Source organism: Schistocerca serialis, chromosome 3 (genome assembly GCF_023864345.2).
Source record: "Schistocerca serialis cubense isolate TAMUIC-IGC-003099 chromosome 3, iqSchSeri2.2, whole genome shotgun sequence".
NCBI classification, from domain to species: domain Eukaryota; kingdom Metazoa; phylum Arthropoda; class Insecta; order Orthoptera; family Acrididae; genus Schistocerca; species Schistocerca serialis.
Window position 1 is genome coordinate 101,045,464 of NC_064640.1, and position 576,716 is coordinate 101,622,179.

General features: G+C 41.5%; 1 protein-coding gene across 4 annotated transcripts; it reads right to left on the reverse strand.

The window, feature by feature from the left end:
• Positions 1–13,695: 13,695 nt before the first annotated feature.
• LOC126469768 (transcriptional activator protein Pur-beta) lies at positions 13,696–359,633 on the reverse strand. Of its 4 annotated transcripts, XM_050096991.1 has the most exons (7): positions 359,355–359,633; positions 326,824–327,014; positions 316,030–316,086; positions 96,967–97,082; positions 46,020–46,241; positions 39,337–39,564; positions 13,696–15,670 (listed from the first exon to the last, which is right to left on the reverse strand). In XM_050096991.1, the coding sequence occupies exons 2-7, from the start codon at positions 326,852–326,854 to the stop codon at positions 15,518–15,520; spliced, it is 807 nt and encodes a 268-aa protein (XP_049952948.1). In that variant the 5' UTR covers positions 326,855–327,014; positions 359,355–359,633; the 3' UTR covers positions 13,696–15,517. The 4 variants fall into 4 exon arrangements, with proteins under 4 accessions (XP_049952948.1, XP_049952950.1, XP_049952947.1 ...); XM_050096993.1 differs by lacking the exons at positions 316,030–316,086; positions 326,824–327,014 and adding an exon at positions 188,214–188,253 and having other exon boundaries at positions 359,355–359,630; XM_050096990.1 differs by lacking the exon at positions 326,824–327,014 and having other exon boundaries at positions 359,355–359,629.
• Positions 359,634–576,716: the final 217,083 nt, after the last annotated feature.

The following is a 576,716-nucleotide window of genomic DNA, read 5'->3' on the forward strand; positions in this document are numbered from 1 at the left end:
ATGATTAGCTTTTAAAAGCCTACAGCAAGAAAAAGTATGTCTGATATATTATATTTTCGAGCATTTGGGTGTATAAAGACTTATTTATTTAGGGTAACAATGGCTGCATTCAACTTCTGTAAGGCAGACTTTTGGTTCTGTACCAGAAAACTCATTATTGAGTAACCTATCCTCTTCAAGACCAGACACTCTAAGACAAACAGCAACTTGGGAAAACCGGATGCTCTGAAACCCAGATAGGGATCCACTGCTTGAATTTCAAAAGTTACAAAGTAAAACAAGTACAAAAGTGGCAAATGGTAGGGTTTGCCATCTAGACACACAGGGTAACTGACCCAGGTAAAACGTACAAGAGGACTTCAACAGACACTTACAAGGCAATATATGGGCTAGAGTCAAATTTCACTTTCCCGGTGGTTGGTTGCAATTTTAATCTAGAATGAGATTTAGTACAAAATGAACAATAGAAACTGGAACAATGCACACACATGATGTTGCCATCACAAAAAAGAAAACATTGGAAAACAACTGCAGACTTAAGATCACAACAGTAAGTGCAAAACCCAAATAGCTAGCAATAAATTTTGTAGGTTACGTGTAACGTAAAGTCTTCAAATAAGAAAAAGAGAATCATACAAAGTAATTCACAAACAAGTGGGCTTCTGAAAGCTAATAAGCTCAAATCCAGCCTCTGCTGAAAACAAAACGAAAAACCAGTTGTCAACAACACAAGTGAAAGGGAATAATAACCACAATAAGTAATTTGTAAGAAAAATATACTTCATTCTTATACACATATTAAGTCTACAGTAGCTGAAACATTCAAAAGTATTAGGTACTAAAAATGTTTACCAATGAGGATATTTCCCCAACAAAAGAGAGACAAACTCTCAATTTTTAAAGTATGTAAAACACACATGAACACACACTTGCACACACACACTGGAAATCACTGTCTAGCTATCACATGATCATGTCTCCGTTACAAAACAATTATATTCTTCAGCAATATTTTATATCAAATATTACCTTATCACATTTTCAACAGACAACATTGAATCAAATATGTTTCCACTTACATTGACAATGATAAATAACATTTCAAGTTTTTACAGAAACTGTAAACTCAGAAGTAAAAACTAATGCCCTCTCTACCTTTGGTGACAGATAATTGTGGACTGAGGCATAGGATGAAAATCTGTGATTTTTGTTTGACCACTCTTACGTATAAAACTACCAAGGAAGTCTTAGAGAGCATTAAAAAGACAGTAAACTGTATGTTCCATGAGAAATAAAAGTACTCAGCAGGTGCACTTAGTAACTAGTCTAAATCAACAACTCTCATTATTTATGCATGTAACTCTGAAAGTATCTTTGTGAGCCTGAGTGCTCTGTGTACCTGAAATGTTTGCTCCAGATACCATTGAAGCAATTTTGTGAATATTGAAACCTCATCTGTTTTTAGCTTCAAACTCAAATAAAAGTGACATACAGAAAAGACCATCTTGCATTACACAATGATTTTAATAAGCACTTACAAATGTAGTGACTAATATAGTTTTAAACTGGTACAGTCACCTTACAAAAAGTGTTAACTGATGGGGCAACAATAGCTCCACATCATGTAATTATACGCTTCTGAAAATAAGTTGCTCAAAGTCAACAAGGAGGACATTTTATCTCTACATCTTCGGTTATGTCCTTAATGTTCATAACTGCACAAGTAGTTTGACATACAATTAACACAAACATACAAGTTGAAGGATAAGTATGAAAATCTAAGGAATAATTCAGAAAGCTGAGATTAACTTGAACATGGCTGTGATGAGTAAGAATACAAGTTCCAGTTATTATTAGACAATGATTTGTGACTTGCAAATATAAATTTATTTCACTTCTATAAAGCACATTTTATCATGGTGGAATCCATGTGCAATAAGCTTTTACAATTTATGTGGATCTTAATTATTTAATAGAATAATTGTAGGCCATTTTTCATGGTTGCTACCCAAAATACTCATCCACAAAATTATGATTTAAGCACACTTTCAAAAATTTATCGCATATTTGATCAAAGAGGAAAACTTGACTGACAAGAATTCATGTTGTATTAGGAATGGGGGAGGGAGGAAGCAAATAGGGGGAAGCAATCCAATTAAATGCTACCTCATACAAATTATGGGAGCTTGTTTTCAGGCAGAGTTAAGATAACATCAAGTGGATGCGGGACTAGAGAATACAAAACTGAACTAACATAAGAAAAATCAGACTTAAGGTATGTAGTGTGTGCTTTTGAAATCAGGTTGTAACAGAAATATTTCCACTAGCAGGCTCCAGGACATACATAAGTATAGCAAATACATATTTAGAATGTGTAACAGTTCTGATTTTTTGCCACAGACTTATATGAATAAATTTTATGAGATATAACCTACATTTTGGGAACAACGTATAAACTCATTTTAGTTGTCCAATTGAGAAAACTATTGGAACTTATAAGGAGACAGAATGGGTTGACCTGTGCTTACTTTCAAAAGGCAGAAATCTTAGCACTGCCAAAAGAAACACTTAAAGAAGAAAAAAGTAATTGTGGCACAGATCTTCACCTTCCTTCATCTTTATAACAGGCAGTTCTCTCTGAAAAACAAACATTGAGATCCAAAAGACTGGAATACAATGCCTACTTTGATTTACCTGCTGACAGTACCAGATTTTTGCCTCTTGGAGTTATGTACTGGTCTGCCACTCTCTTTCCTTGTAATTAGAACAGTTATCACTCTCTTTAGCATGGATCCAATAAATCATACTTTATTATAAATCTACTCACAAGCGGCTGCAGGAGAACACACACACATAAAGGTTAAGGAAATATGAAAGCTTTCAGAGCCTGTGGCTCATTCTTCTGGCAGAAGGGTTGAAAGGGGAGGAACAGGGGCGAAGGAAAAGGGATAGGTGAGGTTTAGGAAATACAGAGAGTTTGAAAAAGTTGCCCCTAGAACCCTGCATGGGGGAGTCTTCATGGATGGGATGAGAAGGAAAGATTGATCGTTGGAAACTGCATCGGATGAGATTTGGGAACCTGAGAGCATAGAGGTGAAAGATAGGTAGTAGTAAGATGGAAATTAATAACAAAACACTGCACAAGAGTTAGTGAGATCAGAAAGCTAAGTGCATTATATGTATTAGAGGTGGGGGGTGGGGTGGGGGTGGGGTGAAGTAGACAGATCAGAAAATAAAAGATATAGAAAACTAAAAGAGTGAAGAAAGGAATAGTCACAGAGAATAAATGCTGAGACTGAAAAAAATTGCTTAAATTAAGACCAGGTGGCTGGTGACAAAAGAGGACATGTTGTAATACCAGTTCCGACCTGCACAGTTCCAAGAAGCTATTTTCTGGGAAAAGAATTCAGATGACATTGGTGTTGGAACAGGCACCACGATCATGACTGGCATGTTGCAGAGCATACTCTGCAACAGGACATTGTTCATTGTCAGTGTACACACACGTGTGTCCATTCATCCTGACTGATAATTTGATGGTAGTCATACCCATGTAAAAGGCTGAACAGTGTTTAGTAACAGCTGGAAAATGACGTGTCATTTCACAAGTGGCTCTCCCTTTGATACTTATGTTTTAGCATCTACAGGGTTGGTATAGGTGGTGGTAGGAGGGTTCAAATGGCTCTGAGCACTATGGGACTTAACATCAGTGGTCATCAGTCCCCTAGAACTTAGAACTACTTAAACCTAACTAACCTATGGACATCACACACATCCATGCCCGAGGCAGGATTCGAACCTGCGACCGCAGCAGTCGCGCAGCTCCGGACTGAGTGCCTAGAACCGCAAGACCACCGCGGCCGGCGTGGTAGGAGGGTGCATAAGGCAAGTCTCACAGTGAGGATAGTCATAGGGCTAGGAGCCGTGGTGTAGAGAAAGGGTGCAGAAGGAGCATAAGTTCTGAGAAGCATATTGCATAGGTTGGTGGTGGTGGTGGGTGGGCCTGAAAAACTATACTAGGTGTGATGGGGAAAATGGACCTCATTTCAGGGCATAATTTTAGGATATCAGCCTTTTCAAAGTGGCTGATTAACACATTCATGACCAGGATAATAATGAGTGAGAAGAGATGTACTCGTAAGTAATTTTTTTGCGGGGTAATCAGTACCAGGATCGGATGTGATGGCTTGTGAAATCTGCTTTTGGTTCAAATGGCTCTGAGCACTATGGGACTTAACATATGTGGTCATCAGTCCACTAGAACTTAGAACTACTTAAACCTAACTAACCTAAGGACATCACACACATCCATGCCCGAGGCAGGATTCAAACCTGCGACAGTAGCGGTCACGCGGTTCCAGACTGAAGCACCTAGAACCGCACGGCCACACTCCTTTTGAAATAGGGTGATTAGCAGGTTTAATGTGAAGAGAAGTTTGTAGCTGACCATTGCTGAGGATGAGGTCAACATCAAGGAAAGTGGAATGGGATTCAGAATAGAACAACGTGAAATTTAATTGGGAGAATGTATTTAGATTCCAAAAATTTTAACAGAGGTGACTCGTGATGAGTCCAGCTAGCAAAGAAGTCATCAATGTATCCAAACCAAATCAGAAGCTGAAGTGACTCGTGAAAAGAAAGGCATAGGAAGGAGCAGTCCTGGTTCCCTTGGTCATGCCCCTTATCTGTTTGTATGTCTTCCCTTCAAAGGTAAAGTTGCTGATGGTAAATTTAATGTTGATTAAAGTGAGCAGGAATAATTTCATAGGTCTTGAATCACATGGGTGCTGGCTGAGATAATGTTCAGCAGCAGACAGACCATTTACATGGGGGATGCTGGTATAGAGGGAGGTGGCATCACTGGTGAGAAGTTAGGATTGTGATGGGAGTGGGATGAGCACAAATTTCAGACAATCTAGGAAATGGTTGGTGTCTTTAATACAGGAGGGAAGTCTTTGTAGCACAGGTTGCAGGATAGATCAACTAAGACAGATATATGCTTGGCGGGTGCTTTGAAGGCAACAACTATAGGACGGCCAGGGTGACTGGGTTTGTGGATCTTAGGAAGAAAGTAACAAGAAGGGTGCTTGGTTCGGTTGGTTTTCCCTAGGATCCATAAGCCTTCAGCCCCAGGTCCAGTTTGGATACACTGATGAAATCTTTGCCATATGGACTGCCAATGAGTCAGACCTGTTAAAAATTTTTGGCATCTCTAAATACATTATCCCTATTAAATTTTACATGGCCCTATTCCAAATCCCATGCCACTTTCATTGATATTGACCTCTTCCTCATAGATTGTCAGCTACACACTTCTCTTCACATTAAACCTACTAACAAACAATAGCACTTTCATTTTGACAGCTGCCATCCTTTCCATGTCAAATGGGCTCTGAGCACTATGGGACTCAATTCCATGTCAAATGTTTCCTCCCATACAGCGTTGGCTTTTGAGGCAAACATATTTACATGGTTGCAGACTCTTTACTGCAATACATCACCACTGTCACCTCAGCATTCACTGAATGTAATTAGCCAACCAACCTAAATCAAAAGCAGATTTCACGGGCCGTCACATCCCATCCTGATACTGCTGATCCCTAAAAAATTATTATTATTATTCTGGTCTTGAATGTGTTGATCAGCTATTTCCGAAGGCTATGACTTCCTAAAATCATACCCTGAAATGAGGTCAATTTTGCCCAACATTTTTCCCACCACATCTAGAATAGCAACCCAGCACCCCCCCCCCCCCCCCCTCCTATTCTGCGCAGTATTCTGGTAAGGTCCAATTCTCCTTCTGCACCCATTTTCCTACCGTATGGTTTTTACCCCCGTGAGTGTCCCCACTGTAAGACTTGCCCTATGCACCCTCCTACCATCAGCCCGGTGACTGGCAGAATATACTACCAAAGGGATAGCCACCTGTGAAGCAAAACATCATGTACCAGCTGCTATTGAACACTGTATGGTCTTTTACACTGGTATGACAACCATCAAGTTGTTAGTCATGATGAATGGACACAGACAGAGGGTGTACACTGGCAATACACAATATCCTGTTGCAGAGTATGCTCCACAAATAATCCTTTCTTCACTCGCTTTTAGTTTTCTATACCTTTTATTTTGATGCACACAGCTTTCTGCTCTTATCGTCTCTTGCATGTGTGTTTGTTAGTGATCACCATCTTGCTCATTACCCTGTCTTCCACCTCTAAGCTCTCATGTTTCTAAATCTTGTACAATGCAGTCCCTAAGCATCAGTCTTTCCTTCTCATCCCATCCACTGAGACTACCACGATGCAGGGTTCTGTGCAACTTTTCCAAACTCAGTCTATTTCCTACACCGTGCCTATCCATTTTCTCCATCTGTCTTCCTTTCCCTTCAACCTTTCTGCCAGAAGAATGAGTCACTGACTCCAAAATCTTGCAGATTTCCTTAACCTTTATATTTGTATGTTCTACTGCCACCACTTGAGGAATAGATTTTTTTTATCTATCCACTTACATTATGTTTTCAGAAATTCATTATTTTTATTGACATACTTTACAATGGAATGATTATGTTTAACATATTAAGCCTTTTATTATTTCTAGTGGAGGGTGCTATTTTATCAACCAGGGCCCTGCACTAAACAGAAGAAAGTGGGGTACAAAAATATCATCTGTGAAAAAAACTCCATACTCTTAACAGCTTCTTAAGAGACACTTCATGGATATTAATAAATAAAAAGAAGTTCAAGGTTACAAAGTAGTAGTTCATTGAAGAACATGGATGATTTACTCTGTATACCAATTTCAAGTTTACATCACAGATCTGGACAGTGAGGTTCTGACAGGAAAACATTAGGGAAGACAATGCAATTCAGTTCTCATCCATTAACAGTAGTTACTATTTTATTTGCATCTTTAGTCATGGTTTCTTACAGAAACATACCCGCACACTCCCCCCCCCCCCCCCCCCCCCCCCCTCAATTTCTCTCTACCTGCATGTGTGCTCTGTAGATTACTGAACAAACCAACACAGAGAAATGAACACACACTTCACACTGATAAGGTATATCATTGCACATTAACTGATGTGACCTATATTGCATTTTCTCAAATAATTTTATTCACATTGTTGCTATGATGCTACCTTCTCTTTCTAATTCTTCCAATCACTTCACATTCATGAAATTTCAATAAGTTGGTGAATTTTCCCATAAGGTCTGCATTGAGAAATCGACTGTAAAATAAATAATAAAAGTAAAATAAAAAATTAAAATAATCAAACCTTCAACTTCTTAAATAGCGAAGCCATAACATATAAAAATTACTATACCAACTTGAAGTTGATACAGGATGGATCTGTCAATACTATATTTGAAAGAATCTTGCAGTATTCATTTGCAGTGATTTGAGGGAACATCAGAAAATCTGAACTAACATGTTCAGAAATGAGTTAGAGGACAAATCCTACTGAATATGAATCAAGAATTTTATATTGCATCATCTCCAAATCCATCACAATAAAATTTCTGAGTTGTGTACATTAAAAACAGTTTTATTCCTGGCAGTATATTCATCACTCCTACAATCACCAATTGATCCACACCTCAACACATCTCATTTAATGTCATGCATCTGTAAGGAAATCAAAATATTTTACCAAGTAATAGTCACTAACCACTCATACTATATAGGCACACATCTACTAACTACTTGCATGCACTGAAAGGAATTTGGATGAAATGTGACAACACAACCATTGAAATGTAGCTGCAGAATTTATTTTAGTTTTTATTTATTAATTTACACACTGTTGGGAAACTCAACTCTTTCCTTTTCTTCATAATGTAAGACTATTACAAACTGACAGAATTATACCATGTAAACACACCACAGCATAATTCTCACAATATTTGGCTAAAAGAAATTATATTCGTAAAAAATGTAAAAAAGAAAAGCTCTAATACAGTCACATTCAGACATGAGATTAATGTACAAATGCTGCTAATAATGGCAGTGATGATTGTGAGGCATACGTTTTTTCTTTATTTTTCACTAGCATGTCCTTTCTCTCAACAAGAGGGAGAAAGGAAAGCAATAAAGTACATAAAATGTAATTAACAGAATAATTAATGTAAGAAACAGAAATCCTAAGTCTCTCTCTCTCTCTCTCTCTCTCTCTCACACACACACACACACACACACACACACACACACACACACACACACACACAGAGGAAATCTAAATCATCTCAGTCTTTACTTCACAGTTTTGCAACCAAAACATGCATTTCTAGTTCTTCTTTCAATGTGCTGATTTTAAAAGTCAATGACTGAAAGATAAGCCACTGTGGTTCCTATAGGTAACAAAAGATTTTACATGTCATAAGAAATTTCGGAAAATACCCATTCACTTCACATTTTCAGTCTGCAATAATTCAATTCATTCTGTTGAGAATCCCCCCCGCCCCAAACACACACACACACACACACACACACACACACACACACACACATTTCCACTACACAAGACACAATGAAGGTTCCTACTGATTCTGTGTCACTGATACACATAATTTACGTTTAATTTGATCTTAGAGATGTCCCTCATCTGCTTCAGCACTGGGCTAATAACTTTATACAAAAGCCCACTATATACATCTCAAGAAGTAACAAAATAAAATCATGAAACAGAAAAGTAAAAAAATAAACACCCAAATGCAAAAAATTATTAGATGATGGTAAGATAAAGACATAAGAAATAAAGTGTACTTTTCCACACTAGAATGTCATTTATAATAATTAAAACACTGCCTCTGGTACTCACAAAAGAAATGTACACAATTTATACATCAAAATCCAGCAATATATGTTTTAAGTACAATGTAGTATAATACACAAACAACAAATATAACTCAAATGTAATACTAATCAGCAAACTCACAGTCAAAATGACACCAAATCTGCAATCCACTTATACAACAAAGACATTTTCTTACATTTTCTCCACAACACTCATATTAAAGGTTAAGAAAAAGGGATCTGAAAATTTTATTGAGAAAGGAGTGAAGCAGTAACAACTTAATGCCTGAGGCATTGAATCTTGCTGGGGTCACTGAAAGACAATGGATATGTGACAACACAATAATAATCATCATCCTCTCTCTCTTTCAAATACACTAAGAAAAAATTGGATCAGAAAAAAACACAGCATTCAAAGTTGAATCACATATGAGGAACAACAGCATTAAACTTGATTTACTTCTTGCTTATATAATTACGTGTTTAAAATGGAAAGTTTCAAACAAGACTTTATCAGGATTAAAACAATACACTGAATGAGATATAGACACGAAAATTGTATAGTAATCCAGTATGCAGTGCTTTTAAAGACACCACAGCAGAAATGACAGCTAACTGCTTACATGAAAAGGAAAATAATATATTAATAGCAAACAATAACAACTCCGAACAGGAATGCCCTGTGCACTGTTCTTGCAAGCCACATAACAAAAGGAGAGGGGGTAGGGCTACGTGGAAGAGGGAGGTAAGGATTGAGCTAGGAGAGGAAAGGATGGATCTACACGTCAGGAAGGAGCTAGGGGGGAGTGGGAGCTAATGAGTGGGAGGGAGCAAAGAGCAGCAATGGAGAAAGCAAGGGAGAATATATGCTATGGTGAGTGGTGGAAGGTGCTGGTGAAAGTGGTAGTGAGATACAGTAATGGAAGGGGGTAGGAGAGAGGAGAGGAGAGGAGAGGAGGGGAGAGGAGAGGAGAGGAGGGGAGGGGAGGGGAGGGGAGTGCAGTGGAGTGGGGCATGGGGGGAAGAGGAGGGAGGGAGGGGGGGAGAGGGGAGGAGGGGAGGGAGGGGGGGAGAGGGGAGGAGGGAGGGAGGGAGGGAGGGGAGGGGGAGGGAGAGAGAGAGAGTGAGAGAGAGAGAGAGAGAGAGAGAGAGAGAGAGAGAGAGCAAGGGGGAGAGGTTGGAGTAAAAGCAGGAAGATGATTGGGAAGAAAGCTGGAGCCAAACTGCATTTTATATCAAACATATATGTTTGAAGTCATAGGGGATAGTTACAACACTACTAACTTGGTAATCATTATGCCCCTTAGCAGCAATCTGCCATGGTACTAAGCCACCTCCAATTTGTAATTCATGATTTCAGAATTTATTGTGCTGTTAGGTTAGTTGGAAAATATATTGAAAACAAAACTTATAAGCACATTATGAACTATTATTCATGTCAAAAATAACACAATAAGTATTTAACACAGTTTAATACATTATGATAGTTGAGGTTTCAATGTTTCCCCTTTTGTTTCTAGAGACCGCAGGTGTACATTCTTGGACTGAGGTGACTGTTCACATCTTTGGACTCTGAGTGGCATTTAGAAAAAACAGTGTATCACTACAAATGTTATAGTCATTTCTTCCTGCTTCAATTCAAGGTAAACTTCAGTTGGATTAGATTAACTTCAAGTAAGTTGTATTATTTGTGTTGTTACTACACATGCTTCTGCTGAATAAAGGATAGTACAATTAAAATATTTTGAAAACACATCAAATTATGAATGTAATTATGCTGTCATTGTTATATAAATATACAATTAGCTAGTTCATAACAAAAAGTTAGTCAGGTGTAAAAGAAAACAAAAAAATTCTTACACAAAGAGCTAAGATAATAGTTAAACATTCTTTACAGAAGTCCCATACAATTAACATAATCTTTTATTGTAAAGTTGGATTTTTCATGCAAAAATGAAGAATTTTACTTGCTGCTTGAACCAAATTGAATTTTTTGTTGTTCAAATTCTAAATAGCAGTGGCACTGAACACCTACTTGGATATAAACTACACTTTTTCCTGAAGAAAAAAGTACTTTGCATGCCATGCTTGGAAATAATTTTCTTCTTACTGAAACTGATCTCTCAACATGATATTAAACAGATAAAATATGTAATAATTTCTTCTCTTGGTGTAACAAAGACTATATACTAGTCATGCCTTGTCACTGTACTGCTCACATAGAGCAAAACAGGAATGATCAGTACAAAATCCAAAAACTAACCTATTCTCTTTGATTGCTTGTTAGCATAATTACTGTACATAACAAATAATATGATGATCAAGTTCTTAGAAACTGCCAAGAATGATGATGGTCTTATATTATTTCTTGATAACTACAGCCTAAATACATGTCACATTAATATTTAATGTAGTATGGTGTCACATCATATCAGACTTAAATTAATGAATGTTTATTACATAATATTTAATTTGACATCACAGCCTTAGGAATGACAATCGTCATTTTATGAAGTGATATAATGTTAAAGTACAAATTTATGCATTTGTGATAATCTAATAACTCTGATAACAGCATCACAAACATGTGAGGAATTAAAATGCAAGCCAAGAATGGCTGCTTTTTCATAAGAGACAGAATGCACTGATGAGCAAAGAGTGTGTCTCACATGTCTCATGAAGTAGTCATGGCAAATTTGGCACATGTTAAACTACACTCCAGTTCTGCCACGAATCCCAACAAAGTGTGATTATGTTGATTAGTCTTTTTGTAGAATGTTATTTATATTCTGCATATCACTTCACTCTTTCATTAATACATCTGCACGATTTTAACACAAATTATCTGCTGCTCTTATTGTCCTCCATTTTCTTATCTTATTCTCATACCTTCTTTAGCACAATAATTCTGATGGTACGATCGCAATGCAAATATCCAATCATATGATGAAGATAGACAATCACAATAAGCAGGAAAAGGTAACTGTAACTCTTAAAGGAGAAAATAGATATTTCTGCTGAAAATATATGATCAACAACTGTTTCTCATCCCCAGTACCAATTCTACAATTATAGTTAAGATCAAAATTGGTGCAAATACCTTACATTGCTATGTGCTAGAATGCAGTCATCTTAAAAATAAAATGTTATTTATTCATCACGCTTTCTGTAAAGTGAAGATTCTGCCAATAAATCAGTTTTATTTTAAGCACAAGGTCATATTTCTTATATTAAATATGAATGCCAGCATGGTTCTCAATAGATAATGTGCTCCAGCACTTAAGTCACCAAACGGAATTATCTCTGATATTTCACTGGTTTTAGTGATTAATATATTCAAGATATTGTGTAACATTGGTGTTGGCAGTGAACGAGCTGTGATGATGCAGATCACTAACATCAGTGGAACATAAGGGAGCCTTTCCATTTGACAACTGACTATTACTTAAACCTAGTGAGAACTTTGCAAATGGCAGTGGCAACAGGCAGAATATGCTAAGAAAAATACATACTCTGCTAATAACTGCAACAAAAAGCTACACCATCTTAACAAAATAAAACACTTGCAGGTGCACGCGCACACCCGCGTACACGCACGCGCGTACACACACACACACACACACACACACACACACACACACACACAATTATACATACGCAAAATTAAAACTTTAAATTTAGCAAAGAAAACACATTCCCTAATCTTTTTGCATTGGAACAGATAAACCTACTATAATTTTCATCTATGAAGGTGATTAAAGTTACAGATCCAAGTTCTGGTTTTTTATAAATGAAATCATTGTATCAGTTATTTGTTAGGTATTTTACAGTATTTAAGAAAATGCAATTGGGAAATCTTATTTTATAGTGACAAAATATCACAGTAAACTCAAGCTGTCTAGACAAACTGTTGGTTTGCCACCTATACAACCAGAAATTTTCTGGAAGAAAACTTTTCAACACATTACTCCTGTGCATAATAATCGTGTATTATCTGCTGTAACATTGTAAATAACAAACATGTTAACATTATTTAAAAAATCAAAATTTCACAAAGTACTCTTGTAAAATTTGTAAAGCTTGTATAAAGTATTAAGTTTTTTCTAATTTAAAAATGAATGTAGAATTGTTTCTCTTTTTTAATTTGTTGTTTGGTCGATGTGCTGGTAAAATAGAATACGACTTAAGAAAATTCTGATTCAGAAATCACAGTTCTATGCATTTTTCTCAATAGTCATTTAAAATAAATTGCTCAACTTTTTAGCTGATTACATTTTGATTGCATCAGTTGAGAGATCTCAACATTACTCACAGCACTGCAATCCGTAACTCCTGAAATGTGAACAAATTTTCCCAAAATAAAATTGTCCAAATTCAACAATTGGATAATATCATCTGGATTAAAGCTAACAAACAATATCACTTATTTAATTATGACTTTCTGAGGAAATTTACTTATAGTGAACCACCATATACATTATTTGACACAAATTACAACTTAATGTATAGGAAAAATACTGCACAGTTTACTCACTTATTCCATTTGCATAGGTAATGAGGCCTTGAAAGACATTCAGACATATTCAAAACACCAACAACAGTATTAACAACAACACCTTAACAATGTTACAGCAGCTCTTTATTTATTACCTTAAATCTGTTACTGCTGATTCTAAATTGCCCTCAAATTCACAATGAAATATATAAGCTATACTAATGGCAGAATACTGAAGGCAGTGTTGTAATGAAGTGAATCAATGCAGTATAAAGTCCTTTTCTGACCAATGGCTTTATCACACATTGTACTTTTTTTTGTAACTCATCACTGTAAACCAAAGGTGTTTAGATAATGAATATGGTGAATCATTATCTACTTTCTTTAATAAGCAAACTACAATGAAATTAGTCACTCCAAAATATTAATTATTTATTTGAATCCAAAATCAGAGTTCAACAAACATAACTGTATGTTTTAAAAGAATCAAGTATGAGGAGACAGATGCATAGTTCAACCTCAAACTAACTGTTTCCTCAATAGTCAAAAACAATCCACAAGAAAAGTTCCAACACTAAATCAGTAAACTACAAATCCCATGCCTGCTGAACCATAAAAAAGCAACAGCTAAACCTAAATCCAAATTTCTTGAATACTAAACCTGTTACAGCACCAGGCTGCAACACTTATCACTTCAGTTTGTCTGAAAATAGTTTCAATATCACTCTTCGCAACAGCTATCCAACATGACAGTACATTAAGCAATGAGATAGTAAGTTTATTGTGATGAAGGAAATGTAAGTTGAAGAGCACGGTCTTCTCACAATGGCTTATCACTGCACATTTCACTTTTAAAGCAATTATCATAATGCCAATGTGTAATCAGATGTGACAAAACGTAATTGACACCCTACTTCAAAGAAATATGGCACAGCCTTCTGAGTCCTCAAGTTCCCATGTAACTAAGTTATGTGAAAATCAAACGTTTGTACCCACTTTCCACAATGATATTGTAGCAATAAAATTTTAAATATAGAGAAAACCAAACTATTATGGCTAAACTATTTGACATTACTGTTACTATGTCTTAACAGAAGAAAACTGATGCCTGGAAGGTCACTGATAAAACAGTTAACTGCAAACAAAATTTTATATACGACCAAATTGGATTACAACTGGTACTCTTGTAGTAATTTACAAACTTTATTAAAAAATAAAGTGTGGTTAACAATAACTCCACAAATATTTCACATTAAAATTTCTTTCAGTATCAATTCAATAAAATTTTTATGCATCATAACATTTAACTTAATAACATTTTATAATAATCTTCTAATGCTGTTTACATGTGTAAAATTACTGGAAAGCGTCATTTTAACTTTAAACTAGTTTTCATACATTGTTTAATATATGAAACTTTCTGATATCACTTTCTTTGTAATGCTCTTTCTAAATCAGCTGACCACATTGTCTCTGAATTCTGTCAAGATTTATAGACTCGCAACTCATTACTAACTAGTAACCTTTAACTCTGATTCAAACAACAAACAACAGTACCTATTAACAGAAATAAAGCAACAGACCTCTAACAGTGCTCAGAGACTCTCTTTGTCCTTTGTCATTCTGTTCCATATACTATTTACAAATTAGTGAACTTCCAAAGAAATATACTTCCATAATAATTTGATATACAACTTCCATCTATAACCTTTCTACACAAAAAAGCAATCATTCAGCTTCCTTCAGCTTAATTCCTCCACCCATTTAACTAACTCCATAATCTTTTTTTTGTGGTTTTTCAGCTTTTTTTTTTACACTCTCATCATAAATGATATAATCTCAAGCAAATAAATTAAAAAAAAACTATTTCCTCTGTTCCATTAATGATGTAAATTAAGATTCGAAGTCAATTTGGCAATATAACATTTCTTCATAAAACCTTACCCACTCCAAGTACATCAAATTTGTGAAACTCAACTAGTTATACATAATCTGCTCATTACTCTCTAGGGCCATCTGCAAAAGTGTTCACTGTTTCTCCTGGACATAAATCTTGCTTATTTATACATACTCAAACTTTTACTAATCATCTTGCATGAAAATCCAGAAACTTTTACAATCACCTATGGAATTCCATAAATTTGAAGACAATCTATGCTTTCCTTTCTCTGGAGTCTTGATTCATTGGATGGAAGTGTTTTTGAATGCACCCTAGGAGGAAGGTAAACCTCACTTCGTGTTAGGTCCACCTTCTGATCCACCACCTACAGACACTTTCTCACCACCTTCCTTCATTTTTTCACAGTAATCTGCAAATATATCTCTAAATCGTGCCCAGGACTTCTCTGGAACTGTGATAGCTGTCCGGAAATTAGTCTTCACCTGAAGTATGAAATAGTTAATATTACTGTCTTTGCTTCTATGCATAAATTTGAAAACAATACAAAATGTTACTAGTAGTAATGGCAGTCTTTAAAGTTACACAACTCAATGATATGTTGACATATTCCCATCAGTTATATTAATAATTCTCAACCAACATTACTGCTAATATCATCATTTGAAAAAAAAAAATAAATAAATAAAAAATAAAAAAAAATAATTAATATCAGTTGGCTGCAATAATACCATCATAATTATGTACAGAGTATGTTTCTCATATGACCTATAATAAAACGTGACACTTTGACTCATTTCTGTATATGAATATATTTCACCACCATTGCTCGATTGGTTGGTTGGTTGTTTGAGGTTAAAGGGACCAAACATCAAGGTCATCAGTCCCTTGTTTCAAATAGACTCCATTCTGCTAACGGGACATCTCAGTATAGTCAGAAAAATAAAACGGATAAAGGGGAAACGTAAAAGGGCAGTCACGTTGTCATTAGTAAAAACAAATGAGGGAAGTTGGCAAGAGAACGAACCCAACACTATGCTGAAACAGCATAGGCAAGACCACCTATGACTTAAAAGGTACAACTGCTATAATGCAGAAAGTACGTATGGGAATAGAAAAACTAACCAAGCCTTAAAAAGAAGGGGTAAAAACAGAGTAAAAGGGAAAGAAAAGAGGATTCCGGTCAGGGAGGTGAATCGGGAATCTCTGAACACTGCCTACAGTGGGAGACACCCAAACACTCACCGCCCTGCCCCAACACCAGAGGGAGATTAAAAACTTTAAAACTGAGAATAAAAACCACTCTCCCGGAGGAAACCTAGAACCAGAGAGACCATCCGGGAATCGTCAGCCAACATCAAAGGTAAAGTGTGGGGGAGTCTGTACTTAGCACGCAGAGCCAAAAGAAGGGGGCATTCAACCAAAATGTGGGCCACTGACTGGAAGGCTCCACAACCACATAGCGGGGGTGGCTCATCAGGCAAAAGGAAACCATGGGTCAGCCTGGTATGGCCAATGCGGAGACGACACAGTGTGGTCGAGTCCTTGCGGGAGAGGCTAAAGGAAGAACGCCATGGGCCTGTATTCACCTTAATGGCACGAAGTTTATTAGACAGTGGAGTAGCCTCCCAAGAATTGGCCCATGACTGTGCAAAGTGGGATTTGATGTGAAGCCGTAAATCCGCTGCAGGAGGGGTTACAGAAAACGGGGGGTAAGTAACTGCTCCCCCAGCCAAACGATCAGCGAGCTCATTACCCGGGATACCCACATGGCCCGGGACCCATAGGAAGTCAATGGAACAAGCAGCACGGTGAAGATCAGCGAGATGGTCATGGATGGCAGAGACCAAGGGATGGCGCGAAAAACACCGGTCAATAGCAAGAAGGCCACTCATCGAGTCCGTACATAACAAAACGCGGTTGTGTTGGGATTGTTTAATAAAGGTAAGGGCCCGGGAAATTGCCATCAATTCCGCAGTAAACACCCCACATGAGGGTGGCAGTAGATGATTTTCCGTTCCAACAAAGGACGTGAAGGCATACCCAACATGATCAGCAGATTTAGAACCATCAGTGTAAAAAACAACAGCATCCCGAAACTCCCATAAAATGTGGCGGAAAAAGGAACGGAACACCACCGGGGGGATGGAATCTTTCGGACCGCGGCGGAGATCCATCCGAATTCGAGGCCGAGGAACTAACCAAGGAGGGGTGGAGGGGAGGGAGCGAGGAAGACAGGACAAAGAAGGAAGCCGAAAATCACGGGTAAGAGACGCAAGGCGCAGCCCAACCGGTAAACCCGCCCGAGGGCGGGAGTCAGGCGGGCGACGTCCATGGTCTGGGAATAGGATAGAATAGGAAGGATGAGCGGGAGAAGAACGGATAGTAAGGGCATAAGACACCAGAAGCTGGGACCGCCGAACAGAAAGGGGGGGGATCCCAGCTTCAACCAGGAGACTATCAACAGGGCTAGTAGGGAAGGCACCGGTGGCCAAACGGATACCACGATGGTGGACTGGATCCAGCACGTGCAGCGTGGAAGGAGCAGCTGAACCATAAACTTGACAACCATAATCCAAACGTGACAGAACTAGAGCACGATAAAGACGGAGGAGGAGGGAACGGTCCGCACCCCAGGAGGAGTGGGCAAGGAAGCGAAGGACATTGAGTTTACGGAAACATCCTACCTTCAGGAGTCTGATATGGGGCAGCCAAGTGAGCTTGTTGTCGAAAAGAAGACCTAGGAAACGAAACTGTGGAACCACAGGCAATCTTTGTGCAGCGAGATAGAGCTCTGGATCAGGGTGGACCGTAGTACGGCGACAGAAGTGGACCACCCGCGATTTTAAAGGAGAGAATTGAAACCCGTGGGAGAGGGTCCATGCAGAGGCACGCCGTATAGCCACCTGGAGCTGCCGTTCTGCAGATGGCATCGAGGAGGAACTAACCCAAATGCAGAAATCATCCACATACAGGGCAGGGGCGACCAAGGGACCGACAGAGGCCACAAGTCCATCGATAGCAATGAGGAAAAGAAGGACACTCAAGACAGAACCCTGTGGGATGCCCGTCTCCTGGGTCCGTGGAGAACTAAAAGCAGTACCAACTCGAACTCTGAATGACCGATGGATCAGGAACTGGCGGATAAAAATCGGGAGTGGGCCCCGAAGACCCCACTGATGAAGGGTTAGTAAGATGTGATGGCGCCAGGCCGTGTCATAGGCCTTGCGAAGGTCAAAAAACACTGCAACCAAATGGCGGCGCTGGGAAAAAGCCTGCCGAACTGCGGATTCCAAGCGAAGCAAATGATCGATTGGAGATCGTCCCTCTCGAAAGCCACACTGGTAAGGGGACAATAGATCCCGAGATTCGAGGACCCAAGTGAGCCGACGGGCTACCAGCCGTTCAAGTAACTTACAACCAACATTGGTCAAACTAATTGGCCGATAGCTGTCAACAGATAGGGGGTTCTGACCAGGCTTAAGGACAGGAACCACAATGCTATCCCTCCACTGAGAAGGGAAGTCACCCTGGAGCCAGATACGGTTAAACACCCGAAGAAGATGGTGCCGTTGTGGAGCACTGAGATGTTGAAGCAGCTGGTTATGAATGGAATCTGGGCCAGGAGCCGTATCATGAGAAGCAGATAGAGCAGAAAGAAATTCCCATTCAGTGAAAGGTTCGTTGTAAGATTCTGACTCACAAGTGGTGAAACATAAGGTGACAGCTTCAGCCTGCTGTTTTTGATGAAGGAAAGCAGCTGGATAGGAGGCCGACGCTGATGCCACTGCAAAATGGGTCGCAAGATGTTCTGCGAGAACTAATGGGTCCGTACAAATGCCATCTGGGAGGTGAAGGCCTGGGAGGGTGGACTGCCGATGGCAACCTTGGAGAGAGCGAAATGTAGCCCATACCCGTGACAGAGGGACAGTGGAACCAAGGGAAGAAACGAATCGTTCCCAACATATCCGCTTGCTCTGTTTGATTAAATAACGGGCTTTAGAGCGAAGGCGCTTAAAGGTAGAAAGGCTGGCTACAGATGGGCGCCTCTTAAACTGTTGCAAAGCTCGACGGCGATCACGGATGGCAATGGCAATGGCCGTACTCCACCACGGGACTTGCCGACGACGAAATTGTCCAGATGAGCGCGGGACAGCAAGGTTAGCAGCGCGAACAATCGCGTCAGACACGTCACGTAGGACGTCATCAATACAACCCGACAAAGAGGGAGAAAACTCGACCTGTGCAGTATATAGAGGCCAATCGGCGCGGTGGAAAGACCAACGAGGTAACCTCTCCATCGGGGAGCGGGAAGGGAGCGTGATAATCAACGGGAAATGGTCACTATCACAAAGGTCGTCGTGTGGCGACCAGTGTAATGAAGGGAGGAGAGAGGGAGAAGAAAGAGAAAGATCAATGGCAGAAAAGGTACCATGACCAGCACTGAAATGAGTAGGGGAGCCATCATTAAGAAGGCACAGGTCGTGGTCTGCAATAAATTGGTCGATAAGAAGACCTCGTCTAGATGGAAAGGCACTGCCCCACAAAGGATGATGAGCATTAAAATCCCCAAGGAGGAGGAAGGGAGGAGGAAGTTGCTGAAGAAGGGTGGTTAAGGCAGCAGGTGTAAGAGTCCTGTCAGGAGGGAGATAAAGATTGCATACTGTGACTGCAGAGTCTAAGTGGACCCTAACAGCAACTGCTTCCAATGTAGTTTGGAGAGGAATCCACGTGCTAGCAATGTCTGTACGGACCAACGTACAAACGCCACCAGAAGCCCGCAAGGGTCCGACCCGATTTCGACAGAAAACACGGAACCCACGGAGGGTCGGTGAGTGAGCATCAGTAAAATGAGATTCCTGGAGAACCACACAAGCTGCAGAGTAGGACGAAAGAAGGGATTTCAATTCCAGAAGGTGACGATAGTAGCCATTACAATTCCATTGGAGAACCACAGAACGATGGTTTAAATGAGGGCTGAACACGCTAAATCCAGTCATACCGCCGGGTCCCCACCCGTCACCGACAAGGAGGGGGCGACATCCATAAACGACAGGTCAGAATCCGGTTGTGAAGCCGGGGAAGGGACCTCCGGTGACACCAGAGGCTCTTTGTCCCGGGACTTATGTTTCTTCTTCTTTTCAAACTGAGATCGAGGAGGGCTGTGTGGCATAATGGAGCCAGCTGCAGCAAGATCAGGAACAGAAAGAGACCGGGCGACCTGGGGGCCGATAGACCGCGGCTCTCGCGGTCGCCGCGCTGCAGCAGACCTTTGACCTGGAAGGTGCCGGGAAGGGGCATCCCGGGAGAGGCGCCCTTGACCGGCAGACGCCGAAGGAGTGGGACACTTCTCCGGCTGGGGAGGGGGAGCGGCGCCCAGAGGAGAAGGTGTGGGAGCCGCAGGGGAGGGGGGAAGGAGAGGGGTCCGGGACGGGGGTAAGGAAGGGGGAGGAAGGGATGAAGATGTAACCAAGGCGTAACTAGATGTCATGGACACAGGGTGCAATCGTGCATATTTCTTACGGGCCTCTGTGTAGCTTAAACGATCAAGAGACTTATACTCCTGTATCTTTTTTTCTTTCTTATAGACTGGGCAATCTGCTGAACGTGGAGAATGACTACCATGACAATTTACACATACAGGAGGGGGAACACAGGGACTCCCCTCATGGAGTGGACGTCCACAGTCACCACAGAGAGGGTCCTGGGTACAGCGAGAAGACATGTGGCCAAAACGCAAGCACTTAAAACACCGCATAGGAGGTGGGATGTACGGCTTCACATCACAGCGATAGACCATAATCTTAACTTTCTCAGGAAGGGTATCCCCTTCAAAGGCCAGGATAAAGGCACCAGTATCAATACGATTATCTTTAGGACCCTTCTGAACACGCCGAACAAAGTGAACACCCCGCCGTCCGAGATTGTCCCGAAGTTCCTCATCAGTTTGAAGGATGAGGTCTCTGTGAAAAATCACACCTTGTACCATATTTAGAGACTGGTGAGGGGTAATGGACACGGGAATTGTGCCAAGATGGGTACAGGCACGAAGGGCCGCAGATTGGGCAGCCGAAGCAGTTTTTATCAGTAATGAACCCGACCGCATCTTGCTCAGGGAGTCCACTTCGCCAAACTTGTCTTCAATGTGTTCCACAAAGAATAAAGGTTTGACACTGGTGAAAGTATCTCCATCAGTCCTGGTGCAAACTAGATAACGGGGGAAAGGTTTTGCCCCTAGACGACGGGCCTGACCCTCCTCCCAGGGGGTAGCCACGGAAGGGAAGGCCGAAGGGGCAAGAGAAGCAGCACTTGAGGAATCAGTACCACGCGGAGAGACGGCCGCAGAAGAGCGGCCAGAGGTTTGGACCCTTATGCGTTTCATCTGCATAGCGTCCGCCCTGATACCACCCACTCCGATCAGGGGCTCTCCTCACGGGCGCCACCCAGCCACAGCAAGGGCCGTCTGGCACGGCGGCCATTGCCGGGAGTTCCGATGCTCCAGGATGACGAGCAACCACTCCAAGGCATGCATGAGGAGGTCACAGCGCAGGTATCAGAAGTGTGATCCCTGTGTGTTCAGGGGGCTCAACCAAAAGGGTACATAGCGACCCCACCACACGGGCTGGCTACCGTGCTGGCTATGCACCCTAGCATCAGACAACGACGTAGAAGAAAAGGTGGAATATACTAGGAGGGCACACGTCGGAGACACTAGGTAAGGTGCTCTTCCCCAAATGGCTCACACTACGGAAGAGAAATTTTGGAATGGAGGTCAAACCCCAGAGGGGGACCAAGGAATGCCAAAAGGAGGAGATGATTACGCAACAAAGCCAGAGTGTAAAACCAACAGAACCAGGAGGATAGCGGGGGCCAACATAAGCAAGGACACCAATAGAGGGAGAGGAGAGGGCGAGGGGAAAGGGGTATGGAGGGGAAAGGAGGGGAAGGGAAAGGAAATGCAGCCCGGGAGAGAAAGAAGGCTGCAATGGCTCGGGGCCCCGTGCTCGCCACGCACGTATCCACGAAAGAGTTGTGGACCCCCTGGGGGGACCATTGCTCGAGGGAGTGAAATACTGAAAACCACATATCATAATAACTATTACCTCAAATGATTCAGACGTTACCAGACTTCCATTTTCAGATGATAAATCACATGAGTTCATGTTTTCAATATCTGTCATATCTAGAGTAAGTAACAATAACTCACACAACAGTATGCACACACATCAAATATTCATCAAATATTCACACACACACACACACACACACACACACACACACACACACAAAACACTGCAGTATTATCAGTCGGTTAATGCAAACTGTAAATATTGGAACTGTACTGTGAAGGTCTGTCAATATTAGAACTGTAGTGTAAAGGACTGTAAATGTGTTACAGACCACTGCCAATGTTTCCCAGATTATAAAGAAGAACACAATGTACGGGATGAACATATCATGTTATTCTTTCAATTACTGCAGAGTTCACAAAAAGAAAGAAGTATGTGTCTTTATAATCATCAGTTGCACAATTTAAAATTGAAAAACCTAGAGAAAGGTCATTGTTCAAATCAGAAGAATTTCACGCAATGAAATAAAACATGGAGTCTGAGTCCAACTTCAAAATTGTATGTTAAATTTACTGAACACATGTATGGAAAAACTGTCAGATTAGCTTAATAGCTTCTGCTGTCCTGTGAAGTTGGTTTTATGTGAGGATTATCTACGGCTTAAGCATGCTATGTCCAGAAAATACTTCTGATGCGCAAGTGTCCAAAATGTTCAATTACAAAATACCCTCAGTATTTTTTTCACACAATCACAACCAATGTTCTAATATTCTAGAAGTATCCCTCATTATCTCCCAAACCCTTCACCATAGCCCCTTCAGAACTCGTTGTTTTCTGCAAACATCTTTCCTGGTACTACTGTAACATGAAACAAGCATGAGCTTGATTGAAGAAATGATATGACAAAGGACACGAAAGAAAAGTTCGGAGTAGGTATTAAAATCCATGGAGAAGAAATAAAAACTTTGAGGTTCGCCGATGACATTGTAATTCTGTCAGAGACAGCAAAGGACTTGGAAGACCAGTTGAACGGAATGGACAGTGTCTTGAAAGGAGGGTATAAGATGAATATCAACAAAAGCAAAACGAGGATAATGGAATGTAGTCGAATTAAGTCGGGTGATGCAGTGGGAATTAGATTAGGAAATGAGACACTTAAAGTAGTAAAGGAGTTTTGCTATTTGGGGAGCAAAATAACTGATGATGGTCGAAGTAGAGAGGATATAAAATGTAGACTGGCAATGGCAAGGAAAGCGTTTCTGAAGAAGAGAAATTTGTTAACATCGAGTATTGATTTAAGTGTCAGGAAGTCGTTTCTGAAAGTATTTGTATGGAGTGTAGCCACGTATGGAAGTGAAACATGGACGATAAACAGAAGAGGATAGAATCTTTCGAAATGTGGTGCTACAGAAGAATGCTGAAGATTAGATGGGTAGATCACATAACTAATGAGGAGGTATTGAATAGAATTGGAGAGAAGAGGAGTTTGTGGCACAACTTGACTAGAAGAAGGGATCGGTTGGTAGGACATGTTCTGAGGCATCAAGGGATCACCAATTTAGTACTGGAGGGCAGCATGGAGGGTAAAAATCGTAGAGGGAGACCAAGAGATGAATACACTAAGCAGATTCAGAAGGTGCTGGGAGATGAAGAGGCTTGCACAGGATAGAGTAGCATGGAGAGCTGCATCAAACCAGTCTCAGGGCTGAAGACCACAACAACAACAATTGCCCAATCAAAGGATTCCAACATGTGACCTAGATTAAACATAGTCCCTGTGACAGCATTCCTCTCAATTTGTTTTAAACATTCCAATCCAGTTTTTCTAATATATAACACAAAAAATAACTTTGATAATGTGTCTTCATATCAGAAATTAACTCAGATGTGGTCCTTTTCGGTCCTATGAAATGTTTCCTATGACGTTCTATTAAAGGTGATTTTTTGAGTGAGTGAATATGATGAGTTGCCCAAGTTCCATTACAGATGTCACTACACTCCTGAAATTTGTATATTTGTACTTCACAATCCGGGGGAAATGTCTGTGTTGTGGTCACTCAATTTTATGTGTAAGCCTCAGCAAATATTTCCAGCACCTGCCGCGCTCACTTCCAAATAATCCACACTACTGTTGTGGTCTTCTGTCCAAATACTAGAATGGTGCTGCTCTCCACACTAGTGTATCCTGTGCAGCATCATCATCTCTGCGTAACTACTGAACCTGCACCTGTCTGAATCTGCTTACTGTATTCAAGCCCTTTCTCTGATAATCAAATTGATGATACCTTCATGCTTCAGATTGTGTCCTATCAACCAATGTCTTCTTTTATACAAGTTATGTCATTATTTCTTTTCTATATCTACATGTACACTCTGCAAATCACACTTAAGTGCCTGACTGAGGGTTCATCGAACAACCTTCACAATAATTTTCTATTATTCTTATCTCTAACAACATGCGGAAAAAACAAACACCCATATCCTCCCATGTGAGTTCCGATTCCCTTACTTTATGATGATCATTTCTCCCTTTGTAGGTCAGTGTCAACAAAATATTTACACATTTAGAGGAGGAAGTCGGTGATTGAAATTTCATGAGAAGATTCTGCCAAAACGAAAAATGCCTTTGTTTTGATGATATCCACCTCAAATCCTGTATCATGTCAGTGACATTCTCTCCCCTATTTTCAATAATACAAAATGTGCTGCTTTTCTCTGAACTTTCTGAATGTACTCCATTAATCTTATCTGGTAAGGAACCCATACCACGCAGCAGTACTACAAAAATGGACGGACAAGTGTAGTGTAGGCAGTCTCTTTGGTCTTCCTTCCCCACAACATTTTCTGTTTCATTATTTATGGTCAATTGCGAATTTTTGCAGCATCCAGATCTCTCTTCTAAATCATTTTGCAACTTGTTTTGATCTTCTGATGACTTTACTAGACGATAAATGACAGCATCATCAGCAAACAACCTAAGATGGTTGCTCAGATTGTCTCCTAAATTGTTTATATAGATAAGAAACAGTAGAGCGCCTATAACACTACCTTGGGAAATGACAGAAATCATTACTGTTTTACTTGATGACTTTCCATCAGTTACTACAAACTGTGACCTCTCTGAAAGGAAATCATGAATTCAGTCGCATAACTGAGGTATATTCCATAAGCATGCAATTTCACTACAAGCCACTTCTGTGGTACAGTGTCAAAAGCCTTTTGGAAATCTAGAAACACAGAACCAATTTGAAATGCCTTGTCAATAGTAAACCACACATCATATGTGTAAAGAGCTAGTTGTGTTTCACAAAAATGATGTTTTCTAAATCTGTGTTGATTCTGTCTCAATACACCATTCTCTTCAAGGTTATTCATAATGTTTGAACACAATATATGTTCCAAAATCTTGCTGCATATTGACATTATGATACAGGCCTGTAATTTAGTGGATTACTCCTATTTTTGGTGTGACCTGTACAACTTTCCAGTCTTTGGGTATATATCTTTCACTGAGTGAGCAGTTGTATACGATTGTTAAGTATGGAGCTATTGCATTAGCATACTCTGAAAGGAACCCAACTGGTACACAGTAATTCAAGTTGCTTCATTACTCTGAAGATATCTACTTTAAGTTACTCATGTTGGCAGCTGTTCTTGATTCGAATTCTGGAATATTTACTTCGTCTTTTTTGGTGAAGGAATTTCGAAAGGCTGTGTTTAGTAACTCTGCTTTCACAGCACTGTCGTCGATAGTATATCCATTGCTATCACACAGAGAAGGTATTGACAGTGTCTTGATGCTAGCGTACTTTACATACGGCCATAATCTCTCTGGATTTTCTGCCAGGTTTAGGAACAAATTTCATTGTGGAAACTATTATAAGCATCTAGCATTGATGTCCACACTAAATTTCGAGCTTCTGAAAAGCTCGCCACTCTTGGAGATTTTGCATTAATTTAAATTTGGTATGCTTTTTTCATTGTTTCTGCAGCAGTGTTCTGACCCCTTTTGTGTACCAAGGAGGATCAGTTCCATTGTTTATTAATTTATTTGGTATGAATCTCTCAAATGCCGTCAATACTATTTCTTTGATTTCATGCCACATCTGGTCTACATTTACAGTGTTAATTTGGGAGGAGTGGACATTATCTCTCAGGAATACGTCAAGTGAATTTTTACCTGCTTTTTTTAATAGGCATATTTTTCATTTATTTTTGGAGGATTTTGGGGTTACAATATTCAACCTCGCTTCAACAACCCTGTGTTCACTAATCCCTGTACCTGTTTTGATGCTTGTTATTAGTTCAGAATTATTTGCTGCTAAGAGGTCAAGTGTGTTTTCACAACTGTTTACTATTCACATGGGCTAACAAACTAACTGCTCAAAATAATTTTCTGAGAATGCGTTTAGCACGATTTTGTATGATGTTTTGTGCATACCTCTGGATTTAAAAATGTATTTTTGCCAACATGTCAGGGGTAAATTAAAGTCGCCACAAACTATAACTGTATGAGTAGGGTACATGTCTGAAATTAAACTCAAGTTTTCTTTGAACCTTTCAGCAACTGTATCACAAGAGTTGGGAGGTTGGTAAAAGGATCCAATTATTAGCTTATTACTGTTGCCAAAAAAAGATCTCTACCCACTCCAACTGACAGGAACTACACTGTGACCCAGGGATCTGTCTACATATTGAGGAAACATTTATTTCAAGTTCCATCAGGGATTTTATATTGTAATGGATAGAGTTTAACTGTTACAAGGCCCTCTTTTCAAGTTTTTTTTCGATCCATATCGCAAAGTTTTAGATGTATATGTTTGCCAAAACAAGTGATAATGGAGTAACCATTGCCACATCATCTGTTTGTTAATAACATTTTCTGTCAAACAAGAAATAAGTAGATGAGAACTTTTCCACAAATAGTTCCATGAATACAGACAGTGGGATTTGAGCTGGTGTAAAAAGTGTGCAGAGCTGTCAATGCAGTGTTTACACTTCCCAATGCACTTGCTGATAATGCATTTCAAGTACTTTCTAGCTGACATGTAGGTGTCAACAATATTACTAACTACAGGTCTTACAGGAAGGAGATTTAATGTTGTTATATGGTGTGCCATACTCAATGAGAGAAGTTATCATCTTCCTCTTGATTTTATTCATAAGACTGACATTTATCTATCAATAGACAATGATATTAAAATTATGAAAAATCATCTTATTGTTGTCCACACGTGAAATTATTGCTATAATGAATGAATCATCACCCAGATGTTTATCAATGAGATTAATTAATACATGGCTCCCTGCATTTTGTCTTGTCTTTTTGTACAAGTGACTCAGTTTCGCTTTCAGGCATGCAGACTTTTTCAACTGCATTGATTCTGCTTGGGACTATTCCATATAGTTAACTCATTCTCACGAATATGAGGAGTACAGATGAAGCATAAATATAGAGATGCACTCTTGAAATGACAACTAGCACTTATTTGATTGTCAGGAATGCTCTCTCATAGTAGTGCCAGGCTCGCTTGGCGCATAATCATGTTGACAGCTGTTGTGTTAATATTATGTTGAATTTTGGCAAATATAGATACAATTTAATTGATGAAAGAGGAAACATTACAATGCAGCAAATGAGGCAGACTAAAGTGAACATGTACATCTAAAAATGAGACTGACGGAAAGCGCAAAATGGCTAAGCAGGAATGGGTAGAAGACAAATTTAAGCATTTATAACTAGGTACAGACAGATAATGTTTACAGGAAAATTAAAATAATCCCATGGAGAAAAGAGAAATAGATGCATGAATATCAAGAGCTTAGATGGAAAACCAGTATTAAACAAAGAAGGGGAAGCTGAAATGTGGAAGGGATATATAGAGGGACTGTACAAGATAAATGAACTTCTAGCAGTATTAAGGAAAGAGAAGAGGATGTAGATAAGGATGAAATTGGAGATATGGCACTATAAGAAGAATTTGACAGAGTACTGACAGACCTAAGCCAAAACAAGGCCCTTGGTGTAGACAAAACTCCCTCAGAATTACCGAGATCCTTGGGAGAGCAAGAAATAACACAACTATCTACCTTGTATGCAAGGTATATGAGAGGAACGAAATGCCCTCTGACTTCGAAAACACTGTGATAACTCCTCTTCCAAAGAAGGGAGGTGCTGACAGGAGTGAATAACAACAAATTATTAGTTTAATACATTGTTTTTGCAAAACAGTGACAGCCAGAGAAAGTGGTCATTGTGTCAGAGTTACATTTGCATGAATTTGTGTGTGTGTGTGTGTGTGTGTGTGTGTGTGTGTGTGTGTGTGAGAGAGAGATTTTGAAGAAGGTTTTTTGGCCAAAAGCTTACTTGTTTAGCAGTCTTCCTGTTGTGCCTGTCTGTAACTCAACATTTCCATTATATGGTAAGTACCAGTTTATCATTTCATAATATTGACAAGAATTATTTATAGATAAATGGAAAACCTTGTAGAAGCCGACCTTGAGGAAAATCAGTTTGGGTTCTGGGTTGGAACACAAGAGGCAATACTGACCCTATGACTTATCTTAGAAGATAGGTTAAAGAAAGGCAAACCAACATTTATGGCTTTTGTAGACGTAGACAAAGCTTTTCACAATATTGACTGAACTACATTCTTTGAGATTGTGAAGGTAGAAGGGGTAAAATACAGGGAGCGAAAGGTTATATACAGCTTGTACAAAAAACTAATTGCAGTTATACAAGTTGAAGAGTGTGAAAGGGAAACAGTCGTTGGGAAGGCAGTGAGTAACTTATCCCTGATATTATTCAATTTGTACATTGAGCAAGCAGTATAGGAAACCAGAGAAAAATTTAGAGAGGGAATTGAAGTTCAGGGAAAAGAAATAAAACTTCTGAGATTTTCAGATGACATTATAGTTCTGTCAGGGACAGTAAAGGATTTGGAAGTGCAGTTGAACAGAATGGACAGTATCTTGAAAAGAGGATGTAAGCTTAACATTAACAAAAGCAAAACAAGCGTAATGGAATGTAGTCAAATTAAATCATGCAATGCTGACAGAATTGGACCAGGAAATGAGACATTGAAAGTAGTATACGAGTTTTGTTACTCAGGCAGTAAAATAGCTGATGATAGATGAAGTAGGGAGGATATAAAATGTATACTGGAAACGGCAAGAAAAGCATTTCTGAAGAATAGAAATTTGTTAACACTGAATATAAATTTAAGTGTTACTCTTTTCTGAAGGCATTTGTCTGAAGTGTTGTGTTGTAAGGAAGTGAAACATGGAAGATAAGCAGTTCAATAAGAAGAGAACAGAAGCTTTCGAAATGTGGTGCTACAGAAGAATGCTGAAGATTATCGCAAGCACTGAATAGAACTAGGGAGAAAAAGAAGGGATCATCTGATAGGCCGCATTCTGTGACAACAAGGAATCGTCAATTTAGAAATGGAGGAAAGTGTGTGGGTAAAAACTGAAGAGGAAGACCATGAGGCAGATACAGGAAGTAGGTTCAAGTGAATGTGGGTTGTTGTTTGGAGGTGAAGTAGCTTGCACAGGGTAGAATAATGTGGAGAGCTGCATCCAAAGAGACCTTGGGCTGAAGACCACCACCAACAACAACAGTCTATCGAAATAAAGGTGTCATAAAACCTTATAAACCAGGACAGAGGCTTCAATTTGAACAAGGATTGGGGTCTGGCACTCAATTTATTAAAAACTCACCATCACATCCACCAATGCTGTAAAACATTGAGAGAATGTGAATTTCATGGAATATCAGTAAGTGCTCTGAAAAACAAAAGAGCATCAAAGGGTGTAGTGGACATGACAAGTCATAGTTCACAGTCTGGTTGACTGCTCGCGATAAGTGGGAAATCTGGGTTCGAGTCCCGATCCAATACAAGTTTTCGTTGTCGTCATTCCATTCTACAACAGATGGTAGTCCTTATTCACAATTGTGAATTAATTTGATGTGTTTGTCTTGCTGACATCCCCCACGAAATGAGGGAAGGAAAAAGGTTTATCGCTTACTACATTTAAGCTCTTCATGCAGTAAAATTTCAGTGTCAGGCATGATGTTTTAATTTATTACTTATTTACTGCTAACACTATTTGCAACATACTTTGCAGACAGTATATATGTAATTATATCACTGACTGTATCTGCAAAATTATATCAGTGCACAGCATGTATTTCATGAAATATGACATCATAAACATCGAGGTGTGTGAAAAATTTGCTTTTGCTTAGAATGGAGCACAAATTACCCCGACTATACAGGGCTATTACAAATGATTGAAGCGATTTCATAAATTCACTGTAGCTCCATTCATTGACATATGGTCACGACACACTACAGGTACGTAGAAAAACTAATAAAGTTTTGTTCAGCTGAAGCCGCACTTCAGGTTTCTGCCGCCAGAGCGCTCGAGAGCGCAGTGAGACAAAATGGCGACAGGAGCCGAGAAAGCGTATGTCGTGCTTGAAACGCACTCACATCAGTCAGTCATGACAGTGCAACGACACTTCAGGACGAAGTTCAACAAAGATCCACCAACTGCTAACTCCATTCGGCGATGGTATGCGCAGTTTAAAGCTTCTGGATGCCTCTGTAAGGGGAAATCAACGGGCCGGCCTGCAGTGAGCGAAGAAACGATTGAACGCGTGCGGGCAAGTTTCACGCGTAGCCCGCGGAAGTCGACGAATAAAGCAAGCAGGGAGCTAAACGTACCACAGCCGACGGTTTGGAAAATCTTACGGAAAAGGCTAAAGCAGAAGCCTTACCGTTTCGAACTCATTGATGGGGACATGCTGCGCCGAGTGTGAGAGGAACTTGATTATCGGCTTGATGTCTGCCGAATCACTAAAGGGGCACATATCGAACATTTGTGAATGCCTAAAAAAACTTTTTGAGTTTTTGTATGTGTGTGCAAAGCATTGTGAAAATATCTCAAATAATAAAGTTATTGTAGAGCTGTGAAATCGCTTCAATCATTTGTAATAACCCTGTACTTATCCAGCTTTTCATAGTGAGAGCACTTAGTGACTTCCAGCAAACGTTATACATAATTTCAAATGTTTTCTAAACTTTTTCTCACTAACATGTTCAATGGCAAATATTTAACACATTAATTCATTTGTAAAGTAATCAGGCATTTGTAGCTGTTTTATGTATTAGGAGTTCGATTCTTTAAAGAATTGGGTGTTTATTGGTCAATGTAAATTTGCCTTTCTTCAGTTTATCTTATAATAGAAAGTGTAGGGTAAATATCACCTAGCATGTTCCTACATTTTGCCTCTCAAAGTCCAATCCCTTGTCCACAATATGGAAGACGGGCAACCACACAGAGTATGAGACTGCCCTTGGAGTGATGTGCAATGGGGACTGTGTGTCCTGGGAATATTACGGCAGCTTTGAAAGCCCAGCAGGAACATTGAAAAGTAGCAGCTAATAGGGCTCTGATGCTGCTGCTCGGTAGTATGTGGGGATGGCTCCCCAAAGGCTAAGAGAAGAAAACGCTGATTAAAAAATAGCAATCCTCTTCTGGAATAGATTGGATGTAGGGCTGACAACCCACTCCATAAAAAGAACTCATGTCACTAAATTTCAACAAAAAGAAGCTGGATTGATCAATGGTGACAAACATGGTGATGGACAGGACAATGATAACGGACAAACCAATGGTGGAAGAAAGAGTAGAAACAAAAAACACAAATCTGATTCATACACAGGAACCTGCAAAGTGAAGTCTCTGTATAACCCAAGAGGTCCGAGAATGTTAGCAGATCTAACAATGAAACCCAATCGAAGTATTATAGCTCTACAAGAAGTAAGGTGGACTGGAAGTGAAACTAGTTCGGAAATAAATAAATAACAAAAGTGCTTTGCATCAAGGCAGACCCACAATACTATACTGTTGGAAGTGGAATCTTAGAAAACTGAGAAGCTAGCATGTTCTGTAGTGGTAGTGCGGATAAGCATGAATTCAGTACAGCATCTGTGGTACACCAACACCTTAACAACCTTGCAATTGGGCTCACACGTATCAGTACTAGGCTAACAACACTGAGGATAATGGGGAAATTTTTCAATTATTCCATAATCAATGACCATGCACCAACTGAGGAAGCTAAGAAAGACAAAAAGGACTTGTTTTATGAACTCCTGAAAATAACATATGATGACTGTCCAGTCCACAATGTAACAATACTTGCTGGTGGTCTACATTCTCAAGTGGGAAGGGGAAATATTTAAACCAACAGTTGGACCCCATAACAAACGTATTATAAGCAATGACAATGGATGAAGGCTAGTCTTATTCACAGCATTCTGAAAAATGATTGGGGGCACCTCATTATTTCTGCATGAACATAAAAGATACATAAAAAGGAACATGGAAGTCACCAAATGGGAACATTATTAACCAGACTTAACATGTGTTGACTGATGGAAGACATAAGTCAGACCTCTTGGACATGATGAGTTTCAGAGGCCCAAATGTAGATTCAAACCACTTTTTGATATAGGTATGAGTTAGTGCTGAAATCTAAATGCATAGAACAGAAACAGAATGTAAAAACTCTAGAATCCTTTGCAATTGGAAAGCAATACCAGGAAAATATATCACAGATACTTTAAAGGACTGAAGAGTGTGGCAACATCGAGGAGCAATGGGAAATAATAAAGAATACAGTGGAGACATCAACAAATGAAACACTGGGTACTGAAACAAGGTGCATAAGATCTCCTTGGTTTGATACTGAGTGTGAGATATCAACAGATGAAAAGAATGTAGCATACAGAAGAACCTTAGAAACAAACAGTATAAGAGCAAGTTTATAAAGAAATGAGTATGACGAAAAGAGGATCCCTCATTTCTATCAATGAAAAAAGAGAGGATAGATGAAAGCAAACATCAAAGAACTACGAAAATAATGGCTCACCAACTCTGGAAAAGATGAGAATTGCTTTGAAGAAAATGAAAAGCAATAGGTCACCACAAACAGATCATATTACAGCAGAACCGTTCATACAAGGTGGCAGTCAGAAGGCATTCTCCCAAAACAGGTGATTTCAGTATGGGGCAAGAAGGGAATGCTCCAGGAGTGGAAAGAAGAAATTATTTGCCACGAATACAACAAAGGAGATATGTTGGAACAGAGAACTATCAAGGAATTATGTTGCTAAACTTGGAATACACTATAAATCATTTTCCTATCTACTGCTTGACTGTCTCCTACAAATTGTTCAGAGAGATATATTAGCTCATACAAGTGTGGATTTCTCCCACAGAAATCAACAGTAGATCAGATCTTCACCCTACGACATATTTTAGAAAAGACAACTGAATTTAGAATTTGCATGTGTCACCTTTTCATCGACTACAAATTAACATATGGTACCCTAGATAGAAAGCAAATGTGCTGCACCTTGACTGAACTAGGAACTCCTGAAAAATTATTAAGGTTTGTGAGTATGAGAATGATAACGAATGAGGTACAGAGTAGTATAATAATGGAGAAAGTCATGAGGGGTGCCAACCTGCTCAGTAGAGAAACTATAGTTTACAAATCTGTGCAGATACTAGCTTATGGTGATGATATACATATAGTTGCAAGAACTATGAAGGCAAAGGATAAATTCATCACACACGAGCAGACAAATGGGAATATAAGACTCAATATAAACCAATAGAAAACAAACTACACGGTTAATGGAATAGCATGCAAGGAGAACACGCCACCTTCAATAACTGTGGACAATTATACTTTTGAAAGATTTTAGCAGATTAAGTATATGAGATAAGTTAAACAGACATTAATAGCAGCTAACATAGCCCCTTTTGTATTAAAGAAATAATGATTTATTATACACTTTTTAGACCAGTGCTTACATATGCCTCGGAAACTTGGTCATTAACATCAAAAGATGTGGGCATGCTAGATGGCTTTGTCAGAAAGGTACTTCAAAGAATTTTTTGCTCAACCTGTGAAAGAGGGATTTGGAAGAGTAGGTACAACAGGTACAATCATAACCTGTAAATTACACACACACACACACACACACACACACACACACACACACACACACACACACACACAAGAGTTGGAGATAAGTGTTGCCATGTGTTGCTAGGTACGGTAACTATCAAAACTGACATTGGTCTCTTCCCTAAATATCCTAATGTGATATTTAGGGATTAGACCAATATCAATTTTGATAGTTCCTGTACCCAGGAAGAGATAGCAATGCTTATCTCTAAGCTTTTACATTTGACAGTTAGCCCATTTTTCAGTGCATGTCTTCATATATACATCCGCTTATTAGTTCAGTGAAATCAGTGAGTTTGAAATGGGTGGGACAAATGGCATGCATTGGTGATATGAAAGTAACTAAAAGGATATTAGTTGGAAATCCAGGGGTGACAGAGGACAGGGTCAACTGAGAACTAGATGAATAGATGGAGTCATGGACGACTTGCAGACAATATGCTGTAGTGGATGGAAAGCTTGAGTGTTAAATCATGATAACTGTCAAAGAATTATTGAAGAAGTTTCACAATGCAGAAGAAGAAGAAGAAGAAGAAGCTCCTACATTTCTTGAGGGCTTAAAGCAATATTCCCTGAGGTTGGCTTCTGCCAGTTTTTCCATTTATAGATAAATAATTCATGTCACTGTTTTGAAAATATGACTTATTACAGAATTTAATAATCACCCTTGTCAGCACCTTTCTTCTTTGGAATATGAGTTATTACAGTGTTCTTGAAGTCTGAGGTTAATTTGTCTGTATCATATACATTGCATATACAGTAGAATAGTTTTGTCATTTCTGGCTCTCCCAGGACCTCACTAATTTTGAGGGAATGTTGTCTACTCCTGGGGCCTTGTTTGATTTAGGTCTTATTCTTGCAGTATCATAGTTCCAATCTCAGTTTCATCCTAATTCTCTTCTACCTCTATAATACTGCCTTCAGGTTTGTTTCCTTTGTATAGACCCTCCAGATATTCTTTCTGCCTTGCTGTCTTCCCTTCTTTGCTTATTACTGGATTGCCAACCGAGTTCTTCACTTTCATTCAGATGCTCCTCTTTTCTTCCAGTGAATCTTTAATTATCCTATTCGTGGCACCTATCTTTCCCCTAGTCATACACAATTCTACAGACTTACATTTTTCCTATAGCCATACTTGCTTCAACATTTTGCACTGTCTACTCTCTTTCGATTGTATAAAATGTTCAAACAACTTACAGGAATGCTGCCAGGAGATGTCTCCAACAGCCACTGAGATTCCAAAAGGAGAACACTCGACCACTTTAAAGGCACAAATGCTACAAGAGCATGCCATGCAAGGAAATTTAAAACTCCAGTGTGTGGGGTTACACCAGCTATGAACCACAATACAGGGACTGTGTGCGCCCCCCCCCCCCCCCCCCCCCACACACACAAAAGAAACTAGTGCCACCACACAACCAAATGTGATCACCATCAAAAGTTATTGATGGTGAATATTAATTACCAACATGTGAGCAAGTAGCTTTAACTCTGCACCTCTGTTTTTTGACTAGTGAGAGAGCAGGATTCTAAGCAGAATTTAAACAAATACCTCCATATCTATTTACAAGGCCAGTTGCTAATTTAATCTTAACTGCTTTCTTAATACAACTATCCCAATAGCTGTAAGTGTATTCCAGAATCTCTGTGGTGATATAATCCATCAGACGATAGATACCATGGCAATGTTCTGAAACAGCAGATTTGCTCAGCTGTTGTAAGCACGATGAGGCTATATACATAGGTCCTCCGAAGTCATGATGGTCTGATCAATGGATGACATGCCACAACTGCTTGGGATACAGTAGATACCTGCCTAATGCCAACCGAGATCATACTTTACAGACCCTAATCTTCGATGGTTGTTGAAAAACACACTTCACACTGTGTTTCCACAGAACACTATCAATCCTGTTTGAAATGCTATCTGTGTAAGGGAAAAAGGCCGCAGACTAAGGTGCTATCTCGCTATTTTCATCGGTCCCCAGATTCAAGGTTGGTTGATAATACATGTCTGATCTGTCTTCCACTAGAACTATTCTGGTAAAAGGTGATTCTGGGATGGGCTAACTCAGCTGACAAAGACTGAAGAAAAGACATTTTTAAATGTTTAACACCAAAACTGCAAATTATTTACTGGCTGACTAGTTTTTGGGCACTCCCAATTTTCAGTCATGTATCACATAGCAAAAAATTTGTTACGAGTGGATGTGCCAAATGTGGATAATAAAGGTGATGAAATAGTTCATATGGTAACTACTTATGTACTTGTATTTATGACATGTTTGATGTGGACAGTTCTATTTATGTCATCACATTTAAATGTATCTCATACCTGTGTTAAAAGATGTCGCAGATGTAGTTACAGCTTAGAGTATTATGTTAATGTATGTGCATAATATACCTTTTTCTTGTTTGCACTACATTCATTATCCACAATGATGTGATCCACGTGAAAACAATATTTTATATGCCACTAGTTGCAGTGCCCAGCATTGCTCATTACGTTTAATATCTGCCATGCAAACCGACTGGCAATCGAAGGGCATATTTAAATCACCGGGTATTGACGGAATGTAGGGCGCAAATATGTCTTCACCCGTGGCATACCCTGTGACAATCATGGCCTCTATTACATTCAGCAACAGTATCTTCACAGCCAGCCTTCTTCCATGTAACAATGACAATTAAGCAATAAATAAGAGTTTGCAATCACGTTTTTGTCAAATTTTTGCACTTTTGTTAATCCTGTGATCTAGACGTCTGATGGTAACTATCTCTTAGATGGGCAGTGCTGACATAATTTATTATCACAATAGGAATTACAGTCAGTTTACCATGATGTATTTCGTTTCCTAGGCATTTAATTTTTCATTACTCTTCTTCACTGTTTCATCTGAGTGTAAAAACTTGAAGTAAATTGGCCAAGAACTTTTAGAGATTTTAGGTAACAACCTTTCCCCTCGATATATTGCATACATATATGTTTCAAGTCATATCATGAAATCTTATGTAGACAGTGATCTTCCTCTTGTCTTGAAGGCAAAGTGTGCAAAATTTCACCAATAGCAGAAAAAAACTATAGATGTTTATGAATTACAAACGAATAAACAGACACACACTCTTCTTTACATGTATGTAGACAGAAGATAAATGACGGAACCTCCAATTTGTTGCACATGCGCAGAGAGCTCTTCAAATATAAACTTTCTTTTGGAACACCTTGTATGCACACTGAAGTGGCAAAAGTCATGAAATATCTCCTAATATCATGTCAGACCTCCTTCTGCCTGGTGCTATGCAGCAACTCAACATAGCATGGACTAAACGAGTCATGGGAAGTCCCCTGTAGAAATACTGAGCCATGCTGCCTCTACAGCCACCTGCGAAAGTGATGCCAGTGCAGGGTTTTGTGCACGAACTGACCATTCGGCCATAATTACCCACAACTGTTTGATGGGAGTTGTGTGGCCAAATCACTTGCTCGAACTGTTCAGAATGTTCTCCAGAACAGTCACAAACAACTGTGGCCCAGTGACACGACACCGGTGTTTGGGAACATGAAGTCCGTCGATGGCAGCAAATGGTCTCCAAGTAGTCGCACACAACCATATCCAGTGAATGATCCACGTAAACACGAGCTCTTACTGACTAAAATTGGAACTCATCTGACCAGGCCACAATTTCCAGTCATCTAGGAGCCAACTGATACGGTCATGAGCCCATGAGAGGCACTACAGGTGATGTTGTGTAATTGGCAAAGGCACTCATGGTGGCCGTCTGCTGCCGTAGCCCATCAACAGCAAATTTTGCCACACTGTCCGAATTACGCAAACACCACTGCTCTCGGTTATTAAGTGAAGTGCATCAGCACCTGCGATGTCCGTGGTGAGAGGTAATGCCTGAAATTTGGCACTCTCAGTACACTCTTGACATTAACTAACTATTTCCGAAATGTAATGTCTTATGCATCTGGCTCCAACTACCATTCAATGTACAAAGTCTGTTAACTCCCACCACGCAGCCATAATCACGTCAGAAACCTTTTTGCATGAATCACCTGAATACAAATGACATCTCATTGAATGCACTGCCCTTTTATACTCTGTGTACGTGATACTACTGAGATCTATATATGTGCGTATCGCTCTCCTGTGGTCACCTGTGTCGATGGAGAATTTGTTCTTATTGGATTACACTGTGTCTTATCATAATTTTGACAGGTTGTGATGAAAATAATATTATTATAAAGTCTTATACAATCTCTGACATGTTTAATTTACTTCGTGGTCATATTCAGTATGAGGCAGTGTGTTAAGCTGTTACGATTTTCAGTGTATACTTTGTAGTCTTGTATTTGGTGAGTTGCTGAAGAAGGATGGAGAGCAATTCATATGTTGATTAAATAGCATCTAAATCACTTTGGGGGAGGATGTGGGGGGGGGGGGGGGGGGGGTTAAAATTCATAGAGCCAGACCAAAGGTGAGTACAGTAAGCAGACTGAGAAGAATGTAGGCTGCAGTAGTTATTTAGAGATGAAGAGGCTTGCACAGGATAGAGCAGCATGGAGAGCTGCATCAAATCAGACTTAAGACAACAACAACAACAACAACAACAACAACAAAGAACTGTTCACATAAACAGAATATAGACTTCTTTACCTGTTCCATCCATCCTGATGTTAGTTTTATACAGTTTCCTCAACTCTATAGGTGATATCCTTGTCCATTATTAACATTTGTAAAATGAGGTAACTCTAGATACTGTGTGTTTACTATTACTGTTCTCAGTATTATTTTAATTCTGAGATTGTAATTTTGTTTCATTGAACCAGATGCCCAATTCAATAAAAATTAAACAAATAAGGAATAAAATATGGAAATGTTACGGATTCTGCAGAATTTATTAAGAAAAATGTGCAGAATATAAACAGGTGGCCACAATGACTACGGTTTTTTTTTAAGCATACCTTTTCAACTAGATTTTAACTTGAGTTTATGTGAGAAAATGCCAAATGTTTCTGACTTACTTCAGAGATCCGCATGTAGATTCCTCTGTTGTTCTGACCAATGTCAAAATAGAAATTCTTATTCTCAACCCGCATGTGCCTTCCTTCTGGGAGTTCTCCTTTGAATCCTCCATCATCAGTTCCAAATTCTTCCAGAAGATCTGTTAATGCATCTCTAAATTCAATCATTCCCTGTGCTGGTATAGCTATCTGAGAACGTGGACCACCTCGGGTGATTGTTTGAGACACCTGGAAATTAATTATAAATTTGAGATTCACATAATTTTATGCTTTTAAAATTCACATTAAATGAATAGGAGACTACAACCTTGCCCCACTTCTTCCTTTCTTCTTCTCTCTAGAATAATTTTCAGTCATTTCAGATAGAAATTGTTTAAATTTCAGCTGAATTAACAAGTGATGTGAACAGTAGTTTAATGACTTTAAGAAGGTATCCCTGCATCAACAAACAATTGTTCGGACTTCTTTATCTGGTTGTATGTATGATGCACCAACGTCTCACAGAAACAAACAATTTTTACAAGTGATTTGCCATAGCAGTAATAGTTCACCTTTTATCCATCAGGAACTCAAATGGGAATCTCTGGAGGTAAGGTGACATTCATTTTGAGGAACACTATTGAGAAAATTTAACAAACTGGCATTTGAAGCTGACTGCAGAAAGATTCTGTTGCCTCCAACATACATCGCGCATAAGGACCCCGAAGATAAGATACGAGAAATTAGGGCTCATGCAGAGGCATATAGTTGATTTTCCCTCATTCTGTCTGTGAGTGGAACAGGAAAGGAAATGACTAGTAGTGGTATGGGGTACCCTCCGCCACGTGCTGTATGGTCGATTGCAGAGTATAGATATAGAAGTAGATGTAACTACAGAGCCTTCACTTTTAACATCAGTTTGAAATAGCTGTCTCTCAAAGAAGGTACACTGTCACATAGCAAACACAGCACAATTCAAGATTAATTTAGCACCAGATTATCAGATATGACAGAAGGGACTGTTTGCTGAAAGCCGGAATACATAAATATGCCTATCACCAGATTTCCTCGCACACCATCAGCAAACATACATCCTCCACTTCTGACATAATACAGGAAGAAATAACTAAAGGAATGAGTAGTGCATAACTGGTTTATGACATTGAGACTGACCACACACAGTGTACAACCAGTATAATACGTGAATACATCTTCGTTTATGAGGGACTGTTGCTAAGGACGTTCTTTTTTCATTTTTTTACAAATGTTTTGAATTGATGGAGCCTTGTTTGATCAAAACCTTGGTTAGTGTCTCCATCTGAAGAATTTTTAAGATACTGAAAGATTTAAACAACAGCTGACTGTAGTAATATTGGGAGGTGTTTGTGTTGTCTAGGCTGCAAACTGGTCGAGATGAATGAAAACATTTTTAATTGGCTAAAGTTTAACAAACATAAAATGTCTTAATTAATACTTTCAGATGTTATTTAAGACAGTATCACACTTACTTTAAAGTGTACCTGCATAAACGGGCCAAGGTAATAGCATACTCATTGTCGTGCTATCAGTAACTTTCTTTAGTAAATTGGGAACACTGTACTGTATCATGTACTGCAAATGGAAAAAAAAACACATGGAAGGTTATGGTTAAATTTCCTGTTGATGAGAAGGTCATTAGAGACAGGACACAAGCTCAGACTGAGAAAGAATACAGAAAGAAATTTGCTGTGCCCCTTCACAGGAGCCATATCAACATTCACCTTAAATCATTTAGGGAGATCACGGAACACTAAAATCTGGATGAGCAAATGAAGATTTGAACCACTGTTCTCCTGAATACAACTTGAGTGTTTTACCACAGCACCACCTCATTCAGTCACTACATATGCAATGATGTGATGGTGAAAGGAAACTCTGAAATTGAAGGTAAGGAAAAAATAGTACACATGGGAAAAGAAACTTGTTTATTCTGTTGCCTACAATTCCTACATGGGATTTTTCTTTTCTTCCTATTTTACTGTCTCATTCTACTCCAAACAAAATTTCATCCATGGAAATCATTCCTGCACTGAGACCACTATATTCCAGAATATCTGGAACTTGTAAACGAACATGAAGGTGGCCACAAAGCAGTAAATGGCATAATGAAACCAAGCTCCCAGATTCCTTAGTAAAATGAGGGTGTTAAAACGTAACACAACTACAGGTCTGCACCTCACTACATTTTTTTACTGATCTTCTAACTCAAAAATTTTCTTAGTTTCTTATTTCTCCCTGGAGCTTTCATCCATCAGCTGCCTGGAACTAACTACCTTTATGTTCCAAAAGAGGAAGCCATAGCATTCATACTTTAGACAAATTTCTCTTAGCTCAGTACTGTTAAAATGCTCCAAACTGGTTAGCTGTGATTTGTCTTCAGTAGCTTAGTCCTATTTCTAAGAGACTTTAAGCTTTTTAATATACAATGGGGAGACTCTAAATTTGCACTGATGTACGAGAGGAACATACACTGATGGGAAAAAATTGCAACACCAAGAAAAAAAAAAGCAGATTAATGAAATTTTGGGAGTAAATTAGTCTAGGTAATGTATTTAAGTGATTAATACTGCAAGGTCACAGGTTAATGTAAATGCGAGACACACCATTCCAAATGTGAAAAGCTGGAACATTAATAATAGGTGTAGCTATCAGGATGTTGAATACAAGCACGCAAATGTGTATGCATTGTGTTGTACAGGTGTCAGATGACAGTTTATGGGATGGAGTTTCAAGCCTGTTGCACTGGGTTGTCAATACAGGGATGGTTAATGCTGGTTGTGCATGACACTGGAGTTGTCTGATATGTCCCATACGAGCTCCAACTGAGACAGACTGGTGATCAAGCAGGCCAAGGCACCATGTCAACATTCTGTAGAGCATGTAGGATTACAAAAGCAGTACGTGTACAAGTGTTATCATGTTAGAAAACACCCCTGGAATACTGTTCATGAATGGCAGCAAAACAGGTCAAATCACCAGATAGATGCACAAATTTGCAGTCAGGGTGTGTGGGATAACCATGAGAGAACTCTTGCTGTTGCATGAAATCGCGCTCCTGACCATAACTCTACGTGTAGGTCCAGTGTTGGTTGCGGGACCTCAACTGGCCTCCTAACCAACACACAACCATCACTGGCATCGAGGCAGAACCAACTTTCATCAGAAAACACAACAGACCTCCACCCTGCCCTCCAATGAGCTCTTGCTTGACACCACTGAAGTCGAAAATGGCAGTGGCTTGGGATTAGCGGAATGCATGCTACAGGGCATCTGGCTCATAGCCATCTTTGAAGTGACTGATTTGTAACAGTTTGCTGTGTCACTGTGGTGTCACCTGCTGTTCATATAGCTGCTACAGATGCAGTACTATGCACCAGAGCCATACAGAGAACATGATCATCATCCCTCTCTGTAGTAGACACGTGGCTGTCTGGAGGGCAGTCTTCTTGTGACTGTATTTTCACGTGACCACCGCTGCCAACAGTCATGTACAGTGGCTACATTCCTGCCAAGTCTTTCTGCAGTATTGCAGAAGGAACATCCAGCTTCTCGTAGTTCTATTACACAACCTCATTCAAATGCAGTCAGGTGTTGTTAAAGGTGTCTTTGCCACCTCAAAGGCATTCTTGATTAACATCGACTTACCATGTCCAATCAACCCGATTTGCATGCTAATAGTGGCGCTACTAGTGCCAGTCTTATGCAACTGGCACAAAATCTGAAGAGAGATTACCTTTCAGATGTAGAAACAGTCCTACCAACTTTTGTTTTTGTCTCACAACTCTTTCTTGGGGTTGCAAATCCCCCTCTTCAGATCAGTGTATAAAGAGATACATCTTCATGTGACATTACACTGGAAATATTAGTTATCAAGCGAAGTAGTGGCTCTGAGCACTATGGGACTTAACATCAAGCGGAGTAGTATAATACCCCACCTGAGGCCTGCAAAGCCTAATATACATCTTACATAATTTGGTGTTTTTCCCATAATTAATATGCGGTTCTCTGCATATGAACTCTCCCTTACCAGAATGAGATTTTCACTCTGCAGCGGAGAGTGCGCTGATATGAAACTTCCTGGCAGATTAAAACTGTGTGCCCAACCGAGACTCGAACTCGGGACCTTTGCCTTTCGCGGGCAAGTGCTCTACCAACTGAGCTACCGAAGCACGACTCACGCCCGGTACTCACAGCTTTACTTCTGCCAGTACCTCATCTCCTACCTTCCAAACTTTACAGAAGCTCTCCTGCGAACCTTGCAGAACTAGCACACCTGAAAGAAAGGATATTGCGGAGACATGGCTTAGCCACACCCTGGGGGATGTTCCCAGAATGAGATTTTCACTCTGCAGCGGAGTGTGCGCTGATATGAAACTTCCTGGCAGATTTAATCTGCCCAACTATGGCGCCCCCTCCCCCCACCTCTCTCTCTCTCTCTCTCTCTCTCTCTCTCTCTCTCTCTCTCTCTCTCTCTCTCCCCCCCCCCCTCTTTCCCTCCCCCCGCCACCCATTTCTCGTGTCTTGGGACTTCAGCTGTGGTAGGCCTCCCGCAATAGGAGGCAGGCAGGCTCCATCTCTTCTGCATGAGTGACATCATGAAGCGTGACTCCGCTTCCTATGCTACTGTGGTGACTGGGATTTCATGGTGCGCCTGTGCTGACTGCCTTCATTCTACATCACGCAGCCCGTTTTCCCCTCCACCACTGTCACTGGCGAAGGGGGCAGCAGGCTCCTCATCACTTCCGTACTACTTGCTGGTGACTGCTAGCCACACGCTGCAGCAGCCGTTGGGCGATGAAATGGACATCAGTGCTGTCACTGGTGTTTTCTTGATTCATAATATCAGTGCTTTGTGGGATCACTGTTTCTTTCCTTACTATGCATTTTTTTGTGCCTAGTGTTTTTATATATGCATGTTGTTTTCCAAGCCCCTAGAAGGGAGAAGTGATATATCTTAACTTGTTATGCATGTGATTTCAGACTGTGCATGTCCATGCAGTTCACAGGTCCACTTATAGAGGCCACTTGGGTCGGCCTCCTAGTGCGTTCCGGTGAGTCACCAAAAAATCGATATTTTTAAGTGATCACAAATGAGTGCTTGGCATATTCTGTAACCTGTGTTACTACCCTGCCCCCACCCCCGACATAGTCTGCAAACAGATATCCCAACACACCCCCAATCTTCCCACCACACCAAGAACCAGCTACAAAGGAGTGCCTCCTTCATAATTGAATACCATCCCAGAACAACTGAACTACATCCCTCGTCAAGGGTTTGATTACCTATCATCATGCCCTGAAATAAGGGATATCATACCCAAGATCCTACCCACCCCTCCTAAACTGGTGTTCTAACATTCTAGTCCATCCCTACACCACTCCCAATTCCAACCCCTCGCCACAGGGATCATATCCATTGGGAAAACCTAGGTGCAAGGCCTGCCCATTCCACCTACCCCACGCTTCCTATTTCAATCCCGTCACAGGCTGAGCCACCTGTGAAAGAAGCAATGTCATATACCAGCTCTGCTGCAATCATTACACAGCTTGTTACATTTATATGACTAGCAACCAGCTATCCATTAGGATGAATGGCCACTGCAAAACTGAGGGCAAGAGCAAAGTAGACCATCCTGTGGCACAACATGCAGTTGAGCATAACATGCTCGATTTCAATGGCTTCTTCACAACCTGAGTGATCGGGATATTCCCCTCCACCTCCAGCATTTCTGAACTGTGCAGACGGAAGTGACCCTTACAATACATTCTCTGCTCCCAGAATTAACCTGGCCTCAATTTTGGGTAACCTACGGCCACCACATCCTCCATGCAACAGTTATGCCCCCTCTCTCCTATCGCCTCCTCCCTATATACGCCCAACACCTCACTGTGTGCCATACTCTGCCAACGCTCCCACCTGTCTTTCCCCTTCCCTGCTCCTCTCTTTTTCCACTCTACCAGCCCCCCCCCCCTCCCCCCCAATCTCTCTGCCCCACAGTCTTCATGCCTATGTCTATTCCCTGCACATTTTAACAGACAGTGCTCTTCTTTTCCCCCACCTGCGTATTTCCTGGACGTTTTAACAGACAGTGTTCTTCCCCCCCCCCCCCCCCCCCCTCCCCACTATCCCTTCACTTTCCCCACCCCCTACAGATTGCTGCTTTCGTTCCAAGTGACAGCTGCATTCTGGTCTGAACTCCCAGTGATGGCAATTGTGTGCATGACGATGACGATTATGTTTTGGTTATGATTGGTTTGTGGGGCACTCAACACCATGGTTATGAGTGCCTGTATGAATTCCCAATCTTTTCACTGTCCAGTCTCACCATATTCCCAAATGATGAAACAATAAGGACTACACAAACACCCAATCCCCGGTCGGTCACTTGCATACTTCTGAAGAGGAAGACACGTGGAAACGGGAACCTTAAAAAACTGAATGTCTGCTAAATAAGTACTTTTTGAAATCAAACCAATATTTTTTGCTCTTTAGTTTTAGTCAGTGTTATCAAGTTTTACATTATTCACCAAATTTCATTCAGAATTAGATGATAAAATCATCACTATAAAACAAAATGAAACATGTCAATCAATAAATGTACACAAAACTGTCCAACATTAACAACAGTTATCAGGTGTGTGGAACTTACAGTACACATACTTACCCTTAAAAACCGTCCACGAGAATTTTCCTTAAGATCTAGGTAGTATCGTCTGTTATCTTTTATCATCATTTCTGACTTTAATTTTCCATCTTCTGGTACATTTTCTGGGTTTGGAGGGCCTAAAGATGCATAATAGTCACTAAATGTTGATAAATGATCTCTAAATTCCGCTGCTGTTGAAAGGGCCAAATATATCTGACTCCGTCTTCCATCTGCACCAATCTAGAACACAAATTACATGTAATAAGCTATTTTATACTGCAAATTTTCTTGTTTACTACTGCAAATAATCAATATAATTTAATATTTTGTTGATACAGACTGACTCTCGTCACTGAATGTAATGGTTCAACGCAAACAAAATGAGAAACAGAGTTCTATTTCTCTCTCTTGTGGTTTCCAATGTTTCCAAGACCGGGCCCCTAGACAGTTCAAAATTCTAAACACAGTCTTTCTTTTCTTCTCTCACACAGTACAAAAACAATTTTACATAAAATAATAAAACAAAGAAAGAAGTTATCAAAACCTGTTTAATGAATAAAACAAAAATTTCTAGCAATGGATGTTCTTTGTGGGGACAGAAACACATTTATTCAATAGTGGTGGTGGTGGTGGTGACAACATGAACTAAAACACAAGGTCAATATTGCTTACATATCCTACACAAAATCACAAACAATTTTAGATAATAAAGAGTGTGTTGTGATGAAAACAGAGTTAGAAGACATAGAAGTATTTGCAAGGCAAATTTCAACGTATTCTCAGAATGATTTCCTTCTAATTCCATGGCATGTATCAATGGATCATGCAATGCTATGGATACCCCTCATTAGAACTACATCCAGTGGGGACGATGCCTGGGCGTTCTTAAGGGGCACTGGACAGCCTTTCATTAGTGCTGCCTGTTCAAATCAAAGAAGCAACATCCTTTTGTGTGAGTGCTCCCGTCTGGGCACATACCTTTCGGTGGACACAGTATTGGATCAAGGTGTTAATTTTGGTGTGACGAGGAGGTCAGTTAGCTCTGGCAGTGACGGCATGGGGGTTGCTCTGCAGGCATCACAATCACCTTCAGATCCAGCATCAGTTTCGCATCTGAGGGATTTCTGCAACAGTGGTGCAACCTCCAGCATCCAACCAGTGACGATGGGATTTAGGTCCTTTCATCTCCTCCATGCTTGCTGCTGGAGGTCCTTCAGACTTTCGAACCAGCATATGTTTGATCACCTTGAAGTAAATCCTCTTTACTGAGGATGTATCCTAGATAGGTGATTGAAGGTTGAAAAAAAATTAACATTCAGAAGAATTGCACTTGAAGTCCTTTTCAGAAAGAGCAGAGAAATCCCAAAGCAAATACTGTAGATGTTCCTCATTTGTACAATGTGTAAATGGGACATCATCAAGACAGATGGTGCACTGGAGAATAGTGTTGAACCTGATTCATACCTACATATATCAAGAGAAAGAGAAGAGATTACTTGTAACTTCAAATTACTTAGAAGTCAGACAGATACAATAACGCACATCATATCTTTAACAGCTGGGGAGGGAGGACATTCCATGTGTAAACCTCACAAACGAACAAGATAGAGTACAGTATTAAAAGAAAAAAAAATATTATTTGGTCCTGCTTTAGAGAAATTAGTTACTGTACTGTAATTTGGCACTTTGCACTGTACAAACAATAAAGATACAGCATTAAAGAGAAAGTACATTATATTGAACTTTATCTTGCATTAAGGAAATCAGATAATTTTGCTTGTTTCACTTTTTGTGCATTAAGCGTATACACTTCATTTTGTAAATTTATTAATTTTTTACTGCAGCTTTTCACACTGATGTAATGCCTGCACAAATTGATTGCACTTAGCACTTCACTTGGTTTAAGTGTTTCAAGATTCAAATCATCATCTCCATCTTCATCACTGTCACTTGAAGTTGGTCCACGCCCTCAATCATCACCACATTGCTGATGCACATCAGCAATAATCTCCTCATCCTGTAGTTTTGCGTACACACACTGTCATCATCAGAGGCAGTCTCTTCCAGTAAGGCACCAGCTTTACGGAAACTGTTGTTTATTGTGGACGATGATGCCAGCTGCCAGACAGTGGAAATAAATTTCATGACTAATAGTAAATTAATGGAGAGATTTTAATTTCCTGCATCAGTCAGTGCTATCAAATACTGAACAAGTTTTTTTTTTTTTTCCTATAATGCACTTCGAAATATGCAATAATGCTCAAATCAAGTGGCTGTAGAACACTGGCACAATTTGGAGGGAAAAACTGCACTCAAACATTTTCCAAAACTACTTGGGGTGGATGTGCTGTAGGCAGATCCATAAGAAGAAGAATTCTCTCTCACTTTTTCTTAATGTCCAGTTTTTTTAACCACTGTCCCATTAAAATCATAGCCATGCAAGAATTTCTATTGCATTCATAATCTGTAGGTTTCATCTTTGCACCTTTGAAACACCTCGGATTCTTAGATTTTCTAATCAAAAGTGGAGAAAGTTTGTCAGATCCATCTGCATTCATGGACAAGATGAACTGTTACGCGAATTTTACTTTTCTTCCCTCCATGGCATGAGTAACTCTACTCAGCTGATGTTTTTCTAGAAACCGGACTGTAGAACACACCAGTCTCATCACAGTCATACATGCTTTGAGGTAAGATACCTGGTAGAATCTCATCAATCCAGTGTTGCACCATGACATTATCCACAGCTTTCGATTCACCAGAGATTTTTCTTACTGTGATTCCATAACGATCTTTAAATCCTTGTAACCATCCTGATGAAGCCTTGAAATCAACAGTGATGTTCACATTTCTACCTAAAGCTATCATCTTTGCTTTCAGATTGTTGCCAATGTTCAGTAGAGCTGCAGCCAGTTTTTGCTCGAACCATGTAAAAAGTGCCTTTCCCAAATCTACATAACTCCCTTCTTGCTGACGACTGCATTTTGCACCCAGTTTTAAAAACGTGTTCAAAATACTGTTTCTTTTGCTGATGAGTGTACATTCCTAAGTTTAAAGCAATTTCAAATTTTGTTTTGTGTGGATTAGCATCCACTTTTAGTATGAATTTTACTTTCTGACCTGGTGTGCACCTTTCCTTTTTCTGTTCTCCATGGCTGATCGAAAGCGATTGAATGATAGAATCACTTTTATCTTCTCAATTGTTACCACAAAAGAAATTCTCGTATTGAAAACAACAGCATCAAGAGTGTATTTATTTCCATGCCGCCTGCTCTGACTAACGTTGTCTTTGTCCCTTGTCTCCACAGCACCAGCACCAATTGCTCACTGTACTTGTATACACCAACAATTTTAAGGACTGTACCACAGGGCTTTTTTTTCAAACAACAATGCTCTTTACAAATATGCAAAACTCAATTTCTTTCTCTGGAATTTGCTACATATAACACTGAATTACGTAAAAATGCATCACATATATATAATGTTTAATTAACACATTTTTAAATTACATTCTGCCACGACTGACAAAACTCTACACATAAATCAGAATTATGCAAAACAGAGTTGCGTATAAATCAGGTTCAACTGTATCTGTTCTCAACTGTTCGGAAAAAAAGGGTCTCTAATGAGTCCAATTGGCAATTTATTATACTGGTAAAGGCCAAAAGGCATATTTAATACCAAGATTTTCTTTGACTCCTTAGTCAACAGAAGCTGGGGAAAAAACCTCTGTCACATCAAACTTCAAAAAGAATAGGCCAACAGCTTATTTGGAAGAATGTTTGTACAGCTGGGGTAAGGGGTATGTACCCACTTCTTCTTGGGCACTGACATTAAGTTTAAAGTCAACCAGACAGGTGTCACTACGCTTACATACAACCATTATGGAAAAAAACCCACTGACTACAAAGAACAGGTTAAAGCACTTGCTATTTTTCCAACCTGTTTAATTACATTTTCGATTCATTATGAATAGCCAATAGAATGGTGGACTCCAGAAAAACACAGCACTATAGAAAGTTTTAAAATAATGTCCTTGAAAATTTAAGACTGTTTCTACAGCAGGCTTACACAATGGCACAAACTGGGAACATAAAGTGTCAGTTTCTGTACACGGCACTGAAGGCTGGATATTATTAACTGTATATTGAAGAGAAAACTAAAAGCTGAACATGCATCAAGCCAAAACATTTTCTACAGGCAGATCAGTGAGCATGTGAAAAGGCAATGGCCTGGTCATCTGTTTACACATCTCACAGAGCTTTGTTTGCATTATAAAAGGAACTTCATGTTGCCCGTAAGCCCACAATCTGGAATGCACACTGTCCAAAGGTCGACAATACTAAAGTATATTGATTGATTGATCACAGAGACAGAAGCACCTGTATCAAGTAAGAATATAATGGATAGATTCCTAATTTTCTGATAACAGTATTTTTCATGCAACCCCTGCATGATCACTTTCTGAAATAATGTTGATCTGCATCACAGACACATCTCCTATCAGACTAACATACTTCTGCAGTGTATCCCTTACAAAAACACTTTCGGCACTCACAAGGGAACCTCCCCATTGCACCCCCCTCAGATTTAGTTATAAGTTGGCACATTGGATAGGCCTTGAAAAACTGAACACAGATCAATCGAGAAAACAGGAAGAAGTTGTGTGGAAGAATGAAAAAATAAGCGAAATATACAAACTGAGTAGTCCATGGGCAACATAGGCAACATAAAGGAGGATCCGAGCTCAGGAGCGTCGTGGTCCCGTGGTTAGCGTGAGCTGCTGCGGAGCGAGTGGTCTTCCCTCGAGCGAAAAGTTTACTCATCTTATTTTTGCAAAGTTATGATCTATCCGTTTGTTCATTGACGTCTCTGTTCATTGTAATAAGTTTAGTGTCTGTGTGTTGCGACCGCACCGCAAAACCGTGCGATTAGTAGATGAAAGGACGTGCCTCTCCAATAGGAACCGAAAACATTTGATCGCAACATCATAGGCCATCCGATTCCTCCACAGGAAAACACGTCTATACGACACGTGACGGCATGTGCGTCACATGACAGGAATATGTTGTCGACCCACCTAACTTGCACACTTGGCGAATGGGTAAAAAGATTCTTCTACCTTGCCCGATTTAGGTTTTCTTGTGGATGTGATAATCACTTCCAAAAAAGTGATGAAAACATAAGAGTGTGTCACATTAACTGCAACAAATGAATGCAACAGTTTCACAGTCGCACAGTTTTCTCTGTGCTCTGTCAAAACATATGTTTTTAATGTTTTCAAATTTTTCCGTGTGTAGACCGTCAAATCCTGCATATGTCCAAGCAAATCTGAACATGTCCTGGAATTTTGGAGAGCGAAGCTGATTATGTGTGAGTGCCTGAACTCTGACAATTGTCTGAAAATAAAAAACTAAACTTTTCACTTGAGGGAAGACTTGAACCAAGGACCTCTCGTTCCGCAGCTGCTCACGCTAACCATGGGACCACGACGCTCCTGAGCTCGGATCCTCGCCTATGTTGCCCATGGACTAGTCAGTTTGTATATTTTGCTTATTTTTTCATAGTTCCACACAACTTCTTCCTGTTTTCTCGATTGGTCTGTGTTCAGTTTTTCAAGGCCTATCCACTGTGCCAACTTATAACTAAATCTGAGGGGGGTGCGATGGGGAGGTTCCCTTGTCAGCATCACAACAAGGGTAAACCCAATGTGGATGTAAGGTGAAACACTCAGGCAAACTAAGCAGTACCCATATGTGACATCTCTGAAACTCAAGAAATCGAGTAGAACGGAGCGGGCAGGCTGTCACTGGGAGAGACATGTTTAATACATTACAAAAGTTCCACAGCATTTTGTCAATCGTCATTAGGGCCATCATAGACACTTCAAAAGCATAAACTACATGCAACACCTCTGCTAACACAGATCTGACTGACTTAAGGTCGGTGGGCGTACATCTGTGTTGGTGGTGAGACGAATTACAATGTCCCTAATTAAACATTCCACATATGATATCCCACAAGCACACATAATATTAGACTTCCTACTCAATCCCTGAACATCTGCAGTCCATGAAGAACATCTTTCATAGTCTGATTTATGATGTTGCAAAAAATTCTAATTGACCAGGTTGACATCCGAATGCTCTTGGGCATTGTTGAATTGCTGGAAAATTGAGCTAGTTCAATCTTTCACCAAAACCCAGTGTTGATTAAGGTGGCTTTGTCACAAGTCCAAAAATTATTCACACTATCCTATTGAATTGGAATCTTCTTTGTCATCAATTTTTCAAAGTCTAGTGGCCACAGGTCAACTCTCACTTGTGTTCAGTAGCTAATGTGTTCCATTCCACAGCTAAATGAAGTACTGACGGTGACTCTGCATAACAGTTGCTATATCTGGATATTATTTGGACAGCCTCTTTATCTCCCAGTACCTGCTGCAGCCTACATCCTTCTGAATCTGTTTAGTGTATTCCTCTCTTGGTCTCCCTCTACGATTTTTACTCACCACACCGCCCTTCAATACTAAATTGGTGATCCCTTGATGCCTCAGAACGTGTCCTACCAACTGATCCCTTCTTCTAGTCAAGTTGTGCCACAAATTTGTCTTCTCCCCAATACTATTCAGTACCCCCTCATTAGTTATATGATCTACCCATCTAATCTTCAGCATTATTCTGTAGCACCACATTTCGAAAGCTTCTATTCTCTTCTTGTCCAAACTAGTTATCGTCCATGTTTCACTTCCATACATGGCTATACTCCATACAAATACTTTCAGAAACGACTTCCTGGCACTTAAATCAATACTCGATGTTAACAAATTTCTCTTCTTCAGAAACGCTTTCCTTGCCATTGCCAGTCTACATTTTATATCCTCTCTACTTCGACCAGCATCAGTTATTTTGCTCCCCAAATAGTAAAACTCCTTTACTACTTTAAGTGTCTCATTTCCTAATCTAATTCCCTCAGCATCACCTGACTTAATTCGACTACATTCCATTATCCTCGTTTTGCTTTTGTTGATGTTCATCTTATACCCTCCTTTCATGACACTGTCCATTCTGTTCAACTGCTCTTCCAAGTCCTTTGCTGTCTCTGACAGAATTACAATGTCATAACCTCAAAGTTTTTATTTCTTCTCCATGAATTTTAATACCTACTCCGAATTTTTCTTTTGTTTCCTTCACTGCTTGCTCAATATACAGATTGAATAACATTGGGGAGAGGCTACAACCCTGTCTCACTCCCTTCCCAATCACTGCTTCCCTTTCGTGCCCCTCAACTCTTATAACTGCCATCTGGTTTCTGTACAAACTGTAAACAGCCTTTCGCTCCCTGTATTTTACCCCTGCCACCTTCAGAATTTGAAAGAGAGTATTCCAGACAACATTGTCAAAAGCTTTCTCTAATCTACAAATGCTAGAAACATAGGTTTGCCTTTCCTTAATCTAGCTTCTAAGATAAGTCATAGGGTCAGTATTGCCTCACGTGTTCCAACATTTCTACAGAATCCAAACTGATCTTCCCCGAGGTCGGCTTCTACCAGTTTTTCCATTCGTCTGTAAAGAATTCGAATTAGTATTTTGCATCCGTGACTTATTAAATTGATAGTTCAGTAATTTTCACATCTTTCAGCACCTGCTTTCTTTGGGATTGGAATTATTATATTCTTCTTGAAGTCTGAGGGTATTTCGCCTGTTTCGTACATCTTGCTCACTAGATGGTAGAGTTGTGTCAGGACTGGCTCTCCCAAGGCCGTCAGTAGTTCTAATGGAATGTTGTCTACTCCCGGGGCCTTGTTTCGACTCAGGTCTTTCAGTGCTCTGTCAAACTCTTCACGCAGTATCGTATCTCCCATTTCATCTTCATCTACATCCTCTTCCATTTCCATAATATCGTCCTCAAGTACATCGCCCTTGTATAGACCCTCTATATACTCCTTCCACCTTTCTGCTTTCCTTTCTTTGCTTAGAACTGGGTTTCCATCTGAGCTCTTGATATTCATACAAGTGTTTCTCTTTTCTCCAAAGATCTCTTTAATTTTCCTGTAGGCAGTATCTATCTTACCCCTAGTGAGATAAGCCTCTATATCCTTACATTTGTCCTCTAGCCATGCCTGCTTAGCCATTTTGCACTTCCTGTCGATCTCATTTTTGAGACGTTTGTATTTCTTTTGCCTGCTTCATTTACTGCATTTTTATATTTTCTCCTTTCGTCAATTAAATTCAATATTTCTTCTGTCACCCAAGGATTTCTATTAGCCCTCGTCTTTTTACCTACTTGATCCTCCGCGGCCTTCGCTACTTCATCCCTCAAAGCTACCCATTCTTCTTCTACAGTATTTCTTTCCCCCATTCTTGTCAATTGTTCCCTTATGCTCTCCCTGAAACTCTGTACAACCTCTGGTTTAGTCAGTTTATCCAGATCCCATCTCCTTAAATTCCCACCTTTTTGCATTTTCTTCAGTTTTAATCTACAGTTCATAACCAATAGATTGTGGTCAGAATCCACATCTGCCCCTGGAAATGTCTTACAATTTAAAACCTGGTTCCTAAATCTCTGTCTTACCATTATATAATCTATCTGAAACCTGTCAGTATCTCCAGGCTTCTTCCATGTATACAACCTCCTTTTATGATTCTTGAACGAAGTGTTAGCTATGACTAAGTTGTGCTCTGTGCAAAATTCTATCAGGCGGCTTCCTCTTTCATTTCTTAGCCCCAATCCATATTCACCTACTACATTTCCTTCTGTCCCTTTTCCTACTACCGAATTCCAGTCACCCATGACTATTAAATTTTCGTCTCCCTTCACTATCTGAATAATTTCTTTTATTTCATCATACATTTCTTCTATTTCTTCATCATTTGCAGAGCTAGTTGGCATATAAACTTGCACTACTGTGGTAGGCATGGGCTTCGTGTCTATCTTGGCCACAATAATGCGTTCACTATGCTGTTTGTAGTAGCTTACCCGCACTCCTATTTTTTTATTCATTATTAAACCGACTCCTGCATTACCCCTATTTGATTTTGTATTTATAACCCTGTATTCGCCTGACCAAAATTCTTGTTCCTCCTGCCAGCGAACTTCACTAATTCCTACTATATCTAACTTTAACCTATCCATTTCCCTTTTTAAATTTTCTAACCTACCTGCTCGATTAAGGGATCTGACATTCCACGCTCCGATCCGTACAATGCCAGTTTTCTTTCTCCTGATAACGACGTCCTCCTCAGTAGTCCCCACCCGGAGATCCGAATGGGGGACTATTTTACCTCCGGAATATTTTACCCAAGAGGACGACATCATCATTTAACCATACAGTAAAGCTTCAGGCCCTCGGGAAAAATTACGGCTGTAGTTTCCCCTTGCTTTCAGCCGTTCGCAGTACCAGTACAGCAAGGCCATTTTGGTTAGTGTTACAAGGCCAAATCAGTCAATCATCCAGACTGCTGCCCCTGCAACTACTGAAAAGGCTGCTGCCCCTCTTCAGGAACCACACGTTTGCCTGGCCTCCCAACAGACACCCCTCCATTGTAGTTGCACCAAAGGTACGGCCATCTGTATCGCTGAGGCTTGCAAGCTTCTCCACCGACGGCAAGGTCCATGGTTCTTGGGGGGGAGGGGGGGGGGGTGTAGAATATAACGTTACATAAATAATCAAATTGAGCAAAACATACCTGAATAAACTTTTACTGGCAGGTCAGAATGTTGCAATGGTAGAACCACATAAACTTTTTCACCACACAATACAGTTCAGAACTCTTACATGCATAATACATGGTCTGCTGAAGACTGGTATGCTCCCTCTGGGGTTTAGAAATTAAAATGCAATGTATGCCACAAATTCTACATTGGTCAAATTGGAATGATGTATTTAGCGAGCATTGTTAACCAAAAAATTCACTCTGCATTTCCTGAACACCTGAAGACTACAGGGCACCGGCCACTCACATTTTATGATCTTTGCATTTTATATTGTGCTCATAAAGACAAAACGCCTGATTTGTTGGAAGAGTCACAAATCATTAAATGTACATGTGCGGTCAAAACAAACAATTGATGAACTATCTGCTAACTACTAGGAACTAAAGCTATTATGATTCGATGAAGTCAGTTTTTTTTTTTTTTATTTTTTTTTTACATAATTTGGTTAGGCTCTTCTAACGGGTTTCTATTTCAGTTTATCAATCGCTGCTCCCCAACTGATTCATTCTTAGACATTATACTTTTCAAGTTAAGTGGGCACTTACTGTTTTAGGAAACCGTTTTATCCTTGTTTACAGGATGACACACATCTTTGTTGGTTACCGTATGGTTTTATTTAGATGCATCTGTTGTCACTATTTCATCTATTTGGAGGACTTCTATGTTTCCTTTTATGTGTGACTATGATTCAATTAATTGTGATCTCTACAGCGACTCAACTAATTTTAGATATTTTCTGTGGTGGTGGTGGTGGTGGTTAGTGTTTAACGTCCCGTCGACAACGAGGTCATTAGAGACGGAGCTCAAGCTCGGGTTAGGGAAGGATTGGGAAGGAAATCGGCCGTGCCCTTTCAAAGGAACCATCCCGGCATTTGCCTGAAACGATTTAGGGAAATCACGGAAAACCTAAATCAGGATGGCCGGAGACGGGATTGAACCGTCGTCCTCCCGAATGCGAGTCCAGTGTGCTAACCACTGCGCCACCTCGCTCGGTAGATGTTTTCTGTAAGGATTAAATATACCATCATACAGCTGCTTTGAGTACCAACAATGTGTGTCCTCTGCAGTCACTGAATGCAGGCCTCATTCCATTGCTTGCCTGTGTGTCTGCTTGATGCTCCTGCCATGGAGTTGCGGCGGCACCTCTGTGTATTCTGTTTAAAGGTGCATACTTCTTTGTGAATGTTGTCCTACTACTGCACTATTCTGACCAACTGGTATGTCTTTATTATGTTTCATTCAGTTTGATTATTTATTCAATATTCTATCCCACCATTACACGATATTACATTAGTTGTTTTTGATCAGGCCTCTGTGGGTTCATCCGATTTGGTGCGCACTTAAGTCTAGCATAGAGCCATTTTATGGCTTTTAAAATGTTTTAGAAGGAAAATTTTAAGGTAAGAAGCAATTCCTTATTCACATTTAGAATCGTGAATGCTAGTACCATACCTAATTTTTACTTTGTTTGTTATCCCTATAGATAAGTATGAAGATACCCCACGAAGGTGAAACATGTTAATAAAGGAATAAATTGCAACTATAAATGCACATTGTGAGCTATAAAATGAGAAAACAAGAACGAAAGCCACTCTAGTGCCAGCTGAATAGGACTCAGAAATATTTGTTAGTTTGAAGTTTGTTCACTCTCAATGCCAAGGCCACATTAACAGCTGTTGTTTAGTTGCTTAAAACCTCTTGTTTGCAGTACATCACATTGCTGTTTTGTGTTTAATGTCCGACTTCTGAGTTCAGATGTTCTTCATTAAAGGTAAATGAATAAGACGAACACACCAGGCAATACTGATCCCTATGACTTCTCTTCGAAGATAGATTAAGGAAAGGCAAACACGCATTTATAAACTAAAAGGAAGCTTTTGACAGTGTTGATGGCTGCACTCTCTTTCAACTTCTGAAGGTAACAGGAGTGAAATACAGGGAGCAGAAGGCTATGTACAACTTGTACAGAATCAGATGGCAGTTATGAGAGTCAACAGGCATGAAACGGAAACAATGGTTGAGGAGGGAGTGAGGCAGTGTTGTACCCTATCCCCAATGTTATTCAATCAGTACATTGAGAAAGCAGTAAAGGAAACCAAAGAAAATTTTGCAGAAGGGATTCAAGTTCTGGGAGAAGAAATACAAACTTTGAGGTTTGCTGATGACATTGTAATTCTGTCAGAGACTGCAGAGGACTTGAAAGTGCAGTTGGATAGAATGGACAGGGTACTGAAAGGACAATACAAGATGAATATCAACAAAATCAAAACAAGGGTAATGGAATGCAACTGAATTAAATTAGACGATGCTGAGTGAATCACATTAGGAAATGAAGTACTAAAAATAATAGATGAGTTTTGCTATTTGGCCATCAAGATAGCTGATGATGGTCAAAGTATAGAGGATATAAAATGCAGACTGGTAATCACGAGAAAAACATTTCATAAGAAGAGAAATTTTTTAACATCGAATATGTATTTAAGTTTTAGGAAGTCTTCTCTGAAGGTATTTGTATGGAGTGGAGCCATGAATGGAAGTGAAACATGACGATAAACAGTTTGGACCAAACGAGAATAGAAGCTCTTGAAACGTGGCACTACAGAAAAATGCTGAAGATCAGATGGATAGAGCATGTAACTTAAGCGGAGGTACTGAACAAAATGGGTAGAAGAGAAATTTGTGGCACTATCTGACTGAAAGAAGGATCTTTGATAGGATATATTCTGAAACATCAAGCGACCACCAGTTTAGTATTGGATGAAATAGGATGCAGTAGTTATTCAGAGATAAAGATGCTTGCACAGGGTAGAGTAGCATGGAGAGCTGCATCAATCCAGTCTTTGGACTAAACACGACAATGACAAATGTGTTGTCATTTTTTCTGTTGTAGGCCTATGTTTCAATAGTTTGATACTGAGGTTACTGCTAAAATGTCTTCATGCATCTCTTTTGTAAAAAACACATCCAGATGTTTCGAAGGTAGAAAAATATGACTTTTATAGAAGGTACTTCAATGAAAATTATGATTATAGATTTGGATATTCTCAAATCAATGTCTGCAGTACTTCTAAAGAACCACTGCAAAAGATAAGAAGTCCACATCTGAACGAAAATGCAAAGCAAACTGTTGACACCAAAAAGATCATTCATGTTTGTCATGCTCAGAAGTTGTACAATAATAAGAAGGCAATAAAAACTCTTTATTGTAATGACTCTTTTGTTGGAGCACTTGTATTTGACTATATGCAAAATCTTCCCTTACCAAAACTGTCTGCTCAGGAAGTGTTCTATCTGATGAAACTATGGTTATTACTATTCTGCTTACGTGAATTGAAAAAAGATTCTGCAGATTTCTATGTTCATCCAAAAGGAGAAGCTAACTTTGAACCTGACAAAGTATATAGCATACTGTGGCTGAAAATAAACAACATGGACCCTGAAATTAAACAACTTCACATTTTCAATGATGCCTGCAGAGGTCAAATCCCCAACACCACTTCTGTGCACTTTCTCCTTGCATTGGTTGTTACTGGGTGATTTAGAAAGATTGCAACGGCACTCCTTTCTTCAACTTGATCGCAGTTTTGAGACTGCATAAAAGAAAATCTGACAACTAGATATAATTTACACACCATAACAATATACTGATTTGATTCAATCCTCAAGGAAGACAGGATACTGTGCTAATCAAATCTCTGCTTAAACTACCTGGATTTCAAGAACTGTGTAACACTTATATCGATTAGAAGTAGGTTTATATTATGTAACTGTGTATCTGCAATTATGAAGTGTGTACTCTGTGTTATTTAAACTCCTTCATCTGTGGCAAGAAAATTAGAGTTTTGTAATGTATATATGAAAAAAGCAAAAGGATATGCTAAAATGATAAATTATTATAATATGTGTATGTTCAAAAAATAAAATGTTTATTGAAAGCTGATTCGTGTTTAGGGCACTTGTATTTGTAACATGTAAAAGCAACAAAAGTGGAATGGCGCGATGTAAAAGGTGGTTTTGGTGGCCGAACTGAGCAACTCCTTTGTGTGAACGGAACACTGTATGTAGCTAGCCGTAGCACGTTACACTTTGACAGTACTAAGAGAGGCAACTGGAAGCTGCTTTATAAAGGATTTGCCTCGGATGTGGATCTGGCTATTATTTGGTATTCTTGGCATAAAGGACTGGCTCTAATATGCTGAAAATCCGACACCAAGAAGAGATCTTATAGAGCATTTGAACATCAAGAGCCGCGGGCCATTTAGCCACCATGTCACTTGTCACCAATCTTCGCCACCGCTTCACTAACTTCATGCATTCAGTAATGTACACACATCAAAAAAAGTTTTGCATCACCCCGGTTCCCAGAACTTCTGCAGATAGACGTTGACTGAGAAATATTGAATCACAGACACAGTCCCTTTGACTGTTCAGAGATGTCACTAAACCCACCCAAACATGTAAACAACCATGCATGAGCAGCACCTATTAGACGAACGGGGTCTGACAACCGATCAGTTCCAGTCATTCCACCAGGAAGGAGGAACATGGCTCGTGTTGTCTGTAGTTCAACCACGCCTAGATAGTCAATACCGCAGTTTTGATTGCGCCCGCATTGTTACTTTGTGCCAGGAAGGGCTCTCAGCAAGGAAAATGTCCAGGCGTCTCGGTATGAACCAAAGTGATGTTGCGCAGTTTGATTGCGCCCGCATTGTTACTTTGTGCCAGGAAGGGCTCTCAGCAAGGAAAATGTCCAGGCGTCTCGGTATGAACCAAAGTGATGTTGTTCGGGCATGGAGGAGATACAGAGAGACAGGAACTGTCTATGACATGCCTCGCTCAGGCCGCTCAAGGGCTACTACTGAAGTGGATGACCACTACCTATGGATTATGGCTCAGAGGAACCCTGACAGCAATGCCACCATGTTGAATAATGATTTTCATGCAGCCACAGGATGTTGTGTTACAACTCAAACTGTGCGCAATAGGCTGCATGATGCGCAACTTCACTCCCGACGTTCATGGCGAGGTCCATCTTTGCAACCACGACATTATGCAGCACAGTACCGATGGGCCCAACAACATGCCAAATGGACCGCTCAGGATTGGCATCACGTTCTCTTCACCAATCAGTGTCGCATACGCCTTCAACCAGACAATCGTTGGAGATGTGTTTAGAGGCAACTTGGTCAGGCCGAACGCCTCACACACACTGTCCAGCGAGTGCAGCAAGGTGGAGGATCCCGGGTGTTTTAGGGTAGCATTATGTGGGGCCGACGTACACTGCTGGTGGCCATGGAAGGAGCCATAATGGCTGTACTATACGTGAATGCCATCCTCCGACCAATAGTGCAACCATATCGGCAGCATATTGGTGAGGCATTTGTCTTCATGGACATCAATTCGCGGTTCCATCGTGCACATCTTGTGAGTGACTTCCTTCAGGATAATGACATTGCTCGACTAGAGTGGCCAGCACGTTCTCCAGACATGAACCCTATTGAACATGCCTGGGATAGATTGAAAAGAGCTGTTTATGGACGACGTAACCCATCAACAACTCTGAGGGATCTACACTGAATCGCCATTGAGGAGTGGGACAATCTGGACCAATGGTGCTTTGATGAACTTGTGGATAGTACGCCACGATGAATACAGGCATGCATCAATGCAAGAGGATGTGCTACTGGGTATTAGAGGTACCGGTGTGTACAGCAATCTGGACCACCACCTCTGAAGGTCTTGCTGTATGGTGGTACAACATGCAATGTGTGGTTTTCATGAGCAATAAAAAGGGTGAAAATGATGTTTATGTTGATCTCTATTCCAATTTTCTGTACAGGTTCCGGAACTCTCGGAACCGAGATGATGCAAAACTTTTTTTGATGTGTGTATGTGGGCATGAACCAGTTAATTTGTGTGTCATTTTAATAATAATCACAAAACATAAATTTGTGCCCGAAACCATATTTTCTGTCCTGATCACGTACCTATGCAGGGTCCTCACCTAAGTGATGCTAAAACTGAGTATCCTGATTTAAATGAACAAGTCTTGCATTCAAGTTTTAAAAGTAATTTTTTGTATAATGTAAAAGAAGTAGTAAAAGTTAAAGCAAAAACCATGAAAGTGGTTTTTGCTAAAGTATCCTTAGTTTATTACAAAATATAGTTTTGTAGGATTACAGTACAAGATTGTGTAATTATTATTGTCCAGAATACCTGCTTCACATGTGATAAAAAGGCAAATACGTTATGTTCATTTTCAAAAATAATATGGTTTTGATTTCTATCATGAATGGTTCCTTTTTTAAGTTAATTAAGCCCAGTGTTGTATTTTATTGTCTAGCAAAGTAAATTATGAACTACTCCAAATGAAGTGAATGATTAGCATTTTGAATTAGTGTTTTCTACTGTAATAATCAAAGAGTGTTGACTAGTGAAACTATACTGGTTTATGGGTCCCCATTATATTCTCCACCTACTAGGAAAAAATGAATTATTACTCTTGCTAAGGAAAGCTGGTATATGTAGAGGAGCTTAAACAGTTTATTTAATCTGTTAGTCATCTTTATTTGTGCTATTCATGTCAGTCAAGATAGGAGCCCTTTATGTCCAAAATTAGTTCTGCTCTTCATGCAGTAACATTGCAGTATTTGATTAAGTAATGCTCTTGAGTGTAGCTGTTATTAGTAAGAGCGTGGTGCAAATTTACTTCCTATAAGTTACTGGTGTGTGCATTATTGGTAACTGCTGCTACACACAGTTCAGAGTGCACTGTGTCACTTTGTATCCTGTTTGCTATTTAAAGGGAAATCTCAACGAAAGTACATAAAGTCTGGGAACACTTTCAATTATTTATTGCACAAGAACCAAACATTGTACAGATATCATACATATGTCATTTTGAAGAGAAACCCTGAAAGTTTTTTTTTTTTTTTTTTTTTTTTTTTGTCCTTACCGGGCTTAGATATGGGTATGACAGTGAATCATGCCAGCATCTGGGAAACGTGCCCTCTGCCCAGGTGTGATTTACGTATAAAGCGGAGACCGCTTGACCGCAACACAAAGGTGCTGCAACATCTGAATGTGAAAATCTTCTGCCCCTGGGACGGAGGAACAGGATGAAGTGAGACCATGATCTAGCTCCCTCACAGTAATGGCGGCATTGTAGCTCTCATGATTCTGAGAAGAGAAGGGTATAGCTCGAGCCTCCTCTGCTTGTTTCTGATGGAGGAAGGCAGGGTGATAGTGGGAGGAGCTCTAAGTCTCTGGAAACTGGTGGCCAAAGGTGTTGGAGATAGCAATAGGCTCCACGGTGACATTGCCTGCTACTGTCAGGCCGGAAATTTGAGTATGGATCTTGGTCTCAGAGAACTGTCAGAGACTGGCCCACACGACAAAAGAGGGAGTGGAACTGTAAAAATAACTTGTGAATGAAATACAGCTAGCTTTTTCAGTATCCCAAAAAACGCGACAACACTGTGCACACAACTGTTCATAATTAATGCAGTTTGCAATCGTAGGATGACGGTTAAAAACATGGAGAGCATGTACCCACATGTGAATTGTGTCACGGCATGCCTCTGTCCACTAACAGACTGATACACAGTGCGGTAAAGAGGAAGTGCAAGGAATGGTATGTTCTGCAGTGGTAAGGATAATATTTGTAAGATATTCTACCTGGTCATCACAACTGGGGAGATGATGTTTATCGAAGGTTCCCAGGGAGGAGTAAATCCTCCAGTGGCCTTAATAAGCTGCCATTATGGTGTGCACGTAGGTGCATCAAACAGAGAGCACACAGGAAATGGTCACTTGAATATGTGTCAGACAGAACGGACCACTCGAGACGATGGGCAAGCTGGGCAGTGCAGAAGGATAGGTCCAAATAGGAACAGGTGTGCATGAAGTCTGAAAGGAATGTGGGTGCTCCTGTGTTAAGGCAAAAGTTGATCGAGAAGGTTAGCCAAAAGGGCACCTCTCCAGTTCTGGGGGAACCCCAAAGGGGTTGGTGCACATTAATGCCACTGAGCAGTAGAAAAGGGTGAGGTAGCTGCCCAATAATGCTGGAGGAAGTCTGCCCTGTGACATTGAATGACGGTGGGATGTGAACGGTACAAAGGGAAAAGACTGAGAGAGGAAGGAAAAGATGAACTGCAGCAGCTTGAAGACAGGTAGTCAGGGAGATGGGTTGACTATGATCATCATCCCATATGAACAGCACGACTCGCCCACGAGATGGAACGCCATCCTCGGGGAGAAAGTCGAAACGTGCAGGGAAGAAACACGAGAGCCAAAAGCAAGTGTGAGGATGCAATTATATTTCCTGAAGGCAGATAACAAGTGGACACTGCAATCCTAAGAGCAGCTGTAAACCCTCTCTGCTGGATCAAAGGCCGCAAATGTTTGATTGCTGGAGAATCATGATGAGAAAAAAAACAGGGCACAGAGGCAGGAGGATACACTCCATGAGGTCTACAGAGGTGTCAGCATTCTTCTGTCAGCCTGCGGAGTCCAGGACAGAAAAACGGTTGGTGGTGCGCATCGGCGACATGGAGGTCAGCCAGGCGAGGGTATCATGTGGCAAGACCGTCGAAGAGGATCTTTGAGTCGGCAAAGGAGAAGACCGTTTGCCTCTCTTTGACTTCTTTGAGCCTTTCCGATTGGCAGAGGAAGACTCAGGTGTTGGTTGGCTGGAGGGACGTAGGAAGCCTTCAGTGGAGTATTCCTTCTGTCCTTTTCAGCATGCCGGTTGTGTAGCTGGTAACATCACCACATGAGGCGAAAGTTTGGTGACTTGTTGCACAGCTGGAGGAGGAGACGGGGACGCTACCATGATGCTGAGTGATTTCACAACCCCGCTACTAAATTTGAGGTCGCATGCCTGCATGGCCATGTCCTCCATGGAAAGAGGTGTAGCAAGAACAGTAATGTAGATGCCAGATGGTAGACTGCAGGGTTTCTGACTAGCCAACAACTTGCGAGTGACTGGGTAAGGCACTTTTTCCTTCACCCAGATCTCCTGCACAGCCCGCTCATTGAGGTACACAGGACAATCGCGAAACAAGGCGGCATGGTCACCACTGCAGTTGATGCAGCAGGGAGAAGGAGGTGGACAATTGCCCTTGTGAGCATCCCTAGCACAGGTTACACATTTGGCTGGGTGTCGACAGGACTCTTAAGTGTGGTTGTAACAATGGTACTCATAGCAGCGCATCGGGTTCAAAATATACTGCCTGACTGTGATAACTTTGTAACCTGCTTTGATCTTTGACAGAAGAACCTTCTATCAAAAGTGAGAAAGAAGTGTGTGTGTGTGTGTGTGTGTGTGTGTGTGTGTGTGTGTGTGTGTGTGCGCGTGAGGGGGGGGGGGGGGCACTAAGGAGGCATCTAATTTTTTCATCACCCAATGGACTGCAACGACACACTAATCACAGAGGTATGTTTGGATTTCTGCCTCAGTCAGACTATAGAGCAGCCTAGTGTAAATAACGCCACGGGAAGAATTCAGCATTCGATGTGCCTCGACATGAAAAGGATAGCCATGGAGGAGCTAAGCTGTAAGCAGTTGCTGTGCTTTAGAATCAGAAGTGGTCTCCAAAAGCAAATTGCCACTGCATAAACGAGAGCAGGATTTCACAGGGTCAGCAATTGAGTCAACACCTTTCTGAATAATAAACAGATTTACCCTAGTGAAAGACTGACCAGCTTCAGTACAGGAAGGACCTTTGAATCATTCGTCTCTGTTTACATTTCATAGCTGCTGACTGTGAAGATGATTGGCTCATTGCGAGAAAATCCCCCACGATTGCCAGCATCTCCGATGGTGTGCCCCTTCAGAGGGGGCTCACCCACCCTAGGCGATTGTTCACATGTCAAATCACACCTCCTGAACGCCTGACAGAGGGTCCAATTGGCAATTTGGGAAGGTAGCAGCTTAGGCAGTCACCCCTCTCTGGACCTCACCTGTACCAGGGGGTATGTGCGAACCCTACCTGTTGACCCCGGGCTGGGAATTACACGTTACTGAGTCTCCTGTTACACGTCAGATGCACGGGCTGGCCTTCAGGAGTGCACAGGGAGGAAGAAGAAAAAGAGGAATCTCAAACTTCGAAGCGAAGGAAGGATAGGAGAAGGAGAATGAAGAAAGAAAAAAGGAATGAAAAACTGTGGAGAGTATTCTGATATTGACTTCGGAAAATGTAGAATATATTTCCAACAACAACCTGGACATGTTCCCCAAGGGAGGGGAAAAAGAACAGCAAGAGGATAGACATGCAGCATGGAAGTGAAAAGATGGGGCCCCATGGTAGCCGAGCATGGACCCACCAAAGAGTGGCAAGCCCCTTGGGGTGGGGGGTGAGGGAGTAGTCCAGTGGAGTTATATGCAGCTGTCTTTTATATGTACATAAATGTTTAGTTGCCTGTTGTAAAATAACTGTAAAATTATTGTTTACAGTGCCACACCATCATTTACAATGCAATGACGAAGGTAGATCTTAAATACAGATTACAAAATACAGCATAGACTTTGTGCAGATAAGAAACAATTTGTACATCAAGGTTGCATTGACTTGCACATCGCTCCTGAGGTGCTGCAACATCTTTGGCTCACAGTAGAACTTATCGACTAACATTCATTGCCTTGGTAAGCAGTTGGAGTCCTATCAACCATGTCTGCCACACTCAAGATTGATACAAGCGCCTGTAGGAAACAACATATACTGAAATGAGTCAGTGTCACTGTGTAAGACATTCTGCTCTATTTAAGAAAAGTTTATAATGCATGTCTCTTAGCAATATTCATAATATCCCTAATTGTTTTTTCTATGATTTCTTTGTATGACAAGCTTCTAATAATATACATTTACAAACAGCTTGTGTGGCCTGTGGTCCAAATGAAGGTCACTAAGTGTCCACATTGTTCAAGGACACACAGATAATCCTGGATAGCCATAACCACGGGATGGCAAGGGTAACACAGTGGTCGAGAGCTAGGAACAGATATGCTCAAGAGCATGAGAGATGGCTACCGAAAATGCAGTGAAAACACTACAGCCATCTAACAAGGAGCCCAGTTCAGTATGTCCCTTGTGACTATAAGCAAAGCCTACATGACCAGTAACTGTCAAGCCATTGGTACAGACTAATTCTGAACCCTGGGATGTGTCAAGGATGGAGAAAAATTGGTCGCAGAAAGCCTCGGGATGAACCGAGTCTTTCAGACCCTGTGATAGGTCAAGACAAAGCTTCTGTCAAGAGGTGCACCACAGAGGTGTATATGACTGGGCGCAGAGGAGTGGTGGTAAGGGAAACAACTGGAGTTCAGAGAGGAGAGACTGGACATGGATTGCAATCGTAATCCCTGATCTGGGCTGCCATTGTGGGAGATGAATTTCCCTGTTTGGAAAGAAGAGACGGTGCTTCAGGTTAGGGGAGCTGTGAAAATGTGAAGCATAATTGAAAAGCTGCTGTTGGTGCCCGATCCATGGTAGAGGAACTCCGGCCTCCACAAGTAAGCTGTTCACAGGGTTAGTTCGAAAGGCTCCTGTCATAAGTCAAACACAGAAGTGGTGTATCTGATCCAGTATCCACACTGATGAGAGTGATGCCAAACCGTATGCCAGACTCCCATAGTCAAGACGGGATTGTATCAGGGCTTTGTAAAGTTGCAGAAGGATAGTGCAATCTGTGCCACCACTGGTGTTACTCAAGTAGTGAAGTATATCAAGGTGCAGCCAGCACTTCTGCTTAAGTTGGTGAAGAATCCATGTCAACCCAACATTGAAGAGTAGTCCTAAAAAGTGATACTTCTTCATAACATTGAACAGTTGGTCGTCAAGGTAAAGTTCTGGTTGTGTGTGTACATCAACAGCAATGCATGATGCAAGTATTGGCAGCTGAAAACTGAAAGTCACGAGCAAAGGCCCTTCCCTGCACCTTTCATTTTATGCTTTGCAGTTGACGTTCAGCAACAACCAATGAGCAATAGTACAGGCAAAAGTTGTCAGCATACAAGGAGGGTAATACTGAGGACCCCACAGCTAGCGCTAGACCACTGATGGCTGCTAGGAAGTTGAGAACTGTAGGAGGGACCAATCTGAAGCCAGAAAATACGATGAGACAAGAAGTTCTGGATAACAATCTGGGGCGGACCCCAGAGATCCCACTCATAAGATAGCAAGGATGTGGTGTAATGTGGTGTCATAAGCCTTTTGTAGGTCGAAGAAGATGGCTATAAGGTGTTGACATCAGGCAAAAGCTGTTCAGAAGGCAGGCTCCAGGTAGAGCAGATTATTACTAGTGGAACGACCTTGGCTGAAACCACCCTGGGACGAAGTCAGAAAACCCCGAGACTTGAGGAGCCAACACAGTCACTAGCTCACTATGCGTTCAAGGAACTTTCAGAGCACATTAGTGAGACTAATTGGGCGATAACTGTCTCTCTCTAGCAGATGCTTACCCAGTTTCAGCACTTATCTTGCCACTGCGATGAGTGCTCGCTGTCACTGAGGAGGGGAGAGGGGAGAGGGGGCCTGGGGGGGGGGGCTGAGAAACCAATGCAAATAATATGTTCTGAGCCACTTCATCACTGGGAGTGACTAAACACTGCAGATGGCAATATCCTGAAAAGCCCTTAGCCGAACAGCCACAGCCTCCAAAAGCATATTAAGGGGCACAACATCGCTATATAATGTGTCCAGAACATATGTGCAAACTCTGTCTGACACCTTGTATAGGCAGCAGGTTCTTATATAATCCCAGTACGAAGGATGCAGGTTATGTCCTAGGGTCACCTGTTGTTACTGGTTGAGGTGTTATGGCACCAACACACACGTTCTAGGTTCTGTGGTGTGGTGCGACCTCAGGCCTGAGGGACTGCCGGAATCTCCGCCTCGGTCACAGGAGTGGAACAGGCGAATCCTGTGGCATGGAGGCCACCAGAATGTCCTCCTTGGAAGACTTTTTCTTGTCTTTCCTCTCCTTAGAAGTTTTGGATGATTGCGTGGACTTCTACGAATCAGTTTCAGGTAATGATGATGTTCGTTAAGCCCTGGGAATAGCAGCCTGTGGCTTCATCAGCCACTGATTGGTGTCCTGTTATAGACCGGCAGAAACCTGGGAAGGAAGTGTCCCAAGGGATCCATTCCTGGTGAGAGAAGCCAGAGGAAGGTGATTTGTCTACATCTACATCTACATTTATACTCCGCAAGCCACCCAACGGTGTGTGGCGGAGGGCACTTTACGTGCCGCTATCATTACCTCCCTTTCCTGTTCCAGTCGCGTATGGTTCGCAGGAAGAGTAACTGCCGGAAGGCATCCATGCGTGCTCGAATCTCTCTAATTTTACATTTGTGATCTCCTCGGGAGGTATAAGTAGGGGGAAGCAATATATTTGATACCTCATCCAGAAACGCACCCTCTCGAAACTTGGACAGCAAGCTGCATTGCGATGCAGAGTGCCTGTCTTGCAGAGTCTGCCACTTGAGTTTGCTAAACATCTCCATAATGCTATCACGCTTACCAAATAACCCTGTGACGAAACACGCCGTTCTTCTCTGGATCTTCTCTATCTCCTCTGTCAACCCGACCTGGTACGGATCCCACACTGATGAACAATACTCAAGTATAGGTTGAACGAGTGTTTTGTAAGCCACCTCCTTTGTTGATGGACTACATTTTCTAAGGACTCTCTCAATGAATCAAAACCTGGCACCCGCCTTACCAACAATTAATTTTATATGATCATTCCACTTCAAATCGTTCCGTACGCAAACTCCCAGATACTTTACAGAAGTAACTGCTACCAGCGATTGTTCAGCTATCATATAATCATACCAGCGATTGTTCAGCTATCATATAATCATACAATAAAGGATCCTTCTTTCTATGTATTCGCAATACATTACATTTGTCTATGTTAAGGGTCAGTTGCCACACACTGCACCACGTGCCTATCCGCTGCAGATCTTCCTGCATTTCACTGCAATTTTCTAATGCTGCAACTTCTCTGTATACTACAGCATCATCTGCGAAAAGGCACATGGAACTTCCGACACTATCTACTAGGTCATTTATATATATTGTGAAAAGCAATGGTCCCATAACACTCCCCTGTGGCACGCCAGAGGTTACTTTAACGTCTATAGATGTCTCTCCATTGACAACAACATGCTGTGTTCTGTTTGCTAAAAACTCTTCAATCCAGCCACACAGCTGGTCTGATATTCCGTAGGCTCTTACTATGTTTGTCAGGTGACAGTGCGGAACTGTATTGAACGCCTTCCTGAAGTCAAGGAAAATGGCATCTACCTGGGAGCCTGTATCTAATATTTTCTGGGTCTCAAGAAACAAATAAAGCGAGTTGGGTCTCACACGATCGCTGTTTCCGGAATCCATGTTGATTTCTACAGAGTAGATTCTGGGTTTCCAGAAATGACATGAGCAAAAAACATGTTCTAAAATTCTACAACAGATCGATGTAAGAGATATAGTCCTGTAGTTTTGCGCATCTGTTCGATGACCCTTCTTGAAAACTGGAACTACTTGTGCTCTTTTCCAATCATTTGGAACCTTCCGTTCCTCTATAGACTTGCGGTACACGGCTGTTAGAAGGGGGAAAGTTCTTTCGCGTACTCTGTGTAGAATCGAATTGGTATCCCGTCAGGTACAGTGGACTTTCCTCTGTTGAATGATTTCAGTTGCTTTTCTATTCCTTGGACACTTATTTCGAGGTCAGCCATTTTTTTGTTTGTGCGAGGATTTAGAGAAGGAACTGCAGTGCGGTCTTCCTCTGTGAAACAGCTTTGGAAAAAGGTGTTTAGTATTTCAGCTTTACGCGTGTCATCCTCTGTTTCAATGCCATTATCATCCCAAAGTGTCTGGATATGCTGTTTTGATCCACTTACTGATTTAACTAAGACCAGAACTTCCTAGGATTTTCTGTCTAGTCGGTACACAGAATCTCACTTTCGAATTCACTAACGCTTCACGCATAGCCCTCCTTACGTTAACTTTGACATCGATTAGCTTCTGTTTGTCTGAGAGGTTTTGGCTGCATTTAAATTTGCAGTGAAGCTCTCTCTGCTTTCACAGTAGTTTCCTAACTTTGTTGTTGAACCACAGCGGGTTTTTCCCATCCCTCACAGTTTTACTCGGCACATACCTGTCTAAAACGCATTTTACGATTGCCTTGAACTTTTTCCATAAACACTCAACATTGTCAGTGCCAGAAAAGAAATGTTCTTCTTGATCTGTTAGGTACTCTGAAATCTGCCTCCTATTACTCTTGCTAAACAGATAAACCTTCCTCCTTTTTTTTTTTATATTCCTATTTACTTTCATATTCAAGGATGCTGCAACGGCCTTATGATCACCGATTCCCTGTTCTGCGCTTACAGAGTCGAAAAGTTCAGGTCTGTTTGTTATCAGTAGGTCCAAGATATTATCTCCACGAGTCGGTTCTCTGTTTAATTGCTCGAGGTAATTTTTGGATAATGTACTTAGTATAATGTCACTCAATGCTCTGTCCCTACCACCCATCCTAAACATCTTAATGCCCCAGTCTATATCTGGTAAATTGAAATCTCCACCGAAGACTATAACATGCTGAGGAAATTTATGTGAAATGTACTCCAGATTTTCTCTCAGTTGTTCTGCCACTAATGCTGCTGAGTCGGGAGGTCGGTAAAAGGAGCCAATTATTGACCTAGCTCGGTTGTTGAGTATAAACTCCACCCATAATAATTCACAGGAACTATCCACTTCTATTTCACTACAGGATAAACTACTACTAACAGCGACAAACACGCCATCACTGGTTGCATGCAATCTATCCTTTCTAAACACCGTCTGTACCTTTGTAAAAATTTCGGCAGAATTTATCTCTGGCTTCAGCCAGCTTTCCGTATCTATAACGATTTCAGCTTTGGTGTTTTCTATCAGCGCTTGAAGTTCCGGTACTTTACCAACACAGCTTCCACAGTTTACATTTACAATACCGATTGCTGCTTGGTCCTCGCATGTCCTGACTCTGCCCCGCACCCTTTGAGCCTGTAGCCCTTTCTGTACTTGCCCAAGGCCATCTAACCTAAAAAAACCGCCCAGTCCACGCCACACAACCCCTGCTACCCGTGTAGCTGGCTGCTGTGTGTAGTGGACTCCTGACCTACCCATCGGAACCCGAAACCCCACCACCTTATGGCGCAAGTCGGGGAATCTGCAGCCCACATGGTCGCAGAACCGTCTCAGCCTCTGATTCAGACCCTCTACTCGGCTTTGTACCAAAGGTCCACAGTTAGTCCTGTCGACAATGCTGCAGATGGTGAGCTCTAGCGAGACTGGCAGTCTTCACCAAATCAGATAGCCACAGAGAGGATTTCCTCCAATCCACAGTGACACACATCATTGGTACTGGCATGAGAGACCATCTGCAGATGGGTGCACCCTGTACCCTTCATGGCATCCGGAAGGACCCTCTCCACATCTGGAATGACTCCCCTCAGTATGCACACGGAGTGCACATTGGTTTCCTTCCCCTCCCTTGCAGCCATATCCCTAAGGGGGCCCATGATGTGCCTGACGTTGGAGCTCCGGGTGGAAGGTGGGGAACAGTGTCCCTGGTGGGTGGGAAGCCAACTACCCCAAAGTAGGGGCAGAGGAAGCAGGAAGAGGAGAGCCCCCAATCATCACAGGAGCAGGCATGGTCGAGCAGCACTTACAACAGGCAGGAGTACGGTCGCCAAAGAGGGTGACATGGTTGTATGTGGCTGTATGACACTGTTATACATGCTGGGTGCAACCACTCATACTACTTCTTGACCTCTTGATAAGTTAGTTTGCCCAGAGTCTTACATTCTTGCATTTTCTTCTCTCTGTAAAATGGTGCAATCTGGCGATCAGGGAGAACGGTGCTTTCCAGGGTTGACACAGTTTGGGGAGGGGGGGGGGGGGGGGGCACAAGGAGCATTCACATGCAGCAGTCATCCACAACTTCTACAGATTAGGCTTGCACTGCAATGTGAAGGCCAAGATGAAGGTACCGGTAGCAACACTACTGTCCTTTGGTCCCCTATGGACATTATGGACAAAGTGTACACCTCATCACTCCAAGTTGGTGCGCGGCTTATCATCACACTGCAAAAGCATGTCTCGATGGAAAATGATGCCCTGGACCATATTTAAACTATTATGGGGAATGACAGTCACCAGTATGTCACCCAGCTTGTTATAAGACAGCAGTGCCCATGACTGGACAGGGGATGCAGTTTGGATCAAAACTGATCCACTTTTCATTTCAGAGATGGCTGCAGCTTTAAACTTCTCTTCTGTGTTCTTCAAAAAGGGGTGTTGGGGGGTGTGTGTGGGGTGGGGGGTGGGGGGGGGGGGCTTTGTGGCCACGAAGGAATTCTCACAGCCCTTGTGCAGCTTAGCCTAACACTCCTGGCCACCACCAAACTGTAGATAAGAACAAACTTGACCATTCAGTGCCAGAACACGCTGCTGGGTACACGATGTACGAGTTCCATGACTTCCTCACAACCTGTGTGATCTGGTTTCTTCCTTCTAGTACCAGCTTTTCTGAATTATGCAGATAGTAGTTATCGTTGCAACACATCCTTTGTTTCCGTAATCCCCCTGGCCTCAATCAATGTTAACTCATTGCACCTACACACTCTACCTAACATTCACACCCTCCTCTGTCCTCACATTCCCTCCTGATCCACACTTTCAAACGTCTATGTCTACGTCTACATCTACATCTATACTCCGCAAGCCACCTGACGGTGTGTGGCGGAGGGTACCTTGAGTACCTCTATCGGTTCTCCCTTCTATTCCAATCTTGTATTGTTCGTGGAAAGAAGGATTGTCGGTATGCCTCTGTGTGGGCTCTAATCTCTCTGATTTTATCCTCATGGTCTCTTCGCGAGATATATGTAGGAGGGAGCAATATACTGCTTGACTCCTCGGTGAAGGTGTCTTCTTGAAACTTCAACAAAAGCCCGTATCGAGCTACTGCAGAGTCTTCCACTGGAGTTTATCTATCATCTCCGTAACGCTTTCGCGATTACTAAATGATCCTGTAACGAAGCGCACTGCTCTCTGTTGGATCTTCTCTATCTCTTCTATCAACCCTACCTGGTAGGGATCCCACACTGCTGAGCAGTATTCAAGCAGTGGGCGAATAAGCATCCTGTAACCTACTTCCTTTGTTTTCGGATTGCATTTCCTTAGGATTCTTCCAATGAATCTCAGTCTGTCATCTGCTTTACCGACGATCAACATTATATGGTCATTCCATTTTAAATCACTCCTAATGTGTACTCCCAGATAATTTATGGAATTAACTGCTTCCAGTTGCTGAACTACTATATTGTAGCTAAATGAGAAGGGATCTTTCTTTCTATGTATTCACAGCACATTACACTTAACTACATTGTGATTCAATTGCCATTCCTTACACCATGCATCAATTCGCTGCAGATCCTCCTGCATTTCAGTAAAATTTTCCATTGTTACAACCTCTCGATATACCACAGCATCATCCACAAAAAGCCTCGGTGAACTACCGATGTCATCCACAAGGTCATTTATGTATATTGTGAATAGCAATGGTCCTAGGACACTTCCCTGTGGCACACCTGAAATCACTCTTACTTCGGAAGACTTCTCTCCATTGAGAATGACATGCTGCATTCTGTTATCTAGGAACTCTTCAATCCAATCACACAATTGGTCTGATAGTCCATATGCTCTTACTTTGTTCATTAAACAACTGTGGGGAACTGTATCGAATGCCTTGCAGAAGTCAAGAAACACAGCATCTACCTGGGAACCCGCGTCTATGGTCCTCAGAGTCTCATGGACAAATATCGCGAGCTGGATTTCACACGATCGTCTTTTCCGAAACTCATGCTGATTCCTACAGAGTAGTTTTCTAGTCTCCAGAAAAGTCATTATACTCGAACATAATACGTGTTCCAAAATTCTATAACTGATTGACGTTAGAGATATAGGTCTATAGTTCTGCACAGCTGTTCGACGTCCCTTCTTGAAAACGGGGATGACCTGTGCCCTTTTCCAATCCTTTGGAAGGCTACGCTCTTTTATAGACCTACGGTACACCGCTGCAAGAAGGAGGGCAAGTTCCTTCGCGTACTCTGTGTAAAATCGAACTGGTATCCCATCAGGTTCAGCGGCCTTTCCTCTTTTGAGCGATTTTAATTGTTTCTCTATCCCTCTGTCGTCTATTTCGATATCTACCATCTCTATCCCTCTGTCGTCTATTTCGATATCTACCATTTTGTCATCTGTGCGACAATCTAGGGAAGGAACTACAGTGCAGTCTTCTGGACATTTTGTTTTAATCCACCTACTGCTTTGGCATAAGACCAAAATTTCTTAGGATTTTCTGCCAAGTCAGTACATAGAACTTTACTTTTGAATTCATTGAACGCCTCTCGCATAGCCCTCCTCACACTACATTTCGCTTCGGGTAATTTTTGTTTGTCCGCAAGGCTTTGGCTATGTTTATGTTTGCCATGAAGTCACTGCCATTGTCACTGTACACTGCACAACACACTGGCTCTGGTGCCTTTGTGTCACATTCCTATCCCATACAGATGCTGCCTCACCATCTCACATTCCTGTACTGTACATTGGCTGCCTCCCCCCAATCCAGCAGCTACCCCATCCCAAACCCCCCTCCTGCTTCTCGCCTCTTTCTCCCTCTATCCACCCCACCTAACACAGCCCCACAGCTCATTAAACGATTTGTCCAAAAGTTATCAAGTTTTCATTCTTTTCTGAGTATCTGTCCATAACTCAATGCTGCTACTATTCAGTGAGTGGTGTCCTTTACTCCTATACTATTTATTCTCTTTCATAACTTTCCTATAATATTTGTAACAAATCACAGAAGTGAATATAATATTAGGACCTGTACAGTTCTAGTCTTACCACAGAACAGATTTGCATCAAACTTAAACTAGTCATAACAGTTTTAATAAATTTCCAAATTAAACAGGAAGTCTTCCTATCAAACTATTTAAGGAAAATCTGCACAGTTTCTTATTAAGAAATCCATTGTACACGTTACAAGAATTGCTTCATACACCAAATGAGAGTATGAATGTTTAATAATGTATTATATAAAATTTCATATTAATAAATATTAGCAATGGAAGTTATGGATACTAAGTCTACTGTATCGCCCGCCCGACTGGCCGTGTGGTCTAACGCACGGCTTTCCAGGCAGGAAGGAGTGCCTGGTCCCCGGTACGAATCTGCCCGGTGGATTTGTGTCGAGGTCCAGTGAACCGGCCAGTCTGTGGATGGTTTTTAGGTGGTTTTCCATCTGCTCCGCGAATGCGGGATGGTTCCCCTTATTCCGCTGCGGGATGGTTCCCCTTATTCCGCTACAGTTACACTATGCCGGCAATTGCTGCGCAAACAAGTTCTCCACGTAAGAGTACACCACCATTACTCTACCACGCAAACATAGGGGCTACACTCATCTGGTGTGAGACGTTCCCTGGGGGGGGGGGTTACCGGGGGCCAAACCGCACAATAACCCTGGGTTCGGTGTGGGGCGGCGGAGAGGTGAAGTGGACTGCGGTAGTCATTGTGGGGTTGTGGACCACTGCGGCTGCGGCGGGGACGGAGCCTCTCCGTCGTTTCTAGGTCCCCGGTTAACATTCAGTACGTACAATACAAGTCTTCTGTATACTGACTGTCTATTGCATCTATTTATGCCAGATGAATAATAAAGGATTTGAATCTGAATATGCTATACTGGAGAGTAGCTTTCAACAGAAAAGAAAATAACATCTGGCAAGCCTCATTATAGTATAGTAGGACTGCTAACGTTTACAATACACATTAATGATTTATTACACAGGGTTATCAATACAATTAGACTGTTCAATAATGATGCTGTTATCTTAAGGAAGGTATTGTCATTGGATGACTGTAAGGAAATGCAGAAAGATCTGGGCAAACTTTACACTTGTTGTAATGAATGACAGCTCTCTTTAAGTGTGGGTAAATGGAAAATTATGCCTATAACAAAGAGACAGAACCCACTGCATCTGCTTGCAAGATTACTGGATAACATACTGAGCGCAGATAAACAAAGAGAGACAATAAATGAACAGTGATGGACTCTAAGAAAAACCATCACGCCGTGTAACTGAATTGCTGATGCAATCAGTATCCCCTAAGTCGACAAAGGGAGAAAGCAAATCTCGGTTTGACAGTGAATGCTATATAAGAAAACACAGAATCCTGGAAGAACTGCATTAGCTGCAAAAGACAAACGAAACACTGAAAATCTGAGATGCAGCTAGATGCATACAACAAGGTATAACTAACCCCTGAAAGAAAAGAAATAACATTACTCCCTGATCAAGGACGAAGAATTAGTGCAGGAAGAAGCAGCAAAGACCTGGAACCACAGAGGACAAACACAACCCCAACAGTATGGGAAAAAAAAACATTCCATAAACCTACTCCAGAAGTATGGCACCATCTTAACTGAAAGTGAAAGAATAACAGAAGCTGAAGTCTGGCAAGCAACTGAAAGAAGCGTACCCTGTAAAGCAGCCAGCACAGATAATATCCTGTATGGGCTAATGAAAGGAGCAATGCTACACACAATGAAACCCTGGACAGCAATATTTAACAAGTGCCTAAACACCATGGACACCCCCATAACAGTTAAAGTGATCTACAAAGGAAAAGAATTGCAGAATTCACCAGATTCCTACAGAGGGATCACCTTCGAATGTGTGCCACTCAAGGTAATGACAAACATTGTACTTAAGAAGATCCATTACAACATAATGAAGTAATATCCTGGGAACAGCATGGCATCATTTGCAGACGGCCAACCATGGAAACAGTGTGACATGTTGTCCAATTCATAAGCGAAGCCATGTCCAGACTTAAAGCTCATGCATACTTTGTTGGCTATAAACAAGCTTTCAACAGGCTAAACAGGAGTACAGTATTGGAAAAACTATATCCAATACTAGGTGCAGAAATCCAGATCCTCCAAGAAAACACAATCAGAATTAATGATTGTAAGACACAGTACCAAGAAATGCAGAAAATAAATGGAGTACTGCAGGGAGAACTTTTAAGTCTATTTTTATTTTATCTATTATATTCAATGTACTTAATCATAATGTGGTCCAAAGGATATAATCAGAAAAAGTTACAATACACTTGTATGCCACAAATATGGCCCAACTATCAGTGAGAAGCATGTACTTGAAGGAAGCCATTAACATACCAGAAGAATGGTCCCAGAAAAATAACCTGGTTATAAATAAGGAAAAGACAAAAGCAATGAAATTTAAAAAGGGTAGAACCCTGGTAAACAACAGCAAATTCATCTATGGGGAACAAGAACTGGAAATAGTCAAAAGCTACAAATACCTTGGAATTACACTGCAGGTGACAGGCAAAACCTTTTCTAAGTACTATGAAGACAGAATAGTAAGAGAGATAAAAGCAAGTACTGAGCTAAGGAAACTGTGTCTACTATCTCTAAGAACAGCCCTGAGACTGTTCAACATAAAGGTTGTGATGACTGCATCATACAGCATACTACTAATGTGATGATACCTCACATATTCAAGTTTCAAATGAATACAGGCATTAAGCATGCATGGAAAAAAAAATGGTTCAAATGGCTCTGAGCACTATGGGACTCAACACCTGAGGTCATCAGTTCCCTAGAACTTAGAACTACTTAAACGAAAGTAACCTAAGGACATCACACACATCCACGCCCGAGGCAGGATTCGAACCTGTGACCGTAGCGGTCGCATGGTTCCAGACTGAAGCGCCTAGAATCACTCAGCCACACCGGCCGGCTGCATGAAAAGAATTCTATGCATCTCAAAATACACTCAAAACAGAATAACCAACATCTTGGCAGACACAGCATCTTTATAGAAGACCTTATGACAGCACCAGACTCCGGGGAAAACAGGGAACAAAAAGCTGGAGATACAGATAAAGGACTCCTCAACACTCCACAAACGACAAACAATGAATGGAAGGAAGCCAATTTACAACTGCTCCACCTGTACACAATGGTGGCAGCTTATGGACTACATCACCAAATAAAGCTGAAACAAGGAATATCACAATCACCAGCTGAAAATGATAATATGTGGAGAACCTCACAATACCTATCACATCAACACGTGTAAAGAAAGACATTTGTCACAATCTCACTATAAAAATGATAACTTTGGTTAACTAATCAATATCTTGTACACACTGAATTTCAAAAATGCAGCATGTCACACTCATTAAATACTTGTGGGGAAATATTAAGAACTGGTATGAGATGGGACAAAAACGTAGATCAGTATACTGGAAGGCAAATGGAAGGCATATATTTGCTGGAAAGGTTCTGGGAATATGCAGTGCATCAGTACAGGAAATCACATACAAACTACTAGTGCAACTGAGTCTAGAGAATTTATTATTTATGCAGTTGCAACATTGCACTGGCAGACAGGAACAGCAACTCTGTTTATTTATTAAGGTTTCCGCCACAGTTGCATCCAGTTTTTAATGGTGATTTGTTTCAAACATCTGACTTTATTTTCAAATCATTACCTGCATCTATGTTTGACTGTAGCATAGTTCCAATGGAACATTTGAAAGACTTCTAACATTAGGTCAAGATAATAGACGCGGTTTGTGGTAGCATAATTCCAATGGCAGCACAGTCAATTCCAGATAATTTCCCCAGTGTTTGGAGCCTTATTAGTCGGTATTAGAAAAGAACTCACTATGATCTGGATCCAAGAAGTCAAGACAGACTTGTAAAAAAAAAAAACATACACAAGGAAATGGAAATGGTAACAACTGAAGGAAGACCAAAGAACACACACACACACACACACACACACACACACACACACACACACACACAGTGCACTTCTACGAGCTCTGTGAGAAAACTAAGGAGACTGATTTTTGTATCTACCAAAGATTCCCCCCCCCCCCCCCCTCCAGACAACAATATCATTCACTTGAAAGCAGATCCCCTTGGCAGAGATGTTGTTCACAGTTTTGGCAGCAGTGCTGAAAAGCTTCTGTAGGCTTTTAACATGTTGGGCACATTCTTTAGAATGTTCTTCAGAATCCCAAACTGATGTCCTTTTCATTTTTCAATTTCAGGAAAAGAAATGTCACAAGGACACAGATCAAGTGACTAGGGAGGCTGGGGAATAATAGGAATACCTTTTGAGGTAAAAGATTCCGTGATGGAAGTGGCTATGTGACATGGGGTGTTGTCATTGTGCAGCATTCACTTGTCTGCAATGTCTGGTCTCACTCAATTCACCCTTTTCCTCAGCCTTTCAAGGACATATTTGTAAAACACTTGGTATTCTGCAGGAATAAATTCTGTACACACAATATCCCTTCTGTCAAAGAAGCGAATCAACATTTTTTTTTAGTCTTTGATTTGTTCATCTGAGCTTTTTTCAGTCATGGAGCTGTCTCAGTGTGTCGCTCCTCGCTTGGCCACTTTGTCTCAGAATCATACTCAGAAATCCAGGATTCATCACCAGTGATCATACGACTGAACAATTCATGGTCGTTGACAATCCTCTCAAGAAGCTAAATGCTCTGATTACTTTGACTGTCCTCCTCTCGGTTGCGAGGTTATTGCAGCATTTTGATGCAAGCTGATAACACAAAGGCATTATTTGGGAGGGGTTGACAGAACAGAGTAATGGAAAACTGTTGGGTAGTGGGTGTGGGGACTGTGGTTAGTGAAGATTGAGGCATGGGGGATTACAAGATTGAGGCATGGGGGATTACAGGAGCAAACAAAATGTGCAAATCTTTGGTCAAAATTTAATGTATGGTGAAAGTGTTTAAATTCAAGAGGTCACCTGTCATTCTTAGTGTTAAGCATGGTCTGATTTCACAAGAGCATGCACACATTCGATGTTTTCATTGGTTTTTGAAGTTTAAGGTCTCCCTCAGCGAGGTTCATCTTCAATTCGTTCTCGGTCTTCCAATAATGATTTGTGCCAGCAAAAAACTTGTGCTCTTGATAAGGAATGTTCCCCATAGGCCTGTTTCAGCTTTTCAAAGCTGACATTTGTGGATTCCCCAACTCTAGCACAAAACTTGATTGCATGTTTTTGCTCTAAAATTGCCACTGTTCCACTTTTGTGACATACAACAAAAACTCAACTTCACTAATGGTGCTCTCAAAACGCACAATATGGCTGTATGGAGCTGAAACCCAGACTGGACATTTGGATGAGATGAGCACACCGGTCTACACAAGCAGAGCAGGAAAGTGTTGCCTGATTGCTCACAGTGTTTATTTTTGTCACACATCTTGCATTCTGCTGGTTGAACACATAATGACAAGATGGCAGATCAGCATGTGGACTGAAGTGGGGGTTGTGTTGTGTTGGATTGGGTGGGTAGCGGGAGAGAAAGATGGGAACATCTACATCTACACGGTTACTCTGAAATTCACACTTAAGTGCCTGGCAGAGGGTTCATCGAACCATTTTCATACTACTTCTCTACCATTCCACTCTTGAATGGCGCATGGGAAAAAGGAACACCTAAATCTTTCAGTTCGAGCTCTGATTTCTCTTATTTTATTATGATGATCATTTCTCTCTCCATAGGTGGGAGTAAAAAAAATATTTTGTCGCATTCGGACGAGAAAGTTGGTGATTGAAATTTCATAAATAGATCTCACTGCAAAGAAACCCGCCTTTGTTTCAGTGACTGCCACCCCAACTTGCATATCATATCAGTGACACTCTCACCCCTATTGGGCAATAAAATGAAATGAGTTGCCCTTCTTTGCACTTTTTCGATGTCCTCCGTCAATCGTACCTGGTAAAGATCCCATACTGTGCAGTAATATTCCAGCAGAGGACGGACAAGTGTAATGTAGGCTGTCTCTTTAGTGGGTTTGTCACATCTTCTAAGTGTTCTGCCAACAAAGTGCAGTCTTTGTTTCACCTTCCTCACAATATTAAGTATGTGGTCTTCCCAATTTAAGTTGCTCGTAATTGTAATTCCTAGGTATTTAGTCGAATTGACAGCGCTTAGATTTGTGTGATTTATTGTGTAATCAAAATTTATCAGATTCCTTTTAGTACCCATGTGGATGACCTCGCCCTTTCTTTGTCTAGTGCTAATTGCCACTTTTTGCACCATACAGAAATACTCTCTAGATCATTTTGTAATTGGAATTGATCATCTGATGATTTTACTAGACAGTAAATTACAGCATCATATACAAACAGACTAAGGGGGCTGCTCAGATTATCACCTAGATCATTTATATAAATCAGGAACAGCAGAGGGCCTATGACACTACCTTGCGGAATGCCAGATATCACTTCTGTTCTACTCAATGATTTACCATCTATCATTACAAACTGTGACCTCTCAGAGAGGAAATCACGAATCCAGTCACACACCTGAGATGATACTCCATATGCACGCAATTTGATTAATAGTTGCTTGTGAGGAATGGTACCAAAAGCCTTCGGGAAATCTAGGAATATGGAATCGACCCGAGATCCCTTGTCGACAGCACTCATTACTTCATGTGAAAAAGAGCTTGCTGTGTTGCACAAGAACGATATTTCCTGAATCCCTGTTGGATAAGTATCAATAAGTCATTTTCTTCAAGGTGATTCATAATGTTCAAGTACACTACATGCTCCAAAATCCTACTGCAAATTGAGGTCAGTGATACGGATCTGTAATTCAATGGGTTATTCCTATTTTCTTTCAGAAATATTTATGTGAACTGTGCTACTTTCCAGTCTTTAGGAACAGGCCTTTTGTCAAGTGAGCAGTTGTATACGGTTGTTAAGAAAGGCGCTATTGTGCCTGCATACTCTGAAAGGAACCTGATTGGTATACCATCTGGATAGGAACACTTGCCTTTCGTAAGTGATTTGAGTTGTTTCGCAACACCTAAGATATCTACTTTTATGTCACTCATGCTAACAGCTGTTCCGGTTTCGAATTCTGGAAAATATACTTCGTCTTCTTTCGTGAAGGAATTATGGAAAACTGTATTTAGTAACTCTAGTTTAGGGGCACCATCATCGGTAACATTTCCATTGCTATCGGTTTCGAATTCTGGAAAATTTACTTCGTCTTCTTTCATGAAGGAATTACGTAAAACTGTATTCAGTAACTCTGCTTTTGGGGCACCATCATCGGTAACATTTTCATTGCTATTGCGCAGTGACGGTATTGACTATTTTTTGCCACTGGTGTACTTTGCATATGACCTGAATCTCTTTGGGTTTTCTACCATATTTTGAGACAATGTTTCTTTGTGGAAACTATTAAAAGCAGGAGTAGGAGCTGGGGACAGGTAGCTAGCAGCTTGGAGGGAAGCAGCAGGTATACACGCTAGGAATATGGGAGGAGGGGTGGCAGGTGCACAGTCGAGGCATGTGACACATGATTACTGGAGCTGGTGAGGTGTGGCACACGATTATGATAACACTAATACACGGTTTAAGAGGGGTTGACAGGACAGAGAAAGGGAAAATTGTCAGGTAGTGGGTGTGAGGACTGTGGTTGGTGGAGACTGAGACAAGGAGGATTACAGGAGTGAAGAAAATGTTGCAAGATTAACTCCCATCCAAATAGTTCACGAAAGCTTGTGATGAAGGAAAGGTTCTGGATGGCACAGATTGTGAAGCAGCCTTTGAGCTAGAGCATGTTGTTCTCAGCAGCGTGTTGTGCCCCGGGGGGAGGGAGGGGGGCGGCGGGGGGGGGGGGGGAGTCAACTTTGTTCTGTTCTGTTTTGTTTTGTTTTATGTGGCAAAAACAACTAGGGTCATATGGCCCCATGACAGCACAGCAAAACACGAAGACGAAAAATAAGTCAAAAACAACTACATGTTAAGCCCAATCGACGGAAGGAAATACAGCTAAAAACATAGGCTTGGAGTAAAGTCCATAAAATACTCCATAGAGACAAAGATGGTCCTCAACTTAAGATTGAATGTCCTTTACCATATTGCTATGACAGACAAAAAATTAAATGTAGTCAACAGCCCTCATGTCGTTTGCTAAAATGGCCAATAATTCAGACGGTTAACACGAAGGAGAACGTAAGTGGTTTAAAAAAAGCAAATGGTGAACCATCAACAGTTGAGGACAAGGAGGAGAATCATTACTTAAATGGCGATGGCTAAAAAGACACGGCCTAAAGCACAACCTAACTAAAATGATCTCCTTAAAGCGAGAGGGCCGAGAGGAGATCGGCCAAGCCACTGGGAGAGATTTAATTCCCCGGAACTTGTTCCCATGAAGGGAAGACCAGTGTTGATGCCAAAGTGGCATCACCCGCTGACAGAGGGCAACACAGATATCATCAGAGGGAATGGAAGAATAGCAGGCCGAGGTTCAATGACTGCAGTCCTGGCAGCAGCATCTGCAGTCTCGTTGTCTGTCAGATCGGCGTAAGCAGGGACCTACATAAACACCACAGTGGCTCCATCAAGAATCAGCAAGCAAAAGCTTTCCTGGATCCGTTGCACTAATGGATGGACAACATACAGCACACACAGACTCTGAAGGGCACTGAGAGAACCAGAGCAAATGACACAATTTAAAAGGCTGTGTCGCCGGAAGTACTGCATGGCCTGATACAGGGCAAAGAGCTCCACTGTAAACACTGAGCAGTGTTCTGGAAGCAGATACCAAAAACATTCACACCAACGACGAAGGAACACCTGACATCATGGTCAGGCAAAAAGCCATCAGTGTACACAAAGGTACTATTGCAAAGTTCCATGCGAAGGTTGAGAAGCTTATGGCGATAGACTGAGTCTAGAGAAGTGTCCTTAGGAAGTGAGTGAAGTCCTAGTAGAACACAGGCTGCTGCACGAAGCCAAGGTAGTCAAAGGTTCACACTCACTGGGAAAGTGGCAGGCAGCATGAAGTTCCCCAGGAGGTAACAGAGAAGAGGGTCGCACCCCATACTGGTGGTCAAAGGAATCATCGAAGGAGGCATAGGGCAGGTGGGCATGCATGGCAGACAAACAGCATGTGTATCTGCTGAGGAGAAAATCATGGTGGTATGACAGCGGTATTTCAGCAGAATTCCAGACAGACTCTCAACTTGGATAGCGTAAAAGGCACCAGTGGCCACATGGATTCCTCAATGGTGGATTGTATTTAGATGGTGTAAGACAGATGGGTGTGCAGATGCATAAATGAAGCACCCATAGTCTAGTTACAAATGGACAAGGGACCAGTACAAATGGAGGAGGGTGGTCTGATCCGTTCCCCAGGAAGTACTGCTGAGGACACAGAAGACAATGATGGACCAGGGACAGTGGGTGGCCAGGTAAAACATGTGGGAGGATCAAAAAATTTTCATATCGAGCAGGAGCCACAGGAATTTCATAGTTTCAATGGATGAAAGAGCAACAGGCCCAAGATATACATATGGTGGAATAAACCTATTACGCTGCCAGAAATTCATACAAACGGTTTGGCCAGTCGAAAAGCGAAAGCCATTGTCGATGCTCCACAAGTAAAGACGATTGAGATAATGCTCAAGATCCTGCTGAATGAGACACATCCATGGAGAACTGCAATAGATGGCAAAATCGTCAACGGAAAGGGAGCCAGAGATGCCCAGCAGGAGAGAGGCCCTTATAGGGTTAATGGTGATAGCAAAGAGGACGTTGCTCAGGACGGAGCCCTGAGGCATGCCATTTTTCAGGATAAAGGTGTCCGACAAGGTAGAACCCACACATACATCGCAAACACAGTCTTTTAAAAACTCCTGAAGGAAATGAGGCATGTGGCCTCGGAAGCCCCATGTGTTGAGTGTATGATGGATACCAGTTCTCCAGTAGGTGTTGTAGGCTTTCTGTAAATCGAAAAGCATTGCCACAGTCTGGTATTTGCGCAGAAAATCATTTATGACATGGGATGACCAAATCACGTGATGGTCAACTGAAGAATGGCATACACAAAATTCATATCATACAGAAATTAGTGAATTGTGAGACTCGAGCCACCATACTAGCCGGGCAAGAATTGTACGTTCCATTACCTTGCACACACAGCTGGTGAGAGAAAGAGGGTGGTGGCTAGAAGGAAGATGTTTGGCCTTACCGGGCTTAGGTCTGGGTATGACACTGGCTTCACACTAGCAACTGGCAAACGTCTCCTCTGCCCAGATGTGATTATACGTGCGAAGGAGAAAGTGCTTGCCTGCAAGAGAGAGGTTCTGCAACATCTGAATGTGAACATCGTCCAGTTGGAGGTTAGCCAATGTGACACAGAAGAGGGAGTGGAACTGTTAAAAGAACTAATACATGAAATACTGCTAGCTTTTATGCTCTCCCAAAGAATGCACACTGTGCAAACAACTGTTTATAACAAATGCAGTTTGTAATTGTAGGATGACAGTCAAATATGCGGAGAGCCCATCTCTGTGTGTGTATTACATTGCGGCACACCTCGGTCAACCAAGTGACTGGGACATGGTGTGGTAAAGATGAAGTGCAAGGAAAGGAACGTTCTGCAGTGGTAAGGATAACATTGGTTGGTTTAAAAGAGGGAGGACAGGGGAGATGGGGGGTGGGGGGTGGAGGGACCAAACTGCGAGGTCATCACTCCCTTGTTCCCAGTAAAATAATTACACAAGGGAAAGAAGAAAATAAAGGAGACATACAGTACAATAACAGGAGAAAGGAAGAACCAGAAGAATGACAGAAGGACAACCAACACTACTATGGACAAAACAGGAAAAGAAAACCACAGAGAGAAGCAAGAAACAGGTAGAAGGGGTAAAAACAAGAGAACAGATGACCGTGGCTGGCTGACACGAGAATAAAAAGTAACAGCCAGTCACTCTGCGACACCTTAAAACATCCACCCTAAAAGCATTAGAGTAGAGACCATAAAGGGACAAAGAACATGTGCTAAAACTTATATATAATGATAAAACCCATCGTCATGTATAAAATGTAAAACTAAATTAGCTGATGAGGCACTGTCAGCTAAAATTAATGGCAACGAGTCCGGTAACTGAAGAGTCCATCGCAGGGCAGCCAAAGAAGGACAGCTCACCAAGATATGGGCCACAGTCAGCTGGCCGCCACACCGACACTGAGGTGGGTCATCACGGCACAGGAGGTAGCCGTGTGTCACCCAAGCGTGGCCAATGTGGAGCCAGCAGAGAACCACAGAGTCCCTACATATGGCACGCATGCACAACTGCCACACATTCGTGGTCTCCTTAATGGCACACAGTATGTTGTGAGTATGTTGTGTGTGCTGAGGTTATGCCATTTTGTCTCCCAAAGCCGCAAAACCTTGCAGCATAGTACTGAACACAGGTCAGTAGCAGAGAACACGTTCTCCATAAGTGGTTCCCGCGTAGCTTGTTTGGCCAGCCTGTTGGCATGTTCATTGCCTGGGATTCCGATATGATCTGGGGCCCAGACAAACACCACTAAACGACTGGACCATTCCAGGGCATAGATGGAATCCTGGATGGTCTCTACCAAAGGATGGCAAGGGTAGCACTGGTCAATGGCTTGCAGGCTGCTCAAGGAGTCGGTACACAGAAGAAACGACTCCCCAGAACCTGAGTGGATGTGCTCAAGAGCACGAGATATAGCCACCAGCTCAGCAGTGAAAACACTGCAGCCATCGGGCAAGGAAGGGTGTTCAATATGTCCTCCACGGACATACGTGAAGCCGACGTGATCATCAGCCATTAAGCCATCGATGTAAACCACTTCGTGGCCTCGACACATGTCAAGAATCGAGATTAAGTGACAGCGGAGAGCCACAGGGTTAACTGAGTCCTTAGGGCCATGTGAAAGGTCCAGGCGAAGCCTTGGTCTAGGTGTGCACCATGGAGGTGTACGTGAATGGACCTCAAGTATAGGTGGTAAAGGCAAGGACTCCAGTTAGGAAAGATGGGATCGGACACGAACTGCAATTGGAAGCCCTGACCTGGGATGCTGATGTGGGAGATGAACTGCTGCGAGTGGGAAAAGGAGACGATAATTCAGAAGCACAGGAGAACTATGAACATGTGCAACATGACTGGCCAGCAGTTGTGCATGCCTAAATTGCAATGGAGGGACTCCGGCCTCCACCAGGACGCTGGTCACCGAAATCGTCCTAAAAGTTCCTGTCGCTAGGCAAACGCCACAGTGGTGCACTGGGTCGAGCAAACGCAATGCTGAGGGTGCCGCTGAACCGTAAACCAGACTCCCATAGTCAAAGCACAATTAAACAAGGGCTCTGTAGAGCTGCAGCAGCGTAGAGTGATCTGCACCCCAGTTGGTGTTGCTCAGGCAGTGGAGGGCACTGAGGTGCTGCCAGCACTTCCATTAAGCTGACGAAAGTGAGGAAGCTAAGTCAATCGGGCATCAAAAACAAGTCTTAAAAATCTATGTCTCCATTAAATAAATGTTGTGTGACTAGGGCCTCCTGTCCGGTAGACCGTTCCCCGGGTGCAAGTCTTTCGAGTTGATGCCACTTCGGCGACTTGCGCATCGATGGGGATGAAATGATGATGATTACAATGAGTGGATCATCATTAAGGTAAAGTTCTCGTTCCGGATGAATGGTATGACGCCGACAGCAGTGCTTAACACACGACTTTGCGGCCGAAAACAGGAAACCGTGGGCTAGAGCCCACGACGGCGCCTTGTGGATGGCTCCCTGTAGGCGCCACTCAACAACACCAGTACTGGTGGAGCAGTACGAAATGCAGAAGTCGTCTGCATACAGAGAGGGTGAGACGGACAGCCCTACAGCTGCTGCTAGACCATAAATGGCCATTAAAAACAGAGTTATACACAATACAGAGCCCTGCGGGACCCCATTCTCCTGGATGTGGGGAGAACTATGGGAAGCACCAACTTGGGACACAGAAAGTACGAAGCAACAGGAAATTTTGGATAAAAATTAGAAGCAGGCCTCAGAGACCCCACTTGTGTTATGTGACAAGGATATGATTTGGCCAGGTCATGTCATACGCTTTTCGTAAATCAAAAAAGATGGCAACCAGGTGTTGGTGTTTTTAAAAGGCTGTTCGGATGACAGACTCAAGGGACACTAGATTATAAGTGGTAGAGGGACCCTGGCGGAAGCCGTCCTGACATAGAGCCAGTAGGCAACATTACTCAAGGACCCAACCCAACAGTCGACACACCATACATTCCAGTAGCTTACAGAGAACGTTGGTGAGGCTGATGGGCTGATAGCTATCCACATCAAGCGGGCTTTTACCAGGTTTGAGCACCAGAATGATGGTGCTCTCCCGCCATTGTGATCGAAAGACACCACTGCACCAGATCTTGTTGAAGATGACAAGGAGATGTCACTTGTAGTCAAATGAGAGATGTTTAATCGTCTGACTGTGGATCCGATCTGGCCCAGGAGCAGTGTCGGGGCAATGTGCAAGGGCACTGAGGAGCTCCCACTCTGTAAATGGGGCCTTATAGGATTCACTGTGTAGTGAACAAGAGGACTTTCCCTTCCAGCCACCATTTGAGAGTGTGAAAGGCTGGGGGGTAATTCTCCGATGCAAAGGCTCAAGCATAGTGCTCAACAAAGAGCTCGGCAATTGCAATTGCATCTGTAGATAACATGCCATTTATGTTAACACCGGGAACACCTGTTGGGGTCTGGTAGCAGAAAACACATTTGATCCTTGCCCAGACTTGGGAAGGTGACGTCTGGCGCCCAATGGTAGAGACGATCTCTTCGAACACTCCGTTTCCGTCATTTCATAAGTTGATGAATGCGGGCATGGAGCTGTTTAAGGGCTATGAGGTGCTCCAGGTAAGGGTGCCACTTATGCTGCTGTAGAGCTTGCCAACACTCTTTAATTGCTTCAGAGACTTCCGGCGACCACCAAGGGACTGCCTTTCGCTGGGGGCACACTAAAGAGTGAGGGATCGCATTTTCTGCCGCAGAAAGGATTGTAGTCACACGCACAACCATCACATTGATGTTCCTGTGTGGGGGAGATTCAACGGTGACAGCAGAGGTGAAAGTTTCTCAGTCCATCTTGTTTAAGCCCATCTGGGCAGCCGTCTGTGGGCCCAACACCGGGGCAGTGGTCACTACCACACAGGTCGTCATGTGCTCTCCAGTGGATAGATGGGAGAAGTCCTGGGCTGCAAATTGATAAATCAATGGCCGAGTAGCTACCATGAACCACACTGAAATGTGTAGCAGCCCCAGTATTTAAGAGGCAGAGTTCGAACTGATACAGTAAAGGTTCGACATCTCTGCCTTGGCCAGTAAGCACGGTGCCACCCCACAAGGGGTTATGGGCATTAAAATCTCCCAAAAGTAAGAAAGGTTTTGGGAGTTGGTCAGTCAGTGCAGTTAATACCGTCAGGGATACTGCACCATTTGGAGGAAGATATACATTGGAGACAGTTATTTCCTTCGTCGTCCTTATTCTGCCAGCCACAGCTTCAAGAGAGGTTTGAAAGGGCACAGTTTCATTACAGACTGAGTTTAGGACATAAACGCAAACTCCACTCAACACTCGATTATAGTCGCTACGGTTCCTGTAGTATCCCTTATAGCTGCGGAGGGCAGAGGTCCGCATTGCCAGGAACCACGTTTCCTGGAAGGCAATGCAGAAAGCAGGTGCAAAGCTTAACAGTTGCCGTAGCTGAGCCAGTTGGTGGAAAAAACCGCTGCAATTTCACTGGAGGATTACATCATCGTGAGACTGGGAAGGCATGGAACATTCAATGAGGCAGTTTACTCCTCAGAGTCACCTGCTGCCACTGACTTTTTGCCTGAGCAGTCTATATCCATTGTGTCTGAGTGACCGGTGAGATCTAGGTCCTCAGTGGATCCCAGAATCTCCACATGATCTGCAGACGCAAGGCTTGTAGGTAGCAATGGTGTGGGTGCCAGTGCAATTCCCTTGATCTTGGGGATCTTCGTTTTGGATTTCTCTCACTGCTCCTTGGGTTTCCCTGGCTGGGAGGACTTCACTGATTCAGTCTCCAGGACTGAGGATGAGCGTGAAGCCCTACGACCAGCTGCTTTTGGGCTCTTCAGCCGCTGGCAGGTGTCATCTTTCCCACTAGCAGAAACCTGGAAAGTGAGTGACCCAAGGGACCCCTTTCTAGCAAGAGGAGCCGAAGACGACTTACGCTTCTCTGGCTCAGAAATGGGGACTGATATCCCCGATGGTTGGGGGAGAGATGGGGTGTTGCTCCCGAAGTAGGTGGTGCGGGAGCAACAGGAAGGGAAGTGACCCCCCCCCCCTTCCACCACCACCATCAAGGGTTCTGAGAGGCGACAGGAATGCAAGGAGCTGCTGGGGTGACAACTGTTCTCATAGGGGCGGCGTAAGAGGAGGTCATAGTCACAGGATGTAGGTGCTCAAATTTCCTCTTAGCCTCAGTGTAGGTCAGTTGGTCCAGCAGGTGAATGATGCTCTCCACAGTTGACACAGATGGGAGGCTGGGCACATGGAGTATTGGGATGTGATGGATGTCCACAATCTCGACATGTAATGCTGGAAGTACAGCAGGACGACATATGGCCAAACTTCCAGCACTTAAAGCACCACATCGGGGGGAGGGATATATGGCTTGATGCCACAGCGGTAGACCGTAACCTTGACTTTCTTGAGCAATGTGTCATCCTTTAAGGCCAAGATGAAGGCACCGATGGCAACCTGAGTATCCCTCGGACCCCGATGGATGCGCTGGACAAAATGAACATCTCGCTGCTCTAAATTGGCCCGCAGCTTGTCGTCAGACAGCAAAAGAAGGTCCCTGTGGAATATAATACCCTGGACCATATTTAACCTGTTATGGGGCGTGATGGTATCAGAAACATGCCCTAATTTGTCACAAGCAAGTAATGCCCGAGACTGGTCAGAGGATACTGTTTTTTATCAAGACTGACCCAGAGTGCATTTTGGACAAGCCCTCCACTTCCCCAAACTTGTCCTCCAAATGCTTCACAAAAAATTGAGGCTTCATGGACATGACAGATTCCCCATCAACTCTCGTACATACGAGGTACCGGGGCAAACAAGCTTCACTGCCATCCTTAGCCTGGTGTTCCTCCCATGGTGTGGCCGAGGAGGGAACAATTTAAGGTCATGTTTCTTAGCATTGAAGTTAGACCTCTGCCCACTTAGAGACTGCTGGCGGCAGACCACCAGCAAGAGATGACGTATTATGCTTCATGGCATGTAATCCACCCTGATGCCACCCACTCTGACCAGGGGCCCTCCACATGGGCACCACCCAGCCACAGCAAAGGCCACCTGTCAGGATGGCAATTGTCAGGATGGCAATTGCCAGGAGTCCCGATGCCTCAGGGTGATGGGCATCTACTCCTTGGCATACATGGGCAGTTAACAGCGCAGGCATCAGCAGAGTGATCCCTGTGGGGTCGGGGGCTACAACCAACAGGGTACCTGGCAGCCCCACCACAACGGACTGGCTACCATGCTGGATATGAGGCGCAAGGACTTCCATGGTCCTCGTCAATGCAGAAAACGACACTGCATAGTGGGTTGAGGGAAACACACCCAGGAAGGTGTCCTTGCTCAAGAGACGGAGGGTGAGCAGGACTGCAATGCCATGATCAGAAAGTGGCCTAAAGATCACAATGCACGATGGACACGACACACCATGTAAGGCGCCCTTCCCCAATTGGCCCACTCTTCGCGAAAATTTTGAAAAATGGAGGTCAAACCCTAGAGGGGACCATTACATAAAGGCCGAAAGGTGTGTGACTCCTTTTAGTCACCTCTTACGGCAGGCAGGAATACCTCGGGCCTATTCTAACCCCCAGGCCCACAGGGGGGGATAACATTGGTGAAGTGGTCTACCTGGAAATCAAAACTGGGGAAATGTTGTATGTTTAAGGTCATCAGGGAGGAGTAAAGTCTCCTGTTGGCCTTAGAAAGCTGCCATTTAGGTGTGCACATAGGCAGGGTAGTAGACAGCAAACAGGTAGTACGTGGGAAATGGTTGCTCAAGTATATGTCAGAGAAAATGGACCACTCAAGATGATGGGCAAGATAGGCAGTGCAGAAGGAGAGGTCCAAATGGGAGTAGGTGAGCGTGGATTCTGAAAGGAATGTGGGTGCTCCCGTACTAAGGCAGATGAGGCTATGTTGATTGAGAAGGTCAGTCAAGAGGGCACCTCTCGAACAGGTTCTGGGAGAACCACAAAGCAAATGGTGCGTATTAAAGCCTTTGAGCAGCAGAAAGGGGTGAGGTAGTTGCCCAATAAGATGGAGGAAGTCTGCACTGGTGACAATGAATGACAGAGGGATGTAAACGGTATAAAGGGAAAATGCAGACTGCAACAGCTTGAAGCTGGGTAGTCAGGGAGATGGTTCGAGTATGAATGTCATCCTGAATGGGCAGCACTACTCCCCCATGAGTTGGAATGCTGTCCTCAGGGTGAAGGTTAATGTGGACTAGAAAGAAATGCAAGAGGGCAAAGCGGTTGTGAAGATGCAATGTTGTTTCCTGGAGGCAGAGGACAAGTGGATGCTGTGATTCCAAAAGCAGCTGTATTTCCTCTTTTTAAATCTAAGGCCATGAACGTTCCATTGGAGGTGAGTCATGACATGGAAAGGGGAGGAAGGAAGAAATGAAGGGATGTCACCTCAGCAGCTGCCTGGTGTCAGCCTTCGAAGACACTCTGCTTCTGGGGCAGAAGCTTGAGGATCCTGCCCTGTGAGATCTACAGAGGTGTTGGCATTCTCCCTCTGTCAGTTTGCATCTCTGAAGGTCTGAGGAGTCCAAGGCAGAAAAACAGTGCACACCAGTGACACGGAGGTCAGCTAAGTGAGGGTCCAATTTGATGACACCATTGAAGAAGATCCCCGAGTTATCAAAGGAGAAGACTGTTTGCCTCTGATTTCTTGGAGCCTTTGTGGGTGGCAGATGAGGATTCAGGAGTTTGTTGGCTGCAAGGACATAAAAAGTCGTCGTGGGAGTATTTCTTCTGTCCTTTCCAGCCAGTCGGTTATGTAGCAGGTGACCTCGCTCCGTGAGGCGAAAGTTTGGTGACTTGTTGCACAGCTGGAGGAGGAGGAGACAGGGATGCTACCATCACACTGGGGGATCTTACAACCACGGTGCTGAATTTGAGATCGCATGTCTGCGTGTCCCTGCCCTTCGTGGAGCAAGATGTAGCAAGAACAGTACTGTAAGTGCCGGACAGTAAAATGCAGTGTTTCCGACTAGCCAACAACTTGTTAGCAACAGGGTAAGGCACCTTTTCCTTCACCCACATCTCCAGAATGACCTGCTCTTCAAGATACACAGGATATTTGGGAGACAAGGCGGCATGGTTGCCATTGTAATTAATGCAGTGGGCAGGAGGAGGAGACAATCGTCCTTGTGAGCATTCCTACTACAGGTTACACTCTTGGTCAGGTTTGGGCAGGACATTTGAGTGTGATTGAAACAATGACTCTGGTAGCAGTGCTTTGGAATGTATGGTCAGACTGTGGTAACTTAATAGCCTGCTCTGACCTTCGATGGAAGCACTACTCTTTCAAATGTCAGAAAAAAAGTGTGTGTGGGCACTAAGGATGCATCAACCTTTTTCATCACCCAATGGACTGCAATGACACCATGATCAGAGAGATAAATTTGGATTTCTGCCTCAGTCAGACCGTAGAGCAGCCTAGTGTAAATAATACCATGCAAATAATTCAGTGTGCGATGGGACTTCACCTGAACAGGATAGCCGTGGAGGAGCGAAGCTGTAAGTAGTTGTCTCCAAAAGCAAAGTGCCACTGGCTAAACAAGAGCATGATTTCACAGTGCCAGCAATTGTATCAACACCTCTCTGAATAATAAACGGATTTACCCTAGTTAAAGACTGACTGTCTTCAGTACATGAAACCACAATGAACCATGGTGCCACTGGGAGGATCTTTGAATTGTTCGCCTCACTCTGTTTACATTTCATAGCTGTTGACTGTGAAGATGATTGGCTGATTGCGAGAAAATCCCCCATGATTGCCAGCATCTCTAATGGCGTGCTGTTTCCAACTGTGGGCCCCCATTCAGAGGGGGCTCACCTGCCCTAGGTGATTGTTCACACCTCAAATCACACCTCCCGAACACCTGACAGAGGGACAAATTGGCAATTTGGGAAGGTAACAGGTCAGGCAATCACCATTCCCTGGCCCTGGCCTAGCTGTCCACCAGAACATATAGCCACTGCCAAACTGTAGCCCAGAACAAAGCTGAAAACCCAGCAGAACAACACTCTGAACAGAACATGCTTGAGGTCAATGGCTGCTTTACAACCTGTGCCATCTGGATCCTTCCCTCCAGCACCAGCTTTTCTGAACTATGTAACTGGGAATTATCCTTGCAACACTTCCTGCACTCCTGTTGGCCTAAATGTCCACTAACTCACTGTCACCACATCGTCTACCCAACAAGTCCCCCCCCCCCCCCAGCCTTCATCATACTGTCACCCCATCCCCACCCACAACATCATCATCATCCTCATCATCAGGCACTGCACCTCTCTGGTTCTCATACCCATATATTTGTGTCTAGACTGTACACCAGCCCCCCCCCCCTAAATCCCCAGGGCCACATTCCTAGTATGTGCACCTACTGCTTCTCTCCGAACCTGTCCACAAAGCCACCTCCAGTTTCTCGGCTCTCACTCATCACAGGATTTCTTCTCTAATGCTAGCAAAGTCTTCATTCTCTTTTGTATGTGCCTCTCGACAACTCCATGCTTCTTCTATTCAGTGAATGGTCTCATTTATGCCTAAACTATTTACATTCAGCAACAACATTCCTTACTATATTTATATCTCCTCCCAGTATTTTATTTATGAATTTTAAGTGACTGTGTCAAATGCTCAATTGCCATCAATCACAACATACCTTTTGGATTTGGCTTGGTATAAATAGGCGAATAATTACAAAATAGTTTGGATGAAATATTCACACATTATACTGCCTCCACTTATCACATCTTTATTCTTTGCTACCAAAAGTACCAATTTGCAACAGTATTAAATGACTACTTATAACTGCACAAGTCAAAGTTAAGACTGAACAATCATATACATAGGGATTTACAAGAGGGATAATGACTGTAATTCTCAAATTCATGTTATACACCAACGACGATTAGTTGCATTACCTACATGTTGATATAATTCGAGAATTTTCAGTGCAGCCAAACTCAAAGTAAACTGCCCACCATGTATTGAACAACTTAAAATGGAATTAGACAATGTCAGTTCAACAGGGATTGCAGTGTGTCTGAAAAAAATAAAACTGTAAAGAAGATTCTCAATGTGAAGAATGGTAGGTTAACTGCTGTCGTAATAAAGTATTGCACACTGGTTGTGGAGGGGTGATAGAATCGCAAGAATATAGTTCAATGTAGAAACCAGGCATGCAAAAAGTTTTATATTACTTCCAGAGTTGGTATAATGTATAAGAATATCAAAAAACTAAAAGATTTAATCCCATCCACAACTCCCCCTCCAATAACTGTATAGATGAACTTCATCCTACAGCTGAGAGTGTACTGCTATGAAACTTCCAAAGATATATTAAAACTCTGTGAAAGACCAGGTCTCAATTCTAGACCCTTTCTTTCCCTGGCAATGAACTTGATGCCTGAGCTACACAAGCACTACTCACAAGCCATTCTCTCAGCTTCAAATATGCCAGTACCTATATCCTGCCTTCGAAAAATCACCTAAATGTTGTTGTAAGAATAGCATCTACCTCAAAATTTACAGTTTATAATGAACACACAAAACAATAATTAATTAATTTCACAAATCTATGCAAAGAAAAGGAGATGTAACAAAGCACTCTAGAGCTCTTCCAAAGTTGAATATGGTTTACAGGAAAGAAGCTTGATCAGAATTTATTCCAAAATGGCACATACACTAAGTTTTTTCAAACACTTCAGAATGAAATGAAAATAGCTATAAATTCCTGCACCACCAGTGTTCACTGAGAAGAAAATACACCATCATCTACAGTGTCTGATCAGTTGTGGTGTTGACCTTCACTCTTTTTACTGTACAAACTGCAATATGTAGCACACAAATTAAGCCTTTTATTCCCCAACATCAGAGATTAATATACAGAAATAAGCCGTATCTGTGTTATATATAATGGCAGCAGCAAACAATGAGATGAAAACAAAAACTTACTTCTGCTACTTTTATAAATCTTCCTCTTCTGTTTTGCTTCACATCCAAATAAAATCTCTTTGACTGTATCAGGAGCATTTTCGTTGCAAGCTCTTGTTCTCCTTGTTGTTGCTGGCCTGTAATAGAGACAAGAGATGATATTTTACATGTCTGAAAAATTTCTGTACACATCAGTTGATCCACTCATGACTCCAGAGTAACACAGTCCAATTTACTACGCGACAAATACCACACCAGAAAGTTTGGTTCCCTGATCCTGAATTGACATTTTAAAATAAAAAAGAAAACTTGAGGCAATATGTTCCCCACACAACCCAATATGGCATACTTTGGGATAAAACTGGACATGGAGATACTCTTCCACATCTACATATACTCTTTGCAAACTACATTGAAGTGCATAACAGAAGGTACTAAGCACGGTACCACGTGTTAGGGTTTTTTCCTGTTCAAGTCGCATATGGAGCACTGGAAGAATAACTGTTTAAATGCATCAGTGTATGCTGTAATTAATCTAATCTTGTCCTCATGCTTCCTACATGGGCAATACACTGGACACTGAGGAATATCTCTACATTCTTCACTTAACACTAGTTCTCAAAAATCTGAGAGTAAGTTTCATGGGATAACTGGCATCCATCTTCAAGCATTTGCAAATTCAGTTTTCTCATCAGCCCCTTTGACACTCTCCTTTAGGTCAAACAATGATGTGACTATTTGTGCCAGCTTTCCCCACTCTCTTAAGGGCACTCTGTTTTCATTAAAAATCCAACCAGGAACTGAAATACATCTCTAATACTAAATGAATGTAACCGTGGAATTATGAAGGGAATGAGGGCATACATTCATTTGATGGTAATGGTATTATTAGCAAGCATATTGTGGGCTATTTCAATACTAATTTTTGAAAATTAGTGAAAGGTTATATTCTTAGTTAGATTAATCTTCAAATTACTTATAAAAGTTCCTGATTTGCAGTTCCAAATCTGTCTCATTGTTGGGCTCATCAGAAAACACATTGTGCTTTGGTTTCACAAAATATGCCAAAAACCATACATCACATATCCTCTGGTTAACATCTCTCATATTTTCTTTTATTAAGAAGTTTCCATGCTGATTTTGTGCACTACCATTACACAAAATAATTAAGAATTCACTAAAGTACTGTTCATAATACGGAGAAAGTATGCTCCAAGAAGATTCAAGCAATACTCGGGCGAGGGTACACTGAAAAGTAATGCCTCCAAATTTTTTATTCTGTTCTCAATATCAGTTTAAGTATTACATGTCATGCATATTACTCAGTTGACTTTCTGGCTTCACTGATACAGGTAGACTCTGCCACTAGAGGGCTCCAAATTCTAGCGTGTAAGATGGTGATGCACACTATAACAATGTCAGCGTGTGAGATATGTCATGCTGTAATTGAGTTTCAAACCAGAGAAGAGTCCGTCCACACATGGAGTACCCTCTCCTTCAGCATGACAACGTGAGACCACTCGAGTGCTACGACATTTTCAACAATCCAACGCTTTGGGTTCACTGTCATCGATCACCCTCCATATAGTCTCAATTTGGCACCATCCGATTTTCACACGTTTCCAAACCTTCAAGAACACCTTCGAGGACTTGACTTTGATAGCAATGAAGTGGAACACGCAGAGGTGAAGTTCTGACTATGTCAACAAAATCTCACATTCTAGGGTGACGGTATCAACAAATTGGTCTCTCATAGTTAAAGATGTATAATGCTAATAAAGTTTGTTTTATTTAAAAAGTTTTAAGAGTTCACATAAAAATTTGAGAGGCATTACTTTTCTGAGTGCCTTCATATATTGCTTCCCTCCAAGAATCTCCCAGTGGATAACTAAAGTGGTGAAAACTGTTCACGGTAGCTTGTCAGGAAACAGTAGTAACCCTTATGTAGTGTTTGAAATAGGGAGTTTCCTGAAGCTACAAGCAATAGGTAGCAAAATTTTTCATTCCAAATTGAATACACACTTCCTGAAAAAAGAAGAAGAATGCAGAAAAGGAGGAGGTTGAGGAAACAAAATGAAATTCCATGGTCTGAGAGGGTATGTGATGATATTGTATATGATTACAAAATCAAATCAAATTTACAAAGAACTTGGCAATATGATACCAGTTATTAGTATAAAGTTGCACTCACTCTGGCCTGGATGCCTGCACTGATTTGGCAGGAAAGGGTGTCAAAGCCATTGTATGCTCTCCTGAGGCAAGCTCACCTACAACTGTTGTAACTACCAAAGAATACATCACCCCTGAATTTCATTGTATATCAACAAACATAAAGATATGTTTTGGAGAATTTTCAGAACCTACCATTGTCCTTTGCATAATCTACAAGCCATTCGTAGTAAATCAGCATTTGCAGTTTAGTTACTGTAACAGATTTTCTAATTAACATATTGTGTTATATCTAGTTTTTCCCTAAGGAGGATTAACCCTACACATTACCTGCATTTATGGCAAATTAACTCTGTTTTTGAGTTTGCTAACAATTATAATTAAATAGAAATCTCATTTTGTGTACTTGCTTCAATTCTTATATGGAATAAGCAACTTTTTAACTCAACAGATTATAGGGTAATCAGAGGACTCCATTTAAAGTTATTTGTTCACTTCCTTGTAATACTCTGAACCAAAAAAATGCATCCCTACTGTGAATGCTGTTCTTTAACATGGGATGTATTGGTTGACATTCATAAGCAGCTGGAAATCGCCCTGACTACTGTCATACAAGTGGTAGCTGTGGCAAATCGGTGTGTTAGAAGAGCTCCTGAGAGTCATGTACTTCTGATACCAGTACCACAGGTATCTCAAGTACTATCCTCTCCTGTGGATCCTGTCTTCTCTGCAGAAAGTATAGGCTCTGTCACGACTCGTCAAACTGACTGTGAATGGCATGTCAATGGCAGATCTAGGTGTCTTGTACAGGGTTGATGAGGACCACAGAGAGGACTCGGGGTGTTGTACCAATCCCCCTAACCAACAAGTTTGAGGAGCTGTCTTTCACTGAAACTGAGCCAGTGGGACTCACTCCACCTGTTTTGTCTGGTGTCAAGATAAGGGAAACTTAGAAGGGTAGGTGTCTACTAATCGTCAACAGTTCAAATGTATGGGGGATAATGGTACCACTTAGAGAAATGGCAGCAAGAGAGAGGAAAGGACACCAGGTGCACTCAGTTTATATGCCTGGGGACCTCATCCAATATGCTGAAGAGGTTATTTCAGTAGCTACTGAGGGAACAGGGTGCAACCAACTGCAGACTGTGGCACATAATGGAACATATGATGCCTGTCACCTCCGCTCTGAGGTCATACTTGGGTCATTCCAGCGACTGGCAGAGAATGTTGAGAAGACCCGCCTTGCGTATGGAGTTTCAATTAAGCTCACAATTTGCAGCATTGTCTCCTGAACTAAACGTTGCCCTCTGGTTCTGAGTCAAGTGGAAGGGAGGGTCAAGAACTGTAGGGGCCTCCTAAATGGGTCAGGTGTGCACTACACATCAGAGGCTGCTACTCAGGTACCAAACAGCACGTGGTGTGCATACAAGGGTTTTCTAAATTAGACGACTCTCCATCCAATCCACATAACAACAGCTGTAGGAAACCTGGAAGTATCAATGTAACATCGCAAGAAGTGCCTCCCACAGGTGAGAGTATTAAAATCCTAATTGTGAACTGCTGGAGCATTAGCAACAAAGTAAAATAGTTTGATGTACTCATGAAAAGTAATGAAGCTCACATAATATTAGGTACAGAAAGCTTGTTGAAACCTGAAATTTATAGTAATATCTTTGGGGAATGAGAAATGAAGGTGGCATATTTGTCGCACAAGACAAGAAACTAAAATCCACCAAGATAGAAATTGCAGCTGCGCGTAAGATTATTTGGGCAAGACTCAGTATCAAGAGTCCGCATAAAATGATAATTGATTCCTCATATTTCCCACCAGACTCATCACTTGAAATAACTGAAAACTTAAGAGAAAACCTCAGTTCACTTGTATGCAAGTTCCCCAATTGCACTATAATCATTGGGGGAGACTTTAATCATCCACCAATCATCTGGGAAAATTACAGCTTTTTTAGTTGTGGGTGTGATAAGACATCCTCTGAAATATTACTAAATGCCTTCTCTGAAAACTGCCTAGAACAGTTGTGGTAACAATGATTACTGAAGTACAAAGGACAATCAAAACAAGCAGAAAGAGACATATGGTCAGTAAACACGATAAAAAAATCAGTAGCGCCATATCTAAATGAGGAACTTGAAATTTTCAACACAGGGCAGGTGCATGTAAAGGATCTACGACTCGTTTAAAAGAACAGTTGACAATGCACTAGATATATACATACCCAGAAGAACAGTTCATAATGGGGAACAGCCTACATGGTATATAATTGCTTTAAAGAAACTTCCATAGAAACAGAGGTTACTGCATAACAGGTGCTAAACAAAGTGTAGGTATATATATAGAGAGACACTGAGTGAAACGTGTTTGGCTGTCGAGAGCAATGCGTGATGCCTTCAATGACTACCATACCAGAATATTGACAAATGACCTTCCACAGAACCCAAAGAATTCGGGTCATCTGTAATGGCACCAAGATTAGTGTCCAGTCTGTACTGGCGTAAGCTGTCGCCAGCACACGAGGCGGTAAAGAGGTTGCGAGAAGATTGATAGAGGCCAAAGACACACTCGCAAGAAACGTACCACCAATGTCCTCTCGACCGCCAGTATTTAGATCGCCAGTGCGGACCAGAGGGCCCAGTCAGTCATCCAGTGAGTCACCGAGTTGAGTCACTTGCAGTCAGAATCAGCACATAGTGACCAGAGTAGTGTGCATAGCGGGATGTGTACTTCACCAGCAGTGAGGCTAACATGGACTATTAGGGAAAGCTTGTACCACAACACCTGGACTACCTCAAGTTCAGTAAATTCTTATTCTTATGAATAAAGAACTCTGTTAATACATGCATGCAGTTGTGTTATACAAAGAGGATACGGGCCACCAGACAACATGCTTCCCATGGTAAAAGCCTACAGTGACAACAAGACAACACAACACAGTCCCTAGTGAATGAGACAGAAACTGAAATTGAGGGTAGGAAAGCAACAGCTGAAATGCTTTAATCCGTTTCAAATGTTCCTTTACAATGGAAAACCCAGGAGAATTGCCCCAATTTAGTCCTCATACCACTGAGAAGATGAATGAAATAAGGATTAGTGTGAGTGGTGTTGCAAAACAACTGAAATTGTTAAAACTGAACAAATCTCCAGGCCCTGATGGAATCCCTGTCAGATTCTATGCTGAATTTGTGGCTGAGTCAGCCCTTCTTCTAACTATAATCTGTCATATATCTCTTGCACAAAAAACCATGCACAGTTCTTGGAAAAAGGCACAGGTCACATCTGTCTATAAGAAGGGTAGTAGAAGTGATCCGCAAAACTACCACCCAGTATCCTTGACAGTGATTTGTTGTAGAATCTGAGAACATATTCTGAGCTCAAAGGTAATGAGGTACCTTGAACAGAATGACTTCCTCAATGCCAACCAGCATTGATTCCGAAAACATCAATTATGTGAAACCCAACTCTCTCACTTTTCTCACACGACATACTGAAATCTTTGGATCAAGGCAATCAGGTAGATGCAGTATTTCCTGATTTTCAAAAAGGATTTGACTCAGTGCCACACCAACACTTGTTGTCAAAAGTACAATCATATGGGTATCAAGTGACATTTAAAACCAGATTGAGGACTTTTTAGTAGGGAGGGCACAGCATGTTACATTGGATGGAGAATCATCGTAAGATGTAGAAGTAACTTCTGGTGTGGCCTAGGGAAGTGTTGGGACCATTGTATTGTATTGTGCTGGGGACCTAGAAATGACGGAGAGGCTTCGTCCCTACTGTAGGCCACAGTGGTACACAACCCCACAACAGGCTACAGCAGTCCACTAACCCCACTACCACCCCACACTGAACCCCGGGGTTATATGTTGGCACCCTTGCTGTCACATTGTGCATTAATGATCTCATAGACAATTTTAACAGCAACATCAGTGTTTTCGCAGATGGTGCAGTTATCTATAATGATGTACTATCTGAAAGAAGCTGCATATATATTCAGTCAGATGTTGAAAAGATTTCAGAGTGGTGCAAAGATTGGCAACTTGCTTTAAATGTTCAGAAATATAAAATTGAGCAATTCACAAGATGAAAAAATGTAATATTCTATGACTATAACATCAACAGGTCAGTGTTGGAATCGGCCAACTCATACAAATATCTGGATGTAACACTTTGTAGGGATATTAAATGGAATGATCACAGAGGCTCAATCATGGGTAAAGTAGGTGGCAGACTTTGGTTTATTGGTAGAATACTGGCAAAGTGCAATCAGTCTACAAAGGAGACTGCCTACAACTCACTCGTGCGACTGGTTCTATAATATTGGTTACAACCTGGCCAACTGTTTTATAGTAACAGTATGTAAAGTCAGTCAGGTAAACATGTAAATGAAGTGAAGCGAAAAGGGGAGTTTAAAATAGGTTTCCTCAACACACAGGGCATGACAGATAAAAACCTAATTGTTAATGAATTTTACAATGAAAACATGTTTGATATCTTATGTATAAGTGAACACTGATGCAAAGAGGAAGAACTAGGTTACAAAGTACTGGATGATTATACTTTAGTTAATTGCTACAGTAGGAAACACCACTTGAATGGTGGAGTAGCAATATATGTGAAAGCACTGCCTACACAAAAGTATAGTAAGCTACATCTCAACACTCCCAATGAGGAACTGCACTTTGAAACATGGGGTATAGTAACTGAGTGCCTTAAAATATCAGTAGTAGTAGTCTACAGGTCACCTAGTGAAGACCCCAGTATCTTTCTTGAGAAATTTGATGACCTATTAATGTCCCTCTGTACACCAAAATGGGAACAATATACTATTATCATTGGAGGGGACGTCAACTCAAGTTCTGATATTTTGCAGGACAAAAAACTGTGACAGATTTCAAGAATGTACTTAGGCAATATAACCTGTATTATACTAACTCCAAACCTACCAGGGGCCTTGCTTGTCTTGATAATATATTTACAAATATTAATAGAACTCATATGTCTTCAGATGCAGTTAGTTTTCATTTCTCAGACCATAATGCAGTATATATTAGTCTTATCCCCCCCCTTCCCCCATGAACCATAGACCTTGCCGTTGGTGGGGAGGCTTGCGTGCCTCAGCGATACAGATAGCCGTACCGTAGGTGCAACCACAACGGAGGGGTATCTGTTGAGAGGCCAGACAAACGTGTGGTTCCTGAAGAGGGGCAGCGGCCTCTTCAGTAGTTGCAGGGGCAACAGTCTGGATGATTGACTGATCTGGCCTTGTAACACTAACCAAAACGGCATTGCTGTGCTGGTACTGCGAACGGCTGAAAGCAAGGGGAAACTATGGCCGTAATTTTTCCCGAGGGCATGCAGCTTTACTGTATGAATAAATGATGATGTCGTCCTCTTGGGTAAAATATTCCGGAGGTAAAATAGTCCCCCATTCGGATCTCCGCACGGGGACTACTCTGGGGGACGTCGTTATCAGGAGAAAGGAAACTGGCGTTCTATGGATCGGAGCGTGGAATGTCAGATCCCTTAATCGGGCAGGTAGGTTAGAAAATTTAAAAAGGGAAATGGATAGGTTAAAGTTGGATATAGTGGGAATTAGTGAAGTTCAGTGGCAGGAGGAACAAGACTTTTGGTCAGGTGAATACAGGGTTACAAATACAAAATCAAATAGGGGTAATGCAAGAGTAGGTTTAATAATGAATAAAACAATAGGAATGCGGGTAAGCTACTACAAACAGCACAGCGAACGCATTGTTGTGGCCAAGATAGATACGAAGCCCACGCCTACGACAGTAGTACAAGTCTACATGCCAACTAGCTCTGCAGATGACGAAGAAATTGAAGAAATGTATGATGAAATAAAAGAAATTATTCAGATAGTGAAGGGAGACGAAAATTTAATAGTCATGGGTGACTGGAATTCGGTAGTAGGAAAAGGGAGAGAAGGAAATGTAGTAGGTGAATATGGATTGGGGGTAAGAAATGAAAGAGGAAGCCCCCTGGTAGAATTTTGCGCAGAGCATAACTTAATCATAGCTAACACTTCGTTCAAGAATCATGAAAGAAGGTTGTATACATGGAAGAACCCTGGAGATACTAAAAGGTATCAGATAGATTATATAATGGTAAGACAGAGATTTAGGAACCAGGTTTTAAATTTTAAGACATTTCCAGGGGCAGATGTGGACTCTGACCACAATCTATTGGTTATGAACTGTAGATTAAAACTGAAGAAACTGCAAAAAGGTGGGAATTTAAGGAGGTGGGACCTGGATAAACTGACTAAACCAGAGGTTGTACAGAATTTCAGGGAGAGCATAAGGGAACAATTGACAAGAACGGGGGAAAGAAATACAGTAGAAGAAGAATGGGTAGCATTGAGGGATGAAGTAGTGAAGGCAGCAGAGGATCAAGTAGGTAAAAAGACGAAGGCTAATAGAAATCTTTGGGTGACAGAAGAAATGTTGAATTTAACTGACGAAAGAAGAAAATATAAAAATGCAGTAAATGAAGCAGGCAAAAAGGAATACAAACGTCTCAAAAATGAGATTGACAGGAAGTGCAAAATGGCTAAGCAGGCATGGCTAGAGGACAAATGTAAGGATATAGAGGCTTATCTCACTAGAGGTAAGATAGATACTGCCTACAGGAAAATTAAAGAGACCTTTGGAGAAAAGAGAACCACTTGTATGAATATCAAGAGCTCAGACGGAAACCCAGTTCTAAGCAAAGAAGGGAAAGCAGAAAGGTGGAAAGAGTATATAGAGGGTCTATACAAGGGCGATGTACTTAGAGACAATATTATGGAAATGGAAGAGGATGTAGTTGAAGATGAAATGGGAGATATGATACTGCGTGAAGAGTTTGACAGAGCACTGAAAGACCTGAGTCGAAACAAGGCCCCGGGAGTAGACAACATTCCATTAGAACTACTGACAGCCTTGGGAGAGCCAGTCCTGCCAAACTCTACCACCTGGTGAGCAAAATGTATGAGATAGGCAAAATACCCTCAGACTTCAAGAAGAATATAATAATTCCAATCCCAAAGAAAGCAGGCGTTGATAGATGTGAAAATTACCGAACTATCAGTTTAATAAGTCACAGCTGCAAAATACTAACGCGAATTCTTTACAGACGAGTGGAAAACTGGTAGAAGCCGACCTTGGGGAAGATCAGTTTGGATTCCGTAGAAATATGGGGACACGTGAGGCAATACTGACCCTACGACTTATTTTAGAAGCTAGATTAAGAAAAGGCAAACCTATGTTTCTAGCATTTGTAGACTTAGAGAAACCTTTTGACAATGTTGACTGGAATACTCTCTTTCAAATTCTGAAGGTGGCAGGAGTAAAATACAGGGAGCGAAAGACTATTTACAATTTGTACAGAAACCAGATGGCAGTTATGAGAGTCGAGGGGCACGAACGGGAAGCAGTGGTTGGGAAGGGAGTGAGACAGGGTTGTAGCCTCTCCCCAATGTTATTCAATCTGTATATTGAGCAAGCAGTAAAGAAAACAAAAGAAAAATTCGGAGTAGGTATTAAAATCCATGGAGAAGAAATAAAAACTTTGAGGTTCACCGATGACATTGTAATTCTGTCAGAGACAGCAAAGGACTTGGAAGAGCAGTTGAACAGAATGGACATTGCCTTGAAAGGAGGATATAAAATGAACATCAACAAAAGCAAAACGAGGATAATGGAATGTAGTCAAATTAAGTCGGGTGATGCTGAGGGAATTAGATTAGGAAATGAGACAATTAAAGGAGTAAAGGAGTTTTGCTATTTGGGGAGCAAAATAACTGATGATGGTCGAAGTAGAGAGGATATAAAATGTAGACTGGCAATGGCAAGAAAAGCGTTTCTGAAGAAGAGAAATTTGTTAACATCGGGTATAGATTTAAGTGTCAGGAAGTCGTTTCTGAAAGTATATGTATGGAGTGTAGCCATGTAGGGAAGTGAAACATGGACGATAAATAGTTTGGACAAGAAGAGAATAGAAGCTTTCGAAATGTGGTGCTACAGAAGAATGCTGAAGATTAGATGGGTAGATCACATAACGAATGAGGAGGTACTGAATAGGATTGGGGAGAAGAGGAGTTTGTTGCACAACTTGACTAGAAGAAGGGATCAGTTGGTAGGACACGTTCTGAGGCATCAAGGGATCACCAATTTAGTATTGGAGGGCAGCGTGGAGGGTAAAAATCGTAGAGGGAGACCAAGAGATGAATACACTAAGCAGATTCAGAAGGATGTAGGTTGCAGTAGGTACTGGGAGATGATGAAGAAACTTGCAGAGGATAGAGTAGCGTGGAGAGCTGCATCAAACCAGTCTCAGGACTGAAGACCACAACAACAACAACAACAACAACATTAGTCTTAGCAATGTAACTCCAGACTGTTCCAGCCCAAAAGCTAAACCTGTAACCACGAGACCTAAGAACAAAGAGAGGATAGATAGATTTAGACTTGCCCTCACTTGTATCAGTTGGGATGCCCTATTTAGTAGACTACAACATTGTTCCTCCGACATTGTTTTTACTGAGTTTTTCTCTATATTTTTAATATACTAGAGGGAAACATTCCACTTTCCTGATGAGGCAACAGTTTGTTGCGAAAGCTTGAATTTTGTGTGTATGTTTGTGTTTGATTGTGTGTCTATCGACCTGCCAGCGCTTTTGTTTGGTAAGTCACATCATCTTTGTTTTTAGATATCTCTATATTTTTAAATAGATTTGAAAATAATATTCCTTTGAGAAAATGTTCTCTAAATATTAAGGATAGTAGTTGTTATAAGAAAAGGAAAAACAGGGAATGGTACACTCCACAGTTAGGGCAAATGAAAAACACTGTTATGCTCTATTCTTGTATGTACAAGAACAGCAAATCTGAACAACATAAAGAATCATATTCCAGAGCTAAATGTAGTTATAGACAGGCTATTAATGATGCTAATAAGCTATATAATACAGCCCTCATTGAAAAGTCTAGAAATAAATGCAAAAAAGCCTGGAGTATAATTAACTCTGTGGCACATACTAAAGGAAAAGATGTTATTGCCATATCCCCAGATGAATTCAATAAATTCTGCATCCAATCTATTGAAGAAATATGCAGCTCAATAGACAAACCTCCAGAAAATACCCTTATAACTTCATCGATAACTATTTTGAAAGGCCCTGCCAGAGCATTTTCAACTTCACAGAGGTGTGTACCAATACAATTCTGAAAATAGTTAAAAATTTCAAAGCCTCAGAGAGCGTTGATTACTATGATTTATCATGTAACTTATTTAAAGATATTATTGACTGCATAACTGATCCCTTGACCTATTGTGTAAATAAATGTCTAGCTGAAAACAAGTTTCCTGATGCACTAAAAATATCTAGAGTGGTCCCAGTATATAAGAAAGGTGATAAGAACTGTCCTGCTAGTTACAGACCAATATCGTTAACTCTTGTTTTCTCAAAAATTCTTGAAACAATTATGTATAATCAAGTTAGCACGTATTTAGATAACTTAAACTTAATAAGTGACAAACAATATGGACTCATGAAAGGTAAATCCACAACAAATGCTATGGATTCTCTTGTAAAATTTGTTCTGGATGTGTTTGAGGCTAGGGGACTTGCTCAGGCTACATTTTGTGATCTGAGAAGATCGTTTGACTGTGTGGACCACGATACTTTACTGAATAAGCTATCTTATTATGGTTTTGCTAATAGCAGCATAAATATGATTAAATCCTTCCTTGAGAACTGCCAACAAGTTGTATGCATTAACAGGGAGAAGTCAGATCTGATTAACGTTAGGTCTGGCGTGCCACAGGGCTCAGTACTTGGATCTCTATTGTTTTTACTTATGATTAATGACCTGCCATCTTTTGTAAACTCTCACACAATAATGTATGCCGATGACACAACTTTTTTAAATAAAAGGTCAGATTTAAACACACTAAAAAATATAGTTAAAGATACCCTTGCTCAGTGTTCATTATGGTTTAGAGCAAATGGTTTTCTACTAAATGAAAGTACGACCCAGGCACTTTCCTTTAGCTTAAGAGAGAATCATGACTTAGAAAGTATAAAATTTTTAGGTGTTATAGTAGATAACAAGTTGGCATGGGAAACACACGTCAAACATTTATCTGCCAGACTCTCAAGAGTTATCTACTTAATTAGAAACTTAAAAAGACATGTCCCTAATAGTTATATAAGATCAACATATTTTGCTTTCCTTCGAAGTATCATATCATATGGAATCTTATTGTGAGGCAATGGCAGTCACGTAAAGGGCATTCTACTTTTACAAAAAAAATTAGTACGAATAATAACCGACTCAGATAAGTTAGAACACTGTAAACCCTTGTTTGTTAAATTGCAATGCCTGATGGTAATAAACTTGTACATCTATAATGTTCTATTGTATGTTAGGAACAATATTTCAAATATATCATTAAGAAGGGATATACATAGCCATAACACCAGGAACAAATCATGTTTAGATGTACCATATCAAAGACTATCCAAGTCACAGATTTCATATTTAGTTCTTGGACTTAAGTTGTACAATAAGTGAAGTATACATTTAAAAGAGTTACCTGTCAATATCTTCAAAGCTAAGTTGTACAGAATACTAGTAAATAATCCTTTCTACACAGTAGACGAATTTTTTGAAGCTGAAAATACTGTCTTTCAACACTGTATCTAGCGGATGGCCTTATGTAATCCAAACTAAATTGTACTTAGTAATTAATGTTAAAAACGTAAGTTATCTTGACGTTGTCTATTGCTTTATGAGCTAAACGACAATAACATTTGATTGATTGACTGATTGATAGCTGAAGTGTGTGTGAGCCATACCAAATAGGACTAATAGGGAATATTGAATATATACAGAGAAGGGCAGCACGAATCTCACAGGTTTGTTTAATGCATGGGAGAGTGTCACAGAGAGACTGAAGGAACTGAACTGGAAGACTCTTGAAGATAAACATAAATTATCCCAAGAAAGTCTATTAGCAAAGTTTCAAGAACCGGCTTGAAAAGATTACTCTAGAAATATACTACAACCCACTATGTATCGGTCACATAAGGACAAGACAAGATTAGAATAATTACTGCACGCGCACACACACACACACACACACACACACACACACACACACACACACACAGACAGACACACACACACAGACATTCAAACAATCATTTTTCCCACAGTAAATACATTAACACTTTCGCTGCGGCTGACGCTTATAAGCGTCACAAGCCACGAGCCAGTGCGGCTGACGCTTACAAGCGACCGCACTCACTGTCAGATTACTCAGTTTAGTTGCACCGTCTAAGCTAGCATCAAAGCGTGTAAACTTTTGTTTTGTGTGGTCAGTTATCGAACATATATTGTTCGTGATGGCGGCTAATGAACTGACACCTGGATCTTCCAATTGGAGAAGGAGCAAGAAAAGTGTTAAATTGACCGAGGAATGGTTACTTAGTGTACTAGACGACAGTGATTTTATGTGTAGAGAGGACGAGGTATACCACGGAGATTGTCATTTAGGGGCTGCAAAAGAATTGCAGAGTGATGATAGAGTGGATGCATAGCTTTCCAATCTGTTTCGTGACAGTTCCGAATCTGACGATACGGATCACGACGATTGTGTGGAAATCGACGACGAAAAAGAGCCCGACCTGTCACATGGAGATAATCCAGGTGAGTCCTGGCATAAAGAACCACATAATATGCAATATCACCCATTTACGAAGGAAGAAGTTTTGCAAATTCATCCTGCTGGCAATTCTCCTATGGATTTCTTCTGATTATTGGTAACAGACGAATTGTTGCAACTTGTAGTAGACGAAACGAACGACAACGCACCACCACCACCTACTAGTTTTCCTGGGTGTTTCGTTACACATGGGTAACGTTAAATATCCACGATTACAAGACTACTGGAAGAAAGAACCGCTGTCGGAGAGTAGAGGAATAGTGATGAGTACAAGCAGAGACCGGTATTTGATCATATTACGCTCTCTGCATTTTGCAAAAAATCCACTTCCAGGAAACCGGAAACCAGACGTTTATCTAAGATACAACCTACATTGGATTATTTTAACACGAGAATGTCTCAAGTGCATTACCCGGGAAGAGATTTATCAATAGATGAATCAATGACTTTTTGGAGGGGAAGATTCTCTTTTAGACAATACATAAAAGGAAACGTAATAAATATGGCATTACGATGTACATGCTCAACAATCCAGACGGTTTCATAAATAAGTGCGCTATGTACCCGGGAAGTAGTGGAGATATGGAGGGAAAAAGGTCACGCTGAAAAGGTCGTTTTGCATTTGATGGCAGAAAAGCTGCATGTTGGTCATCACATTTACTTGGACAATTATTATAACAGTTTTCATTTAGCTACAACTCTGCTGAACCTAAAAACACTTTCCACAGGTACTCTGAAATTAAACAGGAAATATACCCCCGAAGACATTGCATCGACAAAACTTGGGAAAGGAGAGACAATTGCGCGGTATTCTAATAGAGTTATGATTGGAAAATGGAAAGATCGACGTGAGTTTCCTACATTTCCACAAAACATCCAAATGTTATGGAGCAAGTGACGAATGCGCGGCAGCAAATAGTCACGAAACCTTTGCCTATTATTAGGTACAATGCGTGTATGTCTGGGACTGATAAACTAGATCAGATGTTATCGCATTATTTATGTGAACGAAGCACTATCCGCTTGCCTAAAAAACTATTCTTTCATGTCACTGACATGATAGTTTTCAATTCTCTATATCTGTACAACAAATACTCAGGAAATAAAATTATGTTGTAAGATTACAGAATGAACACTATAAAGGGCTTCCTTTCAACAATGGACGTTCCACGAAATATGAGCAAGAAACATCACAAACAAACACACGTTGTGCAAAAGCGGGAAGCTACTGCAGGGAAGAAGCAAGTTATGAGGAAGCGGTATAAGAAGTTCACGGAACAAGGCAAGCGCACTGACACACCATACGAGTGTACAACCTGCCCAGACAAACCTGGATACTGCTTGAACTGCTGTATAATTTGCCATAGGTAGCAAAAACGCGATAATATCGGGGAAATTCCGATTATCAAAGACAACTTCTTTTATTTCTTTTGACATTGCATGGTTTCTTTTTATGACGTGAAAGGTTAGAACGTTTTTTTCACGAGTACTCAGCAAATGTTTTCTTTTGTGTTTAGTCGACTTATTTCATATTGCGTTGTAAATCGTTCACTTCAGGTTTTTGCGAAAGAATTTGTTGTGCTAAATTTGTTTTAATAGCACCGCAATTGAAGTGATGGGGTCCCCGGGCGTCTATGATAAATGTAGACGGCTAATCTCATACCAAGAGCAAACATGCTACTAAATTGACCTCTATCAGAGTCAGCCTTAAAAATCAGCATTTGAAGTAAATATAATTTCAAATGAATCCAGTGAATGCAGTGGATTTGTTGCTTGTTTGAATTGTATTTTTTGTTACATTATCAACAAATCACGAACATTTGAATGACGCCTGTGACCCTTATAGGTGTCATACAGCAGACAGACTTTAAAACATGACCACAATACAGTCGAAGCTTATTTGAAGTAATGCTTCCAAGGTGTCATCATTAAGTCGGTATAAAACATGATCCTACAGATCTTACAAGGTCTTGGTATCAGCCTGTAGCTCAGGATCCAAGCGGTACCAGCCGTTTCAGAGTGTTGCCGGCCCGCACTCGCAAGTGTAAATGTGCAGTGCATAAGAACCAAAATGGATCTCCTATCATTTTTTATAGAAGAAATTAAACCAGGTGTTTTATGTATTTGTGAACACTGGCTAGCTGAAGCAGAAGGTGATTTCTATAAATCTGTTGAATACTTAGACATGGCCAGTGCTCAGTTTCGAAGAACTGCAACCCACAGTGGGGTCTCTGTGTATGCCAACAGAGATCATAGCATCAAGGATTGATTTAAGCAGTTTTTGTGTGGATTTTGATTTTGAATTAGCTGCACTGTCATTAACAAATATTGATTTTGTTGTTGTTGCTGTGTACCATTCACCAGATGGTAACTTTGAGAACTTTATTGGAAATATGGAGAACTGTTTGTGTTACCTAACACGTGTAAAGTCAAAAATCGCATTGTGTGGAGATTTTAACATACACATAGGTGTTGGAGATGCCAGAGAGAGGGTCTTTATGAGATTAATTACCAGTTATGGGTTGTTTATTGCAAATAAGCTCCCAACAAGGGGTGGTGCATGCCTGGACACCATAATCACCAACCTCAACATCTAGGATTATAAACTCAGTGTAGTTGAACCAATGACAGCAGATCACTGTGCGCTAGTAATGGAAACCAGTATGAGGAGCAAACTGCAGATAAGCACATGGCATTCAAACTACACATCCAAAAGAAGATTTGTTAAAGAAGAGAGACTAAATGATCTCAAAGCAGCCCTGTCTTGTGTAAACTGGCAGCAGAAAATTGCAGAGTTAGTAGGCAGTGATTCTTTCTTATGTCTGTTCCAAACCTTAAAAGCAATATTTGATGACATGTTTCCGGTAAGACCAGTGAAGAATCCTGTGGGCAAATCACAAGGCAGGCAGAAAGTTATCAATGTGAAACAATGGTACACACCCGAGCTCAATAAATTGAAGTGTGTTTTAACAATGTGCAAGGATCGAATGAAATCAGCTTTAGACATTCCAGCTAAAGAATTACATCACCACAACTACCTAAAAGCCAAAAAAGCTTATAGGAAGGCAGTAGAGGAAGCCAAAAAGGAATATAATGATACATACATTAAACAGGCCCAAAATAATTGTAAAGCTCCCTGGAATCTTGTAAAAGTGAGCAGAAAGAAGACTACCTCCTGCTTAAATTCATGTAGTCCTGATGATTGCAATGAATATTTTGTCAGAATAGTAGAAAAGACAGTGAGTGAAATTCCACACTCTGACCTAGATCCGACTGCAAACATAAGAAATGCAGACAGTTGCAGTATTCAAAACTGGAAGGAAGTACACCCTGAAGACATGATAAAAATTGTGAACTCCCACAAACACTCAGAAAGTGTAGACATCTATGGCATGTCCTGCACAGTGCTAAAGAAAATTATTGCAGAATCATCTTAGCCACTAGCCATAGCAATAAACAAATCTCCATCTTCTGGTGTCTTCCCAAACTTCCTTAAACTGGCGCGCACAGTACCAATATATAAGAAGGGGGATCCATGCGAGGTGTCCAGCTTCAGACCAATCTCAGTGGTCCCAGTACTAGCCAAAGTTACTGAGTCTGTGATGCACTGCCAGGTACTGAATTACTCTGAGGAAAACAACTTATTCCAAAACACACAGCACAGATTCCGCAAAGGGAGATCAACAGTGGCAGCCACACTGGACTTATTAAAAATGATTCGGCAGAGTTTTGAAGAGAGAGAGAGAGAGAGAGAGAGAGAGAGAGAGAGAGAGAGAGAGAGAGAGTGGCACTGACACTCTATGACCTCAGCAAAGCCTTTGACTGCATCTCACACACAACACTAATAGCCAAGTTACAATGCTATGGTGTTGGAGGTGTTGTTCTATCAACACTCCAATCTTATTTGGAAAACCGAAAGCAGGTAGTATCAGTGCGCAGAGCAACTTCTCTTGAACAAAAACTGGAACATGGAGTGTCCCAAGGATCAGTCTTAGGACCTCTCCTATTCCTCATATATGTCAATGATATGAGCTGTAATAGTCAAATGTTGCAGTTTGCAGATGACACTACCCTTATTGCCAAAGGACATACAGCTGCAGAAGCTCTTGGTGCATCAAATTTGATGTTTGAAGAAATAAAAGAATGGTTCATCATAAACAAAATGAAGAAAAAACCCAACATTTGATATGCAGTCTAACCAACATTGAAGACCAAGAAAACATGGAGACTGTCAGACTACTGGGCTTCAAGATTGACAGCAAACTCTCCATGAATGATCACACTGCATATGTATGCACCAAACATTCTCATGTGATATACCTCCTGAGGAAGCTGAAGAGAGTAATAACTGACCAGTTTCTCACAATAGTCTACCATGCACTCTTCCACAGCCACATTAGCTATGGACTGTTGTGGGGACACTTCTCAGGCTGCAAAGATGAGTTGCTATTACAAAAAAAAAAAAAAAAAAAAAAAAAAAAAAAAAAAAAAAAAAAAAAAAAAAAAAAAAAAAAAAAGCCGTCAGGATCATATCCTCTAGCAAAAGACTGGACCACTGTAAGCCTATTTTCACCAGGCTAGGCATAATGACTGTTTTTTAGCCAGTATGTGTTTTCCTGCCTCATTTATATAAAAGAAAATCAAAGGAATTTTAGCATAAGACAAGAAATACATAATCATGACACTCGCTGTAAGAGGAACATTGAAGCGCCAAGGTGTCGCCTATCAAGTACACAAGACAGCTTTCCAACAGTCGCCCTTAAAATGTACAATCAACTGCCTCCAGAAGTGAAATCCCTGCCACCTGAATTATTTCGGAAAAAAATTGCTCAGGACTTGAAACAACATGCACTACATTCCTTGGAAGAGTTTTTCAACAGTGGTTCTAGTGAATGGACAAAATAATAAATATTGTTATGTTTTATATATAATTTTGCCTAAATTTAATCTGCTTTTTATGTTCTCAGTTAACTGCACATTTAATTTTGTGTTTTACTTAAAGTACATATTTTGCCAAAACAAAACTTTATGTGAGCAAACTACATGGTTTTGTAAACATTTTGCTTAATGGTATTTTCATTTGCTGCTATGAAGTTTTACTCTCCTGTTTAGTTATATTTCATTTTATCTATGTTCTATGTGTTTTTGTGCACTGCATAAATATTTTCTCTTATTTGTAATATAAATTTCGTATATGGTTTTGCACAAATGTTAGTTGATAAACATTGTATTTGTGACGCAGTCTGTCCAGCCATGGCTGGTAAATGACGAAGATATATTAATAAAGTAATGAAGTTGGCGGACCGCACTGGAGAGTTGCGTGCCTGTTATTTATTTTCTTTTATTTATTTATTTACCTCTTGTTCCGGTGATCCATATTGTGACACTATCACAGGATATGGAACGTGTCAATTTTACAAGCTTTTGGCCATAATTTATGGAATACATAAAACAAAACAAAAACAGTAACTTAGGTCCCACTACAAAAAATACATTTTAGAGATAGATAAAGATTACAAAATAATAAGTGTTACAGAGAAATAAATATTGCAAAATATATGTTTACAATAAAAATATTCAGTATTACAAATACAAATTTGGGCATACATTTGCAGTTTACAATACAAGAAATGTTAAACTGTAGTTCAGGAACTCTTCTATTGCATAAAATGATCCTTGCAATAGGAACTGCCTTAAGGTTTTTTTAAACAAGAGATCATCCTCTACCAAACACTTAATTCTTGAAGGGAGGGCATTAAAAATCTTACAACCACTGAAATGGACTCCTTTCTGCACCATACTTAGATTTGGCTGTTCATAGTGGATATAATGTTTCCTTCTAGTATTGTGACTGTGTTATGCACTATTCAGCTTCAAGATGGATTTTTCTTTCCTTATTAAGCACATCAAAGAGAATATATATTGCGCAGTGGATGTAAGTATTTCAAGCTTCTTAAAAATATTCCTGCATGTGGCTCTAGGATGGACTCCACACACGATCCTTACGGCTCTTTTTTGTACACACAGTACTTTTTTAGCCAGTGGCTGCTTTCCCCAAAATATAATCCAAATGCCATAATTGCATGAAAGTAAGCATAATACACTGACTTTATGGTTTCCATATTTCTATAAGAAGAAACAATGTGCAATGCGTATGTTGTTGATCTTAGTCTTTTGCATAGATCCACGATGTGGTTTGACCAATTCAGTTTGCTATCAATATGCAAGCCTAGGTATTTTGAGGAATCTGCCCTGGTTATTGTCTGCTCACCTATTTTTACTACCATTTCCTCATCTTTGGATGTTTTGTGGAACTGGATGTCGTTTGTTTTACAATAATTTAAAGAAAGACCATTCATGTCAAACCAGTTCACCATTGCATTTAAAACCTTATTTGCTGTTACCTCAAGTTTATCTACTGAGTTATCAATAAGTAGCGAAGTGTCATCAGTGAAAATGGTGAATCTACAATATTCCGTACAGAGAGGGAAATCATTTATAAATATAATAAAAAGTAGGGGGCCCAGAACTGAGCTCTGCAGCACTCCACATGTGATGGTAGCCCATTCTGAAGATAATGGGACACCATCTTGACTATCTACTACAACTTTTTGTTTCCTGTTTGACAGAAATGAGTCAAGCCATTTCCCTGCTGCACCACTTATACCGAGATGTGCAGCTTTTTGTAAAAGAATTTGGTGATTTACACAGTCAACTACCTGTTTCTGAGCCAAAAATATCCTTTGAGAATGGGAAGAGTTGCTGCAAAATACAATACCATACGACATAAGTGAATGAAAATAAGCAAAGTAGACTAATTTTCACAGCAAATAATCACGTACTTTAGATACCATTCGAATAGTATATGGGACAGGTATCGTAGATCTAAACAGATATCCTGGTAGATTTGTCATTAGCTCTGAATCACAGATACAGAGAACTGTGATCTTTAAAACTTTCCAGGCACATATTGTTCTAAAAAATTTTGGGAGGACTGCTGGATGTCAGTAACTTGCTGCCACTGGCAAGAAGTCTTCGACCCTTTTCAAGCATAGACTGGCGAGGGTGTGCTAAACTACTCTAAACCTCTGCCAGCAAATGCATGGTGTACTCTTAAGTTTGTTTTAATGTTATGATTTATGTCGTCTCCAGGAGACTGTCCCAACTACGAGGACAAACTATCATCAAAATTGTGGCACATACATGGTATTTCTGGGACTGCCACATGCACAGCAATCGATGTTTCACTTTCATGCCAGGCTGCAGCATCAGGCATGAGGCTCTGCTGTGGCTGCTGACAGGACTGAATGCAGGAGGATCTGCAGTGAATTGACGCATGGTGCAGGGAATAGCAATTGAATCTCAATGTAGACAAGTGTAATGTGCTGCGAATACACAGAAAGATAGATCCTTTATCATTTAGCTACAAAATAGCAGGTCAGCAACTGGAAGCAGTTAATACCACAAATTATCTGGGAGTACGCATTAGGAGTGATTTAAAATGGAATGATCATATAATGTTGATCGTCGGTAAAGCAGACGACAGACTGAGATTCATAGGAAGAATCCTAAGGAAATGCAATCCGAAAACAAAGGAAGTAGGTTACAGTACGCTTGTTCGCCCACTGCTTGAATACTGCTCAGCAGTGTGGGATCCGTACCAGATAGGGTTGATAGAAGATATAGAGAAGATCCAATGGAGAGCAGCGCGCTTCGTTACAGGATCATTTAGTAATCGCGAAAGCGTTACGGAGATGATAGATAAACTCCAGTGGAAGACTCTGCAGGAGAGACACTCAGTAGCTCGGTACAGGCTTTTATCAAAGTTTCGAGAACATACCTTCACCGAAGAGTCAAGCAGTATATTGCTCCCTCCTACGTATATCTCGCGAAGAGACCATGAGGATAAAATCAGAGAGATTAGAGCCCACACAGAGGCATACCGACAATCCTTCTTTTACGAACAATACGAGACTGGAATAGAAGGGAGAACCGATAGAGGTACTCAAGGTACCCTCCGCCACACACCGTCAGGTGGCTTGCGGAGTATGGATGTAGATGTAGCTGTAGATGTAGACAGGCATACGGCATCAGGTATAAAGCTCTGCTGTAACCAGCACTCAATGTGATAATGACTCAATGGAAATATTAATAAGTGTGATCAACAGGGACAGTGTTTTCAGCTGAACAGTGCATGGAATTTCGTCACTGGAAAATTTCATGCTCTGCATAACCAACATCCTTCTGTGATTTTGCAGAATGAAGAGGACTAATCTCATGTTGATAAGGAAAAATTTTACCACAGAGGGTACTGAGAGCAACACACATACTTTCAGTAGAAGCACACCCAACTCAAGTAATGGATAAGAGTAATGCATAAGCAACAACTTACAAGCACATCATAAAAGTGCCAGCAGTGCCATAACTAAAGGACCTCAGCACACCACTGCCAGTATAGAAGTTAGGGTGACCACAAGACTGGGCTGAAAATAGTGACAGCACATTACTGACAACTCGCCAGTCTCTCAAAATTTTGTAGAGAAATACAGAGAACTGCTTAAAGATCATGTGAACATGTTTGTTCCCCTGCAAGATTCTATGCGTAGATTCCAAAAGACAGTGCACTGTACACTGTTCTAAAACCGTGATTCAATGAACATTTCACAGATGTGGCAAAGCTTGCTTGATTCATTAAATCAGACTCAATCCTATTGACCACAGTGGGTAAGCAAACATAAATGTGCACGATTTTCCCAGGTTGGTGTAATTTCTGTGTATTGTGAACTGCTGTCAGTTGGTCATGTATACTAAACTCTTCTGGTTTCTGTTGTGGACTGGCAAGACAGCCAATCCACAATGAACGGTAGCCGAAAGGCACGCGTTTAAGCTCACGCAGGCTGGCGTGAGGTCTGGAACAGTTAAAGGAGTTATACTAGCAAGAAAAGTACGTAGCTGCTGGAATACTTAACTTTAATTCATAATTGGTGAACATCGGTCTGACGGTACATGTATCACAACATAAATAGCAAATGATAATGGCGCCTTGCTAGGTCGTAGCAAATGACGTAGCTGAAGGCTATGCTAACTATCGTCTCGGCAAATGAGAGCGTAATTTGTCAGTGAACCATCGCTAGCAAAGTCAGCTGTACAACTGGGGCGTGTGCTAGGAAGTCTCTCTAGACCTGACGTGTGGCGGCGCTCGGTCTGCAATCACTGATAGTGGCGACACGCGGGTCCGACTTATACTAACGGACCACGGCCGATTTAAAGGCTACCACCTAGCAAGTGTGGTGTCTGGCGGTGACACCACAGTTTCTTCTATAGTCCACACCACAGAAAGATACTCAAGGGTGGGGGTTTTGGCATTTTTGTTAGAAATTACATACATTGTGAAAAAAATTGATTGGGTTGACAATTTTGCAATGGAGCTGACCTTTCAAGTAGCAGCTGTAAAAATGAAGGTAGGCAAAAACAGCCTAATAATTGTAGGCCTGTATAGATCACCAAATAGTGATGTAGAAGAGTTCTATTTCCATCTAGAACAACTTCTGAATAAACTATCAACAAACCAAAAACAGGTAATAATACCAGGAGATGTAAACATAGACTCTTTAAACTATTCTGGTAGTTTAAATTATCTTAGATATTCTGACTTATTGCATTGCTATAACAAAATAAATGATGAACCAACCAGAATAACACCTAACTCACAATCTTGTATTGATTATGTTCTTTCGAATCTAGATAGGAGACATATAGTGGCAAGAGCTGTTGAAACATCTCTCTCAGACCATACAGCTCTATGCATAGAAATTAGTACAGACCACGAAATAGTTCTGCATAGTGACCTACACACTTATAAAAGGAACATTAATTATAACTTACTTAGGAAGGAGCTTGCTGAGAGAGAGTGGGATAAGGTATATAGATCACAAGGTATTAATGAAAAGTGGGGCCTTTTCTATGAAATATTTAACCATAGCTTTAATCAGGCATGTCCAATAATAAAAAAAGAACTAAAGAAATCAGATCCCACAAAGAAACTTAAAATTCCCCCAGAAATACATAAACTAAAGGAAAATATGAAGGACCTTTATGTGCTGTTCCGAGAAACAAAATTGCAGTACTTCCTAACAAAATACAAAAGCATCAGAAAGACATACAGGGAATCCCTGAAGAGACTAAAAGCACTTCATTATGCTGAACAGATAAGAAAAACTAGTAACGTTAGCAAAACAGCCTGGCATATTGTAAACAAAGAATGTGAACATAGAGAAAAACCAGGTTGCAGCAACATTGCATTAGAAGAAAATGGAATACTGTTGAATGAACCAAAGTCTGTATGTGAGGCCTTCATTAAACATTTTAGTAAGGCTTGCAGAGAAGAAAAAGATGAATCAGCCCTGAAAATAAACACAGTTAAAATAAGTAATTCATTTTTCCTAAGGAGTGTAACAGAGTTTGAGGTCATGAATATAATCTCAAAACTCAAGGTAAAATCATGTAGTGGCTGGGATGACATATCATCTACACTACTTAAAGAATGCAAAAATGAGTTAATAAAACCAATAACACATACAATTAACAGTTCAATTGGCCAGGGGACCTTTCCAGAGCTTTTAAAATCACTGAGATACAACCAGTGTATAAAAAGAGGGCTATCACAGACATAAATAGCTACCGGCCAATCTCTTTGACTTCAACACTTGGCAAGCTGCTTGAAAGAATAATTCTAGATCAAATGGAATCCTTCTTCTGTAAATACAAACTATTAAATAAAACACAACATGGGTTTCGAAAAGGACGATTTACAATAACAGCATTAGCAACTTTTTTCCATGAACTACTGAACAGGCTGGATGAAGGAAACAAAGTTATAGGGACTTTCCTAGATCTGTCTAAAGCATTCGATTCTGTGAGTCATGCAGTACTGTTATCCAAGTTAGAAAATTACGGGATGAGAGGAGTAGCTCTAAAATTACTAAGTTCTTATCTCCGTGATAGAAGACAGGGCACAAACTAAATTATAAGAATGAAAGTAAGATCCAAACAGTAAAGTCAGCACACAGAACTCTCAATTGTGGAGTTCCCCAAGGAGGTATACTTGGACCATTCTTGTGAACTATGCTGATGATACATCTTTTATTAGCTGGGGCTGTACAGAGCGGGCAGCATTCCAAAGCAACAAAGAGAACTTTGAAATGATCACAGAATATCGAACAGTGAATAAGCTTACACTGAATAAGGACAAGACTGTAGTAATAAAGTTCTTGCCACATTTTAATAATACTCATATGCAATCACTTTCTACTGTTGAAACATCTGACAAACATAAGTTTTTAGGCATACTGATTGATGAACATCTCACTTGGAAAGAGCATATCAGCTCCACCTGTAAAAAGGTTTCTAGTAATATTTACTTACTAAAACGTTTTGCAAATATAGTAGCTCCCCTTGTCCTTAAACAAGTGTATTATGGGTTAATGCACTCACATCTGCAATATGGGATCAAGGTCTGGGGTGGGGCACCCACTGTCTATATGGATCGCATTTTCAGGCTTCAAAAGAGAGCAGTTAGGATAATTGCTAATATAAGCAAAGGCCAGTCCTGTAGGGACTATTTCAAAAATTATAAATTACTGACTGTTTACTCACTGTATGTATTTAAGACCATAATGTTTGTAAAAGAGAACGAGGAAAATGGTGTAAAGAACAGTGGCATCCATAATTACAATACTCGAGCCAAAAGTGACTATCATAGGATACGGACTAACAAGAAAGCTACAGACCACAGTCCATATGTAACTGGGAGACAATTCTATAATAAGTTGCCAAAAAATATAAAGCAACTCCAAGGCAATCTTTTCAAGAGCAAGTTGAAAAAATGGTTAATAGAAAGATGTTTATACTCATTAAAAGAATTCTGAGCTGCAGTACTGTTAGTTTATTCTTTTACATACTGCAGTATATTAGTGGTGGTATTGTTATAATTGGCTAATTGATGTATATAATCAATATATGTATGGAGTGATATATAATGTGCTAATGCGTTTATAACATTATTGCATGGTTCAAATGGCTCTGAGCACTATGCGACTCAACTTCTGAGGTCATCAGTCGCCTAGAACTTAGAACTAATTAAACCTAACTAACCTAAGGACATCACACACATCCATGCCCGAGGCAGGATTCGAACCTGCGACCGTAGCGGTCACGCGGTTCCAGACTGAAGCGCCTTTAACCGCACGGCCACACCGGCCGGCCATTATTGCATGGAATGATATACAATGTGCTACTTGATGTATATATTCATTCTTGGAATGACATGATATAATTGTACAAAAAATGATGATATCCAAGACTGTAAAGTTAACATGGACAAATAAACATTATTATTATTATTACAATGAATAATTGCTATCAGCACTGCAAAAAGTGCTGTTTTTCACATCATGTCCAGTGCATTTTGCCTTTTTAAACCTTCATGCAATAACATCCAGCACATGGAGATGTGACAAAGCAACTGTGCAGGTTTTTTCCTCCTCCATTTTTTTTTTTTAAAACATGGAAATCAACATTCAAGAATCAACTTAATTTTTCATTTTTATGGAATCGTGGCACATATAAATTCAAATCACAATTTAATGATCAGATTTCGTACCCCAATTATTATCTGAGACACTACTCCCAAAACTTCTGTAATGATTTACAACAGTGAACAGCCTCAGGCGTAGCCTCCTAACCTATCATAATGACTGAAACACACCAATACTTGCACAATAAAAAAAAATAGCAAAATATTAGTCTGTAACATGTAGTCTGTGTAATAAAAATCCATACAGTGGTGACTACAATGTATATTTCAAAATTATGTATCCTAAATGTCTTTTATACCTCACCACTGAATGGTTTGATGACACTTAGCTCTTCATAAATGCTATGGAACACTGATATAAGAATGGCAGTTTGTAGAACACGAATAGCCACAAAACATCTGAGCACATCAAAAGTAACGCAAAATTTGGCCCATAGGGTAATGATATCATACATGTCTTAACAGTAAACTTACTGTCAGCTGTGTCAAAAGGAACATATGAGCTGTGTGTCTGAAAATAAGTTTGGCGCTTACCTTCTATACTGGTATTGGATGTGCACTCAAAATTACCATCAAAACATAATTAACTTGCTGTATGGAAGGTAAGGAAGTATAACTACACACATAACTCTTCTGTTGTATGTTTACTATAAGTATCTCTTATGAGGGATTACCACAGGTTGTTAACTGTATGAATATACTTGAGGTGCAGAATACAAAAATTCTGCAAAGTAAGTGCCGTAGTCAACTGTACTGCAAACTACAAACATCTGATATTCTGCTCGCAATAGACCATAATTAGCATGACGTCTTGACTTCGGCCATCACAAAAAAATTCTACAAAGCTAATTCAGAATTTGCAGTGTATGCTGTGGTTGAGACTGACAGTATCAAAGGTCACGTAATGAAAATGCTCATGCGATATCTTGAAGAACCAAAGAAACAGTCCATCTTGGTGGAGAAACCAGTTTAACAGTTGCCTCCATATACGAGGCATCAACTTCGACAGTTAATCTACCCATTTGTGATGTTACAGAATTTAATGTGATTTGTGTTACTTGCAACATCACCATAATTGCCTAGTAATGAATACTGCAAATATAGAGAGCATAATTATTAGCCATCACAAATACAGAAGAAGAACTACAGACATTACAGGAAAGGAGAAAAATGCAGCTGTATCCATAATCAATGTGACTGGTGGAACAGTGGCAACCAATGGTAATAATACATGTCACAAAAATACAGTGGACTATACTGAGGACCCTGGACACAGTAGAAGACCTATCTGATTGTGACAATGTTATGGGTGATCCACAAACCGATGGTGAAGAACAGTTGTTAGGAAATAATGGCAGCCAATCATCCATTTTCCTGCCAAGTGCGGTGAAGATGAAGTGAGATGCTATTTCAATAGAAAAAAGCAAATGATGTTCCAAGAACCTGGAAAAATGGAAACATTGAGCTTCTGTATAGTTCACAAATGATATATGATACAAGACATACATCATTAATGATATTTAAGTCATGTGGCTCAGAACGCAGAGAAAGACCAGTGCTCAAAACTTCATATGCTTTATGATTATGTTGCTGGAAAAACCAGGTTGGCAAGATATATTCTACAAACAAATGTTCACAACAGGGATATTTGTGCTTGGGGATTGGAAAAGGCCTGAGAAATAGGGCTCACTGAATCTACTCATGAATTAGCTGCAAGGTTTAAACAGACACATCATCTTGGTTCAATAGTAACAAAATCAGTACCTAAAATATGTGACAACAACAGTGACTTGAATAAAAGGTGTGACACATTTCACAATTAAGTGGTGCATTTAATGAATATCTGGGAGTATATGTAGATTTATAATACTGATTAAACTGGTGAAAGAAAGAACTTCATTCATCTGCATTTCAAGAAAGGAAAACAGTAAGAAGTGTGGTGTAGAGTGATGATCCAACAATTCATTCTTACACTCTCCAACATGTTACTTCAGCAAGTGGATGTGTTTGTCCAAAGATTTTAGTAATTTACCAGGAACCAACAGGTCAGTTTGGAGTGCAAGTAGTGCAACACATGCTGAAATCACTCACTCACTCACACACACACACACACACACACACACACACACACACACGAGAAGAAATCCTGGCATAATTCTTTCAAAATATCTACTTCATACTGACACTATCCGACCTCAAACAAGGTGAATACAGTTAAGGTCATCCTTCTGAGATCCGTATGTCAGCCACCTTGTGTGTGTGTGTGTGTGTGTGTGTGTGTGTGTGTGTGTGTGTGTGTGTGTGTCCTTCATATCAAATTATAACTTATTTCATAGGCATGAAACATTATCACAGCATTAATGGCAATGGCACAGGGAAACTGTCCATAATGTAATATTGAGCCCCTCTTCAAGCTTCTTGCTTGCTATATCATCTAATTATTTTCTTATAGAATGCCACCAAATTCTCCTTCTGGTGTAATTAGAGAAAGGCATTCTTAATATTTCAAAATACTTATGTTCTAGATACATGTGTTGAGAGGTGGTGAAATACTTACAAAGCCAAAATTACGATTCTCTTTTAAAACAACATGACATATAAAATGTACAGAATGAGACACTGTGTGTTACAACAACATTCTGGACTCTACTAACATCCAGTTTTATAGCTGATCAGTCAATACCTATCAAGTGCTGTTGCACTTAGATCTGAAATAGCCTTATAGCTCCAAGGAGGATAAGAGTGCAACTTTCAGGTATGCTACATATGAGAAACAAACAGTAGTCAGAGAGTGGTGGTTCATTTATCTTGAGCAGAGAATAGATATGGGGCCGACCTTTAAAGCTAGTGTCATGCTGTGCTACAGCTCAACAAAATTGTAACAGACACAATCTGCTGTCTCCAAGTAGTACCATTTTGGTTCTAGTGATATATGGGTTCCCACATTTTTTTATTTTTATTTTTTTAATAAATATATGTACATGGAAAACTAGTCCCACTACATGTTACATTCCTGAATCTACATCTACATCTATGCTCCACAAGCTACCTTACAGTGTGTGATAGTGGTACTTTGTGTATCACTATGACTCCTCTCCCTCCTTGTTCCAATCAAAAATGGTGCAAGGTAAGTACGATTGATCGTAAGCTTTCTGTATCACTATGACTTCTCCCCTTCCTTGTTGCAACCACAAATGGTGCAAGGGCAGTACGATTGATGGTAAGCCTCTGTGAGAGCACAAATCTCACTAATTTTAAATTCATGGTCTTTTTGTGAGATATATGTTGAAGGAAGCAGTATATAGATCGACTCGTCTAGGAAACTACAATCTCAAACAATGGAAAATCCAGGTTGGAATAGTAACAATGAAAGGAAAATGTAGATTGCTGCTTACTGTAAAGATGAAACATTAAATTGCAGAGGCATTATTAGAAGACACTTACACATTAGCTTTTGGCCACAGCCGTCATCAAAAAAAGAAAGAGAAACACACACCATTCATTGACACAAGTAAGTACACTTCATGCGCACATGACTGCCAAATCTGGCATTCTGGACTGAGCTGCCAGAGTTGGGTGTCATAGGTGCATGACGTTTGCTTGCTTGTATGAATGAATGATCTGTGTTTCTTTTTCTGACAATGACTGCAGTCAAAAGCTAATTTGTAATTGTCTTTTAATTGTGCTTTTCTGCAACTTAATGTCATCTTTATGGTACGCAGCGATCTATATTTTCCTTACAAAGTACTATCACAGAATTTTAACTGTAAATAACATCATGATATACAATGCCCTTCCTGTAACATCTGCCATCAGAGTTTGATGGGCTCTCCATTACTTTTGTGCTTGCTAAATGGACATGTGACAAAACTTGCTGCTCTTCTTTGGATCTCCTTTATTTTTTAATCCTATCTGTTAAGAGGACCACACTGAGGGTCAATACTTTAGTGTATGTCAAACAAGAGCATTGTGTGAGAGTTCTTGTCATAGAGATGTTAGCCAACTTTTGAAGTACAGATTAGGACCTGAATACCAGGTCACAATTTTTTTTTAGACCTAGTGCTGGTCTGGAGTAGGTGACAGATGATTTAGGATAACTTTGCAAAGACTTCACCAAGGAGGACACTGCTGTCATAGTGGGTGGGCCAGATAACAGCACTGACAGAGATCCTGGGTACAATACATAGTGTGACCTCACAAAGATTTCATCAACATTGACACATATCAATGTTGAGTTTGCATCTGCTCTCAAGCACCATGACTGACCACATCTGAACTGTTCAGTCAGGAGAGTTAATTTGGAGTGGGAACAGCTCTTTCTGTCGGGTGCAAGGTAACTTATCAGCATGATTTCTGTCAATTATGTCAGTATATGGGATTACACTGGGCAGGGCCTTCACCTCAACAGGAAAGGAAAAGGTAAACTGACTGGGTTAAAGTTTAAAGGAAGTGGGAAGTTGCACTGTCACGAGTGATAAAATACCAGTGGCTACAGGGTTCAGAAAAACACCTATCTTAGGGTAGCGAGGACAGAAAGAAACCAAGTATTAAGAGAGTTACGGTTGAAACAAACCAGTTTGAGAAAGAAACCAAATAACATAGTTCTGGCATGCTGCATAAGCAAAATTTTTCAGTTGTCAGTAGAAATCTTATTTCCATCCAATTTCAACTGAGTCAATGGGGAATGTCAACTGTCTTTACTGCACCAAAATATTCAAGGATTAAAAAGTAAAATTAAAACTAATTATCTGCACTGATGAATTACAGTCATCAAACACATTTGATATAGTCTGCCTCTCTGATCATCATGTGACTTGTGGTATAGGTCTGTTAAGTGTTACAGGATTTTGTTTAGCATATCAGTTTTGTAGAGTAGTCACGGAGAAAGGAGGAGTTACCACATTCATCAGGAACTGTGATAAATTTAAGAACACAGACAAGCTCACATTTTGTCTAGAACAGCATACAGATGCATGTACAACAGGAGTAGAACTTCCTATTAATGCTTCACAACAGTAAGTGTATATCTAGCATCTGCAGGTAATTTTAATCTGTTCTCAAATCACCCTGAAGCTCTACTAGCCTATTTAACACAAAATAAATAAATAAATAAATAGTGATTGCCGAGGACTCCAACAAAGATTTTCTTAAAAACTCTCCCAGCAAGAAATTATTAGAATCTATAATACTATCATTTGACTTAATCCCCAGCATTAACTTCCCAACTAGGGTAGCTAATTGCCCACAAAGTCATTGCTAATATTTTTAAAGAGGTCTGATGAACAAATTTACACTAAAAAACGAATTGTCAATGGTCCCTCTGACCATGACGTGCAGTTCCTTTTGTTGAACGTTAATACTGAAAAGGATATAAAATCAATTAAATCTGAATTCAAGATGCTGGTCAGTATGAAAAATTGATTATTTTAAGAATTTCTTCAAAAGCAGGAACTGGAGTGATCTATACAGCGCTAATGGCATGAATGAAAAATACAACACTTCTGTTAATAAAGCAGGCCTACTTATCTTATTTGAACACTATTTTCCCCCAAAACTAACCCATATTAGACCAACATCTACAAAGAAACTATGGATTACTCAAGGAATGAAGATATCGCATAAAACAAAAGGGAAACTGTATCTGTTAGTCAGAAAACACTCTGATGATGATGCTATAGCACATTACATGCTGCAAAATATTAATGATAGTAATACAGATGTCAAAAGAAATACATTACAAGAAATAGGTAATCACATTAGATAACAAAATAAAGACAATACAGGATTTAGTGAAGGAGAAGATTAGTAGAACCAGACATGAAGAAGTGCAAATAATGTTAAGAGCAAATGATACATTGATAACAGATGTTTGCTGTGTTGTGAAACATTTTGTAACTGTTACTGAAAAGATAGGGTTGTCAGGTTTGGTATACTGCCATGGAGTACCTCAGACCACACAGTACACCGAACTTCACTAACATGAATATGACCCACACTACCTAAGCAGAAGTAATGTCCATCATAAAATTTTTAAAATCAAAAAATTCTAGTGGTTATGATAAAATGACAACAAAGTTAATTAGAATGTGCTTTTGAGTTTAGTAGCATATTAAGCCACCTGCGTAACCAGTCATTTATTAGTGGAGCATTTCCAGAATGGTTTAAATAAGCTGAAGTAAAGCCGTTGTTTAAGGAAGGAGATAAAGAAATATCGTCAAAATACCATCTGTTTTCACCTTTGCCAGCAGTCTCCAAAATCTTAGAAAAGGTAATATGCAGTTGGCATCTTAACTATCAGACAACAAACAACATATTGTCCACGTCTTAGTTCGGATTTCTTGAGTGCTGATAGTGAGAATACTATCTACACACACAGTGAAAATGTACTTAATTCATTACACAAATTACAGGCTAGTGGTATGTTTTGTGATCTGTCAAAGGCATCAGACTGTGTAAATCACAATATCCTGTTATGGATGTTACCTACTACTTCCCAATATATTTATTCCTTAATGAAATCTGTCATTAAAAATATATCTCTTTTTCAGACCAACAGCTCAGTTCATGGACTCACTTTTAGAAATAAGAATAATCTTCACAAAGATTTAAAGTAACTTTGGTCCAAGAAGGTGTGCATTTTTCAGGAACAAACATTTTCGATAACTTGCCAGCAATCATTAGAAGTTCAACTACCAGTAAAGTTCAGTTTAAGAGGAACCTAAAGGATTTATTGGTGACCAACTCTTTCTACTACATTGATGAATTTCTTAGTAGAAACAACTGGTGTGTGTGTGTGTTTATTGTAAATAACTGTTGCAAAATGATTCCTCTCTTCAGTGTTTATTACCTCACGAATGAAAATTTGTTAATTTTTTTTCACGCATTCTACATCCATGATGATCATTCAACTTGGAATCTGTAGAAGGTACATTAGCGTACACATATCTGTTTTTCATTGTCAATATTTATTGCCTATTCTTGTTGTTCTAACATGTTCTATATCCTGGAGGATCTGCTCACTATGGATCAATTGGAATTAAAAGTGTATCTAATCTAAACCTACCTCCTTTGTGGGTGGACTACACTTCCTGGAGATTCTGTCATTGAATCTACTTGATATCTACCTTTCGTACAATTAGTTTTATGTGGTCATTCCACTTTATATCAATCAATATGCATAATGCCCAACATTTAATGAATGTGACTGCATCTCAAGACTGTTTGGAAATCAAGTAATCATTTTTGACCCTTTATGCCCAATGTGTTACATTTGTTTCTGTTAAGGGTCAACTTCCAATCTATGCATGAAGCATCGCTCCTCTGAAGGTCATTCTGTGTTTCACTATAATTCTCTTGTGCTCCAAGTTCTCTGTATACAACAGCATTATCCACAAATAGTCCCTCATTCTCTCTGTCTTTAGAATGATACACAGTGTCCTATTTTTGCTAGGACCTAACAAAGTTTTTAAAAACTAAGGTACTTCTTGTCGGATATCAGATAGAAACATTAAAACTTTAGGAGCAATTAGAGTACTGAACCAATAAGAACAATGTTCTGCAATGAGCTACGGTACAGGTGTTAACCGTTCTCTTCCACTATTTTTGTCATCCAAGGTGATCACATTCTGAAAAATGGTTCATTTTAGAATAATTGCCTGGTAAAAATAATTTTAAAAAATGGAGTGCTCAGTTTTCTCCATTTGCTTGATGCACATTTCAGAAGAATATGTAGCCCATTATTAACTACACAGGCAAACGATGGAAAAAACTTTTTTGTTGAAAATACCTTATTCTTATGTTTTTTAGGGTGGTAAATCCAAACATGATACTTAAAAAACTGTATCACCCACCATTTCTTCACATTCTATAGTTAAATTTATTAAATTAAGCGATTTTTAAAGAATTTAACAGCTTTTATATAGTTAAAATAATTTAAAAAGGAGGTGTAATGAATGTAGATGACATTGGTACCACTGCTGAAAAACATTTGCTGGTGAAAAAGGTTGATTCTATTTTTGTGTTAACAGATGGTGTTTTGTTTACTGTCAGCCTAACCTCACTTTCCAGTTTCCTGTACATGTGCTCGGTACCATGTCTATCATTGTTGTAAAAACTCTGCAGACAGTTTCTGCTATATTTGTGGTGAATTTGTGGTTAAAAAAATAAAAATAAAAAAAACACCAAAGAAACATTACAAACTTTGGATCTAAACTTGGTGATCAAAGTAAATCTTGGGCGACACATAAGGTATGTTATGTGTGAGTTGAAGACCTGAGAAAATGATCCAAAAAGGAGAAAAAAAGCCTTTAGATTTGCTGTTCATATGATATGGAGGTAGTCAATAAATCATTCCGATGACTGCTACTTTTGCAGTGTTGATATTACTGGTCATAATTCGAAAAACAAAAGGGTAATAAGCTACCCTAACCTTCAGACCGCCATCCTACCAGTAGGGCACGGTGTAGATTTGCCGTTTTCTGAACCACCACATGATTTAAATTCTATTCCAACAGGAGTATTTTCTGATGTAGAATCTGATTTAGATGAACCACAGTTTGTAAAGGCTTTGCCTAAAGATGGACCAAGTTTTAAGTATCTCTGACAAAAGTTTCCACACCTTGCAGAAGCTAAACTAAAAGAAGGCATCTTTATCGGACCTGACATTAGAAAATTGATGTCTGATGTTAACTTTGAATCCACAATGACCTTAAATGAGAAAGAAGCGCGGGTATCATTCAAGCAAGTCATTACAAAGTTATTAGGACACAAAAAAGACCCAGAATATGTTTCTATTATAGCTACAATGTTAAAGAAGTTTAAAACTTTAGGATGTTTGATGAGCCTGAAAGTTCACTTTTTGAACAGTCAACTTGATTACTTCCCGGATAATATGGGAGATGTTACTGAGGAGCAAGGAGCATTTTCACCAGGACATTAAAGTGATGGCAAAACACTACCAAGGCCGCTGGAACACCAATACGATGGGGGACTACTGTTGGTCACTTCACCAAGAAGTTCAGCAAGTGACTCATCGTAGAAAAAGCTACACAAGAAGCTTCACAGAAAAAAGATACAATAATACAAACTCAATTCCAGCCGACAAGTGAAACCTCTATTAACACTTATCATTGTTTTAAGTAGCTTAATGTAAATACAAACTATACTTATGTTGTAACAAAGTGTTTCATTAATTTCCCATTTACTGTATAGCATAGAATTTTTATACTACATAATAAAAAGCATATTGCTCGAAAACTATGCGTGATACGAAAAAACTAAGGCTAGATTTGGATTCAGTTCATTAAAATCTATAAAGATCAGCTATCAAAGTAGGAAAAGTTAAAAAAAAAATTGTCGTTGGCCTGTGCTATCTTCACATTAGTGGGTATTACAGCCAACATTCTCAGATGTTTTATTAGAAAAATCCCACACGTCTTATACTATGGGTTCAAGTAATTGCATCTTTATGACATGAATTTCCCCATAGTACGCCATCACCTGTCTGACTCCCTCCACCCACACACAATGAAGTAGTAGTTGTTCTATTTCTTCATCTTCGTCACCAAAATCTATCAGTGGACAAGTACAAATGCCCAAGAGCAAGGAAATAATTTTAACGTAAATATCTTTAACTGTGCGCCTGGAATATCAATGGAAAACTTTTTTCCAGAACAGAAACATGACAAAAGGAAAAGTTGAAGATCGCTGAGTACACAGAAGAAACTATATAAAATTTCAAATGAGCAGTTCTGTTACATATGATCGGTGAGTAAATTTCAGTGATTTATGCTTGAAGACTGTCATATAGATAAGGATTAATATCAATTAGGGAAATGCAATACTTTGTCAGAAAGATTTTGTCAACAAAGAAGAACTATGCCATTTGTTGACAATATATGTTTATAAAATTTATACCAGTTGAACATCGTCTAATGATGCTTCTTGGAGTTGTATTCTGAAGTTTCCCATCACATGTTCGGCTTGCTCCTACATAGAATCACATACTCACTGTGCAGTGGATATTCTTGCAAAACGTGAATATCTGTGTCCCAACAATTCCAGAAATTTTCTTTGTTTATTTTATTACTCTGACACATAAGGGTAACTGTGTGATTCATAAGCAACATCAGTTTATCACTAGAAACAATCAAATTCCAGCAGAGTGTCTGTGAAAGCCCTTAGTTTAAAAGATCACAACTTCATTTCTATAAAACCACAATTTAATAATGGTGGAAATCTAAGCCCAGGGGCTGAATTTTCTTTACCCACACAATAAGACAAAAGAAGAGCACTATAGACCATATGGCAAGAGTCGCTGACAGTTAATGTGGCTCTTCCACGTGGTGGGTGCCTGGATTGTGTCTACAGCTGTAAATCCATTTTATTGGGCAAGAATATCCACCAAAGAGTTAAAATTTTGTCCTCTGATCTTTATTTGCAGATCAGCTACAGAAAATTATATTTAAATTATCAGTGCTCTATGATGCAACAGGATAACTGCAAATAACACGCAACGCAAGAACTACCTCTGTCTGGTGTGCAGCATTGCATTTACATTGTAGTTGCCTTCCACAGCATGGGGAAGTTTTTAAAGTTTTTAGCAGTGGTTCTTGTATATGATGTAGGGTCATCCTGCCACATCATAAAACACTGATAATGGACATGCATGTTTCTGAAACCAGCTGAAAAAGTTAAAAAATAATGTAGCTGTTCCGTGTATATTCTCTGTTTACATTTTTTATGGCAATACAGCAGTGCTTCGGTGTTAGGCACCTGTGGTCTTCAGTGAATGTTGTGACAGCTGTTTGCACTTCATGGTTCACATCTGGCAACATCACTGCTGACTGTTATGGATCTTCTCTTGTGATACAGAGTACAGTGTGCCCCTGCTGCTGAATGATCACGAATAGCCAGCAGCATGCTGCACTGCCGTTATTGTGATCAGTAACACATGCCTCAGCTTACCACCGTGCACTGGTGCTGTCATCCTAAAATTATTTTCCCTTTTTGCTTCACCCTTACTACATTGTTTAATCTAAGTATATGCAACCAGCTTTCAATCAGTGGAACCTGTTAAGCATGTGACACTAGCAGTATGTGACAAATGCAACCATTTCATGTTATACAAATATTTGAATGTGGCCATGCGACTCATACATTAAATTTTATCCAAAGCACATTTACCGATGGAATGTTTCACATGGTTCAGTCCTGTATGGTGGCACAGCCAGTCTAGGAAGATGCATTCCAACAATGGACTTGACATTTTCAGTGTGCCCATATGTGATCTCCTTTCTAGAATACCACCATGTATATTTATTTATAGCAGATTTTAGAATGGGAATGTATCCTGATGGCAAATCACAATGTTTAACTAATTAAACAACAAATGTTCAAAAAAGAAGGAAAAGGGCCACAGCAAACAATATTTCGTGAGGCTGATTTTAAAACTGCACATCACTGTTGAGAATAGAAGCAAGATCTGAGCAGTTAACCTGTTCAAATTGGCAACTTCCCCATCCACAAAACAAAACCACATTACATTTATTTCTTTGGGGCCCAAATTTAAATTTGCATTCCTAATCTAACAGGCCAGTATAATTCCTAGTGTTCTCTTTCACGTGTACCATTTGTAAAAAACACACATCTTTTGGTATTGCAGCACTTGGCAACATAAGTATCTGATCATTGTCATAGGACAACCACGCCAGTTCATGTGTATAAAGGAACATCATTGAATCATTTGTATTTTGTATACTTTTGTAAGTCTCAGCCAATCTAAAAAGTGCTGCATTCAAATACTGGTTGCTTTAGGGTTACATACAGTAATTCTTATCTCTTAGCAACTAACTTTGAATGCTCTTTTTTCTTTTAAACTGTTCAAATTTTCTTTTTTACATTAATTTTTACTGCATTGTCTAATGAACATTTGTATGGTTGAGATCGCTAGCATGCCAGCTCATCTTAACCAGAGAAATTTTCTCTATAAATATGACAATCATTTACAAATATTCTAACACTGAAGCCTAACAACAGTGGCAAATATTAAAAAATATGCGAAGAGTAACTCCCCCATTGCCCCCCCCTTCCCCCCCCCCCTCCTCTCTCTCTCTCTCTCTCTCTCTCTCTCTCTCTCTCTCTGTCTCACACTCTCTCTCTCTCACACACACACACACACACACACACCCCTTAAAAAAAAAAAAAAAAAAAAAAGTCACTCTATCACTATGGAGTTAAACAACAAGTACTTTTTGCTATGTGTATTATTGCCATTTCTGCTACTGATCCATTATCTAATGCCTCAGTAACATTTTGAAGTAAAGCTTACAAATGACTTACTGTCACATGAATAGCCTCCTTCAAAGGTATGTTGATCGTCCAAAAATGAGTATCTTTTATTAAGAATTTCACTTAAATATATAGCTGTGAGATGCTCCATTTACATTTAGACTGGATGTATGACTTAACTGATCTGTAATCACTTACTGACTCTGGGCTAGCATTACAAATTGCTATTGCTGTGACTTTTCAAGCTTTCTAGTACGTGAACATTATTTTAGGTCATGAAAAATGAAACAATGATAAAACATCAGTTCATCCTCTCCTACTTTATAGGATATATTCGGGAATCTTATTTGGCTATGCAGACATACTGGTCGCAGAGAACTTTAACTACAAGCAGTTTATTATGATCACCTCATGCTTTTGCATATCAGTTTTACCTACTGTATGCCTGGTTACATGTTGTCAAACCATGTCTTAAATGCATTTGCCTTGGAATATGAAGTGCTGGGTTTCCATTTTCACAGTCCTTTCTATGCCCATGTGCTTGTAAAATTAGAAGGCTGTTATTCAGAATATTAAAGAGAGATAGCCCTCAGGTGTGGTTTTATTTGCCTAAATTTTTTAAGCAGTATGTGATTTCATTCAATAACGCGAACTCTTCACTGCCTCTTATTATTTTTCAACTGTTTCCTTTTATTTTGTTCAGAAAAAAGTATTTTTTCTACTTCTATGTCACACAAGCAGCTAATTATTAAGGAAAAATATGTTTATAGAGCAGAAGAATGTGTTCAGAAGAAATGTTCACATGCTGTATTGCTACCTGTTCTTCCATTTACTTATATTTCATGTAATTTGCTTTCCCACTAATAATGTCTCACTTTCTCTGTACCTCATATACTTCATGGTTACCATAATACTCAAAGAAATACAAATGGTCACTGTTTTCCAATTAGCCAAAAAATTCATCTACACATCTAAAAATCAAAACAAAATTTACTCCACAGATGCTCTAACAATTAATATTTTTGTCCATGACATTGCAATGAACAAATGTAGGATTAATGTTATTCTTAACCCCCCCCCCTCCCCCTTGTCAGTTTCATCTGCCTGTATCAGGTATTCCCACTCTGTGAAACCTGGTAGTTCGATGGAACACCTTGTTTATTTTGAAAGTTAGTAAAGTTTTTAAAAGTTACATAAACTTGTTTTATTCAGTGATTACTTCAGTTTTAAATCATAAATAATAACACACAAACAATAATAAAATTTGAAAAAATAGTATCATCACAATGTCAGAAAAATACCATGCTATTAATAGCTTTTCAAGGAGCAGTTATTCACTTCCTTCATTACACAGTTTGGGAAATCCTGGTCTCTTGGATCACTTGGAAATTGTCATAGAAGCTCAAATCATCTTACTGTGTTAAATGCACACAGTTTTGCCCAAATAAGAAAAACGTCAATTTAATTCTTCTTACATTCCAGACACACAAAATTTCATTTAACATGGTGACTGCCACGTGGCTGCTTTTGGCCACAGCAGACAGCTCTGCTGTGGGTGGTGCTGGTCTCATGGCAGTCAACATGTTAAAAACAGAGGACTAAACCACCTTAAAAAGAACAATAAAAACCACATTAGTTGAGATTCCTGCATCTGTGAAAAGATCTATGCATGAAGCATAGAACAACTACCAGCATCACATCTTAGCAAAAGATTTGGCACAGAACTAGTGAATTCTGCTCCTATGTAAAATTGCTGAGTGGGTCTACGTCTTTCAGTCTAGTATGGCAGATGAAGACAGAAAAACAAAACCCAAAGTTTTAAATTTCACGTTCAAGAATTCACTCACACAAGAGAATCATACATACTGTCATTTAACCATCTAACAGACTGCTGTATGGACAACATAGTAGTTAACATCCCTGCCATAGAGAAACAACTGAAAGAGTTGAAAACATATGTCACCAGGTTCGGATGGAATACCAATTAGGTTTCTCAAAGAGTACTCTATGGCACTGGCCCCTTATTTAGCTCGAATTTATCATGAATCTCTCATTCAGAGCAAAGTTCCAAGTGACTGGAAAAAAGTGCAAGTGACTTCTGTGTATAAGAAGGGCAAATGGACAGACCCACAAAATTACAGACCAGTAGCCCTAACATCGGTTTGCTGCAGAATCCTTGAACACATTCTCCATTCGAATACAATACATTTTCTTGGGACCAAGAATCTTATGTCCACAAATCGGCATGATTTTAGAAAGTATCGCTCGTGCAAAACTCTGTTTGCCCCTTTCTCATGTGACGTACTGTGAATAATGGATGAAGGGCAACAGGCAGATTCCATATCTCTAGATTAATGGAAAGCATTTGACACGGTACCCCATTTCAGGCTGTAAAAGAAACTACTGATATATGGAATAGGTTCACAGATATGAGAATGGCTCGAAGAATTGTTAAGTTATGCAACCCAGTGCGTTGTTTTCAATGGCAATTGTTTATCAGAAACAAGGGTATCGTCAAGTGTCCCAGGTAAGTGTGATAGGACCGCTATTATTTTCTATATAAATAAACGCTCCGGTGGACAGGGTAAGCAGTAATCTGCAGTTGTTTGTTGTTGATGCTGCTTCTGCTGCAGTGTATGGTAAGGTGTTAGAGTTAAGTGACTGTAGGAGGATACAAGATGACAGACTAAATTTCTAGTTAGTGTGATGAATGATAGCTAGCTCTTTTTATGTAGAAAGATGTAAGTTAATGCGGATGAGTAGGAAAAACAAACCTGTAATGTTCGTATACAGCATTAGTAGTGTCCTGCTTGACACAGTCACACCATTTAAATATCTGTGTGTAACACTGCAAAGTGATATGAAACGGAACGAGCATGTAAGGACTGTGGTAGGAAAGGTGAATGGTCAATTTTGATTTATTGAGAGAATTCTAGGGAAGTGTGGTTCATCTGTATAGTAGACCGCACATATGACACTAGTGCAACATATTCTTGAGTACTGCTAGAGTGTTTGGGATCCAGATCAGGTCGAATTAAAGGAGAACATCAATGCAATTCAGAGGCAGTCTGCTAGATATGTTACTGGTTGGTTTGAACAACACTTAAGTGTTACGGACATGCTTTGGAAACTCAAATGGACATCCCTGAAGGGAAAGTGAAATTCTTTTCAAGGAAAACTATTAAGAAAACTTGGGGAACTGGCATTTGAAGCTGAATGCAGAATGAGTCTACTGCTTCCAACATGCACTGGACGTAAGGACGATGAGGGGGTCTCATATGGAGGCATAATGACACTCACTTTCCCCTCGCTCTATTTAGAAATTGCACAGGAAAGGAAATGTCTAGTAGTAGTACAGGTACCCTCTACCATGCACCATATGGTGGATTGAAGAGTATCTATGTAGATGTAGGTATTACAAGACTACGATGGTAAAACATTGAATACTGGGTTGTTTTACAATCTGAAAGACTGAAGTACTCCTGATAAAATTAGTAATTACATTCAAATTAATATAGGTGCCAGAATCAAGTACTGGACAATTGTTAATACCAATCATATTACACTCCAGTTTTCAATAATTTTAACGAGTAAATTACCACAAGGTTACTACTGGTTGAAATTTTTTAGGTATTCATAAAAAAAACAGAGGGAGAAGCTACTCCCCTTCACTCAGCTTCTGTTTGTCTTTCTTTTACATACTTTATTTGCAAATGAAGTAAAGTGTTTTAAATTAATTATGGTCTTTACCAGACTTTTTCACATTCGACGCATGGACAATGTACGTAATATACACAATACTATGAGGGTGTGCTGAATAGTAATGGCTCCAAATGTTTGGTTCTGTTCTCAATATCAGCTGAGGTATTGCACATCATGCATATTACTTGGTTGACTTTCTCACTTTACTGACAAGCTGCAACCCTCTGCCAGCACAGGGCTCCAAATTTTAGTGTGAAACATGATGCTGTTTCACTGTCTGTGCACAAGAAACAGCTTGCTGTAATCTACTTTCTCGACATATGTCAACAATTTATTTTGTGTTTTGAGCATGAGGGTAATGGGCTTCTTAACAACCTTGTGACAGGTCAATGGAGTTCTGCAACAAAGAATCACAACCGCCAAAAATGTTCAAGACCGTGCCATCAGCAGGCAAATCATGCTCACAGTGTTCTGGAATGTTCATGGTGTGCTGCATTTGGAAGTCATTCCTACAGACACCACAACAAACTCTAAAAAAGCACGAATTCAAAGAGTATGTCCACACACTGAGCACCCTGTCTTTCAGCATGACAACGCCAGACTATACACAAGTACTGCGACATCTGCAACACTCCGACACCTCGCGTTCACTGTTGTCGATCATCCTCCATACAGTACTGACTTGGTCAGATCCAATATTCATCTGTTTCCAAAACTTAAATAACATCTTCAAGAACTTCATTTTGACAGTGATGAACCAGTGCAATCAGAGATGAGGTTGTGGCCCCATCAACAAAGTCAAACATTCCAGAGTGATGGTATAAACGAAGTAGTCTCTCACTGCAAGAAATGTGTCCATCGCCAGGGTGACTATGCTGAGAAATAAATATTTAGACATGAAGAATAGTGACATAGAATGTTAATCAAGTTTGTTTTATTTAAAATGCTTTAAGAGTTTTCACATAAAAAATTCCTGGGCATTACTTTTCAGCAGGCCCCCGTACTTGTCAGATTTATCTATTATGCAATACAGTGTTTCTGAATTTATCTTAAAGTTTTGGTTATTTATAAAGAGAAGCATACTGAAAATTGTACATACAGAGAATATTGCCAACTATGATTCTAGATCTCTCACTACACTACAGTCTTACGACAACCTTTATTTTGCATTCAAAATAGCTGGTCTTGCTTACTAATAAATAAACTGTCACTTTTCAAATCATCCTACACCCTGGTTTATATTACACCCACAATGACAAAACCCACAAATGTATGTGCATCAAAAAGTGCATATTACCCACATATCTTAGGTGACACTTTCCACTATATACATAACAAAACCAGAGGAATGTTAAAGATAAATGAATACGAGTCAGTTTACTCTAATTAATTAAATTTTAGAATAGGGACAGGATGGAATGCATACTTAATGTTACTGAAAATGCCCCCATTCAGGAATTTTAGATTGTTAGTTAATTTATATTCCCTTATGCAACAAGCACATGCTTAAAACACAACACATAGACAGAAAAAAATAACACTGAATGAGGGTATATATAATCAATTTAAAGATATTTATAATCAGGTGAGCAGAATAAATAAATAACAAGGAAAGCCACTGACTTTCACATGAACAATCAAAGCAGTACGAGGAAATTAAACTCATTAGGAAAGTTTCAGGAAGATGTGAGCATCAGCACAACTTACTATAGCCATATTAACTGATGGTATACCTTTCTTTAATATATTAAGTGACCTTCTGGTCAGTCAATATGGAATTTATGAGAGAGATATCCAGGAACCATTTATACATTGAAATTTGGCGGCATTAAGGAACAAGAACCCTATTTTAAAATGATGATAGCTAACTTCACTCACTACTACTCACAAGGAAATGAATAAATTAAATCTACTGAAAAAAATTTACATTTTGAGCATGTGACAGACAAAAAATTCACGATGTTATCCCAACCAGTTATACGTGGGCCTTCAGTTTGGCATGGACTGAAACATTATACAGCTCAGCATATTTCACACAGACATGGGTGAAAGACGTGAAAAGTGACATATACAAATTCTAGGGCTGCCATGGATCGAGCACCCGGCCTTTGTTTTCTGGCACTTAAGTATAAACGCCAATTCTATGAAATTTAATGTGTGTAAAAACAGACGACGGATTAAGTGTATTCCAAAATGTTTCTACATATTCCTGCTGGGCGAGGGGGTATTTTTTTCCACCTGGCCGCTACAAATACAAGGATTAACAGTGAAATGAAATTACACATGAAGGATTTCTGGCATCCGTTCGTCTCTTGATATAATCAACTGACAGTAAGTACTGATTTTTCCATAACATGGTATTAATTTCGACGGGGAGGAATCCCAATGGTAACGACTAAGAACACATTCGTCTAAGCATGACAAACTTCCACGCATCAAGCGATCATTTACACCACTGGAACATGACTTTCTCGGTTTTACTAACATGAGAAAGTATACCAATTTCCTTCACTTTAATTCTGTAAAATCAGCTGTCGTAGAAATTTTGATGTGACACCTAAAAAACAGAGACGCAATGCTAGATATCATCTTACATTCACTAAAGGGTGCGCACATACAATTATATTTACTTTTTAGTTCCTTCGAACCATATGATGAATGCCAAACGAAACTCACCTGGGGGTGAGAGCATATCACCATGAAAAACACGACTGCGGTACATGATGTACGCATGTTGCACAATAATGAAAACTACAATTAATAGTGCCTGAACGATATAGGCGTAACTATACCCATCACCGGGAACAATAAGCAATATTATTCTTCCATCTTATAACTTCATGTACCAAAGCAATTATAGCGAATTATATTTAATGTTCACAAGTTGCAACATCGAACAGTCAGTAGCACAATTGCTGATATACCGCGAGTGAAACTATAAGTATCCGTAAATCGACTGACGTCTGTCACATAACCTAGCACGGCTAAAACCATTGTTTGCCGACTGAACGCCATCACAACTTTACTTTGGTGTTTTTTTTTTATCAGGAATTTATTCACGGAGTATTCTACGAAACCTTAAATCGCGGACTATCGCTCATAAATTCCGCTAACGTTATCATTACGCGGTTCGACAGCGAACCATACAATGTTCACTGACGTCTCGGAGCGAGCTTTGGAGCGGTCATAGAACATCTTTGGTCAAAGTTTACATACTTCAGTAAACTCGAGATATAATTTTGGGTCCATAATTCTATAATGTATTGCTTTATGTGTTAGTCCATATTTCAGCAGTTATCGAGTCTTCCCCAAGCGATTTGTTCTTTAGCAAACATATTATCGGTCTCTTTTTCTCTTGAAAATGAAAATTGTTATCTTTCACTATTTGATGAGACAAGAGGTGGTAGTTTTGAATGCCAATGGTTTTCCTATACCGTATTAGGCATGTTAATGCCTTGTGTTTTTGGTGTTCCCGTATGTCTTTCCACCTTATAGTTCCTCCATGTAAGTTAAATGAGTGAAGGTAGAACAGACGACAACAATCAGTTTACAATTATTTAATTTTACCTCAACGTTATCCCGAGTAATACCTGTAGCACCAGCGAACAACCACAAATCTCAACTCCCCTACAAGAAAATGCAAAACTTTATTTATCTAGCAATGGGGCTAAATAACCGATGTTATACGGGGTGTTCAAAAAGTCTCTCCGCAGTGTCGTATGATTGTTAGCCGCGCGTGCCGTATGCCGCAGTGAATATACCGAAATGAAACTCAGTGAAATACAAGTCATTAATTTATTGGATATTCATTTTTACTTACAAATTTTTCACATTAAATGTTGAAAGTGCCCCTCCTGTTGTTGAATACACAATTCAATTCGTCTAATCATGTTTCCAAACGCAAGCTGTAAGATTTCCTCTGTAACAGAAGCAGTGAAAGTGGATATCGCAGTTTTCAATTCAACGATGCATTTTGGACGGTTATTACAGATAGTTGCTTTCGCTGCACCCCAGAAGAAAAAGTCAGGTGGCGTTACGTCAGGCGATCGTGGAGGCCAAAGTCCCTGCGAAATTATGCGATCACCAAAAACATCACCAAGCAGTGACATTGAAACGCGAGCTGTGTGCGCGGTTGCACCATCTTGTTGAAAATAATCGTTCAGTATTTCACTTAACACAAATTCTCCTATGAATGGGTACGGAATATCACTGCAGTATTGTTGTGCGTTTATTGTTTCGTTGAAAATATTGGACCCACAATCTGACGTCTAGAAATTGCCATCCAAACTCTTATTTTCACAGAATGAAGTGGTTCCTCAAGAATTCACAATGGATTTGCAGTACTCCACATACGAGAATTTTGCGAGTTCATGTACGCAGATAAATGAAACCATGCCTCATCAGTGAAAAACGTTTCATTAACAATATCCCGCCCATTTTGTTGAACGAAATTTTTGAACCATTGACAATAATGCAGTCTTACGCCATGATCAGTATTTTTCAGTGCTTGCACGACTGTCACTTTATATGGGAAAAGTTCTAATTTTTTCCTTACAGCTGTGTGGGCCGTTCCGACACTAACATCGATTTCCTGGGCGAGCTTTATTACTGACTTGTTCGGACTCATGGTCATTTTATCGGAAATATCGAGTAGTTTATCGTAAAAAGCTAGGACGACCACTTCTCGGTGCATCTGTCACTGAACCCGTACTTCGAAATTTTTGTTAATCAAATCTCGCACAGTATCGCGATGTGGGAGCGTTGAATTAATTGTTTGAAGAACTGAAACTGAGTATTTACCGCCAGCTTTGAACACTTGTTCGACTAAAAACACACGTTCATCAATGGTTAGCATTTTAACAGTGACAAAAACGAAACAAACGAACAAAGAAACAAAACTTAAATGTTCACGTCAACACGTAACGACACACACGAACGATACTACTGACGCTGGCTGAGATAAACGAAACAGTGGATTTGTTGGGAGAGTCCACTTGAAGGGAAGTAACTCATGAAGGCGAACAATCGTACGGCACTGCGGAGCGACTTTTTGAACACCCCGTATTAGACGGCTTTATGAATAAGCTATTCCGTAGTTCTTCACTGCAGAGTAGCACTATGGGGCAGGTTTGCCGTATTATATAACTGTTATGGCTGAAAGCATGAACGTCCGCAGAAATTTGTCCAGGAAGCGGCACGATTTTAAAATTGCCATTTTCGACATACATGCTTCGGTGAGACTAAAAATCTGTCCCAAAACCAAACTGAACACAAACTACACAAAACTTATTCAATCTCGAACCATTCATAATTATCCAGCAGAACCGTATTTATAATCTATTCTGGATTAAATCTCACTTTGTGACAAAAATCTTTGGTCATTTGCCAAATAGTATTAAAAGTCTGACAGATAGCCAACTAACATCTAAAAGTAAATTAAAAGAATTTCTGAATGACAACTCCTACTCAATAGATGAATTCTTAGATAGGAAGTAGTAAGTGTAATGTCGTATTCATGATCTATGGAACAAGGATTTATTTATGTATGTATGTATGTAGACTGAACCTGTGATGCGGGTCCTACAAGTGGAAATTTTGAAACAAGTAACCTACAAAATAGTATTCTGGATCACTTTTCGAATAATTTTTCTGTACAATTGTGTGATTTAATGAATGATAAGATTACAAAAATGGATGGCACTGAAATCATTAATGCATTCAACACAACTTATTTATGTAAATATGACAAACTATATTTTTTTAGAAAAAGGAACAAAAAGTTGAGATTCATATCCCTGCAAAAATCAGTATTTCAGTTTTAAAAAATGGCGTATTGTAATTATCACCAATATGTCATACCATACATACTCCGAAAAAATATTTTTGTTAATATTATTCGCTTTTTTATAAAAACGGACTTTTTATTTGGCGTTTGAATTTCCTGTTCAAGCGGTCACTTACTATGACGTCACGAGTTTGTAACCGCTGTGTCAGACTCTACAGGCTATAAGATATCTTGTAAGTTTTCCGCAGTATCTCGTTAACGAATATCGTTACCTGAAAATAGTTTTTCCAATCTTCTAGAGTTCTGACGGTACGGAGTAAAAAACTTAAATGGGATCTAGTTTGGATAAACGGAATTATGGAAGATATCCGCATTCCACTAAATCGAACTCATTTCAACTGGCAAAATTCCGTTAACCATTCTTTTAAAGGCTGCTATATCGCCAGCTGAAGTAAAGTGCCAGTGCACTGGAATTTGACGTAAGGAAGCACTGGGTCTAAGTGGTGAATACAGACATAATTTATATCGGCTGTCCACTAAAAAATTCAGTCGATCACAATAGCGAAATACAAACTTTTTTTTTTATTTGAAGTGTTTGTGGTCCGGACCCCTCGGCTGTGCATGTAGTACTTTTTAAGGTAGACTACTTTGATACATAAATGCTAGAATATTTCAATATTATATGCATTGAACAACTTTTGATATGATTAATATGAGCCACCTTTTTATCCACCTATTTGAAATTATATCCTACTAACACGCCAAGGGAAACCCCCCATAGCACCCCGTCCTCTCAGATTTAGTGGTAAGTTGGCCTATTGGTTAGCCCGTCAAAAACTGGACACATAACAAACATGAAAACACGAAGATGGTGCACTGATCTGTAGAAAAATAAGCAAAATATAAACAGACGACGGTCCCAATATAATATGCATAATATCGAGAGATGTAAACCACCGTCGTGTGGTGGTTGTGTAGTCATTGTGTTTGACTGCGAAGGGGAAGATCCGTGTTCATATCTCCTTCACGCCCAATTCTGTTTTTTTCCTGTCACACAATTACAAACTATCCGTCCGGTCATTGACGTGTCTGTTCGCTGTATTCAGATTTGTGAATGTACCGTGGTGTAATGTCCGTTTGCTACAGCGACGTGTAACGAAGGGACCTCCAGGTGTACATACCTCCTTTTTGTTCTACACAGGTACCACATATTACGTCTTTTGCTTTCCGTTTTGGAAGTTTTCACTCTTGAATTCCTTCGTTGCAATATAGTTCACAGCCGTTTATTTGTTGCTTTCATTTCTGTGAGATGTCTATGCGGCATCTCGCCTGCTCTCATTGTTCATCACAGAGTATGAGTCACGTGTTATGAATACACTACCGTTGCAAGTAAATGTGACAGCAGTAGAGACGCCGCAAAGACATCTCACAGAAATGAACACAACAAATAAACGGGTGTGCACTACGCTGCAACGAAGGAATTCAAGAGTCAAAACTTCCAAAACGGAACTGTTACCCGTAGAACAAATAGGAGGTACGTGCGTCTGGATGTTCCTTCGTTACACAACGCTGTTGCTAACAGCCCTTACACCAGGACACATACACAAATTTGAATGCAGCGAGCAGACACGTCTATGACCTGTCGGGCAGTTCGTAATTTTGTGAAGGAATAGATACATATATTCCCCTTTGCAGTCGAACACCCGACGGTCGTTAACGTCGCTAGACATTGCGCATATTAATTTGGATCGTTCACTCTTTATATTTTGCTTCTTTTTTCCACAGTTCAATACACCTTCTTCCTGTTTTCACGTTTGATGTGTGTTGAGTTTCTGACGGGCTATCCAATGGGCCATTTTACCACTAAATCTGAGGGGGTTGCGATGGGGAGTTTCCCTTGTAAGATTAAATGCGGGGATTCAATGAGTTGTGAAATATTGTTAAAAATAGCCAAAAAAATTATATTCCAATACGATAGTCTGACACTTACAATTGTTACTTGGGAAAGGCACAATAGTCGAAATCGCAGCTGTAAGTAAATACGCCTAAATGTTGTCATTCCCAAGATATTGCCAAATTCGCAGTATTTCCCGCTGCGCTAGGTAGTGTTAAATCTACACTTTGGTAGAGTCGCACAGAAATTCGTGAGAATCATTAACTAATAAATAGCTTACACTCATATTCCAGGACGGCGCAAGAGCCCCCCCCCCCCCCCTGTCCACCCCTTCGTGGACACCTACGGCTGCAAGGGATAAAATAGTGGAAACAAAACAACTGAGCTACTAAGAGAAGCATTCAAATAAATTTACATATCCTGTGGCCCCTAGTATAGTGCAAGGCTTGACGCTACTTCGGCAACCTGTTATTTAATATGATATAGTAATTAATATACGCTCGTTGATCTGAACTAGAATGGAACCCAATCGCGAATTCTGTTACCAGACTCGGAATGAAATGGCTGAAATTCCTGCACAGATAAAAGCTACCTTTACTAAGATCCAACAACTGGCAGCTGCTGCAGGTGGGTGTTTGGGGCTATCACGAAATATGTACCTGAAATATCCAAAGTACCAGGTATCAGTACAGGGGAAGCAATGTAAGGGGAAGGCTTGGTGTAAAATGTCTAGTCCCCTTACCAAGAAGTGTGGAAGGCTGTCTGAAACTGACAGTGTACCTAAGCCAGTGCGATACACTTCTGCTGTTGCAAAGCCATCTACATCCAATGTTAGGTCAAAGCACACGCAGAATGGGAGGAGAATAACACAAATGAGCACTTGTTCAGTAAAACGAGATGTGTTTCACAGTAGCAAAGGTGAACAGGTGTTCATAGCTCTTATGGTATGCACTTTAGAGCCCATGTTTACTGCACATTTTTTTCTTGTTTAGGTCCATACCATCTCCAACCAAAATATGGAAAGCAAAGACCTTGCAGTAGCCGAGGTCCACTGTCAGAGATATCAGAACGATTTTCTTTTACAACTTTCATTTGGTCGTTCCAGACCAGGGTTCCTTACCTCAAATTGATACATTTACCCTTCTCCATCATTCCTGAAAGTTTGTAATACCATAATTGAATCATCCTGTACAACACGCAGAATTAGTTCTTTTTGCAGAAGACACTAGTATTGAAATCCATCCAAGCATGCCTATAGCAACAGAAGTCACGGTAAACAATGTTTTTCAAGGTATCATTGACTGGTTTTCTACGAATGGTCCCACACTCAGTTTTAAAAACACACAACATATTCAGTTCTGCACATCTAGAGGTACACTAGTCAAGAAGTGTAACGACTGGTGAGAAAATAATAAATAGGATGCTAACTCCAAAAATATTTGGTGTCCTTATTAATTAGAATTTAAAATGGAAAAAAATACATTTTGGAATCCCGAAAACAACTATGTTCAGCCAAATTTGCAATTCGAATCACTGCAAATCTTGGGGTGAAACAAACCAGTACGAAGATATATTTTGCACGTTTTCATTCAATAATGTCATATGGATCAATATTCTGCTGTAACAAAAAAAAATGGCTCTGAGCACTATGGGACTCAACTGCTGAGGTTATTAGTCCCCTAGAACTTAGAACTAGTTAAACCTAACTAACCTAAGGACATCACAAACATCCATGCCCGAGGCAGGATTCGAACCTGCGACCGTAGCGGTCTTGCGGTTCCAGACTGCAGCGCCTTTAACCGCACGGCCACTTCGGCCGGCTGCTGTAACCAGTCTTAAAAAAATAAAGTCTTAATTGCTCGAAAGCTGTAAGAATAACATGCAGTGCTCATAAATAATCATTTTGTAGACATCTGTTTAAAGAATGTAGGCTCTCCCTGCGCATACTGTTGGCGAAAAGTTCTCGGATTTCCAGCTGGTTTTCAGTATTTAAATACCGCGGCGTTTCGACTAGGGCCGTACTCATCATCTTCTGGCGAAGTGTCGACATATGCGGATGCTGCAATATTTATGCTAGTGGGATGCTTCCCTCCAGCAAGCTAAGGGCGGCCGTGTACTGTCCGGCTGGCGGGCAGGAAGAGGCGAGGCTGCAGTGGTGGGGTAGCGGGTGCTCTTTTCACATCTCTGCGTGGGAATTCCGGCCGCGTTTTGCGAGTTGGAAGGTGCTAATCGTACTCTCGTCGTATTGCTGCTATCGCCGGATTCCATGCCGCACTTGGTATATCCTTCGTCTCTATTGACAAGACTGTCGTGAACCCGTATTTCAATGTATTCCGTTATAACACTGTTCCAGTAGGCGGTTGCTCGGCAAAGCATCAAAGTGTTCCGAAAGTCGACGTTGTGGTCTTTCTTGAGCTATGTTTCTGCTATAGCTGATTTTCTGTCTGTCCCAGTAGCGCAACTGATTACTCTTCACAGCGATCCGAAATAAATCACAGCGTTTGACCAATGTACTGTTAGCCACATTCGCAGGTGATGCTGTATATTCCCAGTATGTTGATTTTTTGTGGGCTTTTCGCGGAGCCAAGTCACTCTTTCGTCTTCGGCAGTGGTCGGAAGAGGGTTTTTATTTTAGATTTTTCGAGTTTCGGCTGAGAGTGGTATCAGGCACGGAAGAAAAGCGAGTCTCTTTTCTTCATCCTCTTCCCGGTTTCTAACATCTTGTCTCTTCTTGAATACCCTACCAATCTGCGCTTCACTGTGCTGGTACCACAAACGATTTGAGCAAACAGCCAAGCAGTGCACAAGGCCTTGTAATTATCCAAAATTCGCGAATGGTACATGACACAAATGCACAAACATTACATTGCCAATGATCAACCGCGCCCAGTGCATTTTCATGCACGAGCACAGCTCTATAGACGCTTCCTCATTGACTCAACATTGACAACCAGTACTTATCCTCGGGGACTAAACAATAACTTGTGAAGGCTCCACAACACGTATTGACAGACAGCTGCCAATGGTACCAGAATTCCCACCTACGGAGAGAAAAGGCTAATTTCATATCTAGGAAATTGTTTTCACCCGACATGAACATTTGTGGTAGCTCGTGTGAGTGGTATCATGCTTGATACCAGCCACCTGAAACGTTTTCAACTCATGCTGGGTCTATTCAATCAACGTATGGTGCACGTTCCCTCAGAACTAATTTCGCCTGTCACTCCTTCCATGTCAAGTCATGTGATATGCAGTATGCACGTACCCGCCTGATTTGATTCTATGTCCGACAAAATGGAGAATGCACACATGTGTATCATGTGCATGGAGGTCTATCATCTGCAACAACAAACCCGACCCTCTTGCTCCTAACTCAAATCAATTTTCAGTATTCAAAAAAACATATGGTACTCTGACAGCTAATATCAATGCTATGGAACAAAAATATCTAACTGGAAAAGAAAATATACATTGTTCACCAGCACAACTCAGTTATGGAGAGCAGCTGAGAGTCCCTGGCGAACTAACCACATCATCTTCTTCACCACCACCAACAGCTTAAGCAGTTAGGTGCAAACAATGAAAACCTCAAACTGCAAAATTCCAAGAGAAATGATGAGAGTAAAACAATGGAATGGTAAACCACACACTTTCTATTGAATGACTGAAACTGGCATATATGAACAAGGACACAGGAATTGCACAACCTGTAAGATGGCTTCCGTACAGAGAAGATGAGCCTGGCATCTACCTCCATTGAGTTTTCTGACTTGGCAGAAGACGCCACAGTGCCAAGTACAGGGAAGCCTCTGCAGCATCCACCATTACCAATGCTATCACCAATACTACTCGCACTAATAGGCATGTCAAGTGAATATTTCCATATGTAACAGGAGCTCCAGGATTCATGCAATGAGCAGCCTCGCTGATATCGGAAACAGATCGGCTGACTGTGACATGCTCACTGCCATCAATAAGTCAACAGCCAATATTGTGCACACTTTACACTAAGAAGTATGCACAAGTGACGGCAAACACCTTTAGTAAGAGACATATATCAATGCCATATTTCATGGTGCACGGTGTAGAAATACTGCCAACACATTAGACAAAGCCCAGCTGTGTTCTGTTCAAATGTCCAGCCACAGCACAGCTGGTCAATATCCACAAAAGATATTAACTCATCGCTACACCACATTATGCAGCTTTAACTGCTCAAAAATAGAGAAGCTGATGTGGCATTATACTGAGCTTCTAGTTGTGATGTCACACACAGCGACCAGGAAAGGGACTGATGACGATAAAACTGTCTTTGCCTGAACCTCAAGTAAAGAGTACACCATGCAAAGTGTCCATTTGATTAATAATATTTATCAAGTAATAATAAATAACATTTACATCAGATGGGTTATAAATGTGGATTCATCAACAGATCATATAAGCCATAGTGGTGACCCATTTGGAAGATATAAGAAATGCCAATTTTGTGTTGGGCATTTTGTTCAATGGATGGAATGGCTTACACACCAAAAACTTTAGTGAAGCATGAAGACTGACCTCTCGAATCAGGATTATTTCCTGCAAGCAAGTACAATCAGGATTATTTTCTGCAAGTGAGTAGGTAGGCTGCGGCTATCCTAGCCTAAAGTTCATTGTTGGCAGATTTCCCATTATGTCACACCCTTTCCAGATTTCTGAGAAAGACCAATTGCCCTATGTAGAAAAAGATGGGAAATTCAAACTCTGGCAGCAAATTCGAAAACAGCCTACTTGTGCTAATGGGTTTTTCTCCAGTCCAATGATGTCACTGTGGAAGTAGGGTTGTTGTCCTAAGTGTAAATTGGAAGGAAATTAAAAAAATCCAAGATGACACATAGCCACGCTGGTGGAAGTAGGTCACTTGTGTTAAATACAGAATTCGAGATGGATGTTGGGTTTCCCTGTCATCACTGTGGAAGTAGAGCTGTTGTCCTAAGAATTGTCCCCCCTGGGATACTGGCACATTGTCTATGACGTCAGAATCCAGGATGCTAGGACAAAGGGAAGTAACTTGCCTGCTAGCAAGAGCCCAGTCCTGTAGAGACCTGTAGGCCTATTTATAGTTGTCGGGTCACTTGATCTAAATGTGGAATTCCACAAGGCCTTTCCTAAGTTAAACAATTATCCTCTGACATTGAAAGTTAAAACGACCATCCCCTGCTCAAAATTCTGAGATCGCAGTTTAAACAACCCCCCCCCCCCCTCCCACTTCCAGCTAACTTAAGTTTCAAACCAAACATTTCACTTCTCCTATGTTTAAACTGATGAGAAATTTCACAGAATTCACTTGTCCTAAGTTTAAAAATGGCGAGATATTCAAAATATACTCACCCTAAGTTTAAAATAATGGGAACCCCACTGAGTGTTATAGAGCAGCACTTGAGGGGAACCCTACTGGGTGTCAGAAGACTGGAGCATGTCCTAATTTTAAAACTATAACTCACTGATGCAGCCTGTATGGTTGTCAAACATTCATCACAGTCGTGTGGAGTGGGGGAAAGCAATAGGGAAGGTATTCACTTGAATCTTTATTCCAACACTGCAGCCTTTATGCCATGCAGCACTGTATTGGAGGGTCGAGGACGCTGGCTACATTAACACTGCTGCTACACCCACTGTGCCAGTGATGCATCAGGCCCCTTGTGGCTGAGAGATGGAGGCAGCTACCATAAGCCTCAAAAAGTTATACTGCAATACCACCTCCACAACTGACCCACTAGACGTTCCAGTAACCAATTTGGTCCCATGTACCCAACTGCTTTCAGCTGCCTTGCATGAGTCTGAATGGGCTGGCATCACTTCATAAATTCAGAATGCAGACAGGTGTTTCCCAGTCTCCTATTGTTCGATACGAGCTGGATACCTCGACATAGCCGATGACGTGAATCCACATTTACTATACTCTAATTTTATAACTGCAAAGCGGTTCACTATTCAATGGTTGTCTAGGACGGGCGCTGAGACAGGAACCGACGCCGCCAAATTCACTGGGAAACAGCACGAATGTTAGAAGCTGTAACAATACTCTACAAAGAAAAGGGGGCATGAAACCACTTTCATTCACATGGCGACAGTGCAGAACTGTATCAAACGCTCTGTAATATTTCTGGGATCTCTTCCAGTCCTCTTAGTCATAGGGAATGTGATGCGGTTAACATTCCAAGGTAGGAAACCTACTTCCAGCACCTTGCATACTTCCACCTAACAATGTTTTATGTATGCAGAGTTGCACACACTTTGATGGTGAACTTTAAGGAGGTGGAACGCCAGAGCTGTAGCTGAAGAGAACCATCTGCATTCAACTGAATCACGTGATGGAACTAATAACAACATGTCAGCTAGTCGAGGCACCTGTCCAAGTGCACTTTGCATGGCAGCGACAGCACACACAATCTCTCTAGGTGTGCGCCGTGTTGTTAGTCGTATTGCTCGTTGGTTGGTTGATTTAATGAGGGGGGGGGGAGGGAGGAACCATACTGCATGGTCATCAGTCCCTTGTCCCTATAAAACAAGCCCACAAGGAAAATAATAATAAAACAATCAAGACTTGCTGCACAAAACAGGAAGGAAAACCACAAGAACGACAGAAAGGCAACAAACACTACAATGGATAAAATAGGATAAGAAAACCACAGAGATACGCAAGAAACAGGTAGAAGGGATTAAAACATGAGAGCAGATGCCGAGAATAAAAAAGGGTAAACTAGCCACTCTGCAACACGTTAAAACCTTCAGCCTAAAAGCACTAGGGTAGAGAACACAGAGTGACAAAGGACAAGCACTGAAACTTAGATAGAACGATAACCCCCACCCCTCATGCATAAAACGTAAAACTAAATCAGCTGCTGAGGTTTTGTCAGCTACAATTAACGGTAACTAGTCAGGTAACTGAAGACTATGGCACTGTGCAACCAAAGTAGGACAGCGCAGCAAAATGTGGGCCACCGTCAACCGGCAGCCGCTGTGGTTTGGGTACTACCAGAGCACTACCTCTACCACCGCGGCGGCAACTGGGTCGTGCTCGTGATCGACAGCAGGAGGGAAATGAGAGGTTATAAAAGATCAAATAATTTGTCAAATTTTACTATGTATACTGCGAAGGTTCGAGTCCTCCCTCGGGCATGGGAAGCAGTGTGTAAGTTTAGGGGCCGATGACCTTAGCAGTTGGGTCCCTTAGGAATTCACACACATTTGAACTTCTTACTACGTTCGTCATATATCTGACAATGTAAATAGCAGTTTGACGTGTTTGCCAGAAACTTTGATTGACGCAAAATCTGACAAGACAGCTGACGTCCTGTCGATGTTTCGCCGCATATGCTTAGTGAAAAACAGCTTTACTACAATTTATCTCACTATATCATGAGTTTTCATAACTATTGAAACTACAAACAATGATTAAAACCAAAGTAGCACTCGCAACTGCCAAAATAGTAGCGATGTCGTATCTTTCCCAGCCATATGCACGCCGGAAAAAAAAGAAAAAAAAAACAGAAATAGTACACGCTTTAAGAGGTTCCCAATTCACTCAGGTTTTATTGTTGCAACAGTGCATATGGAGTACCTGAAATGATTGCATTTACAGATCAATAACACAAACGGCTCTGAGGTACCACATGCTAAAACACCCATATTAGCAGATGGTCTAGCCTCCACATGTGGCAATGCAGCCACTGACTGTGGCATTCAGTCGATAGTACACACGACGAATGCTGTCCTGGTATACGTTATGCCACGCCTACTCGACCTGTTCACGTAGTTCTGTAAGAAGTTATTGGTTGACGAGGCGCATGAGTCACTTCTCGTGCCATCATATCCCACACGTGCACCATTGGAGACAAGTCCAGAGATTGTGCTGGCCACGGAAGTTGTTGAACTTTCTCAGGGCACGTCGAGCTTCGTGAGCACTGTGTGGGCGAGCATTATCTTCTTGGTACAACACATCACCCTCCTGCTGTAAGAATAGCAAATGAACAGGCTAACAACATTCTGCACGTATCGAGCGCTGGTTAGCGTCCCCTCCAATAACACCAAAGGTGAAAGAGAGTTGCAGCTTATCACACCCCAGACCATAACGTCTGGGGTGAGACTGGTGTGTCTTGGATGAATGCATTCTACGAGACATTACTCACCAGGTCTATGTCATAAGTGCAGACGATCATCGATTGCATGGAGGCAGAACCTACTTTCATCGCTGAAGACCACTGTGCGCCATTCCGTCTTCCAAGTGATCCTCTGACGGCACCAGTCGAACTGTGTACGTCGATGCTGTGGCGTGAGTGAAATATGGGCTACAGGTGGCGTGCCTGAAGTCCTACTGCTAATAATGTGTTCGCAACAATTAGTGTTGACACGCCTGTGCTCACAAGCTATGGTAGCTGCACGATCTGCCGTTGCTGCCCTTACAATAAGCCGATCCTGGCGGACGTCTGTGCTGCGAAGACGTACAGAACCTTGTCTACTGGTATCAGAATGTTCACGTGAGCACTGATACCAGCATCGTAGCGTAACTGACGCAGCACATCCAAATTGTGTGCAATTCTCCGAAAGGACCATCCCGCCATTCAGAAGGCCACAGTTGGCTGTAGGAAGCACAAGTGTGTCTCTGTGAAATGGTTGCCTGCTTGCTTCACACGTTTGCTCCACAGTGAGCCTTCTGGCTGTGAGGATGCCCTGTCAAGAGGAGAGACACAGATGGTGCTCTGGCAGTTATCCCACCATGCTATCTGTTGGCGGATGACACTAAAACCACTATCAGTACATCTATTATCCCACCCCCAAGTGGCATATGCCGTCATCGGATCAAATTCGACGTAATCTTTCCAGGTGTCATATTTTTTCCAGCGATGTCTTGTGCAAGGAGAGGTAAAGAAGAAAAATCAATATTCTATGTATAACATACAAGAGGGAGTGCAATGACATAAAAACTCTATAAGTTCTCTGGTTCTTCCACGTACGATATGGGCCCACGTTGTGGTATTTCAATGAACTGTCATTAGAGGACCAAGTGAAAGAGAATAAATTTTCGCGTACCTGGGGCTTCTTTTTCAATTTGGGGGCGAACTGACTCTAAACATGTTATTAAAAGTTTCACCGTCCATCCACAGAGAGGTTCTGTGTGTGACATTTTCTTTAACGGGTTTTCATGTGTATACATCTCTCTCTCTCGCTCTCATTTTAATCTATTCCATGTTTCCATGTACCAGAGTCTCCTCCATCATCATCATCATCATCATCATTATTATTATTATTACTGTTATTAGTATGCTTGATCTGCCTTTGTAGCCATTCCGATTAGTGTCAAAATACAACATACACGTAGGACGTCTTATTATCTGAATGCCCTTTCCTGCACATTTCGTACTCCACAAGCTTAAGGCATTCTGGATGTATATTTTAAACAATGTAGGATAAAAGCAGCATTGCTGTTTTAATCCTTTTGTAATTTTATACGCCACAGGAAAGGAATCTGGCCACCCCTTAAATTAAATACGCCCAATCCGTTAACAGTCCGCAGCTCGTGGTCGTGAGGTAGCGTTCTCGAATCCCACCCCCGGGTTCCCGGGTACGATTCCCGGCGGGGGCAGGGATTTTCTCTGCCTCGTGATGACTGGGTGTTGTGTGACGTCCTTAGGTTAGTTAGGTTTAAGTAGTTCTAAGTTCTAGGGGACTGATGACCATAGATGTTAAGTCCCATAGTGCTCAGAGCCATTTGAACCATTTTTGAACCGTTAACAACAACGCCAATCCTGCGCCGATGAGGGACAAGAAAACAAGAAAAAGAAGAAAAACGTGTGTCTTTCACTGCAAAATATGGAGCAATGAGTTCTATTTGATACGCTAAGTTAATGAACTAAATTGGAGACTTGAAGTTAACCAGAAAAATATGCATCAAGTTTTGTTGCTCTTGAAAAATACATTATGATAGAGAAAGAGAGACCATAAAAATAATATAGGAACCAAAATGAAAGTTGAAAGTATTATCTGTGCAATACGAAGGCCTCACTGCCTATTGCAGCCACTATATACACTAATCACCGTCTGAGTACTGATGCCATAAATCCTACATATTTCTCGAGCAGCATTTGTAAGAAAGATTTGCTGAAGAAAAGACACCTCCTAGATTACTCCCTTTCCAAAACTTCCCCAGAAGAAAAAGCTGTCCTCAATTATGTCGTGATTTTGAATGCCCTGCCGAGAAAGTGACCCTCAATGTGCGTCGACTGATAAATGTAGATAAGTGAATACATAACTACCTCAAATTTAAGAAACCATCAGAATCAAGTATGTTATCCAAACTTTCATAAATGTATTAGCAGCACTGGGACGATATTTCAAAGCTAACGAGACAGAAATAGTGTGTGGTCTATATCTGAAATATGCGAATCACTATGAAGGGCATGACAGAGGGTACGTCCCACTGTACCAGTTATTAGTACTTTCCCCCATTCCATTCACGTATGGAGCACAGGAAAAATGATTGATTGAAGGCCACTTACAATTCCTATGGAAACGATATGCAGGGGATTGTAGTACAGTCCTAGAGTCATTATTTAAAGCTGGTTTATGAAACTTTGTTAGTAGACTTTATGGAGAGAGTTTCTGTCTGTCTTCAAGGATCTGCCAGTTCAGGTCTTTCAACACCTCAGTGACACTCTCCCACAGGTCAAACAAACCTGTGAACATTCCTGCCGGCCTTCGCTGTATACGTTCGATATCCCCTGCTAGTCAGTCCTATTTTGTACAGGTTCCACACATTTGGGCAATACTCTAAGATGGGCAGCACGTGAGATTTGTAAGCAGTCTCCTTTGAGGACTGGTTGTATCTCTCTAGTATTCTACCAATAAACCGAAATCTGCTACCCGCTTTAACCATGACTGAGGCCATGTGATCGTGTTGCTAACCCCACTAACAAAGGAATGGTCCAATCTGATATGAGGAAATATGCCCTGAAATTTTTTTATGCACGATGAATACACCGAAAGACAGACCTTGACAAAATTTTAGTTCCTAAGACGCACTGCGAGTATTTTTTTAAAATGTTGAAAATTGCCAAATTCTTGGGTCGCCAGTCGGCTGGAGAAATGTACACCCCTACGCTAGCCGTAGCGAACTGCCCACGCGCAACGTGGTAGGCACATATACTTTGTTGAGATAACACGACTCAGCGCTTTCATAATTTGTACAGCAAGTTTCAGCAATTGTCCGCAGTTACTGTTCACTCAAAATTGCAACTTATTTAATATCCACAATAAGCTGGCCGCAGTGGCCATGCGGTTCTAGGCGCTACAGTCTGGAGCCGCGCGACCGCTACGGTCGCAGGTTCGAATCCTGCCTCGGGCATGGATGTGTGTGATGTCCTCAGGTTAGTTTGGTTTAAGTAGTTCTAGGTTCTAGGGGACTGATGACCAAAGCAGTTAAGTCCCATAGTGCTCAGAGCCATTTGAGCCATTTTTATCCATAATAAACAACTGCTTTTGTGATAGCGTAAGTGTTAACAGTGGAAATAAAACTGAATTAATAGTCATTGTGTTTAACGCTTAATGTTCACTAATGTGCAAACCTGCTTTTGCTTCGTAAAATCTGACCGTGTACTGTATAAATGGAAGAAAGACTTACATGAAGTAATAAATACGGGCCAAAATGAAGCTCACACAACTGTCACAGAAAAACTGTCCTAAAGATAGGCGGCCAAGAAGTCTCGTTACCCCCATTAATAACCAACATGAACCCCTAAATTTGAATAAGTAACATGAACAACAATCAAGAAATCATACAGTAAAGGAAGTTGCAAAACAACGATGTCTGCTTCAAGTAAAAGTGTAGTGGAGATGCCATTAATTTGTAGCTTACGTGAAACCGAAGCTTGCTGTTATCCCAACTGTGTCTAACGTCGTTCATTCATGTTTCGTGGAAGAACTGCAAGCAAACTGCACTTTATCATTTCGCAAGCAAACTGCACTTTATCATTTCGTGATGAAAAAAAGGCAGAGTCTGTAATGCGATCGATTCATGCTATGACACATCCATAAACAACAAACAGTAATAGTGATAATTACGAGTGGATTCTTGTTTCCGCAGCTTTATTTCTGTCTTCAGGGATCTCAAGCCACAATAGGACCAAAAATAAAAAAAGGGCTATTAGCGGAAAAAATCTTATAACCGACATATCAAAACCTAGATAAATATGAAAGAATAATTTTTTTCATTCGAAACGTTTCTAACCACTTGGAGAAATTAATTCATTGCTTTTGTTGGAGCCTTGGCTTAGACATAACGATACCTCTGTCTTTAAGGAGGAAAATGAAAAAGACTGTTGATATAATTCAGAATCCACCTCGAACAACTAACATCACTCTCCACACAGCATTTTTCGACTACGGAAAGTATTTTTAAGGAAATTGTTAGACAACACAATTTGCGATAGCTCCGTGTCATCTGTGTGTTATCAGGAGAACAGCAGTACTCTTAAATTTCAGTCATTTATGCTTTATCAGTTTGCATCGGAACATTTTACAAATTGCATTAAGCATGCTCGATATGCAGCACAATAATAAGAGCAACGACCAGGCCCGTTTCTTCCTCCGCCGCAGTTCTGTCTAAGTGAAACTAGTGATTACTGTGACGTGCCTGGAAGCATTAACTTTTCTTTCGTCAGAAGTGTGTAGTATAAGGAAAATGTTTTCGTCATTCAAATGACACTTCACTTTAGTGTAATGACTATGGCGAATAAGCAATGCAGTGTTTCATTGTTACCAAAATATACATTATTCATAAATAATTATACGAACTTTGCTACGGGAATTATTTTAAAATGATGTCTGTGTACGAAATATTTCATTTCAGCAAATTAAAGTCACGATTGATGGGAACTGTCTGTAATGTAACATCAAACACTGTCCTGATGTATTTTCCTCTGCTAGTAACCTTTGTAAGAATTACATATGCAACAGTTTAGCTGTCGATACGACATGCCTCTTATTCAAAACAAAATGATACGTGACTTTTTCGTATGGTTTGGATGCTTCAAATTCGCGCGCGTCATTCCGGATATCAGCTCTACGTTCTCTTGTCACGGCCGATCGCACTTAGGTAGAAAGGGCAGTACAAATTGCTGTCATAAGCGATTCTTCGTGCAACAGAAACAAGTAACTTCAACAATTTTTAAGAAACATTTGCAATGCGTCTTAGGAGCTAAAATTTTGACGATGCATGTATTTTGTTGCATTCTTCCCGCATAAAAAATTTCAGAGTGGGTTTCGACATGTCCCTTGTGTGAAACCCAAGTATTTGTATGTTATTCGCCCAGGCTGCAGAAATTTTTAGCTACCTAGCAAATTCACTTGTCAGATGAAATGAGGGCTTGGAAGAGTGACAGTTAACTGTGCTGTTCATAGTTTCTGAAGTCCTATCATAGTGAAATTAATACCGTAATAGTGGAACTTCCTGGCAGATTAAAAATGTGTGCCCGACCGAGACTCGAACTCGGGACCTTTGCCTTTCGCGGGCAAGTGCTCTACCATCTGAGCTACCGAAGCACGACTCACGCCCGGTACTCACAGCTTTACTTCTGCCAGTATCTCGTCTCCTTCTTCCCCTTGGAATTATTTGATCGGTTGTTTTGCACTGCATCTGAATCAGAAAGTTTTGCACATACTTTACAAGGAGGAGGGTGACATTCTACATATTGATAAAAGTGGGGTAAAAACGGAACTTTACACTAAAAAATAATAAATTATAGTGAGAAAAAATCTGAATGTTCCTTTTGGTAGTCAAACAAACTTGACCAGAGATACATGTTTCCAAAAAAGAATATATCTCTGTTACTTTTGTGGTCACAGCACATTGTTACTTATTTAGTCAACAATCTGAAATTATTATTGATCAAGTTATTCCCTTACAGCTCTTGTGTGTGACCAATCTCAACAGCTGGCAAATATGGTAGATGCCACACATCGCTGAATCTAAGTGTAAAGTGACGTTGGCGGAGGGGGAGGGGGGGGGGGGGGGACCTACACAAATGCATAATCACTAAACTGAAAAGTGCAACTGATGTCACTACATGTGTGTGCAGGGCAATGCATGATGTATTGATATGAAATCCTGGAAGACTCCAATAAATGTATAGTCTGACTGTAACAAGAGAATCAGAAACAAAACAAAAAATTGGTTATATTATTCTGCTATAACAACTCATGAAAATTCTGCACCTATTATACTTTCATGTCATATGAGTAAAGTGATTGTCAAACAATGGATGGAAAATTTCAGTGGTCCAAGGAAAAAAGTGGAAGATGTACCAAAAAGACAAACATATTTTTACATCATCTACAGTTTGTAAGGCACCTTATGGTGTGGGGTGGAAGCCAAAACAGGGAGACTGAGGTGCGCCACCCATGTCTTTAATAAGAGACGATGGATCAAGATTGAGAGAAGTGTCACACAAGAAAACCCTGGCAGACGAAGACTTTTAGGCAGACCAAAAATAAGACAGTGTGTGCAGTTGAACAAGAAACTTCAGATACTTGGAGCAAGAGAAGAAAATGTCAAAGACAGAATGCTGTGGAAGAGGCTGCTAGATGTGGTTTTTGGTTCAGAGGAATAAGTAAGAAGGAGCATCACATTCATTGCTGTAACATGAGAGGAAACAGGCACATAACAGAAAAAAAACTTCCAGAAGTTTGCTAAAGCTTTTGAATTATTAGATCAGAAGTACCTGACAATTTTCAGATACTAAAATGCAACCTCAGTAAAATATTCTTGGGCTTCCAGCAGCGTCAAACAGTAAAAATGTCATGAGTTTTCGACCAAGCACTCCCTGGCCAATCAAGTGGAATGTTTGTTGATGGGCTGCTGGTATGCCCTTACATACTTATCCTACACAATCACTGAATCCCACATCGTGCTACACTGTAGGCCACCGTCTCTACTAACACAACTGTCTGTGATGTAGTGCTCACGATGTAACAAGTGCACAGGATGTGGAGGCAATGGCATTGTCACAGTCGGCAGCTACAGGTATATCGGTGTAGCAGTAGCCCATCAGCTGCCATCCCACATAACAATCCAAGGAGTACTTTGACTAGAGCTCATACTATTTTAACCACTTGATGTGACTGGAAGCCTGAGTACATTTGACTGAATGATACTGTAGTGAGACTGTATTCTTACATCAAATGTAACCTGTAAGTCCTCACTGTTACTGGCATGTATTTAGTAGGATTCAAGTGGAGGAATGGTTGGTACATTCTACTGGAATTGGTATATAAACAGCACTCACTGCCAAGAGGCTTAAATCATGGCTCAGTGGCTGAAAAATGTGCCAGTCCTTAATACAATGACCTTATGACATTCTCCATACCATTCATTCTTAATTTGAAAAAACCAATAATTTCACAGTAACATGTACAAAATACTGAATTACTGGAAGAATAACCACAATAGTAAGTGAAACCATGTGTCACAAAATACTTACCCGCAAGCAGGTCAAAAGTTTTGGGAGCACCCAGCTTTTCAGTAACATGTCATGTAGAACTGTGCAATCTGCCCTGTCTGAGCACCCACCAGATAAAATTGCTAAGAATGTATAGGGCACATTGTACTATTGATAGCAGCAAGGAAATACTATGAAATACTACTGGCTATTTTGCAACATGGGAATCCACAAGAATGAAGAAGTTGATAAAGTGGCAACAGTGGCTTGTTCAGAGCAAACTATGGTCCAATGTACTACCGCTGCATGCTTTTACCACACTGTCAGACCACCAAGTGTCATAAGACAAGATATGGACAGATGTGAGCAAAAGACAGATTAAATTGTGAAACATAATAGGGCCACAGGCTACCTCTATCAGTCTGTGAATAAGAAATGACATGCTTTTGAAGTGTGTCACTCGTGTGAGGTTTCTTTGCTCTGCGAGAGGATAGTCCTTTGTGTGCCGTTTGTGGCAAACTGCTTTATGCTCACAAATAATTAGAGGTGGTGATTGAATTTTTTAAGCTTTCATATGTAAAGTTGTAGGGATGAGATTTTAATGTATTGCAGACTAGCTGGTTCATGTTGGTTAGAAAGGTGTCCAGCGATTCTCTAAAACAAAATTTCCTGAGTTAGTCAGTCTTTTTCTTCCAGCATACTGGGTCCATGCCTTTCCAGAGTTTTTAGGTAAAATGCAAAAATTCCCCATGTCTTCCACAAAAAATAAATTCCCTAAGTTTTCACAGTCATTGGACACCCTGGTTAGCTAGGTAGTTTCATTTTCAATTACTCACTTGTACAATTAATTCTAATGATGTTGAACGAGTAATTTTACACTCATATTATAAATTCATATTAAATATGGCTGCATGCCAACCAATTTTCAAGTTTATATATACACTGTCAGAAAAAAAATTAGTATACCAAGAAAGACAATGTCAATTTTGATCCAATGATGGCATATGCCACCTAAGGGGTAGTGGATCAACTGATAATGGTTTCAATGTCAACCGCCAACAAACAGCATCGTGGCATAGCTACCATAGTGCCGTCTGTGTCTACCCTTTAATAGGGAATGCTCACAGCCATAAGGCTCACTATGGTGCAAACATGTGAAGCAAGCAGGCAACCATGCCACGGAGACACACTCGTGCTTCCTGCAGTCAACTGAGCGAGTCTGAAAGTGGGTGGGATGCTCCTTTCGGAGAATTGCCACACAAGTTAGACGTGCTGCATCAGTTGTGCAATGATGCTGGTATCAGTGGTCATGTGAACATTCTCATACCAGTAGGTGAGGTTTTGGATGTCCATGCAGCACAGACACCTGCCAGGATCCTTGTATTGTAGGGGCAGCAGTGGCAGATCATTTCTGCTACCACAGCACAGATAAGAGGACCAGTTGTGTCAATATGAACTGTTGCGAACCAGTTATTAGCAGTGGGACTACAGGCACGCTCACATATAGCCCATCTTCTACTCATGCCACAGCATCTACGTGCACGGCTCAACTGGCGCCATCGGAGGATCACTTGGAAGATGGAATAGTGCATCATGGTCTTGAGCAATGAAAGTAGATTCTGCCTGCACCCAAGTGATGGTCATTTGAGTGTAAGATATAGACCTGGTGAGTGTTATTTCATAGCATGCATTCATCCAAGACACACTGGCCCCACACTGAGGTGTGATAAGCTAGAACTCTTGTTTACCTTTGGTGTTTATGGAGGGGCTGCTAACCAGTGCTTGGTACATGAAGCATGTTGTTAAGCCCATTCTCTTGCCCTTCTTGCAACAGGAAAGTGATGTGTCATTCCAATAAGTTAATGCTTGCCCACACAATGCATGTGTCATTCCAATAAGTTAATTCTCACCCACACAATGCCTGTGAAACTCAAAATGCTCTGCAAAAGATCCAGCAACTTCCCTGGCCAGCAATATTTCCAGAATTGTCTCCAATTGAGCCCATGTGGGATACGATGTGACAAGAAGTGACTCATGCAACTCGTCAACCAACAATTCTTACAGAACTATGTGAACAGGTCGATCAGGCATGACATAACATACCCCAGGACAGTATTTGTCATCTGTAAGATTGACTGGATGCCAGAGACAGTGCCTGCAATGCCACCTGTAGAGGCTAGACCATGTACTAATATGGGAGTTTCAGCATGGGTCAATACCCGATACCGTGCAACCACTTGTGCTATTGATCTGTAAATGTAACCATTACATGTAGTCTATATGCACTGTTGCAACAATAAATCTTGAGTGAATTGGAAACCTCTACAAGCGTGTACTATTTTTTTTTTCTGGCAGTGTGTGTCTATACATGTCTGCCATTTACTTATTACATAAATAGAAATTCTTGTATAAGGAAGAGTTGTTGTCAAGTAGAGGCTTATTTAATTTTTTTAAAATTTTACGCTTTGCTCTTTGTTGGACATTTTATATCATTGACTAGTTGAGCAAAAATTTTGGTGACAGCACTGTGCAAACTTTTTTGGTTCAAAGTTCATCTTAATGTAAAGTAATATGTATTTTTTTCTTCTTGGATTGTAATTATGTATATCCCTGTTCATTTTGAGTTGTACTAGGTTATTTACAAGAAACATCATTAGGGAACAAATATATGATGAAGTATTAGTTAGAATGCCTAAAATACTCAAACACATCTACAAGTTGATCATGGGTGAGCATCGTATATTATTCTTACAGCGCATTTTTGAGCAATAAAGACTTTCTTTCGTCAAGATGAGTTACCCCACAATATTATTTCACATGACGTTCCTGAATGACAACATTCAAAATATGTTATCTCATCCCTTTACTTGCAATGATTTGAAGTGCTAATGTGGCTGAACGATTTTTTTTCCCCCAGTTTAAATGGTCTTCAATATGGACAGTTAAAAATTTTGAATCCTCCACCTAATTACTATTTTCTCACCATACGTTACATACATCTTGGTATAGTACCTCTCAATGTGTAGAAATGAATATTTTGTGTCTTTTTGAAATGGACAGTGATACCATTTGGAGAAAACAACTAAATAATATCTTTCAGAACACTATTTACCCTTTCTTCTGTTGCTGAATGTCCATTTGGATTGATTACAATACTAGTGTCATCTGCAGAAAGAACTAATTCTGCTTGTTGTACATTAGAAAGTTGTTTATATACATGAGAAACAACAGTGTACTTATAGCTGAGCCTTGCACAACCCTATATGCAATTTTACCCTTGTCATAAGAATCTCCCCTGCTTGTTGTTGAGACTGGTTTGGTGCAACACCCCACGACACTATCTTGTGCAAGCTCTGCATCTTCGACTAACTACTGCAACACACATCTACTTGAACCTGCATACTGTACTTCTCTCTTAGTATCCCTCTGCAATTTTTACCCCCCCCCCCCCCCCACACACACACAAACGTCCCCCCAAAACTAAACTGACAATTCTTTGATGTATCAGAATGTGTCCTATAAAGCCATCCCTTCTTTTAGTCACATAATGATACAAATTTCTTTTCTCCCCAGTTCTTTTCAACACCTCCTTATTAGTTATGCCATCTACGCACGTGATCTTCAGCATTCTATTGAAGTACCATATTTTAAATGCTTCAATTCTCTCCTTGTCTGAACTGCTTATCATTCATGTTTCACTTCCCTACACGGCTGCACTCCAGACAAATGACTTCAGAAAAGACCTAAAACTTCAATTTATATTCAGTGTTAGTAAATTTCTTTATGCAGAACCACTTTACTTGCCACTGCCTGTCTACATTTCATATCCTCTCTACTGCGGCTATAATCAGTTATTTTACTTCCCAAATAGCAAAACTCATCTGCTATTTTTAGTGTCTCATTTCTTCATCTAATTCCTCCCTCGACTCAACTGGACTTCCACGTCCTTTGCTGTCTCTGACAGAACTGCAATGACATCGGCATACCTCAAAGCTTTTATTTCTTCAGCTGAACTTTAATTCCTACTCCAAATTTTCTTTGGCTTCCTTTACTGGTAGTTCAGTGTACAGATTGAATAAAATCAGGGATAGGCTATAAACCTGTCTCACTCTCTTCTAAACCACTGCTTCCTTTTCATGCCCTTTGACTCTTATAAGTGCCGTCTGGTTTCTGTACAAATTGTAAATAGTATTTCGCCCCCTGTTTTTACACCTGCCACCTTGCGCATTTCAAAGAGTGTATTCCAGTCAACATCGTCAAAAGCTTTCTCTTAAGTCTACAAGATCTATAAATGTGGGTTTGCCTTTTCTTTAACCCATCTTCTACGATAAGTATTGCCTCATGTGTTCCTATATTTCTCCGGAATCCAAACTGATCTTCCCTGAGGATGGTTTCTATAGGTTTCTCCATTCTTCTGTAAATAATTGGTGTCTGTATTTTGGAACCATGAATTATAAGGGGCAATAAAAAAGTTTCCATTTGAGGGTGTTGCTGCAACACATATGCACTGTAGCGTGGCTCCAATGCAGGTATATAAGCAATGGTAAGGAGGCAAGGAATCAGTGTGGCATTTGTGTCTTTCTGACATGCATGTGATCAATTCAGAAATGTGGACTATGGCGACATTATTACCAAATGTGTCCACACAGGACCATCTTGCTGTTATTATTTTCTTGGATGCCAAAGAAAAAACAACAGCAAACATCCACCAGAGAATGAAGCATGTGTATGGCGCAGCACATCTGTCAGAAACCACCATTGAGGAAAGGTGCACCAAGTTCTGTGCTGGCCATGATTCAACACAACATGCCAGTAGATCTGGGAGAATACCCTCATCCATATGTCAACTCAAGTGGGACACATTCAGGCAACCACCCTGCTGTTCTGATCTCTCCCAACAGGCCCTTAAAACAGGCTGTGAAGGGTCAACAATTCCTGTTAGACAAGGGTGTGCAGCAGGCAGTTATGGACTTTTTCATGCAGGAGGACACTGTGTTTCACCAAATTAATACCTTCAACCTGGTGCATTGGTGGGATGATTGCCTCAATGCTCACTGCAATGTTGCCTAACTTGCACACCGATTCTAGACTGTACGGCCTCAAACAGAAACTTTTTGATTGCCCTTTATATTAAACTGATAGTTTGGTAATATTCACACCTCTCAGCACCTGCTTTCTGTGGAACTGGAATTATTACATTGTTCTTGAAGGCCAACGGTTTTTCTCCTGTCTCATACATTTTGCACACAGGTGGAATAGTTTTGTCATAGGTGACTCTTCCATGGATATCAGCAGTTCTGAGGAAACGTCTACTCCAGGGGTCTTGTTATGGCTTTATTCTTTCTGTGCTCTGTCAAATTCCTCTCGCATTATCATATCTCCCATCTGATCTTCCTCTACTTCCTCTTCCCTTTCAAGTTCATTTCCCTTGTACATCGCCTCTATTAACTTCCACTCCATATCATCTTTCCCTTCTTTGCGTAGTATTGGTTTTCCATCTGAGTTCCCCTACTTGCACTGGTTGAATTATTAAGTACAACTTTCTGCTTACTTTTGGTTAGACATGACATTTTCAAATGGCTGGCTATACCATCAGTTCCACAAAACCTCAGTTTATTTAGGAGGATATTGTCATACACACAATCAAATGCCTTAGATAAGCCACAAAAAATTCCAACCAGTGCTACTTTGTTATTTAATGCTTGTAAAATTCAGTGAGTGAATGCACCAATGGCACTCCCAACTGAGCATCTCTTCTGAAATCCAAACAGCGATTTACTAAGGATATTATTGTTGTTCAGGTGGGATACTATTCTAGAAAATATAACCTTATCAAAAAATTTCAAAAATGATGTCAGTAGTTATTGACATCTCTTGTATTACCTTTCTTATAGGGGGTTTAACAACAGCATATTTCCAGCTATCAATCTTAGTGATGCACTACACACGTATTTAAAAAAAAGTAGCACTTATTATATGGGAACAAGTCTGCAGTGCTCCGTTGTAAACTGAAACAGTGTGAGAGTGTTGCACAGATGCTCAACAACTTACAGTGGCAGACACTACAAGATAGGTGGCATGCATAATGGTGACGTTTACTACTGATTTTGAGAGAGTACTTGCAAGGAAGAGTTGGAGAACATATTACTTCCTCCCACATACATCTCGAAAAATGTCTACAATGAAAAACTTTGAGGAATTAGAGCTGATACAGAGGCTTACTGAAAATCATTCTATTCACACGCCATTCCCAAGTGGAACAGGGGAAGGGGTGATCAATTAACGGTATCAGAAGTACCCACCGCCGCACACAGTTAGGTGGCTTGTGGAGTATTCACGTAAATGTAGGAACACCATCTAATCCACGTGAGCTTTTATTTTCGAGAGAATATAAAATTTTCTTAATTTCAGGAGGAGTGGGTGAAACATTCATATGATTGAATTTCATGCAAGTCGCTTTTTTCCAACATACTGCTCTGATTGTTTTCTTGAATTGCTTTTCCCTGTACTTTTACTACATTTAAGAAATGATTATTTAACATACCTGCTACTTTGAGTGATTATTGACCTTCCATTTGAATCAACAGTGATGTTATCTTGTTGTCTTGTGTCTCATTCCACCTCATTCCATATAGACTTGAGCCTATTGCTGGGATTAATGATTTCTGACATAATGTGCATGTTTCTTGATTTTTTAAATAACTTTTCTTACAATTTTTGGGTAGTTTTTGTAGTGTACTACTACTGAAAGATTTTTACTTCATTCACAAGATACCTTAACCCCTTCTAGTGAGCCATAGTTTTCTACATGGCTAGTTTAATGTCCTTTCAGATTAATTTATGAGGGAAGCTATTTTAAAACTATGATATGGATTGAACATAGAATAGATTGAATTTTGTGCCCAACTAACTGTGCAACATGATCAGAGAGAGCATTTGTTATTGGGTACGTATTTACTTTCTAGCTTTAAGCTTCACCAAAGAAAACATTACTATCTTTATCCACCCAGCCAATTAAAGAGATCAAATGGGAAAATCCAAATAAAGTATCCAGATCATTTTTTCTATCAGAATCCTTTAGAAAATCTACATTGGAAACACCACAGGCTATTAACTGCTTGTTACTGTCTGACAGATAGCTTGATAAGGAATCTACCCTAGCTGGAATCTTTACACTGTTACAGCTAAAAGTGAACTTTTCTTTCAGTATTAATTGACAAGCACACACTTCTGTGTGCTTATCACTATAAATTCTATATGTTTCAATGTTTCTGAACTTGTATATACAAAAACTACTCTATCTTTTCCTGATTAGTTCTACATAAGTAAGACGCTAGAGTGTAATCTTCTGTATTTAACTTCTCTAACCCTGTGGTCATGTGGTGCTCAGAGAGGCACAAGACGTCTGTTAACTTTTTAGATCTCTGGGATAGAAGGAATTTCCCGATAGGTAGTTTTTTGATTCAGTCTTAAACTTCACTAATTACCTACCTAGTTCATTCAATTTTAAATTGACCTCTAGCAGTAATCATGTGTACTGAAATCAGAGCTGAACCAAGGTGCTTCGTTAAATCTAGGCAGTGGGTTTTTTTCCGGATCTGTCTGCAGTCCCAAAAACTTGGCAATTTCTTCTATTTACTGTTCAAGAAACTTATTTTTGTAGCTTGTGGACTTCTGCAAGAAGTACTGAACTGCCAAAATTCAATGATAATCCATTTGCAATTGACAACATGTTCACATTTTCAAATACTTCATTACCTGCCTTTTAAGCAAGGGCACTTGTGCTATTTTTTTATACCTATATATGTATAATCTGTAAAAAGTACAAAATCTGAATCTTCTGCACCTGCAAGAACATTTATCTATATCAGCAACGATAGAAGGCCCATAATTGAAATTGTTGTACTCCGTGTCTGATTTCTTCAAATTCAGAGTGCCTTATCATTATGAAATTGATATGGAACTGATACACACTGTGTTCTATCATTCAGATAAGGCAAAGGCCATGAACCTGCTGAACTTACTATTCTGTAATATTTTAACTTTTGCATTATATATCATGGTTCACACAATCAAAAGCCTTAGTCAATCACAAAATATTCCCAATGGCAGTAATTTCTGATTTATTGATTACAGTATTTCATCTGTCAAGGTATGATAGATAAAGTGTGTTCAGCTGAAAGTCCTTTCTGAATCAAATTGTTTGCTACTGAGTAAGTTTTCCAGTAGTAAGTGTGGAAAATTTGGAAATTTGTGGTAAGGTCTTATGGGACCAAACTGCTGAGGTCTTCGGTCCCTAAGCTTACACACTACTTAATCTATCTTAAACTAACTTACGCTAAGGACGACACACACCCCCATGCCCAAGGGAGGACGCGAAACTCCAACGGGGGAAGCCGCGCGGACCGTGACAAGGCGCCTCAGACTGCTAGGCTACCCCGCGCAGTATAGTAAGTGTGTATAAAGTGTCTACTGTACATTATTTTTTCAAAAGTTTTTGAAAATACTGGCTGTAATGAGAGGGAGCAGCAATTCTTTACTAATTTTTTATCTCCTTTGTTGTGAAGTGGCTTGATAACAGCATGTTTAAGTCTTTCTGGGAAAGTACCACTGTCAAAAGATCCATTACACACGTAACTCAATATATTACTAAGTTCAGCTGAACAAAATTTCATTGTTTTACTACTGATCTCATCATTAGCTTCTGAATATTTATCTTTTGAAAACTTTTTTTGGAGATGCTAGATGTAGCTGAATTCTGACAAAATTTTATTGCAAGGCATTTAGTTGCAACTGTAGTGTAGCTGCTAAGGAAGGGTTCAAACCTAAATTATCTGCTACTGACAGAAAACAGTTATTAGAAGTTTCTGGAATTTTAGGGTTGTCTTTGATTAATGAATTACATTATCTAACTTTAAAGAAATTTATTCATTTGCTTGAATTGTTTTTCCTGTCTCATTTTTTACTATGGTCCAAACAGCTTTTACCTTGTTGCTGGAGGAGCTTATTTTTTCTAAAAATTACATAATTTTTGATGCTCTTATGCCATTCTTTATAATTTTACAGTACAGTTTGTAATATGATTTAACCCTGTTGCATGTGTCCCTTGATGCCAAGAAGAGTCGTTCTCTTAGTTTCCCATAATATTGTGATTCGAGTGAGGTGCATTTAATCTGCTGCCACTGGCTAATTTCTTATGAAAACAGTTTTCAAAGTAGTTAGATAATACATTATATTTTTCTTTTACACCCGGGGTGTAACACAAAGCTTTCCAGTTTGTGTCTTGCATATTATAAAAATAACCCCAAAAAATTTCGGTCGTACGTCAAATCTATGAACGCTACAAATAATTCAATACCTGCTCTTGCTGACAGTATGGGTAATGTAACTGATGATGATAAACAGAAGGTCGAAATTCTAAACCTAGCTTTCAAAAACTCGTTTACGATAGAGGACTGCAGCACCATTCCCCCTTTCAATTATTGAACAAACGAAAGGATGGCTGACATAGTGTTTAGTGTATCTGGGATTGTAAAACAGTTAAGATCCTTAGATGCCAGAAAGGCATCTGGCCCAGACGGTATCCCCGTAAGATTTTATGTTGACTATGTTACAAATATAACACCATTCTTATCTGTCATATATCAGAGACCATTGGAACGGCGGAAAGTTCCACAGGACTGGAAGAAGGCCCAGGTCATAGCAATCTATAAAAAGGGTAGAAAATAGGATGCACATAATTACCGGCCAATTTCACTGACATCGATTTGTTGTAGAATCATGGAACATATTTTGTGTTCAGACATAATGAACTTTCTAGACTCCGAGAATCTCATCTGCAGAAACCAGCACGGTTTTAGGAAACAGCGGTCTATGCGAGACACAGCTAGCCCTCTTTGTGCATGATTTACAACAGACTCTAGATGCCAGCTCCCAGGTTGATGCCATATTTCTCGACTTTCGAAAGGCATTCGACTCAGTTCCGCACTGTCGCTTGCTACAAAAAGTGTGCGCTTACGGTCTATCCGAGGACATACGCAGTTGGATAGAAAGTTTTTTAACAGACAGGGAGCAGTATGTCGTCCTGAACGGGGTAACTTCAACAGAAGCAAGAGTAACTTCAGGTGTGCCCCAGGGCAACATAATAGGTCCTCTGTTTTTTACGATTTACATAAACTATCTGGTTGATGGTATTGATAGCGGCCTTAGACTGTTTGCCGATGATGCTGTAGTCTACAGGAAAGTAGTATCACACGAAAGTTGTGAACAAATCAATGAGGATTTGCAGAAAATAAATGCGTGGTGTAATGACTGGCAGTTATCTCTCAATATTAGTAAGTGTAACCTACTGCGTATAACAAGGCGAAAATCCCCATAAATGTATGAGTACAAAATAAATGATCCGTCTTTGGAAGCGGTAGCATCAGTCAAGTATCTGGGTGTGACTATTCAAAATGATCTCAAATGGAATGATCAGATTACACAAGTAACGGGTAAGGCGAACTCTAGATTGCAGTTTATTGGTAGAATACTGAAGCGATGCAGTCCTTCAACAAAGGAAATAGCTTACAATACGTTATTTCGTCCAGTCTTAGAGTATTGTTCGTCTGTATGGGACCCTTACCAGTTGGGTCTGATTCAAGAGACTGAGAATGTCCAAAGAAGAGCGGCAAGATTCGTGACTGGTACATTTAGCCATCGCGAGAGCATTACAAATCTCATAGAAAGTTTGAAGTAGGACACACTTGCAGATAGACGACGCGCTAAACAGAAGGGGCTGCTCACTAAATTCCGAAATCCAATCTTTGCCGAGGATGTAGAGCATATATTATTACCACCAACTTTAAAATCGCGTAATGATCATCATTCAAAGATAAGGGAAATAAGAGCTCGTACTGAGGCGTTCAGACAGTCGTTTATTGTGGAACAGAGGGGGGGATATGACTTTGCCAAGAATTGTACCCTCCGCCACACACCGCTTGGTGGCTAGCGCAGTATATATGTAGATCATTCTTGAATTCATCAATATCTCTTTCATTTTTTACTCTTACAGGTTTCCAATTACTTTTACTTATGACATGCATTCTAACAATGAATGCCAGCAGTTGACCATAATGGCCTGAGAGGCCATTAACTATGGGAATTACACTAGGACTTGGCAGTCTCACACCACCTATAAAAATTTTGTTAACATCAGTGCTGCTGGTTCCCATAACTCTTGCTGCAAACTGTATTGGGAAGGGGGGGGGGGCAGCAGTGGGGGGGGGGGGGGCTAGTGTGTATCAAATGGTAAGAAACTCAAGTATGGCTCCAGGATAGGCATGCTCTAAGAAATTTAAATTAAAACCGCTATATAATATTACCTCCTTCTGCTTGGATGTCAAGAAGTTTAATAAACTGTTTCATAAATAATTCAAAATAGAAGATACAGCACTGTATATTGTGGGTATTATTAATGACCTTCCAAGAATATCCATTTTCGCAGAACAAGCTTCAAAAGACTGATCACTGCAAAATCTATGGGTACCAACGTTTTCATTTCAATATTCCTTCCTAATGTAAGTGGGAACTCTCCCTTTCTTCATGCCTGGCCTGCAATAACCATATGCAAAGTTATATCTATCCATATTCAGCACTTCTATATCTGTTGTCAAATCATGTTTGGAAACACACATTATATCTACATGATTTCCAGGCCTTAATTCATCTAAAGAAATCATTAGTTCATTGATTCTATTTTTGAACCCTTAAACATTTTGATGCAGTATGTTTATTTTAACCCCCTTCTTATCTTAACATACTTTAAGCTTAAAAATTTCGGTTGTATTTACTTATTTCACTACTAATAGCCTGAAAATTTAATTTAACCTAAAAAACTGGCCAGGTGCTAGTAAGAATCGCACGCCGAGGATTTTGTACAAACTCAATTATGTATATAGACATTTCATCCATTCCAGGAATTGAGGATCTCTACCATTTTTGACCATTATCAACAATGATGCTGGCAACATATCAGTCCCTGTGATTCCAAGAATTTCAATAATGTTTTAGTTTTAAGTTTCAAGTCAGTTAACACAAGGCACAGGAAATACTTTTTTCGTATCTACTGTGAAACACTGTTTCTTGGCAAACTTCATAGTTGTAGGGTTTTGGTGAGTGTGTCGGAGAGTATGAGAATATGTGACATAAATGGCAGTATCTTTTGGTTGCATGGCTTAGAAGCTTACATTCATTACACCAGTACGTGACTATAGGCCTTATTATGCGACATACATTTCAATTTGCTACATCTTCCTGCTCCTGAGAAATAGGGTTTTGAAAAGTCAGAGAGGCAGGCAGACAGACGGTCAACAAAGTGATCCTATAAGAGTTCTGTTTTTACTGATTGTGGCATGGAACCTTAAAAGGTACTACACTCGTACCAGTGACTACAAGAAAACGCCCATAAGTGTCACGGGTCCCAACCACCTTTAAAGAGTCTGCTATCAACCCAGTCATCTTCCCTTTCCGATTCCTCCTGAGATGTAGGCCATGCCTTGTAAAACACCGCCTATCATTACCAGAAATCAATGCTATGTTTGATCCTCAACCTGAATGAAGCACTCACTCTAACATCACGCTGATGCAACACACAGAGCTCTTCAGCTAGGGATGATCAATAGCATCCCAGAACAAGAACAAACTCAACATTTGTACAGATTATTGCTCAAGTTATCTTTACCATGTCATTCTTTGTACTGTAACCACAGTCCCTGTCAACACCATTTCCTGCTCCATCCACTATTACATCATGATCTTTGCACAAAGCACTTATTCCCTCAATCACTTTGCTAAGACTTGCACTTGACTTTAAAACAAAATTGTGACCTTATTTCCTAGTTCTTCTTGTAACAGCTAGCCTACACTTCTTCCACAACTGCTACCTAATAGCAGGTCTTCCTCCTCTTCCCTACTTTTTCTGCCACTACTGGTTTCTTGTTGAATGTCCACTGTGCCTTGGCTGCATCTACATCTCCTTAAATAACTGAGGTAGCAGTGCAAATTATTTTTTGTCCCAATGAGGAAGCTATCTAATACTGTTCTCATCCTCTGGCTCCTGCCCCTTGGTACTACTTCCCACTTCTCATTACTCTTTAACCATTCCAATTCTTTTCTAACACTATCAAGCTCTGCCTTAAGGGCCTTAATTTTTCCCACCTGTTCGGGTATTTTTTTATATTGTGCAAGACTGCAATACCACGCAAGAGCCTCCCTCATATCACGATTTCCCGCGCCATTACATTTTCCCCGGATGAAGCCATCTATCACAACCGCTGCATTGCACCCCAGAACTATGGCAGCTCAAACACTTTGCACTCACGAAATTCCAGCATGCTGGAGTAACCGTGGGTCAACAACTTCTGTTAATCGGTACAATGAAAAACCAGTTCGAAGGTACAAGTTTTAATTTTTTTTATTCGCTCGGTAACTAATTTCGTGCCGGGAACCATTTTCAAATTTTTTCAAATCATCTTAACATAGTCAAAAAGGTATTTCCACAGATGTGAAAACCATGTCAAAAATTACAGATTACCTGTGTGCACTGTAACTGTTGTTCGCAAATTTTTTACATGGTTTCCAAATCTTCAGAGATATCATCTTTTTACTGTTACAATTATTTGCAAATGGGTCCCTGCCCGAAAATAGTCATAAAAAAAACTTTGCGAACTTTGGACTGGTTTTTCGTTGCCTTGACTATGCACTCAAGTTTGTTTAAAAAACAAATCTGAACATGGGCCACTAGAAAAGTAAACTCTGGACCCACAAGAAAAGTAAACCCTTAAACACTTCAGTCAGGAACTGAAGTTATATAGTATGTTATGTGTGCAGTTTTCACGTCACAAATCAGTTAAAATGCAGTAAAATGGAAATTCATCGATCTCTGCACAGCGAAAAATTAGGCTTTGGAGATGCATATATTCGACAAAACATTTAAACGATGCTTTGAAAAAACAAGTCAGAAAAAGAAGTCTTCGGTTACTCAACTTAATAGGATGCTAATGCATGTATAGAATACAAAATTTCTTTAAATATTGTACTTGATACTTACGAAAAATGACTATTTGTGCACACGTGGTCACAGCTTAGCCACTCGATCAGAGATATTATTCTATCAACAACAATTTACGTGATGAGATCAAAAAGTAACGATGATTTCTTAATTTCGCGCGCATTATACATCCGATTTTAAAATCTGAATGTTCTTGATGTATGTTTGCATATTCACATATTTTGGACATTGAAATTATTTTTCACAGCCAAAAAAGACCGTAAATGTTTTAGAGTGCTTGGCGAATTTTTACTTACGAAAAAGATGGATCAAAGAATTTGCATTAAATTTTGCCTGAGAAATGGAATAAAGTGCAGCACCAAATGCGAAATGTTGACTGTGGCTTTTGGCGAATCTACTATTGAGTAACGTCCTAGCACCACAGTTACTGATGACAATGGGGAAGAAGGAAAGAAAACGACAATGTGCAAGAAGGAAAGAAGAATGTTCTGGAAAATCGCGGAATCGCCATCACAATGGTTGCTGATGATCCCGGCATATCTTTTTTCTCATGTCAAGCAATTTTTTAGGATGTTTAGGACATGAATCGTGTAGCGGCAAAGTTTGTTCCTAAATTGTTGAATTTCGACCAAAAACGACGTCGCGTAATTGTCGCTCACGAACTGCCAAGCAATTTTTTATGATGTTTAGGTCATGAGACGTGTAGCGGCAATGTTTGTTCCGAAATTGTTGAATTTCTACCAAAAACGACGTCGCGTAATTGTCGCTCACGAACTGCTGAATGAAGTCGACAACGATCCAGAACTTCCAAATCAGATTACAACAGGTGACGGGTATGACGTCGAAATCAAGGCCCAATCGTTCCAATGAAAACTGCTTGAAGAGCCAAAACCGAAAAAAATTCAACAACTTCGATTACGTTGGGATAGTGCATCATGAATTCCAGTCGTCTGGCCATACAGTCAATAGGGAATACTGCCTGAAAATTATGGGCCCTTTTCGTGAAGCAATCCGAAATAAATGACCAGAATTGTGGCAAAACCACTCATGGAAATTGCGTCACCGAAGTGCCCCCGACTGTTCGTGATTTTTGGATAAAAAACAAAACCGGTATGTTGCTTCCCTCAGCCACCATTTTTGCCGAACATGGACCCTGCGACTTCTTTCTATTCCCGTGGCTGGATAGAATCATGGAAGGAAGTCGTTTATCCACCATTGATCTCAATAGAACTGAACACTATACCGAAATATGAGTTCTCGAAGTGCGTCCAAGATAGGAAAAAAGTGCTGGCACAAGTGTATTCTCACTGAAGGGGACAAAGTTGGTGTATAAATAAACATTCTTTAAGCTAAACAAAAATTTCCGTTCCTGTTTGATCACACCTCGTGGATATTCATATTTAGCACTGTCATTTCTAAAGCTTCTTTATTTATGTTTTAGTTGTAGATATGGACGTGTTTAAAACAGTAGATTTTTATAATTTCATTTAGCATGGTGCTGTTGAGCTTTATATTGAATGCCACAAAATGCAAACAACAACAACAACTCCCACCACAAACTTCAACAAGAGGCAGTAGCAACACCAAAATCAAACACACAAATTTCACCTGTTGAGCAAAAGACACTTTTTCCAGGTATCAACCAACTGTATCATCATAAAACTTTTGTGATCACATTGTTTGCATTAAATTCAGAATTTCCAGTGTCACAATACTGACGTAAAAAAAAGTGCTTTGAACGCACAGTGCTTTTTAACAGGGACTCCACATCATGGTGCAAATCTCATTTTTCACCTCAATAAACGTAGGTTAAAGAAGTGATATGGTGGAGATAAACATCTCAGGACTGACTGTTAAACCCTACAAAACTGGATCCATAGTCTGTCACTTTAGCACTAAGCCAAATACAGTACACATAATTCTGCTATTTACAAGAAAATGCTACACAGGGGGAAGACAATAAGTTGTGATGTTTCCAATGAACTCACTGAGTAGAATATTGTGTGTACCATGGATGGGAGCCTCACCTTGTTATTGTGGAACAGAAGTATAGTATTTTTGCACATATGTTTGCGACAAGGGGAAAAATTATGAGCCAGTCATCATTGCTATGTAAATGTGTAAAAACAGAGGAAATATTTATATTTCGTTAAAACTCGTAGTCCATGGAAGCTCAAATTACAGTGCAAAAAGTATATGACTTTGCGCACTGAGAGTCGTCCATTTCCTGACACACAAGATTTGACAATATGGCCACTATGTAAAAGTGCTATTTCTTTCTTGCTTGTGAAAAAATAAGCATTTAATTGAGTCGTTATACATTATTTTATGTGATTTGCATTGTAGATAAGTTATTTAGTGTCCAAATAGCTCCAAAAGTTGTGATGTTTCTAGTTGTTTTGTATTATCAGTGAGATAGTGAATCATTGAAAAATCAGTTTACTGAATCTTTTAGATCTAATTTACTCACAATTAATGTTTTAAGATAGACATTTTCAATTATATGACTGTTAGGATTAAGTTTTATGTCATTAGAACTTTTGTTCTGTTTTAATTACTTTTATTTACAAGACTGAGTAAATATATACTGTAACTCTTACAGATGCAAAGTTTTGAAAGTTACGCTCTTGTTAACATTTGCAGTACAGTTGAGTTTTACCATAGCTCCCTCTGTGTAGCTATCATTGAAAAATGTGAATATTGCTGTCAGATAGCTAGAATGGGAATGTGTGGATTTTAAATTACGTTTTCAGGTGGGCAACTGCAACTTGGTGGAGAAGTGTGTTCCTAATGTGACTGTCTTCTAGGCAAGTAAGAGTCTGTGACACAGACAGAAAAATCACATACCTGTGGACAAGATGTTATGCCATGCATGCAGAGCTTAAATGTGCAAAATTTGAGCTATGGATGCAGATGGAAGAAAAAAACGAGATGAGATGAGAAAAGATAACAGACAAAAGGTGAAACGAGGAAAAACAAGGATGAGAAAATGGTACAAACAAAAGGTGAAAAGAGGCTAGTTTAACAAGCTCCTTCAGTATCAAACTGAAAAATACAAGTTACATGTTGTCTGAGGAAAAGAGATGATTGGGGTGGGTGGGGGGGGGGGCTCATCAAAATGAAGTAGCAGGAAAATGTTTCAGGCAGTATGAAAAAGAAATATGACAGGAAAACAGAAGTCTTGCAGCTACACGTAGGCCAACTGCTACATGAAAAATTAAACACAAAGTACCAGTTAAGAAGAATTGTGAAATCAATCTGTTAAAAGTCTTGACCACATACAAGTCTCTATCTAGTAATCTGAGTATGAAGAAAAAAATACTGATAGTTGGGGAGAAGGTAAGAACATGGTTGAGAACGTGAGACACCATTGTCATTCACAGGAACTACTTGGAAACATTAGAAGCTACTGTTCACACAGATGTGGAAAAAGTAGAGCTCAGTCATCAGCCCTAACCTAACAGTAGTGTACATTAAATTAACTGTGAAGTGAAAAGTGCTGATGACTCTGAACATGGTTCACACTAGTGGCGTGACAACTGGAGCTATTCAAATGTGGGGATGAAAGCATGACATACCCCTTCACAGGAGAAGCAAAGACAGATTTTCTAGTTGAAACCACAAGGACAGATCATAATCACATACGGCAGAATTTTTGTTGTTACTAGTGTCAGGTGACAACCATTTCTGAGGTTAAGTTTTCAGTCAAGTAAGCAGTACTGAAAGAGATCCAAATTAAAAATCTAAAAACAACAGCACAATGCAAATTAAGAAATCATTTAGTAAAATGCATCAAAATATTATAAGTAAATTAGTTTCATGCCTGCTGAAATGAAGTAGGAAGTGAAAAACTAGTTTATGTGATATTCCTGTTTGACATCATACAAAAATAGGAATAGAATGATAAATGTCTTACATTTTAATTTAGCAACATGCAGTTTTCTATAAAAAAAAATAAAAAAGTAATCATTATGGCAACATAACAAGTTTCATGTACATGACACTATAGATAGTAATAAATTCAACAAAAGAATAGTAAAGTAATATTTGGATGGAACACCATGTAGTTCACAGATCCTTGCTAGGACTTTCTGGAAGTTTCTGCAAAAGCTCTACACACTTCCATACCACGTTTCAGACTAGAGGAGACATATAGTGTGTAATGATTTCAATATGAATTTTCTGGTGGGATGGGAGGAAAAATGATATTTATATACATTACTTAATACTTATAAGGTGGTATCAGTAGTAAACTTTCCCACTTAAAATTTCTACTCATAACATCATACTAATAGATAAAAGTATAGTACATGAACTCCTTCTTTCAGCAAATTACCTTCACCCAATTCTAAATGGACATTTAGCCAAAAGCAGCCAATTAGCCATATTAGACAAGATAATTACTCAATATCAGTTACCAATTCAAAATTCAATGCATTATTAGACAAATATCCCTTTGCGAGACCTTTCTCAGTCAAAAGATCATAAAATGTTTCACCAATGCGGCATTAGAACAAGTTCGTTCAATGAAGGCAATTAAAATCATTCACTGTAAGATAAAACTATGCAGATTGATAAGAATGAGAAAATGTGTGAAATAGCTGTAGCTCTGTGAATAGTAACTATTAGTTTCAAGAAAAATTGTAAAAAAAAGATCAGGAGTTTTATGCTTTATGTCAAAAATTAATAATCCTGAGAGTAAAATTGAAACTGTACGGTGGATAATTCACAGTGCAACTGGGAAGTATGCGGACCATGATGGTCCAGTTATTAAAATTATTGGCTGAATGACTGACTACAGCTTGTACACAGCATTTTTAACAACTGATTTCTGTACATAACACAGCAAATTACTGCAGAACTTGGCTCAAATGGCAAATCGTAATATATGTGTCGTGTAGTATCACAACTAGGCAAGTCAGATTTGTGGTACTCCAACTACCTACTGAGAAATTAAGACAATTAATTTTTGTTTTTTGAATAAGTTGTTATGGTGTTGGCAATATTTCAAGCCATATATCTAAAAGTGTGTTTTAAAGCTTCTACACTCAGTCAAGTGTGGAATGAATAACTTTTACAAGAGAGGGAATTTAGACTGATATTAACAATTATTGGTCAGTTTCACTGGTAACATTGAGTAAAATTTTGAAGTAAGTAATGCACTCAAGACCAGTTAAAAATTGTTGGAAAAATAAGATTTTGAATTAGTCATAATTTGGATTCCATAAGGGACTACCGATTCAAAATATTGTTTCAGTTCACCAGCAACCATAAAAAAGAACATTTTAATGCGAAAAATCATTCTACTGTGCCTGACTACAGAAATAAATTTTTACTTAAATTTAATGAAATCGGTGGTACAAGTGATAAATAGTGTATTCATATTTAACTAAAAGAAAACAGAGTGTAATGTTAAGAAGTTCCACATGTTTAGATAATTAAATATCACCTAACCACTAACAAGCAAGACAATACAATATTGTGGCTACTATGAACTGTAATGATTTACCAATTTTATTTCCTGAGGGTCACACATATCGTTTTGTGCAACAAACATCACAATTATTAGAGGAATCTGGTGCCAGCAATGACAAGCAGAGGCTACAATGTACTTTAAACAGGTTCAGTGTGGTAAAGAAAACAATTTTTTGTATTATAATTTATCTGTCTTTCTGATTATGAGTGAACACACTGTTACCTCTCCTTTCTAGAAGACTGTCAGTCTTTTGTTAAAAATCCTCAGTGACAGTTATAGGTCCTTTTCCCAGCATGCATGTTAGGTTTGTAGTGTCCCTTATGGCATACAATGACAGCCACACAACGAGGCAGCTGTTTCCCTGATTACTAGAATATCTGAAACCTATCATCTTCTACCAGTGGATAACAGAAAAACATATTCATAAATATATTACTTATCTAAATCAAGAACTGTACACTTTGACTTGATTTGAGTTCTCTGAAACACTTTCTCCTGCTGAGTAATGTGTGTTTCAATTTTAGCTATTATTGTTTTTTTACTCCATTAAAACTATTTAAATCTGTGAGACAATTATTTTCTGAAAAAAAAGCACAGAAAACTAACAATAGAATAAACAGTCATTATTTATTGTATACGCTGATTAGTAAGACATGTGTACAATGTAATGTAAATTATACACTATTTTACAATATATTGCATGATATACAAGGTGTCCCAGGAGAAATGGTCGGTATTCAGGAATATGAAAAAAAAAAAAAAAAAAAAAAAAAAAAAAATAGTAATATGAACATATGCCCTATTCTGAATGGTTTCCACGATAGGACACAGTTAATGTACATTTGTTTTAAGCTAGTTGCATGCATGTATGTGTCTTATCTGCTCAATCTCTTTGATAGGACAGAGTTACCTGAATTTTTTGAAAAATTCATTTGTTGTACACCTTAACGACATTCCTCTGACCAAGCAGACTGCAATGTACTTCCAGCAATGGAACCCCTCCACATTTTACCAGATGTGTGACTTACCCTAATAGCTCAACTGGTCTTGATAGTACAATTAACTGGCCACCAAGATTCACATACCCTACAACATCGGATTTTTGTTTGTGAGGTTAGATCAAGCCTGAGATGTACAAACGAAAGGTGAATACACAAAATGAACTGCTTGATCACATCCTGGACGTTGATGCCCTCATTAATGAATGTGCAGAGGCTTTCAGTCAACAAATGTTCTGCCAAATGTACAAATGCATTGAAGTTGACAATGTGATATCTGAACATTTATTGTGAACTGTACAACAGTTGTAATGTGACCTGTATGATAATGCTTAGAATGAATGTGTTAAAAATATTTTTCACTTTATACTTTGTAAAATGCAAGTTGTAATGTTTACTATCTGTTATACATGACTAAACCTGACAGTGTATTAAATAATACAAAAGATATATTACAATATGCATTAAATGTGTTCTGTTTCTGAAAACATTCAGACTAGGGCTTATGTCTATTTGAAGTTTCTTGCTTCAAATAAGCATTCCTGTCATATCCCTGAACAATGACCATTCCTCCTAGGACACCATGTCTATGGACAATACTGATGATACAACGAAGATAATAGATAAGAGACAGGAATATTTTTTTATGGTGGTAAAAAAAAGAAAAAAACAGGTATGATGTATGAAATATTAAAAAAAAATTAAAAGTTAATTTTTAAGTGTAGAACCATTTTTCAACAGACTTTGCAAACCATTACAGAACATCTAGGAATTTGTCCTATGTAATATGAATGTGGCTTATCAGGAGATGATACACCATCTATATGTCACAACATCCTCTTCCAAACTGTATCATTTTTTAATTTAGTATGTTTTTCTGCCAACACAAGTCCCATTAAGCGTAAAACACTTCAAATTGATACGTGCAGCTTATTCCAAAGGGTCGTTCAATGGATAGGTGTTCTTGACTGTTGAGTCTCACCGTAGTGGTTCACTGTTTTGCTTGAAGCAGATATAATGTATTGATGGTCACAGAAAGATTTCCACTGCGTAATTGATTGACTTTTACATCAACATGAATAGGAAGGATTGCATTTGTAATAATCTTGTGCTGCTGCTTTAATACTGATTTAGTGTTAAGCTACAGGATTGGCCCCCTACACTGGAAATTACAGGGAACAAGGGAATGGGAGGTTGAGTTCACCATTTATATGAATGGATCTGGAAGCCACCTTTATTTTAACTTTTTAAAAATGTTCTTGTTACATAGACATCATAAAATGGTCAACCGTGATACAGGAAAATAATACTGATTCATTTTGATATTCCTTACATACGGAGCCTGATGCAAGCTTCACTAATTTTGCTAGGAAATGCCTTCACCTAGCAGTTGTTTTACATAGTTTCAAGTACATCTCCTTAAGAGATGCTTTCATTTTTGTGACACTCTCACACTACTTCTTAGAAGTTTCAACATGTTTCATTTCCCAGTGTTTATCAGTTACCATTCTCAAAAACATGTGTACTTAATTCTTATATGTTACACAATCTCATCATATTGCTTACCCAATTACAATACTTTTGAGGTAACACTCGCCACTGGACAATGTCAATTTTTTTACTTTTTCTTGATTTATTTTTGATCTTTTCAATTAAAAACTATAAATATTTATAGGGGTGTACATCTGGCAAAATACTGATACAAAGTACTGATACTATTAACTGCAATTATGCAGTACAAAAATTTATTATTGCTGAAGTGCTATTTCCTTCTTGTTCTTTTTTTCCCTCCTTTTCTCTACTGGTATGATAAACTTTTCAGTGACACCACTATTAAGTAGCTTAATGTCTACTTCTGTTTTTCTTGCAAAACTATATGGCACTCTAATTTCACTTTTTCTGAACATTAATGAAGTAAACGTTTTATAATAATCACTTCCATTGTTTTTCTAAGCTGCCGTATAAGGGGTGCTTAACGAATGCCTAGACAGAGACTCAAAAAAGAACTATGTAATTAAATTACTACATCAGCCTCACACTACTGAATAACACGCTACAATGGAACACAAAGTCTCATTAAAATACAATTTAGAAACACAAGAGAGATTTTTCCACGAAAGTACTTCATAGTTAAATTACATACTCAAAATTATACTCAGTATTCAATTGTTAAACTAGCCCCAGAAGTAAATAATTGAAAACAATTAGTTCAGTTGTACTGTACCACTATTTCTAACTGACCACTATACTTGGTATCTCTTATACGAAGGTTGGAACTTCGATAGTGGCAACTATTTATTTACAGCTCATACAAAATAGATACGTGTTTCAAAGTTTTACTGACCTTCAGAGTAGTCACCAGCATTGTAAATAACCCGTTGCCAGCGATGTGGAAGTCGTAGGATACTCTTAGCAATGCCAATTGTGTTGACAGTTCGAGTGGTGCTGTCTATTGCCCGATGAGTATGCAGCAGTTCTGAAGCGAATGCCGTAAAGTGTTTCCTTCAGTTTATAAATCTAGTTGAACTCATGAGTGCTTAAGTCAGGGGAGTGCAGTAGGTGGTATCGCACTTAGCAGCCCCATCAGTCAAACAAATCAGTAACACCTTGCACTGTACATGCTTCAGCATTGTCCTGCAAAATGATGGTCAGGTCCTACAGAAAGTGTCATCACTTCTGTCTCTATGCTGTTCATTTTTGGAACACAACCTATGACCAGCTTAGAGACAGAAGTGATGACACTTTCTGCAGGGTCTGACCATCATTTTGCAGGACAATGCTCAAGCATGTACAGTGCAAGCTGTTACTGATTTGTTTGACTGATGGGGCTGCTAAGTGCTATACCACCTGTAACGACAACTGTACATATAATAATTTTTTTCTTTATGAATTTAGATAAATTAATGTAAGCAATGTTTTGAACTTTTTTTTCGGTTCGTATCGTTATGTTAAAGAGACTGTGAGCAACTTTTGAAACGAATATTATTATTTATGTTAGATTTCAAATAATGTGGTAATCAAAGGGAAGTGTATTTAATGTTAAAACCATTGTAAGATGTGAAAATTGTAATTTATACACTTGGTCCATATGTAGGTAATGCATTAGGATATGTGTAGTAGAAAATCTGTGGTGAATACCCTACCTGTAGGGGAGCGGGAAAAGGCGAGGCGGGAAAACGCACACTGGCGCGGTTCGGCACAACGGGCTCAGTAAAACGGTCGGAGGCGAGCAACAGTCGGAAATACACGTACTGTACCGAGGAGGCTACCCAGGAAAAGTGGATTCCATTGAGCCTCGGATGAACCGATTCCGACAACTACTTGGCATGGCTATATTCTGAGGCACAAAGTTGGAAAGGTTACGACGCTAAGAAGATGGAAAGTGCCGATGCAGTGAGAGCCTTAGCCGTGCTTGTATGTGTGCCGCGCTGCCCGCTATCTCGCTGCCCGCCATCCGCCGCACCGACTTGCACAGGTCAAACATTTATTTCATCTTTAGAAGTGTATCTGTGTGGACCAGTGTCGAAACTGTTTCTAACTGTTCAATAATAACGTGACTTTTACCAGAATTGCTTTAGCCATGACTTATCCTGATCACTGACCTAGACAGGATCCTTACCTCGTATTGTGCAATCCGAGTATCCTAAACTGAAAGTTTAATGTTAGTGTTAATGAAAATTACCAGCAGATTAATCTATGCCATAAAGGAATATAAAGTGCTGTGTGTTATTGCAAATGTTGGTAAAGAACAAAAGCATGACTAAATTGGAAGAGAGTTTTTTTTTTTTTAATTGAGTTAGCGATATTATTTAATTAATTTGAGACAGAAATAATGACAGTTAAATTACTCAGAAGTAAGACAAAAGAGTAGTTATCCATAGATTGATAATTTTGAGTGTTAATTTGCCTTCAGTACTTAATAGTTTCAGTATAACGACCATCACAGTTTCAGGCCCCCCCCCCCCCCCTTCTCTTGTCCATTCTTTCAAACCTTGAAATGTGTTGATCAGATTTGACCAGTAAAGCTAAATTATATATTAATCCTAAGTGTATTAATGTTTTTTCATCTTTAATAGTGACATTGTGTGTGTGTTTTCAAGATTGTCAGTGCTAGGGCAATCTATGCCCGATTTCAGTCTGATCAATATACAAAATGTAGTTCGTAGTAATCATTGCTGTGTGGTGTTGTGTAAATTTAATTCATCCAAATTAGTACAAAGAGAGAAAACTTTAGTTCAGTGGATTTTTCCGGTTCCAAACTTTGCCATATAACGCATCATTACTACGTGTTACTATGCTTGTACATGCACCCACTTGTACAAGGAAAAACTCACTCATTGCCTAAGTAGGCTGGCGACCGAATTATTAATTATAGGTAGCATCTACTGTGTGTACTTCTTGTCTATGCTAAAGGGTAATTGTGCTTTACATTTGCTGGATGCATCACTGTAGTTATTAACTGAGTATAAGTCCGATCTTGCTTCTATTAGGTACACGCGGTCAACTTTTGTACTAAAATCCTTGTTTATAAGGTGAAGCCCGTGAACTTATTGCAGTACAGGCTTTATAGAGATAACGTACGTCCGAGCAGGGCGGTAGCGTTACACACCTACTGCACTCCCATGACTTAAGTCCTCATGAGATCAACTAGATTTATAAACTGAAGGAAACACTTCACGGCATTCGCTTCAGAACTGCTACAAACTCGTCGGGCAATAGACCGCACCACTCGAACTGTCAACACAACTGGCACTGCTAAAAGTATCCTAAGACTTCCATATTGCTGGCAATGGGTTATACACAATGCTGGTGACTACTTTGAAGGTCAGTAAAACTTTGAAACATGTCTGTATTTTGTACGAGCTGTAAATAAATAGTTGCTACTATTAAATTTCCAACCCTCATATTTAAAAAGTGTTACGAACACCTAAAGGCTCACTGGTGGAATAAAACCTAGTGGATCACATCATGTAGCATTAATTTAAATTTCATGTGAGAATAGCCTTATACCTCATAATCAACAAGTAACAAATGATGTTAGAAGTGTGCTATGGTACTCTTGTACAAAAAGCTCCAACTACATGATACATACACCCTGATTTCAAGATGATAAGGCCCCATTAGTTTCAAACCTGAAACAAAAAGAAAACACTATAAAGTAAATGTTCTCTCACTTCATAAATGATAAAAATAAATATGACAGTTGGAAATAAATGTATTTGGTTTTCAATCTTTAAAATCAAATGAACCATGTAGTTATTAGAATCCACAGTACAGCACTCAAACAGGAAAAGCCTGGCAGTACAACATGATTCAACTATTTGCATATAATCTATTTACATTTCCTGAAAATAAGGAGCAAATGGGCAGAAAATATGACAATCTGCAGTGACCAAATTGTACAGCAGTACGCAAAAATTATCTGTGCACAAGTAGCTGCAGATTAACTTAGTTCTGCTGATTCGCTTCTGTGTAACAAGGAATTAAAACAACTCCAAAATAAACAATCCAACCACAAGTGGATTATGGCCAATAATTTGATTTATCAATGCATGTCAGCAGGACCATGACTATTGATGAAATGTTAAATGTTTCTTTTGTCATTGTGGAATTAACCTGATACAAAAAAACACAGAGTGCAAAAAAGCAGAGGGTGGGGAGGATGGCATTCAGGTTCATCTTAGAGGATTTACTTGAGCTGACAATATCAGTACCATCTGTCAAACACTTTCTAAACTGATATGTGCCATCTAGAATCTCTGACATTTCTAGCTGATACCTGAAATTATCTTTATTCACAACAATGCAGTCCCCACACATTGCTATTGCAATTACTGTGCTGTTTGGAACCTGATGTGCGGACTTTAACAGTCCTCTCAACTGTTGCCTTTGGCCCTGTACCCATCAATATTACCTATTCTTCCAACATCAAGATGTAACTTGGTGTATCAACAACTATTCATACAAGTTGGAGATTGTAGGAGGTTCCACATCACTCTCATCAGGCCTGTGTAAACACTAAACAAAGAACAAACCAAGCTGCTGCTGGTCAAACCACAACAACCCGAAAAACTACTTTGTTTAGTGTCTCGAAATAAAAGTGTAAGATTTGAAATATATTTGCAAAAGATGTTAAGAAACGTGTCATGCAAAAAAACTTTTTAAACTCAGGCTTTACTCTCCAGCCCTAGTACATCCTAGTGTTCATCTGCCACTTACCTACTTTGCCTCCTCTCATTTATTACCTCCAGCACCCCGTTGTTCAATTCTACACAGAAAAGATACCCACTGTTTTGAGAACTAGGAGTGCTATAACTCTTTTTGTGTGTTTCTGTTGGTAGTATCAGGAGCTGTACCTCCTAATCTTAAGCACTACCCAGCCTCTATTATCTCTGCGAAGTAAACTAGTTTCAGTGCAGGCTTTTCCTTTTTATATAATATGCACATTACAATTTTAAGACACTAAAAGGCACTGGAAAGTATGAAAACCGTTCAGGTGAAGTGAAGAGAGGCTTGATGACCTAATCGAGGTAACCTGATGTTTTTCCCAAATAATTCCATGTGAAGGCCAAAACTGTCCCTACATAGTGTTCATCAATTGCTATATTGCATTAAGATAGTCAACTATACACATCCATATTGTTCCAGCATATTTTCTAATGTTATCTACTCATCTTCCATTACAGGTTGTAATCAGGAACTTTCCTTAGCTCTTGGAATCAAGAAAAGAAATTCCATGGTCCCCCTACCACCCATTCGTCTGGCTACATGTGTGATCTGCCCACATTAATTTTCATTACAGTCACACTGTTGTGTCTTCTGCTCCAGTTTGTTACATAATAAATTTGTTTTTTGTCTCTACTTGTATTTTCAAACATGTATCATCCAACTAATCACTGAAACACCTTCAGTTTTTTAATATGTTTTGCATTAAAAGTCCACATCTCACTGCATGGTATTACACAGCTACTGTAAACTTTCCTATATGAATGAATCAGAAGCTTATATCTGACAGCCCTAATTTGTTCACCAGAAGATCTCCAGGCCATTTGTCTCTTCAGTTGATTTTCTGTTTGCCCCCCAACCCAGTCCAGCAATTATCTACAACCACTCTAAAAATGAAAAACTCATTACCTTCATTCTTCATTTGTACTACTATTTTAGCCTTACTGTAACTGACTTTTGCCAACGGCTTTGCTGCAGTGGTAACACTGGTTCCTGTCAGAGCACTGAAGTTAAGGACTGTCGGGCTGGGCTAGCACTTGGATGGGTGACCATCCGGTCTGCTGAGCACTGTTGGCAAGTGGGGTGCACTCAGCCCTCGTGAGGCAAACTGAGGAGCTACTTGATTGAGATGTAGCGCCTCTGGTCTCATAAACTGACATATGGCCAAGAGAGCGGTGTGTTGACCCCACGACCCTCCATATCCGCATCCAGTGACGCCTGTGGGCTCAGGACGACAAGGCAGCCAGTTGGTACCATTGGGCCTTCCAAGGCCTGTTCGGACAGAATTTAGTTTTTTTTAGTAACTGACTTTTAGATCTAATTCCAAATAATCTCTATTAAATTCTTCCATTCATTGTTGACATTTATCTGCACTAGAGCCAAGTAGCACAAAGTCAACAGCCAAATGAAAGTGGTGGTTCAGATATGTTCCATTAAAACATATTTCTACTTCCTTTTTTGGCAGTTTAAGGATACATAAGCTTCCACCAGGACTGCCAAAAATAGTTTTGGTGATATGAAATCTCCTTGCTCAACTCCTCTTTCAATTCTGAATTTCTCACTCTGCTCATGAAAATAGAGTAGTGATACACACTGAAGTGCCAAAGAAGCTGGTATAGGCATGTGTGTTCAAATATTATTTTATTTACACGTCTAGTTCCGTAAGACCAAACTGAGGAGCAAATCTGCAAGGTCATGGAACGTGTTAAGTACATGAAATTACAACATAAAGGTAATAACAGATAAAATAAAATTTTTATGAACCCAAAACAAATCAAGCCATAAGTTTCAGTAAACACAATCAACAATATATGATAGGAATCAGCTTAATTTTTCAAGGAATTCCTCAAGAGAATAGGAAAGACCCATGAGGAAATTCTTCAGTTTCGATTTAAAAGCGCATTGATTACTGCACAGATTTTTGAATTCTTGTGGTAGCTTACTGAAAATGGATGCAGCAGTATACTGCACACCTTTCTGCACAAGAGATAAGGAAGTGTGATACAAATGCAGATTGGATTTCTGCCTAGTATTAACTGAGTGAAAGCTGCTAACTCTTGGGAATAAGCTGATACTGTTAACAAGAAACGACAGTAAAGAATATATATATATTGAGATGCCAATGTCAGAACACCCAGGCTAGTGAACAGGGGTCGACAAGAGGTTTGCAAACCTACACCACTTATTCCCAAACTGCCCATTTCTGAGCCAAGATCCCACAAGAATGGGACCAATGACGACTGAAGAGAATCATTCAAGGTGACAGAAGTGCAACCCTTCTGCAAATTGCTGCAGCTTTCAATGCTGGGCCATCAACAAGAGTCACCGTGCGAACCATTCAATGAAACATCATCGATATGAGCTTTTGCAGCTGAAGGCCCACTCGTGTACCCTTGATGACTGCAGGACGCAAAGCTTTACGCCTCATCTGGGCCCGTCAACACAGAGTCTTGTCTCAAATTGTATAGAGCGGATGGTCGTGTATGGGTATGGAGACAATCTCATGAATCCATGGACCCTGTATGTCAGCAGGGGACTGTTCAAGCTGGCGGAGGCTCTGTTATGGTGTGTGGCATGTGCAGTTGGAGTGATATGGGTCCCCTGATACGTAAGCATTCTGTCTGATCACCTGCAGCCATTTATGTCCATTGTGCATTCCGATGGATTTGGGCAACTCCAGCAGGACAATGCGACACCCCGCACGTCCAGAATTTCTACAGAGCGGCTACAGGAACATTCGCCTGAGTTTAAACACTTTCGCTGGCCACCAGACTCTCCAGAAATGAACATTATTGAGTATATGTGGGATACCTTGCAACGTGCTGTTCAGTAGAGATTTCCATCCCCTTGTACTCTTATGGATTTATGGACAGCCCTGAAGGAGTTACAGTGTCAATCCCCTCCAGCACTACTTCAGACATTAGTCTAGTCCATGCCAAGTCGTGTCGTGGCACTTCTGCATGCTTGTGGGAGCCCTACTCGATATTAGGCAGGTGTGCCAGTTTCTTTGGCTCCTCAGTGCATATACATATGCGCAATGGACAAAAAATTAGTTACCCCCAGGAGACCACCATGCTAATATCATGTAACACTGGGTTGGTCACAGCATGCAAAACTTCAGGCGTGCACAATGTGCAGTCCAAGGCTTGGCCTGTGTTGGTGCTCCTCGGTACATCTCAGCTCTGCTCTGTTCTCCTCAGTATAGTACAACATCTCATTTATCAGTACAATGTGACACTTTCTTACAGCATTTGGTACAGCTTATTTTGGTCAGCATGACTTCTTCATTTTGGCAAAATCATGGTGTAAGTGCTGTTTATACTTCATTATTTGTACACGGTATAAAGTATGTTCACAAGCCCAGTGGCTGTTTGCAGAAAAAGAGGCAGTATGGTGATATATAGTCGCAATCCTTGAAAAATAAATAGGAATTGCAGGGGAGAAGGATGAGAGCTCTCAATATCTATCACGCAGTCACATAATTAACGTGTACTGCAAAAGATTTAGTGGATGCTAAAACAGCTAAAAATTATATCTTTCAACACACAATTTTGACAGGAGTCATTATTCTGTATATTAAGAAGGACTTTTGTGTTAAATACACATGCATGGAGCACGTGATGGAATTGGTGGTATGAATTGGAATTGGTAGTGTGAATAGCAAATTTTTTGTAGTTGCACACATTATTGCATTGTTAGTTGCAGCAGTTTTTGATGGAACTGAATGAAGAGTATGGAGACGTTATACACTACCGCGAAGTGCACTGGCTAAGTCAAACAACATGCCTAGAACAAATTTTTGATTTAAGCCTCTATTGTTGAGTTTCTGAAGAAGCAAAAACAAAATTAAAAGATCCAGAATGGATTGGAGACCTTTTATTTTAAATATAGTCAACTACATACCGCCCACAGTAAGACACAGCATGGTGAGAGGCAACTTATTTCTGATTTCATGGCAAAAGTGGGTGCATTTAAAGAGAATATCGCATTATGGAAGGGACATCTTCTGACAAGGAACACCATCCATTCCACTAAGATCACTGGCATTAAAGAAAACATGAATTCTGAACAATCCATTGTTGCACTGAAAGAATTACAGGAATAGCTTTCTAAATATTTGAGGAAATCGCTAATCTGTTTTTGAGCTGTTTTAGAGACCATTTGTCATTTTTAATTGAAAGCACCCCTATGCATTTGCAGACGGAACTGTTTGATCGGCAATGTCATTTTCATTTAAAAGACAATTCTTTTGTTTTAAAACTCTCCAGGAGTTCTACATTGTTTTTGCTGAGAAGAGTTTCCATGTCTTCATAATGACACATGGCACCTAAGAGACAAAACTCTGCAAAACTGCCTGTGTCTGTCCATATGCCAACAGTTCGTGCCACAAGCAAATTTTATTATAACTACAGTGCACCAAAAAGAATTAAATAATACTAAAAATTTGACCTGTTTGTGATCTATGTGGTTGAGAAAAACGAAATGCGAACAAAGGCACATGCAGCACTTTCACAGTTCCCATCCCCTCTCCCCTTCCCCTTCTCCCTGCTCAGAAATTGTCGCGCAGTAGAGGAGGAAGCATGCACTCTAGTGACAGTGGTTGGCACATGTGCATGAAACCACATGCAAGCTAAGTTCTTGGCCACCCCTGACGTAACACCACCTCTAGCCTCGATAATGGTCTCAATTCAGCAATGAATAGTGGCTGCAGTTTCTTCAGGTATGCTGTATCCAGCTGAAGCCGCATGTTTTATATCCTACTCTGTGTAGCCAGGAGTTTATGATCAGTTGCACTGGCAGTAACACAGAAACCAGAGGAACAATGTGTTTGTTTTGGACAGTCAGTAATCGTTGATCACCACCATCAGCCTTTATTGGTGAAGCACCAGGAGACTAGGAAGTCACGGAGAAGGTGTGAGCATTCTGTGTGTGGATCCAGGAGGAGCTGGCTGCATGTTGTGAGAAGCCGAAGACACTTACGGCCGCTGTCAACCAACTACTGGTTGCTGCCTCTGGATGTGGTGGTGGCAACAGAGAAACCAGTGCAGCGCACGGGACACCTCATGTGCTGCTTGTTATACCCAAAAGCTCTATTGAAGCACCTTCCAGTGTACCTGATGTGGGGGGATCTGCACTCACTGCAGGGCAAGTGGTAGGTTGTTACATGGTTCTGAAGGAACGATCTATTTTCTCTTCTATACACCTATGGGGCGCACATGTCTAAGCAGTGTGGTACTAGGAAATGGAAATACATGACAGAGGGTGCTGGCAGAGTCACATGGGCTGGTTCTAACGTATTAACCCAAAAGCTAACGACTACAGTAACATTTGAAATAGGCTAATACCTCTTAATCGAGTAGGGTCTGGAATGGATGGGCTATGGATTGCTTGAAATATTTGTTCCGCATCATTTGGTGGCATGGGAAAACAACTTCAATGATGTGCTTAGCGGCAAGGTGGTGCCAAAACAGCTGGGGATAGAATAGCAATAAATTGGCCTGGTAGTCCTGGTGCGCACTGCACTATTTGCACTACACTGCAATCAGTACTCCAATTGTTGATACTGGGTGGACAAACCAGATGTCCGGAATCAGGCTTTCTACTCCTGTAGTAAGTAGAATTGCCCCGATAGTGTTGTGCTCGTCGGCTGGAAGGGGTCTAGGAAGTAGGCCGGCTTGAACCTGTCTATGGCAATGGTTGTCGTGACCATTCGGATGAATAGAGAATGTCTCGTCCCCACATCTCAGCACCAGGTGTCGGCCCAAATACTGAAGCTCGGCATGTGAAGTTCTCAGGTCAGTTTTGTGTTTGATCCATAGGTCTAGAAGTACCAGGGGCAGAGCAACAGATCATTCAAAACAATATGTGAGGGCAGCTTTAAGTGTGTGGTGGCACTACTACACCATACCATTCGCTGCTGCGTGGTAGCTGGTGGTATGGTGGAAATTGGAGCTGCAGGTGGCAGCCAGAGATCAGAAGAGGGCTAAGATGAACCGGCGCCTGTGATCTGTAGTGATGTCGCATGGGCAAGCAAAGCGGCACACCCAGGTCAGCCAGCAAGTAAGTCTGTCAATAATTGTCAGCAGATATCGATACCCATTGGCGGAGGGTAATGGGCTCTCAACGTTGTAGTGAACATGTGTGAACCGGTATTGTGACGGGGTAAAGGTGGCCACAGGGAGTGAATGTGCCGTCTGATGTTGGTGCACTGGCATGGAACATGGATGCCCGGCCACACGAAGCATCATTTCACGAGGGTGGCGGAAGCACAGATGCCTGGGTGTACAAGTCCGTGGACACGATCAAATGCCAGTTTTCAGAAGGCAGGAGGGAGGAAGGGGTGGCAGTGCTCATTGGGACTGTCAGATTGTGAAGGATTCATGAGGACATTGCACCAGATCTTAAGGCTGGAGCAGGGTATGGATCTTAGATGGAGGTTGAGGCAAGAGTCGGCATTCCGAAGGGTGTAGGCCAGGTCTGGGTCGCCCTCTTGAGCAGCGGCCACAGCACTGTAGTCTGATGGTTGGGTTATGGCGTAGGACAAGCTAAGGCAATCTATCACAATGTTGTTGATGCCAGCAACATGCCAGATGTCAGTGGTGAATGGTGTGATATACTCTTGTAGCCTAAACTGTCTTTCCTGCGAAAACCAGAGGCAAGGGTGCGGTGGTCTGTGAAGATCATAAAGATGTGTCCCTCGACCAAAGATCAGAAATAGCAGATGGCTTCATGGACTGCAAGCAGCTCGCGGTCATATGCGCCCCAGCGGCGTAGTGTATCTGAAAGCTTGGACAAAAAGAAGGCAGGCGGTTGCCAGATGTTGTCCATGTATTGTTGTAGGACAGCTCAGATAGCTGTCTGCTTGCATACGCTACTGTTGCATGGGGGGCATGGGGTGGGGGTGGGCCAGAAGGGCTGCATTGGCTAGGTCCCATTTTGTTTTTTCATAGTTCTTGATCATGGTCGGGGTCCAAGGGACCAATATGTTCCCTTTGTTTTTATCGCCACATAGTACTGTAATAAGGGGCTCTTGGGTTGCTGCAGTGTCCTTAAGATGGCAACAGGAAAAGTTATCCATGCCAATGAAAAGCCGGCAATTGGACCTCGCTCACCCCTTTTGTCAAGCTGAAGATCACTCCAGCTTCCTGCAGGCGGAAAAAATTTCGCGTAGGTGTTGGTGATGGTCTGCAGGGTCTCTGGAGTAGATGATATATCATCTAGGTAGCTGAAACACCCTGGTGTGACCTGGAGGATGTTGTACAAAAATCGCTGCTATGTTTGTGAGGCACTGTGGAGGCCAAATGTCATGAATGCACTTTCGAAGCGGCTGAAATGTGTGATCATGGCTGTTTTCTCAATATCCTCTGGGGCGACTGGGATTTATGTGTAGGTTTTAGTGCAATCTATCTTACTGAAGATAGTAGCTCCTGAGATGGCGTTGTCGCAGGTGCGAAGGAGTGTGACCAGATAGCGGTCAGGGATGGTGCTGTCACTGAGTTTACGGTAATCGCCGGCAAGGATGTTAGGAACCATCCTTCTTGGGGGAAGTGAAGACCTGAAGCCCAGGGCCTTTTGGAAGGGCAAAGTATGCCAGCAGTAAGCAGCTCTTTGAACTCCTTTTGTGTGATTTTGCACTTGTGAGGGGTAGGGGGCGAGCACAGCAGAAAACTGATTGGCCAGGGGTAGTGGTGATGTAATGTATAGGTCATACTGAACATTCCGGGGGCGCTGGGTGGCTGGATGAGGAGACGGAATTCTGCAAGGAGCTGAGCATATTGGGCCTGAAATCGTTGTTTCACAGCAAAGCATGTGGAGGGGTGGAAGCTGCACTGGACAGTCCTGCCAAAGGTGCCGTCGACTAAGCAGCACTTTGCTATGTTGGCTAGTAGGTTGGAATGACTAATGAAGTCAGCATGCAGAATGGACTTGGTAATGTCGGTGACCTTGAAGGTCCACGGGAGTTCATTCTGGAAGCCTAGGTTGAGCTAGCAGGTATGCACCCCATAGGTAGGGATGGCCGAGTGGTTGGCAGTGGTGATGAGAAGAAGAGAGTGGGGGGGAATGGGATTTAGGAGTAGTTTGCAGGAGATTATGGATAAGACAGAGATGGTGTCGGCAAGGTAGTGGGCAGGGGGATTAGCGTCAGTCAAATACTGTAATAATTGGCACTCTGGAGTAGCACAGCAGCTGGGCGCGCATACTGTCAGTGGCTGCCAGGGTTTACAGACCAGGAGCAAGGATGTCTGCAGTTGGTCGCGTTCTCGCCAATCCTATGGTAGTACCAGCAAGCTGTGTCTAGTTTGCAGTGATTTTGGTTGTCAGGAGGGTGGTTAGGACCGCCCCTGTGGGGGCAGCTGTTTCCGCCTGGGCTGGCCTCATGCATATGAAGCTGGTGGCTGGTGCGTGAGATGCAGGTGGGTGACGGTGCTACCATCTCAGAGCTCAGGCATGCCAGAATCTGGTACAGGTTGGGAGCCTGTGTGCTGGGCAGAGTGTTGTTAGCAGCAGGTGGCACAAGTGACATCATGCGTGTCGTGGCTTGGGGTGGGGTGGATGAATAGCCAGAAAGAGACCCAGGATGGTAGCCAGTGTTCTGCATTTCAGCCATATGGGGAAGGAGTTCAGGGTTTAAAACAGTTTATCTGTGAAGACTGTTGCGTGAAGCTGGAGATGATGCACTCTTTTAGTTTACTGTAGCTGCCAGATGGGGGTGGGTGTGAAATAACAACCTGAACTTGGGCAGCAGTGGTCGAGTTGAGGAGACCGACAACCACCCAAATTTCGTGACATCACTCGTAACAGAGCAACCTGCGAAAGCTGCGACGACGGAAGCAAACCGTAGGTGTGGGTCTCGTGGGTTGAAGGGGGGCATATCAGCAGCAGTGCAACTGGGGGGGGGGGGGGGGGGGAGGGAGGGGGGGGGTCTGCAGAGTTGGCTTGTGCTAGGTGTGCTTTATCATTGGGCAGCTAAGTCAAGCAGTTCTGTAGTGCTGACAATAGTGTGCGGGGTTCCAACACCTCTGGAAGTGCTCACAAGTGCTGTGGTGGGAGGAGTAATGGGGGGCTGCTGATCAGAGAGCCCACTGGGTGTGACCACCATAAGGGTGGGAACATGTGGCAGAGACATAGTGACTTAACCATGCAGGCAGTGTTTCACAGTATGCGGGAGGGTGCTGGCAGGCAATGTTGCAGAGAAGAAGGTAGGCGGGGCAAGCATGGCATGTACTGTGCAATACAATCTCTGCCATGTGTGGTTGTGGGAAGTGGTGTTCAGTACGCTGTACAGTTATTCTGTGGGTTGTCCAGACGCATGTGTGTCAGCTGCGGGAGGGGCATGGTGATGCGCACGGTCGAATGGCATACACGGAGGGGTGTGGGGAGGTGTGCGGAAGGGAGACGGTGGTGCACGAGAGGGGGTGGCATGATTGGAGGGGTGCGGGCAGGGATTGAATAGTAATAAATTGGCCTGGTAGTTCTGGCATGCACTGCACTTCACTGCACTATTTGCACTGCACTGCACACCGTATTCCTGGGAGGACAAACAAGGTGTCCGACATCAGGCTTGGTATTTCTGTAGTCAGTAGAATTGCCTCAAGATGATGCAGCTCAGGAAGGCAGCATGGAGAAAACGTGGTAGCATTCCTCTTATTAAACAGACTGCAACAGGACGAAGACGGCGAGTATGGGATAAGAATTCTGCCATTCACGCATACCTGGCAAAATGCAGCGGATGACTATGAGGGACACATTGCACTGCACGGGCAAGCTGCCGAGAGCACAGCCAGGGATGTTGCCTCATCAGAGCAGAATGAGAGACTGGCCAAGGGACAGTTCAGCATGCCTAGTATCCAGAAACGGTGTCCTTCTAAGTTCTCCCTCTGGAGGAAGTAACCAGCAATGGTGTTGTGGGGCTGGTTTCTGATCTATGCAGCCCGTCATCTGCTGCTACAGATGCAGATGGGAGAAGGAGTCACCACAGTCGCGTCACTTGAGGTGGAGAGTCAATGTGGAGGTTGACCATCTGTCTTGCCCATTCACTCTGTGAGTAGTCAGGTGGCCGCTCCTACAGCAAGGTCTGAACATGTACATGGTGGGTGGTGGTGTTTTAGTTATTAGGAGCTCCTATGTTAGGCATATTATGGAGCCCCTTAGAGAAACAGCATACAGGATCAGAAAGACCTGCTGTGTCTGCTGGAGGAGGCCTCTATGAGAGGTGAAGGAGGCCCTGCCTATGGCTGTCGAAGGTGCAGGGTACAGTAGTCTGCAAATTGTTGCTCGTGTCAGCACAAATGACACCTGTCTTTTGAGTTCTGAAGCCAACATCACTTCCTACTGGCAGCTGTCAGAAGTGGTGAAGAGTACTGTCCTTGCTCATGGCGTCAAGGAGAGCTCACAATTTGCTGCATCATACCCAGAGACGACCAGGTTTGTTTGGTTTGTAGATAATGATGATGATGATGGTGTTTGGTTTGTGGGGCGCTCAAGTTTGTAGATGAGTAGAGGATCTCAACCAGAGGGTCCTTTGGTTCTGCGACAGTCTTGGCTGCAGATTTTTGGACCTGGGTTATGGGGCGGAGAGTTTTGGGGACTCCCCTTGACAGCTCAGTGGTGCAGTACACAAAGGAAGTAGCTACTCGGGCAGCCGAGTACTTGTGGAGTGCACAGGCAGTTTTTTTTAGGCCAGGTGGTAGTTTGAGGTCCTCTGCTGAATGCTCAGCAGTCAATAGGCAGACAGCGAAATCAGATCATGTTCAGAGTACAGGCATTTCGACTGTCAAAATTTTATCAATAAATTGTTAAAGTATTTGTAACGAAGTTCCAAATTTACTACCCTCCAGGAAAGTCCCCAGCCTCAGATTACTCTTGGGACCGAGAGCTAGCTGAAACCTGACCACATGATTCTACTGTAATAGTTGTAGGCCCATTCATTCAGTAGAACGGAAAAACCCAGATCATGTAGAATTAGCTGGAGACAACTTTAGTCTAGCCATTCACTGCAGGTGGTACAGACAGACAGTCTTGTGAAGTACGTTTGAACACATTTTGTGAAAACTGCCTTAAACAACTAGTTAGACAGTTCACATGCAATGGAAATATTTTAGACCACGTAGCTACAAATAGCCCTGACTTATCGACAGCATCAGTATAGAGACAGGGATTACTGATCATGATGTCACCATAGTGACGGTGGTTAGGAAAGTTAACAAATCCATCAAGAAGGCTAGGAAAGCTGTTGTTAGCATCCTGCTTAGACAATGAGTGGACATCATTTAGTTCCAATATGACAGATGCTGAGGAATTATGGGCAAAGTTTAAACTGACTGTAAATCATGCTCTGGAGACGTGTGCCAAGAAAGTGGATTAAGGATGGAAAGGACCCTCCATGGTTTTGTTTCATCACTGGTTCAAAAAAGAATGCACATATGTCAATAGGCAAAAGTTAGAAGTAAATCATGCGTCAGGAAAAAGATCAATGTGTGAAGCATACAACAATTTCCACCATCATACCTCAGTGAATGATCTTGCTGAGACCCAAGAAAATTCTGGTTGTACATAAAATCACTAAGTGGGGCAAATTTATCTTTCCAGTCACTCATCAACCAGTGTGGGGTGGTAATAGAAGACAGAAAAAGAAAAATCTGAAGTTTTAAATTTCACATTTAAAAAAATCATTCATGCAGGAGTATCATACAAACATACCACCGCCCCACAGACTCCCGCCTGGAGGACATAGAAATAGGCATCCCTGGTGTAGAGGAGCAACTGAAAGAGTTGAAAACAAATAAGCCAGCAGGTCTGGATGGAATCCCAGTTCAGTTTTACAAAGAGTACTATGCACCACTGGCCCCTTACTTAGCTTGCACCTACCACAAATCTCTTGCCCAGGGTAAAGTCCCAAGCGAATGGAAAAAGCACATGTAACCCCTGCATAGAAAGGTAAATGACCAGATCCTCATAATTACAGATCAATATCCTTAATATCGGTTTGCAACAGAACTGGTGAACACTTTCCAAGTTCAAATATAATAAATTTCCTCGTGATAGGAAAGATTCTCTCCACAAATCAGCAAAAATTTAGAAAGCAATACTTGTACTAATCTCAGTTTGCCCTTATCTCACACGATATCCTACAAACTATGGATTGTGGGGCAACAGGCAGATTCTATATTCCTAGCTTTCCGGTAAGCTCTTGACACAGTGCCCCACTGCAGATTGTTAATTAAGATATGAGTGTACGGAATAGAGTCCCAGGTATGTGTAAGTTGATTGAAGACTTCTTTAAATAACAGAACCCAGTACGTTGTCCTCAATGGCAATGTTCATCAGAGACAATGGCATCTTCAGAAGTGCACCAGGAGTACGATAAAACCGCTCTTATTCTCCCTAAAAAGGAATGATCTGATGGATAGGGTGAGCAGCAATTTACAGCCATTTGTTGATTTTGCTCCAGTGTACGTGAAAGTGTCATCATTGAGTGACTGTAGGACTATACAAGATGAGTTACACAGAATATCTAGTTGGTATGATGATTGGCACCCTGCTCCAAATTGTAGAAAAATGTAAGTTGGTGCAGATGAGTAGGATAAGCAATTCTGTAACATTTAAATAGATCATTAATAGGATGTTGCTTGACACAGTTACATCGATTACATATCTACATGTAATGTTGCAAAGTGATATGAAATTGAAAGAATACATCAGGTTGGTAATACGAATGGCAAATGCTTAACTTTATTTTATTGGGAGAATTTTGCAAAAATGTAAATCATCTATGAAGAAGATGGCACAAAGAATGCTAGTACAACCCATTCTTGGATACTGTTTTGAGTGTTTGGGATCCCACCAAAACAGCATCTATTTTACTGGCTACACATAACAGTAGAGTCAAAACTGTTCTCAGAATACATGAAACCCAGGAAAAGTGGTAATTCATACTCTATGCTGTTTTATAATTTCATTCACAACTTGCAAATGCTATATAAAGTGTCAATGACATGTTGTCCTCTGATAAAAACTCAATTTTTTTTTCTATTTGCTTGGATAAAACTCTAGCAAATATCTTATACACTATGGAGAAAAGGCAAACAGTTCTACATTTTATATGCCTTGCCTGTCCAGTTTCTTGTGAAGTAGAATAATTACAGCATTTTTTGAGCTTGGGAGAATTCTTCCTGCACAAACAACCTCTAAACTTTTTTTTATTCCCATTATTAACAGCTCTAATGATTTCTACTGAAACACCATCATCTCCAGGTGCCTTTCCTTTCTTCATACTATGGATGGCTTTACACATTTCATCTGGCATTACCATCAGAGCAACATTACCTTGCTTATTATTTAAATGGTTTTGTGTATTTGAACCACCATCCTCCCGAATACAAGTTCCGTGTCTTACCACTGCATGACCTCCCTCAGTGATGCGCTCTCTCTCTCTCTCTCCCGCCCCCCTCCTCCTTCCCACCCCGTCCCCCTCCCCCCAACCCCCCTCTCTCCCACCCCACCTCTGAGTGCTGTAAATCATAGTGTTTGGGAGTAGTTCGACCAGTTCAGGCATTAGCAGGTCCTCAAAGTCTTCACTTAATGTTATCTGTTAGCAGTCTTCCAGTCTACGAGTGACTTTTACAGACCACTGGTTATGTCAGATGAACTCTCCATGCTGTCAGCAGTGCACATTTATGAAGCAGTCCATCCATATTTGTTTTCAATAGAGAAATACCTCACAATCCTTTCAGTATTCACCTTTCGCAGCCATCAGTAAGACTTCCAAAAGGAAATAAGTTTTTATTGTATCTTCCATCTGATAGTTCATAGTTTCATTATTTATTAATTTGTTTAATTGTGTTCCAGTAAATTCTGTGTATTATGATGTCTTCCGTGTCTTTCAATTTAGATGTCATACATAATAAAAAACAATAGGTCTACCAAAAACTCTCTAAAGCTCAAACACATCTTTTGTGTGATATTCGAGGAAAAGTACTAACAGTGGAGATGACTTTCAGTTTTATCATCATCTTTTTTGTGAGTGCAGGCTTTCTCGGCGAATTTCATATATGAAGTCTTCACGGGTTGTCAGCCAAGTAGCGTCATCGTCGTCTGGTAGCAACATTTCGATGGAATGCGTCTCCATCACTTCGCCTGAAGATGATGAAGACACATTCCATCGAAATGTTGCTATGCTACGAGAAGACGACACTACTCGGCTGACAACCTGTGAAGATTTCAAATATCAGGTTTTTTTTTTTATTATTTTTATCTTAGAACACTGTCTGCCACAGTTTCTGCAGAATTTTAGGGTTAATACAGACATGATCCATGCAGCAGCATACTGAAACTAGTAAGACACACATGGAACAGTTGAACTCAAGTTGGACATTTCAAAGCAATATGAGGACTTTTTATACAGTTAACACTATTTTATGACTGCTACTACAAAAAGTGCTAGTACTTATGATGATGATTAAAACACAGGAGCTAAATGATGAGGTGGTTATTCTTGAAATATACAGCAGTGTGTTATAATCCTGCTTTACTGAAACTAGTAAGACACACCCATAGCCATATAGTGTGCATAGCACAGATGGAAAGTTCCTGTTCCAATTCAAATGTACTACTGCACAGTATTTTTTCTCAATCAAAAATGTTCTCACAGTTTGCCCCTACAGCTTTGAAAGAGAAGAATTTTGTTAAGTGCTTTCACCTCTGTAAATTGTGATCAAAGATAGTAAGCCACCATAAGTGTTTCATAAAGCTACTGGGAGTTTCCTTAATTTTGCTCAGAACAGTCTTTATTAATATTTCAAATTTCTGTGCAGATTGTGGTGTGTTTTTGCACAACTATAATATAATACAATTAGGAACAGCAGATGACTGCACTTAAAGTTCATCTGTTGTCAAATCAGCTCATTTCTAGAACATTGTTTTGTCCAATGCACTTGATGTTAATAGGATACATCAGTGTACTGTAAGTCAGACACATTGCTGAAGAAAAGAGGCACCTTGGTGAACTGATATAATGGGATGGAACAGTTGAACCCAAGCTGGACATTTCAAAGCAATATGAGGACTTTTTATACAGTTAACACTATTTTATGACTGCTACTACAAAAAGTGCTAGTACTTATGATGATGATTAAAACACAGGAGCTAAATGATGAGGTGGTTATTCTTGAAATATACAGCAGTGTGTTATAATCCTGCTTTACTGAAACTAGTAAGACACACCCATAGCCATATAGTGTGCATAGCACAGATGGAAAGTTCCTGTTCCAATTCAAATGTACTACTGCACAGTATTTTTTCTCAATCAAAAATGTTCTCACAGTTTGCCCCTACAGCTTTGAAAGAGAAGAATTTTGTTAAGTGCTTTCACCTCTGTAAATTGTGATCAAAGATAGTAAGCCACCATAAGTGTTTCATAAAGCTACTGGGAGTTTCCTTAATTTTGCTCAGAACAGTCTTTATTAATATTTCAAATTTCTGTGCAGATTGTGGTGTGTTTTTGCACAACTATAATATAATACAATTAGGAACAGCAGATGACTGCACTTAAAGTTCATCTGTTGTCAAATCAGCTCATTTCTAGAACATTGTTTTGTCCAATGCACTTGATGTTAATAGGATACATCAGTGTACTGTAAGTCAGACACATTGCTGAAGAAAAGAGGCACCTTGGTGAACTGATATAATGGGATGGAACAGTTGAACCCAAGCTGGACATTTCAAAGCAATATGAGGACTTTTTATACAGTTAACACTATTTTATGACTGCTACTACAAAAAGTGCTAGTACTTATGATGATGATTAAAACACAGGAGCTAAATGATGAGGTGGTGATTCTTGAAATATACAGCAGTGTGTTATAATCCTGCTTTATTGTATTTTTTATGCTACATAAGTGTAAAAAAAATCAATGTCTACATCTATTCTTCTTAAAATTAGACATTTTTTGCAGACCATTCTCAAATGTAGTTTGATTGTAACTTCAATGCTATTTATTTGAGAATGATAAACTATTTTTTACACCATCAGAGTAGAATGAACAGTATCATCATCTTTACCATTTATTCCCAACGCAAAATTTAAACATTGTTTACATAAATTATTGTCCACAGCTCGTGGTCGTGCGGTAGCGTTCTCGCTTCCCACGCCCGGGTTCCCGGGTTCGATTCCCGGCGGGGTCAGGGATTTTCTCTGCCTCGTGATGACTGGGTGTTGTGTGCTGTCCTTAGTTAGGTTTAAGTAGTTCTAAGTTCTAGGGGACTGATGACCATAGATGTTTAGTCCCATAGTGCTCAGAGCCACATAAATTATTCAATGTTTTATTATCCGTAGGTATGATGGAGAGTAAATCAATGTTTTCTGCCAAGTGATCATTATAGATACTATCACATTCTTCCAAATATCTTTAGCAGTTGTGCATTTACCACTGTGAAACAAAAATTGTGTGTCGAGTACCACAATGATACATTACATAGCCACAGAATTAGCCTTTTTGTTCACACAGTGAGATCACACATTTTGTTCTGGTTTAAGTAAATTACAGTTAACAACATTAAAAACACTGTCATATTCTAAAACAGGATTCATAATACACTGCCTAAGAAAAAAGTGAAACACCCAGAGAGTAGGAGGAGGAGGAGGAGGAGGAGGAGGAGGAAGTGAATGAAATGAAGTATCACTGGTTAGAGTCAAATTTACAAAGAACTTGGCAGGATGAGCCCACTTATCATGACATAGCATCCACTCTGGATGCATGCACTGATTCAGTTGGGAAGACTGTCATAAATCCATTGTATCTCCTCCTAAGGCAAGATGACTCGCAACTGTTGCAACTGATATCCTCAATACTGGCACTGGGGCAGAGTTGACATCTGAGGTGATCCTACACATGTTCTACTGGGGGCAGGTCTGGTGTCCTTGCTGGCCATTATAGTATCTCAATATCACACAGACAGTTCATAGACACACATACAGGGTGTTTATGAACATTCTGCTGAAAAATGCCGACATAATACTGTTGTATGAGAGGTAACGCACCAGGACGCTGGATGTCTGTGATGTAACATTGCGCCATCAGGGTTCCGTCAGTCACTATCAACTGTGAGCTGAAATCACACCCAATGGCTTCCCACATCATGATGCCACTGTGCCTCTCCATAATGTTGGAAAAATGGGACCTCTCCCCAGGTCACCATCACACTCGCCAATGATGGTCATCTGGGATAGTGCAGAAACGCGATTCATCAATGAACACAATGTGATGCAATTCATCAGCAATCCATGCTCTGTGATCATGGCTACACTTCAAATGCAGCAGTTTGTGTTGGGTTGTTAACAGTAGCCACTGGACAGTAATTCCCCAGCTCAACTGTTGCTAGTCTCTAACAATTGTGCAGTATGACTCGGAATGTCACAGGAAATACATACCTGCCTCCGAATGAGCCCTAATTGCTCTTATCATATCTTTATGGTGTAAAATATACATTGGTGTCAGTACAATCATTCTGTGCTCAGCTTCAAATTCCAGTTCTAGTGTTCCACAAAAACAATGTCATCTTTCCTCCAAGGATTCCCACTTGAGTTCATGAAGCACCTCTGTCATACTCACATTTTGATCAGACCTACTGGTAACAAATGTCACAGCATGCCTCTTAATTGCTCTGGTATCTTTCCCTAATTCGATCTGGTGGGGACCCCAAACACTTGAACAGTACTCGAGAGTAGGGTACAGTATTGTTCTATGGGTGGTCTCCTTTACCAATAAAACACACTTTCCTAAAATACCTCCAATAAATGAAGTTGACCATTTGCCTTCCCTACTACCATCCTTGCATGTTCATTCCATTTCATATCACTTTGCAATGTTATGTCCAGATATTTAATTGGCATGAATGTATCAAGCAATATACTACGAATGCTGTTGCACTCTCAGTTCAAAATAATAGTTTCAAAAACAAATTGAAATCATACCTCTTTGACAACTCCTTCTATACCATAGATGAATTCTTAAATATGAGTAAATAAATCTGGAGATATAATATACGCATTTTGTGCCATTTAAGGAAATGGGATAGATAACAGAAATATTTAGGTACAAGGCTATAATGCAAAAAATAAAAAATAAATAAATAAATAAAAATAAAAAATAAAAAACCTTGTTTCCTGTGTGCATTTCTTGTGCATTTGACACGTTCCACATCATAACAGTTTTTCCGTGCTATTGATCAATGGAACACATAACTAACTAACTCTAACTAACTAACTAACAGGATGCACTAATGACAACAGTCAAGGATCAGCAGAGATTCATGCGTTTGTGTAAAGATCTATGCGCAAAGCATACAACAGCTACCACTGTCATACCATGGCTAAAGGAAGGCTGAAGCTTTAAATTCCACATCTAAGAAATCATTCACACAGGAGAATTGTACAAACGCACCATCATTTGACCACTGCAGAGAGTCCTGGGTGAATGACATAGTACTACGCATCCCTGGCATAGAGAAACAACTGAAAGAGTTGAAAACAAATAAGTCACCACGTCCAGATGGAATCCAAATTCAGTTTTAAAGAGTACTCTATGTTATTGGCCCCTTACTTAGTTTGCATTTATCATGAGTCTCTTGGCCAGCACAAAGTGCCAAGTGATTGGAAAAAAGCGCAGGTGACTCCTGTATATAAGAAGCATAAAAGAACGGACCCCCAAAATTACAGACCGATATCCTTAACATCGGTTTCCTCCAGAATTCTAGAGCATATTCTGAGTTTGAATATAATAAATTTTCTAGAGACCAAAAAGCTCATGTCCATGAAGGAGCATGGCTTCAGAAAGCATCACTCATGTGAAAGCCAGCTTGCTCTTTTCTCACATGATATACTGCGAACTATGGATGAAAGGCAACAAGCAGATTCCACATTTCTAGATTTCCAAAAAGCATTTGACATGGTACCCCACGGAAGACTGTTAACAAAGCTACATGCATACAGAATAGGGTCCCAGATATGTGACTGGCTTGAAGATTTTTTAAGTAATAGAACACAGTATGTTGTCTTCGATGGCGAGAGTTCATTGGAGGCACCAGTAACAACAGGAGGCCCCAGTGGAGTGTGCTAGAACCGTTTTTGTTTTCTATCTACATAAATGGCAGACAGGATGGGCAGCAATCTGGAGTTGTTCACTGATGATGTTGTTGTGTACAGGAAGGTGTCGAAGATAAGTGACTGTAGGTTGATATAAGATGTCCTAGACAAAATTTCTATTTGGTGTGATGAATGGCAGCTGGCTCTTAACATAGAAAAATGCAAGTTATTGCAGATGAGTAGGAAAAACAAACCTGTAATGTGTGGTACAGCATTAGTAGTGTCCTTCTTGACACAGTCTCGTCATTTAAATATCTGGGTGTAACGTTGCGAATCAATATAAAATAGAATGAGCATGAGAGGATTGTGGTAGGGAAGGTAAATGGTCAACTTTGGTTTATTGGGAGAATTTGAGGAAAGTGTAGTTCATATGTAAAGGAGGCCACATATACGCTAGTATGGCTAATTCTTGAGTGCTGCCTGAGTGTTTGGTATGCGCACCAGGTCAGATTGAAAGAATACATCGAAGCAATTCAGAGGTGAGCTGTTAGATTTGTTACTGGTAGGTTCAATCAGCATGCAAGTGTTACTTATATGCTTCGGGGCTCCAGTGGGAATACCTGGAGGGAAGAAGACATTCACTTCAAAGAACGCTACTGAGAAAGTTTAGAGAACCAGCATTTGAAGCTGATTGCAGAACAGTTCTACTCTTGCCAATATACATTTTGCTTAGGGACCATGAAGATAAGATACAAGGAATTAGGGCTCATACAGAGGCATATAGATAGTCACTTTTCCCTCGCTCTATCTGTGAATGGTACAGGAAGGGAGTTGACTACTTGTGCTACAGGGTAGCCTCTGCAATGCACTGTACAGTGGCTTGTGGAATATGTATGAAAATGTATGTATATGAATGCCATATTTGAACATTATGGGACTGTTTTAGCCGCTCATCTGCATCAACTTACATTTTTCTACATTTAGAGCAAGCTGCCATTCATAACAACATCAATAAATTCTGTCTAAGTCATCTTGTATTCTGCTTCTGTCACTCAACAATGACATCTTGCCATAAACCACAGCATCAGCAGCAAAAAACTGCAGATGGTAGCCCACCTTGTCCGCCAGATCATTTATGTATAAAGAAAATAATAGCAGTCCTATCACACTTAACTGGAACACTCCTGATGACACCCTTGTCTCTGATGAACACTCATCATCAGGGGCAATGTACTAGGTTCTATTACTTAAGAAGTCCTTGACCCACTAATATACTGGGGAATCTATTCCATATGCTCATTTTTTCATTAACAATCTATAGCGGGGCACCGTGTCAAGTGCTTTCCAGAAATCTAGGAATATGGACTCTGCCTGTTGTCCCTCCAGCCATAGTCTGTGGGATATCATGTGAGAAAAGGGCAAGCTGAGTTTAGCATGAGCGGTGCCTTCTAAATCTGTGCTGATTCGTGGACGGAAGTTCTTTCATCTCGAGGAAATTTATTATATTTGAACTGAGAATATGTTGAGGAATTGCGTAGCAAACCAATGTTGAGGATTTGGGTCTGTAATTTTGTGGGGCCGTTTTTTTATCCTTCCTATATACAGAAGGTGCCAGCACTTCTTTCCAGTCACATGGGACTTTGTGACGGGTGAGAGATTCATGATAAATGCAAGATAAGTAAGGGGCCAATGCAGTAGTGTAACCGAATTTAGATTCCATCCAGACCTGCAACTTTACTTGTTTTCAACTCTTTCCGCTACTCTCTATTCCAGGGATCCCTATTACTATGTCCCTCATATAGGAGTCTGTATGACAGTCAAACAACAGCTGTATGACTCTCCTATGTGAATGATTTCTTAAATGCAAGATTTAAAACTTCGGTTTTTCTTTTGCTGTCTTCTGTTGACACACCTGCCCAGTGAATTGACATACAATCAGTATTTTCTCGAGTTCTCGGCAAAATCTTTTGGTTGAAGTTGTATGCTTCACATATCAATCTTTCTATAGAGGCATTAATTTCTAGTAACTTTTGTCTGTTGACATTTCCATGTTGTTTTTGGAACCAAGAGTGCAACAGTCTCTGCTTCCTCAGCATTTTCCGAATTTTGTGATCAAACCACACTGGGTCTTCACCATCATTAATCCACTTCTCGGCACATACTTGTCCAGGGTGTGATTGGCATTCTGTTTAAACTTTGCCCATAATTCTTCTATGTCCACCATATTGGAGCTAAATAGGGTCCATTCATTGTCTAATGGGGATGCCAACCACAGCTTTTCTGCTCTTTCTAGCAAAAATACTCTCCTAGCCTTCTTAATGGATCCATTAACTTTAGTAACCATCATGATCACCATCATGATCATTAATCCCTGTCTCTATACTGACACCATCAACATGGTCAGGCCTGTTTGTAGCTACAAGGTCTAAAATATATCCATATGCCTGATTGTCTAATTTGCTGCTCAAGGCAGTTTTCGGAAAACACATTCAAAAGTTCTGTCTGTACCAACTACAATGAATCCATAGACATCCCAGTGTAAACTCGATACATTAAAGTTGCCCCCAGCCAATATTGTACAATCAGGGTATTTCCATGCTACTGCACATAGGCTTTATTTGAATGGTTCTAAAATAGTCATGGCAGAACTGGGTAGCTAGTAAAAGCATCTGATAATTCACCTAGACCTGTTACAAGCATCCAGATAACTTCACTGTACTCAATTACCCGAGTAGCTGCTTCCTTTGTGTAGTGATGCACCCCTGACCTATCAAGGGGAGTGTGCTGGCGTAAGCTGTCGCCAGTACACCAGATGGCAAAGAGGTTGCAGGCACATGCAATGCGCCTATCAGGAGAGAGGCCTAAAACAGACTCGCAGGCAACATGCCGCCAACGCCCTCTCGACCGCCAGTATTTAGATCACCGCTATGGACCAGAGGGCCAGTCAGTCATCCGATGAGTCACCAAGTCGAGTCTTGAATTGCAGTCCAATGGGAGTCACAGTCACAGTTAGCTCAGCCTCTAGCTCAGAGTCAGTCAGTACCTAGCGACCAGAGTAGTGTACGTGGTGGGACTTGAACTTCACTAGCAGTGGGGCTAATGTGGACTATTATGGAAAAGCTTGTACCACAACAACTAGTCTAAGTAGCTTTCTAATTCTTATGAATAAAGAAACTAGTTAATATATGCATGCAGTTTGTGTTATAGAAAGAAGATACCGACCACCAAACAAAATCCTCTCCTTGCTTCCCATGATACAAGCCTACAGTGACAACTGGACAACACAAAAACTGGTAACGAATATAATTCAGTACAGATTTTGCTCGCTTCTCTTGCGTTTTAGCTTGCAGTGCAGGGGTGCTCATATTCACATATTGCTAATTTGTTTTGTTCTTTCATGTATTCCAGGAGGGGAGCCACAGAATTAATCAAATTTCTCTTTTCAGAGGCTTTGTTTGTTTCTGCTATAACATATTTGTGTAAACCATGGTTGCCCCATCCCCTCCAGCCCCTTCCACTGCCCCTCAGCTGCAGACGACCAATGTGATTGATGTAACACAAGCTTTTCAGCTTCAGAACCAACAAATTGCTGCTTTACTGACAATGATATGACAACTTCTGGCAGCACAAGCCGTGTTGGTCACACAACAGAAACCGACCAATCGACTAGCTCAAGTGCCTCCGACCAGCACACCAACATTCCAGCAATTTAACAACACCGAAGAGGATTGGCTCGAATACCTGACATAGTTCCAAGCACATGGTGAAGTTCATCAAGTTCAAGGTAATGTGAAGCTACAATACTTTCTTTCAATTGCAGGGTCCCCAGTGTTCAAGCTAATACAAAAACTATTCCCAACAGTGTCTCCCAACAAACTCAGTTATGACTGATTAATCAATGCATTAAACAAGTGCTATGACCAGCAAGTTCAAGTAGCTGCAGCCAGATATCAGTTTTCTCACTTGCATAAAAAGCCGGAACACACATACTGTCAGTGGTACACAGAACTAATGGGCATGACTAGGGAGTGTAAATTTAAGTGTCGTTATGGCAACTTTTACAGTGATTTAATGACAAGATTTTAAACATGGCTGCAGCAGCAACTGTTAAAATTCTTCACAATAATGATTTAATGACAACAGATTCAATAACATTCAGTGTCCCAGATAGTCAAATACGGGAACAGATCCTAAAGTACTCTGATCCATTAGTTCCTCAAGTATTGCAAATCTTAGAGCAATATGATTTGGGTGCCATAGCGGCCAATAACTTCGACCAGGCCCCAATTTGTTGGTCGAGTCGCCCCTTGCTCGCGACTGCCCAAAGCAGCCGCAACAATGAGCACATATACAGCGATGCTGACAACCACGTAGACAGATAAAGAGACCCGTGAACTTAAAGAAGTCTTGCCTTAGATATTTTGCTCACCATAAAAGACAGGACTGCCCATCAGGTAATGCAACATGTTACATATGTGGAAAAAAAGGCCATGTCCAAGCAGTTTGTTTACAACAGCACAAAAACACCAATTTTGCCCACTCTCAGAAAAAACTGGCGCATGCACATACAGTGAATATTGTGTTTCCTAAACCTACAACAAGTTCTGACGAAAGCAAGATTAAGGTTGTACCTCCCCCTCACCCTAGTGCTGTGCAATGACATTCTATCAAACTATTTGTCTCATTACAAATTGCTGGCTGTTATGTGAACTGAAAGTTAGACACAGGTGCCTCAGTAATGTTGCTTAATAGTGCCATGTACAAACAGTTAGGCTCACCTCGCCTTTTTAAGTCTAGCAAGCACCTCACTGCTTACAATGGACAGGAAATTCCAGTGCTTGGACAGTGTAGTCTGCCTGCCACTTACAAATCTCACTACAGGACACTGAATTTTACTGTGTTGAAATCAAGAGATAGTGAGAACATTTTCAGTTTAGATGCCTTTGATTTGTTTGGCCTTAGTATGCATGACAATGTTCTGTCAGTCTCTACATTTTTACCAAAATAAAGTGTAGCTAGCTTGCTTAAAGAATTTTCTGAATTACTTTCAGAAGGAATGCAAAAAACTAATAACTTTGTAGTGCATATTACATTGAAAGACAATGCACAGCCTAAGTTTTTCCAGGCCCGTCCCATTCCAGTTGCTTTATGAGACAAAGTAGCCAGTGAATTGAAAGAATTGCAAGATAATGGTGTAATTGCTCCCATTCAAGCTACTCAGTACGCAAGTCCTCTTGTTTTGTTGCCTAAGCCTTCTGGTTGCCTTTGCATTTGTGTTGACTTCAAGTCTACAGTCAACCCACAGACAGTAGTTGACACTTATCCATTACCTCGTCCTGAGGAACTCATGGACAGGCTTGGTGCAGGACGTTACTTTCCTAAGACAGATTTGTGTGATGCCTTCTTGCAAGTTCCACTGGATGAAGAATCACAGAAAGTGTTTGTTGTAAATACACACTGAGGACTGTTCAAGTATTTGCATTTGCTCTTTAGCAATGCTTACGCACCAGCCATTTTTCAATGTTAGTTGGAACAGCTGATGGCAAAAGTGCTATTTTGTTCAATCTACCTTGATGATATTGTCATCTCAGGTCATACATCAGAGGAACACACTGCCAATTTGCGTACCCTTTTTTGAGTGTTGTCAGAAGCAGGACTCAGTGCGCCTTGAAAAGTGTGACTTTTTTCAAACTGAACTACATTACTTAGATCATATGATAAACAGTCAGGGTGTACACCCCCTCCAGTCTCATTTGCTTGCAATCTGTGACCTGCCTGTTCCTCACAATGTGTCTGAATTGCAGTCAGTTCTACGCAAGATGACATACTACATTCATTTCATACCGAATGCCACTCAGATTGCGGCTCCATTGCATTGCTTGCATCACAAAAATGTGTCTTTTGTGTAGACTCAGGATTGTCAAGGCACATTTTAGAAACTCAAAAATGCTTTGCTTAGTGATAGGTGTTTAGTACATTTTGACCCTGCCCAGCCAGTAGTTTTGCAAGTCGATGCTTCTTCCTATAGAATTGGCACTGTGATTTTGCACAGAATTGGTGCACAAGACAGACTATTGCTTTTGCCTCAAAGTTTTTAACTCACTCTCAGTGCAATTATTCTCAAATAGAAAAAGAAGCTCTTGCTAGTGTGTATGGCGTGACCAAATTCCATCACTATTTGTATGATCGCAAGTTCTATTTAGTGACAGATCACAAGCATATGTAGTTCTTGTTTCATCTGTCAAAGCTGGCTCCTATATGCACTGCCCAAAAATTGCAATGACAGGCTTTGTTGGTTTTGCATTATCAGTATGAAATTGGATTACAAACCTATGGAAAAGTATGGCAATGCAGACACCCTACCTCACCTTCTGATTGGCCCAGACTCTGATTTTGATGCATCTGCCACATCTTGTTGCCAAATTGATGAGCAGGACTCTGAATTTGAGGAATCTTGTCCCTTGCACTACAGAAAAATTGCACAAGCCACAGAAGCCGGCCCAGATCTCTAGATTTTGTTGCATTACATTTGTACGTCTTGGCTTCGTTCATTGAACAGTATCCAGCACTCAGTTGTACGCTGATATTTTGCATACCAGCATAACCTTTCAGTCCAACAGCGTGTGATTCTAGTTCAAAATGACAGTGGACAATTGCATGTGCTTATTCCCAAAGTGTTGGAAAAGGGTGTGTTGTGATTTCTCCGCCAAGAACATTGGGGAATTGTTCGCACTAAACAGTTACCGTGACGGCACTGTACTTGGCAGGGCATGGAAGCCCATATTGAACAGATGATGTCACAGTGTCGGGCATGCATGGAAAACCAATCTGCCCTGCTACAGACATTCTCAGCTTGGCCTAAGACTCAGTCGCCATGGCAATGAGTGCACACTGACTTTGCAGGACCATTTTGGAAAACTCATTGGCTGGTAGTGGTAGTGATGATGATTTGGGTTGAGAGGGAGCTCGACATCATGGTCATCAGTGCCCTGACAAAAAGTCAACATGAAATCTCATGGGTGGGGACGAAGGCTGTCCCCACATGCGGAGAAGTTTATAACGTACTAAAGTCTGCCGCCCTTCCCCACCAGTTTAGGGATGAGGCCTGACAGTTCACAAAATTTCACCACTCTGTTCACACTGGTATTGGTATCTGTGAGGATGGTGGGTAGATCTCCAGCGAGACTGAGGGCTGCCCTAATATCTCATAGCGGTAGACTCTTTTAGTAAGTTCCCATTTGCGGTGCCTATGAGCTCTACCACCTCACGTAGTGCCATTCAAGCACTGTCCTCAATATTTTGCAGTGAAGGTTTGCCAGAAGTACTTGTGTTGGACAACGGCCTACAGTTCACTTCATGTGATTTTGAACAGTGTTGTGAATGAAATGGCGTTCATCGTCTGACAAGCGCTCCATTTCACCCACAGTCCAATGGAGGAGCAGAACACTTTGTGTGCACTTTCAAGCAACAGATGGCCAAGCTTTACACCACCATCACATGGGAACAAGCGCTACAAATCTCTCTCATCTCCTATCACTCCCACCCATGAGACGGACCATAACCGGCTTAAGAGCCATTGCTCCCATCTCATCTCTAAGTCCAGCATCCTGCCTCTCTCCCCATTGTCGTTCGCAGCCTCACTACATGACAATAGTCGGGCATTTTGAGGGGGAGGAATGTGCTGGTGTAAGCTGTCACCAGGACACCAGGCAGCAAAGAGGTTGCAGATGAAAGCAATGTGCCTATCAGGAGTGAGGGCAAAAACAGTCTCACTGGCAACGCGCCACCAACGCCCTCCGGACCGCCAGTATTTAGATCACCGCCGCAGACCGGAGGGCCAGTCAGTCATCCAGTGAGTCACCGAGTCGAGTCTTCAATCACAGCCCAGTGGGAGTCACAGTCACAGTTAGCTTAGCCTCTAGCTCAGAGTCAGTCAGTACCTAGCGACCAGAGTAGTGTACATAATGGGCCTTTTACTTCACCAGCAAGGAGGCTAATGTGGACTATTATGGAAGAGCTTGTACCACAACAGAACAAGTTAATTAGCTTTCTTATTCTTATGAATAAAGAACCCAGTTAATATATGCATGCAGTTTGTGTTATAGAAAGAAGATACCAGCCACCAAACAACATCCTCTCCTTGCTTCCCATGGTACAAGCCTACAGTGACAACAAGGTGAAACAAAAGGGAGTCCTACAAATCTCCACCCCATAACACAGGTCCAAATCTCTCCCCCGGTATACATCATACCCAGTGGACAATCAATATTTTTTTTCTGGCCTTAGACACTATTGTCCTCAGGGGCTCCATAACACACACAACACTGGCACTCCTGAGAGGCTAACTAGCAAACGCTCCCCCAAATTATCTACTCAGATTCTGTCAAAGTAGCAGCCAAATGTCTACTCACAGGGTGGATGGGCAGGGCCAAGTAGCCAGCCTACACATTGGTTCTCTGCCTTGAGCACACAAGCTGCACGTGTCCCACCCATCCTATTACTACTAACTTAAGATTTAACTATAAAAGCACACACAGAAAACTAAATATGTAACCTGCTATCTTCCTCACATGCCGCCAATTGAGGCAGATGCCTTGTTGAGCTGTGTAGCTCACTGTTCACAAGAAATGACAACTGTGCTACAGACTGCAGGAATCTACAGTTTACAGTTACTAGAGTACCAGTTTATGCTGCTGAATACAAAAACACACATGAAATTTAAGAATTAAACTACAAAATAACACATAAAAAGCTAAATATGTAACTTGCTGTTCCGTTTGAGGTGGCAGCTGGAAACTAATTGTAGATCAAGAAGGCTTTCCATAAAGTGGCTTGTCTACACCATCTTCATCCTTATGGTCACTTGGTAGTGTTGATCTGACAGTGGCACGTGTAGAATGTAGTTACATTATATCCCTAAATCTAAGTAGCAATCAGTGGACCAGATTCACTTGCATTTTCTGAACATCAACAAACCAGCTAGATACAATTCTTACTGATCATGTCTCTTGGCAGCAAAGCCAATACCATTACATACAACAACAGGTTGCCATCTTAAATAAATTGAGAAGAATATTGACAAGTAGAATTATCTTACGTCGCAACAATGCACAGGCTCTCACAATAAATAACACATATGAATTGCTTGCAAGTTTCATTCGGGAACTAGGGAGCCACAGAACTTCCACTTGTATTTGGTTATGACAACCTTTAATGCAAGAATAAATGCTTCATGAGGTTCTTTCTGCTTCACATTTGTATGCAGTCTCAAACTATCAACAACTTCCTCCTCCATCATCATCAGGAGTCCCCATAGGCCATGTGGTACTTTATTTAAATAGCCGACTTGGGTCTTGAAGGCGTCATGATGTCAAGGGACATCCACACACTATCAAAGATTAAGTCAATGTCTGTGATGGAAGAATGTGATAGTAATAATTTTGTTAGTTGGAGGACGACTCAGTTTATTTTTCTGCCACTGTTCAGCATTAAGCACCCATTCCCATGCACCAATGCAAGTAAAATTATAGATTCTACACACTGCTATTATGGTTGCTGGAGAAAAAATTTAGCCACTTGATGCTGAATAAATCAGTTTTATTTACACTTTACGAGTAAACTCATCTTCAGAATATCAGAGGAGGTAATCTGCTTCATACACCCATTTTCGCATCGTGCGAGTCACCAGGTTCATATTGTAATATGAAATTGATGACACATGGCTTCATACCAGGTGTATGAAGCACCTTACTTCCTTTGATATTCTGAAGATGAGTTTACGCAAAGTGTGTAAAAAAAATTGAGTTGCTGAACATCAAGTGAATAAATATTTTTTCTCCAGTGAGCATAATAGAAGTGTTTAAAATTTTCACTTTCAGAAAATGGTAACATGCCTCTTACATGACTATATGTCACAACTTTAACTACAGTTGCTGCAATCCGCCTCTGTAGCCAAGGTTACTAACACACGCCTGCGCATTGGTGCTCGATTTGCAGGTACGCCAGTTCAAATTCTGGTGATGTATGAAATTTTCATTGCCAGGATTTGGCTGGCAAATGGAGGACAGGTGATGCTGTAATGTTCCTGATCACCAGTCTTTGTGCCTAAGTCATGGATTAACATTACACACCACTCTGCAGTGTCTTATGAATCAGGGCATGTGACACTGCTGATGGTGATCCGTCCATCAGGTGCAGGCGTTAAGCCCAGCGGTTCCCTTGCTGCTAATCAAGAGGAGTAGGCTGTGTGTTGGCAATGGGTTTCATTTATCCTCTCCCTACTATCATCATCATCATCATCATCATCACCAGCCAACACAAACATAGAAATTCACTATACACATATCCATTACACTTGCCTACAATACACAAATACATGTACAACGCAACTCTCATATATCTGCAAGTAAAGGGGCTAAAGTGCGCAAAGGAAGAACACCCTTTCAGCTTAGCAACTGAACTCAGCCCATGGGATATACTTCTCAACAATGCTATATACATGTACATTTGTTTTTAGCTGCACATTATGATCTCAACAACTTCTCTCAAGAATCCCAGTAGGTAGATGCATGGGACAATATTTTAATTTCCCCAAACTTAACTGTTCATGAGCCCATGTGCGGCAACAGTAGATTTGTCGAAATCATAATTTTTAAAATGTACGGTCAGTGCTCTGTGTAGAGTTATGAAATTATTCTTATGGACTGATCAATGTAACTGCTGCCACATTCACAAGAAATTTTAAACATGCCAGAACACTGAGTAGAAGCGTGTCCGTTACCTGGTGCAGCACGCTTTTAATTTTTTTGGGTGTTCAGAAAATAGAGTGAACAACATGTCTGCCCAGCACTCAGCCTATTTTATTTGTTATAACTCCAAAGAATGGAAGGAATGCCACAAGACGATGATATTCTGATTATTGGATATCTGAGTGTTTTTCTTTCTCAGACATGGCTAACTTAATAGCTCATCCACTAGAGCAGCTCTTATGAAACGTGTATCTCAGGTAGCTTATCTCTGAATCGAAGTGGACCTTGTCAGGAACAGATTTAGCTCTATGTATTAGCATGTTCAAAACTACTTTCTGCTGGGCTGGATAAGGAAACCTATGTGCAATAAGATACAGGTCAGTATGTGTTGGATTCCAGTGGAAGGGGTAGCCTAGCTGTCCATCCGATTTTTATTCAAGCAGAACTTCTAAAAATGGTGATTTCCCTCTTCTTTTCTTGTCAGTGGTGAACTTGATATTAATGTGCATATTATTCAATGATCAATGAACATCTTCCACATGGACAGATCACAAAGGCATTGTCAATGTAATGAAGGAAACAAGATGGATGAAGAGAAGTTGAATTTAACACATGCCCTTTGAAAAATGTTCCACAAAGAATTTTGATATGATGTTCACAGTGACCAACTACTGACTTAAGTAACTTGGTTAGATATTTCGCTAGCCTGTGGGTTGGATAATCTACAGCATTAACATGTTGCTTGTTACTGAAGGGCAACAGGAAATGATTGAGTCATTCACCATTTAACAAAACCATCTTTGTTATCAATGTTCTTCCCTCATAAAAATTGACACACTCTCTAGTAGCATACAGAAGCCCAGTGACTTTGAAACATCTTCATGACACAATTCGTCCAACTAAATAAAGAACGTCATGGCCTACGAATAACTCCTGCTGATGGTGATGGAGGAAGCTGTCAAAAACTTGAGAGTGCATACAAATCTGATGCGGCAAGAACTCTGTGAAACATTTATTCAAGAACATCAGCACAAGAAACTACATTGTCCAACTGAAACGTAGTTCTGACAGTACGTACACCATGTACATGAGGTGCATACACAAAATGGTAACTGTAGGAGTGTTGTCTGGAGTCATTAATGGAACCTATTTTACAAATGACCTAGCACACATATTATTGTATATATTTTACAGTACAAGGAATTTGAAAAGCTCTATTAAATCAGTATGAGATTTACAAATTTTATAATGTGATGTTACATTTTATTCAAGCAGTATTGTGAATTGCATTGGATTATCATAATGTTCCCACTTGCTTTACACTATACCATGATGGACATAATTAGTTCTTTTTCTTAATTTAAAGTTGATACCTACTGCTCTCAGTTTTTTACTCAGTACTGTTAATGTGAAACACAAAATAAGAAGAGCCATTTTTTTTATTTGTTATCCCCAAACACTTCTGTAAACCCTTCTATGCTGTAATAATGTACACAGCAAGTTCAGTTCTGCATGCCAACAGCTACAACATTGATCAAATACGCAATCAATGGCCAGAATATCAAGCATAGTAGAATGTCTCGAATGATTTATCAACCATATAGATGGGATAAAATGTGTACAAAACACATCTACAGGAGCTACTTAAACATCCATGTTAATCACCCAATACACTTTAGGTAACTACAAATATTTCAACAATTCCATAATTACACATACTTTGCATACTTTCATTTACTAGTATCCTATAGAGTAACACTCTACAGCAATTCTACTTTTAGAATGGAATTTTCCAATGAACAAATACTGTCATTAAGAATAAGCTGTGGGGTTCAGTAATCAGCATTTTGTGAATATACCTTTAAAGAATTCAGTACCTTAACTACATCATTACAATAAGTATATTCTCTAGCAAACTTTTTTTTTTTTTTTTTACAATTATTAGAATCAATTCCCTTCAATACTCCAATGTTGACAGACTCTAACGTGTGTGATTACTACTGTGACAAAAATGTTTGATCATCTCCCCAATTTAGCAAACCTTTCTTCTCTTCTTGAAAACCACTCCCATATATAAAGTGAATTTTTATTTTAGAAACTATTAGCGTGTATCACTGCCACTAAAGTGATGATTTTTCACTGCTGCATGTACTTAAGTGTCACAAGGCACCACATAATTGTGCAAAAAATGTTGTGTAGAATAATCTTTAGCCAGGTACATAACAAGCAAGAGTTTGAGGAATATCCACTATTGTTTAATAGTAGCATCAGAAAGGCGCTACAAAAGCAAACGCAACTTATTCATCGATTTATACGAAGCCATAGTCTTGTGGCAAACAAAAAAATATAACCCAGCCAAAATAATCTTAAGGAGAACAGTGGGAAGTGTACAATGAATTTGAAGTACTACTCAATCTAATGATCTCATAAAAATCTCTAAGAATTTTTGATCTTACAGAAAAATCAGTAAACATAAAGAAGACATGTATTCAGTTACTCAGTGATCATATTGGCACGCAAAAAAAAGGGGATGATGTGGAAAAGGAAGATATACTTCAAGTCTATCTTCCCACATTGTTTCACTAAGGAACATTATGATACGGTTTCTCCTTTCAACAAATGTGAAAACACCATAATGACAAGCAATGAGATAAGTAATCATGGAATAGAAAATCAACTAGAATTTCCCAACAGATGAAAGGTGAATCAGCCTGATAAGAGTTCCTGTAAGGTTCCTCCCAGATTATGTAAAAAATTTGCCACCATTATTAAATGAAATCACTTTTCCTTCAAGGCAATATTTAACTAAGTAACAATTTATATCCTATGAACAGTGAATTTCAAAGTCGTTGATATCGTCAATTGCATCTGTTTTGTGCAGTCATACAAGTTTTTTCCCAGAAATTTTGTGTTTAGTTTCATTGTTTACATAAATATCTCCTAGTAACAAATTGACTCTTGACTAATTTCACTGAAATGAAGGGTTGTTGGGCATTTGTACATAGCTACAGATGTATATCAATGACATCAAAACTGTTTATTAATTAAAGATCACACTTTCTGTTAATATTTTCTGACTAAGAATACAAGGTGTACATAAAGTCTACAAACACTTTCAATCATTTACTGCACAAGAACCAAACATTGTACAGATATCATACATATGTCATTTTGAAGAGAAACCCTGAAAGTCCCCCCCCCCCCCCTTCCACGTATACCGCCCCACAGCGTAGTTTGGTAATTTGCCAATAGTCAGTGCTAGTCGTAAACAAAGCCGTGCTACAGAAGGGGACAGCTGTTTCTTGAAATGGCCTCCCCGATCACCAGATCTCACTCCGTGTGACTTTTTTCTGTGGGGACACATTAAAGATCTGGTGTATGTACTGCCTCTACCACGTGATGTAGCAGAGCTCTCGGAGCGAATACAGGAAGCCACAGTCTACGATGCCATGCTGGGATGGGTATGGCAAGAATTCAATAACGGTATTGACATCTGCTGAGTCACTCATGATTCGCATATCAAAATGCAATATGTATGACATCTATACAATGTTTAGTTCTTGTGAAATAAATAATTGAAAGTGTTCCCAAACTTTATGTACACCCGTATTTCTACAAAACAGTATGGATTTTGCAAACTCCTATCTCGTGAAATCAGCTCACTATTTGTCCACAAAATCCAGAAGGCAGTAGATAGCAGTGTACAGGTTGACAACATATTTCTCGATTTTCAGAAAATATCCAATATAGTTCTACACTGTTGCCTAGTGAATGATGTATAAACTCACAGAATACAGGAACAAATTCTTGATGAGATTGAAGACTTCCTATAAAATACAACTCTACTTGTCATTCTTAATGAGAACAGAGGAGGAGTTGGCGTCTTCAGACATAAAAGTAGCACTGGGCAAATTCAAAAAGAGCATTACAGGAATGTTACTGTTGACAATATATGTAAATAGCTAGGTGAATAATGCAGGAAGACCCAACGGACTGTGTGAAGGTGAAGCTATTGCATACAGTAAAGTTGCAACACCAGAAAATGGCAACAAAGTTCCGCATGACCTGCTTGATACAGGGACTGGCAGTTGACCCTCAACTTAACTAAATGTACATTACCTTATTGTTCACAAATAGGCAGAAAAACTCATTATTGTTTGTTTACACAATTGAGGAACAATCATTGGAAACAATCGAAATCATTAAAAATCTTGTGGAGTACGCATTCATAAAACCAGTAGTATGAAAGGCAGCTGTCAGGCAATTTTTGGAGGAACCCTAAGAAAATGTTGTTTACATATAAAGAAAGTAACTTACAAACCCCTCAGTCAATCACTTCTTGAGTACTATACACCAATCAGGGACCATTTGTAGAAAGTTACAAAGAAAAGCAGCACATTTCATCACAGTTTCGCATAATAAGTGTGAAAGCTTAACTGGCACATGTTAAATGAGTGGTGTTCTGCATCACAGAGAAGTTTACTGTTAGAATTTGGAAAAGGTACAGTGCAGGTAATCAAAAGTGAGATACTACTTCTTTGCATGTATATTTCACATAATGAGCACGAAGATAAACTCAGAAACGTAGAGGTTTACTGCCAATCATTTTTGCCATGTACTATTTATAAGAAACAATAAAGAAGGAAAATTATAGTGGTATCGGTAGTAGCCAAGTTCCCTCCACCATATACCATTAGGTGGTTATCCAAGAATAAAAGGCAGAACATGAATAATCATAAGTTCTGAATACAGATTTGTACCCCACTGAGAAAATAATGTTTGGATTATACAGGAGGAAAGAAGACCACTCACAGAAAAATGGAAGTGTTCAGGCATACACAAACAAGAAAGAAAATTTGCTATTTTTCAGAGTAAATCTTTTCTCGAGCGAACATACTCATACACAGGTGCATGCACCAATACCCATAAATGGCACTGGCTGAATGCACAACGCATTATATAGCATGTCAGTTATGTATAAAGTGCTGAACATGGATGTTTCATTAGCTCCTGAATTTGTTTCTTACTCATTTCATCCCAACTATACAAATGACAAAAAATTATTCAATATAATTATCAATCTTTATGAGACATTAATAAAATACTACAGAAGGGAAATGTGTCTTCAACCCAAAGGTTGTTTTAAACCCCACAGTGTGTTACTAGACACACTACATTTTCTTTTCTCTTACTTTTGAACTGATTTTCCCTGCCAGTTATTGAGGGATCTACAGTTTAATGTGGACTCTGAAGCACTGTGCAACTTGGCACTTTTCACATTAACAAACTGCTAGTGATAAAGAAGCAATATGTAAAAACAGGATCCTTGATATGAATGGTGATTAGACCCCAGACCTTGGGAATTGTAATCTCATATGAACACACTAGGCCGTCAAGCTACACAAAAAATATCATTATTATCATTGTTAATAGTTTGTTACTAATAAACTCACCATAAGTAAAATGATATACTGTAACCAGAATGTCTGGGAAAAAGTTCAAAAACAAGTATCCTAAAGTCCAATTTATTCTTTTAAGTTCATAATTCTTCAAACCCTACATGTTAAATTACAAATAAGTCAGCATATAATACTTCCTGGTATATTATTCAACAGAAAAATTTTGCAGAAGGAAATCTCTCATACCCCAAGCCATACAATCAAATTCATAAACATGTAATCAGCATCTTGTGAATTTATTTTATGAGTATAGACTAAACAGAAAATTAGTATCAAATAAAAGGAATGTTCAACCTCTGTTGACAGTGGTAGTGAAACATTCCTTTTATCACTGCTTATTCTCAAATTGCAATAATTGTTCCCATTACACCTATTAAATACAGATAAGTTGCTGAACAAAAAGTGTATATAATGCAGAAAGTCACGAGTCAATTTCTTCTTTCTCCTCTGCAACTGTATCAGTGCCAAATTAGTATGCTTACTGCTGCTTTGAATATCTAGTCTTCCTCGTAATGTAGATACAAACTGGCGCAAAAATAAAATTTTCGGTCTATAATATTATTTTGCTTAACATGCTGACTACAAAACAATTAACTGCATATAAGAGTACATCAGACAATACTATGTATCTAGGTTTTCTGTGTTCTACATCACATGTATATTGTGAAAACTGGTTGAAAGACTTGCACAGGATGTAATGCAAATTATTTGAAAATCATTTCTTCAATGATGTTCATACTAGGAGAAAGCACTATTACATATCACTGCCAAGAAAACACTATGCAGAAATAAAATAAGGGGAAAATGGAAGAACTGAATACAATATGAGATTATCAATGAGAGTTTCAGAATTTTGTGTTTTTCCTGAAGACAATATTTTATTAAAACCTAGCATGTCAATAATTTTTTGGAAGTAAGCAGAAGCAAAGTATTTTGAGCTGAGTGCAGCTCATTTTCTAACAATTTTATTTTGTGGAGAAGTGAACCACTAATCTTTAAGAATCCACACAAATAAATGGGCCATGGGGCTATTAGGGCCAATCAGCACAGGATGAATCACAGTAGTGGCTTTTGTGGGTATCAAACATGTGTACATTTGCAACAACAGGGTATACAATTGACAATTACTATTCAAACTTATGCTGACCTACAACCATCATTATCTGTCAGCTAGAAGAGTGTGTGTGTGTGTGTGTTGAATTTTGTTCCCACATAATCTGAGAATACTTCAATATGTGTGTGCCTTCTGCCAAAATTTCACAGACACCTATTTAAATTTCTTAATTTGTAACCTACGGTTACTGAGCGCTAGAGTTTCATTAATTATGCAGTATAAATGTTATAGCAGAAAATATATAACCACACAGTGACTCTACACATACCACTGCAGAATTTGAAAGAAATAACTAGTCTATTTCAAAGGTGACAGGAAACCGATTATTAACTGTATGCTAATTACTTCACAAACACTACTGGAATCAATATTTATACTTTCAGGTATTTATGCCCATGTAGGTGTGAAGGAGCTATATTACTGCATTACACATGCTATTAACAACAAGCAAATTTAAACTCAAAAGATATGTTACTGTGATATTGCATAGCACTGAAATAATTACCAATATGAGTAACTTTACTATAACAAAACTGGTGACTGAAACTTTGGACATGTGCTAATTATGTAAAGTAACAAGAAATAAATTAATACCTATAATTATTTTCCCTTTATTTTATGCAAACTGGCTCAGAAACATGCTAAAACTGGTAGAAAAATGCAGTTTACCAATGATTTTTCAAATACCCACTGATCAAAAGCATTTTGTTTTTAATGGTGAAGGCACTGCAGTTCCTATTACCTTTCACATATGTACGTTTCTTCCCATACTAGTTTCTGTTCAATATGGGCAGCTGATACTTCAGCAAAAGGATATTCCTTTTCAGACTGATCTTCATGAATTGAAAATAGGAGATTGAGGGGCGGGGGGAGGGGGGGGGGCATATTATCATACAGGTTTTATCTGCTGAGTTTTAATGTCCTGTTAACAGTAGGAATTTATTAGTTCAAGTATAGCTGAGATTACACTAAGAAAAATAATAATAACTGGATAGCCAAAAGTGATTATCCCACCATTTCCCTAAGTTGATTGAGAAAAGACAGCAACCATTGTGCCACCCAGTATCGCACTTTCTTCTCTTTTGTTTTGTGAAACTAACTAACCCATTACATTTTTCTAGTATATTTGATACTGGATAAACATCTTTCTTCTACTAATTCCCAACCTAATTCTTTGTTAATCCATCTAATGCTTCAGGGGAAGTTACTTTTTAAACCTGAAGTATTTGGGTCTTTCTAAGTCACCCCTGAGTTGATCCTGTACTCTGAGGGTCCTAGCAAGTGAGATGATGGACTCTAGTTTTAATGTGTGGTATTCATATAAACGAGATTTAGGCTTTTCCATGGTTTCCTGTATTCTATTGAAACAGGTCCCAGGATATTTCCCTAAAACACCATAGCTAATTTATCCCAATAAGCTACTGTTCTGTCTCTAATGGCCTCTGTGCTGACAAGACCCTTCACACTCTTCCCTTCCTTGTGATGTACGCTACCCACTTTTCTTTCTTCTGCACTTTGAGACTGTTTCAGAGTCATAGACAAGTAGTGAATTCACAAACAAAGAACAAAATCTGTGATTTCTGACATTCCCCTGGCATGACTGATATAAGCTATATTCCCGCAAGTCCAAGTGGGTTCACAACTCCATTTCTCTGCACAATATTTCAACAACTTGTACACAAAAACAGAGTTGCCATTCTGGTTAGATATTCAAAAATGAAGTTACATGCTGATTTTGGTTGCACACTGTCTGAACTCCAGTTCAATCCAGTTTCTTTTGACACCAAGGGCAAACTACAATTTTAATTGTAAATGCTTCTATTTGCTTCTCAACTCAAGTCAAGCCATGCTATTTAAAATAATGTTTATCTGAATCACTTTTCAACTGATCGTAAAAAGAAGATGGAGAAAAAAGTCATTAAAGGATACCACAAGATGGTCCAAGTATTGACCATAAACACTGTCCTTTCATCTCTCTACTCATTACCATGTCCTAGAACAACTATGTAGGCCACATGCATCATGTAGAATGCCTCCTAGTTCCCAAGGATTTTGTCACATGGGTTTTGGAAAAGCCTACAAATTCAAAGTAATGTTGAGCAGTGTAACATTTTATCAGTGATTTATCTATTCCAGGGATCATGATCATACACTCCTGGAAACGGAAAAAAGAACACATTGACACCGGTGTGTCAGACCCACCATACTTGCTCCGGACACTGCGAGAGGGCTGTACAAGCAATGATCACACGCACGGCACAGCGGACACACCAGGAACCGCGGTGTTGGCCGTCGAATGGCGCTAGCTGCGCAGCATTTGTGCACCGCCGCCGTCAGTGTCAGCCAGTTTGCCGTGGCATACGGAGCTCCATCGCAGTCTTTAACACTGGTAGCATGCCGCGACAGCGTGGACGTGAACCGTATGTGCAGTTGACGGACTTTGAGCGAGGCCGTATAGTGGGCATGCGGGAGGCCGGGTGGACGTACCGCCGAATTGCCCAACACGTGGGGCGTGAGGTCTCCACAGTACATTGATGTTGTCGCCAGTAGTCGGCGGAAGGTGCACGTGCCCGTCGACCTGGGACCGGACCGCAGCGACGCACGGATGCACGCCAAGACCGTAGGATCCTACGCAGTGCCGTAGGGGACCGCACCGCCACTTCCCAGCAAATTAGGGACACTGTTGCTCCTGGGGTATCGGCGAGGACCATTCGCAACCGTCTCCATGAAGCTGGGCTACGGTCCCGTACACCGTTAGGCCGTCTTCCGCTCACGCCCCAACATCGTGCAGCCCGCCTCCAGTGGTGTCGCGACAGGCGTGAATGGAGGGACGAATGGAGACGTGTCGTCTTCAGCGATGAGAGTCGCTTCTGCCTTGGTGCCAATGATGGTCGTATGCGTGTTTGGCGCCGTGCAGGGGAGCGCCACAATCAGGACTGCATACGACCGAGGCACACAGGGCCAACACCCGGCATCATGGTGTGGGGAGCGATCTCCTACACTGGCCGTACACCACTGGTGATCGTCGAGGGGACACTGAATAGTGCACGGTACATCCAAACCGTCATCGAACCCATCGTTCTACCATTCCTAGACCGGCAAGGGAACTTGCTGTTCCAACAGGACAATGCACGTCCGCATGTATCCCGTGCCACCCAACGTGCTCTAGAAGGTGTACGTCAACTACCCTGGCCAGCAAGATCTCCGGATCTGTCCCCCACTGAGCATGTTTGGGACTGGACGAAGCGTCGTCTCACGCGGTCTGCACGTCCAGCACGAACGCTGGTCCAACTGAGGCGCCAGGTGGAAATGGCATGGCAAGCCGTTCCACAGGACTACATCCAGCATCTCTACGATCGTCTCCATGGGAGAATAGCAGCCTGCATTGCATACAATAAATCTTAAATTTTTGTTTCTCAGATCAGTTACCACTGAATAGCAATTCATTCCAAAGAGACATGACTTCAGCTAACTAAAAAGCATTGCCCTGGATACAATATACTCATCCATTGCATTGAAAGTGCTCATGAGTTGATGTGGACAAATTTTTCATGTATAAATTCAAGAGAAAATGGCTTGAAAAATTAATGGCGGTCACCACCCACAGCATAGGACAAAACTGAACTGTTATAGGCTGCTAAGCATGTTGAAAAATAAGGATATAGTCACTTTCTGATGTATTCCTGAAAACAGTCATCAGTGTACTCGTATCACATGAAACTCTCAGAAGCACAGTACCTACAAGATAGGTCCAGAAACTGACTGCATCATAAAATTGCTGTATATGTTTGATCATACTTCCCATGTCTCTTACATCAAGATTGTCATTAAATATCACTTTTATCAAAGACGCAGCTACAAGTACAAGCTGCCTCTAATCAACTTTGCAGTTGCATTTCATTTCACTATGATACCTTTGCATAGATGCAGTGTTGCAGCAAACACTGTTTTTCTGCAAAGGTATCACAGTGAAATGCTGCAGCTAATAAATATCTAGCCCTGGAACCAATACCTCTGTTTAGAATAGCCTGGATACACAGAAATGATCCCAGCAAATGAATCCTGGTGAATTATTCAACTAAATGCAGCATATTCTGAACTGAAGTGTGGTCTGCTGCAGACCTTCTCACGAGATCTCTAGGTTTTATTTGCTTTCTGTTTTACTCCACTAACTTTACTTTCCCGGAGCCGATGTATTGTTAAGGAGTGAAATGCACAAGTTGCTTTTGTTCTCCAGTATAACTTTTATTGTGTTAACTGGTTTTCATCTTAGAAGGTCATCTTCAGACATCATTAGCAAATGCCTGGAAATGGCCTTATAAACCTTTTGAAAGTCTCCAAAGTAGTCCTTCAGTTTCCAGTATTCTGTAGTATTCTCTATTATAGCAGCTATTTCACAGTCATTGAAATATACAGAAGTTATACAACTTTTTAAAAACATGATATATAATTTTTAATCCATTCAGTAATGTATCTTCTTTTTTACTGCTTTGTCTTTACTGGGTAACTGTAGTTTGTCTACCACACCAGTAACAACTGGATTAACTTGGAAATTTATAAAATAATGTCTCTGTACTGTTATATGGCTTACTGTTCCACAAAAGAAATAAGCAGTAAAATTAAAGAGACTTCAATGATCCAAAGTACATAAAAGATACCACAGACATTACAGGAGAAACACAGAGGGAATAATTACTCTCATAATGTTTTATTGTACTGAACATTACTACCACATGCCATCCCTAACTCTTCAAAAATACCTGGTATCAATTACTAACAGAATTTGCCTTACATCATTCTGCAGTTATTTCCCTTCTGCATAAGCTGAACAAGCCACACATACACAAAATAAAAAATCGAAGTCTTCAACAGTACTAAAAAATAACGTTGTACAACAGAATAAGTCATTAAAAATCTGGAATGATACATGACCTTATCATTCAGTTTTCCTAAACTGAGGGCAAAGCATCAACTACAAAAGACAAAAGGAAAGCTGAAGAAATACTAGTGTCCCTCTACATCTTATCACAGGTTGAAGGTGCATTCTCAAGTAAGCTGAAAATTACCACAATATTTTCCACAAGTAAAACTGGGCTGTAAAAATCCCAAAAATTACTGGCCTGCTTCCATATTTTCCTTCCAAAATATTAGACAGTGGTGCTAAACATCATGCTGGATTTCCTGGGCATTAAGAAGACTCTCATTTCAGGGTACTACCCCTTGACAAACAGCAGTTCCCTGAAACAGCCATACGTGAAATAGTTCAAGAGTGCAATTCAATGCTTGAATAGTATGAAGGTCACAGCAGTCATGCTTCTGACCCTTAAAAAAACTGTCAGCACATAATATTCACCAGTAAGGAAGAAATGAAAAGGACAACTATCCAATGAACTAAACTGACTTGTAATGGAAACCTGCTTTATTTAGGTACTGAACCAAATGAAAATATTATTTAAAATGAAGTTACATATCATCAAAACTGTTGGTGTAGCCTGAAACAGTTACTCTCCTTTCTAAGTGACTTATGCATCTGTACTGCCGTATATTCATGAAAGTAAAGTGTTTGAGTAATAATTATAAAAACTATCTACTATAAATTTCATTTACTTTTTTAAGACACTAGAACATATGACCACAGGGTCCTCACAAAAAATCAAACATGCATATGAGATAAGTAAGAAACACATGGTTTAGTTTCCATATGAAAATGTGAACCACACAAGTCTACGTATTTGCCACTGAAGAAGGCATTACTGACATTAGAAGCCCCTCTAGCTGATACATGTTATTTTAGCAGTGCTCACTTTTGTTTAAAGTACACAACATTCTCTTTGTCTTGGTGAAAAATTTCAAACTGCAATTACAGACAGTATGCAACTGCATCTATTTTCAGCTAAACAGAACAAAAGAGCCATTAAAATACTTTGCTATAATCATAGTAATAGATAAGAAGTACTTTGTCAGGCAGGCTGCACTTTGATTGGCTACACTCTAGCTTCAGCATCGGCAGAGGGGGGGGGGGGGGGGCAACTTGGACCACAAAAGGCACCAACAGAGGGTATCATGATTCTACATGGTGGAAGCCATTCTAGCAAATGGAGTAAAGCAGCAGCTTGTTATATCTTCAGGTGGTACTTGCATTACAATCCTGGAATCTATTCCTGCCTCTTCTTCCTTCGTAAGCGACAACCTGCCATCATTATTCTTGTAATGTATGTGACTGTAAGTGAATGTTTCACTAGACGTAATTGTTGGGCTTGGTGGCTCATAGATCTACATGCATACTGTCCAAACACCACTGAATTGCATGGCACGGTGTACCAAAAATTAGGGTTTCTCTCATACCATTTGCATGTAGATAGCATGAAGAATGAATTCTTACATGCCTGTATGCACACAATAAATAGTCTAATCTTGTCATCATGATCCCTACAGTAACGATATATAGGGAGCTATAGCATATTCCTCAATTCTTAACATTGGTTCTTCAAACTTTGTAAGCAGGTTTTGCCTTGGCAACTGTCATCTATCTTCAAATGTCAGCCAATTGAGGTTTTTCATCATTTCCATAATGCTCTTCCTCAACCCAAACACATGACCATCAGTGCTGTCCATCTTTGTATACATTCAATATCCCCTGTTAGTCTTATTTCGTATGGGTCTCACGAACTTGAGAAATAATCAACAATAGGATGCACAAGTGTTTTGTAAGCAGTTTCTGTAACAGTTCTTAGAGTATTCTGTTTTACAAATTTGGAATTAGTTTCCATATTAATTTGGGTCTTTCTAATGTTGCACTGTCTAATATCAAAGCCTCTGGCTCCAAAGTAATTCCATGTTACTGGCAAAAATTCTGGAGTATTTTTCTTATATAATTTGCACCCCCAAAGTGGGAACAATACAATTCTTTCACAGGCATTTTCCTTCTCATGCATTGAAAACACATGAAAATTGTATCACAAAAACATTAGCCATAAATGATGCTCTGGTGGCAGTGAGACATTGGTGAATTCATTTAATATGCACAGCATGTGTTTAAAAACTTTCAAAAATCTTTTACCATGTATCACACTTTGCTACTACAAAATCTATTTTGAATAGTACTGCTACAAAGGACCACAGTATTATGAGCAGATTGCAAGGCCACACTCTGAACTGTAGGTTCATTCAATAGTCCAGCTAAACTGCTTTTCTTATGATGCTATGAACATTAGCCAATCAGCAATACACGGCCTGGCTCTGGCGAAGACTTGTATAATAAATATACCACAGATTGTAGACCTCTCTGTCAGTCTTAGCAGAAAAGTGATGCTTTTCTTTGCCACAGAAATCTTCTTGCCGTGCAACTCTGCCCTTATCACCCTTCCCCCTTCCAAACCAAAGATATCTAGAAATGTGGAGTTACTCATTTTAAAGTACATGGCAGCTATTTCATAAAACATAAACTGCTTATCTAAAACATTTACTGTCACCACTTCCTTGAACTTCCATGTACCATTGTACCATCACATAAACAGCAGCAAACATCTTTGCTTTGTCACACTTGAGCTGCAGCTAAGAGTACAAGAAGATTAAATGATGTGGTAACTTCTTAAGCATAAAAATATGGTGTCTTAATCTAATGATAGCATAAAGGCAGAAATTAGAAAACATTTTCCGTGGCTGAATTAATTAAAAATCAACCAAAATGTGGACTGACATCTACTGATTACAACAATGGCCCACAATCCACTTTTAAGAAACATTTAGTGATGATCATGCGCACAAAATGTCAGTGATTGTTGACTAAGTTGTCCAGTCTTCATTCTTCTTTGGAGGGAAGGCTCTTAACATTCTTAAGTTGTCCGCAACAGCTACCACTGAGTAGTAGTCATTCATTTTGAAGAGACATGATGTCATCTTAAGTTGTTCACTTTCAACAGTAGTACGTAAATCACACCATGACGAAGTCTCAAATGCTTTTTGCTCTGAGGAAGAATGGAAGTTCAACAGCTGATCAAGCAGTTGTCCATTTTTTTATGTGTCAGGGTGTTACCATAATGACAGGAAAAAGGCTGTCTTCTTAATCTTTGCAGCAACATCTCATGTTTTCGTACTAAAATACATCCACAAATCATAAATATAAATGGCCAGCACAAAAGTTCTCTTGCTAGTATTTTTTGTACGATAGATATTACTGGCATCTACAGGCAGACAATGCAAACAAGTGAAAAACTGAAACCAGAGCTCTTAAGATGGCAAACTGCTCAAGAAGTGTGTTGTCAAAGTCCCAGTCATTTGTGGACCATGGTCCCTTACCTCAAATCAATACATTTACCCTTCTCCACCATCCCTGAAAGTTTGTGACACCATCACAGAACTTACCCTTCTCCACCATCCCTGAAAGTTTGTGACATCACAGAATCACCCTGTATATTAATGATCTATCATCAGTCACAGTGTCAGATTCCAAATGTATTTTGTTTGCACACAATACAAATATCATGATAAGTAAGCAAAGTGTAGTTTCACAAAGCTGTGCTAATCGACTTTTAATAGACATCAATAAATGATCCGTAGCCAACTCATCAACATTACATTTTGAAATACCATTGTATATACAGCTGAATAGCGGTAAGATATTTATACACAGCACACACATCAATTATGAGAATGCAGAACTAGAAAAGCATGGGAGTATCAAATTATTTGTATAACACAATTAGTTGAGAAGAGCATCTCTCATAAGTGTTCATGAAATACATCATTATACGCAATACAAATGTTGTCAAGCATATCATACTATAATGGCAGATCATATATATTTTTGGGTAATTCCAGAGCCAAGCCTATGTTTTCCATTTTCAAAAGTCAGTAATATGAATTGTTTATGGTGTATTCAAGAATATACAGAACCTGTGAAAATAATGAAGAATACTAATTACAACTTCTCAGTACGTATATTTCTTAACAAAACTTGGTGCAGATAATATCCCCCTTTTCTTTCAACCCACAGCACAACACACAAACTCCATACTAGGGATAAATAAAATCTGTACAAAAGTTTAAAAGCACTTACTTTAGCCCCAAAAGATGTCCATATTTCAATAACTTGCAGCAACAATGGAAGTTAAGCTATCATTAATGAAATATAGTTTAAGAGGAGCTTGAAAGCCCTGTTACATTCTGTTCCAACACTTTCTTTAAATGGAACCAAATGGTACATATATTATCAATAATATCACACAATGTGGAAGGCTATGAAATGTGAGTAAACAATACATTTTTCCCTGTTTGACGATGTCTGGTTACATTAGGCTGTAAATTTGTGTATGTTACATGTTCAGTCATCAAATTTTACAAGCATTAAACAACAAAATAGCACTGGTTGGTATTTTCTGTAACCTAAGGCAACTGACTTCATGACTAAAATCGTTTGAGGTTTTATGGAATTGATAGTAAAATCAACGATTTGATACAGGCATACCTATCAAAAAAATATAGAAAGTTGTACTTAATAATTCAACCAAATCACTTATGGGGTTCCAGAAGACTCAATCTTAGGTACATTTTTTTTTTCTCCCTATATAAATGACTTTCGATCTAATATAAAACAAGCAAAATTCTCTCTCTTTGGAGAGTACTAGTACTAGTACTCTAATCAATCCAGACAGTGACATAAGAATTGGTAAATAATGTTCTTGATGGTATTATTGAGCGGTTTTCTGCAAATGGTCTCACTGACCATTTCAAAATGACATGACATAACATAACATACTCATTTCTGCACATCTAAGAGGTACTACACCACTGATATAAGTAACATATGGTATGGAAATAGTAGCTAGGGTAGAAACTTCCAAAATTTTACCTGTCCACATTGATATTATGCCTCATTCAATAAGGTATATGAAATAATGTTATTGGATAACTCATCTTGAAGAAAGAAAGTCTTCACTGATGAAAAAAGTGCTGTAACAATAATACGTGTGCTCACACATAATTATCTGTAGATGTATGTTTAAGCAGATAGACATTCTGAATACTGCTTCATAGTATATTTATTCCCTCATGAAGTTTCTTGTAAATAGCCCGCTACAGTTCAAAAAGAATAATGATATAAATTATTAAGAACCCAGAAGAACAAATTACATATTACTCCACATTAAGGTTAACTTTAACTCAAAAAAGGGTGCACATTGACGTCACCAAAATTTTTGATCACCTACACAATGGTATAAGATGTCCAACAGGAAAGTTAAATTCTAAAATTAAAAAAAAATTCTCCTTGACAACTCATTCTATTTCATAGAATAATTTCTATTTATGTGGCGTGTGGTACTGTGGCCGGATTCCACCAAATATCAGGGACATCTCAAAAGAAACTCACTCAGGCTGGACCATCCAGTCTGGGATCACCAACAGTGGGTTGCCAAATGCAAACAAAGAGACAACCAATGAGGAAATAGATAAGTACAGACAGCACTGCAGATAAACAAAGGCCAACACATACTATGGGGAGAGAAAATCTGAGGCAAAGGGAAAGTGGAAACAAAGAATCAATGGTCTGTTACAACAATGAGATTATAGCAAAGCAAATGCACCACTAGGTCCAGTGTCACTGTGTGGCAGAACTTGTACAGCTCTAATTCACACACCAGTGGGTGTAACAACTCTGCCCAGTGGCTGAGGTCTACATCCATGTTTTCTGGTGAGGATGGGCACAAGTAATATTGGTGAGGATGTGGAACGAGCAAAGATGAGCTTTCTGGTTCAGAGCATACCACTGGTTGAGGTGCAGTTAGTAGGCACGTGTGGAGTTGGATTGTATGACTGCACTCCAAACCCTTCACAGTTTCAGATAACATAATGCACTACCTATGGGTGTGAGCCACTGTTACTAGCGCCCATGTGACTTTCGCTCCATACAAGCATGCCCACACTGCCATGACTGAAAGGTATTGCGTGAGTGCCGGGTTCAGGATTCCAATGGCATTGGGGCCAGGAGATGGAGAAGCATTCAAAGTAGTCTCACATGGAGCAGATTGGATGGGAGTGGCCCAATATGTGTTCAGAAACATTGTGAGTGCTACTGTTGTTGTGGAGGTTCCCACTGTTTTCAACATTCGCTGTACAAACATCTACAACATATGCTCCACTTTGTCATTGGAGGACAGGTGAAACAATGGGCAAAAAGGTGTTTTATGGCATTTGATGTGCAGAATTGTTCAAAAGCTGTCATAATGAACTTGGACCCATTTTACAATACCATAGTTCAGGAAAGTCTTTCAATGCCTAGAATCTGGACTAGTTTTTTCATTGTGGCTTCTGTTCTCCTGTACATCATGCTTACCATGCACGGCTATTTAGAATAGGCATCCATCACTATTAGCCACATAGGTGCAGATTTGGTCCAGCAAAGGCCAAAAGAATGAAGTCCAAGAATGAAGTCCCAATGTCAACAGGGAGCTGGGCTATGTGACGAAAGATTGAGATGGTGCTGCCTAGTGCTGAGTGCAAGCTGAACAACTGTGCACCATGGCTTCCATGCCCTTGTTTAACTCAAACCAGTAAGCGTGTGAACTCACTAAAGCTTTCATCCGTGACATTCTCTAGTGCCCACAATAGAGTAGTTGTAAACCCTGAGGCCCTAGGGTGGCTGGGATGACGACATTGTGTACCTGTCTCAGCATCTATCTACATCTACACAGATACTCCGCAAGCCACCGTACGGTGTGTGGCGGAAGGTACCCAGTACCACTACTTGTCATTTCCTTTCCTGTTCCACTCGCAAACGGAGTGAGGGAAAAATAACTATCTATATGCCTTTATATGAATTCGCCTCAATACAACACGTTCAGTGGATGCTGTGAGCTCACATGCCAGTTGCCATGCAGTACTGAGGCAGTAATGATGTCCTCTTACACCCAAATAATGGTCTTCTCTGCTGAAGTCACATGTGGTCGGCCCTACCCTGGTCTTCGGGACACAGTTTCCATCTCTTATAAACTGTCGCCACATCCGAGAAACAACAGAATGATTCACATTAAGCCATCGGGCCAAATCAGTTTGCTACTGCCTTGCTTCCTTTCTTTCTACGGCCCTACACAGGAGACAGTCTGGTAGGAATCTTCTCTGTGCCATACTGCACCATCTGTGACTATGTACACAGCGATTGTGATGTGGGGCTTCCCAGCATACACTACCTAGACTCATAGAGGCCCTGACGTCATCGTTAGCATGGTTGGCCATTGACCAGAATGCCATCTTCCGTGCAGAACATGATCGTACGAACATCTGGTTGACAGTTTGTACTATTATATCATGAATTAGACACAGGATGGGGAAATAGCGGTTTGTTGCTTTAATTTTGAACGCCAGTGTATCACAACCTGCTGAATCAATGGAATCCATCAGGCAATGTTGACTGACTGAAGTTACTACCTATTAACTCGGCTACCTTTGAAAAGTACACCATCAAGTGGCCATTGTGTTTAATGATGAATAACAAGTGAATTGATGATAAGCAGTAATTCCAGTGTTTCAACTGTGAGGTGAAGAGGATGTGAAAAAAATGATGAAATTTCACATGTAAAACAAATTTATTTTGTTATGTTTTTGAACAGCCACTGCTATGAGTGTGTATTCTGAATCCTTCCTGGCCATGCTAGCAAAGTTTTATGAATTTATTTGTAAAAGTATAGACGGTGGAAATGAAAACGTCCTGTGGCGCCTTTCCTGCTCCAAGTTGGCCCGTTTGACGTCCTACCCCCCTTGATATAATTGATTCGCCTCGGTGGGCAATGAATCCACAACCTTCAGTACAGATGCACATTTACGTTCGACCTCCAGCGGGAATCTAAAACAAGCAAACATGGAGAACATGGACGTGGACTGCGGGTAGGTGGCGCTAGCTAACAGTGTCTGCCAGCCACGGAGCGTGCAGAGATAGTCTTCACTGTCCGGCTGGAGCAGTGGTTAACGCAACTGCCTATCAAGCAAGAGATGCTCGGTTCGAGTCCCTATACGGCACATATTTTCACTCGCCGCCGTTGACTCTACAGAAAGTCTCGATCATTAGTTCCTTCCCTTCCCTATCCTTTCACCCCCCCTCCACCACCAATTTACATAAATAAGTAAGGTTGTAGGTACTCATTTATCACCCTGAACATTACTAAAATCACATATGATTTAAAAACTATTGCACTGCAGCAATTCATATATGAGTCAGACGTCATTATTATCATGCTACAAGAAGTGACATAAATAAATTTAAATGTACCGATAACTGGGTATCAAACTATGGTGAAATTCGTACTCGAAGAAAACACTGGCACGGTCATCCTTGTGCTTGGAGGTATCCCAACTGGAGACGCTGTCTTGAGAAACTAGAATCCACGAGCTGCCGTCTTTAAAGATGCAATAATCTGTATTCTCAGAGAAAACCCTCTTAATCTTATAGGAGGTGACTTTAACTGTGTACTTCACAGGACAGACCAGCAGGCGAATTTTAGCTACCGTAAAGATTTACACGACCTTGTGAAGAATTTGCAGCTGAAGGATACATGGGAATTAAAATACCTCACACATGCGAAAAATATTTTCCTACACTCGCCTTTGGCCAGGCGAATTGATATAATACACATTGACGAGAACATCAGTGAACAAGTACCCACTACTGATGTCACCCCCGCTCCGTTTTCGAATCACTGAGTGCATTGTCTGTAACATTATAGCTAGACAAACAGCAAGTAAAAAGGCCTCGAGGCCAATGTTTGTTAAAAGTCCCTCACGTGGATGACGAAGACTTTAGTGGCGCTGATGGACCAGAATTGCTGAAGGATGCTTACGAACATTTGTGGTAACTGATGGAAGGTATAAAACCAACGAAGAAAACCATGGAATTTTACTTCACCGTCCTTATGAGCACTGCACGAAAAACCCAACCTTACAAACGATCACATGCAACATTTAAGGAGAACCAGAAGGAAACAGATGCCTGAAGATCAAATCCAAAGCTAGATCCCTAATAGAAGCCGAGACAGCGTCCACGTATCACCTCATCAAACATCAAACCAACTGCAGACGCACATTCCTAGACAAGCTGTAGAGGTCGAGAATACATTCATTTACCAAATCGAGTTGGTGAACAAAATACAACGGCATTACCAGAAGAACGAGATGGTGAACGAAATACAATGACATTAACAGAAGCTGTGCTCCATGAGCCACACCGATGATTTGATAACTGAAGACATACAACCGCTAAACAGAAAAATCAAGAATAACGAGAATAGACACGCTGCAGCGGATTTTAACGTGAATGGATTATTTGAATTCACTGTTAACCCTAGATTACTAAACTCTCGTAAAAATTACGATTGCTGTAGAATATAAAACAGGACAATTTGTACTTAATTTGGTATGTGACATACCATTGGAGATCTAATAACGGTAGTTATCTAAATGCACAACCTATAAATTAAGACTTCCGTTGCTTTAGTGTGCTAGGGCCAAATCACCGAACCACATAGCTTCAGAGGTTTATCACACATTCTGGAATGTTATTGGGACTTATTTTACCGCCATTTTAAATGACATAATTCGTGGCGGGATTGTGCCTAACGAGATGAAAGAGGGCAAAATTGTTCTCATACCAAAGAAGAGTGAACTGAAAAACTTAGAAAATCTGTGGCCCGTTACACTGCTGAACTTTGACTTCAGAGCTACTGACAGAGGAATTTACTAGGTTTTTCTAACGTTACAGTAATACGAAACCAATTCTGAATTAATTTTAGTTGTATCTGTTATAGTAAATTACTAATAAGGGGAGGCCACAACGTTTGGAACGCGGATTTACTGTAAACTTCGTGGACTCGTAACACTCCATGAGGACAACAAAATGGTGTAAGCAGCAGCGCGTATTTCTCAAGCGTTACTGAGAAAATCGCAAGATAATTTCGTTCAGTTTTACCATGAAGCGGCTGCGGTCGAGTGGTGCCGGCACGGTAGCTCAGCGTGTTCGGTCAGAGAGCCGGTTGGCCTCTGTAATGAGTGGAAGGATCAACCACCGAACTTGAACAGGATGTCTTGCGACGTCCGCAGCGACCAAACACAACGATAAAAAAAGCGTGTTGGCTCAGAGCGTTAGCTACCCTTTCTGATAAAGAAACTGCGCGAATGGATCAACGAATAAACTAAACGGGTGTCATCGGACGCCCGCCCTGAACAAATTCAACAATATAGAACATTTTTTTTTTTTTTTTTTAAGTGGGTGGCGTTCAACCGCTGGATCGAGTTCCGTTCGTCAGTTTCTTTTTATTTTCAACACAGTCATTTTCTTTAATATTTATATTACAATTGATATAATGGGAAAAATACGTGTAATCGGATGAACTTTTATTAAATTTACAATGTTATTTCGCAGTCTACTAATTTATAATATAATATTCATAACTATCGACTAGTAAACGACCAAACGCATAAAGTGATACTGAAAATGTATGCTTGTCCGTGTCTTCAAAACTGTTCGTATTTAATCGAAAGAGAACGAGAAATTGCTTCTCGCAAGACGCTATTAAAATACACTCGATACTGCATAACCAATTATCAGCGCCGATATTTAAGGAAATACTGCGTTATGCATGGTTTGCTTCCAAATTATCGTCTGAAAGAGAGGTTTTTGAAAATGTTAACGAGGTTTGTTTTTCCATGGAAAACGTCAAAAGACCTTGTGTATGCGGAAACATAGCATTTATTCAATGCAACTGGTGCCGTTTAACTTTATGTATTCCACGTTTTTTACGAAAAATACCATCCTGCAACTTGTACTCGTAATGTCGAAAGCGACGGTAAACTGTACATCTTTCGAAAGCCATCTGTGCCGGTCAAAACTTGGAGGTAACAAGTCGTTTCGGGCTCCTTCCAGGTATAAGGGATTTCTCAAATCCCGGACATGCATACATTTTTAGTATCACTTTGTGGATAGTTATGAATATTACATTATTTGTGATAATGAAAATTAATAGCCTGCCAAATAACATTGTAAATTTAATAAAAGTTCATCCGATTACACGTATTTTTCCTCCCTTTATATCAATTGTAATTTTGTTGTCCTCATGAAGTACTACGAATCTACGAAGTTTGCAGCAAATCCGCGTTCCAAACGTCGTGGCCTCCCCTTGTAAGGATTTTTCCAAATCTTTCAGGAAGGCCTTCCTTACATTCGCCTAAATAGTTTTCACATTTGGAAAAGGCCCCTCTGTGTCACATTATGGTATGAAGCAGAACTTCATTGTTGCAATGTCGCTTGCAAAATAATTCTCGAAAAGAAATGAAAAACAGTAAAAACTCTTCTTGTCCGTTGTCCACAGGGAATTTTGCTTTTTTCCCACTAATTTCTTGCGGACCTCCTTAATTGCTCTTTTCCTAAAATTATCATTTATTATATCCGGTCAGTTTCCCGTATCGCTAACATCATGGACAACTTGAATTTCGTTCTTCTTAGTGACGTTGGCCGGCTCCGGTTTCTCCCAGAGTAACACTACAAGCTAATTCCTCTAGCGGAACAGTTTCATGAGCCACTTCTTGCTTGCACGAAATATATGATTCTTCAGCAGTATCAACTGATGACGCTTTTAGTAACTCTACATTCTTTCACATCACGTAGTAGATTCACAGAAACACTGTAAGTTAGGTTCAAAAATTTATTTAATGAAACGCTTTGCCGCAACTATCTCACTTTTTTCCCCGATCCATTCTACACCCTCGCATAAAACAAATCACAGGTTGTGAACGCATCAGACACATAAAGAGAGTGCGTTCGCACTTCTCGCCTGACTAAGTTGCTGAACCAAAATATCGAGAACATTAGGGCCCTTTACTCGAACGCGCTCGGCTCGCGGATTAGCAGTGGAAATTCCAAACCGCGTGCCAGTCACAAGGACTGACGGCTGTCACCGCGGAATACCCCTCGATCTCGGCCTACACGCTGCATTCTATCTAGCATTGTAGGCAAAAAGGCGTACCACGACGGTCGACGACATCAAACGTTTCAGGTATTTCCGCACAAGCGGATGGATGGGAGAGAGATGGAAATCTTTACTGTCGTCAGTCCACATGAAGAACGACTGCAGTGGCATTCTTCAAAGCTGACCGGTTTAAGAAAAAATAGAGCCAAAAATGAAGGTGCTCTCAACAGGGCGACTGGTGTGAATGCAGCCGTTTAACATTCTAAATTTAAAGTTTTTTTCTGTTATCACGAAACCAGACTGTTCGTTAAGTAAGGACAAATTTTGAACGGAATCTTGCCTGCCCTCAAGCTCGGGCCCTCCGCGACTGCGGTTCTTGAAATAGCCTTAACCCGCCCCTGCTGTGACCAGCATCAGTGTGATTGCGGGACAGTTAATAAAACCTTCTAACATCCTGCGAGGTGCGACTCAGGGGAGACTTCTTTCTATGCTTCTTTTTGTGCTGTCGCTGTACCCGCTGCTACGACTGTTTAACAAAACGTTATCAGGTATTTCAATCTCCGATCAAACGCTAGTCTAAAAAAGCAAATGCTGATGACGTCACTGCCATAATACGGAAGGAAGACGAGATAACTCCCATGAAGCGAGATACTGAGAAATGTAGCGTCGCGCTGGGGGCACAACTAAGTGACCGAAAATGTAAAATCCTAAACATCAAGGGACTGGGCAACTTAGATTGGCACGATTTGTGGAGAATCACAAAACGCTAGGATTCATAGGTGCCCTCTAAAGATGGCAGTCAAAAATTGGAGATATATCACAAACAAAATGCATGGCATAACTACAGAAAATAACTGTTGTACGTTGAACCTAACTGGAGAAAATTAGAATCATTAGCACCTTTATATTCTTCAAAGCGTATTTTGTCACGCAGTTCTTTCTAATTCCAAAAACGCAAATCAACAGGTTAATGCGACTAACAAGCAGACACGTGTGGATAGGAAACATATTCAAGCTGTCATATGACATGCTGGCCAAATCGAAAGAACCTGATGAGCTGGAACTTGTTCACATCCACAGAAAAGTAACGGCGTTGTTCTTCTTGAGAATAAAAGCACTGTTAAACGAAAGTCCAGGCAATATCACTACAAAGCTTTTCCAAACAGTGCGTCCAGAAAATGTGCATCCACCGATAAACAAACGCAAAATTAACTAAAAGTTAAAACATATTCGGAAATTCTATCTCCAAGCCAGTTGCATAGACGCAAGCATCCTAAAGAGAAATGATCTGACAAGAGATTTCCAACGTGAATGGAAAAACCAAACGATATAGAATACAAGCAACCAGCCTCCGACTGGGAAACTGTGTGGACAAACATAACCCTCAAAATAAATACATCTGACGTTACACCCACAAGGCACAGAGTTGTTAACAATGCCACTGCAACAAACAGAAAGAGCCACAGAATAGAACTTATTGAAACGGATAAATGCCTTTCGTGCAGATTAGCTGATACTTTTCGTCGGTGTTTCACTTGCTGTGGTCATTTATACAATTGGAGATGGATCATGAACAGACTTGCCGTTCTGATAAGAAGCTTCGAATCCAACTACACGACAGTCATGCTACTTCGGCTTGCATCCAAATTGTATCCTACCCCAAAACATAAGACTGAAATGTTGGAGGCCACGAAGTTGGGATCTTCAAACATTGTACGCCTTTAGTAGGTCACGAAAACAACATAATGCGCAAGTGGTAACGTGCCCTACTCTGGCAATTCCGAGAAAATCGCAAAAGAAGTTTTACGCGTCTATCCTCACTGATGTGTCTGTGAGGAGATAACGGACAACACCATCCTGTAGCGTGTGCTGTCGAGAGCACATCCGACGAGCAATTACTCTTGTGGTATGGCACATTGTGACTTAACATATCACTGAAGAACGTCATTCCTCATTCGCGTCATTATTTATCGAGATCTGACTTCGGCTTCCCAAGCCCGTCCCTCGTCCTTGAAAATTTAATTAAAATAGTAAATAGTCAAATAACATATGAAAATCAACAGAACTCCATGAAATTGCGCATGGGTTTTTCTCATTATAGACTGAAGCGCCAAAGATACTGGTACACATGCCTAATATCGTGTAGGGCCGGCCCCCGCGAGCACGCAGATACCATGAATCCTGCAGGGCTGTCCATAAATCCATAAGAGAACGAGGGGGTCGAGATCTCTTCTGAACAGCACGTTGCAAGGCATCCCAGGTATGCTCAACAATAATCATGTCTGGGGAGTTTTGGAATCAGCGGAAGTGTTTAAACTCAGAAGAGTGTTCCTGGAGCCACTCTGTAGCAATTGTGGACGTGTGGGGTGTTGCACTGTCCTGCTGGAATTGCCCAAGTCTGTCGGAATGCACAATGGATGTGAATGGATGTAGGTGATCAGACAGGATGCTTACGTGCGTGTCACCTGTCAGAGTCGTACCTAGACGTATCAGACTTCCCGTATCACTCCAACTGCACACGCCCCACACCATTACAGAGCCTCCACCAGCTTGAAGAGTCTCCTGCTGAAACGCAGGGTTCATGGATTCAAGAGGTTGTCTCCATACCTGTACACGTCCATCCACTTGATACAACTTGAAACGAGACTCGTCCGACAAGGCACCATGTTTCCAGTCATCAACAGTTCAATGTCGGTGTTGAAGGGCCCAGGCGAGGCGTAAAGCTTTGTGTCGTGCTGTCATCAAGGGTACACGAGTGGACCTTCAGCTCCGAAAGCCCATATCAATGATGTTTCGTTGAATGGTTCGAACACGGACACTTGATGATGGCCGGCATGTAAATGTAAAGCAATTTGCAGAAGGGTTGCACTTCTGTCACTTTGAACGATTCTCCTCAGTTGCCGTTGGTCCCGTTCTTGCAGGATCTTTTCCGGCTGCAGCGGTGTCGGAGATTTGAAGTTTTATCGGATTCCTGATATTCACGGTACACTCGTGAAATGTTCGTATGGGAAAATCCCCATCTCATCCCTACCTCAGAGATGTTGTGTCCCATCGCTTATGCGCCGACTATAACACCACGTTCAAACGCACTTAAATCCTGATAACCTGCCATTGTAGCAGCAGTAACCGACCTGCCAATGCCAGTTTCTTTGGCGCTTCAGTGTATTACCTCTCAAATGTCATATAAATTAAATTATGTGACCAGTGACAAAAAAATACAATAAAAATTAGTATTTGCAGGATTTGAACCCTTTCAGGGTTCGAGCAGGAGTTTTTTTCCCCTGGGGTGTATGAATGGATTCAAAAATAAGGATAGAAAATTGCCATCGCCAATTTTGCCCTACATAAGAAACAAACCACCACTTCAGGCGTTGGCCCCTATCTAATCCTACTCCCAGTATGACTAACCTAGAGCTATGAAGGGGCGAGAAAGGATAAAGGAAAGGAAACCACAGGGGAACCATGCAAATTATACACAATTAGTTTTTCATGTTATTTTTATTTACTTATGTTTATTTATTTATTTTTGTTTTATGTACTACCACCCTGAGTAGGTCCTGTGTTGGCAAGCACGTCCAAGTGTGTCTTCTAGTTGAGTGGGCATAGATTCCATTATCGGTTCTGTTTGGTTGGGGTAGGCTCAAATCAGTTTTCAGTTTCTCATGGCTTGGACGTTCCAGCTGCGAGGTGGATCATGAAAGTTGCTCCGTTAGAAATTGCAGAAGTATTCCTGATAGTGTGGGTTACATGATGGGACGCAGTGTCGTTTGTTGAGATAATTCCAATATCCTAGCACTGGCTTATGGCCAGAATTAGAAAGACAACGCATCGTGTGGCCACAGATCCAGTTCACAGAGTGAGTTTTGGTGATGGGGTAAAAACCCCCTCTGGGAATAAAAGCGTGTGGATGCCAATCTAAGCGGGTGTTTGGCGTGTAATAAACGCCAAAATACGTCGCACGAGTGTCCATACTTCGGGTGCTAGACCAAACTGAAACCAGTGGTCATCTGTGTCGCCCACTCCACAGCGGGTCCAGAAGGGCGAGTCGGCTAGATGGATGCGAGGCAGTCAATGTCGGTGAACTTATTTGCCACTCACCGTGACGTACCATGCTGACTGGATGTTAAGATTCGAGAAAGCAGGTGCAGACCACTTTCCATACATGTGGCCACACATAACGGGGATTCTTAATTTCGATGGGTTGGGTGGGCGGCACTGTTGTAACACATGAGTAGTTGGATAGGGGCAGTGTGAGTGCAGAGTGCATTGTTGCCAGATGTATCCAATATGGCAGCAATGACGTCGTCCAAGATGTCGGCCTGTACACAGCAGCATCGTATGATGTCATCCAAGATGGCGGCCGTGGCGTCAGCTGATGATGCGAGTACCATTATCCAAGTTGGCGGTTTTTTGGCGGGAAACTGCCTAGCCTCCTGCCACACACCCCTGGCGGGAAGTTTGAATTTTGGCGGGAAATTGAATTATGTGGTCCTATGGGTCACCTGGCAGTCTCCCCATCCCACCTTTCTGATATTTTGCACGATGACTCGTTATCCTCTAAGAAAATGGGCGGGAAAATTTTGAATTTTGGAGGGAATTTTGCTCTAAGACCTTACTAATGCAGCTGAGGGTAGTTAGTATGGCGTTGCCCCCACTAGAGACGGCTCATGATGTCATTCAATTCGAATATAATTTGTTGAAATACAATTAAATTTGTTTAAATTTATTATCTACCTACAACAATAGTAACACCACAAGAAGCTGAGATATCAGTGCTGTTGAGCTGTCGGTGTGGAAGGAAAATGTGTTCTAGCAAAGAGCTATTGGTGTCTGACCAGGAGGAGTTTAACAGCTATGTTGCATGCAAGAATACAGCCAAGGACTGCACCCATACCATCATACACGTAGAATGGAAGCGAGCATTAAAGCTTGGACATATGAAGAGGAAGAATACTGTCCTGCAAATGAATGCTTTGCATCAGGTCACATTAAAGATGCATTAGACAACACATGGAAATATCTGTCTCTGCTGGAACTGTGTGTCATTTCTAAAGCCTACATATAAGTTCCCACCCCACAAGATACAACTGCCTCTGATCCAGCAGACCAAAGAATTGAGGTAGTTCGTGAGTTCACTCCTAGAGGGCGCCGCGATGGGTCACGTGATGGTGCAGTTCAGTCAACAGGAGCACAGCATCATGATGATGTCACGTGTTTTTCTCAGCTGCGGGGAAAGGAAACAGCCTCTTCTGTGCTGCTGGAGAGAGCAAGGATTGTACTTTATTTATTTTTGGAACAATTTGTTTAGGCACGGACTTCAGGTAGTTTATTTATTACCCTGATACAAAATTCTCACCCTGATGTGCTTGGGGACACAATATACAGTTTCTAGACCTGGAAACTACTCATAAATAATGCAGTACACTGATGTGCAGAGACGAAAACAACTCGTAAATTACCGAAATCATTCAGTACGCAGCATACATACGTGCAAACTACTCGTAGATCACAGAAATAATGCATGTGTAACGGTATGCAAACACGCTCATGACGCTTAAAAACCCGAAGATAATACAGTGCACAAATACTCAGTGCACGTAAAAAACGCAATGTATCAGCTACTAGAACCCTGATTCTACTGGATGGAAAGCCTAAGTGCAACCCTAACACATGGAAACTGTCCAGATGCGGGAGAGGAAGGATAGGTTAGTGTACTTCATTTATTTTGGTCGGAAAAATGACGCAAATATCGATCGTAATTACGTAATTAATCACAAAGATCGGTCCTAATTGCACACCTGTATGCAGAAGGACGGCACAAAATCAGAATACAGTACAAAAACTGATGATACCATATAACTGGTTTTATCCTGTTGGGAAAAAATTCGCAGTACCACACGAAACCAGTGACAGGAATACTCAAACAATGCCCTACACCTACAAGCTGACAGAAAAAAAAGGCTGCAGTGTAAGATACTATCTTTATTATTTTTGGCGGGAAATGTGTTAAACAGATGAAATGCTGGTGTTGAACAGAGAGGAGTTTAAAACGTATATTACCTGTAAGCATACAGGAACTATCGCTGTTTGACGTCAGAGTTCGCTAAAGACACCTACTAAAAATCGCCCTATAGCCAGGTAATTGAAGCCAATACACGCTATCACAGCTGTTGGAAAAAATGCGTCACAGTCCTAATTAAACATCGACATTGTCGCGAAAAAACTAGCACTTGCAACGAACGGGTCATAACGCAGCACATGTACACAGGTAAATCATCTTCCTAAAAGACTGCAGAGGAGGCAGTAGTTGAACGGGCGTTCTCCTCGATGTACAAACACAAACTGCCGAAAATCGATGCCTTCCCTCCAAGCACCTACAGGATGGATGTATGGATGGATGGCGGGAGGGAGGGAGGGAGGGAGGGAGCTACTCCGCCAGCAGCCTCGCAACATCCTTTGCCAATACAAAAGCAGGTATATTTAACTAAACAATAATAGATAAAAGAACGGCTGTCCCGAATGCATCTTGGTCGTCTAAAGTATAGTGACACAGCCACACCTAATAGTTAGGTGGCGCACCTGCGGCGACGAGCTGTCACAGACAAGACAGGACCTCAACGCCTCCAAAAGGCCTCGCGTTCTGGGATGTAAAACACTTTCGTTTAACGTCATATAGGACGCTCCAGCTTGGACCAGGGGAGAGCCACAGTCTAATAGAGAACTCGCCTGCCATTCTGTGCTGGACTATTGAACATCAACTGGATTCCTATAACAATGCAACTATTAAAAAAAGGGAAAAAAACGTTTGCGACGATAATAAATGTCCTCTTTCCACGAAAATAGACGAAGTCCATTTTCATTTAGTTTTATGAACAAATTCGGTATAGTTTTTTACGTTTGACTGCACGCGCATCTCATTGTTTTGCGACGTCCAGCAAAGTGTACCGTCACCGATCACAAATGATCAGCAAATATATAACCGCCCTGCGTAAAATCAGGAAAGAAAAAACTCCGACTATTATGATGCAAAAACTACCCATCACCATAGAACGTCCTCGTTATTTCGGAATTAAATTGGTCTTGAGAGTCACTTTGGATGGCGAGTAGTTTTTTTTTTCTGCAGTTGGATTACACTCAGCAGGTAGGTCAAATAGGAATCCGTGGAGGTAACATGATGTTCTTTTCGAGGAACACTATTGAGAAATGACATCTGAAACTGACCACAGAGGCATTCTACAGCCCACAACATACATTTCGCTTAAGGGCCATGCTATTATAAACACGATCATCGCGACTGCGTTACCGTCACCACACATCAAAAGCGGTCTTGAGTCTAGAGGTACACACATGAGCCGCTGATAGTGCTATGCTTTCTGGTAGAAATGCTGTCAGCGATTTGTAATCAAGTCTGTCCATGCAACCACTTACTTGCATTGGATCCTGTAGATGCATCTTTTAATGATTACAGCCACTGGTAAATCTTATTTGTGGTACTCTCATATTTCGAAATGGGTCACTTTTTGCCTCTCAGGGTGCATTCTTGTCTATCACTCAATATATGTAGCGATCCTCTTAAATATGCACGTATTGGTTCATCGGAGCACATGGTTCGTGATCAAAGTAGCTTCCAAATGCTGGTGTAAAGTTTCATCACCTGTACTGTAGGATGACCATATCCAACAGACTATCAATCACACTAGAGAGTCTCGCATTCGGGAGGACGACGGTTCAATCCCGTCTCCGGCCATCCTGATTTAGGTTTCCGTGATTTCCCTAAATCGTTTCAGGCAAATGCCGGGATGGTTCCTTTGAAAGGGCACGGCCGATTTCCTTCCCAATCCTTCCCCAACCCGAGCTTGCGCTCCGTCTCTAATGACCTCGTTGTCGACGGGACGTTAAACACTAACCACCACCACCACCACACTAGAGAGTTACTGTATTGCTCCTTCATACATTTTTTGTTGTTGTTGTAACACATCCAATCAGTGTACACCACCATACACTTTGTTTTTTCTATCATGACTTAGTGACCCATGTCAGCTGCTGCTAAAACCTACATTAACACACTTCGATCCTCTGACTCTCACAGAAAACTGAACATCGCATGGCATAAACTGTACAGCTAAACCGTCCCTTCGCTACTTTGCGAGTGTCATTGCGAATGTGGGCAGATGACTGTGCAGTACATCCATTCATTTTTAATTCTCAAACATATACATCATCAAAGTATACCAGACAGCGCTCTTCATATTTCTAGCACCTCGAGCATAGTGCATAATCTACAATGTAACTCTATGCGGATGGGAGTCACAGAGCATTCTCACAGTCTTAGGATAAAATTAGATACTGAAAGACCCCCTGGCACTTTCTTTGGCCAATCCACCCTGCAGTACTGCTACCAATGTAATCTGCAGCTGACCAGAATTAGACCGTTGCATACCGCATCTCGTGAATGAATAGAGCTTGCCGAGTCCTTGAACATCCAAGTGCACAAGATTTCTACAGACGCGCCCATGTCGAGGAGGTTGGCACCCCTTATCGGTATATAGTAGTAGATTTGAAAGTGCTGTGATGTGATAGCAGACGGTTAAGAAGAACAAGAAACGGGTGGTTTTTATGCATGATGGAGCTCCAGACGGATGGAGTTCGAAGCATTTTACGTAAATCAATTATGCTATCAATTTTAAAGTATTGTTCTAGTGTCTGGGATCAGTACCAGGGGGGTATTTGTAAGAGGGAACATAAACACACACACTCCTAAGGCTACACAGTTCTTCACTTAAAGCAGGCTATAATGTTGGATCGCTTCAGTTTCCAATCTGTCAGTTATGTGAAATGCAGCGCTGTTATCATTCCATTGTAAGAAATATATGCCCTGCGCATGACATACATCCTTCCTGCAGGTTTCTTAGACAAAGTATGGTAACAAACAGTAAAATGAAAAAAAAAAACACTTTCTTGAAATACCGATTCTGTGTGACACATGCACAATGTAGCTTTCCACAGATGTATAGCATCCACGGGAACTAACCTATGCTCGCATCAGTCCTATATAAAATGATTGTTAGTCACTGAGAATACCTCTTACAAGGAAACAGATAAACGCATAGCAGCAGCATCCAACATGTGAAATTAGACATCATGCGTCCCAACATTGCTCCGTACACTGCATGTGGCGGATACACCATCAGACCCTATCCCGGAAGTGGTATATTGTGGATCAGCATTCATACATCGCTCTGGATATAACATGCGGCGGATCCACACTTGAAGCGGCAGATCCACACACGAACGCTAACTCGGGTCTACTGCGGGTCCTGGGAGCCATCCATGACATATGCAGAATGCAGATACAAAGACATAGAGGAAACACAGCAGACGCTCTGCAAATGTGGAATGTGCGAGGTGGATGCGACTGGATACAATCTAGTACAGTGCTATACTATAGCTCCCGATCATTGCATTTGCAATAGATGTTGGCAGCTGTACGACATTTACAAGCAGTTTTGGAACACGTAATGAGAGGTTATGTCATGCTCGATGGGTAGAAGTGACACAAAAAATCGTCAGAATTGCAAAAAATGATTGAAAATACGTATAAATTGGGCGAAAATACGCTGAAATGAGGGGAAATTGAGGAAGTAATTGCGTGTGTTCTGGGTGACACAGAAAATTTCTTGTACATGGGAACAAGCATGCAACAGCAAGAGGAATCCGAGAAAACTTCAACATGGAAGTGAAGGGGGGGGGGGGGGGGGCAGGGAAATAGTCACTTCTTTTTCCGTCGAGGCAGCATTCTACTGTATGCCAATTGAGGTAACAGTGATACACACGAGTTGACTACTGTATTTGACGTTTTTCAGGAAAACAGAGCGCCATCTGCCTCTAAACTTACATGCATCTGCGTTAAAGGATAACAGAGAGTGGACGGGGCGACCGATTGAGTTGGAGCTGTAATGAGGTACGAGTTAATGGCAGACTGATGATGCATATTAGAGAGGGGAGGAGATATTGGCGGAGTTCATTTGACCCTTTTTCCGCTGTTCTGTCAGGACGCATCAGTCACGTGACTTAGCCTACGTTCGCCCGCATCTCGTGGTCGTGCGGTAGCGTTCTCGCTTCCCACGCCCGGGTTCCCGGGTTCGATTCCCGGCGGGGTCAGGGATTTTCTCTGCCTCGTGATGGCTGGGTGTTGTGTGCTGTCCTTAGGTTAGTTAGGTTTAAGTAGTTCTAAGTTCTCGGGGACTGATGACCATAGATGTTAAGTCCCATAGTGCTCAGAGCCATTTGAACCATTTAGCCTACGTTCGACTCGTATACAACCACATGTTCTGTATTTGGCTTAGAGCACTGTCTACTTGCGATCGTTAACAGCAAACCTTTCCATCACCAGAGGACTTCCATCTCATGTGTGATGAAACGTGACCATGCTGTTTCAGCCCATTTTCCTAAATAGAAGAAGATTTATGTGATGTACTCCATTCCCTTGTTGCATCTTGGGACATAAAATCGATACTCCAGTTACATAACTAAATTGGTTCAAATGGCTCTGAGCACTATGGGACTTAACATCTATGGTCATCAGTCCCCTAGAACTTAGAACTACTTAAACCTAACTAACCTAAGGACATCACACAACACCCAGTCATCACGAGGCAGAGAAAATCCCTGACCCCGCCGGGAATCGAACCCGGGAACCCTACATCACTAAATCAGGAGTTTGTGACACATGTAATCCCCATGTATACATCTGCCCGGCATATGTCCTGTTTACGGGTTTAGTGCGACATGATATTTAAATTCACATGGCGGATGCCGCTGCTATGCATTTATCTGTTTCCTTGTACGAGGTATCCTCCATGACTGATGATCATTTTACATAGGACTGATGCAACCATAGTATAATTTTGGAACCGTGATCGGATGTGAACAGTGGACGCTATACATCTGTGGAAAGCTACACTGTGCACTTATCACAAAATCAATATTTTAAGGAAGTGGTTCTTTCAGCTTACAGTTTGTTACCATAGTTTAACGTAGAGAAACCTACAGGAAGGATGTATGTCATGCGCACGAAGTATATTTCTTACAATGGAATGATAACAGCGCTGCATTTCAGATGACTGATATGTCGGAAACTGAAGCGATCCAACATTATAGCCTGCTTTAAGTGAAGAACTGTGTAGCCTTAGGAGTGTGTGTGTTTATTTTCCCTCTTACAAATACCCCCCTGGTACTGATCCCAGACACTAGAACAATACTTTAAAATTGATAGCATAATTGATTTACGTAAAATGCTTCGAACTCCATCCGTCTGGAGCTCCATCATGAATAAAAACCACCCGTTTCTTGTTCTTCTTAACCGTCTGCTATCACATCACAGCACTTCCAAATCTTCTACTATACACCGATAAGGGGTGCTAACCTCCTCGACATGGGTGCGTCTGGAGAAATCTTGTGCACTTGGATGGGCCAGGACTCGGCAAGCTCCATTTATTCACGAGACGCAGAATGTAGCGGTCTAATTCTGGTCAGCTGCAGATTACATTGGTAGCAGTACTGCAGGGCGGATTGGTCAAAGACCGTGCCAGGGGGTCTTTCAGTATCTAATTTTATCCTAAGACTGTGAGAATGCTCTGTGACTCCCATCCGCATGGAGATAGATCGTAAATTATGCACTACGCTCGAGGTGCTAGAAATATGTAGAGCGCTGTCTGGTATACTTTGATGATGTATATGTTCAAGAATTAACAATGAATGGACATCCTGCACAGTTATCGGTCGACATTTGCAATGACACCCGCAAAGTAGAGAAGGGACGGTTTAGCGATTATACGGAAAGTGGGAAACATGCTGTTACATCATAGGTCGGTATTGAAATTACTGCAAAATTCCTAAAATTGTTCTCACTATCAACTGTGATGTTTATTATTGCAGTACATTGATAATGTCTTTTCCACCTCATTTGTCCACTTGTACGCTGTTGGTTACCACATAATGATTGACTGACATCGTTTGTATCAAATGGAGAAAGAGTTTTGGTGGAAGGGGAACACCTTATAGGGATGAGTAGCATCGAAACATTGAATGCGTACATGATTGCAATATGAGCAATCAATCGAAAAGGAATTCAGAAGCATCAGCTATTCTGTCACTGTGGCAGATGAGTTTAACTATGGAGGTCGTCAATCACCTTCGGACAGCAGTTTGAAGACTCTCCTCCAAACGCCACCAAACTCTTCTAGTCTCCTTATGTTGTAACTGTCTTTTACTCAAAATCATCCAGTGTGCGTGGTGTTATGGTAGCAGCAGTAGCAACATGATTTATACCATGTGACATCTTGTTTTCTGCGAGAAGCAATGGATCAGAATGTGTTAATGTCAGTTTAGAACCTGACAGAGACATCAAAGTCGGGGCAGGAAAAAACAAAATGTATGGCAGTGTACAAAGCGTGCTACAGCAGAAAAAAAGCAATGTTTCAAACAACAACACAGGGTCACAGGGAGCGTCTCTTGCGACTTATTGTCTAGTTTGTGTGATATGGTCATCCTCATACAGTACAGGCGATGCAACTTTACACTGGTCTGTGCAATGGATCAATACCTGTATATTTAATAGGATCATTACATGTGCTTCATGCTGGCACGCAAATAGTTCGTAATTTTTCTCTGCTGGATGGTACAGAAGAATGATGATAGAACGTTTGGGTGATACACGTTATTGGATTCAGAGGGATGTGGATCTGCTTCGATGTTGAGTCTACCTAATTTTACCAGCAAGAAACACCACCGTAATAGTTCATACTGTCGTCGTGTTGCTGGAGCAGGCTTCATTTGACGCTGACTTGACACACTGTACATGGGTGGTGGAGCTACGAGGACATGTACCCATTTCCACCGAGAGGTCAAAACATGCTCCTATAGCATTAACTCAGCTCACTCTGTTTCTAAGCAGGTTGAGGAATGTGGTGGATATTGCTCTCTCCGACTTCTGGGTAAAATTGCTAAAATAGATCTCACTATCAACTGCGGTGTGTATTACAGTACATCGCCCCATATGAATACCGTCTTTCCAATCCCGACTATCCACTGAGTACGCTGTTGATAACCACATAATGATTGAGTGACACCACTCCTTAAGATGGAGGGAACCTTGATGGAACACTGGATATACGCTACTTGTTGCTGTGGAACATGGGATTAAATGTGGAGGTCATCACCTTAATACAGTTGTTTGCAAGCGTTCATCATTCCCACAGACTCGTTCTATTTATATATACTGTGATACTGTACACATGTTTTTTTTTTCACCAATAAGTTAACAGTACCTCTTTTTATCTGTGCTACCTCACGAATGTTGTGAACAGCACCTTCCGGTGATCGTCAACACCGGAACAGTAATCATGTACATGACTTCAAAATGACGGAACAATGCTTTTCGAAACAGACATCTGCCGCTCTTTCCATGGGAACATAGGATTAATTGTCCTTCGAATAGTAGTTGGAAGCGCTCTACAATACCGCATACTCTTCCTGTTTCCATACGTTGCGATGTCTTCCACATTTTTGTCAATGAGAAACATCTTGTCTGTGTTTTATTTCTACCAGCCTGTTGGGTGGTAGCTGTACAGTTTATGCCATGCGATGCTCAGTGTTCTGTGAGAGCCAGAGGATCTACGTGTGTTAATGTCGGTTTTAGCAGCAGCTGACGCAAGTCTCTAAGTCATGATAGAAAAAACAAAGATTGGATGTGTTACAACCGAAAAAAACCATGTATTAAACTGATTATGAAGGAGCAATACAGGAACCCTCTCCTGTGATTGATGGTCCGTTGGATAAGATCGTCTTACAGTACAGTTGACGAAACTTTACACCAGTCTGTGGAAACAATTTCGATCATGAACCACGTGCTCCAATGAACCAATACGTGCATATTTAATAGGATCGCCACATTTGTTTGGCCGATAGACAAGAATGCACCCTGAGAGGCGAAAAGCGACCCATTTCGAAATATGAGAGTACCACAAATATGATTTACCAGTGGCTGTAATCATTAAAAGATGCGTCTACAGGATCCAATGCAAGTAAGTGGTTGCATGGATAGACTTGATTACAAATCGCTGACAGCATTTCTACCAGAAAGCATAGCACTATCAGCGGCTCATGTGTGTACCTCTAGACTCAAGACCGCTTTTGATGTGTGGTGACGGTAACGTAGTCGCGATGATCGTGTTTATAATAGCATGGCCCTTAAGCGAAATGTAAGTTGTGGGCTGTAGAATGCCTCTGTGGTCAGTTTCAGATGTCATTTCTCAATAGTGTTCCTGGAAAAGAACATCATGTTACCTCCACGGATTCCTATTTGACCTACCTGCAGAGTGTAATCCAACTGCAGAAAAAAAAAACTACTCGCCATCCAAAGTGACTCTCAAGACCAATTTAATTCCGAAATAACGAGGACATTCTATGGTGATGGGTAGTTTTTGCATCATAATAGTCGGAGTTTTTTCTTTCCTGATTTTACGCAGGGCGGTTATATATTTGCTGATCATTTGTGATCGGTGACGGTACACTTTGCTGGACGTCGCAAAATAATGAGATGCGCGTGCATTCAAACATAAAAAACTATACCGAATTTGCTCATAAAACTAAATGAAAATGGACTTCGTCTATTTTCGTGGAAAGGGGACATTTATTATCGTCGCAAACGTTTTTCTCCCTTTTTTTAATAGTTGCATTGTTATAGGAATTCAGTTGATGTTCAATAGTCCAGCACAGAATGGCAGGCGAGTTCTCTACGAGACCCCGACGTTAAACAAAAGTGTTTTCCATCCCAGAACGAGAGGCCAATTGGAGGCGTTGAAGACCTGTCTAGTCTGTGACAGCTCGTTGCCACAGGTGCGCACCCAACCATTAGGGGTGGCTGCGTCACTACAATTTTGACGACCAAGACGCATTCGGGACAGGCATTGTTTTATCTTCTATTGTTTAGTTAAATATAACTGCTTTTGTATTATATTGACAATGGACCATCGTCTCAAGGCGGACAGCAGCCAGCAAGTGTTGCGAGGGTGCTGGTGGAGCAGCTCGCTTCCTCCCTCCCTCCACCTGTCCGTCCGTCCAACCATCCATCCATCCATCCATCCCCCCATCCATCCATAGGTGTTGGGAGGGAGGGAAGAGTGCCTCGATTTTCGGCAGTTTGTGATTTTACATCGAGAAGAACGCCAGTTCAACTACCGCCTCCTCTTCATTCTATCAGGATGACGATTTTCTCGTATACATGTGCAGCATTATGACCCATTCGTTGCAAGTGCTGGTTTCTTCAAGACAATTTCGAAGTGTAATTAGAACTGTGACGCATTTTTTCCATCAGCTGTGATAGCGTGTATTGGCCTCGATTACCTGGACTGTAGGGCGATGTTTAGTAGGCGTCTGTAGCGAACTCTGACGTCAAACAGCGATAGATCCTGTAAGCTTACAGATAATATACGTTTTAAACTCCTCTCTGTTCAACACCAGCATTTCATTGTTTAACATATTTCCCACCAAAAAGAATAAAGATAGTACCTTACACCGCAGCCTTTTTCCCGCCAGCTTGTAGGTGCAGGGTAGAGTTTAAGTGTTTCTGTCATTGGTTTCGAGTGGCACTGCGAATTTTTTCCCAGCAGAATAACACCAGTTGTGTGGTATCGTCAGTTTTTGCGCTGTATTGCGATTTTATTTCGTCCTTGTGTAGCGTTTTGTGATTAATTACGTAATTACGATCGATATTTGCGTCAGTTTCCCGACCAAAAAAAAAAAATTAAGTACACTAACCTAACCTTCTTCTCCCGCATCTAGACAGTTTCCATGTGGCAGGGTTGGACTTAGGCTTTCAATCCAGTAGAATCAGGGTTCTAGTAGCTGATACGTTGCGTTGCGTTTTTTACGTGCACTGGGTGTTTGTGCACTGCATTATTTACGGGTGTTTAAGCGTCATGAGCGTGTTTGCATACCGTTACACATGCATTATTTCTGTGATCCACGAGTAGTTTGCACGCTTGTATGCTGTGTACTGAATTATTTCGGTAATTTACGAGTTGTTTGCGTCTCTGCACATCAGTGTACTGCATTATTTATGAGTAGTTTCCAGGTCTAGAAACTGTATATTGTGACCCCAAGCACGTCAGAGTGAGTGTTTTGTAACAGCATAATAAGTAAACTACATGAAATCCGTGCCTAAATAAATTGTTCCATAAATAAATAAAGTATACTTCTTCATCTCCAGCAGCACAGAACAGGCAGTCCTTTTCCCGCAATTTTTCTCCTCCAGGTCGCCTTGGGGATGAAACTGAGGCACATGTGCAGCTGAGAAAAAGAGAAAAACATGTGACGCCACCATGATGCTGTGCTCCTATTGACTGAACTGCACCATCATGTGACCTATCGCGGCGCCCTCTAGGGGTGAACTCACGACCTACCTCAATTCTTTGGTCTGCTGGATCGGAAGTAGTTGTCTCTAGTGGGGTGGGAGCTTATATGTAGTTTTAGAAATGACGCACAGTTTCAGCAGAGACAGATGTTTCCATGCATTGTGTAATGCATGTTTAATGCATTGAAAGCATTTATTTGCATGACCGTATTCTTCCTCTTCATATGTTCAAGCATTAATGTTCACTTCTATTCTACATGTAGGACAGTATGGATACAGTCGTTGGTTGTATGCTTACAAGGAACATGGCTGTTAAACTCCACCCGGTCAGACACCAATACCTCTTTGATAGAACACATGTTCCTTCCACACTGACAGTTCAACAAGTACTGATATCTCAGTCTCTTGTTGTGGTAACACCACACTAAGCTGCTACTGCTGTAGGTAGATAATAAGTTTAAACAAATTTAATCAAATTTCAACAAATTATATACGAATTGAATGACATCATGAGCAGTCTCTAGTGGGTGTTACACCATACTAACTACCCTCAGCTGCATGAGTAAACTCTTAGAGCAAAATTCCCTCCAAAATTCAAATTTGCCCGTCCATTTTCCAAGAGGATAATGCGCCATCATGCAAAGAGTCGGAAAGGGGGCAAGGAAGCGGGGGTGGGGGGGGGGGAGGGGGGGGGGACACGTGGCAGGGGACATGGCACTTTCCCGCCAAAAGCCGCCATCTTGGACAACGGTACTCACGTATCAACTGACGTCACGGCCGCCATCTTGGATGATGTCATGCACTGTTTCCAGGTCTATATCTACAGGCTGCCATCTTGGATACATCTGGCAACAATGCACTCTGCACTCATGCTGCCCCTACCCTACTACTCACCGTAAACTGTTTTCGCATGAAACAAACGTGTAAGTGGTAAAAACTGGCAGACACAACTGAATCCAGGAAAAATTGACAGTTATAACAAAAGGGAGATGGCATGGTCGACACCAAAACTGGGGCGGACAAAGAGACTGGCGCAAAGTCTGGGAATAGGAGTCCAGTGAGGAGTTTGGAGCTGATGGACAGCACAGTGATTCTGATTGACACATGTATTAGTCCACCCCACCCTGGTCCCATGGAAGTGCAAAGGAGTCATACTGCAATTTGAATAACATCCCCGATCTGACAAAGGGGCCCAATGCCATCAACAGATGTCGGGCCACGAGAGCTGCGACCGGTAGTACCTGAGCCACATGTGGTGTATGAAAGGCATGATAGAAGTTCACTTATTGGGCACAGAGCACGTTGTATAATGTCGAGGGCTCGTAGCTGATGATGTGCACGGCTAGCTCTAATGGTCTGTAGCAAATGGCTACCATTAATAGCCGCTAAGCGACGGAGATCGGCTGTGAATTCAGTGCCAAGACATCTAACCATGGTGACAACGTTGAGGGGGGCGATGCTTCTCTCCAGTAGACCCTCACCAATGAGGAAGATGACACGTTGAGAGCTGCCCGACGCTTCACTGTAAGTTGCCGCACCTGTCTGAGCTGCTCTAACTTCATCTTCAATGCGCCGATAAAAGACAAGGTCATCTCCATAGGCCTTGCAACTGAAATAGTGCCAATGCAACGTCATACCTTCCAAATTTTGGCGCAGTGTCTGGAGCAGGGGTTCCAAAGAGAAAGCATATAAAATCATGGAAAGGGATTACCGTGAAAAAACTGGTGGTGAAGCCCATATGTTCAAGAACTGCCTGCAAATAGGAGTGGTCTACACAGTAGAAGGCCTAGTTTAAGTCCAGCGATGCCTAGGCACCAGGGATACAGTGGCGACAAGCAAATGCTATCACGTCTCGGTAATGGCAAAGGGCCATAGAGATATTGTTGTCGCCTCCTAGGGATGTATGCTCGCTGGGGGTGACGTAACATGCGACCTTCTTGAATCACGATGCTAGCAGCAATGTAAATATTTTCATATCGCTGTAGAGCAACGTGACTGGTTGGTAATCACTGACACTCGATCGCCCATGCTGTTTTTGAACGAGTATAAAAGGCGTTAGGAATCACAGTCATCGAGGCCATCAGCTCTTGTACGATGGTCATCCATGTGGAAGCCAACAGAGTTGCAACTTCTGTAAAAGTCGATGGGGATATCATCGGGCCCTGAGGCTCTGTTGTCATATCCCGTCTTGATGGCATCGAATACTTCATCTGTGGTCTCGTCTTCTTGGAGTTCATGCTCTACCTCCACCGAGTTAGTAGTAATTCGTGTGACCTCTGTCATCAGTTCCACGGAATGCAGTACAGCTGCACACAATCTGGCGAAATGATTGTGGAGAGCATTGCATGTGGGACTCATGTCAGTGAGCCCTGCATCATCGTTCTCTTTTCTGAAGGTGGTACATCGATGGATGTTCTTGAGGTATACAATTAGAGGTCTGAGATCGGACTACAGTGCCTTCCAGATGACGGCACATGATCAAGGGGACCTGCGTCTTTGTTTGGTGTATCACTGTCTGCCTGGCTGACAAAAAAGGCATCGTCGCACAGCCAGGAAGAATGTAATAATAAAAGTGCAAGTTTTGAGCGCCATGCCTTGGCTTCCTTACCATAGCTCATCGATGTTTTACACAGGATTGGCTTTGCACTGGAAAGCCACCAAGATAAGGTGAAGTCATCGGCATAATGACGACGCCAGCAACGTGCTCATGCATCCTCGACCATACACCGACAGTGCAGGGAGGTGGGCGACACTGAATTTCCACAGACCATGACTATGCCACACACGCTGAATGGCGAGAGTGACACCGCAGTTGTATGCTTCATGGTCTGAAAAGGCCATGGGCCAGACTTCTGCACGGCAGGTGCCATCAGCAAGCAGCCAGATAAGGTAGATGCCATCTATGTGAGTGGTGTAAAGTGTGTCACTCGGTTGGGTTCCGTGGAGCTTTGTCCAGGTGTCAATGAGTCGGAGGCGTTCGATGACCATCGTGAGAGCCGCACAAGGTGAACCGTGTGGGAGTTGGTCAGTCGACCCTTGTGTTGAGTTGAAGTTCCCACCGAGCACCAACACGTCCTGTGCGCCTGTGAAGAGCAGTGTGACCTCAGCGAAGAATGTACGTCAGTCATGACAGCGGCTAGAGTCAGATGGTGTGTAGATGTTAATGATACGCATGCCAAATAGAGTGAGAGCCATACCTCATACAGTGGGGAAGTATGTGACAGCCTCTGCAGGGAGCCCGTCACATGGCGACGTCACTACCAGTGTCAGAGGCGTGAGAAACATAGGCAGTGTACCCGGTGGGCACTTGGAAGTCAGCAATGAACACCTCCTGCAGGAGTGAAATATCAGCATCCGCAGAGTAGGTGCAGTCTCGGAACATGGCAAGTTAGTGAGGTGCTCGGATGGTGGCAAGGTTCATCGTGGCGACATGATATTGCTGTGTATGGTCCCGTGCACTCGATGCAGAATGTGTGATGAAAGCATCCTGCAAGTATAGACCTGCCGAGTCTGCGGCAGTTGCCATGATTACTGGCAGGGCACCAGCTCAGGGCCCTCAGAGGGATGCTCTTGCTCAGACAAGCTGGTCGTCTGTTCCACTCCATCATCATCATTGGACCAGGATGCTGACGTCGAAGACATGTGACAGGCGTTTAGAGTCAGAGCAGGGGAATCAGCTGCTGTGACAATAGCTGTGGGGGACCTGTCGTTGTCATGTACTGGGAACACTGAGTTCGTGTTCTGGATTGAGAGAGGTCGTCACACGAGGAGTGGTCATACCATGTGACTGGACTCAGTGTGGGAGGTCATCATCAGACATCCAGTCGTCATCCCGCAAGGTCATCTGAAAGAGGGTGTTCATCGGTGTTTCTTGCGCTTCCTGGGCGACCGCTGTTTCCTAATGTGTTATTCCAAATCAGAATGTGGTCGCCCATCATCCGACACTATACCCTTCTGGATAAAGGCAGCAGTCGGCACGACATCTATTTCGACGTCCACGGTTCGAGCTGGGTCGTCCATCACGGCCCTGAGATAGGATGGTCCCAGTGCGAGCACTGGGGGCGATGCCATGCTGGTCTCGTCGGCGTGTTGGGGTGCGGTGGGTGGCGTTGACGAGGCTCCAGGTGTAACCTGAAGTGGCGTGTCAGGTTTCTGTGCTACCGTAGCATAGGTAACAGGTAGGGACGTGAACATCCATGCCGGGGTCACTTCACCCAACAGTGTCTGTACCAAACGTCGGCCTAAACAATCGGACCAGACATGCCCTTCCTGGCCACATCCGGAGCATGTTCGTGGCTGGCCATCGTAGATGACGATGTCCCGCACCCCGCCAATCATCAGGTATGATGAAACGTGTATCGTTAGCTCAATTATGATCTGCTGAGACGTTTCCATATGGCTAGAATGCACCAACGACCACTTCTTGAAGTACCTCGTGCGGGAGCTCAGACACCTGCAAAGTTCGTAGACCGAATCCCTCATGCTCCACTGTCACTGCACCAGCTTGTCCATCATCAGTGTGTTTAAATTTATAGTCCAGCGGCATGTTGTTGGACAACTTTGGCGCATAGCGCCTCCGTAGACATCTTCATGTATACGACACTTCCTGTGAAGAAAAAATGTATTCCGATCACGTCCAGGGGGCTCAAACGCAGATCCTCTCGTATGAACTGTTCAACTTCAAAGGCTCTTGGTCGTGGACGTTCGGCCTGAAACGTTACTTTGATTGTCACACGGCGGTAAGAGTGCGCCATGAGGTACGGTAGTAGTGAAATCTATAAACACAAATACCACAACGCGGAAGTAAAAATCGCCGAGAGCGGAGCACCGGTCGGCGCGCCGGGCATTTCCGCACGCTACCACGGCTTAGAGCCGACTCTCCACTATAGGCCACAACGAATGCTTCCAGGTAGTCCCTTCGCACAGATACGTCAGTTACATAATAGACGCGTAAAAGTTCCCTTGCGATTTTCTCGGAATTGCCACGGTAGTTAGTGCACCTTACTACTTGCACATTATGTTGTTTTAATGGTCAACTTAAGTTGTACAAAGTTTGAAGTAAATCCGTGATCGCTGCGTCGTGGCCTCCCCTTGTGAGACATTATGTCAATTACATAATGAACATCAGACGAGGTAACAACTTTACCAACTTCAGAACCTTCATAGACACGATCTACTGGGAAAATACAAGAAACAGTAACAGATAATATTATCTGACAAAATGCTGGAGGTAACACCTGACAAAACTGGAATGGGATAATTCACTGGAGGACCGAACCATGACAGGAGAGAGAACAATATACTTTAAAGGAACATAAAAAAGGTTTGAAAACAAATTACTTCTACTGCCCATGAACCCTTTCGTTATTGTTATATTCTTCCTTGTTTAATTTATTTAATAGACGCATTTTATTGTGATTTCTCACACATACAGGGTGTTGGGAATTCCAATAACAAACTTCTAGGACTTGTTGAGGCGAGTTAGTACTAATATTTTGAATGTGAACCCATGTCCGGAAACGTTCCATTTCCGTTCTACGAGGGTTTAAATTCATATGTTTAACGCATCAACTTCTGCTTGAGGAACTGAATTCGCCGTGACGCAGTACAGTTACTACATAATATTTGGAAAGGAAACGTAGCGAAACATCGATATATCACTTAAGCACTTTCGTCTGTATTAACACTTACACATTACTTTCTGTACGAACAATGTGTTGTGGCCTTTCCTGTTTTGGAATAATGTAAACATGTATTGTTTAAGTGTTAATAAAACTTTTTGTTTGTATCAACAAGTGATAAATGAATGTTTCGTCATGTTTCCTTTCGAATTGTTAGCTAATACTTCTACTGCTCACGACTAATTCAGTTCCTCAGGCGGAGTGGATGAGCTAAACATCTGCACTGAAACCAACGTAGAACAAAACCGGTACATTTCCAGACATGTGTTCCCATTCAAAATGTTACATATCCACTCCCCTCGAAAAGATCTGGAAGTTCGTACCTGGAATTTCCGAACACCTTGTACAATTCTCATTTACAAATAAAGTAATCTGTTTACAAAAATCACTAGTATCTATTTTTGAACCTTGGTGCTTCTCCCAGCAGTTCTGTGATGCAAGTTGTTCCTAGAGTGCTTGTGGCATTTAAGCCCTGACTGGGATGAAATGCTTCCACCCGAAATGGTTGATGAATTGAATGTTCTCTATGTGCAGCTGCCTTTCATAAATCGTAATGAAGATTATTACTTACCCTGAACAAGTTTACCTCGAGTTACATGTTTTTGTGATTCTTCAAAGCTGGTCAACCAACACAATGCCTTTTTTTTAATTTTTTTTATTGGCGTGTTAAATTTTCTTCAGTTACTAGCATTTTTAATGATGCTAGAGTCAAAAATGTGATGGACTGAGCAACCTTGATGAGTATTAATTGGAATTTTACCCCACCTTGTGCCCCTCACTTTGGTGGTCCGTCGAAGCTGCAGTCACATCTATGACGACACTTATCAAACATGTCACGGGCCAAACATTGCTGACATCTGAGGAAATGACTAAGGCACTAATTCAGATAGAAGGATGCTTAAATTAAAGTCTATTGTGTGTTCTCCCTGACGACACTGATTTTCTGTCTGCTCTCATTATGTGACATTTCCTCATTGAGCAGCTCCTTTGCACCCATTCCGAAGTCTCCATCCTTGAGATTCCTGCCATAGGTTGCACAGTTGGCAATGTGTACAACAGCTTAATCAGTTCTTTTGAAATCAATGTTTCACTCAGAACTTGCATCAGCTGCAGCAACACAGCAAATGTACATCAGAAGGAACACTGGTGACCCGAGATTGGCAACCATGCCCTGATTTAGGAAAACTTGCCTCGCTCAGTGTGGACACTGGGTCTTGGCTAGCAGCTGTTTCCTGACCATGACAATCATGTTCATATTGATCTCTGATGGTTCACTACAGAGTAATAATTTAATCATCATTTATTTGGTCTGTTATCCTAACTACCTTTGTTTCTATGAAAAGACCTTTACAACAATGAAAAACCCTTTAATACAAAATCACCATTCCTTGTAGGCAGCTATATACAAATTTAAAAGTACTATGATGCACTTGCTGTAACTGTATGAACAACTCAACACAGTGTCAGGCTACAATTCCACTGCAATCAGTGAACCCATACAAGAGATGCACATTGGCTAACTCTGCATCCATAAACCTATTGATACTGCTGTGCATCATTGTTAATGTACAACCGGCACTGTCAGAGAGGAAAAAGAGCAGAACCGAGCAGCACTGAATGGAAGCTTGAGGGCAAAAAGTACTGTAGGCATTACTAGTATCAACAACAAGTATTGTGAATGGATGGAAAAACTTTGTTTTCAAACAAGACATACAGTGTGTACCACTGACATCTACACTGCTGTGCAGGTATTTTCAGTACAACATAGATAGAAATGTAAATGGCAGTAAGAAATCTAATGAACTGTAGTTTCTCTAGAGTGAGCCACTGAAGACCACGAGTCCCTTATAGCAAAATACTCAGAAAATATGCCTGACCAATCTCTGAAATTTTGGTTATGAAGTTTGAGTTCATTGTGTATATTTAGTGTTCATTCTATACATCTGACGGAAAATGTTTGGCCACTGTCACTTGCCAAGTGATGTAGAAAATGCACAAGTTTTGTATCCATAGAGAGAAGTCATCAGTGTAAAGTACGGCCATTTCCACAGCAAATCTTAGTATCGTTTGTCATAAGAACACTGGACCAAGAATAAATTGAGGAGCTATGTAAAGTCGTGGTTTAGGTGCATGGCAGTGCCACAGAAAGCTGACAGGAAAATAAATAAGTATTGAGAAAAATTCTTATGGCTTTAAAGAAAATAATATCACCGTACCCTGAGTAAATCGGTATTTTGAAAGGAGCTAAAATTTCTCAAGCATACCATAACAGCAAAGAGCACATTGCCAAACCTGGAGAAAAAAGAAAAAAAAAGTAACAGCAGTACAGAAATTTCCAGAACTGAAGAATAAGAGAAAGGCATATTTTTTCAAATTATGTAGAATTTACAGGAGATTTGAACAAAGCCTTAACCTCCATGGGATGTTGGTTATACTGGAAAAGAATGTATTTTTGGTGAGAATGAGGAAATGCAACAAGCACTCAAGGAAAAATGGAAATTGTGAGTATACACACTCCAAAATGACATACATCTGTATTGCAACCTCTAGGTCAAGCAATTGAATCAGTAGCACTAACTGACACAGTATAAGTTAAGAAACACCAAACAATTAATTTAGCCAGTAGAATGAAAACTGAGTGGGCACACATTATGCAGTCACAGTGAAAGAAACACATGTGAAAATCGTGGTGTTTTTTAAAAAAAAGGAAAGGTATTATTTAACTGGTCACCTTAAAATTTACACAGATGTAGGCCTTTCTTATTAATTGATGTTTAATGCACAAGAGGCAGGCTAGATGGGCACTACAACCCTGGAATGAAATTAAGGTCGCAGACTCTGCTGATACTGCCGATAGGCACAAACTGCGTAAAAATGAATGATACAGGGGATAAGGAAACCACAAATAAAAAAAAAAATACAGCATGATGATTATGTGGAACAGTGATTAAGAAATATATGCTGTGAAAAGAATGAGGCAACGACAGGTGAGGTAAAGAAGGAATACATTTACTAAGTAGGTAAACCAGTAAAGACTATTAGCAATAATGACTCAAAGACATATCAAAATTATGGAAGGAAATGATTTGCAGGAACTAAGGCAGTGAATCTGTTTGATTAAATTTTAATTGGTCATAAACTCATGTAATTTTCCTCAAGTACTTCAAGTGAAGTCTTATGTTTACTCACTATACCAAAAGTCACTGGAAGTATTATAACTGTACCAGATGCTGCATTTTTATGATGACTATACAACCTTTCCAAGAAAATATGGATGCACAAAATTAAATAAATGCCTGACTATCATGAACTTTTTCCCCATATTACATCACAATGGATAAAAATAGTGTTGAAGTCAATTAACAAGAAGCACTGGAGATGATCTAGGAATGGAAAAACATTACTTCTTCACCACACCAAAGGAAAATGTTGGAAGTTCTGCTGCCACTTTTTGAAACACAATTTTTATTTTTAAGATACCTCACTGAGATAATGATATATTATTCAACAGAAGTTACACGAATAATTAGTTACAATAATCTCAATCTTTGGCTACAATCATTCCTTTTTCTCAGTTCAGTTATACACTGCACTGGAACAGATAAGTGAAGAAAATCCCCACAATTGTTTTGCTGCTTCTGAGAGGCCATTCTGACAATGTATCATCTGACATGAATGAATATGGATTAATTGTTCACAACAATTAGTCCCTCAATTCCCTTAAATGCAGAAGAATGGAGGTTAATAACTACATAAGAGGTGACACATCAGTATGAGACGGCTGTCAGGAGGGTCTCCTCAGGACAAAAACTTGTGGTGAAAGGCACCCCTCTTCTCTCCACATCCTCATTGTAAAAAAGTTCAATCAAGAAAACAATAACAGTCTAAGAAAGTGGTAACAAACACCCTTTCCCTCTGCAGAAATAAGGCTTCTACAATTATATCTGCAAAATATTCAATTTTCTGCCATCAAAATTAGATCTTGTCACAGTAGCCAATTTTGTATGTATTTTGACTTTTGTTGCTACAGTAGTCATTAGTCAGGATGTGTGGCAGGAACTGTGCTAACTGTAGTTTTTGCCATAGATATAGTAATTCTGCACACTCAACACAGTGGTGTAGAACTGTCATAAACACTCAACAGTACCATTCAGGCAGGTCGTCTTTTTGTTCACATGTGAGCTAAAAGTGTCCAATATGAATGCGAGATACAACAGACTCTGGTAAGTGTGATGAGACTGCTTCCAGTATTTAGTGACATCTTTTATTATCCTGAGTTGGTTGAAATGGGTGTTATTTTGGCATTTACACATAAGACACTGTTGTAGATACGTCTAGGAAAGATTGACAGCATCAATGATTCCACCTCAAAGGCTGCTGTTGTTAGCTCGCCCAGATCGTCATTTTCTACAACAGCAATGCGATTCAGTATCCAACAGCAGTTGCAAGTCATATACTAAGATAAGATTTGGAAAGCATCCTACTATTGCTTGTAAACTGCTGAGAGAGTCACTGCATACAAGAACTGCTTGGATAGAGCAAATTTTGATATAGATGAGAGACTGCAGTACAGCTAATAATTCCACTGCATACATGATACAAACAGTTGATAGAGAATTGCATTAAAAGAAATTATTATGGATATGTGCATACCCAACTTTTTCTCCAACTTTTGAGCTTTCAGTGTCAATCTGACTGAAGACTAAATATTCTTGAAAGTCCAAGTGGCACTGATAGTGGTAAATTCCTTGGGTTAATGCTACACTCCTGGAAATTGAAATAAGAACACCGTGAATTCATTGTCCCAGGAAGGGGAAACTTTATTGACACATTCCTGGGGTCAGATACATCACATGATCACACTGGCAGAACCACAGGCACATAGACACAGGCAACAGAGCATGCACAATGTCGGCACTAGTACAGTGTATATCCACCTTTCGCAGCAATGCAGGCTGCTATTCTTCCATGGAGACGATCGTAGAGATGCTGGATGTAGTCCTGTGGAACGGCTTGCCATGCCATTTCCACCTGGCGCCTCAGTTGGACCAGCGTTCGTGCTGGACGTGCAAACCGCGTGAGACGACGCTTCATCCAGTCCCAAACATGCTCAATGGGGGACAGATCCGGAGATCTTGCTGGCCAGGGTAGTTGACTTACACCTTCTAGAGCACGTTGGGTGGCACGGGATACATGCGGACGTGCATTGTCCTGTTGGAACAGCAAGTTCCCTTGCCGGTCCAGGAATGGTAGAACGATGGGTTCGATGACGGTTTGGATGTACCGTGCACTATTCAGTGTCCCCTCGACGATCACCAGTGGTGTACGGCCAGCGTAGGAGATCGCTCCCCACACCATGATGCCGGGTGTTGGCCCTGTGTGCCTCGGTCGTATGCAGTCCTGATTGTGGCGCTCACCTGCACGGCGTCAAACACGCATACGACCATCATTGGCACCAAGGCAGAAGCGACTCTCATCGCTGAAGACGACAAGTCTCCATTCGTCCCTCCATTCACGCCTGTCGCGACACCACTGGAGGCGGGCTGCACGATGTTGGGGCGTGAGCGGAAGACGGCCTAACGGTGTGCGGGACCGTAGCCCAGCTTCATGGAGACGGTTGCGAATGGTCCTCGCCGATACCCCAGGAGCAACAGTGTCCCTAATTTGCTGGGAAGTGGCGGTGCGGTCCCCTACGGCACTGCGTAGGATCCTACGGTCTTGGCGTGCATCCGTGTGTCGCTGCGGTCCGGTCCCAGGTCGACGGGCACGTGCACCTTCCGCCGACCACTGGCGACAACATCGATGTACTGTGGAGACCTCACGCCCCACGTGTTGAGCAATTCGGCGGTACGTCCACCCGGCCTCCCGCATGCCCACTATACGCCCTCGCTCAAAGTCCGTCAACTGCACATATGGTTCACGTCCACGCTGTCGCGGCATGCTACCAGTGTTAAAGACTGCGATGGAGCTCCGTATGCCACGGCAAACTGGCTGACACTGACGGCGGCGGTGCACAAATGCTGCGCAGCTAGCGCCATTCGACGGCCAACACCGCGGTTCCTGGTGTGTCCGCTGTGCCGTGCGTGTGATCATTGCTTGTACAGCCTTCTCGCAGTGTCCGGAGCAAGTATGGTGGGTCTGACACACCGGTGTCAATGTGTTCTTTTTTCCATTTCCAGGAGTGTATATATGATGGGACGTGAGAGTCAGGATAGATATATATATATATATATATATATATATATATATATATATATATATAAAGTGTGGGTGTTCAAGGGTAAATGACCTCTTGGTGAAAGTACACAAAATGTACTATAGCTAGCCGCCCCCCCCCCCCCCTCCCCCCAATTTTTTATAAGTACATCAGTACTGAGTTTATTCTATATAACACAATTTGGTGAAGATTTTCAGTGGAATGGAGTGATGCAGAGCTGTAATACGGCAAAGATCTTTAATGTAGTGTGTGAATGATACATTGAATTCTTCTGTGACATCATTTCTTTTATAGCAATGATAAAATGTGTGATGCTCAAAACAGACCACTTTGGTAATCCATTTTCTTGCTCACATAGGTTGCTAGGGGTAGAGCCAACTCTAATATGGTAGGAACCTATCAGATAAGAAGTTTTGGATAAAGATGGACAAGTTGTCCTGGGAGCCCCATTTGTGAAGTATCGTTACGATATGGTGTCACAACACGGTTTCACAAACCTTTCGGAAGTCCCAGAATACTGTAATAAGGCGTTGATCATGCGAAACAGCATCTGCAATGGCAAATTCCAGCTGCAGAAAGTGATCCATAATAGATCTGGGTCATCTAAATCTGCACTGAAGCAGTGGCAGCAAATGTCTTGGATTCCAGGTACCAGGAAAGTGTTATTAACCATCCTGTCCAGTAGTTTGCTCTGCTGGTCCTGATCAGTTGATAATTGTCTTTACTGCGCTGGCTTTTGATTGGTTTGAAAATTTGTATAGTTATATTTTACTTCTATTAGGTAGAAAAAATTGCTTCTTGCTGTATCTTGTTGATCATCATTAGTACATCTGATTTTCCACCGCTACTGAAGTGATGGAATTTCTAGTAATGTATTGTGTCTTGCCCTAATTAAACATCTCTGAGCACAGTATGTTTCAAGTTTCTTGGTGTATAAGGAGAAGGTATGAAGCTACAATTACAGTTTGCTAGTGAAATGCAGGTTGATGCTGGTATTTCTGCATAATGTGCTACCAATAGTTCAGCAACATCATTACTAGTAGTATAGAGGACTTCTTCGATAACAATTTTCAGGTTCTTGATGGGGAGAAGTATCTTTCTTATGCACTTCAATTTGTCCCACACTTGAGCAGTCAGGTTATGTATGATCATTAAAACAATGTAGTGTTCCAAAGTAGGTTTTTTTCTGTTGTTCAATAACATACCATGTTCATGCCATGGTTTGTTACAAAAGGAGTAAGTTGATAGTTGAGGAATATCATTTGTGTCATTGCAGGGTTCATATTCTCTCTAAAATTACTTCATCCACTTCTTTAGACTACAATGAAAATAACTTTTGCTTAGATGATGCAGATGAGTTAGGTGGAGTAGTTTTTGCTGCTTTTTAGAATGTTGTTCATAGTATCCAACATGACCTCATCAACTTCTTTTGTTTGGATGGGTATGACTTTGGCTGAAGAGTTTCATGTCTGTCAGTCAACTCATTACAAGGACCAGCATGGCAACTGTCCTGTATGTTGGAAACAAAGGATTGACAAGATGATGAGACAATGAATGCTATGACAGAAGTCATTGTACATGTGCCATTGTACAATTTATGCTAGGCTGGAGGTACACAGTGTAAAAACAATAATGTCTATTTTGCGAAAAAGTTCCCCAATAATTTACGTCTAACATCCTTATATGTACTGCCCCCCCCCCCCCACCCCCAAAAAAAAAATTAAAAAAAAGTTTTAAAATTGTCCAAGATGATGAGAGATGGGAGTAACCGTTGTATTAACTCCAACACACTGTACTGTACATTTCTATCAGTTGTTGAGAGTGTTAACATAGCATGTAAGCAAATTGTATCAGTTGTTGCTCCGAGATCATTATTCAACTATATCTGTTTACTATACGTTGAGTGTTGGACCACTGTGCAATCACCACCCGATGCCCTTTCCTCATTTGAGAGGTTTCAATAAAACTGTGATACTGATGTACACAAAGGGACAGACTGGCTTTAGGTGGTTTAATTCTGTTAGATGATGATGATGATGATGATATAAGATACAGTTCCAATAAGGTTGAGGTTTGCAAGGATTAAAGGGGATTAGAGTTTGCTGGGTGAGTGAATCGTCCATATTAATGGATGTGTCTATAATTAGAAGATGGGGGAGGGGGATCTATATTGTTCAATGCCATATTATTAACTTATAACATTCTCAATTGTTTTTGTGGGTCACTTCCTCAGTTCTTCACGGTACTTTGGCAAACAGACTTCTTGTCAGTTTCATGTGGTTCCTGAGGACTGCTGTTCGGCTCAGGTCAGTGTTCTATATATATCGGTCCATGGATCCAACATGGTGGGATGGTGGTCCTCTGCTGAGAACTGTAGTCTACAGTCTCTGCAATATTACCATTGAGAGTGGATATCACAATATGGAAACCCACTACCTTTTCTGAGCTCAGTCCTAGTTTCCATGCCAGATTCAGCTTTAGGCTGTCTTTTTAACTACACTACCTTGAACCCTAATTTAAATGGTCTCTCTAATTGTGTAGTTCCAGAAGGGGGAAGACTGCCTAAGAATCTTTGTTTTGTTGTAATGTATGTACGGCTAGATTTTATACTATGGTCAACCATGGCTGATCTGGAGGTCTTGCATAATCCAGTGTGGCTTCTAAGTTCATGGCGCTTCTCTTCTACTGTGCGCATAGTTCCCCAACATATGACTTGCCACATTGGCACAGGATTTGGTAGGCCCCTCCTTTGCGAAGGCATAGATCATCCTTTATTGAATATGTTAGTGTCAAGGCCTGGGGAGGAGAGGGGGAAATGTACATTTGACATTGTGTAGCTCTGATATACTGCTGAGTTTTGTGTCAGTATTGCCAGCAAGATAGGCACACGCTAGTGATTTGTGTTCCTGTTTTCTTTTCTTCCCCCCCTGCTGTTGTTTACGCACAACCTGTTTAAATGCACAACCTGTTTAAATGCACACCTCCTCTTCTTATTGTTGTATCCATTCCTCCAGAATGTTGTTTTCAGGTGCTCCTGCTCAGCTGAAAGGCTGTCTTGGTCACACATGGATCATATCTCATAAACAAGGGTGTGTAAAATGCTTCCACATTGAAAGTTGTGGTGACTCCTGGAGGTATGGACATACAGATCAGTGCTTGCAGGTACGAGGTATGTTCAAAAAGTAAGTTGATTGTGACCATAAAGGGCTGTGTTTTCTTGAGCATAGAGAGGGGTCCCCTGATCCAGAGCGAGTGTCGCAGGAAGACGGCAGTAAATAAACTCACATAGTGTCCAGATGCGAGAAAGATGTCATTAAGAAATCCCGCCAAATGCAAGCCACATGCTGTGATCCACTTCCTACCACATTTCTTTCAAAAATCAAAATGGTTTACGGCAAAGGAGTTATGAACAGAACGAGTGTGTTTAAGTGGTGCAGAGAGTTTAGTGGACGCACAACAAATATTCATGACAAAGAGAGTAGTGGTAGAGCTTCTGAATGATGAGTTGGTGTAAAAAAAAAAATCAAGGAAACTGTTCATGAAGACCACCAATTGACAGTGGATGAATCTTTCCAGAATACTCTATATATGAGACTAGAAACTGTACAAAAGATAGGTCTCAAAATAGCCAACAGAGCAGCACAAGAAAAATTGGGTCAATAGCACCTGCATGTTTCTTGAGCAAATTGAATTGGTAGGTAAGGATTTTCCAACCTCTATTGTGACTGTAGATGAAACATGGGGGCTCATTACAAGACCAAGACAAAGAGACATTTGGCACAGTGGCATCACACCAATTCCTCATCTGAAAAAGAAATCAAAACCACAATTTTGGGCCAAAAAACCATGCTTCAGTGTTTTGGGACTGGAAATGCATCATTTTGGTCAAATTTTTGCCTCAGGGGGACACCATCAATGCACAACGATATTGTAAGACCCTAAAAAAACTCACAAGGAGCATTCAAAACAATAGGAGGGAAATGCTGATGAAAGGGGAGTGTGTCTATTGCACAACAACTCCCATCCTCACACAACCTTAGCCACCAAGACACTTCTGGAGTCATTTAGTTGGGATGTTTTGAACCCTACCCTCCCCCCATCCCCCCCTCCCCCGTATTTCTCTCACTTGGCACCTGCAGATCATCATCTTTTCAACTCTCAGAAGTCATATATAAGTGGAATTAAGTTTTCAACCAACGAGCACATGCAGGAGAGTTCTTCGGGGAGGGCATAAAGACGCTTGTGCCACAGCCCATTGCACGCACTGTCTGAAATGGCGATTACAGTCGACAAGTGTCTCAACAATATCCTGTAATACACATTTTTCAAAAAATAAAAAAAATTAATATTCAGTCACTTACTTCCTTAACATGCCTTGTATTTTGTACACACTGTGTCCCAGTTTCTGTTTCATCAGGATGTCATACCCTCTTCAACTTCCATGATAAACTGTATGTTGGGGTGAAGGAAGATGAGGTGATGCAGAAATTCATCTCAAGTGTCCCATATATGTGGCCAAACAACAAATGTGTCATCCATGTAATGGTAGAAACTGGTTGGTTTTAGTTGAAATTACTCAAGGGCCTTCTGTTTTTGCTGCACTTCTCAGAATCTTCCATGTATAAAATTACCACAACCAGCAAAGAGGACACACCATGGCAATGCCATATGCCTGTTCATATTAACTTCCATCAAACAGGAAGTAAGTGGTGCTGAATACAAACTTTAAAAGACTCATCAGGTTGGTCTCTAAGTGTTAGTGTTGTTGTTTTAACGTCCCGTCGACAACGAGGTCATTAGAGACGGAGCGCAAGCTCGGGTTAGTGAAGGATGGGGAAGGAAATCGGCCGTGCCTTTTCAAAGGAACCATCCCGGCATTTGCCTGAAACGATTTAGGGAAATCACGGAAAACCTAAATCAGGATGGCTGGAGACGGGATTGAACCGTCGTCCTCCCGAATGCGAGTCCAGTGTGCTAACCACTGCGCCACCTCGCTCGGTTTGGTCTCTAATTTCTTGCTTATCACTGCCATGCATTCCTTTAGTAGCACCCTACTGAAGAGGGACACTATGTGAAAAATCTTCAACTGTTCACTATCTAAGAGATGACGTTTTGTAGATGCTGTACAAAATGAATGGAATTATGTATGTGACGTTGACATTTCCCCACACATGGTCTCAGGAGAAAAGTAAAGTGTTTGACCATGATGCTCCTATATTGCTGACTATGGGCCGCAGTGAGATGCCCCATTTGTGGACTTCTGACAGCCTATACAGTCATGGTGGAGCAGCAACTCTTATTCAAAGTAACTTGAGAATTTTCACATTGAAACTACAGTGTTTTTGTTTTGTCTCTGTTTGCGACTTCTTTGATATTCTTCTATTTTCCTGTACATTACATCATCGTGACGTCCATAAATTTTCTGTTTATATTCTGAGTGCTGGATCAACACTGTAGCGTTCCACTTGTCAGTGGGCAGCATGACCAAATCAGGATCATCACCTGAAGATGACAAAAAGTCTGTCCGCTAAAATATTGTGGAGAACTTACAACGCAACTTGGGCAGACAGCCAAGAAGTCTACAAGTTAGAAATACAATGGAAAAACACCAGACTGCATATCAAGTACCTTTATGGGGAGGAACATCTTCAACAAATAAAGATGCTGGACAAGCTGCAGAACATGAAAGAGCAACTGTTCTGTTCATTCACATTACTGCTTAGATGTCAAGATGGCACTTTGATACCACTTTTTGCCAAGATACCTCATCACATAAGAACTGCAGTGGCCATTAGCATCATAAAAAGAGCTAGCTTGGTACTGCTACAAGAGGAAAAATTGCTATACTCACTGCCGCCTGCATACCACATCGAAAAAGGTATTGGTTGTCCATCTGAAGATAACCTCAATGGTCTGTCCCACTTCACAGGAGTGGATCGATGTTTTCACATGGCCACAGGCTGACAGCCCATGAAGAAAATAAACAACTAAACAGACATTGTTTATGAACATCTTGCAGCACACCATACAACCACATTAGGAACACCTCAGCATACTGTTATCCAACTTACAGGGAGAACAAGCAATGATGCAGTAATATTGGTGCTTGGGAAAGGGCTAACTTTGGCTGGACTCTAATACCTTTACTGATTGTTGACATCATAAGCAATGCACAACAGGCCAACTATGCTCTATCAATCAATGAGGGTGAAGAAATATTCCTTGCACTCACCAGGGCTGCAGCACCAGGGACTGACATTTCAAAGGTGGAAAAAGCAGCAATCCGGAAGTTACATGATGATCCAGATGTGATCATTCAGCACACTGACAAAAGGGATGCTACTGTGTTGTTCCTGCATTCAGAATATAAACCGAAAATTTATGGTCTTCTTTATGACGCAGCGTGCAGGAAAATAGGAGATCAGACAAGTCACATCTACAGAAAAACTATCAAACTTCTTAGCAGTACCTTTGATGCAAAACCTCTTAAGAAACTTTGAGCATTAGCTGCTACTCCATCTTGACTGTATGGGCTATAAAATGTCCACAAAGAGGGCATTCCAGTGCGGTCCATAGTCAGCAATATAGGAGAAGCAACATACAGCTTGACCAAACACCTGACTGCTCTCCTGAGTCCATCTATGGGGAAATGCGAACATCAAATCCAAATTTCCATTCATTTTGTACAACATCTATGAAACGTCACCTTAATAACAGTGATCTGCTGGTGAGCTATGACTTCACCAGAGTACCACTAAAGGAATACACAGAATTAATAAGCAAGAAGCTCAAATGAAACATGACAAGACTTGTCAAGTTTGTGCTCACCACCACTTACTTCCCATTTGATGGAAGTTTTTACAGACAGACGATGTCACCATGGGATATCCACTGTCACCGGTTTTGATGAATTTGTTCATGGGAGATTTTGAGAAGTTCCTTGAGCAATCCCAAAAAACTTGTTTCTATCATTATGTGATGATACTTCTGTCATTTGGCCACATGGTCAGGGCAGCATACATGAATATCTTCGTCAGCTCAATTTGCTTCAACCCAAGATACAGTGTAACATTTCAGTTGAACAGGATGGTGTGTGGCCATTTTATGTCCTGGTGAAACTTAAATCATATGGCAAGCTGGGCCACAGTGCGTACAGAAAGCCTAGACACACTGATCTGTATCTACACGCCTCCAGTAATCGCCACATCTTCCAACATGAAGGTTTTTTTATGCACACTTGTTGACATGGTATGATCAATGTGTGACCAAGACAACTTTCTATCTGAGCTGAAGCACCTGCAGACAACATGTCGAAGAAATGGGTACAGCAAAAAGCAGATAGGTGAGTGTTTAAACAGGTTGCAGCTAACAGCAGAAAGAAAATGAACACAAATACCTATTGTGCATCAAGTTTGTCAGCAGTAGCTACATAAATACAGCAGAATCTTGACACAATGTCAAATCTGTATTTCACCAACCCCCTAAGACATTGACACCAACAGGTTCACTAAAAGATAATGTAGTTCTTCGTAAAGCAATAGTCTACCAAATCCCCTGCTATTGCGGCAAGGCATATGTTGAGGAAGTTGTACGCGCAGTAGAACAAATGTGCCATGAACATACATGCCACACTGAAAAACAACAAACCATACACCTATCATGCCCAACCACAGTATAAAAACTGGCCATAGTATAGATTACCATAAGATACTTTGGCAATCTTCCTTCTTCTGGGACCGTGTGAGTGAGTTGGCCATTGAAATTAGTGTCCAAGATCATCTAATTAGCAAACATAGTGGTTATAACTGAACCATGCATGGAACACTGCACTGAGCCGAGATGAAACAAAATATTTCCACACAGTGGTGTCTGCAGGCGACAGCAGCACAGAGACTGGGTACTGCAGTTCTCATTCAGGTGAAAGGTTTATGACTGTTTCAGTAGGGGCCTTGAGCCATCCTCACATGGGACAAGGCAGCTGATGTTGACACAGATGTGTATGGGAAACTGCATGAGACACAGTACCCACATCACATGGGACATGCTGGTTAATGTGATTTGTGACTGAAACACTCTGCAGCACCAGTTGTCATTTGCATTTGTCTCACAAACCATACAATTTGTTTACGAAAATGGACGCATGTAAAAGTCTTAACGTTAGCTCTATTAAAATATACATTTCCTCCCTTGTCCATACACTAATCATGTTGTTCTGTCTGTAGTATACACAAATAAGAACTTCAATATCCATGAACATGTTATAAGACAGAAACAAAAGTTCCATGTCTAGTCAATAAGGGCATCACAGTTTATAAAAGTTTAAAAAAATCGAACAAACTCACTCCTGAGATCGAATGCACATATATTTATATAATATTGAATATTACAGAAAACATTTCTATTAAATTACTAGAAAAGCCCCAGAAACATTTAGGAAACACAAGGGTAAAAAAATGAAAGAGATACAGGAAGACACGAACCTGCTACTCATAAATTCATAACTCGGCACCTCTATCCATTACACTACACTAAACTTCTGGAACGTACAACCTTGTACTTTATATTACAATCTGCTGAAGGCTGTAACTGCTGATATGTTATTAACCGACATTTAATTATAACAAATTGTACCAAGAACAACGTGTTTATTACACATCTTCAGCGCACTGTTACCTTAAAATGGCATACTTTTATGTAACAAAAGTTATAATGCAAAAATAACTAAATACCAAAATTCTTTAATCAAAATTTGACATTCTCTGTCATTTTATTACACCAAATCGTACCAATAACGACAGGCTTTAAAGAGATCCTCAATGTGCTGGTGCTTTAAAACAGCAAATATTCACAGGATTTAAGTTATAATAAGAAAACCATCAAATATGGGCTTCAACTGAAAAACAACAAAATCCAAATGATGTCTCCCAAGTCTGCCTGTGACATAGAAAACTTTCTTCCCTGTTATTGGTTCAACGTTTCATAGCATGTTGCCGAAGTATCACAGAACTTATTTTATGTTTCATGCATGGCAATGCCTCCTTAACGTGAAAATAACAGGACGTGACATCACAAAACTTGTGTAGCTCCATGTCAGCATCAGCTAACTCATCCAATGTGAGGATTACTTTAATCAACACAGATCCCTTTCTCATTTTTTCCCAAGGAAAGTAACATGTTCAGATTTATCTTCTATCCATTCAACAAATGTGTGGTTTGAGTTCTGTAAAATAAAATCTAATTATTCTGGAACAAACAAGGAACTGTGTACATTTCTTGAATCCCTGTTTCTGTAGATTCTCTCTCTTCTTAAGGCATGGCTACAGGTTGGGACAAAGGAGTACACAGTCGAATTAGTCCAGTGATTATGTGATGTAAATTTTATGTCTTTAATGTGACAAGTATCCACCATAATGCTGCCTACTCCAATTGAGGGTCCTCCCCAAGGGCACTGTCAAGCCACAGTAATAGCTACTTGGCATGATGGTCAGTGCTCATAGTCGCAGCCCCCTAAAAGGATAGGAATTTATTCTTTGGGTTGCGTGGGGAGATAACACCTTGGTCAGTAACTACCATCAAAACACACAGAAAAAAGGGAGAAAGTAGTCAAATAGGAGAGCCAGACCAGGCTTTATTTTGATAAAATGGTAATAGGAGAACTATCTGAGAGTCATAACTAAGCAATGGCCAGATCAGTGTCAACACCTAATACTTGGATCAACAGAGTCTGAAAAATGGGGGGGGGGGGGGGGGCAGACACAGAGAGGGAGAGGGAGAGAGGGAGGCGGAGGAGAGGGAGGGGGAGGAGAGGGAGGAGGAGGAGAGGGAGGGGGAGGAGAGGGAGGGGGAGAGGGGGAGAGGGGGAGAGGGGGAGGGGGAGGGGGAGGGGGAGGAGAGGGAGGGGGAAAAAATGCTGCATTTTAAACCAGTGGGTAAGTGCTCAAAAATATTGGTTGCAGCCAGTGTCAATTGAAAGAAAAGTAAATGTAGTTCTTTTTTCCCTATCTGTTCTCATTATTATGGAGATCGAGTTTCTTTTTAACTGTGATGGCTTGCTTACTACAAAAGTACATATTGCACTGATTATACAAGCTCATGTTCATACATCAGCAGAATCTACAGTTACAGGATTCTGCTAATGTACAAACATGAGCTTCTATAATCAGTGCAATATGTATGTTGTTTTATGTAATAGTTATTTTGTGTTTCACTTGCCAATATACTATTGTTCTCAAGTTCATGAAATATGATTTTACGATATGACACGGGGTAATATGCATTTGATCAAGATCAGTTAAATGTACTGCAGATCTGATGATGACAACATAGTCTGCTGAAACTGGTCGTCACGATAAATGCTGTACAGTAGTGATCTTGGTTGTTCAAAGTTTTACAATAATCTAGATCGCTCCCAACTTGATAATGTCAAGCACATGCAGTGGTAGTTGTCAGCTCAAGTTTTTATGCAAATTGTATGCCACAAGAAAACAAGAATATTACATAGAAATATTTTATCGTGTAATACTTCTGTCATAAAACAGTTTTCTGGGGGAAAAAAAATGGTGTCTAGCATTATTCATCCACATCCACTTCTTCAGAAGTGCAATTATCAAACATACCTAAAATACTGTAGTGGAGAATACAGGAACAAGGAGAAAAAAAATAATTACAAAGGATGTCACAGAACACCTTGTAGTGAAGGAAGTAGTAAATAATGAATTGCAATTTATTTGTCTCACAACATGACACACACTTATCAATCATCTGAGTAGAGTACAGGAGATATGTCAAAAATTACTAATACAATTCACTTATATAAAATTACAGCTGATTAGACAAAGCAGTACCCTAAAGTTAATAATTTTTGCTCTTAAAATGAATGGTTAGTCTTATGTAATAAGGCTAATGATGAATGACACCCAACATAAATTTTCATTTAGTCTTTCAAGAACTCTTCCATCCTGTAGTAATATTTCTGTATCAGAGTATCCTGTAGCTTCTTTTACAGTGGACCTCGTGTTACATTGGGAATGTTCTTTTCTTTTAGCCTGTTGAAAATTTTCATTGCCATATATTGGGGAACCTGAGCACAAAATTTTATTCGATGAACAGAAAGCATATCACTATCTACACGTGCTATATGAGAGATCAAAATGATTTTCCACAAATAATTTTGGTTTTGTGTGTACAAAAAACAATCTCTTATAGATTTATAGGGAGGGGACTATTGAAAGTTCCAAGTTTTTAAATAATTGATGGCATGATTCACATGGATGTGCAGCATGTGTGTTTCTTATGACTTTTCTGGAACTTCAGTAAGTGCAATATACAAAGGGCGTTCAATCAGTAATGCAACATATTTTTTTTTCTGAAAGCAGGTTGGTTTTATTCAGGATTCCAATATACCATACTATTATACATTTTTTGGCTACAAAACCCTATTTTTCAACATAATCTCCATTCAATGCAACAGCTGTATGGCACTTTACTGGGAGGACTTGTATGTATGCATGGTACAACTCTGATTGTTCACATCTGAGCCAACGTCTTGCTGCATCAATAAACTCCCCACCATCCACATACTGCATCCCACGGAGTGCATATTTCATTGGAACAGACAAACAGAAGTCAGAAGGTGGGAGATCTGGGCTGTAGGATGGATGAGGCAAACCAGTCCAATGAAGTTTTGTGAGCTCCTCTTGGGTGCACAAATTTGTGTGAGGTCTTGCATTGTCGTGGAAAAGGAGAAGTTTGTTTGCATTTTTGTGGCAACGAACACACTGAAGTTGCTTCCTTCTATTTCACAACTGTGTGCGTCTGGCTGGCAGATGGGAGATTGGATGGGTTTGCACAGCCATGTTGTGATAATGACAGACTCCTCACCCAATGACTCACCATGCTTTTATTCACTACATTCTGCAAGCAGTTGTAAATATCTGTGATGCTCTGATTTTCTACCTAAAGAAACTCAATGACAGCTCTCTACTTGGAACGCTCCTCCACTACAGACATCATTTTGAAGGCTATGTATACTGCTTCCACCTACTGAAACTTCATGGAACTACATGAGCTAAAAGTGGGAATATTCCACAATGTCCCACAAAAAATTCTGTATTTTTTCAACTGAAATTGGTACAGGAAAAAAGTGCTACATTACTTATCGAACACCACTCATATTACTAGAACTTCACTAAAAATTTTAAAAAAATGTAAAATTAGAAAACTGCCATTCCTAATTACTGAGTCAAAGTAACTTTAGCACATAATTTTCCTCGTATCCATGTCAGTGGCAGTGGATAATATTTGCAGTGCAATTGATAAGGTACACAATTCACCTAATAGGTACAAGATATTCAATTTAAATTACGAGGGTAAGTCAATTGTTAACCACAAAGTAGTTATAAAATTTTACTGTAATCAAATGGGAAACTTACAAGAACATCATTTTTCGACATAGTCTCCTTGTGTTTCAATGCACTTGGTCCATCATTGTACAAGCTTCCTGATGCCCTCATAAAAGAAGGTTCTCAGTTGAGCTGCGAGCCAGGAATGCACCGCTTCTTTCACTGCTTCGTCCAAGGAAATCGACGGCCCTTAATGCCTGTTTAAATGGACCAAACAAGTAATAGTCAGAAGGGGCAAGATCGGGACTATATGGAGGATGAGCCAGTACTTCAAATTTGCATTTCTGGAGCGTTTCAGCAGTGTGGGCAACAGTATGCACACGGGCATTGTCGTGCAACAACACAACAACTTTTGACAGCAATCCTCGGTGTTTGCTTCGAATTGCAGGCTTTAGCCTGACAGTAAGCATCTCACTGTAATGTTCACCGTTTATTGTTGTGCCCCTTTCCCCATAATGTTCCAATACTGGATCTTGTGTGTCCCAAAAAACAGTAAGCATCAGTTTTCCTGCGGACAGTTGGGTTTGAACTTTTCCCTGCACGGCGAATTTGGATGTTTCCATTCCATACTCTGTCGTTTACTCTCCGGCTCGTAATGATGGATCCATGTTTCATCACCAGTAATGATCCTGTCTAAGAAGTTGTCCCCTTCATTACCATAGGGATCCAAATGTTTTTTGCAGATGTCCAAGCGTGTTTGTTTATGCAGCTGCGCGAGTTGTTTTGGGACCTATCTTGCACAAACTTTATGAAACCAAAGTCTGTTGTGGATGATTTCGTAGGCAGAACCATGACTAATTTGCAGACACTGTGCCACTTCGTCAACAGTTAATCATCTGTCTAAGAGAATCATTTCACGTGAACGCTCAATGGTTTCTTCATTTATGGTGGTAAACAGTCCTTCATTGTGCATAGCACTTGTGCGACCATTTCGGAATTTTTCAATCCATTCGTAGACACTCCGTTGTAGCAAAAAACTGTTACTCTACTGTACCGAAAGTCTTCGATGAATTTGGCAACTGAAACGCCTTCCAACCACTAAAAACGGATCACTGAACGTTGCTCTTCTTTGGTGCAAATAGACAGCGGAGCAGCCATGATTAACAGCACAGTAGCAATAACGAAACTAACCTATCAGCTTGAAAATAGTAAAGATAAAACAACAAATAACCAAATCATGTGTCATCAACTTAAAATGACAGTACTATCAAAATAAACAAAAATATAACTAAATTGCGGATAATGATTGACTTACCCTTGTATCTAGATTTTGACCTAGAAATTTAATGCGTTTCACTTCTGCTGTGGCCTTTTTTTATGGATTATTTTAATTTCCTGTCATTTTGACGGGTGGGTTCGGAATTACAACATTTGTTTTTGTGAAGTTCAGAGCCAACCTACTTAGCTGGAACCATGTTCCCAAGCTATAAGTGTATTAATGATGCAGTCTGGAATTTTTTCTGCATCATGATTTTCAATTAATACAAATGTTTCATCTGGAACCAGAACTGATTTAGTGTTCACAATGCTGAGCAAATCATAAGCACAGAAGAGAAAAACAAAAGGACCAAGAATAGAGTCTTGAAGGACATTATATATCACGATTATCCACTTTGACGGATAATTTACTGTGTTTTCAGTTACATAGGTATAAAGTAAGCCACTGCAGTGCACTGGCCTTAGTTCCATATTTTGTCTAGTTTTTGGATTGGCAAGGTGTGGTTTACACAGAGAAAGCCTTTGTGAGAAGACGAAGACTCCTGCCTCTTTATTATTTTCAGCTAGTGCTACAATAACATATTGTACCTGGATAGCAGTTATATCTCAAAACACTGTTGATAATATAGGAAGAACAGAGGGGGGGGTGATAATTCTTCCCATGTCTTCTAAAAGACACAGCCAAAAAATGAAGCATCCAGAAGGGGAGGGGGGAATGAAATGAAACTCCACAAGTTGAGAGTATGTATGATACTATTTCAGCGATTATAAAATCAAGTCAAATTTACAAATAACTTTGCAGTATGAGGCCAATTATTAGTGCAAGGCTCCACTCCCTCTGATCTGGATGCATGCACCAATTCAGTTGGGAAGGGTGTCATAAACCTGTTATACATTTGATATCCTTGATGACGGATTGTGACTCTGGCACGAGGTTGAGGTCTGAGCTGGGTTAACACATGTTCTATCAGGAAACAGATCTGGGAAATTTGCTGGCTATGTAACTACCTCAACATCATACAAGTGCCATATGTGAACAAGTATGTTTTGCTGAAAAATGGAAATCCCTGGAGGTAAAATGACGTTTTTTCATGAAACGCTATTGAGAAACTTTTAGAGGGCTGACAGTTGTGGGTAACTGTAGAGTGATTCTACTGGTACCAACTACATTTCATTTAAGGACTGCAAAGACAAGGTAAGAATTAAGGTTTGTACAAGTGCACAGACAGTCATTTTTCCCTCATTTCATTTGCAAACGAAACAGGAAAGGGAATGACTAATAGTGGTGTAAAGGTACCCTCCGCCATGCACTGTGTGGTGGCTTGCAGAGTAGGTAGGATGTAGATGTGGACGTAGCTACACCTAACACACGAGGACACAGGATGTCCATGATGTACCATTGCGCCATCATAGTTTCCTCCCTCATTAACGGACTTGACCTGAAGTCATACCCAATGGCTCCCACACTAAGACACAAGTTGTAACACTGCTCTGCCTCTTCAACACAATGAAAGAATAGAACCTCCCCCCAGGTCACTGCTATATTCACTGATTTGGTAGTGCAGAAATGCAATTCATTACCGAACACTATGTGATACCATTCATCAACAGTTCACACTATCCGGTTACAGCACCACTCTAAATGCAGCTGTTTGTGTAGTGGGATGAACAGCAGCCTACACATGGGACATTAATCCCCTAATCCCCCCTGCCCTTCAACCCTTCTGCCAAATGAAGGAGCCACTGGCTCCGAAAGCTTACATATTTCTATAACTATTATGTGCGTTTTCTCCTGCCGCCACTTGTTGAGCAGATTTTTGTAAGTATACAACTATATTATATTTTCAAAAATTGATTATTTTTATTAAAAAACAAATTAAACTGCCTTGCATTAGCTACATTAACCTTAGTCAATGGAACAAGTATAGATGTACAAAAAAAGTGTACCATAGCTACTTTGAGGCAATTATGTGATACAGAACTGTCTTTTGAGGAAATGCTAGTAACACGACAAGAACATTAACCTAGCAGGAAATAATTATGGAAACACATGCAATGCAGAGCCGAGAGAATCTCGCTCACCTTGGTTAAGAGACCTAAGAGATACCTTGTTGTACTCATGTGAAATAATTCTCTTCACAAATAATACTCCTAAACCACTTCTTCTGAGTAACTTCTTGCTCAGGTATGAGACTAGGAAGGCAAGTTTTATGCTTCCTACACACACATCATCTTTTTGTGCAGACCCCACAAGATATGGGAATGAAAATACGATACAAGCTAACGGCACAAATTTTCGAAAGGTTGAAACTGAGTCAATAAAAAAAAATTAGATGTCATTCTGGCACAGACGTGCTATTACTCGCTTGAGGAATTTTTTAAATAATGAACTGATTATTTGATGAGGATAAAAAATTAAATTGAGATTTTGGAGTTACATGATGACATATAGTGTAGTCCATGTATAACCTATTATAGTTGCAAGCTGATGAGCTTTTATTTCCAGAAATTTTAATATATCTGGGGAACAACCTTGTTCAAAAGACTGATTTATTAATGCAGCTAGTGGATGACTGGCTATTTTGCTCACCAATTTTATTATCGGCTCAAACCCAAGATGCGAATTTTATTTTTATTTTTTTTAAATTGTAATATAATGTTTTCTGAGTTTATTGTTAAAGTATTTCTGAATTTTGAATTTCTGAATTTCTCAAACTTTAGATCAAATCCAAAGAGATTTAAATTTTCCCAGTTGTCTGCTACACTGACATCCGATTTCACAACATTTACAAAAGAAATTCATTGAAACATTTCATTTTTTTGCAGTGCCATTTCCAAGTTTTATTTTCTAAGTTTGTAGATACAGACTTTAACACTCAAATTCAAATATAACTATGAACCACACTACCTTTGATTTCGTTTTATGTTTTAAAAATTAATATACTGTTTTACATTTATTTAACTGCCTTCACCACAATCTTAAATCTAATTTTATAATGCTTCACATTTATATCTGCTATATTTTGGTTCTTTGTGTAGCTGCCTTTTCCTCATTAGGGACTTTTATGTCTTTAGTGATACATTTCAATTTACCTGCCACTTTTCTAAAGCACAGTTTAGGTGGAAAGGTTTTGTTCAACACAACTGGAGCATTGCTTAGAAAGTTATCACAATTTGCACTATTTGAAATATTATTATTATAGTGCCATCTAATCTCATTTAACCTGTCATGAAACATGATTAAAATATCTTTACTGCAGTTCCTTTACATTTTCTTTTTCAGCTAGTGGTTCTCCGCTTCCTTCTGGCTGTTCAACACACAATGCTTAAGTCCAAAAATTTGTAAATCTAAACATCATTTACACATATCTTGAAATACATAATTAGTTAAAATATTATCAATACTGACTGCTGTTTGAGTGGTTGCTCTGGTAGATTTCAATAAATTTAACTCTAAGACCTTTTTATTAAATAATTTTATTTTGAGATCTCGCAGCTTCCATTTATAACACTGATACTGAAGTTCGTTCCTACTACCATCCTTTTTTCCTTTTACTTAGGCATTGAAGCAATTTAGAAAATTTATACAGGAAATGTTCAGTTGACACGTTTCCTCGGATTCTATAAATCAAAATTATAGCAGTCTGGTTCACTAGCTCTGTACAGCTGTCTCCAAAATGAACTTACTGTGTTGTTATCTTCAGTGTGAAGACTGATTTGAATGTAGTCAACCCTTGGCCTCCCTCGACAATTCGCCTCCACCCATCCCGTATTACCAAACTCACTATTCTTTGATGTTTTAGGAAGTGCCCTATGAACCAAGCCCTTCTTTTAGTCAAGTTGTGCCATAAATTAGCAATCTAACATTCCACGCCCTGATCTGTAGATTAACAGTTTTGTTTCTTCTAGAGACAACATCCTCACGAGTAGTTCCAACCCTGAGCTCTGAATGAGGGACTATTTTACCTCATAAATATTTTACTCAAGTTGATATCATCGTTAAGCCATAAAATAGAGCTGGTTGTCCTTGGGAAACAGAAAGGCTATAGTTTTCCCTTGGTTTCAGCTATTTGCGGCACCAACGTAGCAAGGCCACGCTGGCCACTCAAGCACAGCATTGTCCATTATTCATGGGGGATTCTTCATTTTGTTACCTATAATATACATCAAAATTAACAAGTATGTGACAATTATCGGTGATAAATTTTTATTTTTTTAATTTTAATTTTTTTTATTTTTACAATAATTTTTATTTTGAATTTTAAAGTACCTTCTGCCAACAATTATTCATTAGATAAATAACTTCAGTAGTGCTGCATTAATACAGAAAAAATTGCATTTCACAGACACTATAAGTTTCGTTATTTGAACGGTCGGCATTTAGACCATTTACTTAGTAGCAGATAATGTATGTAGTATAAATTTCATTTATAGCTTTAAGCACACTTTTACTACAGAAGCCTTTTGGTTTTATTATTTTACTTTCTTTAATTCTTTTTTGTGGTTTTGTGTAATATTTCATCCCCAATACTGCCTATTAGTTTTCAACAATTTTTAAGCTCTGGCAAGTATCGCTCAGTATCTAGATAAATGCTCTGGTGCCTAACCTATTTCAGTTTAAACCTTCTTCTCCAGAAATTTGTTACTTAAAAACTTATTAGGATCTATGAATACTTGTCCTAGTTTATACAATCCTTTTCAGTAATACAATTTCACCTCCCTATACACTTGTCACATACCAACCTCCTGTGTATTAAGCCAAAAAGCTGAGTATAAGTTTCTGGCACTTCAAACATTTGTTTCAGTGACAAGTTATTTCTCACTGCTGCTATGAAGCGAATTTGTGCCCACATGTATAAACACACCTTTACAGTTCCTGTTGGGTTAATCTGGAGATCTTTTAATTTAGAATGTTGCTCAAACCTTAATTCAACAGATGAGAACTGATTCCAGAATGGGCATCCATTTTTTGTAAAAGGTACATGAACATTCCTTAACAAAGAGTCACTATAATGAAAAATTGGCCTTCCTCATTATCAGTTCACTACTCTGTCACCTATTTTTGCTTTTATTGTATGTTACTCTTGTCCATTCATATTTATTTCCTGGTTTAGTTTTTATAGTTTGGTCCTCTTCAGTGACTGCAAAGAAAGGAAGGAAGGCATATTGGAGTTACATGTTTATCACAGAAAAAGGTCATTTGAAACTGAAGACAAAAAACTCAAATTGCACAAGACAAGGAAAAAAACTGATGTCAGTCTATTTAAACATAATACCCCACTAATCAGATGAAGTGGTTCAGAGAAACCATAAAAAACCTAAATTTGGATGTCCAAATAAGGGTTGCACCTAGTTCCTTTCAAACACAAGTTTTGTGTCTTAACAACTATGTCAACTTGTTCAGTTCTTTGACATGGCTGTTGTTTTATTAACAGCTACAGCAAAGACAATCAGTTAAATAGAGCCACTGGGACACCGTTTTGTTCAAATGGCTCTGAGCACTATGGGACTTAACTACTGAGGTCATCAGTCCCCTAGAACTTAGAACTACTTAAACCTAACTAACCTAAGGACATCACACACATCCATGCCCGAGGCAGGATTCGAACCTGCGACCGTAGCGGTCACGCGGTTCCAAACTGACGCGCTTAGAACCGCACGGCCACACCGGCCGGCCAACACCGTTTTCCTGTTAAAACAGATCAGTCACGGTATAGAAGAAAGACCATATGAAACTGAAGAAACGCAATGAAAGTTAACCTGTAGATGTGACCAACGATATTATGGCTCCCAGTACTGGCACAGGCCTCTTCCATTTTGAAAGAGACTCACATGGTTGTGCAAGAGAGCCTGTTGTACAGCCACCTCCAGAAGGATCAATCTGATCATGGGATTATTGACACCTTATTAACCTACACTAGAAATGACAGTAGAGCATATTGGATTAAAACATCCAAACCAGGTGACAGTTCATAATTGGTTTCTCCTATGTAACAAATGAGGGCTGCATTACAGTCACTACCGGAGTCAGTAAGGTTCTTCCTGGATATTCTGACTGGGATTAAAACTGCTTCTTTTTAAGAATGAGGAAGCAGTATGGTAAAAATATGATATCACAGAAGCTGATAACCATTTCCTGGGCATGCTCAACGATGTGTTGCAACAGGATGTACATAATGTACTATGACCAGATGTCACGTCACAAATCTGTAGACAATGCCAAATAAAGCTCCCACATACAGCAATTGCAGCTGTAGGCCACAAAATTGGTTGAATTTAAGTTCCAGCTACTGCTTTCTCTGTGTGTGTTAAAAAACCATGTTACAGCCTTAGTGGCAATAACAGTAATTTTAGTAGCAACCAACTAATCTCTCCTGGATAGTCATGATATGCACATTATATACTACAAGTGTTTGGGAAACCTCCCACCTCTCTCTAAAATCTTCCTCATGGACTGCCAAACTATGTCAAGTTTGGTGCAAGTTTACGGAGTTCAAGAGCTATTACCATGATTTTTCTTCACTCCTCTAATCTTCCACTGTGCAAGTGCCATCATGATCTGAAAGGGAGGTCAGTTCGCTGCTGATGCTTCTCTGGCTGACCAAAGTCATCCTCACACAAGACATTAAAGCTAATATGGGCATGGAAGAGAATGATTTTAGTGTTGTCACCAAATGAAGTTTATGTTGCAAAGAATTCTTGCCGGATTTCAGCAACATGTTACAAAATGTGAACGACTGATACTGGAATAATGCTTACAAAGGCAACATGCCATATTTAGTGTTTTTTTATTATAACTTGCAAACAGAGAATTTGATGTTTCAAGGCACTGACACATTAATGATATATCAGAAATGAGCCTTTTTTTGTATGATTTATTACAGTAAGACATCAGGAAACAGAACATCAGTGGTTACAAAGTTCTACCATACCTCTAAGTGCAAGGTATAGGATAGGACTATAAACCTCGGTATAGGATAGGACTATAAACCTCTCAGAATGTTTTTCTGAACCATCACTGATCACACAGAAATGAAGACCTTGTTTGAGAAGAGCATGGAAGTTATGGAGGCTAACAAGATAGAAACATAAGCTTTGAAGACATTTCTGGTATTTTCACACTTACCAGTAGTGTTTTTGGCTCTGAGCACTATGGGACTTAACATCTACAGTCATCAGTCCCCTAGAACTTAGAACTACTTAAACCTAGCTAACCTAAGGACAGCACACAACACCCAGTCATCACGAGGCAGAGAAAATCCCTGACCCCGCTGGGAATCGAACCCAGGAACCCGGGCGTGGGAAGCGAGAACGCTACCGCACGACCACGAGCTGCGGACAGTAGTGTTTTTATTAGTGTACAGCCAGTAGTGTTTTTATTAGTGTACAGCTTTCTCCATTTGAGAATGTAAACTCAATTCCTGCATGGGCATAAAAGGTTAAAGTAAACCTGTCATCAAGTCAAAGACTGGCTTGAACACCATAATGCTGTAACAGGTATGGTTCTAGTGGATGTGATACACCATTGCCTGCCTCCAACCATTGAATTGACTTACCCAGACAGTTATACAGGGATCTACAGTTTAATACTGAGTCTGAATCACAGAGTAACTCAGCATTTTCCACATTAAAAAATATAGCCAGAAGTGAAAGAAGTGACATTTGTAAGTCCTGAAATCATCAGGTGAGGAAGAGACAGTGATCTGTGTTATTTATTATAAATCTCAAGGGTTTTGACCGCAATATAATGCATGGGTGAATATTACCAAGCTATCAGTTTTATAAATCTTGGTTGCAAAATACTGACTAAAAAATGGTTCGAACTCTGAGCACTATGGGACTTAACTTCTGAGGTCATCAGTCCCCTAGAATTAACTAACCTAAGGACATCACACACATCCATGCCCGAGGCAGGATTCGAACCTGCGACCGTAGCAGTTGCGCAGTTCCGGACTGTAGCGCCTAGAACCGCTTGACCACTCTGGCCAGCCAAAATACTGACTCAAATTATTTACAGAAGAATGGAAACACGAGTAGAGTCTGACCTCAGGCAAGATCTTTGGGTGAAGATCAGTTTAGGTTCTGGAGAAAAGTAGGAACATGCAAGGCAATACTGACCCTAAGACTTATCTTAGAAGATAGGTTAACGAAAGGCAAACACATGTTTACAGCATTTGTAGACTTACAGAAAGCTTTTGACAATGTTGACTGGGTTACACTATTTGAAATTCTGAAGGCAACAGGGATAAAATACAGGGAAACATACTGCTTTTACAGAAACCAGATTGTAATTATAGGAGTCCAAAGGACATGAACAGGAAGTTGTAGTTGAGAAGGGAGTGAGATAGTGTAGTAGCCTATCCCTGTTATTATTCAATCTATACATTGTGCAATCAGTAAAGCAAATAAAAGAAAAATTTGGAGAAGGAATTAAAATTCAGGGAGAAGAAACAAAAACTCTGAGCTTTGCCAATAACAACATAATTTTCTCGAAGAAAGCAAAGGACTTCAAAGAGTAGTTGAATTGAATCGATAGCATCTCAAGGAGAGTTTATAAGATGAACATCAATAAAAGTAAAGCAAGGGTAATGGAATGTATTCAAATTTAATCAGGCAATGCTGAGGGAATCAGATTAGGAAATGAGACACTAAAAGTAGTAGACGAGTTTTGTTGTTTGGGCAGCAAAATAACTTTTGATGGCCAAAGTAGAGAGGCTATACGATGCAAACTGCCTACAGAAAATAAAAGAATTTTTGAAAAAGAGGCATTTGTTATCATTGTGTGTAAATTAAGGTGTTAAGGAGTCTTTTCTGAGGGTATTTGTACACAGTGTAGCCTTTAAGATGTAGACAGTAAGCAGTTCAAACAATAAGATAATAGAAGCTTTTGAAATGTGTTTTAGGTGAATACTGAAGATCAGATGGGTAGATTTGATGACTAATGTGGTAGTACTGAATAAAATTGGGGAGAAAAAAATGTATGGTACAATTTGACTAAAAGAAAGGATTGATTTATAGGACACATTACAGGGCATCTAGAAATTGTCAGTTTGGTACTGGAGGAAACTGTGGGGGTAAAAATTGCAGAAGAAGACCAAACAATGAATACAGTAAGCAGTTTCAAATGGATACAGGTTGAAATAATTATTCATAGATGAAGAAGCTCGCACAGGATAGACTAGATTGGAGAGTTGTATGAATAGCCTTCGGCCAAAAGACACAGACACCACCACCATCAACAACAACAACATGATAACCAGTTTCTACAGATTAGCAACCATCCTCAGAAGTTGTTGTTGTTGTTGTTGTGGTCTTCAGTCCGAAGACTGGTTTGATGCAGCTCTCCATGCTACTACATCCTGTGCAAGCTTCATCATCTCCCAGTACCTACTGCAACCTACATCATTCTGAATCTGTTTAGTGTATTCATTTCTTGGTCTCCCTCTACAATTTGTACCCTCCACGCTGCCCTCCAATACTTAATTGGTGATCCCTTGATGCCTCAGAACGTGTCCTACCAACTGATCCCTTCTTCTAGTCAAGTTGTGCCACAAATTTCTCTTCTCCCCAATTCTATACAATACCTCCTCATTAGTTATGTGATCTACCCATCTAATCTTCAGCATTCTTCTGTGGCACCAAATTTCAAAAGCTTCTATTCTCTTCTTGTCTAAACTATTTATTATCCATGTTTCACTTCCATACATGGCTACACTCCATACAAATACTTTCAGAAACGACTTCCTGACACTTAAATCTACACTCGATGTTAACAAATTTCTCTTCTTCAGAAACGCTTTCCTTGCCATTGCCAGTCTACATTTTATATCCTTTCTACTTCGACCATCATCAGTTATTTTGCTCCCCAAATAGTAAAACGCATTTACTACTTTAATTGTCTCATTTCCTAATCTAATTCCCTCAGCATCACCCAATTTAATTTGACTACATTCCATTATCCTCGTTTTGCTTTTGTTGACGTTCATCTGATACCCTCCTTTCAAGACACTGTCCATTCCATTCAAATGCTCTTCCAGGTACTTTGCCGTCTCTGACAGAATTACAATGTCATCAGTGAACCTCAAAGTTTTTATTTCTTATCCATGGATTTTAATTCCTACTTCGAATTTTTCTTTTGTTTCCTTTACTGCTTGCTCAATATACAGATTGAATAACATTGGGGATATGCTACAACCCTGTCTCACTCCCTTCCCAATCACTGCTTCCCTTTCGTGCCCCTCGACTCTCATAACTGCCATCTGGTTTCTGTACAAATTGTAAATGGCCTTTCGCACCCTGCATTTTACTCCTGCCACCTTCAGAATTTGAAAGAGTGTATTCCAGTCAACATTGTCAAAAGCTTTCTCTAAGTCTACAAATGCTAGAAATGTAGCTTTGCCTTTCCTTAATCTGTTTTCAAAGAAAAGTCATAAGGTCAGTATTGCCTCACGTGTTCCAATATTTTTACGGAATCCAAACTGATCTTCCCCGAGGTCGGCTTCTACCAATTTTTTCATTCATCTGTAAAGAATTCGCATTAGTATTTTGCATCCGTGACTTATTAAATTGATAGTTCAGTAATTTTCACATCTGTCAGTACCTGCTTTCTTTGGGATTGGAATTATTATATTCTTCTTGAAGTCTGAGGGTATTTCACCTGTTTCATACATCTTGCTCACCAAATGGTAGAGTTTTGTTACGGCTGGCTCTCCCAAGACGATAAGTAGTTCTAATGGAATGTTATCTACTCCCAGGGCCTTGTTTCGACTTAGGTCTTTCAGTGCTCTGTCAAACTCTTCACGCAGTATCATATCTCCCATTTCCTTTTCATCTACATCCTCTTCCAGTTCCATAATATTGTCCTCATGAACATCACCCTTGTATAGACCCACTATATACTCCTTCCACCTTTCTGCTTTCCCTTCTTTGCTTAGAACTGGGTTTCCATCTGAGCTCTTGATATTCATACAAGTGGTTCTCTTTTCTCCAAAGGCCTCTTTAATTTTCCTGTAGGCAGTATCTATCTTACCCCTTACCTCCACATCCTTACATTTGTTCTCTAGCCATCCCTGCTTAGCCATTTTGCACTTCCTGTCGATCTCATTTTTGAGACGTTTGTATTCCTTTTTGCCTGCTTCATTTACTGCATTTTTGTATTTTCTCCTTTCATCAATTAAATTCAATATTTCTTCTGTTACCCAAGGATTTCTATTAGCCCTCGTGTTTTTACCTACTTGATCCTCTGCTACCTTCACTACTTCATCTCTCAAAGCTACCCATTCTTCTTCTACTGTATTTCTTTCCCCCGTTCCTATCAATTGTTCCCTTAAGCTCTCCCTCAAACTCTGTACAATCTCTGGTTTAGTCAGTTTATCCAGGTCCCATCTCCTTAAATTCCCAACTTTTTGCAGTTTTTTCGGTTTTAATCTACAGTTCATCACCAATAGATTGTGGTCAGAGTCGACATCTGCCCCTGGAAATGTCTTACAATTTAATAGCTGGTTCCTAAATCTCTGTCTTACCATTATATAATCTATTTGAAACCTTAAAGTATCTCCAGGCTTCTTCCATTTATACAATCTTCTTTAATGATTCTTGAACCACGTGCTAGCTATGATTAATTTATGCTCTGTGTAAAATTCTACCAGGCAGCTTCCTCTTTCATTCCTTACCCCATTCATTATTCACCTACTATGTTTCATTCTCTTCCTTTTCCTACTATCTAATTCCAGGCACCCATAACTATTAAATTTTCGTCTCCCTTCACTATCTGAATAATTTCTTTTATCTCATCATCATACATTTTATCAATCTCTTAATCATCTGCAGAGCTAGCTGGCATATAAACTTGTACTACTGTGGTAGGCGTGGGCTTCGTATCTATCTTGGCCACAGTAATGCGTCCTCCTGAGTAGTCCCCGCCCGGAGATCTGAATGGGGGACTATTTTACCTCCGGAATACTTTACCCCTCTTCAGGAACCACACGTTTGTCTGGCCTCTCAACAGATACCCCTCCATTGTGGTTGCAACTAAGGTACGGCTATCTGTATCGCTGAGGCACGCAAGCCTCCCCACCAATGGCAAGGTCCATGGATCATTGGGGGGCGGGGGCTAACTTCTGCACGTGCTTATCCACAACCATTGTGACACCATTTGGAGAAACAAACAGAAAGAATTAATGTTATGGCAACACTTATCAAGTTATGGAGAAAGTGCAAAAATGTACAAGTGTCGTCATAATGTTAGTTCTTTCTGTTTGTATCTTGACACTGTAGCTGTGTCCCCTTGTGTGTCACCTGTTAGTTGTAACTGGCAAACCATGATGGTCATGGGCAAGGATGTGCAGCAATTAGTCTCCTACTGGTTTTATATGCTAACAGTCATGCTTTGGCCAGCCTTTTGAGATTGACAAGTTATGCTCAGTATCAATGTGTTCCTATGTTTTCTCAGCATACTTCTAACTTGTACAATTCTCAGGTATCTGCCTGGATAACTTCGTAAGTTCTCCCTGATATTTCATCAAACGCACTAGTTAGCATCTTCAGGTGACAACAAATCTGTTTGCCAAAATACTGTGGAGATCTTCCAACATGATTCAGGCAGACACCTGCTTAGTAAAAATGTTGTGGTGGTTAACACAGTAATTAGGTACCAACTGCAGAGCAAGTGTGGAATTTTTTTTTTTTTTACTTAAAAAACCATGTTTTTTGAACATTGTTATGTTTTCACATTAACTGAAAGTGTTTTTTCTTTTTTTTCTGTAGATCTGTGGACAGTTGCTAATCAGTTGAAACTGTTTATCACCTAGTTGTCATACATTATATTCCATTTAAGACCATTAAAATTTATAATGATAACTGACAGGTAAAAATCCTAGGACTGACCGAAAATTGAACCCCAGACCTGTGAATGCGTAGTCTGGCAATTAACCACAGAGTCAAAATTTTAATTCATAAACATTTGATGTTTGCTTGATGAAATATGTCATCAACGATATTTTGTCTCAGAGGAAAATGAATATTTTTAAATATCTCTTTTCAATATATTAAGTAGCTATGAATCCACAGACACGCAAACAATGCTAGTTAGGATTTTCTCTGGGTACTTTTGACAATCACAAATAAAGTTAAGATAGCTAGTTAGGCATGTTGTTTTTCAGTGGCAAACTCTGTGTGGTTGGATGTAGTCAACCACTGCCACCGGAGGGTACTGCAGTTGCTGATCACGTTAGCAAACACATCCCGTGTGATCATTTCCACGTGTACACTAAATCACAGTAAATTATACAGGAGGCACATTTCATTTTTTTTTTATCATAAGATTAACAGAATGAAGTATCCTTAATGAACGCCAGTGCCATCTCTACTGACAAATTTCAATTAGTGTTTGTTTCCTGCACGAAAGTTACTTGTGATATGAATTCCAGAATTGACACACAAGACACACCTGGGTAACAGCAGGTACAACTTTGGGTATGAGTAATGCTAGCATCTGCTAGCTGGTGTTGTTAGAATGGGTTACTGTTGTATTAGAGTTACCAAGTGTCAAAGATAAAATATGCCTGAGTGTAAATAATAGTTTGTAAACATATTTCTAATACTTGTAAATGTCATTGTATTATTGTATATACTCTGTTTTAAGCCAGTTTGTTTAGAGAGAGAGAGAGAGAGAGAGAGAGAGAGAGAGAGAGAGAGAGAGAGCGCTCAGCTGAAGGTATAGTACCACATACTGTATGTTAAATTATATATGGTACCGAGTGAGCATCACTAAACACACAGAAGTTAGAAGTCGGGAAGGCCTCTGACATTAATAATTACTGAACTTTAGAACTCAATTTCAGCTAAGTGATATGATAACAGGACTGCTGAATACTGTTATTACTTAGTATTGTAACTGCAAAGCTAGTGGTATTTCTTATAGTGGTACAGTCACAGAATGAACTTAAGTGGATAAAAGAGAACTGTTAAGAAATTCTATGTTCTGTTCAGTAAATGAATCATTGAAATTTTTCACTAATTAGCCAAGCTCCTTTGGTTTCTTACTACAGTGTTACATTGTCTCTGATGTCAAACAACCTATAAATCAGAAAGATTGAAACTAATATCCCTCAATGTAACTTCATTGTTTAACAGTCGTAAATGTTGTTTACTACCGACTGTTTTATCAGCAAAAGTAGAGAGTTGTATTTTTGCTTTGGACACTGACTTGTGAAAAGAACTTTTTAGGACCAGTTATTGCTGTTGAATAATTAAGTTTCGTTAATATTTTCCATTGTTCTTGAAGTTAAGTGGATTAATTTAATACTCATACCAGTCACAATAATGCATGTGTGAGCTCTCCATGGGCTGGCTGTTTACTTCTGCAGTGTCAATATTTCACAGTACGTGGTCACATCCCATGTTTCAGCAATTCACATATACTGGATCTGTGGTTATATGTGTTTTTTTTATTTATAACTCTTTTCTGTTAATAAGCCACTTACTTCACACACATTGACCAGTTTATTTGGACTACTGCCTGCTCATCAGATCTTTATGTGTTTTTTTTTTTTTTTATTTTTCTTCGCTTTACTAAAGGATTACAATGATGTACTTTGATTAAGCTTCACCAACCATTTTGGACTTTGATACCTATGTCTGGCTGATTTTCATTCATTGAAGTACTATCATTTAGCAGTTCATTAGTTACATCTGACAATGAATGCTGGTTTCCATGTTGTGGGCTACTTATCTCTTATGACTAAGTTATGTGAGTACAATTTTCTCTGTTTTACATGTTTTTAAAGTTTTTTACATTTTTTCATATTACTGGATATTTTAGGATCTGCTACTCTTTCACGATTCATTGTTATCCAGATGTCAGCTGAGGATGTGGCTCCAGTGCCTTGAAACTGGTTGTGATCTGATGGTTAGAAGGTTAAGCACAGCTGAAACAGCTTCTTAACTCCCAAGATGATTAGTCACAGCTGTGGTCGCCCTGTCTAAAAGCTTACACGGGTCACTGTTATTTATCTTATATAATTTTGAATCTGTAAATATCTGTGGCATGAAATTGCTCACATTTTGCTTAGAATAAGCCTTTTTCATATAAAAATATTGATCTTTTGGAATTGTTGTTGTACTAGTAAGACTGAGTGGAGCATTGCAGCACACTGGAAACTACATCCACATCTAAGTTCATGTTAGCTTTCACATTAAGAGTGAGAATGGCTTTTGGTATTAGTAATGGTTGACGACATTTGTACGTAATATGATCTACTCGCTCTTGGACATGTCTTGGTGTTCAAAAACTGCTATTTGACTGTAGTGTGTCCAATTTTCCTGCTTGAGTAGTAACTGTGTTAATAACCACACAGAGCACACTTATTTATGGTATAATAACTCAGATGCAGAAGCCACCACACAAGTGGACACCTACAACTCTACAACTGTGTAGAGATGACAATGGCAGGAGAGCAGAAAGGGAGAGCTACCACAGTGGGCAATCCTGTGCCAATGGCAAAGTATGTCTCACGTCCTGTATTCATAAGACCTGTATCTACTGCCTGTAAAAGGCTACATATTACTAAATACCTACGGCACATGGCACCAGAGTGCAGGTAGATCAGAGAGGGAAGTATTTTTAATATGACAGCTAATATCTCACATTCAATTTGCTAATAATGTATGTTGGTTGGTTTTTTTTGTGTGTGTGTGTGTGGGGGGGGGGGGGGGGGGGGGGGTTCAGGGACTACACAGCTAGGGCTAAGACAGTAACAGAATAAATAATTCTATCTACCCTGGTGGAGAGGAGATCCATAAGAGTAAAGTGGAAAGGCTAAAAATGCAATGAATACCAGTATGACAGACAACATTAAACCAAGGTGTGAGAAATAATTAGGTCAGTAGGTGGGTGGCCTCAGCACATATTTCCCACAACCTTTCCACCCCCATCTGATATAATGATAGTGCTAAAGGTGGGAATAAAACCCACTATTTGAGGAAGGATAAAAACTGGTTCAACTGTTCTTTCAACATCAGCTACTATCAAGGATAAAGAATGTTTGAGGTCTTGCCTTCATCAGATAGCTATATGAAGAGACTGTTAAAGTACAACAGGGTGTGCCACAAAAAAAGGGCTAACCGTAATTAAAAACACAATAAAAGAAGGATGCCCAGGGCAGCTAGTGGGGGAGAGGAAGATAGAGTTGAGCCCTCATGGTCCAGTATGTGGTGAGAGGTGCCCAAGCCCAAACTATTTAGCAAGTCAGATGATCAGGAAACTGTTGTACAGTGATTGCATAAATGTGCAGGAGTTGATTTCATGAGAACTGAAGAGATAAGATCCCTGCTTCGACCAAGAGACTGTCTATGGGACTAGTAAAGAAAGTATCAGTGATCAGTCTTACCTCACTAAGATGTATTGGGTCCAATAATTTCAAAGCCAAAGGTGCTGCTAAGCTGTAAACCTGGCAATGACAGTCCAGTCAGGATGAGACCAGAGTCCACTGCACACTAAGTAGTGTGACCCGTACTCCAAGAGGATGGGGGGACAAGCAAGCAGACAGCATTAATCTTTCTCATGCAGTTAGTCAGCTTTTTATCAAGAAAGAGTCCCAAGAAACAAAACTGCACAATAATATCCAAGCACTAGCTACCCAAGTGCAGTTCTAAGTTCGAATGAACCATGGTATGACAGCAGAAATCCACGGTCTGTATTTTTGCAGTATAAAATTAGAAGTCATTGGAAAGGGTCCAACTAGAGACACTTCAGATGGCTCCTTGGAGCAGGTGTTCAGCCAAGGCTACAGATTGGGAGTTACACCCCAAGGAAAAGTTGTCGACACACAGTGTGGTGGTAACCAGTGGTCTGTCGGAGGTCACTAGCCCATCGATGGCAATAACAGCAAGTGTGACACTCAGGACAATGACCTGAGGGAAGTCATTCACTTGGACCCATAGAGAGCTGACTGACATACCAACTTTTAAGCCAAAAGAATAAGAAGGGATGAAGAAAAATGCTTGAAAACCCAAGTCGTGAAGTGCAAGTAAAATATGATGGCATCAAGCGGTGTCGTATGCCTTATGTAGGTCAAAAAAGGCTGCAATGAGGAGTTGACATTTAGAAAAAGCCTGTGAGATTGCTGTTTCCAATCTAATCAGATGATTGGTTGTGGATAGTCCTCCTCGGGAACCACACTTATAACATGACAAAAGGCCCCATGATTCAAGCAGCACAATCAGCAGGCTACCATCATAACAAGTAATTTGCAGAGCACAGAGATGAGGATAATCATTCCGTAGCATGCAATGGACACTGAGTTTTTGCCTGGATTAAGAATTACAATGGTGATACCATCTTCCCATTCTGAAAATACCTTCCAGCCAAATATAGCTGAAGACCCTGAGTAGATGGAGTCTGCGAGTCACATTCAGATGTAAGATCATCTCATTATGAATCGAACTGAGGCCTGCAGCCACATCACGAAACAAATAAAAAAAAAAAAAGCCTGAAGCAGTTCCCAGTCATGGTTCATTATATAATTCAGGGTTACACAGGGTTAAAAACTAAGGTGATGTATCCAACTTGTCTTTTACACATTCGGAAAGTAGCTGGCGAAGTAAAGGTTGCAGACGCTGTTACAAAGTAATCCATGAGTGTTCAGATAGAACCGATGCATCAGTAGAAATACCACTATGAAGAAAAAGACCCGGAACAGTAGCTAATCTTTGGCAGCCCAGTAGACTACAGAGCTTGGCCACCACCGGAGATGAAGAGGCATATGTTCCCAATGAGGAGACATAGCACTCCCAGCATTTCTTCTCACTACACTTAATTAAGTAACAAGCCTTTGCGCAGAGCTTCTTAAAAGCATTGGGTGAAGTATGTGAAAGATGTCATTCAAGATGTTGCAGGGCCCTTCAATGATCATAAATTGCTGTTGCACTGTTGTTGGCACACTATGGTACAAGTCACCTGCAGAGCGTGTCCAAAGAAAGAAGGATAGTAGTTCCAGTGACATGAGTGATCTCAACATATTCATCCCCGAAAACCTCGTCTACAGGGACTGATGGAGAGGGGATAAAGGCGACAGCACACATTTACTACTGCCAGATGGCCCTTTGGAGAGCCCAAGATGGAAACTGATTCATCTGGTGGTGACAAGAAAATGACAGGATCACCAGAAAGAGATCATGGTCACACAGATTGCCAATTAGTGAAAATTTTAGTGAAGCCACAAGATTGGGGAAAAAAGATTGTAAGATCGATAGCTGAAAAGGCATCATGGGTGGCACTGGAGTGGGTAGGGGTATCATTATTGAGAACAGAAAGATCAGGATCAAAAAGAAGTTGGTCAATCAAAAGGCCCCTACCAGATGTCATGGTAGTCCTCCGCATGGATGGTGTACATTCAAATCCCTAAGTTGGAGAAAGGGGGAGAAGAGTTGTTGGATTAAAGTGACCATCTCACAGTATGCAAGTGTCCTAACTGGGGGCAAACAGGCATCGCAAATCGTGACAAAATAAAACACCTACAGCCGTCTTTATGATTTTATTTTATTTTGCTGCTAACAGTTTCAACGCTTCAGTGCGTCATCTTCAGGCTGTTTCTGATGCGGTACAGGTTGATATGAGCCCCATACATAACACACCAGTTGCCAGCATTACTGGATACGCAGATAATGTGTCAGCACTCCAGCCATCAACTGCCAACTTGGCAGTTGATTGTTGGAGTGCTGACACATTATCTGTGTATCCAATAATGCTGGCAACTGGTGTGTTATGTATGGGACTCATATCAACCTGTACCGCTTCAAAAACAGCCTGAAAATGACACACTGAAGCGTTGAAACTGGTAGCAACAAAATAAAATAAAATAATAAGGATGGCTGTAGCTGCTTTATTTTGTCACAATAGTAAACGGCCGTCCTCCCAGAGACCTCCTGCCAAAAGAATGGACATACAAAAGGCATCGCAAATGGTGACCAGTGGTGTCGTTCACACTCATACTGCAATTGCTTATAATGTGATATGGAAGGCAATTCAGTCACCAACAACATATGTTTGAATCACCATACAGACCCTTCCAGATGCTCTCTCAAGGCCAGAACTATTCCAACAAAAGGCATGGTAACCTCAAAAGGTTGGAGAATGATCATCACTGAAACTGTTTCATGGGTAGCAACATGAGGATAGTGGTCCCATCCCACAATTACTATCTGTCACTTGTGTGGGTGGAACAACATCGATGAGTTTGAAGTTATGTAGGGGGATCACATGCCTCTGAGATCACCTGAAGAGCCTTCTCCCAAAATTTCTTTTTTTCTCCTTAACTACTTTACAGGACTAGGACTTTGGTGATTGCTTATCCACTGTGGGGGTAGAAACCGAAGAGAATTGGGAAGACCTGTGACCCGTAGTCTGTGGTTCCAACCACTGGCTGGTGCCGGGTCATTTGTCTGCTGGTTTCAGAATGAAGGGTTACCCTTAAGGGAGCTCTGTCACTAGCAGACAATGGAGAGGGATGCTGCTTCTCTGGATATGTGTGGTTCATCATGATCCCCAAGGATGGTGCTGCAGGAACTACAAGAGAAAGGCCTATTTACCCCAGTGGGCTAATTTACGCGTACTACTAGTGGAGGTCAATGTTAAGCAATTGGAGGGAGTAAGTGCTCCAAGTACTGGCAAGACTAGCCCATAATACTGACAAAATCCAATATCATTGGGACTGGATATAAGAAATCTATATTTTCCAGGCTTCAAAGTAAGAGAGGCAATCGGAGACCTTTAAGTTCCTTAGATAATGTAGCACTCTTTGGGGATTGGGGAGAATGTTCATCTCTGCAATTGATACAGAATGGTTGTTGCTCAAATGGTGAGTTTTCATGAAGCCACCAAGTACAATTTCCAGAAATTGGGTTGTTCACACAATGGGAAGACATATGCCCGAAGTGTTAGTAGGATGAGAAGTATGGCTTCACATCACAATTGAAAACAATGAATTTAACATTCTTAGTAATGCTAATCCCCTTCAAAGGCAATGAATGCTCCAGTGTTGACCTCGTTGTCTAGGAGGCCTCAACATACATTAAATGTGAAGTGGACCCCTCTCCAAGTTTTTGAGTAATTCCTCATACATCTGCAGTGTTTTAAACTTTAATTACCTGAGAGAGCTCCCGTGAAAACAAGTGATCACAAGACAATGAAACTTTGTGGATACATTTGTAAGGACATGCAGAAGAATAATAACAAATAAATCATTGGAAGTAACACATTTTATTTCTGCATGAGGGGGTAACATTTGTTACTTGCATGCCACATTTACCTTTCAGGTTACAAATATTGCTCAATGTGATGATCCCCTGTATTCAAGACGGCTTGGAATGACACTAGAGGTACCATTTCACAACTGTTCACAGAACTTTTTGAACGACGGACCAAGAAATGTTCAGCTGTCATCACACAGCTCGTGTACTGATTGAAGATCGTACATTGCATCCAGCACCCACACCCCTGGTAACTGTAGCTCCTTCAGCAATTTGTGGCATAATTGGCTGATAGCCTCTACCAGGAGCAGTTCCCAAATCACCAGTTAATTCGAACTTCTGAATTGTGTTCTGCAATCCCAGTACGGGAAGAGCAGCACTATTGCTGTTGTTTTGATAAAACTGCTTCACAAGTGAAGCCCTGCTCGCCTTGTCCAGACCACATTGACTGTCTGCACATGTAATGCACACTGATGCTTGTGTTTCAACTTTGTGTCACCATACCAGTACTGGCACCTAAAGGTAAGTCAAGACACTAACACTACTAAGAACGAAAATTCAGTAGTGCACAATCTGAACATTATTCCTATACATTTGGACACCCATACGGTAGATAGTTTTACGTTAAACTGGCTTGAGTAGTGAAACTTTAATTATAACCACCCTGTACTAGTAAAAAATTAAGCCTCGTACTATTTTCAGGTTTTTATGTGATTTATGTTCATATGCCTGTCACCAAGTTTCTTGCAAGAGAGGAACACGACAGAACCATTTCATAGATTAATGTCAGAAGAGATCTCTCCTACTACATTTTTTATATTATCTACAAAGAATACCAGATTAGCAGTTACGAAGAACCCTTCTATTAGTCCAGGAACTAAGAGGAGTAAGTTACTGCACTCTGCTTGCTTTTGCTTGTCTTTCCATGGTTGTGGCTAAGGAGGGGAAGTTCTTGGAGACACAATGATATGTACTGAAGAATTCATATCTGTATGGATTGGCTGCTGGAGCCAAACAGCTACTAGCTGATAAACTCTGGTCTTTTCACAGTGTGAGATATCTGCAACGACACAACCTACTCTGGCCGAGGGCTCTCCCCTTGGGTGCAACCCAGTCAGAGCAATGCCCACCTGACTTGATGGCCACTGTCCGGAGTCTCGGTGCCCCAAACAGACAGGCTCCTACTCCTCAGCAAGTGCGGAGAGTTAACAGCTCGGGCATCAATAGTGCATTCCCTGTGTAGTCAGGGGGTTACCACCGTGCGGGTACCTGACGACCCCTCACACGGACTGGCTACCATGCCGGGTGTTGGGCAATCTTCCCCGCACGGCCCGCACTTCTGTAAAAAAAATTTGAAAAAGTCGATGTCAAACCCAAATGTGGGGACCAAACATCAGTTGACCGAAATAAGTGTTTAAAGCAATAATCAATGTCCTACGAACAAGCTATGTAATCAACAGGCATCTGTCCTATAGTCCAAGTCTGAGAAAAGAGACAGAAGAGAGTAGGACTGCAGCACATAAAAGGAAGACGAACTGCAATGGCTCGGGGTCCCATTCTCACCATGCACATACTTACAAAAGAGTTGTGAGTCCCCTGGCAGGGATTGTTTTCTGGTGGATATACTGAGCACACCGTGAAATTTTCTTATGGGCTTGTATCATTGCAGTAACAGCTTGCACTTGAGAGATCAGAGTCATAGGCAAAGAACAAACTTTATAATTCAGTCACACTGACATTCATCCTTTCGCTAATAAGGTCATTCTTTCAGTAGAGTTAGTTCTGAACCTGCATCTAAGTCTATACTATGCATGCCATCTTATAGTGAGCGACAGAGGGAACTTCCAGAATCACTAGATTTTTCTCCCTTTCCCTCCTGTATCCATAATGGTGGATGGGAAGAGTGACTGACAGTAAACTTCTACATGTACTTTAATTTCTCTGATGTTCTCATTGTGATCATTTTTGCGAGACATAACTGGAGGAAGTAATATGTTGTTCGACTCTTCCTGGAACATCTCTCTCTCTCTCTCTCTCTCTCTCTCTCTCTCTCTCTCTCTCTCCCTCCCTCCCTCCCTTTCCCTTTCTCTAATTGCTTTAGGAAACTGTATTATTTTAGAAATTCTCATTTGAGTTTCATATACAGTAAACAAGAAGGTACAAAGTGGTAGAACTGCAATACATATTACAAAGTTACCAAGTTTTACGAGTCATGTAAACAAATCTAAGCCAAAGACAAAAGTAGGAAGCACAAAAATAATATTAGTTAGCCAGGTACAGTAACACATAAAAAAAACAACAAAAAATGTAGCAACCGAGGAATAAAAAAGACCAGAATGGGGCTGTGTGACAAGGAAGGGATGAAAACTACAAACCAGCTAACAAATGAAAATTCTGCTGACTGTTAAGACTGAAAGGACACCAACAAAAACTCAACTCCAAACAGATAAACAAACTTTATGAAGATGGTAACGGTTACTGAACATAATATCTCTAAAGTTTTTATTACAAACCATGAACAAGAGGAATATAAATGAAGAAGGATATATTACATGAGAACAGGTTCAAAATAACACCAAGCAATCAGGGAAAGCACTGCCAAATTAAGAACATTATTAAATGTGGCTAGTAAAAAGATGACCGCTTGCCTGTGAGATGGATAAGAAATAAGATTTTCTGTAACAACAATACCAAATGTAATTCTGAAGATGTGCAAAATCTTCAGGTGACTACAAGAAACAAATTCACCTGAAGCAAAAGAAATTTTTGACATATTTTCTGTAGATGAACAACGGACATTTTGGACATTAAATGGTCAGAGTTTTTTCGCTTTCCCATTTTTACTGAAAACTCTGTTTTAGAGTACTAATCTAGTTTGGACTAAGCAATAAAATACTAATTTTACATTTTGAAAGAGAATAGAAGAAACTTTTACAAAAGTGAGGAAAGTTAAAATTCAAATGAGAGAAGTATGCATGAGTGTGGAAAAACAGCAATGAGTAAAAAGATATGGGTGGTACTGTTGAGTTAAAAAGGAAACTTCAATTATATGCTGCTGACAAAAGTTTCAATGAAAGATCTGTCAAACAGAAGTCAAAATAGATGCCTCATTTCCATTCTTTGGGCACACTCATACATACGTCTCTTATTTAAATTTTAACTTTCCTCAATTTTTGGAAAAGTTTCTTCTTTTTTCCAGCAAAAGATAAAAATCAGTATTGTACTGTTAATTCCATAACAGATTACTGCTTCTATAAATAGATTATTCAGTAAAAACTCTAAGACAGGTAATGTGTCTGAATATTCAATCTCCAAAATGAGTGAATATTCCCATATGTTTGGTTGGAAATTCCGTGCATCAGCTGGGCTCCTGATTTAACAAATGAGGACTGTTAGCAATTCAAAAATGTGCATACTAGCCTGCCAATACACTATTTTATTACTAGACTCAAGTTTATTACATATTTTTATGGAGCTTAAGTCTTATCACATAATATGGTCAATGGAAGAAAATGAGAAGATGACAGTAATGATTTCTGCAGATAATATAAATGGGATGCAATACAATATTGCCCTGCCAAAATTGTACCGAGTGCTTACCTTGTACCTTGGAGGAAACTCTGTAGTATGTGTAACAGCTCACACAGAAGCTGAGATGAATAAAATGAGGTGGCATTATGTCCACAGTGGAACATGAGTATTTCTGCATCAGTGCCTTCTTCAATGAAACCAGTGAGGTTTGCAGCAAGTTTTTATGTTGTACTTTCGGTATATTATACATCATGTGTGGTCATTGGAATTGATGTCTGGGGAATCTGAGGGTCATGAGAAATGTTTAACATCACTATCATTGTCCTTAAATCATGCATGTAGAATTCAAACAATGTCAGCATGGGAACACTGTAAGAATAGATTGTAAGAATTAAGGAAAAGTGTACAACCTCAAAAAAAAATCCAATTTTGTTTTTTTAAGATTACTGTCATGGGACCATCAATAATAATCATAACAAGTTAATACATGTATCAAGATAGCTGCTCATGTCCAATCGTGTGATCTATATGCAATATAGCTACAACATTCCTCCAAATGTTTTAAAACTGACCATAATCACTAACGTGAAACAGTGTAAATACACAGCAAAAACTTCCAAAATTGAACAATCCACCCAGTTTTTGAAATCAATGATTTCTTTTGTGATGAGAAATAGTAAGATGACAAAACAGTACAGAAGAAGTCACAGTGGACCAAAGGCATCTTTCAGAATAAAAAATTGGTTGTTGAATCTTTAGATTCAGTATTTACTCCAAGTGTTTATTTCAATCACATGAAAATGTCTATATCTAGCACCCACTCTCTAGTTCCTATATTTAATCAGGTGTGAAAATTTAATTTGGACTTGCCCAAATATATTTGAATGGTATATGTAATGTGACATGGCTCATATAGAAACAGAAAATTTTCGGTTTACACTTCATGTGGAAGAGCAATAGATTACTAGTAACAAATAATGGGATTCAAATAAGTGGATAAGTAAATAACATTTATAGACCTAGTTCTAATTACATGGAAGGCTTCATTCCCATTTACACTATGGTAGGAATATTATTGGTTTGAATTACACATCTGGTAATATACACCATTGTAAACCTAGCCAGTGTAGGTAAGGATAATCAGTGAGAAGATTGTTTACATAAATAATCTGTTTCATGTTGAGAGATGACATAGATGTACGTCATTATTAAAAAAATAAAAATAAAAATGAAAGAGGCACTATACTTAGTTCAAGAATGTTATATACACCAAGTGTTTGAAAAGTTACAAGATTTGTTTTATTCCTTGTGTATAAATGATGTAAATACAGCAAGTCAGTTGTGAGCAGCCAGTGTTAAGTAGTGGACATTCAGATGTAATGTGCCAATGCTGTTGTGTTACAAAACTGTAAAAATCATTAAATCAAGAGGTCAAGACATTGTCCAGAATGTTTTGAAGAGAAAAGTGTGAATAATGTTTGTACTGCATACCTCGAGTCCCAAACAAAAACAATAAAATGTGGACCCCTGCCATGATTTGACTGATATGCAAAACAGACATTTCTTTTCTGGAAAAAAATCATCGTGGGCGATGAGATTTGGTGTTACCAATATGAATCTACGACTACTATAGGACGTAATGCAGAAATTCACATGAAGGATAAATGTTTTGATGACAAAACTGACATTCCAGACAATGTGACGCACGAGTTGAACAAGCTTCCAAAGAGGAACTTATCCAATAGTTTCACATGGTTGGACAAACATCCATGTACAACATCTGAAGCATTAAAACCACCACCATAACTTTTCTTTTTTTTTCTTATTACTCCAGTCTTGAAAGTTTTTGGACTGATGGGACATATTTTAGGATACACCTGCACAAAATGCAACAAACATCTGAATTCCCAGATTGAAAATGTGTGTGCCATAATTAATGTTAATTTGACACTCGTTCAGTATTCACTATTTTCAGTCTTTTAGAGTCTTCCAGACTCGGGAATTCAGCTAAGGCTATTTGTTGCCTTGTACTTTAACATACAAACGTCTACCATTAAATTTAAAGAAAGATAATGAAAACAAAGTTAAGCCACACAAATTTCTTCATCCCTACTAAACACCACTGACTGTTTCAAATGTACAGCATTGAGCACTGATGTACAATTGCAACAATAAGGTATTCTTCAGTAAACAGAAGTTAACATATGCCATCAACTTGTAACCATCTCAAAATCTGCTTCTCTGGCTACATGGTAGTTAAATAGGGGCTATTAGAAATAAGTTAATGCTCTTTTGGTCCAATCCAATAAATAATTATTGTACATCAACATCATGACACACACACAATAATTTAATACTAATTCACCCTTCTCAGTATTAAATGACAGATGTTATCTTCGAAGGACACCATTGTTTACTTCAGTTAAAAACCTAATTTTAAGTCCTGCAGTACGAGAACTGAAGACTGCTATCTCAGTGAATGTGAACAAATAACATTCAATGGTACCCTTGATGTCATCGAGTAATCAGAACTCGATAAATAGTTCTTTCCAGACTTTCATTACCAAATTATGGGCATAAATACAGAAAAGAAGCACGATTCAATTTAAGAACATTAACATGGAAAGATACTTCATTAAGAGCACAAGAACTCAATTTACACATATCCAAAACCCAACAGTCATGGAATTTCCATTTCATCCATGATAGATTTTGAAATCACAAATAGGACTCGTAACTACTCTTGTATGTGATTGATATATATCAACACCACCACAGGTGAACTGTAACTTGACTATGGACCTATGAAAGCAACTGGACTGTAACAACTAACATAGAACTTGTATACTTAGTCAACAGTAGGGTATCGATGAGCTAATTTTTTTCTTTTTTCCATAAAACAGTGTTTGGTTTTGAGGATGTCATTTACAACTTTCAACAGAAAATGTCCTGTTTGAAAAGTGAAGTCTAAAGAAGACACTGACAATTGTGATACATTCTTACAAGCTAGCTGCATTAATTATTTGAGAAATTTTGTAGAAATAATTAACAAATGATAAAAAAAGCATTACAAGAGGTTGTACAGTATTTCCACTAAAACACCAAGTGGGAAAAACATAGCTACTTATACACAGGTCAAATAATCTGACAGCAGGCAAGATAGCCTGATAAAGCCAAGGGAAAGAGCTACATCTGTAACAGTCTGGTGTACAACTAATCAACATTAACACAAAAAGAGGAAACAATGTCATTTTATTCACGCAGATACATCAGTTAGGTAAGTACACTGATGTAGAGCTTCAGTGATAAGATATTTTCCAGTAAACAGAAGTTACCTTCTGTCTCCAACTTTCAACCACAGCAAAATCCCATTCTCAGGTTACGTATTAGTTAAACAAGAGTGGCTGCATTTGTATATCTGTAAAGTTGTACTGAGAGAGTGAGTACTTGAGCCAGAGTAAGAGCAATAGCCCAAAAGCCAGTTAACCTCTTTGTTGTGTATGCACACATCAATGAATTGTAGGTGAGTGGTTGCAATTTTATTTGTCAGCTACAAAAGTAATTGAAAAAGGGTTGCATTGTTCATATACTGGAGGCTCAGGAATTATTGGTATTGGTTGCTTGCATTTATTTCAATATGAGGAAATGTGGTGCAATTTCTTAATATAAGTCGTTGGTCACAGGGGAACACACAGCGTAATTTGATGACTCTAGTTTTGAACCAATGTGAGGTCTCAAAAGAAGACCAGGGGAGATCACCCACAACAAATACAGCCAGAGGTGATCATAGCCTCTTGTCCATAATGCACGGAAACATATGGCACAATATAGCCCAATACCACAGGTCCTGAAGACAATGAACAAGAGTAAACTGTAGATGAAGCACAGTAAATGGACCCTTTTTGTCATGTAATGAATTGTGATTTAATACTGGGCCTGACAATAGAAATTTTTACTTTTGAAAGGAAAATAATCTCTCAAGAAATGAATTGTGGCTATGTCACTAAGTATAAGTTTCAGAAAGAACTTGCATTTCAAATCTATGTGTATGCAAAACACTCATTTACTTACGTGACTGACTGATGGTATGGACAAAAATAAGTGTTAGTAGATGTCCAGGCTGCCCATCAATGGAAACAGTTCTCTGATGGGTCAGTGGTACAAGTACAAGAAACACAAGTTGATGTCATAGCCAATTTTTCCTATGTAGACTGCTGTTTTATGAATGCATTAATAGTCTCATCAAATCCATGCCACAAGGTGAGACAGCAGTCACCTGTCATGGTGATCAAATAAATTATATTAATGGCTATTAATGATGGTTCCTTTACTTGTTTCTGAGCTATTCCAATGCACCAAAATCTATCCTCTCATGCCTAATATTATGTATGGACTTCAGAAAGCAAGTCACAGATGTTGTCCCACTTAGTGCGCAACAAGTGTGACACATTGCCAAAGAATACATGTCCATGTTTCCTGGAGACATAGTTCTGCCGTGGTGCGAGTAAAAGGTGCATCACAGTGTGGGAGTGAAATGGCATGCAAACTGTATATGTATTCAAAAGCCGAAGTAAATGGGACACTCCGATTCTTGTTGTCAAAACTTCTGAATTGCAGACAGATTCACCTCAAAATTCTGGCAGTGTACGGATCAAATGCGATGTCGTGTACAGCCAGTGAAATAGTGCCAACAATTTGACCAAGGTCACAAAGATGTGGGTGATACTACCTGGAAGTTCACATCTTTTTGATGACAAGGTTGTTATCACAGCAGTTTTCAAATGGCTCTGTGACCAAAAAGTGGATTTCTATTGCTGAGGAACTGAACAACTGGTAGAACATTCCAACCATTGCACATAAAGACCTGTTGACTGTCTGGAAAAATAGTGTCATGTATCTGTATCACTATGAAGTGTAGTGCAGCACTGGACATTCAATAAAAGTTACTTGGCCTGCTATAATAATGTGTAACTTACATCTTAAAGTTCCCTCGTATATATACAAGAAGTGCAAGGCCCTTATGTAAAGTAGTCAAGTTTATTAAGCTGTATCTTACAAGTACCCTGTACCATATCACCTTTAACAGTAAACTAAAAGCATACTTCTGTAATACGTTATATTTCACTTGAGCCTGTAATAGTTCTGACCAGTCCATATAAGCGGTCTGCAAGCCATAGTGTGTGGCAGAAAATACTTCATAAAATGTGACAATTAACATGCCTGGAGAGGCTTAAATGCGAGCTGTGAGTGAATAAAGACAAAATAAGCTTACTGTAAACCTTGGACATGCTAATAATAGCAGTTATTAATTATAAGAATATAGATACTAAGTTACAGTGCACAACACCCCAATAAGTGGAAACACCACTGGAAACCACACAAATCTTAAAATACCTTGTAACCCATATATGTTAATCGTTCCTTTCTTTATAGTTCTCTCTTTCTTCAAAATAGGATACAATAATAATTTAAAAAATTAATGGAATACGTAAAACAGATGGTGTGAACATACTCAGAAAAAGGTAACATTGTACTAGTTACCTAGTACTCATATTATTATCCAGTATAAAAATAAGAGCTCTCTTTCCATTAAATCTGTGAAAAAGAGAAACACTCCAACTTAACTAAAAACTACTGACCTACACCTCTTTTGCCAGCACCCTAAAGGCAACAAATGAATTATGTTGAAAATTTTCTCATGCTATATGCATTTCACCTGTATCTTTTGAAAGGCATCATCAGTAGCAAGGTTTGTAGATGTTACTCTACATGTGTTCTTGTTCTATTTTAGAGCTGTTCTTTTGCTTTCAGTTATTCATATTTTCATTAGCACAGCACTAAGTATGAAAACTCATTTACTTACTGTACAACAGGATAACAAAATTTAAAGATGTTACAACAAATGAATATTAAAAAACTAACTCTTTAAAGAGTAATTGTTTATACTACATCAACTTGTTTTCAGATCTGCCATGGAGAATAAGCTTCCTTTTCAAGAAAAGTTTACTTTACAAATGGCAAAAATCTGGTAAATCTGCCACACTCATCACTGCAAACTATAAAATAAGGCCAATACTACAAAATAAAAGGTGGTGTACCAGTATTTGGCTTGATAAAATGAGCCAATTAATAAACAAAAATGGATTACCTTAAGAAAAAGAGTTACGGTAATAGTGTGTTTAACAATAGTTATGTATATGACCATTTCTTCCTGTGTAGTACCAAACCTTCAATGAACCAAAATGGAAAAATGTGCTATCCACATATGTTATCACACAACTTAAGTAAGAATCAAAGCTCAAATCTTTTAAAAATTGATGTGTACAATTATCACCTGAACTTAAAACCAGAATGGTATTAACTTATAACTGATCATAATGTCCGATATGGAGGATACACCTAGGAGTAAACTGTTCAAAGCCACATGTGAATGTATAGTCTTACTTTCTTGTCCTATACGTGTCATGTCCTCAGAATCCCATGTTATTGTTGTCAACTTGATGGCACAGATCATAACCTCAACTGCTCAATGTGATTATTCCAGAATATGGTCAAAAATTTGTGAGTAGAAAACTATGTATCAAACGCTGCAGTGAATATTTTCAGACTGATTTATCTGGTTGCAAAAAAAAAATTATCACCAAGTAATCGATACACAAAAATAATGAAAAATATAGTCCCTGAATCACAGATTCATTATTTTCTTGCATTTCAGAGGAACCTCTGGATGCCGGAAAGAAATAATCATTTAACTTGTATCCCTTATCTATGAACACTTAATTTAGAACAAACACTGGTGCATTACATATTGAAGACTGAAATTAGTTTAAATACACGTTAATGAGCAATTACACTGGAGATAGCTGCCATTTTCCTGTCACAACAACTAGTATAACAGGAACACACAATATATGTGACCCCAATCTTGCCAGGTTTTGGGGATCTGAGCGACAATCACAAATAAAATGGATAAGACATGAGCTCTCAAAACATCTGATTGTGGCTAAATCATCATAGCCAGAAAGACCAGACACTCGAGATGCTCACCCTCACCAGAAGGGCAGTGTTTCCACAATTAATCCCACAAACAGTACCAATCTTGATACAGGTAAAATTGCCACCACCATGGTTTAACTTCATCAGTTTAGGTGACAAGGATCACTGTTCCCTACAGAAGTTATAAAAATAGACAAACCACACCTTAGAAGGTCCATATTAACAGAATGCTGAACACTAGCATTGGAGCCATTTTACGATTAAGTATATCTCATAATGGGACATTGCAGGGCACAAAGATTAGCAAGAGTGTAAGACTGTCGTCACAGGACATTTTCAGACTGGAGAAACAAAGTCACGGTACATGGCAGGATAGCCCAAATACAAGATATGATTACATCATACCAAGAATAGTGTAATATTTCTCTCATCAGAGTTGTTTACACAAGTGCAAAGGAACATACACTATGTCTACTACATCAGGACACACAAACATATTTCTGAAATCAGTTGTTACACACTATTAGGAAGACATGTAACTCAACTGCTCATCAGTGTTAATTTTCTTTGCAATTATCTCCAGGCTAATTGTCCTGTCACATTTCACAATAAGTGAAACATACATACCTGAGTCAAAGTCGGTGCTTCCACTTGTTTCCATACCAACAGATTGTCCATACTTGTCTGCACAGAAAAAGAAAAGAAAAAAGAAAAAGAATAAATGAATGAATGGATTTATCGGCAAGCTACTGAAAAAATGGAATTAAGTAAATAAAAACTGTTCTTCGTTCATGTTTCTATAAAATATTCTCAACACCTTCACCTCTAGAATAGGATTGTTTTTCCTTCAATAAAATATTTTTATTAGTTATGACAAAAATACTAAACATGATGATTTGTAAGTACGGCAACTTATAGAGCTGGAGTCTACACAAGCAGATTTCAATATAAAAGTCTGTACACTGAAAAAATGCACAATGAGCCACAGCCTAAAATTATTAACTAGGAAGGAAAGATTATATAATTTCCATAACTATAGAAATTTCAACTTAAACTATGTGCTATATCAACTGACCGCTATAGTGTAGCATTTAAAATGGGACTAATTAAAACCCACCATTACATAATTTTTTAAAACTTAAATGGTTAAAAGTTTGGAACTGGTCAATAGGGGGCTAGAACTGTTGGGTGATGCAGTGTGAGAACTTAAGCATGGGGCGGTTGGGTAGCAGGAGGAGGGGGAGGGGGGTGAGAGAGGAGATAGAATGTTTAACAACAAGGTGCGAAGGGCAAGTATTTGTGAGTGGGGGAACTGGAGATAGTTAAGTTACAAATTCGAACCCATGAGGCTAAAATGGTGGGTGGGAAATTGGCTATGAAGTTAATCAGCACTAAAGAGAATGGAGGAGAAAAGGTTTAAACTGCTGGTCGTACAAAGAAAAGCTCAAATGAAAATGCAGATATAAGGGTTAATGCTGAAAGCATAGTAGCTTGCCAGGAGAGACAACAGTGTAGGGAAGAGGAGAGGACTACATAAGAGTATCAGCATGAATTAGGACAGTTGAGTATGGTAGGGGGGGGGGAAGGAAGGGATTGAGTAGATGGTCTCAGAGAGTTGCTCGTGTTATTCAAGAGGCACAAAAATGGACGCAGTGCTCGTGTTGCTCAAGGGACACATGAGGGAGAGGGCATTTGTGTTGCCCGAGGAATGCAATGAGGCATCAAAGCTCAAGGGGGGGAGGGGAGGGTGGCATAACTCAAGGTGGGGTGGCGCGGTAGATCAAGAGAGGGCGGTGGCATAACTACAAGGGGGGAATGTGTAACTCTGAGGGGGGAAAACGTAGCACAGCTCCAAGGGTAATTCAAAGGAGGGAAACCATAGTTGTAGGGGTGGGGGGGGGGGGGGCTAGCAGTGTAGCTCAAGAGGAAGCAGCTTAGCTCAAGGGGAAGGAGGCGGCAGCAGTGTGGCTCAAAGGGGAGGCAGCAGAGGTGTGGCTTGAAGGATCTGGGGACGGCAGTGTGGATAGAGAGGATTGAGTGGAGGCAGTGTGGCTCGAGAGGGTTGAGGTGCTGGCAGTGCGGCTCGAGAGGGTTGAGGTGCTGGGAGTGGGGCTTCAGGGGTTGAGGTGGCAGCAGCAGTGTGGCTCGAGGGAGTTGGGGGCGGGGGGCGGAAGGAGTGTGGCTCAAATGGGTTGGGGGACATGGAGAGCAGTGTGGCTCGAGAATGTTGGTGGGGTGGGGGAGGGGGACAGCACTGTGAAGTGTGAGGGTTGGGGAATGGCCGTGTGGCTTGAGGGGGTTAGGGGACTACAGTCTGGCTCGGTGGGTTGGGGCTGACATAGCTAAGGACAGCAGCAGTGTGACACGAGGGAGTTGGGGAGGTGGGGGTGCAGCATGCCTCGATGGGGGATGGGGGGCAGCAGTGTGGCTCGATGGGGGGTGGGGGGCAGCTCCGTGGCTCGATGGGGGGTGGGGGGCAGCTCCGTGGCTCGATGGGGGGTGGGGGGCAGCTCCGTGGCTCGATGGGGGGTGGGGGGCAGCTCCGTGGCTCGATGGGGGGTGGGGGGCAGCTCCGTGGCTCGATGGGGGGTGGGGGGTGGGGCAGAAACATGGCTCGATGGGTAGTGTTGGTGTGGGGGGGGGGGGGGGGGAGAGAGGCAGCAACGTGGGTCCATGTGTGGTGGTTGTAGGGGGGGGGGGGGGGGCAGCAACTTGGCTCGATGGGTGGTGGGGGGGGCAGCGGCACCGTGGCTCGACGGGTGGTGACGGGGGGGGCAGCAGCACCGTGGTTCGATGGGTGGTGGGGGGCAGCAACGTGGCTCAATGGGTGGTGCGGGGTGTGTGGGGGGCAGCAGATGGCTCGATGGCTGGTGGGGGGGGGGGGCAGCAGATGGCTCGATGGCTGGTGGGGGGGGGGCAGCAGATGGCTCGATGGCTGGTGGGGGGGGGGCAGCAGATGGATCGATGGCTGGTGGGGGGGGGCCAGCAGATGGATCGATGGCTGGTGGGGGGGGGGGCCAGCAGATGGATCGATGGCTGGTGGGGGGGGGGGCCAGCAGATGGCCTGATGGCTGGTGGGGGGGGCCAGCAGATGGCCTGATGGCTGGTGGGGGGGCAGCAGATGGCTCGATGGCTGGTGGGGAGGAAGCAGATGGCTCGATGGCTGGTGGGGGGGAAGCAGATGGCTCGATGGCTGGTGGGGGAGGGCAGCAGATGGCTCGATGGCTGGTGGGGGGGGGGGCAGCAGATGTCTCGATGGCTGGTGGGGGGGGGGCAGCAGATGTCTCGATGGCTGGTGGGGGGGGGGCAGCAGATGTCTCGATGGCTGGTGGGGGGGGGGGCAGCAGATGTCTCGATGGCTGGTGGGGGGGGGCAGCAGATGTCTCGATGGCTGGTGGGGGGGGGCAGCAGATGTCTCGATGGCTGGTGGGGGGGGGCAGCAGATGTCTCGATGGCTGGTGGGGGGGGCAGCAGATGTCTCGATGGCTGGTGGGGGGGGCAGCAGATGTCTCGATGGCTGGTGGGGGGGGCAGCAGATGTCTCGATGGCTGGTGGGGGGGGCAGCAGATGTCTCGATGGCTGGTGGGGGGGGGCAGCAGATGGCTCGTTGGCTGGTAGGGGGGGGGGCAGCAGATGGCTCGTTGGCTGGTAGGGGGGGGGGGGCAGCAGATGGCTCGTTGGCTGGTAGGGGGGGGCAGCAGATGGCTCGATGGCTGGTGGGGGAGGGGCAGCAGATGGCTCGATGGCTGGTGGGGGGGGGGGGGCAGCAGCAGATGACTCGATGGCTGGTGGGGGGGCAGCAGATGACTCGATGGCTGGTGGGGGGGCAGCAGATGACTCGATGGCTGGTGGGGGGGGCAGCAGATGACTCGATGGCTGGTGGGGGGGGAGGGCAGCAACGTGGTTCAATGGGTGGTGGGGGACAGCAAGGTGGTCGATCAGTGGTGGGGGACATCAACGTGGTCGATCAGTGGTGGGGGGAAGCAACGTGGTTCGATGGGTGGTGGGGGGAAGCAACGTGGTTCGATGGGTGGTGGGGGGAAGCAACGTGGTTCGATGGGTGGTGGGGGGAAGCAACGTGGTTCGATGGGTGGTGGGGGGAAGCCACGTGGTTCGATGGGTGGTGGGGGGAAGCCACGTGGTTCGATGGGTGGTGGGGGGAAGCCACGTGGTTCGATGGGTGGTGGGGGGAAGCCACGTGGTTCGATGGGTGGTGGGGGGAAGCCACGTGGTTCGATGGGTGGTGGGCGGAAGCCACGTGGTTCGATGGGTGGTGGGGGGAAGCCACGTGGTTCGATGGGTGGTGGGGGGAAGCCACGTGGTTCGATGGGTGGTGGGGGGAAGCCACGTGGTTCGATGGGTGGTGGGGGGAAGCCACGTGGTTCGATGGGTGGTGGGGGGAAGCCACGTGGTTCGATGGGTGGTGGGGGGAAGCCACGTGGTTCGATGGGTGGTGGGGGGAAGCCACGTGGTTCGATGGGTGGTGGGGGGAAGCCACGTGGTTCGATGGGTGGTGGGGGGAAGCCACGTGGTTCGATGGGTGGTGGGGGGAAGCCACGTGGTTCGATGGGTGGTGGGGGGAAGCCACGTGGTTCGATGGGTGGTGGGGGGAAGCCACGTGGTTCGATGGGTGGTGGGGGGAAGCCACGTGGTTCGATGGGTGGTGGGGGGAAGCCACGTGGTTCGATGGGTGGTGGGGGGAAGCCACGTGGTTCGATGGGTGGTGGGGGGGAAGCCACGTGGTTCGATGGGTGGTGGGGGGAAGCCACGTGGTTCGATGGGTGGTGGGGGGAAGCCACGTGGTTCGATGGGTGGTGGGGGGAAGCCACGTGGTTCGATGGGTGGTGGGGGGAAGCCACGTGGTTCGATGGGTGGTGGGCGGAAGCCACGTGGTTCGATGGGTGGTGGGGGGAAGCCACGTGGTTCGATGGGTGGTGGGGGGAAGCCACGTGGTTCGATGGGTGGTGGGGGGAAGCCACGTGGTTCGATGGGTGGTGGGGGGAAGCCACGTGGTTCGATGGGTGGTGGGGGGAAGCAAAGTGGTTCGATGGGTGGTGGGGGGAAGCAAAGTGGTTCGATGGGTGGTGGGGGGAAGCAAAGTGGTTCGATGGGTGGTGGGGGGAAGCAAAGTGGTTCGATGGGTGGTGGGGGGAAGCAAAGTGGTTCGATGGGTGGTGGGGGGAAGCAAAGTGGTTCGATGGGTGGTGGGGGGAAGCAAAGTGGTTCGATGGGTGGTGGGGGGAAGCAAAGTGGTTCGATGGGTGGTGGGGGGAAGCAAAGTGGTTCGATGGGTGGTGGGGGGACAGCAGCATGGCTCGATAAGGGGCTGGGGACCAGCAGTGTGGTTCAAGTGGGTGGTGCGGGGAACCAGATGGTGGTGATACACGTGTCCATGGACAGATAGCTGTGAAATGAGGTAGGGGTGGGGAGGGGGACAAGGAGATGAGAGGAGAGGAGAGCTGTGAAACAGGGTGGAGTAGGAGCGATGTAGGAGAGCTGCAGAAAGAGTTTGGGGAGTAGCAATGATAAGACAGCTGCCGAATGAAGCAAAGAATGATGAGAAGAGAGTAGCGAAACTAGATCGGGGCAATGGGAGGATGCTGCAAAGTGAGGAGGTGGGTGATGCGAGAAGAGCTATGGAATGTGGTGGGGGTGATACCAGCATAAGTACGAAACATGGTAGGGGCGATGGGAGCAATACTATGAAATGTGGTGGGGATATACGGCAGGAGAGTGGAATATGTGGTGTGGCAAGGAGGTCATTTCAGTCGACATAAAAGTTTTCTGGGTTTGGTACCGCATCATAATGTATAAAACTACTGCTGTTTGAGAAGATGGAAAGTAGGCAGACAGTGGGACCTGAGCAAAATGCCCAGTAATAAGAGTCCAAACTGGTGAGGATAACACCAGTTAGGGAAATTCCCGCTACACCTATAGGAGGATGTCAGCCAAAAATCCACTTGATCTTTGTACATATATGTGAAAAGGAAGTATGCAGCCCTATGGTAGTGACATACTGCTGCCAACAAATGTTTCTGACATTTGATAAGGTAATGGGCCCAGGAATGAAGATGTTTAAAGGCTAAATCATGGTCAAGAGATGGATGCCATTTGGAGGGCACGACTGCGGTCTTTAATAGCCAAAGCAATTTTGGGGGGTCCATCAAGGGACAGTCTTCCGTTGGGGAGTACCCGAGAAAGAAGGACTCGCCAAAGCAGTTGGCGAAAGAATGGCGTTGGGCAAACTCTGTATGGACTCATCAGTGCCACCGTGTGGTGGAGCAGGTGGGATAGCAGCCGAAGAAATGGCATCCCAATCCGCATCAGTAAAGGCCCACCAGGGAGGGTGTCCAGGTGAGTGATACTGAAAAAAATGATATGACAATCGGAAAATGATACCTGTCGCACAAATCAGCATGAACTCCTCATTGAACAGAGGGGAGGAACCTGGGGTTACAGATAAAACAATCAATGGCTGAGATGTGTGTGGGGCTGCAGTGTTGAGGAGGCAGAGATCAAGCCCTGTGAGTAGCTCTTCAACAATGCTGCCCCAGTCTGTGATTGCAATACCATCACATAGAGTTATGAGCATTAAGATCCCCAGAGAGAAGGTCAAGGGGTGGGCGGTGGGCAGCTGTTGAAGGTGGGCAATATGATGAGGAAGCATACGAGGAGTGTCGGGGGGGGAGGGGGCGATGAAGATTGCATATCAGTACTGCAGAGTCGAAATGGATCTGAACTGCCACCACATCCTGTGGAGTATGAAGAGGAACCCAGGAACTAACAATGTCCACCCAGACCAATGTACAGACAACACAGGAGGCTCACTGAGGGCTGACGCAGTACTGGCAGAAGGCTTGGAAACTTCAAAAAGTCAGCGACTGAGTATTCCCACAATGCTAGATTCCTGCAATAGAACACAAGCTACAAAGCAGAGATAAAGGAAAAGACTGGAATTCTGGAAGGTGACAATAGTAACCACTACAGTTCCATTGGAGGAGAGTAGTACAAGAAGCTGGACAGATCTCAAATGAGCCAGAATTAGCCATTAGCTGAGTTAGTGTCCATCACCGGTAAGGACGGAGTGACATCCATGAGTGTAAAATTGGACCTGATAGAGAGGGAGGGGACGACACCCTCTGGGAAGTCAGAGGGGGGGGGGGGGGGGGGGGGCAGCAGCAGCCTCGTCCCAGGGCTTAAGCATCTTCTTTTTCTTTGGAGGCCAAGACGATGTGTGATCAGGAAGAGAACGAGCAGCCTTGAGGCCCACAGAGCGTGGGTTCAGCATCCGACCTAAAGTGACAGGCTTCTTGTCCTGGAGACAATGGGGGAGGGGGCTTCTTCTCCGGTTGAGGAGGAGTGGTTCCATGAGAGGAGGGAATGGGAACAACCTGGGAGGAGGAAATGGAAGGTGGCCCTGATGAACAGATGATGAGGAAAGGGCGCAACATAGGCATATTGTAAGAAAATAAATGCCTACGCCCATCCTTATGATCTTGTTTATTGTGAAGGTACAAACCATATAAACGCTGCATCAGATGATGGTTGGTAAGCTGACATCACAGTTACAGATAGTCTGCATCAACCAGTTATGTTGGCAACCGGTGCAGTGTATGTGTGGTTCATGATAGCCCCTTTAGCATCAACTAAGGCCTGAAGATGTCGCAATGAAGTGCTGAAACTGGCAGCTACACAGTAAATAAGATTAGGATGTCTGTAGGCATTTCATTTTCTTACAATAGTAAATGGCCCTTGTCCCCAAGACCTCCAGCTAAAAGGACGGACATACAAAAACAACATAAGCAAAGGTAGATGTTAAAGTAACGGGCCTCAGAGTAGGATACACAGTCTAGAGTTTTGAATTCCTGAATATCCTTTCCTCCTTATAGATCAGGCAATCCAGGGAGTGAGGAGAATGAAGGATGGAACAGTTCATGCACTTTGGTGGTGGGATGCATGGACTTCCCACATGGAGAGGGAGGCTGCAGTCGCCAGAAATAGGATTTGCCTCACCTTCCGTATTTCTGGATTTCCAGAAGGCTTTTGATGCTGTACCACACAAACAGCTTATAGTGAAATTGCAAACTTATGGAATATCGTCTCAGTTATGTGACTGGACTTGTGACTTCCTGTCAGAGAGGTCACAGTTTACAGTAATTGACAGAAAGTCATCGAGTAAAACAGAAGTTATTTCTAGCATTCCCCAAGGTAGTGTTATAGGCCCTTTGCTATTCTTTATCTATATAAACGATTTGGGAGACAATCTGAGCAGCCGTCTTAGGTTGTTTGCAGATGACACTCTTGTTTATCAACTAATAAAGTCACCAGAAGATCAAAACGTAATAGCAAAATGATTTAGAAAAGATATCTGAATCGAGCGAACATTGGCAGTTGACCCTACATGATGAAAAGTGTGAGGTCATCCACATAAGTGCTAAAAGGAATCCGTCAAATATAAAGGCCGTAAATACAACTAAATACCTAGGGATTAAAATTATGAACAATGTAAATTGGAAGGGACACACTGAAAATGTTGTGAGGAAGGCTAACCAAAGACTGCATTTTATTGGCAGGACACTTAGAAAATGTAACAGACCTACTAAGGAGTCTGCCTACACTACGCTTGTCCGTCCTTTAGAATACTACTGCGCGGCGAGGGATCCTTACCAGATAGGACTGAAAGAGTACATCGAAAAAGTTCAAAGAAGGGCAGCACGTTTTGCATTTTTCATTGCGACGGAATCTTCTCACAAAATTCCAATCACCAACTTTCTGCTCCAAATGTAAAAATATTTTGTTGGCACTGACCTACAAAGCGATAACAATCACCATGTTAAAATAAGAGAAATCAGAGCTCATATGGAAAGACATAGGTGTTCGTACTTTCTGCGCGCTGTACGAGACTGGAATAATAGAGAATTGTGAAGGTGGTTTGATGAACCCTCTGCCAGGCACTTAAATGTGATTTGCAAAGTATCCATGCAGATGTTGAAGTAGATGTAGACTGCGAAGACACATGATCAAAATGGAGACATTGGGAACAGCGAATGGGAGGTGGGATATAGGGCTTTATGTCGTAACGGTAATGGTAACTTAAGACTTTTCCCAGAATGGTATTCCCCTCAAAAGCCAGGATGAAAGTGCCAGAATCAATGTGATTATCCTTAGGATCTCTCTGGACTCATCGTACGAAATGAACACTGTACTGTTAGTACTGAGTTCCTTGTCAAGTTGGAGGAGGAGGTCCCTAACGAAAATAATGCCTTGAGTCATATTTAACGACTGGTGGTCAGTAAAGCTCACTGGGATGAAAGCTGTTTGGTAGCACCAAAAGTCTCCCCTTCTGTTGTGGCACCAAAAGTTTCCCCTTCCGTCCTGGAATGAACCAAGTAATGGAGAAAAGGGTTTTGTCCCAAGCCAGCAGGCCCTGCCCTCCTCCCACTGGGATGGCCAAGGAGAGAAAAGTCTAGGAAGCAAAAGTACGAGCAGATAGAGAACTGTTCCTGCCTGAGGAGACGGCTGCGAAAGAGCAGCCAGAAGTATGGAGTTTAGCACACTTCATGTTCACAGCATCTGCCCTGCCAGTGGCTCACCCCATGGGTACCACCCAGACACAGCAAGGGCCATCTGGCATGGCGGCCACTGCCGGGAGTTCCGATGCCCCAAAGAGATGAGCAACCACCCCTAGGCATATACACGAGGCAGTGACATCTCAGGAACCAGTGATGTGATCCCTGTGCTGTCAGTGGGGCCAGCCAGATTGGTACATAACAGAGCCACCACATGGACTGGCAACACAGACTGGTGATCTAGCAGAGGTGGACGGGGAGGTGAGGGGACAGCTACAGTGGGGAAGGACAGGAGAGAGAGGAACACACCCTGAGACACTAGGGAGGGAGTTCTTACCCAAATGGCTCATACAACAGAAGCAGAATTTAGAAAGGGGGATCAAACGCCAATGGCCACCACGGGAAGAAAGGGAGAGTGGAAAAACAAGATGGAAACACCAAGGGAGAAAGGGGGGGGGGGGAAGAGGGGAAGGAGTTAGGATGGGAAGGAGTGGATATTGGGAAAAGAAGGGAATGCAGCCCAGGAGAGAAGAAAGGCTGCAATACATTGGGACCCCGTGTGCACCACACATGCATCCACAAAGGAGATGTGAGATCCTTGGCAGGTGTACGATGGTATGGATGAGAAGAGAAGGGATACGGTTAACTGTTTGATGGTATAGATGAGGAGAGAAGGATTAGAGAAGATTATTGGAGGGTATGGATGAGAAGGAAAGGAAGGCTGTTGGTTGGGAAGAAAGGAAGATTACTGAATAACAATGATGATGCACTAATGGATCTGAAAAGCTTGCTGGATAGGAGGTATGAAAAAAAGTTGATTGGACAAGGGTGACGGGCAGTAAGGATTAGGAGATACGAGGTGGGGGCTGAGGAAGTGTTATTATGAATGGTATGTATGAGGAAAGCAATGGACACCCTGATGGAAGGAAGGAGATTGGGTTGCAACAATTACATACACTTGTGAGATCGAGTCTTTTTCTGAATTTAATGTGCTATTTTAGCTATAATTGTTTATCAGAATTTGTATGTTGAGTCACTTAGACCAAGATATATAGAAAATTTTATCCAGGAGCTAAGACCCCATTAGGGGTCTGCTGTGTTGCCATGTGTGTTATTGAAACATCTAAGGAACCCATATGGATCATTGTTATTTTTTCAGCTCCCAGCATTTTTATTTTGTCCCAGATGACATGACATATGAAGTAATGAATACACTACATGAACCAAATACTGATATAACCAAACAAAAGTTAGCAATCACTTGACAGTTTTAGAGAGCTTATTGGAAAGTTGTGGAAAAAGTGAACATATAATATCCAAATAATTAAAATCAATTTATGTTGTAATAATATAGTGAAATGATGGATGAAACTAATAGAAACAGTTGTTCATAAAAATGAAAGGTGTATAATCTGTATTTATCAGTGGGATGTCTGCTGTGGATACCAATGAAAGGAAGGAAGGTTGATTAGAGCATCATGTCCCTTCAAAATTGAAACTGAGGTACGGAACCAATTCAGCATATGTCTGAAAGGACTTTGGGAAACCATGATTATTATGTATGTGAATCAATCATTTTAACCAATGCAGTAGATTTCATGTATTGAGATGAACTAAGACACATTTCTCTAAGAACAACTGAAAGATTCTTCAACAGTTATTGTGCTCTTGACCTTCTGTAATGATACAGGAAACAATATTCATTTTAATTAGAGGAAAACAGTAAATCTACAATCTCTCCAACAGAAATAAATCAATGACTAAGCTAACAGCACCACATGAAGTTGCATATAGTTTACTAATGGAATTATTAAAAAAGGACCATTGCCTTAGACACAAATCTGGCAGTTACCTGAAGCAGATCTGTTGATTAGGTGCAACATGTCTTGCTGGAAATCACAGACATGGTCTGAATTTGGTGGAATCCTAGACTTGAAATACCACTCCCACCCAGCAAATTTTGTTCTGAAGATCTGAAGTATCTGTGAGACCGGTAGGCAGCTGTGCTGTACGTCTGTCACTTCATGATAGAGTAATATGACACTGTAGGTTAAAAAAAAACCGTCACTTAAGTATAATCTTCACAACACATTCCAATGGCCTGCTGTATTGTCAAGACATTTCTAATTGCTCATTTCATACTACTAAAGAAAGTTTATGTAACTGCACTATATATGAATAGTGAATCTATGAATGAGTATAGTAATTTTACACACAATTCATCTGCAAATATGTTGCAGCTACTAAATGAACATAATGCTGCATTGGAACCTTGGGCAAAAATGCATTCTTCAATGCAGCTCTGTCTGCAAATCCAGCTACAAATACAAGTCAATAACTCAATATTCTCCTAACTAGTTTTCTTTTTCTTTTTTTTCAAAGAGAATACTTTGAACAATCCCCTCCATCACACACATTCTAAGTTTTATTCTATCGTCTACAAATCTAATGTGTGTGTGTGTGTGTGTGTGTGTGTGTGTGTGTGTGTGTGTGTGTGATGGGATTTGCCTCTATGGGACATATAAAATTCAACCACTAATAGAATTTAAAATACAACCACGGATTACAGTACCTGACAGTTCACGCTGTGATAACAAAACACACAACACCTATCAATAGTGGTATTGGTAACAATTAGAGAGACATTCAATGTCTTCAGGTTTCATCAGATATGAATGTAAAAGAAATATGTACTGACTTACTTAAGCTATTGCAAATCATTTTCAAGAATAGTTTTTTTTTTTTTTTTCTCCCCATTGCTGGCACACCACTTTGTCTCCATTCATATCATCATACAGTGGTCAAAATAAATGTTGAATATTGTTTTATTTTCAAAACTGGGTGTAACAGGAAACAAAACTGATTCTGTTCTCACAGGTACAGCCCTAAGAAATCGTGAATAAGGAGGAAAATATATTTACACTTGGAAAAAAAAAAAAAAAACTAACAGAAAATTCCACTGCAAACACTATAGCTTCTTCTTACTGTAATCTTGCATAACACATGGGTTGTGAACCAACTGGTCCTCCTTGTAATTTGAGACACTTCTGAAAGCGGCTAGCATACTCTTTGCCAAGTTGCCCAGATAAGCCTGTGGGATATTGCTCAATTCCTCCACAGCACTCTCTATGATGCCCTGTGGTCTCTGATCGACAATTATAAACTGCTTATTTTAGTATGGCACATGCATTCTCAATGCAGTTGAAGTCTGGAGAACACAGGGGCCTTTTCATCTGACTGACTGTGCTCCACTAGGAAGGTGTTCAAAAAATTGTGACGATGGGGGCGTGCATTGTTGTCCACTAGCTTGAATCCCACTCCAATATGTTCACCAATGGAGCCACAATACATGCAAGGATGTCATCCTGATACTTCACACCAATCACCCTCCTCTGCAATGGTGCAAGGGGTGCCCTGCAGCCATACATGATTCCACCCCAGAACATTATTGATAAGGATGGAGGTCTAAAACACAGTAAGAGTGTAAACGATGTACTCGTTGCTTCCACACACGAATGTTACTATTGTCAGTGTGGAGAATGTTACTGGTCTCCTCAGAAAAGTGTGCTGTGTCCCACTGGTACCTAGTCCACAAAGAGTGATCTCATGCCCATGCGACACAACTCCCTCGCCAAACCAAATTTACAGGAGGAGTCTTGAAAGGTCTCTTGGCACATAATACCTACTCATGGAGTCTATTTCGTTTTGTTTGTGTTCAGACCTGCACTCCTGTAGCAGTTTGAAACTGCCACCATAGGCATGTAGCATTGTGTTGACAGTTTCTGCTTCGTTTTACACGCAGATATTGGTCATGCACATCTGTTGTTTTTCCTTCCACAGACACTGGTGTGATGATGGTCAACTGATTCTGTCACTAGAAACTTGCAGATTCTAAAGACATCATTTTGACTCAAAGTGACATTTGGTGTGACATCTACCTGTCTCATTTCTTGCTCATGTAGAGCGGCTATAAGGAGCCTGTAATTCTATGTTATTGTTCGAGCAATCCCAAAGCAACACAACTCTTATAATGACACACAGCACAAGTATTGCAATGTTTGCAGGTGACACAGCTGCCACAGACTGCAAATACCATTCCCTCAGGGTAGAAACATGGGCTGTCTCCACTATAAGAAACCAGTGTATTGATATCAGCCGGCCGGAGTGGCCGAGCGGTCCTAGGCGCTACAGTCTGGAACTGTGCAACCGTTACGGTCGCAGGTTCAAATCCTGCCTCGGGAATGAGTGTGTGTGATGTCCTTAGGTTAGTTAGGTTTAAGTAGTTCTAAGTTCTAGGGGACTGATGACCTCAGAAGTTAAAAGTCCCATAGTGCTCAGAGACATTTGAAACATTTTTATCGATATCATAACTTTTTCTGGATCACAACATTCAGTATTAAAGTTTTGACAATGTGCAACATTTATTTTAAACACTATATGATTTTTAACCCTGTAGGATACAAGCAACTATTGCTCATTCAGTGTGTCACGTGCCACAAGGTGGGCCCAGGGTCCACTAATAAAAAGACAGTCCCTCATATGGCTCCAAGGATATAGTCGAAAACTTAACATAGACCCTATAAGCTCAAGAACGGGGGGAGGGGGCAGTCACCATCTGGAAAATGACTACCTGTCTTGCCCTATACCCCCCCCCCATACATCCAAACCTGTACTATTATTAACTATTTTGCCATCAAACAAACACTGCCCCTTACGATGACACTTGGGAAAGCCACTTTAAACATTGTAACTATTATTTCAAATATTATTTTGAATGTAAAACAAGAAACTATGGTGTGTTTAACACCTAAAAAGAAAATAGGCAACTTTAGTCAGTATTACACCTTCTTAAATTAAGTAAAAGCACATGCTGAAATATCAATTGGACCAAAAATCTTGGTAAAGTCATACCTCTGTGGTTATGGTGTGATTCACAGTTTACCATTTTTATACTTGTCATTTATTTTTAACAATATTAGTGTGCATTTTCATGCAGTACTGAAAGCCACAATAAACAGAAAATAGGGTCTTGGAATTTTTATGACTTTGCTACTAACCACTATACACCTGCTATGAAGCCAAACCAAATATTCAATGTTAATTAAAACAATATATCTTGTCACAACACACTAAGCAATTTTAACTCAAGGAACAGGCATCACTGAGGCTAGGCGAGATTCAAGGGATCCCTGGGTGAATAAGTAGTCTCAAGTGCACAACCACTATGACATGTGAAGGACTGTCGCAACATCCTCTCACGATAATGAGGTTCTTGTGGGTCTCTCTAGATTTCAAATAGTGTTTAATATGTGTAGTTGGACTATTAGAATAATTTTCACTGGAGATGCATTTTGAAGCTTACAAATTGGTGAGCCATATGATTGATTAAACAAGCTCACTGCAGAATGTGAGAGCAATACAGGATAACACTGTACTGGAGAGTTATTCTACAATTATTGCACATACGTGAAGGATTATTTGACATTGTCTATAAGGCAGAAACAGGATACTGCCTGCAAAGGTGACATGCCTTCTCTTTTTACATTGACAGTCCACAAGTCACCTGGAGCTATCTGAACCCTGTTCCTTTTGGAAATGGCGAAATCCCATGGAGATGAAAGGGCACTTAAGATTGTACTTACACTATGAAAATGAGACTTACCTTGTCTTTTTGAACTCAGCAAAATTTCACAGTAGTTTAGAAATGCTTTAACTCTGGATTGTACACGGAGAAGAAAAATCACTGGTGGTACACTAGTTCAATGATTCTTGATTTGTACATACACCATCTGATCAGAAGTATTTAGTCACTCCTATGTAATGTGGAACTGATTATTAGATGTTATGAGAGGCAGACCCACGACATATAAAAGGAGGTGGGAAATAGTCGTCAGTCGAGGAGTAGTAACAGGTAACAGCAAAATCGGTCAGTAAGAAGCACTCACTGACTTCAAATGGGGACTAGTCACTGGATGTCACCTGACTAACAAATACATCAGATACAATTCAACCGTTTTAACAATGCCCACCTTGACTGCTGGTGATGTGATTGTGAAGTGGAACCCCAGAGCAATAACCACATCTAAACCATGGACAGGCAAACATCATGCACAATGCACAGGAAACATCAAGCTTTGCATAAAGTGCTCCGAGACCAGACAGACCTCATGGATGGGGATCATTGAACATTTTTGCATTGCGAAGGGTGGTTGTAAGGAATTTAAAATAGCATGAAATCAGTGGAAGGAATTACTCCTGGATTCCAAAGTACTATTAGCAGTCCACCTAGCACAATGACTGTGCGCAAGGAGATAAATACGATAGGGTACCAAGGTCGATTAGCTCCTCATCCTTCACACATTTCTATACTTAGTACAAAGTAACACTTGGGGTGGTGTAAAGAGTAATGCCACTAGACAGTGGATGACTGGAAATGAGTGATTTCAAGTGATGAAATCGTGCCATACCATGTGGTATCCAATAGAAGGGTTTGGGTTTCGCGAATTCCTGGAGAATTTTACCTGCTGTCATGCCTAGTGCCAACAGTGAAGGTGGTGATGTTATGGTGTGTAAGAGTTCTGGCTTTGCAGCCATCATATTCAGGTGCAAGAAGCTCTATTTAGAGTAGTTGAGAAGGCAGCAGTGGCAAGTTGACATACTGTCCTGTGAGGGACCAATGACAGGTGGTTTGACCGGTATGGGTATCATGAGAAAGACCGCCTAAATTGTGGTCCTTCTCCATTATTAGCTGCTGCATTCGGAAGTTGGCCGCCAAAGTGATAATTTTCTGTTGTTCATATTAGACAAGCTAAACAGCGCATTCACTAGTGTTTCAAATTAACCCTTAACTACTATCGACCGTATCTCAGACAGCTACTAATTTTTGTGTTAAGTAATTTCTCACACCCCTGCAAAGCCAAATGGACTCTTCCATAAACCTTCCTATTGGCTGTCAAGCTACACGTGCCAGCATTGTTGCTGCTCTTTGTTTCGTAATTATTAACCTTGAGAGGTCTCGCAGACGTACCATAGTGTTTGGTGCCGCGTTTTTATTGCGTGCTACTGTTTCTCCATGGCGGGGAAAGCTGGGCCTTCTGTGCAACGTATGTTATGTGAGACAGGTGTCTTCACTTGCAAGATGAGCCTCAGACATTGAAAGAAGAATTCGAAAATCGAAAAACGTGCACCTTTTGCCCTCCTCGTCTGAAGAGGAAAACAAGGTATCCATGTCAACAGCGTGGTCTTCCGATTTGTTTGGAGTGTTCCAGGAAGGTCTGCGTGAAGTGTTTGCACGTGGAAATTGGCTAAAGTATGATTCAGTGGCACATGAGAACAAATATTTAGTTTTTACTTGTAATTATAGAAGTAAAATAGTGGCAATGTTTCTCCATTCATAGACTTATGGACTGAAATATTCGCTCTACATTGCAAAGTGAGTCGTAAACTGAAAGCTGATTTCGCACACAATTTATCTTAAGTCATGCCAGATTTTTCCACCTAGTTATATTGCCAATTTGTAGTATAATGCCTCTGATGAAAATCTAAGTGTGAGTAGAGAGCTAACTATTTGCTGTTATTTTCGTAACTCAGAAAATAAAAATATACTCCAGATTTCGCTTTGTTTTCATTGTCGAAGTGTTTAAAATACCGCAGTGTTTAAAAAAATCAAATTTCTACAACAGCCACCTCTAAGAAGTGTAATGAATGACTGGAAGTCAAGAACAAAATATATATATATATATATATATATATATATATATATATATATATATATATATATATATATATACAGCAAAATTCTGGTTTGATATATAAAATAGAAAAATGCGGTCTGTGAGACCCCTCCATACTAATTGTGTTCCTGTGAATGACCATAGTAGTTAAGGGTTAAAACATCTCTCAATAGCTTAAGTTCATTCCATTATTTCACAAGCATTAATTCGCGGCCTACGTCCTGTTTTCTGCGCAAATGACAACCACTGTAGGAGACCGCAGGTTGGTGAACATTTATTAGAACTTATGCATTCCACTCAGGGCGGTGGACGCCCATAGGCACCTCGCGTATACTGCAATCTTCGTACAAATGAGATCAGTAACAAGGCATCTGTGGTAACACAGAGGAGGTACGAAGGAAATTTTCGAGAGAAAGGGGTTTATAACATGCACGTATATATTATCCTCTCCCCCCCCCCCCCCCTGCCTCTCTTTTTTAACTTGCGTAGACGCCATCCCTGGTGGGGAAATCACTTAAGTCGAAGTGCTTTTGGAATTATGAGGCTAGATTTTATTAGCGAGAACTGTGAACTATAACCGACCAGCGAACTGTGTCAAAACTGTGATACGTGTGAACTGTAAATTACAAGAGAGCTGCATAAGAACTGTGATACTTAGGCTTGGAATTGTGTTTGTGCTGTTTTTGAACTTTTGTTGGGTGTAATAACTGATGCTGCAAAATCAAGTTTTTTGTGATCGTGAAAGTAGTATCGGTAAAAAGTAGGAAAGGGAAGTGCAAAGAGAATAAAAGTTAACGTTTTCTGCGCCGTTCACAGGTTTACGTTAAAATTCTTCACTTCTAGACTGTGAATGCTACGAGACGGCGCCGCGTGCGGAGCAGCGTCATGCAGCCACCGACAACAGGTGCGGCGGTGGCGGCGGCAAGCAGCGGCCGGCGCAGTTAGCAGTACATGTCGCGTTTGAAGTGCCAGCTTCAGCACAACCCGACAGCAGCGGCAATACACCGAGGAAGAAACGTAGTGTAAGTGTTGCGCTTAAATACATAATAGTCCAAGATTTGTAATAGGAAAAACAGTATTAGTATAATGTCTGGGGAAAAGCAAGGAAGTCAGTTTACACTATGCCAACTCAGGATGATTATCAGGAAATAAAGTGTATGCTGAAATTAATTTTGCAAGAACAAAAGCAGCACAAAAAGAAAATAAGGAGACACGACAAGAATATAAGGGGGACTTAAGAAAACCACAAAAAGAATATACGGAGGTATTAAGAAAAACTCAACACATACAAGGGGTTAAAAGAAGTCAATGTAGCAATAGCTCAAATTAACGGTAAGTCCAATGCTTTGGAACGAAAGTATACAAATCTTGAAGCTAAAACCGAGGCATGTAGCGGGAAAACATATAATGAAACAAAAGAATTTGCTAAAAAAATTGGAAGTTTGTAAGGAAACAGAGCAAAAAGTGCTTCCTGAGATGCAAGACAAAACAGTTAATCAAATTAAACAAAAAGTAGAAATTTGGTGTGAACAAGAAATAAAGAAAGGTATTACAATGAAATGAACACCCTTAGCTGCTTACAGGCGTTGAATACGTCAACGGGGACAGATGAAAATGTGTGCCCCGAACGGGACTCGAACCCGGGATCTCCTGCTTACATGGCATACGCTCTATCCATCTGAGACACAGAGGATAGTGCGACTGCAGGGATTTATTTATCTCTGGCACGCCTCCCTGGAAACCCACATTCTCAACGTATTGTCCCGCACTACATTCGTAGTGCCCCCGCCCATTATACTCATTACTCGCGGCGCGTTGCCGATTCCCGTAAGAGTTCGGGCACTGTTTGTGCATTCGCACAGAAGAAGAAGAAGATGGTCAAGTGGCCGGTGAGCCTTAACTATATATACAGGGTGTTACAAAAAGGTATGGCCAAACTTTCAGGAAACATTCCTCACACACAAAGACAGAAAATATGTTATGTGGACATGTGTCCGGAAACGCTTACTTTCCATGTTAGAGCTCATTTTATTACTTCTCTTCAAATCACATTAATCATGGAATGGAAACACACAGCAACAGAACGTACCAGCGTGACTTCAAACACTTTGTTACAGGAAATGTTCTAAATATCCTCCGTTAGCGAAGATACATGCATCCACCCTCCGTCGCATGGAATCCCTGATGCGCGGATGCAGCCCTGGAGAATGGCGTATTGTATCACAGCCGTCCACAATACGAGCACGAAGAGTCTCTACATTTGGTACCGGGGTTCGCAGACAAGAACTTTCAAATGCCCCCATAAATGAAAGTCAAGAGGGTTGAGGTCAGGAGAGCATGGAGGCAATGGAATTGGTCCGCCTCTACCAATCCATCGGTCACCGAATCTGTTGTTGAGAAGCGTACGAACACTTCGACTGAAATGTGCAGGAGCTCCATCGTGCATGAACCACATGTTGTGTCGTACTTGTAAAGGCACATGTTCTAGCAGCACAGGTAGAATATCCCGTATGGAATCATGATAACGTGCTCCATTGAGCGTAGGTGGAAGAACATGGGGCCCAATCAAGACATCACCAACAATGCCTGCCCAAACGTTCACAGAAAATCTGTGTTGATGACGTGATTGCACAATTGCGTGCGGATTCTCGTCAGTCCACACATGTTGATTGCGAAATTATACAATTTGATCACATTGGAATGAAGCCTCATCAGTAAAGAGGACATTTGCACTGAAATAAGGATTGACACGTTGTTGGATGAACCATTCGCAGAAGTGTACCCGTGGAGGCCAATCAGCTGCTAATAGTGCCTGCACACGCTGTACATGGTACGGAAACAACTGGTTCTCCCGTAGCACTCTCTATACAGTGACGTGGTCAACGTTACCTTGTACACCAGCAACTTCTCTGACGCTGACATTAGGGTTATCGTCAACTGCACGAAGAATTGCCTCGTCCATTGCAGGTGTCCTCGTCGTTCTAGGTCTTCCCCACTCGCGAGTCATAGGCTGGAATGTTCCGTGCTCCCTAAGACGCCGATCAATTGCTTCGAACGTCTTCCTGTCGGGACACCTTCGTTCTGGAAATCAGTCTCTATACAAACGTACCGCAACACGGCGATTGCCCCGTGCTAATCAATATATCAAATGGGCATCTGCCAACTCCGCATTTGTAAACATTGCACTGACTGCAAAACCACGTTCGTGATGAACACTAACCTGTTGATGCTACGTACTGACGTGCTTGATGCTAGTACTGTAGAGAAATGAGTCGCATGTCAACACAAGCACCGAAGTCAACATTACCTTCCTTCAATTGGGCCTTCCGGACACATGTCCACATAACATCTTTTCTTTATTTGTGTGCGAGGAATGTTTCCTGAAAGTTTGGCCGTACCTTTTTGTAACACCCTGTATAAAGAAGGGTATTGTTCACGTAAGCGACGTAGGAAATTAAGCTAATGCTTTTAAATTCGATCAATTTTCTAGTAAGGGAACTATACACCCACTAGCATTCATTAGACATCATTCCTGAAAACCTGACAGAACAATAAAAAATCGAATTCGTGGCCACTAAGTTAGAAGGAGAAGCAATATCACAGGCGACAAGGGTCAGTAACACATTTAAAGCATATACAGAATTTGTTCAAGCATTCTTGAATCAATAGTGGTTTGGCTGCACACAAAACGGAGCAGGAGGTGAAATATTTCTAGACAAAAATTTTGATGGTGGAAAAGTCATTACACCACAAACGGATAGGAGTAAGGTACTAAAAGGTCCCGTACCAAAGTTCACTGGCGTCAGATAATAATAAACATGGACTTGACAGCCAGCCTCTGTCAAAAGCCGCTAGCAAAAAATGGTCAAATGTATCCAGTATTCGTTTATGGGAGACAGAGCTATCAGTTCAGTTCAACAAAGCATCATATGGGGGTAGATTACGTGGTTGAATCTGAGAAAGTTTTGAATTAAGTGCCTCTTCCTACCACGGAAAAACCGTCACAAAAATTATTAGATGAAATGTCAATCAGCGACATGAAAAAAAAATGTTATGAATACGAATCACAGGGGACAATAACATTCTTTGTATTGCTAGGTAATTGACGATTGCGAGGTGCCTGTGTTAGCTGACAGCATACTTCATTTTCTTTTCTTGCTGTTAGTTCTTCCCCTCCTTTCATTCAGATTTTTTTTTTATTAACATTCTTCACTATCAAGATCAAGACGAGCAAATTTTCTTACACTGAATGTGGCAACAAAGAAACAAGCTATGACAAAAACAAAGTAACCCAGCAGAATAAACATCTGCATACCACAGATTAAAAAAAAAAAAGACATTTACTAGAGTTATGTGGGCAGATCCAAGCATACAAAGTATAGGATTACAGACACACCAGCAAGAGAACACGGTACACAGTTACAACAAGACACCAGAACCATATTAAAGTACAAAAAACAACATCATATAAAGCTTGTAGTGGAACATTTTTTAAATGTTTATAACAACGATGCATAAACCTTTACGTTTGAAAATATTTTAAGAATAAGAAAACAAGACGAGGGCTATTACACATATAACACAGATGAAATAACGCACAAAAATAAACTGGAAACTGCTAAAGAAGAGGACGACACTAAACCTGGTAAGTTAATATGACAACGTACAATAGAAGCAATTCTGGTGACAAAAATAATGGAAATAATTAAATGATTTACAGATTGTGTCAAAACAGACATATCGTTCATCTAAAGTATGAATTGAAATGGCTTCTGCTGTTATGAATTATGATACATTGCTAGGCTAGGAATAGTCCTGCCAAAGAGGTTTGTGATAAAAGGAGAAGTGTGGTTACTAGGTGCCGGTGTAGAACAAGGGAGTAATTTTGTCGACATAAGACAACACTAAAATGGAAATCTCTTAAAAGACATAAACATAGTAAATAAGGTTTAAATAGAACGCCACGTAATATGAAGTACGGAGAGTAAAAACACACACTGGTTTTAAATACGAAAGGAATTTGGTTAAAGGTCTATCTAAGAATAAGGTAATTAGCTCCTACATATTACAAAGTCGCATACTGTTCGTATATGAAAGTCAGTAGAAAATACACGGTCATTACATAAATAGAGTTCCACTATTACTTTTTGTAGCAACAGTGGCACCCAAATGTAGGAGGAATGAAGCAACGATTTGATAAATGTTCTCTCGATGTATCTGTGAATCGCAATTGTAAGCCTCTGTAGGTAAGATTTAAAGAGCATAGTAGGTGACGCCGGCTAGCGTCGTGAGTCATTTGCGAAGCAAGTCAGTAGTAACAGATGGTGCGAGCAAGCACAGAGCTCTTAAAGAATGGGAACGCCCACAGAGCTCTTAAAGAATGGGAAGGGCAATGTCCCAGTTGTATGTAGCTACAGCTGTGACTAAAACAAAAACATTGGTGAACCACTGTCGTAATACGATGTAAACAGTGGCACTGTTTATAAACACTCAAAATGAAATCAAAAAATTACGTATTATGTATTCATATTGTATGAAAACACGTTTATTTAAAATATGTTTAAATTTACAACCAAACTAATTTAAGGCATTTCGTATTGTTTCATAGAATTGTATTGGAGTTGTATGCTGAGGTTGGGAGAAAGTATTGACAGTTGTTGAACTTAACACCATTTTGGAAATTCTAAAGTTTCACAACGCGAGACCACATCATGAACAACACAATAATCAGTATGGGTTGCTGTTGTGGGCAGCTTGCGTGTTTTCTGGTAAAAGGTGTGAGTGTAATGTTCTTCCATTTCCACGTACTTGTGAAATATATAGGTGTTTTGTTTATTTTATTTGTAACCATGTGAAGTGGACATTTTAAAGACGCTTCATATGTAAATAAGTGCAGAACGGCAAGGTGCCGACATAATAGGGAGGAAAAGTGTGAAGTGTGATGAATGTTTCATCAAATTGAAAGGCTAGCAATGCGCCAATAGTAACTGCGTAGCAGTCTAAGTTCTTGAAATATATTTGGTTGGACTGAATGGACGCCAATGCGAGGATAGTAGTGTTATACGAGCAGCTCGGTCAGTTTACAGAACGGCAACGTGCCAAAAGTGAGTAACAAAGTAAATTCTTCACAAGGAATATCTTTTTGAATATTATGGACGGCAATACGCCGATAGTAGCTTAACAGCACCTTAAAATATTGGGAATTAAACTTGCCTAGGAGACGGTGGACTGCTATACAGTATTCTAGCAGAAATGAGAGATTGTAAGTAATAAAACCATATCAACAACGTAAGGGTGCATAATAATACTACTTTGACAATCTTTACTATAAAAAGAATAATGTAATTAGTATAGAAAATGTTACTAAGGATTAACGATTTCGGTGTATAAGATTATACATGAATTTACTGAGGGTAACAACTAATTGTTTCTAATCACAAAAGACTTAAGTCTATGATTATATGGGTTGATTAATAATCTGAGAATGAAAAAAATATAAAGCAGATTCAATTTTTGGAAAACAATAAAAAATTTAAAGTGTAGTGGAATGGTATGGCTCTTGAGAGACGATAGCTGAAAAATTTATACAGATTTGAGTAAAAATTTGCTTATTTCCCAAATTGATTGTTGTCTGCAAGAACATCCCAATTTTTTGAAATCTCTGAAGGAGAAGGCTTTCCACCCATAATATTCAGGTACAAGAAGCTCTTTTAGAGCAGTTGAGAAGGCAGCAGTGGCAAGTTGACAAACTGTCCTGTGAGGTACCGATGGCAAGTGGTTTGATCGGTACGGGTATCGTGAGAAAGACCGCCTAAATTGCGATCCTTCTCCGTTATTGGCTGCTGCGTTCAGCAGTTGCGCGCCAAAGTGATAATTTTCTGTTGTTAATATTAGGCAAATTAACAGCGTTTTTACTAGCGTTTCAAATTAAAACATTCTCAATAACGTGCGTTCATGGTTATATGGACATGTAGTTGTTAAGAGTGTGATAGTAATTAAGGAAATACGCAATTCATTATTTTGTTAAACAATGGAAATTATTTGTGACTCTAAAGTGGAATGTAATTGTACGGTTTCTCGTGCTCTGCCAACAAAAAGCGAGTGGCATTCCATATAAACAAACTAATTTGAAATTTATTTATTCACATAATATCAATTCCTAAAAGTTTCTTACAGCCTCAAGATAATGGATTCACAACCTACGTGCTGTTTTCTGCGCAGGATACAACAACTGTAGGACACCGCAGGTTGGTGAACATTTATTAGAACTTATGCATTCCATCCAGGGTGGTGGAAGCAAATACTCGCCTCGTGCGTAGTGCAATCTAAGTACAAATGAGGTGACACGTCATCTGTGGTAACACGGAGGAGGTATGAAGGAGAGAAATTTTCGAGACAAAGGGATTTATAATTCGCACATATATACCATCCTCTCTATCTCTGCTTCTCTTTTTCAACTTGCCGTAGGTGTGGTCCTTTTATTGCACTTAAGAAAATGTTAAATACGGAAGGATATGAACACATTTTACAACACTGTGGACTGTGACGGTAGACAAACAATATGAAGATGACGACTGACTGTATCAGAATGAGAATGCACCCAACCACAAAGAATCGTCTGTGAGGCAATGTTTTGTGGACAACAACAGCCCTAAAATTAACTGATCTATCCAGTGTCCGACCTGAACACTATGGAACACCTTTGGGACCAGTTAGAATGTCAAGATCACTCCAGAACTAACGTTTAACATCACTACCTTCTCTGGTTTTGGCTCTTGAGGAAGAAAGGGCTTCCGTTACTCCACAGACATTCAGACACATCACTGAAAGTGTCCCCTGCAGAGTTCAAGCCATGGTAAAGACATAGGGTGAGCACACACTGTAATGTTTGGTGCTTCTGCAGTACTGAAGCCGATCTACAGATAACTTGTTACACATCACACATAGCACTGTTATGCTATTTTTTCTAAACAAATAACAGGAGTGGAATTGTTTGTGGCTGACAAAGAGGAAAGTCTCTATCATCGTAGCTTGAAACTTGTTTTGATGTATCTTGGCTCAGATGAGGGGCTAGGTTTCATTTTGAATTTCCTTACTGCAACACTATTCCACTACTCAGTAAGATCATCTACTAAAATAGTAGCCCAGCTGATATAGTATGAGTTGCTCAATACGTGTCTTCTAGAGAAATATTTTACACCACTGGAGTTTAATCAATTATTATTATTCCAGCACAAAAACGTGTAGAATATTTTGTGTTTCAGCCGAAATAAATGTTACCAGTCCTTGTTTGAGTCATTCGCAAATGCAAGTTCACAACCCTCATTTGATGTTAGCACAATACGTATTAAGAAGTTGTGGCCTCAAGAGTAGCAGCCAAAGAGAGGTGAAGGGTGCAGGGAGCCTGCGACAGTAGTGAGGAAGGGATTGAAAAGATGGTGAGGAGGGACAGAGAGCGAGGGATGTTGGCACGGAAAATGGACAGGAAGGGTAGGGAGAGGGAGAGGGAGTGGCAGAGAAGTAACAGACGAAGGGGGGAATGCGGCAGACGGGAGCGAGGGGGTCAGACGGGAGCGTGGGTGGGAGGACAAGCGGCAGACTGGTGCGCTTGGGGGGGGGGGGGGAGGAGACGTGGGCGAGAGGCGGGGGGGGGGGGGAGGACGCGGGCGAGAGCGGAGAGGGTGGGCAGACGCGGGCGAGAGGGGCGGAAACGCGGGCGCCGGCGGGCGAGAGGGGCGGTAACGCGGGCGCCGGCGGGCGAGAGGCGGGGGGGAAACGCGGGCGCCGGAGGGAGGAGACGCTGCCTTCGGCGTCGGCGGGAGAAAGGGAGGTGGGAGACGCTGCCCTCGGCATCGGCGGGCGGGAGGGGGTGGGAGACGCGGCCGCCGGCGTCGGCAGGCGGGGGAGACGCCGGCGTCGGCAGGCGGGGAGACGCCGGCGTCGGCAGGCGGGGGAGACGCCGGCGTCGGCAGGCGGGGAGACGCCGGCGTCGGCAGGCGGGGGAGACGCCGGCGTCGGCAGGCGGGGGAGACGCCGGCGTCGGCAGGCGGGGGAGACGCAGCCGTCGGCGGGTGGGAGGGGGGGGGGGAGACGCGGCCGCCGGCGTCGGCGGGTGGGAGGGGGGGGGGGGAGACGCGGCCGCCGGCGTCGGCGGGCGGGAGGTGGGAGACGCTGCCCTCGGCATCGGCGGGAGGGAGGGGGGGGTGAAGTGGCCGCCGGCGTCGGCGGGCGGGAGGGAGGGAGGGCGTGGGAGACGCGGCCGCCGGCGTGGGCGGGCGGGAGGGGGTGGGAGACGCGGCCGCCGGCGTGGGCGGGCGGGAGGGGGTGGGAGACGCGGCCGCCGGCGTCGGCGGGCGGGAGGGGGGGGGACGCGGCCGCCGGCGCCCCGGCGGGCGGGAGGGGGGGAGACGCGGCCGCCGGCGTCGGCGGGCGGGAGGGGGGGGGAAGGCTGCGGAGGGCAGGAGGGGGGAGACGCGGCCGCCGGCTGCGGCGGCAGGAGGGGGGAGACGCGGCCGCCGGCTGTGGCGGCAGGAGGGGGGAGACGCGGCGGCCTGCTGCGGCGGGCAGGAGGGGGGAGACGCGGCGGCCTGCTGCGGCGGGCAGGAGGGGGGGACGCGGCCGCCAGCGTTGGCGGGCGAGCGGCTGCAGCCTAGGGAGGGAGCCACGGCTGGTGGCGTTGAGGGGGGGTAGCGGTACGCAGTCGCGGGCGAGGGGGGGGGGAGATGGACCGCTAGATGGAGGAGACCAGAGGGCAGGAGGCGTGACCACCGCCGCCAGCCGGTGAGGGGGCAGATGCGAGTGACAGCAGTGTTGGCGGTGGGGGAGAGGAGGCAGGGGACAGCAGTGTTTGGGGGAGAGGGAGGCAGGGGATGGCAGTGTTGGGAGTGGGAGATGTACAGGAGGCAGACGGTCAGACAGTAAGGGATCAGAAAGCACAGAGGAAGAGGGTAAAGAGGGTGAGAGGCAGCACGGGGAACACAACCAAAGATGACCTACGCTCTAGTCTCTCCCTTGTGAAAAACCACAGAAAACAGAGTTAATGTCACCTGACCTGCTGGTTAGTCATTTATTATCCTGCTGCATTCCCATTATGTTATTTGAAGACAAGTTATTTACTACTTCACTAATGTTACCCCATCACAGTGCCCTCAGGATCATATACAACTCTGCATCAAAAATTATTTGTATGGCCCCCCCCAAAAAAAAAAAAAAAAAAAAAAAAAAAAAAAAAAAAAAAAAAAAAAAAAAAAAAAAAGCGACTGAACATCCAACAGCAACCCACTATTTACGCCCGCCCTCCCATCCACGTAAAGAACAGTAATGTTGTGATCCTCAGCAAATTCAAATATCTGTTTAAAATATACATAAAGAGTACAACATCTCTTGTACTCTTGAAAATTTCAAAACTGAACTGAGCCTATTTAACAATGAAGGTAGGAACTTCCTTGAATATGATAAAGCATTTAAATCAGTTACATCTAAAAGCTAAGTTACTGCTTTGCTTGGTTGCCAAGTGGGCTGCTTGTTGTTCTCCGAGCTACGAACTCATGTCAAACAGGTGAATGAGTAACTGTTCTGTGCAGTGGCGTTGCTGATGCTGACTGAATTTTGTACAAATATTACACCATGAGTAGCTAGCTAACTGCCTTATGATGGGAAGAAACAGTTCACTTGCCTCTGCACCGAGACAGAGAATTTAAGCTTGTTCTGTAAACCTTTACTGACATACATGAACAAACCACATGGTCGTAGTGTACATAGGATCAAACAAACGTTCAATAGAAATTCAAGATTCAAGTTCTATCTACATCCTCAAGTCCTATCATTGTCGTGGTTCCAACCAGTAAATGTTTTCACCTCCGGAGGTCTTAGATGTAGGAATCATGTGACATTCTCAACAGAAAATTTGACCAGGAACCTCGCTGATATTTTAAAATCAAGAATAGCGTCTTACACATACCATTGTTAGTCTCTCTCTCTCTCTCTCTCTCTCTCTCTCTCTCTCTCTCTCTCTCTCTCTCTCTCTAATACAACTGCATTTTGCTCACTGCTAGAGGCTCCAAACAGTAATCAACAGCTGATGTTCTAGTGTACTGGATGATGTGTGTAAGTACAAATAAAATCAATAAATTTTTATTGTAGATTTCATGTTTTTTCTTGCAAGAGCAAACACTGAATGACAGCATCCTACTGGATAGTTGTTTGCACCTCAATTGAAATAGAATTACTCAGAGATAAGCTATTTTAGACATGTTGGTAACTGCCAATGAAAACATCTGTCAGTTTTTAAAGGGTGCATTCTGAATCCATAAAGGGAGCAGCTGACGAGTGTCTCAGTTTCAAGGACCCACCATAGACAATGGATCGCATTTCATTACATGGTCTTCCCTGTGCAATTCAAAGCAACAGTGTGATAGGTACTGGTACATGTAGGAGTCTGTCCTGATTTTATCAGAGGGATTAGATCAGCTTCCAAAGAGCTGCACTAATTTCCCACAAACCAATTTTTATTGGGAAAAAATGTGAAGAGTCTAGCCCTGATTTATTGTTTGCCATTACACAGATTATCACCACAAAAAGAAATAGGTGTATGATTCCAGTTGGTGGAACTCAATTCCAATGGCTCCATTCCCCATGTTGTCTTTTATGGTGCCAGGAAGTGAGGTCCTGCATATCAATAGTTGTTAATTAACAAAAAATAATCTGCTATTACCAATGTCACTTCAACAAGCGAAGTACAAAGTGTTCACATCCTTTCAATACTACAATAACTAGCATTTATATGTCTTTACCACAGGTCCTTCTGGTAGATTCCCATTGATCCTGATTGGTTTTTCAAGGCAAATATACATTAAATTCATGGATTTCTGTTATGTCTTCCGGTTTCTTTAATTACTTACTGAGCTTTGCCTCTTGCTCCATGAAAGCTGCAATGTTTTCTGCTGAAGGTCTGTAACTGAACTTTCGGAGTTGTCTGCCAGACCTTCACAGCATGGTGGCATTTCTCATCATACAATGGGACAGTCTGTCTTCTGAACTTACATACGTTTCATCAGCTTAGTAAACCAGCCTGATGATTGTGATCCAACATGTCAGCCACACAGTCATGGTATTCAAACAAAGCTGCCTGAACAATGTCCAATTCAACCTCAAGAGCAGGTATTTTAAGTGGCCTTTTGATCATTGCTCTTTCAGGGAAGTCAAACCATATCTGAACTGGTCACTTGAGAACAGGTAATTACTAACAACAGTCCACATAAGGAAGCAAGCAAACATCCACACAAGCAGATGAGCATAAGGAGGGGTAAATAGCTAAAATTGGCAGTATTCCAGTGCTGACGTACATCCCCCGTCTTCTTTTCAAGAGACAAATTGCCTCTTCGAGAATTAAATGCTAGTGACAGATGTTGGTAAAGTCCCATAGCACACTGTGGGCACTAATATCCAGGATGAGAAGGAATGTATGGGGCAGTTGTCAGTGTATCTCCAGGTGTCTATCAGGTCATGCAACAAAAATTATTAATAGTAAACCATTATTTTCATTAACACTGTCAGACAGCACTCACTTTTAATTCAGTTGTAAGTGGAAAAGGTGAGGAGAGTTCTTTTTCCATTAGCAAACACAGCAACCCCAGCTCTAGCCCTATCACCACCAAAGATCATCCGTTTCACACCAAATGTAGCACCTAACTACAAGCGTGTTCGTATTTTTAAAATGTGTCTTCTAAGGACACAAAGCACAAGTTATTCACTGTATAAAAAGGTTCAGTTCTTCCACATGTGTCCTGGATCCACAGATATTCCACTGAACCATGACAGACATTTTGGCTGTCAAGTAAATGTTTATCCTCCCACCTTGATGATTATGTCAGAACGATGATACGAAGCGTCTAGTTATTTCAATTACCTTTTCCATTTTACTGCCTAATGATGACTGCTAAAGCACACACAGGGCTAGCTAAAATTATACAGCACAGCTTTACAGCTCCATGTTTGCTAAAATGAACCCATGAAACACCAATGGTCTCCTTGGAATGAAAACATTTCATGTCACCTCTATCTTTACAGAAGGCTATTTATTTGTAGTTTAATTTTAAAAATCTGAAGCAAGAACAAGTGTTCCTGACAAATCACTATGTGCTACCAAAGACATCAGATACTCAAGAACATGAACTGTCTACACCTCTGCCAGCAATACAAAGTCTCTACTAACTGATAAAGACACGCACATGTCCGCGTGCACACGCACGTGCGCACGGACACACACACACACACACACACACACACACACACACACACACACACACACACACACACACACACAACCTCCTACCGCATGTGTTGTAAGCGGTGTCAGGAAGAGCACGTAAACACTGGGCTACAACTTTGTAAAATAATTTTTGGTTGGCACAGATCAATCTAAATTTATTTAACTGTGATTTTATCAAACTTCTGCCAACCTACTGAGACAGGAAAACCAGCAAAATTGTACTTACAGATGTTCAGAAAATCAGTACTATATTATGGAGCAAGTGCTGAATTTACTATGTGTAGCTGGTTCATGCATTACTATTTTTAATTGTTTAATGCAGTGATACTTTAAAAAATTTTAAAAAATAAAAAGAAATCATTGTGTGAACATAACTTGGGACTACTCAACCTCCAGAAAGTTTGAACTCCTGCCCATGATGCTAAATACAACCAATTTTACATCAATGGCATTTCCAATAGGGTGGTATGACAAAATAGTACCCATTAATTACAATTACATTAACCTAATTTCATTCTATTGGTTTCTTCCCTGTAGAATATAGTTAAACATGAAATGTAAAGGAAAAAAATAATGAAGTAATTAACAGCTGAAAGCATATTATGGGCAGCCATTTGACAGTTTAGATGTGAATGCTAATCTGTCTCTTAATTTGTTATGCTTCCTGGATAGGTTCCAGTTGTGTATTAAAGAAGGTGAAAGAAAGCGAAATGTTTTTCATATGAAAATGGTGGTTCTGTATTTCCCAGGAACAAGGCAACTGAAGCTTAACCATATTTTCTTTGTTCTCTCATATAATTACAGATATCCCTTAAAAGAAGTTACTAATACATAACAATATACCAACAATGATGCATTTAAGCAGAGATTGGTTGGTTTTGGGGGAAGGGACCAAACAATGAGGTCATTGCTCTCATCAGATTACGGAAGGATGAGGAAGGAAATTGGCTGTGCCTTTTCAAAGGAACCATTCCAGTATTTGCCTGAAGCGATTTCGGGAAACCACAGAAATGCTAAATCAGGAGGGCCGGACGCGGGTTAGATCTGTCGTCCTGCCGAATACGAGTCCAGTGCGCTAACCACTGAGCGACGTTGCTCAGTTTAAGCAGACAGATGGGACGTGATAAAACTTAATTGCCAGTCTGCACCAATACACAAAATTTTTGTACAATCATGAAAGATAAAAACATCTACAAAGCTGGTAGTTTAAAAGACTGATACAATGTAATCTTGCAGAGTTCAGGTAACAGCATGAATAAAGGCATGCATTACAATGCCTTGCCAAACGATATATAAAGTTATTAATTAATACTAATTTGTGTGTCATACAAAAATGTTCAATTGTGTGTGAATTCCTAAGGGACCAAACTACTGAGGTCATCAGTCCCTAGACTTACTCACTACTTAAACTAAATTATGCTAAGAACAACACACACACCCATGCCTTAAGGAGGACTCTCACCTCCAGCTGGAAGGGCTGCGCAATCCATGACATGGTGCCTCAAACCACGTGGCCACTCCGCACGGCCTATGTGCCACAAAACTAAATTCCAATCTACATCTACATCTACATTGATACTCCGCAAGCCACCCAACGGTGTCTGAAAGCCTCCGTGCGTGCTCTAATCTCTCTAATTTTACATTCGTGATCTCCTCGGGCGGTATAAGTAGGGGGAAGCAATATATTAGATACCTCATCCAGAAACGCACCCTCTCGAAACCTGGCGAGCAAGCTACACCGCGATGCAGAGCGCCTCTCTTGCAGAGTCTGCCACTTGAGTTTATTAAACATCTCCGTAACGCTATCACGGTTACCAAATAACCCTGTGACGAAACGCACCGCTCTTCTTTGGATCTTCTCTATCTCCTCCGTCAGACCGATCTGGTACGGATCCCACACTGATGAGCAATACTCAAGTATAGGTCGAACGAGTGTTTTGTAAGCCACCTCCTTTGTTGATGGACTACATTTTCTAAGCACTCTCCCAATGAATCTCAACCTGGTACCCGCCTTACCAACAATAAATTTTATATGATCATTCCACTTCAAATCGTTCCGCACGCATACTCCCAGATATTTTACAGAAGTAACTGCTACCAGTGTTTGTTCCGCTATCATATAATCATACAATAAAGGATCCTTCTTTCTATGTATTCGCAATACATTACATTTGTCTGTGTTAAGGGTCAGTTGCCACTCCCTGCACCAAGTGCCTATCCGCTGCAGATCTTCCTGCATTTCGCTACAATTTTCTAATGCTGCAACTTCTCTGTATACTACAGCATCATCCGCGAAAAGCCGCATGGAACTTCCGACACTATCTACTAAGTCATTTATATATATTGTGAAAATGATATGATGATGGTCGAAGTAGAGACTGGCAATGGCAAGGAAAGCGTTTCTGAAGAAGAGAAATTTGTTAACATCGAGTATAGATTTAAGTGTCGGGAAGTCGTTTCTGAAAGTATTTCTATGGAGTGTAGCCATGTATGGAGGTGAAATGTGAACGATAAATAGTTTGGACAAGAAAAGAATAGAAGCTTTTAAAATGTGGTGCTACAGAAGAATGCTGAAGATTAGATGGGTAGATCACATAACTAATGAGGTGGTATTGAATAGAATTGGGGAGAAGAGGAGTTTGTGACACAACTTGACTCGAAGAAGGGATCGGTTGGCAGGACATGTTCTGAGGCATCAAGGGATCACCAATTTAGTATTGGAGGGCAGCGTGGAGGGTAAAAATCATAGAGGGAGACCAAGGGATGAATACACTAAGCAGATTCAGAAGGCTGTAGGCTGCAGTACGTACTGGGAGATTAAGCAGTTGCACAGGATAGAGTAGCATGGAGAGCTGCAGCAAACCAGTGTCAGGAATGAAGACAACAACAACAACAACAACAACAACAACAACACGATATTTCCCTCACAAATGTAATATTTGTACCTCAAAATACCTAACGGGTGAAAAGAAACTCATAATAGATAGGTAAGAATAGCACACTGTCAGCAACAGAGTCACCTGAATATCAAATTAAAGGACTCTGAGAAATAAAAACGTACGTAAAATCTGCAATATGTATTTCTCCTCAATCAAAAGGTAAAGGAAATAGGCCTATGATTAAATGCATATCAAAAAACTATGTAACAGAATGAAGAGTTCACAGGATCAGAAGACAGACAACTGAGAGATGATCTGAAATGGAGACTAGATAAGTGGGGAGGGGGGACGGGCAAGATCTTATATTTAAGCTTGAAAAGATTTCTAAGAGTAATAAGAATCTGTATCTACATCTACATCGATAGTTGGCAAACAGCTGTAAAATATGTGCTGATATTGTCCCAAATATTAAAAGTTTCTTCCTGTTACATTCGGGAATGGCGCACAGAAAGAATGACAGCTTAAATATCTCTCTGTATGCTGCAGTTAATATAATCTTATTTTCACAGTCCCTACAGGTGTGATACATAGGAATTGTGGTAAATACGTAGATGCTCATTTCATATTGGTTTCTGAACTTTTGTAACTAGGTTTTCCATGGTGTCTAAGAATTGGCCAGTTCTGGATGATCTCCCGCAGTTCAAACAAACCAGCGACCGTTTGTCCTGCCCTCCTTTGCATATACTCAATATCCCCAATCAGTCTTTAGTATGGGCCCAGCACACTTAAGCAATATTACAGTGATAGGTCAGACAAGTTCTTTTTAAACAATCTCCTCTGTAAACATAACTTCTCCTACTATACTATCAATGAACCTATGTCTGCCACCTGCTTTACCTACTGTTGAGTCTATGAGAGAATTCCACTTGATAGCCCCACAAACTGTTATACCCAGGTATTTGTACGAGTTGACTGATTCCAAAAGTGACTCACTGATAATCATATGATTATATATTGTGTGTTTTGAAAAACATACAATTTTACATTTAAACCAAGCTTCCAATCTTTGTACCACTTTGAAATCTTGTCAAGATCTGACTAGATATTTGTGCAGTTTCTTTTCCCCCAGATAGTGGCACTAAAGTGGACACTTTTGTTCGGTAGAAGCCTAATGAAGATACACACACTAATAACTTGAACGAATATCTCTGCACGGTGGAATCTAGATGCACAATGGTCATACAAAATGCACACAATGTTGGGTCTGCCTGTATAGAAATGTGACAACCATTGCTATTTCAAATACATGTAATTTACTTAGTACTAATATCATTTCAATACTTACTAGGAGTTTTATTTTCCCATGTCAAAAGCAATACAAAGTGATCTTAAAACAGCAACTGTTTAAGGAGACAGGCCAAATAGTCTTCCTTGGCATATAAAAACAATAGATTTAACAATACTAAAACATATGCATAATACAAAAGTCACAAATCTTTTCCCAGATCTGAATATCTACCACTGCAGTTTGTACTCTAAAGTTAAATGTCATCGCAGCATCAGTTCTCACTGAAGAGAACCTTTGTCCCCCCTCCCCGTTGTGGCATATTTCAGTCTGATGAGCTGAGTCTAGATCAGAGCCTGAGACAGTCACATTGGTGTTTCTCTACTGCTGAAAGCTTTTCACTGAGTCATTTTCGCCATAGCCCATGGGATCATACTCTTATGTAACCAATGATAGGTGAGAAAATGGGCAAGGGATTTCTAGCACAGGAATACAAACCATTCTCTTCTTCACTGTTGTCACAAATATGACTTTTTCTTCTGAATATGTCACAAATTATGAGGATGTGATTACATTGAAATGTGACTGGTTGTGAGGTGGTGAAGCCAACAAACGTGAAATCTAAAATACCTGGTTGTGTTGTTACACTTATCAATATCTTGTCCTGAGGCCTAGGCTAGGTTGTAATACAGCAGTTTTATTTGCAAAAATTAAATTAATAATGTTTGTTTGCCGCAAAAATTTATTTCTTCTGAATACACCACGATTATGACGATGTGGTTATGCTGAGACATAATAGTATAGCGTAGATGAAATTAATAACCTGGGTTGTCAAAATATTTAGCTGTTTCTTATGAACATGTTATGATTTCAGATGGTGTTATATAGTGACATAAAAATGTGACAATATTCCTGCAATACACGTCATCTGCTCACTGTTCTCTCATGAGCTACATGGAAACAGATGCCAACGTAACCCCTTTCCTTCCCATCATACCTCACGGTGAGCACTGACAACATTGCTGCAAGACACGTATTTATGCCACTGGCCCTGATCAAGATTTTGCAAATACACGTTTTACTTGACAGTGAGGCAACGCCACTGATACAAGGCCAATGTTTCAATGGTAACACCAAAATTTCAGTGTTCTAACTAATTGTTCAGTCAGTGTACTTTGAATTTCTTTTGTGAATTTAGATGTCAGTTGTTCTTACTATAGAAGTATACAAAAGATTTTCAAAGCTAGACGATATTTTTTTCTGTTATCTCAAATTGCCTTTACGGGCAAAGCAAGATCATTAGCTCCTGCTTTTGTTTGGTTGAGCTGGTTATTTGCATATATGCTGAACTAAAACTGGAGATAATACACTTCCATGGGGGAGGCAATTCCTTTCGTTACTAGGTGCCATCCGATTAAACAGTACCCTTTTAAAAATTCATAAACGAGATCGTATGACACACCAAAATTTTTACGATTCTTTCCAGGTTTTCGATCAACAACCATTTTGGTTTCACTACAAAATTTTACTCTACTTGTATACAAACCAAGCTAGCTGCTTAATGATTCTTACACTGTCATACAATGTCCTGTAATTCCTCCTTTGTGAACTCAGCTTATAGTTCATTGGTTTCTTCTTCTATTTGCCTTTATATCTTTAGGTTCTCTTCCAGCTGACACTCCCCCCCCCCCCTCCCCCACTCTCAATTTCTTAGTTACTTGTGAACTGTTCTTTTCATATCAAGGCTTTTTAACATTTCATTCAGTGTGCATTACCATTTTCTCCTATGCCTTTTGTAAGCTTTTAGGGTGACTAACATTTGTTCACTAGATGGAATTTCTTGCAAGTGTTGAAGATATTCCTACAAAAGTCTACCGAGGCCAGGAACACACTCAGTACAACAGCAGTGCGAAACAGAGTTGCAAGATGACTTCAGAACAGTAGTCAAATGCTGCCATAAGATCGAACTGAAGGGTTATTTATCTACTATGCAATCCAGTGTTTCAGTAAACCTGGCCCAGTACCTCTTTCTAATGTAACTATAAGGGGGTCATACAATGACAAACGTTGCCATACCATGAGGCTGTGTTACATGATATTGGTGGACCATTTTGTTTAGGAACTGGGAAATCAATGTCTCAATAGTTGAAATCAAGGCACAATTGTAGCCCTAATTTCAGCACATATATTTACAGCTGTAATGTACACTGGTGTACAACACTTAAGAATGAAAACAGTTTTTGCAAGACGTGTCAGTACCAAGTAACAGCTTTATGAAACTTGGACCATACATCAAAGGAACTGCTACAGTATAGTACAGAAGGTAATTGAAAGAAACATGCAATGAGAAACAAATATGACACTTTTATTCAAAGACAACAAATACACTGTAGTCACTGTGATTTATGATGGTCCCCTGGAATTTAAAAATGTTATACAGTGTGTGATCACCATAGACAGCAATACATGCTGTGCAATATGCTACCATGCTGGTCACAAGGTTGTTAAAGAGTTCTCATGGTAGGGCATTTTAATTCACCACCAGTATCATTGACAACTGGATGGTCATTGGAGCACGAGGACACACTGCAATACATCTTGTCAACACATCTCACATGTGCTCAATGGTATTTACGTAGATAAATATCCTCTCATTCAAAGGATTCCTCCATATGTGCTGATTGACGCAGTTTGGCACTGTCAGCCACAAAAATGAAGTCAGGGCCAAATGCACCCCTGAAAAAATGCACATGAGGTGGTATTATAGTGTCACAATAATGCTGGCCAATGAGTGTGCAGTGTTCAAAGACTTGGAGGTCTGTATGCCCACACACCATAAAATGCAGACCACCAAAACAATCGTGCCTGACAATGTTCATGGGTGCATTACATGTTCCCATCTCTTGCCATATGAGGATGCATTCAGAATCACTATTCAGACAAACTACTCTCATCTGAGAAGAGTATGTGACCCCACTTCTCGTTGGTCCACTCCCTATGCTCTTGGCGCCATTGCAAAATACTTGTCATCAGGCAAATGGACCATCCCCATGCAGTAAATGTGTCACAGCAGAGAGTGAGATTACATGTCTTGCAGTCCTGTTAAATGTTGCAACTGCATCCACTATTTCATGGGGGCCCTTCTGGCCTGTTGCACAATATGTGGCCATGTGCTGCTGCTATTAATAGTGACTGACCAGATCCTCTCCTTCAGGAACCAGTGTCTGTGGTTCGGAACGCTTTCCATGCACAATGCTGTGAGTAATTCCAAAGTTCTGCACTACACTTGTCACACTTCGTCCTTCCGCATGTTTCTCAATGATTCTTCCGCAAATAATGTCATCCAAATGTTGTCTTCGGGCCATGTTGTTGTGAAGAAGCCACCATAGTGCACCACAATTGCTCACTGACTAACAAACATTTTTCCTATTCCTTCAACTGCCTTGTGTTGCAGGGCCAGCCACATTTGGTGCTATAATCATACTGACCTCACACCATTTGACGTCCAACTTTCTGTGCATGAACGGGGGACCTCTGGGAACATTAATTTCCACCTACTAATTAATATGTTTTGCACACCTGTGAATTACAAAAATGTTAGATTCGCTCCAATCAAGTGAAATGGCAATGTTTAATACACTCGATTCATATTTTAGAGGATAATGGCTCTAATCCCCAATTCAGCCACTGTGATTTTCATTTTGCATGATTTCCCTAAATCTCTTACAGAAAATGATATGATGGTTCCTTGGAAAGGGCATGGCTGATTTCCTTCCATAATCTGATCTTGTGCCCCATGTCTAATGACATAATCTATAGGTTGTTAAATGTGAATCGGGTGGTGTATACAACGAAGAGACTATGCAGTTACTCAGTTCAAATAGGATTACCTCTTGTTGTACTATGGAAAGCACCCACAGCCAGGTATGATCAATACTGTATCACCATATAGCCTGTGTACTCTTCCATTTGCCAAGTCCATCATGTACTTGAGTAGTCCTTTGGTGTTCATCTCTACAAATCTCCTGGATGCACAGCACATCACACTGATGTTATTGACAGATTTTACAGGAAAGTTCCTTTTTTGGTGTACATATACCCTTCTACATTTAATGAGATCATCATTGCAGCTGCTCATTCTTTATAAGTATTAATGAAGAACTTTCCAGCTAGAACCACAAACAGTGAGACCAACTCCATCATGAGCTTGCCTTTAGAGCTATACACGCCATCTTCCATTTGCCTGTCAAGCCACTGTATGTTGAAAAATGATGTTAAATCCATACAAACCTAATGAAAATTTATTCCCAGTGTAGTGAATGCCAACCAATTTCATGCAATCAAATGTAATGTTCGTATGCAGATGGAAAACTACAATATCATTTGAGTACGCTGTTGATCAGAAACACTACCATCACATTCAGTGTGCATCTAGGCGTGATCATTCCAAGAAACACAAGATGAAATTACCACTTGGAGATGGTAAAGGAAACATGAGACAGCAGGCTGCAACTCAATTTGGGACTTTTGAAGAAGTATATTTGGTCAACACATGAACTTGGATAGTATTCTCACATGACCAGCACATGAGCATTATTGTTGCAAAAATAATCCTTATCAGATAAGGATGACAGGTGATCATGAAGCCCAGACAGGAGTAACTTTATTCATGACTCTGTAAACTCAGAAGACCCTACATATATTGTGGCAGAGAAATAAAATTGTTAACAGTTTTATGTAGCTGGCACCAGAAAGGCACTGAACAATGTTTTCATCGCCTTCATGTACTTGTAGTGTAATTTTTTTTCCAAATTTCATCAGCAGCCTGACAAAAGCTGAATGATAGTTATAGCCGATAAGCATTTCTACAAACTGTTTTATGATTTGTAGTGACGAAAAAAAGGTATTTAGATTCCAGTTTATAGCTCATTTGGTTATCATGAGATGGGAAGATGATGATCTAGATGTTCCATCATTAGCACTTAGCTCCCTAGCAGACTTAAATATTTAATGCTATGACCTATCAACAATGAAAATTACAAAGGAATACATGTAAGCTTTACAAAGGAATACATCTACACTGCAGTCAGTAGTAATAATAGCATTTCAACATTCCCAGTTTAACAGAGGAACTATACTGTCCAGTGATAAATCACTTTAGCTCTTTCTTTCACAAAACACTGATCTATCAATTACAATTTGATATGGGATTTATTGGATGCTTGTAGTAAATTATGAAGCGTGACTTTAGACTGCGGCATCTTGTTACATGCATAATAGTGCTATAAAACTGCATTAATAATGTTGCACACAATGTAGCAGCAAAGGACTTTAGTCAGTTTAAAATACAAACACTAACGTTAAGTTCTGGGGTGAGACCTGAACAACAATGCCATAAGAGAGTATCGAACTTTAGTTTACAGGACACAAACTAAACAAAACTCTTAAGAAAATGCAATACATTCAATTTCATACACAAATGAGTTGCTGTAATGATATACATTACAACAATCATCACTAATGATGACAGGTTGAATTTCAAAATTGTATGGAAGTACATTCATGATATCTGCAGAAGCTGAGAGTAATAATTTTTACCATTATCATGGATTGTAATGTGTGTAACTGCACCACACTTTAAGTGTGTGAAGTAATAACATACTTTATTGATAACTGATGATAAATGCTTTGGGGGCTACCTTAATCCAACAGCAAAGTTACCTACTTACAACTTATTGTTCACTTTCAAATCTTATAACCAGGAATTCTCACAGTGCTGTTTCAAAACTTCCCAACATATTTAAACTCCTCTTGATTAATAGTTTATGGAAACCTTCCTGTTCAAAATAAACTGCTGGATCCACAGAGCAAACACACAAAGAAAAATGACTAACACGTAAAAAATGTGCAGCAGACAACTGTTCAAAAATAATGTTCAGTATTCTGAAACATTCATATTCAATATCCTTTTCCTGAATTGAAAGCCTTCAGTGGAAAACTACACAGTTATAAATATGTACTGCGGAGTTTTCTAAATGGTACATTTTTATTCTCTGCTGCAATGCAATAAAAAGTGAGATGCAACAGTAAAACAATGAACTTTTAATTGTTGAGAGCTAGAATTCCTTACTGCCCACAAATCTTGTGTTCAGCTTTCGTTTTCCTGAATTACCTTGAATACTAGCACTGCATTTTCTGCAAGTCCGTAGCTAAAGCATTTTCCAATCCTCCTCAACATCATAACATCATTTTGCTGACAAGGTTACTGAACTTTAATAATCTGTCAATCTTTTGTTTGGATATGTTAACACTCTTTTAATCCATTTTTTCAGTGCAACAACTTTACGTAAGTGATGGAAGAACAGGATATAACATAACACTGACAAAGTCAATAGAGAAGAAAAGCAAGCTTGGAATGGGAAAGAAATCATCTTTATTCTTTTCAAAGAAACCATCCTGCAACTTGTGTGACAATTTTGGGAAACCATAAACAACCTACACCTTGATTGCTGGATGGGGTATTGAACCTCAGTACTCCTCAATTAGAGTTAAGCATTTAGCACTTAGCCTAATAGCACACAAAAAATAGTATCATACACTGTGCTTCTACAGTACATCATCAGGTATGAAGCAAGCAATGGGTCGAGTGTGCAGGAGACTCTAAGAACGTTCAGTGGTTGGAAATTTATGAGCCAGTATACACAAACTGGAACTATTCTGATGATCAAATGTCACAGAAAACCCAACCCTTCCAAAAGAAAATGCTTTCATGTGATGTCTTTTATTCTGTTCACTGCTTTAACAAATAACTTACAGCTAATATGTTATGGTGCTCTTTCTCTGCATCCCCTGCAATCTTGGTTGTATTGCCATAATGATCCATCTAGACCAAGGTCTAGGTTAGATTAGCAGGTGATATTTTTCCGAGAGTTGGTGATGTCAATGAATATGAAAAGTCATGATTTGAAATTTATTTGTAGCAAAGCTAGATGTCTCTGTTTACTCTATATTTAAGCCACTGTCTGTTATGTAGGTAATTTAAAACAAAAAACACATACATTCTGATGCATATTATGTATGTGACATCAGTAATGAAAAATACAACGGAGAGGCATTCGTAGCTCTTAGCAAGATGTATGCTCTTCATGTTAAGTGTGTCAATGGGAGAAGTAGGGGGAGGGGAAATCTTTACTCCATTCTCTCTAGTTTGGTGCAGCTGAGATTCCATTAGAACTTGCTGTTTACCATTTCCTACAGCTATCTAAAGTGTGACAGTGTTGCTCTTCATAATTTAAGATGTGGTGACGATCTGATCTGTATCATAGCTTCATGTCTAGGTTAGGCTGTAAGGTGACAAGCTGTGAGATGGCTGAGCCAAGAAATACAAACACAAAAAAAGGGTTGTGGAAACAGTTATATCTGCAATGTGGCCTGACTTCTACATTCACTCTATATGTAATGCACTTTTCAACAAAAATAATGAAAACTGGGAGGTAAATTCTGAATAACTGTACTACACAACAGGTATCATATGAAGCACTTACATCACACATCAACTATGACAACTCCACACAAAGAAATATCTGTGTATTATAAGGCTAAATCCTTGTTTGTAACATACTATATACCTATTTTGAAAATAAAGAACTAGGCCTTACAACAAAGCACGATTTTCATAGAACAATGAGTCATAAAATACTAATAAAGATTTAGTTGGTGTAGTAAAATGCAAGAAACTCTCTCTCTCTCTCTCAATGACTCAGGAAGTACAAACTTTTAATATAAACTGTCTCCTTTTATAGGACAACATTTTCTGCATGACCCATAGATCTTCACTGACGATATCATAAATCGAAATATTCGTTTTGGCGACTATAGCCCAAGTAGGGCCTACATCATGTATACATTTCAAAAGAATATGGGGTGTAGAACAAAGCGGTATTACAAGAAGGCACTACTCAAATAATTTCAGGCGAAAACTCTTCTGGCGAATTTAATCTCGTCCAATTTCTGTTACACAATAAATGCAAATTGTAACTATTTCCACTCAGTACTAAGACACTTGCAGCTATTCTGATACTCCACTTCAAATATTACAGTACTATTTTAGTGCTGTATTTTTACTGTAGTTGAACATAAGTCATCCAGTCTTGGCTGGTTAATGACATAGGCTTGGTAATTAATGTAAAACTGGTATGTAGCAGAACGAAAAGGTGTTTTTAATCTTATCTGTACAAAATAAACAGTGAACACCCTGATCAACGTTAAAAGTGGCAAAAAAACAACTAAAGTCTTAAAATAACAGGAATGTAAAATTTTATGAAATCAACGACGCTAATTAATTTTTTTATCATCCCACGTTCGCTTCACGACACATCTGACAACCTGACAATGTACCACTCAGCGGATTATGCTCTGTTTATCTGTTATACTTTGTTTCTTACAGCTTTGTGGTTTTCTCCAACGACATTAGTTTCGTTTTAGTTTATGACTATGACGTACAAATTCTACGTCCTGGTACAAGATTTACACATTCTCCATCGCTCTTCTTGCAAACTATGTCACTACAAAGTGCTCAACGACGATGCTCTAAGTATAACATCATATGCCCACATGTAGGGGGCTTTCTAACCACTATCGTATGTCACAGTTGAACGTCACTTACAAATTGGTAGATTTTAATTATTTCAGTGCAGTAAGGGAAACAACACAACAGACACACACTCCTTGAATATTTACATGTGCATGCACAGTGGTACAACCCACATAAACAACTCTGTGATTTGTTCAGTCTGCTTATAAAATAGAGCACAAAAGCCACCAACACCATCACACGTGCTAGCTATTTTGCGATCTTATGCATTTACTCGACGAAGCTGTTACATCAAGATAAAGGTTATGTTCTGTATACTACAATACTTTGACACTTTGCTCCGAAATGATTCCCGTAATGAACATTTCCAAATGTATCGTCGCTTAAGTGTACTGAAAACCTTCAACCAACAAATTTTGTAACTTGCTGCAGACAAGTTATTTTGAGTTTCTGGAGTCACTTTCTGATACAATAGTGACACAGACGACAGCCATCTTGATTTCACCGTTTTGCCACAATATAACTGCATTACCACGTCCGCCAAAGTGAACTAAGAATTTTGCAACACGCTGCGTTGTTGTTAAATGCATAAATATCGCAAACAAGAGTCATTTTGCGCTTACTTTGCCCCTGCGGTTGGTCATCTCCACTTTCCCGGTCCGACATATCCTCTTCCAGCACAGGTTAAACCTACTAACAACTGCGAACCTTTAACATACGCCGGAACGAGGTCTGCTGTACAAAATTCTATCAAAAAAAGTAGGCCTTCAGTTTGGAACCCATAAAAAAACTCGTGTATTATTCAGCAAATCAACACATGCAGCAATTAAAAGTTTCTAAATCATATGTTAAACCGACTCAAGAAATCGGCTTAAAATTACACAGTAAACACAATTTAACATCGATATCAGAAGCAACACATGCCAGCACGATACGACACTTGCGAGTAAACTTCAGCATCACCTACAAACGTAAAGTACATTATGCAGTTTAAACAGTGAAAATCTTGAAAAAGGGGCATTCAATATAATTATCACTCTGCTGTTAAGCGGTACAAAGATACACAAAAGTTTTGGTTAAATGTGAATTGTTTTCCCACATTGTTCCGATTAATACGTAACAACGTAGAAATATAAAGAAGCTTTAACTGCAGCCATAAATCAACAGTAAAAAACTTTGCTATCATTTCTGGAGTACGAATTCTTAACAAAGGCACCGTAATAATCCGTACATCCTGCATGCATTTCCATTTAGCTGTTGCGTCTTGAGCGAGTATTGGTCAATGACGAAGTAGTACATAAAAAAAGACAGCGTAGCCTGTTTACTGTTTTAGGTTTAGGCGCTTCGTTATTATGTCGAATGTATGTGTTACTTCTGTCTTGGAGTGTACTCGATTGTGAGGGCGCAATGAGAATGCAACAATGAGGGACACGTTAAGGGCAGTAAAATGAAAACGGGATACTGCGCGGGTGTTAGTAACGTAGGTAGGTGTGCGTACAGAAGTGTCCCCTATTGCAGAGCCATACCGTGGGCATGGCAAGGTTGGCACCCGCCAGTGGCACAGGCACTAAGGGGGCACAAAGACCGACTGTGAAAAACAAGAAAAAAGACAGTTAAAATAATTAACCGGGAGAGGTACGTGAGTTCTCTTACCCCTCGTGCCTATACGATAAGAAGCCTTTTTCCTTGCTCCGCGATCGTAAACTCACGCTGTTGTCACAGTCTAATTGCGTCCACGTAGCATCACAAAGAAAGTTTTTACAAGCGAACAGACGTCTACTGATAATACGATTTACGTGGCAACAGTCTGCTCGGTTCACAGCTGCCTCCTGCACAGCTTGCTCATGTTCAACAATGAAGTTTAACTGGTACTTCGCTACAGTGTTGTAGTATCTCAGAGAAGGGTCAGCGCGTGGAAGATCAACTACATGCTATTAGACAAAAGGCTTCAGATTTTTTCTATTTCTGCCGACTGAAGTCTGGAGCGAGGCGTGGCGGTGGAGAAAGCAAGCATAAAAAGTGGAAGGGATGTGTGATTGACTTGTCCCTCCAGCCACGTAAACTAACTACGGCGGCTTAATTTCACACTACCTGCAACTTTTCTGGTGGTTGTGAACCCTTCACCACCTTGGCTTCGTGATGCAGCCCATGTTAACAACCATACATACATACATACATAACATACGTCGGCCTTCATTCGCTTCCTAAGGACACTACTCCAGCCTCGGTCTATAAGCCTCGGCTCTCGGACTGACCGTGGGGTCGAATGTGCCTTCGTCTTTGGCACCCGTGTCTATCGATATCGGCTTCCGGCACAGTATTTACAGCCGAGCTCTTCGCCTTGTATCAGCCCACGGAGTACATCCGGCTTCACAGCCTTTTCAATTGTGTCCTCTGCTCAAACTCACTCAGTGCCCTTCAAAGTCTATGTGCGCCGTACACTGCCCATCCCAAAATGCAGCGGGTCCAGGAAAACTGAACTTGCTCATTCTTGGTGGAGCCAGTGTCATGTTTCTCGTACCTCAGCCTGCGAGTACCTATATTCCCTCCGATGATCTCTGCGTTGCCGACTGTCAGGAGGTGGTGTCCCTCTGGCATCGCCAATGGTCCTCCCTTCACGGGAATAAGCTTCGGCTTATTAAGCCTCTCCCAGCGCCTTGGATGACCTCCTCTCGGCCCTCCCGCCGCGAGGAGATTATTTTAACTCGGCTGCTTATTGGGCACTGCTTTTTTAGCCATCGTCATTTGCTAAGTGGCGCTACCGCACCACTTTGTACAGATTTTAACTGTCCGCCACTTCCTGATGGAATGCCCTTTTTTTTAACTATTTACGTTCCAGCTTGGGTTTGTCGTCTGATTTATAAGCCGTTTTAGCGAATGACGTGCGGGCTGTCGACAGCGTTTTACTTTTTATCCGCCGAAGCAATATGGCGAAGGCCATTTAATTTTTAGTTTTGGACCTCCGTTTCTGTACGGTGTCTTTTTTAGCCCTTTCTCCATGTACCTGCTTTTCGCTGTCTTCTCTTACTGGGACTTACGTTTAACCCCTCTCTGTGTTCGTGTTCTATAGTTCTGCCTTGGGAGCGTATGAAAATTGTTTTTTTGCACCCTAAAGCAAAACAAAACAAAACGTAAACTAACATATATTCTGCCAGTGCTCATTGACTGCATTGCCCAAGCACTACCTACGTCTTAGGCATTTTGTTGTTATTCCAGCGTAAATGAGGCTTTGATACACGCTAAAGCATTTGAAGTCTTAAGTTTCTTTGTTAATCACTGTGCTACACGTTCAGTCCAGGTAGGTGTCGTATCAGATCTCACTGGACTGTCGTTTCCCCTGTGGTCAGTAGTACCCATATGGACCAGTCATTCGAAGACGTGTATCAGTTCAATATGGCAGGGTGGGTGCACGTTGAATGCTTCGGTAATTAATGGATTTGTATCATTTCCACTGGACCGCCATTGTTGTGCCAGCAGCGAGGCAACAGCATAAATCTCCATAATCGTATGCGACTATACCCGAAGTGCAGAATCCACAGACGTATAACACACGTGGGGGAATGTATGGCTCATTGTTGGATCCATGTCCAGCTCAAGATGAACAGAGCATAGCGACTTTGCTCTGCTGACGCAAGGGCGCCCCATACGTATGGACAAGGAGGGGGGGGGGGGACTTCTAGCTCTCAGGGAAAGGAAAAAAGTGCATTCAGGTGCTTTTCTTTCAAGAAAATGATTTAAAAGTCAGCATCACACAGGTTTTTAACATAGTAGAAATTGAAAAAAAAATTATGGCTATTTACAAGTCGCTATTTGTCTTCCAAAATATTAAAAATACACCATACCCCTCGCAGATCTAGCCCCCCCCCCCAAAAAAAATTATCGTATGGGCGCCCCTGTGCTGGCGGGTGATGCGCAAGTTCGTAAAACTGCACGGATGTTAAGCCGTGTGCCTCCTCTCCATCTCGTTTACGCCATTACAGACCTGTTCAACAACCTGCTCGTGTGAGCTGACGCGCTCCGTACCGAGCGAGCTGGCACAGTGATCAGCCCACTGGACTGAATTTGAGAGAACGACGGTTCAAAACCACGTCCAATCATCCTGATGTAAGTTTCCCTAAATTGCTCCACAGGAATATTGAGATGGTTCTTTGCAAGGGCACGTTGATTTCCTCCATATTCTTGACTCGTTCCAAGCTTGTGTTCCATCTCTAATGAAGTCGGTGTCGACGGGACGTTAAATCCTAGCCTCCTTTCCTTCCTTCCATCGCGCTCATGTCACAGAAGGAGCAGCTGGCCGGCTCACGATACGAGAATAAGGCCGGCTGAAGTGGCCGTGCGGTTAAAGGCGCTGCAGTCTGGAACCGCAAGACCGCTACGGTCGCAGGTTCGAATCCTGCCTCGGGCATGGATGTTTGTGATGTCCTTAGGTTAGTTAGGTTTAACTAGTTCTAAGTTCTAGGGGACTAATGACCTCAGCAGTTGAGTCCCATAGTGCTCAGAGCCATTTTTTGATACGAGAATAAGGTGGGGGAGGGTTGGGAGGGAGCCAGAGGAGGAAGAATCGGAAGATGGTAGCTCCGCACGAGAAAGTAGTCAACGAGTCTATTCTGTAGTCGCTAAAGTTAGTTCTACAGAGATGTATCACTTCACGGTGTCTAATTAATCTCTTTCGTGACATATTTATTTTCTAAGACTGTGGTATTGATGAAAAATGGCAATGAATTGGAACTTCAATTTCTTTTAATTTTTGAAGCTAAGATCTTGGGGCAGCTAAGAACGAAACATGGCATTTCTTACGATTGATGCAGCCTTATAATAAATGTCGTTTTCGGAGGAAGTTTAAATTGACATCAACCTGTATTTCGTGACCACTTTATTCACACGTTAAACGTAAAAACACTGGATGTCAGTTAATATCAAATATTTTGATTTTCACTAAAGCCACTTTCTGAGCACAACTAATTGGAAGACAAGATTTTAACGTGAAGTCTGTCAGTTAGCCTCTATAGGTAGTTTTCCCTTTTCTTTTTAAAAGAAGAAAAGTTGCTCGCATAAGTACGTACGCCCCAACATCGACGTAATTGGAGCTGCAGACTTGTAAAGGTGGACATTTATGTCTACGAGACATAATTTACCATCAAACTTACTATACAGATGCTTCTCAAAATGTGGGTATGTAAGTTCTAACAACTGACATGTAAATTGTTGTTGGCAGGTCTGATATTTGCTCTGAAATTCATAACCCGACCATCATCCTCCTTTTCATCGATATAAAATGAGCTACTCTCCACTTTACGCACTATACCTTATGTGTGCTTGTAAGGCTACAACGAACCTAAGACATGGTCATTCCTTTGAAGGCAGTGCACAGATTGTCCCTATCCCTGCGCTGCGTAATGTCTGACCGCCCTATTTCACCGCGAGCACTCACTTCCCTGGCGGCGGCTCCTGAACAGGTCTGCTTTGTTTATTAGAGGTCAGATCGGACTAGCGAACTGCTCTCTGTTCCGATCAAAAGCAGACTGTTAATTATTTACTGTTTTGATAAGTGTTTTATTTCTGAAGTGAACTGAGCTCGTCGTTGCATCTTTTTAATTTTACAGGCAAGGTTTCTGGATATAAATGTTGAAGTAATCGTCGCCGTTTTCGGGTTTCTTAGTCGAATCATACCTAATGCGTTGCTTCAAATGTGTGTGAAATCTTTTGGAACTTAACTGCTAAGGTCATCAGTTCCTAAGCTTACACACCACTTAACCTAAATTATCCTAAGGACGAACACACACACCCATGCCCTAGGGAGGACTCGAACCTCCGCCGGGACCGGCCGCACAGTCCATGACTGCAGCGCCCCAGACCGCTCGGCTAATCCGTCGCGGCGAATGCGTTGCTATCATTGCAATCCTTGAACTACAGAACTTGACGGCTAGTTTCGCAGCAAGGTATTTAATAACGACTGACACGTTTTGCAAAAGATTTAAATCTCGTACAACTCGACCAAGCGAAGTTTGTGCCTGGGGCGTCAATGGTGTATTCACGAACTAGTGAGTTGCGCGGCCTGTGTGTGTATATCGTGCTTCACATTTGAAGAGGTCGGCGAAAGATAGTGCTAACCCGTAACAACTTGGTTTGAGATGTTCCGTGTTATATATTTCGTTAAATTAAAAGACAACTTTTACTGGCAGCAAATCTGGAAAAACTTCTTACCAGCATATGGTGCAATCGAAAATGCAAAATTTAGTATGGTCATTGCGTCTGACTACCATTCAGCGAGCCCGGGTTAGATTCCCGGCAGGGTTGGAGATTTTTCTCTGTTCTGGGACTGGGTGTAGTCCTCATCACAATTTCATCATCACCGACACACAAGTCGCCCTAACTACTCCGGTGGTGACTCCTGATCATCAGTGCCACAATCATTTCGTTTCATCATGATCGTTCTTTGTTCGTTCTGCCCTCAAAAGTATTTGTATAGCCACTACACCTTCGTTCGTTCAAGATTGCTTCTTACGTATTTCGGCTTGATTATTGAGAAACTTAGTATTATGATACCCCTCCGTTATTTGCACATGCTCGTTCCATTTCCTTCTGTATGCTGTTATTTCTTCATAGAGGTTAAATGTCTTCAGTTGTTTTCTAATGTCTTCATTTTTGTTCCTATCCAGTATGATACAGACCATCACGCTTCTAAGGCATCTTATTTGTATACTTTCCATTCTTCTGGTCTCTTGTTGCGTTAGTGTCCTCCCAGCATCCACATCCACAAAGCAAAGTTGGCATTACCATTAGTTTGCAAAATTTTTGAAGTGTCTCCCTTCTGCTATTCCGACAGCTCAACGTGATTGTTCTACACAAGTCTGAAACAAAAGCTTTGAAATGATGTCACGATCTGATGTATAGGTAGCGTCGTAACTCATTATCAGACATAAGAACTTGTTGACCTAAAAAAAAAAAAAAAAAAAAAAAAAAACCTTAACTCCGCCCGAACAGGCCATGAAGGCCCAGCGGCACCGACCGTCCGCCGTGTCATCCTCAGCCCACAGGCGTCACTGGATGCGGATACGGAGGGGTATGTGGTCAGCACGCTGCTCCTCCGACCGTATCTCAGTTAACGAGACCGGAACCGCTACTTCTCAATAAAGTAGCTTCTCTCTTTGCCTCACAAGGGCTGAGTGCACCGCGCTTGCCAACAGCGCTCAGAGACCGGATGGTCACCCATCCAAGTGCTAGCCCAGCACTTCGGTGATCTGACGGTAACCGATTTTACCACTGGGCCAAGGCTGTTGGCCAACTTGTTGATCTGCTATATCGTTAAGACTTGAAATAGCTTTGCTGTGTATCCTCTCTCGAATGCCCCATGACGAATGAAAGCGATGTACATTGATAAACTATTTTCTCTATCTACATCTACATGGATACTCTGAAAATCACATTCAAGTGCCTGGCAGACGGTTCATCGAACCACCTTCAGATTTCTCTATTATTCCAATCTCGTATAGCGCGCGGAAAGAATGAACACATATATTTCCGTACGAGCTCTGATTTCCCTTATTTTATCGTGGTGATCGTTCCTCCCTATGTAGGTAGGTGCCAACAAAACATTTTCGCATTCGGAGAAGAAAGTTAGTGATTGGAATTTCGCGCCGGCCAGATTGGCTGCGCGGTTCTAGGCACTTCAGTTCGGAACCGCGCGACCGCTACGGTCGCAGGTTCGAATCCTGCCTCGGGCATGGAAGTGTGTGATGTCCTTAGGTTAGTTAGGTTTAAGTGGTTCTAAGTTCTAGGGGACTGATGACCATAGCAGTTAAGTCCCATAGTGCTCAGAGCCATTTGATTTTTGGAATTTCGTGAGAAGATTCCGTCGCAACGAAAAACGCCTTTCTTTTAGTGATGTACAGCCCAAATCCTGTAGCCGGCCGAAGTGGCCGAGCGGTTAAAGGCGCTACAGTCTGGAACCGCACGACCGCTACGGTCGCAGGTTCGAATCCTGCCTCGGGCATGGATGTGTGTGATGTCCTTAGGTTAGTTAGGTTTAAGTAGTTCTGACTTCTAGGGGACTTATGACCACAGCAGTTGAGTCCCATAGTGCTCAGAGCCATTTGAACCATTTTGAACCAAATCCTGTATCATTTCTGTGACACTCTCTCCCATATTTCGCGATAATACAAAACGTACTCCATTTCTTTTAACTTTTTCGATGTACTCCGTCAGCCCCATCTGGTAAGGATCCCATGCTGCGCAGCCGTATTTTAAAAGAGGACGGACAACCGTAGTGTAGGCAGTCTCCTTAGAACTCGTAGGTCTGTTACATTTTCTAAGTGTCCTGCTAATAAAACGCAGTCTTTGGTTAGCCTTCCCCACAACATTTTCTATGTGTTCCTTCCAGTTTAAGTTGTTCGTAATTGTAATACCTAGGTATTTAGTTGATTTTACGACTTTTACATTAGACTGATTTATCGTGTAACCGAAGTTTAACGAGTTCCTTTTAGCACTCATGTGGATGACCTCACACTTTTCGTTATTTAGGGTCAACTGCCACTTTCCGCACCATTCAGATATCTTTTCTAAATCGTTTTGCAGTTTGTTTTGATCTTCTGATGACTTCATTAGTCGATAAACGACAGCGTCATCTGCAAACAACCGAAGACGGCTGCTCAGATTGTCTCCAAAATCGTTTATATAGATAAGGAACAGCAAAGGGCCTATAACACTACCTTAGGGAACGCCAGAAATCTCTTCTGTTTTACTCGCTGATTTTCCGTCGATTACCTCTCTGACAGGAAATCGCAAATCCAGTCACATAACTGAGACGATATTCCATAAGCACGCAATTTCTCTACGAGCCGCTTGTGTGGTACAGTGTCAAAAGCCTTCCGGAAATGCAGAAATACGGAATCGATTTGAAATCCCTTGCCAATAGCACTCAACACTTCATGTGAATAAAGAGCTAGTTGTGTTTCACAGGAACGATGTTTTCTAAACCCATGTTGACTGTGTGTCAATAGACCGTTTTCTTCGAGGTAATTCATAACGTTCGAACACAATATTTGTTCTAAAATCCTGTTGCATGTCGGCGTTAACGATATGGGCCTGTAATTTAGTGGATTACTCCTACTTCCTTTCTTGAATATTGGTCTGACCTGTACAACTTTCCAGTCTTTGGGTACGGATCTTTCGTCGAGCGAAAGGTTGTATATGATTATTAAGTATGGAGGTAATGCATCAGCATACTCCGAAAGAAACCTAATTGGTATACAGTCTGGACCAGAAGACTTGCTTTTATTAAGTGATTTAAGTTACTTCACTACTCCGCGGATATTTACTTCTACGTTAATCATGTTGGCAGCTGTTCTCAATTCGAATTCTGGAATATTTACTTCATCTTCTTTTGTGAAGGCATTTCGGAAGGCTGTATTTAGTAACTCTGCTTTGGCAGCACTGTCTTCGATAGTATCTCCATTGCTATCGCGCAGAGAAGGCAACGATTGTTTCTTGCCGCTAACATACTTCACATACGACCAGAATCTCTTTGGATTTTCTGCCAGGTTTCGAGACAAGGTTTCGTTGTGGAAACTGTTATAGGCATCTCGCATTGAAGTCCGCGCTAAACTTCGAGCTTCTGTAAAAGATCGCCAAGCTTGGGGATTTTGCGTCTGTTTAAATTTGGCATGTTTGTTTCCTTGTTTCTGCAACAGTGTTCAAACCAGTTTTGTGTACCAAGGAGGATCAGCTCCGGCGTTTGTTAATTTATTTGGTATAAATCTCTCAATTCCTGCCGATACTATTTCTTTAAATCGAAGCCACATCTGGTCTACACTTATATTATTAATTTGGAATGAGTAGAGATTGTCTCTTAGGAAGGCGTCAAGTGAATTTTTATCTGCTTTTTTGAATAGGTATATTTTTCGAGGATTTGGGGATTACAATATTCAATTTCGCTACGACAACTCTGTGTTCACTAGTCCCTGAATCTGTTTTGATGCTCGTTATTAACTCAGGATTATTTATTGCTAAGAGGTCAAGCGTGTTTTCACAACAATTTACTATTCGCGTGGGCTCATAAACTAACTGCTCGAAATAATTTTCAGAGTATGCGTTTAGCAAAATTTCGAATGATATTTTATGCGTACCTCCGGAATTAAACATGTATTTTCGCCAACATATCGAGGGTAAATTAAAGTCACCACCAACTATTTTCGTATGAGTTGGGTACGTGTATGAAATCAAACTCAAGTTCTCTTTGAACTTTTCAGCAACTGTATCATCATTTTATTCCGGTTGCCAACAATGACCTCTGCCGATACTAACTCATAGGAAGTATCTACTTCAATCTCGCGGCAAGATAAACTACTTCTGACAGCAACAAATACGCCACCACCAACCGTGTTTAGCCTATCCTTTCGGAACACCGTTAGGTTCTTCGTAAAAATTTTGGCTGAGCTTATATCCGGCTTTAGCCAGCTTTCAGTGCCTATAACGATTTGAGCATCAGTGCTTTCTATTAGCGCTTGGAGCTACGGTACTTTCCCAACACAGCTACGTCAATTTACAACTGTTATACCAATGTTTCCTGTATCTACGTTCTACCTGTGTTCAACCTGCACCCTTTGTGACTGAAGCCCTTCTTGTGTTTTCCCGAGAACCTCTAACCTAAAAAAACCGCCTTGTCCACGCCACACAGCCCCTGCTACCCATGTAGCCGCCTCCTGCGTATATTGGACATCTGACCTATTCAGCGGAACCTGGAACCCAACCACTCTTTGGCGCAAGTCGAGGAATCTGCAGCCTACACCGTCGCAGAACCGTCTGAACCGCTGATTCAGACCCTCCACTCGGTTCTGTACCAGAGGTCTGCAACCGGTCCTGTCGACTACGCTGCAAATGGTCAGCTGCGCTTTCATCTTGCAAGCTTGACTGGCAGCCTTTACCACTTCTGTTAGCCGCTCGAAACCAGATAGAATCTCTTCTGATCCAAAGTGACACACATCATTGGTACCGACGTGAGCAACCACCTGCAGTTGGCTGCACCCTGTGCTCTTCATGGCATCCGGGAGGACCCTATCCACATCTGGGATGACTCCACCCGGTATGCACACGGAGTGCACATTGGTTTTCTTACCCTTCTTGTCAGTCAAGTCCCTAAGGGACCCCATAATGCGCCTAATGTTGGAGCTCCCAACTACCAATAATCCCACCCTCTGCGATTGCCCGGATATTGCAGGCTGAGTGGTTTCCTCTGCAACGGGACAAGCGACTGCATCTGGCTGAGAGACAGTGTCAGTCACAGACAGTCCGTGGAATCTGTTTGTCAGGCTTATGTTCAGCCCTCTGAGAAGTCTTTCGCCGCCTGCTACGCCCCGAGGTGACCTCCCACTTAACCATAGGTGAGGGATCAACCCCTGTGTGAACAGTAACTGGGATGGACATCGGTGCAGACCGATCGATGGACCCGTGGATCGTGCTGGACGTCCATTCGATCCCCACGGCCGGCCCACAACAGTGGTGCCCATCCACTGCAGCCTCAAGCTGTGTAACCGAAACCATCGCAGCCTGAAGCTGGGAGCGAAGAGTCACCAACTCGGCTCGCATCTGCACACAACAATCGCAGTCCCTGTCCATACCAAAGACCGTGGAAAAATAAACTATGCAGATAAACGGACTATCGGCACGTGTTGCGCAACTCTACTCTAGACCCTGACGGAAACGTACGAACTGTGTCTAGTAATACGCAGATATTCGAAAACCTAACTACCGAAACACTCAGGTGAAACTAAATAACTCACCCCTGATTATGAACTTGTAATATGTCACAAAATCGGTTTACTTTCCTACGCAAACGAAAACGCGACAACTGTGACTATTATATATTTAATTTACGCGCGGAAACTCAAGAAATTAAACTATTAAAGCACACAGATGATACAATGAAATTCGATCCCGATTAGGAACTCGTAAATGACACAAAAGCTGTTACTTCCCTGTTTCTGCGTCTGTCTCGGTCGGCTACTGCTGCCTAACTTTTATGTTTCTCTGTCAGCTGTGCCAGTGAAATCAACAGTCTGTGCACAACTCTGTTTGTAGAAGCCATTTCGAGCACTTGTGAATGCTTTGAATTACCTTAGCGAGAAGCAGCAAGAATTGAACATTTAACTTTGGTATTAATGTATGAATCTAAATGAATGTAAAAAATGAGAGGGCTGGTAGAGTGGATCATAAGAAGCATGTTTCACATAGCAGCCCATATCCGTATCCCTTAGCGTACGGCGCTAGCCGTCGTTGAACGGCATCGCGCGCCGCCTGACGGGCAGGCACACAACATGCCATTCGGCCGTCACGGTGGCAGGTCTGCAGGGCAACAATTTCAATGTATTTGTGACATCAAGGTAAAAGAGACATCTGGTTAAACTTTTATGTCATTTATTTGCAAACTCTGTAGTCGAAATAGTTGCGGATACTCTATGCGGGACAACACTACGGGTTTTCCGCCTCTTAAGCGGGTATTACTGGCTTTGCAAATCCTTGTTTGATAAGTGTTGCATGGAGGGCAGCACCGGTGCACACTGCGGAGTCTGCTTCGTCGTGTATCAGTTCGTCATCGAATGTTGACACTCGTACGTTTGTTACTGTGTGGAACAGACAGCAAATGGAGCGCTATTCCACTGCGTGGAGCAGAAAGGAAATGGAGCGCTATTCTTGGGAGGAAAGGGCAGACATGCACTGTGCTTACGGTGCTGCGAATGGAAATGCTCACGCTGCCTAATGATTGTACGTTCGGCGGTTTCCGAACCGTTGCGCACAGAATGCACGCGCATTTCCATAGGACCCTACGTGACACAGGTTCACTTGAAGTAGGTTTTCCATTGGCACATTCTCGTAACGGCACATATGCATTTAAGGCCTACTTCGAAATCCAGTGTATTCATTTTGTGTTACAGGTGCGAAGGTCAGACGGACGTGATCGTCAACGCCCAGTGAGTACAGGACTTGAAAAGGAGGAGTTAGCTCTGCTGGAAAACACATCCTCAATAAGCTCGTGGCGCGTTGCACGGGAAATGGGTGTAAGCCATTCCACAATTTGGTGTGTGTGGCATGAAGATGATTTGGCCCCTGCTGCATTCAGAAGGTTCACGCCATTAACCCAGACAATTTTCCATGTCGAATTGAATCCTGCCAGTGGTTTTTGCTATGATGTGTCTTTCAACGGGACTTTTTGAACATTGCAATTCTTAGGGATGAGGCAACCATTACACGAGAGGGTATTTTCAACAGGCACAATCGACACATGTGGGCACGAGAAAATCCGTATGTCGCCTTTGTTCGTGGTCAACAAGATTACTTTGCTGTTAACATCTGGGCCGGCTTGGTAGGCGATAATCTGGTCAGTCTATACATGTTCACCCGGCAACTGAACGCAGATACTTAGTCTCTTTATGAGAAACGAGGATTGTTGTAACGTGTTCCGCTCAATGTGTGACAGCGAATGTGATAACAATAGACCACTCCAGTGCCATTGCACGGTGTGCAGTCAAGCAGGAGGGTGTAATTTCGAGCACTTTACGTAACTGTTTTCAGATAAAGGTTATAAAACTTCATGCCGATTTCTCATTTACCTTGATACCACAAATACATTGAAAATGTTAACCTACAGATCTGCTTCCATGACGACTCGCACGGCACGTTGTGTGCCTACCCTCTTGGTGGCGGGCGATGTTGTTCAACGATGCCTACTGCCGTAGGCTAAGGGATGCGGACATGGGTTGCTATGTGAAATATGCTTGTGCTTGTTATGACCCATTATATATAACAAAGAGTTTTGCATCACCCTGGTTCCCAGAACTCCTGAAGATAGACGTTGACTGGGGGTATTGTATCACAGACAGAGTCACTTTGTCTGTTCAGAGATGTCACTAAACCAAAGATGTAAACAACCATGTATGAACAGCGCCTATTAGATGGAGGGGGTCCGACAGTAGATCAGTTGCAGTCATTCCACCAGGAGGATGTACACGGCTTGTGTTGTCTGTAGTTCAACCATGCCTAGACGGCCAATACCGCGGTTTGATCGTATCCGCATTGCTACTTTGTGCCAGGATGGTGTCTCACCAAGGGAAGTGTCCGGGTGTCTCAGAGTGAACCAAAGCGATGTTGTTTGGACATGGAGGAGACACAGAAAGACAGGAACTCCCGATGACATGCATCACTTGGCCACCCAAGGGTTACTGCTGCAGTGGATGACCGCTGCCTACGGATTGTGGCTTGGAGGAACTGTGACAGCAAAGCCACCGTGTTGAATAATACTTATAATACTTTTTGTGCAGCCACAGGACGTCGTGTTAAGACTCAAACTGTGCGCAGTAGGCTCCATGATGAACAACTTCACTCCCGACATCCATGGCGAGTTCCATCTTTGCAGCTACGACATGACACCAGATGGGTCCAACAACATGCCGAATGGACCGTTCAGGATTGGCGTCATGTTCTCTTCATTGATGAGTGTCGCATATGCCTTCAACTAGACAATCGTCAGAGATGTGTCTGGAAGCAACCCGGTCAGGCTGAATGCCTTAGACACGCTGTCCAGCAAGGTGGAGGTTCCTTGCTGTTTTGGGGTGGCGTTATGTGGGACCGCCGTACGCCACTGGTGCTCATGGAAGGCGCCTTAATGGCTGTACGATACGAGAATGCCATCCTCCGACCGATAGTGCAACCATATCGGCAGCATATTGGCGAAGAATTCGTCTTCATAGACGACAATTCGCGCCCCCATCATGCACATCTTGTGAAAGACTTCCTTCAGGATAATGACATCGCTCGAATAGAGTAGCCAGTATGTTTTCCGGACATGAGCCCTATCGAACATGCCTGGGATAGATTGAAAAGGGCTGTTTATGGATGACGTGATACACCAACCACTCTGAGGGATCTACGTTGAATCGCCGTTTAGAAGTGGAACAATCTGGACCAGCAGTGCCTTGATGAACTTGTGGATAGTATGCCACGGCAAATACAGGCATGCATCAAAGCAAGAGGACTGTGTATTAGAGGTATCAGTGTGTCCAGCAATCTGGACCACCATCTCTGAAGGTCTCGCTGTATGGTGGTACAACATGCAATGTGTGGTTTTCATGAGCAATAAAAAGGGCGGAAATTATGTTTATGTTGATCTCTATCCCAATTTTCTTTGCAGGTTCCGGAACTCTGGGAACCGAGTTGATGCAAAACTTTATATATACATTGAAGAGCCAAAGAAACTGGTACACCTGCCTAATATCGTGTAGGGCCCCCGCAAGCAAGCACAAGAGTCGCAACATGACATGGTACAGACTCGACTAATGTCTGAAGTAGTTCTGGAGAGGATTGGCACCATGAAAGTACAATGGGGTAGAGATCTCGTCTATATGCGCAATAATCTTCATGTCTGGAGAGTTTGGTGGCCAGCGGAAGTGTTTAAACTCAGAATATTGCTCCTGGAGCCACTCTGTAGCAATTATGGACGTGTGGGGTGTCGCATTGTCCTGATGGAACTGCCCAAGTCCGTCGGAATGTACAATAAACATGAATGGATGCAGGTGATCAGACAGGACGCTTACGTACGTGTCACCTGTCAGAGTCGTATCTAGACGTATCAGGGATCCCATATCACTCTAACTGCACACGCCCCACACTATTACAGAGCCTCGACCAGCGTGAACAGTCCCCTGCTGACATGCAGGTTCCATGGATTAATGAGGCTGACGGGCCCAGACGAGGCGTAAAGCTTTGTGTCGTGCAGTCATCAAGGGTACACGAGTGGGCCTTGGCTCCAAAAGCCCATATCGATGATGTTTCGTTTGAATGGTTAGCACGCTGACACTTGTTGATAGACCAGCATTGAAATCTGCAGCAATTTGCGGAAGGGTTGCACTTCTGTCACGTTGAACGATTCTCTTCAGTCGTCGTTGGGCCCGTTCTTGCAGGCTCTTTTTCCGGCCTCAGCGATGTCGGAGATTTGATGTTTTGCCGGATTCCTGATTTGACAGTACACTCGTGAAACGATCGTACGGGAAAATCCCCACTTCAACGCTACCATGGAGATGCTGTGTCCCACCGCTCGTGCGACGACTGTAACACCACGTTGAAACTCACTTAAATCTTGATAACCGGCCATTGTAGCAGCAGTAACCGATTTAACAACTGCTCCAGACGCTTGTCTTATACAGGGTGGTCCATTGATCGTGACCGGACCAATTACCTCACGAAATAAGGGTAAAACGAAAAAACTACAAAGAACGAAACTTGTCTAGCTTGAAGGGGGAAACCAGATGGTGCTATGGTTGGCCCACTAGATGGCGCTGCCATAGGTCAAACGGATATCAACTGCGTTTTTTTTTAAAATAACAACCCCCATTTTTATTAGATATTCGTGTAGTACGTAAAGAAATATTAATGTTTTAGTTGGACCACTAATATTTCTTTACGTACTACACGAATATCTAATAAAAATGGGGGTTGTTATTTAAAATATTAATGTTTTAGTTGGACCACTGGGGTACAAAGAAGGAGCGTCCTAGAAGATTGTGAGCCTAAAGACTGAAGACAGGCACAATCGGGCGTACCCTGGAAACGGTGAAAAATTTCACCGGCTAATCCTTCTAACACCAGATCAAGTTAAAGTCCAAAACCAAATTAACATCAAGATGCAACGGCCTTTATCAACACCACCCCTTGTGACGATTTCGATAAATATTGAGGGATTCTCTAGTCATAAGAGTGTTTTATTAGCAGACATGTGCCATAAGCATAAATGCGACGTATTGTTGGTGCAGGAAACACACCTGGGAGCCACCAGCCACAGACCTAAAATAGCAGGAATGGATTTGGCCATTGAAAGACCTCACGACAGGTATGGGAGTGCGATTTTCATCAGACCCGGGCTCAACGTAACATCAGCCGCAATGACAGAAGTAAATAACATTGAAGTACTTACCATTCGCGCTCAGAAGTTCTCTGTGACGTCTGTGTACAAACCACCAGATGTGGACTTTGTTTTCCATGAACCAAACAATTTTACATATGACCATAATAATTTTGTCATGGGCGATTTCAACTGCCATGGTGAAGCATGGGGATATAATGAGACTGATGACAATCGTGTACAGCTTGAATCCTGGGCTAACACTAAAGACCTACAACTCATTCATAACCCAAAACAGCCAGCATCGTTCAACAGCAGAAGATGGAGAAGGGGATATAATCCTGACAACATCTTTGTGAGTAGGAAGTTGGCAGCACAGTGCATGAAGCCTGTTGAAGAACCTATCCCAAGTACACAACACAGACCCGTCATTTGTGTTGTGAATGCCATGGTTAAACCAGAGCAGGTGCCTTTCCGAAGACGGTCTAATTTCAAAAAGGCAGACTGGCAGAAATCTAAAGAACAATTGGATGAAGAGATTGAGAAAATCCCTCCTCGACCAGATGAGTATGGTAGATTTATCGATCTTGTGGAAAGGATCTCAAGGAAAAACATCCCAAGTGGTTGCCATACCCAGTACATCCAGGTTCTGACCGCCAGCAGCAAGGTCTTACTTGACAGGTACAAAAAGCTTTTCACTCAGGACCCCTTCAGCGAAGATACGATGGAGGCTGGGGAGGAACTAATGCAGGCTATTGCTGAGGATAAGAGATCACGGTGATGCAAACTAGTCGAGAATCTTGACATGAAACAAAACAGCAGACGTGCATGGAAATTACTGAAAAACCTAAGTGGAGATCTAACTGACCACCAGCAGAAGAACAACGGGGTAACAGCAAATCAGATTGCTAGCCAACTTCTGAAGAATGGGAAAACCAAAGGGAAAAGAGAAAGGGAAAGAGTTATACCCCAAGAACAAAAAGATTATGGACTCCTCAATGCTTCATTCACAGCAACCGAACTGGAAGACGCCATTCAGAGTATGAAACTGAATAAGGCCGCTGGAACGATGACCTTAGAATGGAGCAGATAAAACAGTTTGGGCCAAAAGTTCGAAACTGGTTACAACAAATGATGAACACCTGTATTAAAGAGCTGAATATTCCAAAACTATGGCGACAGGCGAGAGTGGTGGCTTTACTAAAACCTGGCAAGGAGATAAAGGACCCCAAATGTTACAGACCAGTGTCACTTCTATGCCATCTCTATAAGATACTGGAGCGGATGATTCTCAACCGGGTGGCAGAAACTATAGATGGAAAGCTCATAAAGGAACAAGCCGGTTTTAGACCGGGAAGATCTTGTTGTGGGCAAATACTTAATCTGACACAACATATAGAAGATGGGTTTGAAAAAAAATTAATAACTGGAGCAGCTTTCATAGATCTTACTGCTGCATACGACACGGTAAACCACAGAAAGCTATTGCGCAGATTATATCACCTCACAGTGGACTGTAGGTTGACGATGGTTATTGGTAGTCTTTTGCAGAATCGAAGATTTTATGTCTCCCTAAATGGTAAGAACAGTAGATGGCGACTGCAGAAGAATGGCTTACCACAAGGAAGTGTCCTTTCTCCCATCCTTTACAATGTGTACACTAATGACCAACCTATACCTCAAGATGCAAGACTGTTCGTATATGCTGATGACACAGCTGTGGTGGTCCAGGGGTCCAATTTTGATGCAACATCTGGAAATCTCTCTAGAGCGCTTGAAGAACTGGCTCAATACTACGACGCCAATCACCTCAAGCCAAACCCTGACAAAACCCAAGTATGTGCTTTCCATCTGCGCAATAGAGATGCTGGAGTTGAGCTCGACGTTACATGGCAAGGTAAGAAGTTAAAGCACTGTCCAACACCTAAATACCTTGGGGTTGCACTTGACAGAACGCTTTCCTTCAAGCAGCATTGCCAAAACACCAAGGCTAAAGTCTGCTCCAGGAATAACATCATCTGCAGGCTGACAAGCTATGACTGGGCAGCTCAACCATCAGTACTGAGAACATCAGCACTTGCTCTGTGTGTTTCTGCAGCAGACTATGCAGCGCCAGTATGGGAAGCATCTGCACATGCTAAGCAGGTTGATGTAAGTGTAAATGAGACAATGCGAATTGTTACAGGCTGCCTCAGACCCACACCAATGGGTAATTTGTACCTACTTGCTGGAATTGCCCCACTCAAGATCAGAAGGCAGGTGGCAGCAGACGCTGAGAGAACAAAGAAAGAAACAGACTCTCGACACCCACTGAATGGGCACGTCACTCAGGCTCGGAGGCTTAAGTCTAGAAATAGCTTTATTGCAAGAACCAAGATCCTTGACGGTTCAGAGGAAGATAATAGAGTCCGTAAATGGGAAAATGAACAAACCGCACTGCAGATAATACCAAAAGAGCAAATGGCACCTGGAAACAAACTTCCTTACACAGTGTGGAGAACACTAAATAGGCTGAGGGCTGGTGTACCCAGATGCAAAACTAATCAGTGTAAGTGGGGACTGCTGACTAACGATGACGACGTTCTTTGCGGATGCGGAGAGGTACAAGACGAGGCACATCTGCTCATGTGCCGACTACTGCCGGAGCCCTGCAGTTTTAGTGACCAGCTACAAGCCAACGACAAAGCCGTAGCGGTGGCTAACTATTGGAAAAATAAAATTTGATCTGGACACGGAAAAGTAAAGTAAAGTTGGACCACTTTTTTCGTTTTGTGATAGATGGCGCTGTAATAGTCATATACATATGGCTCACAATTTTAGACGAACAGTTGGTAACATGTAGGTTTCTTAAATTAAAATACAGAACGTAGGAACGTTTGAACATTTTATTTCGGTTGTTCCAATGTGATACATGTACCTTTGTGAACTTATCATTTCTGAGAACGCATGCTGTTACAGCGTCATTACCTGTAAGTACCACATTAACGCAATAAATGCTCAAAATGATGTCCGTCAACCTCAATGCATTTGGCAATACGTGTAACGACATTCCTCTCAACAGCGAGTAGTTCGCCTTCCGTAATGTTCGCACATGCATTGACAATGCGCTGACGCATGTTGTCAGGCGTTGTCGGTGGATCACGATAGAAAATATCCTTCAACTTTCCCCACAGAAAGAAATCCGGGGACGTAAGATCCGGTGAACGTGCGGGCCATGCAATGGTGGTTCGATGGCCAATCCACCTGTCACGAAATAGGCTATTCAATACCGCTTCAACCGCACGCGAGCTATGTGCCGGACATCAATCATGTTGGAAATACATCGCCATTCTGTCATGCAGTGAAACATCTTGTAGTAACATCGGTAGAACATTACGTAGGAAATCAGCATACATTGCACCATTTGGATTGCCATCGATAAAATGGGGGCCAATTATCCTTCCTCCCATAATGCCGCACCATACATTAACCCGCCAAGGTCGCTGATGTTCCACTTGTCGCAGCCATAGTGAATTTTCCGTTGCCCAATGGTGCATATTATGCCGGTTTACGTTACCGCTGTTGGTGAATGACGCTTCGTCGCTAAATAGAACCCGTGCAAAAAATCTGTCATCGCCCGTAATTTCTCTTGTGCCCAGTGGCAGAACTGTACACGACGTTCAAAGTCGTCGCCATGCAATTCCTGGTGCACAGAAATATGGTACGAGTGCAATCGATGTTGATATAGCTTTCTCAACACAGACGTTTTTGAGATTACCGATTCTCGCGCAGTTTGCTAGTGATGTGCGGATTAGCCGCGACAGCAACTAAAACACCTACTTGGGCATCATCATTTGTTGCAGGTAGTGGTTGACGTTTCACATGTGGCTGAACACTTCCTGTTTCTTTAAATAACGTAACTATCCGGCGAACGGTCCGGAAACTTGGATGATGTCGTCCAGGATAGCACACGCCCGTTGGGCATTTTGATCACAACAGCCATACATCAACATGATATCGACCTTTTCCGCAATTGGTAAACCGTCCATTTTAACACGGGTAATGTATCACGAAGCAAATACCGTCCGCACTGACGGAATGTTAAGTGATACCACGTACTTATACGTTTGTGACTATTACAGCGCCATCCATCACAAAGCGAAAAAAGTGGTCTAACTAAATCATTCATATTTCTTTACGTACTACACGAATATGTAATAAAAATGGAGGTTCCTATTTAAAAAAACGCTGTTGACATCCGTTTGGTCTATGGCAGCGCCATCTAACGGGCCAACCATAGTGCCATCTGGTTTCCCCCTTCAAGCTAGACAAGTTTCGTTCTTTGTAGTTTTTTTCGTTTGATGCTTATTTCGTGGGATATTTGGCCCGGGCACAATCAATGGTCACCCTGTATAGGCGTGCCGACCGCAGCGCCGTATTTTGCCTGTTTACAAATCTCTGTATACGCATGCCTATACCAGTTTTTTTGGCGCATCAGTGTATCCTCACTTATAAATTGTTCTCGGTTACACTAAGACGCCTTTGTTACACATTTGTAGTTCTTCTCCGTTACGGAGAATGATACCGACTGTTCTATTTGTCACTGTCACTGAGTTCTCGACTAGCCCTTTCCCTCTCTCGGCGCTTCACAACGCGGCACAGTGCAGCCTCCAGGCACGCACTTCAATTGGAGAAGTTGTAATCCTGTTTTCGCTTGTATACCTCTTTCAACAACGCCTGTGAGTGCTGCGTCTTCACTAGAAGATGCAAAGACAGAGTAGCCGTTTCGGAACGTCTCGCTCACACTGTGGCCTTATGCGGCAATAAGCCCGTGAAAATTTTATTAAGGTTAGTTCTGCTCAGCAAAGCTATCTGTGAATGCGGCCGTAGTGGGAACTGTCCTGGTCGTTCTGCTAGTTTCTGTTAGAAGTAGTGCGCGTTGTCACCTCGCAAACAGGAAACTCTTCGTGAATAGGCGCGGCAACTTGCTGTTAATGTTTTCACATTTATAAAAAAGGAAGTAAGGTTGTGGCTTAACGTCCAGTCGACAACAAAGTCATTAGAGACGGGGAACAAGCTCGAATTAAGAGACGAAGGGGATGAAAACCGACCGTGCACTTTCAAAGGAACCATCCGAGAATTTGCCTTAGGCGCTTCACGCAAATCGCGGGAAAAGCTAAATCTGGATGGCCGAAAGGGCATCAGAACTGCCGTCCTCCCGAATGCGAGCCTATAGTGTTAACCACTGCGCGATCTTGCTTGGTTTTACATTTATAGATGACGGCGAGAAGACGAAAGCGCCCATTGAAAAAAGTGACGGAAAGTCCAAGGAAAAATGTCAAATAAGTACTTCTCTCTGTTGCCGAAGCAATTGGCAATCACAGGCGTATGATTTGTGACACAGGCATAATCGTCGTTGCAAGCATATAAAGCCGTCGAAATTGAGTGTGAAGAAATTTCTTACAGAAATCTAAGAGCTGAACTTCGTTACAAAATTGTCACTAACATAAAGAGAGAAAATATTTACTGTAATCACAGTATTGTGAGTGGCATTGCTTGCAGTTGATGTTACAACGGCCGGCCGCTGTGGCGAGTGGTTCTAGGCGCTTCAGTCCGGAACCGCGGTGCTGCTACGTTCGCAGGTTCGAATCCTGCCTCGGACATGGATGTGTGTGATGTCCTTAGGTTAGTTAGGTTTAAATAGTTTTCTAAGTCTAGGGGACTGATGACTTCAGATGTTATGTCCCATAGTGCTTAAAGCCATTTGAGCCATTTGAAAAGAAGATAGCAAGAAGCCATCATCAGTGTTTAAAAGCTTCATGCTGAATGAACAACAAGAAGAAGCAAATCTGTTAGAAGCAGATCGAAATGATAGTACTATATTACAGGACCAAAATAGTAAGATATGTCAGAAGAAAACAAGCACGGCCAGGTCGCTCCATCGGAGGTGGTCACAAACTCTGAAGAAGGAAATGAATCAGAGCTAAGTCAGTTTGTAGTAGCTAGCAGTTCTGCAAATGCTGGAGAAGCCTCCGCATCTAATGTAAATTATGCATTTAATTCACCTAATGCGGGAATACAAATTATCTATGATGATCCCAAAAAAACGGCAAATTTTCGATCCGACACAGTTCGTAGTAAATTTGTTGAACGAAGCCCACAAGCTACTGACTTAAATAACTGCACATTTCCCTACACAGATGACGGAAGGCACTTCTCTTCGAAAGGATATTTTTTTTATTTACCAAACGGCGAAAAAGTAAAAAAGGCGATGAGTGTTATGGAGCCAGTCTAAGGACACGTTATTTTGTTTCCCTTGCCTTTTCTTCAGAAGAAGACAATCCCTCATTTTCTGATTTGGAGAAAGAATTCAGTGATTGGAAACACTTGAACCCGTTCGTACACGTGCACGAAAAACCGTCAACTCACCGAAACTTATAGGTCAAGTGGAAAGAATTAGGAATTGGAATGAAAACGGGTACTTTTATTGACACTGGCTCCAAAAAGAGCGTATTAGCTGAAATAGGAAAGGGGGATTGTGTTCACAGATGCATATCTCCGCTGTACCGTAAACAACTTGCCTTTAAGGGAAGGTTCAGATTCCATCAGTGACAACAGCTGCGGTGTATTTTCGAGTACTTTGTCACCACAGTTCTCAATTGTTTGATCATATAGAAAATGTTAGCAGTTGAAAACATGATCTATGCAATTTTTCTCCTAAAATTCAGAACGAGGTTACAGAAATTTTGAGAAATAAGGGTCGATCTGAAATAATAAGAAGGGTAAAAAATGCTAAGTACTTCTCTACTATGTTTGTCTGTACTACAGACGCGGCGCATTTAGAACAGACGAGTTAAATCACTAGGTATGTCTACATTAAGAATAGGAAATGCTTAGTAGAAGAAAATTTTGTTGGTTTCATCATAAGTTATCAAAAAACTGGAAGAGTATTATCGGAAGAAATATTGCAGAAACCGAACAGCGATGTTTCAAATAACTTCCGGGAATTCAGCCAGGTAACACTTTCAGCGACCGCCGATATTTAATGACCAGTATTACGAGCAGACAGATGGAGTTGCGATGGGTAGTCCGTTGTCTCCTGTGATCGCAAATTTGTTTATGGAAGACTTCGAGGAACGTGCATTGGAGTCGGCGCCTTTAAAACCCGCCTGTTTCTATAGATACGTTGACGATACCTTCGTTGTTTGGCCTCACGGTAGGGAGAATTGGAATGTCTTTCTAGAACATCTGAACTCGATCCACCCGAACATTCGTTTTACGATGGAGGTGGAAAAGGATGGTTGCCTTCCCTTTCTCGACGTGTTGGTTAGGAGGAAGGATGATGGATCATTGGGACATGCAGTCTACAGGAAACGTACTCACACCGACTTGTACTTACAAGCTAATAGTTGTCACCATTCGGCTCAGCGTGAAGGGGTACTTCGTACCTTGGTACACAGGGCACATATCGTTTCTGACGCTGAGACTTTGCCAGCTGAGCTGTCCCATCTTGAAGTTACATTTCGTCAAAATGGTTACAGTGATAGACAGATTGAACGTGCGTTGCGCTATCGACCAACTGTACATCAGGTGATTGATGATAATTCTGAGTCAACACCTAAGTCTACTGCCTTCTTGCCTTACGTAGGAAACACGTCCAATAAGATCGGTCGTATTTTACGGAAATACGATGTGAAATGTGTTTTCCGACCTCCATCTAAAATTAGAGCACTTTTGAGTTCCGTTAAGGATGATCTTGGACTGCGTAAGGCGGGTGTATATCGTGTCCCTTGTAGCTGCGGCATGGCATATATTGGTCAAACTATCAGGACCGTGGAGGACAGATGTACTGAGCATAAACGGCACCCACGATTACAGCAGCCAAATAGATCTGCTATTGCCGAACATTGCTTGGATACTGGTCACCCCATGTTATATAATAACACCGAGATATTGGCATGCACGTCCAGCTATTGGGACAGTGTGATTCGGGAGGTAGTTGAGATTAAATTAGCGAGCAACCTTGTTAACAGGGATGGAGGTTTCTGTTTAAACTCTGTTTGGAATCCGGCTCTCTCCCTTGTCAAGAAACAGAGGGACAGACTCAATGCTACCTCACCTGCGAATTCATAGTCTCACTATCGACAGCTCTGACTTTGGCCATCTTTGGTGGCACTAGTGTTCAGTGTGTGTGTGTTATCTTTCCTGCTTGGGTCCGAGAACCGAGGTATTAAATTTGCATGTACGCCGCCTGTCCGTTGCAGTTTGCCTTGAAAATGGCGGGGTGTTCTCCTGCCGAAATATCGGCGGTCGCTGAAAGTGTTACCTGGCTGAATTCCCGGAAGTTATTTGAAAGTTGTATACGCCAGGAGAAACTCAGGTCTCACGAACAGCGATGGCTTGGACATTGAAACTTTCGTGGCCAAGTCATCGATAATGATTCAAACATGGCAGGAAGATATGAATGCGTTCACACATGTATATGCCTAAAAACGACATAGCTAAATTTGTGCCTTGTGCAGCACGCAGTCTAAATCTCGCTGGAGTGCACGCCGTGGAAGTGTCTGTCCTAATGATGAGGTTTTTTTGTGAGGTGGGGATGGGGGGAATTGCTGCAGTTTTTCAACTATTTCAGCAGCTCTACTTTCAGATGGGAAGCTTTGCTTGATTGTGTGTTCTAGGCGTGAAGCTGTGACAGCGTTTCAGAAGAATTTAGTGTCTGTACACATGGTGTTGCAGGACATAACCAGCACAGACAAGTGGATCCCTGAAACAGCAACAGGTGCTATGACCGTTCTTAGAGAAATTAATTACGAACTCGTGTGTCTTTTAGAGGTGTGGTCTGATGCATTAATAAAACTGGACTGCACTAACAAATCGTTGCAAGGAAAGAGTGTTACCCTTGATGGAGCATTGAGCTTGCTATCTGGTTTGGTGAAAAATGTTAAACATCTGCGGGAAGAAGGTATGCAGAAATACATAGCCAAATCCAAATACGTTTGTAATTCTATATCCATCCAAAGTGGTTTTGCTGTTAAGAGGTTGAGAAAGACGAAGAGGATGGATGGAGAGATGGGTGAATGCCGGGGCACTTGATTTGTGATGGAAAACTGTTTAAGATAGAGTGCTTCAATGTGTCAAATGGATTAATGTGTGAAATGGAAAGGAAATGTCACATTGTCGCATCATTTCATCTGATTTTAGTTTCATGCCAGAAAACTCATTAAATGAAAACTGTATCTTGTCTAGAAAAACGTGCAGCTGATTTTGGTTACAAGTATAGCAGGGATATTTATACAACAGAGCTGGTTAGCGGAATATTAGCTTTCAAGTTCTAGGTCAAAGAACTAATTAAAGACACTGACACGACTTCTCATGTAGATATTTTGATGGCTTTTCTTTACAAAATATAGTTTACGAGATGCATATTCAAACATTGAAATTGTAAGGATATCTTTTGACAATGCCAGTGACCACAGCATGTTGTGAACGCGATTTCAGATTGTTAAAGATGAGAAAAAACTATTTAAGGTCTAGTATGAGTGAAAGGAGGTTGTCAAATTTAGCTATGTTGTCGATAGAATGTTTTTATTACAATGTTATTTCCCATTTCCTTGCTTTGAGCGAAGCAAATTCACTTACTATTTCATTGAAGTCAAGTCTAGCTATTGTGAAAGTTCGCACTGTTCCTTCCTGATTCCCAATAGGGCAGAGCCGTACCAAGGTGGTCCTGTGCCCTTGACAGAACTGTCAAATGCGGAATAAAATAATAATAAAAAACACATTTTTTGAAAGAATAGTTTTCTTAATTTTTAATTATAGCTCCTTATATTTCTAATAAGTAAGTTATCACCACCAATAATTTTAGAGGAGAAAATCAAATATGTTGCGTATTATACAAAATACTCTGAAGAGCTAAAGAAACTGGTACACCTGCCTAATACCGAGTAGGGCCTCAGCGAACAAGCAAAAGTGCCCCAACACGACGTGGCATGGACTTAACTAATGTCTGAAGTAGTACTCACAGCGTTACTTCTGCCAGTACTTTATAGAAGCTCTCCTGCTAACCAGGAGGACGGGGCGTGAGTCGTGCTTGGGTAACTTAGTTGGTAGAGCACTTGCCCGCAAAAGGCAAAGGTACCGAGTTCGAGTCTCGGTCCGGCACACAGTTTTAATCTGCCAGGAAGTTTCATATCAGCGCACACTCCGCTGCAGAGTGAAAATCTCATTCTGGAGTACTGGAGGGGATTGACACCAAGAATCGTTCAGGGCTGCCCATAAATCGGTAACAGTACAGTAGTGGGATGAAGTTTGTGTCACCTCACTCTGCACTGTTGCAAAATTTATTCAAGATGACAGTGATAGATATGGCAACGACGCAATGACGTCATGGAAGTTCAAATTTTGGCGGGAAAATAGATCAATTGAGCTACCTCCCCTCCCCTCCTCCAAAAAATGTCGGGAAGTTCAAATTTTGGCAGGGAAAAAAGGGCACTTGGAATACCTCCACTAACCCAAGAAAATGGCGGGAAAATAGGTCACTTGGGCTACCTCTACTAATCTAAGTCATCCAACTGTCACCTCTTCCTAGGAATTGGTAGGAAAAGGACTCAGCCTGTGCTGGATAGGATGGATTAAGTCTTTATTTTGCAGGCAGTATTTATTTAAACAATTTGAGGCAGTAGCTCCATCCAGCGTGTTCACCATGAGCTCCATAAGTCCAACTGACCTGGTACACAGTACCGCCACCAGAGGGCGCTGTCGTCCCTCCCGTAACGTAATCCACGATGGTGGTCTGGGGGGGGGGGGGGCGGGGATGGCAGGAGCCAATAGGAACCCTTAATCCAGTCATGCGTGAGACTTCAGCCAGTAGGATGGCAGTATCTGGTAACGTCATTGGAGGGGATATAGGGCAGGCTCAGCAGGCCCGAACATCAGTCTCGCTCAGTCAGCCAGCAGCAGCAGGAGAAGAAGAACCATGAAGTGTGAGCAGCAGTCGCAATCCAACACAGCCCTGAAGAACAGAAAGAAACGGAAAAGTAAGTACCCCCATCACATCTTTGCCTGTGGTTAACATTATTATTATTATTCGTTGTTTTTGCATCTCAGTCCATATGTAATGCTTCCTCATCTTTGTTCAGCAGTTGCCCTCGATGCGTCCAACAGGGTCAAGCCAACATGCCAATCTGTGCCTGTAGCAACCTCGGCTGCCATCTTATCAAGACCTGCACTGACCTCTGGACCTGCGGCAGCAACAGCCTCCAACTTGCGTGGTGAAATTTTTCGTATCTTTGCGTATTTTCGAATTAGAAAGGGGTAGTATCAAATTTTAATAACGGTAGAGTGTAACATCGCGTAGGCAGTTGTCATTTGTACTAAGACAGGGGTAGGATCGCATTGTAATATCTGTATAGTGGCGTAGTTGTGGTCATTTGATTGCTTAGTTCGTAAGTAATTGTTCATATATCGCAGCTCAATCTGGCGCTGGTGACGCAACTTTGCAGTCGCATATTGCTGTTTTATTTGTCACAACTCTATACGTCCAGATATTAGCAGTAGGATGGATAGGGTGTGTGCGTGCTGTGTGCGGGCGCAGGAGGAACTGGTCACGGTTCTCGAGCAGCTGAACGTGCTGTTGGCCACAGTCAGCCGCCTTCAGGCTACTACCTCGAGGTGCAGCGACGGCGGAGGGTCTGGCGCGTCGCTTGAGACACCCCAGGTGCCGCTTGCTGCGTCAACTGACTCGGCCACCGAGGCACCTTCTAGTGTACCCGGCGCGTTGGGGCCGCCCTCACCTCAGGGTGAGTGGTGGACTGCAACGCGTTCGCGTCACTCGAGGCGGAAGGTCAATGTTGAGGCTGGCCGGCTGGCCTCGCCCATTCATCCTGTCAGTGGGCAGGTGCCCGCTCCTTCAGCAGGGCCCAGGCAGGCACACGTGGGCAAAGGCTTGCTGGTTACTGGGAGCTCCAACGTTAGGCGGGTGATGGAGCCCGTTAGGGAAATAGCGTACAGGGCTGGAAAGAATTCCAACGTGCACTCGGTTTGTCATCCAAGATGTGGAGGCGGCCTTGCCTGCGGTTATCGAGTGTACGGGGTGCAGTCGTCTGCAAGTATTTGCTCACGTCGGTACCAATGATGCTTGGGTTCTGAGGCGATCCTCAGTTCATACAGGCGGCTGGCGGATTTGGTGAAGACCGCTGGCCTCGTACGTGGGGTGCAAGCAGAGCTCTCTATTTTCAGCATCGTTCCCAGAGTGGATTGGGGTCCTTTGGTTTGGAGCCGAGTGGAGGGTCTCAACCAGAGGCTTCGTCGACTCTGTGACGGTCTTGGCTGCACATTTCTAGACTTGCGCTATTGGGTGGGGAATTGTAGGACGCCCCTAGATAGGTCAGGGGTGCACTACACAAAGGAAGCGGCTACTCGGGTAGCAGAGTACTTGTGGCATGCACACGGGTTTTGTTTAGGCTAGGCAGTAGTGCGAGGTGTCCTGATGAACACTCACCAGTCGACGTGCAGGCAGGGAAATCAGGACGCGCTCAGTGTAAAGACACTTCAGGTATCAAGATATTATCAGTAAATTTTCAGAGTGTTAGGAATAAAGTCCCTGAATTTACTGCCCTTCAGGAAGCGTGTGGGGCGCAAATCATTCTCGGGACTGAGACCCCGTTGAACCCTGAGATAGGAGGTTCTGAAATATTTAATGAGGGTTGGAACATGTATCGGAAAGACAGATTAGACACCGTAGGAGGTGGTGTCTTCATTGCAGTTGGCAAAAATATTGTGTCTACTGAGGTCGGAGTAGAGTGTGATTGTGAAGTTATCTGGACACGTTTAACAGGGCTAGGAGAAATAAAGTTAATTGTTGGGTGTTATCACCGGCCACCAGGTTCCACCGTGACAGTTCTAGAATCATTCAAAGGGAGTCTACACTCTGTATCGCAGAAGTACCCGGATCATGCTATATTAGTCGGAGGCGACTTCAATCTACCTAGTATAGACTGGGATGTCTATGGATTCATTACAGGTGGTACAGACAAGCCGTCGTGTGAATTACTTTCGAACACATTACCCGAAAACTGTCTTGAGCAGCTAAATCAGCAGCCAACGCGTAATGGAAATATTTTAGATCTGGTAGCCACGAACAGACCAGACCTCATCCACGGTGTCAGTGTTGAGACAGGGATTAGTGATCATGATGCTGTCATTACGACTATGGTTACGAAAGTTAAAAAGTCGGTCAAGAAGGCTAGGAGAGTATTCTTATTAGAAAGAGCAGATAAGCAGTTGTTAGCATCCCACTTAGTAAATGAATCGAGTTCATTTATTTCCGGTACGATGGACGTGGAATAATTATGGTCAAATTTTAAAAACATTGTAAATCACGCATTGGAAAAGTATGTGCCGAAAAAGTTGGTTACGGAGGGAAATACCCACCGTGGTTTCACAGCGCAATTCGGAGAATGCTCATGAAGCAAAGACAGTTGCACTCGCGGTACAAGAAAGATCGGGAGAATGAGGACAGGCAAAAGGTAGTAGAGATTCGTGCTGCTGTAAAAAGAGCGATGCGCGAAGCATACAACCACTACCACCGTCATAACTTAGCAAAAGATCTTGCTGAAAACCCAAGGAAATTCTGGTCTTGCGTAAAATCGGTAAGCGGGTCGAAGGCTTCCATCCAGTCACTCACTGATCAGTCTGGCCTGGCAACGGAAGGCAGCAAAGCGAAAGCTGAAATTTTAAATTTAGCATTTGAAAAATCTTTCACGCAGGAGGATCGTACAAACATACCGCCGTTTGAGTCTCGTACAGATTCCCGTATGGAGGACATAGTGATAGACATTCCTGAGGTTGTGAAGCAGTTGAATGGGTTGAAAATAAATAAATCGCCAGGTCCTGATGGGATTCCAATTCGATTTTACAGAGAGTACTCTACTGCATTGGCTCCTTACTTAGCTTTCATTTATCGCGAATCGCTTGCCCAACGTAAGGTCCCGAGCGACTGGAAAAAAGCGCAGGTGACGCCTGTATATAAGAAGGGTAGAAGGACGGATCCTCAAAATTACAGACCAATATCCTTAACATCGGTTTGCTGCAGGATTCTCGAACATATTCTCAGTTCAAATATGATGAATTTCCTTGAGACAGAGAAGTTCCTATTTATGCATCAGCACTGCTTTAGAAAGCACCGCTCCTGCGAAACGCAACTCGCCCTTTTTTCACATGATATCTTGCGAACCATGGATGTAGGGTATCAGACGGATGCCATATTCCTTGACTTCTGGAAAGCGTTTGACTCGGTGCCCCACTGTAGACTCCTAACTAAGGTACGAGCATATGGGATTGGTTCCCAAATATGTGAGTGGCTCGAAGACTTCTTAAATAATAGAACCCAGTACGTTATCCTCGATGGTGAGTGTTCATCGGAGGTGAGGGTATCATCTGGAGTGCCCCAGGAAAGTGTGGTAGGTCCGCTGTTGTTTTCTATCTACATAAATGATCTTTTGGATAGGGTGGATAGCAATGTGCGGCTGTTTGCTGATGATGCTGTGGTGTACGGGAAGGTGTCGTCGTTGAGTTACTGTAGGAGGATACAAGATGACTCGGACAGGATTTTTGATTGGTGTAAAGAATGGCAGCTAACTCTAAATATAGATAAATGTAAATTAATGCAGATGAATAGGAAAAAGAATCCCCTAATGTTCGAATACTCCATTAGTAGTGTAGCGCTTGACACAGTCACGTCGATTAAATGTTTGGGCGTAACATTGCAGAGCGATATGAAGTGGGACAAGCATGTAAAGGCAGTTGTGGGGAAGGCGGATAGTCGTCTTCGGTTCATTGGTAGAATTTTGGGAAGATGTGGTTCATCTGCAAAGGAGACCGCTTATAAAACACTTATACGACCTATTCTTGAGTACTACTCGAGCGTTTGGGATCCCTATCAGGTCGGATTGAGGGAGGACACAAAAGCAATTCAGAGGCAGGCTGCTGGATTTGTTACTGGTAGGTTTGATCATCACGTGAGTGTTACGGAAATGCTTCAGGAACTAGGGTGGGAGTCTCTAGAGGAAAGGAGGCGTTCTTTTCGTGAATCGCTACTGAGGAAATATAGAGAACTGGCATTTGAGGCTGACTGCAGTACAATTTTACTGCCGCCAACTTACATTTCGCGAAAAGATCACAAAGATAAGATAGGGGAGATTAGGGCTCGTACAGAGGCATATAGTCAGTCATTTTTCCCTCGTTCTGTTTGGGAGTGGAACAGGGAGAAAAGATGCTAGTTGTGGTACGAGGTACCCTCCGCCACGCACCGTATGGTAGATTGCGGAATATGTATGTAGATGTAGATTTAGATATGTCTGTATGAAGTTTTTTGCTTCAGACAATCGTTCCTGTAACATCCCTGAGTATTGGCCATTCTTCCTGGGACACCCTGTTCCCCAGGAAAGTGTGATGGTGCCCTTGCTGTTCATGTTGAATATTAATGACGGGGCAGAATACATTAACGATAACCTCAGACTTTTTGTAGATGATGTAGTTATTTACAATTAAGATCTGCCTGAAATACGGTCCACAGATGTTCAGTCTAATCTTGATGGAATTTCAGAGTGACGCAACACCTGGACACTTTCTTCAAGTGCTAAGAATGCAAAATTACGCACTTCGCAAAAAGAAAACAATGTAGTATTTTATAACTACAATATCAACGAGTTTTAATTGGAATCTGTAAAAACTTAAAAATACTTGGATATAACAGTTTTTGTAGGTATCAAACGGGATGATCGTAGAATTTAAGGAAGAACAGACACACGGCAATCATTCGCGACAAATTAGTTTTACTACTCTTGCTCTTCTAGACTTCGGCTCTAAGTAGCCGTCTCCACATATGCAAGAGTAATATTAGCTATTCAAATGTGACTGAGTGCTGTGTATCTCTCCTTCCTTGTAGTCTACGGTTCCTATGCATATCAGTTCCTTGTGGAAACAAAGTTGGTCGCAAAAGTGGTACGTTTTTGCAGATGATGCTTGTGTTTTAAGAAATGCCATTAAAGGGAAAGCAATAGAAGACATTGCTAATGATGTTTTTATAAGGCTTATTAACTGGTTCTCTGAAACTGGACTTTCCCAAAATTTTTGGGAAAATGCACTATATTCAGTTCTGTACAATGAGTAGAATAATATCAACAATTGACGCGGCACAAGAACAGGAGTCAGTAAACAGGGTAGAATACTCCAAATTTTTGGGTCTGCATACTTATGAAAACTTGAACTAGAAGAAGCGTATTGCTGAGTTTCTCAAACAGTGAAGTTCAGCTACTTTTGTACTTCGTATAATTGATAGTCTTGGAAACAACATACTAACATATTTTGCGTATTTACTCTGAATAATGACTCATGAAATAATTTTATTGGAAAGTTACCAGTTTGAAATAAGGTACTGATTGCCCAAAAGCGAGCAGAAGAAATAATATTTGGTGTTCACCCGCGGTCGTCATGTTGGTACTGCTTCAAGGAGCTGTGCATTTTAACTGTATTGTCACAATACATATATTCGCTAGTAAAATTCGTCATAAATAATCCATCACAATTTGAGAAGAATAGTGATTTACACACCTACAAAACAATAGGAAAAAATGTACTTTATTACCCATTATAAAGCAGTCAGTGGTTCACAAAGGAGTTCAATGCCCTGCAAAAATTTTTTTGATCATTTGCACAATAACGTACTATCTCTGACTGGTAGCACAGCAAGATTTAAATATAAATTAGAATCATTTTCTCTGGACAACCCAGTTCTACTACATGGGCGAACTTCTCTTTAAAAGCCGGTAGCCTGAGAAAGGAAATATTTTTAAATGTAGTTGAGTGAATATGACAAAATAAATGTGTTCATTAATGTAAGTAGTCGTCATATATACGTACCCTGTAAACTGAATAATTCCATATCATTTGCTGCGCTGTAGGTAAAGCAGATCGCAGAATTCGTTTCATTGGTAGAATACTAGGATATACTCAGTCTTCAAAGGAGACTGCTTACACAACACTCATACGACCCTTCCTAGAATATTGCTCTAGTGTCACAGTCCGTAGTGATAGACGGTAAATCATCGAGTACAACAGAAGTGATATCTGGTGTTCCCCAAGGCAGTGCCATAGGCCCTCTGCTGTTCCTGATTTACATAAATGATCTAGGTGATAATCTGAGCAGCACCCTTAGATTGTTTGCAGATGACGCTGTAATTTGCCGCCTAGTAAAATCATCAGACGATCAATTCTAATTACAAAATGATCTAGAGAGAATTTCTGTATGGTGCGAGAAGTAGCAATTGACACTAAACAGAGAAAAGTGCGAGGTCATCCACATGGGTACTAAAAGAAATCCAATCAATTTTGGGTATACGATAAATCGCACAAATCTAAGGGCTGTCAATTCCACTAAATACTACGAGCAACTCAAATTGGAAAGACAACATAGATAATACTGTGGGGAAGGCGAAACAAAGACTGCGCTTTGTTGGTAGAACACTTAGAATATGTGACAAACCCAATAAAGAGACAGCCTACCTTACACTTGTCCGTCCTCTGCTGGAACATTACTGCGTGGTGTGAGATCCTTACCAGGTGGGATTGACGGAGGACATCAAAAATGTCCAAAGAAGGGCAGCTCGTCTCGTGTTATCGCGCAATAGGGGCGAGAGTGTCACTGATACGATACGCGAGTTGGGGTGGCAGTCACTGAAAATAAAAGGCGGTTTTCTTGGCGGCGAAATCTACACTCCTGGAAATTGAAATAAGAACACCGTGAATTCATTGTCCCAGGAAGGGGAAACTTTATTGACACATTCCTGGGGTCAGATACATCACATGATCACACTGACAGAACCACAGGCACATAGACACAGGCAACAGAGCATGCACAATGTCGGCAGTAGTACAGTGTATATCCACCTTTCGCAGCAATGCAGGCAGCTATTCTCCCATGGAGACGAACGTAGAGATGCTGGATGTAGTCCTGTGGAACGGCTTGCCATGCCATTTCCACCTGGCGCCTCAGTTGGACCAGCGTTCGTGCTGGACGTGCAGACCGCGTGAGACGACGCTTCATCCAGTCCCAAACATGCTCAATGGGGGACAGATCCAGAGATCTTGCTGGCCAGGGTAGTTGACTTACACCTTCTAGAGCACGTTGGGTGGCACGGGATACATGCGGACGTGCATTGTCCTGTTGGAACAGCAAGTTCCCTTGCCGGTCTAGGAATGGTAGAACGATGGGTTCGATGACGGTTTGGATGTACTGTGCACTATTCAGTGTCCCCTCGACGATCACCAGTGGTGTACGGCCAGTGTAGGAGATCGCTCCCCACACCATGATGCCGGGTGTTGGCCGTGTGTGCCTCGGTCGTATGCAGTCCTGATTGTGGCGCTCACCTGCACGGCGCCAAACACGCATACGACCATCATTGGCACCAAGGCAGAAGCGACTCTCATCGCTGAAGACGACACGTCTCCATTCGTCCCTCCATTCACGCCTGTCGCGACACCACTGGAGGCGGGCTGCACGATGTTGGGGCGTGAGCGGAAGACGGCCTAAAGGTGTGCGGGACCGTAGCCCAGCTTCATGGAGACGGTTGCGAATGGTCCTCGCCGATACCCCAGGAGCAACAGTGTCCCTAATTTGCTGGGAAGTGGCGGTGCGGTCCCCTACGGCACTGCGTAGGATCCTACGGCCTTGGCGTGCATCCGTGCGTCGCTGCGGTCCGGTCCCAGGTCGACGGGCACGTGCACCTTCCGCCGACCACTGGCGACAACATCGATGTACTGTGGAGACCTCACGCCCCACGTGTTGAGCAATTCGGCGGTACGTCCACCCGGCCTCCCGCATGCCCACTATACGCCCTCGCTTAAAGTCCGTCAACTGCACATACGGTTCACGTCCACGCTGTCGCGGCATGCTACCAGTGTTAAAGACTGCGATGGAGCTCCGTATGCCACGGCAAACTGGCTGACTTTGACGGCGGCGGTGCACAAATGCTGCGCAGCTAGCGCCATTCGACGGCCAACACCGCGGTTCCTGGTGTGTCCGCTGTGCCGTGCGTGTGATCATTGCTTGTACAGCCCTCTCGCAGTGTCCGGAGCAAGTATGGTGGGTCTGACACACCGGTGTCAATGTGTTCTTTTTTCCATTTCCAGGAGTGTATTTTCGAAATTTCAATCACCAATTTTCTCTTCCGAACGCGATAATCTTTTTTTGACACCCACCTACGTAGGGAGAAATGATCATTATGATAAAATAAGAGAAATCAGAGCTCGATCGGAAAGATTTAGGTGTTCCTTTTTCTCCGCGCCATTCGAGAGTGGAATAGTAGAGAAGTAGTATGAAAATGGTTCGATGAAACCTCTGCCAGGCACTTAAGTGAGAATTGCAGAGTAACCATGTAGTACAGGTCACGGAAATTCTGGAGAAACTGGACTGGCAGATACCTACATACAAAGGGTCAGGAACCAGTTTTAGTAGACCCTACAGGGATCGAGAGGACAAGATTAAGTTAACTACAGAGAGTATAAAGGCGTATAAACAGTCATTTTTCTCGAAATCTGTACGTGAATGGAAGGAGAAGAAACCCTAATTAGTTCAGTTGGAACTACCAAATGGTTTAAATGGCTCTGGCACTATGGGTCTTAACTTCTGAGGTCATCAGTCCCCTAGAACATAGAACTACTTAAACCTAACTAACCTAAGGACTTCACACACATCCATGCCCGATGCAGGATTCGAACCTGCGACCGTAGCGGTCGCGCGGTTCCAGACTGTAGCACCTACAACCGCTCGGCCACACAGGCCGGGTGGAAGTACACTCTACCATACATTTCATAGTGGTTTGCAAAAAAATGGCTCAAATGGCTCTGAGCACTACGGGACTTAACATCTATGGTCATCAGTCCCCTAGAACTTAGAACTACTTAAACCTAACTAACCTAAGGACATCACACAACACCCAGCCATCACGAGGCAGAGAAAATCCCTGACCCCGCCGGGAATCGAACCCGGGAACCCGGGCGTGGGAAGCGAAAACGCTACCGCACGACCACGAGCTGCGGGCAGTGGTTTGCAGAGTATGGATGTAGATATACAGGGGTTCGACAATGGTTGTAGATATACGGGTGTTGGACAAAAACGTGGAAGCACTGCGAGAAATTAAAAGCATTCTTGAACATAACTGCAGATGCTAGCCGTACCTGCTGGGTGCGCTGTTGTACTTGATCAGGAACGGCACCTGTGCAATGCCCTCAATGCGTTGCAAGTGTCAGTCGTGGTCAGAAGAGTGTTTTGTGTAGCTGTAAGTGTGTTATGTCAGAGGTAAGTGAATCCATAAATGGACAGATTGTTGGTGATTTTGTGGTATTTGTTTCTGTTACCAAGTAGCTGAAGTGGTTAGTGTTTCATGAGGCACCATATCAAAGATTTATACCGAATACATAGAGAGCGGAAACGCGCCCTCTTAGTCACAATGCGAACGAAAGTGCGTGTTGAGTAACCATCGCAAATGATCACTGAAGAGAACTGTGGCGAAAAATAAGAGGACCACAGCTATAATAGTCACTGCAGAACTCAATGTCGCACTCGAGTACCCTGTCAGCACCAAAACAACAGGAAGGGGTCTTCATAAGCAGAGAACGGCAGGCCGATGTGGAATTTCAAAACCAAGCATTGGCGACTGCAGTGGGTGTAATAGGAAAATGTGGTACTGAAGCCAAAAAACCTTAAATACGGAGCAATGGAATAAAAGTCATTTGGTTGGCTGAGTCTTGGTTTACACTGTTTCCAATTTCTGCCCGAGTTAATGTCTGGCATATGCATGTCCCAAGCCTACAATACAGACAGCTTGCTGCCAAGAGCGAAACATAGCGAGGGTTCGGTGATGAATCGGTCAGCCATACCCTGGTATTCCTTGGACCCCATGGTTATTCTGCAAGGTCATATTAGTGCCAAGCATTGTGTGTCAATTTTGTCTGATCAGATCCATTTCATGGTACAATATTTGTTCTCCAATAGTGATCTGCAGCATCGTCGATGTAGCGTTCTGTGGTCCTTTGGTGTAGAGCCGAGTGGACGGTCTGAATCAGAGGCTCAGGCGGTTCTGTGAGGGTGTAGGCTGCAGATTCCTTGACTTGCGCCTTCGGGTGGTGGGTTTCCGGGTTCCGTTTAATAGGTAAGCAGTCCACTATACACAGCAAGAGCTGCTACACGGGTAGCGGGGGCTGTGCCGAAGGGACTGTGCGTTTTTTTTTTTTAGATTAGTGGGACCCAAGGAACCACAGATTGGGCGTCCGTCTAAAAGGGGGCTAGGTAAAACACAGTAAGTTAGATGTTGAAACGATCGGTATTGTGGTTGTAAATTGTCGTAGCTGTGTTGGAAAAGAACCAGAGCTCCAAGCCCTAATACAAAGCATTGAAGCTCAAATAGTTATAGGTACAGAAAGCTGGCTAAAGCCAGAAACAAGTTCAGCAGAAATTTTTTCTAACGATCTAGCAGTTTCCAGAAAGGATAGGTTAAATACAATTGGTGGTGGAGTATTTATTGCTGTCAGAAGTAGTTTACCTTGTAGTGAAATAGAAATACATAGTTCCTGCGAAATAGTATGGGTAGAGGTTATACTTGACAATTTGACTAAACTATCAATTGGGGCCGGCCGCCGTGGCCGAGCGGTTCTAGGCGCTTAAGTCTGGAGCCGCGCAACCGCTATGGTAGCAGGTTCGAATCCTGCCTCGGGCATGGATGTGTGTGCTGTCCTCAGGTTAGTTAGGTTTAAGTAGTTCTAAGTTCTAGGGGGCTGACGACCTCAGATGTTAGGTCCGATAGTGCTCAGAGCCATTAGAACCATTTATTAATTTGGTCGTTTTGCCGACCCACCGACTCAGAACATACAGTTGCTGAACAGTTCAAAGTAAACTTGAGTCTTATTTAAAATAGGTACCCCATTCATACAGTAATAGTCGGTTCAAATGGCTCTGAGCACTATGGGACTCAACTGCTGAGGTCATTAGTCCCCTAGAACTTAGAACTAGTTAAACCTAACTAACCTAAGGACATCACAAACATCCATGCCCGAGGCAGGATTCGAACCTGCGACCGTAGCGGTCTTGCGGTTCCAGACTGCAGCGCCTAGAACCGCACGGCCACTTCGGCCGGCTTAATAGTCGGTGGTGGCTTTAATCTACCCTCGATATGCTGGAAAAATTATACGTTAAAACTGGCGGCAGGCATAAGACGTCATCCGAAATTGTACTGGGCTTTCTCAAAAAATTATTTCGAACAATTAGTTCATAAGCCAACTCGAAGCGTAAATGCTGAAGTGTTGGCAGAAGAGCCAACACCGTGTTGCTAGAGGAGGCCGAAATGCACGCTTTTAAGCTCACGCAGATTGGCGTGAGGTCTGGAACAAGGTAAAGTAATTATCCTATAATGAAAAGAACGTAGTTCTTGGAATACTTAACTTTAGTCCACAATTGGAGAACATCGCTCTTGTTTAGACATTATTAACAATATCAATATAAACTAGTAATGGCGCCTTGCTAGGTCGTAGCAAATGACGTAGATGAAGGCTATGCTAACTATCGTCTCGGCAAATGAGAGCGTTTTTTGTCAGTGAACCTTTCCTAGCAAAGTCGGCTGTACAACTGGGGAGAGTGCTAGGAAGTCTCTCTAGACCTGCCGTGTGGTGGCGCTCGGTCTGCAATCACTGACAGTGGCGACACGCGGGTCCGACGTATACTAATGGACCGCGGCCGATTTAAAGGCTACCACCTAGCAAGTGTGGTGTCTGGCGGTGACACCACAAATGCTTGTGAAAGCATACTTGACCTCTTAGCATTAAATAATCTTTGACAAATAATAAGGCAGAAAACCCAAAGCAATTCAGATCATACATAAAGCACACCAGTGGAAGACGCAATCAATACCTTGACTGCGAGATAACGGTGAAGTCACTAATGACAGTGTCACTAAAGCATTGTTAATAAACACAATTTTCCGAAACTCCTTCAACAAAGAAGACGAAGTAAATATTCCTGAATTCCAATCAAGAACAACTGTCAAGATGAGAAACATAGAAATAGATATCCCCACAGTCGCAAAGCAGGTAGAATCATTTAATAAAAGCAAGTCTTCCAGTCCAGATTGTATACCAGTCAGGTTCGTCTCAGAGTATGCTGATACAATAGCTCCATACTTAGCAATTATATACACCCGCTCGCTCACAGAAAGTCCGTACCTAAAGATTGGAAAATTACTCAAGTGACACCAATACCCAAAACAGGAAGCAGGAGTAATCCGTTCAATTACAGGCCCATATCACTAACGTCTATTTGCAGTAGGGTTTTGGAACATATACTGTATTCGAACATTATGAAGTACCGCGAAGGAAACGGTTTATTGACACGTAGACGCCTTCCACTGTGGCCAGGCGGTTCTAGGCCCTTCAGTGTGGAACCGCGCGACCGCTACGGTCGCAGGTTCGAACTCTGTCTCGGCCATGGATGTGTGTGATGTCCTTAGGTTTAAGAAGTTCTACGTTCTAGAGGAATGATGATCTCAGTTTTTAAGTCCCATAGTGCTCAGTGCCATTTGAACCACTTTTGACACGTAGTCAGCACGGATTCAGAAAATATCGTTCTTTTGAAACACAGAGCTATCGACAGAGGATTTCAAATTGAGTCCATATTGTTAAGTTTCCAGAAGGCTTTCGACACCGTTCCTCACAATCGTCTTCTAACCTAACTGCGTGGCTATGGAATATCGCATCAGTTGTGCAATTGGATTCGTGATTTCCTGTCAGAAAGTTCACAGTTCGTAGTAATAGACGGAAAGACATCAAGTAAAACAGAAATAATATCCGGCGTTCCCCAAGGCCGTGTTATAGGCCCTCTATTTTTCCTGATCTGTATTAACGACATAAAAGATAATCTTAGTAGCCGTCTTAGATTGTTTGCAGATGATGCTGTCATTTACCGTGTTGTAAAGTCATCAGAAGACCAAAATAAATTACAAAATGATTTAGATAAGGAATCTGTATGGTGGAAAAGTAGCAATTGACCCTGAGTAAAGTAAAATGAGAAGTTATTAACATGAGTACTACAAGAAATCCGCTGAATTTCGTTTCGCGGAAGTCACACAAATCTGAAGGGTGTAAATTCAACTAAATCATTAAGGATTAAATTACAAATACCCTAAATTGGAACCATCACATAGATAATGTTGTGGGTAGAACCAACCAAAGCCTAAGATTCAATGGCAGAACACTTAGAAGGTGCGACAGGTCTTCTAAAGCGACTGCTTACACCACACTTGTCCGCCCTGTTCTGGAATGTTTCTGTGCGGTGTGGGATCCGCATCAGATGGGACTGGCGGATGACTTCGAAAAAGTATAAAGGAGGGCAGCTCGTTTTGTATTACCGCGAAGTTGGGGAGATAGTGCCGCAGACATGATACGTGAATTGGAGTGGCAATCATTAAAACAAAGGCGGTTTTTATTGCGATGGGATATTCTCATGATATTTCAATTACCAGTTTGCTACTCCGATTGCGAAAACCCACCTACATAGGGAGAAATGATCATCACGATAAAATAAGAGAAATCAGGGCTCGCACAGAAAAATTTAAATGCTCGTTTTCCCGCGCACCGTTTGAGAGTGGAACGGTAGAGAGACAGCTTGAAGATGGTTCATTGAACCCTCTGCCAGGCACTTTCTTGTGAACAGTATAGTAATCATATAGATGTAGATGCTGTGTTCCAGGAAGACATGGTTCCTGTTCGCACACCTCACATAGTCCAGGACTGTTTTGTGACCAAGAGAATGAGTTGTCACATCTCCCCTGACCACCACAGTGACAGATCTCAGCATTTTTTAGCCTTCATCGTCAAATTGGGAATGAAGTGTACGTGATCACTACTCACTTCCATCATCACTACCTGACGTTCCCAATATTTTTCAGGGACAGTGGTATAAGATTCCCCTGAAAACCGCACAGTACCTGTATTTCGCCGTTCTGTGATGACTAGAAGCTGTGTTTTCTTCGCTGCGTTAGGCGTGGTAAGATGTACTTTACGTTGTTCCATATTTGTGTCCACGCCCTGTAGATGTAGATATAGACTAGTGCTAGAAATGACCGAATTACGAAGTTCCTCCTTCTTTCTCTGCTTCTGCAGAGATGGCTGTGTACTATAAGATTGTTCAAGGGAACAGGAAGGGTAGTAAATCCGTCAACTGGCTATCCGACACACGAGAAAGCGTCGTAACGTTCCTGGAGGTAAGCCTTCGCGTGTCTGCTACCGTCGCCCCAGCCCGCCTTCCACCGAGCACATCACATGACCACACACACACACACACACACACACACACACACACGTACACACGCACACGCGCACACACAGACACGCGCGCATGCGCAATCACGTCCACATATCTGTGTAGGAGAATACTCCTTTCCTTAGACGAAAGCACAAACCCAGCGAGGTGGCGAAGTGGGAAGACTCAGGACTCACAGTCAGGAGGGCAGTGGTTCGAATCTCTGTCAGGCCATCCACATTTAGGTTTCTTTCTCAGCAGTCTCCTATCCAAGCCTATGCTTGGAAAACTGCAGGAAACCTAAATGTGGATGGACTGATAGAGATTCAAACCGCTGATCTCCTAACTGTGACTTCTGGGTCATCCCACTTCGTCACCCCGCTGGGTTTTATTAATGATATTTGGTGAATGCTATGGGTGCCCTCTGTGTAGTTTATAACGTTTTATTTTTTCACGACACCCTTCGCATTGGCCAGTTTACGTGAGGTAGCTTTTTTTGGTGTAGCCAACCCAACATGTTCGAGTACTTCAAAACTTGTTCTTTCAGCAAAATCCAACAACAGATAATAAAAAATAATTGCAGCACATCAGCAGTCCACATTGTATTTTATGTACGATGTGGTGCAGCCATGGAAACATTGGACTCTCGTTCAGGAAGATTAACCATTCCTCATGTTTCTCTAACTCATTTCATGCAAATGATATTACGGCTCCTTGAACAAGGTTGTGACCAATTTTCTAAACTGCCCTTTCAAGTAAGATAGTGCCCCTTTGTAATAATTCTGATTCAAGGTACGTTACATTCTAACCTTCATTACCACAGAGCACAGAGCGAAAGATAATACTCACGAGCAGAAACATAAATTATTATTAGTGTAACAATGAGCTGGCTAAATATCCTATGAAATGTTTAAAATGCTCCAACTTTGATGTTTCTTACTATAATTGCGTTAACTAGTCTTGACTGAAAACGATAGCATTAAGATTCGTGTAAAGTGCTATTTATTTGCATAACACCAGAGTGTTTTGAGCTGATTTTGTAAGTATTTCATGCCCTGAATTCAAACAATTCATTAATGTTTGCCAAGGAGCTCAAAATTCTAAAACACAAGATTTTAGTGAAATATATGTTATACTGTTTTAATATAAGTCCATGGATAAAAAATGAAAGAATAATTTTACTATTGTATTATATAACAATTATGCTATACTAAATAAAAAGGTCATTGATGATAACATCCAGTCCCTAAACATTTAGGAAGCTTCTTTTCCATGACATTCTTGAATGTATTATGGAAAGGTCCATTTTTAAAGTCGAGCAGTAAACTGCCATCACGTGCATATCCGATCTTCCTTGGTAGCGTTCCTCGACAGTTTTCATATACAGAGTTGCCTTATTTGTGGATAGTCAAATATTCCTGCTTGAATTTTTCCGTTCTCAGCTCAGACATTTTTCCCTGTATATGGCAAAGCGTGACCCGTTCTTATCAAAAGCCTTTACAAACTGCTTCAAAAGGCCCAACTTGATATGCAGTGGACGACAAATAATTTTCTCTCGTTCAACTAAGGGGTCATTAATGACATTCTTCCTCCCTCCGTATATGTTTTCTCTCTTTGGCCTTTCTTTTGCAACACTGTGATGTGTTGTGTCTCTGCTATTCCAGAGTCACAAGAAGCACATTGCAAACCAAGGAGAAAGTTTAGCGTTCATAAGTCTAGACAAACCATCCATTGATGTTTATGAGACTTAATCTTCTCAAAGTTCAAAACTACGGTTTTATGTTCTTTCATTTCCCTTGACGGAGAAGCTGATATTGAACTAAATTTGTTACCATTGTGTATTAGTACAAATTTCAAACTTGCCTTGAGCTGTGCACAAACACAAGAAAATCAACTAGAAAACATTCAGGAAGACCCATTTCCCCAGGAGTCCATCAATTTCGTGCAAAACACGAGATTGTCTTCTTGAGAGGATAAAAAATAAAAATGAAGGGCTTCCTGGATCAACAGGTCGTTACAACACCAGCCTGGGCAAAACCGAAATATACGATTCGACATCCATTTGTTTAACATTTATTCCGATTTAGATCGTAAAGTATGAGATTTACGACTCTTATGTAGGTACACTATACTTCGAACTATTTTCGAAAGAGTATTCTTTTCCAAATTTACCACACTAGTGCGAGTTAAACCATGAAGACATAAAATTATGAAAACTGGTCATACTACAGATTTGACTTTACAGAAGTCTACATTTAAAAGGTATTGTTAACCTTAAAGGTTTTTATTGGATTTCATTTTATATATACAGTTTTTCCCGTATATGACGTATACTCAACAAAATTCCAAGTGTCATATGAGGTGTAGAAAAACGAAATTGATTTTTTATCAGACAATAGTCTTCAGTGAATTCAAAAAACCGCAGTTAACTTCACTTTCTGCTTGACATAATAATTTAATACTGCAATATGTAAACAAATTTTGGAATGTTGTGGATTTTTATATTTCTATATTTTATTACAGGAATATATAAAATTTCTTTTGAAAATCGCATTTTTGTAACCATAAAAAGGTATAATTATTGCATAAATCGCCACTGTTTGTAAAAACAGATGTCGTTCTAATAATTATTTTGACAAAGGAAATTCTATAACATTTTGGACAACAATTTTGTGTTATATAGAACTGTATGCATCCCAAATCAGATTGGGCATAGTTGTTAGCTGAGTTGAATTTTAAGCTTTTGTATGTGAGACACGTGTGTAACGTTTTTGTTATCAGCAATCAATTGAAAATGAGCTCCTTCTGTGTAAAAAGAGGTTTTGGTGATGAGACAACGTTTTTTTGTCTTATTGATGGGTAAAAAAGTTGACACTAAGAAAAAATTGTGTATTATGTTTTACTATGGGTGACAAACTAGTTGTGAAATAAATCAAGAAGAAATATTAAGAAATAGTATCTTTACAAGCTAGTTAACAATCTGAGAACCTATTCATGCTGCCGCTTCTCATTGAAACAAAATGAGTGTTTACTTTTATTCTACAAATTGTTTAATCATATCTTGAAAGGGTCATTTTCTCATGACGTTCTGTTGAACTAAAACTATTACAGAATTACAGTAGAGATTTATTTCAATTGGAATGGCTCATCTGGGATGTTTTGCCTGAGATGAACCATTTGAAGAGCAAGAAGTTTAGCATACTTTTTCTGTTGTATGGTAAAAGGTAACTTTGGTTCCTTGATCCAGTACATTTTTGTTGGAAGCCATTAATTCAGAAGCTTATTTTGACAGCTTGAGATCCCTGGTGGGTTATTAACTCATCCCAGGTTAAACGTTGAGGTATTAATGTCATACCCACATAATCACTGTCATCATCATTAGTATCAGTGGGACAACACCAGTCCTCACAAACTACAGGTATTGGCGTGGCCATTGTTCAGACGTTTTCGTTTCCCGGTAGTCCACAATCGTAAATTTTCTGTACAAGTTTTACAGATTTTTTGCAAAAGTATTTACAAACTCAACAATAGGTTTCCTGTTTCGTTTCAGCGTTTATTCTCTGCATATGTAGCAAAAACCATCAAAGTGATTTACGCAACTTCTTCTACTTTAACTTATATTATTTCTGTTCAACAGCACTAGTGCAAAAAAGTACAGCATAGATCAAGCGACGTCATTCTCGCTCAGCCCTGTACGGCCAGAGCTCAAACAGTAACCTCCAACTCCATCTGGTGGATATTCCTGAAACTAATTAGAAAGCAGACCGGCAATAGGGCAAACCTACAAGAACCAATCCTCGTACATGTGATTTAGAAGTGCGCAGACCAGAGCTACAAATGCACATTTCATGTAGAAGTGCATGTTAAACAACAATGATCAAAAAAATTAGAGCGGATAGAGGAAGACTGATTTCACTTTTTGATTCAATGCCCCAACTGTGGCTAAAATCAACTATAAAATCCTAGATATAAAAAACAGTTTGTTTTTGGCTTGTTTAATTATTTCATTGCTAGTTTCCCTGATTATCTTAAAATGGCATAACAGTTATCAATGTTGATAATAGGTGTAATAGCAACAATATAGATTTGACTTCTTCATTCTGATGCATTAAATGAACAATAATTTATTTCTATTAAGATAGTAGATTTGCTTCCAATAGAAATAGAGTTCGAGTAAATGATCTGTCCACTCAGATTAAGGTTGTCTATGGTTCACTTGACTCGATGCAAGCAATTTCCAGGTCGATTCTTTGAATGAGAGGCATATGAATTTCTTCGCCATCCTTCTCCCACTGTGGAAGTATTCGGTACATAATCATACCGTCGTCGTTGAGGATTTGAGCCCCAACGTTCCGTTTTGTCTCCATCGTCTTCGTTGTACAAAGACTAGTTTCGTTGTTTAGTTAATATCTTTGGTGACCACGCTGTGCAAAACACAATGATGGACTATTGACCTTCCCTTCTTTCTTTCTACTGCTCTTCTCTCAACGAAAATTAGTTTCGTTGTATAATTTATATCTTTGCAAAACCAGAACGCTCCAGTTCCACTAGCTAGGAAACAGCTGCAGTGCTAGATGACACGTTACGTGCTGAAATGCTAAGTCATGGGAAACCATTACTTGCTTCATACTTGCAACACCTGACAGCTGTGGAGATAGATGCAAACATTGTTTTGGAATAGAAATCAGAATCCGCCAGTGGTAAAAGTTGATGACACCCTTGTAGCACATTGTAAGAACGATCGAAAATACATTGCTGGCCATTGAAACTGCTCACCAGGAAATATAGAAAATAATGACATTTTACTAACAGTGCTTATAAAGTGTAGTAGAAAGAACACGTGAATAAATCTGTAGGTGATTTGGAAGCATACAGGTTCCGAAATTTTGCACGGTCCAGTAACGTTAATGTGGCCACCGTCTATGTTCGACGTCAACATGCAATAACCACTCAAAGATTTGAGGTGACACGTGACACCACCATCAGTGTCGTGTGGATGCGGAAAATAGTGCAGTTATTATCGCAATGTTGAAATGGAGTGATTTATATGATGCCCAAAAGGTTATGATCATTGGCTTTCTGGCCAAGGGGGAAGTATTTCCGAAACGGCCATTTTTGTAAACTGTTCATGTGCAACTGTGGTTAATGTATACTGCGCATCCAAAACTGGCACTGAGGCAACTGTGGTGCACCACAGGCCATAGATAACAGAGGTGAACGACAGCTGTGGAGTTGTGCATAGGGGAATAGACGTGCAACTGTTAAGCAATTGTCCTTCTAGATTACTCAGAGGAGGCAGCAACAGTGTCTCCTCAACGACCGTTCAGAGAACTTCGCTGTGTATGAGCCCTGGAGTAGATCTCTGGTTCATGCATCCATGCTGACTGCTATTCATCCTCGACAAAGGCTGTAATTTGCACGCCAATACTTCAACTGGCGGCCACTGAGTGTCTCGACAGCTGGCCTTTTCAAATGAATCACGTATTATGTTCCATAGGAATGTCTGAAGGAAACACGCTGCATCCAGGAGAAAGCGTTATGATCTGGGGAATGTTTTCATTGGCATTCCCTGGATAGTCTCATCATTCTGGAGGCATAATATTTCAACAAAGTACTTATATCCATCTGTCCCCTACATGAATTTTGTTTTTCTTGACATGATGCCACCTACCGGCAGGACAAAGCATCATGTCAAATAGCTTGAAGTGTACGTGCGTGTTTCGAGTAGCACCTGGATGAGTATACTGTTCTCCCCTGGCTGCCAACCTCCCTTTATTGAACGTAGATGACAATCTGTGAGATTAGCTCGATCCCACCAGGGAGCCTCAACCGAGAAACTTCGCTCAGCTGGCAATGGCCATGGAGTCGGCATGACCCCACATCCCTCTCTGTACCCATAGAACCTCACTGACTCCTTCTGCACATCTCACACTGCAAAAGGTGGTCATTCAGGCTTTTGTGAGGTGGTCAGTTCTGGCAGCAACGTTGGCACCAATTTGGCTGAGCATTGAGTTGAAATGAGCTTGTATGAGAGGTATGGGTGCAGCACGCTATGCTGTTTCAGTTACATGCCAATAGTCGTGTCAAGTGCAAGCATCCTAGACTCTTGGCAACCCGTGACCAAATGTATTCAATGGGCGAGAGATCTGGAGAACGTGTTGGCCAGGACAACAGTTGTACACCCTCTGTATAGAGATTGGTTTGCACAGTGTGGTTACATGCGGTCTTGCATCGTCTTGCTGAAACATAACGTTTTGGAGACCTCAAATATAAGGCAATATCACTGGCCTTAAGGAGTCGGAAATGTAACGGCTGCTGTCCAAGTTACCGGCTATGAGAACCAGAAGTAGACATTTCCTGTACGCATTGGCCCTGAATAGCACGATACCAGGTATTGGAGCATGTATGAAAGCGATGGAAAAGCTGAAAAACCATGATGGTATACGCAGAAAGAGTTCAGGGTTGTCACTTTACCTACCTGTGCTGATGTGTCAAGGGTTGCAGCAGCAATGGTTTCTGCACTGATAGTCCGTTGTGCTCGAGACGTAACCTCACTCTCCGCGTGGATACTTGTCGTGTAGTAAGCAAACCCATTTCCTGGTCCTTGGCATGTAACTTTACTTTGTGGTCCTGCACAGCTGAATGAATATGCATGTCCCTCGGGCTCCAGACATACGTGATTGTTGCGATCCCTCATGTTGCTGAATAGGAATCTACTGGACGCATTAATGCCGTATCACGTGACAATCGTGGGGTGCCAACCAAGGCAATAGTGATATTGCGGAACGATAAACCACTGATTCGAATGTTCACGATGCTGCCACTGTCGAATTATGTGCTGGTAGATTGTTTCTGTTCGTACATGAGGCGTAACACGATCATCTCATTAGCAAACAATATTCTGAATGAGAAACCCATATATGCAGAATGTAGGTGGTATTACTCCTACTACACTGCGTAATGGCACTACCCAGAATTCTGCTAAAAGTAATAAATCTTTATTCTAAGCGCTGAAAGTAGCATGGAGGCCTCCACGGAGTATTATAGTGACAGCGCTGGCCATCAGCCATGCTACGTCGACAGATAGGGCAGAATAATAGATGCGTAAGTGAGTTGTGAAACAAGTATAGCTTAGCGCAATGGTAAATTGCCCCACGCAGCAAAGAATCTACATCTATATCGACATCTACAAGGATACTCTGCAAATCATATTGAAGTGCCTGGCAGAGGGCTAATCTAACCACCATCACAATTCTCTATTATTCCAATCTCGTATAGAGTGCGGAATATCAAACACCTATATCTTTCCGTACGAGCTCTGATTTCCCTTATTTAATCGGGGATATCGTTTCTGCCTATGTAGGTCGGTGTCAACATAATATTTTCGCATTCGAGGAAAAAGTTGGTGATTGGGATTTCGTGAGAAGATTCCGTCGCTGCGAAAAACGCCTTTCTTTTAATTTTGTCCATCCAAAATTCTGTATCATTTCTGTGACACTCTCTCCCATATTTTACGATAGTACAAAACGTGCTGCCCTTCTTTGAACTTTTTCGATGTACTCTGTCAGTCCAATCTGGTAAGGTTCCCACACCGCGCAGTTGTTCGTATTTGTAATACCTAGGCATTTAGTTGAATTTATGGCTTTTAGATTAGACAGATTTATTGTGTAACCGAAGTTTAACGAATTCCTTTTAGCACTCATGTGGAAGACCTCACACTTTTCGTTATTTAGGTTATCTGCCACTTTTCGCACCATTCAAATACCTTTTCTAAATCGTTTTGCAGTTAGTTTTGGTCTTCTGATGATTTTATTAGTCGATAAACGACAGCGTCATCTGCAAACAACTTAAGACGGCTGCTCAGGTTGTCTCCCAAAACGTTCAAATAGATAACGAACAGCAAAGGGCCTATAACACTACCTTGGGGAACACGAGAAATCACATTTGTTTTATTCGATTACTTTCCGTCAATTACTACGAACTGTGACCTCTCGGACAGGAAATCACAAATCCAGTCACATAACTGAGACGATATTCAATAAGCACGCAATTTCACTACAAGCCACTTGTGCGGTATAGTGTCTAAAACTTTCCGGAAATCCCGAAATATGGAATCGATCTGAAATCCCTTGTCAATACCACTAAGCACTTCACGTGAATAATGAGCTAGTTGCGTTTCACAGGAACGATCTTTTCTAAACCCATGTTGACTGTGTGTCAATAGACAGTTTTCCTCGAGGTAATTCATAATGATGTAGCAATTGGGTCGTTGCCACTGCACTGAAGCAGTTATGGGCAGTGTGACTAGACACCAGGATTTAGAGGAACAAATGGGCAGTAATGGAGTATAAATGAGGCTGAATCCGTACGTGAATTGAAGGAGAAGAAACAGTATTTAGTTCAGTTGGAAGTACCCTCTGCGATACATTTCATAGTGGTTTCCAGATATACAAGGTCTGTAGATATACAGGGCTCCGACAATGGATGAATTCATACAATTGATTAATATTTGCCAAGGAGCTCAAAATTCTAAAATACATGATTTTAGTGAAATATGTGTTTACTGTTTTAGTATAAGTCCATGGATAAAAAAATGAAACAATAGTTTTACTATTGTATTATATAAATATAATTCTATTCTAAATAAAATAGTCATTGATGATAACATCCAGTCTCTGAACATTTAGGAAGCTTCTTTTCCATGACATTCTTGAATGTATTATGGATCGGTACATTTTTAAATTCGAGCAGTAAACTGTCATCACGTGCAAATCCGATCTTCCTTGGTAGCGTTCCTCGACAGTTTTCATATGCAGAGTTGCCCTATTTGTGGATCGTCAAATACTTCTGCTTTAATTTTTCCGTTCTCAGCTCAGACATTTTTCCCTATATATGCAAAGTGTAACCCGTTCTTATCAAAAGCCTTTACACACTGCTTCAAAAGGCCCAACTTGATATGCGATGGACGACAAATGATTTTCTCTCATTCAACTAAGGGGTCGATAATGACATTCTTCCTCCCTCCGTACATGTTTTCTCTCTTTGGCCGTTCTTTTATAACACTAGGGTGTGTTTTGTCTCTGATATTCCTGAGTTACAAGAAGCACTTTGCTAACCAAGGAGAAAGTTTACCATTCATAAGTCTAGACAAACCATCCATTGATGTTTATGAGACTTAATCTTTTCAAAAATCAAAACTATGGTTATATGTTCTTCTTTAACTTCCCTTGAGGGAGCAGCTGACATTGAACTAAATTTGTTACCATTGTGTATTAGTACAAATTTCAAACTTGCCTTGAGCTGTGCACAAACACAAGAAAATCAGCTAGAAAACATTCAGGAAGACCCATTTCCTCAGGTGTCCACTAATTTCGTGCAGAACACGAGATTGTCTTCTTGAGAGTATAAAAAATAAAAATGAAGGGCTTCCTGGATCAACAGGTCGTTACGACACCAGCCTGGGCACAACCGAAAGATACGATTCCACATCCATTTGTTTAACATTTATTCCGATTTCGATCGTATAGTATGAGATTTACGACTCTTATATAGGTACACGATACTTTGAAGTATTTACGAAATAGTAGCCTGTTCTTTTCCAAATTTACCTCTTTAGTGCGAGTTAAAGTATGAAAAAAATAAAATTATGAAAAGTGGACATCCTACAGATTTCACTTTACAGAAGGCTATATTTAAGAAGTATTGTTAACCTTAAAGGTTTTTATTGGATTTCATTTCATATATACAGTTTTTCCCGTATATGACAGTTACTCACCAAAATTCCAAATGTCATATGAGCTGTAGAAAAACGTAATTGATTGTTTATCAGACAATAGCTTTCAGTGTATTAAAAAACCACAGTTAACTTCACAAGAAATTTTCTCCTTGACATAATAATTTAATACTGCAATATGTAAACAAATCTTGGGACATGGTGGATTTTTGTATTTCTAAGTTTTACTACAGGAATATATAAAATTTCTTTTACAAATCGCATTTTTGTAACCACAAAAAGGTATAATTTTTGCATAAATCGCCACTGATTGTAAAAACAGATGTCGTACTAATAATTATTTTGACAAAGGAAATTCTAGAACATTTTGGACAAAAATTTTGTGTTACATAGAACTGTATGCATCCCAAATCAGATTGGGCATAGTTGTTAGCTGAATTGACTTTCAATATTTTGTATGTGACGCATCGTGTGTAATGTTTTTGTTATCAGCAATCATCTTAAAATGAGCTCCTTCTGAGTGAAAAGAGCTTTGGTGATGAGACTACGTTTTTTTGTCTTGTTGATTGTTAAAGAAGTTGAGACTAAGAAAAAACTGTGTATTATGTTTTACTATGGGTGACAAACTAATTGTGAAATAAATCAAGAAGAAATCTTAAGAAATAGTATCTTCACATGCTAGTAAACAATCTGAGATCCTATTCATACCCAAATTAGGCGAATGCTACCTCTTCTCATTGAAACAAGATGAGTATTTACCTTTATTCTACAAATTGTTTAATCATATCTTGAAGGAGTCATTTTCTCATGACGTTCCGTTGAACTAAAACTATTACATAGTTACAGCAGAGATTTATTATAATTGGAATAGCTCATCTGGGATATTTTGCGTCAGATGGTCCATTTCAATAGCAAGAAGGGTACCAGACTTTTTCTGTTGTATGGTAGAAGGTAACCTTGGTTCCTTGATCCGGTACATTTTTGTTGGAAGCCAGTAATTCAGAAGCTTCTTTTGACGGCTTGAGATCTCTGGTGTGTTATTAATTCATCCCAGTTTAAAACCTTTAAAACCTGAGGAATTAATATCGTACCCGCATAATCACTGTCATTGTCATTAGTATCAGAGGGACAACACCAGTCCTCACAAACAACAGGTTTTGGAGTGGCTTTTGTTTCAGACGTTTTCGTTTCCCAGTAGTCCACAATCGTAAATGTTCTGTACAAGTCTTACAGATTTATTGCAAAAGTCTTTACAAAGTCAATAATAGGTTTTCGGTTTCCTTTCATCGTTTATTCTTTGCATATGTAGCAAAAACCATCAAGGTTATTTACGCACCTTGTTATACTTTAACTTTTATTATTTCTGTTCAACAACACAAGTGCTAAAAACTACAACATAGATGTTTCCTAACTGAATTATCAAGCGACGTCATTCTCGCGCAGCCCTGTACGGCCTAGCTCACAAAATAACCTCCAACTCCATCTGGTGGATATTTCTGGAACTAATTAGAAAGCAGACCGGCGATAGTGCAAACCTACAGGAACCAATCCTCATACATGTAAATTAGAAGTGCACAAACCAGAGTTACAAATGCTCGTTTCATGTAGATGTGCATATTAAAAAACAATGATCAAAAAAATAAGGGCGGATAGAGGAAAACTGATTTCACTTTTTGATGCCATGACCCAACTGTGGCTAAAATCAATTCTAATATCCTAGATATAAAAAAAACAGTTTCTTCTTGGACTGTGTTATTACCTTATTGCTAGTTTACTTTGAGATCTCTGGTGCGTTATTAACTCATCTCAGTTTAAACCCAGAGTAATTAATGCCATACTGGCTTAATCACTGTCATCATCATTAGTATCAGAGGGACAACACCAGTCCCCACAAACTACAGGTATCGAAGTGGCTTTTGTTTCAGACGTTTTCGTTTCCTCGTAGTCCACAATCGTAAATGTTCTGTACAAGTTTTACGAATTTATTGCAAACGTCTTTACAAAGTCAATAATAGGTATTCGGTTTCCTTTCAGCGTTTATTCTCTGCATATTTAGCAAAAACCATCAAGGTGATTTACGCAACTTCTTCTACTTTAACTTATATTATTTCTGTTCAACAACACAAGTGCAAAAAACCACAGCATAGATGTTTCCTAACTGATTTATGATGCGATGTCATTCTCGCTCAGCCCTGTACGGCCATAGCTCACACAGTAACCTCCAACTCCATCTGTTGGATACTCCTGAAACTAATTAGAAAGCAGACCGGCAATAGGGCAAACCAATAGGAACCAGTCCTCGTACATGTGATTTAGAAGTGCACCAACCAGAATTACAAATGCACATTTCATGTAGAAGTGCATGTTAAACAACAACGCTCAAAAAAATAAGAGCGGATAGAGGAAGACTGACTTCACTTTTTGATTCAATGCCCCAACTGTGGCTAAAATCAATTCTAAAATCCTAGACATAAAAAACAGTTTGTTCTTTGCCTGTGTAATTACTTCCTTGCTAATTTCCCTGAGTATCTTAAAATGGCATAACAGTTATTAATGTTAATAGTAGGTGTGCAAAGCGCCAATATAGATTTGACTTCCTCAGTCTGATGCATTAAATGAACAATAATGTATTTCTGCTTAGATAGTAGATTTGTTTCCAGTAGAAATAGAGTTCGAGTAAATGATCTGGCCACTCAGATTAAGGTTGTCTATGGTTCATTTGATTCGATTCAAGCAATTTCCAGGACGATTCTTTGAATCAGACGCAGACGAATTTCTTCCCCATCCTTCGCCCACTGAGGAAGTATTCTGTACATAATCATACCGTCGTCGTTGAGGATTTGATCCCCAACGTTTCATTTTGTCTCCATCGTCTTCGCTGTAGGGAGACTAGTTTCGTTGTTTAGTTAATATCTTTGGTGAGCACGCTGTTCGAAATAGAAGATGGGTTATTGAACTTTCCTACTTACTTTCTACTGCTCTTCTCTCAACGAAAATTAGTTTCGTTGTATAATTAATATATGTGCAAAACCAGTACGCTCCACTTCCACTAGCTAAGAAACAGCTCCAGTGCTAGATGACACGTTATGTGCGTTAATGCTAAATCATGGGAAACCATTACTTGCTTCATACTTGAAACACCGTACAGCTGTGGAGATATATGCAAACATCGTTTTGGAATAGAAATATGAATCCGCCAGTGCTAATAGTTGATGACACCCTTGTAGCACATTGTAAGAATGTTCGAAAATACATCGCTGGCCATTGAAACTGGTCCCCAGGAAGGATAGAAAATAATGACATTTTACTCATAGTGCTTACACAGTGTAATGGAAAGAATACGTGAATAAATCTGTAGGTGATTTGCAAGCATACAGGTTCCGAAATTTGCACGGTCCCGTAACATTAATGTGGCCACCGCCCATGTTCCACGTCAACATGCAATAATCACTCAAAGACTGGCCAATCAGACGACTGGGCAGCGCCTGCAGCAGCCTATGGTTCGAGTCCAGGCTGTGTCTGTCGGCACACTGGGTCCTTTGTGAGACTTGTCGTCATAGCCCTGCTGGCTTGCTGTTCCTGTCTGCTGCCGCAAATGCTGAGACCCAGGGAGGGACTCGACATCACACCGTCAGCCGCCGTCTGTCGTCTGTCTGAGAGGCATGGGTTCAGACCCACCCACAACCGCTGAGCAAAGAGCAGCCATGTTGCCTTCTGGCGTGTCACTCCCCTGAGAAGCGCCGCTGTCGCAGCTGCCTGTGGCCTCGCCCTCGCTAGTTACTTTTACCCATTTTCCAAACTACCTTTTCACAATCTTCATAATAGCGACAATATCATCGTAATTAAATTTTGTCACCGGTTATATGATAATCGTCATTAGCTTCCATTAATACTTTTTGCTCATTTAGACACGTTTATATGGAACGTAATCAACAACACACTCAATAATTACAGGTAGCCGCAGGAAAATTTGCTGGCTACAGTGGATACCAATTTACAAGTTCTTTTTACGATCACTGGTGTGACACGATCGGTAAAATGCTGACAGGTTCAATCAGTTTAGAAGAGCGAATAACAAGACAGAATGATTTGCATGTTGAAAGCTTGAGAACGTTCTCTTGGCCTCAGGAACTGCAATGTACTTCGAGCATTATGGAGACCCTCTACATTTTACCAGACGTATGAGAAAACTTTTCAGCCGCTCTTCCCTAGTCGCTGGTTTGGTTGTAGTAGTCCAATTAACTGGCCACTAAGATCGCCAGGTATTACATCACTAAATTTTTGACTTTGAAGTTGGATGAAGTTTCAGATGTACAAGCGAAAGATATGTACGAGAGAAGAACTGTTGGTCGCGTCATGGACACCGCTGCCCTCGTTAGGGAAAGTGCTGAGGCACTCAGACAGGCAACACATGTTCTCCAAGAGTGCCCAAATGCACTGAAGTTGGCGCTGGAATACTCGAACACTGATTGTGCACCGTACATCAGCTGTGATGTGACGTGTACGATAATACTTGGAGATGAATGTGCTAAAAAACAAATATTTACCTGATACTTTGTTAAACTAATAATGTTATATTTACTAACTGTTGTAAATGAGTGAAGCTGGCAATTTATTGAAGAATACAGAAAATAAATAACGATGTACATTAAATGTGTTCTGTGTTGAAAGTCATTCGGAATAGGGCATATGTCTGTATGAAGTTTTTTGCTTCAAACGATCGTTCCTGTGACCTTCATCAATATTGACCATTCCTTCTGGGACACCCTGTGCCCCAGGGAAGTGTGTTGGGGCCCTTGCTGTTCATGTTGAATATTAATGACAGTGCAGAATGTATTAACGGTAACCTCAGACGTTTTGTAGATGGTGTAGTTATTTACAATTAAGAGCTGCCTGAAATACGGGCCACAGATATTCAGTCTAATCTTGATTGAATTTCAGTGTGTTGGAACACCTGGACACTTGCTTGAAATGGTAAGAATGCAAAATTACGCACTTCGCAAAAAGAAAACAATGTAGTATTTTATAACTACAATATCAACGCGTCTTAATTGCAATCTGTAAACACATAAAAATACTTCGATGTAACAGTTTTTGTACGTATCAAACGGGATGATCGCAGAATTTATGGAAGAAGAGACACACGGCAATCATTCGCGACCTATTAGTTTTACTACTCTTGCCTATCTAGATTTCGGCTCTAAGTAGCCGTCTCCACATACGCAAGAGTTATAAAAATAATGGAAATGCGACTGAATGCTGTGTTTCTCTCCTTCCTTGTAGTATACGGTTCCTGTTCACATCAGTTCCTTGTGGAATCAAAGTTGGTCGCAAAACTGGTATGTTTTTGCAGATGATGCTTGTGTTTTAAGAAATGGCATTAAAGGGAAAGCAATAGAAGACATTGTTAATGATGTTTCTATGAGGCTTATTAACTGGTTCTCTGAAATTGGACTCACGTTAAATTTTTGGGGAATACACTTTATTTAGTAATGTACAATAAACAGAGTAATATCAACAATAGACGTGGCACAAGAACAGGAGTCAGTAAACAGGGTAGAATGCTTCAAATTTTTGTGTCTACATACTGATGAAAACTTGAACTGGAAGAAGCGAATTGCTGAGTTTCTCAAACAGTTAAGTTCACCTACTTTTGTTCTCCATCGCGCCGTAAGCTGTGGTGACGCGCGCCTCATGGCCTGCATTTAGAGTGAGGGCGCCAGGTGGTTCCAGCGGCCAATATCGGCGCCTCTGATCAACACCGACTCAAAGGAAGGCCTCGGCGATTGTTGGTGACGTCACGTCAACCAGGCACGGCGAACGCCAGGTCTGCTGCAGGCAGAAACGCCTGGGCGTGCTTATCACTATAAACCTCTTATTTTTGGACAAAATGTTTGGTATTGTTTTATATTCTGCAGTTTTATTTAGATGAAAGATTTTCTTACTGTCGTAAAGCTACAAATGAGGATCATAGTTCTGTATTACTGAATCTTGTCGAAACAAAAGTAGATCAATATGAGAAGATGCTTTGCCCCACTGCAAGTTTCGGAAATTTTACATTCAAGTAACTATATTTACTTGATCCATATTGTGATCGAAACCTACCCCAAACCCCCTACAATTACCTCGTTTCTTTTATTTATTTATTTATTTATTTTCGTTTGACATCGTCACTGGAAATGTGAACTAATTTACATGTGTAAATGTCCAACTGTGGGCAGTCATTAGATTACAGTCGTTTTCAACGAAAGGGATTCTAAACAGGAAACAAAATAACTTCATACATCGAAAATACTGCTGAGCTTAAACTTTTTTAAACATGCACATTAGAAAAGATAAATATTCCCCTCTTGCAACTGAAAGGAGAAACTTTATAAGATAAAAAAAATTATTTGATAAAACAAGTATCTCTCTTTTGCCTCTTCTTCTGTCCCCCACCCCCTCTCCCAACGTGTACAATCGCAAGATATTTCATTAACATTCAGTGCTCCCCACCCCATAGTCAACCAAGATACCTAAAGAAGAGCACCAATATGTTCACAGTTTGTTGTAAAAGCAACCCAGTACAAAAATAACTTCCTCAGATTTACAAATAAGGTAAAGAAGCACGAATTCTGTTGCTGCTAGACCATGAAGTTGTTTTTGTATGTCAATCCTTAAAACAGGTGTAAATTTAAGTTCAATAGTTCACTATTTGTTAAGAAGTGTAATGAATTGCAGAATTAATTGATTGCAGAAATCTCTCAGAACAATGTGTGTTGGTCAACTACCGCCAATAGTTTCACATTTTCCTTTGTCAGAGAGGGAGACACCACCGTTATGAATATGCCTGCAACAGACCTGGCGTTCGCCGTGCCTAGCTGACGTGACGTCACCAACAAGCGCCGAGGCCTTCCTTTGAGTCGGTGTTGCCCTGATAGAGTATTTAAGCGCCTACCTCTCACTCAGCCAACGAGTCTAATCTTTTGTACGTCTGTGGATACATCACTTCGCGTCAGACAGCTTACTTACTTTCTCGTTCCGTGTACGAGTGGACGTGGTTGTAAGGTTTCCTTGTGGCTCCGTTGTTTCGATCTTGTTGTTCGTTCTGTCCTTCGTTGGTCGTGTCCATCCTCTCCCGTTGTGTTGTTGTTCGCGGACTGCTCCACGGGTCCCGCCGCACTTTCCGTCACTTCAACCCCACGACCTTTCCCGTCGCAGTTACAACAATCATTTGCACAATAACGTACTATGTCTGACAGGTAGCGCAGCAAGATTTATGTACAGGGTGTTACAAAAAGGTACGGCCAAACTTTCAGGAAACATTCCTCACACACAAATAAATAAAAGATGTCATGTGGACATGTATCCGGAAACGCTTGATTTCCATGTTAGAGCTCATTTTAGTTTCGTCAGTATGTTCTTCCACCTACGCTCAATGGAGCACGTTATCATGATTTCATACGGGATACTCTACCTGTGCTGCTAGAACATGTGCCTTTACAAGTACGACACAACATGTGGTTCATGCACGATGGAGCTCCTGCACATTTCAGTCGAAGTGTTCGTACGCTTCTCAACAACAGATTCGGTGACTGATGGATTGGTAGAGGCGGACCAATTCCATGGCCTCCACGCTCTCCTGACCTCAACCCTCTTGACGTTCATTAATGGGGCCATTTGAAAGCTCTTGTCTACGCAAACCCGGTACCAAATGTAGAGACTCTTCGTGCTCGTATTGTGGACGGCTGTGATACAATACGCCATTCTCCAGGGCTGCATCAGCGCATCAGGGATTCCATGCGACGGAGGGTGGATGCATGTATCCTCGCTAACAGAGGACATTTTGAACATTTCCTGTAACAAAGTGTTTGAAGTCACGCTGGTACGTTCTTTTGCTTTGTGTTTCCATCCCATGATTTATGTGATTTGAAGAGAAGTAATAAAATGAGCTCTAACATAGAAAATAAGCGTTTCCGGACACATGTCCACATAACATATTTTCTTTCTTTGTGTGTGAGGAATGTTTCCTGAAAGTTTGGCCGTACCTTTTCGTAACACCCTGTATATATTAGAATCATTTTCCGTGGACAACCCAGTTCTACTTCATGGACGAACTTCTCTTTAAAAGCCGGTAGCCTGAGAAATAAAATATTTTTTAATGTAGTTGAGTGAATAGGACAAAAAATGTGTTCCTTAATGTAAACAGTCGTCATATAAACGTACCCTGTAAACTGAATAATTCCATATCATTTCCTGAGCCGTAGGGAAAGAAGATCGCAGAATACATTTCATTGGCGGAATACTAGGAAGTACTCAGTCTTCAAAGGAGACTGCTTACAAAACACTCATCCGACCCTTCCTAGAATATTGCACTAGTGTGTGTGATCCGTTCCAAATAGGACGAACAAGAGCACTGAATGTATACAGAGAAATGACACAGCAACGATCACAGGTTTGTCTGATCTACAGGACAGTGTCACGGAAATTCTGGAGATACTGGACTGACAGACATCTACATACAAAGTGTCAGGAATCAGTTTTAGTAGACGAAATTTAGAATATACTACAACTCCTCTAGAGCAATCGAGAGGACAGGATTAGGTTAACTCCAGCGAGTATAAAGGCATACAAATGGCAATTTTTCATGAAACCCGTACGTGAATGGAAGGAGAAGAAACCCTAATTAGTTCAGTTGGATGTACCCTCTACCACACATTTCATAGTGGTTTGCAGAGTCTGTATGTAGATACACAGGGGTTCGACAATGGATGTAGATATACAGGTGTTGGATAAAAACTTGGAAGAACTGAGAGAAATACAAATCATGCTTCAACATAAATGCAGATGCTATCAAACCTGCTGGGTCCGCTGCTGTATTTGATCACGAACGGCACCTGTGCAATGCCCTCAATGCGTTGCAAGTGTCGGTCGTGGTCAGAAGAGTGTTCTGTGCAGCTGTTAAGTGTGTTATTTCAGAGGTAAGTGAATTCATAAATGGCCATCTACATCTACATCTACATGATTACTCTGCAATTCACATTTAAGTGCTTGGCAGAGGGTTCATCGAACCACAATCATACTATCTCTCTACCATTCCACTCCCGAACAGCGCGCGGGAAAAAGGAGCACCCAAACCTTTCTGTTCGAGCTCTGATTACTCTTATTTTATTTTTATGATCATTCCTACCTATGTAGGTTGGGCTCAACAAAATATTTTCGCATTCGGAAGAGAAAGTTGATGACTGAAATTTCGTAAATAGATCTCGCCGCGACGAAAAACGTCTTTGCTTTAATGACTTCCATCCTAACTCGCGTATCATATCTGTCACACTCTCTCCCCTATTACGTGATAATACAAAACGAGCTGCCCTTTTTTGCACCCTTTCGATGTCCTCCGTCAATCCCACCTGGTAATGATTCCACACCGCGCAGCAATATTCTAACAGAGGACGAACGAGTGTAGTGTAAGCTGTCTCTTTAGTGGACTTATTACATCTTCTAAGTGTCCTGCCAATGAAACGCAACCTTTGGCTCGCCTTCCCCACAATATTGTCTATGTGGTCTTTCCAACTGAAGTTGTTCGTAATTTTTACACCCAGGTACTTAGTTGAATTGACAGCCTTGAGAATTGTACTATTTATCGAGTAATGGAATTCCAACGGATTTCTTTTGGAACTCATGTGGATCAACTCACACTTTTCGTTATTTAGCGTCAACTGCCACGTGCCACACCGTACAGCAATCTTTTCTAAATCGCTTTGCAACTGATGCTGGTCTTCGGATGACCTTACTACACGGTAAATTACAGCATCATCTGCGAACAACCTAAGAGAACTGCTCAGATTGTCATCCAGATCATTTATATAGATCAGAAACAGCAGAGATCCCAGGACGCTTCCCTGGGGAACACGTGATATTACTTCAGTTTTACTCGATGATTTGCCGTCTATTACTACGAACTGCGACCTTCCTGACAGGAAATCACGAGTCCAGTCGCACAACTGAGGCGATACCCCATAGGCCCGCAGCTCGATTAGAAGTCGCTTGGGAGGAACGGTGTTTTTGTGGTATTTGCTTCTGTTACCAAGCAGCTGAAGTGGTTCGTGTTTCATGAGTCACCGTATCAAAGATTTATACCGAATACATAGAGAGCGGAAACGCGCCCTCTTAGTCACAATGCGAACGAAAGAGTGTGTTGAGTAACTGTCGCAAATGACCACTGAAGAGGACTGTGACGAAAAATAAGAGGACCACAGCTATAATAGTCACTGCAGAACTCAATGTCGCACTCGAGTACCCTGTCAGCACCAAAACAACGGGAAGGGGTCTTCATAAGCAGAGAACGGCAGGCCGATGTGGAATTTCAAAACCAAGCATTGGCGACTGCAGTGGGTGTAACAGGAAAATGTGGTACTGAAGCCACAAAACCTTAAATACGGAGCAATGGAATAAAAGTCATTTGGTTGGCTGAGTCTTGTTTTACACTGTTTCCAGTTTCTGCCCGAGTTAATGTCTGGCATATGCATGTCCCAAGCCTACAATACAGACAGCTTGCTGCCAAGAGCGAAACATAGCGAGGGTTCGGTGATGAATCGGTCAGCCATACCCTGGTATTCCTTGGACCCCATGGTTATTCTGCAAGGTCATATTACTGCCAAGCATTGTGTGTCAATTTTGTCTGATCAGATCCATTTCATGGTACAATATTTGTTCTCCAATAGTGATCTGCAGCATCGTCGATGTAGCGTTCTGTGGTCCTTTGGTGCAGAGCCGAGTGGACGGTCTGAATCAGAGGCTCAGGCGGTTCTGTGACGGTGTAGGCTGCAGATTCCTTGACTTGCGCCTTCGGGTGGTGGGTTTCCGGGTTCCGCTTAATAGGTAAGCAGTCCACTATACACAGCAAGAGCTGCTACACGGGTAGCGGGAGCTGTGCGGAAGGGACTGTGCGTTTTTTTTTTTAGATTAGTGGGACCCAAGGAACCACAGATTGGGCGTCCGTCTAAAAGGGGGCTAGGTAAAACACAGTAAGTTAGATGTTGAAACGATTGGTATTGTGGTTGTAAATTGTCGTAGCTGTGTTGAAAAAGAACCAGAGCTCCAAGCCCTAATACAAAGCATTGAAGCTCAAATAGTTATAGGTACAGAAAGCTGGCTAAAGCCAGAAACAAGTTCAGCAGAAATTTTTTCTAACGATCTAGCAGTTTCCAGAAAGGATAGGTTAAATACAATTGGTGGTGGAGTATTTATTGCTGTCAGAAGTAGTTTACCTTGTAGTGAAATAGAAATACATAGTTCCTGCGAAATAGTATGGGTAGAGGTTATACTTGACAATTTGACTAAACTATCAATTGGGGCCGGCCGCCGTGGCCGAGTGGTTCTAGGCGCTTAAGTCTGGAGCCGCGCAACCGCTATGGTAGCAGGTTCGAATCCTGCCTCGGGCATGGATGTGTGTGCTGTCCTCAGGTTAGTTAGGTTTAAGTAGTTCTAAGTTCTAGGGGGCTGACGACCTCAGATGTTAGGTCCGATAGTGCTCAGAGCCATTAGAACCATTTATTAATTTGGTCGTTTTGCCGACCCACCGACTCAGAACATACAGTTGCTGAACAGTTCAAAGTAAACTTGAGTCTCATTTAAAATAGGTACCCCATTCATACAGTAATAATCGGTTCAAATGGCTCTGAGCACTATGGGACTCAACTGCTGAGGTCATTAGTCCCCTAGAACTTAGAACTAGTTAAACCTAACTAACCTAAGGACATCACAAACATCCATGCCCGAGGCAGGATTCGAACCTGCGACCGTAGCGGTCTTGCGGTTCCAGACTGCAGCGCCTAGAACCGCACGGCCACTTCGGCCGGCTTAATAGTCGGTGGTGGCTTTAATCTACCCTCGATATGCTGGAAAAATTATACGTTAAAACTGGCGGCAGGCATAAGACGTCATCCGAAATTGTACTGGGCTTTCTCAAAAAATTATTTCGAACAATTAGTTCATAAGCCAACTCGAAGCGTAAATGGTGAAGTGTTGGCAGAAGAGCCAACACCGTGTTGCTAGAGGAGGCCGAAATGCACGCTTTTAAGCTCACGCAGATTGGCGTGAGATCTGGAACAAGGTAAAGTAATTATCCTATAAAGAAAAGAACGTAGTTCTTGGAATACTTAACTTTAGTCCACAATTGGAGAACATCGCTCTTGTTTAGACATTATTAACAATATCAATATAAACTGGTAATGGCGCCTTGCTAGGTCGTAGCAAATGACGTAGATGAAGGCTATGCTAACCATCGTCTCGGCAAATGAGAGCGTTTTTTGTCAGTGAACCTTTCCTAGCAAAGTCGGCTGTACAACTGGGGAGAGTGCTAGGAAGTCTCTCTAGACCTGCCGTGTGGAGGCGCTCGGTCTGCAATCACTGACAGTGGCGACACGCGGGTCCGACGTATACTAATGGACCGCGGCCGATTTAAAGGCTACCACCTAGCAAGTGTGGTGTCTGGCGGTGACACCACAAATGCTTGTGAAAGCATACTTGACCTCTTAGCATTAAATAATCTTTGACAAATAATAAGGCAGAGAACCCAAAGCAATCCAGATCATACATAAAGCACACCAGTGGAAGACGCAATCAATACCTTGACTGCGAGATAACGGTGAAGTCACTAATGACAGTGCCACTAAAGCATTGTTAATAAACACAATTTTCCGAAACTCCTTCAACAAAGAAGACGAAGTAAATATTCCTGAATTCCAATCAAGAACAACTGTCAAGATGAGAAACATAGAAATAGATATCCCCACAGTCGCAAAGCAGCTAGAATCATTTAATAAAAGCAAGGCTTCCAGTCCAGATTGTATACCAGTCAGGTTCGTCTCAGAGTATGCTGATACAATAGCTCCATACTTAGCAATTATATACACCCGCTCGCTCACAGAAAGTCCGTACCTAAAGATTGGAAAATTACTCAAGTGACACCAATACCCAAAACAGGAAGCAGGAGTAATCCGTTCAATTACAGGCCCATATCACTAACGTCTATTTGCAGTAGGGTTTTGGAACATATACTGTATTCGAACATTATGAAGTACCGCGAAGGAAACGGTTTATTGACACGTAGACGCCTTCCACTGTGGCCAGGCGGTTCTAGGCCCTTCAGTGTGGAACCGCGCGACCGCTACGGTCGCAGGTTCGAACTCTGTCTCGGCCATGGATGTGTGTGATGTCCTTAGGTTTAAGAAGTTCTACGTTCTAGAGGAATGATGATCTCAGTTTTTAAGTCCCATAGTGCTCAGTGCCATTTGAACCACTTTTGACACGTAGTCAGCACGGATTCAGAAAATATCGTTCTTTTGAAACACACTAGCTGTTTATAGTCATGACGTAATGAGAGCTATCGACAGAGGATTTCAAATTGAGTCCATATTGTTAAGTTTCCAGAAGGCTTTCGACACCGTTCCTCACAATCGTCTTCTAACCTAACTGCGTGGCTATGGAATATCGCATCAGTTGTGCAATTGGATTCGTGATTTCCTGTCAGAAAGTTCACAGTTCGTAGTAATAGACGGAAAGACATCAAGTAAAACAGAAATAATATCCGGCGTTCCCCAAGGCAGTGTTATAGGCCCTCTATTTTTCCTGATCTGTATTAACGACATAAAAGATAATCTTAGTAGCCGTCTTAGATTGTTTGCAGATGATGCTGTCATTTACCGTGTTGTAAAGTCATCAGATGACCAAAATAAATTACAAAATGATTTAGATAAGGAATCTGTATGGTGGAAAAGTAGCAATTGACCCTGAGTAAAGTAAAATGAGAAGTTATTAACATGAGTACTACAAGAAATCCGCTGAATTTCGTTTCGCGGAAGTCACACAAATCTGAAGGGTGTAAATTCAACTAAATCATTAAGGATTAAATTACAAATACCCTAAATTGGAACCATCACATAGATAATGTTGTGGGTAGAACCAACCAAAGCCTAAGATTCAATGGCAGAACACTTAGAAGGTGCGACAGGTCTTCTAAAGCGACTGCTTACACCACACTTGTCCGCCCTGTTCTGGAATGTTTCTGTGCGGTGTGGGATCCGCATCAGATGGGACTGGCGGATGACTTCGAAAAAGTATAAAGGAGGGCAGCTCGTTTTGTATTACCGCGAAGTTGGGGAGATAGTGCCGCAGACATGATACGTGAATTGGAGTGGCAATCATTAAAACAAAGGCGGTTTTTATTGCGATGGGATATTCTCATGATATTTCAATTACCAGTTTGCTACTCCGATTGCGAAAACCCACCTACATAGGGAGAAATGATCATCACGATAAAATAAGAGAAATCAGGGCTCGCACAGAAAAATTTAAATGCTCGTTTTCCCGCGCACCGTTTGAGAGTGGAACGGTAGAGAGACAGCTTGAAGATGGTTCATTGAACCCTCTGCCAGGCACTTTCTTGTGAACAGTATAGTAATCATATAGATGTAGATGCTGTGTTCCAGGAAGACATGGTTCCTGTTCGCACACCTCACATAGTCCAGGACTGTTTTGTGACCAAGAGAATGAGTTGTCACATCTCCCCTGACCACCACAGTGACAGATCTCAGCATTTTTTAGCCTTCATCGTCAAATTGGGAATGAAGTGTACGTGATCACTACTCACTTCCATCATCACTACCTGACGTTCCCAATATTTTTCAGGGACAATGGTATAAGATTCCCCTGAAAACCGCACAGTACCTGTATTTCGCCGTTCTGTGATGACTAGAAGCTGTGTTTTCCTTCGCTGCGTTAGGCGTGGTAAGATGTACTTTACGTTGTTCCATATTTGTGTCACGCTCTGTAGATGTAGATACAGACTAGTGCTAGAAATGACCGAATTACGAAGTTCCTCCTTCTTTCTCTGCTTCTGCAGAGATGGCTGTGTACTATAAGATTGTTCAAGGGAACAGGAAGGGTAGTAAATCCGTCAACTGGCTATCCGACACACGAGAAAGCGTCGTAACGTTCCTGGAGGTAAGCCTTCGCGTGTCTGCTACCGTCGCCCCAGCCCGCCTTCCACCGAGCACATCACATGACCACACACACACACACACACACACACACACACACGTACACACGCACACGCGCACACACAGACACGCGCGCATGCGCAATCACGTCCACATATCTGTGTAGGAGAATACTCCTTTCCTTAGACGAAAGCACAAACCCAGCGAGGTGGCGAAGTGGGAAGACTCAGGACTCACAGTCAGGAGGGCAGTGGTTCGAATCTCTGTCAGGCCATCCACATTTAGGTTTCTTTCTCAGCAGTCTCCTATCCAAGCCTATGCTTGGAAAACTGCAGGAAACCTAAATGTGGATGGACTGATAGAGATTCAAACCGCTGATCTCCTAACTGTGACTTCTGGGTCATCTCACTTCGTCACCCCGCTGGGTTTTATTAATGATATTTGGTGAATGCTATGGGTGCCCTCTGTGTAGTTTATAACGTTTTATTTTTTCACGACACCCTTCGCATTGGCCAGTTTACGTGAGGTAGCTATTTTTGGTGTAGCCAACCCAACATGTTCGAGTACTTCAAAACTTGTTCTTTCAGCAAAATCCAACAACAGATAATAAAAAATAATTGCAGCACATCAGCAGTCCACATTGTATTTTATGTACGATGTGGTGCAGCCATGGAAACATTGGACTCTCGTTCAGGAAGATTAACCATTCCTCATGTTTCTCTAACTCATTTCATGCAAATGATATTACGGCTCCTTGAACAAGGTTGTGACCAATTTTCTAAACTGCCCTTTCAAGTAAGATAGTGCCCCTTTGTAATAATTCTGATTCAAGGTACGTTACATTCTAACCTTCATTACCACAGAGCACAGAGCGAAAGATAATACTCACGAGCAGAAACATAAATTATTATTAGTGTAACAATGAGCTGGCTAAATATCCTATGAAATGTTTAAAATGCTCCAACTTTGATGTTTCTTACTATAATTGCGTTAACTAGTCTTGACTGAAAACGATAGCATTAAGATTCGTGTAAAGTGCTATTTATTTGCATAACACCAGAGTGTTTTGAGCTGATTTTGTAAGTATTTCATGCCCTGAATTCAAACAATTCATTAATGTTTGCCAAGGAGCTCAAAATTCTAAAACACAAGATTTTAGTGAAATATATGTTATACTGTTTTAATATAAGTCCATGGATAAAAAATGAAAGAATAATTTTACTATTGTATTATATAACAATTATGCTATACTAAATAAAAAGGTCATTGATGATAACATCCAGTCCCTAAACATTTAGGAAGCTTCTTTTCCATGACATTCTTGAATGTATTATGGAAAGGTCCATTTTTAAAGTCGAGCAGTAAACTGCCATCACGTGCATATCCGATCTTCCTTGGTAGCGTTCCTCGACAGTTTTCATATACAGAGTTGCCTTATTTGTGGATAGTCAAATATTCCTGCTTGAATTTTTCCGTTCTCAGCTCAGACATTTTTCCCTGTATATGGCAAAGCGTGACCCGTTCTTATCAAAAGCCTTTACAAACTGCTTCAAAAGGCCCAACTTGATATGCAGTGGACGACAAATAATTTTCTCTCGTTCAACTAAGGGGTCATTAATGACATTCTTCCTCCCTCCGTATATGTTTTCTCTCTTTGGCCTTTCTTTTGCAACACTGTGATGTGTTGTGTCTCTGCTATTCCAGAGTCACAAGAAGCACATTGCAAACCAAGGAGAAAGTTTAGCGTTCATAAGTCTAGACAAACCATCCATTGATGTTTATGAGACTTAATCTTCTCAAAGTTCAAAACTACGGTTTTATGTTCTTTCATTTCCCTTGACGGAGAAGCTGATATTGAACTAAATTTGTTACCATTGTGTATTAGTACAAATTTCAAACTTGCCTTGAGCTGTGCACAAACACAAGAAAATCAACTAGAAAACATTCAGGAAGACCCATTTCCCCAGGAGTCCATCAATTTCGTGCAAAACACGAGATTGTCTTCTTGAGAGGATAAAAAATAAAAATGAAGGGCTTCCTGGATCAACAGGTCGTTACAACACCAGCCTGGGCAAAACCGAAATATACGATTCGACATCCATTTGTTTAACATTTATTCCGATTTAGATCGTAAAGTATGAGATTTACGACTCTTATGTAGGTACACTATACTTCGAACTATTTTCGAAAGAGTATTCTTTTCCAAATTTACCACACTAGTGCGAGTTAAACCATGAAGATATAAAATTATGAAAACTGGTCATACTACAGATTTGACTTTACAGAAGTCTACATTTAAAAGGTATTGTTAACCTTAAAGGTTTTTATTGGATTTCATTTTATATATACAGTTTTTCTCGTATATGACGTATACTCAACAAAATTCCAAGTGTCATATGAGGTGTAGAAAAACGAAATTGATTTTTTATCAGACAATAGTCTTCAGTGAATTCAAAAAACCGCAGTTAACTTCACTTTCTGCTTGACATAATAATTTAATACTGCAATATGTAAACAAATTTTGGAATGTTGTGGATTTTTATATTTCTATATTTTATTACAGGAATATATAAAATTTCTTTTGAAAATCGCATTTTTGTAACCATAAAAAGGTATAATTATTGCATAAATCGCCACTGTTTGTAAAAACAGATGTCGTTCTAATAATTATTTTGACAAAGGAAATTCTATAACATTTTGGACAACAATTTTGTGTTATATAGAACTGTATGCATCCCAAATCAGATTGGGCATAGTTGTTAGCTGAGTTGAATTTTAAGCTTTTGTATGTGAGACACGTGTGTAACGTTTTTGTTATCAGCAATCAATTGAAAATGAGCTCCTTCTGTGTAAAAAGAGGTTTTGGTGATGAGACAACGTTTTTTTGTCTTATTGATGGGTAAAAAAGTTGACACTAAGAAAAAATTGTGTATTATGTTTTACTATGGGTGACAAACTAGTTGTGAAATAAATCAAGAAGAAATATTAAGAAATAGTATCTTTACAAGCTAGTTAACAATCTGAGAACCTATTCATGCTGCCGCTTCTCATTGAAACAAAATGAGTGTTTACTTTTATTCTACAAATTGTTTAATCATATCTTGAAAGGGTCATTTTCTCATGACGTTCTGTTGAACTAAAACTATTACAGAATTACAGTAGAGATTTATTTCAATTGGAATGGCTCATCTGGGATGTTTTGCCTGAGATGAACCATTTGAAGAGCAAGAAGTTTAGCATACTTTTTCTGTTGTATGGTAAAAGGTAACTTTGGTTCCTTGATCCAGTACATTTTTGTTGGAAGCCATTAATTCAGAAGCTTATTTTGACAGCTTGAGATCCCTAGTGGGTTATTAACTCATCCCAGGTTAAACGTTGAGGTATTAATGTCATACCCACATAATCACTGTCATCATCATTAGTATCAGTGGGACAACACCAGTCCTCACAAACTACAGGTATTGGCGTGGCCATTGTTCAGACGTTTTCGTTTCCCGGTAGTCCACAATCGTAAATTTTCTGTACAAGTTTTACAGATTTTTTGCAAAAGTATTTACAAACTCAACAATAGGTTTCCTGTTTCGTTTCAGCGTTTATTCTCTGCATATGTAGCAAAAACCATCAAAGTGATTTACGCAACTTCTTCTACTTTAACTTATATTATTTCTGTTCAACAGCACTAGTGCAAAAAAGTACAGCATAGATCAAGCGACGTCATTCTCGCTCAGCCCTGTACGGCCAGAGCTCAAACAGTAACCTCCAACTCCATCTGGTGGATATTCCTGAAACTAATTAGAAAGCAGACCGGCAATAGGGCAAACCTACAAGAACCAATCCTCGTACATGTGATTTAGAAGTGCGCAGACCAGAGCTACAAATGCACATTTCATGTAGAAGTGCATGTTAAACAACAATGATCAAAAAAATTAGAGCGGATAGAGGAAGACTGATTTCACTTTTTGATTCAATGCCCCAACTGTGGCTAAAATCAACTATAAAATCCTAGATATAAAAAACAGTTTGTTTTTGGCTTGTTTAATTATTTCATTGCTAGTTTCCCTGATTATCTTAAAATGGCATAACAGTTATCAATGTTGATAATAGGTGTAATAGCAACAATATAGATTTGACTTCTTCATTCTGATGCATTAAATGAACAATAATTTATTTCTATTAAGATAGTAGATTTGCTTCCAATAGAAATAGAGTTCGAGTAAATGATCTGTCCACTCAGATTAAGGTTGTCTATGGTTCACTTGACTCGATGCAAGCAATTTCCAGGTCGATTCTTTGAATGAGAGGCATATGAATTTCTTCGCCATCCTTCTCCCACTGTGGAAGTATTCGGTACATAATCATACCGTCGTCGTTGAGGATTTGAGCCCCAACGTTCCGTTTTGTCTCCATCGTCTTCGTTGTACAAAGACTAGTTTCGTTGTTTAGTTAATATCTTTGGTGACCACGCTGTGCAAAACACAATGATGGACTATTGACCTTCCCTTCTTTCTTTCTACTGCTCTTCTCTCAACGAAAATTAGTTTCGTTGTATAATTTATATCTTTGCAAAACCAGAACGCTCCAGTTCCACTAGCTAGGAAACAGCTGCAGTGCTAGATGACACGTTACGTGCTGAAATGCTAAGTCATGGGAAACCATTACTTGCTTCATACTTGCAACACCTGACAGCTGTGGAGATAGATGCAAACATTGTTTTGGAATAGAAATCAGAATCCGCCAGTGGTAAAAGTTGATGACACCCTTGTAGCACATTGTAAGAACGAGCGAAAATACATTGCTGGCCATTGAAACTGCTCACCAGGAAATATAGAAAATAATGACATTTTACTAACAGTGCTTATAAAGTGTAGTAGAAAGAACACGTGAATAAATCTGTAGGTGATTTGGAAGCATACAGGTTCCGAAATTTTGCACGGTCCAGTAACGTTAATGTGGCCACCGTCTATGTTCGACGTCAACATGCAATAACCACTCAAAGATTTGAGGTGACACGTGACACCACCATCAGTGTCGTGTGGATGCGGAAAATAGTGCAGTTATTATCGCAATGTTGAAATGGAGTGATTTATATGATGCCCAAAAGGTTATGATCATTGGCTTTCTGGCCAAGGGGGAAGTATTTCCGAAACGGCCATTTTTGTAAACTGTTCATGTGCAACTGTGGTTAATGTATACTGCGCATCCAAAACTGGCACTGAGGCAACTGTGGTGCACCACAGGCCATAGATAACAGAGGTGAACGACAGCTGTGGAGTTGTGCATAGGGGAATAGACGTGCAACTGTTAAGCAATTGTCCTTCTAGATTACTCAGAGGAGGCAGCAACAGTGTCTCCTCAACGACCGTTCAGAGAACTTCGCTGTGTATGAGCCCTGGAGTAGATCTCTGGTTCATGCATCCATGCTGACTGCTATTCATCCTCGACAAAGGCTGTAATTTGCACGCCAATACTTCAACTGGCGGCCACTGAGTGTCTCGACAGCTGGCCTTTTCAAATGAATCACGTATTATGTTCCATAGGAATGTCTGAAGGAAACACGCTGCATCCAGGAGAAAGCGTTATGATCTGGGGAATGTTTTCATTGGCATTCCCTGGATAGTCTCATCATTCTGGAGGCATAATATTTCAACAAAGTACTTATATCCATCTGTCCCCTACATGAATTTTGTTTTTCTTGACATGATGCCACCTACCGGCAGGACAAAGCATCATGTCAAATAGCTTGAAGTGTACGTGCGTGTTTCGAGTAGCACCTGGATGAGTATACTGTTCTCCCCTGGCTGCCAACCTCCCTTTATTGAACGTAGATGACAATCTGTGAGATTAGCTCGATCCCACCAGGGAGCCTCAACCGAGAAACTTCGCTCAGCTGGCAATGGCCATGGAGTCGGCATGACCCCACATCCCTCTCTGTACCCATAGAACCTCACTGACTCCTTCTGCACATCTCACACTGCAAAAGGTGGTCATTCAGGCTTTTGTGAGGTGGTCAGTTCTGGCAGCAACGTTGGCACCAATTTGGCTGAGCATTGAGTTGAAATGAGCTTGTATGAGAGGTATGGGTGCAGCACGCTATGCTGTTTCAGTTACATGCCAATAGTAGTGTCAAGTGCAAGCATCCTAGACTCTTGGCAACCCGTGACCAAATGTATTCAATGGGCGAGAGATCTGGAGAACGTGTTGGCCAGGACAACAGTTGTACACCCTCTGTATAGAGATTGGTTTGCACAGTGTGGTTACATGCGGTCTTGCATCGTCTTGCTGAAACATAACGTTTTGGAGACCTCAAATATAAGGCAATATCACTGGCCTTAAGGAGTCGGAAATGTAACGGCTGCTGTCCAAGTTACCGGCTATGAGAACCAGAAGTAGACATTTCCTGTACGCATTGGCCCTGAATAGCATGATACCAGGTATTGGAGCATGTATGAAAGCGATGGAAAAGCTGAAAAACCATGATGGTATACGCAGAAAGAGTTCAGGGTTGTCACTTTACCTACCTGTGCTGATGTGTCAAGGGTTGCAGCAGCAATGGTTTCTGCACTGATAGTCCGTTGTGCTCGAGACGTAACCTCACTCTCCGCGTGGATACTTGTCGTGTAGTAAGCAAACCCATTTCCTGGTTCTTGGCATGTAACTTTACTTTGTGGTCCTGCACAGCTGAATGAATATGCATGTCCCTCGGGCTCCAGACATATGTGATTGTTGCGATCCCTCATGTCGCTGAATAGGAATCTACTGGACGCATTAATTCCGTATGCCAACCAAGGCAATAGTGATATCGCGGAACGATAAACCACTGTTTCGAATGTTCACGATGCTGCCACTGTCGAATTCTGTGCTGGTAGACGTTTCTGTTCGTACATAAGGCGTAACACGATCATCTCATTAACAAACAACATTCTGAATGAGAAACCCATATATGCAGAATGTAGGTGGTATTACTCCTACTACACTGCGTAATGGCACTACCCAGAATTCTGCTAAAAGTAATAAATCTTTATTCTAAGCGCTGAAAGTAGCATGGAGGCCTCCACGGAGTATTATAGTGACAGCGCTGGCCATCAGCCATGCTACGTCGACAGATAGGGCAGAATAATAGATGCGTAAGTGAGTTGTGAAACAAGTATAGCTTAGCGCAATGGTAAATTGCCCCACGCAGCAAAGAATCTACATCTATATCGACATCTACAAGGATACTCTGCAAATCATATTGAAGTGCCTGGCAGAGGGCTAATCTAACCACCATCACAATTCTCTATTTTTCCAATCTCGTATAGAGTGCGGAAAATCAAACACCTGTATCTTTCCGTACGAGCTCTGATTTCCCTTATTTAATCGGGGATATCGTTTCTGCCTATGTAGGTCGGTGTCAACATAATATTTTAGCATTCGAGGAAAAAGTTGGTGATTGGGATTTCATGAGAAGATTCCGTCGCTACGAAAAACGCCTTTCTTTTAATTTTGTCCATCCAAAATTCTGTATCATTTCTGTGACACTCTCTACTATATTTTACGATAGTACAAAACGTGTTGCCCTTCTTTGAACTTTTTCGATGTACTCTGTCAGTCCAATCTGGTAAGGTTCCCACACCGCGCAGCAGTATTGTTAAGAGACGACGGACAAGCATAGTATAGGCAGTCTCCTTAGTGGTTCTGTTACGTTTTCTAAGTGTTCTGCCAATAAAACGCAGTCTTTGGGTAGATTTCCCCCCAAAACATTTTCCATGTTTTCCTTCCAGTTTCAGTTGTTCGTATTTGTAATACCTAGGCATTTAGTTGAATTTATGGCTTTTAGATTAGACAGATTTATTGTGTAACCGAAGTTTAACGAATTCCTTTTAGCACTCATGTGGAAGACCTCACACTTTTCGTTATTTAGGGTTATCTGCCATTTTTCGCACCATTCAAATACCTTTTCTAAATCGTTTTGCAGTTAGTTTTGGTCTTCTGATGATTTTATTAGTCGATAAACGACAGCGTCATCTGCAAACAACTTAAGACGGCTGCTCAGGTTGTCTCCCAAAACGTTCAAATAGATAACGAACAGCAAAGGGCCTATAACACTACCTTGGGGAACACGAGAAATCACATCTGTTTTATTCGATTACTTTCCGTCAATAACTACGAACTGTGACCTCTCGGACAGGAAATCACAAATCCAGTCACATAACTGAGACGATATTCAATAAGCACGCAATTTCACTACAAGCCACCTGTGCGGTACAGTGTCTAAAACTTTCCGGAAATCCAGAAATATGGAATCGATCTGAAATCCCTTGTCAATACCACTAAGCACTTCACGTGAATAATGAGCTAGTTGCGTTTCACAGGAACGATCTTTTCTAAACCCATGTTGACTGTGTGTCAATAGACAGTTTTCCTCGAGGTAATTCATAATGACGTAGCAATTGGGTCGTTGCCACTGCACTGAAGCAGTTATGGGCAGTGTGACTAGACACCAGGATTTAGAGGAACAAATGGGCAGTAATGGAGTATAAATGAGGCTGAATCCGTACGTGAATTGAAGGAGAAGAAACGGTATTTAGTTCAGTTGGAAGTACCCTCTGCGATACATTTCATAGTGGTTTCCAGATATACAAGGTCTGTAGATATACAGGGCTTCGACAATGGATGAATTCATACAATTGATTAATATTTGCCAAGGAGCTCAAAATTCTAAAATACATTATTTTAGTGAAATATGTGTTATACTGTTTTAGTATAAGTCCATGGATAAAAAAATGAAACAATAGTTTTACTATTGTATTATATAAATATAATTCTATTTTAAATAAAATAGTCATTGATGATAACATCCAGTCTCTGAACATTTAGGAAGCTTCTTTTCCATAACATTCTTTAATGTATTATGGATCGGTACATTTTTAAATTCGAGCAGTAAACTGTCATCACATGCAAATCCGATCTTCCTTGGTAGCGTTCCTCGACAGTTTTCATATGCAGAGTTGCCCTATTTGTGGATCGTCAAATACTTCTGCTTTAATTTTTCCGTTCTCAGCTCAGACATTTTTCCCTATATATGCAAAGTGTAACCCATTCTTATCAAAAGCCTTTACACACTGCTTCAAAAGGCCCAACTTGATATGCGATGGACGACAAATGATTTTCTCTCATTCAACTAAGGGGTCGATAATGACATTCTTCGTCCCTCCGTACATGTTTTCTCTCTTTGGCCGTTCTTTTACAACACTAGGGTGTGTTTTGTCTCTGATATTCCTGAGTTACAAGAAGCACTTTGCTAACCAAGGAGAAAGTTTACCATTCATAAGTCTAGACAAACCATCCATTGATGTTTATGAGACTTAATCTTTTCAAAAATCAAAACTATGGTTTTATGTTCTTCTTTAACTTCCCTTGAGGGAGCAGCTGACGCTGAACTAAATTTGTTACCATTGTGTATTAGTACAAATTTCAAACTTGCGTTGAGCTGTGCACAAACACAAGAAAATCAGCTAGAAAACATTCAGGAAGACCCATTTCCTCAGGTGTCCACTAATTTCGTGCAGAACACGAGATTGTCTTCTTGAGAGTATAATAAATAAAAATGAAGGGCTTCCTGGATCAACAGGTCGTTACGACACCAGTCTGGGCACAACCGAAAGATACGATTCCACATCCATTTGTTTAACATTTATTCCGATTTCGATCGTGTAGTATGAGATTTACGTCTCTTATATAGGTACACAATACTTTGAAGTATTTACGAAATAGTAGCCTGTTCTTTTCCAAATTTACCTCTTTAGTGCGAGTTAAACTATGAAAAAAATAAAATTATGAAAAGTGGTCATCCTACAGATTTCACTTTACAGAAGTCTACATTTAAGAAGTATTGTTAACCTTAAAGGTTTTTATTGGATTTCATTTCATATATACAGTTTTTCCCGTATATGACAGTTACTCACCAAAATTCCAAATGTCATATGAGCTGTAGAAAAACGTAATTGATTGTTTATCAGACAATAGCCTTCAGTGTATTAAAAAACCACAGTTAACTTCACAAGAAATTTTCTGCTTGACACAATAATTTAATACTGCAATATGTAAACAAATCTTGGGACATGGTGGATTTTTATATTTCTAAATTTTACTACAGGAATATATAAAATTTCTTTTACAAATCGCATTTTTTCTAACCACAAAAAGGTATAATTTTTGCATAAATCGCCACTGATTGTAAAAACAGATGTCGTACTAATAATTGTTTTGACAAAGGAAATTCTAGAACATTTTGGACAAAAATTTTGTGTTACATAGAACTGTATGCATCCCAAATCAGATTGGGCATAGTTGTTAGCTGAATTGACTTTCAATATTTTGTATGTGACGCATCGTGTGTAATGTTTTTGTTATCAGCAATCATCTGAAAATGAGCTCCTTCTGAGTGAAAAGAGCTTTGGTGATGAGACTACGTTTTTTTTTGTCTTGTTGATTGGTAAAAAAGTTGACACTTAGAAAAAACTGTGTATTATGTTTTACTATGGTTGACAAACTAATTGTGAAATAAATCAAGAAGAAATCTTAAGAAATAGTATCTTCACATGCTAATAAACAATCTGAGATCCTATTCATACCCAAATTAGGCGAATACAACCTCTTGTCATTGATACAAGATGAGTATTTACCTTTATTCTACAAATTGTTTAATCATATCTTGAAGGAGTCATTTTCTCATGACGTTCCGTTGAACTAAAACTATTACATAGTTACAGCAGAGATTTATTATAATTGGAATGGCTCATCTGGGATATTTTGCGTCAGATAGTCCATTTCAATAGCAAGAAGGGTACCAGACTTTTTCTGTTGTACGGTAAAAGGTAACCTTGGTTCCTTGATCCGGTACATTTTTGTTGGAAGCCAGTAATTCAGAAGCTTCTTTTGACGGCCTGAGATCTCTGGTGTGTTATTTACTCATCCCAGTTTAAAACCTGAGGAATTAATGTCGTACCCGCATAATCACTGTCATTGTCATTAGTATCAGAGGGACAACACCAGTCCTCACAAACAACAGGTTTTGGAGTGGCTTTTGTTTCAGACGTTTTCGTTTCCCAGTAGTCCACAATCGTAAATGTTCTGTACAAGTCTTACAGATTTATTGCTAAAGTCTTTACAAAGTCAATAATAGGTTTTCGGTTTCCTTTCATCGTTTATTCTTTGCATATGTTGCAAAAACCATCAAGGTTATTTACGCACCTTGTTCTACTTTAACTTATATTATTTCTGTTCAACAACACAAGTGCTAAAAACTACAACATAGATGTTTCCTAACTGAATTATCAAGCGACGTCATTCTCGCGCAGCCCTGTACGGCCTAGCTCACAAAATAACCTCCAACTCCATCTGGTGGATATTTCTGGAACTAATTAGAAAGCAGACCGGCAATAGTGCAAACCTACAGGAACTAATCCTCATACATGTAAATTAGAGGTGCACAAACCAGAGTTACAAATGCTCGTTTCATGTAGATGTGCATATTAAAAAACAATGATCAACAAAATAAGAGCGGATAGAGGAAGACTGATTTTACATTTTGATGCAATGACCCAACTGTGGCTAAAATCAATTCTAAAACCCGAGATATAAAAAAAACAGTTTCTTCTTGGACTGTGTTATTACCTTATTGCTAGTTTCCTTTGAGATCTCTGGTGCGTTATTAACTCATCCCAGTTTAAACCCAGAGTAATTAATGCCATACTGGCTTAATCACTGTCATCATCATTAGTATCAGTGGGACAACACCAGTCCTCACAAACTACAGGTATCGAAGTGGCTTTTGTTTCAGACGTTTTCGTTTCCTCGTAGTCCACAATCGTAAATGTTCTGTACAAGTTTTACGAATTTATTGCAAACGTCTTTACAAAGTCAATAATAGGTATTCGGTTTCCTTTCAGCGTTTATTCTCTGCATATTTAGCAAAAACCATCAAGGTGATTTACGCAACTTCTTCTACTTTAACTTATATTATTTCTGTTCAGCAACACAAGTGCAAAAAACTACAGCATAGATGTTTCCTAACTGATTTATGATGCGATGTCATTCTCGCTCAGCCCTGTACGGCCAGAGCTCACACAGTAACCTCCAACTCCATCTGTTGGATACTCCTGAAACTAATTAGAAAGCAGACCGGCAATAGGGCAAACCTATAGGAACCAGTCCTCGTACATGTGATTTAGAAGTGCACCAACCAGAATTACAAATGCACATTTCATGTAGAAGTGCATGTTAAACAACAACGATCAAAAAAAATAAGAGCGGATAGAGGAAGACTGACTTCACTTTTTGATTCAATGCCCCAACTGTGGCTAAAATCAATTCTAAAATCCTAGACATAAAAAACAGTTTGTTCTTGGCCTGTGTAATTACTTCCTTGCTAGTTTCCCTGAGTATCTTAAAATGGCATAACAGTTATTAATGTTAATAGTAGGTGTGCAAAGCGCCAATATAGATTTGACTTCCTCAGTCTGATGCATTAAATGAACAATAATGTATTTCTGCTTAGATAGTAGATTTGTTTCCAGTAGAAATAGAGTTCGAGTAAATGATCTGGCCACTCAGATTAAGGTTGTCTATGGTTCATTTGATTCGATTCAAGCAATTTCCAGGACGATTCTTTGAATCAGACGCAGACGAATTTCTTCCCCATCCTTCGCCCACTGAGGAAGTATTCTGTACATAATCATACCGTCGTCGTTGAGGATTTGATCCCCAACGTTTCATTTTGTCTCCATCGTCTTCGCTGTAGGGAGACTAGTTTCGTTGTTTAGTTAATATCTTTGGTGAGCACGCTGTTCGAAATAGAAGATGGGTTATTGAACTTTCCTACTTACTTTCTACTGCTCTTCTCTCAACGAAAATTAGTTTCGTTGTATAATTAATATATGTGCAAAACCAGTACGCTCCACTTCCACTAGCTAAGAAACAGCTCCAGTGCTAGATGACACGTTATGTGCTTTAATGCTAAATCATGGGAAACCATTACTTGCTTCATACTTGAAACACCGTACAGCTGTGGAGATATATGCAAACATCGTTTTGGAATATAAATCAGAATCCGCCAGTGCTAATAGTTGATGACACCCTTGTAGCACATTGTAAGAATGTTCGAAAATACATCGCTGGCCATTGAAACTGGTCCCCAGGAAGGATAGAAAATAATGACATTTTACTCATAGTGCTTACACAGTGTAATGGAAAGAATACGTGAATAAATCTGTAGGTGATTTGCAAGCATACAGGTTCCGAAATTTGCACGGTCCCGTAACATTAATGTGGCTACCGCCCATGTTCCACGTCAACATGCAATAATCACTCAAAGACTGGCCAATCAGACGACTGGGCAGCGCCTGCAGCAGCCTATGGTTCGAGTCCAGGCTGTGTCTGCCGGCACACTGGGTCCTTTGTGAGACTTGTCGTCATAGCCCTGCTGGCTTGCTGTTCCTGTCTGCTGCCGCAAATGCTGAGGCCCAGGGAGGGACTCGACATCACACCGTCAGCCGCCGTCTGTCGTCTGTCTGAGAGGCATGGGTTCAGACCCTCGCACAACCGCTGAGCAAAGAGCAGCCATGTTGCCTTCTGGCGTGTCACTCCCCTGGGAAGCGCCCCTGTCGCAGCTGCCTGTGGCCTCGCCCTCGCTAGTTACTTTTACCCATTTTCCAAACTACCTTTTCACAATCTTCATAATAGCGACAATATCATCGTAATTAAATTTTGTCACCGGTTATATGATAATCGTCATTAGCTTCCATTAATACTTTTTGCTCATTTAGACACGTTTATATGGAACGTAATCAACAACACACTCAATAATTACAGGTAGCCGCAGGAAAATTTGCTGGCTACAGTGGATACCAATTTACAAGTTCTTTTTACGATCACTGGTGTGACACGATCGGTAAAATGCTGACAGGTTCAATCAGTTTAGAAGAGCGAATAACAAGACAGAATGATTTGCATGTTGAAAGCTTGAGAACGTTCTCTTGGCCTCAGGAACTGCAATGTACTTCGAGCATTATGGAGACCCTCTGCATTTTACCAGACGTATGAGAAAACTTTTCAGCTGCTCTTCCCTGGTCGCTGGTTTGGTTGTAGTAGTCCAATTAACTGGCCACTAAGATCGCCAGGTATTACATCACTAAATTTTTGACTTTGAAGTTGGATGAAGTTTCAGATGTACAAGCGAAAGATATGTACGAGAGAAGAACTGTTGGTCGCGTCATGGACACCGCTGCCCTCGTTAGGGAAAGTGCTGAGGCACTCAGACAGGCAACACATGTTCTCCAAGAGTGCCCAAATGCACTGAAGTTGGCGCTGGGATACTCGAACACTGATTGTGCACCGTACATCAGCTGTGATGTGACGTGTACGATAATACTTGGAGATGAATGTGCTAAAAAACAAATATTTACCTGATACTTTGTTAAACTAATAATGTTATATTTACTAACTGTTGTAAATGAGTGAAGCTGGCAATTTATTGAAGAATACAGAAAATAAATAACGATGTACATTAAATGTGTTCTGTGTTGAAAGTCATTCGGAATAGGGCATATGTCTGTATGAAGTTTTTTGCTTCAAACGATCGTTCCTGTGACCTTCATCAATATTGACCATTCCTTCTGGGACACCCTGTGCCCCAGGGAAGTGTGTTGGGGCCCTTGCTGTTCATGTTGAATATTAATGACAGTGCAGAATGTATTAACGGTAACCTCAGACGTTTTGTAGATGGTGTAGTTATTTACAATTAAGAGCTGCCTGAAATACGGGCCACAGATATTCAGTCTAATCTTGATTGAATTTCAGTGTGTTGCAACACCTGGACACTTGCTTGAAATGGTAAGAATGCAAAATTACGCACTTCGCAAAAAGAAAACAATGTAGTATTTTATAACTACAATATCAACGCGTCTTAATTGCAATCTGTAAACACATAAAAATACTTTGATGTAACAGTTTTTGTACGTATCAAACGGGATGATCGCAGAATTTATGGAAGAAGAGACACACGGCAATCATTCGTGACCCATTAGTTTTACTACTCTTGCCTATCTAGATTTCGGCTCTAAGTAGCCGTCTCCACATATGCAAGAGTTATAAAAATAATGGAAATGCGACTGAATGCTGTGTTTCTCTCCTTCCTTGTAGTATAGGGTTCCTGTTCACATCAGTTCCTTGTGGAATCAAAGTTGGTCGCAAAACTGGTATGTTTTTGCAGATGATGCTTGTGTTTTAAGAAATGGCATTAAAGGGAAAGCAATAGAAGACATTGTTAATGATGTTTCTATGAGGCTTATTAACTGGTTCTCTGAAATTGGACTCACGTTAAATTTTTGGGGAATACACTTTATTTAGTAATGTACAATAAACAGAGTAATATCAACAATAGGCGTGGCACAAGAACAGGAGTCAGTAAACAGGGTAGAATGCTTCAAATTTTTGTGTCTACATACTGATGAAAACTTGAACTGGAAGAAGCGAATTGCTGAATTTCTCAAACAGTTAAGTTCACCTACTTTTGTTCTCCATAGCGCCGTAAGCTGTGGTGGCGCGCGCCTCATGGCCTGCATTTAGAGTGAGGGCGCCAGGTGGTTCCAGCGGCCAATATCGGCGCCCCTGATCAACACCGACTCAAAGGAAGGCCTCGGCGATTGTTGGTGACGTCACGTCAACTAGGCACGGCGAACGCCAGGTCTGCTGCAGGCAGAAACGCCTGGGCGTGCTTATCACTATAAACCTCTTATTTTTGGACAAAATGTTTGGTATTGTTTTATATTCTGCAGTTTTATTTAGATGAAAGATTTTCTTACTGTCGTAAAGCTACAAATGAGGATCATAGTTCTGTATTACTGAATCTTGTCGAAACAAACGTAGATCAATATGAGAAGATGTTTTGCCCCACTGCAAGCTTCGGAAATTTTACATTCAAGTAACTATATTTACTTGATCCATATTGTTATCGAAACCTACCCCAAACCCCCTACAATTACCTCGTTTCTTTTATTTATTTATTTATTTATTTATTTTCGTTTGACATCGTCACTGGAAATGTGAACTAATTTACATGTGTAAATGTCCAACTGTGGGCAGTCATTAGATTACAGTCGTTTTCAACGAAAGGGATTCTAAACAGGAAACAAAATAACTTCATACATCGAAAATACTGCTGAGCTTAAACTTTTTTAAACATGCACATTAGAAAAGATAAATATTCCCCTCTTGCAACTGAAAGGAGAAACTTTATAAGATAAAAAAAATTATTTGATAAAACAAGTATCTCTCTTTTGCCTCTTCTTCTGTCCCCCACCCCCTCTCCCAACGTGTACAATCGCAAGATATTTCATTAACATTCAGTGCTCCCCACCCCACAGTCAACCAAGATACCTAAAGAAGAGCACCAATATGTTCACAGTTTGTTGTAAAAGCAACCCAGTACAAAAATAACTTCCTCAGATTTACAAATAAGGTAAAGAAGCACGAATTCTGTTGCTGCTAGACCATGAAGTTGTTTTTGTATGTCAATCCTTAAAACAGGTGTAAATTTAAGTTCAATAGTTCACTATTTGTTAAGAAGTGTAATGAATTGCAGAATTAATTGATTGCAGAAATCTCTCAGAACAATGTGTGTTGGTCAACTACCGCCAATAGTTTCACATTTTCCTTTGTCAGAGAGGGAGACACCACCGTTATGAATATGCCTGCAACAGACCTGGCGTTCGCCGTGCCTAGCTGACGTGACGTCACCAACAAGCGCCGAGGCCTTCCTTTGAGTCGGTGTTGCCCTGATAGAGTATTTAAGCGCCTACCTCTCACTCAGCCAACGAGTCTAATCTTTTGTACGTCTGTGGATACATCACTTCGCGTCAGACAGCTTACTTAATTTCTCGTTCCGTGTACGAGTGGACGTGGTTGTAAGGTTTCCTTGTGGCTCCGTTGTTTCGATCTTGTTGTTCGTTCTGTCCTTCGTTGGTCGTGTCCATCCTCTCCCGTTGTGTTGTTGTTCGCGGACTGCTCCACGGGTCCCGCCGCACTTTCCGTCACTTCAACCCCACGACCTTTCCCGTCGCAGTTACAACAATCATTTGCACAATAACGTACTATGTCTGACAGGTAGCGCAGCAAGATTTATGTACAAGATGTTACAAAAAGGTACGGCCAAATTTTCAGGAAACATTCCTCACACGCAAACAAATAAAAGATGTTATGTGGACATGTATCCGGAAACGCTTAATTTCCATGTTAGAGCTCATTTTAGTTTCGTCAGTATGTTCTTCCACCTACGCTCAATGGAGCACGTTATCATGATTTCATACGGGATACTCTACCTGTGCTGCTAGAACATGTGCCTTTACAAGTACGACACAACATGTGGTTCATGCACGATGGAGCTCCTGCACATTTCAGTCGAAGTGTTCGTACGCTTCTCAACAACAGATTCGGTGACCGATGGATTGGTAGAGGCGGACCAGTTCCATGGCCTCCACGCTCTCCTGACCTCAACCCTCTTGACGTTCATTTATGGGGCCATTTGAAAGCTCTTGTCTACGCAAACCCGGTACCAAATGTAGAGACTCTTCGTGCTCGTATTGTGGACGGCTGTGATACAATACGCCATTCTCCAGGGCTGCATCAGCGCATCAGGGACTCCATGCGACGGAGGGTGGATGCATGTATCCTCGCTAACAGAGGACATTTTGAACATTTCCTGTAACAAAGTGTTTGAAGTCACGCTGGTACGTTCTTTTGCTGTGTGTTTCCATTCCATGATTTATGTGATTTGAAGAGAAGTAATAAAATGAGCTCTAACATAGAAAATAAGCGTATCCGGACACATGTCCACATAACATATTCTCTTTCTTTGTGTGTGAGGAATGTTTCCTGAAAGTTTGGCCGTACCTTTCCGTAACACCCTGTATATATTAGAATCATTTTCCGTGTACAACCCAGTTTTACTTCATGGACGAACTTCTCTTTAAAAGCCGGTAGCCTGAGAAAGAAAATATTTTTTAATGTAGTTGAGTGAATAGGACAAAAAAATGTGTTCCTTAATGTAAACAGTCGTCATATATACGTACCCTGTAAACTGAATAATTCTATATCATTTGCTGAGCCGTAGGGAAAGAAGATCGCAGAACACATTTCATTGGCGGAATACTAGGAAGTACTCAGTCTTCAAAGGAGACTGCTTACAAAACACTCATCCGACCCTTCCTAGAATATTGCACTAGTGTGTGTGATCCGTTCCAAATAGGACGAACAAGAGCACTGAACGTATACAGAGAAATGACACAGCAACGATCACAGGTTTGTCTGATCTGCAGGACAGTGTCACGGAAATTCTGGAGATACTGGACTGACAGACATCTACATACAAAGTGTCAGGAATCAGTTTTAGTAGACGAAATTTAGAATATACTACAACTCCTCTAGAGCAATCGAGAGGACAGGATTAGGTTAACTCCAGCGAGTATAAAGGCATACAAATGGCAATTTTTCATGAAACCCGTACGTGAATGGAAGGAGAAGAAACCCTAATTAGTTCAGTTGGATGTACCCTCTACCACACATTTCACAGTGGTTTGCAGAGTCTGTATGTAGATACACAGCGGTTCGACAATGGATGTAGATATACAGGTGTTGGATAAAAACTTGGAACCACTGAGAGAAATACAAATCATGCTTTAACATAAATGCAGATGCTATCAAACCTGCTGGGTCCGCTGTTGTATTTGATCACGAACGGCACCTGTGCAATGCCCTCAATGCGTTGCAAGTGTCAGTCGTGGTCAGAAGAGTGTTCTGTGCAGCTGTTAAGTGTGTTATTCCAGAGGTAAGTGAATTCATAAATGGCCATCTACATCTACATCTACATGATTACTCTGCAATTCACATTTAAGTGCTTGGCAGAGGGTTCATCGAACCACAATCATACTATCTCTCTACCATTCCACTCCCGAACAGCGCGCGGGAAAAAGGAACACCCAAACCTTTCTGTTCGAGCTCTGATTACTCTTATTTTATTTTGATGATCATTCCTACCTATGTAGGTTGGGCTCAACAAAATATTTTCGCATTCGGAAGAGAAAGTTGGTGACTGAAATTTCGTAAATAGATCTCGCCGCGACGAAAAACGTCTTTGCTTTAATGACTTCCATCCCAACTCGCGTATCATATCTGTCACACTCTCTCCCCTATTACGTGATAATACAAAACGAGCTGCCCTTTTTTGCACCCTTTCGATGTCCTCCGTCAATCCCACCTGGTAAGGATTCCACACCGCGCAGCAATATTCTAACAGAGGACGAACGAGTGTAGTGTAAGCTGTCTCTTTAGTGGACTTATTACATCTTCTAAGTGTCCTGCCAATGAAACGCAACCTTTGGCTCGCCTTCCCCACAATATTGTCTATGTGGTCTTTCCAACTGAAGTTGTTCGTAATTTTTACACCCAGGTACTTAGTTGAATTGACAGCCTTGAGAATTGTACTATTTATCGAGTAATGGAATTCCAACGGATTTCTTTTGGAACTCATGTGGATCAACTCACACTTTTCGTTATTTAGCGTCAACTGCCACGTGCCACACCGTACAGCAATCTTTTCTAAATCGCTTTGCAACTGATGCTGGTCTTCGGATGACCTTACTACACGGTAAATTACAGCATCATCTGCGGACAACCTAAGAGAACTGCTCAGATTGTCACCCAGATCATTTATATAGATCAGAAACAGCAGAGATCCCAGGACGCTTCCCTGGGGAAACGTGATATTACTTCAGTTTTACTCGATGATTTGCCGTCTATTACTACGAACTGCGACCTTCCTGACAGGAAATCACGAATCCAGTCGCACAACTGAGGCGATACCCCATAGGCCCGCAGCTCGATTAGAAGTCGCTTGGGAGGAACGGTGTTTTTGTGGTATTTGCTTCTGTTACCAAGCAGCTGAAGTGGTTCGTGTTTCATGAGTCACCGTATCAAAGATTTATACCGAATACAAAGAGAGCGGAAACGCGCCCTCTTAGTCACAATGCGAACGAAAGAGTGTGTTGAGTAACTGTCGCAAATGACCACTGAAGAGGACTGTGACGAAAAGAAGTGGACCACAGCTATAATAGTCACTGCAGAACTCAATGTCGCACTCGAGTAGCCTGTCAGCACCAAAAGCCAGGAAGGGGTCTTCATAAGCAGAGAACTACAGGCCGATGTGGAATTTCAAAACCAAGCATTAGTGACTGCAATGGGTGTAAAAGGAAAATGTGGTGCTGAAGCCATAAAACCTTAAATACGGAGCAATGGATGAAAGTCATTTGGTTGGGTGAATGTTGTTTTACATTGTTTCCAATTGCTGCACGAGTTAATGTCTGGCATATGCATGTCCCAAGCCTATGTTACAGACTGCTTGCTGCAAACAGCGAAACATGGAGAGGGTTCGGTGATAATTTGGTCATCCATACCCTGGTATTCCTTGGACACCATGGTTACTCTACAAGGTCATATTACTGCCAAGGACTGTGTGTCAATTTTGTCTGATCAGATCCATTTCATGGTACAATATTTGTTCTCCAATAGTGACCTGCAGCATCATCGATAGAACGGACTACGGTCCTTTGGTTCAGAGCCGAGTGGACGGTCTGAATCAGAGGCTCAGGCGGTTCTGTGACGATGTAGGTTGCAGATTTCTTGACTTGCGCCATCAGGTGTTGGGTTTCCGTGTTCCGCTTAATAGGTCAGGAGTCCACTACACACAGGAAGCTGCTACACAGGTAGTGGGGACTGTGTGGAAGGGACTGGGTGGTTTTTTTAGGTTAGTGGGCCTCAAGGAACCACAGAAAGAGCGTCCGTCTAAAAGGGGGTAGGTAAAACTCAGTCAGTTAGTTGTAAAAACGATGGGTATTATACTTGTTAATTGTTGTAGCTGTGTTGGGAAAGAACCAGATCTCCAAGCCCAAATAGCCAGCACTGAATATCAAATAGCTGGCTAAAACCGGAAACAAGTTCAGCAGAAAGGAGACAATCTCAGTAGACGTCTTACATTGCTTACAGATGATTATTTACCGTCTTGTAAAGTCATCATATGACCAAAACGAACTGCAAAATAATTTAGATAAGGTATCTGTGTGGTGCAAAAAGTGGCAATTTTCCCTGAATAAAGTAAAGTGTGAAGTTATTCACATGAGCACTAAATAAAACCGCAAAATTTCGATTCACGGTAAGTCACACAAATCTGAAGGCTGTAAATTTAACTAAATGCTTAGGGATTATAATTATAAATACCCTAAATTGGAACGATCACATAGATAATGTTGTGGGTACAGATAACCAAAGACTGAGATTCGATGGCAGAACACTTAGAATGTGCGACAGGTCTACTAAAGAGACTGCTTACACCACGCTTGTCCGCCCTATTCTGGAGTATTGCTGTGCGACGCGGGATACGCATCAGATGGGACTGGCGGATGACATCGAAAAAGTACAAAGGAGGGCAATTCGTTTTGCGTTATCGCCAAGTTGGTGAGATAGTGCCATAGACATGATACGTGAATTGGAGTGGCAATCATTAAAACAAAGGCGTTCTTTGTTGGGACGGGATCTTCTCATGAAACTTTAATACCAGTTTTCTCCTTCTATTGTGAAGACATTCTCTTGGCACCCACCTACATAGGTAGAAAAGATCATCACGACAAAATAAGAGAAATTAGGGCTCGCACAGAAAAATTTAAGGGCTCGCTTTCCCCGTGCACCGTTCGAGAGTGGAATGGTAGAGAGACAGGTTGAAAGTGGTTCATTGAACCCACTGCCAGGCACTTTATTGTAAATAGCAAAGTAATCATGAAGATATAGATGCTGAGTTCCAGGAAGACATTGCTCCTGTTCGCAGCTCACATCGTCCAAGACTAGTTTGTGACCATGAGATTGAGTTGTCGCATCTCCCCTGGCCACCACAGTGACAGATCTCAGCATTTTTGAGCCTTCATCGTCAAATTGGGAATGACGTGTACGTGATCACTACTCACTTCCATCATCACTACCGGAAGTTCCCAATATTTTTCAGGAACAATGGTATAACATTCCCCTGAAAACCGCACAGTACCTGTATTTCGCCAGTTTGTGACTACTAGAATCTGTTTAGAATGTCAACGATTTTCCTACACCGCCGTAGGCGTGGTAAGATGTTGTACTTTTGGTTTTTCCATATTTGTGTCCTCGCCCTGTAGATGTAGGTATAGACAATTGTTGGAAATGACCAAGTTACGAAGTTCCTCGTTCATGGGGTTCGTCCTACAGGCCGCATGTTGTATTATGCTTTTGCAGAGATGGCTGTGTGCTATAACATTGTTCAAGGGAACAGGAACAGTAGTAAATCTGGCATCTGGCAATCCGACACACGACAAAGCGTCCTAATGTTCCTGGAGGTACGCCTTTGCGTAGTCCGCTACCGTCGCCCCAGCCCGCCTTGCGCCGAGCACACACACACACACACACACACACACACACACGCGCGCGCGCGTGCGCACACAGACACGCGCGCATGCGCAATAACTTCCATATTTCTGTGTAGGAGAAAACTCCTCTCCGTAGACAAAAGCTCAAACCCAGCGAGGTGGCGAAGTGGGAAGACTCAGGACTCACAGTCAGGAGGACAGTGGTTCGAATCTCAGTCAGGGCATTTACATTTAGGTTTCTTTCTCATCATTCTCCAGGCTAAGCTTATGCTTGGAAGACTGCAGGAAACCTAAATGTGGATGGCCTGATTGAGATACAAACCGCTGGGCTCCTAACTGTGACTTCTGTGTCATCCCACTTCGTCACCTCGCTGGGTTTTAGTGATGAAATTTGGTGAATGCGGTTAATGCCCTCTGTGTAGTTTATAACGTTTTATTTTATCACGAGGGCCTTTGCATTGGCATTTGTGGATCGTCAAATATTTCTGCTTTAATTTTTCCGCTTTCAGCTCAGACATTTTTCCCTATATATGCAAGGTGTGATGCGTTATTATCAAAAACCTTTACATACTGCCTCAAAAGGCCCAACTGGGGTGTGTTTTTTCTCTACTATTCCAGAGTCACAAGAAGCACTTTGCTAACCAAGGAGAAAGTTTACCATTCATAGGTCTAGACAAACCATCCATTGATGTTTATGAGACGTAATCTTCTCAAACATCAAAACTAGGTTTTTATGTTCTTCTTTCACTTCCCTTGAGGGAGCAGGTGATATTGAACTAAATTTGTTACCATTGTTTACTAGTACAAATTTCAAATTTGCCTAGAGCTGTGGACAGAAACGAGAAAATCAACTAGAAAACATTCAGGAAGGCCCATTTCCTCAGAAGCCCACTAATTTCGTGCAGAACACGAGATTGCCTTCTTGAGAGTATAAAAAATAAAAATTAAGGGCTTCCTGGATCAACAAGTCGTTACGACACCAGCCTGGGCAAAACCAAAAGATACGATACCACATCCATTTGTCTAACATTTATTTCGATTTAGATCGCAAATTATGAGATTTACGACTCTTATGTAGGTACACGATACTTTGAAGCATTTACGAAATACTATTCTTTTCCAAATTTACCTCTTTAGTGCGAGTTAAACCATGAAGACATAAAATTATGAAAACTGGTCATCCTACAGATTTGACTTTACAGAAATCTACATTTAAAAGGTATTGTTAACCTTAAAGGTTTTTATTGGATTTCATTTCATATATACAGTTTTTCCCGTATATGACATGTACTCAACAAACTTCCAAATGTCCTATGAGCTGTAGAAAAACGTAATTGATTGTTTATCAGACAATAATCTTCAGTGTATTCAAAAACTGTAACAACTTTACCAGAAAATTTCCGATTGACATAATAATTTAATCCTGCAATATGTAAACAAATCTTGGGACGTGGTGTATTTTGGTATTTCTAAATTTTATTTCAACAATACATAAAATTTCTTTTGTAAATCGCATTTTTTTAACCATAAAAAGGTATAATTTTTGCATCAACCGCCACTGTTTGTAAAACCAGATATCGTTATAATATTTATTTTGACAAAGGAAATTCTAGAACATTCTGGACAACAATTCTGTGTTATATAGAACTGGATGCATCCCAAATCAGATTGGACATAGTAGTTAGCTGAGTTGACTTTTAAGCTTTTGTATGTGACACATCATGTGTAATGTTTTTATTATCAGCAATAATGTGAAAATGAGCTGCTCCTGTCTAAAAAGAGGTTTTGATGATGAGACTACCGTTTAGTTGTCTTCTTGACTATTGAAAATGTTGACTCTAAGAAATAACTGTGTATTGTATTTTATTTCGGGTGACAAACTAATTGTGAAGTAAATCAAGACGAAATATAAAGAAATAGTATCTTCACTAGCTAGTAAACACTCTGAGAACCTATTCATACGCAAATTATGCGGATGCTGCAGCTTCTCATTGAAACAAGATGAGTATTTACCTTTATTCTACAAATTGTTTAATCACATCTTGAAAGAGTCTTATTTTCATGACGTTCCGTTGAACTAAAACTGTTACGTAGTTACAGAAGATATTTATTTCAATTGGCATCGGGGATATTTTGCCTCAGATGGAATATTTCTGTAACAAGAAGGGTTGCAGACTTTTTCTGTTGTATGGTAAAAGATAACCTTGGTTGCTTTATCGAGTACATTTTTGTTGCAAGCCAGTAATTCAGAAGCTTTTTTCGACAGCTTGACATATCCCACTTTAAACCTTCAGCAATTAATGCCATACATGCTTAATCACTATCACCATCATTAGTATCAGAGGGACAACACCACTCCTCACAAACAACATGTTTCGGAATCCCTTTTGTTTCAGATATTTTCGTTTCCCGGTAGTCCACAATCGTAAATGTTTTTGTACAAGTTTTACAGATTTATTGCAAAAGTCTTTACAAAGTCAATAATAGGTTTTCGGTTTCCCTTCAGCGTTTATTCTCTGCATATGTAGCAAAAACCATCAATGTGATTTACGCAACTTCTTCTACTTTAACTTATATCATTTCTGTGCAACAACACAAGTGCAAAAAACTACAACACAGCAGTCAGCCCTGTACGGCCAGAGCTCACACAGTAACCTTCAACTCCATCTGGTGGATATTCCTGGGACTAATTAGAAAGTAGACCGGCAATAGGGCAAACCTACGGGAAACAATCCTCGTACATGTGATTTAGAGGCGCACAACCAGAGTTACAAATGCACATTTCATGTAAAGTGCATGTTAAACAACAATGATCTATAAGCTAAGAGTGGATAGAGGAAGACTGATTTCACTTTTTGATTTAACTCTACAACTGTTGCTAAAATCAATTCTAAAATCCTAGAGACAAAAAAACTGTTTGCTCTTGGCCTGTGTAATTACTTCATTGCTAATTTCCCTTGAGATATCTGGTGAATTATTAACTCATCCCAGTTTAAACCCTAAGGAATTAATGACATAACCGCATAATCACTGTCGTTATCATTAGTATCAATGGGACATCAGTCCTCACAAACAACCGGTTTCGGAATGGCTTTTGTTTCAGAGGTTTTCGTTTCCCGGTAGTCCACAATAGTAAATGTTTTCTAAAAGTTTTATAGATTTATTGCAAAAGTCTTTACAAAGTCAATAATAGGTTTTCGGTTTCCTTTCAGCGTTTACTCTCTGCATATGTAGCAAAAACCGTCAATGTGATTTACGCAACTTCTTCTACTTTAACTTATATCATTTCTGTGCAACAACACAAGTGAAAAAAACTACAACATAGAGGTTTCCTAACAGAACTGTCATGTGACAGCTTCCTCAGTCAGCCCTGTACGGCCAGAGCTCACACAGTAACCTTCAACTCCATCTGGTGGATATTCCTGGGACTAATTAGAAAGCAGACCGGCAATAGGGCAAACCTACAGGAACCAATCCTCGTACGTGTGATTTAGAAGCGCACAAACCAGAGTTATAAACGTACATTTCATGTACAAGTGCATGTTAAAGAACAATGACTTGAAAGCTAAGAGTGGAAGACTGATTTCACTTTTTGATTTAACGCTACAACTGTGGCTAAAATCAATTCTAAAATCCTAGATACAAAAGAACTGTCTGGTCTTGGCCTGTGTAATTACTTCATTGCTAGCTTCCCTTGAGATATCTGGTGAGTTTTTAACTCATCCCAGTTCAGTCCCTGAGTAATTAATGCCATAACAGCATAATCACTGTCATCATCATTAGTATCAGTGGGACAACACCAGTCCTCACAAACAACAGGTGTTGGAATGGCTTTTGTTTCAGACTTTTTGTTTCCCGGTATTTCACAATCGTAAATGTTTCGTACAAGTTTTACAGATTTATTGCAAAAGTCTTTACAAAGTCAATAATAGGTTTTCGGTTTACTTTCAGCTGTTATTCTCTGCATATGTAGCAAAAACTATCAATGTGATTTACAAAACTCATTCTACTTTAATTTATATTATTTCTGTTCTACAACACAAGTGAAAAAAACTACAATGCAGATGTTTCCTAACTTAACTGTCATGTAACATCATCCTCGGTCAGCCCTGTACGGCCAGAGCTTTCACAGTAACCTCCAACTCCATCTGGTGGATATTCCTGGAACTAATTACACAGCAAACCGGCTATAGGGCAAACTTACAGGAACCAATACTCGAACATCTGATTCAGAAGCGCACAAACCATAGTAAAAAATGCAAATTTCATGTATAAGTCCATGTTAAACAACAATGATCAAGAAAATAAGAGCGGATAGAGGAAGACTGATATCACTTTTTGATTTAACGCCACAACTGTGGCTAAAATCAATTCTAAAATCCTAGATACAAAAAAACTGTTTGGTCTTGGCCTGTGTAATTACTTCATTGCTAGCTTCCCTTGAGATATCTGGTGACTTTTTAGCTCATCCCAGTTCAGTCCCTGAGGAATTAATGCCATAACCACATAATCATTGTCATCATCATTAGTATCAGTGGAACAACACCAGTCCTCACAAACAGTATGTTTCGGAATGGCTTTTGTTTCAGACATTTTCATTTCCCGGTAGTCCACAATCATAAATGTTTTTGTACAAATTTTATAGATTTATTGCAAAAGTCTTTACAAAGTCAATAATAGGTTTTCAGTTTTCTTTCAGCGTTTATTCTCTGCATATGTAGCAAAAACGATCAAGGTGATTTACGCAATTTCTTCTACTTTAACTTATATTATTTCTAATCAACAACACAAGTGCAAAAAACTACAACATAGATGTTTCCTAACAGAACTGCCATCTGATATCTTCCTCGGTCAGCCCTGTACGGCCAGAGGTCACACAGTAACCTCCAACTCCATCTGGTGGATATTCCTGGAACTAATTAGAAAGCAGACCGGCAATAGGGCAAACCTACAGGAACCAATCCTCGTACATGTGATTCAGAAGCGCACAAATCAGAGTTGCAAATGAACATTTAATATAGAAGGCCATGTTAAACTACAATGATCAAAAATATAAGGGCAGATAGAGGAAGACTGATTTCACTTTCTGATTTAACGCTACAACTGTGTCTAAAATCAATTCTAAAATCCTAGATACAAAAAAACCCTTTCCGCTTGGCCTGTGTAATTACTTCATTGTTAGTTTACCTTGAGATATCTGGTGAATTATTAACTCATCCCAGTTTAAACCGTAAGGAATTAATGTCATAACCGGATAATCACTGTCATCATCATTTTATCAGAGGGACAACACCAGTCCTCACAAACAACAGGTTTCAGAATGGCTTTCGTTTCAGACGTTTTTGTTTCCCGGTAGTCCACAATCGTAAATGTTTTGTATAAGGTTTACAGATTTATTGCAAAAGTCTTTTCAAAGTCAGTAATAGGTTTTGGGTTTCCTTTCAGCTTTTATTCTCTGCATATGTAGCAAAAACTATAAATGTGATTTACACAACTTCTTCTACTTTAATTTATATTATTTCTGTTCAACAACACAAGTGCAAAACACTCCAACATAGATGTTTCCTAACTGAACTATCATGTGACGTCATCCTCGCTCAACCCTGTACGGCCTAGCTCACACAGTAACCTCCAACTCCATCTGGTGGATATTCCTGGAACTAATTAGAAAGCAGACCAGCAATAGGGCAAACCTACAGGAACCAATCCTCGTACATGTGATTTTAGAAGTGCATAAAATAGAGTTACAAATGCACATTTCACGTACAAGTGCAGGTTAAACAATGGTGATCAAAAAAATAAGAGCGGGTAGAGGAAGACTGATTTCACTTTTTGATTCAACGCCCCAACTGTAGCTCACATAAATTCTAAAATCTTAGATGTATATAAAAAAACTGTTCATAGCCTCTGTAATTACTTCTTTGCTAGTTTTCCCGAGTATCTTAAAATGGCGTAAGAGTTATTAATGCTGATAATAGGTGTGCAAAGCGCCAATATGGGTTTGACTTCCTCAGTCTGATGCATTAAATGAACAATAATTTATTTCTGCTAAGATACACTCCTGGAAATGGAAAAAAGAACACATTGACACCGGTGTGTCAGACCCACCATACTTGCTCCGGACACTGCCAGAGGGCTGTACAAGCAATGATCACACGCACGGCACAGCGGACACACCAGGAACCGCGGTGTTGGCCGTCGAATGGCGCTAGCTGCGCAGCATTTGTGCACCGCCGCCGTCAGTGTCAGCCAGTTTGCCGTGGCATACGGAGCTCCATCGCAGTCTTTAACACTGGTAGCGTGCCGCGACAGCGTGGACGTGAACCGTGTGTGCAGTTGACGGACTTTGAGCGAGGGCGTACAGTGGGCATGCGGGAGGCCGGGTGTACGTACCGCCGAATTGCTCAACACGTGGGGCGTGAGGTCTCCACAGTACATCGATGTTGTCGCCAGTGGTCGGCGGAAGGTGCACGTGCCCGTCGACCTGGGACCGGACCGCAGCGACGCACGGATGCACGCCAAGACCGTAGGATCCTACGCAGTGCCGTAGGGGACCGCACCGCCACTTCCCAGCAAATTAGGGACACTGTTGCTCCTGGGGTATCGGCGAGGACCATTCGCAACCGTCTCCATGAAGCTGGGCTACGGTCCCGCACACCGTTAGGCCGTCTTCCGCTCACGCCCCAACATCGTGCAGCCCGCCTCCAGTGGTGTCGCGACAGGCGTGAATGGAGGGACGAATGGAGACGTGTCGTCTTCAGCGACGAGAGTCGCTTCTGCCTTGGTGCCAATGATGGTCGTATGCGTGTTTGGCGCCGTGCAGGTGAGCGCCACAATCAGGACTGCATACGACCGAGGCACACAGGGCCAACACCCGGCATCATGGTGTGGGGGGCGATCTCCTATACTGGCCGTACACCACTGGTGATCGTCGAGGGGACACTGAATAGTGCACGGTACATCCAAACCGTCATCGAACCCATCGTTCTACCATTCCTAGACCGGCAAGGGAACTTGCTGTTCCAACAGGACAATGCACGTCCGCATGTATCCCGTGCCACCCAACGTGCTCTAGAAGGTGTAAGTCAACTACCCTGGCCAGCAAGATCTCCGGATCTGTCCCCCATTGAGCATGTTTGGGACTGGATGAAGCGTCGTCTCACGCGGTCTGCACGTCCAGCACGAACGCTGGTCCAACTGAGGCGCCAGGTGGAAATGGCATGGCAAGCCGTTCCACAGGACTACATCCAGCATCTCTACGATCGTCTCCATGGGAGAATAGCAGCCTGCATTGCTGCGAAAGGTGGATATACACTGTACTAGTGCCGACATTGTGCATGCTCTGTTGCCTGTGTCTATGTGCCTGTGGTTCTGTCAGTGTGATCATGTGATGTATCTGACCCCAGAAATGTGTCAATAAAGTTTCCCCTTCCTGGGACAATGAATTCACGGTGTTCTTATTTCAATTTCCAGGAGTGTAGTAGATTTGTTTCCAATTGAAATAGAGTTCAAGTAAATGATCTGGCCACTCAGATTAAGGTTGTCTATGGTTCACTTGAATCGATTCAAGCAATTTCCAGGACGATTCTTTGAATGAGACGCAGCCGAATTTCTTCCCCATCCTTCTCCCACTGAGGAAGTATTCGGTACGTAATCATACCATCGTCGTGTAGGATTTGAGCCCCAACGTTCTGTTTCGTCTCCATCGTTTTTGTTGTACGAAGACTAGTTTCGTTGTTTAGTTAATATCTTTGGTGACCACGCTGTGCAAAACACAATGATGGACTATTGAACTTCCCTTCTTTCTTTCTACTGCTCTTCTCTCAACGAAAATTAATTTCTTTGTATAATTAATATCTGTGAAAACCAGAACGCTCCACTTCCTCTAGCTAGGAAACAGCTGCAGTGCTAGATGACACGTTACGTGCTGCAATGCTAACTCGTGGGAAACCAATATTAGCTTCATACTTGCAACACCCGACAGATGTGGAGATATATGTAAACATTGTTTTGGAATAGAAATAAGAATCAGCCAGTGGCAACAGTTGATGACACCCTTGTAACACGTTGTAAGAACGATCGAAAATACATTGCTGGCCGTTGAAACTGCTCTCCAGGAAGGATAGGAAGTAATGACATTTTACTCATAGTGCGCGTCAGTGTAGTAGAAAGAAAACGTGAATAAATCTGTAGGTGATTTGAAAGTAAACAGGTTCAGAATTTTACACGGTCCAGTAACATTAATGTGACCAGCGCCTATGTTCCACATCAACATGCAATCATCACTCAAAGAGATGAGGTGACAGGTGACACCACCAGCAGTGTCGGGGGGATACGAAAAACAGTGCAGTTGTTATCGCAATATGGAAATAGAGTGATTTACGAGTATGTGATGCCCAAAAGAGTATGATCATTGGCTTTCGGGCCAAGGGCGGAAGTATTTCCGAAATGGCTATTTTTGTAAACTGTTCATGTGCCACTGTGGTTAAAGTATACTGCACAGCCGGCCGGAATGGCCGCTCGGTTCTAGGCGCTACAGTCTGGAACCGCGCTACCGCTACGGTCGCAGGTTCAAATCCTGCCGTGGGAATGGATGTGTGTCATGTCCTTAGGTTAGTTAGGTTTAAGTAGTTCTAAGTTCTAGGGGACTGATGACCTCAGAAGTTAAGTTCCATAGTGCTCAGAGCCACTTGAACCATATACTGCACATCCAGAACCGGCATTGAGGCAACTGTGGTGCACCACGGGCCATAGGTAACAGAGGTGAACGACGGCTGCAGTGTTGTGTATGAGGGAATAGACGTGCGACTATTAAGCAATTGACCACCTAGATGACCCAAGGAGGTAGCAACAGTGAGTGTCTCCTCAACGACCGTTCAGTAAACTTCGCTGTGTATGAGCCTTGGAGCAGGTCTCTGGTTCATGAACCCATGCTGACTGCGAAAAAGGCTGTAATTTGCACGCCAATATTTCAACTGGCGGCCACTGAGTGTCTCGAAAGCTGGCCCGTTCAGATGAATTACGTATTGTGTTCCGTAGGAATGTCTGAAAGGAAACACACTGCTTACAGGAGGAAGCGTTATGATCTGGGCAATGTTTTCAGTGGCATTCCCTGGGTAATCTCATCATTCTGGAGGCACAATATTTCAACAAAATACTTATCTCCATCTGTCCCCTACATGAATTTTGTTTTTCCTTGACGTGATGCCACCTACCAGGAGGCCAAACCATCGTGTCACATAGCTTGCAGTGTATGTGCGTCTTTCGAGGAGCTATAGGATGAGTATATTGTGCTCCCCTGGCCGCCAACCTCCCCGGATTGAACCTAGTTGAGAATCTGTGGGACCATCTCGATCCCACCATGGAGCCTCAACCAAGAAACCTAGCTCAGCTGGTAATGGCACTGGAGTCTGCATGATTCCACATTCCTCTCTGTACCCCTAGAACCTCACTGACTCCTTCTGCACATCTCACGCTGCAAAAGGTGGTCAGTCAGGTTCTTGTCAGGTGGTCACATTAATGTGAGTGGCTCAAGCAGTACACAGAATTTCCACTTCTGGCAGCAACGGTGGCTCTAATTTGGCTGGGCATTGAGTTGAACTGAGCTTGTATGACAGATATCGGTGCAGCACGCTATGCTGCTTCAATTACACGCCAATCGTTGTGTCAAGTGTAGGCATCCTAGACTCTTGGCAACCCGTGACCAAATGTATTCAATGGGCGAGAGATTTGGAGAACATGTTGGCCAGGACTATAGTTGTACACCCTCTGTATAGAGGTAGGTTGGGACAGTGTGGTTACATGTGGTCTTCCGTCATCTTGCTGAAAGATAACGTTTTGGAGTCCTCAAATATAAGGCAATGTCACTGGGCTTAAGGAGTCGGAAATGTAACGACTGCTGTCCAAGTTACCGGTTGTGAGAACCAGAAGTGGACATGTCCTGTACGCATTGGCCCTCAATAGCATGGGGCATGTATGACAATGATGGGACAGCTGGAAACCGTGATGGTATACGCAGAAAGAGTGTCATGCTGCCACTCCTGTGTTAGGGTTGCCACCACGCCTCCCTCTGCTGCTGTATCAAGGGTTGCAGCAGCAATGGTTTCTGCACTGATAGTCCGTAGTGCCTGAGACGTCACCTCACTCTTCGCGTGGATACTTGTCGTGTAGCAAACAATCCCGTTTATGGTTCTTGACATGTAACGTTACTTTTTGATCCTGCACAGCTGAGTGAACATGTCTGTCCCTTGCGCTCCAGACATATGTGATTGTTGCGATCGCTGATGTCGCTGAATAGGAATCTACTGAAGGTGGTGGTACTCCTACTACACTGCGTAGTGATACTATGCAGAATTCTGGTAAAAGTATTAAATCTTTAATGTAAGTGCTGAAAGTAGCTTGGAGGCCACCACGGAGCATTATAGTGACAGCGCTGGCCATCAGCCATGCTACGTCGACAAGTAGGGCACAATATAGATGCGTAAGTGAGTTATGAAATAAGTATAGCTGATGGTAAATGAATAATGAATCAAAGAATATTGTTATATTTACTAACTGTTGTACGTGTGTACATGTGTGAATCTGGCAATTTACTCAAGGATACAGAAAATAAATAAAGACGTACATTAAATGCGTTCTGTCTCGAAAATCATTCGGAATAGGGCATACGTCTGTATGAAGTTTTTTGCTTCAAACGATCGTTCCTGTGACGTTCATGAATAGAGACCATTCCTCCTGGGACACCCTGTTCCCAAGGGAAGTGTGTTGGGGCCCTTGCTGTTCAGGTTGAATATTAATGGCAGTGCAGAAAATATTAATGGTAACCTGAGACTTTTTGTAGATGGTGTAGTTATTTTTGCGATTGAAAGCTATCTGATATACGGTCCACAGATATTCAGCCTAACCTGTATAGGATTTCAGAGTGATGCAAAACCTAGCACTTGCTTTAAATGTTAAGAACGCAAAATTATGCACTTCGCAAAACGAAACTAATGTAGTATCTCATGACAACAATATTAACGAGTCCTTATTGGACTCTGTCAACACATACAAATACTTGGATGTAACAGTTTTTGAAGGCATGAAACGGAATGATCGCAGAATTTTAAGAAGGAGAAGCACACAGCAACCATTACTACTCTAGCCTATCTAGATTTCCTCTCTAAATAGGCGGCGTCACATATGCAAGAGTAATAAAACTAATGAAATTGCGATTGAATGCTGTGTCTCTCTCCTTCCTTATGTGTAAGTGTGTTCAACTGTGTACAACAGTTCCTTGTGAGATCAAAGCTGATCGCAGAACTGGTACGTTTTTACAGATGATGCTTTTGTTTTAAGAAATGTTATTAAACGGAAAGCAACAGAACACATTGTTAATATACTTTTTCAAAGTGTGATTAACTGGTTCTCTGAAACTGGACTCTCCTTAAATTTTTGGGAAAATACACTATATTTAGTTATGTACAATAAATAGAATAATATCAACAATTGACGTGCCACAAGAACAGGAGTCAGTAAAAAGGGTAGAATGCTCCAAATTTTTGGATTTTCATACTGATGAAAACTTGAACTGGAAGAAGCGTATTGCTGAGTTTCTCAAACAGTTAAGTTCAACTAATTTTGTTCTTCGTATAATTCCTAGCCTTGGAAACAAGCGAACAAACATCCTAAAATATTTTGCGCATTTACACTGAATAATGACCCATGGAATAAATTTCTTGCGAAGTTACTAGTTAGAAATAGAGTAATGATTGCCAAAAGAGAGCAGTAGGAATAGTATGTGGTGTTCACCCGCAGTCGTCATGTAGGTACTTCTTCACTAAGCTGTGCATTTTAACTGTAGTGTCACAATTCATATATCTGCTAATGAAATTTGTCATAAATAATCCATTACAACTTGAGAAGAATAGTGATTTCCACACCTACAACACTAGAGGAAAAAATGAACTTATTGCTCATTATTAGGTTGTGAGTGCCTCAGAAAGGAGTTCAATACGCTGAAAAAAATTGTTTGATTATTTGCCCATTAAAGTACTATGTCTGACGGGTAGCGTATCAAGTTTTAAATATAACTCAAGATCACTTTTCCTGAGCAACCCCTCCTACTTCTTGGGCGAATATTATTTTAAAACTGGTAGGCTGAGGAAAAGAATATTTTTAAGTGTAGTTGAGTGAGTAGGACTAAAAAACAATGTGTTCATTAATGTAAAAAGTCTTCATATATACGTACTTTGTAAACCGAATAATTCCACATCATTTAGACAATAGAATCGTTGAAGTGTTCTAGGGAAGATATGCTCAGCCGTAGGTAAAGTAGATGGCAGACGTCGTTTCATTGGTAGAATACTAGAGAAGTGCTCATTCTACAAAATAAATTACTTACGAAACACTTATGGGACCCTTCCTAGAATATTGCTCTAGTGTGTGGGACCTTTTCCAAATAGGACAAACAAGAGTATTGAACGTATACAGAGAAGAGCAGCAGGAATGATCACAGGTTAGTTTGATCTGTGCGAAAGTGTCATCGAAATGCTGGAGAAACTGAAGTGGCAGACACCTGAAGAATGACGCAGACTATTCAGGGAAAATCTACATATAAATTGTCAGAAACCAGTTTTGGATGACGAATATTGGAATATACAAAGTTGTATAAACAGCCATTATTCTCGCACGATGCCCATGAATGGAAGGAAAAGAAGCCTAATTAGTACAGTGGGAAGTATCCTCTACCATACATTTCATAATGGTTTTGCACACAATGGATGTAGATATACAGGGGTTGGACAAAAATATGGGAACACTGCGAGAAATGCATTGATTGTCTGAACATAAATGCAGATACTAGCAAAACCTGCTGGTTGTGGTGTTGTATTTGATCACGAACAGGAAAAGTACAATGTCCTCAATGGGTTCTGTCAGTCGTGGTCAGAACACTGTTCTATGTAGCTGTAAGTGTGTTATGTCAGAGGTAAGTGAATTCATACATGGCCACATTTTTGGTGTTTTTATGGTATTTGCTTCTGTTACCAAGTAGCTGAAGTGGTTGGTGTTTCATGAGGCACCGTATCAAAGATTTATACCGAATACAATGAGAGCGGAAACGCGTCCTCTTGAGTCACAAATGCAGACGAAAGTGTGTGTTGAGTAACCATCGCAGATGATTATTGAAGGGGACTGTGGCGAAAAATAAGAGGCTAAAAGCTATAAAAGTCACTGCGGAACTCAATGTCGCACTCGAGAACACTGTCAGTACCAAAACAACACGAAGGGGTCTTCATAAGCAGGGATTGCAGGTCGATTCCAAAACCAAGCATCAGCAATTGAAATAGCCGTAACAGAAAAACGTGGTACTGAAGCCATAAAACCTTAACTATTGAGCAATGAAAGAGAGCCATATTGTCAGATGAGACTTATTTCACAATGTTTCCAATCTGGCCGAATTTAGGTCTTGCATACCCATGTCGTGAGCCTATGATACAGACAGCTTACTGCCAAGAGCGAAACATTGCTAGGGTTTGGTGATGATTTGGGCAGCCATACCCTGGTATTCCTTGGACCTCATGGTTACTCTGCTAGGTCATATTACTGCCAAAGATTGTGTGACAATTTTGGCTGAGCGGATCCATTTCACGGTACAATATTTGTTCTCCAATAGTGATGCTGTGTTCCAAGAAGACATGGCTCCCGTTCACACAGCTCGCATCGTCCAGGACTTGTTTGTGATGAGGAGATAAAATTAAAATTGTCGCGACTGCCCTGGCCAACACAGTCACAGATTTCAATATTACTGAGCTTTTACGGTCAAATTTGGAAAGAAGCGTTCGTGATTGGTATCCATTTCCATCATTGTTAGCTGAAGTTGGCATTATTTTGCACGAAGAATGGTATAAGTGAAAACCGTACAGGACCCGTATTTAGCCATTCCAGGATGATCAGGAGCTGTTTAGCACGCCAACGATTTTCCTACACCGCGTTAGGTATGGTAAGGGTTTGTGCTTTTGGTATCTCCATATTTTTTTTCATGCCCTGTACATGTAAAAATATACAGATGTCGGAAAGTAACCTAGTGACGAAGTTCCTCCTTCGTGTGGTTTGCCCTACAGGCTGCATGTTGCACGATACTTTTATAGAGATGGCTGCGTACTACGACATTGCTCAAGCGAACAGGAACAACAGTAAATGCGGAATGTGTGTATCTGCCACCTTAGTTTTTCGAGTGGCAAAGCGTTGCTATGTTCCTGGAAGTACGCCTTTGCGTGCCCCTACCGTCGCCCCAACCCGCCTTTCATGGAACACACACACACACACACACACACACACACTCACACACACGGGCACTTGCGCATGCGCATACACTTCCATATTTCTGTGTAGGACAAAAATCCTCTCCGTAAACAAAAGCTCAAACCCAGCGAGGTGGCGAAGTGGGAAGACTCAGGACTCACAGTCAGGAGGGCAGTGGTTCGAATCTCTGTCAGGCCATCCACATTTAGGTTTCTTTCTCAGCAGTCTCCTATCCAAGCTTATGCTTGGAAAACTGCAGGAAACCTAAATGTGGATGGACTGGTAGGGTTACAAACCACTGGTCTCCTAACTGTGACTTCTGGGTCATCCCACTTCGTCACCACGCTGGGTTTTATTAATGAAATTTGGTGAATGCTGTTGATGCCCTCTGTGTAGTTTATAACGTTTTATTTTATCACGAGGGCCTTCGCATTGGCCGGTTCACGTGTGGTAGTTATTTTTGGTGCAGCCTATCTAACATGTTCGAGTACTTCCCAAAACTTGTTCTTTCAGCAGAATCCAACAGAGATAATTAACAATATCTGCAACACATCAGCAGTCCACATTGTATTTTATGTGCGATGTGGCGCACCCATGGAATCGTTGGGCTCTCGTTGAAAAAGATTAACAATTCCTGGTGTTTCTCTGACTCATTTCATGCAAATTATGTGATGGCTCCTTAAACATGGTTATGCCCAGTTCCTTTCCCACTGCCCTTTCACGTGCGATAGTGCTGCTTTGTAATAATTCTGATTCAAAGTACGTTAAACTCTAACCTTCATTACCACAGAACACAGAGCAAATGATTATATATATATATATTATCAGTATAACAATGAGCTGGCTAAAAATCCTATGAAATGTTTAATAATGCTCCGACTTTGATGTTTCTTACTATAATTGCATTAACTAGTCTTGACTGAAAACGATAGCATTAAGATTCGTGTAGATTGCTATTTATTTGCGTACCACAGATGAATAGTTGCTTTGGTGCCGAAGTATTTTAAGCTGATTTTCTAAGAATTTGATACCCTGAATTCAAACATTTCATTAATATTTTCCTAGAATCTCAAAATTCTAAAATACAAGATTTTAGTGTAATATATGTTATAATATTTTAATTTTAGTCCATGGATAAAAGATAGAAACAATAGTTTTACTATTGTATTATAGAAATATTATTTTATACGTAATAAAGGAAAAAAGTCACTCATGAAACCACCTAGTGACTGCACACTTCAGAAGATTCAGAAGATTTTGGAGCAGTCCATTTTTAAATTCCAGCAGTAGGCTGCCATCACGTGCATATCCGATCTTCCTTGGTAGCGGACCTCCACAGTTTTCATATGCAGAATTGCCTTATTTGTGAATCGTCACATATTCCTGCTTTGATTATTCCATACTCAACTCCAACATTTTCCCTGTATGTACAAGGCGTGATCCATTCTTATCAAAAGAATTTGCAAACTGTTTCAAAAGGCGCAACTTCATATGCAGTGGAGAAAAGATGATTTTCTTTCGTCCAACTAATGACATTCTTCCTCCTAGCGTCCATGTTTTCTCTCTTAGACCATTCTTTTCTAACCCAGTGGTGTGCTTTGTATCTTCTATTCCAGAGGCATAAGAAGCAAGCTTATTTGGTGACGCCACTTTGATAACCAAGGAGAATGTTTACCTAAGTCTAGACAAACCACCCATTGATGTTTATGATACTTAATCATTTCAAAGATCAAAACTACGGTTTAATGTTCTTCTTTCATTTTAATTGAGTGAGCAGCTGATATTTAACTTTATTTGTTACCACTGTGTATAAGTACAAATTTCAAACTTGCGTTGAGGTGCCCATAGAAAAGAGAAAATCATCTAGAAAACATCCAGGAAGACCCATATTCTCAGCAGTCCTCTAATTTCGGAACAAAACACGAGATTGTCTTCTTGAGAGTATAACAAATCAAAATTAAGGGATTTCTGGTTCGAAAAGACGTTACGACACAAGCCTGGGTAAACTGAAAGATACGATTCCACACCCATTTGGGTAACATTTATTCCGATCTAGATCGTAAAGTATGGGATTTACGACTTTTATATAGGTATTCAATACTACGAAGTATTTATGAAATAATATTCTTTTCCAAATTTACCTTTTCATTGCGAGTTAAAATATGAAAACAAAAAATTACGAAAATTGGTCATCCTACAGATTTTGCTTTACGAAGTCTACGTTTAAAAAGAATTGTTAACTTCAAAGGTTTTTATTAGATTTTGTTTCATATATGCAGTTTTTCCCGTAAATCACATGTATACAACAAAATTCCGAATCTCATATGAGCTGTAGAAAATCGTAATTATCATTCATCAGAAAATAGTCTTCAGTATACTGAAAAGTCGTAATTAATTTCAATTTCGGATGACGCAAATAATATAATTTTGCAATATGTAAGCCGGCCGAAGTGGCCGTGCGGTTAAAGGCGCTGCAGTCTGGAACCGCAAGACCGCTACGGTCGCAGGTTCGAATCCTGCCTCGGGCATGGATGTTTGTGATGTCCTTAGGTTAGTTAGGTTTAACTAGTTCTAAGTTCTAGGGGACTAATGACCTCAGCAGTTGAGTCCCATAGTGCTCAGAGCCATTTGAACCATTTGCAATATGTAAACAAATCTTGGGATGTGCCGTATCTTGATAGTTCTAAATTTTATTCCAGGTATATAAAATTTCTTTTGTAACTCAGATTTTTGTAACCATAAAAGATACAATTTTTACATAAATTGACACTGTTTGTAAAACCAGATGTCATTGTAATAATTATTTTGACAAAGGAAATTCTAGAACATTTTGGACAAAAATTCTATGTTATATTGAACTGGATGTGTGCCAAATTAGGCTGGACATAATAGTTAGCTGATTTAACTTATAGGCTTTTGTACATGACACATCGTGTGTAATCACTTGAAAATGAGCTCCTTGCATGTAAAAAGAGGATTTGGTGATGAAACTACGTTTTTGTTGTCTTGTTGATTGGTAAAAATGTTGACACTAATAAAAAACTGTGTGTTGTGTTTTACTATGGGTGACAAACTAATTGTGAAATAAAACAAGAAGAAATATTAAGAAGTAGTATCTTCACTAGCTAGTAAACAATCTGAGGACCTATTCATACCCAAATTAGACGAATGCTGCCGCTTCTCATTGAAACAAAATGAGTATTTACCTTTATTATACAAATTGTTAAATCACATCTAGAAAGAAGGTTTTTCTCATGAAGTTTCGTTGACTAAAATAGCAGAAAAGAACTTTAGCTAAAAAGATGCATAACATTTTCGAATAAGTGCGCTATTACGTAGTAACAGTAGAGACTTATTACAACTGGAATGGCTCATCGGGGATTTTTTTTTCGGATGGACAATTTCAAGAGCAAGAAGAGTAGCAGACCTTTTTCTGTTATATGGTAAAAGGTAGCTTTGGTTCCTTGATCCAGTACATTTTTGTTGGAAGTCAGTAATTCAGAAGCTTCTTTTGACAGAGATATGTGGTGAGTTATTAACTCATCTCAGTTTAATCTTTAAGCAATTCATTGCAACCCCCATAATTACTGTCATCTTCATTAGTATCAGAGGGACAACACTAGTCCTTACAAACAAAAGCTATCGGAGTGGCTTTTGTTTCACACGTTTTCGTTTCCCGGTAGCCCACGATCGTAAATGTTGTGTACAAGTTTTACAGACTTATTGCGAAAGTCTTTACAAAGTCAATTATAGGTCTTCGGTTTCTTTTCAACGTTTATTTTCTGCATATGTAGCAAAAACCAGCAAGGTGATTTACGCAACTTCCTTTACTTAAGTTATTTTATATCTATTCGACAATACAAATGCAAAAATCTACATCGGAGATGCTTCCTAACCAAACTATCATGCGAAGCCATCCTCGCTCTGTTTGGTACCGCGGGAGCTCACACACTAGCCTCCAACTCTATCGGGTGGATATTTCTGGAACTAATTGGGAAGCAGACTGACAACAGGGCAAACATACAAGGACCAATCCTCATTCACGCGATTTAAAAGCGCACAAATCAGAGATGAAACTACACATTTCGTGTAGAAGTGCATGTTAAACAACAATAATCAACAAAATAATAGCGGATAGAGGAAAGCTGATTTCACAACTGTTTGTTGTTGGCCTGTGTAGTTATTTCTAGTTTACTTTGAGTATTTTAAAACAGGGTAACGTTGCAGTAGGCTGGTTTACAATTATTAATGTTGATAATAGGTGTGCAAATGGCCAATATAGATTTTCCTTCTTCAGTCTGATGTGTTAAATGAACAATAATTTATTTCTGCTTAAGATACTAGATTTGCTTTCAGTAGAAGCAGAGTTCAAATACTATGGGTTGTTGAATGTTCCTTCTTTCTTTCTATCGTTCTTGTTATAACGAAAATTAGTTTCGTTGTTTAATTAATATCTGTGCAACACCAGAACGCTCCACATTAGATGACACATTACGTTCTGAAATTCATGGGAAACCATTACTAGAGTCAGACTTGCAACTCCTGCAAGATAAGGAGTTATATGCAAACATTGTTTTGGATAGAAATCAGAAGCCGTCAGTGGTAATCGTTGATGATACCCTTGTAACACATTGCAAGAACGATCGAAAATACATTGCTGGCCATTGAAACTGCTCACGAGGAACGATAGAAAATAATGACATTTTACTCATAGTGCACATACGGTGTAGTAGGAAGAATGCGTGAATAAATCTGTAGGTGATTTGGAAGTATACAGGTTCCGAATTTTACACGGTCCAGTAACATTAATGTGACCACCGCCTATGTTCAATGTCAACATGCAATAACCACTCAAAGACGTGACGTGACAGGTGACACCACCAGCAGTGTCGGGGGGATGCGGAAAACAATGCAGTCGTTATCATAATGCGGAAATGGAGTGATTTATATGATGCCCAAAAGGACATGATAATTGGCTTTTGGACCAAGGGTGGAAGTATTTCCGAAACGGCTATTTTTGTAAACTGTTCATGTGCCATTGTGGTTAAAGTATACCGTGCATTCAAAACCGGCACTGAGGCAACTGTGGTGCACCTCGGGCCATAGATAACAGAGGTGAACGACGGCTGCGGAGATGTGTATGGGGGAATAGACGTGCAACTGTTAAGCAATTGACCACCTAGATGACCCAAGGAGGTATCAACAGTGTCTCCTCAACGACCGTACAGCGAAATTAGCTGTGTACGAGCTCTGCTGCAGGTCTCTGGTTCATGAACCCATGCTGACTGCTATTCATCGGCGGCAAAGGCTGCAATTTGCACGCCAATACTTCAACTGGCATCCACTGAGTGTCTCGAAAGCTGTCCTTTTCAGATGAATCACGTATCATGTTCCATAGCAATGTCTGAAAGGAAACACCCTGCAACCAGGAGGGAGCGTTACGATCTGGGGAATGTTTTCGATGACATTCCCTGGGTAATCTCATCATTCTGGAGGCACAATATTTCAACAAAACACTTATATCCATCTGCCTCCTACATGAATTTTGTTTTTCCTTGTCTGAATCAGAGGCTGAGACGGTTCTGCGACCGTGTGGGCTGCAGATTCCTCAACTTGCGCCATAGGGTGGTGGGGTTTCGGGTTCCGCTGGATAGGTCAGGAGTCCACTACACGCAACAAGCGGCTACACGGGTAGCAGGGGTTGTGTGGCGTGGGCTGGGCGGTTTTTTAGGTTAGATGGCCTTGGGCAAGTACAGAAAGGGCAACAGCCTCAACGGGTGCGGGGCAAAGTCAGGACATGCGGGGACCAAGCAGCAATCGGTATTGTAATTGTCAACTGTCGAAGCTGCGTTGGTAAAGTACCGGAACTTCAAGCGCTGATAGAAAGCACCGAAGCTGAAATCGTTATAGGTACAGAAAGCTGGCTTAAGCCAGAGATAAATTCTGCCGAAATTTTTACAAAGGTACAGACGGTGTTTAGAAAGGATAGATTGCATGCAACCGGTGGTGGAGTGTTCATCGCTGTTAGTAGTAGTTTATCCTGTAGTGAAGTAGAAGTGGATAGTTCCTGTGAATTATTATGGGTGGAGGTTACACTAAACAACCGAACTAGGTTAATAATTGGCTCCTTTTACCGACCTCCCGACTCAGCAGCATTAGTGGCAGAACAACCGAGAGAAAATTTGGAATACATTGCACATAAATTTTCTCAGCATGTTATAGTCTTAGGTGGAGATTTCAATTTACCAGATATAGACTGGGACACTCAGATGTTTAGGACGGGTGGTAGGGACAGAGCATCGAGTGACATTATACTGAGTGCACTATCCGAAAATTACCTCGAGCAATTAAACAGAGAACCGACTCGTGGAGATAACATATTGGACCTACTGATAACAAACAGACCCGAACTTTTCGACTCTGTATGTACAGAACAGGGAATCAGTGATCATAAGGCCGTTGCAGCATCCCTGAATATGGAAGTTAATAGGAATATAAAAAAAGGGAGGAAGGTTTATCTGTTTAGCAAGAGTAATAGAAGGCAGATTTCAGACTACCTAACAGATCAAAACGAAAATTTCTGTTCCGACACTGACAATGTTGAGTGTTTATGGAAAAAGTTCAAGGCAATCGTAAAATGCGTTTTAGACAGGTACGTGCCGAGTAAAACTGTGAGGGACGGGAAAAACCCACCGTGGTACAACAACAAAGTTAGGAAACTACTGCGAAAGCAAAGAGAGCTCCACTCCAAGTTTAAACGCAGCCAAAACCTCTCAGACAAACAGAAGCTAAACGATGTCAAAGTTAGCGTAAGGAGGGCTATGCGTGAAGCGTTCATTGAATTCGAAAGTAAAATTCTATGTACAGACTTGACAGAAAATCCTAGGAAGTTCTGGTCTTACGTTAAATCAGTAAATGGCTCGAAACAGCATATCCAGACACTACGGGATGATGATGGCATTGAAACAGAGGATGACACGCGTAAAGCTGAAATACTAAACACCTTTTTCCAAAGCTGTTTCACAGAGGAAGACCGCACTGCAGTTCCTTCTCTAAATCCTCGCACAAACGAAAAAATGGCTGACATCGAAATAAGTGTCCAAGGAATAGAAAACCAACTGGAATCACTCAATAGAGGAAAGTCCACTGGACCTGACGGGATACCAATTCGATTCTACACAGAGTACGCGAAAGAACTTGCCCCCCTTCTAACAGCCGTGTACCGCAAGTCTCTAGAGGAACGGAGGGTTCCAAATGATTGGAAAAGAGCACAGATAGTCCCAGTCTTCAAGAAGGGTCGTCGAGCAGATGCGCAAAACTATAGACCTATATCTCTTACGTCGATCTCTTGTAGAATTTTAGAACATGTTTTTTGCTCGCGTATCATGTCATTTCTGGAAACCCAGAATCTACTATGTAGGAATCAACATGGATTCCGGAAACAGCGATCGTGTGAGACCCAACTCGCCTTATTTGTTCATGACACCCAGAAAATATTAAATACAGGCTCCCAGGTAGATGCTATTTTTCTTGACTTCCGGAAGGCGTTCGATACAGTTCCGCACTGTCGCCTGATAAACAAAGTAAGAGCCTACGGAATATCAGACCAGCTGTGTGGCTGGATTGAAGAGTTTTTAGCAAACAGAACACAGCATGTTGTTATCAACGGAGAGACGTCTACAGACGTTAAAGTAACCTCTGGCGTGCCACAGGGGAGTGTTATGGGACCATTGCTTTTCACAATATATATAAATGACTTAGTAGATAGTGTCGGAAGTTCCATGCGGCTTTTCGCGGATGATGCTGTAGTATACAGAGAAGTTGCTGCATTAGAAAATTGTAGCGAAATACAGGAAGATCTGCAGCGGATAGGCACTTGGTGCAGGGAGTGGCAACTGACCCTTAACATAGACAAATGTAATGTATTGCGAATACATAGAAAGAAGGATCCTTTATTGTATGATTATATGATAGCGGAACAAACACTGGTAGCAGTTACTTCTGTAAAATATCTGGGAGTATGCGTACGGAACGATTTGAAGTGGAATGATCAGGCCGGCCGCGGTGGTCTCGCGGTTCTAGGCGCGCAGTCCGGAACCGTGCGACTGCTACGGTCGCAGGTTCGAATCCTGCCTCGGGCATGGATGTGTGTGATGTCCTTAGGTTAGTTAGGTTTAAGTAGTTCTAAGTTCTAGGGGACTGATGACCGCAGCAGTTGAGTCCCATAGTGCTCAGAGCCATTTGAACCATTTTTTTGGAATGATCATATAAAATTAATTGTTGGTAAGGCGGGTACCAGGTTGAGATTCATTGGGAGAGTGCTTAGAAAATGTAGTCCATCAACAAAGGAGGTGGCTTACAAAACACTCGTTCGACCTATACTTGAGTATTGCTCATCAGTGTGGGATCCGTACCAGGTCGGGTTGACGGAGGAGATAGAGAAGATATAAAGAAGAGCGGCGCGTTTCGTCACCGGGTTATTTGGGAACCGTGATAGCGTTACGGAGATGTTTAATAAACTCAAGTGGCAGACTCTGCAAGAGAGGCGCTCTGCATCGCGGTGTAGCTTGCTCGCCAGGTTTCGAGAGGGTGCGTTTCTGGATGAGGTATCGAATATATTGCTTCCCCCTACTTATACTTCCCGAGGAGATCACGAATGTAAAATTAGAGAGATTAGAGCGCGCACGGAGGCTTTCAGGCAGTCGTTCTTCCCGCGAACCATACGCGACTGGAACAGGAAAGGGAGGTAATGACAGTGGCACGTAAAGTGCCCTCCGCCACACACCGTTGGGTGGCTTGCGGAGTATCAATGTAGATGTAGATGTAGATGCCATCTACCGGCAGGACAAAGCATCGTGTCACATAGATTGCAGTGTATGTGCGTGTTTCGAGGAGCACCAAGATGAGTTTACTGTACTGCCCTGGACGCCAACCTTCCCGGATTGAACCTAGTTGAGAATCTGTGGGACCAGCTCGATCCCACCATGGAGCCTCAACCGAGAAACTTAGCTCAGCTGGCAACGGCCCTGGAGTAGGCATGACTCAACATCCCTCTCTGTATCCCTAGAACGTCACTGACTCGTTCTGCACATCTCACATTCCAAAAGGTGGTCTTTCAGGCTTTTGTCAGGTGGTCACATTAATATGAGTGGCCCAAGCAGTACACAGAATTGCCTCTTCTTGGCAGCAACGATGGCTCTAATTTGGCTGGGCATTGAGTTGAACTGGGCTTGTATGAGAGGTATGGGTTCAGCACGCTGTGCTCCTTCAGTTACATGCCAATCGTAGTGTCAAGTGCAAAAATGCTAGTCTTTCGGCAACCCGTGACCAAATGTATTCATTGGGCGAGAGATCTCGAGAATGTGTTGGGCAGGACTACAGTTGTACACCCTCTGTATAGAGGTAGGTTTGGACTGCGTGGACCATGCGGAGTGGCCGTGCAGTTAGAGGCACCATGTCATGGACTGGGCGGTTACTCCTGCCAGAGGTTCGAGTCCTCCCTCGGGCATGGGTGTGTGTGTCGTCCTTAGCGTAAGTTAGTTTAAGTAGGGTGTAAGTCTAGGGACCGATGACCTCAGCAGTTTGGTCACATACGCATTCACATGCATTTGAACATTTTCTGCAGTGTGGTTACGTGTGGTCTTGCATCATCTTGTGGAAAGATAAAGTTTTGGAGACATCAAAGATAAGGCAATTCACTGTCCTTAAGGAGTGGGAAATACGACGACTATGAGAGTATTGGAACAAAGGTGGCATCACCCCAAAGTACTGTTATCCAAGATGGCGGCGATGAGGTCGTCCAAGATGGCAGTGATGACGTCTATCAAGATGGCGGATTTTGACGGGAAGTTTGAATTTTGGCGGGCGAGAAAGTCCCATGTCCCTGTCGCCCAGAAAAAATGCCGCGAAGTTCAAATTCCACCATGGTAATGCATGACACCCCCACTATCTCTACTAAGCAAAGAAAATGGTGGGGAAAAGGACTTGCCTTTATTATTTAACGAATTTTAGGCAGGTGTGTTCTCCACTGCGTCTGGACTGCAATTGGTTTAGTTCATATCAGTGCCAGCAGAGGGCGCTCTCCTGATGTCAGTTGATGACACAAGTAGCGTTATTCAAGATGGCTGCACCCAGTGTGTTCACCACGACCTCCAGAACCCAACTGGCTTAGTTCATATCGGTGCCACAGGAGGGCGCTCACCTGACGTCAGATCACAACGCAAGTACCGGTATTCAAGATGATGGCACCCAGTGTGTTCACTGGGAGCTCCATAGCCCAATTGACTTAGTTCATATCATACCCACCAGAGGGTGCTACCATGAAGTCGCGTGATGACAGAAGATCGTCTGCTCTCTCTCCACACTTTCCCACTATCAGCACGGTGTTCATTCACGACCTAGCACTCCTATTGGCTACTGCATTAGTCACGTGATTAGGCATCATATAGGTAGGAATAGGTGTTCACTATACTTTCAACTACCTATTTTCGACTACTTTTCAAGGTCCAGACCGCCACCTCTTCCTAGGTAACAGCGCCGAGAAATATGTGAGGGGTTTTCTAGAATGTGTTCGTGTATGCAAAGTCTGTGGTGGTATTGATACGCGTTCCCATGTTAATGGTAGCAGTCTTTCAAATGCAGAGGCCTGTTGGATTGTAGGAATGTATCATAGTAACTTTACCATCTTCTAGACGACCGAATAGCGAACTAAGTATGTGCTGGGCGACTAACGTGATCAAGTGTAACTTTGAGAAGATGGTGCGTTTGCGGTGGAGTGTTATTCCCTCCCTTGTAAATTATTCGGTCGACTGCTTCTGCACATTTGGTGCCTTTATTTAGTTGAGGGAATATCGATTGCGGTGTGTTGGACACATGTTTACCTGTTCTCTAGACGTGGGAAAGACCCTAGTTGGTTTGTAAGCAATATTAATCATCTGGAATCTGTTACATCACCGACTTCGGTATTCGAAAGTACAAATATTATTTTACTCTATTTGTTTCTAGTTAGTCAATGGTTTACAGCATGCTGCACCTCGCTAAAATTTGGTGTTTGTGGAGAAATAATGTGTAGTCTATATCTTGTGCATTATGTTGCGTTAGCGATCGGGAGGCTACTGCTGTGTCCTTCATATCGGGAAGTACGGCGAAAATTGTATAATATTATGGCGAAAATATGGTTGTTCTTTTAATCGAAGAGTCTAGAGATGTCTGTAGAAATGCGAGCATCAAAGCGGAAATAGTAACGCGTTTGTGCCGGGGAGAACGAGCCTGTCTTTCACGTCAGTTCTGAGAGAGTGACTTCGGTTCGCTGATGTAAAGGGGATGATTTGGTATGGTGGGGGATATGAATTGCATGTTTACTAGATCGAGACAGTACTCGCTGAAATATTCCCTGGTTGGAGATCGGTTTGATGCTCCAATATTCTTGCGAGTATCGCACGTATTTGATGCAGACAACTTTGCGATGTTTAGTTGTTGGTGCAAAATGGTGATCAGTATAAAATAATTTATTACCAATGAGTGTAGCGTTTGTAGAAAGAAAGAACAGGTTGGGCGTGTGTAGATTGAGGGAACTGTCGGTGCAATTTAGCAATCTTTGCAAAATAACGACTGAAAGCCCCAGAAAGAAAATGCTCGATTGATTGTGGTGGGATTTAGGAGCGGTCAGAACATTTGCGTATGTTGAGAGCAGGAACGCTAGCACTTTATGTCTGGGAGGAATACTGGATTCGGCGATATTTTGGTAAATAGGTTCTGTTAGGGCAGGAATTTTGGCGCATACAAGCTGAGACAATAAGAAAGCGAGTGTTAACTATTTCTGGGGGGCCATAGAATTAGGTAGAGTTAGACTTGGTTATTATTTTAGATAGCAATGTGACTTGAGTATAAGATTGATAACGTTGCTAGATGCGTTTGCGATGGTATGTAGCTACACGCGGTGAAGCGTGAGTCAAACGTGATGTATGGTCCATTAGAATTGCTAAGGAGAAAGCAGGTTCTGCTACTGTGGAACGGAATTCTGCAGCGCCTTCGCCGGACTGCAGTTAGAGTGCCGGCCGGTGTGGCCGTGCGGTTAAAGGCGCTTCAGTCTGGAACCGCGTGACCGCTACGGTCGCAGGTTCGAATCCTGCCTCGGGCATGGATGTGTGTGATGTCCTTAGGTTAGTTAGGTTTAATTAGTTCTAAGTTCTAGGCGACTGATGACCTCAGAAGTTAAGTCGCATAGTGCTCAGAGCCATTTGAACCATTTTTTGCAGTTAGAGTGAGGGTAGCAAGGAATGCCGAACGCGCACGGCTCTGCTTGGAGTGCGCGCACTGTAAATAAGACCTCGATCATTAACAGCGCCTGCATACAACTTTGGCCTGCGTTCGGCTGCAGCTCGCGGTTGCGCTTCCGCCCGATCACGTCAGCACGTGTGTGTAGGTGAAGACGTATTTGGATAGGAATTTCTCAGGTGTTACGTATGAATGGGGGTGCCGCTACATGCGGGACGTGGGCATGGGGCCTGTGCGTGGTTTGACAGTTGACAGCCGCGTCGACCGTACGTGCGATCGCGTCATCATCGGTGTCTAGTGGATAGTAATTTCTCATGTGTTACGTATGAATGGAGGGTGCTGCCACCTCATGCTTGCGGAAGCCGAGCAGGGGCTGTACGCGGTTTCTCATCTGACGGATGCATCACTTATCGCTACCTCCTGTGTACTCTATTGAACAGGGGGCAGTGGACTGTGCTTGTGTGCGTTGATTGCATTAATTCTCAAGTGGCTCTGTAGTTCCTGCTATGCGCTATTTGGACAGTTTACGAGTACTGAGCGTGTCTACACATCAGTGTGAAGAATTATTTAGGAGCAGTTTGCTATTGTGTACTGAAATTACGAGTTGGTTGCGTGTCTGTGGGCTGTGAACATGACCCCAGGCACATCGGGGTGGATGTTTTGTGTGAGTGTGACAGATATACTGTATCCTTAAATAAGTTGTTTGAAAATAAGTAGAGTGCACTCCATCCTTACTCTGCCCAGCAGCACAGAGCAGGCTGAGTCGTTTTGCCACCATTTTCCCTGACCATCTTGGTTTACGTCAGGAAACGGACGACAGTGTCCTCTGCTGGTGGTACTGAGTACTAGACCTCGTGGAGAACACACTGTTTGCCGCTATCATGGATAACTGTACTGGTGTCACGGTGGCGTCCTCTGGCGGCGACGAAATGTACTAAGCCAGCTGGGGTCTGGAGTCGTGGTGAACCCACTAGGTGCAGCCATCTTAGATTATGGTACTTGCGTCATCACCTGACGTCACTACAGCGTCCTCTAGTAGCATCGATATGAACTAAGTCAGATGGACTATGGACTCAGTGGCGAATACACTTCGTGGTGGTGCTGGCTCTAATTGTTTAAATAAAGACTGGTGTATGATTTCGACTGTTGACGATTAGCAAGCAGAGTGTTTTGGATGGATTATTATTTTGACAATCTAGGAGTTGTTTGGCTGTCTTGACGTAAATGCATTGCATTGTTTGTGAGTGGTTCGCATGTCTGTAGGTTGTGCAATATGTTATTTTTGACGGTTTACAATTAGCAAGAGTGTGTGTAGAGCGTGATACATGAGTTATGTAGGAGTAGTTTGCTGGTCTGTATGTTGTGGGGCATGTCAGAGCGTGTGTTCTGTGATACATATACTCCATCCCTAAATAAATTGCTCTCAAATAAATAAAGTACACTCCTTCTTCTCTCCATCAGCCTAGTGTGGCTTGAGTCCTTTTACTAGCAACCCCTAGGAAGAGGTTGCGCCCTGGAGGCTTAGGTTAATGGCAGTGAGTTTTGTTTGCAACCATTTTCTCAGGTTGGTAGTGAAAGCCCAAGTGACCTTTCTTTACTACCAGAATTCAAGATCGGCGCTGGTTCCTAGGAAGAGGTGGCGGTCTGGACTTTGAAACGTAATTGAAACTAGGTAATTGAAAGTATAGTGAACACCTATTCCTACCTATATGAAGTGGAATCACGTCACTAATGCAGTAGGCAGTAGGATTGCAGCATTCTAGGGGTGGGGGTGCTAGGTCGTGAATGAACACCGTGCTGATAGTGGGAAAGTGTGGAACTTCTCATTTGATCATTGAATATTGAAATTGTAAATTGAAATATTGAATATGATTAAAATTGAACTGGAATTAAGTACTTGGGTAATAGACAGGTTATATGCGCGATGTGGGTGCTACTTTAGTTAGCATATTTACAGAAGACTATGTCCGGCGTGTGTATGGAGGTGGAGGCCGAGGGTGTGCGACGTAAGCTGTCGGACGCCCGCGGGCCGGTGGCGCGGCGTGTGCTTAGTTATAACGCGCGTGTGCGAGAGAGAGCAGACGATCCTGTGTAATCACGCAACTTCATGGTAGCGCCCTCTGGTGGGCACGATATGAAGTCATTTGGGCTATGGAGCTCGCGGTGAACACACTGGGTGCCGTCATCTTGAATGACGGTACTTGCGTCATCAGCTGACGTCAGGAGAGCACCCTCTGCCAGTTGCAGTCCAGACCCAGTGGAGTCACACCTGTCTGAAATTTTTTAAATAATAAAAACAAGTCCTTTTTTCCCAACATTTTCTTTGCTTAGTAGAGATAGCAGGGTTGTGATACATTGCCGTGGTGGAATTTGAACTTCGTGCCATTTTTTCTGGGTTTGGGGGAGTGGCACTTTCCCGCCAAAATTCAAATTTCCCTCCAAAATCCGCCATCTTGATTGACGTCATCGGATAACCAGAAATTGACATGTCCTGTACCCCAGGGCCCTCAATAGCATTATGTCAGGTATTGCGGCACATATGGCGATGACGGGACTGATGGAAACCGTGAATCTATATGCAGAAAGGACGTCATGGTGCCACTCCTGTGTCCAGTGTTGGCACCACACCTCCCTCAGCTGCTGTGTCGAGGGATGCAGCAGTAATGGTTTCCGCACTGGTAGTCCATAGTGCTCGAGAGGTCACCGCACTCTCCGTGTGGATACTTGTCCTGTAGCAAATAAACCTATTTCCTGATTCAACGCATGTATAGTTACTTTGTGACCCTGCACAGCTGAGTGAACAAAATGTCTGTATCTTGGGCATCAGACGTATGTGAGTGTTGAGATCCCTCATGTTGCTGAACAGTGATGTACTGAATGCATCAGTTCCATATCTGTTTGACAATCGTGGGATGGCAACCAACGGAAGTAGTGATATCACGGAACGATAAACCACTGTTTCGAATGTTCACGATGCTGTCACTGTCGAATTCTGAGACATGCTGGTAGATGTTTCTGTTCTTACATGAGGTATAACACGATCATCTAACAAGCAAACAACATTCTGAGTGAGACACCCACATATACAGACTGTAGATAGTGTTACTCCTACGTTAGAGAAACAAATGGGCAGTAACGGAGTATAAATGGGGCTGAATTTGAGGACAGGAAGTTATCCGATTCAGGGATAGCCGCACTACGATGCTGGAGCACCACTGGACCAATAGACGACTGGGCATCGCCAGCAGCAGCCTCCGGTTCGAGACCAGGCTCTGTCTGCCGCCTGTTGTTCGTGTCTGCTGCCGCCGATGCTGAAACAGCGAACTCAGGGAGGGACTCGGCGTCACAACGTCAGCCGCCGTCTGCCGCCTGTCTGTGGGGCATGGGTGGAGACCCGCGCACAGTCTTCTCCGCAACCGCACAGCGAAGAGCACCGGGGCCGTCTCCTGGGGCCCTATTCTGTATCGTTCATACCGATCGGTGTAGTACGTTAGTTTCGGTAGTGACGTCATTTTCGGTTCTTTATCGAAATATCCTATTCAGTAAGCTTCTGAGACTTGTTACCGAACGGTCCTCCCACCGATTTTACGTCAATTATAGCGAAAGGTTTTGGATTTCGGTCTGGCCCTGTCGATCGGTGACCTGTGGTTTATGTACACCTATAATTCGTTGTTTTAAACATATTTAGCGGTTTTAGCTTTGGATTTAGTGATTGTGTTACTAAAGTATCACGAGAGGACGCATCAGGTTGGAAAGTGAGTTCATAATAGACTATTTTCCTTTGTTAGAAATATGGTTAGGTTAGGTTGTTACTGTGAATGATCACAACAAAAAAAAAAGGTTTTCGGCCAATATTCTCTCAAAATACGTGTTATTTTTATGCAAATAAGAGTTTAAAGATCATTAAATATCAAGACATCGGCTGTCCTTGCGTATATTACATGAGTGTGAACTGACGTTACTAGTGCCTTTGTATATTTTTTCCCACAAATACATCTACATCCATACTCCGTAAGCCACCTGACGGTGTGTGGCGGAGGGTACCTTCAGTACCTCTATCGGTTCTCCCTTCTATTCCAGTCTCGTATTGTTTGTGGAAAGAAGGATTGTCGGTATGCCTCTGTGTGGGCTCTAATCTGTCTGATTTTATCCTCATGGTCTCTTCGCGAGATATACGTAGGAGGGAGCAATATACTGCTTGGCTCCGCGGTGAAGGTATGTTCTCGAAACTTCAACAAAAGCCCGTACCGAGCTATTGAGCGTCTCTACTGCAGAGTCATCCACTGGAGTTTATCTATCATCTCCGTAACGCTTTCGTGATTACTAAACGATCCTGTAACGAAGCGCGCTGCTCTCCGTTGGATCTTCTCTATCTCTTCTATCACCCCTATGTGGTACAGATCCCACACTGCTGAGCAGTATTGAAGCAGTGGGCGAAAAAGCGTACTGTAACCTACTTCGCCACGCGGGATTAGCTGAGCGGTCTGGGGCGCTGCAGTCGTGGACTGTGCGGCTGGTCCCGGCGGAGGTTCGAGTCCTCCCTCGGGCATGGGTGTGTGTGTTTGTCCTAGGGATAATTTAGGTTAAGTAGTGTGTAAGCTTAGGGACTGATGACCTTAGCAGTTAAGTCCCATAAGATTTCACACACTTTTTTTTTTTTTTTTTTTTTTTTTTTAACCTACTTCCATTGTTTTCAGATTGCATTTCCTTAGGATTCTTGCAATGAATCTCAGTCTGGAATCTGCTTTATCGACGATCAACTTTATATGATCATTCCATTTTAAATCACTCCTAATGCGTACTCCCAGATAATTTATGGAATTAACTGCTTCCAGTTGCTGACCTGCTATATTGTAGCTAAATGATAAGGGATCTTTCTTTCTATATATTCGCAGCACATTACACTTGTCTACATTGAGATTCAATTGCCATTCCTTGCACCATGTGTCAATTCGCTGCAGATCCTCCTACATTTCAGTACAATTTTCCATTGTTACAACCTCTCGATATACCACAGCATCATCCGCAAAAAGCCTCAGTGAACTTCCGATGTCATCCACAAGGTCATTTATGTATATTGTGAATAGCAACGGTCCTACAAAAATTCTCCGACCCAGCTGGGAATGGACATTCTGTCACGCTGACCACTCAGCTACCAGGGGCCAAAAAGGTTAGTTAGTAATTATCGAAACGTGTTTACAACTTTCAAATAACAATGGAAAGTAATTATGTGAAGCCTGATATTGGAAACCTTCCAAACTATCACGCATTTATGACCTACGCAGCACCGTTTGGCAATGAAGTCAACATTTGTTTCTCTACGCAATTGTACAAGAAATGAGCGCTATGTTTTCGTTGTCTGGCGTGGGCCAGTGGTTAGAGCGCGGGAAAGCACTATGAAAGGACAAGGGTTTGCGCATGGGTGGAGGCAAAAAATTTTTTCCCCCTTCACATATGCAACACTTTCTGAGACATTGTTATTCGTGTAAGTTAAGATTTTTCTGTAATATTCGTTATTACTTGCATGTAAGAGCGCACTTCCTCAGTAATGATTTCGTGATTTCTGTGTGTTTAAAATACTAAGTATGAAATTGTTGGAGATGAAATTTCTGTGAGTGAAACAACCGACAGTGGCCTTTATATTTTTTCTTGTCAGAAATACACTCCTGGAAATGGAAAAAAGAACACATTGACACCGGTGTGTCAGACCCACCATACTTGCTCCGGACACTGCGAGAGGGCTGTACAAGCAATGATCACACGCACGGCACAGCGGACACACCAGGAACCGCGGTGTTGGCCGTCGAATGGCGCTAGCTGCAGAGCATTTGTGCACCGCCGCCGTCAGTGTCAGCCAGTTTGCCGTGGCATACGGAGCTCCATCGCAGTCTTTAACACTGGTAGCATGCCGCGACAGCGTGGACGTGAACCGTATGTGCAGTTGACGGACTTTGAGCGAGGGCGTATAGTGGGCATGCGGGAGGCCGGGTGGTCGTACCGCCGGATTGCTCAACACGTGGGGCGTGAGGTCTCCACAGTACATCGATGTTGTCGCCAGTGGTCGGCGGAAGGTGCACGTGCCCGTCGACCTGGGACCGGGCCGCAGCGACGCACGGATGCTCGCCAAGACCGTAGGATCCTACGCAGTGCCGTAGGGGACCGCACCGCCACTTCCCAGCAAATTAGGGACACTGTTGCTCCTGGGGTATCGGCGAGGACCATTTGCAACCGTCTCCATGAAGCTGGGCTACGGTCCCGCACACCGTTAGGCCGTCTTCCGCTCACGCCCCAACATCGTGCAGCCCGCCTCCAGTGGTGTCGCGACAGGCGTGAATGGAGGGACGAATGGAGACGTGTCGTCTTCAGCGATGAGAGTCGCTTCTGCCTTGGTGCCAATGATGGTCGTATGCGTGTTTGGCGCCGTGCAGGTGAGCGCCACAATCAGGACTGCGTACGACCGAGCACACAGGGCCAACACCCGGCATCATGGTGTGGGGAGCGATCTCCTACACTGGCCGTACACCACTGGTGATCGTCGAGGGGACACTGAATAGTGCACGGTACATCCAAACCGTCATCGAACCCATCGTTCTACCATTCCTAGACCGGCAAGGGAACTTGCTGTTCCAACAGGACAATGCACGTCCGCATGTATCCCGTGCCACCCAACGTGCTCTAGAAGGTGTAAGTCAACTACCCTGGCCAGCAAGATCTCCGGATCTGTCCCCCATTGAGCATGTTTGGCACTGGATGAAGCGTCGTCTCACGCGGTCTGCACGTCCAGCACGAACGCTGGTCCAACTGAGGCGCCAGGTGGAAATGGCATGGCAAGCCGTTCCACAGGACTACATCCAGCATCTCTACGATCGTCTCCATGGGAGAATAGCAGCCTGCATTGCTGCGAAAGGTGGATATACACTGTACTAGTGCCGACATTGTGCATGCTCTGTTGCCTGTGTCTATGTGCCTGTGGTTCTGTCAGTGTGATCATGTGATGTATTTGACCCCAGGAATGTGTCAATAAAGTTTCCCCTTCCTGGGACAATGAATTCACGGTGTTCTTATTTCAATTTCCAGGAGTGTAATTCACAATTTTTTCCGAATATGTAGCGATTTCCGAGTATGCGGTTAGACAGGAATCTAAGAGCACAACTTAAATTACTGGGAATGTAACTAGCAGCAGTCATCTTCATAATCTTGCTTGTCACAAGTACTTATCTGCGATCGAATCCTCAGCCACAGTAGACAGAGATGAAAGATCGCTGCCATAATATTTTTAGACTGTAGCACCATATACGAAACATTTTCATTCATGAGATGCATGTTATAAACAGGAGCTCTCGAAAGTGCGTTTTTTCAATTTTGTTTTTAAGACCCAAATCGTTGACGTATCATATAGGGAAGTGGGCTACGTAATCATTTGGATCTCTAGGAGCGAGTTATAATCACATTCTGTTTATCTTTTTATTCTTTGAAACTCTCAGAATCAATTTTTCGGGTGTTTTTATAGATGTATTAGTACAATGTGGTACTACACACTATTCCTAACTCATTTTCCGAAACGTAAAATCCAAAACACGATGTCAGTGTGAATGAGAATAAGATGACATAATGCGGCATTTACAACAATCTGCAGAATACGGTCAAATACGCTATCGTTATTATGCATGCACGGAAACATGCGGTCAGAGAAGCTGTAAAAATTCATATGCATTTCAGCTGAGAATCATGGAAATGGATATACTGCACCTGGTACTGTTAAGGAGGAGGCAAGGGCGATGAAAGCGGGCACGTCAGCTTCATGGAATGCGGCGCATGCGTTATGGCAAGGTAATCACAATTTTCGGTACTTGGAAGAATAGCACGCCTGTGTCGTCTGCTAGCCGCTTTGTGTTCGTGGCGCTGTGCGCGCTGCAGTGCGCATGCGCGGATCTGCGGCCGCTTGCTTTTGATTGGCTTGCGCGACACGAACCGACAACAGCGCTTCGGTTCTCTAGACCTGAACGGTATCGCTACCGAAATGCATACTGAACAATGCAGGGACTCTAATTCGAGTACTAGACCGTTCGGTGCTCTTGAGTACCGAAACGATCGGCACAATGGGGGAAAGATACAGAACAGGCACCCTGGAGTGTCGCTCCGCCGGGGAAGCGCCGCCATCACAATTGGCCGTGGCGTCGCCTTCGCAACCAAGGCAGAGTCCTGACGCAGGACCGCTGGGCGCCGTCCTAGCAGCCAAAGCCAGCTGCACCGTCCGGAGCTCACGAGGAGAGGCGTGCCTGCTTCATGTAGAATTGAAGATGAAATAAAGTTATATTGTTTAATTGTGCACAGCGTTTCCACTGGTGCACTACCACCTACACCATCACCAAATACGCTCCAGACCCTACAGAGGTGCTACTAGAGAGTGGTCCATACAGTTGTGTGGTTGTGCTGAAATGTTAATCAATTCGGTAGCAAAGTATGCTTACACATCATTCTAATGTGGTGTTTGTTGCGTGCTATGTTCGTGGTGTTGCAGTTTTCACGAGCAGCTGTGTACACCGCTTTGGTTCAAAGTACGATTATGAGTATGTAGACACAGTGAAAGCTCTAAGTATTCTGGTACTGTAGCCAAACATTTCGTACGTCAACCTCCTGTCCCTCATCCACTTTTAGTACTGCCCATCTCCCCCCTCCCCTCCCCCAAAAAAGAAAATAACATAGCGAATTCGAATATTATGTCAGTTAGATGGATAATACAACAATTACACTCTAAGACAAAAAACGACACACCATGAAAGAATTATTCTAATGGCATGGAAATTGGTAGATGTGATGTACATATACAGACGAAAAAATGATTGCAATTTCAGAAAAATTGAATAAGCAAGTCAACAACGCAATGGTCTACGTGTGGAACTTATGCAAGCATTTATTTGGTCTGGCACTGATTGACAGAATTGTTGGATGTCTTTCTGAGAGATAACGTGCCAAATTCTGTCCGACTGGAGCGTTGGATCTTCGAAATCCGAGCTGGTTGTATGTCCTTAGCCATAATGCTCCAAACTTGCTCAATTGGAGAGAGATCCGGCGACGTTGCTGCCAATCCATGGTTGGCGCGGACGAAGAAAAGCAGGAGAAACTTTCGCTATGTGCTGGCGCGAATTAGCTTGCTGAAATGTAAGCACAGGATAGCTTGTCAAACAGGTCACTACATGAAATTACGACATAGAAGTAATATCAGATAAAATAAAATGTTTATGAACCCGAAAAAAGTCAAACCATAAGTTTAAGTAAACGCAGTCAACAATATAACATAGGAATCGACATAATTTCTCAAGGAACTTCTCAACAGAATAGAAGGAGTGACCCATGAGGAAACTCTTCAGTTTCGATTTGAAAGCACGTGGAGTACTGCTGAAGATTTTTGAACTCCTGTGGTAACTTATCGAAAATGGATGCAGCAGTATACTGCACACCTTTTTGCACAAGACTTAAGGAAGTGCGATCCAAATGCAGATTGGATTTCTGTCTAGTATTAACTGAGTGAAAGCTGCTAACTCTTGGGAATATGCTGATATTGTTAATAAAAAACGACAGTAAAGAATATATATATTGAGAGGCCAATGCCAGAATACCCAGATGAGTGAGCAGGGGTCGACAAGAGGTTCGCGAACTTACACCACTTATTGCCCGAGCTGCCTGTTTCTGAACCAAAGATATCCTTTGAGTATGGGAAGAACTACCCCAAGATATAATATCATACGACAAAAGCGAATGTAATAAGTAAAGTAGACTAATTTTCGTGTCGAACTATCGCTTACTTCAGATACCGTTCGAATAGTTAAAAATAGCAGCATTAAGTCTTAGAACAAGATCCAGAATGTGGGCTTTCCACGACAGTTTACTATCTATCTGAACACCTAGGAATTTGAACTGTTAACTTTCACTAATCACTTGCCCATTCTGTGAAATTAAAAAGTCGGGGTTTGTTGATTTGTGTGTTAGAAGCTATAAAAAACTGACTCTTACTGTGATTTAGCGTTAGTTTACTTTCTACAAACCCAGAAGTTATGTCATGAATTGCACTGCTTGAAACACAGCCAATGTTGCACACAACATCCTTTACTACCAAGCTAGTGTCATCAGCAAACAGAAATATTTTAGAATTACTTGTAATTCTAGAGGGCATATCATTTACATAAATAAGGAACAGGAGTGGCCCCAACACTGATCCCTGGGGCATCTCCCATTTGACTGTACCACACTCAGACCCCATATCACAACCATTCTCATCACTGAGAGTAATGACCTTTTGCTGTCTGTTGTTATAGTAAGAGGTTAACCAGTTGTGAGATACTCCTTGTATTCCATAATGGTCCAACTTCTGGAGCAATATTTTGTGATCAGCACACTCAAACGCCTTAGTTAAATCAAAAATATGCCTAGCGTTCGAAACCTTTTGTTTAATCCATCCAGTACCACACAGAGAAAAGAGACTGTAGTATTTTTCAGTTGTAAACGACTTCTAAAGCCGAACTGTACATTTGATAGTAAATTATATGATGTAAAATGATCAATTATTCTTACACACACAGCCTTTTCAATAACTCTAGCAAACACTGATGGCATAGAAATAGGTCTAAAATTGTCAGCATTGTCCCTTTCTCCATTTTTATAAAGCGGTTTTACTACTGATTACTTTAATCGTTCAGAAAACTGGTCATTCCTGAAGGAAAAATTAGAAACATGGCTAAATACAGGGCTAACATGTGCAGCACAGTACTTTAATATCCTGCTAGGCACTCCATCATATCCATGAGAGTACTTAGTCTTCAGTGATTTAATTATTGACTCTGTCTCCCCCGTGTCAGTATCACAGAGGAGTATTTCAGACATCGATCTCGGAAAGGCATTTTCCAAGAGAGTTATATGATTCCCTGCAGAAACTAAGTTTTTATTTAATTCCCTCAGCACTGCTCCGAAAATAATTTTTAAGTACTGTACGTGTATATCTGATTTATCAGGAACACAAATGCCGGCGGCGGTGGCCGAGCGGTTCTAGGCGTTTCAGTCCGGAACCGCGAGACTGCTACGGTCGCAGGTTCGAATCCTGCCTCAGGCATGGATGTGTGTGATGTCCTTAGGTTAGTTAGGTTTAAGTAGTTCTAGGGGACTGATGACCTCAGATGTTAACTCCCACAGTGCTCAGAGACATTTGAACCATTTTGAGTTGGTTCAAATGGCTCTGAGCACTATGGGACTTAACAGCTGTGGTCATCAGTCCCCTAGAACTTAGAACTACTTAAACCTAACTAACCTAAGGACATCACACACATCCATGCCCGAGGCAGGATTCGAACTTGCGACCGTAGCAGTCGCGCGGTTCCGGACTGCGCGCCTAGAACCGCGAGACCACCGCGGCCGGCAAACCATTTTGAGTAACACAAATATTTTTATTACGAACTGACTTTATATTGTCGACCTTGTGCTGCTGACCAGAGACTTCCTTCACAACTGACCATATGGTTTTCATTTTATCCTGTGAATTAGCTATTCTATTTGCGCACCACATACTCATTGCCTTCCTAATAACATTTTAAGCACCTTACAAAACTGTTTTTAACGGGCTACTGTAGCTTGATTGTGACTGCTTCTAACATTTTGATATAATTCACACTTTGCTCTACATGATATCCTTATCCCACTAGACAGCCACCCAGGCTGCCTTTTACAGCTAGCATCCCGTTTAGAACGTTCTGCTGGAAAGCAACTCTCAAAGAGCATGTGAAATGTGTTAAGGAAAGCATTATATTTGTCATCTGTGAAATAGGCACTATATACATCCTGCCGCTCTTGTTCCTTAATGAGGTTTAAAAACTTCTCTATTGCCGTTGGATTAGCTTTCCTAAATAGTCTGTAATTATATGTGTTTTAGCACAAAAGCCTTTTAGTGTTAAAATTTGTGCATCATGGTCTGAAAGGGCATTCACCCTTTTACTAACAGAATGCCCATCTAGCAATGAAGAATGAATAAAAATATTGTTTATGGCTGTGCTACTGTTCCCTTACACCCTGATTGGAAAAAACACAGGGTGCATCAGATCATATGAGTTTAGGAGATCTACCAACATCCTTTTTCTTGCACAATCATATACGAAATTAATACTAACTAATTTTTGGTACTTCCTACAAAGTGAACCAAGAACCCTCTCTAGCTTGAGCAGAAATGATCTGAAGTCAGAGTTAGGGGACCTATGAACAACAACAATTAGAAGTAACTAAATTCAACTGCCCCTACATAACATTCAAATATCTGTTCAGTGCAGTGCCGCGATACGTCTACAGACTGAAATGGAATACTGTTTTTTACGTACATGACCACTCCCCCACTCCCGAAGGAAGTCCTTTAAAAACAGCCAGTTAATCTGTATCCTGATACAGGAAGCCTCTGAATTGTCAAATTATTTAAGTGGTGCTCCGATATACCAATAATGTCAGAGTCAACATCTATACGCCGTTCACTAACTTTATCTCTACTACCTCTTATACACTCCTGGAAATTGAAATAAGAACACCGTGAATTCATTGTCCCAGGAAGGGGAAACTTTATTGACACATTCCTGGGGTCAGATACATCACATGATCACACTGACAGAACCACAGGCACATAGACACAGGCAACAGAGCATGCACAACGTCGGCACTAGTACAGTGTATATCCACCTTTCGCAGCAATGCAGGCTGCTATTCTCCCATGGAGACGATCGTAGAGATGCTGGATGTAGTCCTGTGGAACGGCTTGCCATGCCATTTCCACCTGGCGCCTCAGTTGGACCAGCGTTCGTGCTGGACGTGCAGACCGCGTGAGACGACGCTTCATCCAGTCCCAAACATGCTCAATGGGGGACAGATCCGGAGATCTTGCTGGCCAGGGTAGTTGACTTACACCTTCTAGAGCACGTTGGGTGGCACGGGATACATGCGAACGTGCATTGTCCTGTTGGAACAGCAAGTTCCCTTGCCGGTCTAGGAATGGTAGAACGATGGGTTCGATGACGGTTTGGATGTACCGTGCACTATTCAGTGTCCCCTCGACGATCACCAGTGGTGTACGGCCAGTGTAGGAGATCGCTCCCCACACCATGATGCCGGGTGTTGGCCGTGTGTGCCTCGGTCGTATGCAGTCCTGATTGTGGCGCTCACCTGCACGGCGACAAACACGCATACGACCATCATTGGCACAAAGGCAGAAGCAACTCTCATCGCTGAAGACGACACGTCTCCATTCGTCCCTCCATTCACGCCTGTCGCGACACCACTGGAGGCGGGCTGCACGATGTTGGGGCGTGAGCGGAAGACGGCCTAACGGTGTGCGGGACCGTAGCCCAGCTTCATGGAGACGGTTGCGAATGGTCCTCGCCGATACCCCAGGAGCAACAGTGTCCCTAATTTGCTGGGAAGTGGCGGTGCGGTCCCCTACGGCACTGCGTAGGATCCTACGGTCTTGGCGTGCATCCGTGCGTCGCTGCGGTCCGGTCCCAGGTCGACGGGCACGTGCACCTTCCGCCGACCACTGGCGACAACATCGATGTACTGTGGAGACCTCACGCCCCACGTGTTGAGCAATTCGGCGGTACGCCCACCCGGCCTCCCGCATGCCCACTATACGCCCTCGCTCAAAGTCCGTCAACTGCACATACGGTTCACGTCCACGCTGTCGCGGCATGCTACCAGTGTTAAAGACTGCGATGGAGCTCCGTATGCCACGGCAAACTGGCTGACACTGACGGCGGCGGTGCACAAATGCTGGGCAGCTAGCGCCATTCGACGGCCAACACCGCGGTTCCTGGTGTGTCCGCTGTGCCGTGCATGTGATCATTGCTTGTACAGCCCTCTCGCAGTGTCCGGAGCACGTATGGTGGGTCTGACACACCTGTGTCAGTGTGTTCTTTTTTCCATTTCCAGGAGTGTATTTTGATGGAATGTGCTGATTCCTTCTCTACTTAGATACCTGACCTCTTCGGAAGGTGATTCCTTTGTTAAAGGGTCTTACTTTAAGCAGGTATACCTACCAGCTGGCTGTAATCTAAAAAAGGTGCAGCTCTAACACCAGCTACAACAGGAATTCTTCTATGAGTGATCCCACCACCCTCCACTACACTGTCACCTATAAGCTTTGCCAGCCTCCCCTTCCCATACCTTTTGACGTGCATGCCATGCCTAGTGAAACCCGATCTATTGATAGATTCAACTGGCACCACTGCAATGTGATGAAGTAGAATCGCCTTCAGTGGTTAGTCCCGAGTCGGTGGGATACCAGCGTGACTGCGCTTAGGCGTGGTGGAAGAAACAGGGAGCAACATTCCGCATTGCCAATAGTTACAAAGCGTTGCTGAGGACAACAGTGAATAAAACTTTACTGCCACTGGAGTATGAACACGGCCCAGTCTAGTGAGCAGTTATCGCCGCCAAGCGTTAAGGTGCGTTTAGATGGGCTGTATTTGACGGCAATATTTGGCCGGAATAGCGTTGCCGTCAACTTTGCTGTTATGTGCTTGCAACAGACAGCAGTTACGCGCTATGGCTGCGCAGTATTGCTCATGTTGAATGCTGCTGCAGATAGTTGCCGCCGTATTGCTGTTGCGTTGCCGGTATTGTCCACCAAGGGCGGAGAATGTTTTGTATTACGGGACGATATCCATTTCTGTCCTTGTCTGTAAATGCTTCCCCCTCTCCCTCACGTTCGTTTCCTACTTATCTCACCGCCAGCGCTATAGTTTTGTGCCTGAACCAAAACGACATCGCTTCGCTTTTTTTTTTCAAATGTTTTTGTTGTTACATATAGCCGCATATTCTGTAGTTGTTGAAGTTGTAAGAATTTTTGTGTTCAGTAATGGAGTGTAGAAGCATTTCACAAATACAACATAAATTGGTCCCATTACAACTAACGCAAGCGCTATACTTACGCAGAACAGCGCATACAGTTCGCAATAACAATACTAATAGATTTTTACTGCATGTTGTGTTCATAGACGATAACAGATGAATGTTCCCTCATTTGTTAATGCATTTTGTAGGTCTTTCGTAATATCAAAGAGCTTGAAGTAGAAGAAATATATTTCACAGTAGCGGAAATGAACAAGTGCTCTCGGGGCACTACACAGTGGGCTTGCGTCGCTATCGTTGTCATGAGGGTCGTTGTTGGTTTATTCACTGAGACATGGTTCGAAAACAAGATCTTTTACCTCAGATGGTATTCGTTTATCTTCTCCCGTAATTTTCTGAAAGCTTGAGATGAGTGGATCTGAAGACGCCAGAAGCCGATGGCATACCTCATACATCGTTTTTTCATGGGCCCATTTGCGCGTAACACATTCTCGACGATACAGGATATACTTATGTCGAGCTCTCTGCGCATCTGCAGACAGCAGGCTAATCGGCAACGGAGCAGTTAGATTATGGCATATCTGTGAATCAAAACTGGACAGATGTCAGCATCGCGAGTCATGAGTTTAATAAACGTAATGGTGTGTCTTGCTTTTCACCGTAAGCTATTCATCAATCCCCAAAATCTGTACAATTAATGGCACATCGTCAAAATGCGCTTAACAGTTTTACCATATATTTCACCAATGTGCCCAGTCATTGTTTGGGAACGTCAATGAGCCAACCGAAATTATGTCTGAAACCGCTTTGAATTTTCCCTTCGAGAGCCGCGAGACGCTATTTCCGCTCTACAGACCGAGCCTTCCATGTTTTCTCCGTTTCGTCATAGCAGTTCTGCAATCTAAGTGCGTAAACCAATCCTTAAACTTTATCCAGACCTGGAGTGAAGACATTCCGAGAGTAAGTTTTGCGGAGTTGATCTACTTATCCACAAGTGAATCAACTTTGTTTGGATGTCGCCTTACAAATATAACAACGATGGGCCAACAGTAAAGTGTCCGTCACAGCAGTTTTCACTGTGCTATCGACCGCAGTCAAAACCAAGTGATACACTCCTGGAAATGGAAAAAAGAACACGTTGACACCGGTGTGTCAGACCCACCATACTTGCTCCGGACACTGCGAGAGGGCTGTACAAGCAATGATCACACGCACGGCACAGCGGACACACCAGGAACCGCGGTGTCGGCCGTCGAATGGCGCTAGCTGCGCAGCATTTGTGCACCGCCGCCGTCAGTGTCAGCCAGTTTGCCGTGGCATACGGAGCTCCATCGCAGTCTTTAACACTGGTAGCATGCCGCGACAGCGTGGACGTGAACCGTATGTGCAGTTGACGGACTTTGAGCGAGGGCGTATAGTGGGCATGCGGGAGGCCGGGTGGACGTACCGCCGAATTGCTCAACACGTGGGGCGTGAGGTCTCCACAGTACATCGATGTTGTCGCCAGTGGTCGGCGGAAGGTGCACGTGCCCGTCGACCTGGGACCGGACCGCAGCGACGCACGGATGCACGCCAAGACCGTAGGATCCTACGCAGTGCCGTAGGGGACCGCACCGCCACTTCCCAGCAAATTAGGGACACTGTTGCTCCTGGGGTATCGGCGAGGACCATTTGCAACCGTCTCCATGAAGCTGGGCTGCGGTCCCGCACACCGTTAGGCCGTCTTCCGCTCACGCCCCAACATCGTGCAGCCCGCCTCCAGTGGTGTCGCGACAGGCGTGAATGGAGGGACGAATGGAGACGTGTCGTCTTCAGCGATGAGAGTCGCTTCTGCCTTGGTGCCAGTGATGGTCGTATGCGTGTTTGGCGCCGTGCAGGTGAGCGCCACAATCAGGACTGCATACGACCGAGGCACACAGGGCCAACACCCGGCATCATGGTGTGGGGAGCGATCTCCTACACTGGCCGTAAACCACTGGTGATCGTCGAGGGGACACTGAATAGTGCACGGTACATCCAAACCGTCATCGAACCCATCGTTCTACCATTCCTAGACCGGCAAGGGAACTTGCTGTTCCAACAGGACAATGCACGTCCGCATGTATCCCGTGCCACCCAACGTGCTCTAGAAGGTGTAAGTCAACTACCCTGGCCAGAAAGATCTCCGGATCTGTCCCCCACTGAGCATGTTTGGGACTGGATGAAGCGTCGTCTCACGCGGTCTGCACGTCCAGCACGAACGCTGGTCCAACTGAGGCGCCAGGTGGAAATGGCATGGCAAGCCGTTCCACAGGACTACATCCAGCATCTCTACGATCGTCTCCATGGGAGAATAGCAGCCTGCATTGCTGCGAAAGGTGGATATACACTGTACTAGTGCCGACATTGTGCATGCTCTGTTGCCTGTGTCTATGTGCCTGTGGTTCTGTCAGTGTGATCATGTGATGTATCTGACCCCAGGAATGTGTCAATAAAGTTTCCCCTTCCTGGGACAATGAATTCACGGTGTTCTTATTTCAATTTCCAGGAGTGTTTTTATCCACCATATTTCTGTCATTGACAAGAAACTGAATCTGTTTTTTCACATATTGTTTATCAGTACGAATATTGTCAACAGACTCTTTCAAAACTTGGAATCTTTGCGGTCTGCAAAAACGTGTCGATGATGGATTCGGATTTTTCCAAATGAGACTTTTATCTCCTTTGTCAGACACAGCAGTTGGAACCCAGTGTGTTATTCTCGACGGCGAGTGTTCATCAGAGACAAGGGCATCGTCAGGAGTGCCCTAGGGCAGTGTGATAGGACCGCTATTATTATCTGTATACATAAATGATCAGCGGACAGGATGGGCAGCAATCTGCGGCTGTTTGCTGATGATGCTGTTGTGTACGGTAAGATGTCCAAGTTGAGCGACTGCAGGAGGATACAAAATTTCTGGTTCGCGTGACGAATGGAAGCTAGCTCTAAATGTAGAAAAATGTTAAGTTAATGCGGATGAGTAGGAAAAACAAACCCGGAATATTCGGATACAGCATTAGTAGTGTCCTGCTTGACACGTCGTTTTAACGTTACAAAGCAATACGAAATGGAACGAGCATGTGAGGATTGTGGTAGGAGAGGCGAATAGTCGACTTCCATTTAATGGGAGAATTCTAGGAAAGTACGGGTCATTTGTAAAGGAGACCGCATATATGACGCTAGTGCGACCTATCCTTGAGCACTGCTCGAGTGTTTGGGATCTGTATCAGGTCGTATTTAAGGAAGACATAGAAGCAATTCAAAGGCTGCTAGGTTTGTTACTGGTAGTTCGAACAACACGCAAGGTCGTATTTAAGGAAGACATAGAAGCAATTCAAAGGCTGCTAGGTTTGTTACTGGTAGTTCGAACAACACGCAAGTGCTACGCAGATACTTCGGGAACTCAAATGGGAATCCATGGAGGCAAGGTGATGCTCTTTTCGAGGAACACTATTGAGAAAATTTTATAGAACCTGCATTTGAAGCTGACTGCAGAACGATTCTGTTGCCTCCAACATACATCGCACGTAAGGATCACGAAGAAAAGATACGAGAAATTAGGGTTCATACGGAGACACATAGACAGTCGTTTTTCCCTTATTCTTGTTGCCAGTGGAACAGGAAAGAAAACGACTAGTAGTGTCAGGAATACTCTCCGTCACGCGCCGTAAGGTGGACTGCTGATATTGTCGTAGATTTAGATGTAGATGTAGTTCCAAAAGTGCGAACAAAGTGAAGAACACAGTTGCGTCACTATTGTTCTCGTTGCTTTTTTTTTTTTTTTCCCACGCCAATCAGTCTCACTCAAATATGCCTGTGGTCTCAGTTATACTCGTTTTTGGTGGATAACAACGATTGTTATCTGACAATATTTTGGTATACGATGGATACATGGACGAACGATGGTTTTTATTCGTCACATCTCGTACCATGAGATATGTTGCCTTAGTAATATTATCCGAGACAATGACGTTCAGAGCTAAGTTGCCAGATATCTCGTTCAGCATCGGTGTTGTGCTTCGCGCATTCTGGTATTTGATGTCTCGCTCCGGTGAAATTGTTGTAGCCACTTTCAATAAACTGGACGCTGCATGGGCACTGTCCGAACGAAGACTCATTTATCTAGCGTATACCAACTCGGCTCTGCTGGTCGATGATCTGAGTTCCTGCATCCTGTGACGCTTCCTTTTTTCCGTAAAGTCATCAGGTAAGGAACGAGTCCGACCAGACGTATTTCTTTCAGTCTTCTGTTTGCCTATCTGTTCTGTGGCTACGCCATTCTATAATGAAAAATTAGTATTATCACACTACTATAAAGCAAAAAGTGTCGAAATGAACGATAGTATGAATGCGGACGGTACCCACAACAAATGTAATTGATCCGTCCAATCACTGTTTATTGGGAATGTCAAAATAGGTAGCGTTTCCGTTGAGCCTGGTACCACCTCGTCCACAGTTTCGACAAAATTAATCGCAATTGCTTTTTATTTTCAGCAGTCAGCTGAAACGGAGTGCCTACGACTTGAGACAATTCTGACTGTACAGCCACAAGTTGACTGTCAGTGTCTGGCGCTGTACATCTTGCCTCAAAGTCAAATATTTGCATATGTGTGCAGGCTTTAGAACGGGAAGTAGATGCTGAAAAAGAAATCATTCAAAATGTTCATTGCAGAATTATCCACAGCACACAATTTATTGATTACTTTGCAGGTCAGTAGTTAAGAAATTACTTAATTGATTGTTAATTGAAATATTAATTATTGTGCATTATTGCACAATAATTGTCTTCCGTGTGGCTCCGCCGCACGGTACAAAAATTACCGTACACCAAACACGAGAAAATAAGCGCTCGCAAACACATTTGAACTCGTTAACTATACTATTTAGGTAGTAGGAGAGCTATTTACAAAAGTGGATCCACGCAGAGGAAATTTGTAGCCGACGATTTCGGATAAAATGGATGCCATTAAACTTTTAAGTCGATATACGTCATTATACCGGTTAAAACATAATAAACACACTTTCTGGAGAGCTACCCATCATATTTTATCCTGATAACTGGACTGGGTCGCTGTCATACAGGGTGAAAAGTATTTAAACCGACAAACTCTGAGAGGTCTAGGGGACATCAAAACAAATATTTTTCCCTAATGTCATCTTTTCCTATGAGGATTATTTAAACCGGTGGAGGCCGTATTACGCTCTTCAGTTGTTAGAGGCCGTATTACGATCTTCAGTTGTTTGAGGGCATATTACGCTCTTCAGTTGTAGGCAACTGCTGTCCACCAGTGTAGTAGTGCATTGTCTCTGTTTACTAATGGAGCGATACACCTGGAGTGAGTACACTGATATGGTTGGTGCGTACTACGTAGCGCACCACAACGGACGAGCTGCACAGCGGGTTTATCAACAACAATATCCTAATCGCCGTATCCCGCATCATACGACCTTTGCTGCTGTGTACCAACGTCTGCGTGAGACAGGGTCATTTAGCAGATTACCTGGACAGGGATGCCGTCGCACGGTAAGAACGCTGCAATTTGAGGAAGCTGTCAAGCAGCATGTGGAGCGGGATCCTTCAATCAGCATTCGTGCAATTGCACGTAACATGGGGACGAATCAGACGAATGTAAGAGCAGTCCTTCGAGAACAATTGTTACGTCCACTTCACTTACAGCGTGTCCACAATCTGGAACCAGTTGATTATCCACCCAGAGCACAGTTTTCGCAGTGGACCTGGAACAGTGTGAAACGCATCCTACATTTCCATCCACTGTGCTGTTTACCGATGAAGCAACGTTCGGGCGTGATGGAGTCTTCAACATGCACAATTCGCATGTTTGGAGTGAGGATAACCCATATGCCACAGTTACTAGCGCTCATCAAGTGCGTTTCTTCGTTAATGTGTGGGTCTGTGTTGTTGGGGACTGTTTAATTGGGCCGTATCTGCTACCTAAGCCATTAAATGGCAGGCACTATTACAATTTTCTCGGCAGAGCATTTCCAGAATTGCTGGAAGACGTCCGGCTCCCTACAAGACAACGCATGTGGTTCCAACATGATGGGGCGCCAGCACGTTTCAGTCGTCGTGTGCGTAGATTCCTGGACCGACGGTTCCCAGAAACGTGGATTGGCAGAGGTGGTCCTGCACCATGGCCTGCTCGATCCCCAAATATGTCCCCTCTGGACTTTTTTGTGTGCGGAGAGATGCGCAACCTTGTTTACTCAGCTCCTGTTACATCAGCAGAGGATCTGGTTGCCCGGATAGTAGCAGCAGCAGGAACAATTCAGGATACTCCTGGGGTTTTTGCCCTTGTCAGACAGAACATGATCCGACGGTGTAACCTTTGTTTACGTGTCAATAGAGGCATTTTTGAAAATCTACTGTAATTTAAATTGGGTTTTATTAATGTGTTGTCTCTTGGTCATCAAAAAATGGAAAATTGTTTGTTGGTTTAATTAATTTGCCGCCAGAGAAACCTTCCCCTACCGGTTTAAATACTCCTCATAGGAAAAAATGAAGGTAGGGAAAAATATTTGTTTTGATGTCCCCTACAACCTCCCAGAGTTTGTCGGTTTAAATAATTTTCACCCTGTATATTAAACAGGCCACACAAACAACATATGAAAAATGTGAACAAGGTGTCGTCCGATTCACTGTTTACCAGCAGATGCCACACCACGTATTATTTCGTGGCTGGAATCCTACAGCAGCATTGGAGAAGTACGCACCAGTACCTACAAAAGATTTCGTGTGACTAAAGTCGGAACGGGCATCTCTTTTTCTATTTCTATCCTGTCCAGGTTTTGAAGCTAGTTGGCTACTGTGTGCTACCCTGAGTACCCGAGTTTGAAATGCATTTTCCACGTTTTCGGGACAATGACTTTAATTTACGGGCTTGAATGTGAGCCTACCCTTCAATGGCTCTGGATAAGTTTCTTCGAATGTTTATTTCTTATTGTAACAGAACGCTGCGATTCTATTCTTATTATGACAACTTTTCATTGTTGCGTTTGTAATATTCGGCTAGCACATTATTAAAGGAACACTGGTAATTCGCGGCAACATGTCATATGTCAACGTCTATTTTTTGTATTCATTCGTTTATTGTCATTTATCAGTTTACTATCAGTTCTTGGAAAGCTAGGATAACGGGTGAATAGACTAGCCTTCATAATTCACAACTGTGAGTAATAACAGTGAAATGAAGAGACAATATATAAGTGCGTTCCGTGAAGAATTGTTGCAGGATAAAAATTATAGAGAGTGGTTACATAAAGTTGATAGTGATGAGTGTATGTGTAAGTGCAGAATTTGCAGCATCTCATTTACTGTTAAATATGACGGCTTGAAGGGCGTGAATAAACGTTTGCAATCAGAGAGATACAAAGCGAAAATTATCACACAAAAGAAAAATCGTTCTCTTCTTAAATACTTGCCAAGACAATTTTCTGCGTAAGACGATAAAATCACTGCATTGGAATTAACTTTGACTGACACTGCCATTCCTACAATTCTCAAGATTGTGGTAATAATTTACATCCAGATGTTTTCAGAGACTCCTCTGTAACAACAAAAGTAAGATGCGCGCCGAACTAAAGGCGAGGCGTTAGTAAAAAATGTGCTTCTGCCTTATCCTAAAAAGAGAAGCTACTGAGGGAACTAAAGCAAAATGTTTCATTTTCATTAGGTTCAGACGCTCAAATGAGAGCAATAAAAATCATTATCCGATAGATGTAACGAGCGTCTCCAAAGATAAGGGAAAATGTGACGAAGTTCTTTATTTCTATCAAGATGCAAATGAATCTGTAGAAGCCAATCCAGATAAACTAAAATATACTTTATTGCAATGCAGTTTCTTGCTCAATCGTATATGCTTAAGCTAAGTTCGGTAAACATCTTTGGCAAAATGGCTCTGAGCACTATGGGACTTAACATCTGAGTTCATCAGTCCCCTAGAACTTAGAACTACTTAAACCTAACTAACCTAAGGACATCACACACATCCATGCCCGAGGTAGGACTCGAACCTGCGACCGTAGCGGTCGCGCGGTTCGAGACTGAAACGCCTAGAACCGCTCGGCCACACGGTCGGCAATTCAGACTTTATTAGATTAAAAAAAGAAAACGCAAACTCAATCAAAGCCAGTTGTTTTTGTTATATATTACATAAATATGCTAAGTTTGGATTCAAGCTTCTAAAATATGATGTAGAAAGTCTGATTTTTAAAATATATTCAGACGTTTCGTCAGCATAAAAGAATTCCCAAGAAATAAACACATTTTGCGAGATTCCTCAGAATGACTGTGGTGAAAAATTGAGACACACTGTTGTGTCACGGTTGTCTTTGCAGTCAACGGTGGAATGTTTTGTTAAGCTGCGGCGAGTTTTAAAGGTATACTGTGTAGCATGGGGTGAAGAAAGAACACACCCCGTAATTTGGAAATTCATTAGTTTAGAATAAAACGAAATAAACGCGTATTCACTAACATTACCAGAGCGTTTTCAGTATTTTTAAAAGCAACTCTACCTGAATTTTCTAAAGCAACTAGACTTTTGGAAAAAGAGGACACACTTTACACAAATGTTCACAAGATTATGCTGGAAGAGATGAAACAAACAACGGGTCATAAGGAAGATAAGTTTTATGAATTTGAAGTTCATATGTCTTTAGAACACTTACAGAAGTAGAAAAAAATATTCTGGTAAAAGAGTGTACAGCTGTTTACGACGGATCATTAAACTGTTTTAAGTAATGGTAAAAATTTAGTGGGAATGAAAATGTGTATAAAATTATGCCCATGTTAGATTTATGTCAACTATTCATTTAATGACTTGGCTGAAGTGGGAAAGAAACTGAAAATTAGTATCGATGGAAACGAACAGTATCTTAAGTTTTATGTTTTGAAACCGGTAGTATCAGATATTGATAGGATGGACAATAATTGTTGAAATGTGTGGAGTGAGTTTTCCGAAAATGCAGATGCACCAAACCTGTTCAAAATAATGCAGCATGTCCTCGCCATTCCTGTTAGCAACGTGCACGTTGAACGAGTGTTCAGTGCAAGGGTGGCCAAGAATTCGGCTCGCGAGCCATGCCCTTAGCTGCGTGACATAGAGCTCAGTCAAACTCATTATTTCTCCCACTGCCGCGCCACGCTGCTGAGCGGGAAGAGAGGGAAGACGAGTAAATGGCGAACGCGTCATACCTCAATGGTAATGCAGTCGTACTGCATACGATTTGATTTCATATTTATGAACAACAGAGACCAAAAACGAAACACATTTTCAGTATTAATTTATTTTTGGCGCGCTGAAGAAATAATATAATTTTTATCTGATGCAAACTATCGGCATTCAAACAGATGGAGACAATTTCACATTATTTCGTACTCAGGTTGCCTGGTAATTGTCACTTTTTTAGTTTCATAATCGAAAATAACGCCTTTCATACACATATCGTGATAGAAACATTTTATCGCGTCTGCAAACTCTTAGGTTCGAGTCCTGCCTCGGGCATGGATGTGTGTGATGTCCTTAGGTTAGTTAGGTTTAAGTAGTTCTAAGTTCTAGGGGACTGATGACCTCAGATGTTAAGTCCCATAGTGCTCAGAGCCATTTGAACCATTTTTTGCAAACTCTTATGGAGACGTGGAAACTCGCCCTGAGGGAAACAATAGAGACGTCCTGCGCAGTTTTAACGTAAAAGGATCTCTATTTAAAACGGCAATTACAATGCATATCAGTCAGTCACATCTGTACAAAGCGTAGGGGCACTTTCGCCTGAAACAATAAACTGTCTCGAAAACAGATTTTAGATTGACAGTGTCCTCAAAAATGTTTAGAAAACTATCCTCGTAATTCTTTCAAAGCCACACAATTTTTTGTATTTTTTGTTTGTTTCCAATGGGCCCGCAGCTCGATATACGTCGTGTAAAGGCATTATGAATTAAGTCCAAAAAGCTGCTTCTATTTTGAGATGTTTATTTAATCACGACAAACCTGTTTCAGCACTACTGCCATCATCAGGCGATCTAAAAGTAATGGTTTTATTATATACTATTTTCTAGGGCAGATGGTAGCCTACTTGTCATATATGAGATTGACAACCATACATTTATGGAATTCTTAACAGAGAGAAACACAAACCAAACAGAAATTCACGTATATACCGACAACATATACAGGGTGTTACAAAAAGGTACGGCCAAACTTTTAGGAAACATTCCTCACACACAAAGAAAGAAAATATGTTATGTGGACATGTATCCGGAAACGCTTAATTTCCATGTTAGAGCTCATTTTAGTTTCGTCAGTATGTACTGTACTTCCTCGATTCACTGCCATGATTTCATGCGGGATACTCTACCTGTGCTGCTAGAACATGTGCCTTTACAAGTACGACACAACATGTGGTTCATGTACGATGGAGCTCCTGCACATTTCAGTCGAAATGTTCGTACGCTTCTCAACAACAGATTCGGTGACCGATGGATTGGTAGAGGCGGACCAGTTCCATGGCCTCCACGCTCTCCTGACCTCAACCCTCTTGACGTTCATTTATGGGGCCATTTGAAAGCTCTTGTCTACGCAAACCCGGTACCAAATGTAGAGACTCTTCGTGCTCGTATTGTGTACGGCTGTGATACAATACGCCATTCTCCAGGGCTGCATCAGCGCATCAGGAATTCCATGCGACGGAGTGTGGATACATGTATCCTCGCTAACGGAGGACATGTTGAACATTTCCTGTAACAAAGTGTTTGAAGTCACGCTGGTACGTTCTGTTGCTGTGTGTTTCCATTCCATGATTAATGTGATTTGAAGAGAAGTAATAAAATGAGCTCTAACATGGAAAGTAATCGTTTCCGGACACATGTCCACATAACATATTTTCTTTCTTTGTGTGTGAGGAATGTTTCCTGAAAGTTTGGCCGTACCTTTTTGTAACACCCTGTATAGGCAACATATCGAACACACTAAACACAATGTTAAATAAACAAACGAACGCCTCGTATACCACTCTAAAGAAAAATTAATAATTAGATCGGGAAAAGTTAAATTGCCAGTACACTCGAATCCAGGTATATACAAAATTCATTGTAAAGATTGTGATAAGTTCTACATAGGTCAGACAGGCCGGAACTTTAATATAAGATACAGAGAACACACTAGAAACACTGAACGCAACCCATCCACCTTCTTTCAACACCTACAGATAGAACAACATGCCGCAGACAATGTAGAAAAAGCAATCCACAATGAATTCTTCAAATCTCACATTTTCTTCAACGCCTTTGAACTTTTGTAGGGAACTGCACTGAATTTTTGTCAGAATTTGTCCCTTCTACAATGCGATTTTCCTTTGAAGTGCATACGCATCAAATTAGAAATAAGTTGATTCTCACCTTGCTGTGTCTTACTATGAGCAGTGTGCAGTCAAGTACACTTAAAATTTGAGGTCTCCAATCCATTCCGGATGTTCTAATTCTGGTTCCTACACTTAGTTTTCCTTCACAAATTCAACAATAGCGCGTTGCAATTCTTTGTTTCTTTCATTGTCGAATAAGACTTTCAATTCTTTCTGCACGGTGCTGTAATGTCGTTTGATAACGAATTTGCAGTACACGTCAATATGCAACTGTATAATAGATACTGAGAACTCTCATCCCTCTCTTCTGTCATTCCCGTCCATTTTTAAAGGCCTTTGACGATAGATCGCTAGCGTGCTTCTTTTTGTGCAAACAGCTATTGTACCTGTGAAAGTCCATCATACCTCGAACAAATAGCGAAGGGTGAAGAGCGCTGACACAACGATTCTGCCGAACTGAAAACAGTCGTACCGGCTGGAAAATGCCGCACGGCAATACTAAATAAAATGTGCTTTACGGGTACTTCCGAGAAGCACCGAGCGAAACCGAGACAGCCCGAACTTGGGTCCACGCGCAGCCCGCACTGTCGTCCCGCGTAAAGTTTGGTGTAATGAGTGCGTTATTGTCGGATTCTGGAAGCAGACTATCCATTGCACTTGTGCAAAACGAGATTTGTGTTCGGAAGAATTTGAAAATGACACCTGAAGATTTCTGCTGTGTGGTTCTTAAAACCAAGGTTCTTCTGAATGCATCGAGATCCTCAACAAAATATGAATAATAAGGTTCACGTTTGTAACAGTAATTTTTTTTATTTCGCATGGTATAGGTTGGGTTAGTTGCAATGACAGCATTAGTACGTGACTAGTAGTAGTAGTAGTAGTTAATTTTATTATGTCAGCAAAAGTTGTGACTGTAACAACACTCAAAAATCTTTTTAACAAATTCTGTCCCCAATTACTCAAATGTCCGTGGCCTTTTGTTTGGTTTCCGGGCATGTCTCGAGTTCAGTCTGGCAACCCTATTCACAATTCTTAAGGTTTGCATTTCAGAGCCCATGTTTATTGGACATTTTTTCCTGTTTTGTCTCATTTACAACGTCTCATGGAATGCTTTTTTAACACCCTGTATACTGCATGAACGACATTACGGTAGGTGTCTGAGTGTACTTTTCTTATCTTCATAATTTTCCAACTTTACTGTTCCATTCGCAAATAGTGCGACTGTCAGTAAGTCTCCGCATGAGCTCTAATTTCTCAGACTTTCTCGTCCTGGGGCCTAGATGAATGTGGAAGGAAGTAATATGTTGCTTCACTCTCCGTGGTATGTACGTTCTGATAATTTTGACAATAAACCTCTATGTGATACACCATGCCTCTCTTGAAGCGTCTGTCACTTGATTTTGATAGCATCTCCATAGCGATCTTGCACCTACTAAAAGAAGCCACGACAAAGCGCGCCACTCTTCTTTGGGTCGTCTTTGTCTTCTGTATTAATATTACCACATAAGGGTCCCAGAGTCACGAGAAATTCTTAGGCCTCGGTAACGACTGTTTAGCAAGTAACTTCTTTTCTAGATTAATAATATTTTCTTAGGATTATTCCAATGAATCTCTGTCTGGCATCTTTCTGACAGAGCACTCGAAGAAGGTGGGTCTCTGCAACCGTGTCTCGTTCGGACGTATCAGTTGTCTCCGTGACCTCATTCTGTCAGGAAACGTGGTTTCTGTATTGACGACGCACTTTGCTCGCATTTATATAGTCTCTCATACATAGCTCAACGTGATGCATAGAACGATAATGGTGTGTCCAGAAACTTTTCGAAGCACACTATGCTCTTCACCTTGAGGTGATTAAATAACTGGAAAAATGTCTTGAGCAGAGCTAGAATAGCTATAGCCTCGTTGTCTCCTTCTTCTCCTTCAACAAAAACTTTTGTCAATGGTCTTTGAGGCGGGTATCATAGTAGATAGTAGGCTGGCCTTTTACGCTGGAAAATTTTGACTGAAAAAGTTGTGTACCATCAGAAAACGTCATATTAGCTTGCGATATCTACATCTACATCCATACTACGCAAGCCACCTGACGGCGTGTGGCGGAGGGTACTTTGAGTACCTCTATCGGTTCTCCCTTCTATTCCAGTCTCGTATTGTTCGTGAAAAGAAACATTGTCGGTATGCCTCTGTGAGGGCTATAATCTCTCTGATTTTATCCTCGTGGTCTCTTCGCTAGATATACGTAGGAGGGGGCAATATACTACTTGACTCCTCGGTGAAGGTATGTTCTCGAAACTTCAACAAAAGCCCGTACCGAACTACTGAGCGTCTCTCTTGCAGAGTCTTCCACTGGAGTTTATCTATCATCTCCGTAACGCTTCCGCGATTACTAAATGATCCTGTAACGAAGCGCGCTGCTCTCCGTTGGATCTTCTCTATCTCTTCTATCAACCCTATCTGGTACGGATCCCATACTGGTGAGCAGTATTCAAGCAGTGGGTGAACAAGTATACTGTAACCTACTTCCTTTGTTTTCAGACTGCATTTCCTTAGGATTCTTCCTATGAATCTCAGTCTGCCATCTACCTTACCGACGATTAATTTTATATGGTCATTCCATTTTAAATCACTCCCAATGCCTACGCCCAGATAATTTATGGAATTAACTGCTTCCACTTGCTGACCTGCTGTATTGTAGCTAAACGATAAAGGATCTTTCTTTCTATGTATTCGCAGCACATTACACTTGTCTACATTGAGATTCAATTGCCATTCCCTGCACCATGCGTCAATTCGTTGCATATCCTCTTGCATTTCAGTACAACTTTCCAGTGTTACAACCTCTCGATATACTACAGCATCATCCGCAAAAAGCCTCAGTGAACTTCCGATGTTATAGCAACGGTCCTACGACACTCCCCTGCGGCACACCTGAAATCACTCTTACTTTGGAAGACTTCTCTACATTGAGAATGACATGCTGCTTTCTGTTATCTAGGAGCTCTTCAATCTAATCACAGAATTGGTGTGATAGTCCATATGCTCTTACTTTGTTCATTAAACGACTGTGGGGAACAGTATCGAACGCCTTGCGGAAGTCAAGAAACACGGCATCTACCTGGGAACCCGTGCCTATGGCCCTGTGAGTCTCGTGGACGAATAGCGCGAGCTGGGTTTCACACTATCGTCTTTTTCGAAACCCATGTTGATTCCTACAGAGTGGATTTCTAGTCTCCAGAAAAGTCATTATACCCGAATATAATAGGTGTTCCAAAATTCTACAACTGATCGACGTTAGAGATATAGGTCTATAGTTCTGCACATCTGTTCGACGTCCCTTCTTGAAAACGACGAAGACCTGTGCCCTTTTCCAATTCCTGACTGATAACATACAATTATTTTTAAAAGGAAATAAAAACACACATAGTGAATACTACGTGGGCGTGCTGAAAAGTAATGCCTCCGAAATTTATTGTGAAAACTCTTAATGATTTTTAAATAACACAAATGTCATTAATATTTTAAATCTTTATTCTTCATGTCTACATAATTTGCAACGCTCTGCCGCTAGAAGGATCCGAATTGTAGCGAGCAACATGACTTCACTTTGATGGTGATGAAGCAGTGCACGCAAAGGTGAGGTTGTGACTCCGTCAACAAAGTCAAACGTTCTACAGTGACGGTATGAACAAACTGGTTGGGAGAAATATGTGCGTCGCCAGGTTGACTATTTTGAGACATAAATAAGTTGGCATGAAGAATAAAGATGTAGAATGTTAACAACTTTTGTTTCATTTACAAAGCTTCAAGAGTTTTCACATAAAAGGTTCGAAGGCATTACTTTAAGAAACATAAGTTAACTCGTTTGACTAAGGGAATCAACTTTTTCTGTCTTCCTAGTATGATGCTTTTACTGTTCTCTTTACTCTCCTTCTCTCGAAACCCCGGTATCCCCAGCACCTTTTCCAACTCAGCGATTGCGGCTACTTTGTCTCTTTTAATTTTATTCTGGGGACATTCCACATAGGCTCCGATCCTACATAAGCCGTGACCAACTTCACCATTGTATCATCACTGTAACGAATCATGTTACCCATTCCCAAAGAAACTGACTGACAAGAGAGAGCGCAACAAGCTACTAATGCAGTCTATTAAATGCACTTCACGGTGGTTTGCAGAGTCCGCAGGGTGGTCCATTGATTGTGACCGGGCCAAATATCTCACGAAATAACGTCAAACGAAAAAACTACGAAGTACGAAACTTGTCTAGCTTGAAGGGGGAAACCAGATGGCGCTATGGTTGGCCCGCTAGATGGCGCTGCCATATGTCAAACGGATATCAACTGCGTTTTTTAAAATAGGAACCCCCATTTTTTATTGCATATTCGTGTAGTACGTTCAGAAATATGAATGTTTTAGTTGGACCACTTTTTTCGCTTTGTGATAGATGGCGCTGTAATAGTCGCAAACATATGGCTCACAATTTTATACGACCAGTTGGTAACGGGCAGATTTTTAAATTAAAATACAGAACGTAGGTACGTTTGAACATTTTATTTCCATCATGTTGGAAGTACATCGCCATTCTGTCATGCAGTGAAACATCTTGTAGTAACATCGGTAGAAAATTGCATAGGAAATCAGCATACATTGCACCATTTAGATTGCCATCGATAAAATGGGGGCCAATTATCCGTTCTCTCTTAATGCCACACCATACATTAACCCGCCAAGGTCGCTGATGTTCTACTTGTCGCAGGCATCGTGGATTTTCCGTTACCCAATAGTGCATATTATGCCGGTTTACGTTACCGCTGTTGGTGAATGACGCTTCGTCGCTAAATAGAACGCGTGCAAAAAATCTGTCATCGTCCCGTAATTTCCTTTGTGCCCAGTGGCAGAACTGTACACGACGTTGAAAGTCGTCGCCATGCAATTCCTGGTGCATAGAAGTATGGTACGGGTGCAATCGATGTTGATATAGCATTCTCAACACCGACGTTTTTGAGATTCCCGATTCTCGCACAATTTGTCTGCTACTGATGTGCGGAATAGCCGCGACAGCAGCTAAAACACCTACTTGGGCATCATCATTTGTTGCAGGTCGTGGCTGACGTTTCACATGTGGCTGAACACTTCCTGTTTCGTTAAATAACGGAACTATCCGGCGAACGGTCCGGACACTCGGATGACGTCGTCCAGGATACCGAGCAGCATACATAGCACACGCCCGTTGGGCATTTTGATCACAATAGCCATACATCAACACGATATCGACCTTTTCCGCAATTGGTAAACGGTCCATTTTAACACGGATAATGTATCACGAAGCAAATGCCGTCCGCACTGGCGGAATGCTACGTGATACCACATACTTATATGTTTGTGACTATTACAGCGCCATGTATCACAAAGCAAAAAAAGTGGTCCAACTAAAACATTCATATTTCTTTACGTACTACACGAATATGTAATAAAAATGGGGGTTCCTATTTAAGAAAACGCAGTTGATATGAATTTTACTTATGGAAGCGCCATCTAGCGGCCCAACCATAGCGCAATCTGGTTTCACCCTTCAAGCTAGACGAGTTTCGTTCTTTGTAGTTTTTTCGTTTAATGCTTATTTCGTGAGATATTTGGCCCGGTCACTATCAATGGACCACCCTGTATACGTATCTGCAGACTTAGCTTACAGGAACGGGCCCATTAAACTGTTTTACTACACCACTTCACTAAACAGTGCCGTCCCCAGACGCCTAGGTACTAAATCATTCGCCACTTAGGTAAGTTACTGGCGCAGTATGCAGCAACCTTGCGACACCCAGTTTGACGCAGCTGTTTCTAGGAAGCCGGCGGCCATCAACTGTGCGTGCAACCGCCACAAAATAGGTCGGGAACGCGGTGTCTCACTGCTGTTTTGCAACGTTCAGTCCCAGCTGCATTCTAGGGTGGAAGCATTCGCTGACTTCAGCTTTCACTGCAACGCAGAACAAACTTTTTCTGCTAGTTTCTAAATGTACCTAACAAATCTGTGTGATGTACTCTGCGGTGGGATAGCGATGTGCACATATACAGATGGCGGTAGTGTCGCGTTCACAAGGTACAGCGAGTCCAAAAAGTATTCTTCTAGTTGTATTTTTTTTAACTAAGTATATTTCACGTGAAAGGAAGGGGACATAAAATGTGAACATCCAGTCATATGCAACGAATCTTGGTAAGGCATTTTTATTGATGGACAAAGAAATAAATACCTCTATAGCGATAGCAAATTTCACAAAATGGAGGGCTACTTCAGCTACTCATATGTTTTTTATTTACAATCTGAAAATATGATTTTAATTACAAAAATTAATGTTTAGTGGCATTTCCCTTTGCAGCTAATACCGCTTGTAATTGTCTGGGCATCGATTTGACCAAGTTTGCCGTCAGAGAGGCTGGAATTTTGTCCCATTCGTCTTGAAGTGCTCCTTTTAGGTCTCTCTTGTTAGAAATGTGTCTTCTCCTGGTGCTACCTTCCAGTACTTTCCAAAGTCGTTCGATAGGATTAATGTCTGGGCTCTGAGGAGGGGTGTTAAGTTGTTTTGGGATATTGTACAGCAGCCACAGCCTTGTATTTAGCTTTGGGTCGTTATCTTGTTGAGAAATGTAATTTCCTTGCAGACCTAATTTTTCGGCTCTAGGATTCAGATCGTCCTTTAAGATGTTGATATACATATGGTAATCCATTGTACCTTCTATCATCATCATCATTTAAGACTGATTATGCCTTTCAGCGTTGAGTCTGGAGCATAGCCCCCCTTATACAGTTCCTCCATGATCCCCTATTCAGTGCTAACATTGGTGCCTCTTCTGATGTTAAACCTATTACTTCAAAATCATTCTTAACCGAATCCAGGTACCTTCTCCTCGGTCTGCCCCGACTCCTCCTACCCTCTATTGCTGAATCCATGAGTCTCTTGGGTAACCTTGCTTCTCCCATGCGTGTAACATGACCCCACCATCTAAGCCTGTTCGCCCTGACTGCTACATCTATAGAGTTCATTCCCAGTTTTTCTTTGATTTTCTCATTGTGGACACCCTCCTGCCATTGTTCCCATCTACTAGTACCTGCAATCATCCTAGCTACTTTCATATCCGTAACCTCAACCTTGTTGATAAGGTAACCTGAATCCACCCAGCTTTCGCTCCCATACAACAAAGTTGGTCGAAAGATTGAACAGTGCACAGATAACTTAGTCTTGGTACTGACTTCCTTCTTGCGGAAGAGAGTAGATCGTAGCTGAGCGCTCACTGCATTAGCTTTGCTACACCTTGCTTCCAGTTCTTTCACTATGTTGCCATCCTGTGAGAATATGCATCCTAAGTACTTGAAACCGTCCACCTGTTCTAACTTTGTTCCTCCTATTTGGCACTCAATCCGTTTATATTTCTTTCCCACTGACATTACTTTCGTTTTGGAGATGCTAATCTTCATACCATAGTCCTTACATTTCTGATCTAGCTCTGAAATATTACTTTGCAAACTTTCAATCGAATCTGCATCACAACTAAGTCATCCGCATATGCAAGACTGCTTATTTTGTGTTCACATATCTTAATCTCACCCAGCCAGTCTATTGTTTTCAACATATGATCCATAAATAATATGAACAACAGTGGAGACAGGTTGCAGCCTTGTCTTACCCCTGAAAATACTCTGAACCATGAACTCAATTTACCGTCAACTCTAACTGCTGCCTGACTATCCATGTAAAGACCTTTAATTGCTTGCAAAAGTTTGCCTCCTATTCCATAATCTTGTAGAACAGACAATAACTTCCTCCTAGGAACCCGGTCATATGCCTTTTCTAGATCTATAAAGCATAGATACAATTCCCTGTTCCACTCATAACACTTCTCCATTATTTGCCGTAAGCTAAAGATCTGGTCCTGACAACCTCTAAGAGGCCTAAACCCACATTGATTTTCATCCAATTGGTCCTCAACTAATACTCGCACTTTCCTTTCAACAATACCTGAGAAGATTTTACCCACAACGCTGATTAAAGAGATACCTCTGTAGTTGTTACAACCTTTTCTGTTTCCATGTTTAAAGATTGGTATGATTACTGCTTTTGTCCAGTCTGATGGAACCTGTCCCAATTCCCAGGCCATTTCAATTATCCTGTGTAGCCATTTAAGACCTGACATTCCACTGTATTTGATGAGTTCCGACTTAATTTCATCCACCCCAGCCGCTTTATTGCACTGCAATCTATTGACCATTTTTTCCACTTCCTCAAATGTGATCCTATTTCCATCATCATTCCTATCCCATTCTACCTCGAAATCTGAAACATTACTGACCGCATTTTCACCTACATTGAGCAACTCTTCAAAATATTCCCTCCATCTGTCCAAGGCATCCACAGGATTCACCAGCAGTTTTCCTGACCTGTCCAAAATACTTGTCATTTCCTTCTTACCTCCCTTTCGAAGACTGCTAATTACACTCCAGAATGGTTTTCCAGCAGCTTGACCCATAGTCTCCAACCTGTTTCCAAAGTCTTCCCACGATTTCTTCTTGGATGCTGCAATTATCTGTTTGGCTTTGTTTCTTTCTTCAACATAACTTTGTCTGTCTACCTGGGTTCTGGTATGTAGCCATTTTTGATACGCCTTCTTTTTCCTTTTACAGGCTGCCTTGACTGTATCATTCCACCAAGCTGTTTGCTTCATCCTACTTTTACACACTACTGTTCCAAGACATTCTTTAGCCACTTCTAGTACTGTGTCCCTGTACCTTGTCCATTCCTTTTCCAATGACTGTAATTGACTACATTCAATTAACTGGTACCTTTCTGAGATCGCTGTTATGTACTTGTGTCTGATTTCCTTATCCTGAAGTTTCTCCACTCTTATCCTCCTACATATGGACCTGACCTCCTGCACTTTTGGCCTCACAATCCCAATTTCACTGCAGATTAAATAATGATCAGTGTCATCGAAGAATCCCCTGAATACACGTGTGTCCCTCACAGCCTTCCTGAATTCCTGATCTGTTATTATATAGTCAATGACAGATCTGGTTCCCCTGCCTTCCCAAGTATACCGGTGAATGTTCTTATGTTTAAAAAAGGAGTTTGTGATTACTAAGCCCATACTGGCACAGAAATCCAAGAGTTGTTTCCCGTTCCTGTTGGCCTCCATATCCTCTCCAAATTTACCCATAACCTTTTCATACCCTTCTGTTCGATTTCCAATCCTGGCGTTAAAATCACCCATGAGCAGAACACTGTCCTTGTCCTTTACTCTAACAACTACATCACTGAGTGCCTCATAAAAACTATGCATCTGATCTTGATCTGTCCCTTCAAAATGCGAATATACTGACACAATCCTAATTTTCTTGCTAGACACTGTCAAATCTATCCACATCAGTCGTTCGTTTACATACCTTATTGCAACTACGCTGGGTTCCATTTCTTTCCTGATGTAAAGCCCTACACCCCATTGCGCTATTCCTGCTTTGACTCCTGACAGGTAGACCTTGTATTCTCCCACTTCCTCTTCTTTCTCACCCCTTACCCGAATGTCACTAACAGCTAAAACGTCCAGCCCCATCTTACTTGCAGCCTCTGCCAGCTCTACCTTCTTCCCAGAGTAGCCCCCATTGATATTAATAGCTCCCCATCTCATTACCATTTGTTTGCCAAGTCGTATCTCAGGAGTCCCTGGTTTGTCAGTTAGAGGTGGGACTCCGTCACCTCCAAAGGTCCGAGGCATTTTGCTCTGATTGTTGCCAGTATCATATTTAAAGTACCAGGGAAGCAGGTTGCTAGCCTTACTTGCCCCGAGTCCCATTGGGTTTTACCCCTAACGGCTGAGGGACTAACCGGTGGATTTGGTAGTCTTTGCCGTATGAGCACAAAGGTGACCACGACTCAGAATATGTCCGAGATGCCCAGCCTTATTCCAAAGTAACTGGTATCCCGACTGTCGGGACCACTTACTTGGCCACTCATACGTTGCCCGTGGTTCATGAACTAGGACATGACTACAGGAACCCACACCATGTACCTTCTATGAAATGTAATTTTCCAACACGTGCAGCACTCATACAGCCCCACACCATCAGGGAGCCACCACTGTGTGGCACAAGATTACGTGGCAACATTGCCGCATTCTTCTTACCCCACACTATCTCTCCTCAGAAAATATTACTCTATTCCAGAAGTCTTCCTTTTTGAATCTATGTTCCATCGCAAAATAAAGACGTTTCTTTCGATTCTGTTCACTGACCCAAACTTTCTTGCGCGCTACCCGGCCGATATACCCATTCGTTTTGAAGATAGTTCTGATTATGTTGGCACATATCTTCTTTCCCCTAGACTCTTAGCTCCCCAGCCAACTTAGGAACGCTGATTTTATGTTTCTTCTTCATTTCCCTCATGGTAAATCTCACGTCTGCAACAGTCAAAGTGTGGTTGGTTTCTTAATGATTTTGTTGCGCAAAATCGATCTATTACCGACTGAACCGTCGATATAGGTCTACCGAGTACTTTAGCAATCTCGTAAGGAGATTTTCACTTATTATGTATGCGCAGAATAAGTTTCCTTTCGGTTAGCGTCGTCTCACTACCTTTACGGCCCATGGCGCTAACTGCACTGTATCGGCGCCGTTCAGAACTTCGACAGACGACAGAGAAGGACCGCACACGGTTGACTCTCTCAATATGGAGCGATGCTTACTCAGTTTTTCAGGATAGCAAATGGGAAGTTGCGGTACAGTAAATAGTCCAGAGATCACCAGTGTGTGTGTGTGTGTGTGTGTGTGTGTGTGTGTGTGTGTATGTGGGTGGGTGCGTGGGTGGGTGGGTGGATTGGTATAGTGTTATGAAACAATGAGCATATAGTGTGTGCAGTGACTGATAATGAGATATGAGTGAACAGTGTGGCATTACATTATTTAATAAGTTATTTGTAAATAAAGTATTGTATACCAGGAGTAAATATAATGATTGTCTCTAACTGGAAGTCTGTAAATACATGTGTAGCTTGTTTTAAATTGGTCTAAACTTGTAAATACTTTGACATGTCCTAATGTCCTATATCCTTGTAAAAAGAGATCTACAGATGAATAAAGCTACTACTACTACTACTACTACTACTACTACTACTACCACCATTTGTATGGAATGTTGCTTCGTCTGTAAACTGCACATCTTTAATATAATTTGGATTGTCATCAATTTTATTTAGCTTTAAACTAGCAAAGATTTTACACTTAGAGCGATCTGCCAGTTTTATCTCGTGTCCAATCTGATCATTGTAGGCATGCTGTCTAACCTCTCATGCATGAAAAGTGTTCTCTTAAGTACCTTTAACTGCAGAGTTCGTTGGGCAAGATCTTTTTTCAGGCTTCTGACACAAGACTGCCGGATTTCTTCAACTTTGTCGTCACTTGGTCTCAGCGAGCTGGGTGAATGTCCTTTCAGCACGCTTCCTGTATCTCGAAACACATTAACAGCTGGTTTAAACTCAGAGTACCAAAGAATGCACTGTGCCCTCTGTTTCACTGTCAACAGCATATGATAATGGCATGTGAGCCAAAGTGGCGGCACAACAGTGCACAACTCTTTGACAGATGTCAAAGACAATGTTCGGCCCCATATGACATGTTAAACAAAACTCGCTTATTTTATCCTCAGTAGAAAAGTTTTTATTAGCACTTGTTCAAAATCCTGGTACCTTATTTGGAACACCCTGCAGTTAGTATGAGTGCATATGTATGAGTTTCAAAATACTGTAGAATGGGGAACACAGAGTAGGCAGCAATATGGCCTAAAACTGTATACTTTCATCAAAGCGAAAATGACTCATTGTGGACTGATTATATAGTACCATCACAGCGCTTGTGAACAGAGGTTGTGTATGGCTTTTTATGTTAATTTACTCCTACTACCAACTTCAAATATCACGTATTTGCAGATACAAATAATTTTTTGTCCTTCAATATGCAAAATATATATATATATATATATATATATATATATATATATATATATATATATATATATCCTTCAATATGCAATATATATATATATATAAATGTCTAGCTGAAAACAAGTTTCCTGATGTACTAAAGATATCTAGAATGGTCCCAGTATATAAGAAAGGTGATAGGAACTGTCCTGCTAGTTACAGACCAATATTGTTAACTCCTGTTTTCTCAAAAATTCTTGAAACAATTATGTATAATCAAGCTAGCACGTGTTTAGATAACTTAAACTTAATAAGTGACAAACAATATGGATTCATGAAAAGGTAAATCCACAACAGATGCTATGGATTCTCTTGTATAATTTGTTCTGGATGTGTTTGAGACTAGGGGATTTGCTTAGGCTACATTTTGTGATCTGAGCAGAGCACACGACTGTGTGGACCATGATACTTTACTGAATAAGCTATCCTATTATGGTTTTGCTAATAGCAGCATAAATATGATTAAATCCTTCCTTGAGAACCGCCAACAAGTTGTATGCATTAACAGGGAGAAGTCAGATCTGATTAATGTTAGGTCTGGCGTGCCACAGGGCTCAGTATTTGGACCTCTATTGTTTTTACTTATGATTAATGACCTGCCATCTTTTGTAAACTCTCACACAATAATGTATGCTGATGACATTATAGTAGACAACAAGTTGACATGGGGACCACATCAAACATTTATCTGCCAGACTCTCAATAGTTATCTATTTAATTAGAAACTTAAAAAGACATGTCCCTAATAGTTATATAAGATCAGCATATTTTGCTTTCTTTCAAAGTATCATATCGTATGGAATCTTATTGTAGGGCAATAGCAGTCACGTAAAGGGCATTCTACTTTTACAAAAAAATTAGTAAGAATAATAACCGACTCAGATAAGTTAGAGCACTGTAAACCCTTGTTTGTTAGATTGCAATGCCTGACGGTAATAAACTTGTACATCTATAATGTTCTATTGTATGTTAGGAACAATATTTCAAATATATCATTAAGAAGGGATGTACATAGCCATAACACCAGGAACAAATCATGTTTAGATGTACTACATCAAAGACTATCCAAGTCACAGAATTCATATTTAGTTCTTGGACTTTAGTTGTTTAATAAGTTAAGCATAGATTTAAAAGAGTTACCTGTCAATATCTTCAAAGCTAAGTTGTACAGAATACTAGTAAAAAATCCTTTCTACACAGTCGACGAGTTTTTTGAAACTGAAAATACTGTCTTTCAACACTGTATCTAGCGGATGGCCTTATCTTATCCAAACTAAATTGTATTTAGTAATTAATGTTAAAAATGTAAGTTACCTTGACTTTGTCTATTGCTTTATGAGCTGAACGACAATAAAATTTGATTGATTGATTGATTGACAGTTAGGAACAATTTATGTATGTGTATTTGTGTAATAGAGATACCACCTTTGCGTGGAAAACATGGGTTCAAAGTACACATCTGATGTTATGAACCTTGTGAATTCATTGTAAATGAGACTGGCATGCTAAAGAAGACTGCCAATAAATAGGACTGAGGGTGTTAACAACACAAAAATGATTGTAATCAGTGTAGTGAAAATGTGAGAGAGTAGAATGGAATATGTTTCTCAGATCCTAGCCATAGTGCAGAAACTCTTTTCTTTATCGAAATGTTGAAGCACCTTATTTTTTTAAGTTTAACTATATACTTTTTTAACAGTAGTTGATGGCTCTCAAAGAGAGAATACAGGGACACAGCATGTCTTTTTTACCAACTTTAGTGCAGTAATTCCGATTTTCCATACGAATTACATCACTTCCAGTGGTGGTGGAGTCACCTTTACCTTCTCTCAACACTTGACAGGAAAAATCCAAGATGTTGAAAAAAATTATACTATGTAAATCATAATGGAAAATTCAAATTAATATGCGTTGTGTGAAGCTAAAATTAAGCTTGAGTTGTGTGTTGCGAAGATAGGAAAGAGTGGAAGGAAATACATTCTAAGAATGTGGTCATAGTGAAGTGATTGACAGAAGTGCCATGAAAATGAAGTCTCCTAATGTTGTTGGCAATTTAATGAGTGAAGATCGTTTTGATATTATTATGCTGTGTGCATAAACGAGATTGTCTGAGTTTTCTTTAACGTCTGCTATAACACATGAGACAATAATAAATCCTATTGTCTGCAAAGACCAGTGTATAAAATATTATTATAGGCTGATAATGTATGATTTTGTATGTAATTTCTGAAACAAATGGTATGTATGCACTATTTCTGTATTCTTATTCGTGAAGAAACCTTGAGCCATATCCCAAATCTTATACCCTATGTCTTATTGATAATTGTCATATTTTAATCGCCTCAACCATTTAATACTTAGAAAATGCTAAAAAAAATTGCAGTCTCAGTGTAGACTATATCATTAAAGTCTCTCGTGCTTTGAAATAAAATATTGTGTCATTGCCAAAAGCCTCACAAAAGTTGAAATGGGGAGTTGGCTAACCATTGCCATTACTGTTCTTGGGACTCAGATCCAGAACAGTACTTAATTACTTGCCCTAGGATCGACATCCACAAAGCTGGACTAATCTGATATGTAAAGAGTGTGTAAATTGTGAAATTCTAGAAGTTTGTTGAAAGCAATGTTGTCTCTGGGGTTCAGGCATGTAAGCCATGACGAATGTGATGTGCCTATGTGTAATAAATGTTTGTGTAATACATGAAAATGCAAAAATAGCGAAAAGTACGTATTTATGATGAAAAATGTCATAATTGGTATGCAAACCATTGCCTCTCTGGTGGAAAACCCCAACTGAGGATCACTAGTTCAAAGAGGACAGAATGTGCTCAGGGAAATTTTTGCAGGATATCTTCTTCAAGTCTAAAGAGTGTATGATGGTATAAAACAAATTCAAACATCTTGATCCATGGCACAAGAGGGAGAGAACACTTCTCCTTCATAACTAATTCTTAATTTTAGCTTGACACAGTGGATATTAATTTTAATTTCTCACCATGTTTTGCAGAGCACAAAATGGTTGTTCCCAATATTTTAGATTTTTTTCTACCAAGTGTTGGGATGGGGTAGAGGCGAGTCCACCACCACTGAAAGTGATGTAATTGATAGCAAAAATCACAATTACTGCACCAGAGTCGAGAAACAGCTACTGATTTGAATTGTACCAGTTTCTTTTATGTAATAATTGTGTGGAAGATTGTACAGCTACTATTTTATGAAAACTTTCACGCTAACACATTGTATATCACTGTTATTCCCTCTTTCAGAGATATCAACTACTGTTAAAAAAGTATATAGTTCAACTTAAAAAAGTTACTTTTGTATCTCGATAAACAAAAAGGTTTCTGCTATTAACATTACACTAACATAGTAATTGCTTTGAGTGTTTTAATTTGCCTAAATCCCAGCTTGTTATCTTGAACAATCTGATCTAGTGATTTATACCTATATATTCTGTATGAGAATGTTTGGTGTGGTGCATGGGGGGTGTGGTGTATGTGAAATCTATTTACTTATAGTTGACTGGAAAAATTCGATAATTTGCCTACATACTGTAAACAGCAATGCATGATGAAAGGCAAATTAGACTTAAAGCAGGTAGTTATTACTTTTTGCACTGCAAAGACTGAAAATTATGTGCTATATGTTATTTAATTTCAAAGCATTGTTATAAATATAAGCAATAACGAAAAGATAGCAGTTTCATTATCAAGAAGAGTAACTGTTTTAACATATTGTTGTCTCAAAATTACACAAAAAGAATAGTATTATCAAGAAAATGCATGTATCAAATAAAAGAGGTTTCTGTTTTTCCACGCAAAAAGTAAAACAGAAACACATCTAGAAACAGATCTAGAATTTCTGCGTTTACATAAACTGCAGGGCAGTGAAATTGTTACATTTTCTCTGCATTACAGTATGGTAGAAAGACTCCACATTAAATCTGTAGATGATTTGAGGGTATATAGGATATGAAATTTAGTACACAAACCGGCCCTCTATAGCAGCAACAGTTGCTCTAACCTGGCTGGGCATCAAGCGAAACTGGGCTTAGATGACAAATACCTATCATTCCAAGCTGCTTCAGCTCTTTGACAGAGTACATCAATTATAGTGATGGGCGATTGGTTGGGATGTAGTCTCTCAGCAACCTATGACTAGATCTTTCCCATGGATGAGAGGGTCCTACAAGCATGTAGCCTATCTGCACTGTCTGCTTATGCCTCCAGTGTGCAGCAGGGAGTGAGAATAGATTTTGTGGGCTCTGAGCACTATGGGACTTAACATCTATAGTCATCAGTCCCCTAGAACTTAGAACTACTTAAACCTAACTAACCTAAGGACATCACACAACACTCAGTCATCATGAGGCAGAGAAAATCCCTGACCCCGCCGGGAATGGAACCCGGGAACCCGGGTGTGGGAAGCGAGAACGCTACCGCACGACCACGAGCTGCGGACAATGTAAATTTTGTGAAAATTGGCGGAAGTTGCCGATTATGACCTCTGCTTCCTCACCTAATAACTCAAGCGAGTGAACACTTGGCTGTGCCCATGCAAATGTCAAATGCTTATCCACAGACACACAGATATCACATGCTCGCGGTCACTTGCATATAGAATGTGAATCTGCAGTGTGCACATGGGCACTGCTTTTCGCTCTCATTTATTCAAATGACAAATGATGGACACAGATTAAAAATTGTTATTCATTATTCATGAATATGAAATAAAAATATTTATTCTAAATAATATTCATTATGTAACCAAAAATATTTATTCGCCATCTATGGATAAAAAACTGTGCGAATAATAGATAAATTAAAATGGAGCAACACTTAGTACGCCAGTTGTTATTTGTTAAACAAATGTACTTTTTTCCTTTTAAATTAGGTTTCAAAACAACTCTTTTTTACATATCATCAGAATGTTTATTTTATTTGCAAATGTCTGCTATTGTGAGACACTAAAGAAAACATATTCCAGACATGTGAAGAGTATCTTCTGAAGTCGCTCTTATTTGAAGATAACAGTACAAGATTTTCAAATCACAATTTTCTTCAGCAAAAACTGAGAAATCGTCAGTTCTACTGTATTTTTATTTTGTAAATAATTCGTAATAATTCCTTGTTATCTTCACCTTTCAAGTCATATTCAAAATAACATTTTCTTTTTAAGACATAATATGATTTGAAACTCGTGACCCAATTTCTTTGATATTTCTTTGGTTATTATATGTCTATTTTTGTTGTAAGCTCCTTCGATCATAGACATCTATGCTGGTGAACTATTTGTTTTTAAATTGCGCGTAAGACAATGCTGCAATAATTGTGGTTGGTGTAGAAGGGCGTAAAAAGTCTTCCACTATAAAAAAACGTAGCCACTGTACTGCAATATTATGAGCTCTTTTGCCTATACAAACCCAGTGTCCTTTCTGAAATGTTTGAGCCTCAAAGCTGTATGTAACTAACGGAAACTTTCTCTGAGTTGATCCCAAAACATTTTCGAATGACTTCAAAAGGTCAGCAGCATTCCATATACGCTGTAGGGGAGTTTAGGTTAAACGTCTGGTCATGTTAATCGTTAGCAACCACTGAGTTCCTGCTTAGCTCATCCATTTTCTTGCACTAAAAACACGAACGAACGAATGCTATTGCGTGTGCATGCGAAGCGAGTAATGGGCATGCTACTCACATGGTTTCAACACATTGATGCAGTGCTCTAGCGAGGGTTATAGATAACTTGATAGCCAGGGCAATGGAGCGATTTGACTCCACATTTTTTTCATTGTTATAGGCAAAAGAAGCCATCAGTAACAGAGAAAATCATAAAACCCAAAGGGGACTGAACCCCAAACCTTTAGTTTGGTAACCTGGAACTTAAACCACTGTGCCACTGAAACAAATTTCTGTATAACTCATTAATATATCATTTTTCAAGTAGCAGCTGCACCAAGTCAAGGAAACAAATACTAGTTATAGAATTCTGCGCAAAAAATAAACAAATAAATGCAGTGGCAGTATATGATATTCATTATTTATTAGCGGATTTTTTTTTGAATGATCCATTTTTTCGAATACAGTAATTATCCAGATAGAAATTTATTAGAATAATGCCATCTCTTCTTACCACAATATCTTATACTTCCTTTCTCTTTGTGGTCTTTACAGTTAATATTATCAACTGTAACAAGTCCTATTAGTTCATTTGCTCGATTTACTTAAGAGAATTACAACATAGCTGGACTGAAATTTTTTGTTAATTGTAAACAAAGTACACAATTATAATCAGTTGTCATGTCCTTCAACATAAATCTCTTTCATTTGTTCTGTCAAAAATATGTCTCCATATCAGTGCGATTTTAGCTGGAGACTGAATGTGAGAATTATTGCATCACCTTTCATTATCACAAATTTGTACTTCCACAGTTAAATCAATCTCCTGCTATAACACTCAATATTCGATTAGTAAGTTTCATTATACATAATCATACTCAGTCTCTGTGCTACCGTAATACTTGATGAATCTCATATATACAGCAGTCACTTGCTCCATAGAAAACATGGAAAATCGGCACCTAAAATAAATTCTTATCCTAAATGCATTCCACTGCATGCTGGCTCCATTAGTGGCGCTGCGTAGTGATGAGGCTGTGTTAATGATTCCTAGCCGTACAAAAGGGCGATGCAGCTGTCACTCAGCACTTGGTGAGTGACCGCTGCATGATACCAAGTGAAACAATGTGATGCCGAATGTGGAAACAGTCGGCCGCATGCTATTGCATGTGCGTGGAAGCGAGTAATGGACATGCTGCTCACATGATTTCGTCACATAGATGCAGTGCTCTAGCGAGGGTTATGGAGAACTTGATAGCCAGGTCAATAGCCGAACATCCTCTACATCTACATGTACATCTACATCTGCATGGATAATCCACAAGCCACTATAAGGTGCATGGCAGAAGGTCCTCTGTATCAAGGTAAGTAAGGACAACGTGGGAAAAAGCAGATTTGCGTGGCCTTGCTGATAAATAACGAGAAGGAGGCCTCAAAGAGAGGGCAAGTCAGTGGCCTAAACATGTCAGTAATGTAACAGGTGCTATCCACATTACTAGTTTTAAAAACCAGAAGTATTATTGTGTACCCAGTGACACAGCATACCATCATGCCAGGAGCTAAGCTTGTATGACAATGACGAAAGCAATCTGGCAACATTTATTCTCCTTGAAGCTTCCACGCTCGGCTACGTCGTAAACCGTACACAGAACTGGAACTCGTCTGAAGAGATGATGTTATTCCACTCCTGTGTCCAGCATTGTCCTTTGGCGTACCACTGGCGATGTGGCTCACTCTCTGTAACATCAAAGAAAGCCACAATAATGGTTGCCTTGTCGTCAGTCTGTGGTACTATAGGCGTCATCACACTGTCAATGGGGACACACAAGTCTATTTCCTGACTCAAATTACGTGGCATGGCTGTACTTTCCTCCACAGCTAAGGGAGGAATATGTATCCATCCTCTCACGTGCTGGTTGCATGAGGCCATTGAGATCCCTCGTGGAATTGAGTGTGGCCTCCTAAAACCATTGATAACATATTCGCTTGACAGCTGTGTCATGGATAGGCCAAAATGTGCCACTGTCAAATTCCAATACTGACATCTGTCCATCTTACAGGAGGCATAGCACGATCTTCTCACAAACAATCAACATTCAAATGAGGTTTCTTAGTGACAACCCTGCTTCATAATTTTTTCCATATATACAGAATGCATATGGTGATATTCCTACCTACTTGCACAGATTGGGTTGAAATGCTAATCATTAGCTTATCCAAGCATGAAATGAATTTAATGACAATTTTACGTTTTTTGCATGTCAACTTTTATGGTGTTGCAATTTTTATCTCTTGTCATGTAAGTTGCAACAAGCGTAGCAGCTAATTCCAATTTTTTATTTACCTTCCCAGGTGACATACCTGGTGTTTCTCCCTTGTCCACAGTCTGGAGATCTACTAAAATAACTTTGTGACGGACGTCTCAGTGAGTTGAATGGTAGGGCCAATCACCACTTAAAGTCCTTTCTTGAGCGCCACACATACACATGCTGTGTTATCTGTTTCTTTGGTGTGTACATGTAGAACCTTGTCAAGCTTGGCTGGCTGCACATTGGCAACACTACCGTACCACTGCAAATGTCTATCACAAAATTATTTTATTCACTCTATAGTGTTGTGTGCAATTTGGCTGGGGGAGAGTGAAATCAGGAAGCTGACTTATTGGGCTGGAAGTGAACTTGGGCGGTGGTAGACTGTATTGCTGTGTAACAAGTATGACGTACTCGCATTGACAGTAAACAACTCGTAAGTTAGTCACTATATTGATTACTGTGCTCCACATGAAATGGAGAATCTTTATATATTAGTTGCCTTCAAATACCTTCTTGTGTCGAATACTCTGCAAGTAATTTTCTTCAAATTTTACATCACAAGAGTACCAAAATGATTATATCCAAGGACATCATAGCAGCATATTTCGAATTTGTGTTTTCTATGAACGTGCAAACAGAAGAGATTGATACAGAGCTAATGACACTGGATCGTCCAGACGAAGCAGGTCGCAGACCATACCTGGTCAACCTGAACTGCGTTCTAGGAAGTTTCACTTCATGTGAATACTGTAATGGTTTCTACAAAAATGCCACATCCATTTCTTGTCCATTCTTGTCCAATGGAGATTGAGTACCATCTGTACTGACATAGATCTCGATGGGACATTAGATTCTAACCTTTCCTATTCCTTGTAATAGCTACTTTGCGTGTGATTTGATATGTTCTTCCCTCCACATAACATCCAGTCACCATTCCTGCTAATGAACAAACATGAAGCATGGCACAAGTTTACTGGAAAAGCTCTGTTGTTTAGCATATATCCTTGATGTGCATGCTGGATCAGAAATCACCCACTGCAGTCTCGCTATTGTCCTTTACAAAGCAATGAAAAATCATTTTCTCCTCCCATGACACTGGTTGTGCAGAAATTTACCACGATTATAATATTTGTATTTAACCAAGTTTTCTGATTGGCAAAGTTTTCATAATTCAGTTATCTTTCAGTGTGCCTCGCCTAGTCGTTAGTTCGAACCCAAACACAGTGACACATTGTCAAGCCTGTACCTAGAACACACTGCAATATTGAGGTAAAGCCCACGTTCTCTCCTCATAGGGCGATCTGTGCCATGTGAACTATTGTAATGAGTCTTTCAGCATGGTGTGTCGTTTTTGTGTTGTTATACATAATTAATGAAATGAAAGTGCACCCTCTAAAGCAGATGTATGGTTGTGTGGTGGCGTTCGAATTTGAGACTGAATACTGGTGGACAATAAAGGGAAGCAAAGGCATGACATTAAATTTCTTTATCACTATACTGTATGTTAAAGGTATTGGGTTAAAGCCAAAAGCTTTCAATTAGATGTACCTTCAGCATTACTAATAGTGATCTGTATAGTAGGTTCGTCAAACCTGATGGCCCCTTAGTGCTATTTGTGAATAGCGAATTACATACTTGCATCGACCTTCACACTACCTCTTCTCATTGTTGTTCGGGGCATAATCACGCCCTTACAATGCACAAGCACTGATGAAAAAGTGACATTTCAAACCAAAACTCAAGAAAAAATAGAATGCTCCAGATTTAGATGGCAATATCTCGAGTAGACTCCTTAGTCTACACTTCCATACTACATCTGTACTACCTAAAATTAAAGGAAGGCATTCACAAACTACTCTCTCGAGGACCACTGCAAGGTGAAGTGCAGCGGCCAAGATACTCAACTTGTGTTCGAAAAGTTGGTTTTAAATAACTGTCTGGCCATTATTATTTAGGTTTGCTATGGATTTCATAAATTCCAGCGAAAATCAGAATACTGCCTTGAACAAGCAGTGGAGGTTTCTTTCCTCTTTCTTCCACTCTTTCTTTCCCCTTTCTACTCTTTGTCTGTGATGATGACATAACGTTAAAATCTAATATGCCTAAGTGCGAGTAATGCCAAGGGGGACTCTGATCTTGAAATTCCAGCTACACATGGATTACCATCAACAGCTTTACATTGACTTATTCCATGAGATAGCTGGATAACTACAGGATGAAGTCCAGTTTCTGTGGTTCAGTAATAAAGTGCCCAGCAACAGATTCAAAGGTGTGGGTTTTGATCTCCAGCCTGTGCTGGGATTTTTACCTGTCGCTTGTAAGGTTTTTCACCTCTGGCAGTGTTTGTTAATATGAAAAATAACAAGTGTCATCGTGGTTTGGAGGTCATATTAAACTGTAGTTCTCCTGTAGCTGGCTGGGTAAGTCAATCTTAGGCCATGAAAAGACAAAGACATACCACCTGCAGGAAGACCTTCCCTAGAAAAGCACTGTTGTGTTCAAATCAAATTTCAGGTTGATGACACGTTTATCTTTTTAAACCAGACTATTGGCGCCAGTGCAGTGATCAGAATCCACGTGCCACCAATTCTTCTTCCCATGCAGACCACATATTGATAATGGGAATTAGAGGATTTAAACCAGCTACATCTGAGCTGACTAGCATTGTACATGTATGCATAAGTTACCTCATTGATGGAGGCGAGTATGCATTGAGCATATGTAAGATAATATGGAGTGACATTGGATTTGGTGTGCAGGGCCCTGGTTTGGAGCTGCTGGCTGGTGTGTCCAGCGGATGGCGGATCACAGTTGCAGTGGCTTCTGCACACAGACCCCAAAGTGCGAGTGCCCCTCGCCATGGTGCATGCAGCCACGCCAGCGGCCATGCTGCGATATGCCTACAACCTGCGCTCCTACCTCTGCTAATGGCACACTGCTTGTGCTGCAACACTACTACAATGCTGACAACAGCTGGCAGTGGCTCGGTAGCCTGAAGGAAAGAAGTGAAATACATTTGTGAGTGTTCTGCATTCATAACACAGCGCATTGCCTTGAGACTTCAGAGTAAATGGACAGACAATATTTTAGATATTCTTCTTAAACGTAGAATGGCTAGCGATATTTCTTACGTGGAATCATTTCAATATCTATTTGTGTCAGTTACGTTTAACATAAATGCATTTATACTTTGTGTTAATTGTTCTGATAGAAACTGCTGTAAAAAGGGATTGCATCATCTGTGTTTCTGGGAACATGTATGTGCTTAGAGCCCCTTCACACAGTGTCACCAAGAAGTAATTCTTGGTGGTGCTACTGCTAGCAAAGTATTGGTAGATGACATGAGACATGCATTGTGATTGCACTTCTGTGACGCTTAATGGTAGGCTACCACCACCTTAATGCAGATGCGCCACTGTTGAGCATTGCTTATCAGTGGCACTGCTGACAAACCAGTTTTGAAAAGGTGTACCATGTGTGACTGGGAACCTGTATGAGGTTTCCTCCCAATATTCGCTTAAAATATGATGTCATGCAGATAGAAGAGGTAGACGATATTAAATTCTTCGTTATACAACCTGATATTAAAGTCAAATGGGAGGAGCATATGACAGACTTGATGTTAGAAAGAACTCTGTTCACAGCTGGTAAAACTGTTGTTCCTTAAAGCACGACCGGTTTCACGGTTTTAACCCACATCATCAGGTGAACAATGCTAAAAGATCATAGGCATACCCATCAGTCCTAGTCAAAAGTTACTATATTCTCTGAATAGTATCATTTGACTAGGATCTTTAACTCGCAGCATCAGGTGAACCATGTTAAAAGATCGTATGTATACCCATCGCTCCAAGTCAAAAGATACTATTCGGAGAATATAGTAACTTTTGACTAGTAGTGATGGGTGTGCCTATGATCTTTTAACATTATTCGCCTACTGATGCAGCTTAAAGCCGCGAAACCGATCGTGTTTTTATAAACTACCGTTTTACCAGCTGAGAGCGGAGTCCTTTCTAACATCATGCCTTTCAGTGACTGCAGTTGCCCGGAATATAAAATAGTTTGTGATATGACAGACTGCTGAAGTATGTAAACAAATTTTGTCACACATAGGTGATATAATTTTTGGTCACATCAGATTTGTTCATAAACTCAAACTTTCACTGATTTCCTCTGTCATCATAGTCAGGATTCATCTTGTACTAAAAAGCCCATAAATATGACATAACTCTGGATGATGATGATGATGATGATGATAGAGGAAATTGTTGAAAGCTTGATTTTACCAACAAATCTGGCACTCTAGGAACTCTGAGAAAACTTATCATAGAAAGCTGCCATTCAAAACTATGTTCTCGTAGATGATATAAAAGAAAAAACTAACTGGATTTGCTAACTTTCATTCGATAATATCATTTGGGATCATTGTTGGCGATAACCCATCAATTGAAGCTGAAGTTTTCTGAGCACATAAGTGTATAATACAGATATTTTGTGGTTTGAACTCAAGAATGTCCTGCAGTTGCCTGTTCAAGAATATGGGGATAATGCTTGCCAGCATGTCAGTTCCTTAATGAAGTCTGTCATAATTAACATATCTCTGTTTAAAACGAACAGTTCAGTTCATGGAATCGATGCAAGGCATAAGAGAAATGAGCATAAAAGTGTAAAGTTACTTAAGTCAAGGAAAGTGTCCATTATTCACATTCTCAATAATTTGCCAGCAGCTATAAAGAGGTTAACTATTAATAAAGTTCAGTTTTAGAGGAGTCTAAATGGTACATTCGTGGCCTACACCTGCTGTTCAATTTACAAATTTATTTCTAGAATTGACTGATGTGTATATACTGTTGAAAATATCAAATAACGCGATTATTGTAAAATTTGAGCGGGTATATAAAGCCACACGCTGCGGAGATGTCTCATTAGTATACACCGAGATGTCAACGGAGCAGAAAGTGATTCATGCGCGGAAAGCAGTTTGAGGGAAATTATGGTTGCTAAGGTTAGGGCATATGGATCGACAGAAAACACTAAGAGAGACCTTCAAGCCGGTTACTGAATCTCTCAGGCAGCTCTTAGCAAAAACAAAAACACGATGGTGTTGCCATTGACGAATTCATTATCCGTCACGCCCCTGGTCAGATAGATAGAACATTCGACGTTAGCGGGGGAAGGAAGAACGTACATGTTGGGCATGAAGCGTATAACTGGAACTGGTGACACAATACAGATTGGTGATAGAGAGAACACCTGGCTTAATGAATCTTATTTTCCTAATACTTAGCAAAAAACCTATAAATTATTCAGTTAATAATAGGGAAACGTACCGCGAAATACTTCACATGGCTCATGTACATAAGATAGCAAAAAGCTTGAGCAACAAGAAATATAAAACCATTATAAAACCAATACTTGATAGCGAAATCAACAACAACAACAGCATCAGCAGCAGTGGTGATGGTATTGACATTGAGCATAAAGCAGTGAACAATCGAATCCCGCAGTATGTATATTACGATGACCCCAACGAGCTAATAGATCGACTACGGCTGTGCATGCCATCACCTGCTGCAGGTAATAGAGCCCATTCGAATGAGGCTGTTTCAATACTCTCGGAGATAGAGAGAGAGAGAGGTATCATCGAATAAGTATGGAGACAGTAGTTCGAGAACTGCACAAACCAGCACGCAAAACATACCCACGTAGGCATGTTATGATCAAAGGTTTAGATGACTTATAGCAAGCTGATCTCGTAAATATGAGGGAATATTCACATGAGACTAATAGATTCAAATATATTTTAATGGTTACTGATACATACTTCAAATTTGCCTGGGCATTACCCGTTAAAACAAAAACTGGTAGAAATGTCGCGGATGTGTTTGAGAGTTTGCTACAAACAGGGACGAATCGATGCCCAGACAACCCCCAAACCGCGGAGAGTTTTACAATAGGTATTTCAAGACCGTGATGCAGCAGTATGGAATACATCACTACTCAACATTCATTCACCTGAAGGCAAGTATCGTGGAGCGTCTGAACAGAACAATAAAAGGTCGAATGTGGATGCGCTTTAATCTTCGCGGCTCATACAAATGGACAGATATCCTCCCAGAAATTATTGCTCAGTATAATCGAACCAAACATAGCACAATAAAAATGAGACCAATCGACGTTCGTGATAATGGACTCATGGATACGGTGTACTGTCGCATTAAAATACTGGATCCACGAAGACAGAAATTTAATGTAGGTAATTTGGTACGTATCTTAAAACACAAGACGGCATTTGAGAAATCATACCTACCGAACTGGTCAGCAGAGATATTTACAGTTTCAAAGGTGCAAAGAACGAATCCTAGAACTTATATATTGAAGGATAGTAAAGGCGAAGAAATTGCAGGCTACTTCTGCACCGGGGAGTTGCAGAAAAGCTCAGAAGCGGGTGTGTTTCTCGTGGAAAGAGTCGTAAGAAGTCGTGGAAATAAAGCACTAGTCAAATGGCTTGGTTTTCCTGCTGCACAAAACAGATGGATTGATGCTAACGATTAGCTATATAATGGGGGCGCACAGTCCACAACTACCGTAGCAGCACAACATGCGTGCTAGGAGACGCATTAGAGGAGGTGGTGGTATTCTAGACAAACTGCCACTGGAATTACACATCCTGGGGTATAACTACTGTGGACCTGGGACAAAGATCCAGAAACGCTTGGCACGAGGTGATAAAGGGGTTTATCTGCTCGACGAAGCGTGTATGGAACATGACATTGCATAAACTGCAAATAAAGATCTCTGAAGTCGTCACATTGCAAATAGGATTTTAGATAAGGCTAAGGCGATATGGAGAAGAAAGGATATTGGTATAGGTCAACGCGTCGCAGAATTTGCGGTTGATTAAACCATGCGTGGAAAAATTAAGTTGGGTTTAGGTGTAATGAATTTCAAGCGAATTATGAATGCTGCACGTTGTGCACTAAACAAGAAGAACGACAAGGGCGGGAAGCAGAGCTGTTTGAAGAACTGTATTCTGACAGCGATGTATGCAGCTAAAGACGCACTGAAGCAGAAAGGTGAGGGAAGAAGAAGAAGAGGATCAGTTAAAGCACCTCGAGTTCTACCATCTGGTGGTATTCTTCCATTTCTCATTCCGGCCCTCTCCGCGCTCTCGGCGGTAGGGTCCCTCGCTGGTGGTGCTACAGCTATTGCTCGAACGGTCAAGAACGCACAAAACTCCCAAGCACAGTTAGAAGAGGCAAGAAGACATAACCGCATGATGGAAGCCGAAGCCATCGGAAAAGGACTATACGCGAAACCGTACAGGAGAGGGCTTGGTCTATTCATAAATAAAAAAAAGTCAATTAGCGGTCCTACCAGATCGACCAGTCACAAATACTGATCTTCCTAAGTTTGTTAAAACAAATTCAACATTCCAAGATTCAGTGGTGTGTTTATGTTGAATATATTACCTAAAACTGGACCGACTGTGGAAAACTGGTGAATGGGGTATTGTGAATTTAGATGTTACTGGAGGCCCCGGCACCCACTGGGGATCATAATGTTATGAGAAATGCTGATATCGTCTGCTATTTCGACTCATTTGGTGACCTGCAACCGCCAGAAGAATTACAAATGTACTTCACTCACAGAAGACGTGTGTTCTACAATTATCGGCGCTATCAGTACTATGGACATCTATGCATCATGATTCTCCTGACGTTTACAAAGAAGAAGAAGCATGCTTTATAAGGAAGAGGTTTAAACATTCCTTATCAGTTGAGGTTCAGATGCAGTGTCATACACTTTGACGTTTAAATAACCATCATCTGTATTGCGTGCAAATTACTTACTGCCAATTGATTTGAACATTGGTGAAAGGAGTATTGCGTTGACTGGACTGGAGACATACAGCAGCATCCCAAATATCACTGAGACTAACAACAAACTGCATCTGGATATCAATTGTTATAAAAACATTGTGGAAATAGAACCGGGTGTATACGATATCGGTGATTTAATCGAAGTCTTAAAACAGTCTGGAAAAGGTATTGAGCTACGTGCAAACATCAATACACTTAAATCTGAAATAAGGACTGTAAATGCAACGATTGATTTTAGCCAGAAAGGTTCAATAGGCCGCCTACTGGGTGTCACAAAAGGGCTGGTTTTGAAGAAGGATCCAAGTGAATTTTACGAGTCAGATCAGACTGTGGACATACTGCCCCTCAATACAATCCGAGCCGAGTGTAACATTGCAACGAACTCCTAACTCAACGACAGTCTGATTCATGCTATTTACGGATTCTTCCCCTCAGCTGCAACGTGGTATAAGATTGTTGAGACACCTGCCAATGCAATATACCTTGCAGTGACAGCTCAGACATTGGACTATTTGAAGCTGCGTATTGTGGACCAGAATAATCAGATTGTTGACTTTTGTGGTAAGGAAACCATTGTACGATTACATTTAAGACAGGATGGGCGTACGGTATAAAACAAGCGCACGCGACCCACAGCGCACCACTTCGTTATCGAACAGCAAAGTGATAACACCTGCGAACTACAAGTTTCTTAAATCAGTTGGCCTGAAGCCGAGCAGTGACGTCATCACTCAATGCTCAATGCTCCCTGCCGCCGTTGGATAAGCAGCTGAGCAGCAAGTCGTATACTCCTAGCTCACTCGTTTGTTACATAGTTTAATTCTTAATTTCTTTGCGTGTTTTTGGTACTTGCATTGTTTAATTCATAAATTTCGGGCGTATTATAGTATTTGAGAGTTGTAGCATCGCGTTTTTAGTACCTGAATAGTGTAAATTCGCGTAGTCGTTTGTCTACTGTTTTTGTTTTGAACGGCCAGTGTCGGTTGGTCACAGTCAGTGTGCTCCCTGCCTCCGTTGGATAAGCAGCTGAGCAGCAAGTCGTATACTCCTAACTCACTCGTTTGTTACATAGTTTAATTCTTAATTTCTTTGCGTGTTTTTGGTACTTGCATTGTTTAATTCATAAATTTCGGTCGTATTATAGTATTTGAGAGTGTAGCATCGCGTTTTAGTACCTGAATAGTGTAAATTCGCTTAGTCTCCTTTCGCCGCCGAGCAGTGTCAGCAGTGCGCAAGTAGCAGCATTACTGCATTTACTAGGCAATCTTGTATTTTAATAACCGTTTAAATTTTGTCGATTTGTTGGCGCTCTCTGTAGATTAGTTCAGACGTTCTTTGCAAAACAGTTTTTAGCATGGATAGGGACTGCAACTGCTGTGTTCGGATGCAGGCTGAGTTGGCATCCCTTCGCTCCCAGCTTCAGGCAGTGTTGGCTTCGGTCACACAGCTTGAGGCTGTTGCCAATGGGCATCACTGTGGGGGTCCGGATGGGGGTTTGTCGGGGACGGCCAGCTCGTCCCACGCATCCCCTGATCGGACTACGACTGTGGTTGCCCGGGATACTGCCCGCATTGAGGCTGATCCCTCACCTGTGGTAGAGTGGGAGGTCGTTTCAAGGTGTGGCAGGGGGCGAAAGACATTCCGGAGGGCTGAACGGAAAGCCTCTCCAGTTTGTCTGACGAACCGGTTTCAGGCTCTGTCTCAGGCTGATACTGATCTTCGGCCTGACATGGCTGCTTGTCCTGTTCCAGAAGTTGCCCCTCAGTCTGTAAGATCCAGGCAGTTGCAGAGGGTGGGCTTACTGGTAGTTGGGAGCTCCAACGTCAGGCGCGTAATGGGGCCCCTTAGGGAAATGGCAGCAAGAGAGGGGAAGAAAACCAATGTGCACTCCGTGTGCATACCGGGGGGAGTCATTCCAGATGTGGAAAGGGTCCTTCCGGATGCCATGAAGGGTACAGGTGCACCCATCTGCAGGTGGTCGCTCATGTCGGCACCAATGATGTGTGTCGCTATGGATCGGAGGAAATCCTCTCTGGCTTCCGGCGGCTATCTGATTTGGTGAAGACTGCCAGTCTCGCTAGCGGGATGAAAGCAGAGCTCACCATCTGCAGCATCGTCGACAGGACTGACTGCGGACCTTTGGTACAGAGCCGAGTGGAGGGTCTGAATCAGAGGCTGAGACGGTTCTGCGACCGTGTGGGCTGCAGATTTCTCGACTTGCGCCATAGGGTGGTGGGGTTTCGGGTTCTGCTGAATAGGTCAGGAGTCCACTACACGCAACAAGCGGCTACACGGGTAGCAGGGGTTGTGTGGCGTGGGCTGGGCGGTTTTTTAGGTTAGATGGCCTTGGGCAAGTACAGAAAGGGCAACAGCCTCAACGGGTGCGGGGCAAGTCAGGACATGCGGGGACCAAGCAGCAATCGGTATTGTAATTGTCAACTGTCGAAGCTGCGTTGGGAAAGTACCGGAACTTCAAGCGCTGATAGAAAGCACCGAAGCTGAAATCGTTATAGGTACAGAAAGCTGGCTTAAGCCAGAGGTAAATTCTGCCGAAATTTTTACAAAGGTACAGACGGTGTTTAGAAAGGATAGATTGCATGCAACCGGTGGTGGAGTGTTCGTCGCTGTTAGTAGTAGTTTATCCTGTAGTGAAGTAGAAGTGGATAGTTCCTGTGAATTATTATGGGTGGAGGTTACACTAAACAACCGAACTAGGTTAATAATTGGCTCCTTTTACTGACCTCCCGACTCAGCAGCATTAGTGGCAGAACAACTGAGAGAAAATTTGGAATACATTTCACATAAATTTTCTCAGCATGTTATAGTCTTAGGTGGAGATTTCAATTTACCAGATATAGACTGGGACACTCAGATGTTTAGGACGGGTGGTAGGGACAGAGCATCGAGTGACATTATACTGAGTGCACTATCCGAAAATTACCTCGAGCAATTAAACAGAGAACCGACTCGTGGAGATAACATCTTGGACCTACTGATAACAAACAGACCCGAACTTTTCGACTCTGTATGTACAGAACAGGGTTTTGTGGCGGCGTTCGTAGCGACAAACAATTCGCTGTAGAAACGGCTTACGAAGTCACCGCCACACTTTTAATAGCGGGCCGACCGGTCCGCTGGAACAGTGAACAGAAAGATGAAAACGCAAACACTCTGATTAAATAAAAGTCGGTACTTATCTTTATTAACGAAGATACAGAAACACAGTAGTGAACTCGGTGTCTACAGAAATCTGTCTAGTTCGAGTCGGAGCGGCTAGGTCAGCGTCGGCTGACGACAAACAACAACTCTGCTGCGATGAACACACAACTGACTAGCAAGTACACAATTCGGTGGCGAGTATACAACTGAGCGGCGAATACAGAACTGTACTAGCGCTCGCGACTCCAGCGCTTAAGAAACCAGAAGCCAGCGGTGGCGCGCGCAGACTGCGGCGATTTGCTGTCTCGCTGGCGCTGCTTATGCGGACGGCGTCCGGATTTTGATGCTGCCAACCTTTTGGCAGCGGGCTCGGGTGGCATTACTGGCTAGGATATAACACAGGGAATCAGTGATCATAAGGCCGTTGCAGCATCCCTGAATATGGAAGTTAATAGGAATATAAAAAAAGGGAGGAAGGTTTATCTCTTTAGCAAGAGTAATAGACGGCAGATTTCAGACTACCTAACAGATCAAAACGAAAATTTCTGTTCCGACACTGACAATGTTGAGTGTTTATAGAAAAAGTTCAAGGCAATCGTAAAATGCGTTTTAGACAGGTACATCTACATCTACATCTATACTCCGCGAGCCACCTTACGGTGTGTGGCGGAGGGTACTTATTGTACCACTATCTGATCCCCCCTTCCCTGTTCCATTCACGAATTGTGCGTGGGAAGAACGACTGCTTGTAAGTCTCCGTATTTGCTCTAATTTCTCGGATCTTTTCGTTGTGATCATTACGCGAGATATATGTGGGCGGTAGTAATATGTTGCCCATCTCTTCCCGGAATGTGCTCTCTCGTAATTTCGATAATAAACCTCTCCGTATTGCGTAACGCCTTTCTTGAAGTGTCCGCCACTGGAGCTTGTTCAGCATCTCCGTAACGCTCTCGCGCTGACTAAATGTCCCCATGACGAATCGCGCTGCTTTTCGCTGGATCATGTCTATCTCTTCTATTAATCCAACCTGGTAAGGGTCCCATACTGATGAGCAATACTCAAGAATCGGACGAACAAGCGTTTTGTAAGCTACTTCTTTCGTCGATGAGTCACATTTTCTTAGAATTCTTCCTATGAATCTCAACCTGGCGCCTGCTTTTCCCACTATTTGTTTTATGTGATCATTCCACTTCAGATCGCTCCGGATAGTAACTCCTAAGTATTTTACGGTCGTTACCGCTACCAATGATTTACCACCTATGGCATAATCGTACTGGAATGGATTTCTGCCCCTATGTATGCGCATTATATTACATTTATCTACGTTTAGGGAAAGCTGCCAGCTGTCGCACCATGCATTAATCCTCTGCAGGTCCTCCTGGAGTACGTACGAGTCTTCTGATGTTGCTACTTTCTTGTAGACAACCGTGTCATCTGCAAATAGCCGCACGGAGCTACCGATGTTGTCAACTAAGTCATTTATGTATATTGTAAACAATAAAGGACCTATCACGCTTCCCTGCGGTACTCCCGAAATTACCTCTACATCTGCAGATTTTGAACCGTTAAGAATGACATGGTGTGTTCTTTCTTCTAGGAAATCCTGAATCCAATCACAAACCTGGTCCGATATTCCGTAAGCTCGTATTTTTTTCACTAAACGTAAGTGCGGAACCGTATCAAATGCCTTCCTGAAGTCCAGGAATACGGCATCAATCTGCTCGCCAGTGTCTACGGCACTGTGAATTTCTTGGGCAAATAGGGCGAGCTGAGTTTCACATGATCTCTGTTTGCGGAATCCATGTTGGTTATGATGAAGGAGATTTGTATTATCTAAGAACGTCATAATACGAGAACACAAAACATGTTCCATTATTCTACAACAGATTGACGTAAGCGAAATAGGCCTATAATTATTCGCATCTGATTTATGACCCTTCTTGAAAATGGGAACGACCTGCGCTTTCTTCCAGTCGCTAGGTACTTTACGTTCTTCCAGCGATCTACGATAAATTGCTGATAGAAAGGGGGCAAGTTCTTTAGCATAATCACTGTAGAATCTTAAGGGTATCTCGTCTGGTCCGGATGCTTTTCCGCTACTAAGTGATAGCAGTTGTTTTTCAATTCCGATATCGTTTATTTTAATATTTTCCATTTTGGCGTCCGTGCGACGGCTGAAGTCAGGGACCGTGTTACGATTTTCCGCAGTGAAACAGTTTCGGAACACTGAATTCAGTATTTCTGCCTTTCTTCGGTCGTCCTCTGTTTCGGTGCCATCGTGGTCAACGAGTGACTGAATAGGGGATTTAGATCCGCTTACCGATTTTACATATGACCAAAACTTTTTAGGGTTCTTGTTTAGATTGTTTGCCAATGTTTTATGTTCGAATTCGTTGAATGCTTCTCTCATTGCTCTCTTTACGCTCTTTTTCGCTTCGTTCAGCTTTTCCTTATCAGCTATGATTCGACTACTCTTAAACCTATGATGAAGCTTTCTTTGTTTCCGTAGTACCTTTCGTACACGATTGTTATACCACGGTGGATCTTTCCCCTCGCTTTGGACCTTAGTCGGTACGAACTTATCTAAGGCGTACTGGACGATGTTTCTGAATATTTTCCATTTTTGTTCCACATCCTCTTCCTCAGAAATGAACGTTTGATGGTGGTCACTCAGATATTCTGCGATTTGTGCCCTATCACTCTTGTTAAGCAAATATATTTTCCTTACTTTCTTGGCATTTCTTATTACACTTGTAGTCATTGATGCAACCACTGACTTATGATCACTGATACCCTCTTCTACATTCACGGAGTCGAAAAGTTCCGGTCTATTTGTTGCTATGAGGTCTAAAACGTTAGCTTCACGAGTTGGTTCTCTAACTATCTGCTCGAAGTAATTCTCGGACAAGGCAGTCAGGATAATGTCACAAGAGTCTCTGTCCCTGGCTCCAGTTCTGATTGTGTGACTATCCCATTCTATACCTGGTAGATTGAAGTCTCCCCCTATTACAATAGTATGATCACGAAACTTCTTCACGACGTTCTGCAGGTTCTCTCTGAGGCGCTCAACTACTACGGTTGCTGATGCAGGTGGTCTATAGAAGCATCCGACTATCATATCTGACCCACCTTTGATACTTAACTTAACCCAGATTATTTCACATTCGCATTCGCTAATAACTTCACTGGATATTATTGAATTCTTTACTGCTATAAATACTCCTCCACCATTGGCGTTTATCCTATCCTTGCGGTATATATTCCATTCTGTGTCTAGGATTTCGTTACTGTTCACTTCCGGTTTTAACCAACTTTCCGTTCCTAATACTATATGCGCACTATTTCCTTCAATAAGAGATACTAATTCAGGAACCTTGCCCTGGATACTCCTGCAGTTTACCAATATTACGTTGACTTTTCCTGTTTTTGGTCTCTGAGGACGGACGTTCTTTATCAACGATGATAATGTCCTCTCTGGTAAGCCGTCAGGTATTTTATCGTTTCGCCCAAGGGGGGGTCCCTCTAACCTAAAAAACCCCCGTGTGCACGCCACACGTACTCTGCTACCCTAGTAGCTGCTTCCGGTGTGTAGTGCACGCCTGACCTGTCTAGGGGGGCCCTACAGTTCTCCACCCAATAACGGAGGTCGATGAATTTGCAACCATTATAGTCGCAGAGTCGTCTGAGCCTCTGGTTTAGACCCTCCACACGGCTCCAAACCAGAGGACCGCGATCGACTCTGGGCACTATGCTGCAGATATTAAGCTCAGCTTGCACTCCGCGTGCGATGCTGGTTGTCTTCACCAAATCAGCCAGCCGCCGGAAGGAACCAAGGATGGCCTCAGAACCCAAGCGGCAGGCGTCATTCGTTCCGACATGTGCTACTATCTGCAGCCGGTCACACCCAGTGCGTTCAATAGCTGCCGGAAGGGCCTCCTCCACATTACGGACGAGACCCCCCGGCAAGCACACCGAGTGCACACTGGCATTCTTCCCCGACCTACCCACTATTTTCCTAAGGGGCTCCATAACCCGCCTAACGTTGGAGCTCCCTATAACTAATAGGCCCGCCCTCTGTGACTGTCGGGACCTTGCCGGAGAATCGGCCACTGGCCCAACAGGCGAGGCATCCTGTGGTGGCTCGGAAACGATGTCATCACCACTAGGAAGCACCCCGTACCTGTTGGAAAGGGGTAAGGCAGCTGCCACGCGGCCAGATCCCACCTTCGCCTTTCGGCCAGGCACGCGCGAGCCCACCACTGTCCGCCATTCACCCTGGAGTGATGGCTGACCGGTAAGATGCTCACTGCCGGAAGACGCAGCGACATCAGGGGTTCCATGCGATTCCAAGGCCACCAAAGTAGGCATAGGTCTCACCACAGTTGCCCCAACGCCACTACGAGCCGACGCCTGCGCCTCGAGCTCGATGAGCCTAACAGACAAAGCCTCCACCTGCCCCCGAAGAGTGGCCAATTCTCCTTGCGTCCGCTCACAACAACCACAGTCCCTACACATGACTATGTTTACCCTACAAGCGAACGGTGTACTCGCCTTATTAGCAGCAGGAAATCGAAGTGCTCTCTCACTGACGGTCTAACCGACACTGAGCTGTTCTAACCAAACAAACAAAAGCCTGTACGATACGAGGGTCGATAGCAACGGCGATACTGTACACTACACTGTTATTAAAATAAACGGTTGTGTCTAGTAGGCACTCAAACACGCAAGAAATTACAAAAATAAAATAGTAACTACCCAGATAACTGAAAATAAGTTGTACCTATTTGAAGCTCGTAAAAATGTGTAACAAGCGAACGGTGTACTCGCCTTATTAGCAGCAGGAAATCGAAGTGCTCTCTCACTGACGGTCTAACCGACACTGCCGAGTAAAACTGTGAGGGACGGGAGAAACCCACCGTGGTACAACAACAAAGTTAGGAAACTACTGCGAAAGCAAAGAGAGCTCCACTCCAAGTTTAAACGCAGCCAAAACCTCTCAGACAAACAGAAGCTAAACGATGTCAAAGTTAGCGTAAGGAGGGCTATGCGTGAAGCGTTCATTGAATTCGAAAGTAAAATTCTATGTACCGACTTGACAGAAAATCCTAGGAAGTTCTGGTCTTACGTTAAATCAGTAAGTGGCTCGAAAAAGCATATCCAGACACTACGGGATGATGATGGCATTGAAACAGAGGATGACACGCGTAAAGCTTAAATACTAAACACCTTTTTCCAAAGCTGTTTCACAGAGGAAGACCGCACTGCAGTTCCTTCTCTAAATCCTCGCACAAACGAAAAAATGGCTGACATCGAAATAAGTGTCCAAGGAATAGAAAAGCAACTGGAATCACTCAATAGAGGAAAGTCCACTGGACCTGACGGGATACCAATTCGATGCTACACAGAGTACGCGAAAGAACTTGCCCCCCTTCTAACAGCCGTGTACCGCAAGTCTCTAGAGGAACGGAGGGTTCCAAATGATTGGAAAAGAGCACAGATAGTCCCAGTCTTCAAGAAGGGTCGTCGAGCAGATGCGCAAAACTATAGACCTATATCTCTGACGTCGATCTCTTGTAGAATTTTAGAACATGTTTTTTGCTCGCGTATCATGTCATTTCTGGAAACCCAGAATCTACTATGTAGGAATCAACATGGATTCCGGAAACAGCGATCGTGTGAGACCCAACTCGCCTTATTTGTTCATGAGACCCAGAAAATATTAGATACAGGCTCCCAGGTAGATGCTATTTTTCTTGACTTCCGGAAGGCGTTCGATACAGTTCCGCACTGTCGCCTGATAAACAAAGTAAGAGCCTACGGAATATCAGACCAGCTGTGTGGCTGGATTGAAGAGTTTTTAGCAACAGAACACAGCATGTTGTTATCAATGGAGAGACGTCTACAGACGTTAAAGTAACCTCTGGCGTGCCACAGGGGAGTGTGATGGGACCATTGCTTTTCACAATATACACTCCTGGAAATGGAAAAAAGAACACATTGACACCGGTGTGTCAGACCCACCATACTTGCTCCGGACACTGCAAGAGGGCTGTACAAGCAATGATCACACGCACGGCACAGCGGACACACCAGGAACCGCGGTGTTGGCCGTCGAATGGCGCTAGCTGCGCAGCATTTGTGCACCGCCGCCGTCAGTGTCAGCCAGTTTGCCGTGGCATACGGAGCTCCAGCGCAGTCTTTAACACTGGTAGCATGCCGCGACAGCGTGGACGTGAATCGTATGTGCAGTTGACGGACTTTGAGCGAGGGCGTATAGTGGGCATGCGGGAGGCCGGGTGGACGTACCGCCGAATTGCTCAACACGTGGGGCGTGAGGTCTCCACAGTACATCGATGTTGTCGCCAGTGGTCGGCGGAAGGCGCACATGCCCGTCGACCTGGGACCGGACCGCAGCGACGCACGGATGCACGCCAAGACCGTAGGATCCTACGCAGTGCCGTAGGGGACCGCACCGCCACTTCCCAGCAAATTAGGGACACTGTTGCTCCTGGGGTATCGGCGAGGACCATTCGCAATCGTCTCCATGAAGCTGGGCTACGATCCCGCACACCGTTAGGCCGTCTTCCGCTCACGCCCCAACATCGTGCAGCCCGCCTCCAGTGGTGTCGCGACAGGCGTGAATGGAGGGACGAATGGAGACGTGTCGTCTTCAGCGATGAGAGTCGCTTCTGCCTTGGTGCCAATGATGGTCGTATGCTTGTTTGGCGCCGTGCAGGTGAGCGCCACAATCAGGACTGCATACGACCGAGGCACACAGGGTCAACACCTGGCATCATGGTGTGGGGAGCGATCTCCTACACTGGCCGTACACCACTGGTGATCGTCGAGGGGACACTGAATAGTGCACGGTACATCCAAACCGTCATCGAACCCATCGTTCTACCATTCCTAGACCAGCAAGGGAACTTGCTGTTCCAACAGGACAATGCACGTCCGCATGTATCCCGTGCCACCCAACGTGCTCTAGAAGGTGTAAGTCAACTACCCTGGCCAGCAAGATCTCCGGATCTGTCCCCCATTGAGCATGTTTGGGACTGGATGAAGCGTCATCTCACGCGGTCTGCACGTCCAGCACGAACGCTGGTCCAACTGAGGCGCCAGGTGGAAATGGCATGGCAAGCCGTTCCACAGGACTACATCCAGCATCTCTACGATCGTCTCCATGGGAGAATAGCAGCCTGCATTGCTGCGAAAGGTGGATATACACTGTACTAGTGCCGACATTGTGCATGCTCTGTTGCCTGTGTCTATGTGCCTGTGGTTCTGTCAGTGTGATCATGTGATGTATCTGACCCCAGGAATGTGTCAATAAAGTTTCCCCTTCCTGGGACAATGAATTCACGGTGTTCTTATTTCAATTTCCAGGAGTGTATATAAATGACCTAGTAGATAGTGTCGGAAGTTCCATGCGGCTTTTCGCGGATGGTGCTGTAGTATACAGAGAAGTTGCAGCATTAGAAAATTGTAGCGAAATGCAGGAAGATCTGCAGCGGATAGGCACTTGGTGCAGGGAGTGGCAACTGACCCTTAACATAGACAAATGTAATGTATTGCGAATACATAGAAAGAAGGATCCTTTATTGTATGATTATATGATAGCGGAACAAACACTGGTAGCAGTTACTTCTGTAAAATATCTGGGAGTATGCGTGCGGAACGATTTGAAGTGGAATGATCATATAAAATTAATTGTTGGTAAGGCGGGTACCAGGTTGAGATTCATTGGGAGAGTGCTTAGAACATGTAGTCCATCAACAAATGAGGTGGCTTACAAAACACTCGTTCGACCTATACTTGAGTATTGCTCATCAGTGTGGGATCCGTACCAGATCGGTCTGACGGAGGAGATAGAGAAGATCCAAAGAAGAGCGGCGCGTTTCGTCACAGGGTTATTTGGTAACCGTGATAGCGTTACGGAGATGTTTAATAAACTCAAGTGGCAGACTCTGCAAGAGAGGCGCTCTGCATCGCGGTGTAGCTTGCTCGCCAGGTTTCGAGAGGGTGCGTTTCTGGATGAGGTATCGAATATATTGCTTCCCCCTACTTATACCTCCCGAGGAGATCACGAATGTAAAATTAGAGAGATTAGAGCGCGCACGGAGGCTTTCAGACAGTCGTTCTTCCCGCGAACCATATGCGACTGGAACAGGAAAGGGAGGTAATGACAGTGGCACGTAAAGTGCCCTCCGCCACACACCGTTGGGTGGCTTGCGGAGTATCAATGTAGATGTAGATGTATAACCAGTCCAGTAGAGTATGATGAGAGAATTATACGTCAGGGATACTTCTAGCATAAACCTTACGCTTCAAACACATTTAACAAGAACGATGGAATTAGGATTGTCGTCCAGTACCAAAACGCACTGACGCTTCCATGCACGAGTTTCATATATCCAGAGGGGTCATTCAGGAAAACCGACGGCAGCGATACAGTGGGATACAACTTTACACGTAACGCTTTAGCATTCCTGTTCCAAGAGATACGCTATGAAGTCAATGGGTCTGAGATCGACCGTACACAAAATGTCGGCATAACATCAACCACTAAAACATACGTCTCTGCATCACCCACAGATATGCATATTTTGGAAAATGCGGGATGGTTCATAGACGATCCTGAAGATAGAACAGTTGCAGAGTACAAGCGATGTACTGCATGCATACCCCCAAAAATGTTTATGGGGTACTTCGAGGACATGACACAGATAATTATGAACGCTAAACAGGAACTCATTCTGGTATGGAGTGCCACAGATAATAATGCATTTATTCAAAGAGCTCAAGAGGAGAATATGATCACAATCAACAAGATAATATGGAAAATGCCTCACATCAGTGCATCAGACGAGGAGCGTTTGAAGCTTTTAAAAGTCCTGAATTCAGGTACATTTCTATCACTGACGTTTCGCTCGTGGGTGGTTTTCGAGTACCCAGTGTTGCCGACTGCGGTGAGACAAACATGGGCTATCAAAACCTCTTCGCAGCTAGAGACACCTAGATTCATCGTACTTGCGTTTCAGATTGATAGAAGAGGTAATATAGCAAATGATTCCACCGTGTTCGACAACTGCACCTTAACGAATGCCAAAGTCTACCTGAATTCATAATTCTACCCATATGACAATTTACTCCTGCAGTGGAATGAAAATGTATATAGTCTAGCATATGACATGTATGCAGGGTTTCGTGCTTCCTACTGTGAAAGTGCCGAAGAAGAAGGAGGAGTGTGTCTACTCAGTCCACGGAAGTTCAAGGAGCTGGCACCGATCATCGTAACAGATTGCTCGAATCAGAACGAGATATTTAAGTCTGGACCTACTGATGTGCGAACTGAATTTGAATCATCGACAAATTTCCCAGAACACACTGCCGCATATGCTCTAGTTCTACACTCCTGGAAATTGAAATAAGAACACCGTGAATTCATTGTCCCAGGAAGGGGAAACTTTATTGACACATTCCTGGGGTCAGATACATCACATGATCACACTGACAGAACCACAGGCACATAGACACAGGCAAAAGAGCATGCACAATGTCGGCACTAGTACAGTGTATATCCACCTTTCGCAGCAATGCAGGCTGCTATTCTCCCATGGAGACGATCGTAGAGATGCTGGATGTAGTCCTGTGGAACGGCTTGCCATGCCATTTCCACCTGGCGCCTCAGTTGGACCAGCGATCGTGCTGGACGTGCAGACCGCGTGAGACGACGCTTCATCCAGTCCCAAACATGCTCAATGGGGGACAGATCCGGAGATCTTGCTGGCCAGGGTAGTTGACTTACACCTTATAGAGCACGTTGGGTGGCGCGGGATACATGCAGACGTGCATTGTCCTGTTGGAACAGCAAGTTCCCTTGCCGGTCTAGGAATAGTAGAACGATGGGTTCGATGACGGTTTGGATGTACCGTGCACTATTCAGTGTCCCCTCGACGATCACCAGTGGTGTACGGCCAGTGTAGGAGATCGCTCCCCACACCATGATGCCGGGTGTTGGCCCTGTGTGCCTCGGTCGTATGCAGTCCTGATTGTGGCGCTCACCTGCACGGCGCCAAACACGCATACGACCATCATTGGCACCAAGGCAGAAGCGACTCTCATCGCTGAAGACGACACGTCTCCATTCGTCCCTCCATTCACGCCTGTCGCGACACCACTGGAGGCGGGCTGCACGATGTTGGGGCGTGAGCGGAAGACGGCCTAACGGTGTGCGGGACCGTAGCCCAGCTTCATGGAGACGGTTGCGAATGGTCCTCGCCGATACCCCAGGAGCAACAGTGTCCCTAATTTGCTGGGAAGTGGCGGTGCGGTCCCCTACGGCACTGCGTAGGATCCTACGGTCTTGGCGTGCATCCGTGCGTCGCTGCGGTCCGGTCCCAGGTCGACGGGCACGTGCACCTTCCGCCGACCACTGGCGACAACATCGATGTACTGTGGAGACCTCACGCCCCACGTGTTGAGCAATTCGGCGGTACGTCCACCCGGCCTCCCGCATGCCCACTATACGCCCTCGCTCAAAGTCCGTCAACTGCACATACGGTTCACGTCCACGCTGTCGCGGCATGCTACCAGTGTTAAAGACTGCGATGGAGCTCCGTATGCCACGGCAAACTGGCTGACACTGACGGCGGCGGTGCACAAATGCTGCGCAGCTAGCGCCATTCGACGGCCAACACCGCGGTTCCTGGTGTGTCCGCTGTGCCGTGCGTGTGATCGTTGCTTGTACAGCCCTCTCGCAGTGTCCGGAGCAAGTATGGTGGGTCTGACACACCGGTGTCAATGTGTTCTTTTTTCCATTTCCAGGAGTGTACATGTCCGTGTGATCAACTAGCCCACTCATTGGTGTTGTGCAACGAACTGTATAAATGAACAGGTGCTGCACCATTTTTTGTTTTTATTTACACGTCAAGTTACGTAGGACCAAATTGAGGAGCAACTCACCAAAGTCACAGAACTTGTCAGTACATGAAATTACAACATAAAAGTAATAACAGATAAAAATAAATGTTTATGAACCTGACAAAGTCAGTGCATAAGGTTAAGAAAACGCAATCAACAATAGAAGGAGAATCAGCTTAATTTTTCAAGGAACTCCTCATTTGAAAGCGCGTGGATTACTGCCAAGATTTTTGAATTCGAGTGGTAGCTTATTGAAAATGGATGCAGCAGTATACTGCACACTTTTCTGCACAAGAGTTAAGGAAGTCCGATCCAAATGCAAGTTTGATTTCTGCCGAGTATTAACTGAGTGAAAGCTGCTTATTCTTGGGAATAAACTAATATTGCCAACAAGAAATGACAGCAAGGAATATATATATTGAGAGGCCAACGTCAAAATACCCGGACTCGTGAACAGGGTTGACAAGAGGTTCGTGAACTTAAACCACTTCTTTCCCGAACCGCCCATTTCTGAACCAAAACTATCCTTTTAGAATAGGAAGAGATACCCCAAAATATAATACCATACGACGTAAGGGAATGAAAATAAGCGAAGTAGAGTAATTTTCGTGTCGAAAGATCACTCACTTCAGATACCGTTCGAATAGTAAAAATGGCAGCATTAAGTCTTTGAACAAGATCCTGATGATGGTGTCTGGTTTGTGGGGCGCTCAACTCCACGGTTACCAACGCCCATACAACTTCCCAACCTTTGCTCAGTCCAATCTCGGCCCTCTGACGAATGATCATGAAATGATGGGGACAACACAAACACCCAGTCATTGAACAAGATCCTGAACGTGGGCTTACCATGACAGCTTACTATCTATCTACACACCTAGAAATTTGAACTGTTCAGTTTCACTAATCATATGCCCATTCTGTGAAATTAAAATGTCAGATTTTGTTGAGTTATGTGTTAGAAACTGTAAAAACTGAGTCTTACTGTGATTTAGCGTTAGTTTATTTTCTACAAGCCATGAGCTTAGGTCATGAACTGCACTATTTGAGACCGTGCCATTGTTGCACACAACATCCTTTACTGCCGAGCTAGTGTCATCAGCAAACAGAAATATTTTAGAGTTACCCGTAACACTAGAGGGCATATCATTAATATAAATAAGGAACAGGAGTGGCCGAACACTGATCTCCCTCCCCCTCCCCCCCCCCCCCCCCCGCACTTGACTGTACCCCACTCAGACTCCACATCACAGCCATTCTCAACATTGTAAATAATGACCTTTTGTCTTTTGCTAAAGTAAGAGGTGAACCAGTTGTGAGATACTCCCCGTATTCCGTAATGGTCCAACTTCTGGAGCAATATTTTGTAATCAACACAGTTAAACACCTTAGTTAAAGCAAGAAAATATGCCTAGCGGTCGAAACCTTTTGTTTAACCCATCCAGTACTTCACAGAGAAAAGAGAATATAGGATTTTCAGTTGTTAAACGACTTCTAAAGCTGAACTGTATATTTCATAGCAAATCATGTGATATAAAATGACCAGTTATCCTTACATACACAGCGTTTTCAATAACTTTAGCAAACACTGATGGCATAGGAATAGGTCTAAAATTAACTAAATTATCCCTTTCTCCCTTTTTATAAAGTGGCTTTAGTACTGAGTACTTTAATCGTTCAGGAAACTGACCATTCCTAAAGGAAAAACTACAAATATGGCTAAATACAGGGCTAACATGTGCATCACAGTACTTTTATATTCTGCTAGGCACTCCATCATAACCATAAGAGTCCTTAGTCTTCAGTGATTTAATTATTGATTCAGTCTCCTTCTTGTCTGTGTCACAGAGGAGTGTCTCAGACATCAATCTCGGAAAAGCATTTGCCAAGAAAGTTGTATGATTCCCTGTAGAAACTAAATTTTTATTTAACTCACCAGCAGTGTTCAGTAAATGATTGTTAAATACTCTACATATATCTGATTTGCCAGTAAGAGAAATATTTTTACTGCGAACTGACTTTATATTGTCGACCTTGTGCTGCTGACCAGACACTTCCTTCACAACTGACCATATAGCTTTAATTTTATCCTGTGAAGTAGCTATTCTATTTTCATACCACATACTCTTTGCCTTCCTAATAACATTTTAAGCACCTTACAATACTGTTTGTAATGGGCTACTGTGGATTGATTGTGAGTACTTCTAGCATTTTGATGCAATTCCCGATTTGTGCTACATGATATCCTTATCCCACTAGTCAGCCACCTGGGTTGCCTACTACTGCTGTGTTAAGACACGGAAGAGTGCAAAGTGGTTAACACATTTCTACCATGGGATTCACTGACATGATGCTGGCATACCCTATAAAAATTTGGTGACGGCGCTTAAATTATTCGACCACATGGTTACCATCATCTACCTGAAGGGGAAGGAGAAGATCTCATGGATGTGTCGAATCTTTAAGTTTGCTGCTTTTCAAGACCTGAAATTCTATGGGTGTCCTCTCTATCGACTCAAGAACATGTATGAAAATAGTGTTTCTGTGTCTGCCTATGCAAACGTAAAATTACTTTTAAGTTGGATGAGAAATAAATTAATTTTTACCTCGCAACCTCTGCGTTCTTTTTTTTTCAACCCTGTTCCCACTTTGACAGTGTACAGCTTTAACCACATGCTGCATCTGTGGTTTTCTTCAAGCACAAGAGATATAATTTTAGACATGTCTGCTATATATCTTTGGAAGCAGACATGGTCATTTGCCTCCTGCTCCAATAATCCAATTCGTGCTGCACGGTAAGCATAATTCCATGCAACCACTCTATATATTTTGTTATCTTCCATCTTAAACTTTACCTCCTTAATAGCACTCATCTTCAGCAAAACTAATGTCATTTGTGAACTGCACAGCCTTTATATACATATACAAACATAATGCAGTAGGGGATAGGTTTTTTGTAAATAACAACAACAAATATGTATGGTGAAAATTTTTTTCGTTTATTCAGTTCACACAAATACAATATAGTTCTTGAGATACAAAATAATTCTTGAGATACAGTGTAGTTTTTGTGGTACAATATAGTATTCTTGAGGTATAAATTGACTCTGCTGTTCCAATGCAGAAATGCTTTTAACTTACATGCTACAACAGCAACACTGGTAGGAATTTTTTTTATAAATCTACGCTAAAAACTAACGCGGAGATAGTTTCTTTACTACAACTAAATTCCACAGTCCCAGTAGCATAGCATTTACATAACTCTGTTGGACTTATAATCTAATTTCAACAGCCCCAATAGCAAAGGTTTTTACAATAACTCTTCTGATGGACTGTGAGCTGTAGAGATATACAGTTAAAAACTATTCTGACTTGGATCATGCTATATATATATATATATATATATATATATATATATATATATATGGTTACAAAAATATTTACACGACACACACACACACACACACACACTTACACACTCACACAAAATTACTTACACTATGATAAATGGGTCATACTACTTCTCTGCAGACACACACACACTATCTCTCTCTCTCTCTCTCTCTCTCTCTCTCTCTCTCTCTCAATCAGAATCCCCCACCCCTTCTCCCGCTACAAGTGAGTAGTGTAAATGCAGGAGAGTTTCAGTCCTGTCATCACAAATGACTCGTTTATCGTCTTGAGCTGACTCACCGATTTTAGATTGCAGCACAGTGTACACCTCGTGTCCTCTCGATTGAATACTGGTCTGCCGTACCATATGCGGTGGCTGCGATGCAGCACCGCGAACACCACTGCACAGGCATCGCAAATAGTCTCTGGTAGAGAGGGCTCTCGATGCCATGCGATGCACACCCTTAGCCTGCCTCTGGGTAGCACCTTCCAATGTGCGATATGCATACATTTTTGAACGTAGACCTACAAACTCCACAATCGGAAATCCATTTGCCTCGTCCTTCATAAGACCGATAACCTTCTTGTTCTGTGGAGTAATACTATAAGGATTATCGACCGTGTATGAAGACGTGTCGAATTCATTACTGTGGCACCTCATTACTTCATATGAATCACAGATCTTCACCCAATAGATGAAACTATCTGTATCCATATAAAGTAATTTAGGATCTGCGAAATGAGTTTTCGCAAACTCATAATGAAAGCGGTACATGTGGAGTTTGGATAGGCCTAGTATGCACATCCCCACATAAATAGGTTTCGTAAGCTCTACTGCAGTTTTCGCCATCTCCACAGCAATAAAGTTCTTATTAAATATGGTGACCCACAATGCATTTTCTTGCGCCATAACGCCCATCCCATTTGGTTCTAATCAAAATTTCACGTCGTTCCCTTAAATTCTCCATTGTTTTACCGAAAATCAAATTATTCATTAATTTATAAAAATCTATCTCAAAGTCACACGTTGCGGTAGCTCTCTGTCTCGTATTCACATCAATACACTCCTTCAACCAGAGGGACTGCTTGAAGGAGATAGCCTGGGTGATTCTAACCAGCTCTATACCCAAGCTGAGACACTTTTGGAGATTACGATAATGAATAATGTATCTCCGTTTCTGCCCCAGAGTTGTCATCAATTTTGGCTTGGAGCCGCCTCGCGTAACTACGAGGGTCAGTCTGAAAGAAATGCACACTATTTTTGGAAAAATACAGTTTTCATTCTGCATGTGTGAAAGTCTTACAGTGTGTAGATACATCCTTCCCGCTTGTTTTCAAACTTAGTTCAACCTGTTCTGAAGAGTGGCGCCGTCACAGCATGTCTTCAAGATGGCTGCTACACTTGACATTCGTCAGAAGCAACGTGCTCTCATAGAATTCCTGTGCTGTGAAAACGAGACAGTGGGAAACATCCACAAGAGGTTGAAAAAGATGTATGGAGATGCTGCTGTCGATCGCAGTACAGTTAGTCGGTGGGCAAGCAGGTTACGTGGTGAAAGCGGGCACGGCAATATTGAGGATTGTCCTCGCAGCAGCAAGCCTCGTACTGCACACACTCCAGACAATGTGCAGAGAGTTAACGAATTAGTGACTACTGACAGACACATCACAGTGAACGGATTGTCACGCTACGTTGGGGTAGGGGAAGGAAATGTTTGCAGAATACTGAGTGTTGGCGTTAAAAAAGGTTTGTGCTAGGTGGGTTCCCAGGATGTTGACAGTGGCTCACAAAGAAACAAGAAAAACGGTATACAGCGAACTTTTGGAACAATACAAGAATGCTGGAGATGAATTTCTTGGAAGAATTGTGACAGGTGATAAAACATGGCTCCATCATTTTTCACCAGAGACACAGAGGCAATCAATGGAGTGGCATCATGCAAATTCACCTAAGAAAAAAAAATTCAAAACCACACCTTCTGCTGGAAAAGTTATGGCTACGGTGTTTTTCGATTCCGAAGGACTCTTGCTTGTGGACATCATGCCAAGTGGAACCACCATAAATTCTGATGCATATGTGATGACACTGAAGACACTTAAAGCTCGACTGAGTCGTGTTCGACCACATCGGCAAAAGAAGGATGTTTTGCTATTGTATGACAATGCACGGCCACATGTCAGTCAAAAAACCATGGAAGTGATCAGAAAACTCGGATGGACAACACTAAAACACCCGCCTTACAGTCCTGACCTGGCTCCATGTGATTATCATCTCTTTGGGAAACTGAAAGACTCTCTTCGTGGAACAAAGTTTGAAGATGATGACTCCCTTATGCACGCTGCCAAACAGTGGATCCAACAGGTTGGTTCAGAATTTTACCGTGCGGGTATACAGGCGCTGGTTCCAAGATGGCGTAAGGCATTTGAGAGGGATGGGAATTATGAGGAGAAATGAAAATATTGCTCCTAAAGGACGTATCTACACACTGTGAATCTTTCAAACATGTAGAATAAAAGATGGATTTAAAAAAAAATAGTGTGCATTTCTTTTGAAGTGACCCTCGTAATTGCTCAGGACACAGCGGCGTGCACATCATTCAAACTATTAGAGTATGTGAGTTCTGCCTCCACAACATACCCTACATCACAATCAGCTACCATACCCCCCATTATTTTTACACCTAATCTCTTGCATTCGTCTTCGGGCACCCATCGAAACTCACCAATCGGCAGTGATTGCTGCATGGCGTGTTTGTATAAGTTATTTACGTCCAGATACATTATGTAACTCAAATCAAGGGATGCACTGAACCTGTCACCCATCCGTGGGTTATTTGCCTTCGTGAGACTATGGACACATTGGTAAAGTCCCCCACAGATCCCTCGCTCAAAGAAAAGAAGCATATCAGCATCGGTCAATAATTCTATGCTGCACTTCGTTTCCTTGAGCATTGCGTCCCAAGACAATCCAGGTGCCGTGAATTTCTCGAAAACGTCTGCAAGCAAGCGCATGTCTGTGTCCATGTAAAGCCTTGCATACTCTTCTAAACTAGAAATATTCAATTCCCGCCAGACCTTCACGGCATGCTCATACTCTGCATCCGTTGTGGCATCGCCTGTAAGGTTGCTGGAGAATGCAGTTACGTCTGGTAGCCTGGTTTCGTTCAGTTTCGCCATACTATCCACAGACTTATATGGGAAAACCCCCTTCCTAGTCACAACACACATACAGCTTGAGTGATATGGATATCCTCCTGAGGTAGAGTTTCAACGAGATTCTGGAGTGGTGCGTGCATAAAATGTAGCATATCAAGGAAGCAGAGCGTAATTCTTGGCGTCATTCGTTTGGAGAATGAAATATATTTCTCGACGCTCTCAGGTAGGAAACTGACCTCATCTTTCTCCTAACCGAATTCAGCCAAGTGCTCAACTAGAGAGTGAGCGTCATTCTCGCTTAAATTTTGGAAGAAAACGGGTATGTGTCTTCGTATGTGTCTTCAAATTGCATGCATTGTTAGCTGCACCCCGGAATTTCCCCGTAAGATGACAGTGGTCCCAACGAGGAGTTTCCGCTTTTCTGTCTAACGGCAGACCGCAGATATGACAATCGACTGTGTTATTGTACAAATCTTCATTCTCCTTCGATTTGGTCATGGGAACGTTGTCGCTGTCCATGAAAGTTTTTCGACCTCAGTGAGCAACCAAACTGCAGGATTATCCCTGACATAAGATTTATAGCAGTTAAGATTATAATCACAGGACGATACAATTTGGTACGCTACCGTATACAGTACGTGTTTTTCCATAAAAGTGGTGTGTGACGCTGTAGGGTCACCTTCACAGCGGGTCACAGGAGCGAGGAGGCAGTCAAAGTTGGCGTACACTGCAAACGGGTAGCACTCCAGGTGGTGAGTATTCTTAAACTTTATGAATTTGTTTTCCTCAGTAGGCATAATAACACGTACCGGGTCCTTGAAGCACAGTCTACAAGATGCATCGCTAATAACTTGTCTGAGGAGAAATAATTCAGGCACCTTAAACAAATGTGTTTTACACGATGATTAGTTGATGGTTGGGCGGAAAGGAGTTGGGACGTTTCTTTGATCCAAACATAGTGATAATTATCACCTTCAGAGAAAAGCAGCATGTTTACATGCAGCTCACACTCACCAGCAAATTCTGTGAAATGGAGGGGGCCGACGACAGTATGCTTGTCTTGCTCATCTGACTTGCTTTCCATCTCCAGGCCATAAACGTGAATCTATATACCTGTCTGTATTCTGTGCCTCAAATTTAGGTATGTCCTGGATCTTGACGGGGAACTCGATACCATCAAAATTATAACACCCATGAATATTATCGCCTACATGATATGTCCCGGGTCGCTCAGGATGATCTCTGTAATTGTAATTTCCTTCGCAAGCCAGGATTGACCATGCAAAACATGCCTGATCATTTCTATTTTTGACATTAATGCATGCCCTCTTGTTAGCTATATCATTAGGGAGCTTGATATAGCTAGACCCTCCATTTACCGGATCATAGACACATGTCTGGATGTCCAGGTGTAGTATTTGGCTGAGTGCTTTAGGTGTCCTTCTGACATACGTCTCAGAAAACTGGTATAGCACTCAAGGTGGATTTACGAAACCACTCGGTGATTGACGTGCTACGGATTATCACGCCATTTTCCTCACAAAGATAGTGAAGAGATTTCTCTTCAACACCAGAATCAACTTTGGGAGGGTACGATAATTCGATGCAAAGCACCGCAATGTATTTAATGGCGTGATACCGCGGATCATTGACTACCTTGAGGAGCTCCGTTTCCATGACAGGAAGGCTCGCCCTTAAAAAATCAACAGGGTTGTGATACCCTCCTGCCGGATTCTCGATCTTCATGAACGAGATTCGCTCCTCAAAGGCGTCTGCAATCACTGTGTATTCTAACTGTGGTATGGTATCGCTGACGTGATGTCCTTCACTAAAAGGATGGGAGAGAGAACTGCCACTAGTCACAGGATCTTCTCTTACTATTAATACTATTCTGAGTCCACCCCATTGATGATGGTGCAGGGGAGGTGTAAGTTGGTATATGCTGAGGCACACATACCTTACGTTTACGCCGATTCTGACGAGGGTGATACCAAGATGATGATGACGGAGGAGAATGTTGCGGTGCTACTGGGTCAGAGCGATGGGAACAACCGGGTTGTGGTGATGGTTCCCAAAGCTGTTGTTGCTGCTGCTGCAGACCTGACCAGGTAACTTGAGGGGTAGTGGTTGGTTGCTCGGCCCACGCACGCTATAGCGGTTGGGGGGGGGGGGGGGGTGGCGGCAGCGGTTTCCACCGCAGGGACTAGCGGCGCCCTTATAGGCGAGGCATGCCTTACTGGGCCCCGCTTTGGGGAGGAAAAAGGTTTAGCCGCCACCAGTAAGAGCGCCACACTGTGTTTCGGATGTGGAGACGCGGCAGCTGTAGAAGAACAGATGAAATAAATAATAGTTAAGTACATTGCTTCCCACTGCTGGCGCAATTAAAGAAAGAATTCTGACGATCAAAAGGTTATAAGCAGAGTGAGTAATGACCTTTTTCGCTCTGGCCCCAACGCATTAGCAATTAATTGGGCGACTCCACCACACCCTCAAAAAAGTCATCATCATCATCTAACAGGGCCAGATCAGAGCAACTTTATCTGACCCATTCAGGTATGTTCCAAGATGCTACTCCAGGTGGGTGTAAAATGAATGTGCGCAATGGAAAATACTGAACGCGAAACTGAAGATTTGGCCCTGTCTGACTTCCCCCTGACGCAGATCTTAGGATCTCTTAATGCTGATAGTATTTTCACCTTCTTGCTCTTTAACATATAAATTACAACATAAACAAAAATGAATGATTAAGGGAACTAGTAATTACTAACTGATAAATGTTGTTTCTACTTATACATTTATTGTAGATTAAAACTCTTTTATATTACAAATGTTTGTCCAATGGACATAAAGAAATACAAATGAATTTCCTAACTAATATTACTGATCAGTTGTCCAAATCTGCCCCTTTTTATAGTTACGCGATCTAATATAAATAACGCGAGATGACTGGCATCATCTACGTACCAAGCACTACAAGACACTACTTTAAAAAATGATCTACAGTGGTATGGAACATCAGTGTAAATAAAACTTACATGATCACAACTGTTCTGCTTTATAGCCCTAATGTTAATGTGTCAGGATTGGCGAGGAAGGGAAAGCAGTGGGCACCCATTGAGGTGATGAAGTTAAACATTTTATGATAGACATGATGGTTTATTTCAGTAAAAAGTGGTTGAAGGCAGGCCTAGAGAAGCCACCGAAACTGAATGGGCTGCTGTCCAAGAGAGTAGGAGAGAAGAGCATCTAACCAGGTCGGAAGCAGCCAGCAGAAGAGAATGGAAGGCGTGTCTGCTTCTGGCGGATGGCCGCGGCTCCACCCCCACGTTACCGCCTCCATACCTCCCTACTGGGCAGCCAAATTGTAGACGCACGGCTCGGTAGCATTATAGTAGTAAAACAAGGAGGGTGCTGGGCCATTTTGTTAGTGCGGGTTGCCTACATCAGGGGCAGGTATGCACTCAGGGCAAACTTGTTAAGTGCTTTTCCATGTCACCCTATTGTTCTCCTTTGATTGACAGGTACTTACCCTATTGTTCCGCTAAGTGCTTTTTCATGTTGCTGCACTTAGCTTATTGTCACCCCCCAACCCTTCCCCCTCCCCCAACCCCCTCCCCCCTCGCTGCTAAAGGAGCACTATCAGATCTGAGTTAATATGTTGTTCTGTTAAGTGCTTTTCTATGTCACCCCTATTTCCTTTTGATGGATACACACTTAACATATTGTCCCCCACTCCCTCCCTTTCCCCCTCCCCTCTCACTGCTACAGGTACACTTCCAGGTCTGATGTTTTGGAATAGGTCCCCCTCTAACTCTTATCAATTCGATTGACTACTTTTCCCATTAACTACTGTACCACTAACACCACATTGATATAAAAAAATTATCCAAATTAGTTAAATCCGTATTCTTCACATGTATGGGCAGCTTTTCTTAATTCGCAGCATCCTATTGGTTGATGAAATCGATGGAGCATAGTTTAAACAAAAGATTGCTAATAAAAAACTCATCCCGCGACTCGACGCCCGACGCCTACGCCGCCCCTGTCGCAGCCGCCACAGCAGTAGCGAGCCACGGCCAGAGGCAAGCTAGCACGAGCCATCGCTCTCACACAGCTGCACGTGGAAGTAGACTGCCTCTATTTTCGTGTATACAGTTAGAATTCTTCGAGTGTTATACTGACGTCACAGAAATCCAAGGCGCGGTCACACTAGCCCCATACGCGATGACGCATAGCGGCGATGCGGGTCCAGTGCCGAGAGATGTTGCAATGCTTTCCACAATAGCACAGGGTGCATTCTTCCTAGCGATCGTCACTGAATCTACTTGTCAAACTGCGGCTGCTACCGGTGTGTGAGCACCGTCTCAAATTACACTATTTTTTGCTGAAGATGAGTGTGATTAAGGAGGTGAAGTTTAAGATGGAAGATAACAAAATATATATAATGATTGCATGGAATTACGCCTATCATGCAGCACAAATTGGGTTATGGGGACAGGAGGCACGTGACCGTGGCTGCTTCCAAAGATATATAGCAGACATATCTAAAATTATATCTCCTGTACTAGAAGAAAAACACAGATATCGCATATGGTTAAAAAACTGTACACTGTCACAGCAGGAGCAGGGTCGAGAAAAAGGAACACAGAACTTGTGAGGTAAAAATTCATTTACTTCTAATCCAACTTAAAAGTAATTTTACATTTTCATAACCAGACACAGCAACACTTTTTTCATACATGTTCTTGAGTCGATGGAGAGAAGGACACCCGTAGAATTCCAGGTCTTGAATAGCAGCAAACTTAAAGATTCGACGCACCCATGAGATCTTCTCATTCCCCTTCACATAGACGGTTGTATCCGTGTGATGGAATAATTTAAGCACCATCACCATATCTTTATGGGGTATGCCAGGATCATCCCAGTGAATTCCATGATAGAAATGCGTTAACCATTTTGCAGTCTTCCGTGTCTTTGCACACTTCACGTACTTGAAAGACCTTGGTGATGCAATGTCTCTATTATTTCAGCATCTTGTGTGTACGCTACAAATGCAACATCTTTAAATATGAACTGTCTACACTCTCCGTCATAGAAACCTTGAGCATCAACAGTCATTTTCACACCTTGAGACGCCATTGTGAAATGCTCTAGGTACGGAGCAGTACCTATTCATTTATACAGGTCGCTGCACGACACCCGTCAGCGGACAGTAGTTGATCACACGATCATGTAGAACTAAAGCATACGCAACAGTGTGTTCTGTGAAATTTGTCGATGATTCAAATTCAATTCGCACTTTTATAGGTCCAGATTTAACTATCTCGTTCAGTTTCGAGCAGTCTATTACGATGATTGGTGAAAGATCTTTGAACTTAGGTGGAGTGAGTAGACACCCTCCTCCCTGTCCTTAGGCAATTTCGTATTAAGAAGGGCGAAACCTTGCATACATGTCATAAACTAGACTGTATACATTTTGATTCCACTGCAGATGTAGATTGTCAATAGGTACAATTCTGAATTGAGGTAGACTTCGGCATTAGTTAACTTGCAGTTGTCGAACATGGTGGAATCATTTGCTATATTGCCTCTTCTAGCAGTCTGAAGGGCAAGTATGATGAATTTCGGTGTTTCTAGATGGCTCGAGGTTTTAATGTCACACGTTTGTCTGCTCGCCATCGGTAACACTGGGCACACGAACATCTCCCACGAGCGAAATATCAGTGACAGATATGTACCTGAATTCAGGACTTTTAAAAGCTACAAACGCTCCTCATCGGATACACTGGTGTGAGGTATTTTCCATATTACCTTGTTGGTGTGATCATATTCTCCTCTTGAGCTCCTTGAATGTAAGCGTTATTGACCACCGCACTCCGCACCAGAATGAGTTCTTGTTTAGCATTCATAATAATCTGCCTCATGTCCTCAAAGTATCCCATAAGCACTTTTAGAGGTATGCATGCAGTAAATCGCTTGTACTCTTCAACTGCTCTATCCTCTGGCTCGTCTATGAACCATCCTGCATTTTCTAAACTATGCAAATCTGCTAGTGATGCCGAGACGTATGTTTTAAGGGTTGATGTTATGCCTACTTGCGTGTACGCTCGATCTCAGAGCCATTGAATTCATAACGTATCTCTTGGAAGAGGAATGCTACAGAGTTACGTGTCAGTTTGAATCCCACTGTATCGCTGCCATTAGTTTTCTTGAGTGACCCCTCTAGATATATGAAACTCTTTCACGGAAGCGTGAGTGCATCTTGGTGCTGGATGACAATCCTGATTTCATCATTTTTGTTAAACGTGGTTGAAGCATTAGGTTTATGAGAGAAATAGTCCTGACGTATAATTGTCTCATCATACTCTACTGGACTGGTTATATTGAGTGATGAGGTCATTGCGCGGCTTCAGACCAACCGATTTAAGAAACTCGTAGTTCGCAGGTGTTATCACTTTGCTGTTTGGTAACGAAGTGGTGCGCTGTGGATTGCGTTCGCTTGTGTTATACCGTATGCCCATCCTGACTTAGATGTGATTGTACAGTGATTTCCACACCACAAAAGTCAACAAGTTGATTATTCTGGTCCACAATACGCAGCTCCAAATAGTCCAATGTCCGAACTGTCACTGGAAGGTCATTGCATTGGCAGGAGTCTCAAGAATCTTATACCTCGTGCAACTGAGGGGAAGAATCCGTAAATAGTATGAATCAGACTGTCGTTGATATAGGATTTCGTTGCAATGTTACACTCAACACGTATTGTGCTGACTGGGAGTATGTCCACTGTCTGTTTCGACTTGTAAAATTTACTTTGATCCTTCTTCAAAATCTGTCCTTTTGTGAATCTCAGCAGGCGCGCTATTGAACCTTTCTGGTTAAAGTCAATCGTAGCATTTACAAACCTTATTTCAGATTTAAGTGTACTGATGTTTGCACGTAGCTCTATACCTTATCTAGACTGTTTTAAGACTTCGTTTAAATCGTCGATATCGTATGCACCCGATTCTATTTCCAGAATATCTTTTTCACCATTAATGCCGAGATGCAGTTTATTGTTAGTCTCGGTGATATTCGGGATGCAGTTGTCGTCTCCAGTCCAGTCAATGCAATACTCCATTGACCAGCGCTCAAATCAATTGGCGGGAAGTAATTTGCACGCAGTACAGATGATCGTCCTTTTAACGTCAAAGTGTACGACACTGCATCTGAACCTCATCTGATGAATTAATATTTAAACCTTCTCCTCATATAGCGTGCTTGTTCTTTGTGAACGTCGGGAGAAACATGATGCATAGATGTCCGCAGAGGTGTGTATTAAAGTCCTGATATCGTCGATAATTGTAGACTACATGTCTTCTGTGAGTGAAGTATTGTTGTAAATCTTCGGGTGGCTGCAGGTCACCAAATGAATCGAAATAGTAGACGGTATCCGCGTCTTTCATAACGTATGCCACCCAGTGGGGACCTCCAACATCTAAATTCACAATACCCCATTCACCAGTTTTCCACATAGTCTTCGGTAATGTATCCCGCATAAACACACCACGGAATCTTGGAATGTTGAATTTGTTTCTAACAGACTTAAGAAGATCAGTATCTGTGAGTGGTCGATCTGGTAGGACCGCTAATGGGCTTTTTTTAATTTATTTATGAATAGACCAAGCCGTCTCCTGTATGGTTTCAACTATAGTCCTTTTCCGATGGCTGCGGCTTCCGTCGTGCGGTTGTGTCTTCTTGCCTCTTCTAGCAGTGCTTGGGAGTTTTGCGCGTTCTTGACCGTTCGATCAATAGTTGCAGCACCACCAGCGAGGGAACCTACCGCCGAGAGCACGGAGAGGGCCGGGATGAGAAATGGGAGAAAACCGCCAGATATCTTGGGTATTGGTAGAACTCGAGGTGCCTTAACCGGTCCGTTCCTTCCCTCATCTTTCTGGTTCAGTGCGATTTTAGCTGCATACATCACTGTCAGGATACAGTTCTTCAAACAGCTCTGCTTCTCACCATTCTCCTACTTCTTCTTATTCTTCTTTTTATTGTTTAGTGCACAACGTGCAGCATTCATAACTGGCTCGAAGTTCATCACTCCTAAGCCTAACTTAATTTTTCCTCGCAAGGTTTTATCAACGGCAAATGCCGCGATGCGTTGACCTATACCAATATCCTTTTTTCTCCGTATCGCCTTAGCCTTATCAGCTAAAATCCTATCTGCAATGTCGAAATAGTAGACGGTATCCGCGTCTTTCATAACGTATGCCACCCAGTGGGGACCTCCAACAACATCTAAATTCACAATACCCCATTCACCAGTTTTCCACATAGTCTTCGGTAATGTATGCCGCATAAACACACCACGGAATCTTGGAATATTGAATTTGTTTCTAACAAATTTCTGCAAATTGCAGTGTATGCAATGTCATGTTCCATACACGCTTCGTCGAGCAGATTAACCCCCTTATCACCTTGTTAAGCGTTTCTGAATCTTTGCCCCAGGTCCACAGTAGTTATACCCCGAGATGTGTAATTCCACTGGTAGTTTGTCTAGAATGCCACAACCTCCTCTAATGTGTCTCCTAGCACGCATGTTATGCTACTGCGGTGGTTGTGGACTATGCGCCCCCATTATATAGAAAATCGTTAGCATCAATACAACTGTTTTGTGCAGCAGAAAAACCAAGCCATTTGACTAGTGCTTTATTTCCACGACGTATTATGACTCTTTCCACAAGAAACACACCCGCTTTTGAGCTTTTCTGCAACTCCCCGGTGCAGAAGCAGCCTGCAGTTCCTTCACCTTTACTATCCTTCAATATATAAGTTCTAGGATTCGTTCTTTGGCCGGCCGCGGTGGTCTAGCGTTTCTAGGCGCTCAGTCCGGAACCGCGCGACTGCTACGGTCGCAGGTTCGAATCCTGCCTCGGGCATGGATGTATGTGATGTCCTTAGGTTAGTTAGGTTTAACTAGTTCTAAGTTCTAGGGGACTAATGACCTCAGAAGTTGAGTCCCATAGTGCTCAGAGCCATTTGAACCAATTTTTGATTCGTTCTTTGCACCTTTGAAACTGTAAATATCTCTGCTGACCAGTTCGGTAGGTATGATTTCTCAAATGCCGTCTTGTGTTTTAAGATACGTACCAAATTACCTACATTAAATTTCTGTCTTCGTGGATCCAGCGTTTTAATGCGACAGTACACCGTATCCATGAGTCCATTATCACGAACGTCGATTGGTCTCATTTTTATTGTGCTATGTTTGGTTCGATTATACTCAGCAATAATATCTGGGAGGATATCTGCCCATTTGTATAAGCCGCGAAGGTTAAAGCGCATCCACATTGGGCCTTTTATTGTTCTGTTCAGACGCTCCACGATACTTGCCTTCAGGTGAATGAATGTTAAGTAGTGATGTATTCCATACCGCTGCATCACTGTCTTGAAATACCAATTGTAGAGCTCCCCACCATGATCAGTTTGGAGGTTGTCTGGGCATCGATTCGTCCCTGTCTGCAGCAAACTCTTTAAAACATCGGTGACATTTCTACCCGTTTTTGTTTTGACAGGTAACGCCCTGGCAAATTTGGAGTATGTATCAATAACCATTAAAATATATTTGAGTCCATTATTCTCATGTGAATATCCCCTCATATCTACAAGATCAGCTTGTCATAAGTCATCCAGCCCTTTAATCATTACATGGCTACGAGGATATGTTTTGCGTGCTGGTTTGTGCAGTTCTTGAACTACTGTCTCCATCCTTATTCAATGATACCTCTCTCCCTAAGCTCGACATTATTGAAACAACCCAATTCGAATGAGTTGTATTGCCTGCAGCAGCTGATGGCATGAGCAGCCGTAGTCGATCTATTAGCTCGTTGGGTCATCATAATATATATACTGAGGGATTAGATTGCTCGCTGCTTTATGCTTAATGTCAATACAATCACCGCTGCTGCTGCTGTTTCTGTTGTTGTTGCCGTTTTCGCCTTCAAGTATTGGTTTTATAACGGTTTTATATTTCTTGTTGCTCAGGCTTCTTGCGATCTTATGTACGAGTACATCAGTCACGTGGAGTATTTCGCAGTACATTTCCCTATCATTAACTGAATAATTTAAAGGTTTTTTGGTAGGTCTTAGGAAAATAAGATTCATTAAGCCAGGTGTTCTCTCAGACGGCCTGTATTGTGTCATCAGTTACAGTTAAAGGGTATGTACCCAATATGTACGGTCTCCCCCTGATAACACCGAATGTTCTACCTATCTGACCAGGAGAGTGACGGATAATGAATTCGTCAATGGCAACACCATCGTTATCGTGTGTTTTTGTTTTTGTTGAGAGCTGTCGGAGAGATTCAGTAACAAGCTTAAAGGTCTCCCTTAGTGTTTGATGATGTTGCGTTTGTAGCATACACACAAGATGCTGGAATAATAGAGAAATTCTCTGCAAACATTGCATCACCGAGGTGATGAAGTACGTTAAGTGTGATAAGATACAGAAGACTGCAAAGAGGTTAACGCATTTCTATCATGGAATTCAGTGGGATGATCCTGGCATACCCTATAAAGATATGGTGCCGGCGCTTAAATTATTCGATCACACGGATACCATCTTCTCGGTGAAGTGGAATGAGAAGATCTCATGGATGTATCGAATCTTTAAGTTTGCTGCTATTCAAGATCTGAAATTCTACGGGTGTCCTTCTCTCCATCGACTCAAGAACATGTATGAAGAATGTATTGCTGTGTCTGGTTATGAAAATGTAAAATTACTTTTAAGTTTGATCAGAAATAAATGAATTTTTACCTCACAAACTCTGTGTTCTTTTTTGTTCTCAACCCCGCTCCCGCTGTGGCAGTGTACAGTTTTTTAACCATATGCTATGTCTGTGGTTTTCTTCAAGTACAGGAGATGTAATTTTAGATATGTCTGCAATATATCTTTGGAAGCGGACATGGTCACGTGGCTCCTGCCTCCATAACCCAATTCGTGCTGCATGATAGGCGTAATTCCATGCAATCATATATATATTTTCTTATCTTCCATCTTACTTCACCTCCTTAATAGCACTCATCTTCAGCAAAAAATAGTGTAATTTGAGACGGTGCTCCCAGACCGGTAGCAGCCGCAGTTTGACGGGTAAATTCAGTTACGATCGCTAGGAAGAATGCACCCTGTACTATTCTGGGAAGCTTTGCAACACCTCTCGGCGCTGGACCCGCACTGCGGCTATGCGTCATCGCGTATGGGACCAGCGTGACCGCGCCTTGGTGTTCTGTGACGTCAGTATAACACTCGAAGAATTCTAACTGTATAAACGAAAATAGAGGCAGGTAAGTTCCACCTGCAGCTCTGTGGGAGCGATGGCTCATGCTGGCTTGCGTCTGGTCGTGGCTCGCGACTGCAGCGGCGGCTGTGGCAGGGGTGGGTCGGGCATCGAGTCGCGGGATGTGTTTTTTATTAGCAACCTTTTCTTTAAACTATACTGCATCCATTTCATCAACCAATAGCATGCTGCGAATTAAGAAAAGCTGCACATACATGTGAAGAATACGGATTTAATTATTTTGGATAATTTTTTTATATCAATGTGATGTTAGCAGTACAGTAGTTAATGGGAAGGAGTGCGTGAGTGGGTGACATGGAGCAGAACGACAGGTTATGTGCAGAACACTTCGTTAATTTGCATAATTCTTATGTAAAACGCACTACAATAGTTTAAGGGGGTGGGTGACAGAGAAGAATGCGTCAGAAATGGCGTTCAAAGGCATGTGAAATTCGAAAAGTGTACCATAAAATGGTGGGAGGAGATAACTAATTACTTAATTTCGTATCAAAGGCGGTACAATAGTTTAAGTGCAGTTACATGGAAAACCACTTAAAGAATAATAGGTTAAGTGCTGACAAGGGGCCAAACATTAGGTTAAGACACCGAGAGTACCGTGCCTAACACTAACTAGGTTATGACATATGTTTTCCCCATGTAACTGCTTCTTGCAAGACCTAGTTGTTTCCAAACAGCAGAGGATGATGAGTAAGAGAAATCCAACCCACACAAACTGAACTTTTTATAAATAAACAATATACCCTTTCCATGTATTCCATACATTGTCTTCAATCCTCTAAAAGAATATTCCATACAGAGCAATCGAATACCCTCCAAATGATCGATCAATTGACGCTTTTTCCCGCCAATTCCTGGGAAGAGGTGGCAGTCAGATGACTTAGGTTAGTGGAGGTGCTCTTTTTTCGATTCATTTTCTTAGGTTAGTAGAGGTTGCATTGTTATGATTGAATTTGAATTTCCTGCCAGGGGGGCATGGCAGAGGGGTGTGGCACTTCCCTACCAGAGAGTTTAGCTAACGGATCAAATTGATAAGAGATGGAGGGAGAGGTTCAAACATGATTCTGAGCACTATGCGACTTAACTTCTGAGGTCATCAGTCGCCTAGAACTTAGAACTAATTAAACCTAACTAACCTAATGACATCACACACATCCATGCCCGAGGCAGGATTCGAACCTGCGACCGTAGCGGTCACGCGGTTCCAGACTGAAGCGTCTAAACCGCACGGCCACACCGGCCGGCTAGAGGGAGAGGGCCGATGGGGAGGGGGTGGCAGGACACTATGTTAAGCTACTCAACTGAGTTTACCATGGGTCAAAACAGGTCTGGTCCTAGTTAACCGGTAGTGAATTGACTACGTAGCACCTTGGGGGTGTGCGATATCCTTAAAGAACAAGATAAATGGAAAGTTTGTGGGGCACAAGTGTGAGTCAGTTGTGACGTAGCCATCGCGTAGCAAATTTGCTCATGAGTGCAGGTAATTACTAATACTATACGAAAATGGGTGGTGAAATTTCGAGAAAACTTCTCAGGAGGATTGTGGGCCATATGGTAAAATCAGCCACAGACCACGTGAACCAGCTGGTTTGGAGGTTGGGTATCTCATTGCTCGAGACTATGAAAGTCGCATAGCCTCGACAGTAGGAAGTGCTGGTGTGGGAGGACAGCGTCAAACATTCGGGGCTAATAGTGTGTGAATGTATGTTTGTGTTGTTGGGTGCAAAAACATCTCTGCTTTAGGGGTTCTCTTATTGGTGGAGATGCGTGTATGGTAAGAGTTTTCAGGGTGCCACCAAAACTGAGTTGTAAGACAATTTATCAGACTCAGTACATGATGAAGCAGGTAGTGTTACAGCACTGGCAAGAGGCACAACCAGACGTGCTGCGACGGAGGTAGGCTTCAGGTTAACGCTGAGATAGTGGAGCGGCTGCGTGGCGCGTGTAGCACGCCACGGCAACAGCTCCGGCGTGATCTAAGCGAAAAATTTTGACGACTCCTTGGGACGTTTGAATTAACAATTTATAAAATACAGTTCACGTAAAATAATAATATTAGAGCGGGATTAGTGTCTGCTGTGAATACTACTCTAACTCCTTTCCAGGACGAATCGATTTATATGGTTTATTGGGTGAAATTACTATAGCTCATTTATAAAGAATTTTTTTTGTTTTCATGGTGGCAAAAGTCCTTGAACTATTGTAGTGAGTTTTACATAAAAATTATGCAAATTAGTGTAATATTCATGGTTCATGGTGTGGGTTCCTGTAGTCATGTCCTAGTTCATGAACCACGGGCAACGTATGAGTGGCCAAGTAAGTGGTCCCGACAATCGGGATACCAGTTACTTTGGAATAAGGCTGGACATCTCGGACATATTCTGAGTCGTGGTCACCTTTGTGCTCATACGGCAAAGACTACCAAATCCACCGGTTAGTCCCTCAGCCGTTAGGGGTAAAACCCAATGGGACTCGGGGCAAATAAGGCTAGCAACCTGCTTCCCTGGTACTTTAAATATGATGCTGGCAACAATCAGAGCAAAATGCCTCGGACCTTTGGAGGTGACGGGTCCCACCTCTAACTGACAAACCAGGGACTCCTAAGATACGACTTGGCAAACAAATGGTAATGAGATGGGGAGCTATTAATATCAGTGGGGACTACTCTGGGAAGAAGTTAGAGCTGGCAGAGGCTGCAAGTAAGATGGGGCTGGACGTTTTAGCTGTTAGTGACATTCGGGTAAGGGGTGAGAAGAAGAGGAAGTGGGAGAATACAAGGTCTACCTGTCAGGAGTCAAAGCAGGAATAGCACAATGGGGTGTAGGGCTTTACATCAGGAAAGAAATGGAACCCAGCATAGTTGCAATAAGGTATGTAAACGAACGACTGATGTGGATAGATTTGACAGTGTCTAGCAAGAAAATTAGGATTGTGTCAGTATATTCGCATTGTGAAGGGGCAGATCAAGATAAGATGGATAATTTTTATGAGGCACTCAGTGATGTAGTTCTTAGAGTAAAGGACAAGGACAGTGTTCTGCTCATGGGTGATTTTAACGCCAGGATTGGAAATCGAACAGAAGGGTATGAAAAGGTTATGGGTAAATTTGGAGAGGATATGGAGGCCAACAGGAACGGGAAACAACTCTTGGATTTCTGTGCCAGTATGGGCTTAGTAATCACAAACTCCTTTTTTAAGCATAAGAACATTCACCGGTATACTTGGGAAGGCAGGGGAACCAGATCTGTCATTGACTATATAATAACAGATCAGGAATTTAGGAAGGCTGTGAGGGACACACGTGTATTCAGGGGATTCTTTGATGACACTGATCATTATTTAATCTGCAGTGAAATTGGGATTGTGAGGCCGAAAGTGCAGGAGGTCAGGGCCATATGTAGGAGGATAAGAGTGGAGAAACTTCAGGATAATGAAATCAGGCACAAGTACATAACAGCGATCTCAGAAAGGTACCAGTTAGTTGAATGTAGTCAATTACAGTCATTGGAAAAGGAATGGACAAGGTACAGGGACACAGTACTAGAAGTGGCTAAAGAATGTCTTGGAACAGTAGTGTGTAAAAGTAGGATGAAGCAAACAGCTTGGTGGAATGATACAGTCAAGGCAGCCTGTAAAAGGAAGAAGAAGGCATATAAAAATGGCTACATACCAGAACCCAGGTAGACAGAGAAAGTTATGTTGAAGAAAGAAACAAAGCCAAACAGATAATTGCAGCATCCAAGAAGAAATCGTGGGAAGACTTTGGAAACAGGTTGGAGACTATGGGTCAAGCTGCTGGAAAACCATTCTGGAGTGTAATTAGCAGTCTTCGAAAGGGAGGTAAGAAGGAAATGACAAGTATTTTGGACAGGTCAGGGAAACTGCTGGTGAATCCTGTGGATGCCTTGGGCAGATGGAGGGAATATTTTGAAGAGTTGCTCAATGTAGGTGAAAATGCGATCAGTAATGTTTCAGATTTCGAGGTAGAATGGGATAGGAATGATGATGGAAATAGGATCACATTTGAGGAAGTGGGAAAAATGGTCAATAGATTGCAGTGCAATAAAGCGGCTGGGGTGGATGAAATTAAGTCGGAACTCATCAAATACAGTGGAATGTCAGGTCTTAAATGGCTACACAGGATAATTGAAATGGCCTGGGAGTCGGGACAGGTTCCATCAGACTGGACAAAAGCAGTAATCACACAAATCTTTAAACATGGAAACAGAAAAGATTGTAACAACTACAGAGGTATCTCTTTAATCAGCGTTGTGGGTAAAATCTTCTCAGGTATTGTTGAAAGGAAAGTGCGAGTATTAGTTGAGGACCAATTGGATGAAAATCAGTGTGGGTTTAGGCCTCTTAGAGGTTGTCAGGACCAGATCTTTAGCTTACGGCAAATAATGGAGAAGTGTTATGAGTGGAACAGGGAATTGTATCTATGCTTTATAGATCTAGAAAAGGCATATGACCGGGTTCCTAGGAGGAAGTTATTGTCTGTTCTACAAGATTGTGGAATAGGAGGCAAACTTTTGCAAGCAATTAAAGGTCTTTACATGGATAGTCAGGCAGCAGTTAGAGTTGACGGTAAATTGAGTTCATGGTTCAGAGTAGTTTCAGGGGTAAGACAAGGCTGCAACCTGTCTCCACTGTTGTTCATATTATTTATGGATCATATGTTGAAAACAATAGACTGGCTGGGTGAGATTAAGATATGTGAACAGAAAATAAGCAGTCTTGCATATGCGGATGACTTAGTTGCGATGGCAGATTCGATTGAAAGTTTGCAAAGTAGTATTTCAGAGCTAGATCAGAAATGTAAGGACTATGGTATGAAGATTAGCATCTCCAAAACGAAAGTAATGTCAGTGGGAAAGAAATATAAACGGATTGAGTGCCAAATAGGAGGAACAAAGTTAGAACAGGTGGACAGTTTCAAGTACTTAGGATGTATATTCTCACAGGATGGCAACATAGTGAAAGGACTGGAAGCGAGGTGTAGCAAAGCTAATGCAGTGAGCGCTCAGCTACGATCTACTCTCTTCTGCAAGAAGGAAGTCAGTACCAAGACTAAGTTATCTGTGCACCGTTCAATCTTTCGACCAACTTTGTTGTACGGGAGCGAAAGCTGGGTGGATTCAGGTTACCTTATCAACAAGGTTGAGGTTACGGATATGAAAGTAGCTAGGATGATTGCAGGTACTAGTAGATGGGAACAATGGCAGGAGGGTGTCCACAATGAGGAAATCAAAGAAAAACTGGGAATGAACGCTGTAGATGTAGCAGTCAGGGCTAACAGGCTTAGATGGTGGGGTCATGTTACACGCATGGGAGAAGCAAGGTTACCCAAGAGACTCATGGAGTCAGCAGTAGAGGGTAGGAGGAGTCGGGGCAGACCGAGGAGAAGGTACCTAGATTCGGTTAAGAATGATTTTGAAGGTGCCCGGTCAGGTCCCACAGGCATGAGGCAGCGACATCAGAAGAGGCACCAATGTTAGCACTGAATAGGGGATCATGGAGGAACTGTATAAGGGGGGCTATGCTCCAGACTGAACGCTGAAAGGCATAATCAGTCTTAAATGATGATGATGATGATGATGATGGTGTAATATTCTGCACTTAACCTGCTGTTATGCTCCATGTCACCCACTCACGCATGCCCTCCCATTATCTATTGCCCACTAACACCACATTGATATAAGAAATTTATACAAATTAATTAATTCTATATTCTTCACATGTATAGGGTAGTTTCATTTTTAATTCATGGTATCCTATAGGTTGGTCAAATCGATGGAATTTGGTTTAAACAAAAGATCGCTAATACAAAAAGAACTCCAACGTGCGCACGCATTGCCCTCTACCACTTGTCCACTGGACCGCACAGGGTGCTACCACACACACTCCCAGAAGTTGGGATGCACCGGCAGCCCCCGCAAAGCAATGACGTGACCATCAGCTGCCAAGTCATGCACAGGTGCCCGGTCACGTCCCACAGGCATGAGGCAGCGACATCCCTTTCATACTTGACACCTGACAAATTCCTGTCGAAATACATGTTCACCTAGGCACCATTGCTGACGCGACCGAACGGGAGCGAAGATATATTTGCAGAGCGACTCACCCTCGCAGACGCTGCAGAAGTCAGTTCCCAGAACAGCACACGCTGCTCCTCGCAATCCTAATGGCACATTAGAGCTGCATTCATCCGTGATTACCTGCCCCAATATGACTGACCCATCTCCGTGAAACATCCGAGTGGCGACTCACCCTATAAAAGGTTCTCAATGTTATACTGATGTCACATGGCTATCTAAAATAAGAATCAAGTCGACCTCTCGGATATTGTATAGTGTCCCAGAAATAGTTAACGCTCGCTTTCGTAGGATCTTTAATGATGTCTCAGCTTGCCCGCATGGAAATTTTTGTCCTAACAGAACCTGTTTACGAAAATAGTCCAGAAGAACGTGGAATGGCTGGCTCTGAGCACTATGGGACTTAACATCTGTGGTCATCAGTCTCCTAGAACTTAGAACTACTTAAACCTAACTAACCTAAGGACATCACACACATCCATGCCCGAGGCAGGACTCGAACCTGCGACCGTAGCAGTCACGTGGCTTCAGACTGAGCGCCTAGAACCGCTAGACCACTGCGGCCAGCGAATGTGGAATGCATTCTACCTTGTGGTCCTAATGTGGCACCCCATCCATTATGTGCTACCCTTCCTGCTTGCAACATATGCAAACGTTCTCACCACTATGTAGAGACTCCTATGTCCTAGAACAAAGGATGTATTTTGAATGAATGGGGTATTATGATTGACTCTTATCGAATTTACCCGCCGAATTACTGATGCCGCAGATGTGTAAGCACTGCCCACCTTTTTGTTTTTCTTTGTCTGCAGACAAGACTTTCAGTGGCAAAAAATTATTTTGCACAGATAACCATATTGCACCAACAATTAAACCTTGCAAAGTGGCTTACAGATCGTCAAATACAGAGAGACTCTTACTGAATTACACTGCTCTCCCACTGAGGACAGGAGCTTGAATATTTGAGCATGAAACCGGTCTCCGACCCACCAATATATCACCACGTACCATGCTGATGTAGTAAAGATAGAATTCATATCCTGGGCCATACAAAAATCACCCCTATTACATCATTCATACATATATGGCGAAGACAGACAGTATAAGCACATGCACCATAGGTATACTCGCGGCACTAGATATTTCCCTCAAGGTCGGGCGGTCATCCAATCCCAATGCATGACCAGAGCACACTCAGTGGATCGAAGTCTCTCAGAACTGTTGTGCAAACACTGACTCGTTTCCCCTCAGCACAAACGCGCAACTGTTTCTGGTCCAGACCTGCTTGCTTGCTTGCTTTTCTACACACATCTCCAGACTCTGTGATTACAGGAACATATCTAATTTCACATGGGTTGCTAGCATATCATACCAGTTTAGAGATACTTCTCGATATCAAACACATTTCAATATTGCTTGCATAGCAGTATCGCTCGTGTGATATAATTTCGAAGATATAGAATGGAAACTATTTCTCTAGAGCCCCAAAACTTTAGCTAGGTGGAGCGTGCTGTGAACCATAGAGTAACTAGAAACGTATCCCGTCTGCGAAGACCTTTAAGTGAAAACAACTCGAGAACAGAAAAATAGAGTAAACTGATAATTCCACTCGCTAATACCGATCTCGGTGGTGTAACAGATTCCAAATCATCCCTATAATTTACAAAGTCAAATAACGTGTTTGTTATGTCTAGAGAACCAGCAAACATGTCTTCCACCTGCAAGATGCACACACCATAATCGGTGTGGGAGGAGAGAGATGCGGTAAAAATCTTATCTAGTTCTCTATCAGATGAAGTTTGTTGAGCTTTTATAGTTCGTAATTTTTCTCTGATGGATAGTACAGAATAAGGAAGATAGCATGTTGGGGAGATCGATGTGAATGGACGTTGATCTGTAGTACCTGTGTGTAGTTTGGGGGGGGGGGGGCACCACAGTACAGTAGCAAAAAGCGTCGTCCTTCTCTCAGTTCCCATTTCCATCGAATGGTCAAAACACAGTCCTGTCACAGTAACGCAGCTTAGCCTGTTTCTACATTGTATGTAGAAGGTGGCAGATATAGTTTCCTCCGACTTCTACTCAGTTCCAACTTACATTGGAAAGACCACATGCACAAAGTTGCAGGGATGGTAGTGCAGAGTCTGAGAGGGCTGTTGTGCGATGCGTAGGGATTACCTAAAACGAGGCTGGAATTTTACTGTAGCAGATAGGTTCGAGAGAGGTAACTCGTTTCGAGATATGAGAGCGTCAGAAATATGATTCACTAATGGCTGGAATCATTCAAGCACTTCTCCATAGGATCCAATGCAGGTATGTGCTAGAAAGGAGGGACTTGATTCCAAATCATAGACATCATTTCTAGCGGATAGCTTGACACTAGAGATCTGAAAAGTTAGTGTATATTTCTTAGGGTAGCACGTGATGGATGGGGTGTCACATTAGGACCACGAGGAAGAATGCATTCCACGTTATTCTGGTCTATTTTCGTAAACAAGTTCTATTAGGACAAGAATTTCCATGCGGGCAAGCTGAGACACCATAAAAGCTCCTACAAAAGTGAGTGTTAACTATTTCTGGGACACTTTACAATTTCAGAGAGGTCGACTTGGTTCTTATTTTACATAGCCATGTGAGATCAGTATAACATTGAGAACCTTTTATGCAGTGAGTCGCCACGTGGATGTTTCGCAGGGATGGGTCAGTCACGTTGGGGCAGGTAAGCACAGCTGAACGTAGCTTGAATGTGCCATTAGGATTGCGAGGTGCAGCCTGATTTCTGCAGTGTCTGCGAGGGTGGGTCGCTCTGCAAATATGTCTTCACTCCCAACTGGTCGCGTCAGGAACAGTGCATAGGTGAACACATATTTCGACAGGGATATCTCTGGTGTCAAGTATGAAAGGGATATCACTGCCTCATGCCTGCAGGACCTGAACGGGCATCTGTGTGTGACTTGGCAGCTGACCGTCGCGTCATTGCTTCGTGGGGGCTGCCAGTGCATCCCGGCTTCTGGGAGCATGTGCGGTAGTGTCCTGTGGACACGGGGTGGAGGGAGGTGCGTCCTTGCATAGGAGCTTTTTTTTATTGGTGATCTTTTGTTTAAACTATATTCCATCGATTTGACGACCCATATGACGCCGTGAATTAAAAAAAAACTACCCCATACACGTGAATAATATAGATTTAATTAATTTCCATAAATTTTTTATATCAATGTGGTGTTAGCAATACAATAGTTAATGGGAGGGTGTGTGTGAGTGGGTGACATGGAGCCGAACAGCAGGTTAAGTGCAGAACACTACATTAATTTGCATTATTTTTATGTAAAACGCAGTGCAATTGTTTAAGGGGGTGGGTGACAAAGAAGAATGCGAGAGAAATGACGTTCAAAAGCACGTGAAAATCGAAAAGTGTATCAGAAAATGGTGGGAGCACATAACTGATTATTAATTTGGTATCAAAGACGGTACAATTGATTAAGGAAATGGGGGTGACACGGAAAACCACTTAACAGATCAATAGGTTAAGTGCCGACAAAGGCCCAAACATTAGGTTAAGACATTCAGAGTACAGTGCCGAACATTAGGTTATGCAGCATGTTTGCCCCATGTAACTGCTTCTTGCGAGACCTACATGTTTCCAAACAGCTGAGAATGATGAGCAAGAGAAATCCAACCCCCACAAAATGAATTTTTTATAGATAAACAATAAACTCTTGAATTTCCTGTTATGGGATCCTTCCTCTCCACCAATTTCCATATATTCCATAAACTGCCTTGAATCCTCTAAATTGTGGAAATAAACATTAGTCCACACACAGCAATCGATTATTGTCAAATTGAACGATCAACTGAGTCCTTTTCCTGCCAGTTTCCAGGAGGGAGGGTAGGAGGGGAGGGGGATTACCAGAGAATTAATTAATTAAATAGTCAATCAAATTGATAAGAGTGAGAGGGGGGCCTATTCCAATAACTCAGACCTGAAAGTGTACTTGTAACAGTGATAGCAGTGAGGTGGGAGGGTGTTTGGGGAGGGGTGGGGGGAACAATAGGTTAAGGCCTGTCAATCAAAAGGAAGGGTCCTTTTAGTAGAACAATAGGTTAAGTACCTCTCAATGAAAGGTCGCATTCAGGAGGACGACGGTTCAATCCCGTCTCCAGCCATCCTGATTTAGGTTTTCCATGATTTCCCTAAATCGTTTCAGGCAAATGCCTGGATGGTTCCTTTGAAAGGGCACGGCCGATTTCCTTCCCCATCCTTCCCTAACCCGAGCTTGCGCTCCGTCTCTAATGACCTCGTTGTCGATGGGACGTTAAACACTAACATCCTCCTCCTCCTCTCAATGAAAGGAGAACAATAGGTTAAATACCTGTCAATCAAAGGAGAACAATAGGTTTCCCCATGAGTGCACATATGCCTCTGATGTAGGCAACCTGCACTAACAAAATGCACTGGTGCCCCCTTGCCCCACTACTCAGGTTTGATGCAGCTCTCCATGCTACTCCATCATGTGCAAGCCTCTTTATTCTAGAATAACTACTGCAACCTACATCCTTATGAATTTGCTTATTGTATTCATCTTCTGGTCTCTCTCTACGATTCCTACCCCCCCTCTCCCCCCCCCCCATCTCCCTCTCATACGAAATTGGTGGCCCCTTGCTGTATAAGACTGTGTCCCATCAACTCATCCCTTCTTCTACTCAGATTGTGTCACAGATTTCTTTCCTCCCCAGTTCTATTCAGTACCACCTCATTAGCAAAGTGATCTACCCATCTAATCTTTAGCATTCTTTTGTAGCACCACATTTCAAAAGCATCTATTCTGTTCTTGTCTAAACTGTTTTGTCATCTATGTCTCATTCCCATACATGGCTACACCCCATAAAAATACTTTGACAAAAGGCTTCCTAACACTTAAATCTATATTCGATTTTTACAAATTTCTTTTCTTCATAAACGCTTTTCTTGCCATTGCCAGTCAACGTTTTATATCTTCTCTACTCTGGCCATTATCAGTTATTTCACTGCCCAAACAGCAAATCCCGTCCACTACTTTAAGTTTCTCATTTCATAATTTAATTCCCTCAGCATACCCTGATTTAATTCGACTGCACCCCTTTATCCTTGTTTTATTTTTGTTGATGTCCATTTTATATCATCCTTTGAAGGCACTGTCCATTCCGTTCAGTTGCTCTTCTAAGTGCTTTGCTATCTCAAAGCTTTCATTTCTTCTCCCTGGACTTTAATTCCTAATCTAAATTTTTCTTTGATTTCCTTTACTGCTTGCTCAATGTCCACATTGAATAACATCGGGGACAGGCCACAATCTTTTCTCACTCCCTTCTCAACCACTGCTTCCTTTTGATGCACCTCGACTCTTCTGCAATCTGATTTCTGTACAAGTTGTGAATAGCCTTTCGCTCCCTGTGTTTTACCCCTGAACCCTTAAGAATTTCATAGAGTGTGTTCCAGTCAACATTGTGAAAAGCTTTCTCTAAGTCTACAAGTACTATAGACGTATGTTTGCTTACCTTAACGTATCTTCTAAGAAAAGTCATAGGGTCGGTATCACCTCGCGTGTTTCTACATTTCTCCGGAATCGAAACTAATGTTCCCCGAGTTCGGGTTCTACCGGTTTTTCTATTCATCTGTAAAGAATTCGTGTTAGTATTTTGCAAACGTGACTTATTAAACTGATAGTTCGTTAATACTCACAACCTTCAGCACCCGCTTTCTTCGGAATTTGAGTTATTATTTTCTTCTTGAATTCTGAGGGTACTTCGCCTGTCTCTTACATCTTGCACACCAAATACTATTCTCAAATAAAAGACGGCTTCCAGCATGGTCGCCGTGTAGGTAACCTAGCCTCATAGATTTCGCCCTCTTCCATCTCATTTTCCACGACTTTAAATTTATGTCTGCCCAGTCGCAGTTCAAACACCAAAGTAAAAGTTGTTTTCTGTTCAAAATGGTTCAAATGGGACTCAACATCTGAGGTCATCAGTCCCCTAGACTTAGAACTACTTAAACCGAACTAACGTAAGAACATCACGCACAGCCATGTCCGAGGCAGGATTCGAACCTGCGACCGCAGCAGCAGCGCGGTTCCGGACTGAAGCGCCTACAACCTCTCGGCCAGATCGGCCGACTTGTTTTCTGTATTTTCCCCTTTATTGGTTGCTGTTTTGTGAAGCTACTACAGGTGGTAGCTTTAGGTTTAAACACAATGCATTGAAAGAAAACTGCACAGTACTAAATTATTAAATCCTAAAACCATTTGTTTACTGTTTAACTACTTACGAAATTTACGTAACTATGAAACAGTGAATTAGGTTGGTGTGGAAGCGCGTAGCGTTTTGTTTTGCATGTTGGTATTCCGTTTGCTATGGGTTTATTTATCGAATGTCGTTTTTTATTTGTAGTTCACTGTTGCTATTTGAGTTTACATATTACCATTCTGTCATTTTGAGATGACGCTAGAAAATGGAAAGCCAAGTCGGAACATTCCGAAATATTCTTCTACTTCAGTTCAGTAGAGGGGTGACAGCATCGAAGGTATCCTGAAACATTTGCTCCGTGTGTGAGGATCATGCCATTGGTCAGAGCACGGCAAGAAACTGGTTTTCTCGTATTAAGAGGATCATTTCGACATTAGTAACTCTCCACAGTTACCATAGTGCGACCTTTGCATGTAGTGAGGAAGATTAAAAAATCGGATGTATGAATACCACATGCTCTAAAGTCAAAATCACAAAAATTAGTGGGTGGCTATATGTACATATCTGCTTGCTCATCGTCTATTGGCTCGTGAACAACACTGACCATTTCCATCCCGTATCGTTACTGGCGAGAAATGGTTCAAAATGGTTCAAATGGCTCTGAGCACTATGGGACTTAACTACTGTGGTCATCAGTCCCCTAGAACTTAGAACTACTTAAACCTAACTAACCTAAGGACATCACACACATCCATGCCCGAGGCAGGATTCGAACCTGCGACCGTAGCAGTCGCGCGGTTCCGGACTGCGCGCCTAGAACCGCTAGACCACCGCGGCCGGCTGAGAAATGGTGTCTTTATGCTAACGTAAGGAAAAGAAAGGAATGGTTGAGCACAAACAAAGCAGAAACTCCCCGTTCAAAGACCTGCGCGCATCCACGAAAAATAATGTTATGACCTTGTGGAACAGCTTCGGTGTGGTGTACTACGAATTGCTTCCCCGAGGTGTAACAATCAGTGCTGACATTTATTGTCAACTGAGACGTCTTGCAGACGCAATCCAAGAACAACGACTAGGAATAATGCGTAAAGTGATGCTACTCCACGATAAAGCCCGCCGGCATTTTGTTAGATTGTCAAAACACCCTGTCATTCCACCCCCAAGTTATTCAGCTGATCATATATGGAAGAGGTCTTACCCACACCGTTCGATACAATTGAAATTCCGCCCACCTCTCCTTCTGAAAGTAGGAAGATAGTAAACTCTCTCAACAATAAAAGCTCACATGGAATTGATGGCATCTCCAGCAGGATAATAAAAGCTTGTTCCCAAGAAATAAGTGGTATTCTTAGCCACATATGTAATAGCTCTCTGAAGCAGGGTATTTTCCCAGATAGACTGAAGTATGCCATTGTTAAACCACTGCATAAAAAAGGGGGATACGTCTGATGTCAACAACTACCGCCCAATCTCTCTTCTGACTGCCTTATCCAAAATTCTTGAAAAAGTAGTGTATTGTAGAGTAGCTTCACACATTTGTAAAAATAAAATTTTAACAAAATGTCAGTTTGGTTTCCAGAAGGGTTTTTCAACGGAAAATGCTATATATACTTTCACTAATGAAATATTAAATGCTCTGAGTAACCGGAAGTCACCCGTTGGGATTTTTTGTGGTGTATCAAAGGCTTTTGATTGTGTAAATCATGGAATACTTCTAGATAAGCTAAAGTATTGTGGTATGAATGGGACAGTGCTCAAATGTTGTAAATCATACCGAACTCGAAGAGTGCAGAAAGTTGAAATAAGTAGTTCACATAATATGCAAAAAACTGGTGATTTCTCAAACTGGGGAACAATCAAGCATGGGGTGCCGCAAGGTTCGGTCTTTGGTCCTTTGCTGTTCTTAATATATATTAATGACTTGCCATTCTATATTCACGAAGATGCAAAGCTGGTACTTTTTGCCGATGATACAAGTATAGCTATCACACCCAACAGACAAGAATTAACTGGTGAAATTGCAAACAATGTTTTTCAGAAACTCGTTAAGTGCTTCTCTGCAAATGGGCTCTCATTTAACTTTGACAAAACTCAATGTATACAGTTCCACACAGTAAATGGAATGACACCATTAATAAATATAGACTTCGATCAGAAATCGATAGCTAAGGTAGAATATTCAAAATTTCTAGGTGTATGCACTGATGAGGGGTTGAACTGCAAAAACACACTGAGGATCTGCTGAAACGTTTTAGTTCAGCTACTTATGCTATTAGGGTCATTGTAAATTTTGGCGGTATACATCTCAGTAAATTAGCTTACCACGCCTATTTTCATTCTCTGCTTTCGTATGGCATCACATTCTGGGGTAACTCATCATTGAGTAAAAGAGTGTTCATTGCACAAAAGCGTGTAATCAGAATAATTGCTGGAGCTCATCCAAGATCATCCTGCAGGCACTTATTTAAAGAGCTAAAGATCTTCACTGTAGCCTCACAATATATATATTCACTTATGAAATTTGTTATTAACAATCCGAACGAATTCAAAAGGCCGGCCGAAGTGGCCGTGCGGTTAAAGGCGCTGCAGTCTGGAACCGCAAGACCGCTACGGTCGCAGGTTCGAATCCTGCCTCGGGCATGGATGTTTGTGATGTCCTTAGGTTAGTTAGGTTTAACTAGTTCTAAGTTCTAGGGGACTAATGACCTCCGCAGTTGAGTCCCATAGTGCTCAGAGCCATTTTTGAATTCAAAAGTAATAGCAGTGTACATGGCTACAACACTAGGAGAAAGGATGATCTTCACTACTCAAGGTTAAATCTAACTTTGGCTCAGAAGGGGATAAATTATGCTGCCACAAAAGTCTTTGGGCACTTACTTAATAGCATCAAAAGTCTGACAGATAGCCATATAGCATTTAAAAGGAAATTAAAAGAATTTCTTAATGGCAACTCCTTCTACTCATTAGATGAATTTTTGGACATAGTAAGTGGGTAATTTCCCCAACCCCGACACAAAAAAAAATTAAATATTAAGTGTCATGTAATATTTTGTGTAATGTAATATCTTGTATAGACACCTTTTATTAACCAGGCACGTTCCACATCATTACGAAGTGTCGTATTCATGATCTATGGAACAAGTACTAATCTAATCTAATCTAATCATACGTCCTCAGATTTACACCTTTTCCGCTCTCTCTCGAACAACCTTCAACGACCTTCGTTTCCGGATTAAAATACGCTCTGAACGTGGCTTAACGAGTTCTTCGCCTCAAAACCACGTGATTTCTACTGTCGCGGAATCGAACAGTTACCCCAGCTTTGGCGCACCGTTGTAAATACAGAGGGAGCATACATCATTGATGACTAAAGTTTCTGTTATGTGTATCTGTTGTGTTTATTAAACTTATGGAAGAACGCTAAGAACTTATGCACCAACGTAATAAAAATTCAGAATGAGATAAATGAAAACGAAGATATATGTAATAAAAAGGCGCAGAGAGGGTGACAAAAAAGGGACTGCCTAACTAGAAAATACAATAATTACTAATCTTGCAGCTATAAGGTTATCTGCGCGAGTAGAAGAACAAGCCAGAAATCACTGAACGTAACAACTCAGAGCGCTGAAACATCCTTGGCATTTGCAGCT

What these genes read in the sequence shown, in the direction of transcription:
- LOC126469768 (XM_050096990.1), bottom strand. Translation starts at nt 359,397, where the DNA reads ATGTCGGACCGGGAAAGTGGAGATGACCAACCGCAGGGGCAAA. An exon ending in GATTTATAAAAGTAGCAGAA is followed by an intron (nt 46,242 to 96,966) that starts GTAAGTTTTTGT and finishes TTTGTGTTCTAG; the next exon opens with ATTGGTGCAGATGGAAGACG. An exon ending in TCTACATGCGGATCTCTGAA is followed by an intron (nt 15,671 to 39,336) that starts GTAAGTCAGAAA and finishes TTCATACTTCAG; the next exon opens with GTGAAGACTAATTTCCGGAC.